The sequence below is a fragment of the Canis lupus genome, chromosome 4 (assembly GCF_048164855.1).
Source record: "Canis lupus baileyi chromosome 4, mCanLup2.hap1, whole genome shotgun sequence".
In the NCBI taxonomy this organism is placed as follows: domain Eukaryota; kingdom Metazoa; phylum Chordata; class Mammalia; order Carnivora; family Canidae; genus Canis; species Canis lupus.
The window spans coordinates 4,556,724-5,059,155 of record NC_132841.1 but is presented as its reverse complement, the minus strand read 5'-3'; the positions used below and the strand labels follow the sequence as shown (position 1 = coordinate 5,059,155).

The window sequence follows — 502,432 nt, the reverse complement described above, 5'->3', positions numbered from 1 at the left end:
AAAGACAATCCTGGAAGACAAATATAACACCCAAAATATTTTTAACAAGAATATAATACATAACTTCCTCATCTATTATGTTCATTTTTATTATCTCCTGGATATAGACTTTGTGAAGTCAGCAACCTTTGTTCTGTTTATGATGTACCCCAAGTGCCAGAAGTGTATCTGGCACAGAATAAGCATTCAGCAAATATTTATGGAATGAACATTTTAATGGAGGCAAGTTTGTTTAAATTCAAATAAATATCCAAATAGTTAATCATAATTTAAGATGAAGTTTGAAACGTTAAAACCCACTGCACAGCACTGGAGCAGAAATGGATTTTTGAAGAAGTAGTAGAGAGGATGCAGGGCTTTCATTTTTGTAACAGTAACACAGTCAAAATTATAGAGATTTCCACATTTGACCACAGACGGAGCAATTGCTACATTAAAAAATTATAGAGCTGCCTGGGTGGCTCAGTCATTGAGTGTTGAACTCTTGGTTTTGGCTTAGGTCATGATCTCAGAGTCAGGGATAGAGCCCATGTGGGGCTCCACGCTCAGGGGAGAGTCTGCTTCTCTCCCCCTACCCCCCCCGCTCTCTCTCTCTCTCAAATAAATAAAATCATTTTAAAAGTTGTAGATATATAAATTTAGTTTTGGAGTGCTTTATATTATTAAGATGTATATGAATCTTTTTAAAATGTGCTTTTTACTAGGCACCTTAAAACTTATTGAAGAAGTCAGTTCTTAATGTCTCCATGAAGTTGTTTGACAAACTTTTCTCCTTCTTTTTGCAAAACTTAGAAAGATTTTTAAATGTAACTTTCTTAACTAAATCACTGGTAACATTTTAAATTTCCCAAAGTACGTATATTTTACTTTAAAAACTCTTATGTCTTTAAATTACAAGGTTTGTAAAAGTGCTCTTTACAGCCAGTTTAAAGTGTTAAGAAAACCCAAATCTCTCTTCTTTGTTGTGGAAATTTCATGCTGAGTGTATCTTAGTGTCCCACTTTCATGTGTAGGAAAGACTGTACTTGTGGGCAGCAGTGTCATTAATTCTCATAAAAGTTCTTTTTTCTTTTTCAATTCTGAATTATCTTTCCGCTTAGGATGGAAAACGTTTGCTGTAATATAAATTCAAACATTAAGGCAAATAAACAATTTAGAAAACGAAAGGCTTATGTGATCTCATCTCAGAAATAGTCACTAGTAAGTGATGTACATGTCCACAGACACACACACACAGCTATAAAGTTGTTACCATCATTGAAAAAGGAGGAATTTGTGTCCATTATTGAGCATATTTCTTACCCGAGTGATTTATCTGCCATTTCTTATTTTAACAGTTGATCTTTGTCTGTCTTAACTCCCAACATATTCCTGTGTTCAACAAGTTTATGATGAACTTTGAGCTGTAACCTGCATGAACTGTTTATTTTGGAAGAGCAAACTAAGTCTGTCCTGTGCAACAGATAGGCTAACAAGTGGAAAAAAATTAAGAAACATTATAAGAAATGCACATTTGCTATCTATGGCTGTTTATAAGACCAAGAGCCAGGGGATCATAGCAGACTAAAAATTTACAAGAACCCTCTAAAATTCGTGGTATCTCATTTAGAAGATGAGAAAAACAAAGAGATAGTTCGAGTTATCCACAGGTTCACAGAGGAGAATATCACTTGACCAGTTCAAAGCAAGGATTAGAAAGGGCTGGTCAGATTCAAGGTAAGAAACAGGTGAAGATATGTGTGTGTGTGTGTTTGTGTGTGTGTGTGTGTGTGTGTGTGTGTGTGTGTTTCCCTCCCTACTCAAAAACACCTGCTATGTAAAAAGATTCTTAATATGTAGTCTTTCTCTATAATTTCATATATACCACGATTTTGTACCACTTCAAAAAAAATGACTCTAACTCTACTTAATACCAGACACAGAATCTATCAGTAATAGTGTTAGGTTGATCCATTATTTCAGGCCTTGATTCAACTACAGGGTATTTTCCATGTACTTGCAATGCTCGATGCTTCGGGATACAATAGTAAAGATAAGACCAAGGATGACTGGGAACCCCAGACAGGAAGACAAGCAATGACAGTGAAGGGTGATGAGGGTTAGGACAGCACCATGCATAGGGATTCCTAGGGCACTGTGGAGGAACATCCAATCCCACATCTGGGATCAGAAAAGCCTTCACAGAAAAGCTAACTCTAGCCTTGAGACTTAAAAGACTCAGCAGCAGGGATGCCTCAGTGGCTCAGTGGTTGAGTGTCTGCCTTTGGCCCAGGATGTGATCCTGGAGACCTGGGATCAAGTCCCACATCGGGCTCCCTGCATGGAGCCTGCTTCTCCTTCTGCCTGTGTCTCTGCCTCTCTCTCTCTCTGTGTGTCTCTCATGAATAAATAAATAGAATCTTTAAAAAAAAAAATAAAAGACTCAGCAGGCTTCAGGCAACCATTTTTTCCTACACACACCTTTAGTTCTCCCAGTCTAGGTAGACCAGATTTTAAAAATGAGATGAATGTTGTGAGTTTTTCACAAAGTGAAGTTTATTCAATTCAGAAGACTGTCCTCTTCTGAAACTATGACCTTATTATGTCTTCAGAATTTCCAATAACCTTCCTTTAAGATATGGCAATAATAGCCATGCATAAGTTCCCTGACCTTTCTTGACAAATAGATTGACCCCTGAAAGAGTTCATTGCTTTGTTCTTTTTGTTGTTGTTGTTATTGTAGCTGTCTATAATATCCATGTGTCCAGAAGCCATCAGCAGCTAGGCCAGTACAGGCCTGGCGGGGTGTTCTAGGGCCTTGCTCCTCCTCGGACTGGCAGCTTCAGCATCATCTGGGAACTTGGGAGAAATCCAGAATCTCAGTCCACAACCGTAGACTTACTGAGTCATACTAGGCATTTCAACAAGCTCCTCAGATTATTTATATGCACATTAAAGTTTAAAAAGCACCACTCTAGGAGAGAGAATAGCATGTGTAAAAACTGATGAGGGAATCCATTCCTGATCAAAACTCTTCAGAGTGTAGGGATAGAGGGAACATTCCTCGACATCTTAAAACAATCTATGAAAAGCCCACAGCAAATATCATTCTTAATGGGGAAGCACTGGGAGCCTTTCCCCTAAGATCAGGAACAAGACAGGGATGTCCACTCTCACCACTGCTGTTCAACATAGTACTGGAAGTCCTAGCCTCAGCAATCAGACAACAAAAAGACATTAAAGGTATTCAAATTGGCAAAGAAGAAGTCAAACTCTCCCTCTTTGCCGATGACATGATACTCTACATAGAAAACCCAAAAGTCTCCACCCCAAGATTGCTAGAACTCATACAGCAATTCGGTAGCGTGGCAGGATACAAAATCAATGCCCAGAAGTCAGTGGCATTTCTATACACTAACAATGAGACTGAAGAAAGAGAAATTAAGGAGTCAATCCCATTCACAATTGCACCCAAAAGCATAAGATACCTAGGAATAAACCTAACCAAAGATGTAAAGGATCTATACCCTCAAAACTATAGAACACTTCTGAAAGAAATTGAGGAAGACACAAAGAGATGGAAAAATATTCCATGCTCATGGATTGGCAGAATTAATATTGTGAAAATGTCAATGTTACCCAGGGCAATATACACGTTTAATGCAATCCCTATCAAAATACCATGGACTTTCTTCAGAGAGTTAGAACAAATTATTTTAAGATTTTTGTGGAATCAGAAAAGACCCCAAATAGCCAGGGGAATTTTAAAAAAGAAAACCATATCTGGGGGCATCACAATGCCAGATTTCAGGTTGTACTACAAAGCTGTGGTCATCAAGACAGTGTGGTACTGGCACAAAAACAGAGACATAGATCAATGGAACAGAATAGAGAACCCAGAAGTGGACCCTGAACTTTATGGGCAACTAATATTCGATAAAGGAGGAAAGACTATCCATTGGAAGAAAGACAGTCTCTTCAATAAATGGTGCTGGGAAAATTGGACATCCACATGCAGAAGAATGAAACTAGACCACTCTCTTGCACCAGACACAAAGATAAACTCAAAATGGATGAAAGATCTAAATGTGAGACAAGATTCCATCAAAATCCTAGAGAAGAACACAGGCAACACCCTTTTTGAACTCGGCCATAGTAACTTCTTGCAAGATACATCCACAAAGGCAAAAGAAACAAAAGCAAAAATGAACTATTGGGACTTCATCAAGATAAGAAGCTTTTGCACAGCAAAGGATACAGTCAACAAAACTCAAAGACAACCTACAGAATGGGAGAAGATATTTGCAAATGACATATCAGATAAAGGGCTAGTTTCCAAGATCTATAAAGAACTTATTAAACTCAACACCAAAGAAACAAACAATCCAATCATGAAATGGGCAAAAGACATGAACAGAAATCTCACAGAGGAAGACATAGACATGGCCAACATGCATATGAGAAAATGCTCTGCATCACTTGCCATCAGGGAAATACAAATCAAAACCACAATGAGATACCACCTCACACCAGCAAGAATGGGGAAAATTAACAAGGCAGGAAACAACAAATGTTGGAGAGGATGCGGAGAAAAGGGAACCCTCATACACTATTGGTGGGAATGTGAACTGGTGCAGCCACTCTGGAAAACTGTGTGGAGGTTCCTCAAAGAGTTAAAAATAGACCTGCCCTACGACCCAGCAATTGCACTGCTGGGGATTTACCCCAAAGATACAGATGCAATGAAACGCCGGGACACCTGCACCCCGATGTTTATAGCAGCAATGGCCATGATAGCCAAACTGTGGAAGGAGCCTCGGTGTCCATCGAAAGATGAGTGGATAAAGAAGATGTGGTTTATGTATACAATGGAATATTACTCAGCTATTAGAAATGACAAATACCCACCATTTGCTTCAACGTGGATGGACCTGGAGGGTATTATGCTGAGTGAAGTAAGTCAGTCAGAGAAGGACAAACATTATATGTTCTCATTCATTTGGGGAATATAAATAATAGTGAAAGGGAATATAAGGGAAGGGAGAAGAAATGTGTGGGAAATATCAGAAAGGGAGACAGAACGTAAAGACTGCTAACTCTGGGAAACGAACTAGGGGTGGTAGAAGGGGAGGAGGGCGGGGGGTGGGAGTGAATGGGTGACGGGCACTGGGGGTTATTCTGTATGTTAGTAAATTGAACACCAATAAAAAATAAAAAAAAAATAAAAAAAAAACTGATGAGGGAAATCATCATGGCTGGAAGATCCTTTCCAAAGTTGAAAGCATAAAGGCCACATTTCAGGGAGGATGAAGGTGATATTGGCAGAGCAGATGGGAGGGTGGGTGATGATTGATATTTTCCCTCTGCACCAACTGTACCTGGATAGATAGCTGCTCCATATTTTTTTTAATTTTTAAAAAGATTTTATTTATTTATTTGAGAGAGAGAGAGAGAGAAAGAGCATGAGTTGGAGGTGGTGTAGAGGGAGAGGGAGAGGAAGAAGCAGACTCTCCACTGAGCAGGGATCCTGACACAGGACTCGATCCCAGGACCACAGGATCAGGACCTGAATAAAAGACAGACGCTTCACTGACTGAGCCATCCAGGTACCCCAACTGTTCCATATTTCATCCTGGTTATTTCATTTTTAATTTTTTTAGGAGAGGATACAAAGAGAGAGGGAGAGAGAGAATCTTAAGCAGGCTCCATGCCCAGCACAGAGCCCAAAGCGGGGCTGGATCTTAACAACCCCAAATCAAGACCCTAGCCAAAATCAAGAGTCAGATGCCTGACTGACTGACCTGCCCAGGCACTCGTATCCTGGTCATTTTAAACTAAGCCATGTTCTATATTGCTTACATTGCTCCATCATTTGTTGCAGAACCTCAAAACATGGGTTAAACTCTTGTGGGGCAAATAAAATACCTTGGGCCTATTCTGTGGCAGTTAGTGGGATGCATCATGACTATAACAACTGGTCATTCCAACCCTCCATAGTGACTGGTGAAGAGTCTGTTTTAATGAGGACCAGACACCAAAGGTTAAAGGTAAGTTAAGATATAAATTAAAGTATGCATCTTCTCTCTTTTATCTGCCAAAAGAGAAGGTATATCCCAAGTAAGTGTGACAGGCAAGCCAGAACACAATCTCAGATAGTCATCTTAATTTCCTATTGCCCAGTAAGTACTCTTATTCTTGTTATTTGTTAATCTTCTCAAACACACTTTGAGTTTATTATGTTGTGAGGACCCTATTTTACCTTTTTGTGTTCATTTTGAGCAGATGGAAGCTGCTCAATAAATTTTTTGAGTAAATGAGGAAGCTTATGATACAGAGGAATACAAGTAGCTGGCAGAATATATTATGACCAACAGTCATGGTCAATAGTTATTAGAGGTTATGTGTCTTTTATACTTCAGGAAATTTTAATTAAGTCCTGATTTTCATGCCTGGAATATAGGAATATTTTATGCCTGTGTGCATTCCAATGTGGCATCCTATTTGTTAGTAAAGCACTGTTTTATGCAAAGAGAAGTCAAACTTATAAAAATTATATAATCATTTCCCCAATTCCCCATGTAAACTAAACTGAGAGATATAGAACTGTCATATATTTGGAACCAGAACTGAATACTAATGCAGTGTGGTCTCACCTTGAGCCTAAGCTATGTTTACCCGTGGATTTCAAATAGTGGGAGGTGAAGGGGTCCAGTGGGACCCTCCAGGAGTAGATCTGCATGAGTGAGGAAAGAGTATTCTGGGGAAGTTGGTACCAAAGCTCCTCTAGTAATAAAACTTGGGTTGCAGAGGGAAGGGATGATTGTATGACAGCATAATGTCTGGTATCCAAATTTGTTCCCCATCAGCATCCCAGACAGCTCCAGGTCCTGAGATTCAGAGATATTTTAAAGGTCTCTGAGATTAAAAATGGAAAAGCCTGTTTCTATAGAATCCCTGGGCCCAGGCAGCACTACATTAGTATCCATGCAACCAAGTAGTCATATCAGAGAAACAAAGAATGGCCCCAGGTGGTGAGGCCTGCAGGATGTCAGCCTCAGCACGGGAGGTCATGTCATCAGATGTTTGCCTCGAATCTCGGGTTGCAGCGAAAACCCTTCTCCCTGACCCCCTTGAGCTGACATCAGAGCCATGCAGGAAATGTAGGGCTTCACAGGAACATAGAATTCATTTTGGAAACCCTTGACTTGTGGCCAACTTTTGTGTTTTTAAGGCAGCTATTCCATGAGCAAAGTTCTGAGAAAGCTATATCACTTAGCAGTACAGATGCAGCCCAGGTGTGCCATCTTATTGAAAATAAAATGTACAGTCTGTTTGGAAGTAGAACATCTGACACAGAAGAGTAACCCAAGACACACAATAATATTGGGGAAAATGCAGACATTATATTGGAAAATCAGCCACTGAAATAGAAAATGAAGACTCGGTGTTTCTAGATTCTAGCAACCTAACTGAGAAAATAGTTTATCAGACACAACATATTAAAGCATCGTTGTGAACTGCAAAGGACCTTAAATAAGAAAGTATTTATAAATATCTGGGCCCAGGGCACCTGGGTAGCTCAGTGGTTAAGTGTCTGCCTTTTGTTCAGGGTGTGATCCCAGGGTCCTGGAATCGAGTCCCACATCGGGCTCCCTGCATGGAGCCTGCTTCTCTCTCTGCCTTTGTCTCTGCCTCTCTCTCTCATGAACAAATAAATAAAATCTTTAAAAATAAAATATCTCGGCCCATTTATTAACATAATCTTCTGGATGTTTATCCATAATTTAAAAAATATATCATCCTGTCACTTTCTGCGTGTTAGTGTGGCAGAAGAGTTCAGTCAGCAAAAACCCAAGACAACATCCCAGGAGTAGGTAAGCCCAGCCTTCAGTTGCATGGGGACTCCTGGCCAGGACATGGTTTCATCAAAATGCATTGCCTCCCTGGGCAAGGGGAAAGTGACTCTGGCAAGCAACTCTGTCCCTATGGGTGGACTTTGTGGCCAGTGCACAAGCTGCCACTTGACTCAGATTCTCCCGAATTCTGTGATTTCTGAAAGATCCTCCTCTTTCCATCTTGCCCTCCCTCCCTTCCCCCAACATCAGACACACTCTCCCAAAGAATCAGACACCAGCAACTGGAAATAAAAAGAATGATTATAGCCCTGCTTTTGCTGTTACTGTTCACACAAGTTTCTTCTCCAGACATTAAAAGCATCAGCCAAGAATGTGAGGTCACCAAATCAGAATGATAGATGACCAGGAAATGTCGCATAAAGCACCATCTTAGGGTCACTCAACCCTCAGGATGACCTCCCCTGACTTGTTTCCTGCCCAGCCTGTAGTACCATTTCTGGAACTCTGCTGCTGATTGATAATTAGGTCTACTGCAGAGCAAGAGTTTCCTGATGGGATCAGGGACAGACAACATCGTATGTGCTGGCAGGTGTACCTCTGCCTGTGGTTGGAAACCTGGCTTCAAACCCTGTGCTTGCTATCCACTATGCCCAACCTAAGCAATCTAGTGGCCTGGGTTCTTCACCCATTGAAGCAGCTACCAGGTGAGTGGCAATCCAACCCACCATGTCTGATTCTCAATAAAAAGAAATGGAATTAGAACATTCACCACTGGAGAGGATGTACTGGTGAGTATGTGGGGGGTTTCCTGAAATCCGATAAAGTCTGATATAGAAGAGATGTCTTCAAAAATAAGCTGAAACGGTGGCCCCTGGGGACTTTTAGCCAAAGAGGTGGAAAACAGTTGAATGCCAACAATATTCACCTCAAGTGACACTGAATGGCACCCTACGTCACTCCCAACCAGATGCTTGAGAATCAGAGTGAAAGACACCATTTAAAGGGAAAGAGAATACGGGGAGAGAAATTTGCCTCCAAATAGTCCCTTTGTTTTAACTCCATGCATTGCCCTCATCTTTTCCTGTCTAATTAAAAATGCCACCCTTCTTTCACACAAAATTCTATTTTCTAGGCTGTTTCTGAACTCTCTAGAATAGAGAAATACTGATCCACAAACTAAAAGCCCTGAAAATGGATCTTAGTTGTCAACGGTGTTTCAGAAGAACTATTGTCTCATTTTTTTCCCCTTTGATGGAACGGCTGCTACATGTGCAGCACTTCCGTCGGTATGCAAGCCTTCTATCTTGTATACACAAGTGACTGATTCTATCACCTGATTCCCATAATTGTTCCAAAGAAGTATTATTTTTACTGACCACTTCTCTTCAATTTCAGGGAGTCAAGAGGGAGGAACGGAGGAGGGAGAATACACCCCACTCATTGGGAATTTATCAGTCTCTGTGAAAAAACCCCTCTAATCTTGCCTTCTACTCCCTGCCTTTCCGGAGAAGTCCTTCTGAACACACGGAAGAGAAGAATGTAGTTTGTAAGATCTGAAAGTAACTTTGTTGGTCAGTTCTTTGAAGGCAAGGAAGCTATGTGGATTTAGCACACAGTGAAAGCGTCGTAATTTGGCACCAACACCGTTATCAGTGGCTATAAACACATCTTTGGCACACCAGTAGGTTAGGCCAGAAATACCTATGTGAAATAGGTTAGAATATTCTACCTACAGGTTTTCACAGAAAACCATATCAATACTGACCAGATGGAATGCACACATAATGTATAGAACTTACTATCTATTTTTACCAAGAGTATTTAAAAAAATTTTTTTATGATTTTGACTCAGGGCTTCCTTTCTATGTGCCTATTTCTTGTTTATAAAAAACACTCTCCTCAACTGTCATGTTTTAAAATCCTGCCAGTCAATTTCCTAAGAGATACTCATCCATGTCCCTGGAATTCTACTTTCTACTCAAGGATTTCTTTTTTTAGTCTGAATAGGAATGATCAAGTATTGCTGTGCTCCATCCTTTAAAAAATTCTATTTAGGGCAGCCCTGGTGGCTTAGCCGTTTAGCACCGCCTTCAGCCCAGGGTCCCATGTCGGGCTCCCTGAATGGAGCCTGCTTCTCCCTCTGCCTGTGTCTCTGCCTCTCCCTATATGTCTCTCTTGAATAAATAAATAAAATCTTTAAAAAATTCCATTTAGCTTCCTTTGAGAGATGAATACAAATCCTATTGACCTGCTAAAAATGCCCCAGTGTTACATGGGGGCCAGTTACTGTGATAATTCGAATGATCTTTGTTTTGAGGTTCCAGCATGCTTTCATTTGGATTGCTCTTTTTCTTAAGAATGTACAGGAAAGGGGTGCCTGGGTGGCTGAGTTGGTTAAGTGTCTGCCTTTGGCTCAGGTCATGACCCTGGAATCCTGGGATTGAGCCCCACATCTGGCTTCCTACTCAACCTGGAGTCAGCTTCTCACTCTGCCCCTCCCCTCCCTTGTGCTCTATCTCTCTTTCAAATAAATAAATAAAATATATTTTTTTAAATGTACAGGAATATTTGTTATTTTACTAATGGTAGAATCAGAGCCTAGAGAACTAGTAACTCACTGGAGGGCTGGAACTCGGGGTTCTTGACTCTACACTCCCAAGCAGGTCATAACCAAGTAGTAACTACAAGACTTACTAATTGGATTTCTTGAAAGGATTTTCTTAGAAGCATCTTGCCAGAGTCTAATTTTAGATTTCAAGTGTTGTTAGCACTTTCATGTTTCAAGGAGTTTACAACTTCTGTATGTGGGAATATACTTTACTGCAGGGCAGAGTCAAATATTCTTGGCAGGGTCTTTGCTGTGCTTTAATTTTCTAACATTACTCCATGGGAATTTATATATGGTTACATTTCTATATTGAAGGTGAACACTTACTGTGCACAATTACCTTTGAGGAGAAAAGATCTGAGTTACAATTATCATATGAGGGCAGCCCGGGTGGCTCAGCTGTTTAGCTCCAACTTTAGCCCAGGGTGTGATCCTGGAGACCCAGGATTAAGTCCTATGTCGGGCTCCCTGCATGGATCCTGCTTCTCCCTCTGCCTGTGTCTCTGCCTCTCTCTCTTTCTCTCTCACTCTCTCTCTCTCTCCCTCTCATGAATAGATAAATAAAATCTTTAAAAAAAATTATCATGTGTTCCAGCAATTCCACTTCTAGGTATATATCCCAAGAACTGAAAGCTGGGACTTGAGTAGATATTTGTAACACTGATGTTAATAGCAGCAGTATTCACAGTAACTAATAGATGGAGGCAACCCAAGTATTTGTAGATGAATGAATGGATAAACAAAATGTAGTATGTCCATACAATGGCATATTATTCAGTTTTAAAAAGGAAGTTCTGACAAATGCTATAACATGGATTACCTTGGAGGATGTCATGCTAAATGAAACAAGCCAGTCATATAGGGAACTATATTGTATGATCCCACTTATAGGAGGCTCCTAGGTTAGTCAAATTCGTAGAAATAGAAAGCAGAGTTCTGCTTGCCAGGAGCTAGGGGGAGAGTTAATGTTTAATGAGGACAGTTTTAGTTGGGGGTGACAAGAAAATTCCAAGACGAATGGTGGTGATGTTTGCACAACAATGTGAATGTACTTAATGCCACAGAACTGTACACTTAAAATGGTAAAAATTTGTGTTATATATAGTTTATCATACACCCTCACACACACCAGGAGACAGAACAATTAACATTGATCTGGAAGGAGAGGGATAGAAAAGTCTTCTCAGAGGACATGGCTTTATCTTGAAAGATGAGAACTGTGGCAGGTAGGACAGAAAAAAAAAGGTATGCTAGGCTGAGGGAATGAATAATGTCAGGAAGTAATAAGGCAATTACGAAAAAAAAAATAAGGCAATTACGAGGTCATATGCAAGGAACAGCAAGTAATCCGGGTACTTGGGTCCTTGCAGGTAAGTTAAAGCAGATGAAGCCACAATGGCAGGGTGCAGGGGCAGATCTCAAAGGCTCCTGCATGCCCCACAAGATGTTTGGGCTTTGTGCTACAGGCAATGGGACACCACTGGAACCCTTTCACTTGCAGACTGACCAAGTTTGTGTTTTAGAAAGAGAATGCTTGGCAGTTGTGCGAGGAATGGATTGGAGGTGAAGATTAGAAGCAGGGTCTCCAGTGGTAAGCCTATTGCAATGGCCCAAGGGAGAGATCATAAGAGCCCAGCTGAGAAGGTGTGGGGAGGGGTGGTTCAAGGGGATATGGGAAACACCAAGGGGTGGGGAGAAGGGAGGCTCATGGAGTGGATGACAGCTCCCAGACTTCAGGCTCTGCTCCACCCATGCTGCCTGCCAGACTGACCCACCCACAGGTTCTCCAGGGTCCCTGGCTCAGAACAATTGCTCAAGACCCACACAACTCTGATCCCAACTGGAGTTTGTTCTTAGCTCCCAAACTCTAAAATCCAGACTTCCACACTATCCTCAGGCCCCTCCCAATTGGGTGGGCATTCTGGCTCCTCTTAGCATTCCTTCGAATCCCATCCAGTCTTCCCCTTCCCCTCAACACCAGCTGTGGGATTTCTTACTTATTCCTTCATAATTCCAGACCAATCTCTGGCCTCCAAGATGCAGGTGGAGGTGCAGGGAGGGACTTGAAATCTCCTTAGCACAGATTAGGAACATAACAGAGGCTGAAGATTGGGCAGGACTAGCAGCAAAGGGTGAGAGAGAGAATGAGTACACTTGGGATATGCTGGGTTTGAGGCACCCGAGAGTCCATCTGCACCCATTTCTTAAACTAGCCCTTGTAACTATGCTGTGCCCCCAAATGATCTCAGTTTCTTGGCCTCCAAGAATCAGAGCTGCAGTCTCTAGTGAGGGTCTTTGGCTCAGCCCACTCCAGAGGAGTATCTTAATTTTCCTTCTGTTTCTGCACAGGATCTGGCCACTCTGAACAAGCAGCCTATAGGAACCAGCTCCAGAGAGCACCAGCACTGCCAGGAATCCATCTACTAGTCACCTTCCTCAGTGGCTCAAAAGTTCTCAGCCTGTCCCCAGCTGGCCCACCAAAGCAGCACAGACTCTTAGCTGGCACCAGGGAGTCTCAGAAACACGTTAACCTACCTGCACAGTGATTACCTTCTTCAGGTGAGCAAGGAACTCTTCCCCTTTTGGTAGTCTCACTGCAAGCGAATTAGTGACCATCTACTCCGTTACCTACAGTTAAACCGGTCTCTTCCATGCTGCAAAGCAAGCTTCGTTGATTGTTTGCAGTTAACTTCTGGCTTCCTTTCAGCTGACTTAGGGGAGGATCATCCTCTTGGCATTATAAGAACATGCACAATTGAATCAAACAGTCAGAGAGATGGCAGAGTTTGCCTGATGTCACCAGAGGAAGATACAGGAGCAGACGGTGAAGGCAGTAGCTCTATGTACCACAAGAACCTCAGAACACAGCCTCCCCATGGAAGAATGGATGTGCTGCCGAAAGAGGCAATGCACCAAATGCTGGCACTACAGCTTCTCTCATCCAAGCCAAATTGTCATTGGAAATGGCTTCTTGGATGCCCAATGCTGCTTTTGCATTCGTGATGGAGCTAGGCAATATCTGTGTTGCCAGGAAGGTGAGTGGTCCTCTCTCTCTCTGGCTCTTTGGCAGGTGGCCACACTTGGATCACATGGGGAATCTGGCAAATCAAGTCCAATTCCTTTGCAGTGGAGCTGCAGCAAGGATTTCCAGTTAGTGATTTCGCGGTGGCTCCTATTAGTCATAACGCCCTGATTCTCCTGCAGAGGGGGATGGCCTAAGCTTGTCCCAGTGAGGATCATCATCATGACTCTTGGTTTGAGAATTCTGCAGTCTTTGGAGGACAGAGAATGAAGCCAAACATAAGAATGAGAATCCCAAGCCTAGCCTCTGCCACAATCCACCTGGGTGCAAACTTGCACCCAATGGGTAGTGCAGATTTTTGCCCTTCTTTTGGGCTGACATCTCTCTCCTTTTTAAAGCTGTTATTATTTCTTGTTTAAAATTTTGATTAAAAATAAACAAATCATAAAATGAAATGACAGTCTGATTAAAAACTGCTGTTGCTTTTAAATCCCATGCCAATTATGGATTTCTGAATTAATACTTTTATTACCAAACCCATGGACATGCATATATAAAAATGATCAGTCGCTCCCTTTTATTGAGCATTTAAGCCAGGGCCTGGGCTAGTACTTTACAACATTTTTAATCTTTACAACAATTTTGCCACATAGGTATTTTGTTCCCATTTTATAGGTAAGGAACCTGAGACTTGCCCAATGTCACACTGCTTTTAAATGTGGTACCAGCACTTGAATCCAGTTCTGTTTCACTTCCAATTCCATGCTTTTTTTTTTTAAGATTTTATTCATTTATTCATGAGAGACATACAGAGAGAGGCAGAGACACAGGCAGAAGAAGAAGCAGGGTCCTCAAAGGGAAACCAATGTGGGATTTGATCCCGGGACCACGGGATCATGTCCTGAGCCAAAGGCAGATGCTAAGCCATTGAGCCAACCAGGTGTCCCCAATTCCATGCTCTTAACTACAGACTACACTGCTCTGTGTGTGTGTGATACATATATAGTGCAGTAAATGATGTACATATACATCATAGTAGATGTGCAGTAAATATTTGTTGAGTCACTAGGATGCATTCAGAATTCTTAGGATTATTGCTGTACCTGGAATTTGATGCTAATCATATTATTTTCTGGACACAGAGATGGTAGCTAAAGAAATTCTTATTATAACATCATAGTGGAGTCTAGAACAATGGCTATTAAAGTGGATGCTTAGATATTACCACATTATTTACGATTCTCAATTTCCACACCTGGCTGAGCACTGAAACACCTGGCACAGTCTTTATAATTAGTTCCTAAACAAATAACTGTATGTGAGGTGCCATGTATGTGTTAGGACCTTGATGATGAATAGTGATTACAACTTAAGAGAGTGATGCCTGTTACTGTTGGGCCATGTGACTCCTCTAGCCACACTCAGTGAAATGAGTATAGATGACTGTATTTGCCCTCCTGTATCAGGTCTAGTATAGCTCACTGACACACACCCAACACAGATGTAAGAGTCAAAGGGACTGAAAGAAAGTTCCCTTTCCAACTTGAAAACTGTCTGAATGCTATAGAAAGAGTCTCTAGGGAAATTCTTTACTGTGAAAAGTTTGTTAGCTTGTTTCATATTGTGACACACAAAAAAGCCCCAAAGTATTTTAATACCTTAAAGACATCCCTTGGGGTACCTGGGTGACACTGATGGTTGAATGTCTGCCTTCAGCTCAAGTCATCATCTCAGGGTCCTGGGATGGAGCCCAGTGTCAGGCTCCCTGCTCAGTGGGATGTGTGCTTCTCTCTTTCCCTTTGTGTGTTCGTCCATGCTCTCTCTCTCTCAAATAAATAGATAAAATCTTAAAAAAAAAATAAAGACATCCCTCTCCAACTGTGACTTGCAATTATTATGATGCTCCCTGTCTCATTTGATCCTATCACAACTGGATGAACTAAATTAATGTTTTCCTCCTGAAAGCTTTCTGGATGGAAAATATATCTTGGCCCGTTATGAACTTAGAGACACTTGTTAATGAATAGAATGCAAATTATTAATTTGGAAGACAGAGTACCTTTAGGGTTGCTACCATTTAGTGAAACATTCTTCTGAGGCACAGAGTAACATCAATGGCTTGAAAGAGTTGATGCAAAGTCCAAAATGCTTGATTTGCATTATCAAGAGCAGTGATCTTCTCTTAGAGGTTCTGATTTTGCCAGATAAACGAGTCAGTTAAGTCAAAAACAGGAAGTTAGATTTACTCTAAGATGCTTCTACCTTGAAAAGTCTGCGCAGTTCTATTATTATACTGCATGAAGTGGGACTCAGGTACCAGGAAAGAGTTAACTTCCTAAAGATTTGGTATTAATTTCATTTATTTCACATTTTTATTCTGCTAAATTTTTTTTTTTTAGAGAGAGATCTTATTTGTATTTATTTAAGAGAGACATAGAGAGAGAACAAACAAGGGGAGGGGGAGAGAGAGAAGGAGAAAATCCTCAAAACTCCCCGATGATTGATGATCGCGAAGCTTAACTAGGGGTTTGATGTGGGCCTCAATTCCTGGACTCTAAGATCATGACTTGAGCCGAAGTCCGATGCTTAACTGACTGAGCCACCCAGGTGCCCCTATTCTGCCATGGGATAGACCTGAAACATAAAACAATAAAATATAGGATATTTTAAGATTGAAAATGTAACAGAGGCTCTGTAAATGGGAAATATAACCAGTTAACTGAGATAAGCCGATTATTATAACTGGGCTAAGAATTTGGCCCAGATTCCTGGTAACCAATGCAAAAAGGGAAATAGGTTGGATAGAATAGATCAGACCAAAAAGATATGTTTTTATCTTTTATCTGATAACGATAAATGGTACTAAATTGGCATTAAATTACCTGGCATTAGATTCAAGGAGAAATAAGCCATTTATCCCTAAAGAGTTAATGTATTCTTTTAAAAATACCAGCAGTAAAACATAAAACTCATTAAATACCTATCCTATTTATAGGTTGTCTGTTGTTATTATTAGAGATGAGAGAGAATGGTATATTTAGACCATGTCACAAGTTATCCAGAGGAATGTAGAGAAAGCCTCAAGTTGTTATCCTTCACAAGCCTTCAATATACGTTCATGCTGTTTGAAAGGGTTGAGAGATCATTTGGATGGAAAGGCATAAGGATTACTGCCTTCCTGGGGTGGCATGTAGTGCGCTACTTTACAGAGAGGACTGAATGACTCAGGATTTCTGAGGAATCCTGTTTCTTGATTTTCGAAATTACCATCCCTCATTCCCACCATCCCATCTGCCAGAATCCTTTCTTGCTATAAAAATAGGAGGCTCAGGGGCACCTGGGTGGCTCAGTTGTTTGAGCATTCGACTCTTGGTTTTGGCTCAGGTCACGATCTCAGGGTGGTGGGATCAAGCCCCAAAACTTGGCAGTTTCCTAAACCATATGATCCAGCTATTCTACTTCTGAGTATATACTCCAAAGAATTGAAAGAAGGGTCCCAAACAGGTATTTATACACTCATTTCCATAGTAGCATTATTTACAACAGTCAAACGGTGGAAATAGCCCAAATGTCCACAGATGGATACATGGATAAATAAAATGTGGTGTATCTATACAATGGAACATTATTCAGCTTTAAAAAGGAAAAAAACGGGGGCAGCCCAGGTGGCTCAGTGGATTAGCGCTGCCTTCAGCCCAAGGTGTGATCCTGGAGACCCGGGATTGAGCTCCATGTTGGGCTCCCTGCATGGAGCCTGCTTCTTCCTCTGCCTGTATCTCTGCCTCTGTCTCTCTGTCTGTCTGTCTCTATGTGTCTCTCATGAATAAATAAATAAAATCTTTAAAAAAAAAAAAGGAAAAAAGGAAAAAAGGGGCATTTGGGTGGCTCGGTCATTTAAGCATCTGCCTTCGGCTCAGAGCATGATCTTTGTGTCCTGGGATTGAGCCCCACATCCTGCTCAGTGGGGAGCCTGCTTCTCCCTCTCCCTTTGCCTGCTACTCCCCCTGCTTGTGTTCTCTCTCTCTCTCTATCAAGTAAATATATCTTTAAATAAATAAATAAATAAATAAATAAATAAATAAATAAATAAATAAATAAATAAATCTGATGAATCCTGAAGACATTATGCTAAGTGAAATAAGCCAGGCTCAAAGGGACAAACACTATATGATTCCACTTATATGAGGTACCAAACTAGACAAATTCCTATAGAAAAAAGCAGAATGGGGTTTCTAGGAGGTAGGGTTGGGGAGAATGGGGGGAGTTATTGTTTAATGGGTACAGAGTTCCTCCTGCTTGGGAAGATGAGCAAGTTCTAGAAATGGATGGTCGTGATGGTTGTACAACATTATGAACAGACTTAGTGCCACTAAAATATACACTTAAAATTATTAAGCTAAAAAAGAAAGAGAGGGGGCAGCCCCAGTGGCTCAGCGGTTTAGTGCCGTCTTCAGTCCAGGGCATGATACTGGAGACCCAAGATCGAGTCCCACGTTGGGCTCCCTGCATGATGCCTGCTTCTCCCTATGCCTGTGCCTATCTCTCTCTCTCTCTTATGATTAAATAAATGAAATCTTAAAAAAAGAAAGAAAGAAAGAAAGAAAGAAAGAAAGAAAGAAAGAAAGAAAGAAAGAGAAAGAAAGAAGAAAGAAAGAAAGGAAACCTCAGTATCCGAGGATGAAAAGTGACCATTGACAAGACCCAAGTCATGTTCCAGCTAGTAGTGTACTGGAATTTCCAGTTCAGCCCTGGGGAAGAAAAGTTCTTCCAGGCTTCTGTGATACACATGTTTTTGGGAAGAACTGTACAGAGAGCTCTTTCTTTGCATCTTGACCCACACATCCATGCTCCTCTGTCTCGTGCTGGGACCGGTCATGCTGCTACAGTATCATCGCATCCCTACCAAATGCTTGCACTGAAAAATGCAGCTTCCTCAATCTCCACACTTGCTGTGCTCCCCCTTGACCCCAAATTCTCCATTAAAGCTGCCGGGGGGAGCTACCTAACCACTCAGCTTGCTTTCCTGCTCCCTTTATTTCTTCTTTCCCTCAAAATAGAAACACTTGAATCCTGTGTTTGCCATGATGAATTAAGTGGAGTCCATTTTTGAAGACACAACAGAAACAAATATTGATAATGCAGTGTTGTGTTTTATAACATGAGTGATAAATGTACAAAGGAGATTGTGATTTTCTGTTAAAATGGGATCCAGAGAAAGTCAAAGGAGCTTTATTTTAGTTATATTTTTTTTTCTTTCTTTTTTTTTTTGAGAGAGAAAGTGAGAGAAGGCGGGAGAGCAAGGGGCAGAGGGAGAGGGAGAGAGAGAATCTTAGGCAGGCTCCACTCTCAACACAGAGCCCAACGTGGGGCTTGATCTCATGATCCTGAGATCAGGACCTGAGCCGAAACCAAGAGTCAGACGCTCAACTGACTGAGCCACCCAGGCGCCCTGCAAAGGGGCTTAAAAAAAATTATTGTGAAATATTATAGATGTAGCTAACAAGAATAGCTAACATTTATTGAGTACTATCCCAGTTGCTTCATGATTTAATACGTTTAAGCCTCAGGGTAATCCTAAGTGGTAGGTTCTGTGATTACTCCTATTTTTCCAGATGAGGAAGTTTAGTCTCGGAGAGATTAAGAAGCCACCTAGTAACATAAATGGAGGGTGCTTGAGACAGAATTTGAGCCTGGGCAGCCTGTTTCCAGAGCCTCCTTCATAATTGTTACATTATACTTTCTCTCCTATATTAGCCAGAAAATAAGGTAATGAACTTTCTGTTCTTGCCAGAAAGTTTAATTAAACCTTAATATTTCTTCATAGTTTCTGGAGACTTCTAAAAGAAAAGAGTATGGCTGTGCTAAATGCAATGGGGTGTCTGGGATTGGACTCTGAGACAACACAAAAAAGACATTAGTGGAAAAACTGATGAAATCTGAGTAAACTGCAATGTCTGGTTCTACCAACATTCTGTCTTAGGTCTGATAAATGAATCATGATTAGGTACAATACTAATGTTAGGAGAAACTGGGTGAAGCATATATGGGAACTCTCTGGACTATCTTTGTAGTTTTTCTGTAAATCCAAAATTATTCCAAAGTAAAACGTTTACCAAAATAATAGCAACATTATGGATATGAAACCTTGTTGATACTCTTCTTCTTTCTGTGGCCCCTCCACAGTAATCATTATCTGGAATGTGGTGCCTATCATTCTAAAGGCCTAACACAACTACTAGTATAACTAATGTGCCAGCAAAAGAGACACATTTTTTAATGTAACTTTTTAACCTTATTTTATTTTATTCAAGTATAATTAACATACAGTGCTATATTAGTTTCAGGTGTACAATATGATTCAACAATTCTATGCATTTCTCAGTGCTCATCACAATAAATGCACTCTTGATCCCCTTCACCTTTTTCCCCCATCTCCCCACCCACCTCCCACAAACCACCAGTTTGTTTTCTGTAGTTAAGGATCTGGTTTTTTGTTTGTCTTTTTTTTTTATTTGTACATTTGTTTTTGTTTCTTAAATTCCACATATGAATGAATGAAATCATGTGGCATTTGTATTTTTTGATTGATTTATCTCACTTAGCATTATACCCTCTGGGTCAACCATATTGTTGCAAATGCAAGATTTCATTCTTTTTAATGGCTGAGTAATATTCCATTGTCATAGGTGAATAGATAGATACATATACATATACATATATCTCACAGCTTTACCCATTCATCTATCAATGGACACTTAGGTTGCTTCTGTATCTTGGCTATTGTAAATGATGCTATGATAAACACAGGGCTGCACATATCTTTCCAAATTAATGTTTTCATTTTCTTTGGGTAAATTCCCAATAGTGGAATAACTGGATCATAGAGTAGCTCTATTTTTAACTTCTGAGGAACCTTCACATTGTTTTCCACAGTGGCTGCACCAGTTTGCATTCCCACCAACAGTGCACGAGAGTTCCTTTTTCTCCACATCCTTGCAAACACCTGTTGTTTTTCGCCCTTTTGATTTTAGTCAATCTGACAGGTGTAAAGTGGTATTCCCTCTGTGGTTTTAATTTGCATTTCCCTGGTGATTAACAGTGCTGAGCATCTTTTCATGTGTCAGTTGGCCATCCATATGTCTTCTTCTGAAAAATATCTATTCAGATTGTCTATTTTTTAATTGGATTATTTGGGGAGTTTTGGTGTTAAGTTGTATAAGTTCTTTTTATTTATTTTTTTAAAGATTTTATTTATTTATTCATGAGAGAGAGAGAGAGAGAGAGGCAGAGACACAGGCAGAGGGAGAAGCAGGCTCCATGCAGGGAGCCTGACGTGGGACTCGATCCCAGGACTCCAGGATCACACCCTGGGCCAAAGGTAGGCACTAAACCGCTGAGCCACCCAGGGATCCCCGTATTAGTTCTTTTTTAAAAAAAGATTTTATTTATTTATTCATGAGATACAAAGACAGAGTCAGAGACATAGGCAGAGGGAGAAGCAGGCTCCCTGCAGGGAGCCCAATGTGGGACTTGATCCCAGGACTCCGGGATCATAACCAGAGCCAAAGGGAAAAGCTCAACCACTGAGCCACCCAGGTGCCCCAGTTGTATAAGTTCTTTATATATTTTGATATGTATAACAGATATATCATTTACAAGTATCTTCTCCCATTCAGTAGGCTGCCTTCTTGTTTTGTTAATGGTTTCCTTCACTGTGCAGAAGCTTTTTATTTTGGTATAGTCCCAATAGTTTATTTTTGCTTTTGTTTCCCTTGCCAGAGGAGACCTAGCTAGAAAAATGTTTCTATGGCCAATGTCAAGAGAGGTTGCTACGTGGGGTCTCTTCTAGGATTTTTATGGTTTCAGGTCTCACATTTAGGTCCCTAATCCATTTTGAGTTTATTTCTGTGTATGGTGTAGGAAAGTGGTCCAGTTTCATTCTTTTGCATGTAGCTAGCTATCTTGTTTTCCCATAGTATTTGTTGAAAAGATTGTCTTTTCCCAATTGCATAGTCTCACTTCATTTGTCATAGATTAATTGACCATAAGAGCATAGGTTTATTTCCATAGACTCTATAAAAAAACACCTTAAAAAAAAAAGACTTTTTAAGGCTCAAGGTCCTAGGGACTTCAGTGAGAGGTGACGGTGAGGTTCTTCCCAGAGATCCTGCCACTGTCTCTCCCCTCCCCAGCAGTACTGCCATGAATCCCTGTCCTTGATCAACCCTTCTTCACCCTGACCAGACACCAGGCCCACAGGCTTGACCTCAGCAAGGAGGCCACCTGTAGGTCCTTGCACCTCCCTCCCTGTAGCCCCTTTCACTCAACTTTTCTCTGAAAAACTATGCACTGAATTTCTCTGAGCTTGAGGTTAAATGAAGAGTTGCCAGTTTCTGTAATGGTCTAGGTCAGCAGATAAGAGTCTTGAGGCTCTGCCATTTTCTGTAGGAGACATAATACTGATACCACATGGCACATAGTAAGAAGCTCTCTATTTGCTCAGCACTCAAGCCATGCACCTAGACCACCACCCCTCACCCCCAACAGTCTCTGCACTGAGACAGGGGCTGGTCCTGATCTCTGAGGGCTCCTGTCTTTTCTCCTGATGCTGAGGTATTTCCTTTACGTCTAAAGGGTCTAAAGGTCATTAGAATGGTGACGGCTCCAGTACCTCATTCATCTGTTGATTTAGAGATGCCCCCACTCTTTCATGTCTATTTATAAAATGGTAACTGTGAAGATTCAGAGATTCAGAGAGGCTCTCAGAGAGGAAATAGAGAAAACCCACGATGGGAGGGGGTGGGGTGGACGCCTGGCTGGCTCAGCGGTTGAGCATCTGCCTTAGGCTCAGGTTGTGTTCCCACACCTGGGGATAGAGTCCTGCATCGGGCTCCTACATGGAGGCTGCTTCTCCCTCTGCCTATGTATCTGCCTCTTTCTCTGTGTCTCTCGTGAATAAATAAATAAAATCTTAAAAAAAAAAAAAAAGAAAGAAAACCCACCAGGAAGTATAGGAGGGAGGGCCCACGCCTGTCAAGATTCTAGAAGACTGACTTGGGACTTTTTTTTTTTAAAGATTTCATTTATATACTCATGAGAGACACAGAGAGACAGGCAGAGACATAGGGGAGCCTGGTGTGGGACTCAATCCCTGGACCCAGGATCATGACCTGAGCAAAAGGTAGATGCTCAACCACTGAACCACCCAGGGGCCCCTGACTTGGGAAATGTTAAAAGAGAGAAAGTGCCAGCCAAAGTCTCTGGGAAAATAAATTGGCTTATCAACTGTTCTTTGATCTGCAGTTGCTATTCTTTTGTTGGGAAAAACAGTCCCTCCAGTTTGGGAATTCCTGAAAGGTAACCAGGGGAATGCAGAGTCCACTTCCTGGGGAAAGAGTGTCCTAAAGTCTCCATTGGATACAGGCTCTGTATCCAATATGAGACTCAGCGGTAGAAAGACTGCAAACGTGAATTATTTGTTTGCTTTTTAAAAATAAAATTAACAAAAAAATAAATAAAAATAAAATTAACACAAAAGACCTAATATCCATAGGAGAGATGGGAAGCAGAGGACTTCGGCTTTTAGCAGCTGACAGTGCTAACTTGTAAAGCAAGGACACCTGTGTTCGTGCTTAAGTAAATATTTGAGGCGATATGTTCTTGTTTCCTCTGCTAATTTACCTAATTTCTTTTGAAATCTCTATGAAGTGTACTGGATTGTGAAATGTGCTACAGACATTGAAAATCATACCATTTAAAGAAGGATCATCTTAGATCTTATAGTGAAATATGATTTTGTGATACACAAAGCTAATTCATGCGATTCTACTCTCTTGGGGGAAAAAAAAACAACACTCACAGTTTTATTCACGATCATGATTATAACTGCTTGCTTCCCAGTAGAAGAAAATGTTTCTTACCTCATACAGTGATGTGTGGTTGAGATTGCTATGAACTGCAAGCCAGAGACCTGAGACCTGCCCCAGTCCTGCCAAATTAGCTGCTTGACAGTGGGACTCATCCTTCTCATTTGTGAATGAGAAGTAAAACTCTTATATGTGATCACTAAAAGGTTGAAATCAATATCGTTCATAAAAGTGTAAAGTGGACATATGCAAATATGAAGTTCACCTGAGAAGTTTGTATCTATGTATACCAACTATACAATGTAATAATGAAAGTGCCGTGGTTAATAGTGTTAAATGAGAAATGTTGTCATCAGAAATCTTTAGTGAAGGAAATTCTCACCAGAGATTATTAATAGTAAAACTGATCGAATATTTATGGGACATTCATCTTCTGAATTAGAATTATCTGTATATTCTAGTCTAAATGGTTTTCAGAAAAGGAGTTTAAATAACTTTCCCTAGTATTTGTCTCAATATTTGAAGAGCCTAGTGGTGAACAACTTTTTGCTTTCATTTAATCCACTACTACCTTTGCTCTCAGTCCCATATGGTGGGGCAAAAAGGGGATGGAGTTAGCTCTGAAGCTGTCCCAGTTTAGCTATCTATGAGCTTTGTGGGTCAACTGGAGTAGGGTGAATTACTCTCGACCCCTGGTCCTATGTCAATTAAGTGAGGATGATAATGCTTACAGCTAGTGTCCATGGAAAGTGCTTTATAAGGTAACAAATATGGTGATGATTATTGTTCTAAGGTATCATGTTTATAACAGACAAGGTATTAACATTCTAAGATTTTAAATGATTAATATTAATAATTTATTACAATTCAGTGCAGTCACTTGGAAGAATTGCACAAAATCATGTTGAGTGAAAGAAGTCAAACACAATGCAATAGGTTCAATATGATTTTACAAAGGGGGCTTCTAGGACTCTGGGAATATTCTATTTCTTGATTTATCTGTTGTTTACATGAGTGTGTTCAGTTTGTGATCACTCATCACATTGCCAGTCTAGGATGTGTGCCTTTTTCCATACATATGCTCTACTTTAATAAAGAATTAGGGGTACCTGGGTGGCTCGGTTGGTTAAATGTCTGCCTTTGGCTCATGTCCTGATCCCAGTGTCCTGGGATCAAGTTCTGCATCAAGCTCCCTGCTCTGTGGGGAGGCTGCTTCTCCCTCTCCTTCTGCCCTTGTGCTTGCTCACCCTCTGTCAAGTAAATAAATAAAATCTTTAAAACAAAGAATTAAAATTTTTAGGGGCATCTCGGTGGCTCAGTCAGCTCAGGTCATGATCTCAGAGTCCTGGAATTGAGCCCTGCATTTGGCTTCCTGCTCAGCGGGGAGCCTGCTTCTCTCCCTCTGCCCCTCGGCCCCCTTACTTGTGCTTTCTCTCTCTCTCTCTCACTTTCAAATAAATAAATATTTTTAAAAAAGAATTACAAATTAAGACAATGAATAAAATCTAGCCACTAAATGCAAAGTGCAGACAATTTAGTAAGTGAAAGGGCTTCATTCATCACATAGTTATTCAAAATAGCCATAGACATTATGTGAATTTATTTTGGTTTAAATACCCTGATAATTCAAAGGAGGGTGCTTGTTGTAATGAGCAGCAGGTGTTGTATGTAAGTGATGAATCACTAAATTCTCCACCTAAAACTAATATTGCACTGTATGTTAACTAGAATTTATTTTTTTAAAGATTTATTTATTTATTATTTATTTATTTATGAGAGAGAGAGAGAGAGAGAGAGGCAGAGACACAGGCAGAGGGAGAAGCAGGCTCCATGTCAGGAGCCCGACGTGGGACTCGATTCCGGGACTCCAGGATTGCGCCCTGGGCCAAAGGCAGGCGCTAAACCGCTGAGCCACCCAGGCTGCCCTAGAATTTAAATAAATATTTGGAGAAAGAGAAAAAAGGAATTAAAATTTTTGATTTAGTAAAATTACAGACCTGGGTAAAAAACAACAGTAACCAACAACAAAAATGTCCAATTTTCCATCTTCCAGAGCTAGTGAAGAGGTTCAGAAAAACAGCTTCAAAATGTGCCACTTTGGTATGTAAATGATTTTGAGCTGAAAGCAATCAAGACCCAGTGGATTAAAGAAAAACTTTTACCTCTCCCTTTACTACCCAAAAGAATTTAGAAAGATGGTCTGGTCTACAAAGAGAGCTATTATCAGAGATAACTTTATATCTGAGAAACCTAGCTACATAGGAGGGTAACTATCTGATTACCAAACATCTGTCTTTATTGTCCTATGAGCTACCCACCCCATTTTTGAGGCCCCAGGCCACTATCCCATTCCTCAACTCCTGATGCTATATAAGCCTCAATTGCCTGACTTGCCCAGGATTTTCGTTGTCTTTGTGGGGCTCTTGTACACATATAATTAAATTTGTTTTTAAAAAATTGTTTTTCTCCAGTTATCTGCCTTCTATAATTTTTGTTGTTAGACCAGCCACAGAACCTAAAAGAGTAGAAGGAAAAATTTTTCCTCCCTGACAGTGGCCACTTTTAATATTTGGATGTAGATCCTTCCAGAATTTTTTCTCCATATACAAACATATTGTGAAAACAGAATCATATCACATCCTTTGGTGACCCAATTTTCTCACTGGGCAATGTTATAGTCTTTCTGTGTCAATAAATTACCAGTTATTAACTGCATAGTACTGGAGTCTATTTTATTAATGCCCTATTTTGCTGTCACAAATACTTGTTCAGACATCTTTGTTCAGTAATTGGTTTGGTTTTTAAGGATACCTAAGACTGGAATTGGGGAACTCTAGGAGGACACATATCTTTAAGACACAGGCTTTCTTTTAGAAAGACTGTGCCAGTTTATATTCCTATCTGCAGTGGGTGAAGGCTCCCCCTTTCCCGTATTACCTCACTAAAACTGGGTGCTATCATTCTTTTTAATTTTTGCCAATCTGGACTAGGTATAACCAAGCACAGGGGTTTATAGTAGGTGTTGAAGCTCTGACTTTGGTGTAGAATAGACTTGGGTCCATCTTCCAGCTCCAACCTCAGTTTCCCTAAGCTATAAAATGGGGTAAATGATAATATTTCCTAAAGAGGACTATTCAGTAGTTTGACACTAGTCCCAACCACATCTGACTGTTCTCCCTTCTTCCTAACGTCCATTGTGGTCCCATCTCGACCCAGCAGCCTGTATGTCCTCCTATGAACATAAACCACATCCCATCACTGCATCTTCCTCCACCAGCATACATTGAATCAAATCTAAACTTTTTAGTTCATCTGCCCTGAATCCACCTATTCTGCGTTTGCCTGCCTCCCCAGAAAATGGTGTCAGGCCTCGCTTTCTCTCACCCACATTTGTGAGGCCACGCCAGTCTGTTTCAGTGCCTTGCATGGAGCCAGTCCCCAGGGTCTGTTTGCTCCTGCTCCTTCCTGTCTTTGCCGACTTCAGCTTGAAAACCACATCCTTAGAGAGCCCTTCCCTGTCCTCCCTGCTATTTTCTGTCATAGCATCCTGTTTCTTCCCTCCACGGTTCTTATTACTACTATATGTAATTATACATTTCTTTTCTTACATTGGTATTTTTCTGTCTCCCCACCACCTGCTAAGCTCAAAGCAAACAGAGACAAGACCTTTTTCTTTCATTGCTGTATCCTCAGTGCTTGCCTCATTAGTAGATGCTCAATAAACACTAATTGAATGAGTAAATAGCCTTTTTACTTTTCCTTTGGTTTGGCGGCTCAGAGACCCATAGCACAGTGATATGGTGAGATAGCTGTCACACCTTTGTGACCTGTCCACCTGGGGGCTCGCTTTCTGTTCTGAGCCTCTGCCAGGCCATTTCTGATCCCTCCCATCCTCCACGCATGAGTTCGTTTTCTGAATCACCTTCTGCTGCTCTGAAATGAGTATCTGTGATTTCCCACTGTTCTTTCAGGGCTTGAAGTGCCTCTCCCACCTTAGGGAATCACATAGTATACTAATCTAGTTTCTCCAAATGGCACTCCGTCATGAGTGGGGCTGGAGGGAGGTTCAATAAACAGTCATTCAGTCAGTATTTATTTATTGTCAGCTACTATATGACACACTTAAGGACACAAAGATGTATAAGGTACAGCATTTTCTAACTTCAAGGAGCTCACAGTCTAGGGATGGAAGCGCATAATGGAATATGTAGCAAATACAGTGATTTGTTTCCAGGACAAAGACAGTATCAAAGGGAAAGGATGCCTAATCTAGTTTGAGAGAAAGGCAGAGCCAGGTGGGCTTCCTGGAGGATATGTGATTTGATTTAAGCCAGATAAAGGGGAGGAAAGCATTACAAGCACAGGAACTGCCTGAGCCTAGATATGGGACTAAAAAAGCAACATTTTGTGGGTAGAGAAACAGTCAGCAGTTTAGAAAATAAAGTGCATGTCAGAAAATGCTGAAAAATAAGTCAGATGGGCAGGGGCTGATCATGGAGGGCACTGGAAGAAGCATGGTTGAAAGCTTAGATTTTTTAAGGGATTGCTGGGACTTTTAATGGGGGTGAGCAGTGGGGTTGGGAGGTGGTAGATTTGAGAAGGACACACATGGAGGTGGGGAGAGCAGATAAAATATGAGGATCTGACCTGGGACAGGGGTTAACAGTGAGAGAGAGTTGGGGACAGTTTTGAGAACCTTTAAGAGGCAGAACTGGTAGGACTTGGTTACTGATTAAATGTAAGGCAGGTTGGCTGGAAGGCTGATGAGGAAAGAGGAGAGTCCATAGCTTGGCAGAAGCAGTTACAGTGGAATTTCATCAACCAAGAGAATACCTGGGAAGCAGGTTTGGTGAGCTGGACGGGGTGAGGTGACACATAAGGTTTGGGATATGCTGAATCTGAGGGTCTTGGAGGAGTGCAGGAGAAATGGGCCCAGAGATCAGGGCTGCAACTCTTAGGTTTGGGAGTCATCACCCCCACCCTCAAGAGTATGTGAAAAGGGAAGAACACCAGACCCACAGTGGATTCTAGAGGAAACCCCACATTTGTTCTCAACTGGAGTGACAGAAAATTAGATGTAGCTCCTCTACTTGTCTACTTATCTATTCTTTCATGCTTATTAACTTCATACCCATTGCCTTCAGACCTCCTCTAGGCTTGGGTGGCCAATCTCTAATGGCTAATAAGAGCTATGATTTATTGAGCATCTGCTATGTGCTTTGTATACTCTAACTACTTTCCTTGTATTGATTTCTTCACTTTTTACAAAAGGAGCTTGAGGTAGTTCTCATTTTTGGAGATGGCAAGGCTGATGCACAGATAAGTGACTTGCCCAAGATCAGACTGTTGATCGTGGCAGAGCCACCTTAAGTGGAGACAAATCTTCCTGTTTGAAGAAGTCTGCAACAGCTGCTCATCCTTTGTAAACCATATGTAAAGCACTTTCTCTACCTTTCCCTGACTTTCTCTTAGAGACAAAAGGCTGCCACAATATTGCTTGTTAATATTTCTTTTTTTTTTTTAATTTTTATTTATTTATGATAGTCACTCAGAGAGAGAGAGAGAGAGGCAGAGACATAGGCAGAAGGAGAAGCAGGCTCCATGCACCGGGAGCCCGACGTGGGATTCGATCTCGGGTCTCCAGGATCGCGCCCTGGGCCAAAGGCAGGCGCCAAACCGCTGCGCCACCCAGGGATCCCGCTTGTTAATATTTCTAAGACCTAAAGAATCACTAAAGGAAGAAATAACATTTTAATGAGGTCTAGATTCCAGTTAGCTTTATAAAGAAAATTTGGGTTTTCTGTTAAATACTAGTGTTTGAAACTGAGTAAATGTTGTTGAGTATGGCAGGGTGCCATCTTTTTGATGTGTACACAACCCCATAAATATCTCTTTCTTTAGAATGAGCATATTAGTGAGGAGAGTGCAAATCATATGAATAACAATGGAGCCCTCACATGTGTTATAAATACTTCATGGTTGAACGGGGTCCCTGTGGGACAAGGAAAGCTACGAGGGTCTTCACCACCCTCCCTTTGCAATTCTGAGAATTGAATAGTATATTATAAAACACCTCTCCTGGAGTGCCTGGGTGGCTCAGTCAGTTAAGTGTTGACTCTCGATTTCAGCTCAGAGTGAGCCTATTCTTGCCAGGCTCCACACTGGGCATGGAACCTGCCTAAGATTCTCTCTCTCCCTCGGCCCCTTACCCCTCCTCCTCTTCCCATGCTCTCTCTCTCTCTCAAAAAAAGGAAAAAAACAACAAAAAACACTTTTCCTATAAAAGAATATTATATAGCTTTATTATGTAGCTTCCTTATGTAACTTTGGAGAATACATCCAAGACTTCCTTTATCAGTTAGTCATCTTAGAGAAAGTTTTTTTCTGTAAATTTTGTGGAATGTTATATTTTCTGAAGATACATCCAAAGCTGGATAATGATGACTTGAATAGGACATTCAAAGAAAAAAAACACAATCCTAGGAACATGAACATCTTATTGACATAGAAATATTCTAGAACTATTTTATATGCTTGCTGATATTGAGTGTAATCAAGAATTCTGCTCTAAATTAGAAGTTGAGGGGGGATCCCTGGGTGACTCAGCGGTTTAGCACCTGCCTTAGGCCCAGGGCGTGATCCTGGAGTCCCGGGATCGAGTTCCACATCAGGCTCCCTGCATGGAGCTTGCTTCTCCCTCTGCCTGTGTCTCTGCCTCTCTCTCTCTCTGTGTGTCTCTCATAAATAAATAAATAAAATCTTAAAAAAAAAGAGACTTGAATGTAAGACTGGAAACCATAAAACTCATAGAAAAAACATAGGCAGTCAATTCCTTGGCTTCAATTTTGGAGATGATTTTTTTGGATATGACTTCAAAAGCAAAGGCAATGAAAATAAAAGTGAATAAATGAGACCATGTCAAACTTCTGCATGGCAAAGGAAACTATCAAAAAAAAAATGAAAAAAATAGAGCCATAGCATGCCATAGAATGGGAGAAAATATTTACAAAATATATCTTATAAGGGATTAATATCTCATATATATAAAGGACTCATACAATTCAATTAAAAAATCTGATTAAAAATGCATAGAGGAGAGAAACTTAATAAACATTTTTCCAAAGAAGACATAAAGATGGCCAATACGTTTAGGTGCTTGACATCACTACCCAACAGGAAAATGCAAATCAAAATCACAATGAGAGGGAGGAGGGCGGGGGGTGGGGGTGAATGGGTGACGGGCACTGAGGGGGGCACTTGACAAGATAAGCACTGGGTGTTATTCTGTATGTTGGCAAATTGGATATCAATAAAAAATAAATTTGTTAATAAAAAAATCACAATGAGATATCACCTTACACCTGATAGAACGTCTACTATCTAGAAAACAAGAAATAACAAAGGTTGGCAAGGATGTGGAGAAAGGGAACTCCTGTGCACTCTTGGTGGAAATATAAATTGGTGTAGCCACTATGGCAAACAATATGGAGGCCCCTCAAAAAATTAAAAATAGATTTACCATGTGATCTAGGAATCCCACTTCTAGATATTTATCTGAATAAAATGAAACCACCAAATCAAAACAATATCTGCACTCTTATGTTTATTGCATCCTATTTATAATAGCTAAGACATGTAAGCAACCTAAGTGTCTATCAATGGATGAATAGATAAAGAAAATGAGGGCATTATGCTAAGTGAAACAAGTCAGATGGAAAAGACAAATACCATATGACTATACTTATATGTGCAATCTAAAAAAATAAAACCAACAAAACAAAAAACCAATTCATAGATACAGAGAACAGATGAGGATGGGTGACTCCCAGAGGTTGGGGTAGGAATCATATGAAATGGGTGAAGGTGGTCTGAAGATACAAACTTCCACTTATGAAATAAATAAGCCACGGGGATAAAATGTACAACATAGTGACGATAGTTAATAATATAGTCTACATTTAAAAGTTGCTAAGAGAGTAGAACTTAGAAGTTCTCACCACAAGGTGTAAAATAATTTATAATTGTTTGGTAATAGATGTTAATTACAGTTATTGTAGTGATCATTTTGCAATATATTCAAATATTGCATCATTATGTTGTACACCTGAAACTAATATTATATTACATATCAAATGTATATTCTCAATTAAGAAAAATAAATGCAGGGGTGCTTGAGTGGCTTAGTTGATTAAGTGTCCACTCCTTTTGGTTCAGGTTATGGTCAAGCTCCATGTCAGACTCTGTATTGAGTGGGGAGCCTGCTTGGGATTCTTTCTCTTCCTCTGCTTCTGGCCCTCCCCTGCTTGCTCTCTCTTTCTGTCTCTCTCTCTCTAAAGAGAAAAGTAAAGAAAAGAAAAATACAGAATTTCTAACTTCCGACAGAAATGGAAAGCTATAGAAATTGAGATATTATTTTCAAATAAGTCTCACGATGAGGCAAGGAAAGAGAAATTATTTCACCCACTAATAGAAAGCTAAAATACCAAAAATCCATCTAAAAATGTAGAACATACTGAAAAAATAGAAAAATAGTTATTCAGAGGGATACATGCACCCTGATGTTTATAGCAGCATTATTTACAATAGTCAAGTTATGGAAATGGCCCAAGAGTCCATCAAATGATGACTGGATAGAGAAGATGTGGTATATATATATACAACAGAATATTACTCAGCCATATCAAAGAATGAAATCTTGCCATTTGCAACTACATGCATAGAACCAGAGAGTATTACAACACTAAGTGATATGAATTGGTCAAACACAAATACTATATGATCTCATTCATGTGCGAAATTTAAGAAACCAAACAAATGATCAAAAGGAAAAAGGGGGGGGCATAAACCATGAGAGAGAGTCTTAGCTATAGAGAACAATCTGATGGTCAGCAGAGGGGAGGTGAGTGGGGGATGGGTGAAATAGGTGATGGGGATCAAGGATTAAGGGTGAGCACCAGTTGTTAAACAGAAGTGTTGAATCACTATATTGTACACCTGAAACTAATATTACACTCTGTGTTAACTGGAATTTAAATAAAAACTTAAAAAATGTTGTAGGACAGGGGATCTCTGGGTGGCTCAGTGGTTTAACGCCTGCCTTTGGCCTAGGGCATGATCCCGGAGTCCCAGGATTCAGTCCCGCATCGGGCTCCTGGCATGGAGCCTGCTTCTCCCTCTGCCTGTGTCTCTGCCCCTCTCTTTCTCTCTATTATGAATAAGTAAATAAAATCTTTTAAAAAAATGTTAAAAAAATATTGTAGGACAAATGCATGCTTTCACAGAACTAGCATATTCAAGGATATATATATATATATATATATCATATATATATGATGGATATATATATACATCATTTATTGATGACTGAGTTTTTCAGCCTCCTTTAAATGTTAACACAGGAGGCTAATGCTTTACTATGCTGCTGCAGTCCCAGCCCTGAAAATTAAAACCATCTTGAAAGAACTATTGTATACCATGGGATTTGAAACACAAATGGAGAAAAAAAACCAACACAAAATTTTTTCATAAATAAACACATAAAACACTCATACAAGCACACACACACACACACACACACACACACACACATTCTCCCTTTATAGTCCTTTATTAAAATGTAAACATGTCCACTAGGTAAATTTGGTAATAAAATAGGTAAAATCTGCTAATAAAAGTTGACTTTGTGGAATACCTGCCTACCTTATGCATTATGTCATGTCCTTCTTGGGATGCTCCCTGTGGGGAGCTGTTTGTGGTCCCGAGGCTCAGAGGCTGTCCCGAGGCTCAGAGAAGTTAAGAAGGAAGTGGAGCCCCTGGAGACTGGTTTCAAGCATATCTCTGCCGGATTTCATTTGACTTTACCTCCTGGACCCTCAGGCTCCCTTTGAGTAAAATTCAAATGCTGATGGTCTATACTTCCTAGGTCTCCCTAAGTATTAAATAAGATAGTATACCTGAAGCACTCCCCTCGGTGCCTAGCACATAGCAAGCATTCAAGGAATGTATCATGACTGCTGTTGTTTTTCTTATGATATGATTGGCCAAAGGTCAACAGCTGCTGAGAGGCATGACTTGTTGAGACTGAACTCAGAGTTCCTTCCTCCAGACCTTTCCTACCTGGACCCCAGGTAGGTGGGAGCATAAGGGAAAGGGTATCTATTTCATTCTCTGTGATGGATTTTGAACTACCACAGATACTATTCTCAAAATATGTCATGACCTTGGCCTTTCCCATTGGCTGAGCTTGCCCGGAAAAATGGTGGCCAGGCCAACTGCCTGGGTGATCTAGAAGTCTAGCCCTTGGGGAGCCCCAGCCTCTCCACCTGCTGTCAAAATTTCAGCTCTGCCTTTCAGCCAAGTTTGGCAAACAATGTTATTAACACCTCTCCCTTTACATGGCTCCTTCACAGTTACAGACTACACAGTTTACACATTTGCCCTGTTACTCTTCTGCTACCCTCTCTCCCCCATCAACACGTGCACATTATTTTCCAGTCTGGGCTCGGCACTTAACCACTTAGTCATAAATTTTTGTTTCTTTTTCAACCTCTCCATTGCTTAAATTCTGTTCAGTTCTTAAGAGCACAAGGAACCAAGCTAAATTTACCATCAGTTTCCTTGGTACCCTGAACAAAGGACCCTCTTCCTTCTGAGAGGCCACTGGTTTTCTCTCTATTTCCAAATAAGGTTACATGCTGGGGTACTAGAGGTTAGCACTTCAAAGGGTGAACTTTTTTTCAGGGGGGACACAATTCAACCCATAACACCAGTCTTGGGGATTCCTTCCATCTCAGATGATTTTGCATCATCTCTTGGCTAAAATCTCCATATGCCAATGTCCCTAGTTCTAGGGCCGCCCCAATCTACTCCTAGGACTCTACATCAGTTCTCAAAGTGTAGTCCCCAACCAGAAGAATATGTTAAAAATGCAGATTTTCAGGCCTCACCCCTGACCTACTGAATCAGAAATTCTGAGGGCAGGATCCAGCAATCTGGTGGGTTTTTTGTTTGTTTGTTTGTTTGTTTTCGTTTTTTAAGATTTATTTATTTATTTTAGAGTGGGGAAGGGAGATGAGGAGGCACAGAGAGAGAGAGAGAGAAAGAGAGAATCTTAAGCAGACTCCACACTGACCCCAGAGCCCATCATGGGGCTCGGTTCCATGACCCTGAGGTCACAACCTAAGTGGACACTTAACCAACTGAGTCACCCAGGCACCCATCCAGCAATCTGTTTTAACAGACCCTCCATGAAAATCTGATGCAGGCTGGTTTTTGGAACCACAGCTCCAGAACCATATATTCAAGGAGAACTGCACTCAGCATTCAGCAGTGTTCACTGTGGTAGATGCAGGTGATGCCCCATCCAGATCCCTTTTTCCCACAGGTGCCTGACCTGCTGTGTGTCAGCTGCTGTGAATATTGGCTGATGACAACTCACAGTCTCCCTTCTCCTGGGAATGGTCTCTAGCAAACAGGAGTCATGGTTCCCATCATGCTGTCTAGCCCTGAAATATGAAAGCTCTGCCCCCTTGCATCACAGGGGATTGTTTGTATGGTGCAGTTCAGGCTTCCAAACCTCCTGGAAGGGGTAAGCTTGAGGCTGGGTCTCAGCTGAGATCCATCCCTGATTGGGTTTCCTCTTGTCCTATCTTGCTTCCCTCACTGCCCTTCTCCTAAGAATACTTCCCTAATGAATCACTTCCTCAAGAAGCTCCTGCTTCTTTGGAACCCTATCTGGGTTAGAGGGGACAGTATCGGAGAGCTTGGGAGTTGGTTGGCTATGGTTTCAGGAATCTAAAGAAGAGGACACTGAAAAGGAATTTTAATCCTCTGGGCAGAGGCCAGTGGTGCTACTGAAGACAGCAGGGTTGCCTTTATGTAGAGTAAAAGCTCTCTTTGTTATGATTATTAGTTTTGTTAAACCACAATCCTAAATATCTGAATCTGAACCATTTATCCAACTTCCATCCTAGTGATTTTGGAAGTCCCTGAGGTCTGGGGCAAGTTCTTTTTCCAGAATATAATGCTGCACCTCCCTTCTTTGCTCTTCATACTTGAAAATAAAGGCAGGGGCTCTTTGGTGATTGAGATTTACCCACTCTCACCCCCAGGATCAGTTGGTGTCCTTCTTGGGCTTTGGGGTATCCTTTACTTCCCTACAGCAACACTTACCATGCTAAACGTCTATGTCATTATCCATTTATTACTCAAGGACTCTGAGCATAATTCAGGCTAACATGACCTGCTCCCTTGTCCCATATAAGGAAGATACTTACAAAATGTTTGCTGGATGATAAAAATGAGACAGTAAATGAATGATTCATGTTACCAAATTGCAGAAGTTTCGTGTGAATGCAAATTGCTGTCATTGGTACAATGTCCCTCTGCCTTTTTAATTTGTTTGCTCTACTGCCTCTGTGGATGGCAAAGACTATGTCTTCTAGCCCCGTTTTATCCCTGCAACAGTCAATAGAACTAGTGTTTGATTGAATACTTAATTAATCAGTCAACATTTATTGAAGCACAAACTATTTTAGGGATACTTTCAAGATGGGGACTTAAAAATTAATAAAACACAGCAGTCTTCAGGAAGCTTGTGGTGGCCTGATTAATTGTTCTTAAAGAGTGTTTTGTTGAATGCAAAACTAAGTTCAGTTTAGTGTTTGTTTCTTTGTCAGACTTTTCACAGAAATACATTCACAAATCATCAAAAAGTTTCTTCTCCAGACCACATGACCCAAATTTTGTCAGCAAAATGGTTGGCATACCAATGACACTCTGGCTGTCAATGCAATCAGTGTATGCTACCACCTGGCTAGAGAAGCAAGGTTTTAGGTTCAAGTCCTACTGTGTATACTTGTCAGGGAATCAGGGTCCCTATGGCAGGATATGTTTGAATCTGAATCCAAGTCCTAGAGGTGGGCAGGCTCACTTTAAACACCGTCCACCTTTAAAGTTCTGGCACTAGGTTCTCTGCTCCATGCTTTATTTTATTTTATTTTATTTTTTTAAAGATTTTATTTATTTATTCATGATAGTCACACAGAGAGAGAGAGAGAGAGGCAGAGACATAGGCAGAGGGAGAAGCAGGCTCCATGCAGGGAGCCCGATGTGGGATTCGATCCCGGGTCTCCAGGATCGCGCCCTGGGCCAAAGGCAGGCGCCAAACCGCTGCGCCACCCAGGGATCCCTGCTCCATGCTTTAAAACAAAATCAAAGCTTGCTTTGGTCTTGACTTTGGATTTCATCTAATAATAGTCTGATAAGTATGTCTATGGCACCCTTTTATTTTATTCTTTCTAAGGACTTTATTATTATTATTTTTAAATATTTTACTTATTTATTCATGAAAAACACACAGAGAGAGGCAGAGACATAGGCAGAGGCAGAGGCAGAGGGAGAAGCAGGCTCCACACAGGGAGCCCGATGTGGGACTTGATCCAGGGTCTCCAGGATCATGCCCCGGGCCGAAGGCAGACACTCAACGTCTGAGCCACCCAGACGTCCCCTATGGCACCCTTTTAAATTTTAACTTCCCCCGTCCTAATGACAGGAACACAAAGTCTTGGAATTTCTTGGCATCTGTGAGGTGAGTCATACACTTTATAAATACAGAAATTGACAGAGGAATGACTTGCATAAGGCAGGATGGCAACTCCAAGAATACAGTGAATCCAGTGCCATGAGGTTGCCCAGAATTACTGGGCCTGCTGCCAGTCTTCTTGTCCCTCCACCATACCAGACGTAAACATCAACAGAGAAGAGCAATGATGGTCCATTAAGAGGGGAAGAGTTCATAGCAATTGAAAGGGTAAAGACAGACCCCGGCTGCATTTCTGTCCTCCTCATTTGGGGTGAGGAACTACAGGTAGTGTCTTTCTTCCTTCTTACCTTCTCATGTCCCACTTGGCATATGGAAGTCTGCCAGCAGGTGTATGCTGGGTCTGGGCAAAATAATGTTGTAATAAAAACAGAAAAGATGAACCATGACATTGGCTCTAATTGCCCTAAAGTGTCTTTTTCTCTAAGCTAGGAGATATGCAATCTTGCATTTTCCTGTTAGGAATGGAGACATAGAAATTCTCCCACTTTCTTAGGAATATGGGTATCAGCAAAAACATCCATCATATACTGAACACCAGTTTGAGCCAGATGCCGCTGGGTATTTTGTGTGGTCTCATTTAATCCTCATGATAGCAAATATTTATTGAACAACTCCCATGTACTTACTCATTGTGACATTGACATTGTGTTGGAGACAGAAGATAACAAAAAATAAATTGGGCACCGTCCTAGCTCTCCAGAATTGCATAGACAAGTATGGAAGATATAATCAAGATCAATTTATTACGGGGTGTCTGGCTTGCTCAGTTGATAGAGCTTGCGCTGCTTGATCTCAGGGCTGTGAGTTTGAGCCCTATGTTGGGTATACAGTTTACATAAAATAAATAAATAAATTTAAAAATAAATAAATAAATAATAAAAATAAATAAAAAATAAATAAATAAAATAAAAATAAATAAATAAATAATTTTTAAAGAAAAGATCAATTGTGTTATAATATGGTATTATAAAGACAAAGAGGTGAGCCTAGATTGCTTTGGGAACACATAGAAAGAGATCCCAAACCAGTGTTGGGGTGCCATGTACTTGTTGGAGGAATTGATATCTAAGCACTATTTGATAGAAATTATTATCTCCAGAAACATCTTTCAGCCTAATAGAGTTTGGGGAAGGTAGATTACTGGGCTCCACAGACGCCTACATGGTAATCCCCAGAAGCTGTAAATATGTGACCTTGTGCAGCAGAAGAACTTTTGCTGATGTGACTAATCGAAAAATCTTGAGATGGGGAGATTATCTTGAGTTATCTGCATGGGCCCAATGTAATCCCCTATAAAGCGAAGCAAGGTCAGAGTCACTAGTGGCAGATATAGAAGCAAGATGTTGGAGTGGTGGCAGGAAGGGGCCACGGAATGTGGGCAACCTCTAGAAGCTGGAAAATGCAAGAAAATGGATTCTCCTCAGAGCTCCTGAAGGAATCCCTCTGCCAACACTTGGTTTTAATCTGCAGGACTCATTTTGGACTTGTTTTAGAGCTGTAATAGAACAAATATGTGTCATTTTATGCTACTGGGTTTGTGTCAATTTATTATAGCAGCAAATAGGAAACTTACCCAATGTCACAAACTAGACAGGATGAAGCCAGGATTAAGACCAAGAGTGGAATCAATTATATCTCAATAAAACTGGGGAAAACCCACCCCAAATCCAATAGTGAATATTCCAAAGCCTGGACAGTCTTTCCCCAAAGGTTATGTTACTTTTTTGGGACTTCTTGTGTATTTGCTCAACATGTTTTGAAAAGCTAGTCTACCAGTCTCTTCTGTGCTCTCTTGCCTAAGGCACAGTGTCCACTTACAGAGATGGCAGGAGTATCAGATGATACTAGCACGCTAGAATGCTAGATCATCCATGAGCCAATGAATTGTTTCTTGGGTAGTATGATGTAAAGAGAACTGGATTAATGGAAGCTCCAGTCCTAGTAGTGGTAGGCTTAGCTCCAAGGCTTGAACAAACCTTTGACATTTCTTTCTGGGCCTCATTTTACTCATATGCAAAACAGGGGCTTGTGTAGGATTTTTTTAAAAATTTGAATCCAATTAATTAACATACAGTGTATTACTATTTTCAGAGGTGGAGTTTAGTGATTCATCAGTTGCATATAGCACCCAGTGCTATATGTTGGCAAATCAAACTCCAATAAAAAAATAAATAAATAAATAAAAATTAAAAAAAAAAAAACCACCCAGTGCTCATTACATCAAGTGCCCTCCTTCACGCCCATCCCCCAGTTAACCCATCTCCCCCCAACCTCTCCTCCAGAAATCCTCAGTTTGTTTCCTATGGTTAAGAGTCTCTTTCAGTTTGTCTCTCTCTCTGATTTTGTCTTAGTTTATTTTTCCCTCCCTCCTCCTATGATCCTCTGTTTTGTTTCTTAAATTCCACAGATGAGTATAATATGAGAGAAATTGTCTTCCTCTGACTGACTTATTTTGCTTAGCATAATACCCTCTAGTTCCATTCACATCATTGCAAATGGTAAGATTTTTTTTGATGGCTGAGTAATATTCCATTATATATATAATTCATATATATATGTATACACACACACGCATCTGCTTTATCCATTCATCAGTCAATAGACATCTGGGCTTTTTGTATATTTTGGCTATTATGGACATTGCTGCTATAATCACTGGGGTGAAGGTGCCCCTTTGCATCACTATGTTTGTATCCTTTGGGTAAATACCTAATAGTGTAATTGCTAGGTCATACGGTAGCTCTATTTTTAACTTCCTGAGGAACCTCCATACTGTTTTCCAGAGTGGCTGCCCTAGTTTGCATTCCCACAAACAGTGTAAGAGGGTTCCCCTTTCTCCACATCCTCACCAACACCTGGTATTTCCTGAGTTGTTAATCTTAGCCACTCTGACTGGTGTGATGCGATATTTCATCAAAATCCTGGAGGAGCACAAAATCCTGGAAAATATATGAGTAACCTCTTTGACCTCAGTTGCAGCAACTTCTTGCTAGACAAGTCTTCGAAGGCAAGGGAAATAAAAGCATTAATGAACAATTGAGACTTTATCAAAATAAAGAGCTTTTGCACAGCAAAGGAAAAAGTCAACAAAACCAAAAGATAACCTACAGAATGAGAGAAGATATTTGCAAATGCATCATCAGATAAAGGGCTAGTATCCAAAATCTATAAAGAACTTCTCAAATACAACACCCAAAGAACAAATAATCCAGTCAAGACAGGAGCAGAAGACACGAACAGGTCTTTCTTCAAAGAAGATATTCAAATGGCCAACAGACCCATGAAAAAATATTCAACATCACTCAGCATCAGGGAAATGCAAATCAAAACCACAATGAGATAACACAACACAGGATGATTTTTGATGTTCCTTTAATTTTAACATTCTACAATTTCTCAAGACTACCAGTATGTCATTTCCCTTTCCTCTAGCACATACACTCTGAAGCCATTAAGCCCCTGATGGGAGTTCAGTCGTTGTAACTTGGATGTCAGTTTATTTATTATTTAACCAAGGAAAAGGAAAGAAACCTCTCCTCTTCCAAAGGGGCTGGTGTGAGCAGAAATCATTTTAAATTCCCTGAGTTTGAGAAACTCTGCAGCTCAAGTTGAAACACTACTTAGCAGCTAGAAAAGCTGAAGAGGATCATTTTAGTTTGTAAGTTCTGTCAATGTGTACAATGAAGTGTTATTTGAATAGTTCTAGATGAACAATAGCTGTAGCTAATTTTGGAAATGGCCATCTCCATGCTATCTGGTGCTGGAGCATGAAAGGAGAGCTCAAAATAAGATCTGGATCTTTGGCAAATGATCTCAGGGGCCTCAGACACTGGAATCAAGGCTGTCTCAGATTGTACATTCAAACTAAACACCAATTTGTTAACCTATAGTGATCCTGAGGCTTTAGCTAGGTCAGAGTGATACCCTATGGCTTCCAAGCAACCTAATGATAATCCTTGCCATGTCACAGCTTTGAATCTTTGAAGCATAGAAACCACAGCACAAATTCCCCTCTACCTTTCTGAGCTGGTCCTAGGTACAAGTCTATGCATGCTGTTCCTTAACATTTCTCTGCTCTCTGCACTGAGGAGACTTGGGAACACCCAGGAAAACATACTGATTACTAACCTGACCAAGCAACAAATACTAAATAATCTTGTGGCCTTAACATACTTTCTTTTCTTGACCTCTCTTTACAGCACTTGACACATTCCTCGTTCTCTTTTAGAACATGTTTCCACCTTATTCTGTGATGCTTCACTCTATCCACTCCTCTTCTTAGTTCCTCCCACTTGGTCTCCACCTCTGGCTTCTCTTCTTCCTTCTGCCTGCCCACTCTGTCTTCCATTTCCATTCTTGGTTCTCAACTCTTCCCTCTGCACATCCTATCCCTTGATGACCTCCTCCCGTTCCAGTATTTGATTAGCATCCTAATGTGTACAGCCCTGAGGTTGCAGAGAACTCAGGTTCTACTTACTGGATTCACACCAGGGGGGTTCTCACCCCTGCCTCCCAGAACAGCTGCTCAAATGTGGACAAGTGACTTAAGCCTCAGCCTCCTTATCTACAACATGGGGAGAATAATAAAATGTACCTCATGGTGTCATACTACACGCTGAAAAAGTTAATTTTGTTAAGTGATTGGGACATAGTAATCACTTGATATGTAATTTTTATTTGAATAATTGAGCTTTTTAATTTGCATACTCTATTAGTACACCTCTCCTCCCTCAAACAACACTTGACACAATCCCTCTCATGATTCCTATTTCTGGTAGTGTTATCACCTGCCTTCCCATGGTCTAGACTCAAGAGTTTGAAATCAACTTTGAACCTCTTTCTCTTTTGTCTCTGTAACTAACAAATTGCCAAGTCCCACCTCTCAGTTCAAATCTGCCTCTTCCTCTCTGTTCCTATTCCTGATAGCCTGATTTATACTGATCCTGTCATGCTTCCCTAACCAATCTTTCCAACTCTCTTGTTTTTCTTACTGCCAACCCATCCTATACCTTGTGGAAATGTTCATCTTGGCACATGGCCGTAATTACACACTTCACTGGTCCTAAACAAACTTCCACTGACTCACACTTCTTGGTGAATAAAAGTCAGTTCCTCAAAGTAACATTCAGGTTCCTACATGGTAGGGTTGAGGCTTGGCTCAGACTGTATGAGGGGGTGGGGAGAGGGCGGCCTTCTGGATAGCACAATGAGGTGTCAGCTCGGGGTGGGAGAAAACATGAGTCACTTGCTTGTTCTCAGTAAGCGGCAGCAGAAAATATATAAAGACAATGGAAAACTCTGTGCAAAATAGCAAAAAATACCAAAAGTCATATGGGCGTGAGTAACATTCAATCACAATTTATTAAGCATTTTCTAAGGTGCCAGACCCTATGGCTGGGTGTGGGGAATAAGCTGTGAAGGTAAGTAACACGGTCTTTGCTCTCAAGGATTTAAGGTCAGAGAGACAGAAGGGTAAGTTGACAGCCATTACCATGCAGTATGAAAACCACTGAACCCTTTGGTGAGAATATGGAAAAATGTCACCCATGCATGTGGGGTTTGGCGGGGCAAGGGAACCTCTCCTAAGAGGAAATGACATCTTACATGAGACAGAAGCATGAAGACTCATTTAGCCAGGTAAGGGTGAGGGGCCAAGGGGTTGGTATTTCAGGGTGAGGGAATGCCCTTGGCACACCAAGACACAGAGACACCCTGATGCATTGGCGCTACAGGACTGAGGCTTAGCTCGGGGAAGAGGTGAGGGGTATTGAGAGATAAGGCTAAAGGTATAATCAGGGGATGGATTATGAAGAACTCTCTTCACCAAGGTAAAAGTGTTGGATTTTATCCTGGGATAAGGGGGAACCACTAACAAGAGAATGGCCTCATTGCATTTTCTTTATTCTCAGAAGCTGAGAAAAAAACCAGGATTTTAGTTGGGAAGAAGATAATTAGAACTCAAACAATTTCTCAGGCAATTTCCAACAATTTCAGTAATTCTGTTTGAACAACTCAAATCGTTTCAATTTCAAGACACTTAATTGTAATTCTTTACCTCTGACCCCTGGCAGTTTACAAATAACAAGGGACATCATCAACTGATTTATGTGCTGTTGTCTAGATAAATGTTTATTAAGGTCATAATTATAGGTTGCCGGAATCAGAAAGGACCTCAGATGGAGTCGGCTTGAAAATAAAAGCATTGGTGCACTGAATGGTAGGTCCTTGCTTTTTCCTGGTTTGCTGCCTTAATTTAGCTGTCTGGCTTCTGTGGCTCCCCCTGAGGTAGAAGCATGATGCCTGGGGGGGCCGTGAGGGGGCGTTGTTTAAGGTCTGGCCCAGCGCAATACCCCCCTGCTCAGGGAGATGAGGTCATGGTGAGCTCACTACAATGGGTCCAAAGCACATGGAAGAGGTGGGATTGAGATGCAGAGGTCAGGCATCCCAGGAAAAGGGAACCCAGGTCCCACCATGTTAATACCACCCCTTTTAGCCCAATTTTGAAAAGCAGAGATACAATAACTCTTTCAGGTCCAGACTCAAAGGCTGGCTTAAATTAATTTGGTCCTATGTAGTATGTGTCATTAGGAAAAAAAAATCCTTCTTGATGGCTTAGTCATTACCGGGGCTATGGTAGCATAATGCGACAGCTCTGGAAAAAAAGTATTAGTCACAACTAAAGATGATTTAGGTTTGATTACTTCCCACAGTGAAGGTTGAAGAAGTGGCTCCCTCAAACCCCAAGTAAGGTTACTGGAAATTTTTTTGTAAGGTTACTGGAAATTTCAACGTCAACATTATCCTACAGTAACTGGTGTCACCTGTTATCTGTGTAACAGTGAGATTTTAGAGATATTATAGCTATTATTATCCACACTTTAGATATGGGAGCCAGAAGTTCCCTAACAGAGAGTTTAAGTAACTTGCTTGATGTCACACAGCAGGTGATGGTGCCAGATAAACCCAGGCAAATCTCTGACAAGAGCCTGCACTATCAAATATTGTTTGCCCACAAAATACCACTGTTAGACACATGGAATTGAAAAAAGAAAGTTTATTCACTTATTAGATTGACAAAGACTGAGAAGCTGGATGATATCTAAGGTGTGGAGGGCTTGGGGAAAAGTGTGCCGGTGATGGACATTCATTCCTCCTCTCCCTAGCAAAAGGCAGCCCCCCCATGTCTGCAGCAGAGTGGAATCTGAGTATGTAAAGCCAGTGCTCTTCACACTGCAACGCGAAGTTTGTTTGGCAGGTCACAACCCATGTGCATTTTTCTTTCCAAACAAATGAATTGAGTGCAAATAGAGAATGTTACACCTTTCAGCTGGAGTTCTGGTCTGTGTGAGAAAAATAAATGTCTTTATTATTTAAGCCAGTTTGTATTGGGATTGTTGTGCCTTTGCAGCTGCAAACTTCCTGGATGATTCACTAAAAGTGTGAACTTTTAAAAGTGTGCAATATTTCTGGAGGGCAATCTGACTACGTGTGTCAAAATCTAACTAGACATACTCAGCAATACCACTTCTAGGAATATATCTCAAAGAAGGAAATAAATGGCTGTATGGGCAATGTAAAATTATTCATGGAATCAATATTTTTAACAGCAAAAAAAGAGAAATGACCCAAATAATCATCAAGAAAGATGATATAAACTATGTTGTCTTCCTGATTCTATGCAACAGAATGCCATGCAACCCGCAATATGATGAGATTTAGAAAGTAAATTGTTTATATCCTGTCTGAGCATAAAAGATGTGAACTGGAAATTAGTCAAGCCATTGAGTTAAAATGAAAAGTTAAGATGCGTATGTTTTTGTCACCGCTAATTAGAATTGATAGAGGCGGGATCCCTGGGTGGCGCAGCGGTTTAGCGCCTGCCTTTGGCCCAGGGTGCGATCCTGGAGACCCGGGATCGAATCCCACGTCGGGCTCCCGGTGCATGGAGCCTGCTTCTCCCTCTGCCTATGTCTCTGCTTCTCTGTCTCTGTCTGTCTCTGTGACTATCATAAATAAATAAAATTATTTAAAAAAAAAGAATTGATAGAGGCAAAGATCACTAGATGCTAAAGCCATTGGGTAAAAGATTATAGAAGGAGGATGTCACATGGTCTCAAAAGATCTCCCCTGAGGTTTTTTATTGATTACAAGGGAGGAAAGGCACCTTTATATGGAAGCAAACTGGCATATGCCACTTACCCCAGTGATCAGACTTTGTAATCCCAACAAGACAAATGGATGTGATGCCTTCTGAAGTACCAACTCCAGTTAGGTTGCATTCTTGTCAGAAAGATTTAAGCAGAATCTAGTCAAGAGAAACAGACAAATTCAGATTGAAGGCTATTCTACAAGACAACCCAGCTTGGATTCCTAAAAAACGTCTATGTTGTAAAAGGAAAAAAAAGGCAAGAGAGAGTATTCTGGAACAGCACTGTCCAATAGAAATACAATGAGAGCCATAGATATGATTTAAAAATTTTACATGGCCACATTAAAAAGAGACACGTAAAATTAATTTGAATCATTTTAATTAATCATTATTAGTTAATTAATCAAGAATTCTAAGTTTATATTTTTACTCCAATGTAGTCAATGTATTATCACTTCAATATGCAATCAATATACAGGATGGCTAATGAGATAACTTGAATTCTTTTGTGTGTGTGCTGAGTCTTTAGTACAATTGGTTCGGCCCAGCCACGTTCCAAGCGCTTAGTAGCCACATGGCCAGGGGTTTCTGTGTTGGATGGCACTGTTCTAGATTACAGAAGATTCAAGAGTCATAAGAACCAAATGAAATGTGGGTGCCTATTTTGGAATGAAAAAAATAGCTTCAAGAGAGATTGTGGAGATAACTGGGGAAATTTGTAGATTGCATGAATTTTTCATATTATTGTGTATACATTGAAGTCCTTGGTAGTAACTGTACTCAGTTATGTAGGAGAATGATGTTATTTTTAGGAGGTATATCGTAAATTGCTTGGGTGTGGAGTCTAATGTCCGTAACTCTCTTTAAAAAAAAAAAAAAAGATTTATTTATTTTAGAGAGAGATAGCATGAGCAGGGACGAGAGGGAGAAGCAGGCTGCCTGCAGGGAGCCCAATGTGGGGCTCGATCCCAGGACCCCAGGATCATGACCTGAGCCAAAGGCAGACGCTTAACTGGCTGAACTACCCAAGTGCCCCCGTAATTTACCTTCAAATGGCTCAACAAATTACAGATATATAGACATGAATAGACAGAGATCAAGATAAATATAGATACACAGAGAGAGAGAGAGAGAGTGAGCAAACACTAATAATTGGCAAATCCAGGGAAAGGATATTTAGTTGTTTATTGTACTTTTTTTCAACTTGTTGAAGGTTTGAAAGGTCTGAGAGAAAAAATAGATTCTAATCATGATAATGACATACTACATGACTTCCTAGTTAACACTGTATTTCCACATATATTGTGAATGAGATCCTTTAAGAAGTCCTCGCAGGTAGACCTAGATGGGATGTTTTATCTTTATTTTGTAGGCAACAAAACATTTCTTCACATGCCAGGCATGGTACCTACATTTCTCTTCCGCTTTCTGCAAGCTCTCCCAGAGACAGGCCGAGTCTCTCCCCTTCACCAGAGCTGACACCTGAGGCTCTGGGAGGGAAGGACACTGGCAAGGTCGCCAGACGAGCAAGCCCAGAGCTGGGTTTGTAAGCACCTGTCTTCCATCCTGTGGCCTGACTTCGTTTCTTTCTGTGCTTCCTGTTTGTGAGCCATTTGGGATGGACGCACAAATGGAGCCCAGAGACGTTAACTAATTTGTACAAAGTCACATAGCTACCGAGGGCACGGGCAGGATTCAAGCCAGACTTGTCTCCCTTCCAGGTTCTTTTCTTCACAGCACTGGGCCACCTGTGGAGCGGCCCTCCCATCAACGAATCCTCTGAAGTAGGTTCAGGATCTAATGTGGTGACTCACGTGAGGAGTCTTGGCTCGAGGGCCCTCAGCACAGCAAAGGACTCGCGCTATTGAAGTGGAGCCAAGAAAAGGCCCACAAGCTCAGAGCAGGCCTTGCCAGGGAGAGGCTTTGTAAAAATAAAAGCAGGGCCACATCAACTAAATCATCTGATGCTCTGATTAAGAAGCATGAGTTGCCGCACCATGTGATCGAGAGGCTGTGAGCTCCAGCCCTGGAGACAAGATTGGGCATAGATTCTGCCTTCGGGTGGGAGGATGGTGTTCAGGCAGGATGGGGATAGGGGTGGGAGCAGGTCAGGCCTCCAGTCTCACAGCTGTGCTGCATTTTTAAAAGATTTTTTACTTATTTCAGAGAGAGAGAGAGAGAATCTCAAGAAGACACCCCCCACCCCGACCCCGAGTGGGGAGCCCCATGCAGGGCTGGGTCTCACGATGCTAAGATCCTGACCTGAGCCAAAATCAAGAGTCAGACTCTTAGCCTGCTGAGCCACCCAGGCACCCCTAGGTTGCAATTTTTTTTTAAAGGCAGATACAGTTCAGTTTTCATGTAACTTTAAATGAAATTTGAAACTTTCAATGGAAATTAAAATTTTTGTTTAATTTTAATTAGTCGATTAAAAAAAACCATGTGCTTTACTGAAAGTCTGAGGCTGGAGAACCATGAAGCCATGTGTCAAAGTACTCAAATAAGCAGAAAATAGCAATCATAAATGGAATCTAAGGCAACTGTGAGTTTTGCATCAGAACAGGCTCAGGGCAGCGAGGACATCTGAGGAGGGCTTGATAGATTTCTTTCCTTGGAGGACCACCCCCTTCACTCCCTTTGAGGAGGGGACTCCAAGCAACGACCCACCAAGTGGATGTAAAGTGAAGGAGGTCATCTCCTGAATGTTGATCTCGAACCACAAAGCATGGATTGAAGTGCCATGGCTGTCCTGGATGTAGCAGGATCCTGGGCTTCTGGGGGCAGCCAGTGGCTCAGCTCTGCAGGCACCTGCGCACACAAAACAACCTGGCGCCCACCACAAGACCCTCACTAACTATGGCAAGACCCGTGCTTTGCAGTCACACTGTCCTCTTTTCAAATAGCTCCTCAGCTGAAGATTCTACAGCCACTGTCAATCTAGACTGTGAATCTAGAAATGTTCAGAGTCAGGGCTGAGCACCTGGGAGCAGGACATAGATTTAGTCAGAGACCCAATGGGGAACAGCCATCAGTTTAGGGTGGTACTGGTGGTGGCAGAACAGCTACCAGTAGACACCAGACCCCTAGAAGGGTGGTCCTGGGGGAACAAGCCCAGGCAGGCAGCTGACAACAGTTGTTCAGACTGCTGCATGGGCCTGACTGGTGAGGTCACAGATTTTGCAGAACTCTGTCTTCATTCTGAACTGGTCGGGCCTGCCTGTGACCTTCACCCAGACTCTTCTGGAAGGGACTCAACAGAGGAGTGGCAGAGCCAGTGGTGAGGAATTCATGCAGAAGCTGTCCCATGTGAACCCCTACCAGGCTGCTGGTGTTTGAGTCCTTACCCAGCCAGGCACTGGGAGAAACAGGATTTATGCAGTTAAGAGCTGACAAAGTGGGGTCCCTTACAGGTGGGTTCTGCAACCCAGAAGGACTCACTCTCCCCCAGGACCCCACATGCCTACTGAGTCCCCAAGGTACTCAACCAGACACCAGGGCCAGAAGAACCCTGTGTGCTCATCTCTGAGCAGAGTACCCTGAGCTAGAGGCACTTGAGCAGGAGAAAGCCAGAGGGGCCTCAGTCAGTGGAGCTGGAGCCATAATGGCGGCCAGCACACCTTGTGACTTCCGGTTTGCAAGGCTGCTCCTGGTGAAAGGAAGGGCTGGAGCTCCCACTGCTCAGAGAGGCTCAGTGGAGTGCTCTGTTCTATTTCAGGGACATAATGGTCCCATTATCCTTAAAACGGAGAAAATGTACTCCGGGCATAATAATCCTGCTTCCCTCGCACTCTGGCCCATTCTTCCTTCCTGCCTTTCACCATACCCTCCCTTATGCTTTGCTCTATTTTTATTGATGTGAAATTCATAGAACAAACCATGAGCCATTTTAAAGCATATGACTCAGTGGCATTTAACGCAGCACAATGTTGTGCAACCATCACCTCTGTCTAGTTTCAAAACTTTTTCATCACCTAGAACATCCCTGAAGGCATGAGACACAGTTGCTCCAGCTTCCTCTCTCCAACCACACCAGGGCAGCAACCACTGATCTGCTCTCTGCCTCTACAGATGTGTCTCCTCTGGACATTTCCTATCAAAGGAATAATGCAATATGAGACTCCTTGTGTCTGATATCTTTCCCTACATGTTATGTTTTGGAGGTTCATTCAAGTTGTAGCATATCAGAGTACCTCATTTTTTTTTCTTTTTTATGATCCAAGAGTATTCCACTGTGTGGATGTTCCACAACTCATCCCATCACCATTGATGGGCATTTGGGTTGTTTCCACCTTGTGGCTATTATGAATAATGCTGCTATAAACACTCAACACACATGTTTCTGTGTAGATATTGGTTTTCAATGCTCTAGGGTCATAGGGTAATGCCACGTTTAACATTTTAATCAACTGCAGAACTGTTTTCCTTTTTTAAAAACATATTATTTAAATTCAATTTGCCAACATATAGCATAACACCCAGTGTTCATCCCATCAAGTGCCCTCCTTAGTGCCTGTCCCTAATTTTTCCCCCACTCAGTTTCCCTCCTTTCCCTTATAGTCCCTTTTACTATTTCTTATGTTCCACATATGAGTGAAACCATAGGATGATTGTCTTTCTCCGATTGACTTATTTCACTCAGCATAATACCCTCCAGTACCATCCACGTCCAAGCAAATTCATCCTTTCTGATGGCTGAGTAATATTCCATTGTATTTGTATACCACATCTTCTTTATCCATGCATCTGTCAAAAGACATCGTGGCTCCTTCCACAATCTGGCTATTGAGGACATTTCTGCTATGAACATTGGGGTGTAGGTGTCCCTGTGGCTCAGTGGGCGTCCAGCCAAGCTGACCTACTGATGGAGTGATTCAAATGGGGAATAGAGCAGCTGACCAGGGGAGCTAGCACAGGAGCAAAACAACTTCAGTGCAGTCTGGTGCATCACTGTGCACTGCCCCCAGCATGGAAGGAGGGTCTCTCACCCTCTCATCCAATGAAACAAAACAAAATCAACAAAACAATCTGCTCATCCTGAAGCACGAAGTCTGCCAAGGGCATTTATTTTTTTTTTAAGATTTTTATTTATGATGCTCACAGAGAGAGAGAGGAAGAGAGAGAGAGAGAGAGGCAGAGACATAGGCAGAGGGAGAAGCAGGCTCCATGCACCGGGAGCCCAACGTGGGATTCGATCCTGGGTCTCCAGGATCACGCCATGGGCCAAAGGCAGGTGCTAAACCGCTGCGCCACCCAGGGATCCCATGCCAAGGGCATTTAAAGAGCCAAGCATGTTTCCTAACAATAATTTACAAAGTGGCCACAATAAAAGGTGAGCCTAAAACAAACATGCCCAACTGGCCCACAAAGTACCTTGAAAGGCAGAGCCAGCTAGTGTCTCTCTGGCTTCAGGGTGGAAGAGACTGCACTGAAGTTGTTTTGCTCCTGTGCTAGCTCCCCTGGTCAGCTGCTCTATTCCCCATTTAAACCGCTCCATCAGTAGGTCAGCTTGGCTGGATGCCCACTGAGCCCAGAACACTCACCTCTCTGGCAGGTAGGAAGACACGTGGAAGTGGGGAAAGGTCAGACATAGTTCAAGAAGCATGCTGTATTGTAGCCAAATCTGAACCAACATGAAAAGGGATGGCATTTTCACGCTGGAAAGGACTTTGAGATCTCAACTCAAAGTCAGGCACAAGGTCAAAGTTGAGGAAACAAAGGTCCCCCAGGTTCAGTGACTTAAACCTGGCTAGTCAGCAGCAGGGGAAGCTAAGGCGAAAAATCAGGTCCCGGTACACCTGAGTTCCCAGACTTGTCCTACAAGGCTCACCTGACGAGCTGGTGAAATGTAGATGCCCTGGCCCTGCCCAAGCCAACCGGGCCTGACTCTCTGGGGAGAGGGTCTGTGCTTTTAATGGGTGTGATCAGAGGACACCTGGGTGGCTCAGTGGTTGAATGTCTGCCTTCGGCTCAGGGTGTGATCCCAGGGTCTCAGGATCAAGTCCTTCATTGGGCTCCCTGCAGGAAGCCTGCTTCTCCCTCTGCCTGTGTCTCTGCCTCTCTCATGAATAAATAAATAAAATCTTTAAAAACACATGGGTCTGGTCAGGAAGTCTGGGGAACATGCCAGTAATGGTGAAGAAAGCTGATTTAGTCGCACCAAAGGTGCCTCCTTCTTGATCTCATTGCTGATATTCCCTTTCATTTGAGTAAATATTTGAAGTCATCGTGTTTGTATGATATGTGGTTTCTGTTATTCTGCCGTAGGCTCTGATGGTCTGATGATTTACATAGTCCCAGCCTATGTGACACACACCTGTGCATGTATGCACTTGCACACACGCACAGAATGGATGGTGAGTGATTCATCTCTTTTAACCCAGATTATAGCAGCTAACCCCATTGTTCCATACGTTGCTTTTAAAAAGGAAAAAAAATCTAAGTGCCATATCTTATCTGATAAAAATTAAGAAAAAAAGCCTGTCTAGCAGGCATTTTTAAAATCCTGATTTCAGGGATGCCTGAGTGACTCAGTGGTTGATCATCTGCCTTTGGCTCAGGTTGTGATCCCAAGGGTCCTGGGATTGAGTTCCATGTTGGGCTCCCTGCAGGGAGCCTGCTTCTCCTTCTGCCTATGTCTCTGCCTCTCTCTCTGTGTCTCTCATGAATAAATAAAATCTTTTTTAAGAATCCTGATTTCATGGATAAAGATACTAAGATTCTGTGAGTCTCAGTTACTTGCTCAAAGTCATGAACCCAGTTACTGGCTATTATGGATTGAACTGTGTCTGTCCCAAAAGATTATGTTGGTGTCCTAACCCCCAGTACCACACAGTGTGACCTTATTTGGAGATAGGTTCTTTTCAGAAGCAAGGGAGTTAAAATGAAATCTTTAGGGTAGACCCTAATCAGATATGACCGGTATCCTTATAAAAAAGGAAAATTTGTACCCAGATATGCACACAGGGAGAACAACCGGTAGAGACTGGGCAGAAATTGGGATGATGCTTCTATAAATCAAGGAATGCCAAAGATTGCTGGCAAATTACGAGACACTAAGGGAGAAGCATAGAACAGATTCTCTCTCCCAGCCCTCAAAAGGAACCAACCCTGCCAACAATTGATGTCAGCCTTCTGACCTTCAGAGCTGTGAGACAATACATCTGTGGTTTGAAGCCACGCAGTCTGTGGTACTTTGTATGGCAGCCCTAGCAAACTAACACACTGGCCAAATTCAGAGGCAAACCTAAGTCTGTCCACATCTAATTCAAATGCCCACATGTCACAGCACTGCAACCACCTCAAAGAGCCCAGAGCATAATGGGGGCAAAGACAGGGCAGCAAATGATCACCTTGATAGTTCTATGCAACTCTGCAAAGATTATGAGAGTACATGGTAGGCAGTGTCCAGAGTGGGGTGGTTAGAGGTGGCTTCAAGGAGGTTGTGCCTGGTTGTGGCCTATGTGCTCTAGGTGGTTCCGAGGTTATGGTCTAGAATGTGGTACCGCAAGCAAGCATGTGTTATGGGCTTATAGAGCTTCACACACACACACACACACACACACACACACACACACACACACACTCAGAGGACCAATACCATGGACAGTGGAAAAAGAAACCCCTAGAAGGCAAATAGACTGAGTCCTGGCCCCATTCCATCTCTTGGACAAGTCACATAGTTTCCAGATCCTTAGTTATTCCTATAAAATTGGGAAATGGGATGTCTGGGTGGCTCAGTGGTTGAGCGTCTGCCTTCGGCCCAGGATGTGACCCTGGAGTTCAGGGACTGAGTCCTGCACCAGGCTCCCTATATGGAGCCTGCTTCTCCCTCTGCCTGTGTCTCTGCATCTCTCTCTGTTTCTCTCATGAATGAATGAATAAAATCTTTAAAAATATAAAAATTAAAAAAGATAAAATTGGGACTATTGACTAATACAGGGTAATGGACCAGAGGCCTACTTATGGTCTATTTTTGAGGTTTATGTCTGGGAAAGGGTGGTTTGCCTATGGGGTAGTAGTTTTCAATCTTGGTGCAGCCTGGTGTGTCGTTGACATATACAGATTCCAGGGTGCCTCTGCCAGAGCCTGTGATGTGGTGGTCTGAGGTGCTACCCCAGAGTACGTGGGAAAACATGCTCTCCAAGTGATTCTGATGGGCTGTGAGGGAGAAGGTTCTGGAGAATTGCTGAATATTTGTGCAAGCAGGCTGTGTGTGTTGTGGACTAGGTAGCTTGCATGTGCTGGCGCAACCAGATACATAATTTGTCAGGTAAAATGAAAACGCAGAGCCTCCTTGCTCAAAAATTGAGGATTGCAAGATGGCAAAAGCAGTGGAGTATCCAACTAAGCACCGATCCTTCTGAGCACAGTTCCTGCACGACTGTGCAGTTTGCTTGCCTGTGAGGCTGACCGTGTGTGCTGGCCTGGTGGTGGGGGGAAGGAAGGCAGGGAGCGCCCTGCTGCATGCAGTAGAGCAGAGCTGCTGGGCACCTCAGAAGCGATGCCTGTATTGGGGAGAAACAGCTTCAGAATGCCCACTGGAGCCACTCTAATGCTGAGTCTTTGATTTTATCAGCTGAGAACATTTTGGGACTTTGTAGATGACATAGCATGGTCCAGGCAAGTCAGCTTAAAAGACAAAGCAAAGGTCCCTCGAGGCTCATGTCCAATAATTCAATTACAGGGACTTCCTCATATCACATTCTGCAGCCTATCTCAGCCAAAGACTATCACCATCCTGCCCTAATTTAGACAGGAGCGCAGGTACAGTGGCAACCATACAAACAGTCCCCACAGGCAGGGTGCTGCTCCTTGCACCCATTACTTTTCTCATCTTTCCCACACAGTCTTGGCGCCAGAGATCACAGGCCCCTTATCTCTTCTGAAGGGTCTATTTCCTTTCTGTCACGTACAGCAACGCCGACAGGTGAGAAGAGTGGCAACTTGGTAATTGGATTCCTGCTCTGATGTTGTAACACTCCTGCCCAAGCACAGGTCTCGGAGAAAATACATGCTTCCATTAAACTCAAAAATCTAAGCAATTTGTTATCCCTTCTCTGTCTTTTTTTTTTTTTTTAATCCCTTCTCCTTCTGGAGGAAAAAAAAAAGATCTAAATGTTGAGGTAGCCTGCAGATACAAAGCAGAGGTCACACATCAGTCTATCAGCTATCTGTGTATGCATATGTATGCATATGTGTGTATGTAAATATATGCATATATGTATACACATCTGTGTATATTGCATCTGTCAAACACTGACAAGGGTTCTGATGACTATGAACTTTCCAGTCAATATTTTTGGGGAAAATGATATATTAGGGAAGCTGTAAACTCTGTTCTGAGAAACGTATTACTCGTATGGGGGAAACTGTGCTTGTGATGGAGTACTTCAATCACCTATGTGAAGGTCTCAAGCTCCTTTCCTCACCTCTGCTTCCTTGCAGATTTGCCAAGTCACAAAATTCCTAAAGCACACTTCTCTTTCTTGCAAAGAAACAGGAACTGGGAGGTTAGCTTGAAGGCCATCAACTGGGTGTGCCAGGAGCATGACCTGTAGGACCTTTTCTCTGACACATTTAAATTGGCAGTTGACAGCCTCTATGAGTGAAAACACACCTAAAAGGATTTTCGAAGCCCAAGGCTGGCAGAGCTATAGCTCAGTTTTACATAGACTCCAGTGGGATTTGACTCCAAAATAAGGACTGGGGAGCCTTCACGGTCCGTTTGCTGCATGAGGCTGATGGTGCCTGGTTGAGAGAAATCAGATATTGAGATAGACAGCTCAAGAGTGTGAAAGTTACCTGCTAGGTCTTTCCTCGTGTTAAACAGAGGATTGTCTTACATAGAGCAGTGTCAAGGCCTCACACGGATATAGAGCCAGCAATATCTCGGGCCATTTCTTATTTTCTTTTAATGACAGTCAAAGCTGCCTATGTGTATTGAAAAAGTATGAGGAAACTGTATGCACATTTCTTTTGCCTCATGCCAAATGGCCATCGTTGGCTTTGGTCCTTGCATAGTCTAAGGATGCCACTTTCTACCAAGCAAGAGGGACTAGTTCTTGCTATTTTAGGAGAAAGAACTTCTAGCTCTTTTAGGAGACAATAACTCATTTTCGGGGCAAGTCTTGAAAACCAAACCTATAAAATCATGATATGTATAATTGCATGTTTAAAATGATGTTAGAATAAGAGAAAACTCAAGACAAAATATTAAGATAAATTAAACTGCTGTTATTTCCTGGAAGTCAGACTAGCTGTTTTAATTTCCCTCTGTGACTCTAACTCAGAGAAAGCAGGGTTGTTTCCATGTTGATGAAATTCTGACTGTTGCTTGCAAGATGGAGCCCTGTCCTCTATGAGGTGGCATTCAACACAGATATCCTTCTGAGGGATGGAAGAAAAATTAACAATGGCATGAAGAAAAAGTTTGGGGACTGGAGAGAGGTGGTGGTTGCATGGTATTATGAGCATACTTTGTGCCACTGAGGTGGACACCTTACAATGGTTACAATGATCGTTTTTATCCTATGTGTATTTTATCATAATAAACAAATGAATTAATAATTGGTACCCACCAGACACTGATTCAGAAATAGAAATGAAGAGAATAAAATTGCACAAAATCCCATCCCATACATAGCTCACAGATACACAAATGTTATGAGTGCAATCACATCTACTCAAGAAGATACCCTGTGTATGTTGGAGTGAGCCTATAATGCTAGAGTTAAGTCTGGCATCACATTAGAAGACAAAAAATAAATAACAGTGATTACAGGTGCCTGGGTGGCTCAGTCAATTGGTTATCCAACTAGATTTTGGTTCAGGTCATGATCAAGATCTTGAGATCATGCCCCACATTGGGCCACACTGGGCATGAAGCTTAAGATTCTCTGTCTCCTTCTGCCCCGCACCCTGCTCTCTCTCTCTCTCTCTCTCTTAAAAAATTATAAAATAAAAATAATAAATAACAGTGACTAGACATCCAAAGGAAATGCTCTAAACCAGAAAAGGGATTTGCAGAGATTGGCAAACTGCGGCCTGCTTGCCAAATCCAGCCCCACGCCTATTTTTATGTGGCCTGTGAACTAAGAATGGTTTTTATATTTTCAAATGGTTGAGAAAAAAAATCAAGAGAAGACAAACATCTCATGACCCATGGAAATGAAATGAAATTGAGATTTCAGTGCCCCTAAGTAAATGTTTCCTGGAAAGCACCCTTTCATTTAGGTGTTTTCCCTGGTGCTTTAGAACGATAATGGCAGAATCAAGGAAGGGCAACAAAGAACACAGGGCCCACAAAGCAGAAAAGTTTTCTTCTGTGGCTCTTTAAAAAGGAGTTTTCCAACCTTTGCTCTGGAGGATGGACTGTCCTTCCAATGAGGGTAGACCATCCTGGAGCCTCAAGGCCTGTGCTGGGGGCCAGCCCACACAAAGAGAGACTCATCAAAGAGAAAGAGTCCAGTCTAGTGCCTCAGAGGGGTCTGCTCTGCTGAGAAGAGACATATCGATGCCAGGAAGGACAGGAGACTTCATGGGGCCTTGGCTGCTGTGGGTAACAATGCTCCCACCTCCCATGAGCTCTAACACATCCTCACCCACAATGGTATTTGCTTCCTGATTTTTCTCCTTTCAAAGCTTCTGCATGTGCTCATGATAAGTAAATATTCTAGGTGTACCAGTGTTAGAAGGGGAGGGATGGAAGCACTGCTGAGGAGTGGTGGGTGCCTGATATTTAATTGTTGGCTCTTCCAACTGTCCCTAAAACTCTCCAATAATGCAGGCATTATGAACCCCATCTAGTACATAATGTTAGCTCCTTTTATTCTTTTTCTGAGTGATTGCCATGGCCCCTGGTACTCTTCTATGAGCTTTATGTGAATTAAATCATTTAATCCTCAGGACCGCTCTATCAGTCAGTACAATGATGATTCTCATTTTATAATTGAGATAACTGGGGCCAAGATGTATGAAGTGAGTTGCTCAAAAAGAAAACACAGGGTCAGGATTTGAATCCAGTTGCCTTGGCCTGGAGGCAGGGCCTTCGCTTCTCAGCTAGAGTATCTCCCACCACAGACAGCACCTAGAGGTTCTGGATAGTGCCCAAGGAAACCCAGATGGCAACAGCAGAGCAGCATTTTGAACCAAGCTTACCCTAGTTCACACTCCACACTCTTCACCCTGATGCTTACCTGGTCCTGCCCTGGTCCTGTCTGGTTTCCAGACACGCGCAACCAGAAAACATTCATTAATCGAGAAGCTACTACATTCGCCAATTCTAAATCTTCTCTTCTGATACCTGGCAATGAGGACAGCTGTCTTTGTCCACTCATCTAAGAAGGGTTTGATTAGTAGTAAAGTGAAAAGCAGTCCTTTGTGTTGAAGCTGACCTCCTGGATCCAAGCTGGAATACTGCCTTTTCTGCTAGTTCTTTGCAGAACTGAGAGGAATATCAACTCAATTACCCTTATGTAAGACAATGACTAAGACAATGAATTTTCTCTGATAGATTTAGTGTATCCAGAGAGAGAGAAAGAGAGAGAGAGAGAGAGAGAGTGTGTGTGTGTGTGTGTTTCTTTGGTAAACTGGCCAAGAAGGCTGGAGAATCTCTGAGGAAAATTTTCCCTGTGTAATAATCTATTTGTAGTAATCGGTGACTCAGGTAGCAATGATAGGCACTTATTCTAAAAAAAAAAAAAAAAAGAGGGGCTCGCAGTAAACAGCCTAATAAGGGAGTCAGCATGGAACACAGTTTTGAAAGTGCTCTAGGAACACACGTTCAGCACTCTGGGTTCATGCGACTCCTGTCTGCCTAAAATGGATTGTGGTTTGTCAGCAGCTACTTGGAAGAACAAGATGCCTTGAAATGATGTGGAAGACCAGATGCGATATGCCAGACGGCAAAAGGAATCTCTGTTTCTTATTTCTTTATGCATCAGGGGGTCTGGCTCAGCAGGTTTATGGAAAAGGCTGGACCCCAAGTAGCAGGAGAGAAATGGACCCCTTTCTCTCTTCACCCCTTCACCAACTGCACTTCCTTTCCTCTGCCGGGCTCCCAGCAGGAGCAGCCGTGTAGACTGGAGATGCTCCAGTGACCTTGCTTTGGAGCATGAGGGAAAGGATGGATCAGAGCATTTTCAGGTGCATGATGCTACTACATCGATGCAAACAGGAATGCAGTGTGAAGCTGGCAAGAATGTTCCTCATAATTGTACTCAGGGAGACCCTGCAGTTTGCATTTCTAAAGAGAAAAGAGCTCTTTGAAGCCAATAAGGTGGTAGTTAGGTGCCCTTCTGTACCAAGAGCTGGTATTCATTTTCACTGGCTGCACTGCAAAAAGATGTGACAGCTACTTTCTGTTTTAAGCTTTAATCAAATTCCCTCAGCCCTTGATTCAATTTTGCAAGCACTGGACAGCTGCTTTGAGCCAGGCCCTGTGCCAGCTCCTGGGAGAACAAGATCAATTAGGCACAGTCCCGACCGCAAGGAGTTCACAGTCTAGCGCTTTCTGCAGATCCCAAGTATTGTGCTTGTTGACTTGAGCTTTGGAGGGCAGAAATGCAGCAGCCTGGAGTTCACAGCCAGTGTCCCACTCCTCCCAGGGGCTGCTTCTCTCTGTTCCCCACCACACAGAGCAGTTCTGTAATCTCACCCACAAAAAGCTGCCCCACCCTTTGTCCCAGTGAAACTTTCAGTCCTCCTATACTCATTGCCATGCTGCAACCTGGTGCCTCTGATAAGTACAAATTTCAAAACAGTGGTCATAATTTCTGCCAAAGCCATCCTGCCAACATCAGGCAGAAACATTGGCCTGGGCTGAGGGTTGAGTGTCGGTGCCATAAAATGACAATTGAACCCATAAAATAAAATGATGGGAGTTCAGCAACCACCTAGAACAGGATGACGCACTCCTATTCACATACACATTTGCGCGCGCGCACACACACACACACACACACACACACACACCTTCTTCCTGGTGCTTTGACCCCATCACTTAAGTGATCCCATCATGAATTTCTAGAAAAAAGAATCTATCTTGAGCACAGTGCATTGGAAGATAAACATGAGCAGTTCAATAGGTTCTCAGAGAGATCAACAGGGCAGTGTTGGGTTTCCTCCAGTGCTTTCCCAGGAGCACACCCAGGTGGAGTCTGTCCTGGAGTGATCTCCAACCCCTGATCCTGGAAATTGACCAAGAAGGGTCAAGTTTGCTGTGTTTAAGAGAGTGAAAGCCTCAGGCATCATTTGGCAAAAGTAACCAGTACCATGCCATCAGCCATGTTCCAAATATTCTGAGAGATGTTCTGGTGCCCAACTAGCTTGGCAATCCTCTTAGGGCAGCAAAGATAAGAATGGTAATAAAGAATTTCCAAGAACACATTGTGATCCAAGTCAGGTGATGAGGGCTTTATATGCTTTGGCTCCTGGAATCCTCAGAACCATCCCCCCAAATGATTGCTGTTATCATTCCTATTTCCCAGAGGGGAAAACTCAGATTTCCCAAGTGAAGCAATTTGCCCAAAGGTCACATATGTAGCAGGTTATGGAGCTGGAATGTGAGCTGGAGCTGAGTGACCACATGAAGGTGGTCACAGGCTGGGAAGGGGCTCCCCACCTCATGCTTGTCCACCTCCTTCTGTTACCACCATGATCACCCCTGCCACTCCCCAGGGCATGTGCTGCATAGACCGAGGCAAAGGCACGGACACTCCAGCCCACCCCGGTCCCAGAATGCAGGGAGGAGCAGAGGAGGGATTCATTTTTTGTGCTTGGAAACAAAGTCTCCCTCCCTGTGCTTTTTGGACCTCCTCAGTACATTCAGACACTTTGGTTTGTGGCCTCCTAAGCCTCCATCCTGATGAAGCCTCTCTGTTTCATTCTACATTGTTCCCTCTCTATCCCCTTGCCAACTTGCATCCTCACCGCCGTTGGGTTTACACACTAACAAGTGTATGTAAGTGTCCCTAGATGTGTGTGTATACCTGAATGCGCACACATTCCCATACATATCTTTGGATAGAGGTGCATACTTGACTGTGCACACAGGTAAACATGTACACATACATACACAGACACACGTAAGCATCACTTTGTGCGTGTGGTCTTACGTTCTACAAATGGTACTGTGTCATGAATTTTTTTTAAGATTTTATTTATTTATTCATGAGAGACACACAGAGAGAGAGAGGCAGAGACACAGGCAGAGGGAGAAGCAGGCTCCATGCAGGGAGCCTGATGTGGGACTTGATCCCAGGACTCTGGGCTCGTGACCTGAGCCAAAGGCAGATGCTCAACCACTGAGCCATCCAGATGCCCAGTGCCAGCAATTCGATTCCATCTTCTTTCAACTGGCTCTGTCTTTAAGTTTTCGTCACATGACTGTTTGTAGATCTAGTTTATTCTTCTGATGGCTCCAAGTATTCTATCCCCTGTGCCTCTTTCTGCATCCCTGATGTGTGTGTATAAGTTAGTTCACATGTGTGTGCGTGCACGTGGAAAATAGTTGTTCATCGTCTGTTAGCATTCCCTAAAATCTGTGTTCCATGAAAATAGGGACTTTGTTTCACATCCTCAGCAGATAGAACAGTGCCAAGGCCATGAGCGGTTCCTAGTAAGTATTTGTTGACTAAGTGAATGAAGACACATCTATCACAATTAATTTTTCTATGGTGAAGAACACCCAGGTGGTCTCTTAGTCTCTGCTACCATGAACACAACATGGAGAAGAGTCGCTGGGTTAGGAGGTATATTCATATTGAACCCTCCCTCTGCCCACCCCAGTCCTACCTTCCCTCTCTCCCCCTCTTTCCCTCCCCATCCCCCCTCTTACTTCTTCCTTCCTCCCCTCTCACTCCCTCTCCCTCTCTCCCTCTCCCTCTGTCTCTGTCTCTCCTTCCTTCCTTTCTTTTGTACAAGCATACCACTAAAAATTCTTTATCTGAGTCCCCCAGAGGCAGATGAAACAAAGGATATTTGTGTCCTTTGAGGCCTCACTTCAATTCACTATAAATGAAATCTTTCTAAAAAGCACCACAATTGAGGAGCTATTCCTGAGCCAATACATAGGACCTCAGGTCACATGTTTTTAACGTTTATTTAGGTTTGACAAGTATCTATGGAGCCCCTGCAAACCTCTGTGACAGGCAGGGAAGGGGTGAGGAGGGGGTATGAGGAACAGACTCTGTTCCCAAAGTGGGGGAGCAGGGATGCAACACAGGGGGACTACACAGAGGCGTGGGCAGCTAGGCGCAGACTGGGTTCCTCTGTCGTGGAATATGTATGGCCTTCTGGTCTGTTCTAGAAACCACTGGGTGCAAATTTGAGAGGAACAGGATATTTATAGTCTCTTAGTATCTCCTCACAATTTAAAACTAACATCATGTGCCTCTTGACGTGATGCATTGAGAAGAAAACATTTATGTAGCAGTTCTGCCCAGAGCGCATCATCTGAACCTAGTCACAAGGAATAAATCAGACAGGCCCAAACAACGCCTAAAAACTCTGTATGATTTGACATGAGAGACAAAGCAAGGCTGAAGAGCTATACCAGATTAAAGGCAACAAATGTGACATGGGAGCTGAAAGCAACGTGTGATTCTGGGTCAGCTCCTGAAACAGGGAAAAGCAATTTCTCTAAAGGATGCTTCTGGGCTAATTGGCAAAATTTGAATATGTGCTTATATTAGATCATATGTTGTATTAATGCTAAATTTCCTGAATATGACAAATACACAGTGGCTAGTTTCTAGAGGCAAGGAGAGGAATACTGCAGTTCACCTCTCAGATGGGTTCATAAAACCATCAGTAATGACAGCTTGTATACAGAGGAAAGAAAGATAAAACAAAGGTGGTGAAATAGTAATAATCAGAGGACCTGAAGGATGTACAGAGTTCATTGTACTTCTCTTGCAGCTTTTCTTTCTTTCTTTTTTAAGATTGTATTTATTTATTCATGGTAGACAGAGAGAGAGAGAGAGAGATCCCAGGTCTCCAGGATCACGCCCTGGGCCAAAGGCAGGTGCTAAACCACTGAGCCACCCAGGGATCCCATCTTGCAGTTTTTCTATGAGGATGATACTTCCTCAAAATAAAAAGTTGATGGGGTGCCTGAGTGGCTCAGTGGTTGAACATTTGCCTTTGGTTCAGGTTGTGATCCCGGGGTCCTGGGATCGAGTCCCCATTGGGCTCCCTTCAGGGAGCCTGCTTCTCCCTCTGCCTGTGTCTCTGCCTCTCTTTTTTTTTTTTTTTTTGTCTCTGCCTCTCTATGTGTCTTTCATGAATAAATAAAATCTTTTTAAAAAGTTGATGAATCTGGCTTAGGGTTACAGTTGGGGATTTATTTATTTATTTTTTTAAATTTTTATTTATTTATGATAGTCACAGAGAGAGAGAGAGAGAGAGAGAGAGGCAGAGACACAGGCAGAGGGAGAAGCAGGCTCCATGCACCGGGAGCCCGATGTGGGATTTGATCCCGGGTCTCCAGGATCGCGCCCTAGGCCGAAGGCAGACGCCAAACCGCTGCGCCACCCAGGGATCCCACAGTTGGGGATTTAAACACGGGGGCAGGCGTAGTATAAGAAACATAACCATGAGCAGGGACATTATATCTTTCAGCCATGGTTGTCTCAACCAACCTATGGTAGATATTATTATTTGCCCCCCATTTTACAGGTGGGGAAATGCACCCAAGATTCACAGCTAGTATGTTGAAGAATTGGGATTTAAGCCTCAGAACTTTGGTTCCAAGAGCCAGTCTGTACTGCTGCTGTGTGAGGATTACAGCTGAGACCCCAATCTGTCAGACTGGCTTCAAGTCCTACATTCATCACGTTACTGACGAAGTGGCCATGGGCAAGCTACTAGCCTCAGTTGCCTAAAGTGTTTTTTTAAAAATGAGGTTTACGTAAGATACCTGGCTGGATCAATTGATAGAGTATGTGACTCTTGATCTTGGAGTCTTGAGTTCAAGCCCCATGTTGGGTGTAGAGTTTACTTAAAAAAAAAAAAGAGGGTTATAAAAGCACTTACCTTATAGGGTTGTTCTGGGGTTAAATGAGGTAAAGCATGATAAGGGCTCAAAAAAGTGCTTGGTTCATAATAAACATATTATCATGTAGAACTTTCTAGAACCTGGGGCCTATAAGGTGGTTGCTCCTAAATTGTATGGGTGACTAAGAGTAATTAGAAATGAGTGACCAGAGAGGTGAAAGCAGGTTTGAGACAGGGAAATTGGTCTGTGCAACATCTGTATAGAGCTGGATGGATCTTCCATAGGATGATTAGAAACCACTGCAGAACACGATGGAGTCCTTCTGATCACCTTCACTTCCAAGGCCCTTCCTGGATTGTGCATTAAGTATCTACAGCCAGAATGGCTATCACCTACAGGGAATCCCAAAGGGAGACAATATTTTGTCTCTCCTATAAACAACACACACATACACACATTATCATGATCATTATCATCGTACCACCCAGGGGTAAAATGGTTGGAATCTCCCATAAACATGTGCACAATAGCGCTGCACTCCGCCTGGCCACACCAACCACTACTCTATAGGGCATTTCTGTTGGAGATGATACAGTTCCCACGAGTCCCTGTGACAACCACCCCAGAGTAGAGAGCAGGAACTCTATTGTGTAAGAGCAGACAGGTTCCGTGGACTATGCATGACTACAGTTGTTCCTTTAGGGGTAGAAAAAGCTGAAGTTGGAAGTTATTTGTGGAGAGTGTTATATATACAGAGACAAGCAAGGAGACAGAGAAGAATAGATGATGAATTACCAACCTGGAAATGAATTAGCAACCCAGACATCAAGGTTTGGCAAAAGTGATACCCTGCAGGTAGTGGTAGTTGGGAAATTTGGACAAAGGTATCCACAGAAAGAGGAAACCTGAAAATAGCTCTTGTAGTGCATTAACCCAAACTAGCCCCAACCTAACTAGAAACGAGTCAGAAGAAAGTGAACCCAGGAATCTGGGCCTTTTCGAGGCAAAGTGTTTCCTGTTCCTCTCAGGGCCAGGTGAGGCTGGTTGAGTGTCCTGCCCCATGTGCTGGGGACAGGGTGAGGGCCTAGCAGATGGGCTGGGGGTAAGAAAGGGCTCAGATATCCCATGGAGGAGACCCAACATTGAAAGGGAGGCTTCAGATGATGAAAACCTTGGACTGCTTTAGTGTGGCTTTAAATTATTTTTATTTGGTTATCAGTGAGACCCGAAATGTTCTCTGGGACTTGATATAGCATTCTTCATTTCATTTCATGATTTCATTTCATTTCAAATTTCTTCATGAGAGACACAGAGAGAGAGGCAGAGACACAGGCAGAGGGAGAAACAGACTCCCTGCAGGGAGCCTGATGTAAAACTCAACTCCAGGACCCCAGGATCATGACCTGAGCCAAAGGCAGATGCTCAACACTGAGCCACCCAGGTGCCCCACACTTATGAGTTTAAATCTGACACTATATCCTTTGTTCTGTCCCTTGCCTCCACATTGTCCATGAACTATGACCTCAGCCTAGCCCGTGTTCTTAAAATTTTTAAGGTGGACAATCATGCTTAGGTAAACATCCCCACCACAGACAGTAACCATGGGCCCAGCTTCCTCCCAAAAGTACATGCATATATTTTATGTCAAATGTACAATCACAACCCTTGTGTGTTACTGAACTTGCCTTATGTTGAAAGAGAATGCTTTGCTGAGGAGCCTGAGTACCCTGGAAGGAAGTTGCTCAATCTAAGTGGAAACCAAACCCTAACTTTGGTTTCCTCGGGAAATTTTGCAGTAACTGCTTCTCTATAATTAGTTAGCATGGCTTGATCAAGGCCCCAGCCTAAGAACCAGCCATAGCATTATAGGCAGGAGCCAAGCACAGACCAGTCTTTTGTGCCATCCTGGAGCCCGGAGGCCTTTGAATCTTGAAAGTTTGCCTTTGAAGAAACCACCCAGGCTGGGGATTTGCAACTGCTTTTCTAAGTCTGCTTCAGATCCAAGAGAAGGAGAGGGGGAGGGAAGAAGGAGAAGGAAAGATGAGGGTTTGATGCAAAGCAGATTCACTTCCACCTATTGTCCATAACGGGCCCACATCTGAAAGGAGATTCCGTTGTCAATAAAGGGGGGAAAGGAGTTAACCATCATAGATCTGTTTTTGCTTTTTTACTGGTGAGGAAACAAATCCAAAGAAGTTAAGTGGCTTGAGGTTGTGAGTTTACTGTAAGTGGCTAAGGCTTCTGGCTTCCCGCCCAGGGCCTGTTCTCACTACCAGCCCCCAGTCCCTCCACAAATAACACTGAGGCCAGTAGAGTGACAGATGCTGTCAATAAGCCATTTGATGGCTAATTAACAATCCATCAGTCACTCAATCATCTATTGCTGTCAACTAGGCCAGCAGATTGTGCCAGCACCTTGAGACACAGAAAGTGTTTAAATTATGTCACCTTTCTCACAAAGAGCTGGATCTGTACTTTGAGATGTGATACATATTCAAACCATGTAAATATCAGTGCAAAACCAGGATGGTACAGTGTGGGGATTGATACCATGGCAGTCAGAGGAGGGAGAGCACTCTTCGAGGAACCTCCCTGGTGGGCTTCACAGAGGAAGGGAGCCCAACCCCGAAGCTTGGAGGATGCATTTCAGACACAAAGGCAGGAGGGTAGCCTGGGACCTTGTGAGAACAAGGTCAGCAGCAGAAACAGAGGGTTCCCTGAGGACCTGAGAGGGTATCCTGGCATCAGAGGTATGTTCACACTAGGAGAGATGGCTACGACAATCGCCTGGACCCACTGGCTACCCCCCTCCCTCCACCACCTGCCTGACGGGAAAGTCACAATAATGTGTAGCTTGTCCAACACCCATCACTGGGTCCTTAGATCAGACCTTCATCACGCCTCCCCCACCAGCCTTCTCTGTCCTCTTCTAGCCCTTCTAATAGCCACCAGAATTCTCTTGCTAAATAGCCAGTTACTAAGTCCTCACTCTCTTTTAGACTCTAGCAACCCGTTGCCCATAGGATAAGTCCACTCTCCTTTGCAGGGCAGATCAGGCCCTTCAAAGTCCCACCACACCTGCTGTGTATTCCCTCCCCCTCTTGCGTCCTTAGATTCTAGGTTCACATCCTCATAGCCCCTTCCTATAACAATGTGCATTACCCTTCATGAGGGTAATAAGAGCTGAATCCTCCGTGCCTTCCTGGCACAGTTCCTTTCTCACAGAAAGTCTTTGGGACTATTTGTCTTCTAATTTTTCTTTGAGACTCATCTCAAATGCATCACCTTCTTCAGAAGCCTCCCTTTCTTGCAGTTCAGGATCCCGGCCCTGAGCTCTGATATCATACAGTTGTTACTGTTTCCATATTTATTTATTTATTTATTTATTTATTTATTTATTTTTTACTGTTTCCATATTTAAATATTGATCTCTTCGATAAGCCAGAGCCGGGCACCCTGGGCCTGATTCTCATTCTGTTATGTCCAGAGCCTGGTGTAGCTCTAATAAGTGTTGCTTAATAAAGATCTGCTGAATGAATGAATGAATGAATGAGTGGAAAAGTATGATAGAGAGGAAGAAAAAAATGAAGGCAGATTTTCAGGGTACAGAGGCAAAAGGAGTAGAAGACACTTTGCGTAGATGCACAGTTGCCACAGAGATGCCACCTCTGCCCTGAGAATGGCTGGGGTTTGCCTCTGCAGGGGTCTTCCCTGCACTGTTCCCGTCCCTGCTCCTCTAAGAGTGAGATTAGGGGGTGCAGGGAGGGCATCCCCAGTCTGAGCTAATTGCAGTGCTCACAGCAGCAGACGTTTCACACACTTAAAAGAAAGAAAAAAAAACTATTTTGATGTTACAAGCCAAAAAAATAACTTAGAAAGTCAGGACAGAAAAATAAAGGTAACCATAATTCTGTGATCTCAATATAATCAATGACTATTATTTTTCAATTTCCCGTCCAGTCTTTTTCCTTATGTATTGCAATGGTTAATTTTATGTGTCAGCCTGGGCAAAGGGATGAACAGGCAGCTGGTTAAACATTATTCTTGGGATGTTTCCAAAAGAGATTAGCATTTAAATCAGTAGACTGATTAAAGATGGCTCACCAATGCATGTGGACATCATTCAATCCATGAGGGCCTGAATGGAACACAAAGACAAAGGAAGGAAAACTTGTCTTGCTCCTCTTGAGCTAGGGCATTTGTCTTCTCTTGCCCTTGGCCTTCTGTGTTCCTGGTTCTTGGGTGTTCAGACTTGGACCAGTACTTACACCATTGGCTCCCCCAGATCTCAGTTTCTTCCTGGGCCTCCCGCTTGCAGATAGCCGACTGTGGGACTTCTCAGCCTCCATAAATGCCAAGCCAATCCCTCACAATAAACCTCTTTCTCAAACCTTGACATGTTGTACACCTTACATGTACACAATGTTATAGGTCAATTATATCTTAGTAAAATTTGGTGGGGGGAATCTCTTTCTCTGTACTTATTGGTTCTGTTTCTTGAGAGAACCCTAATTCACATCTAGAGTTGCAATTATGGTTTTTTTAAATACAGCATGAAAGCAAGAAATCAAAAGTCTTGAGATCATGTCTTTCATTTCCTTTCCAGTGTTCTGCATACAATGGGCACTCAATAAGTAAGTTTAGGCAGACGGACATGTATCCTCATTAAAAGCTTTCCTCAAAGGCAACATCACCACTGCAGTGACCCCTCCAGAAGGAAGCCTGTAATCACGTCACTCCAGCGTCTCTGGCTTTCTCCTTCCCACCTGGAACACATTTTCCTCCCTTTATATCAAATTTTTCAGAACTCAGTCATTTAGTCAACAGACATTTAGTGGGTGCCAATTATGGAGCGGGCCCAGGGCTAGTCCCCATGCTTACTGCCCCGTGGCTTTGCTGACCTGCAGCCTGTGCTTTCACCCTCGTGACAACCCTGCAGCCCCAGAGCCCCCTCGAGACCTTTTATTGGTGGCTCATCACTCAGCACTTATCTAGTCCTCACTAAACGTCCATGTGTACTCAGGTTCCTTCTTTTGTGTGTGCTGCACCCAGAAGCAAAATAATTGTCCAGCTGTCCTGAGAACAGCCAACAGTTGGGATTGTGTCAGCGAGTCTTTGTTCAGTTCCTATAAAGGACAGTCTATTAGGTAATAATCCGTTCCAAATGGAAAACACGCCTTTCATAAGGCCTCAAATTAATTATTACCACATCCCCCTTCAGGCCCACAAACAGTTCTTTCACTACAAAAGAACAAACTAGAAAGAGTCTCAAAAACATCTTTTCTAGCTTTAAAAATCATGGGATCTGGCCTCAGAGTCAAGCAAAGGATGACAGTGCATGAGGAGCGCTCTCTGCAGAGAGGCAAGCTACAGGCGGCTGGTGTGGGCAGAACCGGCACCATCCTTGGGGGCAGCCACGTTTCCCAAACTGCTCTTTTTTCTGTGCAGGGAACATCAGCAAAGGCGGGTGTGTGCAGGCGATGCTGTCACAGGGCAGCGCTTGAGGGAGGCATCATCTAGACACAGGTGAAACACCACCTGAACTTAGTTTATCTCAAATCCTGAGGGGAACCGCATGAGCCTGTGCAGGTCAGAGGTCTTTCCCCTCCTCATGAACTCACAAGCCCAGGGTGAGGCAGGAAAGAAAGGTTTCTGACACGCCAGTGCTCCTGCAGGACAGGCAGCTGATCAGGGTGTCTTCTGGAACTTTCTGTAAGGTGTGCATGCATGTGCATGTGCACACACACATACACACACATTGTCATAGGCTGACCTCTGTCCCCCTGATATTCATATACTGAAGTCCTAACTCCCAGTACTTCAGAATATGACTGTGTTAGGGCACAGGACCTTTAAAGAGGCATTTAAGGTTAAGTGAGGTCATTAGAGTGGGTGTTAATCCACTGTAACTGGTGTCCTTATAATAAAATGAGATTAGGACACAGAGGGATGACTGAGTGAAGATGTGAGGAGAAGACAGCCGCCTTCAAGCCATGGAGAGAGGCCTCACGGGAAGCCAAACTGGCTGAAGCGTCACAGATGTGCCACTCCCAGCATTATGTGCTCAAAATGTGCCACTCGATTATTTTGAACTGAAAGCAATCAAGACCCAGAACATTCAGAGAAGAGAAAAATTTTTCTCTTTTAATTTCCTAGAAGAATTTAATAGGCCCAGAACGAGGCAATGGCCAAAGATAACTTTCTTATCTGGAAGACTAACCTGCATGGCAGGAAGCACCTGCTCTTCCTGTGGCCCTGTGCTGTGAATCACCATCCTCCCCCTCGAAGCCTCAGGCTTCTATCCTTCCCCTTAGCTTAGGATGGCACACCAGCCTCAGTTGCCTGAGCACCTTAGGGTCTCATGTTTTGGGGGCTCCTGAATGTATAAAATTAAATTTGATTTCCCTCTGTTAATCTGTCTTATGTCAATTTAATTATTGGATCAGTGAAGAACCTATAGCAGTAGAAGGAAAATATTTCCTCCCCTACATGGTCAACACCTTGATCTCAGATGGCTGGCTCCCAGATCTGTGAGAAAATCAACTTATATTATTTAAGCTGCTCAGTCTGTGGTACTTTATGGCAGCCCAAGCAGGCTAATACACTCACTCACACACATTCACATACTCTCACACTCGCACAGAAACAGTTTACACACTTATCCTCACACACACACATACACACAGATCCATACACTTTTACACCATCTATACAGACTCACACATTCAAACACACTCACACATACATCCTCACATACTCATACACACACAAATCACACACTCTAATATACTCATCCACACAGACATGCTCACACTCATCTCAAACACACTCATAGGGATCCCTGGGTGGCGCAGCGGTTTGGCGCCTGCCTTTGGCCCAGGGCGCGATACTGGAGACCTGGGATCGAATCCCATGTTGGGCTCCCGGTGCATGGAGCCTGCTTCTCCCTCTGCCTGTGTCTCTGCCTCTCTCTCTCTCTGTGAGACTATCATAAATAAATAAAAATTTATTAAAAAAATAAAGTAATCAAACACACTCATATAAGCTCTTGTTTACTCACACAAATCAGGCATAGACTCACATTCGAACACTCACACACTCATCTATATAGATGAATATACTAACACACTCAGACTCACATACGCAAACACTCTCACTCACTCACACTCCTACACACTCATCCACACAGACACACACTCATCTCCCATCCCCATCCACACCATCTGTGGAATACTTGCTCCACTCACACACCCACACACACATATTACCCTCGCATACACTTCCTTGAGCCTAGAGACTCAGGTTGTTGTGGCTCAGGCCTGTCCTGAGGCCTGTTCCCTTCTTTTGTTCTGTGTCAAGCTCATTCCTCTTGCTAGAACCTTGGATCATCCTGGAGCCCTTTCCCTGGAGTCTGACTTCTTGCCTTCTGGCACTCCCTGGTTGCCTGGCACTTTGTCCTCCTGTCTCCAACTGTGGCCTGGACAGGAGCTGGGAGGCCTAGATTCTATTGACCATGGACAAGGAACAAACACTCTGAGCCTCAAGATTCTTATCCCTAAAAATCAGTAATGTAAGTTAGTACAGTGGTTCTCAAAGTATAGTTCCCAGACTGACAGCATCAGGATCACCTGGGCTTATTAGAAATGTACATTCTCCGGGGCACCTGGGTGGCTCAGTGGTTGAGAATCTGCTTTTGGCTCAGGTCATGATCCTGAGGTCCTGGAATTGAGTCCCAGATCAGGGTCCTTGAGGGAGCTTGCTTCTCCTGCCTATGTCTCTGTCTCTCTCTGTGCCTCATGAATAAATAAATAAAATTAAAAAAAAGAAATGTACATTCTCAGGCTCTACCCAGACATACTGAATTAGAACCTCTGAGGGGTATAGCCCAGGAATTTGCATTTTAACGTGTCCTTTGGGTAGCTCTGATCTAGGCTTAAGTCTGAGAATCCCTGAACTGGAAGATCTCTAAAATTTCTGCTAGGGAATAAACCTCCCAGACTTGCTGTATGCTTTGTGTGATAATTATGACGGGAATTATTTATAAAATCCCTTCCAGACATTATCTTTACAATCCCCTAAAGTAAGTAACATTAAAAGTGTTTTCCAGATGACTGAAATGAGGCTCAGAGAGGCTAAGTAACTCATGAAGGGACACACAGCTGGAGATGAGAGCAGAAGGAATATTGAAGTGGGGCCACCTCACTGTGCCATCTCTGCTATCCCACCACAGTGACAAGTGCCTGACCTGCTATCAGCACTCAAGGAATGTCATTTTCAGGTGGCCCTGTGACCCTTGGGTACCTGCTCTTCCCACCTTAACCAGCATGGCTCTTGTCCATCCCTGCCAACGTGAAGTACCTTCCTGCTCCTCCCCACCTCCTCCTCCAGTCCTCCTTATTCTGATTTCCACAGTAGTGAACACAACTCTTGGAGCCAGCTTGGCCACCGTAGAAAAGAGGCTGTCTGCCGTTCCAGACTGTTATGGCCTGGAAAAATGCATCCTCTCTCCTCACAGCCACCCCTTCAAAGAAACCCTCCTGCAGGTGGATGTTGAGACTCACAAAATTCTAATACCTGTGGGCGAAACCATGCTTTCGTAATATTTCCACAGATGAAGCCTGAGGCATGTAGGCACTGAGTGGAAAGGGAACCCTCTCCCAGTATAGGTGTATGTGGGGAGGCTGATCAGCCCAGGGCATGCTTTGGGTCTTTCAGGTTTTTGAGAGGTGGCCCCACCTGGTCCTCTTGCACCAATATCCTGCTATCCTGCTAATCTTAGCAGTGCTGCTGGACCATCCCCCACCAGGGAGACAGGGCTTTGGTCTTTCCATTGCTACGGTACTAGTTCACATCCATAGGGAAGTGCCTCCTTGAGATTTGTTGATTGAATGAATGGATTTTGCCTATCTCCTGGCTTCTGCCTCATGGGGGAGCTTCACAGCACATGCACTCGCATGCAGGCATGCTCCAGGGCTGCAGGGCCAGGAGGCAGGACCAGGCAGGCCTGACAGAGGGAGGGGGGCAATGGGCCAAGAGCAAAGCACGAGGGGCGAGGGGCTGAGGGTCAGTGAGAATGGGTCTTGGCACAGCTGAGGTCTGTGAAAAAAGAGATCCAGGCTGAGGCTAAAGGGAAAATCTCGTAAGTTAGAAATTGGGCCTGCGACCTGAGAATGACATTTTCGAATTATGAATAAGGTCTGCTGACAAAAATTAATATTTGTGTCGAGGGCAGAAAGGTCAAGGTGTGGGTGGAGACGGGCCCCAAGCCTACGCACTTCTCCATGTGTCTACGATCAGCCCCGCTGCAGGGTTGCCTTGTGGCCACAGCTAATTTGGTAACATGCAGAGGTGCGCTGAGGGGGCTTTCGTGGGCTGGACTTTCACCCTGAGTGACACTAGCTTTAGTTCCTCTTTCTGTCTGCAATTAGTCCTGTGCTGCTGCTCATTTCAGGAAGGCGTTGCTCCGCATCGGGTGATGCACAGTGTGCCTTGCACAAGGTTTCATTGCAGCATGACCAGGCGGGAGCCTCCTCGCCTTCCGTGACCAGGTTAAGACTCAGTCATCCTACCCAAGCTCCTCCTCTTCACCTGGGCTTGGCCGCACCATTTCAACGGGTCATCTGGAAATTCCCAGTAATTCCATGACTCAGGGCCCAGCCATCACCGGGATGGGCTTGGCTTACCTTCTCTGTCTATGCCACCCGCTGTATTCTTCTGGAACCTCTGGGTTTTGAATAGGTGTGTCACTGCTGCCCTCTAGAAGCAGGCGGGGGTCGCGGAGAGCAGCTCCCACACAGAGGACTAATTGTGGACCGAACCCTGGTTCAGGCAGGCAGCAGCAAACGGGAATCAGTCTGCCCTTTTGCAAAGATAACCTTGTGTGTGCAGTTAACAAGTCAACATTCGTTGAGGGTGCCCCATGGGCCCAGGCCTCGGCCAGCTGCCTCCCTGTGGGAACGTCCATCAGTTGTAAACAACACTGGCTGCTGGACAAAGTGCCCAACGGGAACGCAATCGTGGAGAAGCAGAATTGTCCTAGTGATAGATTTACTCGGTGCTGGCAGAGGCATGACCAGCATGAGCCAGCGTCGTGAACAGGTTCCTAACCGTGTTGTTTCCTCCCGGCTTAGGGGTGGGTTCCATGTCAAGGGAGGCCCCACTACAGCACTGGGTAAAACTGTGCAGAATAAAGTTACAGGCAGGAGGTTCCTCTGGCTCAACACAGCCAGGAGTGTGGATGCCTTCTAATATTCTTGGAAAGCAAACAGTACATTTTATTGGGAACTTAGTAACTGTGAAGGAGGCCGAAAGGTACAAACTTCCACTTACAAAATAAGTAAGTCCTGGGCTTGTCTCATGCAGCACGCTGCTGACTATATAGTCCGCAATACTGTTTGCCTGTTTGGAAGTTGCTAAGAGAGTAGATTTTTATTTTTTATTTTTATCTTATTTAAATTCAGTTTGCCAACATACAGTATAACACCCAGTGCTCATGTCAGCAGAGAGTAGATTTTTAAAAGTTCTCATCACAAGGGGAAAAAGGTGTAAAACTCTATGTGGATGTTATCCAGATGTATTGTGGGGATCGTTTTGCAATATATACAAATATCAAATTATTATGCTGCACACCTGAAACTAATACAGTGTTACCTGTCAATTATATCTCAGAAAAAAATGTTTTTAAATAGCCATGAAGTTTTGTTAATAATATATAAGCACAGAGTGGATCTTTGAGTAGTAAATGAATAATATGAAAATAATATGGCAGAGAGACTCAATCACTAACTGACCCCACGCTTAACTTCCTGATTCTTTTACATATTCAAAGTATTTGTTCATAATGAGCTGATGATACACTGCCCCAGGTAGAGGAGGTTTTTATCTTTGCTTCAACTCCAGGTGTGCGAGTAAATACTATAAAAATTAAATGGGTGACCAACAAATTCTAGCTTTTCAACATAGAGGAACTATTCCCCAATTGCATCACCAGGGTATGTCCATGGCAGGAAGAGCTAAGGAAATAAAAATACTAAAGGATTCATTAAGCTGGTGGCTGGGATGATCACAAAACCCAAGTGAAAAGATTGTTAGAACATGGAGTCTTGGGGTGCCTGGGTGGCTTAGTTAAGCTTCTGCCTTTGGCTTAGGTCATGATCTCAGGGTCCTGGGATTGAGCCCTGCGTTGGGCTCCCTGTTCAGTGGGGAGTCTGCTTCTCCCTCTCCCTCTGTCCCTTCCCACACTCACGCTCGCTGTCACTCTCTCAAATAAATAAATAAGATCTTAAAAAAAAAAAAGATTAAAACCAAAAAAGGAATATGGAGTCTCCCCGGGATGGCCAGGGATCTGACCTTTCCCCCAGGACTGTGGGGCCCACCAAGGAGAGATTCCCTCAGCATCCATTTTCTCCCCAACTCCTCTGGCATGCCAAGTTCCCCCAAGACAGTTTGCTCGATTTAAGACTTTGTTGTTTCATTTCCCACTTTCCCTTTCAAGCCAGGATCATGGGAACCTCATATGCAAATGACTACAAAGCCTTTCTGTGAAGCCTTCCAGAACACAGAACTCCTTAACATACAAAGCCCTACTTCCCTTAAGATATAGGCAGCTGTCTCAATTGTTTTATAGAAAGAGGGAAAGTATAAAATATTTATATTCCTTAAATAAATCATTTGTCCTAAAATCACATGTCAATTTACCCCTGTGCAGAAAGTCTCATCTATAGACAAGCCCCCGCTTCTGCTTATACTTGGGGACCCGGTCCCTGGCTTCTGGGGGAAAGTCCTCAAAGAGACGTGACTGCCAGTTGAGCCACGAGCCCGACCTAAGCCATCAGAGGCTTCTCAGCCAGTCCTGTCCTTGGAGTGTGGGTCTCACTTGCCTCTCCTGCTTGCAGAGGCTGCTCCAAGGACACAGCCGTGAGATAATGATGTGGTGCTGAGAACAGCTGCACTGTCTACTTGACTGAACCCAGTTAAGGCCTCTCTATATATAAACTTTTAAGATTTGGCAGGCAGGTGTAGGGATCCATTTGTCTTACTGCCACCCAAGATGAGCTTTGTATGTAAATTCACCTGGGTGGTGCGATTGGTTAAGCATCTGCCTTCAGCTCAGGTCATGATCCTGGAGTCCTGGGATCAAGCTCCAAGTCCCAAGTCAAGCTCCCTGCTCAGCGGGGAGTCTACTTCTCCCTTTCTCTCTCTCTCCTCTCTTTCTCTCTCTCTCTCTCTCTCAAATAAACATAATCTTTAAAAAACAAAACAAAACAAAACAAACCCTGCCACCTACCAACCCGGAGTAACCTGTATCTTTCTTCAGCCTCTTCCTGGTCCTCATGTATATGGGCCAATTTCAGATTATACCCAGGAGGCTCCCATGAGTGTTGAGAACCAACACTACCAAATAACCCCCTCGGTGAACAGGCAGGAGCCACGCTGTCCTCTCACCAGGCTCTGTCACCAAAGCCAAGTTCTCAACTCCTGAGGGTCACCCTGGGCCATCTTCGTCTATGGAGCCAGATGTAATCCAGTCCCTGCAGACTCCCATGGCACTGGGTGGCCACAGCCTCAACCTGCAGCCCACCGTCTCCCATTTAGTGATGCTCTGTAAGTAGTGGCCAGTAGGGCTCATGGCGCTCCTGCCACCCCTGTGCATCTGCAAACCAGCTTTTGTAGGGTGGCTCTCTTGTCTGACACTCAGGAGGGCCAGTGAGGACAGACACCTAGCATCTGCGAGGGTGTGTTCTGTGTGTGCAGCAAAGCACACCTCTCTGGCCCACACTCACTGGGCAGTAGGCCAGTGTATGGGGCCACCTCTAGGCAGTGGGAGAGAGTTTGGGCTGGAGACACATTTATTTTGGGAGGAATCTGTCAGCTTCCATTGCATTAGCTCTGTGTGTCCATCTGTCCAGCCGTCTGATACTTACAGTGTACCTGTTATGTCCCCATTATGTGCCCTCCCTGATTCCCGGCATCAGGAAAGCAGAAATGAGTGAAACTGAGTTCTTGCCTTCAAAACACTTGCAGGCCAGTATCGGAAGTGAGCACAGAAGTAGGTCACCTCAGTGCAGTGTGAGAAGTGCCCCGGGGAGGGCGGGTTGTTGGGTGCAGTGGGGGTGGGGAAGACTGCTGGCTAGGGGTGATGACAGGAGGGACAAGGAGAGTCAGAGTGAAGCTCTTCCCACTTCCTGGTTTCCTTTTTTTTTTTTTTTTTTTTTTTTTTTTTTTTTTTTTTTTAATTTTTTTTTTATTGGTGTTCAATTTACTAACATACAGAATACCCAGTGCCCGTCACCCATTCACTTCCACCCCCCGCCCTCCTCCCCTTCTACCACCCCTAGTTCGTTTCCCAGAGTTAGCAGTCTTTACGTTCTGTCTCCCTTTCTGATATTTCCCACACATTTCTTCTCCCTTCCCTTATTTTCCCTTTCACTATTATTTATATTCCCCAAATGAATGAGAACATATAATGTTTGTCCTTCTCTGACTGACTTACTTCACTCAGCATAATACCCTCCAGTTCCATCCACGTTGAAGCAAATGGTGGGTATTTGTCATTTCTAATAGCTGAGTAATATTCCATTGTATACATAAACCACATCTTCTTTATCCATTCATCTTTCGTTGGACACCGAGGCTCCTTCCACAGTTTGGCTATAGTGGCCATTGCTGCTAGAAACATCGTAATACACTTATACTTGGTGACTTCAATCTAGCTCTTTCTATACTCGATAGGTCTTCTAAGCAAAACATCTCCAAAGAAACGAGAGCTTTAAATGATACACTGGACCAGATGGATTTCACAGATATCTACAGAACTTTACATCCAAACTCAACTGAATACACATTCTTCTCAAGCGCACATGGAACTTTCTCCAGAATAGACCACATATTGGGTCACAAATCGGGTCTGAACCGATACCAAAAGATTGGGATTGTCCCCTGCATATTCTCGGACCATAATGCCTTGAAATTAGAACTAAATCACAACAAGAAGTTTGGAAGGACCTCAAACACATGGAGGTTAAGGACCATCCTGCTAAAAGATAAAAGGGTCAACCAGGAAATTAAGGAAGAATTAAAAAGATTCATGGAAACTAATGAGAATGAAGATACAACCGTTCAAAATCTTTGGGATGCAGCAAAAGCAGTCCTAAGGGGGAAATACATCGCAATACAAGCATCCATTCAAAAACTGGAAAGAACTCAAATACAAAAGCTAACCTTACACATAAAGGAGCTAGAGAAAAAACAGCAAATAGATCCTACACCCAAGAGAAGAAGGGAGTTAATAAAGATTCGAGCAGAACTCAACGAAATCGAGACCAGAAGAACTGTGGAACAGATCAACAGAACCAGGAGTTGGTTCTTTGAAAGAATTAATAAGATAGATAAACCATTAGCCAGCCTTATTAAAAAGAAGAGAGAGAAGACTCAAATTAATAAAATCATGAATGAGAAAGGAGAGATCACTACCAACACCAAGGAAATACAAACGATTTTAAAAACATATTATGAACAGCTATACGCCAATAAATTAGGCAATCTAGAAGAAATGGACGCATTCCTGGAAAGCCACAAACTACCAAAACTGGAACAGGAAGAAATAGAAAACCTGAACAGGCCAATAACCAGGGAGGAAATTGAAGCAGTCATCAAAAACCTCCCAAGACACAAGAGTCCAGGGCCAGATGGCTTCCCAGGAGAATTTTATCAAACGTTTAAAGAAGAAATCATACCTATTCTCCTAAAGCTGTTTGGAAAGATAGAAAGAGATGGAGTACTTCCAAATTCGTTCTATGAAGCCAGCATCACCTTAATTCCAAAGCCAGACAAAGACCCCGCCAAAAAGGAGAATTACAGACCAATATCCCTGATGAACATGGATGCAAAAATTCTCACTTCCTGGTTTCCAAGGACCACTCCCAGGGCAGCACTAGGGAACGTCCCCTCTTCTCCTGAGCCTTTTGCAGGAGCACCTCCCCCAAAGGGCAAGGAGCAGGTGGCCCTCCCCAGAGCCACTGGCTGACACAGCCACAGCTTCCTCTTTGTCACTTCCACATGGTACCCTCGTCCGTGGACAGGAACTGCTGCAAGGCCCACGCTAGCTGTGGGCCGGGCAGTGGCCTGTGCACACCAGGGGGACAGCCCACAGCCTCATCCTGGGGGCAGCGGCTACATCTACACTCGCAGTCAGCCTTTCGAGGGAGCACGGGGCTCCCCACAGACACGTTTGTTTCCTCGGCTGCGTGCACCTGCCTCCCCCACCCGTGCCCGTGCGTCAGAAGGCTGGACTACTTCGCAGCCCCCATGGTTGTGGCAAACCAAGGAGCTTTCCATTTTCAAGGTTTTGCAATTGGCAACATGGGGGAAATCTCTCCCCACGTCTGTCAGCTAGGAATTGTTTTAGTTGTAAAGGTAATATAAGCTTACAACAAAGCATTCGGAAGGCAGTATAGTCTTCAAGAGAAAGTTAAAATCCTTCCCACTATCCCCACTAACTCCACCACCACCCACCATCCCCTACCTAGAACCACTGTTAAGAATTTCTTGTGTCTCCTTTCCAGGCCTCCTCTGAGTGTGAAGACACATGTTTGGTTGTACAAGAAGAGGTAGTAGGATACACAGCCTTCCGTGACTTCCTTAGTCACTTATCTACATTTTTTACATATTTCTGTGTTACTATAGATAACGTGATCTCCCTTTTGTTTTTATCAATCCTCCATCTCTTTTTAAAGGCAACTGATTATACCAGTGAAATGCCCTAAACCAAGAGTGGCTGAGGCTGTCAGCCTCCTTTATGGTGAGAAGAGGCAACAGATTGAAGTGGAAATAGCATTAGGCAGATCAAACTCGGGATTCTGGCTCGCTAGCTGTGTGATTTTCCGAGGTGTTCTTAACATCTCTGGGCTCAGATGACACATCAGTAAAAATACAATTATATACACAATTCAGGATAAGGCCCAGAGGGCAATAATTGTTCAAGAGGGATCCCTGGGTGGCTCAGCGGTTTAGCACCACCTTCAGCCCAGGGCCTGATCCTGGAGACCTGGGATCGAGTCCCATGTCGGGCTCCCTGCATGGAGCCTGCTTCTCCCTCTGCCTATGTCTCTGCCCCTCTCTCTCTCTGTGTGTCTCTCATGAATAAATAAATAAAAATCTTTTTAAAAATTGCTCAAGAATTGTAGTTCTTCTTAAATAAATGGAGAGACGCTCCATGTTGATGGATTGCAAGCTTCAATGTTATTAAGATGGTGATTCTCAGGGCCCCTGTGTGGCTCAGTCTATTGGGTGTCAGACTCTTGGTTTCAACTCAGGCCATGATCTCAGGGTTGTGTGATCCAGCCGCACATGGGCTCTGTGCTTAGTGGGGAATCTGCTTGAGAGTCTCTCCCTTTGCCTCCCACCCTACTCTCTCTCTCTCTCCCACTCTCTCAAATAAATAAAATCTTTTTTTAAAAAAGAAATCACAATGATAAATACACATTTTAAAAGTTTACCTCAACTAAGAGAATGAAGCTCTCGATGTTCATGTCTGATTGACAAAGATGAAAAGAAAAAGAACTATTCAAGAGCAAAAATGCAGGGAGGTACTCTCAAACACTCCTGCTGGTAGAAGTATAAGTTGGCACAAACTTCTGGAAGGCAGATGGGCAGTACGTATCAAAAGTCCTAACATTTCAAATAATAGTGAGTCTTATTCTAGAGAAATGAATAACGACACTTTGATATAAGTACAATGGTGTTTGTTAAGTGTTATTTACCAGGGGGGGAAAAAAGGAAAAAAGAAAGAAAGGAAACATTCTAAACGTTTGTCAGTAAGAGAGTTTGTGAGAGTTGATTATCCATTCATAGAATATAATATTATGCAGCTGTTTAAGTGGAAAACAAAAACACCAGATTAAATTAAGAATCCCATTTTTGTAATAGATATTTTATATTTGTAATATATTTTAGATATATTTATATATATATATATATATATAAAACACAATTCTGTATGAGTGTATGAGTTTATATTTCTGGAATAAGGTATCAACGTATTTTAAAAAATATTTTATTTATTTATTCATGAGAGACACAGAAAGAGGGAGGCAGAGACACAGGCAGAGGGAGAAGCAGACTCCATGCAGGGAGCCTAATGTGGGACTCAATTCCGGGACCCCAGGATCACACTCTGAGCTGAAGGTAGACACTTAACCACTGAGCCACCCAGGTGTCCCAAGATATCAACATATTAATGGGATGATCCCTAAATAGTGAGTTTTCTGCTGATTTTTTTTCTTGTACTTAACTTTGACCTTCTAGTTTTCCAAATATAAATGTACAAAACACAAAGAAATAAAAGTAAAATGCCATAAAAAATTTTAAAACATAAAAAATATAAAAATTACAGTGAAAACAAATCTAATTTCTACTTAAAATGTTCTGTAAAGGGGATCCCTGGGTGGCTCAGTGGTTTAGTGCCTGGCTTTGGCCCAGGGCGTGATCCTGGAGTCCCGGGATCGAGTCCCACATCAGGCTCCCCGTATGGAGCCTGCTTCTCCCTCTGCCTGTGTCTCTGCCCACCCCCTCTATGTCTATCATGAATAAATAAATAAAATCTTTAAAAAAAAAATGTTCTGTAAAAAGGGAGGTGGGAAGGATGTACTGAGTGTGGGCCGTAGAGATCCAGAGGTGGGTTCTGCTCTGAAAGTTACTGACTGACATTTGAGAAGTTACATCACTTTGGGCCTCAGCTTCCTGATTCATGTAATGGGCACAATAAATATACTTCACAAGATTTTCATGAGGAAGGAATCCTCTTTTGCATGTACATTCCTCACATGAAAGTTTCTTCCTGGAGGACTCTTACTGAGTTCCCTTCTCTAAGGTTCTTAATATTTGAAACAAGCATTTCACACCACCTGGTATTAATATCTCCTAAGCAATTGGATACACACTTGCTGGGCAAGGACCAGGTCTTATCTACATCAGGCGGGCATTTTCTGGAGTTCTATATCATCCTCCACTTAGATGCACTAGGAACCTAGTCCTTGGAGGAATGCATATACTCTTCTGTGTACACACAAGTACACTTAGGAATACGACTGTGTGTTACTCCCAACAATGACCACATGGCTGTGGCCTGGGCACCATGGACATCTGTAAATGTTTACTGAGGAGATAGGACTCTGGGAGGAACCGTGCTGGGCTCTGCAGCGGAAATCTGCATTAAAAAGCTTAAAAACGCTGAGAAATTGTGACATTTAGACTTCCTTTAGTAGCAGATGAGGCAACTAACCAATATTAGGAAAGTTCTAGAGCAGGATGATGGGAAAGCCTGAGCAGAGTCTTTTGGGGAAGCGATCTGGGCCTCCAGGCCTGGGAGCCTCAACTTCCATCCTACCCCCAGCCCCGCGGGCATTGGGCGGCTTTTCCTGCCCTCTAGTGGTCAGCGCTGGAATCGCCCTTGAGAAGAGCTGCCGGGAGTGAAACCTTGGGTGTTGAGGCTGTCACCTACCTAGCTCCTCTATTCCCAGCTGCGCTTCCAGCAGACAAGAAGCCAACCAGTGAGCCTGTTCTTTAAGCCTTGTGGCTCTTCCATCTCTTAACTCTGGTTGTTGTTTATTTATTTAATTTTAAAGATTTTATTTATTTATTCACGAGACACACAGAGAGAGCCAGAGACATGGGAGAGGGAGAAGCAGGCTCCCTATGGGGAGCCCGATGTGGGACTGGATCCCGGGACTCTGGGATCATGACCTGAGCCAAAGGCAGACGCTCAACCACTGAGCCACCAGGGTGTCCATCTTCAAAACATTTTTACCACAGGTTTGCTTGGTCCCGACGGGATGTTAACTTACAGTTTATTGTCTGTGTTGGCATGTCAGAAATAAAACTGCTCTATCACGCTTATGAGTGTATCCAGTGGAGCCCAAATACAGGTAATTTCAGCCTTTTCAAAGAAATCCTAATAAACCTTTCTTCTGGTCCTTCTCATTCCTCATAAAATGTTACTGTAATGTGATGTTTTTGTTTTTGAAAGTCTTTTCTTGAGCAGCCCAGAGTGAATCACCCAAACTTGAGGGGAAGGAAATGACGTGGAGTGAGGTGCCCCATGGCGAAGGTCAGGGGGAGAGGCCTGTTAGGCGGTGTAGACCGCAGAGCAGGGTGTAGACAGTGGCATGCAGTGCGGAGGAGCCTGAGAGCAGAGGAACAGGGATGAGGGGACATGCAGGACCATCCTCGCTATCCACTATTGTTCTGGGCTCCCTTGCTTGCTTTGGGAGGGTCTGTCACCCAGGTGTCACCCACGCAGTACCCAGGCGGTGCTTGGAAAGGACATGAGGGGCTTAGGGAGGTAGCTCGGCCCCATGCTACCCGCCTCCTTGGAAGCTCTTGAGGAAGAAGATGACAGCCGGGGGCCACAGATAGAGGTTTTCGCTCCAGCCCCTTCCTTGCCTGGCACCTGGCTCCCAGAGAGCCCGTTCCTGGCCTTCACCTGCTTCTGCCAGGTCTAAGATGAAGATGGACTCCACAGTCTCTAGCATCATTCTCTACTCTTCCAGTCTTCAGGAGCACCTACCTCCCCCATGACATGGGGGTGCACAGCACTAAACGTATCTGGGCTGCTCACAGACCCTCTCACTCTTAGGAGGGGGACATATCAGACTCTACTTCATGCCTCTTAAGAGTCAAATATTCTAAATGTTACCATTTATGGTTTTTAAGTCAGGAGCCTTAATGCACGGTGGTTGTTTTTTGTTTAAGATTTATTTATTTGAGAGAAAGAGAGAGTGCGCATGCGCATGTGAGCTGAGGGTAGGGGCCAAGGGAGAGAGAGAATCTCAAGCAGACTCCATGCTGAGAGAGGAGCCTGAAGCAGCCAGGTCCCAAGACCCTGAGATCACAGCCTGGTTGAAACCAAGAGTCGGCACTCAACCCACTAAGCCACCCAAGTGCCCCACAGTGGTTGTTTCTTCAAATCCGTGAGTAGATGAATGAAGCAATGGAAGCCTTGCTGGGATTTACTAATCAGACCCCCAAACCTTTAATTCCTCAGGTAAGAAAATTCAGTTGCAAAATGGCCTAAGTAATAGGTAAGGAGATTCATTTTACTTTAGGACGACTGACTGATTCACAGCCTGCTTCTAAGACCCAACGTTCTCTGTTCCCTCAGAGAAGACTTTTTAGATCAGTTGTGCCCTTATTACTTATTTTGTCTTTTTAGGTGTACAACCTAGGGATTTGACAATCGTATGCATTATGAAATCCTCACCATGATTAAATATAGCTGCCATTTGTCACCATATGTCAACTGTTATCACAATATTATTGACTATATTCCCTATGCTGTACTTTTCATCCCTGTGATCCATCATTTCTTTTTTTAAAAGATTTTTATTTATTCATGAGAGACACAGAGAGAGGCAGAGACATAGGCAGAGGGAGAAGCAGGCTCCCTGTGGGGAGCCGGATGCAGAACTCAATCCCAGGACCCTGGGATCACGACCTGAGCTGAAGGCAGATGCTCAACTACTGAGCCACCCAGGTGCCCCTCTTTTTTGGATTCTTAAATTGCATGTGTGTATGTGTGTGCATGTTTGTTAGGTAAGTTGGTCATTTGAGGCATCATCCTATGGAGTGACCTTTCTCTCTTCATCTCACCCGTGGACCGTAGCCTTAAAGACCAGCCACTAAGGCTCCGTATGCTCTGGGAGGGATATTCTTGGGGTTCTAGCAGAACAGAATATGAGCCAGAAAAGATGTGCAAGGCCATGCCTATGGGCAGAGGAGACCCCACCGCCCCTACCCACAGGAGGGCTCAGAGCAGAAAGGGAGGGGTGGCGTAAAAGGAAGAGGGGGTGACCCACTGGCTGCCCTGTCCCCCTTGGGGAGTGGAGGGACTGCTGCACCTTACCCCATCTGCACAGTGGGTGAGGGAGGGCTGAGGGAGTCACTGCAGCCTCTGTAGGCCAGGAGGTCAGGGGAGGAGGCTGCAGACACCCGTGAGGACCACAGGACCAACAATTCCAAGACCCACAGAAGGACACTCTGTAAAATGGAGCCGCCAAGCCCAGGTACCACCAGGGGGTATTGGAAGGCCACCCTAAGACTGATGGGGCTGGGCTGGGGGCATCCTACACAGCAGGTCTGCAAGCTGCAGAGTTTAGGTTGGGGCCTGGGGGAGAATCCTGAGGAAGGAGGGGGTAACAGGACTCCTGAATCTGACTTGAGTTTGAATCCAGAGTGACTGAGAAATTACTGCATCGAACTACACCTCCGCTACAGTGAGTTGCGGACAATGCAGGGCTCAGAGTCTGAAAATCAAAATGAGCTATGGGACACATAGGGCTTTTTTAGTACATTTTTTGTACATCTGTATAATTTGTACCTACGAGTTATGCTGTAGCATGTATCCTAATTGGATACAAGTATATGTGAAATGATTATGAGATAGCTTTTTACCTTTTTTTTTTTTTTTTTTTTTGGAACAAACCTACAAACTTACTCAAAAGTAGAGATCACAGAGTTATGAACTCCTGTATCAGTAAGGGTCTCAGCAAAAGATAGACGTGATCACATTAGGATAATTTGATCAAAGTTTAAAGTTATGGCTGGCGTATGGGGAACCAGACTGAGGGGATAGACCCAGGCAATTGTTACCTCCCTGATGCCCAGAGAGACCAGAGGAGGAAGTGGTTCTGGAGACCCTTGCAGGGTGTGGGGAGGGGGACCGTGATCTTTGGTCAAGAGATACAGCCAGCCCTGGTAGCAACTCAGGAGGGAGTGTGCGGTGGGGTAAAGATCTCCTCTCACTCTCTTCTTTCCCTCCTTTGCCTGCTAGGTAGCCAGGGGGCAAGGAACCATAGATGTCATCCACATGGTTTGGCCTCTTGGGGTTCAGATCAGGATGGGGAGAGTAGACGGACAAATGGAAAGTATATGGCTTAATCTCATATACCAACACCCAGTTGCAACAAGTGTATTAGGTTTCTATTGTTGCTGTAACAAGTTACCAGACATTTTGTGACTGCAAACCCGCCATGGAAAATCTCGCAGTTGAGCTCAGCATGCCTTAGGTGGGTCCTCTGCTGAGAGTTTCTCAGGGCTGCAATCAAGGGGTCTGTAGAGCTGCACCCTTTTCAGGACACTCTGGGAAGAACCCGCTTCCAGGCCAATTCAGGTTGTAGCAGGATCCAGGTCCTTGTGGTTGTCGGACCGAGGTCCCAGCTTGCTGGCTGTCGGCCAGGAGTCGTTCTGAGCTTGTAGAGGTAACCCTGTTTCTTGGCTTATAACTGCCTTCCTCCATTTTGAAGACACTGATGGTCAGTCAAGTCCTTCCCAGTTTTCAGCCTCATCTTGTCTGCTTTGTGTTTTTGTTTTAGTTGACTCTTCTGCCTTCCTCTTCTGGCTGTAAGGGCCCACCTGCATTGTCCAGGATAAGGTATCTCCCTGTTTTAAGCTGCTAACAACTTTAATTCTATCTGCAAAGTCCTTTCACAGAAATATGTAGACTAGAATCTTGGAATCTTCAGAATGTAGCCAACTACTACAGTGATCAGCATTTTGCCACTCTTCGGTCACAAACTTTTTTTTTTTTTTTAATTACAGTGATTTAAGAAGCTGTAATTCACATGCTATACAATTCACTCATTTAAAGTGCACACTTAACAGTTCTTGATATATTACCTTCCCAATTTTTAAAAGTTGTGGTAAGATATATATATGTAACATGAAATTTGCCATTTTAACCATTTTTGAGCATGCGATTCAATAGCATTGAGTACATTCACAATGCTGTGCGACCATCACCAGTATTTACATCCCAAACTCTTCATTACCCTAAATGAAACTTTGAAACCATTAAGTGATAACTCTCTGTTGACGCTGCCCCCAGCCCTGGTGACATCTCATCTACTTTTGGCCTCTGTGAATTTGCCTAAGTGAAGAACCTCATATATTTGTTCCTTTGTGTCTGGCTTATTTTGCTTAGCATAATGACTTCAAATTTCATCCATGTTGTAAAGTGTTGGAACTTCTTTCCTTTTTACGGCTGAACATTCCATTGTAGGAGAACAACACATTTTATTTATCCTTTCATCTGTCAATGGGTACTTGGGCTGTTTCTACTTTGGTTATTGAGAAAATGTTGCTAGAACACTGGGAGCAAGTATCTGTTAGAGCCCCCACTTTCAATTCCTTTGGGTATATAGTTAGAAGTGGAATTGCTGGATATAATTTTATATTTAAGTGTTGTTTTTTTTAAGTGGGTTTCTTGCCCGATGCAAAGCCCAATGTGGGGCTTGAACTCACAACCCTGAGGTCAAGACCTGAGCTGAAATCAAGAGTTGAATGCTTAACTGACTGGGCCACCCGGGTGCCCCTATATTCAACTTTTTGAGGAGGAGCCATAAAAGTGTCTTCCGTGTTGCTGTGACATTTTACATTCCATTGGCAATGCATAAGGATTCCCATTTTCTAAATCCTCTTCAACACTTGTTATCTTCTGGGGTTTTTTGTTCTTGCTGTTTACTTTTTTGTTTTGTTTTGTTTTGTTTTGTTTTGTTTTTTGTTATAACCATCCTCATCGTTGTGAAGTGATATCTAATTGTAGTTTTGACTGGCAATGCCTTGATGATTAATGATGTCGAGCATCTTCTCATGCACTTATTGGCCATTTGTTTATTTCCTTTGAAAAAGTGTTTATTCAAATCCTTGGTCCATTTTTGACTTGGCCAGTTTTTTTAATTATCATTGTTGAGTTTTAGTTCTTTATATATTCTGGAAACCAACCTTTATTAAATATAAGATTTGCAAATACTTTCTCCTCTTCCATGGGTTGATTGTCTTTCCACTCTCTTGACTGGGTCGTTTGATGCACAAAAGTTTTTATTTTTGATGAAGACCAGTCTGTTTTTTGTTTTTTGTTTTTTTTTCCTTTTGAGGTTTGTGCTTTTGGAGTCACATACAAGAAATCACTGCCAGATCTAATGCCATGAAGATTTTTCCATGTGCCGGCCCCCCAATAATTAAAAACAGCAGTCAGTAATCAGAACACACAAGCCAATTTTTGGAGGATAGGGTTGTTATTGCCCACGCTAGCTCTGGCAAGCCACCCTAGGAACTTGACCTGCTGTCCCCACAGCCCCCCACAGCGGAACTGCATGATAGGGAATGGTTGTCACGATTAAGTGAAAGCTGAAATTGGCCACAATTCAGCAGCCTCTTCATCAAGCTCTCTCTTGGGTGCAGCAAGGGTTCTAACTCCATCTCGAGCTCCAAAGTAGTTTATGCCGACAGCTCTTGCCAGCTCAGTTTTTTCTTGCTTTGCTAGAGATGTATTCCTGGAGCATCCCACTGTATCACCTTCCCCTGCTTAGGTAACTAGGTGTTATGACCAGAATGAAACTCTGGAAGTTTTCAGTTGTCCCCTTAGCCAGTTCCATGGATGCTGTCATTTCCCAAGTGGGCTCTTATGCACCAGTTCCCTTCTGTCCACCACAGCAGCTCTGAGCACTTCACTCCTGCAACTTCCGAGCCCCCTTTACTCTGTCCAAGTTAGAGCTCCGTCTCCATCCCACCGAGGGGCCAGTGTGGAACAGACCAGGGCTCTCAGGCCATGGCAGTGCTAGAACGTGTCTTTGTTTCTCCCAGAGGTGAGGGGGAAAAACACACCTCATTGTCACAACTGAGTTAGGAAACTCTGTTGCTGCAGTTGAAATATGTTTTTCTGAAAAATGAAAACAATGTCCAAAACGGTAGTTTGGGGTCTCTGATGGAATGATTTCCTAAGTCAACGAGCCCCTAAGTCTTTGGTGGGAAACCAACCGCCCCTCATAACCTTGGGGTATCCACAGGGTGTGCACAGTATTAAACTGCTATCTTCTCGTTGCGAATCAGCCCCCAACTATAAATTTCTCCATTCAAACAAGATAAAGGTTTTTTTAACAAAAAAATTGTTTAATTTTCTGCACTGATATTTGTACAACTGTAAACTCAAGGAATCATCTGATACTTGTATAAACCTGGGGGAATAGTTAATAAGCACCTTCATTCAATGGTTTCCACAGTTTAAGAATTGACCATTTGAAGACTTCTAGAATGAATCTAGTAAAATGAATAAAAGTTATAAAATTATATAAAATTATGACAAACATTTGTTATAGAGGGCTCGATATGGGATGATAAATATAAAAAAAGTGAAACTAATTCAGGGGGCTGGGATGGATAGAAGACCCATGTGTTCCCCAAATCTCGTGACTCTCGGGGATATATTTGGCTCTCAAAACAAGCTCCAATTATTCAAGGTAAAGGGTCTTTCCCGATCCAGGTGCCAATGGGATGCCAAAGCAGATGAGGCCAACGCAGGGCAGGGGTACAGGCTGAGGGGGATGAGCTCACTGAGGTTTGCAGTAAGGGGAAACATGTCTTCCCCAAGGAGAAAAACAAGCAAATTCTTCTATGTCTTCAAGCCTAAGTGTTCTTTGGCAAAAGGGACCGTTTTTTCTTTGGGATTATTAAAGAGCTTTTCTCATTGCTGTTGTTAAATACCCTTTTCTATCCTTTCCTCTTGATCGATCTCCTTGTGATACTTTCTGCTGAGCCTTCTCTACTTCCTTACCCTAATCTTTACTGACTTCAAATCCTTATGCTCAGCTTTGAATCCAAGATTCCTATTGTTCTGCAACTCTGGGAAGCAGCTGGTAAAAGATAACACTAGCTACTTTTCTGGCCAGGAGAGGTTTCTAAACAAACTGTGGACATGTAAACATGACAGGTGACAATGGTCCCTTTAAGTACACCAATGAGCAATCAAGGGTCTGGATCAGTAGCATAAATACTTGATCTGGCCCTTGTAGATGAGAAGACAGCCAGCAAGGGCCATGAGTAGAGGGAGAAGCTAAGGAGACATGAGCTCATGTTGGCTGAGGGCAGGAGGTGAGGCCCTGGTACCAGCCCGCAGCTATGCTTAAAGCCAGGGAGGCTGGGCATTGGTGCCAGCAGTGGGGTCATGCTGCTCAAGAGACCAGATGCTGGCATCGAGGTGCTCTGGGCAAAGAGGAATAATTTGGTAACTGCTGGTGAATTTAAGGCACATCCAAAGAATCCTCATCCTCAAACATCTGACTCTATACCTTCAAATTCCTACCACTGGACTCTCCTTTGATGGAAGCCTTTATCTACCAAAGGCTACTGCTGAAATGCCAGTAACTTATCTGGGAGGGGCTGCCCATTATCGCCCACAGATATCCATACGGCCCTATGACAGGGCAGGTTTTGAACGAAAGGTGGGACAGGATGCAGGCGGTACAGAACTCAGGGGTGGCAGGAAGCTAGGAGTTGGGAGAGGGAATTCAGAGCACCAAAAGAAAAGAGGGGGGGACAGTTAACTCCCTCCTTCATTCACAGCCTTGCTTAGGTGGCCCTGGCTGGTGCGTCAGGGAGTTAACGCCACAGGGGAAGGGGCAGCTCATGTGTGGGGAGGCTCCACTCCACTTAGGGGATGCTAAGCTGGGGAAAGGTTCCAGAGCACTGGGATGGGCATAAAATCCTCACTCGGAGGTGGTGGGGTTCTGTCTGTGTGGAGGGGAAGAGGCTTTCTCATTCTAGAAGCCCAAGGCATCTGTTTTGGGAAACAGGGGAACACCATTGGGGCTCAGGCTGGGTAGGATCTGGGCGTGGAGGCCAAGAGGCCAGAGTTTTCAGTCTGGACCCTTTTAAGGAGGGTGCTGCCGAATACGTGCAGAGAGAATGAGGCACTCTTGTCTTCATTTCCGCTCGATGCAGTCAACTCCCAGAGTGTTGTCAGGGCAACGGCAGGTCCTGCTTCCAGGTGTGGCCAAGCAGAGGTGGGTACAGCCACCATTGTTCACTGAGCAATAGTTGTGACCTGAAAAAGGCAAAATCAGTTCAAGGGCTACAGAAGAGAGTAACCTACATATTAGCCCCATTTTTGATTTCCACGCCAAGCATGTGGGTGTTCCAGGAAGAGGGAGTCCTCGCCATTTAAGGATTTACCAGATGGGCAAAACTCAATTCCTGAGTTGGGGACTGATTTACCATCAGAGCTGGGAGCTCTTAGTATAACACGGAGCTGGGATTTTCAAGCACAAAGTGCTCTCAGTCTAGCCTGTCCACTCGGCTTTGCATCAGCCTGGAGGTAGGTGGGAAGCCATGGAGCGCAAGTCTGGGGAGGGGTCTCAGAGAGGTGGCACAGCAGATTCTAGAGCCACACTGCCTAGCTCCCCCACGGCTGTGCCACTGTGAGCTGCGTGGCTTTGGGCAAGTGGCTTCGGTTCCCTTATTAATAAAATGGGACAAGAACGGTACCTACCTCATGGGGTTGCTCTGAGGATTAGTGAACTCATGAGTACCCAGCACTGAGAAGGCTGGGTTAATACACATGGTCGTGATTATTAGCAGCAGTGATTTTTTTTTAAAGATTTATTTATTTATTTATTTATTTATTTATTTATTTATTTATTTATTTTTGATAGACACAGAGAGAGAAAGAGGCAGAGACACAGGAGGAGGAAGATGCAGGCTCCATGCCGGGAGCCCAACGCGGGACTCGATCCCAGGACTCCAGGATCACGCCCTGGGCCAAAGGCAGGCGCCAAACCGCTGAGCCACCCAGGGATCCCCAGCAGCAGTGATTATTAATACGGCTGTTAGGTCAAATGGATGGACTCTTGAAGCAGCAGAGATCGTAACACGGATGTTCCTATTTGGAACCTGAAGGCTGCATATATCTAGACCCAGCCCAAGATTCAGTACTTTCCCTCACCCTGGTCCATCACCTCCACCTCATCCTCTCATGTTTTCAGTGTGGCTCATCTACTAAATAATGAAGACCCTTGAGGGAAGGGGCTGTGTCTCACCTGCCATGTGCTCAGGGCTACGAGAGCCCAGGCAGGGAGCAGCCAGGGCCCCCCAGCCCCTGACTAGTAAGAGCACAGGTGGGTTACCTTGGGGACACTGAGACAGGGCTGTGGTGACACCATATAGCCGGGTCTGCTTGTGGGGGTGGAAGGCATCAGTCTCTTTGGAAATAGCAAGATCTACAGCAACCACGGAATTCCTGTGGAACACCAAAGGGCAGAAGGTAAAAGACACATCTGATGGCTCCAACTTTCTGCCTACAAGGTGGCCTTTTCTGTGGTTTTGGGGCCACGAAGAGACACGTTGGCCTTACTGCCTAGCCATCCCCACTCCCTCCTCCTGGGGAGGGACAAGCCTGCATTTCTCTGCCTTCCTGGAAAGGACAAGGACAAAGATTAGCAAGCTCTCCCCTCAGCTCTAAATTCCAAACTGGGAAATTGGCTTTCCATCCGATGCCCTGGGTCCCAGTTGCTTGCTTGGCTTGACGCCCCATGTTTGCAGGAAGGGGTGGTCCAGCAGGGGCTTTGGGAATATTGCAGTTTAAGAAGTGTAATGCAATAGGAGCCTGGGGTGGGCATGGAGCCTACCAGCCAAGGGACCCCAGGCCAGCTCTCGGGGAAAGAACAGACATTCTCCCAAGTCCAAGTATACATACTTGAAGCTGCCCAGCCAGGAGCATCAGATGATAAACAGCACCTCCTACCCCCCAGGTGCCCTCTGCCTCACTCCTCTTCCCCCTCCTCTCCTGACAACCAGAAGGCCAAGGCAGACAGCAGGTGTCTCTGGGCGCTGGAAGGTCAGGTCAAGAGGCCACATGGGGAGGGCTTGGCCTCCCAGAGACAGGGCAGCAGGGCAGGCTCCCCGGCCCCCGCTGACGTACGTCTTCCAGTCCGTGTAGTACAGATTCTTCCCATAGCTTGTAACAGCAAAAGGGTACTGGAGCCCTTCGAGAACCCTGCGTCGGCCAGACTCATCGGGCTTCAGACACTCTACCCGATTGGTGCCTGTGTGGAGCGAAAACAAGTGGTTTATTGTGCAGCCAAGAAACGGCCCCTTTATGACAAAACCAGTAACGAGGGCCGGGGTGAGAGAAGTCGGTGTTACAATGACAGATCCTGGAGAACACATGAGACCTGCTCTTGAACAGCAGAAAGCTTTTGCCCTGCCCTGCCCCTCTTACTGGTCAGCACCCCCCCTCCATTGGGGATCCATACCTGATTCCGATGCAGGTCGGGGCAGGGGGGCCTCTCCTTGTTCTGCCCATTCCCAGAGCAGCTTGGGGATTAAGTAGGAATGATGACATCTTCCAGCTCTCACTCAAGTCCCTACTGCCTGAAGCCTCCCAGCCCCTCCCTCCCTGCACTCCAAGCCCTTAACCATCGTTAACATGCCCCATGGTTGCAACCGCACATGGCCCCACATCAGCGCCCAGACTAGGGCTAACTTAAGCCTTGCATTGTCCTTTAATTGTGCAAGATTTATTCCTGTGCTCCCTGGATGCAAGATGCGGTCCCTGCACTCCCGTGGCACCTGATGGTGTTGGGAAAAGGGTAGGTACTCAGGAGACACTTAACAGATGACTGACCATACTCTCCCACTAAGCATCCCGCCCACATCCCTTGATACCCCAGGGTAGGGGATCTCATCAGGATTGTACACCTTTATTTTCCTTGGCTCCAGGTCCTGCCTGGGCCCCTGAGGACAGCTGTAAGCCACAGAAATATAAGTCACGAATTGCATAAAAGATAGATAATAATATGATGAGGACTGGCTCTATGGGTCAGCAAACTTTTTCTTCAAGGGCCAGATGGTAATTAAGTTTTGGGGGCCGAGAGGCAAAATTGAGGACATAATGGATGCATTTACATAACCTCTGAAAATGTAACATTTAAAAATGTAAAAACCATTTATAGCACCTAGATGTAAGCAAAACAGGTGGCTTGTTTGCACTGGCCCATGGGCTAGAGGTTGCTGATGCCCAACTTAGCCAGCTGAGAACTTGCCCTGGATAGCGAGCATCAAGCCTAGAGAAACAATACATTTCAGAGAAAAGATGGGCCGCTATTTTTGTGCAGAAAAGTAAGACAGCTATCTCATGCCCCCTTCCCTGTAATAGATACCAGCCCAGAGTGGGTAAGAATAATTGTTTAACTAAAAAAAAAAAAAAAAAAAAAGCACTGTTCCAACCCAGGGGTCAGGCCTGGGGCTCTTCATCACCTGCATCCACCCAGCAGAGCTGAGACGAGTAGGCATCAAATGTCAGCCCATTGGGCAAGCCCAGGTCATCCTGCACAAGAATCCTTCGGTTGGTGCCATCCATGTAGGAAGTTTCAATTTTGGGGCTATCTCTGTTCCAGTCTGTCCAATAAAGGTTCCTGGAGGAGGAAAAGGAATGGAAAGAGGAAGAGAAATAACAAAGATGGATGAGAAGAAGTTTATTAAAACAACTTTAAAAGAACCTATGATGGGGCACCCAGGTGACTTAGTTGGTTAGGTATCTGGCATCAGCTCAGGTCATGATCCCAGGGTCCTAGGATTGAGCCCCCTGAGCAGGAAGTCTGCTTCTCCCTCCCCCACCATAGCCCCCACTCATGCTCTCTCTCGCTCTCACTACCTCAACTAAATAAATAAAATCTTTAAAAAAAAAAAAACACCTATGATGAAGACATTGTCAGACATTCAAATGCAGGATGGCTAATGGGTCTGGAGGTGATGAGACACGTTTTCCTTTGCAAAAATACTTGGATTTGGTTCTTCAACTGAACGTGGTTACTCTGTTACTAATGAATTTACTTCCCTTAAACATAACTGACATATTGTATCTTGCTAAAGACAAATTGTGTCTTGTTCAAAAAGACAGCACAAAACAGAACACCACAGCAGAGACAAACACATAGGAATTCCTGTATGCTGTTCCCACACAGGGGGACACAGCAGACCCAGGGGTTCAGGGTGGCCACAGAACTAGGGATGTGGCCTCACAGGGAAGGGATCAAAGTGTGAAGGTGCCGAGGGCCTGGTGTGGATTTAGAGCTTATTGTAGGGAAAAAGAAAGCACTGATGTGAAGACAAAATCCTAGAAAGGGGTCTCCGAGGCAGCCGTGTTGTGTTGGCCTGAGGCCCAGGGGTATGTTTATGCTACTCTGATACCATTCTGGGGTGGAGAGAGCACAGGTGTTAATCCACATTCAACTCAAATGGAAATAACCAGTTTCTGAGCTGTCAACTTACAGAGTCTCTTCTTAAAAGATTTAAAAGTGGAGCATGGGATCAAGTCCATGATCATGGGAAATTGCAATCCTGTTCATCCTGTAACGCATCCATTTCAGGAGAGCGATGCTGGAGTTAGAGCCTAATATTTGAGGATATCCGAAAGAACAGTTGCAAATGGAATGGACACACACACACAGAGATTTATACAAAGATACCCTCTCACGGAATCCGTGATGATGCCTCTGGGATTCACCAAATCAGTCTCAAACAGCACCCGGCGCTGGGTGCCATCCAGCTTTGCAACTTCTATTCGATCCAAGTGAGAATCAGTCCAGAAAATGTTGCGGCCAAGATGGTCAAGGGCAATACCTTCTGGACTTCCAAGATCTAGAACCAAACACAGAACATTTCTGGGTTTTGTAAGCAGGTATGATGAAGTTTTTCTGATTGCTCAGTGTTATTTCTCTTGGGTGCAATCCTTGCACTTTGGGAAAACAAATGGGTATGTGAAATGCCTGTTGCTTATAAGCTAAGCAACACTCAAAGCGACAAATTTAAAAAAATGTCACTCATTCATCCAGCAGACACCTACCCTGTGTGCCCCACTGGGAACCAAGCCCACGACAACACCTAAGCTGTGTCCCCGGCTTCCAGGAGCTTGCAAGCAACCACAATTGAGACTGAGTTCTGTTTTTATGGGAACATGGAGGAGGATGCTGGCCTTGGCCTGGGGAGACCCTGGAAGGGTTTCCTGGGGTGGGGTGGTGTCACCTCGTGTAGCTGGCTCCCAAAAGACCAGGAGGAGTTTGTCAGGAGAAGATCCTGGATGAGAGTTAGCCAGCTAGTGGGCCCAGCACAAAACTATAAAGGAAGATTGGACCCAACTTGAAGTGAACTATATATCATTTTGCATGGCTGGTGTCCATGACGATGGGAGAGCTGCCAGAGGTGTAGGATGCTCATGTTAAGGAGCTTAGAGCTTATCCCACAAGCAAAGAGGAGGCATATGAAGATCTTAAGAGGAGAATAGCACAAAACAGATTTGCCTTATTCATTAGTTATTGGAGGGAAAGGGTCATCTCAGAGAAGTAACAGCAAGAAATCATAGTTGTTGTTATTTCTATAGAAGTTTTAGGAGTACAAAGAAGGGATATCAGTGATCACAAGTAACACTCCCAGAAGTCTTCTGGGTTATAAGTAACTGATTTTCAAGCCAGGGGTTGCCACAGGGTAAGCTGACAGCAATACGAACCTTCGGTGCCCACCTAACCTAACCACAAGTTCAAGACTGCAATGATTCCCCGACTACAAATGAAAGCAAATTAAACATTAGGACGGTAGCTATCAGGGTTCTGCTGGTGTCACTTAGGGCTCTTTCTCCTCTACTGACTAGAGAATTGAAGATCACTTAGTATGGTTGCAGTGTAAGCAGGAAGGGGAAGAGGCCAAGGATGGGATCCAAGGTTTGAGGAAATCATCCCCACACTGTGTTTCTTCATCAATGTGTAAGCAACTCAGACTCTCAGCTCTTGTATCAGCCTTCACTGGACTCCTAATATGACTGACTGCAGATGCTGAGAATACCAAAGCCCCACCCTCCCGGAAAGGACCCCTGCCAGAGGAAGTTTATTAAGAATTAGAAACAGCCCTAGAACAAGGTTTTTATTATTCAAATCAGCAGTAGAGATTTGTGAAGTATTAAAACTTTTCCCACGTCCCTAGGGGAGAAAGGACAGCAAGCCTGACCTCCAGAGACCTCTTCTGTCTTTCCGACAAAACCAGAATAAACCATTCTGGGGTATATTTCCTCTGCCAGTGACACAAGCCATTCAAACACACAGATAGAAAAGTAGAGGGAAAGGCGGCTCAGTGGCACTGCCTGACAAGATGCCCAGGGCCCTCAGGAACTCCGTGTCGTGCTGTCTCCTTACAAACAGCTCTAATCCTGACTTCGAACCCATGAGCAACCAAATCTTCTCCTCCATCCAGGAAAATGCTTCCTTTTGAACTCTCATGCCAAAGAAAGGTCTGTGTAGTTACTGTGTAGTCAGGGAAAGAAGGGAAGATAGCAAGGCAGTATATTCCATACTGCTTATGTCAAGAGGAAACAGATTATGACACTTATTAAAGATATTTGGCTAGGAGTTTCACTCAAGGAAAGAGAGACAGCCTTACCATTTGGATCACATGAAATAAAGAAGAGCTCCCCACTTCCACCTTCATTCACGAGGGAGGCACCAACTTGTTTCATGACAAAAACTGAAGAGGAAGTCTCTTTCTCTCTTTTGAAATAAAAGAAAATTTATGCCCAGTGATCTTCCTTCTACAAAGATCACATTCTAGTTTAATTCTGTGTTTTCACAGTGGACTTTTGCCCGGAATGTTTCTTGCTGAGCTTAAAGCTTTCTTGGATGATTATCAGTTCCAGAAGCAACAGGAAATAGCAGTGATGACCTCCTCCCCTCTTCCACTGGGTTTTAAAGTCAAAGCATAGATAACAGCAACATTTTTAACAGAGAGAGAGAGGACACCCAGAAAAAGGCATTTTCAAAATTCTGTTCATTAAACCAAACTATGAAAACTAGCAGACATTAAACAGCACCCTGGCTTCCAGAAAATGATGCAGCAGCCTATGTCAAAAGCTAGATGTATTTAATTCAACCTCAGCTTGATTCCTATTGCATCATCTTTTGTGAAGGAACCAAGGAAGGAAGAAAAAAAAAAAAAAACTGTATGACCAATACAGGCACAGGGACCCTTCCAGAATATCAACTGCTACAGAAACATTAAATTGGAAATTGGAAAAGCAACATTCAGCCTCAAGGAAAAAGAAATACCAAGTGAGGCTCATATGTTTTGAAGATGTATCTTTGATTTGAGTGTTTTGCAAAGGAAGCAAAATGATTTTACATGAGGACCATCGTTGTCAAGACAATGTCTTTTCATTGAAAATATCTGCAAGTCAGCTGAGGAGTTACTGACTTAGTGACATGTAATATTTGACTTTTTCAGTAAAGGGGAATTTATAGAAGTCCTTGGATTTTGGTTGTAATGGCCTTCAATCTTGATAAAACATATCTATGTAAAATAGTTATGACTTGTTGAATGGAGGCATAACAATAACACACAAGTCCTTGACTTAAATCGACCTCTGTAAATTAAGAAATTGAGGTTAAATGTTGAGGGGTCAGCTGTGCCAAAGTGTTATGCACTTCATTATCAGTAACACAACTAAAAATTGAGGAATGTTTATGAAACTTCAGCCTGCTTTACTGTACTCCTCTGGCACAGGCAATCTGAGCAACTCAGGGAGGGTAAGGTAGAAAAGACCTCCTTCCACCGTTATGTTACAGGCTGAAGTGACAACTTTTGACCTGAAAACCATCTTGGGAATAGACAATTATCAGGGATTATATTTGCCAATATATTTGTAATTCTCCCAACTTCATGATGCATCTGCCTAATGGAGCATACCATGGGGCAGACATTCTGAGAATCAATTCTAGGCTCGACAGATAGAGAAGAAATATATATCCTAAGTGGAGGGTTGAGTTTGGCCTTTATTGTTCATTAAAACTTGCTAGATAAGTGTTAAGAGAAAGGCGTGGGCACTTACCCTATTTTAATCTTATTCTTCTTAGGCTAGCAACAAATCTCAGCTAAAGTGTTTGTGATTTAATGAAGAGTTCGTGGACGACTTTTCAGAGAAAGCTGGAAAGGGTGGTGTTGAGGCCGAGAACCCAGGTCCACTCAAATCACGATATCCTGTATGCAACCACACACTCCACCCCTCTGCTCTCCCCCAAGAGCCACTTGGGCTGCAGGAAGCCAAGTCGAGAAGGAAGAATGCTTGCCCACCTTGTCGAATGATGGTGGTTGGCTCTCCGCCATGCATACTGGCTCTCCCAATGGAAGGCTCACTGATGTCAGTCCAGTAAACCATCTTGTCCACACAGTCGAAGGCCAGTCCAATGATGACTTTATCCTGGAAGTGCAGACAGCTGTAAGAGTGGCCCACCCACTAGCAACTGAGTGACCAATGATGGTAGGACTCTTTCATGTGATTACAGGCATCTGGACTTTTTTAATGAAGTGTTTTTAGTCCATTTAAAAATGTTTATTATTGAGTTGTAGGAGTTCTTTATGCAGTTCAGATAAAAATCTTTTGTTGTATACATATGTATGCATGTGTGTGTATTTCCACTCATGTAGCTTTTTTCTCGCTTTTTTTGTTTGTTTTTATTTTTTAAATTTTCTTAATGGTATTTTTGAAAAGCAAAAGTTTAAAATATTTATTAAGTTCAATTTATTATTGTTTCTCTTATGACTAATACTTTTTTTTTTTAAGATTTTATTTATTCATGAGAGACACACAGAGAGAGACACACACACAGACACAGGCAGAGGGAGAGGCAGGCTCCACGCAGGGAGCCCAACGTGGGACTTGACCCACGGTGTGACTCTAGGACCACACCCTGGGCTGAAGGTGGTGCTAAGCCACTGAGCCACCCGGGCTGCCCGACTAATATTTTTGTATATTATCTAAGAAATCTTCACCTATCTAAAGATCATTTTAAAAGAGACACGAATAGGGCACCTTAGTGGCTCAGTCAGTTAAGAGTCTGCCTTTAGCTGAAGTCATGATCTCAGGGTCCTGGAACCAAGCCCCAAGTCAAGCCCCAGGTCAGGCTCCCTGCTCAGCAGGGAATGTGCTTCCCTCTCTGATGCTCCTCCTGCTTGTGACGCATGTGTGCTCTCTCTCTCTCTCTCTCTCTCTCTCTCATATGCAGGCACAGGCACACACATGCAGTCTCTCTCTCAGATAAATAAAATCTTAAAAAAAAAAAGAAATAATGGAAAGAGGTAAAACCACTCTAAGACAATTAGATTGTTTATGTAGAAAATCCTGAGGAATCTATAAAACTATTATAACTACCAATTGAACCCAGCAAGGTTGCAGGGTACAAGGTCAATATAAAATTGTATTTCTATGCACTAGCAAAAACTAAAAATTTTAAAACAGTAATTCTTATATTTGCCCCCAAAACAAAGTATTTAAGAACAAATATTTTTAAATGTGCAAGATTCTACACTGAATATTATAAAACATTGCAGAATAAAATCAAAGAAGAGCCAAATAAACAGAGATAAATTAGTTTAATGGATCCTAAGATTTAATATTGATATCAATTTTTCCTAAATAGGCTTAAAAGAGACACAAATAGGGCACCTATTGTGCACCTTTTGATATCAAAATCTCAGCAGGCTTTTTTTCCCCTTTGGTGGAAACTTACAAGTTTACTCTAAAATGTCTATGGAGGGGCCCCTGGGTGGCTCAGTGGTTGAGTGTCTGTCTTTGGCTCAGGTCATGATCCTGGGGTCCTGAGATCGAGTCCCACATCAGGCTCCCCACAGGAAGCCTGCTTCTTCTCTCTCTGCCTGTGTCTCTGCCTCTCTCTGTGTCTCTCATGCATAAATAAATAGAATCTTAAAAAAAAAATAAAGTAAAATAAAATGTCTGTGGAAATTCCAAGTAAATATATAAAGAACTCCTACAACTCAGTAACAACAAACAAGCCAATGACAAAATGAGCAAAGGACGTGAGTAGACATTTTTCCAAAGAAGATACACGAACAGTCCATAAATGCATGAGAAGATGGAAATATCGTTCGTTAGAGAAACAAAAATTAAAACCACTATAAGACACTACTTCACAAGTATTAGGATGGCTGCCGTGAAGACCAAAAAATAATAAATGTTGAGAAGTTGGAATCTTTGTACTGTGCTCGTATGTCTGTAAAATGGTGCAGGTACTGAGGAGAATGCTATGACATAAAAAATAAATCTATAGAATTGCCATATGATTCAGAAATTCCAGGCCTGGTTTATATTACTAAAAAGTGAAAACAGATATGTGTACACCCATGTTCACAGCAGTGTCATTCATAATAGCCAACGGATGGAAGCAACCCAAGTGTCCATCGATGGATGAATACATAAACAAAATGTGGTAAATCTATGCAACAAAATATTATTCAGCTTAAGAAGGAAGGAAATTCTGATACCTGCTACAACATGGATGAACTCTGAGGATATTTTGCTAAGCAAGCAGGTTACAAAAGGATACCACAGAATTCCAAAGGCATGGGGTATCTAGAGGAGTCAAATCCACAGAAACAGAAAGTAGACTAGTAGCTGCCAACGGCTGGGGAAGGAGGGAGTTATTATTTAATAAGTACAGAGTTTCTGTTTGGTTGATGAGTGGCTGGTGGTGATAGTTACACTGTCACTGTGAAGTGGTTAAAATGGTAAAAATATACACAAAAAAATCAACTAAAAGAACACAATGAATATTCATCCTGGTGTCAGCACCCTCCCCTCCACCTATTCCACCTCAATTTTTTGCTTTTGCTACTGTCACCTGACATTCAGGCTCTACCCTTGATCTCGGGCAACAATGACTGTCACAGGGAGCTCAAGCCTCTCCCGCTACCTGAGCGTGTGCACTGGAGGACACAATGAAAGAACAATGATGATTGTCCCTGCAAGGATTTATGTTTCACTGAGGCAACAGAAGAACCCAAAGATCACTTATTCATTCAGAAAAAAGTTTTTGAGTGCCAAGCCCTGTTTTGGCTCTAGGAATCCAACTGTAAAACAAATGCCTCCATGAAAGAGATGGACAGTTTCTGGTCTCGCGTGCTTACATTCTTAGGGGGAACATATATATCAGATACAGAGCATATATGTTGATATACAATGTACTAAGCAGTGTGGAGTGATATGGTAAAGACCAAGCATGACAGGGAGACAGAGCAGTGCAGACAGGGTGGCCAGGACAGGCCTCCCAGAGAGGTGACATGCCAACAGAAATCTGAACCAGGTGAGGCAGGAACTGCACAAGTGTCTGGGAGGGACAGGACTCCTGGTGGAGGCACAGCAAGTGCAAAGGCCCTGAGATGGGGATGTGTGTGGTGTGTTGAGGACCAGCCACAGGACCAGACAGCTGAAGCTGCTGAGTGGGAGGACGATGACAGGGAATGGGGTGGGGAAAGTAGCTGGAGGCCATGGGAAAAACTGGATTTTATTCTGGGTGAAGGGAGAACCCATCAGAGGGTTTTGTACAGGGGAAGAACATGAATCCAAGAAGCTTTGAAAGCCTTCTTCACTCCTTCTGGGACCTGAGGGCCCCCTCTGCTCTTGCAACCCCGCCCCCAGGTCTCAGGTCTGGTTTCTTTCTGAGCAGGGGTCAGGATTGCAGATGAAAGTTAATGGCTTTTCAGAAGTGTCCAACCTCTAACAGACAAAAATCCCCAACTCACAAAATGCATCTTTGATGCTTTGAAAAGCTTTAAGATGAAGCTTTTTATTGCCTTGCAGCAGATATGAGGATCTTTAGTTGATGATCTGCCAACTGTGAGCCCCTTTATTAATTTAGCAGGAATGGCAAGGTGGGACCTGGGAGACACACACGGACCAGATACTCAAGTTGTGTGGTGCCCCTAACCAAGGGGTCAGATCCCACAGTGGTCTCTGAAAGGCCTCCCTGATTCTGCTCCCATCCCCTCAGGGAGCTCCAGAGGCAGCTCGAGAATACAGTGGCCCCATCTAGAGATGCACACCTGGGATCACACAGAACCCAGAGGCTCCTAAGTCCCAAGGCTCAAGCTCCAGAGCTGGATCTAACTACACCCTGCTTGATTTTCCAGGTCACTGGAGCGGAAGTTGTCACCAACTGCAATTAGCCAGCACTCACCGGAGCATGAAGCAATGTCTTGGCTTCTGTCTTCTGCATGATGCTCCCTTCCAGGGGGAGGTGCTCTATCTTCCCAGTCTGAGCAAAGAGTAAATGGGTCCCAGGTGGCAGGGGAATCACAGCAGTAGGAACTGAGGGTCCATGATGAATCGGGGGAGCCACTGTACTTAGACCTGTGTGGCAGGAGAGGTCATTGAGCAAGGCCTATGGGCAGCAGGAATGTATGCGGTGAGGCACGCATGTGGGTGCACGTACACACACACACACACACACACACACACACACACACACACATGAATGCCACCTTCACGGCACCACAGACTGCACAGCCACATGATGCCCATGTTGCATCTAACAGCACAAGGAGCAGAAAGCCCACAAAGGGCGTTTGTGAAGTAGATAAGGCAGGGCATGAGTTGAACATGAAAGGTCACATGAAAAAAACAAAAAACCATGAAAAAACCCAAGGGCTTAGCCTTCTCCTTAATAGAAACAGAAATAATGTAACCATTCATGCCCTGCTGCAGGCACTGGCTGCCACAGTGAACCAAAACGACAGCCAGAGCAGTCCCCGAAGCCCCTGTCCCTGCTCACACTCCACTGGAAGATGCTGAGCTTCCCAAAGTCGACCTGCCCTACACACCCCGTCCTGCCTGGTGGGCAAGTCTTGGACCCAACCCAAAGGGCAGGAACGCACCCATCCCGGGCTTTCTGGATCAGGGGCTAATGCTCCCCCAGGTTCGGCCTCACCTCCTAAGTGCTGAACCCCAACGCCTGACACGACTCCCTGGCTCCCCTTGACAAGAACATGCCCTGAGAAGGGACAGGCAGCCTGTGGCGCAGGGTGAGGAGCCCGGAATGCTGAGTCCTGGCTCTTCCTGGGCTGTGTCTCCTGCTCTCTGAAGACAGAGAGCTGGACCTGGTCCTCACTGGGACCACTTCCACCTCTTTCTCCTGCCTGTCTTGCCCAATATACCCAGTCAGTGATGTAGACTAGTCTGACTGATTTCTTTACGATCTCTGGAATCCATCCCTGTCTCCTAACTCACTGCCAGCAGGCCAGATAGCTCCCTCCCTTAATGCCAGGCACTGGGACAGCCCCCACCTCCCCTGTGGGCCTCTCACCCCATCTCAGCTTCTACCGATCAGCTAGCAGTATTTCTAAAACCCAAACCTGGGCAGCCCCAGTGGCTCAGCGGTTTAGCGCCACCTTCAGCCTGGGGTGTGATCCTGGAGACCTGGGATAGAGTCCCACGTGGGGCTCCCTGCATGGAGCCTGCTTCTCCCTCTGCCTGTGCCTCTCATGAATAAATAAATAATAATCTTAAAACCCAAACCTGGTGGGACCAATGTCTACTCAAGACCTTCCCCAGGCTCCTGGCTTCCCTCGGTTTCAACCCCAGGCCCCTCAGCTGGGCATCCAAAGCCCTCACCTTGGCTCGCCTCCTCTCTCCAACCTCTCAGCCTGCATCGGCTGCCTGGAATTGGCCTTCTAGCCACAGCCTCTCTGGGGCTGCTACCTTGGCCCCTGCTTGATAACTTGGTTCACACCATATTGCTCTGGAACACCTTCCCAACTAGCTCCCCACGCCCACCTAAGCCTCTGGGTTTCTCGGGCTCCTCCTCTCTCACAGAGCTTCTCTCCTGCCCTACACCTGCTCACCTGGCCCCTGAGGTTCCCCAGGATCTGAAGCTCAGTTAATGCTGGCTGGATGAATTAATGACCACTTCCTACTCACTTAGCAGCCTTTTAGCAGCTTCAAGAAGCTATCTGGTAGAGGATCAATCCTTGATCATTAGCTCAATTGTGAATGGAGATTCAAGGACTGATTGTATTTGGTTTTGGTCACTTGTTGACAATTACCCATTTTCCACATTTGAGACAGAAGCAGGATTTTAGAGCTGGAAGCCACGCTACAGATTGCTTTGCTCCTCCTTTGGGTGGACGCTGAGTAAACAGAGGCTGAGGCATCATGGGTCCCAAGCTGCATAGCCTGGCCAGCCTCCCACAGGCCCCCGCACCTCCCAGGGGAGGCCTTCGGTTGGTCTCTTCCATGCCTGATACATCCCATGCAGACATTGGAAGGCCAGGCCACCATGGCAGGGAGTGTACTCTGGGAGGCCCACAGCCCCCACACCCTCTGCTACCACAGCAGTACAGCTGCAGCCAGCCCTGCTGGCATTTGTACAGAACAGGTACGCCCAGAAAAGGAAGAGAAGAGGTATGGGGGGGGGGGACAGAGTGATGGAGGAGGGGGATGCATGATGAGAAAGACAGAAGAGGGGTGCAGAGGGCAGAGAGGGAGGGAGGGAATGGGGTCCAGGCCAGTGGAGCAGTACAGGATTTAGGGCAGACACAAAGTGCCACCTGTGTCCTGGGCAAGGCCCCCCGATGCTCATGGGCACTGCAACTCTGGCCCCTGAGGCCTTTCCCAGACCCAAGCCCCAAGCTGCGCTGCCCTCCGACTTACAGGGGGGCGTCATCCCGGGCCTGGTCCTGGTGCCCTCCAGCTCCCGGCCGTCGCGATCCACACACCAGCAGTGGCCAGTGCTGCCGTGGCACTGGGTGGGCGTGTAGTGCCCGTGCTCGTCACACTCGGGAACAAACAGGCCCGGCATCACGGGCTGCTGTGGGTCCGTCAGCCCCGCTGCCCGGAGGATGTGTTCTCTCTCCAGCTGACATCGGGTTTTCTCCATTTCTACGACAGAGACAAGGACAAGGGAGGTGGTCAGCCGGGTCACCGGCCAGCGTCCATTGGCCATGGCTGCTGGAGACTGCGCTTGACTCTAACCCGTGAAAGCTGCTGGTTTATGGCTGGGTTTTATTTTGTTCATTTTCTAAACTTTAAAATGTCATATTATTGAATGAATTTAACAGTCAAGAAGACTATATTTACATCTTTTCTTTCTGAAGCGTTTTTTTTCAGTTTGTAAAAATTAAGACAAAACCAACAGAACATAAAATTAGTTATTTCAAAGTGAGCAATTCAGTGGTATTTAGTACAGTCTCAATGTTATGCAACCACCTCCTCTTTGAATTTGGATCCACTGCCTTCAGCTCCAAAGGAACCTTATACTTAGAAGCTGATGCTCTCCACTTCCAGCCCCTGGCAGCTGGTGACCTGCATTGTCTCCATGGATGGTCTATCCTGGACATTTCTAATAAATGTAACACATACGTGTCATGCATATGACATGTGACCTGGCTGCTCTCACTCAGCAGAAGGTTTCTGCGGTTCATTCATGGTGTAGGATCCATCAATGTATCATTCCTTTTTATGGCTGAATAGTATCCCCCTGGATGGCTATTCCACATTTTGTTTACCCATTAATCAGTTGATGGGCATCACCAAAATTTGTTTTAAGAAACATGGTTTCTCTGAAATTTGTCCTTTTTATCATCTCAAGCTTCTTGATTATACACATGGAGTCGAGGTCAAAGATTTGGGAAACCAACACCCCAGGGCACATTTCCTAGCATTTGTGTTTCCTTTTTTTTTTTTTTTTTTTAAGATTTTATTTATTGATTCATGAGAGAGAAAGAGAGAGAGACAGAGACATACACAGAGGGGGAAGTAGGCTCCCTGTAAGGAGCCTGATGCAGGACTTGATTCCAGGACCCCAGGATCATGACCTGAGCCAAAGGCAGATACTCAACCACTGAGTCACCCCCGGCGCCCCTTGTGTTTCCTTTTAATGATGAGCTGTGTTTGGCATGAAACATGGCCTCTTAACCATGCAACTCAGATCCCTAGGCAAGGAAATACTTCTCTGTTGGTGGGGAATTGCTGACAGGAAGGTGTGGCCTGGAATCAACGATTCGCCAGTACACAGAGCTGTAACTGGTTCCGCTCTGCTGGGGTGCAGCCACCACGAGGGCAAGACCAGCACCGCCCTCACTCCTGCAGTATCCACCACACAGAGCAATGCTCAGACACCAGCAAGGGACACTGATTGCTGAGAGCTACACTTTGGCCAAACCAAACCAGGACAACTGCTTCTCTTTTTCCAGGCCTTTCTCTGCCCTATTCATTAGGTGACACACCCTCCCCCATGACCCTGTTTCCCTTCAAAAATCAGCTTAGGCATTTTAGTTCCTTCAGGAAGCCTTCCCAGGCCCTCCATGTCTGGGCCCCCTGTGCCTCCACAGCTCCCGGTGGGCCCTGGGCTCATCTGCCCTGGAGCTCTCGTCACACTGATCCTAGGACTCTGCTCCTGGTTTGTCTCCCTGGGCAGATTTTATTGCATCTCCTTCACCTCCACTCAGGAAGCACCTGAAGAGCAGGAGTGGGGATGCTCATGGGAGTAGCTCAAGGAACTCACATCAGGAGAGAGGGGCCAAGCACAGTTACAATCTGGTGAGTGAGTGTCTTGACAGAAGGGCTCAGAATAGACAGAAACCCAGAAGACATCTTCCCCACAGGTCTCAGAGAGCAAAGGGGTGCCAAAGGGCCATTTCTGATCTTCACTGTAAGAGTGTGGTTATGTATAGACCTAGGACCAGGCTCACTGATTTTTCCTTTTAAGGGGCAGAGAGTAAATATTCAGTTTTGTGGCCTGTATGGTCTTTGTCACAACGACTCCACTCTGCTGTTGGGCCATGGAAGCCACCAAATTTAATACATGAACAAATGAGAGTTCTAATAAAACTTTATTCACAAAAACAGACAGTGGTCCAGATTTGACTTGGGGGACTGTAGTTATCAACCCCTGCTCTTGGGCATTACTAGTGATGTTAGGGAGAAATTTTATATGAATACACTAATTCACATATTACTATGTATTAACTAATATATTAACGTATTGGTAATAACATATATTGTAATATATAATATATTTCATAGAACTTTGTGTCTGAGAATAGTTTTTGATTCTCAGTTCCACCACTTTTGGAGTTATCTTCGGCATGTCAGCAATGCTGGACGAGTCCTACCCCTCAGCTGTAGAACAGCACTGGCAGGAGTAACTCATCTCATGTATTATTTTGAGGAGTATGTGAAATATGAGGAGACTGCACACAGAGGGAATTTTAAACTCTACAGTCAAATGTTCCTGTATGAGTATATCTATCCAACATGGCCTTCATGGTGGCTTCAGGGTGGGTGTTGCCAGTAAATGCTTAAAGTATCTTTTGTCTATGTTGCCAATTCTCACACTAGCCTGCTTCCAGCGGTTGCTCCCTTGATCAGAAGAAGTGAACATGCCAGGAAAGTGTGTCTGTTGTGTTGAACCTGGCAAGAGAGAAGTGTGTATGCCTTTCCTTTTGTTCTAAGGGCTAATATAAACAAACAAACAAATATTTGATGTAGGAAGAGGTAAATAAGGATACAAAGAAGCCATCTGCTTGAGAATGAAGATGTTGGGGTTTGTTGGCTCTTGGATGTAGAACACGTTTACTTCCTCAGTATCTTGCACCTGCACAGGGTTTTAGAGTTCCTATAGAAACTGTATCCAGGGCAGCCCCCGTGGCACAGCGGTTTAGCGCTGCCTGCAGCCTGGGGTGTGATCCTGGAGACCCAGGATCGAGTCCCACGTGGGGCTCCCTGCATGGAGCCTGCTTGTCCCTCTGTCTGTGTCTCTGCCTCTCCCTCTCTCTCTCTCTGTGTCTCTATGAATAAATAAACAAAATCTTAAAAAAAAAAAAAAAAAAGAAAGAAAGGATTAGGCATTCAGAAACCTGCAAGTAGGTTGACACCACATTCCAGGTACGTTTTTGTAGGTAATCGCTTTGCCTGAAGAAAAAAATGAAACTGGGCCTTAGCAAGGTCACGAGGTAGAGAATGTTCCTTGGTGTCTGTTCCTTGTAAGGGATGGAACAATAAAAAAGAAAAGAAAGAAAAAAAAGAAACTGTATCCACTCACACATGTTTTGTCTAATTCTCTTCTTGAATCCTATACAACTGGCAACTATAGTTTTTACACCAAATGAGAGACCCAAGGCTCATATTGGGGAAGGGGTTCCCAGGCCACAGAGCTAGAAGTAGCTCAGTTCAAGCTAGAACCTGGCTTTTTGGATTCCTAGCCCAATGCCTGCCTGTCCACACCCATGAGCCCAGGGCCCAGGATGGTTCAAGCATGTTGGACGTGTTACGTCAACGTGATATATACTAGTGAGCTTAACACACTCGCTGAAATTATCTGTGGTCCACAGACTTATTTTCCTTCCGTCGACAGCTGTATATGGTGCTGCCTTTCCAACTAGGAAACAGGCCTGTTGCTCTGCGCACTATCAACCACACCACACTTGTGAGAAGTAAGGGGTTGCTCCATTTTATGTGGCTGATAGTTTTGTGTTGATGTGGTGTTTGGCCAACATATGAAATCTCAAGTGATCTAGAATTTATGGTGAACCTTTTAAGTGCTGGAGGAGAAAACTTACCAATTGTGACTCAGGAAATGGAATTTCCAGTGTGTTTATGGGAACCTGTGATGGTGCTGGGTTTTTAGGGATAGCTTCTCAGGCCCAGCCAGAAGGCAGTGGGAACAGCTCCAGGATCCCACTGAGGATCCCAGCCCTCCATGAGGAGTTCTCCACTGTGAGTGGGGTGGGGAGGAGTAATAGAGACACATTTCCTGGCCCTGTTTCTGGCTGATAAAATGACAAACCTGGGTAAGATTCCTTTTATTCATCTAGTTGGATCTGCTTAGGGTGAGGAAGCAGTCAAGACCTGATATTTATCCAGGGAAGAGCAGAAAGTCTGGGATGACTTTCTCAAGGCTGGGGACAGAGTAAATGAGAGGAAAATGAAATAGATGGAGAAATAAGTTAAAAAGCACCTTTTAAATCTCTTCACTTGTGGGCACCTGGGTGGCTCAGTGGTTGAGCATCTGCCTTTGGCCCAGGGTGTGATCTTGGGGTCCTGGGAGCAAGTCTTGCATCAGGCTCCCTGCAGGGAGCCTGCTTCTCCCTCTGCCTATGTCTCTGCCTTTCTCTCTGTGTCTCTCATGAATAAATAAAATCTTTAAACAAAAAATAAATCTCTTGACTTTCATTTCATTCCTTTGCCTGATTAAATTTCTTTTTCTGTGTTAATTCAAATGAATAAGTATTATAGCCAATGATACACTCAAAGGGGTAGAGGAACTCACTTGGGGAGCCTTAACTAATTCAGCCCCTTCCTGCCCAGCCTGCCCCCACGCCTAGGGGTTCTTCTGTGTACCTAGATTTATCTATTATCTATTATAAAAAACAATCTAAATCAACACCAGAGACTTTAAGAATGCTTTTTTTCCCAAAGGGTCTTACTCAATTTTGAGAAAAATTGCTATAGGAAATTCTCTTATATAAAGAGTTCAAGGAACCTTTTTGTAAACCAATTATTCAGGCCTCATGTTCTTTGTTTATAAAACAAAGGAGATGAATTACAGAATTTCTAGAGTCCCTTCTAGGCCTCACAGGGAAATTCCAGTTTCTAACATTGTTTTGACATGGTTTGTTTGAGGCAAAGCACACATAGAGACACATACAAGACTATAACAAATAACAAATAAAAAGTGTACGTTGAACTGTTCTTCCGTTTTCTTCCCTCTAAATTGTATTATCCTAAATGTTTTCATCTTTCCTTATAGCCCTGCTCTCTGATTCCTGAATTATCTTTGTGTCTAAAGATATGTGGTGTGTCTCTAGGTGCAACACACTGGTAAGTGTGATGGGTGCCAAGTGTGAAGAGATGTGATCAAACATCAGTAGGCTTGGTATTTGCCCTTAACGACCAGGCTTTACAACTCTAGCCAGGACTTTGTATATGCCTCTTTGATCCGCTAATAATCCACTCTCCTACTTTCTAAAACTCTAGCCAATTACATTCCCCCAGACAAGGTTGGTGGCTGCAGTAGCCAGCCCCCAAGAGGGCCCCAATCTCCCGCCTCCTGGTATTCTCACGTTTAGGCAATTCCCTTTCACACTGTCAGAAGGTTGGCCTGTGACTAATAGTATCACCAGAAGTGGCAGCTTGTCTCTTCCCAGATGACATTACAAAAGACCGTGGCGTCCATCTTGGGCTCTCTCTCTCATCACTTCCTCTAGAGGGAGCCAGCTGCCACGTCCCTGTGAAAAGACCCAGGCTGGGAGGACCTAAAGTCCTCAGTCCCACAACCCGTGAGGAATGGAGGCCTGCCAGCAACCATGTGGATCCTCAGCCCCCGATGAACCTCAAAGACCATAGCCCCAACTAATGCCTTGACGACAACCTAGTGAGAGACCCTGAACCAAGACCACCCACCTAAGCTGCTCCTGAATTCCTGGCACTCAGAGCTGTGCGATAATAAATATTTACGTTTTAAGCTGCTAACTTTGAGAATCCTTTACTATATTACAATAGATAACTACAATTGACCCTTGAATAACATAAGTCTGAACTGTGAATTTTTTTTTAAAGACTTATTTATTTATTTGAGAGAGGGAAAGAGCATGCGTGTGTGCATGCACAAGCAGAGGGAGGGGCAGAGGGAGAGAGAGAATTTCAAGCAGACTCCAAGCTGAGCACGGAGCTGATGTGGGGACTGTTCCAGGGACCCTGAGATCATGACCTGAGCTGAAACCAAGAGAAGGATGATTAACCAAGTGAGCTACTCCAAGAGTCCCTGAACTGTGGATATTTTACCAAACACTATGTAAATGTATTTTCTCTTCCTTATGATTTTCTTTTTTTTCTTATGATTTTCTTAATAACATTTTCTTTCCTCTAGATCACTTTATTGTTAGAATACAGTATATAATACATACATAGCATACAGAATAGGTGTTAATCGACTGTTCATATTATCAGTAAAGCTGCCTATCAATAGTAGGCAATTAGTAGTTAAGTTTTTGGGCAGGTAAAAGTTAGACACAGATTTTTAACTGTGTGGGGGGCAGTCAGTGCCCCTAACCACCATGCTGTTCAAGAATCAGCTGTAATATGGTGGCCTTCAAATTTTTTGGCCAGGACCCAGAGGAATACATTTCACTGAGCAACTCAATTCACACATACTATGTGCACACATCTCACCCATGTACAGACATAAGTGTCATTTCACAAAATGGCACTTTTTTCTACTACGTACCCTTTACATAATCTGATGTTTTCTCAATTATTTTCTATTCCATTGCATTGAAAAGAAAATGAGAACAGCAATCTACTGAACTGATTTCACAATCCACAGGCGGGTTGTGGGCAGAAGTGCAAGGGGAACATATCTGAATTTCTTGTCTTGCCTGTCATCAACTGACATTGCAGTAGCCATGAATTTAACTGACTGATTCACCCTCAAAGCCAGTTTCATCTGACTTTTTAAACTACTCCCCACTGTATACAGTAGGTGCCAAATTAAATACTGACTGTCCAATTCCCTGCACTTCATTGTGTTTGGCAGTAGGAGTCCACGTGACACTACACATTATTTTTCTCTCTGCTAATATTTCATACAATATTTTAGTCAGATAAAGTTAAGAAAAATATGATAAAAACCTCTCTGTTCATATTCTAGCAGAAAAAAAATTACTAGAAATACAAAGGCAGTCCCTGTACTGCCCTCCCCCAACCCCAGTGCCTCTCTTCCACCATATAGGTACTTGAGGCCCAAGTTTTTGTTTTTCATTCCTATAGATGCATTTTGTAGCTTTCTTACATACATATATATTAGATAAACGGGATATAAAGATAAATTATATAAACGAGATCATACTGTATATGTGCTTTTTCCTGTTTAACATGTTTTTGAGATTTATCCATCAACTTCAGCTCACTCATTTTTAACTGCTGTATATTATTTCATTGTATGAATTGCACTAAAATTCACTGGTCCATTCCTCCTGTTGATAATTATTTAGTTTGTTGTTGTTGTTACCAACAGTACTCAATGAACATTCACATGTATTTCTAGTGCGCTTTCTCTCTTGGCGATATAACTAGTGTTGAATTTCTTAAGAGAACGAGAATGAATACATAAACAATCCTAGTAGATAGCTCTTTTTGGTTTTATTCTTGTCCCATCTTCATATCCCAGCCTGCAGGGCTGAATTTGTTTCTATTTAGTTAACAGAGCCTTAGGAGGCAAGGAGTGAGATTAAAAACAAAACAGGGGATCCCTGGGTGGTGCAGTGGTTTAGCGCCTGCCTTTGGCCCAGGGCGCGATCCTGGAGACCCGGGATTGAATCCCACGTCGGGCTCCCGGTGCATGGAGCCTGTTTCTCCCTCTGCCTGTGTCTCTGCCTCTCTCTCTCTCACTGTGTGCCTATCATAAATAAATAAAAATTTAAAAAACAAAACAAAATGAAACATCTGCTTCTTTCTGAACTGGCAATATGAAGCGAGCCCAAGGAAATAATGAATGCCAGTTATTTTCAGTAGCTGCTAGAATGTCTCAATTGAGATCATCATGACCTCTTCTCTATGCCACCTATCAGAATCTATGGGCATTGTGATGGTTTTTACCCATAACTTCAAGAACAAAAGGTTGGTCTCAGTTCATCTTGGCGGGGGGGTTGGCAAATGTTTCCTGTCAAAGGCCAGGTGGTAAATATTTCAGGCTTTGTATGCCTTATAGTCTCTGCTACAACTACTGAACTTAGTCTTTGTAAAATTAAAGAAGCTATCGGCTATGCATAAACTAACAAGCATGGCTGTATGCCAATAAAACTTTATTTACAGAAACAGGAGCTAGGCCAGATTTGACATGCAAGCAGTAGTTTGCCAATCCTTGTTCTAATCAGAAGAAAACAATGTAGACCAGAAACATGTAGTATTATATACCCAAAGTTTATCTATTATTTTTTTCCTTTTTGATGGGCAATCATCCTAAAAATTGGTCACACCTAGCCCTGTTGAAAGCGTGGAAAAATAAATACTTTTATATATACCACTGGTAGGAATGGAAACTGGTGCGTTCATTTGTTTCTTCAACAACTATAAATCTGTAACGGCCATCATGGGCCACATACTCCACTGGATACTGGGGACATGGAAATAAAATGCATATGTACCCAACACTCACAGGCTAGTGTAGACAGACATTGAAATAGTTATTAATTGCTTTAAAATGTGGGGGTAAAATGGATATTGTGTGAAACATTATATAATTGTGTATATAGAGAACATATTTATAGCGGCACACATATATCTGGCCAATAACAGCAGCAGTCATTACAAATAAGTAACCACATGACTCCAGTCTGAGGCATCAGATGTATTCTTAATCTCTTGATGGAATATCATGAGGTTTAGGGGACCAAATCCAGGCTGGAGTCCATCTAACAGACCTGGTTGAGTCTCACTGCTAGCACTTACTATTGGTGAGACCTTCATTCTACCTTTATTTTTCTAAGCATCAGCATCCTCTATCAATGGAGATTCTAATAGCATTAATTTTTAAAAGACATTTATGGGGGTGCCTAAGTGGCTTGGTTGGTTAAGTGTCTGATTCTTGATTTTGGCTCAGGTCACGATCTCGGGGTCATGAGATTGAGCCCTGCATTAGGTTCTGCACCGGGTGCAGAACAAGAGTCTGCTTGTGATTCTCTCTCTCCCTCTCCCTCTGCCCCTCCCCACTCCTATCCATTTGCACGCTCGTCCCTCTGCCCCTCTCCCCCCATCCATTTGCATGCTTGTCTCTTGCTCGTCTTAAATGTGCAAAGATGTTTATGAACATTACATGAAATAGTACAGGGGAAGCACCTAGCACATAGTAGGTTCTACACAAATGGCAGCCAATTACACTTTTTCATTCAACAGCATTTGCTGAGTGCCTCCTAAGTTCCTGGATTGATCCCAGATATGGACCTAGGACTGTCACTATCCTTATAGTCTAATGAGATGCCACACAAGCGTTGGGTCAGCAGGTAACTTCAGAAACTGCACAGTCCAGGTATGACAGGTAATATGGACAATTCTATAGAGTCCTCAGCCTGCATCTCCCCCCAGGGGTGACCCTTCATCCCTGCTCCTCACCTTTGCCCCAAGCTCTATTCCCCATGACTCTGAGAGACTGGGAGGGGTTAATCTTATGCGCGATTTTGACTGGGCCACAGGGTGAGTATATGCCAGATATTTGGCCAAACATTCAGGTGTTTCTGTGAGGATGTTTTGGATGAGATTAACCTTCAACTTCATAGACTGGGTGAAGGAGATTGGCCTTAACCAATCAGTGGAAGGCTAGAATAGAATGAAGAGGTTGGCCCTTCCCTGAGTAAGAGAGAATCCCTCCTTCCCAATGACCTCTGACCTGGGACACCAGCTTTTCTGTACTTTTGGACTCAGATGGAAACATTGGCTCTCTAGTTTGGGTGTCTAGTTTGCTAACTGCAGATCTTGCTACTTCCAAGTCTTTATAATTGCAAAAACCAAGTCCTTATAATATATCTCTTTATAAACAAACACAGACACACACACAGATGCATGCACACACTCATCCTATTAGCTCTCTTTCTCTGGAGAACTCTGACTACTTTAGAACAGTTCTTACCCTGAACTGCTTGCTCCAGTTCCAAGGATAACCAAACTCTAGGTTGCCAGGACAGTTATGGGCTGTGTGGCACCCCCTGGAGTTGAGCAGTGCACAACCTGCATGATTGTACACTGCAGCTGTGCTCTGATCTCCCACCGTAACAACTCTTAAGACTCTCCATGGAGACTCCAATTTCCCCACCTCACCTCCTCTCCCAAGGCCATGTACTCAATACTCAGGAATATGGCAATGGCCTACCAGCTCCAAATGTCTCTGACACCTTACCTCCAGGCACACAATGGAAGCCGTCTCCGTGATAACCAGGTTTGCACTGGCATGTGAAGGAGCCTGGAGTGTTGTAGCAGAAGGCATCGGGGTGACATCGACTTGGCTGGCATTCATCCACGTCTGTAAAACAGCCATGAAGCCCAGGGACAATGAAATATCTTCTGGAATTCATAGTTTACACAATCATTTAAACCACTTGCTCAACTCTGGGGGACTCTTTCTGCTCCAGGAACAGTGATTTTAAAATTTACTAAACATTACTCATCAAAACGCCAACTCCCCAATTTCTATCTAGCGTATTTTTAAATATGTTTCATTTGAATGATAATGTTTTTATGGAAAATCAAGCAAGCCAAAGGAAAAAAAGAGAAGACTGTTTTGCATTATTAAAGGAGCCTGCTTATCACAAAGGAGAGCTACAAAAATGTCCAAGAGTTTGGAGGCATTATTCACCCCTGACAGAAAAACCTCAGAGATAAGACAAGAAAACTCACATGTTCAACGAAAAGTAGCTCAGAAATTATCATTTTAGAAAAGCTTGGCCTTTGCCATATTCTGTAATGTTAAGTAATTTTGCATATCAAGGGGTCAGGGTATTTTTTACAGTGATCTTATCTACATCATCTTTAAGAACATCTTGTCAGCCAACAATGGCCTGACCTCAGGTCTAAAAGAATTCTGCATCATCAGTTATTCTCTGACTCTGTAGTCATTTATTCAAGAAGGGGACTTGGCTTATTTTGAAGCAGAATGTGAGAGGCGGCCAGGTGGATGATGATATGTACTTTAGTAAACAAAAAGCTGGACCTCATGCCCCATGTATACAAGGATTGTTTGCCTTTTCGTGGAAGAAAACTCCTCAGTTCCTAGCAGACAGCAAGGGTCTCATTGTTGCCTAAGTGAGCTACTCACATAGAACAAAATAGTAGAGGAGGAGGGCTAAGTGTCTTCCCCAGGAGAAACAGCCCTGAAGGAAAATGGAGGGTTCACACTATGACAGAGAGACAAAACGCAGCCCATTTACCCAACAGAGTTGAAAGAATAATTCTCTTAATTTCTGGGTGAGTAGGAATAGGCAAATGGGATTTTTTTCAGGTTACACAGGGCGAAAAATCAGAGCAACCACGCACCTTGGCAGGCTCGGCCATCCCCAGAGAAGCCTGGTAAACAGGAACAAGTGTAGGAAGACCCTCCCATGTAGATACACTGGGCCCGCTGGGGTATGTCACAGTCATGGAGGCCAGTTTCGCAATAGTTGATGGGGCGTTGGTCCACAGTAGCTTCAAACAAAAGGTTGACACACAGTGTTTGAAGAGAGGCCGCCAAGTGGTCCCAGTGCCCTTCTAAGTTCCCTCTGCATCACTGGTTTAGTCCACTGAGAATGCACCTAGATCTCGGACCTCCAGACGTCTTGCCAGGCTTTCTCCTCTGCTTCCCACTGTGTTGATATCCCTGGATTTCCTGTTTTCTCCCATCTGCCTCTGAATAGTCTGCACAGATGGACACCATGGCTGGTCGTTCCACCTGGTGCCCAACCCCTGGGGCTCTATCTCAGGCCATTCTCCATACCAGCTCTCCCAAACCCAATTTTCCTTTCACCTAGATGTGGAGATGGGCCATCTACAAGTGTAAGTACACACTTCCTGTGGTGACTCTGCTGGAGCGTTTGGAGCTAAGGATCTGAGACTTCCACATGGTGTTTGTACCCTTGGCCCACCAGGCAGGTAGACCATGGACCACAAATGCTGAAGTCAAAGTCACCCATTTCCCATGAAGGAAGGAGAAATAAATTTTTCCAGGTGTTGTGGAAAGACTGTGGGTTTTGGGGGTAGGCACCCCTGGGTATCTACTAGGTACACATGTGTCTGCCACGTGACTTTGGATTTTGTTATATAATTTCTCAGAGCCTCACATTCTTCCTCTGTGGGAATTACTTCCTGCATGCCAAGCATAGGGAGGCTCAATAGATGGAATTACCATTCCCTACAACGTCTTAATGATAGAACTCAGAGAATGAGGGCTCAGGAAGTAGGTGAGTGACCTAGGGGATGGCCAATAATACCAAGATGGAAGTCAAGGGCTGAGGCCTCAAGGGGTATTTTCAAAGGCTGGTACAGGTTCTCTGGGCTTCCCAAGGCACTACTTAGCTTCTGGTTTTAAAGCTCTAAGACCCAGGACAGAATCCTCTCCCTCAAAACATCAGGACAAAACCTCTTCTTCCCTCCAATGAGTCCCTCAGTGTCTGGATTATCCCAGAGAAGGATGGCCTCTCTTCTTTGTCCTCTTCACTGAGTCTGCTCAAGATTGATTCCAGTCTTTCTTGTCCTTGAGAGACAGAGAACTCTAAGCACTGTCAGGGGACATGTTAGGGAGAGGATACTCTTCAAAGGTCTATGGGAAATAAGAGGAAAGCACTGAAGGCTGGACATCCAGCCTGTGCACTTGGTAGCTTAGACTCCCGAACTCAGGACTATTAACTGACTCCCTGGAACAGATACCAGCAAATCACCTCTCATGGGCCATAGGGTCACTGGATTTTAAATTACTACAAGTGATCCAAATCCCTGTCTGGAAAACAGTCACCCAGATGATACCTAACAAGTCCAAGAACACATTCTGCTTTCTAGGATCCCCCAAGTGTAGGGAAGTACATGCAGACAAAACAACCAAGAAACGAGTTTCACTCTGCTTTTTTTTCTCTATCTCTTCCAACACATATCTATCTCACTGATAGCTTGTAAGTGGTCATTTTATAAGTGATGTTTGCTCATGGATCAGTTTGCTCCACTCTTATTAGCAGAGGAGTGCATCAATACAAGGTAAGCCGGCATAGGCTTCAGCGTTCCCTCCCAGCAGTCATCGTCACACCTGTGTTTCTAAAATCCTCGAATCACTTCTAGAAAAAAGCAATTTATAACTGAATTTTTAAAATACATTTTTCTTTACATGAGACCACTTTTCCACACCAAAGCAGTTTGGTTCTTAAAGAAGTTTTTAAAAGTCAGCTTTATAATCCCAAACGGTTTAGTTCCACCTTTTAAATTTTTATTTTATTTTATTTTATTTTAGATTTTATTTACTTACTCATGAGAGAAACACAAAGAGAGGCAGAGACATAGGCAGAGAGAGAAGCAGGCTTTGGGGAGCCCGATGTGGGACTCGATCCCAGGACCCTGGGACCATGACCTGAGCCAAAGTCAGATGCTCAACCACTGAGCCACCCAGGCATCCCTACTTTTCTATTTTTAAAATAAATGATGCATTTTTAAAGAGAGGTTTCACATCAGTTAAAAGGGAAAAGCGTTGGGACGCCTGGGTGGCTAAGCGGTTGAGCGTCTACCTTCAGCTCAGGTCATGATCCCAGGGTCCGGGATTAGTCCCGCATCAGGCTTCCTGCATGGAGCCTGCTTCTCCTCCTTCTGCCTATGTTTCTGTCTCTCTCTGTGTCTCTCATGAATAAATAAAATCTTAAAAAAAAAAAAAAGGAAAAGTGTCTTCTACAGTTCTCCACAGCCAGCACACAATCCACAGCCATGGCAGTGGTCCTTAGTTCTCACTCAAACGGAGTTTTTAGACGGTCTTGCTGATGATGTTCATTCAGAGAGGGGTCAGGACCATCAAGGAGGACAGTGGCTGGCCCATCCCTGCAGCAGAGAAGCAGCTGCCCCAACAACCTAAGCCACCAGAAGGGCCCCCAGGATGCCTGGCTGTGCTTTCCTCAAAGGCTCCCAACCTCAGAGAATTGGCAATTTCTCTACAACTCTGATCCCTCCTGTTCAACTAACAGGAAGCTACATGGTGAGGGGCAGGGGGAGCTTTTGGAAAGGTGAGAAAACTAGGCTCAAATGAGTATTAAAAATTAACTAGAGGGGCACCTGGGTGCCTAACAATATCACAGGCAAGGAAGGGAGAACATTGGGTGAAGCAAGGCTAAACCTAAGGCCCTCTTCCTGCCCTGAAGGATGGGCAGGTTCACAGTGTTGTGCACTGTGCAAAGACACCCACGTGAGCATTCAATGGAACCTCAAATTTTCCCACTTTCTACACACAAAGCCACATATCCTAGGGCTGTGGCCACTCAGAGGGTGTATCTATGTCTTCACATAAAGGTGATTTATAGGCTGTTTCCTTTGTGTGAATATTCTTTGCACATTCTAGTTAACTGTAAAAGTTGGCATGCAGCGGAAAAGAGAAAGGTCATGGGTTTACAAAAAATACCGAAAGTGGAGTTCCATGAGGCAGCTCCTCCCAGGAGGGATACTGATCCTCAGGAAAAGATAATCGCTTCTGGCCAGCCCACATCCACTGCATGAGCCCCAGCCCTTCACAGCTGGCAAGGTACAGGGGCTGTCTCCTGAACTGTCCAAATTCTCTTCTCTCCCTTTCCTGCTGTGACCTGGAGAAAATCTTTCCAACTCAGGCTTCCAACACTGGATACAGTTTTAATGAGGAATTTCAGCAGAGGTGAAGCTGCCTGTTTGATTATTCAGTGACAAGCCAGAGTGATTTGGTTGAATACATTTAAGCAGACTTGGCTTTATCCCGTGAGCCACCTCTTCACACAGAGAGTCTCATAGGAGCTGAATAATAGGGGTGAAGAGCCAAGCAGGATGGAATTGTGTGGGGCATACAGGCAGGGGGATAATCAGGAAACCTCACGATGCCAAGCCCCGGGGACACACAATGATCTTCACATTTGTTTCTAAGCAGTAGGATCCACTGTTCAAACTAAATGTCATTCAGAAATTCAGAATTTGATGTATGGAATGCCTGGGTGGCTCAGTGGTTGAGTGTCTGCTTTTGGCTCAGGTCATGATCCCAGAGTTCTGGGATCAAGTCCTTCATCGGGCTCCCCACAGGGGAGCTATGCTTCTCCCTCTGCCTATGTCTCTGCCTCTCTGTGTCTCTCATGAATAAATGGATGAAATCTTTAAAAAAAATTTTTTTTTGATGTATAGAGAAATGAAAGGCTGGAGGTCGGGGCAGAAGACAAATCTGCTCAGGCTTCCATGGATCCTCACTGGCAGCTCCTGAGGCATCACGAAAGGCTCCAGGGGACACTATGAACTCATGATCCAGTCCAAGGAACTGATGTCCAGACACGTGAAGTGTCTGCCTCAAAACCCAATGCCTCGGAGTAGATATTTGCACCCCACCTGCCCTACAGGGAGTGTGCACGTTGGAAGTGGTTGGACACAGAAACCCAGGACGTCATGCCTCACAGCCATCTACCCCAGGACTGCACCCTCCACCCCTTGAGTCTGACTCCAAATGTAATATAAATGGTGCTGTGAACAAATAAATAAAATCTTTTTAAAAAGTAATTAAATAAATGGTTGCTGTCATGAAAAATAAACGTTCGAATCTCCTTTATTTCAAAAAGCAGGGAAGGAAGTCACACCAAATACCCAGAAATGGTTGTTCTCTATTGAAAAAGAAAAAGAAGAAACCTTAGCAGAGCTGACATCTGCACTCTGTACAAAGGGGACTGGTTTCTCTAAATCCACAGATGTTTGGGTCCTATTCAAACTATGAGAACTGCCTGTTCCCTTCCGCCCTCAAGACATCACCTCGCCCTGGGACCTCGGCAGCCTCATCTGAGCTTCAAGACAGAGCCAACAGAAAGCACACTAGGCTTTAGTGAACAGTAAGGAAGAGGCAAGGAGGTGCCTCACTGATGCCACAAAAGAAGACTCTGTTCTAAATTAGTTAGAAATGTGGAGTTCAGATGGCCCATTCAGCATGCTGCCCTCCAGACCCAGAGATCTCCAAGAAGCTTTGAACTTAAAATTCTTGGAACCAACAGGTCAAAGTGGTGGCAGTAGGAAAAAAGTGGAAAAATCAAAACAATCTGGCTCTTTGTGGTTGGCCTATCACCACCACCAGCCTAAAGCATTATTAGCCCAACAAATAGCTTCAACTCATTTACTCTGACAAGGCTAAGAAAGTTATGCTACCACATGTGGCTTATAACATCGAAATCCACACAGAATGGCCCTGAGTGAAATTTTAGAGGTAAATCAGGACAAATTCCATGTAAGGCAGTAATGACCCAAGCATCTATTAGATGCTTCCTGCACGTGAATCTCGAGACCACTAATTAGAAGGAGAAACAAGTCTAATTGTCTTAATAGCTTTTAAAAATACAATGAAAAGAATTAAAAGGCATTTTATAAGAAGGGATGTAATGCCAAAGCTTACAAGACGTGAGGTGACACAACGGCTAGTTCAGACAATAATGTTGCTTGTCAGTTAGACAGGTGATTCTCCAGGTGGGTGGAGGGAATTCATCTTTGGAAACCACTTCCCAAACAACAGATGCTGGCACCTGCCGTCTCACCCAGGATGATTACCTGGGGCAACACATTCACACAGGTGCTAACATACACACTGCAAGAAGTGTTTCTGAAAAGTTACCCACAGAACTTACCCACACATGTTCCCTCTTCTGAAAACTGATAGCCCTCCACACACTCGCAACGGAAGGTTCCGGGATGATTGTTGCAGATCGCATGGCTGCCACAAACCGAGGGCTGTTCTGAACATTCATCAATATCTGCAACGAATTTTTTTAAAATGTAGACTTAAAAAAAAAACTTCTTCAAATATCACTAAATATATAAAATAGAAAGCGTTTTGGCCTGCAAATGGATCCATTCTAAAAAAAAAACCTTTCTATATTCTACAAGTAACGTTAATCAGATTTTTCTATTTATTTATTTATTTATTTATTTATTTATTTATTTATTTATTTATAATGTAGGGGGTGGGAGGGGCAAAGGGAGAAAGAATCTCAAGCAGACTCTGCACTCAGCTCGGAGCAGGCGTACAGCTCCATCTCACGACCCTGAGGCCATCACCTGAGCTGAAACCAAGAGTCAGATGCTTAACTGACTGGGCCACCAGGTACCCAAATAAGATTTTTTTTTTCTATGCATAACTTTGGGGGGTGACCTCAAGGCCTTCCTCCTACAGAAATGTACACTTCCCCTGCCTCTCCTAAGCTAGGTGCCAAGCCGGGGGTACACTAACATCAGAGTGCCAAATACACGTTAAGAAGATGTGTAGACAAGTGTCCACTGTGAATATGGCTCCTAAAACTACAGAGCATAATTAAATATGCTACCCCAAGATATTTCCTTTCTCCCATTATAGTTACAAAGCCAAGTTGAACAATTTAAAGCCAAGTCATGAATTTTGAATGCTACCTAGAGCATAACGCGCTAAAAGAAAGACCATTAACTCATAAGGTTGTAAATGAACTAGGAGGGTGATGCCCTCTCATAGGACAACACCAAAGCCATCACATGGGATAATACGAGACCAAAGAAAACATATGCTGTGGAGTGGGAGATAGCTAGGCTCAAATCCTGCCTCCTTTAGTTACCAGCCTGCGTGTGGTCTTGGGCAAGTTACTAATTACTCAGCCTCGTTTGCAGTTTCCCAATTTGTAAATTAAGCACAATACTACTGATCTTGAGGTGTTCTAAGGATTACAGAGATTGGATGTAAGCAGAGGAGCACCTGGTATGCTCTGGAGACATGGCTATTATTATAATTTTTAGGCATTCATCCTATACAACCAGTCATGGGGACAGATTTAGCTGATTCTAGGGACATGGCCCTCAGATGGCCCCTAGATATAAAGATCCAATCTAGTAGCTAACACCACAGCAAGCCCGATTGGCCCAGACAAGAAACTGAGCTAACTTGTCATTACTCTGATTACCTGTCCACAGATGGACTAAAATAAACACAATCACACCAGGTCTTTCACATGCCAACCTAATTCTCAGAGTGTATACAGTACAGAGGTAACTACCTCTGGCATTTCTGGAACCCTGAGGCACGGGGATGTCATTTTATGATGGCTGAAATCAAATCCTCTCCTCTTCTCACCCTCCTCCAATGCCTTCATGTGAATCTTTCACACTTGGAAGACAAAGCCTCACGCATCCACCTCTGATGGTCAGTCAGCCCAGCCCACCTCTTCACTGGTGAGACAAACCCCCTACTGGCCTAGCGGACCACACTGTGTGAGATAAGCATTTTTGCCACATTGGCCCCATGGCTTGATCTATACTCATGCCAAAGCCCAAACCAAATGATATTCAGCTTTTTCAAGATATGCTGCAGTGCCTGTGCCTGTGAATTAATTAAGATACAAGATCTCCCCAAGAGGACTGCTCCAGACAACCTGGAAGGTTGCAGAACAAAGCCCCTCCCCAAGCAGCCTCTTCTATGAGCTGGAGCTGGAGTGGGGGTATGGGGATATTCAGCAAGTGTGAACCCCATAGCCCCATCCACCAGCTGTTGCCCCAGCAACACAGGAGAAAAAAAAAAAACATTCCAGCTATCAAGGTCTCACTGTGCCATAACTCTCAGAAGACACTCCCCACACAGAATGCAGGGCTCCAGAGCTTAGATCCAACTGCCAAAGCCCAAGAGTGCAGAGCAACAGTTTTCAATCAAAGGAAAGAGAAAAATCACCCGGGGAAGTCTTCCAAGGTCCATTCTCTGCCTGGATGTTTGTGGTCAGGGAATCTGTGTGGTTCAAAGAAGCTACTTCAGTGATCAATCCCTCACACCCTATCTACTGCTGGCCAATAGGATTCGGGGGCCCTGGAATAAGGGAGGGATGGCCCCCAGCACATGAAGGTGTAGATATATATACATGTATGTATACGTATATATATGTATCTCCAAGCAGGGTGGAGCAAGACTCTAGCAGTTTCCCTGCTAATAGCCCACAGTCCTTACGTGTAGAAATTCTCCCTAATACCTAATTTAAATCCTCCCTTCTGTAAACTGAGGCTAGGACTTTAATCCTTCCTTTACTGGAAAGAGTGAATTGGCGATAGCCCCCCCTCATAAAATTTCACAAAATCTGCTTCAAGTTTATTGTTCTCTTCTCTGGAAAGAGATTTCCTTGCACATAGATCATCCTCTAACCCAACAGGAAAGTCCTGGATTATTCTTGTAATTACTGCTTTCTTCTTTATTTTTTTTCAGAGTGGCTACTTTTAGATTTTCAACAAATATAAATTTGTCTCTTTTCTCAAGGCTAAGCTCTTTGAGGAGAAGAGTCTCATGACTGATTTGTTAAGTGCCTTGTGTGCACTCAAAATTACTCGAACGGAGATTATCCAAAACTATCTCTACAGACTCCCAATTGAGAAATATATGGAAGCCATTCTGCTAGGCAGCAGAACTCTATGATTTTTCTGGAAACCTTCTCCAAACCACCTTGGAGGGTCGCCATGCAGTGTCTAACCAACACTGGGCTTGTTGAGGGTGTCATCTATCATCACGTCAGTGTTACACAAACTGAATTACAAAGGCTCATTCTCATTCTCCTCAAAGGCACTTTCCAGGTCAAAATAATACACGACATGATTTGCTTAATGCAATTTCCTATTAACAGCCTAATGTCTCAATGCATTAACACTTTGAGGCATGTTCTAGTGACCCAGAACAAAAGGTAGCCTAACTGGGAATATACTCACATTCCATGGTGCTAATCTGCCAGAATGAGGACTAACCAGAAAACAAAAGCAAGTCTGCACATGACCACCTGTCTTCCAGAGCGGGCACATCAGAGGGTTTTCTATGATAGCAACAGATAATGTGAGGTATGGCTGGTTGTGCCTTGTGAAGTGAGGCAGGCATTCCTACTATGAGATGCTAAAGTACAAGAGTGGAAGAATTAGCCAGAGGTCATGGTACAGCAGCAGTGGGTTGTAGTATCTCCATGCTTTCCTAACATTGAGTTGGCTTATGAAGTTGATGAAGAGCCACATAAAGACTAAGGAGGCATATGCCTCTAGCAGAGAAATTAGGGAGCCCCATCCCTGCATGGTGTCCATCACCATCTTCACGGCCTCAGGAGGGTTCTGCTCACAAGAACACACTTGTGTGCCCATGTGGGCATGTCCACCTGCGCAGTCGCATGTGTGTCTACACATGCACACACACACACACACACACACACACACACACACACTACCATGCTGCTTCAAACTGGCCTGAACCAATTCAGCCATTCAAGATTGTTGGGCTATTTTGGGAAATTCTGGAAAACTCTGATCATTAGAGGCAAGTAGGAACAATGTCCCCTTCCCAGTTGTATGTTACCAGGAAGACGAGCCTCAGATTGAATTCTACCACCTGTGTAAAGTCATCAGCAGTCTGGCTAAACAGTTTGACAGTCTTTTCCTGTAAGCCCAAGTCCCTGCTCCCTATTATTTCAGATGGCCCACTGAGCACCTCCCATAGAATTTCACCCTGAGTCAAATAAAGCAATATACTGACAGTAGGATCCGCCAAACTTTATGTTAAATCAGCACATGAAATCTGCCACTAATCAGAGTGTTGGATTCCAGACCTAGGTCATTGTCCCCCAATGTCAAGGCTGCCAGGCTCACCAGATTCTTATGTTCCATTCAAGGGGTTGCTCATCTTTCTAGCCAAACATCCATGTGCATGCCACTCTTTCACTGAGGGAACTTATTTCTAGCACTTCCTACATTTGCTAGTGAGCCCTCTGCTGCAGATTTAAGTGGCTCACCTTGAAGCACTTGACATTCTTACACTAGTTGCCCCTGCTATATGGACTCTTCACTGAGTTAGGAATCAACTAACTAATCCTTGGTAGTGGCCTGAAATTCAGTCACAAACATACAAGCTGTCTACGTGTAAGTGTTAAAAATGAAATTATAATTAAAGAAGTTCACTGAGAAGCAGCATATGCATGTTTGAGTCAGTTAAGTTCCAGTGTTTCAGTGTCACTGGCTCATGTTGATGAGTCTCACTGATTCTCAGCTATAGAAGTAGGAATGGACCTGCCAGCCAGTGGAATGGCCACTACCAAAATAAATATAAACCACAGGAACACAAATTGGCAAGAATGTGGGGAAAGTGCAGCCCTTGTGTGCTGTTGGTAGGAATGTAAAATGGTACAGCTGTTGTGGCAAAAAATATGGAGATTCCTCAAAAAAAATCAAGCATAGAAGTACCCTATGATCCAGCAATTCCACTTCTGAGTATATATCCTCAAAGATCTGAAAGCAGGGTCTCAAACAGGTATTTGTACACCGATACTCATAGCAGCATTATTCACAATAGCCAAAAAATTGAAGCCACCCAGGCATCCACAGACAAGCAAATGAAGGAAAAAAAATGGTAGTGCATGCACACCATGGAATGTTATTCCCGCCTAAGAAGGAAAAGTTCTAACCCAGGCTACAACACGCTCGGATGAGCCTTGAGGATGTTACGCTCAGTGAAATAAGCCAGTCACAGAAGAAAGGGACTGTGTAATACCACTCTATGAAGTACATAGAGTAGTCAAATTAATACACAGAAAGTAAAATGGCAGTGGCCAGGGGCTGATGGGGGCCACACAAGAGAATAGGAAACTATTGTTTATTGGGGACAGAGTTTCAGTTTGGCAAGTTGAGAAGAGCTCTGGAGATGGATGGTGGTGATGGCACCACTATGTGAATGTACTTAATACCATTGAACCATATGCTCAAAAATGGGGTAAAACCACAAATTTTACGTGTATTTTAGCACAATTAAACATAATTTTTATTTTTAAAAAATTTTTAAAGATTTTATTTATTTATTTATGAGAGATACACAGAGAGGCAGAAACATAGGCAGAGGGAAAAGCAGGCTCCCTACAGAGAGCCCGATACAGTACTCAATCCCAGGACCTGAGCCAAAGGCAGATGCTCAACCACTGAGGCCATCCAAACACTCCTAAACATAATTTTTTAAAAGGCAAAAATGAAAGCATCAATCTCAACAGAGTTGCTGGAAGAAAGGAGACTGTGTTTGTGGAGTATCTACACCAAGAAAGCCTGGGCTCATTACAGTTAGTTCTTTATTATTAGTGTGATACACAGCACTGACTTTAGCTTCCCTTTAACGTTGTGTGTTTTTAGGGTGCCTGGGTGGTTCAGTCAGACACTGGTGAAGCGTCTGCCTTTGGCTCAGGTCATGATGCCCGAGTTCTGGGATCGAGCCCCACATGGGGCTCCCTGTTCAGCGGGGAGGCTGCTTCTCCCTTTCCCTCTGCCTCTCCCCCAGCTCATGCTCTCTCTTGCCCACTCTCTCTCTCTCAAATAAATAAAATCTTAAAAAAAAAATAATAGATCTGTGTGTTCTTAAGGTGAAGTAGAGCATGGCCTTGTGAATTCTCCTCTGCTGCTGGGAGTCTCTGCATTGGATTAGGTGGAAGAAAGGGACACTACCCCTGACATTACATGGGGACCCCAGGTGTGGGGCTGGGCACATCCACCCCTGCTCCCTCGCTTCACCTGGTCCTCTGGTCTGTGAACTCTGGATGCCTTCTCCTGGCCTATTTCCCAGACCCCACAAGTCAGAATGGATGGCCATACCAGAGCAGGTCCTTCCGTCCCCTCGGAATCCAATGGAACACTCGCAGGTGAACTGAACCCCGGGGCCAGGACGACAGGCCGCGTTGGTGTCACACCCATGAGTGCCGATGTAGCAAGGATTCTGAAGGGCATCAGGGGAGCCATCTGCAAAGGAGAGAGATATTGAGGCAAGTGAGTAATTCAGAAATGCCAGCAGAGGAAGGAAGGCCCAGCTAATGACCCAGAGAATGGCCAAGGGTTCCTGGAACAAGAAACTAGCCTGCCCCTGCATCACCATGGGGCAGGATAGGTGAACTATCCCTCCAGATCCATGCCTATTTTTGTAAATAAAGTCTTACCTGAAACCAGCCACATCCATTCACCTGCATATAGTCTGTTGCTACTTTTGTGCTATGGTGGCAGAACTGAGATCTTGTGACAGACACCATATAGCTGGCAAAGCCTAGAATGTTTGCTGCCTGGCCTTTTAAGAAAGAACGTACCACCCCCAACGCCTAAAGCTCCAGTTGTCCAAGGAGGGAGAAAGACACCTGCCCTGCTCCTGCTTTATGGAGCTAGGCAAGGACAAACTTGGTCAGCTGGGGAAGTGCCCTGGGTATGAAGGGAACACCAAAACAACTAAAAAAGAGAAAGACCTTACTGCCAGACCCCAGATATACAGAACCCCCGGGGCTCGAAGAGCTGCCATTCCTACCCCTCACAGGACCAATGGAGTTGCTTAGTGCATAGCGCAGGATCCTCTCCTCCTGGTTGTATAGTACAAACACGCTGTCCACAGAGAGCTGCTGGGTGCTGGGCAGGACCGGCCGGGAGGTGTCGTGGGCACACTCCTGGAAGGTGATGGTCTGGCGCCACTGGTAGGTGTAGATGTTGGAAGAGGCAGCACCACCTTGCTCAGGCTCTGTCACGGTGTACTCCCGGGTGGAGGAGGACGTGATCACTGGGGTACGGTGGCAGAGAGAAAGCAGACAAGGTAGGGAGACAAATGAGGCAAAAAAAAGTCTTAGTCGAGGGCTTTAAAACCATCGGCGGTATTCCCTGTCCAGATGAGAGACTGGATGGAATGGGTTACATAAGACCATTTATTTCAGCATTGGGGCTCACTGTGTTACCTAGATTTTCCATATTATTATGGTATTGTTCATATTAGTCATATTTACTGCTTCCTCTTATCAAGTGTTCTTTGTAAGTTCTAAAGCCACCCAGAAGCAACTCAGAGATAAGAGGTCTGCTGAAAGAGCACACACTTGAAAGCAGATACACCTGAACTTAACACCTTGCACCACCACTCACAAGGTGGACAATCACAGGCCAGTTACAACTTCTTCAGCCTCCGTTTCTCTTACACTGTGGTTTGGGGTGAGGATGACATAATGTATGTAAAATTTCCGGACCCATGCAGGCTAGTACTGTTAAGATAAACTACCACTTATGGAGCACTGACCACGTGACTAGCAGAGAGCTAATGGCTTTATATAGGTTATCTCACTTGGGATTCAATAAATAGTGGCTGCTATGTATAACCCTAGATGAAACACTTCTCTAATACAAAGAGAGAGAGAGAGAGAGAGAGACACTAAATGGGTTTCAATATCAATTTCTGAAAAATTACTAAAATGCTGTGAGCAAACCTTCAGAGAGAACAAGACAGCCTTCCCTGCTCAGGAGAGAGCCTGCTTTTGACCCATACTATGAAACTTTCAACTTCCGATTAAAAAAAGAAGAAGAAGAATAAAAGGTTCTTTATATTTGTGTGCTCTGCTGTAGTTCACAACAAAAGCCAGAAGATAAATAAAATTAGTATAAGCTGCCTCCTGTCCAGCTCCCACATGCTACGCTGCCAGAAACACCATCTGGTCGCAGGCTGACTGCAGACTAGGGTCCTGCTGCTCATTCCACCTCCTATTCACCAACCCCAGGAGAGCTCAATCAAGCCACAAAGCCCTGGTAATTAGTACAACCTTTCTGTATGGCAATTTAATAAGAGCCTTTAAAAAGTTCCTATTGTTTGGCTCAGCAATTCTATTTCTAGGAATTGAATCTTAGAAAAGAATCAGAAATTTAGTCCAGACTTTTGATGATGGCCTTTTGACTGATTATGAGATGGGAAAATTGGAAATAACTTAAGCTTTAGAAAACAGAATGGCTTAAATTAACAGCTGTATAATAGTGTGGTATAATTGCAATTTCATTTAAATAAAATTGCTCTATCCAACTGTAGAGCATGTAATAATATGGCATCAGTGTGAAATTTCTTGACTGTGATCATTGCACTGTGGTCACATAAGAGAATATAAAATGGGTGACTTATTTAGGGAGAAAGTCAGAAGAATAATATTTCGGTGGAGGATTATAATGACTATAACTTACTCTCAAAAAAATGTATCATTTGATATATATGTATATATATATATATACATACATACATATAAGAATGGTCAAGTAAATATGGCAAAATGTTAACAATTAGTGAAGCTGGGTAAATGGCCGATGGAACCTGTGCTACTTTCAACTTTTGTGTAAGTTTGATATTATTTAAAAGAGTAAGTTAAAATATAGATGTATACATATATACACATGTACATATAGTTATATACATATGAAATATCCATGGTATACATTACATCCCTAGGACTTATAAAATCTATAGTGAAATATTATATATATATGTACACACAACCCAACATATGTGTACATATATATATATATATATACACATATATATGTTGAGGTATTTTTCTAATATTTTTATTTTTAAGCAATCTCTAAACTCAAAGTGGGGTCCACCCAACTGAGCCTGCCAGACGCCCCTGTTGGGATATTTTATATATAAATGAGGGACAGGCTGAAAGGAAATAATTTAAATCTAATAATAACTTTGCCCCAGTTTTACCACTATGCTTCTTTTTTTTTTTTTTTGCACTAATTTCCTACTAGTGTGTACTATGTCTATAATTAGGGGAAAAGGTGACTTTAATAAGCTAGCACCCAGATACTTCCCACTAGGAAGCCCAGGGGATGGCCCAGCCCCAGGGCTCCTGCAGCAGTGGGTGGGTCTGGAGCCAGTGGGGAGCTGGAGCTGTGCCCATACCCCTCCCACTCCCCCACTTCCACCCCTCTCATCTCACCCCCCCACCCCACATGGCTCTGGTGGCTCACCCCCACGAGAGTAGTGGTAGAGCTCTGTGTAGGGCTCGATGTGCACAGAAGAGCCAAATGGGATGTGCGGCACGTGGCCCTCCAGCTCCGTGTTGATGGTCAGGTGTCCATGTTCGTCGATGCCACTGAACTGCTGCTTGATGACCAGCTTGCCCGGATACCCCACAAAGGTCACCTCGGCCTGGCGGGTGAACTCACCTCCTGGAAAGCAACGTGAGTCATTTTGTCACCTGGGAAGGAGTAAAAATGACTCCTAGGCTCAGGGGTTGCTCATGATGGAGGCTCACACCTCCTCTACAGTTTGGTTGGCAGAAATGGAGCCCGTGATGCTGGGGACAGGGCTGGAACATCCCTGTGGCCCAACTGAGTCATGCACAGAGGAGAGAAGCTGCTTCCCAGCCCCATACCTGTATTGGAGATGGGCTGGCTCAGGACTAGAGCTGGACAAAGCAAAGGACCAGAGTTGGTCTCCCAGCTGTGCTAGGTGCTAATGGAGCAAATCTGAACAAGTTACCTAATGTCCCGAGCCTCCATTTCTTAAGGATAAAAGAGCGATACATGCTACCTGCTGGAAACTAGATGAGCTAAAGTATGTTTAGAAGTGCTCTGCCAAATGTCAAGCTTTCCAAGATGTTAATTATGGTGATAACTATTGTAACACTTCAGTGTGCCAGTCAGGATGGGTGAGTTGCTCAGGGCAAACCATTGCCAATACCAGAAACCACCTGGGGAGTACTTACTATGGGTGTTGGCTCAGGAACTCCCCTTGGTCTGTGCTAGGCTGCAGCCCCAAAGATGCAGCAAAAATACTTCTCCTTCCAGCTTCTTTTCCTTTCCACATATGCATACTCCCATTACAGCTGGGGTGCTGGCACACTATGGCCTCGGGGCTAACTCTGGCCACTCAGGCCCATAGCCCTTGAGCCAAGAATGCTCTTTACATTTTTAAATGGTTTATTAAAAAGTCAGAAGAATAATATTTCGTATTACATGTTATCATATATATTTCACATATATACTATGTGAAAATTACATGAAATTTACATTTTAGTGCCCATTAATAAAGTTTCATTAGGACACAGTCACACTTGCTCATATGACATATTATTTATGATTGCTTTTGCTCTGTGATCACTTAACAGAGTTGAGCAGTTACAACAGAGGTCATATCGCCTAGAATATTTAGGCAAAGCAAATGTTTACTATCTGCCCATTTGCAAAGTGTGACAATTCCTGCTTTATAGTACCCAAGTCCCAGGCGGATGTCCAAGTGCTAATCCACGTCCTGGGACATTTAAGGACCACGGTAGTAAAAGAGATTTACTGTGGTAGGAAATTTGTAAAGACTCCCTCAACCCTGCTGAAGTTGACGTTGTTACAAAATACCACCAGTTTAAATGAATCCACAGAGAGAGCAACACCAATTTGAAAACCTGTGTGGGGATGGAGTAGCGTCTGTGGGTCTGACTGCAAATCTTGGCTGTCAGGAAAGAGCATGTTTGCATGAGAACGTGAACCTGGTTATAATACTCAGGATATATATGCCTGAAGGATAGAGAAAAAATATTAGGCCATACAGTTGATACCTCATGGGTAGGTCCACCCTTTTTCAAATATGTATCCTCTCCGTTCTTAAATGGCCACATTGCAGGAAACTATGTATTTAATGTCCCATGACTTTTGGAGGGTTACCATGGCAAAGCCTAGAGACCCTGCTGCATGGCCTTTTCACAATAAAGCCATGGTTGAGGCTCCAGCAAGGTGAAGAGGTGGGGGAAAAAACAGATCTAGGTAGTCAGAAGCAGCAGATGGGTACCAGTGACCCAGAACAATGGGCTCCAAATTCTGGAAGTGTCTAGAGAGGAAGGACACAGTCTCTTAAACCCAAACTATTCCAGGAAAAGGCCTCCAGCATGCACAGGGAAGCTGGCCTCAGCAGAACATGGGAGAGGCCATGACCACACTACAGAAATGTCCCCCCAAACATCTGCCCCCGGGTCTGCTAAAGACTGCACTGTCCCTGATAGGGCACAGCCTCTGGGAAAATTAGGTTTTCTAAGACTCAGGAGGATTATGTTTATCAGGCTTAATTCACTAGCTAGAAACAGCAGATTCCTTTTCTCCAAGCAGATGCTAAAGAAATGTCAAATATCAGATCAGATTGGTTGGGAATTTGAGGCAGGCTTGATAACAAAAGGAGGGAGACTGTCACAGCCTAAGACCTAGGTCTTAGGTCTAGAGCCACAAAATGCTCATCAGTAAGTGTCTGCAAACCTAGAGTTTCCTTACTATTAACCCCCAGGCCTCCCAGGCACACCTGTGGGGTCCACTGATTTTACCGTTGAAGATAAATTACCTGTTATGCTGAACCCATTCTTGAATGCATCCTGTTCCACTGCAAACATCCATCCAATGATGCCTCCGATGGGGGCCAGAGGAAGCAGAGAATAGCCCACGGTCTCGGGAATGGTGCTGATGGCTGTGTAGGAGCGCCCGTGGTTCATTACCACGTAAGAGTGGAGGTCGGTGTTCTCAAAGACGATGGGAACTGGGCTGTTCCCCACAAAGATCCTTCCTTTCACCTTGCCATTAACTCGCTGGGGGGAACCTGAGCAAGAAACGAAGAAGCCAGCTTTTTTTTTAAAGATCTTATTTATTTATTCATGAGAGACACACACAGAGAGAGGCAGAGACATAGGCAGAGGGAGAAGCAGGCTCCCTGCGGGGAGCCCAATGCGGGACTCGATCCCAGGACCCCGGGATCATGCCCTGAGCCAAAGGCAGACACTCAACCACTGAGCCATCCCGGTGCCCCAGAAGCCAGCCTTTTAAAAAAGAGTAACATGCCTGGTAGGACCTGTACCTCTAAAGCAAAGAGATAGAAAGGCATTGGGATCATTGAGAGCAGTTGCCAGGAGGACAGTAGTCACAACTGTCTGTGAGCATTTGAAATTCCAACATCCTTCCTCTGTCCCATGCTGATCCATAATGGACAGCACGGAAGTAGCTCCAAGGGGAGTCACTGTGTGATGAAGGAGCTTCAGGGTCACATTAAATCATCTTAGGAGAACGGTGTCACGAGTGATCTAGAACTAGGTGATCCTATCACTGATCACTCTTAGGTGTATAAGGAACAGAATTCCTAATTTCACTGGGTAGTCCTGGGAATCTGGGACATTTGGCAGCCTGATCTATCACACACCTTAATACACAGCTCTGGCTCAAATATGGTTCTATCACTGAGAGTGAGGACCGTCTGGGTCCCGGAGCTTCATTCAAACCAAGCTCCAACAGATGTGGGCACTGCAGATGTCACAGGACACACAGACATGGCCTCTGGCCCAGGATCGGCTCATGGACTGGGGTGTGTTTGTGGTTGACTGTTGCATTCAGAAAACTGGGAAAGATGTGAAACCTACTGTGGAAATGTAAAAGCCTTCTTCACAAGTTACCAAAGAGTATATATAGAATAGTTTTTGTTTTAAAAGCACACTAATAATAAATGTTAGCATATACCTCGGGGAAAATACAAGAAGAGATATACACAAAACTGCTAACAGGGGTTAACTCAGGGCAATACGGTAAACTTTCATTTTTCTGTAATACGTGCCTCTATGCTTTGTAAGTATTTATAACTTGCATACATTACTGTTTAATCAGAAAAATGTAAGATCTAAAGAAATTAAGTCGTTTTTGCATTCAAATAAGAAAACTGAAGGTTACCACATGACCCAGAAATTCCAACTCCTAGGTGTCTTCCCAAGAGAGCAGGAAACATATGTCCATACAAAAACTTGTACACAAATGCTCTTACTAGCGTTATTCATAACGGCCAGGATATCCGTTGCTTGGTATAACCACGCAAAAGAATACATAGCTAGAAAAAAAAGAATAAAGTCCTGGTATGTGCCAAAACAGGGATAAGCCTTGAAAACAGCAAGTGAAGTGAAAGAAGTCAGATGCAGAAGGTCACATATCATATGATTCCGTGGAATGAAATGGAAATATTTTGGAAGAGGATAAGCCATAATGGCAGGAAGTAGATGAGCTGTGGAGAGGGGTTAGTGGATACAGTGTTTCTTTCTGGACTGATAAAAATGTTCTACAGCTAGACAGAGGTGACAGCTGCACAACTTAGTGAGACTAAAATCCAGCAAACCATGTACTCTATTTTTAAAAAATATGTTTTTATTTATTTGAGAGAGACAGAGACAGAGATAGCAAGAGAGCAGGAGCGGGGAGAGGAGAGAGAAGCAGGCTCCCCAGTGAGCAGAAAGCCCAATGCAAGGCTCAATCCCAGGACCCTGGGATCATGACCTGAGCTGAAGGCAGACACTTCACTGACCAAAACCCCAGGTGCCCCAAACTGTGTCCTTTAACAAGGATGTTAATTATATCTTTAAGAAAACTGAAGGGAGAGGTAAATAAATCACTTTGGACTGTTCAGGTTTGATGCAGAATTAAATTCGATCAGTTATTGATTGCACATACTTTGTTTCTCTTCATAGATTACCAGGGACAGGACTTTCAGATCCACCCAGCTCCTTCACCTGGCCTCAGCAGTTTTCTGCACCCAGAAAGTTCTCAGTAAAGTCTGTTGAATAACACTGGACACAGGGGCTTGCACCTGAGCATCATCGCTTATGATCAGAAAACCCTCTGCTATGTTCACTATGCCCAAGCTGTTAAACAGGGTCACTGACAAGCCAAGACATACTTGACACACACAGTGTTTCAGCACACAAATTGTGTCATTACACTGGGGAATGCTATGAAGTTGGAAGACTAATATCGAAAAAATGCATCCCCCAAACAATTACAGAAACAAGCAAGAAAGCCAAGTGAAGGAAACCAAACAAATTTTTTCCACCAAACCTTGAGCCAGAAAAATGTTTCAAAAGTAGCAAGAATCCAACAAATATGTAAACCACAGAAGTATTATGGGGCGAGTATATAATGTCAAAATATGCAGCTGAACAGTTTGTTACATCTGAGCTTGTCACCAAACACAAACTGCTCAGCATTTCCAGCTCTGATACTTGGCATGGAAAGAGGGAAGGAGAGGTTGCTCTTTAAGAATAAGCTTTCATTGTAAATTCTGGAAGTTTCTCTCTGGGTGAGAGATGTACGAAAGCCAAGCCAAAAACAAGAAACAGAGGCATACCATACTACCTGGGGTGGTGGGATTTAAAAGAAAACAGAAAACACACTTACAGAAGTTCAAAACATTTCCCCAAATTAATAGGTATACATAATTTTCTTTCATCAGATGGTATTTAACAAAACTCCCTTTATCTCATTGCGATCTAGAAGGAAACGTTTTTTTTTTTTTTAGCAAATTAAAATAACTGATTTCACTACAGCTATGGCCAGGGATGTGAAAAACAGAAACTGTTCCTCCGAGTTTCAATTAGTTAAATTTTGCAAAGCAGTTGAGATTCTTCAGCACAAAGAAAATGACCAATGAGGGACAAGTGAGGTGATGTAGCACCTAAAAGGACCAATGTTCAGTATGGTAGGGTTTTGTGGCTTTTGTTTTAATTTTAGTCTATGCCCCAGACTCCCAGAGGTCTTACTCTCTGAGTAAACTATTCTCTTACCCCTCTAGACTTCCGCTGAGAAGACTGTTCTGCTCACCAGAGAGCATCAAGACTGGCTGGTCCTCTTGGGGGTAGAGCTTAGAACTGATATTGACCCACAGCTGAATCCATTTTGGAGTCAGCCCCACAATGGGTTTGGTGCTCCAGAATTAACTGGTGTACCCCTTACGCTCCGCCATCATCATGCAGTGATTTCAGAGGCATGAAGAGAGGACAGTGGGAAGGGATGGGTGATTGGAATATACTTTTCCCTACTACAAATTTTGGTCCATGCCTGCCCACCATGGCCCTGCTGGAGTTTAACAACCATTAGGACAGTCAGGCCTGTGATCAATGCCACATGGGAGGTTGGAAAGAAATGGAAGAAAATGAGAGGCATTAACAATGCCTGGCTGGTCCAGGCTGCATTATTTAAACACTTCAGCCTTTGTCCCATGTTAGGGGCCTTTGTAAAGATGGGCTCCCAAGGCATCAAGATGGAGAAAAACATAGCACAGGAAAGAAAGAGACCCCACTTTATTAGAAAAGTGGGCATTCCCTGAGAAAAGCCCTTTAGAGGAGTATGAGAAAAATGGGAATGATATATTAAATATCATTTTAGATCTACTAAAAACACTACCCACCTTTAGAGATGTAGCCAACATTTCAAAACAAACACCATAACAAAAACTCCACTCCCTCCTTCTCCCCACACAAATGGGACACATCAAAGCCAAATACCTCATTCTTTTCTTTTTTGAGAGAGAACAAGAGCGAGCAAGAGAGAGCACAAGCAGAGGGAGAAGGAGACAGAGAGAATCTCAAGCGGGCTCCATGCCCAATGTGGAGCCTGACACCAAGCTCGATCGCACAACCCTGAAATCATGACCTGAGCCAAAACCAAGAGCGGGACTCTTAACTGACTGAGCCACCCAGGTGATCCCAAAGCCAAATACCTTCTGCAACACATTGCCGGCCATTCCCAGTATAGCCCGCGACACAGCTGCAGCAGAACCCCGTGGCAAAGTCCCTGCATTCGGCATGCACAGAGCACTGGTGTCTGTTGTTGGCACACGTCTGGCGGGAGTCCGTGTTGTAGCTGAACACTGTTCAGAGAAAACACAGCACACCTGTAAGCACCCTGCATGGCGGTGGACCAGGCTTTACCATACTGTGTGCACTTGAGCCTCGCAGGAATTCCCACCTGCTCTAGTACTGCTGACTACTTGTAGCTACTTAAGTCATATAGTGGCTCCTGTACTCAAACCACCAAGGCAAATGGGTCTAAAAGGAGTTTGAGAAATCACAGGAGTGAGTTATTTAAAAATGCTATAATCCAATGTACTGGATCCCTGAATCAATATTATCACTGTATCCCTACTAGGTCACTGCCACCCAACATCAATCTTAACATGGCGTCCATGTAATATAGTCAGATCAGCTTCACATTTTGGGACATATCTTTGATTTTTTTTTTTTTTTTTTACTATCTTATTGTGGTAAAAAAAAAAAAATATATATATATATATATATATATATATAATAAAATTTGTCATTTTAATGACCTGAAAGTATTTTTAAAACTTCCCCATTCTTCTCCCAGGGGAAAACTCTGAAGCTCTTATACTGAAAAGCTGACTAGAAATAATTCCTTAGTCATACTTGGTCTAAAGGTCTTTGACTCAAAAAAACAAAAAGAATTTCTATTTCAAATTCCTACTTCCCAGCTTCATTTTGTTAGAATTATGAACTGGCTCATTAAATTTAATAATCCACAGCAAATTAATTTGGAATCAGGTTCAAAAGCACATGGGGAGACATTTTAGAGGGGATAATGATCCAATTTATGATTGACTGTGACAAGGGCAGATAAAAGTAAAGTTTAACATCAGGTCAATTTGATTAGTCTACAAGCTCAGAAGGGAATTTCCGGTGTGTAAAGGTGGCGTTTGGAGCTCGGAACACTAGGGCCTTGAGCTGAACACACAAAACGTGACTGGTTGCTTCAGCTCCAGCTGCGGGCCTGGCTCCCAGTGGGTCCCTTACTGCCTGCGTATCTGTGAGTGACTTTTCAAATAACACCAGGAATAGACTGCTGACTATAGAAAACGGACCTTTCTACTAAAAACAGGGAAATAAAACCATGGGATGGAGGGACAGAAAAATATCTGTTTTAGGCACAGTTGGAGTTCAAATTGAGGCTTTTTACCAGTACCAGGTAATATACCACCCCGAGTTGCTGGTGCTAGCTATGATCTCATTTCAAAGTGATGGCTTCACGGATGAGAAATTCACAGACACCTAGACAGGGGAAAAGCAGGATAAGACTCCAGACTCCACATCTGTGAGTAAACATAACCCCACATGTCTGGGGGACACCAGTCTGGAAGCAGCTGTAAGAGCAGAGTGCCATGTGCTAAGAGTTGTTAGCATTGCCCCAGGAAATCCAGGGTGTATGGAGCCTGACACTGGGCTCAATCTCACAACCCTGAAATGAGACATGAACCCATGTTCTCATCATGCCATAAAGGGTAACTTCTCTATTTCTATGTCTTAGAAGTAAGTAAGCACATCCCCCCTGGGCCACCAGATCTTGTCCAGGTTTGGGGATACTCCAAAAAGAACAAACATTTATAACGACTGCAATGAAACAAATCAGAAAATGTAAGGAGAAATAAAAATTGAGTGAATAATGTGCAATGGAGTCGATTTTTCTGGGGGCCTTATAAATTCATAGTAGAAGCAGGAAAGAGTCACAGTAAACATCATTTAAAGGCTTAGACTATCTCATGTAAATGAATGTTAACAGATCATATGTCAACCTGCTGAGCAAAACATAATTAACACAGTTTAATTTGAACATCTTTTATAAGACAAATCAAAGCATGCAAGAGCTCAAATGGTTTTCCTTCAAAATAGAGCAAAAACCCGACAGAATATGGTTGGCTAGAAAAGATTGTATTTTAAAATTATCTTTAAAAGGGGGATCTATTTGTTTTGTATTTTGAAATCTTTAAACCCAGATTGTTTTGTATTTTGAAGCCAACCCTGAAGCTGACAGGACTGGGGAGGAAAAATAATCAACCATCTTCACGCCAAAACCAAGAGGAAATAGACGTCAAAGATAAACTGCGTAAATAGCCCAAGAACCTTCCAAAATGTTTTTTCAGGTGTGTGAATATATTTCTGATCCCAGAAGTCACAAATAAGAAAATCTGACTTCCAAAATACTTCCAAAGCCCTCTTCTCTTTCAAACAGACAAAAGGAGTCAGAGGAAACTTGAAAGAGCACCCGCTCGGCAGTTCCTGTGACCACAACCCTAATCCCCAAAGATCCCTTGGAGTCTCTGAAGCCACCAGGCCCATCCAGCAAAGTTCTACAGCTGCGATGGCCACCCCTACTTCCCCAGGTCTCAACCTTCCAAACTGCCATATAAGGCACAGAACTGACCCCCTCCTGTCCTGGGACATGCCAGCTATAACGTAAATGGCCGTACCGACTCCTGTCTCCTCAACCTCGTCCACGTCTATGACCTGTGCATGCTGCTGGGGAAATGTCTCTGCTGGTGGCTGGAAAGACCTGGTCCTCTCCGTGGGAGGTCCGGGGTGTCTCTCAGTGGGCAGGCGGCGGGGGGAGAGGACACGGGGCGCGCTGTACGTGCCAGGGTCTCCCCTCCTCGGATCCTCATAGGGGAAGGGTGTCGTGCTCACGTCCCCCAGGCCCAGATGGGTCACCGATTCATAGTCTTCATCATCATACTCTGCTCCGTCATCCAGTCCAAGGCTCACGTCGGAGGGCACCACGCCGCTGGCTGTGGCTGGACTCCCGATCTCGAACACCCAGACGCCCTGCTGCCCAGAGTTGCTGCTCCTAGAGGAAGGACAGGCTTCTTAGAAACAGGCCAGCAACCCACAAACTTCCCCCACTAACAAAGCAGGAGGAGCCCTTAGAATCTGCATGTCAGCCTGGAACACACTGCCTACTTTGTCTGAGTCTTTGGTTCTGGCATAAAGCTCCTAAAATCCTGCTAATCTCTGCAGTGTCTCTTGTATGCTGATGAGATGAGCGGTGGCTGGGACCCCAGAGATCTTCAGGATGAGGGCGGGACAGCAAAAAGACCCAGGCATGATTAGAGGGTTGGAGCTTTCAGCTCCACACCCTGACTTCGAGAGAGGGGAGAGGAGTTGGAGACTGAGTGAATCACCAATGGCCAAGGAGTTCATCAATCATGCTCATGTAATAAAAACCCCTAAACAATGAGGGTGGGAGAGCTTTGAGGTTGGTGAGTATAGGACATGCAGAGCTGGCATGGAAGCCTCAAGTCCCTTCTGCCTCTGATACCTTGCTATATGCATTTCTTCTACTTGGCTGCTCCTGACTTGTATCCTTTAAAATAAACTGGCGATAGTAAGAAAAGTGCTTTCCTGAGTTTTGTGAGCCATTTCTAGCAAAATTATAGAACTTGGCAAGGAGTCACAGAAACCCCTAATTTATAGCCGGCTGATCAGAAGTAGAGGTGGCAATGTGGAGCTTCCCCATAGCTTACATCTGAGGTGGGTGCAGTCTTGTGGGATCAAACCCTTAATCTGTGGGGTCTCTGTTCACCCTGGGCTGTCCGTGTCAGAACCGAGCTGAACTGTAGAATGCCAAATGGATGTTCAGAAAGTTAGGGAATTGGTTGGTGTAGGAAAAAAAAAATGCCACCTATTTGGTGTCAAAAGTGTTGTGAGTGAACACAGTACAGACTTAGATTATCGGAAATGTCAACTCTAGCAGCTGTGGGATCTTGGACGGGTCTCAGTTTACCTTTTTCCATCCCAAGGGTATGGTGAAATGTAAATGAGATTCAGGATGTAAAAGACTTGTATAATTTTTTAAAAAGTACAATACAATGACCCTAATCTCTTCTTCCTTCTCCACCATGTTTACTGTTCTTATGCATCTGTGATTGGAAGTGCTCCTATCAGAAACTATGTAAAATGACCAGCTTATACAATGGAAAGAAGGAACAGACATTACTCAGTGGAGGATACGGAGCAAAACATTGGGGTGGGATAGGGGATAAGGAATCAAGAAAGCCCTGTAGAAACAGGTTATGTATTCCATCTGTCGGTCCCAGGACTCCAAGAGAGGCAGTGGTGTGCAGGAGCTTGCTAGCACCAGCTCATGAGAGCCAGCTGCTAAATTTTAATAATTTTGCAAGCCAGTTCTTAAACAGACCCATTGTAAAAAATTAAATCCTATAAACTTACAATTAAACAAATTACATTAAAAACAAAGGCGCTAAATACTTGAAACCCATCATATTGAATTATTTAACTATTATCGATGTTCTGGAAGTTATTTAAGTCTACTGCATCCGTAGGGTGAGAAGAATGGTTCTCTTCTCAACTCCATATTGAGCAACATGACAAGGGTAGCTGGAAACTGGCCATGAGTTTCACACCACAGAAACAGGCGAGCACAATAAATGAGGGCTTTTGCCACCCACACAATGCCAGTTGCTACTCACACCATTAAGTCAAGGGCAAGGGATGTTTAGATCCAATTGGGTAATATGAAATTGGGAGGGTGGTGTTCTTTCTTCACTTTTCAAGGCACAATGAGAGAGAAAGGTTTTAGTTTTAGAAAAAAAGCAGTCTGAGTTTCCCCTGCTTTTGCCAAATTCTACAAAATAGCCCAAAAGAGCACTAATTCTGTTGTGAGAGTTTCTATTCTCATCCACGTGGCGGGGCAGGGGGTGTGAAGGGGGAGACGTTCTTTTCACAGCTGTGGGTTTATAGCAGGAGATAGGGTGTGAAGAGCGTTTATTTGTAACTTTATGCTTGTAGAGGAGATGGTAGCAACCGTTTCAAATGTGCATGCTATCAAAAAAAAAAATGGGATACCTGTTCATTGAAAGAGTGTATTACTTTGAATTCATCAAGGAAAAGGCACTACATGATATAAAAAACTGTATAAAAAATTTAAATCTGTGGGAACGTTTTCAGGACATGTTCTCTAGTGCCCATTACTGATATATAATAATATATACAATCCTTAATAAAATAATAAAACCATCATCTTAATAATAAAATGATCATCAAGGGAGAATCTACTGAAGAACAAGGAAAGCATACTTGGCCAAATTTCCAATTGATTCTCTGTCGTTAGCAAATATATTGTATGCTCCTTCGCTCTTCCAGAATAATCCCTGGATGCCTTGACTGAATGCGACCACAGCAGGAACTTGATTCTCGTCCTTCTTGGAGAATGTCGTATAGAACTGCAGGCCATCTTCAGGATAGAGAAAAATGGCATAGGAGCTGTAATCGGAGGAGGCCAGAACAGCCTGGAATGTGTTTCTCTGCAAAGATGAGTTGAGACTCAGTTACTCAGGAATATATCATTAGACCTTAAATTGTCCTATTCACCAGACTATCTAGACAAAGTCCTGAGATAGCAGTACTCTCACCTTATTCTAGAAGTATTTTTGTAGCAAGAGTTAGGCATTCCAGGATGGCTCCACTTAAATCTTTAAGGCTGGATCAACATGAAATTTTCCAATTAATTAATGAATACCTTCTCCATGAAGCTTCGCTAAAAATTATAGAGATGGTACCTCTACACTGGGGCCTAAATCTCATGCCACTGAGCAAATTCTTATCCTTAGAATTTGTTTCCATGGCCATTAAACATATTAACCACACTTATCATTTGTCATACATTTATCGAACCCAAGCAATGTACAGTCAGAAAAAAAAAAAAAAAAGAACATGAGCATTGGGAGAAAACAGATTTGAAGCTAAATCTTTGCTCTACTCATTATGGGTTATGGGACCTTGGGCATGTTACTTAAATTCTCTAAGCCTGGATTTCTGAACCTGCTAGATGGAAAGAAAACCACATACTTCACAGAAATGTTAGGAGACCTGTGTATGATATGAAGAGCCAGGCACAGAGAAAGTATTCCCTAAATGTTGTTGGTACCTTTCCTATAAATACATGGTCTCCACACTTGAGAATTTCCAGTTTGATGGGAAATTGACATGTGAAGAAAACATTGCAAAATGGGGGGACAGATTCTATAATGGAGTTGTGTGCAAGTGCTATAGAAGCCACAGAAAGAAGTGCCTGAAGCTTAGGGGGCAGGAGCAGAGGAGGCTGTGCGAGTTTAGAGGATCAAGTACGAGTTTTACACCAGTAGTGGGGGCAGGCAGAGAGGGCAGCAAATGCAAGATCCCAGGGCCGAGCGAGATTCATGATCAGAGAATTATGAACAATTTTGACTCAGCTGTGGCAAAGGATGTGTGGAAAAGTAAGGAGAAGGGGAGATTAGTCCCAAGAGGTGGGCAAGGACTCTGTACAAGGGGTTGGGTGTTCATCACTCAAGAGGAGGGGACACACAGTTGAGAAATTTAAGGGTTTTTTTGGTTGCTGTTTTTTGTTAAAGATTTTATTTATTTATTCATGAGAGACACAGTGAGAGAGAGGCAAAGGGGGAAGCAGGCTCCTTGTGGGGAGCCTCATGTGGGACTTGATTCCAGGACCCTGGGATCACGACCCGAGCCAAAGGCAGATGCTCAACCACTGAGCCACCCAGGCGTCCTGAGACATTTAAGGTTTTAAGCAGTTTTCAAGTAGAGCACTCAGTTACAAAAAGCAAAATGTGTCCTACAGGCCTATAACAGGCTTTCCCAAAGTGTGTTCTGTGGGACAAAATGTATCTTACTAGGGAGGGAAAAAAGGAGTATGGCCAAAAGATTTGGGGACTGCTAAGTTTTTTTAAAAAAATTAGGCAGGTTTCTTTATTGCAGGACTTTTTGGAGCGAATCACCAAGGGGGAGATAACGTTTTGCACTTCTCAAACTTATTTGGCCAGGGGAGGTCTTTTGTTCAAGGACTATCTTATAGGACTGGTATTCTGTGGAACACACTTTAGGAACTACCGACCTAGAACATCCTCTGTTTAAATGGAGTGCTTTTGGATCTTTCAAGTTTCTCTCTACTCTGTAATACTATAAAAATCAAATAATGGTGGAACGAAATTATTGTTTCTAAGGAGAAACAGAGGCATGTCCCAAAAAGTGACTTTAGATATAAAGATGGCTTCCTTGACCTACTCAAGAATCTCTCTTCCTTCAAGGAAGACCAAAGTATATAAAACCAACCTATTGACAACCTTGTACTTGGAAGAGTGCTTACCTTGCCTTCCTGCTCAGGGTCCTTGCTGGGCCCCTGGTAGGGGGCCACAGATTCCCAAGTGACAACCACCACACTACTGGGCTGGAAAGAGACTTCTGGGAATCCTCTCTGGACACACTCTGCAGCCAGCTGAGTGACAGAGGGTGATAAGTCTTCCCGATAATAAACCTTCCCAAGGCCATCTGTCGTGTCCAAGTCTGCCAGAAAAGGTGCGACTACTCCGAAGGTTGGTGGGAAGACCCCAGGATAAGATTCTTTGGCTGGGGGTTCACTCATGGCAATAATGCCATTTGTGGTGACCTGTACAAGAGAAAGCATCGTTAAGAAGAGAGTGGGGAAAGAATTCTTCCTCAGGAACTCTGAGCTCCCACTCACAGAACACTGTTCAGGTACCCCCAGTCTGTCAAATACAACAGAATTGGAGAAGGACATGATCCTGAATTACAAAATTCAGCACTCCTCTCCTAGGCAAGATGGCCTGGTGGAAGGAGCATGGTGCAAGAATCACAGGACCTGACTCTGACATATACCCATCAATGGGCCTTGGACATGTGTCTTGAACTTTGAGTCCTGGGCTTCCCACATGTGCGTGCTTTGCAGCATGCAAACCTAAGCTATTATTAAAGCCTTCACTAATTTACCCAACAAATTGAGTGACCATTACATACCAGGGCTGTACTAACTGCTGTGGGTCCCAAAATGAGTAGTACACAGTCTCTGCCTTCAAGGAACCCACAGTCCAGAGGGACTGACATACATGGAAGATGATACAATGAGTAATGGGTCAAGAAGTAACTTTGGCAGCACATGGCTGGCTCAGTCCATAGAGCATGCAACTCTTGACCTCAGGGTCATGAGTTCAAGCCCCACTTTGGGCCCAGAACCTACTTTAAAAAATAATAAATAAATTAAAAAATTGAAAGTGCATCTCTTGAGAAAAAAAGTAAATTGGAATGGGGCATTATGATATCATTAATTATTAGGAATAGTTTAATGTGTCAGAATAATAGCTAACACTGAATATTTACCATGCTCCAGGCATTTTATTAACATTTAATCCTCAGAAGACCTCCATAAGACTAGATACTACTATTATTCACATTTTTCTGATGGGGCAAGTGAGGTATGTTAGATCTATCCAAAGTTACCAATGAGTGACAGCACTGGGATTCAAACCCAGGGGGCTGGACTCCAAAGTTGGCCTTCTTCATCCCTACATACATCCTTCTTGAAATCAGTTATGCTTCCTATAAAAAGAGATCAGTATTCTTATCCAGCTAACCACCACACTCCTTGGGAAAAAGGGAAGGGACAAAGAGCCCCTTGATTGTTTGAGGGTACTCAGTGGTGGGGGTACTTGGGTCTCCCTCAAAGCCATGCTAAGGATGAGGCTTTGATTCCCTCTCTCTTTCTTGTTAGCGCACAATCCACTGATGACATAGAACACCACTTCAGTGCCCTTTTTACTTCGAGAATCTGTGATTTAAAAAAAAAAAAAATCCCCATCAAATGGGAGCAACTTTGCAAATGGCACCTTGGTCTGTACTTTTAAGAGGCTGTGGATCGCAAGAACACGAATGCAAAGAAAGGGACTCTTTCTTGTTCAGGAGTTGATGGGAAGGCTTATGGGTTTTCCAAGTCACTTATTTCCCTCCCTCCTCCTCCCACTGCCTTCTCCTCATTACAAAGGGGAAGGGCTAGGGAGGCTCTGGGCCTGGGAAGGGACAGGAAGGAGAGTTCTGGGAGATTACATGTAGACTTAGCAAACCCCTCCTTTTTACCAGGCTTCATGGGCTGTTAACTGTCGAGGGGCACACTTTCCAGCACCACCTGGCACCAGCGATGCCTTTCTGGAGCGTGCTGGCAGGCTGTGGAGGAGGGAGTCAGGGAAGGAGCTCGGCCAGCTCATTTCTCACCCTCTCCTCTGGCCAGAACCATCCACACATCCCCTCGGACTGGACATCCCAGCGGGGCTTACCATGTGGGGGCGTGGGAAACAGCTCACTTTCCCAAGCCACCAGATGCTGGCAGTTATCAGCCTCTAGTGGGAAGCGATCACACGGAGGCCACATACAAACAACTTAGTTTTTAAAAAGCTGTTTTCCAGTGAAATTCAAGTCAGTCCAACAATTCTGAAAACACTCCCAGTGTCTTTTATTCTTTAGAATCTGGGCACAGGACTGTTTCTATTATCACAAGGAATGCTTGGGGAATCAAGTTTTTAGACAACAATCAAGAAGCACTGCAACTGCTTTGGACACAGACCACATAACCCCCATTAGTATTAGTACTGGAAAATTATTTTTCAGCCCTTTCTTCATGGCACAGTCAACTCAATTGTTAGTGATAATGAAAGATGACATCTCAGATCAAGTTCATTTACAGAATACCCAGACATTTTCTTTGATTCTTAGCTTTAAACTTCTCCTCCATGAGTGTTTCTGTCTTTTTTTGTTTGAGATATACCAACTGATGGCTGACTTGAACAATACTTTCTTAGTTTGGGTGCCCATCTCACCACACAGATCTGTGGAGCATGTGATGTTCCCATCGTTTTGTTCCTTTTCCTCCATCTTCTTAAAGTTGAGCAAGTCCATTGAAGAACTGGGAGCAGAAAGGGAAAGGCCCCAAAAGTATTTAGGAAGGCAGGAGGATGGATTCAGGTACTACAACTGCTAAGGGGACTGGAGTGGGGTCCATTGAGAGATTCATGCCAGGCGCCTAGTTGCTTAGGACAGGAAACTAGGGAGTTGGTCTTGATTCCTTCCCCTTTCTCACCCATGCCCCATGTATTCCACCTCTGAGGTCCCTGGCACTTTCTCCATCTCTACCACCAGCAGCACCCTCTCCCCTGCCCCATGCATTCTTGTGACTGGCTCACTCCCACCCTCCAGGGCACAGTGAAGTATGGCCTCTAGGAGAGCCTCCTCCATCTGTCCAGTGTCAACTCCTCCTGCTGACCCCTCTTTTTCCCTCCCTTCACTCCCTGACCCCCATTTCTGTCCATGTTTCCTGTTTGTTTCCTTCCAAGTGCAGACCATAATGTGTAATGACCTTATTTGTCTGCTGGCTCTTGCTACTTTCCCCACGAGGATGTATGTCCCTTCAAAAGTTGTGACCATGTCCACCTTGGTCACTGCCATAGCCGCAAAGCTTACACACCACCTGACATGTTATTCCCTTCCCTCCCTGACTTCCTCCAGAAATCAGGGTAGGGAGGTTCAGACAGAATAAGGTCCAGAAACCAAAGTTGTTTTCGAAATAGTGCCTGACTGTGTGTGAGTTCCGTTTGTGAGCTGTATGAAGAATTGCAGCATTATGTGTTGCCCTGGTCCTTCCCTCTAGAATGCCACACCGGTTACTAAAACAAAGTAAATACGAAACTGATAACTTGAATCAAGCAAGTCTCCAGATCTAACCAATGGTTAACAGGAAATACAGGGGACAGAAGAACATGTTCCATGATACTATAGGGACATGATCAGCAATATCCAAAACATGGGACACTGTGAAGGACAAATAGCCAGTTTCTTCAACAAATACACTTCAAGAGAAAAGGTGGGGGGGGGGGGGAATCTGTAGATTTGAGAAGTCCTAAGAAACATATCTGCCAGATCTGGATCCAGGATCAGACTGGATCCAACTTAAGCTGGACTCAGTCCAGCATGAGGCCTTGGGTGAATAAAATTTTGTTTTAAGGCTGAACAAACACATTAACCTTAACAAGATAATCTTGAAATACAGTGGCCACAACGGAGAACTTTTAACCTAGATAAGCTTATACGCTTATGAGGTATCCTAGAAAAAAAAGAGTCTCAGCCAAGCACTCACCATAAAAAGTAGAGTGAAAATTATTTTTCCTGCTCTACAGCTTCTGGTGACCAGGATATGACCTGCCAGGACACCCTACTTGCTCCAGAGCATGCAGATGGGCTCCTGGGAAAACTGGCAAAAGCCAGCAAAGGGTGAGAATTCGCGCCAAAGTCAGCTCTCCTAGATCTCTATCTGCAGAGCCTGGTTAAGAGAGGAAGGTCAAATTTCATGGTGTCCCTTCCTTTCCAAATTCAGATTGGCAGGCAAAAACATTTGTAACAATTAGGTCTTTGAATTGTGACCTGTGAATTTTACTTTTGGGTACCCATTGGTTGTTGATTCTTTCTCTCCAGGGGACAGCTACTGCTCTCTTATTTATCTGGTTTAGTGTCAGAATGGGGGGGTGGGCAAAATTTGGCCAGGCAGAGATGTGTGCTGCCTTCCATTTGCGGCTAGGGTCCTATCAACTATTGCCAACTCGCAGGAGAATTGTCTAAGTCTTTCTTTCTTTTGGTTATCTTTGGGAGTGGCTAGGGGATTATCTTGGGCAGGTGGTATCCTTTGCACCCTCTTTGGGGATGCCTCTTGCATCCAAGGGGTTGGATGCAATACTGCCAGGAATATTAATATTCTGCCAGCTGAAACCTGATGAGATATCTGAAAGGATTTTTTTTAAGTAGCTCTATGGTCAGAAGTTGACTAAATCAGAAGTTGATATTCAGAGATGATAGGAATATGTTTTTAGGCTTTCTCACCTAAGATAAAATGAAACTATTCACCCAGAGGAAAAGAAAAACATTCTAAAGTCTTTTGTGTAAGGATTTACTAAAATATTCTGAAGACGTCTAGCACTAAATCTAGAACGTATCTTTTGATTTCCATCTTGGTGGAAGATCTGCTCCCTGATATAAAGAAGCAAACTGAAGATAATGCATTTAGATGGGCAGTTCAGCCCCTCAGTATCTTTAAGGCTACATCTCAATTGTTTGCAGAATTAAGAGCAACTGTCCTTATCTTACAAATCTTTGCAAAACCAGAAATACAGCTCTAGAAACAATTGAAAGTCTACCTATTTTTACCAACCCCCAAAACTCCCTTATCCATCTCAGAACGTTTGCAGATATTGTGAAAGATCAGGACTTTTGAAACAGAACTGCTTTGAAGAAAATGAAGGAAACATTTAAATAGCAACTCTCCGAGACTTCTGATAACAGACAAATACACTCAAAAACTCCTAGAAAAAAAACTTGCCTTCTTTCTCTGTCCCTAGAAGATGTCAATTTTACCCTGCCTTTGAAATGTAAACATCCCAGGGGGCAAATAAAACACAGCCCATAGTCACCTGAAACTGAAAGAAAAAAGATGAGGGAGGTGGAGAATTTTCAAAATATTAACAGTTTAAAAAGCTCCCTCCCCACACATCTAGTCCACAACCTCCATAAAATCACTGTCAAGAACAAATACAAATTTTAAGTCTCTTCCACAAATATTCGAAAAAGCTTTAGCCACCTGCCATCTGAGCAGGTAAACTTTCCATCCGCCAGAAACAAACTTTAGACCCAACTGGTCTTTCATAAACTAGTGAGTTTTGCATTATCATACCTGCCTCATGGCTAGAATTTAATTTTTTTAAAAGATTTTATTTATTTATGCATTAGAGACACACACAGAGAGAGGCAGAGACATAGGCAGAGGGAGAAGCAGGCTCCATGCAGGGAGCCCGACGTGGGACTCGATCCCAGGACTCCAGGATCACGCCCTGGGCCGAAGGCAGGCGCCAAACCACTGAGCGACCCAGGGATCCCCATGGCTAAAATTTTAAGATAAAAGCAAGGCAATCTCCATTTGCATCTGTCTACATATTTACTGTATATATATTACAAATGTATGATTTTTCTTCTACTCCAGATAGTAATGCCAAAGTTAATTAGTAAAGAGCTCTATTTAATTGGCTTAAAGACAAACACGCATTCTGTGGGTCTAGTGTACACTCACAAATATAAAAACTAATCCAAATTTTTTCAAGTTCATGTGATCTTGGATAATCTTTGATAAATAAAAGCTAGTATAAGTTTGTTGGTTTAATTAAAACAGGCTCGTCTTAGAGTTATCAGCATTAAATAGAATACTTTTATTCCATGTAGGTTTACTAAAAGTCAAATAAGTTCCTGATACCTGTTACAGAATTTGTCAGTAAAAACGATAAGATAGGGCAGCCCTGGTGGCGCAGCGGTTTAGCGGGTTTAGCGTCGCCTGCAGCCTGGGGTGTGATCCTGGAGACCCAGGATGGAGTCCCACGTCGGGCTCCCTGCATGGAGCCTGCTTCTCCCTCTGCCTGTGTCTCTGCCTCTCTCTCTCTCTCTCTCTCTCTCTCTCTCTCTGAATTAAAAAAAAAAAAGAAATCTTTAAAAAAATGATAAGATAACCCTTAAGCGTTTAAGATCTTGAGAAGTTTTTATGACTAAATGTAATTATCAGAACAAGTGAGTTAAACAGATACTAGTAAGGTGAGTTTATAAATGAACTTTTCAACAATGATGATGCTTGATGGTATGTGTACTTAGTTTCCAGGGACACCTTGGTGGCTCAACAGGTTAAGCATATGACTCTTGATTTTTCGCTCAGATCGTGATCTCAGGTGGTGAAACTGAGCCCTGCATCAAGCTCTGCGCAGAACATGGAGCCTGCTTGGGATCCCCTCTGTCCCTCTGCCCGGCCCATCGCCTTCTTCCCACTGGTACCTAGCACACAACCACACACCCTCTCTAATTTAAAAAAAAAAAGTTTCCAGAATCTTTCTGATATCTGGAAACCTAAGTTATACTGAGAAAAGTTGAATGATGGATATTCATTGACTATCTAGATCATTTCCAAATAAGAGAAAATACTGAAACATTAATTACAATAATTAATTAATTATCTATCTTTGGCTTTCTTTTACAGAGGAATGCAAGATTTTGGGTCTATTAGTGAACATATTCTGTGCCACACTGGAAAACTTACTATTAGGAAGTATACACTTCCAGAAATTATAAAATGTATTTGTCTGTCAGTCCACAATTGCTTCTTAATCTTCAATAGGAATTAAGGATTCTAATAATTAAGAATTCTAATTAATATATGTAATTAAGACTACTAGAAATAATAAGAATTTTTAAAACATGTAACAATATCAATAGTGTACTTATGTAAAACAAAAACTGAAGCTTAATTTTCTTTTATCTGCTAGAAGGACAGTTTTCTTGGACTATTGTGCTGCTCTTGATAAGAAATTGTGAATATTTTTTTCTTTACCTTTTAAGAAATCTACCTGGAAAGAAAAGATTTTTGTCTTGCCAAAATAACTCACTGTGCTTTCATGTTGTCTTTCTCAGGTCTTTGATTTACTTTAGAAAACCCAGTCTTTTCAATAGCAAGAGAGTGAAGTTTCATTCACAACTTCGTAACCTTCAGTATCTACCCTTAACATTGTCTATTGTCACCTTGATTAAATAGATAAGTAAATATTAAATCATAATGATCTGTGATTCTATTTAATCAAATGTTCAAGCCTGTTGACATTTTCTAAAAATCAAATTCTAAAGTTTTTTTGACCCCAAAGTAAGTTTAAGATTTCCCAGAGGGGGAAAAAAAAAAAAAGATTTCCCAGAGGGTCCTGCTATTAAATCTCAAAGGATTTGTCTCTCACCTCATAAAAGAGATGTTACGTTACTTGGGTTTATTTGGTATTTTAAATTACATAGAGTTCATCATCAAATAAGTGATGTTAAACCTTAGGTTATATTGTATGGATGCATGTTATTAATATAAGTGCTCTAGAAATTGTATGAAATTCCAAAAAATCTGACATGTCCTGGTATAATGTTATCAGTCACAATTCCAGTTGTTATCTTAAAATGTCATATGTCATAGAAATAACCAAATTTTCTTGTCAGTTCTATTATAATGAATTCTCATCAGATCTTTAAACATGGTCATTTTGTGTCTTTTGTCATGTACAGACTATTACTTTACTCTGACACTTTTGCAAAAGTGCTTCATTGTCAGAAAGTGTTCATAGAAAGGACTCTGACAAGTACTCTAGAGTATACATTTCTGATAACTTTGTGATTATATAACTGAAACTGGATTAAAGCAGAACAAGAATTAATAACATGGGATTGAATGAAATAATGAGGGTTTTTTTTACAGACTTTTCTTTGAGACATTGCTGGTTCCTTAATGTTTTTTTTCCAGCTTTAAGGAAAGTATTTTTACTTTTTCATTTTGTAAAGTCTACCTTTGTAAACATAATTTAAGCATTTACTTTTTCTCCCTACCTGATCCCTCCAGAATGTGGAAACTTACTGAGTATTGTTATTTTTATACAATATAGTTATTTGCATAAGTTCAATAAGAATCTGTCCTCGTTGGACACAACTGGGAACACTGGTTACATGACCAAGGCTTTGACTGAAATGTCAGACTTTCAGAATGTACAGGGGAATGTACAAGTACAGGGGAACTTGGCTGGCTCAGTCTGTAAAGTGAGTGACTCTTGATCTCAGGATTTTGAGTTCAAGCCCCATGTTGGGTGTGAAGCCTACTTTAAAAAAAAAAATGCTTAAAAGAATGTGCATAACAGATTTAAGAAACTAAAGTTGGTTTTACTGAGCCAGTAAGAGCTCCTTGGAGAAAACAGCCTAGTACCGTGCTTACAGGGTTCTTAGTAGCCCAACCAAGTAATTAAGGACAGGCACTTCCTAGCAACCCCAGGGAACCTCAGGATATCCTGGGGACCTCATGAAGAGAAAAATTCACCCAAATCTATAGGTATTTCAGGCTAAGTCTGATGACGAGTCCTTAGCTTGGCTTCTTAGCCTGGAGAGGCTTTTTTTTTTTTTTAATTATTTTATGTATGTATGTATGTATGTATGTATGTATGTATGTATGTATTTATTTATTTATTTATTTATTTATTTATTTATTTATTCATGAGAGAGGCAGAGACATAGGCAGAGGGAGAAACAGGCTCCATGTAAGGAGCCCGATGTGGGACTCGATCTCAGGACCCCTGGATCACAACCTGAGCCAATGGCAGATGCTCCACCACTGGAGCCCCTGGAAAGGCTTTTAAAAGTCCAATCTAAGATTCCTTATGAAAGTTTCCAGCAGGGGTGCCTGGGGGACTCAATCAGTTAAGTGTCTGACTCTTGGTTTAGGATCAGGTCATGATTTCATGGTCATGAGATTGAGCCTTGCCTTGAGCTCTGTGCTCAGTGTGGAGCTGGCTTGAGATTTCTCCCTCTCCCTCTCCCTCTCCCTCTGCCCCTCCCCCCACTCACACATTTTTCTCTCTCTCAAATGAATAAATCTTAAAAGAAAAAAAAAAAAAGTTCCAGCAAAGCAGGTGTAAAAAGAACCCTGACAGTCAATCACTATTCTTGCTGCACTTAACACAAATAATCTGGTCAAATTTAATTTTTCAACTTATTTTGCAAACAGATTAGTCTTACCATGATTCTCTTTGATAGAAATAAGGGTGAATGTTTCAGTAGAAACCAATAACACAACCCTGCAGATGTCAGATTCCACTCCAGTTCGTGGTGTTTGAGGTTTTGTTTTACCCCTGTAAACTGTACTGGATCCTGAAGTCTTCAAGTTTCCTCAAAGGTCTGGCTACAACTCCAGACTAACATTTCCAATTTTCTCCCACCATTCTTCTTCTTTTCTTTTTTTTTTTTTTAAGATTTTATTTATTTATTCATGAAAGACACAGAGAGAGACAGAGATGCAGGCAGAGGGAGAAGCAGGCTCCCTTTAGGAAGCCTGAGGCAGAACTCAATCCTGGGACTCCAGGATCACAACCTGAGCCAAAGGCAGAAGCTCAACCACTGATCCACGCTTCTGATTTGGAATCACAAAGAACGAAGACTGCCTTTGAACCTCATGGTAAGGGACTATGCCAGGTCCTCCTTACTGCCCAGAGAACAGTTACACTTGAGGGACTTGAACCATGGGTCCATGTCTCCCAATTAAAAAGGGCTCCTCCAGGCCCTAGGAACTGCACACCAGCTGGAGATATAAAATTGATATTGACTAAGGAGGTTCCTCCCCAGAAGCAGATGGCATCTTGAGGTGGACAGCCCTGCCAAGGTCATGTATCAAGATCTTCACCTCTCGGGTGCCTCAGTAGTTTAGTTGGTTAAGTGTCCAACTCTTGATTTCAGCTCAGGTCTCAATCTCAGGGTCATGAATTCAAGCCCCACATTGGGCTCCACACTGGGTGTGGAGCCTACTTAAAAACAAAAACAGAAGGATCTCACCTCCAGTATGAAGTCTCTATTCCTTTTTCCTCTTCACTACTTGTGTTTTCTCTCTGAATGCATGGGAAGACAATGCTTTCTAACTGTGGAACCTATCTTTGAATCAATTGTTAAAGCAGTAACTTAGAACAAAATCCTTAGACTCCCTCCCCAAAATTGCTCTTGGTCATAGGACAAACCTTAATTACCTTTTACTTGAGCAAGGAGGTGTGTGTGCTATGGCCAACATCACTTGCTGTACTTGGCTTAACAATGGGTTGTTTTTTTTACTTATTTGATTCTGATTGGTTTGGTTCTTGGATACCATGGCTCCAAAGTACACTCTAGACATTGGGACTTATCCTGCTTATAATAATCATGGTAGTCTCCCTGAAACACTGTGTTCTCTCAAAAGCTTTAAATGCATGTTTACAGCCACTAACCACCAAGCAAATTATCTTCTTAAGACTAAGTCATCAGAAAAGAAACAAAGGGAATAACTGATTTTTTAAAAAATGTAAACCCAAGGTCATGACCTGCAAATACTCCAGAAAGATTCAGCTAAAAGACATAATGACCTGTGAATACCACAGAGAGGATGAGAAAAAAAAAAATGCAAGAAGTTCAGAGCTTGGAGAAGCACTAATGCCTTAAATTTTTTTTTATCACATCTCTCAGGCTGAGAGCCTGATCAAAAGGGGAGAATTGTAAAAAACAAAACCAAATCCCACAAGATAACATGCCTAAATGGAGTCACTTATGCTAAGCTCACATCATCAAACCAAGACTTAACTCTTTTTTTTTTCTTTTCAGTTTCAGAGGTAGAGTTGTATATAACACCCAGTGCTCATCACATCATGTGTCCTCCTTAATACCCATCACCTAGTTACCACATCCCGCCCACCCATCTCTCCTCCAGCAACCTTCAGTTTGTTTCCTAGAGTTAGGAATCTCTTATGTGCTAAGATTTAACTTAATTACAGTTTGGCTCTTCCAAAAATCTGAAACCAATCAGGAATCACCTGACCAACACTAGTTAGGGAACTCCTGGACACACCATTACCATCCTCTAAAGGAAAGGGACTTTGCAATAACCAATCCCATTTTTAACCTAGTAGGAACCTTCCTTGTTCCTGCTCCATCTAGCTATGAAAGTCTTTCATGTCGTACAGCTCCTCAGAGCTCATTTCTATCTGCTAGTTTGGATACTGCCCAATTAGAATTGATTTCTGTTCAAGTAAATGCTTAAAGTTGTTAATATGCCTCAATTTATATTTTAACAACAGTTCACAATTAGTACCTTGGAGCCCTAAATCAGGTACCCTGACTCCCAATGGCACCAGCACACTCTTTGCTACAGATTATACCACAAAACTCTTACAGATTAAATGTATTCCTGAGACAGCTTGTCTGAATTATTGAGAGAATAATAATAATAATAATGTTATATTATTGTCTATAATACTTCTTTATTGAAAACAGCTACTTCCAGGCCATTGAAAATGTAAATATTGCCTTGAAATCTTACTTACAGTTTACACCAGGAAAAAGAAGCTCCTTTAGTAAAATTAAACTTCATTTTAGTGTGTTACTAGCACAACTTAATGCCACTTCAAAAAACATATCTAGGGGTCCCTGCCTGGCTCAATCAGTGGCATGTGCAACTCTTGATCTCAGGGTTGTTGAGTTCGAGCCCCACGATGGGTGTAGAGCTAAGAAAAGAAAAGAAAAGAAAAGAAAAGAAAAGAAAAGAAAAGAAAAGAAAAGAAAAGAAAAAAGAAAGGAAAAGGAAGAAAGAAAAGAAAAGAAAAGAAAAGAAAAGAAGAAAGAAAGGAAAAGAAAGAAAGAAAAGAAAAGAAAAGAAAAAAGGAAAGGAAAGGAAAGGAAAGAAAAAAAAAGAAAAGAAAAGAAAAGAAAAGAAAAGAAAAGAAAAGAAAAGAAAAGAAAAGAAAAGAAAAGAAAAGAAAAAGAAGACATATCTATTCTCTCCCTCCAAGGAGCACACCAAACAATAGGCTCTTCATCCAGTCACACAGGGCAGAACACGTCACTTATATCACAAAACACCCCAGGGTGAAAATGCCCAGCACCACATGGCTAACAGCTGGAGTCACTTAAGTACAATTGTTTCAACTCGGCTAACATGAAGAGGGTGGACAGAGCAATTAACTCTTACTGGGGACTGTTCCCTATTTTAAAAAGCACTTCCTGTTTCAGGCTCATCTTTAAAGACAGCATGTAGCACTGGAGAAAGTCTGAATGAGGACACTCAACAAATTACATGTTAGAAAAAAAATTACATGTTAGATTCCTTATATTCAAATGCACACTCAAGTTGTTGAAACAACCATAGTTTTAGGCTTCAATGAGTCTAGTAGCAGTCACCAGGCAGAGAGCAGCCTGCAAAAGTGGAGGAGAGCCTTCCCCAAAACAGATGTAGTTAAGAATACTTGAGGTAGGCACAAATAAGAAACAAATGGGGTTGTTTTACAAATGCAAATAGCTATACTGAGAAGACCATGAAATTGCCTGCAGTTGCAAAAGCGAACTCCATGGGTGAGAGAAAGCCAGAATTTAAGGAAAAATTATTTGGGGGTAAAGAATGGAAAGGCAACAAACATTTACTGAGTGTGGGCTACGTCTGAGGTCCTTTACTAAAGCTGTCTGCATTTTTAAAAAGGTAATACAAACATCCTTCTTTTCACATATATAAAAAAGACAAGGAAATGAGACTTAATTTAGCTTCATGTCACATAACCAGCAAGTGATGAAACCAAGATTTTCACTCACATTTGCTGGCACCCATAACATTTGCTCTTTCTGTTATATTTGGCTAGTTCAGAAGAATCGTGAGCAAAAGTCATGTAAGTTGCAAAGCTTCGTGGGATGGCTTCATGGATTACGACTGGGTAGGTAGAAAAACGAAAAAATTAAACAGGCCTAAAGAAAGAAAAGGTTGAGAAAGAAGAAGCCCAAGAAAGAGCCAAGTCCAAAATACAATCAAAGAGGAGGTTGACTGATTTCAAGCCTAGGACAATCAGGGGACCCAGGGCCTGACCTTTATGGTACTTTATGGTGCTTTCATGGTACTTTATGAAGCATTTTTATTCCAGTTATCTGATTAAATCTACTAAAGTGGGCATTAATATTATCTTCATTCTCCTGAGAAAAAAATTAGTTTCAGTTTTTGGGTCTTGCCTAAGATCATCCACAAGAAGTGCCAGAACAAAACTCTTAAGTCCAAATTGCAAATTTTTTCCATTAACCCCACAGAGCCAGAGAAATGGCTCTAGATTGAATTAGAAATAAAAACAAAAGTCTTAGCATAGAGGGATCCCTGGGTGGCTCAGTGGTTGAGCACCTGCCTTCAGCCCAGGGCATGATCCTGGAGTCCCAGGATCAAGTTCCACATCGGGCTCCCTGCATGGAGCCTGCTTCTCCCTCTGCCTGTGTTTCTGCCTCTCTCTCTCTCTCTCATGAATAGATAAAATCTTAAAATTTTTTTTTTAAAGTCTTAGCATATAAAAACAAGGGAAAACCTAGGGGTAATAGTTGAGAGGTGTGTCAGTGTTTTCAACTTAATCCAGTTATCTAATGAGAGACTTTGGATCATTTACCCATCTCTTCCATAGGATATTTCTACCTGAGATTAACTTCCACCATTTAAAAATGGTTAATCTTTAAATGTTCACTTCCAGTGTGTCTATTAAAGAAGGGGTAGAAATGTTCCTCGGTATTCCAGAACAGAAGCCACTCAAGAAAGGATGGAGAAGAGCTTGTCTAAACTCTCCATACTGGGGAGAAGCATGTTCCTCTTTGACACTTGGGAGGTAGATATCAGAAGTTACCAACTAGAGCCCCAGAAACTCTCCTCATTTGGATTACACCGCCACCTGAACACCAATCCCTTCATTTGAACATTAGAATTATAGGGAAAGAATTAAGTATCTATCTGCTTTTCCAGAATGAGCCATATGTCAGTATTACCCAAAAGCCCCAGATGATGGGGGCTTGTAAAGTTTCTCTTTACAGAAGGACATCAGCTAATAAATGTAGAAAGAATGATAAACAACAAAACTAAAACACCACCTGGCAGCACTTTTTTTTTTTTTAAGATTTTTAAAAATTTTTATTTGAGAGGAATGCCTGGGTGGCTCAGCAGTTGAGCATCTGTCTTTGGAGGGTGTGATCCCGGGGTCCCGAGATTGAGTCCCACATCAGGCTCCCTGCATGGAGCCTACTTCTCCCTCTGCCTGTGTCTCTGCCTTTCTCTGTGCGTGTCTCTCATGAATAAATAAAATCTTTTTTAAAAAATGTATTTGAGAGAGAGTATGAGCGGAGGCAGGGGGATAGGGGGCAGAGGGAAAGCGAGACGCAGACTTCCATTGAGCAGGGAGTACAATGCAGGGCTGGATCCCAGGACCCTAAGATCAGGACCTGAACCAAAGGCAGCCACTTAACTGACTGCACCACCCAAGGTGCCTATCACTCAGTAGTATTTATTTATTTATTTATTTATTTATTTATTTATTTATTTATTTTTAAAGATTTTATTTATTTATTCATGAGAGACACACAGAGAGAGGCAGAGGGGAGAAGCAGGCTCCCCACAGAGACCCTGATGTGGGACTCGATCCCAGGACCCTAGGGATCCTAGGGATCATGACCTGAGCCAGAGGCAGATGCTCAACCACTGAGCCACCCAGGACTCTGACAGCACTTAATTTAATAATTGATTCAGGCAAAGATCATCAATGAATGATGCTAAGCATTAGTTGAAAAGTTGATGGGAAAGGGGCCAGCTGCATAAGGCTGAAGTATCATCCCATAGCTTGCTCACTGTTCACCAGGGGGAAAATATGACAGATATGATCTGGCTGTCATCTCCTTAACAGTAGCAGCTAGTACAGCAATAACCAGACATCATTTGCCTCCTAATGTTATACAGTATGACATATATGACTTCATTCATGAAGTATTCTTGTTAAAGAATGTTTAGCCTACTCTATAGTAAAAATACTAATATCCCAAATAAAAAATACACAAACACTTGAATAAATGTTCTCTAAAGAAGATCTATAAATGGCCAATATTGGCCTACATCACTGAGCATATGAAAAGATGCTCAATGTCATCAGCCATCAGGGAAATGCAAATCAAAACCATAGTGAGACTTCACACCCACTAAGTTGGCTAGAATCAAAAAGTCAGATAAGTGTTGACAGAAGATGCAGAGAAATTGGAACCCTCATACATTGTTTGTGGGAATGTAAAATGATGCAGCCACTTTGGAAAACTGGTAGCCCCCAAAATATTAAGCAGAGTTACCATATGACCTAGTTTTGGAAGGAGAAATTTACCTCTACACTCAAAGGTTCTTCTGATTGTCCTAAGAATTAAATTAACATGAGACAAATTAATAGGACAAAATCAAATCTAATTTCGAACATACAGGAACACCACGTACAGAGGGTATTCCAAGACAGGAAGGTAAAATGAGGTATATGTATATATGCCATCCTGAGCTAAGGAATGAGATCAGAGAGTAGGGAAATTCACAGGACGATAAGAGCAAATGTTTGAAAATTAGATGCTTGTCCCGCCAGGTAGATGGTCACTCAGAAAAAAATTCTAATAAAAACTCTCATTCTGGGAAAGACCCCAACTTACATTCTTCTATGTAGTTAAGGCAGGGGCAAATGATTCTCTTGAACCCACAGGATCTTGATTGCATTCTGCTCAAAATAACCCACATGCTAAAGTGGCATAATTAAGGGAGACTTGTTTTGAACCTCTTCATTTGCAATTCCACTCCTCAGTAGACCCAGGAGAACTGAAAGCATATGTTCACACACAAACTTGTGCACAAACATTCATAGCAGTATTTCATGAATAGCCACAAAAGAGAATCTGGATATCCATTAACTTATGAATAGACAAAAGGGCAATATCACTCAGCCATAGAAGAATAAAGTACCCATCCACGCTACAACATGGAGGGACCCTGAAAATGTTATGCTAAGTGAAAGAAACCAGTAACAAAAGATCACATATTGTATGATTCCATCTATGTAAAATGTCCAGAACAGGCAAATCCATACAGACAGTAGATTAGTGGTTACAAGGGATCAGGGGAGTGGGGAAGCTGGAGTGGAGATGGGGTGTGACTGCAAAAGGATATGAGGCTTGGTTTTTGTTGTTGTTGTTGTTTGTTTGTTTTTTATAGGAGGCTTGTTTTGAGGGCAATCAAGATATTCTGTACTAAGGGACGCCTGTGTGGCTCAATGGCTGAGACTCTGCCTTCAGCTCAGGTCATGATCCCAGGGTCCCAGGATGGAGTCTCACATCGGGCTTCCCGCATGGAGCCTGCTTCTCCCTCTGCCTATGTCTCTGCCGCTCTTTGTGTGTCTCTCATGAATAAATAAATAAAATCTTAAAAAAAAAAGATATTCCGTAGTTAGTGATGATGGTTGCACAGCTTTCAAAATATACTAAAAATCACCGACTTGTATACTTTAAAGGGATGAAATTTATGCTATGCAAATTATATTTCAATAAAGCTGGTATTTAAAAAATCAAGGAGGTATGTAAAATCAGGTGGTAGTCGTAGATATACATACATTTGTACATTTGAGAATCTCTCTGCAAGGAGATTAAAAAAACTTCATGAACAGTGATTGTCTCTAGGGAGGAAATTATGGGGCTGGAGACCAGGGTGGGAAGGAAATTTCCCTCTTCCCTGTTTTTACAAGTTTTTTTTAAAACCATTTGCATCATCTTACTAGCTCCAAAATGACTTTAAAAATAAAATTGCATGTGTTTTCTAAAGAAAAAAAAAGTTTAACCTGAATATTTTCAAGATTGCCAGTTTTCGGGAAATATAGAGATGGAATAACAAGCCAAAGTACATTACAAAGAAATAGTCAAATGCAGAAGGTAGGGCATTCTACAGGACAATAGGCAGTGATTCTTAAACTGATTAATCAAATGGGGAATTTCAAGATTAAAACAGACTAAAGAGGGGCTGGGCTCCTTGGTAGCAGAGTCAGTTGAGGGCTTGAGTGTCCAACTCTTAGTTTTGGCTGAAGTCATGATCTCAAGGTCCTGAGATCAAGCCGTGCATCAGGCTCCACACTCGGTACAAGGTCTGCTTCAGATTCTGTCTCCCTCTTCCTCTGTCCCTCCTTGCCCACACACACTCTCTCTCTCTGAAATAAATAAAATCTAAAAAAAAAAAAAAAAAAAAAAAAAAAACAGACTAAAAGAGATATAGTCAAATGTAATGCTTGTCTTTCTTTAGACCTGTCTGAGTAAGTCTAGCTACAAAGGACAGCTTTGGGAATACTGGAGAGCTCTGATATGAAATGGACATAAATTGATAATAGGGGATTATTATTGATTTTGTTATGTGTGATCATACTCAGCTGGCTAGATAGGGAAATGCTCTTATTATTTTAGGAATATGTACTAAAATATTTAGTGATGTAAGTCACAAAGACTATAATTTACCTTGGATGCATCAGCCAAGGGAAATTAATGAAACAAATATGGAAAATGCAAACAATGGTTACATTTAGGTAATGTGCCTATGGACACTCAGGATATTATTTTCTCCCTTTTATGCATGTGTTTGAAACACTAATAATTAAAAATTAAATAAAAGAAAACAATTTACTTGAGGATAAAAGCAGTTAAGGAACGTGCTCCTTAGGAGCTAAGAACCAACTTTTTTCACAAGCAATGCAGCAGTGAGCAGTATCGTGCAGTGGGGAGTAGTTTGATGCAGTGGTAAGTCCTATCATGCGGCAGTGGGTCGTGGAATGCAGTGGTGAGCAGTGTAATGCACCAGTGACCCTCAGGAGAGCAGAGACCATGTGTGAGTCACTCATCACTGCAGTCCCACAAACCCAGCCCAAAAATCCGTACAGACCTGGGGCTGATAAGATATCATCCAATGAATAAACAAAGAAAGGAAAAGATGAAAGTGCTATCCAACATAGCATAGTATAAAGACTGCAGAACTCAGAGTGAGAGGATCTGAGTTCAGGTTTCAGTTCATACTTACTAGCTGAGTGATTTTTGGCAAGCTCCTTAGCTGCACATGTCTGTTTCCTTGTCTACAATAGGAAGCTCATCCCAAGAGCCGCCTGAGCTACCTCACAGGGCTGCTGCCATGTCTCAAATGAGATCATACACGAGTAAGCCTCCTTGTTCCCACCTTCCAAATAGGTCTGGAACCAACGATCCTCATCCATATGCCACCATTACCTCTCATCTGAACCCTGGCAACAGGACGTCTCATCCTGGAGTTCACTCTTCCTCCTCTACCCTGCCCCCAAAAATCCTCTGCCTGGGAGGCAGCATAAATTTTTTAAACTTTTAATAATCGGACTATTTACTAGGGAAAATTTCAACACACACAGTTCAACACCCAACGAATGCCCATACACTTATCAATCAGCTCCCACAATTATCAACATCCTCCAGTTCCTGATTCACCCAGTCCTCTCACATATGTGCATATTTATCTTTTCTTTTTTTGAAGTATTTTAAATGAAATCTCAGATGTCAAATTATTTCACCTGTCAATCTTGCCTATGCACCTCTTCCAGAAAAGCAATTAGTCTCAAAGATGTCTTTTTATGGCCACTTTGTTTCAATCAGGATCCAACAAGGTCCTCACCTGGCACTTGCCTAACATACTTCCCAAATCTCTTTTAATCTATAGCGGTTCTCCCTCCTTCTTTTTCTCCCATGCCATTTATTTGTTGAAGAAGGTGGGAATTTTAAAAATAAATCGTGTCCCTCACCTACTTAGAAAGCTCTAAAGGCATCCCGCTGCTTCACAGAATAAGATGAAAAATGCCTAGCACTCTTTCATTCATTCAATAAATCATAACAGAGCAACCACTGTGTGCCACAGAGTGCTAGTGAACCAGGGAAATGGGGGGGGGGGGGACTATGGCAAGTCAAACCCTGCCTTCATAGGGCTCAAACTCTAAGGGAAAAGAGAGCCAACAAACAGAAAACAAACTAATAAATGAACAACCTGGTTTTTAGATGGCAATGCATGCTATGATGAAAATAAGACAGGATGGGAAAAAAAGAATCACAAATGGGGGTCTGCGTGTGAGCAGAGCCTGCACGACAGGCAAGTGCAGCCATAGGACATCAGGGCCATGTGTCCCAGGCAGAGGGAAGCCAAGTGCCAAGACCCAGATGGGACAAGCTGGCTGTGGTCCCAGGAAAGAAAGCAAGCTGGTGTGGCTGGAGCCTGGCCAGTGAGAACAGGGTCAGGGATAGGGGCAGAGACTCCAGCTGGGCAGGGCCACGAGAGGCTTTGAGGGCATGGTGGGGAGTTTGGAAGCCTTGGATTCCAAGGAAAACCCTTGGAGGGCTCTGACCTGGGGGTGACAGGGTCCTCCTGCACACTGGACTTTGCACCACTAACTGTGACATGACAAGCTCCTTCTCTCGACACTCATGGTCTCACACACAGGAAGCTTTCCTCTGAACCATAGTCCTGCGCTCTGCCTTCTGGGGCTCACATCTAATCATCCTGAAGTTCCAGCTGACTTGGGAAGGTTCTCCTGAACCTCTCCAACTAGCTCAGTTGCCACCACAATATATGGACTTCTCCCTAGTAGCACTCATCACAGTGGCAATTGGCCACTTATCAGTATAATGATTGGTTTAATGTCCCTCTTCCCCAGTGAACTGTAAACTCTATGAGAGCAGAAACAACACTGATCTTGTTTTAATCTGTAGCTCTGAAGCCTAGCACTGTGCCCGGCATATCAGACAGTAAAATTAAGTACTTGCTGAATGAATAGCTTAACACTGCACTGCATTTTATGAGAAATACTAGCCAGTGTCCTGAGATAGTAAATGTAATTATTCAACACCTGGTCACTCAAAGAATATTTAAAAATCTTAAAATAACATGGACCTCAGAGATAATCTTGTCAAACCTCTTCATTTTATAAGTAACAAGACCAGACACAAAAGGGTGAAAAATAAAATGGTTGGACCTCAATTTTGAGTTGATACACAGGGGCACCTGGCCAGCTCAGTTAGTGGAGCATGTGACTCTTGATCTCAGGGTTGTGGGTTTGAGCCCCATGTTGGGCATAGAGATTACTTAAAAATAAAATCTTAAAAAAAAAAATAAAGTCGATCAACATAATGATTCAATTTCAGTTTAGCCCTCACTGGAAATTCATACTCTATTAAGTATTCTATGATTCATCCAGGGCCTCTGCTAGATCACACTGCCTTTGGGCAAATCAGCGGCAGGCGCCTTTTCCTCTGAGTGGCCCCAGCCCCATGCCGAGGTTAGGGCTAGGAGAGTGGCCTGTGGTCTGGGCTCCAGCTCTCACTTGTCCCCTTGGCCATAGCCCTTGCACAGAGAGCAACCTGGGCCACTGGCCCGGACTGCCACTTCCAAGGAAAGTCACAGGGACCGTGTCAAACATGGAGAAACCCTAATTTTACTTAAGCTTTCTGTGAAAGAATGTAATTGGAATGCCAAAAAATATGATAAAGAAGGAAAGGCAAAAAAGACTGAGGGTCAAAAAAAAAGGCCACTCTGGAGAGCAACAGGAATGTTGCAAGAACACACCCTGAAAATGCAATCCGCCAGAAGATCCAGGAGATTAATTTCTCCAGCATGAGTGCTAGGGCTGATGCTGCCGTGCAAGTGTTCATGCTGTACTAAGAACCCAAGAGAACAAAGGCCATGGCCATGTGGCTAAGTGTTCGGATGCTACATAGACGGGTATGGGCCTTGAAAAGCTTTCTCCCCTGATGAACAACCTGAACACCAATGTGCCCTCCTGGATGTTTCACCGCAGCAAATGTTGGGCAGGGTGAGCAGCGACCCTGCAAGCAGCACAGCAAAACCGCATCCAGAAGCTGCTGCAAGAAACGATTGATGAAGCTGGCCTAGCTCTCCTTGATCTCCACGTTGCAACCACCACAGGCTCAGATAAGTTCTGCCCACACCAGCGTTGCTTCCCCAGAACAGACTTGCTCATTTAAGTGATCAAGAGTAATTTAAAGAGGCCCCCAGGTGGCTCAGTGGTTGAGTGTCTGCCTATGGCTCAGGTCATGATCCTGGGATCCTGGGATCGAGTCACAGGGAGCCTGCTTCTCCCTCTGTCTCTCTCTCTGTGTCTCTCATGAATAAATAAATAAAATCCTTTAAAAAAAAGAATTATTTAAAGAACTGGTGCTTCAGTTTTCTTTACTTGTTTCTGAAATATGTTATATGTTTATAGAGATAAGTTGCACTCCAGTTACACTGGGTACATAGCGTGTGGCTAGAAAGCTGAAACACTACTTGTATAGAATGCTTTCTCTTGCTTTGCTATACTTCCTGATACATGAGAAATTCCAGGGACTTTTCACCTTGACAGATTTTATGGTTCTCTACAGTATGTGTAAGAGTATGAGAGGCATATTTTTGTAGTGCCTCTGACAGAGTGAGCATTCACCTGTTACATATGAAACGTCTTTCTCAAAAGTTACATCAAAACTATGCTACCGGGATCCCTGGGTGGCGCAGCGGTTTGGCGCCTGCCTTTGGCCCAGGGCGCGATCCCGGAGACCCGGGATCGAGTCCCACATCGGGCTCCCGGTGCATGGAGCCTGCTTCTCCCTCTGCCTGTGTCTCTGCCTCACTCTCTCTCTGTGACTATCACAAATAAATAAAAAAATTTTTTAACAAAAGACAAAACTATGCTACCAAAGTACTACAAGAATAAAGTAGAGGGTGCCTGGGTGGCTCAGTGGTTGAGCCTTTGGCTCAGGTCATGATCCCGGGGTCCTGGGATCAAGTCCCACTTCCAGCTCCCCACAGGGAGTCTGCTTCTCCCTCTGCCTATGTCTCTGCCTCTCTCTGTGTGTCTCTCATGGATAAATAAATAAAATATTTTTAAAAAAGAATAAGATAGAAAATAAAGGTTTTGGCTTTTTTTTTTCTTAAAGACACAATCTCAGCTCTCAGTGAAGAAGAAAGCCCAGAGTTTGAGAGCACATTACCACACAATAAGCTGTTTAAATACATTAATTCAAGAATGTTCACAACTCCATGAGAAAGGCAATGATGTCTCTGTCTTACAGATGAACAAACCAGGGCTTTCAGAGATCCACAGCAAGTAAGTGGCAGAACGGAGATCCAAGGCCACATGAATTGGGCTCCAGAGACCTCACTCTTCCCACATTACCCACTGATACTCCAGGTGAACAGATTAAATGAAGATATGTGAACATCTATCAATAGATCAAGCTCCGAATCAGACAGTGAGTTCTAAGGACTGAGGACTTTACACAGTCTGCAGATACCAGTCAGTTAGGAAGGAGGAGGGTCTTGTGTTGACCCTGAGAATGGAAGTGAATCTGAGAGGTACGAGATGGGTAAAGCAGAAGAACAAAAGAATGAGCAAAGGGCCAAAGTAAGGCATAAATGACTCCCTGAGAAAGGTTAAGGCAAAGCTGGAGATGAAGCTCGAATGGTAGGCGGAGGCCCCACATCCAGACCGAAGAGTGCATGGTCTGTCTTCTGAAGTCAGGACAGGGGGTGGGCACTAAAGAGGCTGGACACATTTGGAAAGTGTTGTTGCCAACAGGACAAGAAAGATACAAATGTGAGGACCTGCCATGAAGGTGTAATGGGGAACTGACTGCCATGTTAGTCAAGCCAATGGACAACTCTCATTCTCACCTTTTGGACCCATTTAACATGGTGTGATTTACTCCCTCCTCCTTAATACACTTTCCTCACTTGGCTTCCAGGACTCCTTCTCCTTGCATTTCCTCTCACCTCACTGGCCATGCCCTCCATTGCTGACTCCTCTTCTTTTCTCTGACCTGTTGGAGGCTCCTTGGGACCTCTTCTCCATCAAATATACTCCCCTGGTCGGGTTCATTTAGTTCTCGTTTTAAATATCATCTATGTGCCAATGACTTCCAAATTTATATCTGAAGCCTAGGCTTTTCTTCTAAATTCCAGACTCCTATTCAACTGCCTGCTCCATCCCAGAGCCCTGATATTTGTAGCATATCAACTACTAAAATATCATTTATTATGTTTGCTGTTTATTTTCTTGGTCCCACTCCTCTGCTAGAATGCAAATTACTTGAGGATAGGATTCTTTGATTTGTTCACTTACATTTTGAGTACTTGAAATAGTGCCTGGCACATAGTAGGCACTTGGTAAGTATTTGCAGAATAAATGAATAAAGGGACAGCATAAGGCAGCCTCGATGCAGTGTGAGAACCCTCACGAGGTACCACTACCAAGGTAGTGAAAGCAAGCGGCAGCGAAAGTAGCTGAGGGAAGGAGGGACGTGAGTATTATCAGTTTGCCATGTGAAACCTGAACCGACAGGTGGGCATTTGGGTAGAAACATTTGGTAGGATTTGGGAATTCTGGGACCAGTGTTTATTGTTATTGCTTCATCTGTAAAGAAGGGCAGGTTGTCTTGAAGATTAAATAACCTAAAACTAGCAAGTGTCTGACACATGGAAGATACATTCACCCAATAATTGTTTTCCTTCTCAGGGGCTCTTCATCTTCTTAGTCAGGTACCCCCAGCACAGTCCAGACCACCCAGCTCATATGCACATCCCTGATGATTCACCTGTTCACATCCATCACACCCTGGATCCCTCCTCCTTGACTCCTGAGAATACAGCCCTCCCTCGTCAGCCCTCTTTGAGGACTGCCTTGCTCAGGGTTACCTTTCTTCCAGGGCAGCCCTTATGCAATGACTGACCTGCTGTGAGGGCACTGAGGCCCAACCCTCTCACAGACTTGAGACAGCTATGGAAAGTCATCCCACATCAGGGCTCCCAGGGGCTGGCTGAGGCCTTTACTAGGGCTGCAAGCCACTCAGCTTCAGCCTCTGCTCAGCCTGTCAGCACCTCCTTCCCTTCTGTAGGTAAGGCACTCAACCCAAAGAAATAACCTGCCTGCTAATCTCCATTCAGACTCAGCTTCCTAAGAGCCCAGCCAGTGGCAGATATAACATCCAACAGAGCTCTGGGATTCTTTCTCATTGAAGTGCAGATGAAACCCAAGTAGAGGGGCACTTGGGTGGCTCAGTGGTAGAGCATCTGCCTTTGGCTCAGGGCTTGATCCTGGGGTCCTAGGATCAAGTCCCACGTCGGGCTCTCCCCAGGGAGCCTGCTTCTCCCTCTGCCTATGTCTCTGCCTCTCTTGTCTCTCATGAATAAATAAATAAAATCTTAAAAAAAAAAAAAAAGAAAGAAAGAAACCCACATAGACCTGGAAGGTATGGTTTGACCAAAATCCTTTTTTATATTTTTTAATTTTTTCCCAATCGTAAAATCCTTTTTTTTATCAAGAAATTTTCAAAGTTTTTAGAATGTAATGTGGTTAGTCTAATGCCACAAATAAAGGTGAGGAGGAGGTCCCAAATTTAACAAAAGAATTCAGTGGGTCTGTTAAGAGGGAAAAAAGAAATTTCATTTTTATTTTCAATAACCTCTGGCTGGTATGTAGTATTTCCTGTCATTATGAATGCAGGCAACAAAGCCTAGTGGTAACTCTTAATAACCTTGCCACAAATAGAAAATCACAGGTATTCTCACACCACATTTTAGTCTCGCAGCACCTGTCTTCAAATGTTGTTTACTGTCCTCCTGATCTTGAAAATTCAGTAATTATCTGACTACCACCTCCCACTGGACTCACGGTTACACCTTACTATTTAATAATGGGTAAAGATAAGCACATATGTTACTTCAGACAGTTTTTGTTTTAATTCTTTGGTTTTTTTTTAAAAAACGTATTTATTCATGAAAGACACAGAGAAAGAAGCATTGACATAGGCAGAAGGAGAAGCAGGCTCCCTGAGGGGAGCCGGATGCGGGACTCGATCCCATGAGCCTGGGATCAGGACCTGAGCCAAAGGCAGAGGCTGAACCACTGAGCCACCCAGGTGCCCTTACTTTTAATATTTTTATCTGGATTTCAACATGATTGATTTCCTGGGCAATCCTGCAGATTTTGGTTTTTGTGATTAAAAATATTCCACGAGGGGGTGTTACAGGCTTCATCAGACTGCCCGGGGGGTCAGGGCAGTCAGCTCACTAGGGCGACCCTGTCCGAGGGTAGAGACTGCAGGGACTCAGTCCTCTCAGGCAAAGCCGGCGAGCTGCACGTGGGGTCGCCGAGGCGCGGTCGGCCCGCGCGGACGGGCACAGGCACTTCACAGGCAGGACAGGCTGCAGCCGCGGTTGCTGTCGCGTCCTCCCCCCACCCCCACTCTGGAATGCGCTCTGCTTTATATGAAACCCACATGGTGCGCGGCTGGGGAAGGCGGCGGCACGGAAGGACCGACAAGCTGACAGCGCCCCAGGCCCGGCCCATCCGGAGAAGGCTCCAGGGCTGACGCCCCCGGGCCCGCTCCCCGCGGGGCCCCCGTGGTGACCCTGCTCCGCCACAGGAACTGGATCGCCAGGTCGCCCTGCCTTCCCAGCGCTAAATTCTGGCCCGAAACGAGCGCCCGGCCGGAGAGCGGACTCACGGCCGAGACACACCCGGAGCCCGCACCCAGGCGCCGGCTGTCGGCGAAATCCCGGGCCCCGCGCGGCTGTGACGGGCTGCTCTGCCCCGAGCGCGGCCCGGACCTGCCCGCCCGGACCTGCCCGCCCGCCCGGCTCGCGGGCCCAAGGGACGGGTCCATAGCGGGACCAGCTGCCGGGGGGGGGGGGGGGGGGGGCGGGGGGGACGCCTCCCGCGGTCCCGGGGTCCCGGGGGTGCCGGGGGCCTCGGGGTGCCGGGGGCCTCGGGGTGCTGGGGCCTCGGGGTGCCGGGGTCCCGGGGGTGTCAGGGGCCTCGGGGTGCTGGGGGCCTCGGGGTGCCGGGGTCCCGGGGGTGTCAGGGGCCTCGGGGTGCCGGGGGCCTCGGGGTGCCGGCGGCCTCGGGGTGCCGGGGTCCCGGGGGTGCCGGGGGCCTCGGGGTGCTGGGGGTCCTCGGGGTGCCGGGGTCCCGGGGGTGCCGGGGGCCTCGGGGTGCTGGGGGCCTCGGGGTGCTGGGGCCTCGGGGTGCTGGGGGCCTCGGGGTGCCGGGGGCCTCGGGGTGCCGGGGGCCTCGGGGTGCTGGGGCCTCGGGGTGCCGGGTCCCGGGGGTGCCGGGGGCCTCGGGGTGCTGGGGGTCCTCGGGGTGCCGGGGTCCCGGGGGTGTCAGGGGCCTCGGGGTGCTGGGGGCCTCGGGGTGCCAGGGGTGCCGGGGGCCTCGGGGTGCTGGGGCTCCCCGGGGCCGGCGGGGCGCGCGCGGAGCACCCCGGCCCGCACCCCTCCTGCTGCAGTGGCCCGGCCGGGGGTCCCCGTCCCCGCCCAGGACGCCCTCGTCCGGCCAGCCCCGCGGGCGCCCCCGCCGGCCCCCGCCTGCGTCCGCCGCCGGCTCGGCCCCACGCCCTCCGCCGCTACAGCCCCCGCCGGCCCCCCGACTCGCACTCACGTAGACCGAATCGATGTCGGATTTGTCGAAGAAGCGGAGCGCCCGCCTCAGCTCCAGGGCTGGGGAGACACGGTCGTCCCCGGGCTCCAGCTGCAGGTCCCCGTGTCCCGGACCGAACGGGAAGAGCTCCTGGCGGCTCAGGCAGCCCCCGGGCCCCACCAGCAGCAGCTGCAGCAGCAGCGCCCGCGTCCACGCAGTCTCGCCCCGGCGCCTCGCGGCCGACATGGTCCCGAACTGGCGTCCCGCAAACCTAGCGGCTCGGCGGACGAGGCCGGGGAGGGCGGAGACGTAACCGGACGCCCCTCGGCTGCCCCTGCACCCGCCTCCCGAGGTTCCCTCCCCGGGAAATAGCGGAGGAGGACCAGGGGAGGGGGAGGGCCCGCCCGCCCGCCCGGGGCCGGACGCGCCGCCGAGGCCGCCCAATGGGCGGGGGAGGGGGGGAGGGGGGAGGGGGGAGGGGCTCGGCCCACCCCCGGGGGAGGGGCTCGGCCCACCCCCGCGGTCCTGGCGCGTCGCCCTGGACCCCGCGGGGGCAGGAGCGCGGGGGCCGCGGGAGAGCCGAGCGCGCGGCTTCGCGCCCCGGGCCTGGGGTCCGGGCCCAGTCGGAGGGCGGGCTGCGTGGAAACGCTCCGCCTTCAGGAGCACAGTCCACCCCGGCGCTGCTCGGCGGCGTCCAGGTCGGACTCGCTGGGTGGGACTCTGGCAGGAAGAGGGGGCAGGTAGGTGCAGGAAATCAGGGAGAGGGGACTGGACCCGACGCGTTCATCTACTCATCCATCCAGATTTTCAGCGTCATTGAGTGAGGTGGAAGTTCGGCCAGACGGGGGGTCCCACCCTCGGAGACACAGTCACGAGTGTATATGATAATCCGGTGTTTGGTGGGGCGGGGCCCCCAAGTGATAAAATGACATTAGGGCTGGAATAATTGGCCAAGGAGAACTTCCGAGGGGGACCCGGGACTCGAACCACGGCTTCTGGAAGGGGATGGAAAAGTCATCAGGAGGCTGGGGAAGGGACGTTCTGGAAACTGGAGCTGTGAGCGGATTCAAGACACAATCTCCCAGTTGAGAATGTGGAACGAGGGCTGTTGGGAGGAAAGCCTTAATACCAAACCTAGGAATTTGAACTCGCTCTTAACGCTCAGAGAACAGCTATTGAGAGTTCCTGACAAAGGGCGATAAGGCATGTAGCTGGTGTCCTAAGTAATGGGTTGATCATTAATTTGGCATTCATTGGGAGGTCATCAGAGGGCTATTGAAAGGGAAAACAGGGGTGAGGGGTAGTGAGAATGGAAAAGGTGGATGGATATTGAGAAGAATTGGACCTAAGAGGCATTACAATGAAAGAAGGAATGAGACTTGATTATGAATCTGATATGGGGGTTAGGGAGAGAAGTTAGAATTGGGTGTAAGGTTTTGAGCCTGCAGGATTGCAAAACAGGGCTGCCTTTTGAAGTCAGGGACAGTGGGTGTTGGATATGTGCTTGCTATCAGACCTCTTAACCTAGAGAGGTCAACACGGGGCATTTCTGTTGCCTGTCACCAGCTAAAATGAAAGACCTAGGACGCAATTCGAAATAATTCTCACAGTAAACAGCAAATTCAATATAATATTTAAGGAGCAGGAGTCCTGAACCAATAGAAAACATAAAAAGCAAATGACATCCACCCTCTGAACAGAAAGTCTTTGATCATTCTGGATGTCTTTTTCTTTTAAATTCATTAGCTGTCACAGAAAACACTACATTTCTACAAGGTATCAGTTCGTTTTGCAACCACGATAACCCTAGGAGAGAGACCATCCCCATTTTCCTGAAGAGGGGCACAGAGATCCAGAGAGGTTTAAGTCATTTTGCTAAGGCTGCACAGCTGGAAGCCTGCAGGTGACCCAGGGTCGTCCAGTTCCAGGACCACCTTAACCACTACATTAAATGGCTTCTGTATTGATGCAGTTTCTCTCTTGTTAAAAAGTGACTAGTGTGGGATCCCTGGTTGGCGCAGCGGTTCAGCGCCTGCCTTTGGCCCAGGGCGCGATCCTGGAGACCCGGGATCGAATCCCACATCGGGCTCCCGGTGCATGGAGCCTGCTTCTCCCTCTGCCTATGTCTCTGCCTCTCTCTCTCTACGTGAGTATCATAAATAAATAAAAATTAAAAAAAAAAAAGTGACTAGTGCTCCTTGCAATCCATTACCAAATCTGATGGCTTTTCCTTTATCTCCCAGGAGCCCCTGTCCCCCACCCCTGAAGCACACTTCCTGACTGTGCTCCACACCATCCCTGGCTTCAACTGCTGTACCTCTGGGCTTCCAGGCCCCAGCACTGCCCATTCAACCCGCCAACGACTCTTTCTGGAGGCTCCTCTTCATCCTCTGTGCTTACCTGTACTCAGCATGGGCCCTATGACACCAAGCCAGCCTTTTCCTGCCTGTTGCCTCACTCAGACTATCCTCTTTCAAAGCCCCCATCTTCTGTCTCACTTCAGAGCTATGCTGAAGCTGTTGCTCGTGCCTGGAATCCTCTCCGTTTTTGGTACTCAGACAGATTCTGCAACTCCTATTGGTTCACGGCATTTCCCTCGGCTCCTACAAGAGCAAGTTCTCCAGAATACCAGTGCAAAGCTCCAAGACTATTAAGACACAATCCCTTTGGGGAGCAGTTCACAGTCTGTTGGAGAAGACAGACAGACGTGATAGTAACATGGTGAGATGTGAACTAGTCTTAACAGAATGAATACCAATAACAGTTGCCTAAGTGAGTAGCCTCAAGCAGATATGGGGAAATGGGACTTGCAGAAGTTAGATAATACGCCCAGTTTTGTAGTTTGTGGAAGAGCCGCCAGGATTTGAATGTTTTCAAATTTCAGTGTATCTGAAACCAAAGCTAATACTTTTTCTGCCACACCCTTCTGCCTTTCTGTAAAAGGAGAGGTTTCTCCCCCAATTTCCATCCACAAGGTATATCTGCTCTGTTGTTTATACATAATGTTCATTTACTATTTACATGTTCATTTATTCTATCAGAATGGTCTTGCTTAAAAAAAATAAATAAAAATAAAAATAAATTAAAAAAAGAAAAAAGAATGGTCTTGCTTAAGTGAGTCTGGTATGTACCGTAAACTGTCTGTCGTTTCCTATTAATAGCCCTGCACTCATTGCACATCGTTTGGTGCTAGGGAATGTGACATCTATGCTATGCCTCTGACTGAGACAATGTAGCTGCCAGCTACTCCTTTAGGATTTCTAGTTTTAAATACATTTAGATACACAATCTTCATCATTAAATACTTAATTTTATGTTATGCCCTGGTCATTTTCTAAGTATATGTAACAATTACATATTTTCCTCTAGTTGTTTCATGTGTTTTTTTCCCCTCCAATATAAGCTCTTTGGGGGAAGCCTCATGTGTTCTTTTCTTTTCCAGAGTTCACAGAGCCTCAACTAATGCTGTGTGCATGTTAATAAAAGTTAATAGTTTGAAAACTCAGTAGTACTTTTAAGAACCATTTGCTATCTGCAGTAGCATATGAACCCAAAATGACATAATATACCAGGTTTTTTAAAAATTATCTTTTATTAAACTCGTCACGTTAGAGACTTGTACTTTTTCACTGAGTGCTATCAACCGGATGAGACAGGAAGACAAAATTCAGGAAGCAGGCATATCTATAAGAAAACAAGTTAAACTTTCTATTTGGTTTATTCAGACAAAAGTCTAGGCAACTGAATGGAGAAATAGCTCAATTGGCTATTTCACTGAAAAAGACTAATCTCACTGAAAAAGTTCTAATCTCGTTCTCCTGTGAGGTTTGGCCACTGACCACATATGGTCATGGAAGATTCCTTTATTTACTAGATGTTATGTAGACATAAATGTGCTAGTGTTTCAATTCCAGGGGAATTTACCTAATTTGTGAATAAGATGATCACTATTTTAAACAACTTAACCTCAATTCTTATCACGGATAAAGATAACACAAATTAAATAACCACTCCTAACTAAAGAAGAGAATTATTTCCAAGAATATTTCTGTAACTATGTCATGTTCCAAAACAATGTTCATCCCAAAACAAAATTATAGGGAACTATTAAGAGATTGATCCAAAAAGTTTATGTTTATGCCTTCTCAGCTGCTATTCTTAATTATCATCTTCTAATAATGGATTTTCATATGTTAATCACTTTTTTCCAATCTTTATTGAGGTATAATTGACAAAAATTGTATACATTTAAGGCGTACAATGTAATGATTTGATATACAAATGTAAATGATTACCACAATTGAGGTAATTAACACATCTATCATTTCACAGTTGGCATTTTTTGCGTGTGTGATGAGAACACTGAAAATCTACTATCTTAATGGGGTGGCTCAGTAATTTAAGCATCTGACTCTTAATCTCATCTCAAGATTCCATCTCAGGGTCTTGAGTTCAAGCCCTGCATTGGGCTTTACTCTGGGCATGGAGTCTACTTAAGGGCGCACGTGCACACACACACACACACACAAACACTACTACCTTAGCAAATTAGCAAGTATACAATACATATTATTAACTATAGTCACCATGCTGTACATTATATCCACAGAATTTATCTTATAAACAAAGTTTGTACCATTTGGCCAACACTTCCCCATTTCCTCCATTCTTCAGCCCCTGCAACTACCATTGTACTCTGCTTCTATGAAAGAATAGCAAAGATTTTTGATATTGTAATCCATATTTATTTTAGATGGCTCATATGAATGTTTTGTTGAAAATAATACTGATTTAGCCACAGTAATCAGACAAGAAAAACAAATAAGAGGCATCCAGATTAGTAAAGAAGTTAAACTGTCACTACTTGTAGATGACATGAGACTATATATAGAAAATTCTAAAGACTTCACCAAAAAAAAAAACTACTAGAGCTGATAAATTAATCCAGGAAAGTCACAGGATAGAAAGTAAGTATACAGAAATCTGTTCCATTTTTATACACTAATAATGCAGTAGCAGAAAGAGAAATTTAAAAATAATACCATTTAGGGCAGCCCCGGTGGCGCAGCAGTTTAACGCCGCCTGCAGCCCCGGGGTGTGATCCTGGAGACCCCGGATCGAGTCCCACGTCGGGCTCCCTGCATAGAGCCTGCTTCTCCCTCTGCTGTGTCTCTGCCTCTCTGCCTGCCTCTCTCTCTCTCCACCTCTGAATAAATACAAAATAAAAAATAAAAATAATACCATTTACAATTGCACCAAAAAGAATAAAATATCTAGGAATAAAGGTGAAAGACCTATAGTCTTAAAACTATAAACACTGATGAAAGAAATTGAAGATGACACCAACAAATGGAAAAGCATTCCACGTTAATGGGTTGGAAGAATTAGTAACATTGAAATGTCCTTATTACCCAAAGCAATCTACAGATTCAATGCAATCCCTATCAAAAAAAACACCAGCATTTTTCACAGAACTAGAATTTTTAAAATCCTAAACTTGTATGTAACCACAGGAGGCCCTGAGTAGCCAGAGAAATCCTCAGAAAGAAGAACAAAGCTGGAAGTATCACAATACCAGGTTTGCAGATACAGTACAAAGCTGTAGTAATGAAAACAGTATAGTGCTGGCACAAATATAGACATGTAGGTCAATGGGACAGAATAGAAAGCCCAAAAATAAATCCCACAACAATATGATCTGACAAAGGAGGCAAGACTATACAATGGGGAAAGGATAATCTCTTCAATAAACAGGGCTAGGAAAACTGGACAGCTACATATAAAAGAATGAAATAGGACCACTTTCTAAACACCACACACAAAAATAAACTCAAAATGAATTCAAGACCTGAATGTGAGACCTAAAACTATAAAAACCCTGGAAGAGAACATAGGCAGTAATTTTTTACATCAGCCGTGGCAACATTTTTCTAGATGTGTCTCCCTAGGCAAAGGAAACAAAAGCAAAATGAAATTCTCAGGACTATACCAAATAAAAAGCTTTTGCACAGTGAAAGAAACCATAAAAAAAACAGAAAGACAACCTACCTACTGAATGGGAAAAGATATTTGCAAATGACATATCTGGTAAGGGGTTAATATTCAAAATATGTAAAGAACTTATACAACTCAACACCAAAAAAAAAAACCCAAACAATCTGATTTAAAAATGGACAGAAGACCTGAATAGACATTTTTCCAAAGAAGATATAAAGATGAGTCAAGTCACATGAAAAGATGCTCAACATCACTAATCATCAGAGAAATGCAAATAAAACCACAGTGAGATATCATCTTGCACTAGTTAGAAAGGCTAATATTGAAATGACAAGAAATAGCAAGTGTTGGTGAGGATATGGAGAAAAAGGAACCCTCATGCAATATCAGTGGGAATACAAACTGGTGTAGCCACTGTAAAAAGTGTGGAGTTTCCTCAAAAAATAAAAAATAGAACTATCATATGATCCAGTAATTCCACTACTGGATGTTTACCCAAAGAAAACAAAAACACTAATTTGAAAGATATATATGTACCTATGTTTAGTACAGCATAATTTACAATAGCCAAGATATGGAAGAAGCCTAAGTGTCCATCAATAGACCAATGGATAAGGAAAATGTAATACACGTGCACTGGAATATTATGCAGTCATAAAAGGGATGAGCTCTTGCCATTTGAGACAATATGAGTGGGCTGGGTGGGCTTAGAGGATATTATGCAAACCGGAATACTGAGAAAAAAAATACCATAGGATTCTGCATAGAAGTGGAATCTAAAAAACACCCAAATGGATAAACAAACAAAAGCAGAATCAGACCTTTAAGTACAGAAAACAAACTGATGGTTGCTGAGAGAAGAGCCATGGGGAGTTGAGCAAAATGGCTGAAGGGAAGAGGGAGATACCAGAATAAATCATGGGAATAAAAAGCATAACATAAGGAATACAGTCAATGATATTGTAATAGTGATTTAACAGGACAGATGGTAACTGCACTTGAACATAGCACAATGCATAAACCTGTCAAATCACTAAGTTGTACACCTGAAACAAATGTAACATTGTGTCTCAGCCCTACTCAATCAATCAATCAATAACTATAAAATAATAGTGATTTGTGATGGGTCATACATATGGCCTCAGATTGTCATAACATTCAATTGTCAAGTGCAAATGAAGGCATTATTTCTTATTAATTTTTTTTTAATAAGACATACTTAAACTTACAATCCTGAGATCGAGACCTGATCTGAGATCAAGAGTTGGACACTTAACCTACTGAGCCACCCAGGCACCCTTCTTAATTTTATTTTGTTATTAAATCTTCATAAAGTCCTATTCCTGTGTGGTAAATTTAATGTAACCAAACCTGAACAGGTCAAACTTGTATAAATAAATAAGTTCAGCATAAATTGTGATGACCAAATGATTGTAATGTACGTCACTGTAACTGACTGTACTCAGTCATAGAGGAAGAAGACCATGATGAGTCATTACTTTGTCTTAGCTAATTAGAGCTATGTATTTACACGTATTTACAAAACCATGTTGGTAAAAATTTCCTCATTGGAATGGGATTGAGCAATAGTCACCACTTAGCTTCTGGTTATGTATGTTACACTGAGAACCACTGACCACTTAGCAAATGGGTAGCCATCGGATCTTGCAAAATTAAAAAAAAAAAAAAGTAACACATTTCCTTACAAGATTCTTATGAGATCAAGTATGCTTAGCAGGGTAAAGTAAGTATGTTTGACTAGAACAAGTTCAGCCCATCTAGGCCAGTGGTATAGGCTACATGTTATCTCCTTAGTGCTTAGAATCTGTACCTTCTGGGGTGAGGTTGCAGTAGATAGTGTTCTGCGGATATTTTACATTTCAATAAAATAGATTAGACAACTGCCTTCACGGGATTATCCTAGAGGGTACAAAAGACTTCTTCAAGTCCTAATTTACCACTGGTTTTAATTTTGTTTGTCTAACTTAAGGTTTTCCTTCCAATTAAAATCAGAGAACATGTTTTGACATAGCAGAGGGAATTTCAGGAGACTAGAAGAGGTACAAGGATACAATTGAGGAATGAAAGATAACAGAAAATCAGGGTGTTTATGACCCAATTGGCCCAGTTCACAATCTCCCTCAAGTCAGCCAGGTAAAACCATTCAAGTATTGAAGACAGAGTACACATTTAGTGCTAGGTTTTTTGGGCAGGTTAATTGACCCCTAGATAATTTTATCTAGCATTTATTTTTATACCTTCAGTAACCCTATATTGATCATGCATTCATTAATGACTATTTATTGAGCACCGACTATGTACCTGACACTATTCTGGGCATTGAGACACACCCAAGAACAAAATATTCTCATGGGGGGAGATGGACAACAAGGGAATGAATAAGCAATTAGATATTGTGTGGAGAGGTGATGGGTAAAAGTGCTATGAATAAAAATAAATTAGGAAAAAACTGAAGAGTATTGTGACATGGGTGGGTGTGAAAATTATTTTATTTAGGAAGATCAAGGAAGTCTTCACCGAGTACCTGTTCCCTTTGGAACAGAGGCCTGAAGAAGTTAGGGAGCCACATGTGGACAGGATGAAGGAGCATTAGTAAGTAGAAGTCTGGACAGGGCTGCGTTCAGGGTGTGGGGACCATAGATGTAAAGTTCCTCAGCAAGAATGGGCTCCCTCTGTTCAAGACCATCAAGGTGGGACACTTGGGTAGCTCAGTGGTTGAGCGTTTGCTTTTGGCTCAGGGCATGATCCTGGGGTCCTGGGATTGAGTCCCACATCGGGCTCCCTGCATGGAGCCTGCTTCTCCCTCTGCCTGTGTCTCTGCCTAGCTCTCTATGTCTTCCATGAATAAATAAATAAAATCTTAAAAAAAAAAAAAAAGACCAGCAAGGTCCAGTTGGGAGAGCTGGGTAAGCAGGGGTAAACCCCTTGGCCCTATTGGCCAAAGTAAGGGCTTTTGAGAGTCAACAAGCACCTGAAAATAGTTAAATAGGCAATGTCAAAACTGGAAGGAATCAACCAAATTACCAGAATACATCCATGACCGAATTAAACAGCTGTCTCCGGTTTTGGAAAACATTGAAAATGGTACGAATCTAGTACAAAAGAGCCAAGAAGGAAAATGATTCCAGTTTGAGACTAAATGAGATATTATCACTGAAAGGTTATTAGTACAAAGACCAAAATACTATTGTCTCTTCATTGAATTTAGGTACTGTCACTTCTGCTAGGATGCTTGCTTCAATAATGCAAATCTATTCTAATATGAATGATGTATTAATAAACAGTTTCAGCATAATGCATTTTGGTATTTGCATATGCAAATTTTTGCCTTCGAGAAACACCAGCTGAACACAGAAAGCTGCACCCGCTTGAACAGAGCCATGTAGGAATGTGCAAAATGCACACAAGCACAGCTCTTACCCAGACAGTGAGCTACACCCATCCTCATCTGGGTCTAGGACTTTCTATCCCACTTCAGATATTCCTCCTTCTACTCCTCCACTAACCTGCAAGCAGCCCCATTGGCAAAGGTTGTCCTGGCCCTGTGGTCCTAGGGATCCTCTCTTTTATTCCCACCTCGCCTACTTTGTATTTTCCGTCTCTATTTTTTTTTTCTCCTCTCCCCCTTTATCCCATTTCTTTTATTTTCTTCTTTTTTGTTCTCTTCCTCTCACACCCTGGGAGCTGGGCACACAATTCTACAGAAGTTCCGGATGTTTTTCAAGGGAAAGTGCCATAGATGCTGTGGTATGTATGCATTTCTCAACCATTCAACATGTGTTACAGTGAGATAATATGCAAATATCTATACAGTGTTGCCACTAAAGTACATATACATCATTTTGTATTCACTTTTTTCCTATTAATGCTATAGTATAATGATTTTCCATGTTGCAGTATAGCTTTATTTATATATTTCATATGCACTGCATTTATATTAGAGTCTGACCATTTCCCAACTGTTAGCATTTAGGCTGTTTCTAATTTTTTTTTTTGTCTATTATTTAATCACATCTGCAGTAAATATTGCTCTTCCTCTGGGGATTATTTCCTGAAATCCTCTTCCCCAAAGGATTAAAGGATGTGAACATTTTTTTAAAAAATCAACTTTATTAAAATATGTTTTATAAGTAATAAACTGTAATAAGGATGTGAACATTTCCGTTGTCCTTGGTATGTCACTGTTGAGAGTAAGGGCAAAAGGAGATGAGAAATAGGTTGTGGGCAAAAATCACCACCAACACTGGAGAAATAAGATGCGTGTCTTTTAATCTTTCTACAGATCCAGTTCAAATGCACTTTCTGCAAAAATCCTTCCCAAATCCCCCCAACACAATTCATCTCTTTCTTATATCTTATTTGTCAATGATTTTAACAATACCTCATCTTGGCTGAGAACTCTTTAGTTTACAAAGTGTATCTACAATCTCAATTATATTGCAGTATTTTCTATCCCCATTTTATAGATAAGGAAACTGAGACTCAGAGTAAATGCCTTGCCCAAGGATATTGAATGAACAAGAAGCAGGGCCAGGTAGTTAAACACAGAGTCCTATCTTTTTTTTTTTTTTAAGATTTTATTTATTTATCTATTCATGAGAGACACAGAGAGAGAGGCAGAGACATAGGCAGAGGGAGATGCAGGCTCCATGCAGGGAGCCCGATGTGGGACTCGATCCCGGGACTCCAGGATCACACCCTGAGCCAAAGGCATACGCTCAACTATTGAGCCACCCAGGTATTTCAAGGACAACTCCTAACTATGGTGAAATTTTATTTTGACTTTTTTTTTTAAGATTTTATTTATTTATTGATGAGACACACAGAGAGAGGCAGAGACTTAGGCTGAAGGAGAAGCAGGCTCTCTGAGGGGAGCCTAATACAGGGCTCAATCCCAGGACCCCAGGATCATGCCCTGAGCCAAAGGCAGATGCTCAACCACTGAGCCACCCAGGTGCCTCTTTATTTTGGCTTTTGAAATAATGTTGATTTCTCCACACAGCCTCTCCAAAAGGCTGGGCAGCCTCTTCAGTTTTCAGAAGCTCCGTCAGGAACAAGAGAGCACACCTCTCTGTCTTCCAGAACAGTAATTCCTAGCAGGGTGTACTGAGAGACAGGAGGCTGGGAGGCGGGGAAGAATGTCAGAATCATCTTCCACAGATTCTGATCAACCTGAGGGGTGTGCCAGGATCTGGGAAGGGGGTGGAGAGGCAAGATGGAGAATTACTGATCAAAACTTGAGATATGTTTGTTGAGATGTTCATGTGATCACATTTGCTCACTTTGTTCCATTCTGGATAATTCCTATCACAGTGGGATTTCCTATGTACAGACCCTTTAATTCTGATTACAAACTATTCATTCCTATATAAACAAAAAAGTATAGGAATAAAGAAAATTTGAATTCATACAATGGAAGCTGATCAAGGAAGGGCATTTCAAACCCTCTTCATTATAATCCTGTGAAGAAATGTGCTCTATTCATGGCTGAGTAGTCCAGTGGGAAAAAGGCTGGCCTGGAAATCATGCATGCTAATGAACATGAAAATCAATGTGTTCCTTAAAGTGTTCTTCATATTTACCTAGTGAAAGGCTCCTGGGAAGTTTCCCTTCCTTCTTTCATCTGCTGCCTGGGATTCAGATGTGTTAACTGGAGCTCAGCAGTTGACTTAAACCATGAAGCATACCCAGGGAGAGTGCTATAGCAAGCTGCAAGGGCCCCAAGGATTGCATGGAGCTGCTCCACTGCCTGCACTTCTCTTATGTGAGAGAAGGATCATAGTAAAGGGCTAAGCTCTACACAGGGAATGCATCACAGAGAGTCCCCTCTACAGAGTATACCCTAATCCCTCATAAACTGATGGCTCAAGCTTCCCCTGCAGGGTGCATCCTGATTCTCTGCTTTTCCAATGCTTGCAGGTTGGATCTGGACTTTGCTCTGACAGAGGCCCTTGTATAGGATCCTGACTGGAATGAGGGCATGGGAGAGAGGAATCTACACTCATGTGGTCACTAATGTACTGATGCAAGTGCCCACCTGGAGGGGTGCTTCTCAATCTGCCCATGGTGAAGGATTGCACCCAATTTGTCATGGACTGATACTTCTATAAAATATAATTAAAATGAAAAATACAATTAAAATTAAAACGTTTCACAGTGCTTAATTTCACATTATTTAGTTATTTGATTGAATAGACATAACATCACTCTATCAAATTGATATAAAACTTTCTCATCACAGATGCTCTTAGGTTTTACACTTGTCTGGCTGAATACCGGTAACAATCCGCAGACTAGCTCTGGTCTATAGACCACATTTTGGGTAGCATGGAGCTTTTAAGCTACACCTAAAAGGAATAGTATGGGTGTATATTAATTGAAATGTCTACTCTAGATAGAGTGAATAATTTTATATGAGATAATTTTTATACAGAACAATGCTATTATAAACATAAGTTATTTGAAACAGTCACTGCTGGTTAGTTTTCTCCAAATTGTTGGAGGCAGTGGATTGGAAAGCAATTCACTGAGGTCTTAGATCCTCTGCTTCTGTCTATATTATTCTTATTCTCAATTTTAGAATGTGTTATAATTTTAACTGTAAAGCTCCTCAAATCATACCTGTTAGCCCCCTTTTCAATGTCAGACTACAGATTGAATCAGATTACTATGAAATTCAAGATCAGGTTTGGAAAAGAAAATAATTCGTAAATGCAAGCCAGCCTTAAGGGTGCGTGGAGGGCAAAGGGATAATTTTTGGTGATGGGAGGGGAATGGTAAACAGATGTCAAGTGACAATTTAAGCAGGTGCTCTACCAAAGAATTGGAAACCATCTGATGGGCAAATGGATTTGTTATCTATAGGGAAAGTTGCAGGCTTTCTCAATACCACACTAGTGTTAGGAGTCCTTCCTTTATTTAAAGGCCATACATCAAGGCACCAAAGCAGGATTTGGCATGGGTGAAGAGAATGCCTTTCTTCTGTAAAATGAGAGGAGTGTAATTTTGAAAGAATTGCTAGAAAAGGAAAACTAGTGTGTATGGGTTGAATTGTATCTCTCCCAAATGCTATACGTTGAAGTCCTAAGCCCCAGTACAGCAGATGTGACTATATTTGGAGATAGGGCCTTGAAAGAAATAAGTTAAAATGTGGCCATTAGGATGGACCCTAATAATATGACTGATGTCCTTACAAGAAGAGGAAATTTGGACACCTAGGAAATACTAGGGGTGCATACACAGAGAAAAAAAGACCATGTTGAAAGGCATCAGGACAGTAGCCATCTTTAAGCCAAAGAGAGAGGCTTTGTGGGGAGCTTATCCCTGACGCCTTGATCTCAGGCATCCAGCCTCCAGCACTGGAGAAATAAGTATCTGTTGTTTAAGTTACCCAGTGTATGGTACTTTGTTACAGTAGCTCTAGGAAACCAAGACACAGTGTGACACCTCAACTTTCTGGGTATTCTCAACTATATCTTTCTTTTTAAGTTGTGCATCATGTTTATGACATACACTCAGGCAGAGAAGACTGGAAGGAAATCAGCAACTTGCTAATCATACACACATTAAGGTGACTTTTGTATACTCTATTTTAAAAAAATGTGACATAGTTCTATTCTTTTTCTCATTTTAAAAATAATTTTTATTTTGAAATAGCTTAAGACTCATGAGAAATAGATGGATCATTTTATTTTTAAGATTTATTTATTTTGGGGAGAGCGCAACAGAGAGTGAGTGGGGGAGGGGCAGAGGGAGACAATCATCAAGCAGATTCACCACTGAGCACAAAGCCTGAGGTGGGACTTGATCTCATGACCCATGAGATCACTACCTGAGCTGAAACCAAGAGTTGGATGCTTAACTGACTGAGCCACCCAGGTACCCCTAGGTAGATCATTTTAAAGAAGGAATGCAATAGAGCTTAAGGATCTAGAAATGGATTCCTTTGAAATTACCCAAGCTTATGTAGCCCTTGGAGGGTATAGCCCACCAAATCCCAGTTGGAGGCCCTGCCAGTTACATAACTCTTATTGAACCATTTACTTGTTTTTCATTTTATTTTATTTTTAATTTTTAAAAAGATTTTATTTATTCATGAGCAACAGAAAGAGAGAGGGAGAGAGTGAGAGGCAGAGGCAGAGGGAGAAGCAGGCTCCATGCAGGGAGCCTGATGTGGGTTTCAATCCCAGGACTCAGGATCACGACCTGAGCCAAAGGCAGACGCCCAACCACTGAGCCACCCAAGCATCCCCATTTACTTGTTAATATCCCATTCTGCATCAACCTGATAATAATAACCACTGGGTCTGCTTGTCTACCTTCTCTCAGCTGTTATTGACATCTTGCTCATTCTAGGTCTAGACTAAGTGCTTTGAATAATCCTGAGTCTTTCCTGATGCCCTCAACTCTGATGAATATGAAGTCCTACCTTGGTCTACTTATCTTCTATAGTAAGACTACTGTTTTGTATTATACTTCATATAATACTACTACTGTTTTGCATTATACTTTGGTATTATACTGTTTTGTATATACTTCTTTATGTTTTTGTGCTATCCTCATTGCATAAATATTTACTAAGTTGCTACTATATGTAGGCTCAGATCTGAGGAAACAGCCCAGAACAAAACAAAGTCCCTCCTCTCACAATGCTTCCATAGGTGGGAAGACAGATAATAAGCAAACAAAAACCTATAGCGGCCAGTGGTGATCCAAGCTGTGAAGAATAATGGAGCAGGGTAAGAGGACAGAGACAGGGAGGTGTCGGTAAAAGGAAGGCATGCTAGTTGGATGGGACGTTGAGGAAGACCTCTCTAATGAGGGGACACTAGCCCAATGATTCTGAAAATGTGGGACAGGCAGCATCAGCAGCATTCAGGAACTTGTTAAAATACACATTCTCAGGCCTACCCCAGACCTACTGAATCAAAAATCGTAGTAGTGGGCCCCCCATCTGTGTTTTAGCAAGCCATCCAGGCGATTCTGATGCTGGCTAGAGTAAGCTGGCATTTATACTATCATTTCTGAATTCTTTTAGAGCCTGGTGTAGGGCCTTGCATACATTAGTTGGTCAATGAGTGTCTTTCGTCCGAATGGAGTAGGTACTTTTCTTTCTCAGAGTTGTTGATCTCAGCCTTCATAAGGAATAGTGATGTATGCTATGTGTCACACATCCACAACACCTTGGGTTATACTTGCTTCTCACTTTTCCTTGCCCTCTTGCCATTCTCCTCCTTCTTCCTGATACTATTTCCTTTTTAGTTTTCCTTTTACTTTGTCCTACATATACCATCTCTTTCCTCCTATATCCTCTTTTTTTTTTTTTAAGATTTTATTTATTTACTCATTAGAGACCCATACAGAGAGAGAAAGAGAGAGGCAGAGACATAAACGGAGGGAGAAGCAGGCTCCATGCAGGGAGCCTGATGTGGGACTCAACCCCAGGACTCCAGGATCACACCCTGAGCCAAAGGCAGACGCTTAACCGCTGAGCCACCCAGTTGTCCCTCCTCCTATATCCTCTAATAAATAAGAGAAAACCCATGTACTTCCCCCTTGATCCACATAACTCTGAAAATCAAATTTGTTTGAAACACAGCCATATATTTCCTACTTGATTTCTTCTAACTGAAAGTAAAATGGTAGTCCTCCCTACATTCTTCATTCATTCACTTGTTTGTTCCTTCAGCATCTACTATATGCTGGACATAGTTTTGGGCAAGAGTAGATAAAATCTTTCTGTAAAGAGCCAGATTGTAAATATTGTAGGCTTTGTAGGCCAAGGACTAATGTCCTCAATTTTTAAGATTTTTTTTTAAAGATTTTATTTATTGATGAGAGACACACAGAGAGAAGCAGAGACGCAGGCAGAGGGAGAAGCAGGCTCCATGCAGAGCCTGATGTGGGACTCAATCCCAGGACCTTGGGATCATGACCTGAGCCAAAGGCAGATCCTCACCACTGAGCCAATCAGGTGTCCCAAGATTTTTTTTTTTTTTTTTTTTTTGAAGATTTTTAAGTAATCTCTTCACCCAATGTGGAGCTCAAATCTGCAACCCTGAAATCAAGAGTCAAATGCTTTACTGAGCCAGCCAGGTGCCCCAGTAATGTCAACTCTTTTTAAAAAAGATATTTAAGTAATCTCTAAATCCACTGTGGGGCTCAAATCAACAACCCTGAGATCAAGAGTTGCATACTCTACTGACTGAGCCAGTCAGGTACTCCAGTAATGTCCTCAACTCTTTTTTTTTTTTTTTTTTAAGGATTTTATTTATTTCTTCATGAGAGACAGAGAAAGAGAGAGAGAGAGGCAGAGACACAGGCAGAGGGATAAGCAGGCTTCATGGAGGGAGCCTGACGTGGGACTCGATCCTGGGACTCCAGGATCACGCCCTGGGCTGAAGGTGGCGCTAAACCACTGAGCACCCTGGGCTGCCCTGTCCTCAACTCTTGAAGCAACTTCTCTCACCAAAAAGCTAGAAATGGTTTTTGTTTTTTTCTTTTTTCACATTTTAAAATGTAAAAGCCATTCTTAGCTTGTTGGCTATATGAATAGTAGGGTTGGGCTGAATTTGGCCCTGGGCTATTAGTTTTTGCTGACCCCTGGTTTTAGCTATGGAGATACAGCATTGACTGGAATAGATGAGCATTCCTTCTGTCATAAAACTTACATTATGGTTGAGGGAGACAAAATAATACAATAATACAATTATATACAAAATGTAAGAAATGCTTAGTGCCATGGGGAAAATGGAATAAAGTAGGGGCATTGGGAATGTAGTGGTGGGAAGAATGTTAAATGAGATGGTGAAGAAAAGCTTCAATGAAAAAGGTGTCATTTGGGAACACCTGGGTGGCTCAGCAGTTGAGCGTCTGCCTCAATAAAATATAACAAATATTATATTTATTATAAATATAGGTATATTTATATAATATATATTTAGAATAAATAAAATCTTTAAAAAGAAAGGTGTCAGTTGAGCAGAGACTAAAAGAAAGTCAAGGAATGATCCGTGAGGCTGTGCAGAAGAAGAGTATCCCAGACAGAGGGAACAGTCAGAACAAAGGTTCCTGAGGTCAGAATATACCCGGTGTGTGAAGTGGCCAGCAGGGCTAGAGACAAGAGTGAGATCAGTGTATATACTAATGTCTTGTATGTGTGCATGCATGTGTGTGTGTATTTGTGTAGTGTTTGGGATGTGAGGAGAGAAGCAGCTGTTAAAAAGGGATGTTCCGGGGTACCACCTGGTCCCTGAACTCTATCTCATGTCCTGAGTCTGATCCCATTCTGTTCCCCCCAATTAAACCAGAAAGGATCTGATATCAGCCCCTGTCCAGAGTAATTCCACCTGATTCTCTGCTATGGCTAATCCAGGTCTGTTACTGCTTCTGAACAGAGGCAGGAACGCAGTCTGATTGATAAGCAGGGCCTTGGTTCTAAGGGAGAACTGAAAACTCCCCTAGAACATGCAGGTAACCTTTCAGATTTGAAATGAAGGGAAAAAATAAAGGATTTCCTGTTACAGTTGAAAGGTTCTGGCTTTGAAAGGACCACATTGGAAAGGGTTGGATGTTTTGTTTTCAGGATCTCTACTGGGGGAGGGAAAATAAGCCACTTCCTGGGAAAGGAAGGACCTCCCCTCCACCCCACAATCCGCGTGCATCAAGAGGAAGGGAATGTGGGAGCTGTGTTCTAGGGCATCTTCAGGCATACCGAGGCCGGCTGTGACTTGGGTCCAGGCTCTACCACTTCATGCCTGACTTAGGACACAGTTTCCACCGTGGCTCAAAAGTAGGAGGGCCAAAGGTGCGAGGGGAGGAGGAGACAGCCTTGCACAGTCTTCAGCGGGCCCCTCAGGTGATACGAGTGTCAGGCTACCCGTCTTCTTCGTTTGTATGAACCAAGCCAGTGCCCCCTCCATAGGGGTGCACCGCTGAACCCCGGAGCTCGGCGAGTACCGCTTGGAACGGCCCGTGGATTGACGAGTACTGCCCCGCCGAGGGGCAGAGTTAATGAGGCCCAAGAGGGTGTGTTCTATGATGACATCGACACAAACACGGACTCTGGGAGTCGGGCCTCATTAACTCTTATCTCTCTGGTGGGCCTGCTTCTCCCATCTTCCAAACCACTGCCCGTGTGAGTTTTCAGAAAGGACAATTCGATTCCCATAATTTTTTTTAAGGTTTTCATTTATTTATTTATTCATAAGAGACGCACAGAGAGGCAGAGATATAGGCGGAAGAGACGCAGGCTCCCTGTCAGGAGATTCCGGCCGTCTTCAGCTGAGCGTGGGCGCCACGTAACTCTTTCGTGGGGCACCCAGGAACGGAGACTCTCCCACTAGTGACATTACCGCAGAGCATTGAAGGGTTCGCCCCGGTGCAGGGCCAGCCCCAGGGCTGTCGGCGTGGCCCGAGCGAGCGCAGGCACCGCCGCGGCCTACGAGGCCCTCCCCGCTCCTCCCGTGCACCTTTGCGCCACCTCCCGCTCGGCTCCCAGATCCTCGGTACTTCCTCCCTCGGGGTTTCTTTGCCCTTTTGCCTCAAGGAGGACAGACTCGATCCGGCATGTGGAGGATTATGCTCCCGGCACCTCCGAGCGCCGAACTCCGGGCCACCCCGCACCAAGCTGCGCTCCCAGCAGGCCCCGCGCGCTGCGCTCCCAGCAGGCCCCGCGGGACGTGCCCCCGACAGGCCCCGCGCGCTGTGCTCCGGCGCAGGCTCTGTCCTTGTGCCCGCGCCTGCGCAGGAGGGTCCCGGCCCGCTGTGAGCGCAGGAGGCCGCCTGAGGTAAGGTGAGGTGTCCTTCTAAAAGCCAGTGAGGGAAGTAGGCAGACGGCTGGGTGCCTGCCAGACCCTGGAAAGTGAGGGGCCCTTTGGCCTTCCTCCCCTCAGAAACCCCGGGCTTCTCACTGCCCGTGCTGTTGCCGACGGGCAAGGTTGTATGAGGGGCTGCCCCGCGGTGGACAAGGGTTAGCAGCAAACGTGGCCTCCGCCCGCTAGATGCCGGGCAACCACGGATGTCCGCAGCGTTTCCCACTGGCCCCAAGCCAGCCCCCTCCCCCAGGAGGACCGCCGTGGTGGCATGAGGCAGGCCCAAAACTTGTCGTAGGACCCCCTGGTGTTTACCCCGCCCCGCATGCTTGACGGGGCAGTACTCGTCAATAGATTACTGTCATCCGTAAGGGCTCCTGCATTCTTACATATTTGATAATACACATATAGACTGGTTTGTGACTTAATGCTCCATTGGTTCACCAGCCTTTTCTGTAGGTTCATCAGCAGGTTGAGCAGGCTGTGCCTTTCTCTGTGGTCTTTCTTCAAGACCTTCCAGGAACGGAGATACATCATCATCTCATAAATCGTAAACTCCAAGTCTTTACCAACAATTCCAGTGGAAACATTCTTTGTAGTTAGGTCCTGTTCTGCAGGAAGTGCCTCTCGTAAGGCACGCAGATCATGTTTAACCAGTTCATTCAAATTGCACTCCATAAACCCAGACATAGGTCTCTCCAGGTAAGTACGAGCTGATTGAGAACGGGCTCCAATGGACATGGCTCTACAGTCAAAATAGTTGGCAGATGGACAGGTTCGGAAAATGTGAGGGCCCATATCATCATAACCAGCAATAAGCAGTCCAACACCATACGGTCTCCGGCCATACCGTTGTGTTGGTATCTGGGTCTTGCTTCCAATTAGAGATACAAGACGAGACACAGGAAGTGGTCTGTCAAATACAAATCTGGAATCCAAACACTCCTGGCGCATAAAATTACATAACAGTCCAGCATCAGCAGTAAGTCCCGCAATTGAGATACCAATATGGTTAGCAACATGAAGAATTTTCTTCTGATGAGCTGCAAGCTCTGACTGTGCTCTCTTCGGTGCAACCAACACTGCATGGGTTTTTTATCTCAGACCAACTGTGGCTGAACCTTGTTTGACAGCTTCCATTGCATATTCAATTTGATGAATCCTGCCCTGAGGGCTCCAAACAGTGACGTCATTGTCATACTGGTTGCGAAACGTGATTCCGGCCAGGGTCCCCCTGCTGCCTCTGGCAGAGGTGGTGGCTTTAGGAACGCAGCCTGGGCCTGGGATCACATCCTGCATCAGGCCCTGCAGGGAGCCTGCTTCTCCCACCGCCTGTGTCTCTGTCTCTCTCTGTGTGTCTCTCAGGAATCAATCAATCAATCAATCTATCTATCTATCTATCTTAAAAGGGTGTTTGGAAAAATGGCTACCTATTACTACCTTTTTATAGAACATAGAGCATTAATTAGAAAGCCTGACCGGTCTATGGAAAGAAAGTTCTAGGAGTATAACATTATTCTAAGATGTTAGAATAAAGTGTTTTTCTACAATATGACTAGCTTTTAGGTGTCATTTTTTTACCTAAAATATGCATAACTGGAGCCTATTGTATTTCACAATCTGGAAGTAATGGTATGCCTGCATACTTGTAAAAAGAATTGTACAAAACTGCATACCTCATTGCACTTTTTTTTTTTTTTTTGTATATTTAGCATATGAAACAGTGACACAGTGGACCTGGCTGTTCTTGTGAGGCAGGATATGGTAACCAAGGCAAGAGACCCCTTTACCAGGCCATTCTGCAAACTTTGTTCAGTATCACACAACTCTCCTGAAGGCTCTCGTAGGAAGTCCTACCCAGAGTCTCCTGAGAACACACCTCCTCCTACATCAACAGCTCCATCATCTGGATCACAACACTCAGGGAAAACCACATCAGGATCTCTAGGGAATGGGATTGCTGGACAAGACTCAGCTAAAACCAAGCAAAGGAAGAGAACAAAGAGCACTGTGGCCTGTGATGTAGAGGCTTAGTGATGCCATCCAGCCTTGCCACATCAGATTGGTCCCTTTTCCCTATTCACAAGTGCCTATGACCACAAGATTGGCACCTTTTCCCAATTCACAAGTGCTTACTGGGGGGATGGGATGGCTTTTCTGGCTTGCTAAGGGACTGTGACTGCAATGTTCCATTAAGGTGATTTCTGTTCCCCTCTTTGGACAAAATAAAATATAAATTTACCTTCTCTGTAAAAACTAAACAAACCATAAAACTTTGATAATAAATGTAAACAGTAGCAAAGTAGATAACATCCAGAGTATCATAAATGTTGGCATTCTAAAATGTTATATCACTCTTAAAAGTAATGAGAGAAATCTAAATAGTTTGAAAACCATCAACATCTATTTTAAATTATATGAATAAACTAAAAGAAGAAAAAAAAAGGCAGATTTTGTCACTCATGCCCTGGAATAGTATCACTTTTATATCTTTGTCATTGTGTTGATTAAAAAAAGAGACTCCTTCTCCCTTGCTAGACTCTGTGTTCCTGATTTACTTCTAGGTCCTACCGCAGGAGTAAGCACATAGTAGATGCTCATGAAATTCTTACCAAACTGAACTGATTTTGAGCAAAAACTATCCTGTTCAAAGCAAAGTCTCCTTAACAAGAATGACCCAGACATAAGTCAACTAGATAACAAAACCTGGGGTATTAGCGTGGGAGACCAAGTCATTATTCTCAGTGTTCAGAAGGGTCCTGAGAGGGGAATGACAGCTATAGATACATGTTTCAAACAAGTATAATTTTTAATTGCTGCCCATGGAATGGGGTCTTCATTTGTTCAGATGACATTATCCCACAGATAATGCTAAGGAAAAAACACAGCTGATTGTCATATTGTTTAAGAAAAAAAGCAAATGAGTAAAACAGTTATGAAATTGTTACTAACATATTATCTTTAAAAAATTAGAAATGTGTTATGGGTAGATTTTTTTAAAAACCTAATACAAAAACCTAAAAAAATATTTTCTAAAAGTGGTCTGAGGTACAAAATGTACTTTTCACTTAAAAATCTGCTGGCTTTGTGGTGCCTGGGTGATGGCTCAGGTCACGATCCCCAGGTCCTGGGATCAAGTCATACGTTGGGCTCCCTGCTTAGCTGGGAGCCTGCTTCTCCCTTTGCCTCCCACTCCCCCTGCTTGTGTTCTCTCTCTCACTGTCAAATAAATACATAAAATATTTAAAAAAAAAAAAACCCTGCTGGCTTACATGGGTGCTGTGTAATGCACATACATTTTGTTTCAGCCTGGAAGCTCTATGGATAAGTAGATGGACAGAAATTCCTGAGTCTTGGGATGCCTGGGAGGCTCACTGGTTGAGCATCTGCCTTCAGCCCAGGACGTGATCCCAGGGTCCTGGGATTGAGTCCCACCTTGGGCTCCCTACATGGAGCCTGCTTCTCCCTCTGCCTCTCTCTCTGTGTCTCTCATGAATAAATAAATAAAATCTTAAAAAAAAAAAAAAAGGAAAATGAAACTCCTGAGTCTTAGTTTTGCAAACGCAGTAATTGCATAGACCTTCAGTCTAGTTAAAAGAGCTGAAACTAAAACAACCAGCAAGCCACTCATTTCAGTTCCTATATGGTGCAACATTTTGGCTCACCGCACACACTCCACAGGGTTGTTATGCAGCATGGGAAGGTTTACAAAAGTCAAGACTCATCTTCTTCCAGGAACTAGAGGGCTAAATATTTACAAATGTAAAGAGAGACTGTATGCCTGAGACCCTCTTAAAGGGAGGAGTGGTTGACTGAGAGGGTCTTTTTTTTCCTTTCTAGGTTTACACTGAAGATATATTATGGCAAAACAAATGATGAAAAATGAAAATGTGTCCAACTGGTTGTTTGGACAGCAGCATCAGCTGGCTAGTTTGGCTCATCTGCAGAGCATTTTCAGACTGACTCTTCTGTCTTTGCATCAAATCCATCCATTACCACTGTCTTGTAATGTTAGGGCTCACCACAGACCTTTCCTGCTCTCTCTGAGTCTGAGCAATTAGGCCCAAAAAGTGAATTTCTTCTTTTTTTAAGGTTGTATTTTAAATTAGTGGTACTACTCTCCATTGTTATTTTTTGCCAAAATTTCTATAGAAAAAAAAAAACTTTCTTTTATAAATTATAAAAATAATGTTTAACTGTTATAAAAAATTCAAACATTCAGAAATGTATGTTATAAAAAGGAAACTTCTCCTTTCCCCTGTATATTCCATATTCAGAGGTAATTTGGTATTAGGAACATCGCCTCTGGAGTGCATGTCCCCATCTCTTCCACTCTTATTGGAAGACCCTGGGTAGGTTCCTTGACCTTGTGTTTTAGTTTTTCTCATCTATAAAATAGGTACAATTTTCATAGGGTTGTTGTGAAAGTGCCTGTAACAGTGCTTGGCACGTAATAAGCATTAGATTTGTGATAGTTATGATTATTGGTAAGACTATAAGCACATACTGTGTTACTTAGAGTATAGGATTAGCTGCTGTAATAGGAAACCCCAAATTACAGTGGCTCAAACAGCACAGAAGTTTCTTCCTCTTTCGAGAAACAGTTGGAGGAGTGGGCAGGTAGCCTCCGTTCCATGAAGTTTCATCTCCTTGGAGGGATCCTTGTCCATATCCAAGTGTTATCTCTGGGGTCCAGTAGCAGGAAGGGAACAGAGGAAACAAACGACAACTAACTTCTTTTGAAGGATGTGACCACTTAGTTGTATGTATCACTTCTGCTCACATCCCATTGGCCAGAATTTAGACCCTCTGCCAAACCCAGCTAAAATAGAGGCTTTGGCTGTCGATGTATATGCAGGATTGGGCTAGATTGCCCACTGGGATCTTCATACCCACCCAAGCTAATGTAGTCTTTAGCTGCCCACTTACAATGGACAGGAGTGGCAGAAAACCAGAATTCTCATTCTCATTCTTTATTTTTAAATGAAATAAAGCAGAGATACTGAAAACGACTAGCAAGCTTTGCTCCACACCTTTTCTTTTTTTAATGGTATCATTTCATGCATATTGCTTTATGTGTAGATTTTTCTCTTAGCAGTATATTGGGTAGGTCTCCCTATGTCAGTATACACATACCTCATTTATGTTGCCTGTCAGCTCCTTGTGTTCCAGGAAATAGAGGTCTTACAACTCACTGAACCAAGCCTTACTGATAGGCATTGAGATTGGTTTTGATCTTTGCTCTTACAAAGCTTCCACGTTCATCCTTTTATGTAGGTATTTTTGCAATTTTTTTGCTAGCACTTCTATAATGTAGGTTTATAGAAGTGAGTTGCTGAGGAAAAGGCATGTAGGTTTAAACTTCATTACATACTACAAAATTCCACTCTGAAAATATTGTGTCAGTTTGGGCTCAATAATGTCTTCTTACCTACATAGGAGAAATCTCTCCTTTATAGAGACAACTATTTCCATGTGACAACCTCGGGGAGAGGGGCTGTAGCAAGCACCCCTACCTCACCCATAAATGATAGTCTTGATTTATAGCTGGCTCAGTCTGAAGGTATGGAAAAGGGACAAAAAGGAAGAAGAAACCTGATATTTATTGGGGACTAGGTATTATTATCCTTACTTTATATGTATGGAAGCAGAGGCACAGAACTGTTAGTACTTTGCCTGGTTCACCTAGCTAGTCAGACCTCACTCCCCACTCTTTGCTACCTCTTTTTGGAAGCTTTCCTCCTTTTTTCTTCTCTTATTAGCTTTATTGATGTATTACTTACAGTACAATTCACCAACCTGAACTATGCAATTTGGCAAATTTTAATAATTGGATACAATCTTGTAACCCCCATCACAATTATGCTATGGAAATTTTCCATCACTCCAAAAAGATCCTCTGTGTTTTGTTTTTTTACACAATCAATCTCAGTCTTCCACCCAGCCACTTCATCTCAGTTTCCTCATTTGTTAAATTGGCTAATAATAGCACCTACCTTCTGTGGTTTCTGTAAGGGTGAAGTTATTGCATGTGAACTACTAAAAACAATGCCTGGTGCATTAAACATGAGTGTTGTGTTTGGTATTCTACTTTCACCATCATCTTCATCACTTGTTACTATGTACCTGATAAGTTAGCTAAACTGGATATCATTGGCATTCTGAGATTTTATTGCCCAGTGCCAAAAATAACTCTCCAGATCATACACAGAATAGGTAGCCTCAGGAAAATGGGGGACAAGAGCTATTATGGGGCAACTGCTCTTGATTTGGAGACAAAGTTTCTAATCCCCCCCCCAAAAAAAGTTTCTAATTCATGGAAAGAGCTCCATGGATTGGATTTTTTTTTGCAGATTTACAGTGCGTTGTTCCCTTTCATCACAGTGGGGAAAACTTTGGCAATGGGGCAGGAGAGGTATAGTGCTACACTAGCCTGCTAAGAGTGTGAGCAAATACTGTTCCAATCCATTAGTTTCCACTAAATCTCCAAACATGTGGCCCTCTTTGAGTGGTGGAATTACATTAACACAGCTTCTTGAGTGCCTTAGATATGCATGGCACATTGTTGCAAAACTAGACATACTTTAAAGCTAACTTGAAATCATTGTCTTTTGCAATGCCCAAGATTGTTAAAGTAGCTGCATTACATTTCCACAGACCTCCAACATTTCCTTCCTTCCTGGCCAGAATTCTTGACTCACTTCTCAAAGTGTTGGCTGACCAGGGCAATGTGCCACAGCAGCCTGGGAGGAAGCTCCACAAAGCTGGAAGGCAACACAGGACATCTGGTCTGGCCTGGCCCGCCGCATAATGCTTTCAACAGACTGCTGTCTAAACAAGGCCTGAGCCCCTGGGCTCACATAGTGTCTACCCTATAAGCAAAGACAGAGAGATGGACAGAGAAATTACAGGTGAAAATTATTTATTCATAAAGAAGAGAGAAGAAAGAAAAGAGGCAACTAAAACAGAATTGTAGTTCATTACAGGGAGGTTTTTGAAGCTCCTGGAGCTTTTTTTATAAGTTCTGTGAGGGACGGGTCTTACTAACCTTTGTGAGCTACTCAGCAGAAAGGCACACCGTGGGTTCTGGGTGAGCTCTCTTCTCCCTTGGAAGCACTTCGGATAGACAACCTTCCCCTTCCATCTGCAACAATCCCCAGGATACTTGTCGGGCACTCTTCTTTGTATCCCCTCTGCATGCTGGTGTCCTCTGAGATCTCTCCTCTTCCACTAATGTCCCTTTTCAAATGATTTCATGTCCTCTGCTGGTTTAAATGTCCTTGTTTGTGTTGTGAATCCCCTAAATCTCCAACTCCAGCCCAGATTTCTCTATTGAATGCCCAGTGGACATTTCTATTGCTGCCTCATATTTATCTTAAATTCAACATTTCCAAAACTGGAAATTGAAATTCTTACCTGCAAATGTGCTCTTCCACCTAACTCCTCATCTAGATCCATGAAACCATCTTTCCCTACTTGTTCTATCCAGAAACCCAAGTCTTCTTCAATTTCTCTCTTTCCATCTTGCCCCCATGCTTAATCAGTAATAATAATCATAGCTAATACTGATTTAGAAGGTCCTATGTTCCAGACATTATACTAATCCCTAATATTTTAATTTAGTACACCAATTATATGAAGTAGGTACTCTTAGCTGCATTTTGTAGATGAGGAAACTGAGACACCGATTGTTTGCTCAAGATCACAGAGTAAATAGTGTAACTGAAAGTTGGATCTGTTTAATTCTAAAGCTTGAGTTCTTCATTGTCACCTTGCAGCACTTTTGATCACATGTACTAAACACTTTTCACTTCTGCATCTTTCCAGCCCCCTGTCCTGGACTGGCCTTTTGGTACTTGTATCATTTCTCACATGGACCACTGCTACCCCCTATTAATGTCTGTAGCTCCTAGCCCGCACCTTCATATTGCCAGCATGGTGAGTTTAAAAACTTTTCAATGGTTTGGTATAGTTTGTAGGAGAAAGCCTGACCTCCTAAGCATAGCAAAAGGAAAACAAAACCCTTCACCCAGATTTTTGCCATCATCTCTCTACTTGCCCACAGAGTGCCTGGCACAGAGCTCCTAAAACCCTGGGAATTTCCTAGGTGATAAGAGCCATAAAGATCTCTTTTGTTATTTATAATAAGATCCTTTCAACCACACTGAGTTTATATTAATAAGGTGACTTTTTGAGAGCCTGAAGTTTGAGGGCTGGATGTTAGGGCAACCAGCTATAACTAGAGTTGGAAATTTCAGTCCCACCTCTAGACCTCTGGCGATGGGGCTAGAGGTTCAATCAATTACCAGCAGCCAATGATTTAATAAATTGTATCAACATAATGAAGCCTCCATTAAAATTCCTAATTTAGCACTCATTCATTCATCTGAACACTTATTTGACACTTGCCCTGAACATGCCTTATGTTAGACATTTGGAGAGCTTCTGGGTTGGTGGAGGGGTTGAGAAGGTGGCCTGCTCAGAGGGCATGGAAACTCCATGTCCCTTCCTCCATACCTTGTTCTGTGCATCTCTTTCATCTGTCTGTTCCTGAGTTGTATCCTATTAGGACAAACCAGTAATCTAGTTAAGTGACCTGTCTTCCTTTTCTTCAAGCTATCCTAGCAAATTATCAAACTTGAGAAGGGATGGTGGGAACCTCTGATTTTATGGTTGATCAGAAGCACAGGTGACAAGACAAGAAAGGCTTGCAATTGGGGTCTGAAGTGAGGGCAGTCTTGTGGGATGGAGGCCTTAACCTGTGGGATCTGATACTATCTCTAGATAGACAGCGTAAGCATTGAGTTGAATTGTAGGACACCCAGCTTGTGTTGGAGAATTGTTTGGTGATGCCAGAAGTATTGAGGGCAGACTGGTAAATAGAGGAGAAACGAGTTTTCCCCTTCCACCATTGTAGCCCTCCTAGGCAGAATTAAACGTTCTTTCCTCTGTGCCTATGTTACTTTTATTTCTTTAATAAGATGTAGCAATAATTCCTTTATTTGCATGTTACCATAGAGTCCTTGCTGAAAACATACTGTTGCCACATCTCTCCTAAAGTGGACACATTGCCATTGTTGCAAGTAGATTCTTAAATGTTGACCCTTATTCATTGGATAAAGTCTTACTGGGCTCCTTTGCTTAAATCTCAGATTCTGTGCTAAGTTAAAGGGGTGGGAAATTAGTAAGGCAGGGAACCATGCATCGAAGAGCTCTGAGCTCATGTTAAATAACTTTCATTATTTACTTTATCCCATACTACAAGGACCAGGCTCTAATCACATATGTATTTACAATGCCTAATATTAGGTGTGCTTGGGGCAAGTATTACATAACTGTTTGTCAAATGAATGAATGAACCTTCTGGACCAATTTATGAATTGGAAATAGAAGTGAGGAATGAAGATAAAATCTCTCTCAAGAGCCTGACCTCTTGCTTTCCAACTATCATCCACAGAGAATTCCAAAACCCCAAAGCACATTTTCAGAGCCAGCACTCCACAGGCAGCAGTGGACTCCACATGATCCATTTAGGGGCCCCTGGCTTGAGGCCCAGATAAAATGATTGTGATCTTGATGCCAATCTGTAGAACTTTCATAGGCCACGGAAGGGTAGGATTTTCCCTTTTCCTACTTATAGAACATCTATATTAATCAGTGAAGCCTTTAACATAAAAATGGGATCTACAGTTCACTTCCAAACCCCTGAAATTACTTCCTTAGTTCTCCTGTTCTAAAAACCAAAAGGGATTACTCATTGGTATTTGTGGGAAACCTCCACTGAGCTCGTTAAGCTGTCATTATCAGAGGAGGAGAACAAAGGTCATGTGAGATGACAATGTGGATCACAGGTAGCTGAGCCAGTTGAAGAATTTCTGCCATCACTGTGGAGCAATTTCAGTGACCCCTGTCCTGTCTCCAGGAAGGTTGTGAGACTCTAGGAAACAGAAATAGCTCCCAGGTTGATAATTCACCACCAAGTCCCTCGGTTCCAGAAACTAGGCAAAGCTGCCACATCAATCCAAGCCAATGACACTGGATAGCCCCTGGCTTCCTACAAAGGGTCCTATCAAAGCTAAAGCCAAGTCTAGAGTATGGAAAAGTGGGGAGAGACAGTCCTTTGTCATCCCTCAGTTTTGGAGATTCATCCTTCATGAATCTCAGGCTTTAGTACCTGTGTGACTTGTTCCTCAGGGTTGGGCCTGAGGTGGGCCTCTGGAGCAGCCCTGAGAAGCCTGAGGGATGGAGAGGGCCTGGGGGGTCTTCCTCTGTGGATGTGCATGAGTAAGGGTGAGTGTGTGTGTGGATGTGACTCTTTCTGATCTTAAACCATCCCTCATATCTGCTCTCACTTAGAGGCTGATGGAAGGCCACCTGAGCTCTCCTCTGTCCACCACATCTCTGTGTCTCCAAGCACACTTTCTTTTATGATGATGACGATTTCTTGATTGTATTGCGGTCATCTAACTTTTCTGTCTGACCTAACTGAAAGCTCCCTGAGGAACCTACAGCATCCACTCTGGCTTGGGATTCCTAGTCCACAGGGGGTATTTGACAAGTAGTTTGTGACATTTGACTCAATCCCATGCTCACCCCAGGTGTTCTTCAGTATGTCTCTGGAGAGTTTTCTCTCCCTCATCCCTCCCTTCAGCTCCACAGGGCACCTGGTCAGGCAGCCTGTGTGGGATGGGAGCAACAGCTCACCCAGGTTTTGTCAAGGGGGCCCTGTTGCCACTCCACATGATGTAAGCCCCACTGGCCCCATGGGGTCCCTACAAGGTGCCACAGAGTGACTGAAGGCCTGGCCTGAGGACCAGAGGTGCTGGGCTGTGGGGTCTGGACAACATATTGGCCCCCTTGGAGCCTCAGTTTGTCATTGGTGGCATGAGGAGCAGCACCTTTCTACCTGCCTCACAGGGGTGTTGGGAGGTGACAGCAGTGACAGCCTTTGAAAAGCATCAACCAATGTGCAAATACCAAGTCATATCACTATTGGGGAGAGAAAAAAATGTGTTTATCAGTGTTCTACAAATAAGCCATTGAAAACGAATGTGAATGAAGCAAAACTCCAAAGAGGAAGAGGAGAAAGCATCCTGAGCCTTTCTGAAGTTGCTCGATGGTGTGGAAATAAAGCCTTGGGGTTTGGCATTGGCAGAGTGGGCTCTGCAGGTATAACTTGCCCAGGGCAACTGAGAACACTTTTGTCCCAGACCCAGGAGGTCCAGACTACAGTAAGGAGAAACTCTCCAGCAAAGCTGCTGCTAGATGTGTGGCTTGTTGGTTCATGCAGCTGGCACGTTTTTTTCTTGTTTTCATTTTGCAGTGGTTATCTGATTTTAGTAGTTCCCTAGGGGCACATTTCTCTCTCTCCTGAGAGAGTTGTTCTGGCTTTGTATGTAGAATCACTTTTCAATTTTTCTAGATCAGTGCCCTTTGCTTTTCCCATTTTCCCTTCTCCAGTCTTTGTCTAGTCTACTTGATGTTTGAATTTGAAGGGAGGGTAGGTTGGAGGGGGAAAATAAGTCCAGTTAAAATTCACGGCCCCTGGTTGGCATTGTCTGTGGAACACATGACTCTTGATCTTAGGTTGTGAGTTCAAGCTCCACATTGGTGTAGAGATTGCTTTAAAAAAATTAAAAAAGTTAAAATTCAATCTGACAGAGGATTTGATAAGTGTTTTAGTAGGAGAAATTAGTATTTAACTAATGTTTTATTATATTTGTTCCTATATCTCTTCTTACAAGAGATTTTCAAAACTGACCATGTATTAGAGAACAGAATACAAAAGATCTTACCAATTTTATTAAATTCGTACATGGCATGTAAAAACAGAATCTTCCAGAAGGTGGTGCCAAAGTCTGCCTTTTCTCCACCTTCCTCCTGGCTCTAGACTGTTTCACAGTGTGCACATTTCACTCTCAAGAAAATGAAGTTTCTGTATCAGCACAGACCAACTCCAGTTAAGATGCACAGCAGGACATTCCCAGTAAGATGTTGAGGGGAAAAATTAGCCCCAAGAGTTGTAGCCTTGATCAATATAATTAACAACTTCCAGGTTTCTGAATTATTTATGGATTTTGTGCCAATTTAGGTTTGAAGAAATGTATAGGCTTGAACTTCCCATGAGCCTTACTTCCCATCTGCCACCTCCACCTCCTACTGACCTCATTCAAGCAACAATCCAAAACCAATGTTTTGGTTAACGTGAGGTACTGGGACCCCAGGACAGGAGACTCTAAACCCGGTATTAAGAGACTATAAATATAAAGCAGGAAATCCTGAGTCCCCATAGCTGCTGCTTCTCTCTTCAGACTCATGACTCTACCCCAGACCATGACAAAGACACAAGTGGGGATTAAAGAAAGGGAAACAGGGATCCCTGGGTGGCGCAGCAGTTTGGCGCCTGCCTTTGGCCCAGGGCACGATCCTGTAGACCCGGGATCGAGTCCCACATCGGGCTCCCGGGGCATGGAGCCTGCTTCTCCCTCTGCCTATGTCTCTGCCTCTCTCTCTCTCTCTCTCTCTCTCTCTCTGTGTGTGTGTGACTATCATAAATAAATTTTAAAAAAATAAAAAATAAATAAAAAAAAGAAAGGGAAGCAATTCAAGTGACCGGACTGTCTCCATGCATTCCCCCCTAAGTCTGGGGTAAACGACTGTACAGGTGAGGAAACCAAAGAGAATGAGAAACTGAAATTGCAAAGCCAGGCTAAACATTTATGCCAAGCCCAAAGATTCTTTTTTTTAAAAAGATATATTTATTTCTTGGGTGTGGGGAGAGTGCTCAAGCAAGCCCAGTGGGGAGGGGCAGAGGGAGAGGGAGAGAGAATCCTCAGAATCCTCAAGCAGACTCCCTGCTGAGCACAGAGCCCATTGTGGGGGCTCACTCCCAGGACCTTGAGATTATGACCTGAGCCGAAGCCAACAGTTGGATCCTCAATCAACTGAGCCACCTCAGCACCCCAAAGCCAAATATCTTATTAATTGCTGTATAGGTGTGTGGCATTGTGAAAACTGATAAGAGATACAGTCCCCAGGAATTTATAATTAGGTAGAAGGAAAGATGATCCCATCCAGCAGTGTGTTACAGCCAGCTGGCACTTGTGTGCTAAATGTGGACATCTCCCATCTCTGTGTTCAGTAACATCTCATCAGCAGCTTCAGATCAGCCATAGTGGGAGTATTTATACCAGGGAAATCAGTAAATGCTACAAATCAGGGCTCCTTCTCCCCCAGAGCTGAATGTTAACCATTTACCAGGATACAGATGATTTGTTCTACAGCACAAACTGCTTAAATAAAGGAGGAGAGGACATTTCAAGGCTGGGAAGCAATGGAGAGTGTTGCAAGTTTGCATTCAAGGTTAAGCTTTCCCACTTGGTGACCATCTGACCTTAGCCTCAGTTTCCATCTTTCTTTAATGGGGATAAAATCCTATGCTCAAATGAGATGGATTTGTGTAAAATATTGTATAAATCACAATGGATTTTACCAAGGAGACAGAGGTGATCTATAAAATGTGTAAAATGATGCTGATGATGCTGATGCAGTTCTCATCCCAGTTTTATGAGGAATACATAAGATAATACATATGTATGTTTTCATTTATTCAATAATGTTTATTGAGGTTCCCTATATGTTAGACATTGTGCTAGCTGGGCAGTCATAAGATTTAAAAACACTTTGTAGGTTATAAGGCTTTTGTGCAAAAGTTCTTATAGGTTAGAAGGCGTCCTATATTGTTATTTTTTCCCTGAACTTTCTGTATCCCTCCTAATCTGGACAGACTCACATTTGCCCTGTGACACATCCTGCAACTCATTGTGCATTGATGCCTATATTTAAACTATAAAACACGGCAGCCATCACGAGCAATGGCATGGAAAGTAAACAGAGACAAGGAAATGTCCTTGAAATACTTCGTCGACTGGAAGCATGTCATAACAAAATTTGTAAAAAATTATCTTTATGTATATATATGAATCTGAGAGAATATACACTAAAGTGTTCACAGTAGCTTTCTCTTGATGGCAAGATTGATTTTGATTTTTTTCTTGCTCAGATGTAGTTTTTACTTTTTCTACAAAAATTATCTATGTAAAGTTAAGATTTCATAAAATAGATTTAGCATTTCATAAAATACATTTAGCTCTTTCATAAAATAGATTTAGCTAAAATAGGTTTTGCTATTCATTTTATGCAATCTTAAATTTAGATTTGAAAGGAGCTTAGAGGTCTTTACAGAAGAGGAAGCTGAGTTTCAGAGAGATGAAGGACCTGAACTAGTCAGACTTCCTCCTCTAAATTTGACATTCTGGGGGCATCTGGGTGGCTCAGATGGTTGGTTGAGTGTCTGCCTTTGGCTTGGGGTGTGATCCTGGGGTCCTGGAATGGAGTCCTGCATCAGGATCCCCGCAGGGAGCCTGCTTCTCCCTCTGCCTATGTCTCTGCCTCTCTCTGTGTGTATCTCATAAATAAATAAATAAATAAATAAATAAATAAATAAATAAATAAAATCTTTTAAAAAAATTAAATTTGAGATTCTCTTTCCTCCTCCTAAGTGTGTTTGCAGACCTCTTGATTATTAGTCTAAATCTATGTGCTCTGTAATTAGATTCTCATCTTTAATTATCTTTCTGACTTTTTGATGTATCTGATTACCCTCGTATACTAGTATTTCTTTGGCTTGTTTCTTTCTTTCTCTCTCTCTGTCTCTTTTTTTTTTAATGTTCAAGTGGCTGCTTGGCTTCTTTGACTTTTGTCTTTGAAAGACTCCTGAGGTAAATAAGCATTTTATCCCAATCAGTGGCCTCTTTAATTATATTCTTCTCACATTTGCCCTTTGGTCTCTACCAACTAATTTTCTCAAAAATTTCCAAGGATGAATCATAATTCCTCAAAGCCACCATTCTTGGAATCAGAGTATTTTTTTTCTTTATTTGATGTAGGCTGAAGTAAGAGTTTTTCTGCCCAGTGTATAGTGGCTCAGAGGTTTGCCTTCGGCCCAGGGCATGATCCTGGAGTCCTGGGATCAAGTCCCACATTGGGTTCCCTACATGGAGCCTGCTTCTCCCTCTACCTGTGTCTCTGCCTCTCTCTCTCTCTCTCTCTCTGTCTTTCATGAATAAATACATAAAATCTTAAAAAAAAAAAAACAAAGGCTATTGCCTTCTGGGCCTCAGTGTTTCTTTCTGCTAAATGGATGTTTTCTTAGCTCAATTGATGACTATTTCTTTTTTTTTTTTTTTTTTGATGACTATTTCTTATGGAAAATATCATGGAAAATCTGAAGCCCTTCTAGCCTCAACCTATAGACACTTGACTCCTTAGATTTCATAGGAGTGAATGAATCTAGGCCAGAGGTTGTAATAGAAGCCAAAGAATCAAAGCTGCCTCTCAAGACATAGAGCCTTGGACTGTACATGGGGAAAGCTCAAAGGGTTAGAGCCAAATATCAGAACAAGTGAATTTGATTTTTTTTTTTTTAACCAAAGCTTCTTCTCTGATGATGTCCCACCCCACTTTACCCTGCTCAGGGCACCTATGGCTACAGTTTGATTGCTCCCTTATCTGTGGCCATTTATGAAGCTTAACATGCACACGGAGAGTAAATGAGTTGAAGTAAGCTTTCAGATTTTCTCTGAGAGTCCAGGGTAACCCTATCAAGTAGAAATATAATTTAAACCACAAAGGTAAACCACATATGTAATTTCAAAGGTTTTTTTTTTTCTAGCAGCCTTATTTATTTTCTTTAAGAATTTTATTTATTTATTTATTTGAGAGAGCATGAGTGAGTACATGAGCTGGGGGGAAGGGCAGAAGGAGAGGGAGAAGCAGACTCCCCCCCTGAACAGGGAGCCCCATGCAGGGCTCAATCCCAGGACCCTGAGATCACTACCTGAACCAAAGGCAGATACTCAACCAACTGAGCCACCCAGGTGCCCCTTAGCAGCCTTATTTTAAGTAAGTAAGATAAATGTGACAGTAATTTTAGTAATATACTTTATTTAACCTTATATATCCTAAATATTATCATTTTGACATGTAAGCAATAGTAGAAATTATTATTGAGATATTCTACTTTTTTTTTTGTTCCTACTAAATCTTTGAAATCCAGTATTCATTCCACACTGAGGATATGTCTCAATTCAGACATTTCAAATGTTCAGCAGGCACATATGGTTAGTGGCTAGCATTAACAGCACAGATCTAGGTGTATCTATATGACTTGCCAAGGTCTGTAGAATGGAGAAGAGTATAAAATCATGCCTGTAACTTCCAAGTGGATGTAACCTTATTAATGCTGTCTCATATATGCAGTTGGATACAGGGAATGAAATTTTCCTATATACCTGGCATTCTGAATATATGCAATCATTCTTGTATATAAATCAAAACTCCTGACAACCTAACAAGATGATAAGAAAATTCTCACTTTACAGATGAGGAAAATGAAATTTGGGTAGTCTCAATGGCTACCTAAAGATTCCCAGTGAGCAACTGGGGAGGCAGGATACAAACCCAGGTCTGTCTGGTGCCAGGGCTCAGGGGCTTCCCCTCCCCCACATGCTCTATTTCGCTCCATTTTCCAACCACACAGATGTCTTGGATGTCTGGTGGGAGACAAGCAAGTAACTAAGCATGGCAAGGTTGCTCAAGACTACCCAGCTCAGATTAGGTAAGACACAGCCTCTTGAAGCCTACTAAGTCTGCTGAGGGTGATGGAGTTGAGGGAGAGGCCAACTCAGCCACTGCAGGGCCTTTTGGGGGAAAGGTGAAAGGTGGCCCTTTGGGGACTGCAGATGGCTCCTGGTGGCTAGAACAGGAACCATGTGTGCTGGGGCACATATGTGGACTGAGAGCAGAGGATAATTCAGTGACGGGCACAGAACTGAGGGATTTTACCCCAAGGACTGTGGGATTTTAAGCAGGTGCTTGATATGAATGGATTTGATTTATATGGCTCTACACCCTAGTCACAGAATAAAGGGCAAATGAAGGACCCTGCCCGGGTATGATCCCACTTGCACATTTCTTTTGTAAATTTAAATTTCAAGTCTAACCAAAGAGGGTAACCCAGAGGTTAGGACCTGCCCAGTCAACAGAATGAAGCAAGAACACTGGGAGGTGCTTGATGTTCTTCCTGGGATTTGGAGTCAGAGAAATCCAAATGCAAGTTCTGGCTTTGCTGTTTTCTAGCTGTGCCACCTTGGCCAAGACTCAGCTTTTACATCTGTGAAGTGGGAATCACACAGAGACCAACTGGATGGAGCCATTGTGAGGATTAAGTGGAACAATCCTGGCCAAGTGCTTAGCAGAGTAGCTGGTACCCAGCCAAGGCTGAATCAGGCATGCCCAATGGTGTCACTGTCACCAAAGCAGTGACATGGCCAAGTGTTCAGGACCATGAGTGGATGGCAGCATATGGACTCCAAGCTGCTCCTGTGTCATGGGCACTTCGGCATGTAGCCAGGTACAGGATACCCACCCCATGACTGACTCATTCCCAACTATTCTAATGTCACACACCAGGCTCTGGAGAGAGAAAGGTGTTCCTGTTTTATGGAGCTTATAGCCTAACAAGGGGTCCAGGGGGAGACCGAGCTCAGTTAAATGATACAAATAATGTATAAAGTACAACCGTAACAGGTGCTTCAGGCGAGAACTGTGTCTAGTTAGAGGTGAAGAAAAGTGCTCAGTGTATAAAAGTCTGTCAGGGCTGTGATCTGGAGGCCGAAAGTCAGAGATCAAGGCGTCCACAGCCAGGCTCCTAGAATCTTTCCTTGCCTCTTCCAGCTCCTGATGGTGGCTGGCAATCCAGCGTTCTTGGCTTGCAAAGCGTGCACCTGCATCCCATTACCAGGTGAGGGCGCTGCGGCTCACCCAGGGGAGGCACCGGACGGTAGCGGTTCTTCCTCTCCTGGGTCCTGTTTGCACTTGGTTTTGCTTTCTCTCCCTCTTCTTTAAAATCAATATGGACTCAAACTATATTTTAAAACATTTTTGCACTTGTTGAAAAAAATCATCACGTCCCCTTCTCTAACAATCTGGCGTATGAAAAAACTTATTTAGCTTTCGGAATATACATTTTCCCCCATTTATTTATTTCTATTTATTTTGTTTCCATTTAAAAAATGAATAGAGAAACTAAGACATTTAGGAATGACTCAGACTCTTCAAATCCAGATACACTACTCTACAAATCCATATTTATATATGCTGGCTAAAAATTAGTCCAAAATATATAATGAAGAATTAATATGTACATGGCTGCATGAGGTCAAGGTGAGTATCTATGACTATAAATTTCAATCAAGAACTTAGTAAATAAGCATGGAAGTTTTATTTTATTTTTTAAAAGATTTTATTTATTTATTCATGAGAGACACAGAAAGAGAGAGAGAGAGAGAGGCAGAGACCCAGGCAGAGGGAGAAGTAGGCTCCACGCAGGGAGCCCGATGTGGGACTCGATCCCGGGACTCCAGGATCACGCCCTGGGCTGAAGGCAGAGCTAAACTACTGAGCCACCCGGGGATCCCTGCATGGAAGTTTTAATGCATAATCTCAAAGACAGTGAGGAAGGCAGTTTAATGTTATTTCTCATTTTATCAAAGAAATCTGTATAAATGCAAGAAAAGATAGGAAAGAAAGAACAGAGAATATATTCAGTATTAAGATTAGAGAATAAAGTATATTTTTCAGTTTTCTTTTTTTTCTTTTTTTAGTTGTAAAGGCTTTATACTATCTTTTTGCATTTGTTTTTATTGAAGTTCGATTTGCCAACATATAGTGTAACACCCAGTGCTCATCCCATCAAGTGTCCTCCTCAGTGCCCTCACCGAATTACCCCAAACCCCTGCTCACCTCCTTTTCCGCAACCCTTTGTTCATTTCCAGAGTTAGGAGTCTCTCATGGTTTGTCTCCCTCTAATTTTTTCCATTCAGTTCCCCTCCTTTCCCTTATACTCCCTTTCACTATTTCTTATAATCCCCATATGAGTGAAACCATATGATGATTGTCCTTCTCTGATTGACTTACCTCACTCAGCATATTACCTTCCAGTTCCATCCCTCCCTTCAATTTGCCAGAAGACACCAAGAAACTTCCAGGCAGGAATTCCAGTCTGAGGACCTGTTCTAAAGATAAAGATGTGTTCAATGAGATGTCTGTTACTTCAACATAATTTTTTTTAAGAAATGCATTTATCTTTTAAAGCAGCTTTACTTAGTTATTAATTGACACAAAGTAAACTGCACATACAATTTGTAAATATTGACACCTGAATAAACTTGTCATCATGGTGATAACGTTTTGCAACTTATTTTTTTCCGCTTTATAACGCAGCATGTGCATTTTGTCAAGTTATGAGATATTATTTTAGAATATTTTAATGACTGCATAGTATTCTATCATATGGGATATTATTTATAATATTGAAAAATGACAAATCATTGAAATATCCAACAATAGAGAATTATATAAGTGAACACACACACACACACACACACACACAGAGGAAGAGACTGAAAAGAATAGGTTCAAGTGCTAATAGTGGTTATCTAGATGGTGGGATTACATGTGGCCTTTTCTGTTTCTGTGTTTTTCTATTTTTGCTGCACAGAACCATCATAATTTCAAAAAGCAAACATAATTTTCTTCTTTTCTAAAAATTAAAAACTTAAATGTCTAAAAGTGGAATTTTACATGCATCAGTGGGATTCTATAGCCATTTAAAATAATATTTTAAAAGAATGTTTCATAATATGAGAAAACATGTTATATTTAGTGAAAGAAATCTTACAAAACAATATAGCTTAATTATTTTTTAAAAAGATTTACTAAAAAAAAAAAAAGATTTACTTATTTCTTTAAAGTGTACAGTTCAGTGGCATTAGGTGCGTTCACAATGTTGGGCAGCCTTCACCACCATCCACCTCCAGGACGTTTTCATCCATCTCATTTTAAATGATTTTGAATGGATGGTATCATCAGAGATTTTATTCCTGTCCTAATGGTCAGGAAGAGAAACAAAGGCTTTCATCCTCCCATCTCATCTCCCTTTCCCATTTTCTTCTCAATACTTGCAGTCTGGTTTCTGCCCACAACTGCCCTGGACTGGGTGCCATTAGGGCTGTCAGCACATCCTAGTGACCCAATGCCATGGGCTGCCACCTGGTCCTGTGTTACTCCTGGTCTGCAAGATTGGACAATCCTGTTTTCCAATTCCTCCTGAAATTTTCTCGTTCCAAAATTCCCATAATACCCTCCTCTCTCCTGGGTTTCCTCTAACCTCTTGGATCTTTTCTTCTGGCTTCTTCTCCTCCTGGCTTGGGAACTCCTCTCTTCTCCCAGAACCACTTGTCTGGTTTCCCTGCTCTGGGCCTGCCCTGCCAACCAGTATGATCTTTCTAACAGGGAAATTGGATCCTGCTTCAAGTCTACAAGTGTGGCCTGAATTAACAGAATAAAGTTTGGCCTCCTCAGTTAGATATAGAATGCTCCTTCTAATCTGGTTCTCAGTGACCTCTAACACTTTCTTCACTGTCACCCCTTTAAAGTCTGCAGCATAGAGCCATTTGTAGGTCTGGTGTTGGAGAACCAGGCTGCGTATACGTCATCTGCACACATGTAGTTGCTCTATTCTAGAACATACATTATAATTATTTATTTGGCTATCTCCCACCACAGGGCAATCTCCTGGAGGGCAGGAATCTTGCTTGCCCTCTTTATATCTCAATGTTTAGTATAATACTTTATAGTTGGACAATAAGTTAATACATATAAGCAGCTCCAGAAAATAGATTGATATCTTGCTGGAGATCTCAAAATCATTAAGGGTTACAGCTAGGACTGAAATCCAGGTCCTCAAAAGTCCTGTCCTTTCTCACTGTAAACATCCTTCCTACTGAGAATCCTGGGGGTTCCAGGGACAAGATGCTGAGAGAAAATGGATGCAGTTCCTCCGTGGTTCTAGGAAAATAAGAAGAGTAAGTCCTGCAATCCTGGACAAGAGTAGACAGACATCATCAAAGATCATTTTACAAATACCCCGAATCGAGGGATTTTATTATAGCTGGCATTATAAAGCCACGCCACAATAGTGAAAAAGTCCTGCATCTGGTGGGAGCTCCTCTCCTGCCTCCTGGAGCTGCAAGCAGTGTGTGTGGGGAGAGAGGGAGGAGCATCACTCTGTCCTCCCCCAGGCCAGGGAGTCTGCTCACCTCCTGATCGCAGCCCACAAGACCTTGCTAATTCATATGAGCTCCCACGAGACAGAGAGGCAGCGTGGTCTGGCTGAAAGAGATATTGTCTCCATCAGCATACTTGAGTCCTGTTTTCTTCTAGATCTGCCACTGATTGGCTGTGTGATCTCATAATGCCCAGGAACCTTCTTCATGCATAACATGAAGGGATATTTAGATCTCTTTCAACTTTGAAATTCAGAAAGAGGAAAATATTTGCATTTAAAGATTGTTCAACCCTACGACCCAGCAATTGCACTGCTGGGTATTTACCTCAAAGATACAGATGTAGTGAAATGCCAGGACACCTGCACCCCAATGTGCATAGCAGCAATGTAGCCAAACTGTGGCCAAACTGTGGAAGGAGCCTCGATGTCCTTCAACAGATGAATGGATAAAGAAGATGTGGTTTATGTATACAATGGGATATTCCTCAGCCATCAGAAAGGATGAATACCCACCATTTGCTTTGACGTGGATGGAACTGGAGGGTATTATGCTGAGTGAAGTAAGTCAGTTGGAGAAGGACAATCATCATATGGTTTCACTCATACGTGGAATATAAGAAATAGTGAAAGGGATTATAAGGGAGGGGAGGGGAACTGAGTGGGAAAAACTAGAGGGAGACAAACCACGAGAGACTCCTAACTCTGGGAAACAAACAAAGGGTTGTGGAAGGGGAGGCGGGCGGGGGGTCGGGGTAACTGGGTGACAAGCACTGAGGAGGGCATTGATGGGATGAACACTGGGTGTTATACTATAAATTGACAAATCGAACTTCAATAAAAACAAATGAAAAAAAATAAAGATTGTTCAACACTTTTAAGATAAAACTGGTCCACATTCCCCAAGCTATCAAAGTAATGGCTGAATCCTCTCATGGTGCAGGTGGTCACAGACTTCTCTTCACTTGCCCATCGCTATGACCTGTGTCTCGATTACTGTTGCTTATATAAAGGTCTAACTTATTGGAAGTGCTTATCTGGAAGAAAGAACTTTAGTTGTACTCTTGGTTTTAACTATTTTCATATGTTATGAATTGGGGTAAATGATATGTTTGATTCAACTGTGTGAGATAGAACTCTTTGAAAGATGGCTGTACCAAATGAGAGGTCTGACCAGAGCCACTGCTGAGATGGAAAGGAGAGACAGAGAGATTTCCTTTTACAAACCCAGATGGTTTCCACAAACCCCACCTATCATTTACTCAAGACTGTTAATTACGGGGCACAGATTTGGACTGCTGTCTCTAGCAACCAAGCTGGTTATTAACCAGGAGAAGCAGAAAATCCTGGAAATTCACCAAGTGCTGTTTCAGGGAGGTGGTCCACCTCCATGTCCTAGATGGCTATGGACACAGACATTTCATTCTCCAAAGTCCTACACAGATCTTCATTTAATATTCACAACCACAGAAGGGGTAGAAAACATAAGATTTAATTTCCAGATTAGGAAACTGAGGATCAGAGAGAAAAAAGAACTTCCCAATATTATGCAATTGGGGATTTAAAACCATGCCTGACCCCAAGACCATGCTCTGCCTCTTTGATAATCAGATCTACCTGCTTCAAATGGCTTACTCTATCTTATCACCTACCAAACAAATCATACCCAGTTCCATCTCATGTTCTGTCTTCGCCAACCTCATGACTCCCTCTGACTCTTGTGAGTACTTTAAGGGTTACTGACCACCTGGTAAGTTTCTTGAGGTGAAGGTGCATGTTTCCTACTTTGTTTTTCATCCCAAGCCTCAGATACCGAGCTGGCACATGACTACATATTTGATAGTTAGGAACCAACACAAAATCCATAAATGACATGTTGTTCAAAGACCACAGATTCTGACTCGTGGAATGACTCTTTTCTTTGTGTCCTCAACTTCTTTTTCTCCTACGATCATGGTCATTTCCGCAAGCTCTCTTGTAGCTCTTAGGATCTCAATCAAAATGTCCTTCTACCAGAGCCTTCCATGACCACTTCACTCTCAAGTCTTACCCCTGGTTATTCCCTTTCATGCTCTCTCTTTCTCTCTCTCTTTAATTTCTCTATAAATATATTGTTCTCTGTTAAATTGCATAAACCAGAGTTCTAGGCCACCTCCTTGAATTATTCTTTCCTATGTATATGTCAGAAATACATGTTAATAAACATGGGTTTGAGTTGTTTGGGGTGTTTTTGCCTTGTTAATCTGTCTTTTATTATACAGTGTCATCTGAAGATCTATGGTTAGCAGAAGAAAATTCTTTCTTCCCCTACAGTAAGTCCTGATTGCTCGTTTGTTTTTTCCCTTTGTGCGTTTACCTGATAAGCTCCTGGTTATCCTGCTGGCCTCTGCTGTAACAACCTCTCTTTCTAGTCTCGATAGGGGTCAGTCTCAGAGTGCTGGGGTCCACATCCACTGTAGTATTGCAAATAAGTACAAAGTAAATCTTTGACTTTTTCTGCCTGGAAAAAAATCTCCGAAGATATGTGTTTGGGCATATTAAGTGTCAGTGTCTGTTGACATGCTGAAAGTCTCTTCCTTAACACCAGTTGTCACACAGATGAATGGATAAAGAAGATGTGAGATATATATATGTATATATATATATATCATGGAATATTACTCAGCCACCAGAAAGGATAAATACCTACCATTTATTTGGATGTGGATGGAACTGATTGTTCACTTATGCTGAGTGAAATCAATCAGTCAATCAGAGAAAGACAATTATCATATGGTTTCACTCATATGTGGGATATAAGAAATAGTGTAAGGGGGCAGCCCAAGTGGCTCAGCGGTTTAGCGCCGCCTTCAGCCCAGGGCGTGATCCTGGAGTCCCGGGATGGAGTCCCACATCGGGCTCCCCACAGGGAGCCTGTTTCTCCCTCTGCCTCTCTCTCTCTGTCTCTGTTTCTCATGAATAATAATTTTTTTTTAAAAAAGAAAGAAATAGCGAAAGGGACCATAAGGGAAAGGAGGGAAACTGAGTAGGGAAAAATTAGAGAGGAAGGCAAACCCTGAGAGACTCCTAACTCTGGGAAACAAACAATGGGTTGCAGAAGGAGATGAGGGTGGGGGGATGGGGTAAATGGGTGAGAGGCATTAAGGAGGGCACAGGATGAGATGAGCACTGGGTGTTACAGTATATCTTGGCAAATTGAATTTAATTAAAAATTTTTTAAATTGAATTTAAATAAAAATTTTAAAAAGTACAATAAAATTCACTATTATCATTAAAAAAACCAAACAAACGGTTGTCGCAGATCAGACACCGCCCCTATTGCTCCACTCACTTATGACGATGACCTGCGTCTAGATTACTACACTGAACATGGATTTACTTTGCTGTTTTCTCATGGCATCTCTTTTTTTTTAAATTATTTTTTTACTTAAGTATAATTAACAGTGTTAGTTTCAGGTGCACAATATGAATAATTCTATGCATTTCTCAGTGTTCATCAAGATAAATCAAGATAAATGTACTCTTAATTCCCTTTATCTATTTCACCCATAACCCCTCCCACCTTCTTTCTGGCAACCACAAGTTTGTATTTAAGATCTGGTTTTTGTTGTATCTCTTTTTTAATTTGTTTGTTTGTTGGTTTTGTTTCTTAAATTCCATAGGAGTGAAATTATATGGAATTTATCTTTCTCTTCCTGATTTGTTTCACCTAGCACCAGAATTAAATCCTAGAGGATTCTAGATTCATCCATGTTGTTGCAAATGGCAAGATTTCACTCTCTTCTAAGGCTGAATAATATTCCATTATATATATACCATTTCTTCTTTATCCATCCATGTACTGATGGACACTTGGGCACCTCCATGTCTTGGCTATTGTAAATAACACTGTGATAAATATAGAGGTGCATATATCCTTTCTAATTAGTGTTTTCATTTTCTTTGGGTAAACACCCAGTAGTAGATCATGTGGTTGTGGTAATTCTATTTTTAATTTTTTGAGGAACCTCCATACTATCTCCCATATGGGCTGCAGCAGTTTGCATTCTCACCAACACTGCGTGGAGGTTCCTTTTTCTCCACACCCTTGACAACATTTGTTATTTTTGTGTTTTTTTATTCTAACCATTCTGATTAGAAAAAAAAAGTGCTGTCTCATTATGGTTTTAATTTGCATTTCCCTAATTATTAGTGATGATGAACATCTTTTCATGTGTCCATTGGCCATCTGTATGTCTCCTTTGGATAAATGTTTTGTTTTGTTTTGTTTTTTAGGTCCTCTGCCCATTTTTTAATTAGATTGCTTGGGTTTTTTGGTGTTGAGTTGTATAAATTCTTTATATTTTGAATATTAGTCCCTTATCAGTGATACCATTTACAAATATATTTTCCTATTTAGTAGGTTGCCCTTTTGTTTTGTCAATGGTTTATTTCACTCTGCAGAAGCTTTTTATTTCAGTGTAGTCCCAATAGTTTGCTTTTCTTTCCCTTCCATAGGAGACATACCTAGAAAAATGTTTCTGCAGCTGATATCAAAGAAATTACTGTCTATGTTTTCTTCTAGGAACTTTATGGTTTCATGTCTCACATTAGGTCTTTAATCTATTTTGAGTTTATTTTTGTGTATCGTTTAAGTAAGTGGTCCAGTTTCATTCTTTTGCTTCTAACTGTCCAATTTTCCCAGCACTGTTTGTTGAAGAGACTGTCTTCACATTGTATAGTCTTATCTCCTTTTCATAGGTTACTTGGCCATATAATCCTGGGTTTATTTCTGGGCTCTCTGTTCTGTTCTGTTGATCTATGTGTCTTTTTTTTTTTCTTTTTGCCAGTACCACACTGTTTTGATTATTGCAGATTTGTAGTGTATCTTGTAATCTGGGATTATGATGCTTCCAGCTTCATTTTTATTTTCAAGATTGCTTTAGCTATTTAAAGTCTTTTGCAGCTCCATACAAATTTTAGGATTATTTGTTCTAGGTTTGTGAAATATGCTGGTGGTATTTTGAACACTTTTTTTTTTTGAACACTTTTTTAAAAGTTTATTTATTTAAGTAATCTCTGCACCCAACATGGGGCTTAAACTCACAATCTCAATAACTAGAGTCCCATGCTCTTCTGACTGAGCCAGCTAGGCACCTCTATGCTTTGGTATTTTGATAGAGATTTCATTAAATCTGTAGAGTGCTTTGGGTAATATGGACATTAAAATAATATTAATTCTTCTAATCCATGAGCATGGAATATATTTCCATTTGTTTGTGTTATCTTCAATTTTTTTAAGTCATTGTTTTAGTTTTCAGAGTACAGGTCTTTCACCTCCTTGGTTAGATTTATTCCCAACTATCTTATTATTTTTGGTACAATTGTAAATGGGACTGTTTTGTAAAATTTCTTTTTCTGCTACTTCATTACTAATGTACATAGAAATGCAACAGTTTTCTGTATATTAATTTTGTATCCTTAACTTTACTGAATTTATTTCTCAGTTCTAGTGGTTTTTTTGATGGAGTTTTCAGGGTTTTATCTGTAGAGAATCATGTCATCTGCAAATTGTGAAACTTCTTGACCCATTTACTTGCCTTTTACTTTTTTCTTGTCTGATTGCCGTGGCTAGGGCTTCCAGTATTATGATGAATAAAAGGTGAAAGTGGACATCTTTGTCTTGTTTCTGACCTTAGAAGTAAAGCTCTCAGTTTTTCACATTGAATATCATGTTACCTGTGGATTTTTAATATATGGTCTTTATTATGTTGAGATGTGGTCTCTCTAAACCTACTTTGTTGAGAGTTTTTATCATGAGTGGATGTTGTACTTTGTCAAATGCTTTTTCTACATCTATTGAAATAATCATATGGTTTTTATCTTTTCTCTTATCAATGTGTTGTGTCATGTTGATTGATTTGCAAATATTGAACCACCCTTACATCCCTAGAATAAATCCCACTTGATTGTGGTGAATGATTTTTTTAATGTGTTGCTGGATTTGGTTTGTTAATATTTTGTTGAGAGTTTTTGCATATATGTTCATCAGAGATACTGGCTTGTAGATTTCTTTTTTTGTAGTATCTTTATTTGGTTTTGTTGTCAGGGTAATGCTGGCCTCATAGAATAAATTTAGAAGCTTTCCTTCCTCTTCTCTGTTTTTGGAATAGTTTGAGAAGAATAGGTATTAGGTCTTCTTTAAATGTTTGGTAGTATTCACCTGTGAAGCCATCTGGTCTTGGACTTCTGTTTGTTGGGAGGTTTTTGATTACCGATTCAATTTTATTACTAGTCATTGGTCTGTCAAATTTTCTCTTTCTTTGTGATTCAGTTTGGAAGGTTGTATGTTTCTAGGAATTGATCGTTCCTTCGAGGTTGTCTAGTTTGTTGGTATAAAATTTTTTATAACATTCTCATAATATTTTGTATTTCTGTGATGTCAGTTTTTATTTACCTCTTTAATTTCCAATTTTATTTATTTGAGTACTCTCTCTTATTTTCTTGATGAATTTGGTCACAGTTTTATCAATTTTGTTTAATTTTTCAAAGAAGTAGCTCCTAATTTTATTGATCTGTTGTGTTTTTTTATGTTTTGATTTCAATTTTTCTCCTGTAGTATTTATTGTTTCTTTCCTACTACTGGCTTTGGGTTTTGTTTGTTCTTTTAGTCCAGGTCCTTGAGATGTAAGGCTAGGTTGTTTGTTTGAGATTTTTCTTGCTTCTTGCATTGCCATAATCTCCTGTCTTAGAACAGCATCCTGGAGATTTTGGATTATTGTGTTTTCTTTTGCATTTGTCTCCATGTGTTTTTTAATTTCTTCTTTGATATCTTGATCAAAAGAAATTGTTTAGTAGCATGTTTTATAGCTTCCATGTATTTGTGTCCTGTCCAGAGTTTTTCTTGTGATTGATTTCTAGTTTCATACTGTTGTGTTCAGAAAAGATGCATGATATGATTTCCATCTTTTTTCATTTATTGAGACTTTCTTATGGCCTAGCATGTAGTCTATTCTGGAGAATGTTCCATGTGCACTTGAAAAAAAGTATTTATTCCACAGATTTTGGATGGAATATTCTGAATATATCTATTAGATCCATCTGGTCCAAATGCAAAGCCACCATTGCTTTCTTGATATTTAGTCTGAATGATCTACCCATTGATGTAAGAGGGGTGTAAAAGTCCATATCAACAAGAGAAAAAAAGAACCATATGATCCTCTCAATAGATGCAGAGAAAGCATTTGACAAAATACAGCATCCATTCCTGATCAAAACTCTTCAGAGTGTAGGGATAGAGGGAACATTAAAAGCCATCTACGAAAAGCCCACAGCAAAAGCATTCTCAATGGGGAAACACTGGGAGCCTTTCCCCTAAGATCAGGAACATGACAGGGATGTCCACTCTCACCATTGCTATTCAACATAGTACTAGAAGTTCTAGCCTCAGCAATCAGGCAAAAAAAAAAAAGAAATAAGAGGCATAAAATTGGCAAAGAAGAAGTCAAACTCTTCCTCTTTGCAGATGACATGATAGTGTACCTAGAAAACCCAAAGGACTCCACCCCAAGATTGCTAGAACTCATACAGCAATTCGGCAGAGTGGCAGGATACAAAATCAATGCCCAGAAATCAGTGGCATTTCTATACACTAACAATAAGACTGAAGAAAGAGAAATTAATTGGGTGCATTTACAATTGCACCCAAAAGCATAAGATACCTAGGAATAAACCTAACCAAAGAGGTAAAGGATCTATACCCTAAAAACTACAGAACACTTCTGAAGGAAATTGAGGAAGACCCAGAGATGGAAAAATATTCCATGCTCATGGATTGGAAGAATTAATATTATGAAAATGTCAATGCTACCCAGGGCAATTTACACATATAATGCAATCCCTATCAAAATACCATGGACTTTCTTCAGAGAATTAGAACAAATCATCTTAAGATTTGCGTGGAATCAGAAAAGACCCCAAATAGCCAGGGGAATATTGAAAAAGAAAACCAGAGCTGGCAGCATCACAATGCCAGATTTCAGGTTGTACTACAAAGCTGTGGTCATCAAGACAGTATGGTACTGGCACAAAAACAAACATATAAATCAAAGGAACAAAATAGAGAACCCAGAAATGGGCCCTCAACTCTATGGTCAACTAATATTCGACAAAGCAGGAAAGATTATCCACTGGAAAAAGGACAGTCTCTTCAATAAATGGTGCTGGGAAAATTGGACAGCCACATGCAGAAGAATGAAACTAGACCATTCTCTTACACCAGACACAAAGATAAACTCAAAATGGATGAAAGATCTAAACGTGAGACAAGAATCCATCAAAAGCCTAGAGGAGGGGGATCCCTGGGTGGCTCAGGAGTTTGGCACCTGCCTTTGGCCCAGGACGTGACCCTGGAATCCTGGGATCGAGTCCCACGTCGGGCTCCCAGCATGGAGCCTGCTTCTCCCTCTGCCTGTGTCTCTGCCTCTCTCTCTCTCTCTATGTCTATTATGAATAAATAAATTTTAAAAATCTTTAAAAAACAAAAACAAAACAAAATCCTAGAGGAGAATACAGGCAACTCCCTTTTTGAACTTGGCCACAGCAACTTCTTGCAAGATACATCTATGAAGGCAAGGGAAGCAAAAGCAAAAATGAATTACTGGGACTTAATCAAGATTAAAAAGCTTCTGCACAGCAAAAGAGACAGTCAACAAAACTAAAAGACAACCTACAGAATGGGAGAAGATATTTGCAAATGACATATCAGATAAAGGGCTAGTAGCCTAGATCTATAAAGAACTTATTAAACTCAATAGTAAAGAAACAAAAATCCAATCATGAAATGGGCAAAAGACATGAACAGAAATCTCACAGAGGAAGACACAGACATGGTCAACACGCACATGAGAAAATGCTCTGCATCACTTGCCATCAGGGAAATACAAATCAAAACCACAATGAGATCCCACCTCACACCAGTGAGAATGGGGAAAATTAACCTGACAGGAAACTACAAATGTTGGAGAGGATGTGGAGAAAGGGGAAGCCTCCTGCACTGTTGGTGGGAATGTGACCTGGTGCAGCCACTCTGGAAAACCGTGTGGAGGTTCCTCAAAGAGATAAAAATAGACCTGCCCTGTGACACAGCAATTGCACTGCTGGGTATTTACCCCAAAGATACAGATGCAGTGAAATGGCAGGACACCTGCACCCCAGTGTTCATAGCAACAATGTCCACAATAGCCAAACTGTGGAAGGAGCCTCGGTGTCCATCGAAAGATGAATGGATAAAGAAGATGTGGAATATTCCTCAGCCATTAGAAACGACAAATACTCACCATTTGCTTCAACGTGGATGGACCTGGAGGGTATTAAGCTGAGTGAAGTAAGTGAATCGGAGAAAGACAAACATTATATGGTCTCATTCATTTGGGGAATATAAAAAATAGTGAAAGGGAATAAAGGGGAAAGGAGAGAAAATGAGGGGGAAATATCAGAGAGGGAAACAGAACATGAGAGACTCCTAACGTGGTGGAAGGGGAGGTGGGCGGGGATTGGGGTGACTGGGTGACGGGCACTGAGGGGGGCACTTGACCGGATGAGCACTGGGTGTTATGCTGTATGTTGGCAAATTGAACTTCAATTTAAAAAAAAAAAGACTGTTCCCTTTGTTGTTATGTAGTGTCCTTTGTCTTTTGTTACAAATGGACTTTGTTTTAAAGTCTATTTTGTCTATTATAAATATTGCTATTCCATCTTTCTTTTTGCTTCCATTTGCATGATAAATGTTTTTTCATTCCTTCACTTTCAATCTGCATGTGTCTTTAGTCTGAAGTGAGTTTCATATAGGCAGCATATAGATAAGTCTTACTTTTTTAAATCTATTCAATCACTCTGCCTTTTGATTGGAGCATTAATCCATTTACATTCAAAGTGATTATTGATTGGTATGTACTTACTGCTGTTTTGTAACTTGTTCTGTGTTGTTTTTGTAGTTTCTCTCTGTTGCTTTCTTCTCTTGTTCTTTCTGTTGTGAATTAAAGACTTTCTTGAGTGATATACATGCATCTTTATTTTCTGTACATCTATTACAGATGTGTGTCTGTGGTTACCATTAGGTTCATATAAAACATCTAATGTATATAACAGTATAGATGAAACTGATGGTCACTTAAGTTTGAACCCATTCTAAAAGCACTACATTTTTACTCCCCCTCTTATGTTTTATGTATATGGTATCGTCCTTTACATTCTTTTATTCTGTGAATCCCTTGACTGATTTTTATAGATATAAAGGATTTTAGTGCTTTCATGCTTTATCCTTTGTAGTGGTATTATAGATGATTAATCTACTACTTTTATTATATTTGCATTTACCTGTGAAATTTTTTCCTTTCCTAACTTTTTTACTCCTGATTATGGTCTTTTCTTTCCACCCAGAGAATTCCCTATAACATTTTTTGTATGGCTGGTGTAGTGGTCATGAACTCTTAACTTTTGTTTATCTGGGAAACTCTTCATCTCTCCTTCTATTCTGAATGATAGCCTTGGTATAGGTAGAGTGTTCATGGTTGCAGGGTTTTTTTTCCTTTCAGCACTTTGAATATATCATGCCACTTTCTTCTAGCATGCAAAGTTTTTGCTGAAAAATCCACAAATAGCTTTATGGAGGTTCCCTTGTATGTAACTATATTCTTTTCTCTTGCTGCTTTTAAAATTGCCTACTACTACTTTTCATCATTTTAATTATTATGTGTCTTATCGTGGAGCCCCTTGGGCTGATTTTGTTGGGGTCTCTCTCTGCCTCCTGGATCTGGATGTCTGTTTCCTTGCCCAGATTCAGGAAATTTTCAGGTATTATTTCTTTAAATAAATTTTCTGCCCCCTTTTCTCTCTTCTCCTGGGATCCCTATGATATGAATGTTACTGTGCATGATGATGTCACTGAGTTCTTTTAACTTATTCTCATTTGTTATTATTCTTTTTTCTTTTTGCTGTTCAGCTTGGTTGCTTTCCATTCCCCTATCTTCCAGCTCACTGGTGTGTTCTCACACCTCCTCTAATCTGCTAGATTCCCTCTCATGTATTTTTAATTTCACCTCCGAGTTCTTCATCTCTGATCTGTTCTTTTTTATATTTTCTTTTTTTTTTTTTTTTTTTTGAGAGAGAGAAAGAGAGACAAAGAGAGAGTGGGAGTGGGAGGGGCAGAGGGAGAAGGAGAGAGAATCTTAAACAGGTTCCTTGCCCAGTACAGAGCCCAAGGCAGGGCCCAATCCCATGACCCTGAGATCATGACCTGAGCTAAAATCAAGAGTTGGATGCTTAACCAACTGAGCCATCCAGGCACCCTACTTTTTTATGTTTTCTATCTTTTTAAGTCTCACTGATGTCCTCCACTCTTTTCTCAATTTCAGTGAGTATCTTTTTTTTTTTTTTTTCCCAGTGAGTATCTTTATGACCATTACTTTGAATTCTTTATCTGGTATATCTGGTATGTTGTCTAGCTTTGTTTCATTTAGCTCTTTTGCTATAGTTTTGTCCTGCCTTTCATTTGGGACACATTCCTTTGTCTCCTCTTTGTCTTAACTTTCTGTATTTGCTTCTTTTTAAAAAGATTTTATTTATTTATTCATGAGAGACACACAGAGAGAGAGAGGGGCACAGACACAGGCAGAGGGAGAAGCAGGCTCCATGCAGGGAGCCCGACATGGGACTCGATCCCGGGTCTCCAGGATCACACCCTGGGCTAAAGGCAGCACTAAACCGCTGAGCCACCTGGGCTGCTATCTGTATTTACTTCTATCTGTGAGGAAAATCAGCTGTGTCTGCTGATCTTGAAAGTAGTGGCCTTATGAAGAAGAGGTCCTGTGGTGCCCTGTAGCACAACATCACCTGTTCACCAGAACCACATGCTTCAGGAGTGTCTCCTGTTTGTGTTGAGTGCATCCTGAGTGGGTTGAGTGAGCTACTATTGTAGCTGAGCCACATTTGCCTTTAGTCTAGTCACCTTCAGTAGCCCACTCTGTCTTTGGTAGGCACACTTGGCAAGGTTTGGTGCCTGTGCTGTTAAGGGGCCAATCTGGGGCTTCTGTAAGCTTGTAGTTGGATGATGTCAGCCGTCAGACCAGATGCCTGCCCTCAGCCCATCTTCTGGGGCTGTGGCACCACTGATTGCAGGATATTCTTGGTGGCTTGTCCACCAAGAGGCTTCTGTTGGTGGGCAGGTTGGCAGCCAGACCAGATACCTACCCCTAATCTGTCTACTGGGACTGCAGTCAAACCGTTGTGTGTGGTTATCTTCCCCTCCCCCCAGGGAAGGAGTCACTTTGGAGGGACACCTGCTTAGTGAGGTGACTTGAATGGGACAGATACACAGACGAACACTGGGGCAGCAGAGCTGTGGTGTTAGCAAGATGGGTGGAGGGTGTTCACACTGGTTTCCAGAAATGTCCGTCTATCTAGGTGGGGACAAGGGGGGTTAGATGGGGAGAAATGGCCACTGCCAGTTCTTTTGTTCTTGGAGAAGTCTCCTAAAGATCCCTACCCCCTCAGTACACATTCTGAGGTTAGTAAATAAACATTCACATATACCATAGGTGATTTTCAAACTGCTGCTGCTAATGCTATATCTTGGTGGAGTTGTTTGTTACACTTTTTCTTTAAGAAGGGATACTCCGTTTCCTATCACCCTCCAGCTTTTCCAGAGCTAAACCACACTGATTTGTAGAAACTCACAAAGCTATGCCCCACTGGTTTTCAAAACCAAATGTTATGGAGATTTGTCTTCCCCTGCAGGTCCCCTGTGTCTGGGGTGCCTGGTATGGGGTCTACTCCTCACATTTCTCCATGCTTGTGGCATTCTTCCTGTTTGTGGTTAGTCCCTTCAGGAGTTTGGTTCCTGACCATGTCTTTGCCCCTCTTACAATTAACCATGGAAAGTCTGTTCTGTCAGGCTTCAGGTCATTTTCTGAGTTGGTTGCACTGATGTGAGTGTTATCTAGATGCAGCTGTGAGTTGAGATGAACTTAGGAACATCCTACTCTGGCACGTTTTTCTTTTTTTCTTCTTTGTAGAATTTACTACAACATGTAATGATGTGCTCATTTGCATATCTACCTGTTTATCTCCCTAGAACATAAACCCACAGAGGTCAGGGATCATGTGCATTTTGTTCACCAGAGACTTAAAATGTATTTGTTGAATGAATGATAGAGTGACTTCCATGATCTTCAATCTCTAAGGACCAGCTACGTATGTAGTGATGAGGGGCCCAAATTAGAAATGAGAGAACAAGGGACACCTGGGTGGCTCAGCGGTTGAGTGTCTGCCTTCAGCTCAGGGCATGATCCTGTGGTCCCAGGGTTCGAGTTCCATATCGGGCTCCCTGCATGGAGCCTGCTTCTCCCTCTGCCTCTCTCTCTGTGTCTTTCATGAATCAATAAATAAAATCTCAAAGAAAAAAAAGAAATCAGAGAACCAGACCCCTAGTTCAGGCCTAGTTACCCATATGTTGAGTGATACATCCACAAACTCTTCCTTGGCCTCCATTTTTCACTTGCAGAGCAAGGATAGTATTTCCAGTCCCACATATTCTCAGAGGCTGTTAGGTGAAGAAGGTGGGATAATTTTATATTTACCTTGTTTTATATTTACCTTGTTAATGCTAAAGCCTGATATAAACATGATGAATTATGGGTCCCTTGGTGGGGGGGGACAGGGGTGGTTCACATCTCTTTTTTTCAACTTCATTTTTTGGTGAATAGGTCATACAAATACATCAAAAATATTAACAGAGGCACTTGGGTGGCACAGATGGTTAAGTGTCTGACTTTTAATTTCAGGTTGAGTCCTGATCTTGGAGTTGTGAACTCAAGCCCCATCTTGGGCTCCACACTCAGCACAGAGCCTGCTTAAGATTCTCTCTCCTCCCTCTGCCCATCCTGCTCGTGCTCGCTCTCTCTCTCTCTCTAAAATAAATAAATAAATCCTTTTAAAAAATATCAAAATATATAGAAATATATACAGTGACAATCCTCCATTCCTCTGTTCCCTATCTTTCCAGTCCCAGTCTCAGCAAAACTTTACTACTGGTTTCTTTTATAGCATTCCAGAGTTCCTTTATTCATATACAAGTGAATATTTCCCCCACAGGATTTTGTCTTATACCTGCAAATTTTCCAGCTGCCTTGTCCTCCTGTGCCCAACACTGAGTAAGTCAGTGTTGTTGTTGATGAAATTGATTAACAGGTATTGTAACAAAAAATTGGGCAAGAAAGAATATGATTTTGTGGTGTGCTTTAAGGAAGGCGATGCACATGCTGAATACGGACCGTTGCAAAGAAGAGTTTGCCTTTGTCTTTCCTGCTGTATTCCAAGACCAATTCCTACATCTGGGCCTTTGTTTTGTTTTGCTTTTCATCTGTTTTTTAATGGATGTAGCAGTTTGTTGGGAAATCTTGATTCATTGATGGTTACAAGGAAAAAATTAGTTACTTCATGAAAAGGTCTTGGAAAAGTGCCTGGCACAAAGACAGAACCTAGAAATTAATATCACATGCACTCTTACCTCCTAGCCACAATTCACCTCAGATCACCTGTTAATCCTATCCACCCAAAATTCAGATGGGGAAGTCCTAAACTCTAGAACATCAGAATATGATTGTATTTGGAGATGATCTTTAAAGAGATAACTAAGTTAAATGAGGTCATATGGGTGGGTCCTAATCCAATATGACTGGTGTCCTTATAGGAAAAGATAAGGACACAGACTCACACAGAAGAAGACTGTATGACAACACAGTGGGAAGTGGCCACCTGCCAGTCTAGGAGAGAGGCCTCAGAAGAAACCAAACCTGTGGACACCTTGGTCTTAGACTTCCAGCCTCCAGAAATGTGAAATAACAGGGGTGCCTGGGTGACTCAGTCAGTGAAGCTTCTGCCTTCGGCTCAGGTCCTGATCTCAGGATTCTGAGGTCAAGCCCTGCATCCGGCTCCCTGCTCATCGGGGAGCCTGCTTCTCTCTTTGCCTTTCCTCCCTGCTTGTGTGCTCTCGCTCTCTCTCCCTCTCAAATAAAATCTTTTTTTTTTTTTTTAAAAAGGTACGAAATAACGAATTTCTACTGTTTAAGCCACCCCTCTGTGGGACTTTGTTATGGTAGCCCTACCAAACTAACACACCTGCTCAGCGCCTCATTTCTCAGACATATTAAACTAGAGATGTGTCCTTGTTTTGTTTTTTAGAGCCAGGCCATATGCCACCATGAGACACAAGACTCCATCAGCCACCTGTGAAGGAGTTTCTGCCTAGAAGGAGGGACAGGAGGAGGATGCACCCCAAGCCGGACCTCACGGCATCTACCCCAGGAGCTCTCCAGCTGTGGCCAGGGATTGAAACCAACTTCCTGGCCAACTCTTCTAAGATGTGTGTGCAGAGCTGAGCAGCCACAGCCCTGCTGTGGGGAGAAGCTGACCCTCAAGGCGAGGACAGAGAGCGGACACCTGCAGGGGTCCCACCCAGTGTCGCACCTTCACCCCTACACCTCTGACATCATCCCCACCTCTGTCTCCCTGAACTTGGATTCCTTGGCTAACCCATCCCACTTTTGTTCTAAGTTCATTGGAGGTGGTTTGTGACATTTGCAGCATAGAGGGTCCTGATTATTATAGTCTCTACAGATAAGATCCTAACTCTGTGGCAGCTCCTGGTGAATAGCTGCTGGCCAGGCTCCTCCCTCTCCCTCTCACTGCTGCCTCTCCCTAGGGCAGGAATGCTCCAGGCCCCAGGGAGGGCAGGAGGTGGGAGGCAGGGGTCTTCTTTCACCACTGAGCCTCCAAACAGGCCTCCCAGCAGAACTGCCACCCTCAGCTGTGCACCCACCAGGACTTTCCTACTTGTGACTTGGCTCAAGTTCCCCACACAGAGGCTGAACCTCCCTCCTCTGAGCTTCCCTGGTCACACGGGTGTGCATGCATCTCTCAACCCCGGGCTGCTCAAGGCCAAGTCCTGTGTAGTCCCCAGCTCTGCATTCTCAAACCCGCTGGGCTGCCCAGTGCTTGTGGTTCAGGTAATCAGCTAGAGGAGTCTGCGTGGCTCCCAGCTTGTCCTCGGTGGTTCAGCCCTCAGCTCTCTGGAATCCAGTAGTGCTCGCAGAGGTGCAGCCTACAGGCCAGTATTGAGTGTCTCTTACGACTTGCTGCTGCAGAGTCAAGTGGGATCCAGACTGAGGCCAAGCCTGTGAAGCTGATCATAGTTAAAATGCCTTTGCAAAGTGGTCACTTGAGCAGCTCTTACTGAAGGCCAACAGAATGGGCTGCCCCTGGCCCTGGGGCTCACTGCTCTTGCTGGGCTGACTAGAGTCCAGCACGTGGCTATGGCAGGCCAGGTGGGGGCCAGTTACATTTATAAAGTCACCTGCCCCAGTGGTCCAAGGAATTGGCTTTGGTCACATCCTGGGCTGGTGGGGGTGGGGGTCAGAGTCATCACGGTGCTTTTGGGCAGCATTTGTGCAATGGCCCAGAGCTAGACACCAGGCTTCGCAGACCAACCCTGCCCTCCGTGAGCTGTGTGTCTTCAGGCAAGTGTCCTAACTTCTCTGAGTCTTTCATCACCTGCTGGCCAGGGAGAAGAGGTCACCAAGTTGTTTATTTAACAAAACAAAATGGTGATATGCTTAGGAATGCATGAAATACTATGCTTGAAAATGTTTTCTTCTAACACCTTAGAGATTATCGTTTTCAGTTGGTTTGCTTGTTTGCTTTTCCTTGAGCATATTTAATGCCAGGAGTTGGGCTTCCTCTGCCCACCTTCTCATGCTCCAACCTCCCCTGGGTGATCCCAAACCTGCTTGCTGCCCCTCCCCACATCCCACACAACCTGTCATATCTGACCCCTCTTCTCTTCTGTCCACCAAAACTTTCTGTTCCCACTTGTACCTTGAGCCTCCCTAATGCTACACTTCTTCCCTTCCCATCTTGATCCCATGATTCTCAGTCCTGGAGTTGAGGAGTCACACGTCTCTGAAGTGACTGCTCATTTCAGGGCATGTGCAGCTGAGTCACTTTCATTACAGTGAGAATGAGATCAGAGGAGATGGGCAGACCAGGATACGCCCCTTACCACCAGTGGTCCCCCATCACCATCCTGAAACCGTTGGCAGCAGCACTGTTCCCTGCTCCGTGCTGGTGGAATCTTCTGGATACTGGGCTAAGAGCTCACATGCATATTTTATTTCACTTTTTCTCAGTAGCCCTGTGAGTTGATCACCTAGGTTGGACATGAAGAGCCATGGTTATCAGCAAGGCTGTGTTTAAAACAGTGAGGCACAGTACTTGTCCATCCCACACAGGGCCCAGAGAGACCCGTTTCTGGCCTCAACAGCTTGACGCTGGGCTAATTCCTCCTGTGGGGCTTCCACATGCGTCAGAAAGCTACCTGGCTCAGCCATGTACTCAGCTTGCTTACAGGAGAGGGCTCTGGTTGTGTGCCCTTTGGTGGAGGGCTCTCACTGCATTATCATGGGAGATTGTCCTGAAGCTTGGTTTGTTGGGTTTGTCTAAGCAGAAGGCCAGCAGTGTTCCCCTGACCCAGATATGCTGAGGCAGCATGTGGTGGACCGGCTGGGGCTGCTGTGGCCATGGTGTGGCATTGTGCTTTTACTGTGGGCAGAGGGGAGCAGCTCACCTACCCACAAGCTCCTTCATTTAGTTGTGCCTCGAACTGAATTAGATCTCCCCTAAAATTCATGTGTCAAAAACCTAACCCCCAATGTGACAGTATTTGGAGTTGGAGCCTTTGGGGGCTAACTGGGTTAGGAGAGGTGATGAGGGTGGTGCCCTCATGATAGGATTAGTGCCCTTATAAGAAGCACCAGAGAGCTTGCTTTCACTCCAGCATATAATGATGCAGCAAGCAGGTGACTATCTGCAAATCAGGAGGGGTCCTCTCCAGGAAGACTTCCCACTGTGCTGGCACCCTGATCATTGGCTCCCAACCTCTGGACCTGTGAGAAAAGAACTTTCTGTGGTGTAAACCACATAGTCTGTGGTACCTTGTTCTGGCAGCCAAAGCAAACTAATACAGTTAGTTTCTTTATTCTCGGTCCAATACGAGGGATCGTGATTGCTGTTAGAATTATTATTCCTGGTGTTGTTACACATTTTTTTAAAAAGATTTTATTTATTTGACACAGAGAGGGCAGGAGAGGGAGCACAAGCAGGGGGAGAGGGAGAAGCAGACTCCCTGCCGAGCAGGGTGCCATATATGGGACTCAATCCCAGGACCCTGGGATCACCACCTGAGCTAAGGCAGGAGCTTATCCAACCGAGCCACCCAGGCGCCCCTTGTTTCACGTTTTGAGAGCACAACTGGCAAGCGTTTTGTTGGGGTTTGCTGCTAGTTGGTCTGGCACCAAGTTGAAATTCTCTATCTCCTCCGGAAGGGTGGGTCTGCTCCCAGGGCACCGGACCAAACGGAGGCCCCAGCTGCTGAAGGCTGGCCCCGGCCCCGCCCCCAGCCTGGCCCCCGCCCCCAGCCGGCCCCGCCCCCAGCCGGCCCCGCCCCCAGCCGGCCTTCCTCCTCTCTCCCTCTTGCCCTGGTCTCCAAACAGGACGGTGGTGGAGGCCGCTCCCTGGCACCGTGGGCAGGGAGCTCATTCTTCCTTCTCCAAGTACAAAGCATCACTATGCTCTGCTCACAGGAAGAATGCAGATGAGGCTCTGGGTGTGGCCAAGCCTGGGGCCCCAAGAGCTGGCCTGCAGTTTTTTGTTCTGTGGCGTTTATTTTCCCTTTCAGCAGACGGGACCTAAAACTTCTCATACACCGCAACGGGGACATTGCAACCGACTGGGTGACGAGAGCCCTTGATTCAAAGACTGCGTAACGCTCAGCGTTGCGCGGGAAAAGTGGACCTGCCCGGAGAGATACGGATCACACGTGAAAGAAAAGTTCTTTTGTTGAAGTTTTCCCAAACGGACAAGAATCCTAAAAATCCACATGACTAACGTTAACTGGTTGTGAAGCCGAAGCTCCCCTGAACTTCAGTAATAAAACCAGTATTTGGTCAATCATGCCAGAGAAAAGAATGACTTTCCTATTGTCCCCATAGAAGATTACACTGCAGAGTCATTTTAGGTGAAGAGGCAGAGACAGCCAGGAAACAGAGGGAGCCAAGGACTTAGGGATGCCTCACGTGAGCAGTTCGTGGAATTACTGCGTTCTTCTGGATTTTGTGATATTCGTGGTACTGCCCAGCTTCTTAAAATTTGCAATGTGTTCTAAATAAATACTCACTTTAATTTTGTATTTGTAGTTTTGTTTTCCTTTAAAGAGGGTCCCCAACGCTGAGGAAGCTTCAGGACCCACGAAACCCGTCTCCAGCCCAGAGTCTGGAGCTGCTTTCTCAGAATGACTTGGAAGGCACACCCCTCACCCTTCGCCCGTCTGTCCTGCGGCCCTGGCCCTGGCTGCCTGCAAGCCTTCCCGCAGAGCTCCCTGGGACAGATTCCAGCCACGCTCAGTGGCTGAACGTGTGTGCCCGGGAGACCTGTGGTATGATCCTGACAGCTAATTTCCCCTGCTGTGCATGAACCTTCCTCCACTGGAAATAGGGTGTGGTTATTCTCAGGCCTCGAGACATATGAAGTGCCATGAGTGGCACTGGCTGTCTCTTCTGCGTGTTTTCTGGAGATGATAATGGGATATGAAGAAGAATGTGGAGCAATGCAGGCAGCTTAAGTGTCTTTCCAAGAACTCCTGGAAAGAACTGGATCTAGTTTCCCCCCTGAAGCTTGAGCAAACCACTGAAAATTACTCCCTCGGAGCAGAGTATGATGTTGACATGCTTTGGGGGTATTCACTAGAGTAAATTTTTCATTCTGTTTTTAAGTAAGTAGGCAATACTCCATGCTCTTGACCTGGGTGAGCCCCAATTTGTACTAAATTCCCTTTTTACCCTAGATCCTCTTAGTACCAAAGTTACAGTGAGATTATTGAATCATAATAAGAGCATTTCTGAGCAACCCTGTGAGGGTTGCACCATCTGCCTGTTTGCTTAGATATGGGCTAAGGATTGTTCTAAATTATTAGTTACAAATTATCCCACTGTGGCTACCTAACTGAATTAAAATCTACTATGCTTCATATTGGGAGGGATGAAACATTCTGATGCAGTTTTATGGAGATAGTTGTGGCACAAGCTGAAGTTACTAAAAACCACTGAATTGTACACTTAAAATGGGTGAATTTTAAAATCTACCTATTTGGTGAATCTGATAAAGTTGTTTTAAAAAATTGATATGGGACACCTGGGTGGCTCAGTTAAGCGTCTGCCTTCAGCTGGGGTCATGATCCAGGCTCTGAGCTCAGCAGGGAGGCTGCTTCTCCCTCTCTCTCTTCCCCTCCCCCCCATGCTTGCTCTCTCAAGCATGCAGTATCAGTCTCTCTCTCTCAAATAGATAGATAAAATCTTTAAATTTTTTGATATGCTTTACAGTCTTTTTTTTTTTAAAGGTTTTTATTATTTATTTTATTTCAGAGAAAGAGAGAGAGAGAGAATGCTCCAGGGGAGGGGTAGAGGGAGAGGGAGAGAATCTTAAGTAGACTCTGAGCTCTATCCCATGACCTAAGCCTAAACCAAGAGTTGGATGCTCAACCAACTAAGCCATCCAGGTGCCCCTGTAGTCTTTAATTTAGGAATTACAAACATGAGAGAGAAAAAAAATAGGTGTGTAATTCATTCATATTTCACAAAAGTGAGATTTATTTGTTGAAAACGGGAACTTTTACCCGAGAATAATCTAAGCTTGCAAAATCCTCCCCACTCATGCTATCTCACCTACTCCACCTTGAATCTCTCAGCATTCCTGAAATCTTTGAAACCCTTAGCGTTCAGAGTTTAAGACTGTGATTTAGACCAATAACCCCACAAGAAATAGCTACAAACAAGAACTGCATCCAGTGAACCAGTCACTCCTCCAACAATGAATCAAACACTTAATATGTGCTGATCATGAAAATGAAGCGATCATTATGCTTTTCTGCCAGTTTAGGTTTGGTGAAGCAGGACAAACCTACCCTCGCTTAGAGCAAAACAGAATCTCTCGGGAGTGGAATCTGGAGACGGGAAGCCACGTAACACAGTTTTCGGGGGGCTGAATTTAAAAAATGTAAACCAGCAATAATTCTGGGGCTATCCAAACTGCTGAGAGGCTTCATCTAACAATTTACACAATGAATATGAATAAGGATGGTTTCTATTGCCTGGGGGGGCCACGCCTTCTTCAGCGGACTGCTTCTCCCAGGAGTGTGTGCCTTCTAGGGGCCTTTATTAATATCCTCCACCGAGCAGGCTGTGATGGTTGTGTGGTTTCTACCTATCATACATTTCCGTAGCTGGAATCAGCAGTAACAATTGGACAGTGTGCTCTTTCCCAAGGGAGTACCAGTAAAGATCTGCTTAGCTAAATGATCCTTGGAAATCCTAGTCCTCTGAAGTGGAACACAGATGTATTTTAGGAGACAAGGAGTGTCAGTGGGATCTGGCAAAGGCCTGAAGGGTGGACATGCTGTGGCCGGTAGGCCCCGGGACAGCCGCATAGCTGGGGGATCCTGGATATCTGTACCCTCAGTCAGGACAGGAAGGTCAGAGCTGGGAGAGAGGCCTTGTGGTCACCGGACCTCAGCAACAAGCCAAGGGGCAAAAGAGATTTCCTTCTTGGGAAGGCTTTCTTCTCACCCTTTGAAAGAATTTCTGAAGACAGCTGACAGATAATATAAAAAATAATAATAATTGCATGCCAATGTTATATCTCTTTTCCTAAAAGTTGATTCTACACTTTTAACTGTGTGCAGACAATAATCTGGGAAGGTCTAAAACAATGCAGGAAGACATCTGTCACCATTTCAGCCCTGCAGCATCTGAGCTCCCTTCCCACACTGGGGTATTTCCTATTTAAGGAAGTAGGGGCTCCCTTCAGAGACACGGAAGATGCTAGATACTTATGTTTCCAGCCACCATTGCTGCTAGAATGTGGGAACATAGCCTAGGCTCTGCCAATCAGATGACTTTGCCCCAGACTTTGAATTGGGAGTTCTTTTTTTTTTTTTTTTTTTTTTTAAGATTTTATTTATTTATTCATGAGAGACACACAGAGAGAGGCAGAAGCAGAAGCAGGCTCCCTGCAAGGAGCTGATGCAGGATTCGATCCCAGCACCTTGGGGTCACGACCTGAGCCAAAGGCAGACGCTCAACCACTGGGCCACCCAGGTGCCTTGAATTGGAAGTTCTTGACCCAGAGAATCATGAACTGCATCATCTATTTGAGAGAGAGAGAGATTCCTTCCCCCAAGGCCCTTTATAACCCCATTCCCTTTCTGCCCCTGCTATAGAGCCTGGTCGTGCCAAATGTGTGCTTTCTCAGCTTCCTTTATCACTAGATGACTGTGGCACACTTCTGGCCAGGGTAATACAGGTGGAAGTTTGTCTTGAGATCTCTGGGAAAATTCTTGCCTTCCTGCTATGGGAGTCACCCTTTCTGTCTTCTCCCAATTTCTGCCTTGACCATAAATGTCTTATCTAGGACCGCAGCAGCCGGGTGGAAACCATGAGAGCAGAACTCTGAGGAGCTGTTAGAGCCAATATGCTGAGAGTGGTAGAGCAGATCAAAGGAGCCAGAGTCCTTGGCAGATTTGTTATTGTTTTTTAAGATTTTATTTATTTATTTGTTCATGAGAGACACAGAGAGATAGGCAGAGGGAGAAGTAGGCTCCCAGGTAGCCGATGCAGGCCTGGATCCCTGGACCAGTATCATGCCCTGAGCCGAAGAGAGACACTCAACCGCTGAGCCACCCACGCGTCCCGGCAGACTCGTTTTTGACAGTTGAATCCATGCTTGCAACAACTGACATCTAGATATGCGAGAAAAATAAGCATTTCTTTTTAACCTATTCATTAACCAGATTTTCTGTTCTCTGCAACTATTTTCATCCCAACTGATACAAGTAGGTCCCAGTGTCCAGTACTGGTGTAGTCTGTAGTCAACTCCCACATCAGAGCTGGTGGTGGTAGCCTCCATGTTCCTTCAGAAGTCCTAAAAATGTTGTAAGCTGCACAATATGCCTTTTAAAACATTCTTTTTCGGCTTAAATTACCCAGAGTTTAATAAAAAATAATAAGATGAGGTCTTAGCATGGGTCTTAATCCAATAGGACTGGCGTCCTCATAAAAGGGGGAAAATTGTACAGAGCTGCCCACAGAGAATACCATATGAGAATGAAGGCAGAAATTGGGATAAAAGAATTAGCCAAAGTTTGTTTCTATTGCTTGCAATCAAGAACCCTGAGAAATACAGAAATAGACTCCGGGAGGGATGACAGCAACATACCCTCAGGAAACAGGGGAGAATTTGAGCTTGATTATCTAGCCTGGTTGGATTTAATGACAATGAAAATTCAAGTAGTGTTAAGGCAGTTCCTGCACAAATGATTACTTGTGCTCGCTTGTAATGATCACCTAGTACAATGAAGGTCCTACTGAAGTTAGGGCATTGAGCAACCAAGAAGTTGCTTCCAGAGCACAGCATGGAGGGCACAAAGAATTCAAGAACTGTGGGGTGGACTGGTGAATCCTAATGGCTGGAGAGATTAAGTGAATGGCAGAGCCTTCAACTGTAGTTTAAGGCACAGTCTTAAAACAAGGGGCTTTCAATGACTACTGAAAGAATGTCTTATCTTTTTTAAAACTAAAAGGCAGATTCTGTGGGTTCCTGATTTATACTGTCTGTTGGATTCACAACCTCATCTCCTCTCTCACTGGTGATTAAGGGACTGATTGGAAAGAGTGAGAAATAAGACACATGGGACAGAGGACTCAGCACACAAAGCTTCCTTTGTTTTAGGTAGTAGCCCCTTCTCCTCGCTGTTTTTCACTTGCTTAAAGTGATGTTCTTGCCTGAGGAAGTCGCTTTGCAAGGGGAGTCCAAGTGCCCTTGTACCTCCCCTCTTCTCGTTGTCTTCAGACCAAAACCAGAGCTAAATGCCAACATGTCCCTCCTGTTAGAAAGCCAAACTTGGATAGAGGAGATTTACACACCAAAGTGAGTGCAAGGTTTTGCTCTTTATATTGGTAAAAGTATGGGGGATACCTGTGGGAATCCATTCTGAGTCTGCTAAGCCTGGGGAAGGCAGAAGGAGTACAGGATGTTTCCTTCCCAAGCGATTCTAGCTCAATGTGCTTCCTGGAGCAGGGGAAGTGCTTGTTTGCTTGCTTGGTTAGTTGAATGAAACCTGTAGCCCACACCAAGAGAAGTTGAAATGCATGAATTTCTTTGGCCTAATGGAGAAACAGAACCCAAGGAAATAGGAATGTTGGTGTGGATATATTGTGTATGACACATTCACTAATCCCCTGACTCTGTTCCCTGAAAGCGACCAGAAGATGCTCCTTTCATCAAGGCATTGAGAAATCAGTGGGTGAGGGAAATGCCACCACTTCTCAAAAACACTATCATGGCTATTTCGTGTACATTAGGGATGCTGTTGAGACGTGGTGGAGTTACACAGACTCCTTCATATTTGCCAGGATTCTAGGTGCCACAACCACCAGGAGGGGCAAGGTCAATTCAATGGAAGGCATGCTGGCTATAAGCATTCTCAGGGCCAGTCTAGGAATCAGAATTTTCTGCACATCAGATATCTTTGGCAAAAACTGATTATGAGCCCTAGCACCAAAATAGATGGTCAGTTCTCTATGGCCCTACATAATCCATGTGACAGAAGCAAACCAAAATGCTCCAGATCTGACAAGTCATCAACAAGACAACTTGCAATGCTTCGGCCTGACCTTGAATGCTACAGAAGTGGCAATGTCCTACCATGTCCACATTTAACTGTCCAGTTGATGTAGAAGATGGATGCGTCTTTGGAGAGTGACAATGGGTTATCATCATAAGCTTACTAAAGTGGTGATAAGGTGGTGACTTTGAACAGCAAATCCCACAGCCCCTGGAGAAAAATGTTCTTTTCTCATTCCCACTAAGTAAAGAACTCCAAAAGCAGTGTTGTCTCATCTGGCAAGGATGGCTTCCCATCTTGCTTCAGAGTTATGTCAACTCTGATTCCATGCCACAATTCGGTCTATAGAAATTATAATTGCCTCAGCATTCTTTAGGACATCACAGTGCCTACTACATTGATGATATCACGTGTGAGGATCTAAAGAGCATGGATCATAGTTATTCTAGACATGTTAGTATAAGAAACATGCAAATCAGGATGCCTGGGTGGCTCAGTGGTTGAGCGTCCACCTTCTGCTCAGAGCATGATCCCAGAGTCCTGGCATCGAGTCCCACATCAGGATCTGCAGGGAGCCTGCTTCTCCCTCTGCCTGTCTCTCTGAATATTTATGAATAAATAAATAAATAAAATCTTTAAAAAAAACGAAACATGCAAATCATAGTGTGGGATAGAAGTTTCATGAACCTTCCAGGGCTTGTGACCTTAAGAGACAATGTCAGAGAGTCTAGTGACCTAGTTAGGTTAAGATAGCTTCTCCAAAGCAAAGGAGGAGCTGTTGCACCTTACAACCTCCTACAGGAAAGAGAGACAATTCTTCGAAGTCCTCTATGGAAGCAACACTTGTCACATTACGTGTGTTTCTCTCACCCACCTACTGGGTGACTCCGAGGGTGCTAATCTTGAGGAATGGCCCAGAGATAAAGAAGACTCTCTATCATGTTCAGGCCGCAGTGCAATCTGTTCTGCCACCTTCGACTCCGTGAATCCAATGGTGCTCCAAGTGTCAGTGGCAGAGTGGAGGCATGTATGGTACTTGTGACAAGCCTTATTAGGAGAATCACAGCATCAACTTTCAGTGTTTTGGAGCAACCCCATACTTTATCAAATAACTATTTTCCTTTTGAGAAAAAGACTTGGCTTGCTGCTGGGCCATGGAAGAAACCAAACGCCTTACCAAGAAAGTCAGTTTACCATGCAGTGTGAGCTGCCTGCTGTTACTCTGGAAGTCAGGTCACCAAAAGACCCAGTTCCAGGGGCACTTGGCTGGGTCAGCGGTTGAGTGTCTGCCTTTGGTGGTGATCCTGGGGTCCTGGGATCAAGTCCTGCTGGCATCGGGCTCCCTGCAGGGAGCCTGCTTCTCCCTCTGCCTATGTCTTTGCCTCTCTCTCTCTCTCTCTCTCTCTCTCTCTCTCTGTGTGTCTCTCATGAATAAATAAGTAAAATCTTTAAAAAAGAAAAAAGACCCAGTTACACTGGAGACTCTCAATGTTCAAGAGGACAGGTTAAGTTGCTCCATGGGTGTAAGTTAACTTGTCTCCCCAGCTAACCCACTGCTTATTCAATGGATTCACAGACACAGTGACCAAGTAGGCAGAGACTGAAATTATCTATGTTTTTAACAATTTAGACTTCCCCTTCCAAGGCTGACCTGGCCTCTTACCTGCATCACTACCTGTGAGTGTTCCAAATTCAGAGGGGGTCATAGCCACCTGGAAGCAGATTATATAGACTTCTTTATTCATGGAAGAGATCAGGGATTTGTCCTCACTGGAATAGACTGTGCATCTGAACTCGGATTTATTTTCTTTACCCACCACGCCTACGCTATCATGCTCAGACTTTCTGAGTGCCTTGTTCATCATCATGGTATTGCACACAATAATGCTGCTGACTAAGGACCTCCCGTTACACCGAAAGAAGAAATGTGGTGGGTTAATATCTGTCCCTTAGTAGCAGCCAGGCTTATAGAATAATGGAATGATCAATTATAGACTTCGTGCCTGCTGGAAGACACACATGTAAAGACAAAATGACTGTCCTGTATACATAGGCTATCTTCTGATCTCAAGGCCAATATATGATGTTTCTTCTGCAGCTGGGAGCCAGGGTTACAGGATGCAAGAGGATGGCATCTCTAATATGACAAATGATCCATTTGCAAAGTTTTTGTTTCTGATCCTTTGTCCTCAGGGTTGTGCTACTTTGAAGGTCATAGCAACCAAAGAGGAATTCTTCTACCAGGGGACTCAAGCACAGTTCCTTTGAGATGGAAATGGAGACACTGGCTATTTCAGATTCCTCATGCCAGTGGTTGAGATTGCAAAAAGGGGGAATTAGTGTTGATTTTGATGGTAGTGACATTCAAAGGGATGTAAGGTGCTGTTATATTGGCAAAAGGAAGCCAATAGAATCTAGCCGTGATGGGCTCTTTTGTACTGGTAGCCCAATGGGAAATAATGTTTTGTTAAAAAAATTAACATACACCGACATGAAAGTTATCTCCTGATTAGCTGAGATGCTTAATAAAAGGGAGGTTTTAGAATATGCATTTAAGAGAGGAGTCATAAGTTGGTATAATTTTATAACACTTAAAAACTTGTGGCTGCCAGCAAAAAAGTAAGGATTGTAACTCCTTATATTTTCTTTCTCGATGTGTCCTACGTATATTTGTGTCTATTTCAACTAATTGCTTTTTACTTTTAATTTTCTTCTGTTTATATAGGATAAGGTAGTAAGAGATCACTTAATCTAGGAGATCAGAATATTGAAAGGAGTCGTGGCAGAATTAAAGGAGGAATGACTATCACCCACAGATCGTGGATTTCAAGCTGGACATAGAAAATGATCCTTCAGTGTGACCTTTTGTGGGGAGGAGTGAAGATATTTTGCAAGTGTACAAGGTATGTTGCATTAAATCAAGTGGAAGCATTTTTATTTTTTATAGTTTCTATTTTCAAAAATGTAAGAGTAGGAAGAAGCACATTTGATACTGGTAAACATGGCTAGTTCCTGCCCAAATCCGTTCTCTTTTTTGTCTATAATAACAGAATCTTGACTTTTACCCATATGGAATAAAAACTACATTTCCTAATCTCTCTTGCAGTTGTCTCATTAAGGTAACTAAGTTCTAACAATGAGATGAAAGTGGATGCATTCTGTAGTATTTCTGGGAAGAATTAACAAATAGGAGAGGACAAGCGCCCTCTAGTTTTCTTCTGTCCTTGCTAATGCCAGCCTGGGAGGTGGGTGCAATGGTTGGAGAGCCAGCAGCCATCTTGGATCCGAAGGGAATTTTGTGAATAGAGGTCTTAGAGATGAGGAGAAATATCAGAGCCTGAGCCTTTGATGACAAATGACATTCTTTCAGTATAATAAAATATAAACTTTGTTTTTGAATGGCCAGACAAGCACAGGGAAACATTAGTAAACAAGGCATAGTTTCTAGACTGAGGAAACTTGCACACAAGTCCAGTGGCTGGCCAATTATGTAAGATTGCTCTGTGAGCACACGGGGGGTGCATCTAAGTTAATCTTGAGTAGATGGTGGGGGTGTAGTCCAGGAAGGCTTTCTGGAGGAAGTAACCTCCCTATAGATGAATAGAATTTGGCCAGTTGTCAGAGGAAGGGGTGGAAAGAGTTTTCTAGGTGTAGGGGAATTAAGAGGTGTTTAACACTGTAACACCTCTTAAGAGAGACAAGTCAGGGAAGTCAGCTAAGGTAGGAATGTGGACTTTATCCTCAGAACGATGAGGAGCAAGTAAAAGGAATTAAGCCTGGGAATGACATGCTCAGAATTCTCATAGAAAGATGACTCCAGTTGCTGTGTGCATTAGGAATTGAGGGAAACAGGATCAGAGGTGGGGGGATATTTTTCCCTTGGCGATGAGAAGAAAAAGAGGAAGGAGAAAAGGAGCTTGAAACCAAAGGCACCCTTGGCCTTGATGAAGCACTTGAAATGTATTGGGAAAGTGTAAACACTAATTTAGAGGAAGAACAGGGCTGGATCCAGGCTCCGCAGGGCCCGTTTTAGAAAAAACACACAATTAGGCCCGAAGCTGACTATAAAGTTGAGAAGAGGAGTCACAGGAAATTACTGGAGCCCTGGAAATCCAGGTCTCTTTCCTCTGTTTATCCAAACTGGTTGCCCAGATGTGCTTCCAGCGGTCAGTCTGGCACCTCCTCTCTGCCCTGAGCGCTCCACAATTCCTGGCACCCCAGGGTAACGCTAGAGAGATGCCCTGGTGCATAAACCAAGTCAAGTTCTCTGTCTGGGAGGAGTGACTCTCTGCCCCCCTCCCCGACCCCCCCCCCCCCCTCCGCGCCTGGATTGGAATGGGAGGCAGTACTCAGAGCACTGAGTACTTCACTCAGTGCTTCACTCTTGAGCCCTGTGGCCTCAGTGGTTCTGACTGACCCCCTCCCCAGATCCTCGGGGTACTAGCTGCGCTGCTGGGAGTTGAGGGGTGCAGCACCACGCACTGTGTGGATCTCCTGAGAAAGACCCCTGGTCACCGCCAAGACCAGGCAGGCGCCGCAGCACGGTTCCCTTCCTCTCTCTGGGTATACGTGACCTCAAAACCAAACTTATTCTTGGGCATTTCTGGATTTAGAAATAAACATCGCCCCAGCCTGAGATGTCCAAGGAAAAACGCGGGCCACTTCCCAGCTAGTTTTATTTGTGGTGGGAAAAAAAAGGGGGGGCTTACAAACTTTGTTTTGAAATAAAAGAATGAACTTCTGCAAACCAAGTAAGCGAACGTCAGCAGATAGCGGGAGACCCCGGGCGGTAGTTGCGGGGGCGCTGCAGGTGCTGTGCGGGCGGGCGGGCGCGGTCCTGCAGGCCTGAGGAGTCTGCGCTGGAACCACGAAGGGGGCGAAGGGGGCGTCTGCAGGGGACAGCGCCGGCTGTGCCGTAGGGGGGCGGGGGCCTGTGGGGCGGGTGGGCGTCGGGCGGGGGCTGTGGGTGACGGGGTCCGTGGGGGGGCCGCGGATGATGGGAAGCGGGGGCCCGTCGGGGGGCCGCGGATGACGGGGGCAGGGCGGGGGCCGTCGGGGGTTCGCGGATGACGGGGGCGGGGCGGGGGCCGTCGGGGGTTCGCGGATGACGGGGGCGGGGCGGGGGCCGTCGGGGGTTCGCGGATGACGGGGGCGGGGCGGGGGCCGTCGGGGGTTCGCGGATGACGGGGGCGGGGCGGGGGGCCGTCGGGGGGGGCCGTGGATGACGGGGGGCGGGGCGGGGGCCGTCGGGGGTTCGCGGATGACGGGGGCGGAGCGGGGCCTCGGGGGGCCGCGGATGACGGGGGCAGGGCGGGGGCCGTCGGGGAGCCGCGGATGACGGGGGCAGGGCGGGGGCCGTCGGGGGTTCGCGGATGACGGGGGCAGGGCGGGGGCCGTCGGGGGTCCGCGGATGACGGGGGCGGGGCGGGGGCCGTCGGGGGTCCGCGGATGACGGGGGCGGGGCGGGGGGCCGTCGGGGGGGGCCGTGGATGACGGGGGGCGGGGCGGGGGGCCGTCGGGGGGGGCCGTGGATGACGGGGGCGGGGCGGGGGGCCGTCGGGGGTCCGCGGATGACGGGGGCGGGGCGGGGGGCCGTCGGGGGTCCGCGGATGACGGGGGCGGGGCGGGGGGCCGTCGGGGGTTCGCGGATGACGGGGGCGGGGCGGGGGCCGTCGGGGGTCCGCGGATGACGGGGGCGGGGCGGGGGGCCGTCGGGGGTCCGCGGATGACGGGGGCGGGGCGGGGGCCGTCGGGGGTCCGCGGATGACGGGGGCGGGGCGGGGCCTCGGGGGGCCGCGGATGACCGGTGCGGGGCGGGGCCTCGGGGGGCCGCGGATGACGGGGGCGGGGGGGCGAGCGGCGCGGGGCAGTGGGGCGGGGGGGCCACAGGGCCGCGGGCGGGCGCGGGCGGGCGCGGGCGGGCGGCGCGGGCAGTGGCGGGGCGCGCGGGGCTGGCGGGCGCGGCCCTGCCAATCGCAGACAAAGGCCGCCCCAGTGAATCATGTGGTGCCGGGGGAGGAAGTGCGGCTTGTTTTCTTTCCTCCAGTCGCGGGGCTGCGGGCGGAGCGCGATGCTCGGAGACCCCCGCGGGGGCGGCGGCGGCGAGCCCCGATGAGGCGGCCCCGGCCCCGCAGCAGCGCCCCCGGCCCGATGGAGGCCCCGCCGTGGGACCCGGTCCGCAACGACTCGCTGCCGCCCACGCTCACCCCCGCGGTGCCCCCGTACGTGAAGCTCGGCCTCACCATCGTCTACACCGTGTTCTACTCGCTGCTTTTCGCGTTCATCTACGCGCAGCTCTGGCTGGTGCTGCGCTACCGCCACAAGCGGCTCAGCTACCAGAGCGTCTTCCTCTTCCTCTGCCTCCTCTGGGCCTCCCTGCGGACCGTCCTCTTCTCCTTCTACTTCAAAGACTTCGTGGCGGCCAACGCGCTCAGCCCCTTCGTCTTCTGGCTGCTCTACTGCTTCCCCGTCTGCCTGCAGTTCTTCACGCTCACGCTCATGAACTTGTACTTCACGCAGGTGAGTCGCGGAGAGCGGCGCGGGGGCGGCGGGCACCTGGGGGCGCTCACCTGGCCGACGGCAGGGACCCGGGAAAGGCACCGGCTCGGGGTCTCCCGCGCCCCGTCCCACCTGCCGGCCTCTCTCGCAGGTGTCGCCCCCCTCCCCGCCCCCATTCTCTAAAGAGGGGGAAGAGAAAGAAAGTGAGGCTGGAGTCACGGCACGTCCTCCCGGGGGTACGCGCCCCTGTCCCCGCACACAGCGGAACTGGCACCGACGGGCGGAGTGCCCACGAGGGAGACTTGAACTCTAGGATTTCTGCTCCCTCTCCTCATCCCAAAGTCCCCAGCCCGAGCCTGGAGAAATCATCTGGAGAAGTCGTCTGCGTGTTGGCCTCCAGATGTGGGTCAGACGCGTTTTTTTGTGTTTTGGGTTTTTAAAAAATTTTTAATTATTATTACTTTTTTTGAGCGGTGGCAGGGCGGGACTGTCCCGTGTTGGATGAGAGATCTTTAAACCTCCTGCTTCGGAGCCCTGCTGAATGAACTAGAGCTTAAGATTTCATCTCCCAGGGTTGCTAAACATCAGACTGGGTAACACCCAGCTCCCCAGCTGCTGCGGCAGGAGGTGGGGCTTGCTGTCTGAGCGGCTCTGAGAGACCCCAAGAAAAAGCCATAAAGTTTACTGGGGCTCTTTTACAGGCACAGAGGAGCTGATTTATGAGGCATATTGTTAATAAGCTAATGGGAAAACACATGAATTGATTTGGCTGCTGTGACCTAAGGAAAGTACAGTAAATGTAAAGTGCTTTGCAAATCCTGTGTAAAGTAATGCAGAAAGGTTTAATTACACAATGCCATCCTCATCCCATCTGATTCTCGTTAGCCTTCCAAGCACTAAAATGTCCATTTTCACTAGGACTCTACCTGTGTCACCCGGTGAGGGTAATTGAAGAGCTCTCTCACAGAGGCTTTGTACAGGCAGGAATTAATTCTGTTCCTTTTAACAGTGTCCTTATTTCTCTAAAGAAAATGCCTTTGCTTAAAAAAAAAAAAAAAAGAGACAAGAAAAAGTAGAAAAGGATTGCCCTGTTGTGGTGGGAGCCCCTAACTGAAAATCTGCAGGAGATAATGTCTGGCTACAAAATAGCATATGTATTATTTAGTAGCTTTTATACTCTTATCAAAACAGGTCTGTTTCGGTAGGCTTCTGAAAGTCTGGTGTATCCACGTATTTTCCAATCCACAGATACTGGGTATTATCTGTCCAAATACTACTTTTGAGCCCAAAAACTAGTTCAGGCAGTCATCAACTTCATCATAGACACTCCAGCTTTTTAATTGGTTTGAAAAGGGTTGTTCCAGCAAGATGTAAAGGTCAGGTAGGTTGATGTTACTTCAAGAACTGTGACACTGGTGATCTTACCTTGTATTGAGATCCTTGTGTCCCTATTTTAGAGGAAAAAACAAGGGGGAAGAAAAGGGGAAACACAGGCCAGTGCCATGGCTCTCTGCTAATCACATGCAAATTCTGTACTCAGCTGGATTAGGGGCAGGGCTGCACATTTTCTGCACCATCTGCTGGTTGGCAAGTAAATGCTGAGCGAGGGAAAGAGTGACCAGGCAGACAGAGCCACTCAAGCCCAGAGGCCTCAAGCCCTGGCTTCTTTGTGTCTTCCGAGCCTCATTTCTCTTTCTATCTCCAGAGTGGCTGGCCAGAGAAGGTGCTCCCTAACTAAGTGCTGGCATCCGAGACTGCAGAGCAAAGCCACACACTGGCCTCCTGACAAAATATTCTGGTGTTTCTGGGGAGTTATAGAGGGGTCACCCTTTGACTCTCAGCTCTGAGGTCTCTCTCCCTCTCCCTCTTCCCTCCCACGTGCCTTCTCTTAGACAAAGTTCCCAAGTACTTCAAGTACTGACATTGCCCCCCCACCCCCCCGCCGCCCCCGGGGCGGGCGAGGGGGCAGGCGAGGCGGGGGTGGGGTGGGGGGGGTGGGGGTGTGGGGGTTGGTGGCTTTAAGAGTTACAGCCACTGGGGCCCATCTCAGAACAAGTTCATCATATTTGGGAGGGAGGGAGCTAGCAGCAAATAATTAAGAAGCTCCTGGGTACTGGGTGCTAGGCACAGTTCTAACTGGTTTGCCTTATTCTTTGCAAGAGCCCTCTGAAGAAAGTGATGAGACTGTCCCCATTTTGGGGGAGGATAAGGGAAATTAAATAGCTCACTCAAGTTATGTGGTCAGGGCCGGAGGAGCTGGGAGCCCCCCCACCCAGGTCTGACATCTGAGCGATGGTCCATGCTTTGTGGGACAGTATTGGAAGGGGGAAACATACCCTAGCATACCCTGCCCCTGCAAGCTGAGCCCCAGGCAGGGGAGGTACAGAGCGCAGACCCCAGCCAGGGAAGCCGTAACTCAGGGGGACTTGCAGAAGGTGGGTGGCTTGGGTGGGACCTGAGCCCTTTGTGGCAGTTCGGGAGGCCAGCTGGGAAGAAGGAGCAGGCAGCATCAGGGGAGCGGTGTGGCAGAGACTTGGAGAGGAACTGGGCGGTGCTCCTGGAGCCGAAGGAAGTCTTCACTGTCACTGTCCCGTGCTCTGTGCCTGGCCCGGTGCCTGGAGCTTACTTACACGTCTCTATGGAGCCTTCCTGATAACATGGGAAGAAGGGTATTATCATCTCTCCTCTGAGGGGTGGGTTGGTGAGGTGCTTGCCCACAGGGCCCTGCAGCCTCTGGGGCACCTGGGCCAGGCAGGTGTGCGGTACACCTGCCACAGTGCAGTCCCTTGGGGCTTGGGGCTCGGGGCTCGGGGTAGAAGGCTGTGTCCTGGGCTCTTAGCTTCTCCCATTCCATCTGCAATCTGCCTCCTCTTGTGCTGGCCTGAGGAGGCGCAGGGTTGTCCCAAGTGACTCGAGTGTTCACTTCCCACCTTGCCCTGCCTCTGGGCCACATCTACACCATGGACTCTGTGGATAAATCCTGACTCTCTCTGCTTATCCTCCTTCCATCCAATCCCTTCTCCAGGTGTGGCCACACAGACAGTGTGCTAGTGCCCACCCAGTGTCTCCTCCCAGGTCCCCATCTGCTCCCTTTCATTCTCTGCCTGCCTAGGGACCTTACCACCTACAGAAATCCCAAGTGGGGCAGATACTGCCCTCTGAGGTCCTGGTGCCCTCTGACCTCCCAGGCGCTGGTTGGCCTCTGCTAGGACTCGCCACAACTGGCTTTGTTCTCCTGTCTACACTTCTTGGGTCTGAGCCTTCCCAGCTCAGCAAGCACCTGTCCATGGAGTGGGGTGGCTAGGTCCCCTGCTTCCTAATTCCTCTGAGCAGTTCCCCTGGGGTTTTGTCCCCAGTGACCTGGGGTGAGGGTCGCATCTCCTGCCAGCAGGCTGATGACTCCTTTTCTCTGATCTCTACCTTCTTTCACAGGCGGGAAGGCGGGGAGGTGGCTGGACTGGTTCTGCTGACTATTAGCAGGCCCCATGCAAGGTGTGTGAAGGGCTGGCCCCAGTGTCTGGGCCTGTGTTTGGAACACAGGATCGAGTACCTGCCATTTCTGGCTCTAGTCCCCCAGCACCAGTTCTGGGTACAGGCAAACTCCCACTCAGCTCCTTGTTGCCCTAGGAAATAGTAGGGCCGAGGCTTGAACCAAGGACTTTCCTCCAGAACCTGCTTTTCTAGCACCATTTGACTTCCAGATAGAGGTTTCAAGTGGAGCAGGACCCTGACACCTGAAGCAGGTGGAAGCCTCTCTCTGTACATGAGGTGTGGTGCCATCCACCCCCGGCTGTGGAGTGGATGCTCAGTAGCGAAGGCTGCCAGCTTCTGTTCTGGAGCAGCCCCCTGGGCACGGCAGGTCTCCCTGTAGAGCTCATAGTGTGGCCGTGGGTTCGGTGATACCTGGGCAGCTGTGTTTTCCAGCCATTTCCCTGGGAATTAGGAGTCTGGACCCTGGGGGTCCCCACGTTTGGTGGAGTGCACTCAACTTCTCACTGGTTTAGCTGTGTCTTGAGCCCAAAGACAAATTCCTGCCATTACAGAAGGGTATTTTGAGGAAGGAAAAGGAGAATTGAACTCTCCGGACGTGTGTGTGTGTGTGTGTGTGTGTGTGTGAGAGAGAGAGAGAGAGAGAGAGAGAGAGATTAATGGATGCTGACGCAGGAGCCAGGACGCTAGCGTGTCTTAGAGGGCAGCTGGGAAGCTGCAGGGTGGTTATGGGGGTGGAGCTGAGGCTCATGGCAGGTGTTGGAGCTCACTGTGGGGCCCAAGGCTCATGGCCAGGGGGTCAGAGATGGGCAGGGCCTCGTCGGTGTTGGAGCACGTAATAGGAGTCTGGGGGCCATGGTGTGCCAGCAGAGGCCTCTAAGTCAGGAAGCAGCACTGCAGATGGAAGGAGCAGGGACTCTGTGGGCAGAGCTGAGCTTGTATCCTGGCCTCCATGGCTGGTTACTGACCTTTCTCTCCGGGAAAGCGGCAACCACGGTGCTCATCCCCAGTTGGAGCAGGTGAAAGAGATACTTCTTTGTTGCAAAACCTTTGCACTTCAGCAGAGATGGTCTTTCTCCATCTGGTGGGAGGGACTCTGGCTCTTGCCCGGATACCAGACCACAGTCTTGAAGGTCAGACCCCAGTGCCGGCTCTGCCTTTGGTTACCCCACAGTGTCATCACAATGACTTTTACAACCATGTGGCAGCAGCATTCCTGTGTGTGAAATGGCAGCAGTGCTCGGCCTGCCCTTAGGGGAAGAGTGTGGAAATGAGTGCTCCTCACAGCTCCAGCTCCCAAAGCCCAGAGCTGGGATGAAGTAAGAGGTTCAGGGGCTCTTCATTTTGCAGAGGAGCCAAAAGAGGCCAGGAGAATTCTAGTGACTCATCCAAGGCCACCCACCCTGGCCTGAAGAGCCGGGACAAGGCCCAGCACCTTGTGAGCCTGTGCTTCCTGCACACACTACCCCGAATTCGAAATGCACTCCTGTTCTCATCCTTGCCGATAGGAGACTCCGAGGCAGCCAAACTTGAATCCAGAGACCCTCTCTCCACCCCTACCAGGAAAAGGGAGATACTGACTTTAGGAATAAGTGAATCTTGCTGTGGCTCTTGGCAGCCAATTTAATCAAGAAACGTTTACCAAATACCTATCGTGTGCCAGGAGTTGTAAGGAGAGACACTTCTAGGCCTGTTGGTGATTATGACAAAGAAGCTTAGGAACATACAAGGCAAGCCTTTGACTCTCCCAAGTACCTTATTTCAAAGCTGGGACCAGACACTCCTACCAGAGCAAGGAATATGCTCGGCCTCACCTCTTTGCATCACAACTGTGAGCTCCTGGTCCCTGGCACTAGCTCCTTGTGGTCACTCAGTGGGCTCCCTGCCTCCAGAGCTGTGTGTATATGTGTGTGTGCGCGTGTGTGTGTGTGCGCGTGCTCCTCTGCAAGGGCATACACGCGGAACCCAGGAAAAGTTTCCTTATTTGCATTTAGTCTACCATCTGCCACCAGCCCCTCCCAGGATGTAGCTTCCCAGCCTCACTTCTAAAAATTTCCCCCAGAAAAGGCCTTCTGATCCTACAGCCTGGTTGCCCAGGATCTCTCCTTGAAGCACAAGGTTTTATTTCCCTCTGCTCCTGTTATAATTGCTTCAGTGCCAACCTAAGTTGACCCACGTTTCATTCATGCCCTCCACACTCTTGGTAATGATTAGACTCATGGCATACCCCAAGTTCCACACCCCTGACCTTGACGCCTCAATTTCTCAAGAGCAGAAGCTGAGCTGAGTGTTGCCAGCTTCCTCCTGTGTACTGAGCACAGACCTGCAGCTCCTGTCCCCACCAGGGGCCTTGGTCTGGGTCCCACACACCCTGCCACCTACAGGGTTTGGTGGCATCTTTTAGCTCCCTGGGCTTTCCCTGGGTCAGACAAGCAGGGAACAGTAGGGGCCTGCTTATTCCCCAGGGTGAGGGGCTGCCCACAGCTGTGTCCAGCAGCAGGTGTCCACCCAACAAGGGGGCTGTCATAGGTTTCTCATCTTAACCCTGAGGCCTCCCGTGCCGAGAGGGACTCACCACGGACACGATGGGCCGGACAGTGAGGCCTGACCTGAGAAGGACATTGGCAGAAGGGAAGGCTACCCATCCATGTGACATCACACAGAGAGTCGTAGGTTTTCGAGAACAACAAATCATGTGATCTGGAGAGTGGCTTTCGTCAGTGAGTTCCTGTTCTCCTTGCAGCTCCAGTGAGAGGAGGGGGGCCTCTTCCTGGTCTGTGGGTCTCAGTCCTGACGTTCCGGCAGGTCGGTCCTCTCGGGACAGAGATAGCCTCGGCCAGCAGCCAGACAACACCTGGCCCACTGGCACTCAGGGAGGTCTGCAGAGGCTTGTGAATATTTTACTTTTTCTTTATCCCAGGGCTAAAGTTTAGAGTCTGTTAACCAGTGAGGACAGATAAGGATGAGTGGTTTTTTCTCGGCAAGTAGCTTGATTTCTTCAAATGTGCTCATGGAGAGCCACAAGAAAGGAAGGAGCACCAGGAGCCCACGTCGGTATTTTAGCCCTTGTGAGCCCCATACAGTCTCTGCTGTGTGTTCTGTGTGTGTGTGTGTGTGTGTTTTAAATACTTCTCTTTTAATAGATAAAAGCTGCTCTGAGTTCACAGGCCATATGAAAACAGGCTGTGGGCTGGATTTGGTCCTTGGGACAAGATTAGAACAAACCCAGCATTTATCACCAAGCTCCCGGCCCATCTTTATCCTGTTGTTTTTTGCTGGGACAAGTTGGAAACATGCTTGGATTTTCATCTCACCCTTAGAGATGCTCTGAGCAAATCTTATTGATCACCTAAGCAGATGCCTGGGACCTGAGGCGGGGAAGGGCAGACATAGAGACGGGAGTGCTGTGAGCCACATGCCACCCATAGCACACAAAAGGGAACCTGTCCCTTGCCTACCAGGGGCTGGGGAGACACAGAGGAGGCTTGATGTCTTGTGATGTCATCAGTGCTCTGCCACTTTAATAGCAGACACACTTGCTAGACATGACCCACAGGGCGAAAATCCCCACCCAATGGCATCAGCATCCCAGGCTGTGCCTCCTCCTGCTGCCCTCCTGGGCTGCCAGACTGAAGAGCTGTCGGGGGCTGCGCTGTCCTCAGGCATCATGCATGAAACAGAGGAGATGGCACACATCTGCCTACACACAGCTTTCGCATGGTGACATTCATTCAACAAGTGTGTTTTTAAAATTAAGGTAAAATTTACATAACACAAAATTAACCATCGTATTATATACAGTTGAGTGGCTTTCAGGCCATTTATGCTATGCAACTAGCAGCTCCGTTTAATCCCCAAACATTTCCATCTCTCCTAACCACCCCCCACCCCTCCTTGTACCAGCCCCGGGCAGCCATGAGTGTGCTTTCTGTCTCTGCATTTGCCTGTTCTGGATATTTCACATCAGGGGAATCACACAGTAAGTGGCCTTCTGTGCCTGGCTTCTCTCGACGAGCGTGATGTTTTTGAGACTCATCCATGTTGTGACAGGTGTCATGACATTGTTTGTTTTTGAGGCTGGATGAAACCCTGTTGTAAGTGTCTGCCACAGGCGGTCACACTTTCCCCCGTTGATGGACATTAAGGTGATGTCCTGTCTTGTGTTTCTGAGTGCCTGTTTTTCTTTAAATGCTGTGTAGACAAGATTAAGGGCAAACATAGCTCCTACCTTGATGGAAGTTGGCATTGAGTGGGAAAATAGACTACATGATCAATAGCTCTTGTGCCTTTGGCCAGCATGACTTGGTGACAGTCCTTATAGCAGTGACACAAAGTAGGATGTTTCCAATAGAAGGTTGGGGGCTTAAGTCACTCCTTCATATCTATGATTAGGGGACATGTTTTAAAGGAACCAGTGACGGGGATCCCTGGGTGGCTCAGCGGTTTAGCGCCTGCCTTTGGCCCAGGGCGCGATCCTGGAGTCCCGGGATCGAGTCCCACATCAGGCTCCCGGCATGGAGTCTGCTTCTCCCTCCTCCTGTGTCTCTGCCTCTCTCTCTTTCTCTCTCTCTCTCTCTATCATAAATATAAATAAATAAATAAATAAATAAATAAATAAATAAATAAACAAATAAATAAATCTTAAAAAAAAATAAAGGAATCAGTGGTTTTTGCTGTTATTTAAAGGGTGGGCAGAGGCACTTGGGTGGCTCAGTGGTTGAGTGTCCACCTTTGGCTCAGGGCGTGATCCCAGGGTTGTGGGATGGAGTCCCACATCGGGCTCCCCGGAGGGAGCCTACTTTTCCCTCTGCCTGTGTCTCTGCCTCTCTCTCTGTCTCTCATGAATAAATAAAATCTTTTAAAAAATGATTGGGCAACTCCATTTGCTCTGGTTTGTTCATGGCAGCAGCCTCCTGAGCTTTATAGCATCAGAACAGAAAGGTGGTGCTTGGAGGAAGTCTGGTTAGGTCCCGGTCCTCCCCTTGGGGCCATTCCGAGCGGATACAGTCCCTCCTCCCAGGACAGGACAGCCCTTCACAGATGTGATGGCTGATGCATCCTCCCAGGTACTGTCCGCTTGGGGTGGGACATTCTCAGTTCCTTTCATTGTTTCTGATGGGATGTGGGTTTGTCTCTCACCATCCTGGTCCCTGTCCCTGGAGGCCCCACCCAGTGGCCTGCGGTGAGCTGGGGGCAGCTCCAGGAGCAGAAGGAGGCCTGGCTCCCGCTGTCAGCCCGCGCTGCTTCCTCTCTGGGAAGTACCGAGGGCAGGGCTGTCAGCGGCAGGATTTGAGGAGCATCGTCTATGCTGTCTTAGTCTGCTCGGGCTGCTGTAACAGATACCACTGACTGCGCTTCAAGAAATGTATAGCTCGTAGTTCTAGAGTTGGGAGTCTGAGATCAGGGTGCACCATGCTTGGGCTCTGGCGAGAGCGTCCTCAAGGCTGCTGATGGCAGCTTCTCCTAGCGTGCTCACGTGGTGGAGGTGTCCTTCGTGCTCCTCAGGTGTTCTTTTATACGTGTGTGTTACACACATCTGGAAACAATTACAGGCAGGGCCTTGACCGACCGATCATGATGCGCGGTGGTGGCTGTGGTACGAGTGATTCAGGTACACAGTGATGACCACGGCACCTTGTGCGGTCAAGGTCCTTTCTGTTCGCGAGGCTGAAGAGAGAATCCTGCCAGGGAGGCAGATCTGCGTGGTCAGTCTCCATCCGGCCCCGTGAGAGTGGAGTAGGTAGGCCAGGGGTGGGATGATGCTTCCATGACTCAGGCTGATGTGGGGGCTGCTGGGCCCACCTCCCCTCCTCCTCCCCTGAGAGGTGGGGCCCACGCCACTTGTGAAGCACAGCTGTAGTGGTGCCAGTGGGGCTTCTCAGGGCAGAGGCCACAGGCTGGCTTTGGGGAAGGCACTTCAGGTCCTAGAGTTTTAAAGGTAAAAGGCAGCTGAATGGATATTGGGGCTAACCCTTTGGTCTCACTGATAGACATCAAGGCCCAGAAAGGTGAAGAGAGGTCACTGGGGCTGAGCCTAGCAGGTTCATGGCTGTCTGGCCACACTCTGAATCCAGATGCCAGGTGCCCAACAATGGGGAAAAGCAAGGGAACGGAAGGCCAGGGCTCAGGGTGTTGCTGGCTGACTGTGAGGCCTCTGGACAGAGGTACACTCTTTGGGGTGCCACCACCACCTACCACCCACCCCCCATCCATGTCTGGGCTGCCTGCTGGCCTGACTTAATCCATGCAGGCCGAGAGCCTTCTGGGCGGCCAGGCTGGTGTGGGCACCGTCAGGTGGAGCCCGGTGCTGTTGACAAGGACAGGACGGGGAGCTGATGAGGGGTGGAGGCGGAACAGAACTTGGCTGGACTGGAAACAGGAGAGGATGGGAGGAAGCAAGTGGAGACGGCTCTCTCATGTGAGGCCTTCTCTGTTCGCTGGGTGAACATTGAGAGTCAGGGGCAGTTTGGGCATGAGGCCCAGCTCCTGGCCCCATCGTGTGGGTGACACAGACGTGCATGTGCCGGCATGTGGGTGCCTGGAAGGGCATCTTGGGTGCCAGGTCAGCCAGACAGGACAGGACAGCAGAACTCCCGGGAGGGCTGGAGGAGGCTAACGGCACCTGCAGAGAGTTCTGGGCTTGATAGACGTGCAGCAGGGAGGCAATATCGCTGTCTGGGTCCCGAGATCACATGAGCAAGCCACTCACCCGAGTGTGGGGGGCCCTGTCTGTGGGCCTTGGGACAGCTCGAGGCCTGGACATGAGCAAGACTCACTTCTTGAGCCGTGAGTTTACCATGTTCAAAGACAGGAGTTGAAATGGTGAAGCCCTGACCCTGGAGCCCAGTCGCCTCCCTGCAGGGACCTCACACTTGGCCAGCCCAGGACCCAGACAGAGCACACCTCGGCTTCAGGCTGCTGCACCCTGGGATTATATGGCACCTGCAGTGTACGCCTCTGTCCGTCATGGGGTTCCACAGCTCTAAGTACACAGACAGCCTCTGCATACATGAAGACGCTGCGCTGGCCCTCACTTTCGTAAAGAGCTGACCTGGATGGCTGACACCCAGGGCTGTTTTTTGTTCAACCTCGGGGATTGCAGAAAGGGAGCAATGTTGTGTTTGGTCTTGGGACCTCTAATCGTCATGTCACCCTGCTCTGCTGGATGAAGGTGCTCAGCGCATGGAAACAGATGGAGCCAGCTGACCAGTGACTGTCACCTGGGGAGGTCAGGGCCAAGGGTTTGCATCATGTTTCCTCAACATACCAGGAAGTGGGCAGTGCAGACGGACCATAAAAGTGAACAGCGAATGTGTCATTGTTCCTAACCTTTCTGAATATGAAAGTTCCTTTTATGGTCAAGAAGGCCTCTGTGGTCACAGTTTAGTAGTGGTGCATTTAGAGTCATGGTTTGAGAACATATACAAGGGCTGATAATGGCAACAGGGGGAGCAAACGCATCAACACTTACAGAGTGTCAGTGCAGTGACACATGTTTGTCTAAGTGCCAGGTGTGTGTTCATTCACCTGATCCTCACAGAACTGACCAGGTGGGTACTGTGGTTAATGAGGCCCTTGAGGCACAGAGAGGTTAGGTAACTTTTCCAGAATTACACAGCTGATGATTGGTGCAGCCAGGATTCAAGTCCAGGTGAGCGAGCTTGAGTCCACACTCTTAGCCATCTTTTTGTGCTTTTGTGCCAGGGATGGACACTCAGCTGTGACACTTCCTCTCATCCTGTTGACAGTGGGACGCTGGGCCTTAGTGAGAATGCATGTTTCAACCTTGAGATGTTGCAAACAAGTCATGATGGGTGAACAAACAAGTTGCACAAGGGTGTGGATGGTATTCATACTGTTCAGATGAAGTGAAAAACCACACAAGACAGTACTACGTATGTATTATTGTAAGGCATATTGAGACGCTGTGTTTTATTTGGGAATGCACGCACACACAGTTAAAGTACAAGGCGTCCTGGGTACGGGAAGGCTAGATTCAGGAAGTGGTCACCTCTGCAGAGGAGGGAGGGATTAGAACTGGAGACACAGATGCCTGGGGCAGCTTCACTGATATCTTTTTTATGTGTTAAAAATAAAACAGGACTGGAGCAAACATGGCAATTACAGGTCGGACCGCGTGGTGGGTACGTGAGCCTTGGTGAGGTAATTTCTTTGGGTATATGTGACACATACTTTATAATGAAGTGTAAGCCTTCCAGAAATCGGTTACTTTTTCAAGTGAATTTGCTTATATGCATCTAAAGAGAGTGCGCATGTGAGCAACACAGACCTACTGGTTTTCTTTGACTTCCACCTGCTTGTGTGCGCAGCCTCAGACCTGCTTAGCTCCCGGGAGGGCCTCCCCGGGGCCTCAGCCCACCCGTCCGGGCACAGGGGTCAGGTGCGCCCAGCCGGGGTGCGGGCCAGGGAGCCTGCGGGCGGGGCGGCCAGGGGCTGTCCTCTCTGCGTGCTCGTTTCCAGGAAGCGCAGCCCCAAGACCCAGGTCTGTTCGGTGTGGGGTTTACAAGGCAGGATGGTACATGCAGCGACTCCGGGTCAAGTGCAAGTCTGGGAGCGCAGTAGCCCATTGAGTCGCCACCAACCCCGCCTGCGGGAACGGAGAGCTTACTTTGTGGCGCTGAATGCGCAGCGGACACTGTCATATCCACAGAGAACAGCATGGGACGTTTCTGCCAGAAGCAGCCAACATGACATTAGGAAAAAGGACCCTGAGGCAGCAAATGCCAGCTTGAGTCAGCAGGAGGAAACACAGGCAGCAGGCAGGAGCTCAAAGGGCAGGACACGCTTGGTGATGCGGTCAGCCACTAGAATTTACGAGGGGAGGAAGGCCGAGGTCAGCAGCCGCTCTAGGCCTTTCTGCTTCTGTCCCAGCAACGGCGTCATCTGCAGGCCCTCCTGCGTCATCTGAAAGGTGACGCCAGGGGCCTGGGGTTACTGAGGGGACCCTGGGCAGGCCCGCGGGTCGGGGGGGGGGTGCCCACATTCTGCTGCAGCCTCAGGGGGGTCAACCTGGGGCAGCTTCCAGCTTTACCTCACACCTTCCTGGAACTGGGTCTTAAATCGGAATCCAAGGACCCAGGGTCCCCCACAGCGACATCCTCCAGCCCAACGACTTGGGAAATCGCCTGCCTTTCTTCCCGAGGCGGCCGCTCTGGCGGCGGAAAGGACCCCGAGAGCAGGCCTCAGGGGCGGGAATGCTGGGGAGGCCCGACGGCAGCGCCCAGCCGCAGCGCTCAAGGCCACGGCGACTCCGGAAAACCCTGGTGTTCTCCCCAACTGCGAAGACGCCGAAGGGGTGGCAGGGAGAGGCCTCACTCCTTCTTTCGCCCTTCTGTTTCCCCAAGAAGCAGCTGGGACTCTCCCTTCAGGACAGGGTTCCAGGCTGACCTCATGGTCCCCTGGGCCACCTCCCCCTGCCCCCTGTGACCCCCTCTTGGGCCCTCCTTCCTGCCTCAGTTTTTCCACCGTCTGCCTCCCTCTGGGGGCACCATCCACACCCCTGCTGTCCAGCTGCTCCTTCCCTCTGTCAGTCTGGGGCACAGGCCTCTTCTCCTTACCTCTAGGTCTCCCGGTCTTAAAACCAAGCTCCCCCCGCCCCCCCCGCGCCCGGCCAGCCGCCCTCTTCCATTTCCCACAGGTGCCCTCCGCCTGCAGTGCCCATCCCGGGCCTGCCCGCACCCAGGCCTCCTCTGGGAGAGCAGCCGCTTGCTGACTGTGGTACCTCCACCCAGCACCTCCTGCGCTTCTGGCTGTGCTGGGAGCCTGCTCAGGCCTGACCTGCCTCAGACTTGCCTCTGGCCTCGCCTGGGGCTGAGGTCCCCCATTGGCAGCCTCCTCTCCTCACATCTCTCACTTCATGACTCCTTGTGCCTTTGCTCGCCTCCCCATGCCATATCGTGCCTCCTCGTGTTCCCTCACACCTCCCCACATCCCCCTCGCCCCCTCATGCCTCATCACACCTCCTGGCACGCCCTCACACCTCTCTACACCTCCCGTGCCCCTTCACGCCTCCTCATACTTCTCTGTGCTTCCCTAACACCCTGTCATATCTCCTCACACCTGTCCACACCTCCTCATACTTGTCCACCACCTCAGATACCCATCACACCTCCTCATACTTCTCCACACCCTTTCCCACCTCCCAAAACCTCCTTACACCTCCTCACGCCCATCTATACCCCCCTCACACCTGTCTATATTCCCTCACACCTAGCCACACCCCCTCACACCTGTCTACACCCCCTAATACCCATCGATACCCCCTCACACCTGTCCGCATCTCCCCACACCTACGCACACCTCCTCCGATCACCTCACACCTCTCCACACCTCTGCTCTCCTCATGCCGCTGGCATGTCTGTGTCTGGTTGTGTCTTAAGGTCAGAGACCAGCTTTTCCCATTTTTATAGTTCCCGAGTCCAGATTCAGCGCACCAAATTGTTGGCCTGTGTGAACATCTTCATTGTGAACGTAGGAATGATATGAATTTTTGTCTGGCCTCAGATTTTCCTTAGCTATTCACACGGTCTCTGATTTTACAGGTCTGGCTTTGTACCGAGGAGGCAGGCCCATGCTGTCAGGAGCCCTGTAGAATAGGAAAGGGTAATCACTCTTTGTCTGCCTCCCCCTCAGGAGAGGTCTCCTCCTCCCAGCTGAGTTCCTGCTGAGGTCAGTGGGAGCCAGTGCAGACTGTAGGAGATGGACAGCCAGATAAGGGATCTCCGGCAGGCCAGAAAGCAGGGGCTACCCAGGACATTTAGCTCCAGTTCTGAGCACTAATCAACCTTTAATGACGTCTCTTGAAGCACAGATTTGGGAGGGGGTGGATTTATTTTGCTGGAAACATGATCCAGTTGTTTATACACTTTAATTAAAGGAGACAAAAATTGTAAAAAATATATACATATGTATATACTTATACATGTCTGTGCACACGTGCATGTGTGTGTGTATTTGTGTGCGTGCGGGTATGGGTGTATACAATGACAGAATGTATATATTGCAGTTTAAAATGCCAAGAATTTAAACACAACTTTTTTTCTTTTTTTAAAGATTTTATTTATTTATTTGACACAGAGAGAGCACAAGCAGGGGGAGTGGCAGAGGGAGAAGCAGGGAGTCCGATGTGGGGATCGATCCCAGGACCCCGGGATCCTGACCTGAGCTGAAGGCAGACACTTAACCAACTGAGCCACCCAGGTGCCCCTAAATACAACTTCAAGGAACTTGAATCTGTAAGTTCCTTGGTCGCTTGTAAGTTCAGAATGCTTGCCTGTGAAGATCTGAAAACGTGTTTTAAAGGCGGGGGGTAGGGGGTGTTGGTAGATTTGCTTACTGTAAACTCTCTGGGAACATCTGTGTGCCAGAGGAAGATTTTCTCAGCACAGCTTGAATAGATCCAATTGCATTTAAGACCTAGATTTGTCACAAATTTTCAGCAGTGGATCAAGTTTTTGCAAACCATGGTCAAGGCTTATATTTTGATATTTTGATGTGGTTATCACCTTGGCTTTTAGTTTAAGAGGATCCAGTGATTTACTTACCATCAGATTTTGCCTTTCCCTGGTGATGCCTTTTCCCTCCAGGCTGGGGGATGGGGTGGGGTGGGGTGTCTGAATTCTATGGGTGGGGCCCCGGGGCCCTCTTGGTGTGGGACACCTCACCCCTGGGTTCCTCAGGCTTGGTGTGCTGCCTGGCTGGTGTTCCTGTTTAAGTCCCTGTCCCTGTTTTAAAGTGACCTCACTTCTTGTTTGTTGTGTTGTAATTACTGTGGTGAACAGTGTCCACTCATGCTTAGTATGTAGGGCAGCATTTCCGAAACTGTGTTCCCCAGAACACTCAGAAGACCATAAGCAGCCAGATAAGTTTGGGAAATTGCACATGCTGTATGTTTTGCTTGAAGATTTACAGCACGTATTAGTCTTTTGTAGACTAGGAAATTCCTGCAGGGAAAAACCATTTAGCCTTGCAGCTTCTAAATTTGCTTGATCACATGACACTTATTTCTGGTAACATTTATTAGTTTCAATTCTGTAGAACACCTTGAGAAGCCTTGCCTTGGAATAAATTTGTAGAAGTGGAACTGTAGGGGCAAAGTATGCGATTGCTTATAAGGCTTGAATAACTAGACCAAATACTTGGCGGTCATGGCTGGGAACCCCATCCTTCACCATGTCCCAGGAAGAGGGTTCTGGGTCCAGGCTGGCCTTGGAGGCTGTCCTCCCACACCTGACTCTGTTCAGCGCACTCCCAGTAGAGCGTGGGCAGATAGAGCTAGAGAGGCCAAGGCCCTGTGGGAAGTCAGGATGTGTCTCTTGTTCGGTCTATAAAGAAGGTGAGTAGGTGGGCTGTGTTTCTCTCCTTGCTCAGCTCTTGGCTGGGTATTTCATTCTGCACATTCCAGCCCGAAGACCCAGTGCTGGCTGATGGTGGGAGCCAGCAGAGAGCCTGATTTGCCATGACCTTGATGCCGATCCACCCAAACTCCTCCTTCCTGCCATCTGAAGACCAGCAGGAGCTGTAAGTGCCAGAGGGGGCAGTGCTGGGCCAGGGAGCAGAGGAAGCCAAGGTGCCCACCATGAGGAGGTGCCCATGTGGAGCTTGCATGTCTGCTCCTGAGCTTGGGCACGCTGTGGCTGGAGCCTTTTTGGTCTGCATCCCATCTTGTCCCCTCTGGGCCTCTCCTCTCCAGCTATAGGCCCATTGAAGGCAGGACTGCTCATATTTTTCTTTCAGTTCTGGCAGCACTTTACACAGAGCTGAGCCCACAGGATACAACCATTTAGTTGTGTGCCATCTGGGGGATGCTATCAAATGGAGTGCTCTCGGGCTGTGTCTACGAGCACTGGGATAAACCTGGTGTGTATGAGTGAACTGAGTCACTTGACCTGAAACCTGCCACTGACCAAGCCCCACTAAGTGTGGCACAATATTAAAAATACTTGCGTACCGACAAGGTCAAGCACCTTAAAAAAATACTGTAGTTTCTTCTCTGCATTTTGATATCTGTGAATTTTTAATTAATTCAGAATTATTAAATATTATTAAAATAATAATTATTAAAAGCGAGATATCCAAGTACTATTTAAGGAGCATTTTCCTGAGACCATCGTTATATGTTGCATGAATCAGCCAAATTTTGTAGCAAAACTTTGGAGTCCTGTATTAATCTGTTCCTTATTTGTAAGAGAGGTTGTTTTGTAACATTTCTCCTTATGGGCTGCAGAGAAACACCAAAGCTGATGTGATTTGCAAAAATCCCAGGGGAGCCTTGTCAGATAATGCTGGACTCAGGACCCCTTTAGAATCAGGGCAGTGCCTTTGTGTCACCTACTTGTGTTATTAGCAGATATTTTATTTGTGATGTAAACCCCTACTTCCTACCTCCTTCCAAAAATGATTTAGGACAGATACAAAACTCATGTCAGAAACAAAATCACGGGGATCCCTGGGTGGCTCAGTGGTTTAGCACCTGCCATCGGCCCAGGGCCTGATCCTGGAGACCCGGGATCGAGTCCCACGTGGGGCTCCCACATGGAGCCTGCTTCTCCCTCTGCCTGTGTCTCTGCTTCTCTCTCTCTGTCTCTGTCTCTCTCTGTGTCTCTCATGAATAAACAAATAAAATCTTAAAAAAAAAAGAAACAAAATCGCTTATAAGTTTAGAATGCTTGCCTGTGAAGCTCTGAAAACGTGTTTTAAAGATGGGGGTGGGGGCGGTATTGGTAGATTTGCTTACTGTAAAGTCTGTGGGAACATTGTGCTTCCCCCTCCCCCAGATACAGAGTCTGTTCCATTGGCGGCATGGTACTGGAGATTGGAGAGAGGGCAGGGATGTGTGTGTCTGGGGGGCTGCCCGTGGACCTTGATCATGCCCTAATCTTTGTTCTTTGCACCATGGCCTGACTATGTCGTCTCACTATTGTAATCGTGTTTTAAATTAATGATTGCAGAACTATTCAAGAGTAGCAGTATTTCTCAAGAGGTGGTCCTTGGACTAGCTGAATCAGAATCACTTGGGCTGGGGAACTTATAAACATGGAGGGCCTCTCTCTGGACCCCTCCTAAGACCCACAGGGTTGGCCTCTCCCTGGGCCCCTCCCAACACCCACAGGGTTGGCCTCTCCGAAGGTGGTGGGGTTTGCATCTTTGCAAGCTTCCTGTGTGATTCTTTTTTTTTTTCCTTTTAATTGAAGTACAGTGGACACACAATGTTATATTAGTTTCAGGTGTACAACATAGTGATTGGACAAGTCTACGTATTACTCAGTGCTCACCATGATGAGTGTGGACACCGTCTGTCACCATACAATGTTATTTCAATATTGACTATCTTCCCTATGCTGTACATTTCATCTCTGTCACTAACTTATTTTAAAACAGGGAGCTCATACCTCTTAATCCCCTTCACCTATTTTTCCCATCCCCGCACCCACCTCTTCTCTGGCCACCATCAGTTCCCTGAATTTAAGGGTCTGCTTATTTGTTTTGTTTGTTTTGTTATTTTCAGATTCCACATCTATGTGAAATCACATGGTATTTGTCTTTCTCTGGCTGATTTCACTCAGCATTATACTCTGTAGGTCCATCTATGTTGTCACAAATGGCAAGATCTCATTCTTTTTCATGGCTGAGTAATATTCCATGGTGTATATACCACATCTTCTTTATCCATCTATCAGTGGCCACTTGGGCTGCCTCCGTGGTTTGGCTATTGTAGATAATGCTGCTATAAACACAGTGGGGCACATATCCCTTCAAATTAGTGTTTTTGTGTTATTTTGGTAAATAATCAATAGTGCAATTACTGGATTGTTGAGTAGTTCTGTTTTTAATTTTTTGTGGTCCACCTGCGCTTGCCTCAGAAGCCCCCATACACACACAGGGGACAGCGGCCATGTCATAGCTGGAGCTGGAGCATGAATTGCCATGTGCCTTCTCTGACCTCTTCTTCTCTCTCCTCCTTGCCTTCTCTTACCTCTTCTTCTCTCACCTCCTCTTCTCTCTCCGTCTCCTCCTCTCTCTCCTCCTCCTCTCTCTCCTCCTCCTTTTCTTCCTCCTCTTCCTCTTCTGTCTCCTCCTTACCTTCTGAGAGCCTTTGCCAGGCCGGACCCTGCACCCTGGGTGGACACATTAGCAATTGTGCAGGACACAAAAGATATAGAGAAATCCCAACACACAACATTTCTCCTATAGATAATGGTCGTTTGATACTTCTATGGCCCTGAGACATTGAAAGCATGCTCAAAATTTGAGGCCTGGGTAGGTGGACATTTACATTCAAACAACATGAGTTTGGTGCCTGTGAAAATTCTAATAAAGGGTGAGAGTGGACGGTTTATCTCTATGGGAAATATGAATTCAAATAGGAATCTTATAAGAGAAATATTTGGCAGTAGCAGACCAGTAATACTTTTACTCCCCGCTCCCCCCTCCCTTTTTTAACCATTTTCATCATTTAAAAAATATCTTTTGAAATTGTGTGGATGGTTTTAAAAAAATCTTTAGCTTAATAAACATTGTAACAAAGCAACCATTTCAGTTTCAGAAATTGCCCTGGAAGCTGGGTAGAAAGGGAAAGAAGAGTTCCAAGTGATGTCACTGGTTTGCTGGGGTCTGTTTACCGTATCTCCAACCCACCATGTTGTTCTGTCATTTCAGGTGATTTTCAAAGCCAAGTCAAAATATTCTCCAGAATTACTCAAATACCGGTAAGTACCCTGAGGGGGATTTCCATCTTCATTCAGCAAATATATTTCTGACTATTTAGGACTCAGTTATGCACCCTGAGGGAGAAATATAGTCTGTGTCTGCAAGAAGCAAACACTCTGTAAAGATGCCCTAAACAACACAGAAACTCACAGCATCAGGCAGAGTAGCGGATGTTCGGGAGCACGGGCGGTCTCCGCCTTGGGCTGCTGTGTTCTGTGAGAGTCACAGGAATTTTATGGAAGAAGTCAGTCAGTGCTGGGCTAAAAAGAGAGGCTCATAATATGGAAGAGAATGCCTTAAATCACATGCCAAGGTATATGAAGAGGTAGATATGCATGTTTTTCCTATGAAGAGGGTTCGTAGATTTCCCCAAATTTTTGGAGAGGTCTGTGACCCCAGCACTCCCAATAGCAAAGAACCAGCAGCTTGAAGAATGCTCAGACCTGGTCAGAGGGCCAAGGGTCAGAAGGGAGACAAGGCAGTTAGCAGACATGAGGCAGGTGCACAGTGTTCTGGTGTCCCTTGCCCAGGAGAGCTCCACTGCCATGGGCAGACATTTCTGGAAAGGCGATTTTGGCCATTTATCTTCTTGAATCAAAATGAAAGTTTAATTCTTTTGTTACTTAAAAAATATGTAAAAATGTATGCATATTATATTTTATTTAAATATATAATTTTAAATTTATAAGTACTTCTTATTTAAAATTTTGAAAGTGTATTTTTATTGAGATGTAATTGATATATAAGTCATATAATCTAATATAGATTATATTAGTTTCAGGTATCCCACAGAATGATTTGATACTCGTGTGTATTGCAAAATGATCACCTCAGAAACTCTAGTTAACATCCCTTACCATACACAGTTACAAAAATTGTTGTTTCTTGTGATAAGAACTTTTAAGATCATGAAAATGTACATTTTAATCTCCATTTTATATCCAAGGAAACAAATTCAGAAAGTAGTATGACAGTTCTCTGGCCAAGAGACGAGTCATAAGACTCATGGTGCCATGTTTGTTTTTTTTGTTTTGTTTTGTTTTTACCAGATCTTGATGTCTTTGCTCACTACTTTTTGGTATATATTTCTACCAGACTACTCAATTGGGACTTCAGGGTCCACCAAGAAAAAATGTTGGTCCTAAAGAGAACTGCTTAAAGGAGCAGCTCCAAGTGCGTGATCCCCTCCCTTATCTGGCTTTTCCTCTGCTCCCATAATCTCTGCCTCCATCCTCTTGACTAGAAATGTAGATCAACCAGGGGGACTGAGGAGCCAAGAATGGGTGAAGACTGAGGAGGAGGAAGAATATTTTGATTGAATCATGGAGTAGTCTTATTTTGAGAGTGGTTGGTTGAGGCAGGGGTAATGAGATACCTTCTAGAAATGAAATATGAAAGCATTGGTTAGAAAGGAAGGCTGTTCCAAAAGTTTCCAACCTCTGAGTCCTTGAGGGATGGAGTCTATTAGATGAGAGTGTGTGGGGGGGGGGAGGGGGGGGTCAGTACTTGATCATTGAACTAAAGTGCAGACAGCAGGATAGGCTGCTTTTTATGGGAGCAGATTTGGAGATATGAAGGCAGAAAACCAGGAGAAGTTCAGTTGGATGAGATATTCGGGGTGGAGAAGATACAAGAGTTTCTTGAAGCCAGGAGAGTGAAGTTTCAATGGGAGAAGCCTGTTAACTCTGACGTAATAAAAAAGAAATCCTCAGAGTTATTCGTATTTAGGCACATCTTCTGTATTCTCTGTTCAGCTCCCCACTTCTCCGAAGCCAGATGCCACTGCAGATATTTCAGGCCATGATTTATCCCTTGGGATGCTTTGATATGTTGGCTTTTGAATAGATTGGTTTTCCTAATTGAACCACAACTCATTTGAAATGAAACACCAGCCACTAGTTTAGAACTGGTTAAAACTTCTCACTACTAGAAGCTACTCCTGTAGCCACTCAGTGTTTTTGAAGATGATTTACATTCAGCACAACCAAGAACCACTTCATTTTTCACTGAAGTCCTCTCTCTCCCTGACACGTCAGCTAGCTCTCAGCTTTGCTGGAGTTGGTGCCCATGTGATTCAGTTTTCCTCTTTCTTGGCCTCTATTTTTCAATCTTTGGCTTGGGAAGTGTGAACGCCAGACATGGGGGTGCCTAAGAATACTTTGATTTTAAGCCTTTTTAACTGTTTCCCTCCATCTTTGAGTTTTTGGGTAAGTGAAAAACCTAAGGAACCGGGCTTTGCCTTTCCCATTCTGTAAGGAATCTAAGATCTCAGAAGAGACATTTAAACAATGCTTTACAGGCTATCAATACTACCCCCTCACTGTAGGAGGTAGCAGAGTTGTTTCGCGCTGAATTAGCTGGCAGCCCTCAAGCCAGGCACCTATGTCCCAGACCCACGTGGGCAGCTGCCTTTAGAGACTCATCTCTGAGCTTGCAGCCCAGCTAGGCGCCCATCCCTCTGTGCTCACAAGCAAAGTCATCTTCCCAGATGCAGGGTCCTGCTGCTTTCCTTTTCCTTTGGTCTTTTTTATCTCGTGATAGACTATTTATCTTGACTCTGTGGCTTGAGTTGAGAAGAAGTAATTCTGGGGCAGGGCGCAAAACAGTGTTGCCATGGAAACACACCCTTGTGATTATATCTGTTGTGCCCCCCACCCCGTGCTCTCTCCACACCTCCAGATCTCTCCCTTTCTTCCAGAACTGCAGGCCCAGGGGGAAATGTTGAATTTTGCAAGGTATTTTTTTCCACTCTAAAAGTTATATAAGCTCATTAGAAAAAAAATTATAAAATAGAAGATTGGAAGTTTGTAAATACAGACATGTGGAAAGAAAGAAACCGAATTTAGTGGACTCCCCTCTCCTTCCCCACAGAAAGCCCCTCCAATTTGAAGGAAACACGGTTTCCGTTGTAGGTTTTCATATACATTTCCCAGGATGGAGTTGTTTTGCCACATTTATGATTTTGCTTTCTGACTTTGACCTTAATGTTGGGCGAGTACTTTGACTATGTGGTTTGTTGCGGATACTTTGACCAAGTCTCACAACACAGTGTATTTCTTTAAGGTAATACCAGCCAGCTCAGCTCAGGTCATGATCCCAGTGTCCTACGATTGAGCCCCTAGTCGGGCTCCCTCTGCCCATCCCCCTGCTCATGTACACACGCACTCTCTCTCTTTCAAATAAATAAAATCTTAAGAAAAATAAAAGATAATACTAGGCTGAATTCTGTTTAGCATATGGTCCTAGAGGCTCGCAGAGCAGGATTGGATAGAAATTGTAGGACAGGGAAGTTTTAGGCAGAAAGATCATCTTGTGAAAAGACGGGGAGGTGGGGACACCTGGATGAGCATCAGGCCAGCATACAGACTAGCTTAATTTGCATGTGGAGTGCCTATTGATTGGCCTGGCTCCACAGAGTGATTGGAAGTACAGGGGATTGGAGGGTGCAAGGGTGGGGCGAAGGGTGGGGGTCAATCTGGACACCATCACATTGGTTCTGGCAGAAGCATGGGGTTGTGTGGTTGGTGAGGATGGGAAAGTGGGCCCATAGTTAGGGGAGCAGAAATCAAGAATCTGTTGAGCTTGACAACTGATTAAATTGGGGGTGTGGTCAAAGAAGAACTTTACAGTTTAGGAATCTTCAAAAAAAGTTGTGAGGCCTTTCACAGAAATAGGAAAACTGAGAGGAATGATGGGGGAGGAACACTGGGAGTTAGGCATGGGCATGGTTTGAGGTGACAGGGCCTCAGGGGCAGGCTGTTTGGAACGTGAGTCTGGATGGAGGATGGGCCAGTGGCTCTAAATGCGCTTCATGAACTTAGTCTTAGAGAGACTAATGTAAGCTGTTAGAGTGAATGCATTTCCCAGGAACCAGGGGGTAAAGGAGAGAGCCAAGGATGTTATCACTTTGAGGAAAAGGAACCAGGGGCTATTCTGGGGCAGGCTTAGAGGGAGGAACATGAGGCCAGTGTAGGGAGCTCTAGGAAGGTGGGGAAAGATGGTGGTCAAGAGTGGACATCTCTGAGTTTGGGAGTAGGTCATGGGGGCCTGGGGGAATGTGGGGTCAGCAGAGGAGTACCTGTGGAGGAAGGAATGACAGGATGAGGCGAAAACCTTCTAGAAGTTGCTGTTGACAAAAGGGAAGTCTCCCTGGGGGTGAGGACAGAGGAGTAACAAGATAGGAAGGCACAGGACCCACTGGATTCTCACAGAGCTCTTTGAGGCAGAACGGGAGTCATCTCTCTTTTATAGAAAGGACATGCAGCCCAGAGTGGCTGAGAGACTGGCCTGATGTCTTGGCTCCGTGTGTCTCTGGGTCACGCTGGGCAGATGGGGGAAGGAAAGAGGGTGCGATGGAGGCTCGATTGCTATTGTGTGAAAATGCAAGATGGCAGGGGAGCCAGGGAGCCACATCGTACCAGCTGTCATGGGTGCCCCGTGGTGGGTGTTGACTTCTAGGCTTCCTCACCCTTCACTTACACGTTCTCCTTCTCTCTCTGCGCCCTCTCCCATTCCTCTCCCTCTGCCCCCCTCCATGGGTCCTGTCAGTGGCACGATGTCCAGAGTCGGGACTGTCATCCGGGATTCTGTGTCCTGGTCTGTTACAGCTTTTGAAGACACTCTGTGGCTTCAGAATTGCTTTCCATTGCGAGTTTTCATCTTCTGGATTCACACACTCAACTTAGACCCAGTCTGTTTCTGAGCCAAGCGAGTCTGTTCCCTATTTGCATTTTTATTGAAGGAAGCGAACAGTACGGACGGTCCTGAAGAGAAGTGGGAAGCTGCCGACTTTGGTTTTAGCAAATTTGAGAAGTCTCGCTGTGGACCTCACACCAGGCACTGAGGAAATTGTGGCTCCAAGAACCTACACGTAGAAAATGCATCCGTCCAGCCTTGGGCAGGTGCTGTGACCGATCTGCACAAACCTCCCAGACACAGGAACAGCGAGGCTCAGAGGGTGCCTTCCTCAGGACACCTCGTGTAGCCGGTCTGTGATTTGAATCCAGGACCAGCTGCCTCCCAAATCTGGCCTCTTAGGTGTTTGTTAACTTTGGCACTTAAACAAAAAAGACCGCATTTTGCTTCTAGATTGATCCAGAACACGCAGCCGGCAGATAGGGCACAGTGCCTGACATTTCCCTCTGGTCCTTTCCAGGTTACCCCTCTACCTGGCCTCACTCTTCATCAGCCTCGTTTTCCTGTTGGTGAATTTAACCTGTGCAGTGCTGGTGAAGACAGGAAATTGGGAGAGGAAGGCCATTGTCTCCGTGCGTGTGGCCATTAATGACACACTCTTTGTGCTGTGTGCCGTCTCTCTCTCCATCTGCCTCTACAAAATCTCCAAGATGTCCTTAGCCAACATTTACTTGGAGTCAAAGGTAGGAAATGGGGTCGAGATCCCTTCACTACTCTAAAAGTCGTTCCCTGGTGGCCAGCAGAGCTCAGCAAATACCTTTCACACCCGACCTCCCACCAATGATTAGCCATCCTGTGGTTGTCCGAACGCAGAGCTGCGAGCTCGTTGAACTTGGTATGCGAGAGCAGTTCCATTCGAGGTGACTCGGAGCGTACTGGAGTGTGCAGAATTACTGGCAGAGATGCAAATCTCTGGGTTATAGATACACTGTTTAACCAACGTTTCAAAGGAGTCTGGGGATTGCTTGTGCTGATGACATTAGTAGAATCACACACCTAGTGTCCCCTGTGTTCCAGGCACTTTTATGAGATTGGCGTTCTACACGCATAAGCTGACGGAGTCCTCACAGGTCTCTGGGAATAGGTATCAGCCCCACTTCACAGCCCGGGAGACCGAGGCAGGGCTCAGCAGCTTGCCCTGGTTGCCCTACGCGGCCTGTTGACGGGGAGCCAGGTGTGGGACTCAGTGGTCTGGCCCCAGGCTCACCCCGACACTGACTGACGCGCCCATGGTAGCACACGCTCCAGTGTGGACACTGCCCCTGGGAGTCGGGGACCAGGTCCCTCTTGTGCTGATCGGCCAGAGACAGAGGCAGACGTGATGGAGGGGAAGCGTGGCTTGCTGCCGTGCTGCACGCCCTGGAATCTGCGCTTTCTCCCTCCTCTCCCCAGGGTTCTGGAGCGGGGCAGGGACGCGCCCTGGGGCTGTGGTGCCCAGGTGCCTCTGCTCAGCCTGATCCCAGTCTCCCTTCCCTGAGGAGCGTGGTGACATGTGGAGGCTGGGAGCGGACCTGCCCCTGGCCCTTCACCTCTGGGGACCTCGGGGCTCTCACGGGTGCAGGGATTGCGCTGGTCCTGTAGCTCCGCGGCTTCCAGCCTACGGGGACTGGGTCCTGCGGCAGACCCCCTCGCCTGGGCCTGCCTTCTTTGCCGTGCCGCCCACCTGGCTGTCATCAGTCTTCATCTGAAGACACTGAGGTTGCTCTGTCTCCCACAATATCATGTCTTCAGGACTGACCAGTTGGCTAAAATCTGGGCCTCTGACTTCAGGAACACAGAGCCCTCTGCAGGCCTCTGGGATCTGGCTGACCTCTGGCAGGGTCCCCGGAGACTTGGGTACAGCAGGGGCAGTTTTCTCAGGCATCAGTCTGGACAGATGTGAGACTTGATTTTGCCTCGACTTTGTTGTTTATATTGTCTCCCGCGTAAGGGCTAGCCAAGGCTTTCACAAACAGAATTGTGGTTTTTATATTGGAAGGGTTACATTCCAGATTGTCAAATTACCATTTAGATCACCCCTGTGGCAAACAAGCTAATAAACTTCTACTAGCAAAATGAAATATCTTAATTAGTGACTTCCGAATGCAAATCTCAAAAATCAGTTTCCATTTTTTGGTTACATTACCAGCATATTTGTAGGTAGGGGCCCTTTAACTGACTGTAAATTGTTAGCTTCATCAATTGGGGGACAGATCACCAATTTCCGTGTAATTCCAAGTCTGGAGTGATACTGGGATTCCAGTGTTTCCAGCCCAGAATTTTCTGGAATTTGAGGAAGAACTCCTCCCCACCTCCACCCACGCCCCCCAGCCAGAGCCGCCATCAGTGGGACATCGCTCTCCCAGCCACCATCCTGTTGAGATGGGTTGTCCCTGGGCCGAGGACTGGGCAGTGGGCTCATAAGTCAGGAGGTCATCTTGGAAATTGAACAGCATAAGCCATCTGACTTCCTCATTCTTAGAAACCTAGGCTTTAGGCCAATGACCCATATTTTAAAGCATCTCCAAATCAACTCCCAGATTTTGAAGCATCTATTGAGGAAAATTTGAAATTTTAGAAGGGGCTGTGGGTTTCACGTCTGAGGGTAGAAGGTATTGGCAGAGGCCAGTGGACACTGCAGCGTGTGCCTCTGAGATCGAAGGGTTTACTAGGTCTGAACACAGGCTGGGTTCTGGGAGGAGGCTGGTGTCTTGGGCCTGGAATGGGTGCAACCCTCGTGGCTCTGTCTTTTCCAGGGCTCCTCTGTGTGTCAAGTGACTGCCATTGGTGTGACCGTCATCCTGCTTTATACCTCCCGAGCCTGCTACAACCTGTTCATCCTGTCATTTTCTCAGAGCAAGAATGTCCATTCCTTCGATTATGACTGGTACAATGTATCAGATCAGGTCAGTGGGTGCCAGTGAGGTGTCACCTGAATGGCGACTCTTTGCTTCACAGGATCCCATGTGGCAGAGAGGTATAAGCTCCTTGCTTCTGCTGCTAAATTGCTGGATGACCTGTGTGGTACCTGCATCCTCATCTGTAAAATGTGATCGTACTACCTACCTGGTGCCAGCTCACGTCTTCTGAGAAAACTAGCCCATATGTGTGCACACATGCACACAGGCACACACACACACACACACATTTCTAATTTCTGGAGCTTTTAAGTACTTCCATATAAATGTAAGATGGTTTTATTAAAGGGTGAAGTTTGCCAAGGTAAAATAGATCATAGGTTTCAGAAAATATGTGAAATTATGACTTTTTTTTAATGGAGCATGTAAATCAACAGCATTTGAGGAAATCTAGACAGAAATGACTTGGAATTTGAAGGTGTTGGTAAAAGTTCATTTTACCCGAGGTCTCCCTATAATATTCTCTCCCATTTAAAATATTCTAGAAATTCATGAATTATAAATTATAAAGCAATGAACAAAGGTAGTGACGTGTTCAGTTATATACAAATGCACTTCTAAAATCCCAACAGTGCTCAAACCCTGGACCAGGTTAAGACTCCAGAAGAAGACATTGAATGATGCCAATAAACATATGAGGTTAAGGTGAAATTCAGAAGAGGAAATTATCAGAATTAGGAAGGATTAAGCCAACCACCACCACCCAGACCGATCCCACATGTACAGGATGGGAAAAATTGGGGCGATACATTGCTTGAAGGTGTGGCTTATTTTGAGAAAAGCAAAGATATAAAAATTTATAAACAATAGAGACTTATTCATAAGACACAAAAGGATTTAATTGTAGTAAAATATTCCTAAAACTTACTGTCGTAACTACTTTCGGGTATACAATTCACTGGTGTTCAGCATGTTCCCCTCAATGGGCAACCATCACCACTGTTCCAGAACCTGTTCATCTTCCCAAACTGAAACTCCACACCCATTACACAGTAGAGATTAAGTTTTAACAAAATAAGGATTTCAGGTTTTTTTTTCAGTTGAGGGCTTATAATGATAACAAACTTAAAATAGAACAGTTTTAAAAATTCTATTGTCTTTAGGGGAGTACTTATTTATGAGGATCTAGATCTGTTATTACAACCAAAATAATCTAGGACCAAACCTAACAGATAGTCATGAGGGGCATGTTATTATGTAGAAGGAAGAGTAGTGTACTACTGAGATGAGTTAGAGATGGAACACGATGTGCAGGGCTGGAGAGACAGCTTCCTATGGCAGCCTGGTCAGCTTTGGCTACTGTACTTCAAACACGATGCAGTAGGATTCGGTTTAGGTGATGGGCCCTTCATGGCTTGGATTTGGTGTACTTGGTTGGAAATGCTGGCCTTTGTGGGAGAGTTGCCCAGATGCAACTGTGCACGCTCCTCACTCGCCCACCCTGTCCTGCAGCAGGGTGGACAGACTATGGGGGGGCCCATTTGGCCATCTCACTGGTCCAGACACACATCCTGGACCTTTTCCAGACAAGCTAGCCTGTAATAAGCTCTAACGGGTAAAGAACAGGATATGGTTAATATGAAGAGAAGTTTAAAATTGATATGTTTATCCCAAAGGTGAGACAGAAGGTCACAGTTAAATGCTGCTCTCAAAAATTTGGAGGGGGTGACCTAGCATCTCCTTATTCGTTTGTCTGAAAGGAAGAAAATCAATTTAAATTCAAGAGATTTAACTTGGATATAAGGAAGATTTTGGAGGGTAAAGTCATAAAACATCAGAGGTGGGCAGTTTCTGTCTTTGACTGTTTTAAAGATAATTATCTTTGCTGTGTGTTTGGGCTAACTCTCAACCGGAGGTCCTGACCACTAGTACCACCTGGTTTCAACATGCATGTTGTAGGGGAAACGAATTATACTGTATTAGAATTAGTCTCTGTTCATGTTAGGACGGAGCAAATCCAGCTTCTTTCCTCCACCCCCTGTGTGGTGACTCCATGCCCTTCCCTCGCTTCTCGACAGGCGGATCTGAAGAATGAGCTGGGCGATGCTGGCTATGTGGTGTTTGGCGTGGTCCTATTTGTGTGGGAGCTCTTACCTACCACCTTGGTCGTTTACTTCTTCCGAGTTAGGACCCCTGCAAAGGACCTTGTAAGTAAACTGTCTTATATTTGTGGAAAATATCACCTGCTTCTAATCATGAAACATGCAAGTGGGTTTTGTTCTTAGGTTTCAGTAGCGTGCCCCTTCCATCCTGCTGTGATGTGTTCCCTGGTCTGTTTGAGATGGTCTTTTCCCTTAATTCTTTTTGAGGGAAATGTGTTTTTCAGCTTTTACAGAAGAAATGAAATTTGCATCTCAAGGCTTGGAGATAGTGATTAATTATTTTTCCTAATGCAACAGCAGTCTTACCAGTATCTGAGGTTTGGCTTGAGGTGAACTAAATATATGAGCTTTTATTTTAGCAAAGGGAAATAGAAAATGGTGCTTGAGTTGTTCACCCCCATGTGATGCTGGACGGTGAGTTGGGAACTTGGTGATGTAGAAATGAAAACATCGTTGAGGGATGCTACTCCTGCTCCCCTGGGTCAGTCCTGTTTCTGCTCAGCCAGGTTTGTATAAATGTCTTTATAAGAACAGGACAGAAAATATACAACCTATGAGTATGAGGAAACTCCTGGGAGCTTTTGCTCCCTAAATTATTCCAGCTACACTAACAAGTGGTAGAATTTTGAGTCACTGATCTAGGAAACCCACAGCAAAAGTAGTGTAGTGAATGGTTTTTGGCCAATGTGAGCCGAGTGTGGGTGGGTGGTAAAGAAAGCACAGATACAATAACTAACCTGTTGTGTTTTATCCTGTTTCTTTTTCTTTCCTTTAAAAAAAAAAAGATTTATTTATTTGAGAGAGAGAATGCTAGCAGCAGGGAGAGGCAGAAGGAGAGAGAATCTCAGACAGATTCCTCACTGAGTGTGGAGCTGAACTCGGGGCTCGAACTCATGACCCTGAGATCATGACCTGAGCTGAAAGCAAGAGTTGGCCATTTAACCAACTGAGCCACCCAGGTGCCCCTACCTTGTTTGTTTGTTTGTTTTTTCTTAATCATTTCTGGATAGTCACTGATGAGCCAGAAACGGGGGGAAAAAAACAAAAAACAAAAAACCGAGCCTGGCCTGGGGCAGGTGGAGCAGCACAGCCTGACTGGAGCCCTTGCAGAGAAGGTGGTGGGCAGCATTTTCTAGACCTCGAGATCTGTTTCCTCCCCTTCCATTATCTTTAGCTGCAGGACCGTGGGACTGCATTTCATCTGACCTTTGCTTACTTTGGGAACGGCTGGTGGCGTCTGTAAAGTCAGATCCTAAACACTTCTGGTGTGCTGGCTAAGAAACGGGACAGGTAGGCAGTGGATTCTAGGCCATGAGTCCAGTTGCCTGGTTTTCCTTCCTTCCCTGGAGTTTTCTGGGTACCTTGCTTGACTGTGGTATAGTGAGCCCTGGGCTCTAGGGGGCTTTCCCCAGGCTCCACTGTACCTTTTCATCAGCTTGAGTTTCAGGGCCTTCGGACCCAAGGCAGTCTGAGGGAGAGAGATTTCCGAATTTAACCAGAGAAAGGCTAATGCAATAGTGTTGAAAGTACTATTTTACTAAATGAGTACAGAATAATGTCTAATGTGTACTCTTGGATCTCATTATCTGGGGAAACATGGCATCCCTGACACACTCCGTGCAGATGGATTACTCGGTTATTGTGCTTGAATACATCTGCGGTGTAGAGTATGATCTAGAGCCGTGGTTCTTAACCTTTTTGGTCTCAGGACACTTTACATTGGTTAATTTTTTTTTACCGAGCTGTAATTGACTTATTAGTGTCAGGTGTATAACATAGTGATTTGATATCTGTGTATACTGCAAAATGATCCTAATAAGTCCAGCTGACATCCATCACTACACAGTTACCATATTTTTTTTTCTCATGATGAGAACTTTCCACTCTCCTAACTACTCTCAAATATGCAGTACACTGTTATTAACCATAGTCACCATGCCACCATGCTGTACATGACATCCTCAGGACTTACTCATTTTAGAGGCTCATACCTCTTAATCCCCTTCACCTATTTTTCCCATCCCCGCACCCACCTCTTCTCTGGCCACCATCAGTTCCCTGAATTTAAGGGTCTGCTTATTTGTTTTGTTTGTTTTGTTATTTTCAGATTCCACACCCTTTGACCCCTTCCACCCATTTTGCCCACCCCCCATCCTCCACCTCAGGCAACCACACATCTCCTCTGTATCCATGTTGGAGGCTTTTCTGTTTGCTTTTAGATTCCACACAAGTTGAGTCTAGCTATTCTGATAGGTGTGAGGTGGTAGCTCATTATAGTTTTGATTTGCATTTCCCTGATGATGAGTGATGATGAGCATCTTTTCAGGTACCTGTTGGCCATCTGTAGGTCTTTGGGAAAATGTCTTTCAAGTCCTTTGCCTATTTTTTTAATTGGATTGTTTTTTTTTGCTGTTGAATTATATATTCATATGTTTTGGATATTGACCCCTTATCAGATGTATGATTTCTAACATCTCCTATTTAGTTGGTTGCCTTTTCGTTTTGTTTATGGTTTCTTTTGCTGTGTGGAAGCTTTTTCATTTGATGTAGTTCTGCTTATTTTTGTTTTTGTTGCCTTTATTTTTGGTGTTCAATCCAAATTATCATCGCCAGGACTGACATCAGGGGGCTTCCCACCTGTGTTTGCTCTCAGGAGTTTTATGGTTTCAGTTCTTACATTCAAGTATTTAACCCATTTGTAGTTAATTTTTGTGTGTGGTCCAATTTCATTCTTTTCTATGTGGCTGTCCAGTTTTCTCAACACCGTTTATTGAAAAGACTGTTCTTTCCCCCATTATGTATTTGTGGCTGCTTTGTCATAAAGTACGTGACCATGTAAGTGTGAGTTTCTTTCTGGGCTCTGTTCTGCTCTGTTGATCTGCATGTCTTTTTTTTATGTCAATAACATACTGTTTGGATTACTGTAGCTTTGTAATAGAGCTTGAAATCAGGGAGCATGATGCCTTCAGCTTTGTTCTTCTTTATCAAGATTGTTTTGGCTCTTTGGGGCTACACTGATAAATTATTGAGGACCCCCAAAAGCTCTTGTTTGGAGAGGGCTGTGTGTGTGACATTTTTAAAAAACATTAATTCACTATATCTAATAAACCCATTACATGTTACCATAAAAGTTTTTTCTGAAAAAGAGTATTTTCTAAAACAAAATGGAAGAGTAGCATGGTTTTAAAACTTTTTGATTTTTTAAATGTCTGGTTTAACAGAAGACAGCTGGATTCTATCTGCTTCTGCATTCAGTCTGTTATGACACATTGTTTTGGTTGAGCATGTAAAGAAAATCCACCTTAGAGATATGTAGTTGTAGTAAAGTGGAGTAATTTAATAGCTTTTAACATAATTGTGGATATTTTTCTTTGATATGCATCAAAAGTGAACAAGTTGTGGTTTCTTAAAAGTTAGCTACACTGGAATCTAAAACCATACCAATAAACTTTACAGATTGTGTTATACACTAACATCCATTAATCTTGGACTTTGAATGGATCTTTTACCCATGCATGGTTTTTTATATCATGCTTTGGTCACTTGGAAAGATATTGGTTTACTGAGATAACTCAGATCTTCCAGATATTAAAATTGACTCATTAAATATCACCACTGATCATTTCAGGAAAATATTTTAAGTATTGGGATGCCATCAAGCTCATGGTGGGGAACACAAGTTTGCTTAAAAGCTCAAATTTGATCACTGATAAATACCATCCACTTGTTTTTTGTTTGTTTGTTTTGTTTTGTTTTTTAATTATCAGCCCACTTCATTTACTTTCAAAACAATGTCTGCCAAACACTCATGTCTGAAAAAGCATGGTTTGTCTGAGTTGTGAAGTTGCATGAAAAAAGGTAGCTACTCAAGTAGCTGTACAGGGTCTTTTCTTGGAAAGAGCTATCTTGCAGCTCACGTGCCAGAAGCATACTTTCCATTTTGTCACATATTAAAAAGATAGGCTCAAGGATTGAGATTTAATAAAACTAATAACATACTGCTTCATAAAATTTTTAAAAAGATTTATTTTTGAGAGAGAGAGCACAAGTAGGTGGTGAGCTAGAGTAGAGGGAGAAAGAGAATCTCAAGCAGACTCTGCACTGAGCATGATGCCCAACCCAGGGCTTGATCTCATGACCCTGAGATCAGGACCTGAGCCAAAACCAAGAATCAGATGCATAACTGACTGCACCACCCAGGTGCCCCTGTCAAAGACCATCTTACATGAAACTGTTTTAACTGATCGTGCAGTGGTGGTGAATACAGTGGCTGCTAGGAGGTTGTTGTCACTGCTTTGATACAGGCCAGATCAGTGGTGTTTTTTCAGTAGCGTTTTTACCAAGGCTTTTGCACCATGAGTGCCACCATCGAGACCATGGAAAAGGCAAATAACATCTTAAAACACTAATTATGAAAATAATTGTGACCTTTCAGATTCCTGAAAAGATCTCAGGGGCCACACTGATGATAGGCACTCATCTACGGTAGCATAGTAATGAATTAAAATGATTCTTTATGCCCTGAACAATATTTTCTCCTAATATACTACGAGGAAGTGACTTCAGTATGAAGGACGTATAATACTAAATAGAAAAACATTTTTTCTACTCATGAAGGAGCTCTCGTTAGCAGGTAATGCGGGTGTCAGGTTTGGCTTGGTGAAGCACTAGTGTTCGTAAATTAGCCATAGGCAAGACTAGCAGATTTAATGCCATCTGTATGTTCAGAATTTGGTAAAATTAGCCAAGTGTTGTATAGTGCTTATATGAGGTAGGCACTGCTTTAAACTGCTTTTACTGTTATATTTAAACACTTTAAATATATTCTGTTCTTTAATCTTTACACTCAGCCTCTGAGATAGAAACTATGATCACACTTAGATGAGGAGTTCTTTACCATTTGTGTCCGTAATTCAGTCCGTAGAAATAAGTCTCTACACTAGGCAGCACTACAGCCCAGATGTAACTGCATTCTAACGTGACTCTCTGCCATCCACACAGGAGTCCCAAGGGTCCTGAGTGAGTGTCAGTACTGATTCCGAGGCCATGTTCTAGATCCAGATCAGAACCTCCAGGGTAGGTTCCGGGAAGCCATATTTAAAATAAGAAGCACCTCAGGTGATTTGAATGAATGTACTGCGAATGCTGTGGGGAAAGTCAGCTACCTCTCCTGCTTCTGAAAGTAGGAGTTGGGGTGTGCACTTTGCACAAGGTGGCACTGGTCCTTTTACAGAGCACTGGGGTTGTTCCTCTGCTGCCAAGACCCAGGCCAGCGGGCACTGCCCCACAAAGTGTGTGAGGGGGATGTGTGGTGCCTGGAGGTTATGCATGCCAGCCCTGTTCCACATGTGACACACAGCCTTTAGGAGACTGGGCTGGCCAGAGTCCCTCTGCAATGTGCAGGCAGGGCATGCAGTTTTAACATGGTGCGAGCATCCTCCACACAGGGTGGCTCACTGCTGCCACCAGGACTGAGGCCCTGCAAAACACATAGTAGGGACACCCCACCCTAGGTTGGGTTTGCAAAGGCTTTCTGGGGAGGTGCCCTGCAGCACCAGGACTGAGAGAGGCCTGGCCACAGGGGGCAGGGGGCGATGTAAGCAAGTTATATAATGACTTGCTGGCACCGTCCTGGTTATGCTGGGGGACCGGATGGGGAAGTGGTGCCTGCCAGCTCCTTTGTTCCTGGAGGAGTCTTCCAGTGCAATTTGTCCCTCTGGTATAGGCTCTGAGATTAGTAAATCACTCTCCCTTTCATATGGTCCAGGCACCTTTCACACTGTCCTTCCAGGCTGCATCTCTGCAGGCTGTTTGTTGGGCTCTCTCTTTAAGAGACACACTTTCCTCTCCCTTCAGCCTCTCCTGGAACTGAGCCTGCTGATTTTTAAAGTTCCAGGCTTTAAGTTCTAGCTGGTTGTAAGATCTCAGGAAATTTGGCCCCTCTAGTTTTTAGAGCCACATGTTTTGGTGATTCATTCCCTGCAGGCTCCCAGGTGTGAGGGGTGTGTATCTCCCCTCTCTGTATCCATGGTTCCTTCCCAGCTGCAGATGGCCACAGCAATTTAGCTCCCAACCACATCTCCCTCTTCCTACCCTCACTGATGTGTCCTCTTCTCTACGTTTAGTTGTGGAGTTTGTTCCACCAGTCTTTGGGAAGTTTTCTGCTATTTACACTGGTGTGTTATCCAGTTGTATCAGTCTGATGAGGTGAGCTTTGGGTCCTCCTCCTCTGCCATCTTCCTGGAAGTCAAGGTTGTACTTTAAAAAGCAATCTGCCAGACTGTTGGAATTTTCACAGTGGGTATGCCATCTTACACTGGCTAGTCCTAGTAGAGCAGGAGGGTTCTATCTGGCTCCTCCACATCTTCCCCAGCACTTGTTATTGATGTTTGACTCTAGAGATCCTGGATGGGTGTGAAATGGTACCTCAGTGTGCCTTTTGCCCAATCACTAATGATGTCCAGCATCTTTTCATGTGCTTATTGGTGACTTGTATCTGTTCCTTGGATAAATGTGTGTCTAGATATTTTGCCTATTTTTTAATTGAGTCATTTTTTAAAGAATTCTTTATATGTTTTAGATCTGAGTCCCCTGTCAGATAAGTGATTTTTGCAAATATTTTCTCCCATATTTTGGCTGCTTTTTCACTTTCTTGATGGTATCTTTCAAAGTTTTTAATTTTGATGAATTTTATGTTTTCTTTTGTTGCTCATGCTTTTGGTATCATATTTGAGAATGCTTTGCAAATCCTGGGTCACAATCTGTCCCTGTATTGTTCTTCTACAAATTTCACAGATTTTACTCTTACATTTAGGTCTCTGATACATTTTGAGTAACTTTTTGTAGGTGTGTGAGGTTAGGATCCAACTTTATTCTTTTGTATAGACATTCTTGAACTGCTACAAATAATAAATTTTAAGGCATCTCACCTCGTCTAGGTTTTGTTTCCTATATTTGGCTAGTTTAGTCTTAGAAAAGGAGGAATTTACATATACATGCCCACCATATAGCAAGCAACCTTGTTTCATACTCTTGTTTAACTTTAAAATAGACAACTAATGATATGTACAAGATGTCAAATAAATTCTGGATTTTATGCCAGCTTTGGTTTGCCATATAATAAAGTTCTGATCTTCTGCCTCCTTGAAACCAGTTATTTGAAATGTTTTGAAAGGTGAACTCAGCTTGGGGACAGAAACAGGACAAAATGATTATAGAAGCAGGATATGGAAACGATACAGATCCTCTCAAAATTATTTCATCATTATCATGATCATTTCATTATTTTAATTTGTAAATATCCACATTATTATATAGTTTATCTAATTTGGGACTATATAATTTGGTTCATTTGGGCATTGCCTAGTGTTTCAGTAAGGGATTAAAACAATGATCATTCACTGCTGCAAGCAGAACTCTGAAAGATTTTGTCCACACTGAGGAAAGAAAAAGTTAACACTTCTTAAAAATAAAAGCAACTAAAATGAACATTGTAGCTGAACAGGTACATCCTCAATTCAGATGAATACAGCATCATGTTTATCTTTGTCTAGAGGAAAGCACAGTGTATCTCAAAGTATACTGAACAATTGTCTTTCTAGACCAACCCTGGAATTGTCCCCAGCCATGGATTCAGCCCCAGATCTTATTTCTTTGACAACCCACGAAGATATGATAGTGACGATGACCTTGCCTGGAACATTGCCCCTCAGGGACTTCAGGGAAGGTAAGACCCTAGTTCATTGTAGAGAGGCATGGTTAGTAGGCTGAGGATTACACCAGTGAAATCAATTCAATCGAAGAGAAGATGCCTACATGACAACCCTGGAGTCAGAGGGAGTGTGAGGCAAATCGGAAACAGAGAAACCCCCGAGTATGAGACTCCGCAACCAGAGCAGAGACCAGAATTAAGCATCCTTACCTCTGTGGCAGACAACAGGGGTGGTAGCCACTGGGGTTCCCTTCCCCTTTTTCAGCCTGTAATGCTTTAGCCACCCTCCATGGCGCATCCTCTCTTTCTGCCTGTGAGTCTGGGGCTTCAAGGACAGCAGGGGTGAGAGAAGCAAAAGGACTGTCCTAGTGCTTCCTGAGTCTCTCTGCCCTGGGCTTGTGGTCTCACTCAGGTGTGAGACCTTGTGAAAGGGAGGCTTCAAGTTGTGTTTCTTGGAAGCTTATTTTTTGCAATCTTTTGTACCTTGAAAGGAGATCATTAACATTTTAGTATAAACTATCCTCCACCCCCAGGATTGAGTGATAAAAGAGAAGATAGGCTGGCTTTTCTACTTTTTTATTATGAAAATGTCCTTGGAAAACTTTAAAAGAGCTCCGAAGAGAGCCCTTGTTGTAGGGACAGGAGGACCAAGGAGAAGCTGGGACGATATATTGCTTTCTCAGTGGACTAGAGAGCAGAGAACCAGATAGAACAAGAGATGGTGCTTGGGGAGAAGAAAATGCAGCAGTCCATGGAACAAGCCAGCAGATGTGAAAAGCTAGAAATCTGGAAGCGATCCAGTGGGACTTAGGTCAAAAGTTGTTCTAGCCCTCCCTCATCCCTAAAACTGCTTTTATCTAGTTACCCCACTGAGCTGCCCTTTCAGCAAGCATGTCCCTCCATAGCCTGCAGGAGCAGCCATAGCCCCTCAGTGGCCAAAGGCAACATAGAGCTGGGAGTCCTCACTCCATGTGGAAGACCACCCCTTTTCTACTAGAGAGGAAGAGAATAATCAGATGGACCCTGCTGAGTGCTTACTGTACATTAAGATACTGTTCTAAGTACATTATAGGTACAAACTCACAGAAGCCCAACAAGGCAGTTACTGATTATTGCTGGTATTCTACAGATGATAAAGTTGGTGCACAGAAGTTATTTGTGCAGAGGTATCAGGTACAATGTGTTGGCAAAATATTTTGTTACACATAGTGATTGGTTTATGGTTCTAGTGCTTCTGGGCTCTATGGAGTTTACTTGGGTTTTGTTTTTGGAGCGAGCAAGCGGAGTGGGGGAGGAGGGGCAGAGAGAGAGGGAGAGAGAAAATCTCAAGCAGGCTCCACACCCAGCACAGAGCCCAATGCACGGCTTGATCTCACAACCCTGAGATCATGACCTAAGCCAAAATAAAAAATCAGATGCTTAATGGACTGAGCCGCCCCGGTGCCCCAAGTTCAGTAGAATTTTGTGGGTGAACTTGTAGCCACTGCATGGGATTCAGGAAGCTACTTTAAAGATTGAGTTTGTCTATGGTTCCTACAGAATCCCAGTTCTTCTGTCCATCTGGAATAGACATGTCATCAACAGGAAGTATAATGTTTTTAAGTCACCAAAACATCTTGAAGTATAATGTTTTTAAGTCACCAAAACATCTTTTCTTTCTTCTTTTTAAGCTTTGCCCCAGACTACTATGATTGGGGACAGCAAACGAACAGCTTCCTGGCACAAGTGGGAACTCTCCCACCAGACTCAGCTTTGGATCCTGACAAACCAAGCCACGGGTAGCATCGGGAAACAGTTTTATGGAAGATTCCTCAAGTGAAGAGCTTCAAAGAGACTAACTTAATGACAGCTGAATTTTTAAGGCACTTTTCCTTAAGAAATAGGACTTGATGTTTATTTGTTACAGGTTTCTAATGGCTCCATAGGACTAAGCAATAATTCAGATTGATAAAACCTTATTTTAGTACTAAAAAAGTGAGCCTGGCTGCCTATTTCAGTGGGTATAATTTAAACTTTAAAAAAATTCTGTACTTTTATAAAGATATATTTTATATAACTTAACACTAGAATATATACTAGCATTTTTTTGAGAATGTTATTGCAATATGTTTGTAGTTTGCACAGACTTTTATGCATAATTCACTTTAAAAGCATACAGTACACGGTCTGATGGTTGTTTAAGGCTTTTGGGCTAAAGTATTCTCCAGATCCTTACCTCTTCAGATCGTACAGATACTGAGTTTCATGCCTGGTAGACTCTAAACATAGTTGACGTCTAGAAAGTCAGTTACAACTCCAGTGTTAAAAGCTACAACTCTGTTAAAAGCAGAGTATCAACAGACTACATACAAGGTCATTGATTCCTTCCTTCGAGTTAGGTCCAGACAGTTGTTCCCTCAAAGAATCTCCAGAATTTTGCCAAAACAGTGGTACTTCTTTCAGCAGGGCACTAACGTATACACTTCAGTGATAAGTGGATACGTTAAAAACATGGATAAAATTGACACCACTAAACCACCTCTACTATCTTCAGAAACTCTGCAGTTTTCAGCCCAGTGAACTCCCATATCCGTTACCTCAGTATTTTTGCAAGACTGCACCTTTCCCAATCACTGACATTCAGTACATTCAAGGAACAAAGGAGAGGTTGTCAAAGGGGATAAATAATAAATGCCCTTGATCCAGAAGACTGTATGGCATCCAAATAGTTTTCCTGTAATTTCCCACCCTATTTAAAATAATGTCCTGTATTTTTAAATTGCTCTGAAAAGCAGGCTATTAGAAGCAGTGGCTAAAAAATGAGAGTAGCATCTCAGTGTACTATAGCAGGATTCCTGGAGCTCAGTCGTGTAAGAGGGCATGTTACAGACAATGGCTTGTAAGTCGTCTTCTGCTGAAATGAAATACTAGTTCTCCAGCCGCGGGTATGATTCTAAAACCTCCAAGATGTATACAGGTAAAACTGCCTGCAATAGGAAACTGTGGTGCAAGGCTCCCTTGGGGAGGTTAAATGCTCTTATTTTCCTTAAAGCAGAGGGAAGGCTCTAGAGGATTTACTGTCACCAGAGAGACAGTATCCACTCTGCCTAGGAAATGTCATCTCTCGAGACAGGATGAGGAGGAGCAGATGAAGAAAAAGTAGGGTTAATAAGTTCTGCCTTCATGGGGAAAGCCATTTCAAATGTCTCTTATTTCCTATTTTGGTCTTCCGAAAGGATTTATCTCTGGGCGTTGATTTCACAGAGATCAAGTCTACTTCTCTTGATGGTAATTAAAATTGCCATCTCAAGGTTTAAATGCCTTGTGATTGGGATTCTCATTTGTATAGAACGCCTTTATCCTGCATAATCCCACATAATAGTGTTCTTGCCTTTCAGCATTTGGAAGAATTGCAGTCACATATTATTGAAAATAGTTACTGTCAGGGAAAATTCTAGACTGAAGCAAAATTTGCACTGATTATTTGGGTTGCCTTAAAATATTATAAGTTGTTATTATTCTAAATAGCTTTAGGAACATCCTACTTGTCATACTTTGTTACTAATACTTAGGAGAATTTAAAGGGAGTCCCAGCATATGCTTAAAACTTTAAATCGTGCTTTCAGAAAGTACTTTAATTAGGATATCCAAGGGCAGGTATATTTTAAAAAATACAGTAATTTAAAAAAATCACTAAAATCATCCAAGTATTATACTCCTGCTGTATCAACACATTATTATTCTGTTATTACTGGTAGGAAAATGGAAATATCCAGCATTAAGTGATAAAAGCCATAATCTATTTTTATAATAAAGCTGCTACTATTTGAACTATTTTTTTATTGGAAAGAATAAAAATGTTATAAGAGCCTATTTTTCCCTTCCCTTTTTAAAAAAAGTAGTGCTAAAGCACAAATATTATAAACACATCCATAATATAAATAGGATTGTAGCAAACTATCTTTATCTCATAGTAAATGACCATGTATACCCTGTGAAATATTATAGATATGATAGGTACGCAAAGAGAAATTAAGATTTCTTTAGGTTCCTAATTATATTGTGTTGTGAACGAGGTCACTACCAAAGCTCCTCCTCAGGTGGAATAGTAAAGACTCAGAGAAGGCAAAGAATGGGGATGGGATTACCCATTGTCAAATACAGAGATGCCCTTCTGTTTTAAGGCAACATGATGAAATTAAAACCCTGGTCATTTGAAAGTTAAAAATGTAGGGGCAAAAGGCAATGTCACTAAAAATTTTGTATGAAGTCTAATTCAACACTAAAGGCTGCACATGGCTGTTTCTGTGCACCTACTGGAAATCTGCAGGTTATTGTCTAAAAATGCCAACTGGTTTGTGTAGATATTTTTTCACTGGCTCTTTTTTTTCTTTCTCCAATTAACTCACTTGGTTGAGCCAATATTACAACATCAAGAGTATGTCACACATGGAGCTGTGGACTGTAAGTAGTTTTTTGACTCTTACAATATGCACATCAGTTACATTGAGTTATGCCGATTTTTTCTCGGATGTACCAGGCATGTTGTTAAAACTCTGCTGGTTACCATGTCTAGCTATGTAGATCAAGCACACTTGCTGGTGTATCCCCAAATATCCTCTTTTACCAAAATCCAATAGAACTGCTCTTTGTTGGCCTTGAACACTTAATTCCTATCAGGAGGAAAGGAATAGGCATTAGTAAATCCCAGAGCATGAAAAGTACTTAAGAGAAAAAGGTTTATATATTTACATAGATGTTACTAGTCTATTTTAATTTTTCTAAAATTATCTTTTTATTTCTTTAACAAAGGTACACTTAGAATTAAATGGGCCTAAATATTTGAAGTTTTTAAAAAGATTTCCAACTAAAGAAACTTTGTTTAAAAAAATAATCTTGTTTTCACTTCAGAATGCTAGATAATAAAATCTAGACAAGTGTAGGTCTGATCAAAGACATCTTTCCAAAAAAAAAAAAAAAAAAAGACATCTTTCCCATTTTTGGCCCCAGGGGAGAATTTTATTTAAAAAAAAAAATTCTAACTGTGCATAACCATTTAAGACTTCTCATGGTCCAGAGGAGCTGCTGGAAAGGATCAGGCTAAAAAGTAGAATTCTCATCAAAAACTATAAAGTGGTCAAAGTGAGGAAACACTTAAAAAGGAATGGAGGGAATGGAATTCACTGTCTACTGCATGCCTGTTACATGCTAGACAATGAACGACTGGGTGTTTGCTGGTCTGAGTGTCCAGTCTGTAAACCGTTCCATTAACCCTACTCAAGGCCCTTAGTAGGGATATGTGGAAAACCTCTTGCACCAATGGGCCCAAATACCTGGAAGCATGTGAAAGATGTCCCTGTGCCTCCAACCTAGCTATCTGTGCAAATTCCCTGTACCTGTCATGCAGCAATCTGGGCCTGGGAATCGAAGGTGGGTTCTGTCAGTGTGGAGTTCTTTCTGCCCAGGTCAGCAGGTAGGGGGTTAGAGTCCTCAGATCCAAATCCAGGGACTCAGCAGCTACTAATGGTTTCTGCCTGGTTCCTCTAAAGATGGATTTCTTTCATCTATTCCCTGACCTGGAACTGAAACCGATTCTGTTTTCCCAGAAACTGGTTATACCTTGCCAAGATTAATTCCATTGTAGCCTCCAAAAGGGACTTCCCTTTTGCGGTGTGGTTGCCCTACTGCTCAGAATAGTAGACTCTATCTCCAGAACCTATTTTCTGCCTCTGAACTTCAGTGTGGACAGAACAGGAGATCAGATGCCTCCTCCCTCTAGCTGGATTTATGACCTCATTCTCTCTAGCCTGTACGAGCCCTAAATCCCCCACTTTCTCTGAACCTGTTTCCCTCCAGTCCCTTTGCAGTCCCAAGTCCTGGAGCTCCTTGAAGGCATGGAGATATAAAAGGGCTTACCAGGGCCATTCAGTTTGTGTTGCTGAGAATCCTTGGCTGTCCCCTTACTGAATTCACTAGCCCAGAGCTTAGGTTTGCAGACTTAAAAACCTATCTGAGGGGAGAACACCTATTTGGATGTATATTGTTAAGGAAATCTATATGGAAAGTGAGATAATGTATCAGACTGCTGCCTGACTCAGACACAGACTCTGACTCTGGTATTAGCTGGATGATTTTATTTTGTGACAACTTGATGGCACTGTCAAGCAGACACTAAGATTCATTCACATTGAGGGCATCCTCTCCACCAGACAGGTTTCTATGTTAGCTATTCCTCTTCAATGAACGTATTCTTTCTCTGGGTGAATTCTCAGTATAAACCAGATATAGCCTAGTTAGGTTACAGAATTCATAAGTTACATGATGGCAGGAACAGCTGTGTTTTGTTCACTGCTATGTTCCCAGCACAAACAACAGTAAATGGTCAAATCCTGTTCTTGTGGTAGATGGTCTTTCTTTTTCAAAGGTAACTTCTCTCACTTGCATTTTTATCCACGGCATATGGATTTGACCAGTATAAGGGCCTATCCCTGTTTTCTCACATATCTAACTTTTGGGTAAGGGAATTAATTCATAATGTAATTTTAAAAAGGAAATAAGGATTTTACATAAAGACAACCTCCAGGAATGATTTGAGACAGATTGGGTTCTCACTGACATGAAATTCTGTCTCCGTCTATGCAGGCACTACATGCCCACTCTTTGCCCTCACCTGTTTGGGCACTGGCAGATAGAATACTGAAATAATGAACAGTAAAAAGTAGATCTTTATCAGCTAAAGTATAAAATTAAAAGAATAGGGACGCATGAAAGTGGTTAAAAGTGCGCAACTCTTGAGAAAACACTGAATTGAGCAGAGTTCCAGCATAATCTATATGTTAGTGAATTTTTTTTTCTAAAGCTCATATGAAATAAATAAGCACAGCTAAATAAAACTTTTTTAAAAGGGTGGCAGTTGGGGAGAAGAGGGAGCCAACACACCAGATATTTAAACACAGACCCTGAGTAATTAAAATAGCTGTGGTCCTGGTGGCTGAGTAAACAGACCAATGAAACAGAAAGAGAACCCAGATATGGAGCTAATTCTGTGTGCGATGCGAGATATAATAAATGAAGCATCTCAGACTAGGGAGGACATGATACAACTGTTCAGTCAATGGTATTGGAATAACTGGATGATCACCTAGGAAGAAATGAGGCTGGATCTGTAACTTACATCCTACACTGGGACACACTCCAAAGGGATCAAAACTTAGATCTAAAAAACCTCCAAAAGAAACAATAGGTGAATAACTGCTGTGTAAAGAAGGTGTTTAAACTATGACTCAAGCCCAGAAACCACTGAGAAACAGAAATTAAAAAAAAAAAAAAATCACAAGGCAAAAACCACCATAAGCCAAGTCAAAAGACAGACACCAACTTAAAAAGAAATTTAGAGCCCACCAAAAAGGAGTAATATGTAACCAGGTACTCCTATAAACAAGGTCAACAATGCAGTAGAAAAGTGGGCAACAGGTATGAATGTGAGGAACACAAGTGGATCTTAAACATGTTAAAAGGAGTCAACCTCAGTTGAAGTATGAAAAATAGAAACTAAAACACATTAATCTGTAATTTTGTACCTATCAGAATGGCAAACATCATACCCACATCCACGCAGGTAAGGTTGTGGGTGAGCATGCAGTGTCTTAAGTTGCAGATGGATATGTGAACTGGGTAACTGCCTTGATGGAGGGAAATACTCTATTTTTCAAAATTATAAATATACACGGTCTGTAACTCCAAAATTCCATTTAGGGGAATTTATTCTACAAGAACATATTTATGTATGTGTGAAATGACAGGATATACACAAGGTTTGGAAACCATCCAAATGCCCATTAGTAGGGGATTGGTTAAACAATTGTATGAATATATAATGGGATACCAAGCAGTTATTGAAAAAAAAAAAAAACTTTAACGAGTAAGCTATCTAGGGATGTGGGAAGAGTACCAACAAAAAGAAAGTGAATAAAAGTACATGGTATGTATAAGATGCCACTCTTTGGGGAAAAAAAATGAGAGGAACAGTTAAGACTTTACATTTGTATTTGTTTGTATATGCCTAAAATATGTATGGATGGAAACAGAAGAAACCCCAAACCAGAGGTTATGGGGGTGAGGGGTGGGACGTACAGTATGGGCAGTTGGGCTGAGGACCAGAAGAAGACATTCCACTGTGTAGTCTTCCATGTTTTTTTGGTTTTTTGAACCATGTGAATGTATTAGCATTTGAAAAATAAAGATTTTAAAAGCCTTATGACTCAGTACGTCAGAAGATGCTAAAAGTCCCCAGTTTTTATTTTATTTTACTTATTTATGAGAGACAGAGAGAGAGAGAGAGAGGCAGAGACCTAGGCAGAGGGAGAAGCAGGATCCATGCAGGGAGCCCAATGTGGGACTCAATCCCAGGACTCTGGGATCACACCGAGCTGAAGGCAGACGCTTAACCATTGAGCCACCCAGGCGTCCCAAAGTCCCCAGTTTTTAGTTGAAGCAGGCTCCATGCAGGGAGCCCAACGTGGGACTGGATCCCGGGACCCCAGGATCACACCCCGGGCTGAAGGCAGGCGCTAATCCGCTAAGCCACCGGGGCTGCCCAGACTTTCTGGCTTTAAGCTCTTGTCCCACAATCTAGAATCTGTTGACTATGGACGACTTAGCCAGTTTTATCTTCAGTTTTCTCATTTATAAAAAGAGTTGGCAATTGTATCTACCTATGAGTGCTGCTGTGAAGAGTAAGGAATACATGGAAAACCCTTAATACGGTGGTTGCTGATGCTTGCCATTGTAAGAAACAAGCTCACACTCCTTATGTATTTCTTGCATTCTCTGCAAATTATAAGTCAACTCCTCAGCTCATAAAGGGAAATAGTTCAAAGGTGGGGGGAGGGGCACAAGAAAGAAAGATGGCAGAGACATTTAGTTTAATTCACATTCGCTACAGTCTGACGGGCACAACAAATTATTTGGAATTGGTGTTCAAAATCAAATTAGACTAGAATACACGTCCGCCTGTGTGTGCGTCTGTGTGTCTTACCCGATACCGTCCATCATACCACGTAAGCAGTCTGCGTGCTTCGGTGAATGGCTGTGGTTTCTGCAGGCACCACAGTCTGCAAACTGCTGAGATGTTTACTGTAAACTGTCCCCGAACTTCCAGCTGAAGTCAATGCTGTCCCTTAGTCACAGTGGCTCCCAGGTAAAGCTGGAGAATATGGCAGGGTCCCCCAGGTGACAGACACCGCGGGTGTTGAGTAAACTCATGATGTCACCACATCACCATGTCTGACTTAAAGTTCACAACTGGGAAAACTCACTATTCTGTCTGGTCCTCTTTATAATCTAAGAATCGACACAGGAGAAACATTCAAATTTTACCAATTTTAATATATAGTATTTCTAACTTACATAGATGCCACTTAAGGAAAAAATAAACTCATGCCATTGAAGGAAGGAATTCTTTTCCTTTTCTTCATTTTCATTACTTCGTCAGCTGGTACAATCATTTCTGTCAGTTATATTATCAAGTGCTGGACTTTTAAATTAGGTAATGAGATAAAGACAAAACATGAGAGGAATTACACCCAAGCGTCTTCACAAGGCAGGCAGTCCTCTAGCATCCCTGTGCGACAGAGGGTCTAGGACTTGGAAAAACAGGTTATATCACAAAGGTCATACAGCATCACCCAGCTCCCACAACAAAGATTCCTACACCTATACAATCACTGAAGAAATACACACAGACACAAAAATGTAGGCTGCCCCCCACAATCCAATCTGTGATGAAATCAAGTTAATCAAATACATTTCAGCTTAAGAATACTTCGTTTGTTTATTTTCTTGGTGGTACAAAAATTCGTTAAAACCTTGAAAAGAACTTTTTATACCAACCTTTTAGCTTCCTAGAACTCACTGTAACGTACAATTTTTCCTAAGCTTGAAATAAATCACAGTCAAGGAAAAAAGCAATCAATGGAAACGACCAAGGATTTTCTTCAATAAACAGAATTTAAATAATAGCTTTTAACTGAGGGAACAACTTATAGTAATAATAGACAAAGCGCAAAACTCACATTTTGTTAAACTTTGAATGAACATGAAGAATAATTCTTATTAATTTACCAACAAGATTACTTAAGATACTCACTTTTTAAACCAGTTTACCTCAAAGCCCCCCTCCTACCACACAATACTTCTATCCCTAAACATGAAAAGACAAAGCAGAGGAGGTTCCAATCAAGCCAGTGTGTTTTATTCGACTTCACCAAAAAAAAAAAAAAAAAAAAAAAGTCACCATCAACAACGAAAACCCTACAAAGTTACAAAGCTGAGAAATTGGGTAAAAGAATAGTGAGGCTTTCCTCCCTTCAACCATATTCCTCCAAGGGATGACCAAATATTTTTAAAAGAGGGGTGAGCCAACTAAATACGATTTAAAATATGCCCTAAATCATCGATGAACACATTTTAAACTCTGGCAGGTAAGATGTGGGTTTAAGAGCACTTACTTTGTAAAAGACTGAAGAGTCTAAGGAGAAACTCTAGGTTTTGTACCCGTGTTACTCCTATATGCCTCCTTCCACATTAATCACACTCGCCCTCTAACAGCTTTTAAAAGAATATTTTAAATATTGGAGGAGTTTAAATCTCAGCTTTAGAACATGAACTTAGGATGTGAAGGTCCTCTGTTGGTATAAGTCACACAAGGTACCATTTATAGACAATGAACCGAAATGAAAAGAATGGTGGGGCCAGAGGGGAAGCTTCATGGGCCTCCAACTCCTCTACCTGTTTAAATAACTTGCCAGAGAAATTTAGGTGGAGAGAGGATTGCATAGATTGTAGTCTAAAATAAAATCCTTTAAAAAACATTCAGTTTAAAAGAGTAAATTTTGTGTATATAATGTGTTAAAGTGGCATTACAAATCCATATAGTCCCATTCAAATTTTATCAAGGTGAAACTACCAAGGTGAAATTATGAAGTTTTTTTGTTTTCTCAAAGTAAACAAAAATTTCCTAAAATTGGAGCCAGGACAAAGAAATGCAAAGTCAAAAGAAACAGATACACAGTAGAGGTTCTAAGTAAAGGATCCTCTGGAGCCAGCCCACAACACACACGGGCTATCTGGCTGGGCAGCCAGTGGAGGCGACAGTATTCACCTTTCCAGAAGCAGGGCCTTTAGACCAAAACAAAACAGCAACAACAACAGCAACTAAAAATCTTAAATAAAAACCAATGAAATCAAAGTGAAGGCCTGGGAATCCTTCAGTCACTTCTGTAACTAGACACTGAAAGGGCCATTCTCACACTGATACAGAATCAGGCAAGGCTAAGAACATGTTTGAAAAATCACTGATAACTTTTTGTTACTGATCCTAGCCTGAAGCAACATTTGTTCTCTAGCTCTCCCTTTCCATAACAGACCACTAACAGTGTTTATTAGGATGGTCATTTAAGTCTGACAACTGGAAATAAAGACTAACAGATTAAGAAAAACCAATTCTAAACAAACAATAGCAGAATATTCAACAGATGGAAACATGAAATTAAACACAGAATTAGTATAACTTACATGTTTTAAAAGTATATATACTTCATTTATAAATATTTCTAATTGACAATCTATTGAGAATCATAAATATTCAAGTGAACATTTGAATTTTCTCTTTAAGAGTTCATAATTCTTTCTTCAAGTCTTTGAAGATTAGTCTCCTTCTGCTGAATGTCCAAGACTAACAGGCTTCACACAGTCAGATTATGTCTCTAATTAGACATATAAAAGCCTTTATTACCTACTGTGTTGTAATAAGACTTTAAAATTTTGTAACTCTCTTATACTTGTAGACAGCCTATGGAAGAAAAAAGAACATATTAGTACAGTTAATATGTGCACATATTTCAAATTACTGACACTGCTCTATGAGCCATAATTTGAAAGCAAAATCCACAATAAAAGAATATAAGCAACACTGAACAATTAAACTTTTATTTTTAAATGAGTATGCTGTACTTATTGAGGCTTGACACACATGCTCATTTATGTCTCTACCCACTAGCATCACATGACAGAGTGATGCGCGGCCAGGTGTCCTGAGATAAAACTGTATTCAAGAGGCTCTCAGATAAAACTACTAATTCTTTCAGAAAAACTAACGCACAAACTTGCCAAGGTGCAACACATAATTTTATGTGTTAATGCAGCCAGAGTAATTTACTATTTAAATGGACCAATAATCAGGTAGAAGATACGATGAAAAGATTCCACTAACAATTAAGAAAAACTGTAAAAAAAAAGAAAAAAAAAAGAAAAACTAACATTCTCTAAGGAAAAAGTAAATGTACAGAATCCACATAAATTAAAAAAATGAAGGTCAACTAAGATGAAAAGGAGAGTGGCTAAGTAAATTGTGGTATGTCCTTGTAACAGAATATTGGCACATATTTAAAAGACAGACTTTTTTTTTTATTCAATTTGCCAACATATAGCATAACCCCCAGTGCTCATCCCGCCAAGTGCCCCAAGAAACAGACTCTTAACTACAGAAAGCGCTCTGCTGGTTCCCAGAGGGGAGGTGGGGGAAGTAAGAAACAGGTCCCAATGAAGGACTTGTCCTGAAGAGCCCCAGGTGTTATATGTTAAGTGTTGAATCACCATGTTATACAGCTGAATCTAAAATTACACTCTGTTACTTATGCTGGAATTTAAAAAATAAAAAATAAAATAATGCTTATGTATCTGGAAGCTGCTAAGAAAATAAACCTTAAAGCTTATCACAAGAAAAAAAATTCTATAACTGTGTGGTGATGATGATGTTAACTAGTCTTACTGTGGAGACAGTTCTGCAATATATATAGAAATATCAAATCATATTGTGATTTGATTTCATGTTGTGCACCTAAAACTAATATAATTTTGTTTCTCCAAAAACAAAATAATCCTTATGAAAAAAATTTAATAATTTTGGGAAATGATTGTAATACAGTACCAGGTAAAACAGAACAGGAAAAATACACAACTCTGTTCAATTTTGTTAACACATACATACATAAACACACGCATACACGGAAATATTTTACTTATAGGTAGAGGAAAAATACATATTAAAAATATATCAAATGTTGAAATAGTCCTGGGTAGTGGGGATAGTAGTGATTTTTAAATTAATTTTTTAAAATTATACTTTCATGTTTTTTTCCAAATTCTTTATGATGACCATGAATTATTTTTATAATTGGGGAAACAGGGAAAGATGATTATTTTAAGAGCTTTAATAAGCACATGGATAAACTGGTGTTTGTTTTTCCCTGGGGGGAGGGGAAATTAAATTAGGCTGTATCCTTACATGTGTAAGCATCCCACCCCAGGTGTCACTACCCTTAGGAGGAGAACAGTTTCCCACACCTAGTTTTGTCAGAAACAGACAATTTTTAAAGTCCTGAAACATAAGAACGCTAAATATCCAATGGTTTGTAAACCATCAGCACCAGCTTCCAGGGATTTCAGGGAGCATGTTGTAGTCTAACAAGTACAGTCATGTGTAATCTCATGTCATCTTCATGTGAATTCTGAGAGAAGGGCTTTTACTGCCCTCATTTCACAGAGAAAGGAAGCCAGCTGGGAGAGCAGACTGAGCTGCCGGAGCTCCTGTGGGTGGTATACAGCAGGCCTGAGATTCTAGAGCCCTGGGACCGCTGGCCCTGAATCCAGTTCTCTTTAAAGAACAGTAAAAGGAAATACCAGGCTCTAGACAGAAAACTGAAGCTGGCAGGGTTGCATTTACAGAAATTCTCTTTGAGACTCAGAGAAATTTTGAGGAGTTAACATGTGTTTTCTTCCCTCAATTTAATTTTATTTGGATTTAAAATGTGTAAATTGTTTAAAATATTTTTCATTTAAATAAATTTAATTCAGTTTCTCCTGTATCTTATTTGTAGGCCTCATAAGTGGGTGAACTAAATTCCTCATTTAAATAAATTCCACTTGAAATCCCAACCTCCATAGTCATCTGTAAATACATGAGAACGACAGGTGAAATCTCCTAAGATGGGGAAGGAACAACTTATTTTTAATTTAACTGACCCTTTTTAACTTAAAAATGTTAAGAAAAATTAGAAGTAATCTCTACATCTCTTGGCTCCCCCCTTTTTTTTTTTTTCTGAGGATGTCAAACCTTAAGACTGACTTTGTGATCCTCATGGTAGAGGGCATCTCTCTGGCACAAAGGATTTATTTTGTTGTTTTTTAATCTTATTTTAATTCAATTAATTAACATAAAATGTATTATTGGTTTCAGAGGCAGAGATCAGTGATTCATCAGTCTTATATACGCAGTCCTCATTACATCTCGTGCCCTCCTTAATGTCCATTACCCATTTATCCTGTCCCCCTCACCCGCTTCTCCTCCATAGATCCTCTTTGTCTCCTAATCTCTATATCACTTGGCTCCCTTCTTTTTAAAACAGTTCTTCCTTGACTTGACTTTGGATTTTCTAGGGCAGCACAGTTTTATTTTCCCTTATTTTCTAGAATTCTTTCCCTTCTGTTCTGTATTCCTCAGTTAGTTGGTACCACATGCATCTCTGTAGGAAAATTCAAATTATGTTTGAAACAATCTGTGGCATAAGCCAAATGCAAACTATAGGTTTATGCAGGGAAGAATGGGGTAAGAATGAATGCAAGGAAAATGCCTCTTCACCTTAAGAAATAAAAAGCAAGGGTGCCTGGGTGGCTCAGTGAGTTAAGCTTCCAACTCTTATTTTTGGCTCAGGTCATGATCTCAGGTCATGGGATCGAGTCCTATGTTGGGCTCCATGCTCAGTGGAAAGTCTGCTTCAGATGCTCTCTCACCCTCCCCATCTATCCCTCCCCTTGCTCCTACACACGCATGTTCTGTCTCCCTCAAATAAATAAAATCTTTAAAAAAAGAAAAGCAGTGAAAGGTTTATACTCTTTTTCTTTCATCACCATCTCAACCAAGCCTTCCTTTCCTTCCTCACTCCTGCGATTGTACTTGGCCAAGCAAAGCCAGCTGAAGACAATATTAGAATACTTTCCCCACAAAAACTGAGAAGGCAAAAAGAAACACTGGCAATCTGACACTATTAATTTTTCCTGTGACCTGCTGAGACACAGGCTTGTGAGGATATAGATATATGACAGTATATAATATTTTCTCTTTGTCAACCAAAGAAAGCAAAACAAACCACTTTAGCAGAGAAGATGATCTTTGAAGTTTGCTGAAACCAGCAAAACCCAACAAGTCTTCACTGTGAAAACTGTTCTTACCTTCCAAAAGCATTTAAAAGAGCAACTATTTCCTGTCGAGTGAGTTGGAAGCCTTTAGATGGGCTGTTCTCTGGAAGCTTCTGGATTTCTTTTTCAGAGAATAGTATCTTCAGGGCAGTTCCTAAACCCTGAGTCTAAAGAAAATAGTGATACACATAACAATTAAAATTCCTGTAATAACAATCACTATAATGGTTAAAAGGAATACACAGTTGCTGTGATGAGAGTTAAGAAATTCATACAAACTGAACTTTTTGCCAAAATGTTAAACTGCAAAATATTGTTTATACTTCCTCATACATTATGCATATGACAAATTTATCTTAACTGCTAATGAATCCGAATAGTTTATTTAACACCTTTTGGACATAAATTACTAAAATGCCTTTTCCTAACCCAGTAGGAAAATATCACATGAGGATTACAATGTTCAATACATGGCCTCAAAAGCATTCTTTACAGACCCTAGCAATTCAAAACTTAGAAATTATTAATGAAAAAAAATTATTGATAACTACACTTAAAAATTTATCATTAGAACTAGAGAAAAACACCTGAAATGTAGTTTCCTTTAAAAAATTGTCTTCTGATTTTCTGACTTACTCTCATCTTTGAAAAAAAATATGATAAAATATCAAACAATCCTTTTTATACTGAATATATAGAGAGAGAAATGGGCCTGCTTGGCAAGCTTTTCTTTTTTGTGACTAGGTGGCCTTCTTTTGATCACTGAAACAAATTCAGTGGCTGAAGTTTGACAATTAAGCCTTTTTATATCATATTTTATTTTTATATGGGTCTACAAAATACTAACATACTATTTATAACTACCAACCTCAGAAATGAATCTGACTGTACCAACAGAAACAGATACCATAAAACCAAAGTCATTAACATAGAATGGGAAAAACATTCTTATATTCATCTTTTTCATCAATAAAGCAGAGAAACCACACTTCAGATCCTCTATTTCAATGAACAATGGGGGCACTGTAATAAAAACTTGCAACTTCCCAGTAGGAAAATTTAAGGTTAGTAACCGTTTTAAAACAGAAGACAAAACACAAACCTGCAATTTCCCCCATAATCTGCATTTGTCACATCCAACACAGTCCATTATACGGGAGATATTCTTGAAATGTAAGCGGAATTCCTCCTAACATGCAGAAAATATTTTTGCTCTCATTAAAGGTTTAAAAATTAAACTGCATTTGTATGAATTATAAGAAATAAAGGTTCTGAAGCTTATTAATGAATGAGTTGTATTTTTCAACAATAAAGAAGAAAAACAGTTGGATTTGTATGGCATAACATGGCACCTAAAACAACCATGGAAATTTATAAAATTCCTTCCACACAGTAATTCAACCAACTTTTTATTAGGTGCTACTCTATGCAAAGCACCAACACAAGCACTATGGGAGGAACAAAAGTAAGTGATACATGGTTTTTACTTTTAAGGAACTTAACTGCTCCCTCCATTTGATATCTGCATACAGCCAGCAGTAAATATAACTATATTATGTTTGGTTTATTTTTCATGTATTGCTTGTGTTGAGTCCAAATCAAAAAGGTGGTCTCAGACCAATGATCAATTTCCATCTTTTTCCTTAGTACCCACACACTGTAACAGGTGCTCCATCAGCACCAATGATGACACGGCTGTCTGAGGGGTATTGTCTCACAGTCCCGCACATTTGCCAGGCAGCTTTTTGGGGGATGTTGGCTGACTGCAACCTTGTACTGCTCCCTGCATAGGAGGGTTATTCTGCCAGTGAGCATCTATCTGGCCATGGTTCCTAGGACTCTAAGGCCAGTCTCTGAGGCTAACAGTCATTAAGAGAGTTTCCTCATCTTTTTCATGTGGCAAACAGAAAAAATAAATTTCATTTTATTGTACCGAGGTAAACATTTTATTGCATGAAGCTAGAGGAAAGCAGCCTGAAAACTCTGGCCACCAGAAGCCCTGCCTGGCTACTTTCCAAAGGTTCCAAATAAACAGTATCCTGGCTCAAGGACAATCTAAAGAATACAAAAGTCCTTTGCTCTCCATTCTCATGTAATTCATTTTCTTGGGAGGAGATGGAAAGATGGACCTAAGCTCCCCCTTATACATCTTTGAAAAACAGCAAACACAATTTCCAGCAATTCACTGATGACTAGTTCTTTTCTCACTCTCACCTTCCTCCTCCACAAAAAGAACAACAGAGTTGTCCAAAAGTATATTTGTATAAGTACTTAAAAAATAGGAGGCATGACAAAAACAAATTAGCATTATAGTAAATACCACAATAACAGTATACCCCTAAAATAATCATAAAACACAAAACAACCTTCCAAAACTAAAATACAGTTGTGACTAAGTTATTAGTTCATTTCAGAAGCACCAAGAGACTCTTACTAATGGAGAATCACTCAGTGCTCATTTATTAGTTCTTGTAATACATCCACATTCAGGGCCAAATGTGTTTCAGAATTCCAAATTTCAGAAATATAGTATGTACATTATTTATTATGAGACACTCCACCAGAGTGTGTGGCAACACCTAGTAATCAAATACATTAATAGTTCTGTAGCAATGTGTAAGGATACTCAAACAAAGCAGTTTTTTTTTGTTTTTGTTTTTTCTTCAAAAAAGCACTATAAATACTCTTAGGTCAGTTCACGTCAGGTTTTGCTAACAAATTAATCTGCACCAAACTTAAGAACAGTGTTTCAGTTTTTGGAGCTTCTTGGGTTTCAGAATTGCATATCAAGGACTGTGGAGCTGTATTAGAACACTATTTGACAATCGGTTTCAAATACTTCTATGAACATTTTAAGGGTACAATGTATTCCTTAATATGCTGTAAGCAAATGAAAACAGAGCTCCCAACATGAAGTCTGATAATGTTCCTAAAATACATTCTCTGATTATCACAGGGTAACGGATAATTTTTGCCTTTTGTCAGTGTGTAAGGACAAAAACATAATAGTTCCAGAAACTGGAACATTCCATAAAATATTCCATAAAATAAACCTTAGAAAAATATAATACTTATTGCCTTCAAAGTGGCAAATGGTTTATGATTTTCAAAACCAAAACAACCCAGTGACTTTAAAGTAAAAAACTTTCTCTCAAAATAAGAATTTTAAAAGACATTTACAAAGGCACCATACACATTAGTCAGTTAACAACTGAGGCTTCAAAGTTGGCCATATTAGAAAGGAGGAAGGAAGTGAAAAGTATGGAGAAGGGGCTTTCCGTGCCATTTATAGTAGAATCCAGTCAAACGAACTTCAACACAATGCAGGAGTGAAAAAGAAGAGGTGAGATGGACAGGATTTAAACACAGTCAGTAAATTGCTTCCCATCCTACTCCCCAATTAAGGACATTTTACCTTTAATGACTTGGCCCCCTTTTTGTCACCTGCAAACATGGATTTCTCGTCAAAATGCATGGGAAAGGACCTGAAGAAATGAAAACACTACAAGTTACAGATGTTAAAGTTAAGCACTGTGTAGAAGAGCTCTGGCTGAATTTTCTATCCCCACAAATATTTACAATTCATTATTTACTCGTGTGTGAAGTTTAATAACACATGAAGGAGGCACAGTTCACTTGTAAACTACTCAATAAAAGAGTAATGCAACATAAAAAATGGCTTTGTAATTTGTAAGACTGTGATGTTTTAAACAAATTACATGATAAAAATAATCTAAAATTTTAACTTAAAAAATGTGAAAAATATACAACACTGTTAAGAGGTTTTGAACTTTAATGCATACTTTAAATACTTCTTAATCCATGGTTCATGCTCATTTTAACCATCAGTAAACTCAAATTTTAGAGACCCAACATTTTTTTTAAAAAGGTTATGTTCTAGAAGGTAAAGCTGGGTAGCCCTTAGGTATCTACTTTCATGAGAACACATTTATAGCACTATCTGAATTTAAATAGCAACTGAAAGAATACAAAACTGGTAAAAAAAAACAAAAACCCATTAAAACAGCATTAAACTTTGGGGCGCCTGGGTGGCACACTGGCTTAAGCGTGCAACTCTTGGTTTTGGCTCAGGTCATGATCTTGGGGCCATGGGATTGAGACCTATATTGGACTCTACAATCTGCCTGGAATCTGCTTAAGACTCTCTCTCTTTCCCTCTCCACCTGTCCCTTCCTTCACAATTGCTCTCTCTTTCAAATAAATAAATCTTTAAAATAAAATAAAATAAAATAGCATTAAGCTTTGATACTACATAAAATTCAAAGTTATGATTGAAAATAGAGCCTATTCTCAAGTGTGACTAAGCTGTTCTACTGACCATGTTCCTTCTCAGTTCTAACACTTCTTCCTAACTTTTAGAGTCAGTTTCTCCTATATTTTAAGCACTACCTCATTCATACTCAGAATGCAGAATTTCAGAGCATTGATACTCAATTCTTACTTTGTATCTTGGAAGATATTCAGTAGAAGGGTTTTTGTGTCAGCATCTTCTTCTACATTTCCAGTGTAAAGATCGACAATTGAGCGTTCAAAATATGGGGCCACCTTTGATAAAGCTCGAAGTTCAATTAAGTATAAAAAGTACAGATTCTTAAGCCTTCTTGGACCTTCTCCTTTAGTTTCCACAGGATCAAAGCGGCGTTTAAATTCTTTCATATTAGGTCCCCAACTAGGTTTACCCCAGGTTTCTAAAGAGAAAGAGAAATATATAATACAGCTTCAATAAATAGGATTTTTTTCTTTATGGAGAATGTATATCCCCCCCAATGATTTTTGAACTAAAAAAGGCAAGATTTCTATGTAAAAATGTGATTACCTTCCAAAAGATAATTTGCACATAGATGTAAATTGATACTAGCATGAAGTCCCGATATAAGCTTATAGAAGACTCTCTTTTCCAGACACAAACCTATTCAGAAAAATATTGAAAAGAAATCACATCCATTTAGCTAATGGAAATACTGAATCAAGAATATTCAATATACAGGCTTATTTTTAAAGTTAAAGTTCAAGGACATTAAAAATAATCAAGGAATAATTTAAAATGATTAAATCAAGGATTCTCTCACCAGAAGACAAAAAATAAGATTCTGACTTTAGAATGGAGTTATGAATATGGTAACTTAATGCAGAATGAGACAGAAAACATTGGGCTCTGTAGGTCTAAGCACTATAGATGTATTTGGCAAGTTCCCACACTACCCAGAAGGCAACAGCACAGATTTTTCATGGGTTAGGCTAAACTAAAGCAAATGTGATTTAAAGTCACTGCTTTGTCTTAACAATAGCTGTTTCTCCTTCCCTAGAGATGGTCTTTTTTTGAACCTACTTGATGGTGGAGGAAGAAGAGACCGCATTCTATTTCTCTTCTTCCTCCAGACTCTTTAGTCTTATTAATCTTCTGCCCTAGAATTCTCCAGTTCTACTTAACTATATGGTCTACTTATAAGGAGTCAAAACCTGGAAAACGGTCACCCAGGAATTTCAACCAATAAAAAAAGTAGGTTGACTATTCACTATGTGAGTAGAATTATATTATATGGAATATAGAAATATGATAGAAAATTATTTTATGTAGTTTTCTTAAGCCACACAGGCTTTTGCTCAGAGGTCAAGATAATTCCACTAAGCAATTCTACCCCGCCCCAATTTTAAAAGCTTTTCTCTTATTTTAAGATTAGTATGCATTGTGAATGTACTTAATGGCACTAAGTTTAAAATGGGTAAGATGGTAAATTTTATGCAGTATATATTTACCATATTATGTGATATACTTTACTATGACAAAAAATTTCTAGAAAATATTCTTTACAAAAAATTTCAAAAATAAATAAAAATGCAAAAACCTAAGTTTTAAAAATCCACTAAATGCAGAGTAATTAGCTTTTTCCTTCTCTTATCATCCAACAGTATTTTTTTGTCTTTGGTCATTTTTGCCTTTTGGTTGTTTTAAAACTCTACCCCTGCAGAAAATGGGCTTCAACAGTACAAAGGAACTAAGAAATAACCTCATTTATAAGCTTAGGGATTAAAATGTAAGGGTACGTATGTGGCTTACTTTGCGTTTTTCCCAATATCTTTTAAATCTTCAATTTACTCTATGTTCTAGGTAATAGAACCTAGGTAATAGGTAAAAATAATTCTTTTGAGATTTAATTCTCTAATTCAGAATTCTTGCTAAATATTCCCATAGTTACAGATAGAGACCAAAACGTAGAAATTAAGTTCTTTTTTGCAGCTTCTTCTAAAACTATATGGCCAATTTTGACCATTCATGGTAGCAAGGGATACAAACATCATGAATAAGTTTGATAAAATATTAAATACTAACTTCTCCTCTAGTAAAACTTTTAATCAAATCTGTTATCAAGTAGCAAAATGATCAGATCTGAAGTTCACTTCCTTTCCCTTCTAATCTACCTCTCTAAGCAATGTTTATAACCAGTAAAATGTCTAAAGATTAGAGAACAGAAAAAAGGCAAAACAAAGCCTGTGAAAATTCATATGCCTAAAATAAGAGCATAAACCAGAAGGCCATTCTAATTTGCAAGCCCTCGCAGCCCCTTACTTGAAATGGGGATGGATGAGAAGTGAGGAGCAAGGAGTAGAAATGTACTTCCATAAACTGAAAATTAGATAACTTTCAGCAAAATGGTAATAAAAGATGCGCGAATCCTATGTACTGACACACAACAAGACACACAACAGAGTCAGCAGGAAAATGCTGGACAACTTTTCTCAGCCTGCAGTCTGCTGCAAAGCAGGACACAGTCTCCGACTCCTCAGGCCCCAGCAAAAGCCTTCACAGTCATACTGTTAAGTAACAACTCCAAAAGCGGACTTACAAAGGCAGAATTTACCAACTTCTATTTCTAACAATACAGAGCAAATTCAACTATCCAATTTAGAGACTGGTTCTATTTCTTTTAGATTTCATTTCATTCAAATTCACATTCATCAAGTGAATTATAGGACACTGATATGTATTCTTTTCCCTCACAAAAGGGCTAGATTTACTGTATCAGTATTATATGACATTTGGTCACTGTTTAGTGATTTTCAAAGGCATTTTTACAGGCATCATCTATGCTCAGTGTAGGTAAGATGGATGGCTGTGGCCAGTCTCATAGCCCCAGATGAGGAAACTGAATCTCAGAAAAGTTGAGTCAGTTGCCTATAAAAATAGGAGGGTTCTCTGAAACCATGGATCAATATTCAGGGGCTCCCATCAGTAGGATACTAGAAAAGTGGTTAATACAGAATACCCCAGAATTCAATATTGCCCATAAATTTCATTCGCATCTTCCATTATCAATATTCAGAGTCTTTCATCACCTTAGGTTCTTTTAACCTAAATACTACTTTTCACAACTTGTATCTTTACAATACAGCTAATGAAACAAAGTTAAGAATCTTCTTCCATACAGACCATTTATCAATATCATTCCTAGTAGTACTGGTACATCAATAATTTTCACCTTAATACTGACCAATATATGTACACACTTCATTATTAACAGAGAAATCATGTTCACGAGGTAACATCACCAACTAGCAAACATAAAACAGAATTAAGTGCTTTAAATCTGCAGAGTTCCTATTAGGTTATGATCTCCTGTATCATTCAACTTGTTTATCTTTTGTTAATACATTTTAACTTATGCTTTTATAAATAAATGTTAATTTGGAAAATTTTTTAAAAGCATCATATCTAGTTTTAAACCAACCTGTTAAAATTCTAGAATGTTTCAGCTTTCCATTAATATAGCATTTATATTTTCAACACTAGAAAATATAAGAATGCAAAGTATCTACTGGGATCTATATTGCTTTATCCTTTAAGTAGAGAAGTTTACTATATTAACATGTGTAAACATTATTTAAAATCTTCTGAAATTAAATCTACCTTCCCTCATTTTCATATATATAAAAAGTACTTCCTTCCAAAAAGAAGGTTTCTACTTACAAAGTAGGTTTGCATAATGGTTACTAGAAAAGCAATCTGGATAAGTGGTTTATACAGAATGAAAATAACACTGAGGAGCCAGTTATGAAAACCTGAGGACACTATGTGTCCCTGTGTATTTCCCTAATGCTGATTATTCTTGGCTGACCAACAGCCTCAAAATTTTCAAATCATTATATCCTAAAATACAATAATCTAAAATATGTTAGTTTCTTTCAAATACTGTCAAAATCAGTTGTCTAGGTAATGAATCCTGAACTTAAAGAAATATATTAAATAAATCCATATATTTTTTACAAGAAACCAATAAATTTAAAATGCAGACATGTAGGTTTACCTTCCAGCCATGTGTAGAAGGATTCTCCTTAAAAAAACAAAACAAAACAAAAAAAACACACACACACACATACACAGATTTGGGTTAAAATATTTTAAACAGTCATTTACAAATTATAAGTGCCTAAAATATTTCCTGTGACAGATTAAGGAGTATCTCTAGAAATGACCACTGCTTCATGTGAAGTAGAAAAACAGGTATATGGTTCTAAAAAATAAAGCCCCAAGTAATTTAAGTAACTTTGGGAGGATATTCTTATAAATGATTTTAAGCAAAATTTTTATGAAAACATTTCAGTCAAAATATTATGGAAGCCTTATTCATTAGAAGGCTTAAACATCCATAGTATGGGGGTGAAAAAGCTTAAAAATCTTAAATTTGAAAAAACAAATCTTAAATTTGCTTCTGATGATAACAATCACAGAACTCCTTTAAAAATTCTAGAAAAAAGCAGTGAATTATAATACAAAAATCAGATTAGTAATTATTCTTTTTTTTCCCTGAGCAGTAAAGCTAGGTATATTTCTTTGATTATCTAAGACTACTAAATTTCAAGGGGTAATTTTAAAATCCCTTAATTTTCAAGACAATTTTTCAGAAAAGTCAATGACTAGAATACAGAGGGACCTGACTTACCTGTGTACTAAATGCTAAAAGATCTATTTCTAGACCAATACTGTTCTGAGTGGAATAAAAACGGCAGTCAATAAAGATCTAAAAGTTAATGCACTTTGTGAATTATCTATCTTTAATTGAGAAAAGCAAAGCAAAGGAAAAACTCCACACACAGATGAGCTGAGCAAGGAGTCTAGGGGGTAAATTAGATGGTGGGGAATTGCTTTGTCTCTGATAGTCTTGCCACTTTGCAAACTACACAAACATCTTCCCACAGAATAATTCATCCAACATATTCTTCCAAGGGTCATTCATCATAATCTCACTTGTTTACTCAAGAAACTCCAAATGCTATCAGAAAAGTAGAGCTCCCAAGTCCTCAATAATCTGGCTTCTCGTCCTTCTGACTTAAACTACTCCTATATAAAGTCTTCCCTACTGCTAATAGGGTCTCCTCAGACATGCTTGGTTCTTCCATTTTCAATTCCTTGGTCCACGCTATTTTATCCTAACAGCACACAGGATCTAATTCTACCAGCCTACATCCGTCGCATTATCCAAAACTCTTTTCCAATGCCGTTTCCTGCAGTAAGCCACCAGATCCTTCTGGGGAGATGGAATCTGTCCCACCTCTGAAGAGCTCTAGCACCTACTGCTTGTACTACGTATGTGCAGCACTTCTTATCATTATGTATAATGCTTCTCATTCCTGCTATATACTGTCGGCTCCTGGAGCAAAGGAGTCATGTTTCACAGATCTTTCTATGCTGCACAATGCCCGTCACTGTGTCCTTGAACACAGATAAGTAAACATTCATTTGAAATAATGATTTTGACTGTTCTGGGGCAATTTATGACTGATATTCATCAGATAACCTTGAGTAACCAACTGTTGATAAATCACTATTCACCAGATTAAGTATCATACTAACTGAGGTTATACATTACAAACTCAGTAAGAAAATAAAGTCAAAGACTTATCTGGTAAAACTATCTTAACTTCTCTGCATTTTTTCAGAATATATTTTAGTAGATTATAATAAAACCAGACAACGGGGAAGTTGGATTGTAATCCTGGTTTCTATCCTAAACATTTAAGTAAAATGGAATTTATAGTTTTTTAAACATAGGGTAAATTACATTATAAAACTCTTATTTATTTTTTGTCACCATTCATTGGTAGCTATTTCTGAAAAAAATAGGAAAAACATTTTCTTTTTAATTAAATAGAGGAAAGATCAAATTTTGATCATTAAAAACATTTCCTCTATACTGGAGGCAAACCCAAACACGAAAGTTTTAACTCACCATCATCTTTGCCTGAAAGAGAAAATAGTAAACAGGATTTTAGAAACTGTCCCCCATGGTTCAGATTCCAATTCCATTTACTTTAATATGAGATTAAAACTTACTGTGTGTTAAACTATTAATTATACTACAAACCTTGGTCAGTGTAGTCATCCTGCAAGTGAGACTTCTTAATAAGAATAGAGGCCAAAAAAGTACAAGATTTTCATATGTTTTATATAACAAATAATATCAGAAAGCATCTAAAAATACTCATAAAGATCACTAGTTTCAATAATTAACAAATGGACACAGGCACTCCTTTCATTGTTACATACACAACTCTCTCTTCTCTTTCAAATTACTGCTCCTCAGCCTATATTCACCTTAAGAAAATTATTTCCCGAACTGTGATTAGTGAAACCCTCACTGGGGGTGCCACAGAGCTGCCCAGACATGGGGAAGAAGCCAGAGTTCCAGCTCTACAGAGCCACAGCAGCTCTGCCTTTATCAACTTTGTAATGAGGAATTCTGATACAAGGTTTTGTTTTCGGAAAGAAAGTTTCTGTTGTTCAAAAGCTATTGGAAAGCTAGCTGGAGAAGCCTAGCTGTCTGGCTCAGCAAGAGTACACAAGTGATCTAGCTGAGACTGTTAGGGAGCTGTGAACCACCAGGAGCTGTTCCAGTGGAGACAGCACACAAATAGCATCAGCCCAAGCTTAATTACTGCATGGATTTCTCACCCCACAGAAAGGACCCCGGCTCTCCCCTCACCTGGTCCTCCATCTCCCTTTGTTCTTAGTACGGTTTTCTTCTTCCCTCTCCTTCTGCCCCTGTCTTTTGCTATGTGGCACTCTCTTTCCTCTCATCATTCCAGTGTTCTCATGTCTCTAATTTGTCACAACATGGACGTGAGGTATTTCTTAGGATGAGATGGTTTTGTTCAGTGAACTATATTTTCTGCTTGAAAAGGTTTTTATTCAGCTATAAAAAGAAGGAAATCCTGGCACTGGTGACAACATGGATGGACTCTGAGGACCTCATGCTGAGTGAAGTCAGAGGACAGATACTGTATGAGCTCTCTTGTATGTGGAATCTAAAAATGAAACAAACCCCCCCAAGCTCATAGATCAGAGAACAGATGGGTGTTTGCCAGAGGCAGGGAATGGGGAGCGGGTGAAATTCATAAAGGGCGTCAAAAAGGTACCAACTTATTAAGTCCTGGAGATATCATGTATAACATATCAACTACAGTTAATAACACTGTATTGCATATGTGGAAGTTGGTAAGACACTAGATCTTAAAAGTTCTCATCACAAGAATAAAAATTCTGTATGTATGGTCACAGATGTTAACTAAGACTTACTGGGTCATCTTTTTGCAATATACACAAATATCTACACATTATATTGAACACCTGAAATTAATATAGTGTCGTATGTCAATTACACCTCAATTTAAAAAAAAATATTTTAACTCCAATAAAACAAAAGTGATCATAGAAAAATATCTGAAAGAATACCTTCCAATCACTGTACAATGTAACAGAGGAGTGTGGAGGCATGGGGGGTACTGGAGTGTGGTGGGGGAGGAGCCTTCTCTTTTTGTTGTATATAACTTTTGTTTTGTTTCCATTTTGTGTATGTTCTTTCCATTTTTAAAATAGTAAGTTATAAGATAAACGCAGCAAAAGGGACATAGGATAAGAAACCATGAAAAACCTTTTTCGTGATCCAATTCCCTTTTCCAGACAGTGTCAGAATGAATTTGGGGAAGAACATTTGTCACATTGTGAGATAGTGAGCATCTAACAGCAGTCCATTCGCCAACCTTTCTGAATCTCTCTGGCTCTCAGAAATGCCTTAAAAATATAATCTAGACCAGGAAATTCAAGTTCTTAAATCAATCCTGGTCTAAAGAAAACATCGGAATGGCAAGTCAATTATAGGGCTGCTCCCAGGGTTTGGCTCCTTGCTGATAACAGACTGAGGTCATGCCCAGTTTTATGTTGATTAACCTCCAAAAACGCTGTCACATATGTAATTTTGAATTTTTTCTAATAAAAATTTCTAGTAAAGTTTTTTTCTAGTACCCACATTTTAAGAAGTGAAAAAGTATACATGCACTACAATGCAACAATTACACATTACATGAGGCCAGAGTTAAAATAGTCCTATCAAAACAATAAACTTCTGTTTAATGACACTGCAGTTTTTAAATTTAAACAAATTAGATAAAAATGTAACGTTTGACTTTGCACCAGCTGTATTTCACAAGCTCCACAGCCCAATGTAGCAAGTGGTAACCTTGGACAGTGCAGGTTTACAGTAGTGCTACAGGCAACTGCCTAAACTTCCTAAACTCCTCTACATCTGTAGGACTCAAATGTAGTACGTGGATCAGCCAGCATGCCAGGTATTACCTGGGAGCTTGTTAGAATCTTGGACCTTACCCAATGGCCTACAGAATCAGCACCTGTATTTTCAACAAGGCTTGTAGGTAAACCATATGCATGCTCAAGCCTGAGAAGTATGTTATGAGCCACAGGTTCTCAAGCTTGTCTGCATACTGGAATCATCTGGATAGTCAAAAAAAAAACAAAAAACAAAAAACACCAATGCTTGGGTCTAATCCCACAGATTCTGACTTAATGAGTATAAGATAGGCCCTGGGCATCAAAAATTTTAAGAGTTCTCCAGGAAACCCTATGATATATATGGATTACTCATAGGTTCAGATTTATTTCCCATAAAACTCTTACTGTATTTAGGGCCTGGCATATATCAGTAATTATATAAAACATGTAGAAATCTTGAGACTGAACTATAAACTAATCTTGCACTTTTGATCATTCAAATCAAGCAAAATATAAAATAGTTGAAAATTTACTCCAGTTTAGTTACAAAAACATTTTGTAAATAATCTCTAGAAGCCTGAAAATTTATGAAAAACCCACCTCGGCTAGGTGCCAGAGGATTTAAAGGACGATAAACAGAGCGAGGCCTGAAAAAGCAAGTGTGAAACTCAAACAAAATGGTTTGACTTTTTTATGTAATCCTTTCCCAGCAGAACCATACTGCCCTCCCTCCCACCTCCCTTTGGCCATTCCTCCTCCTTCCCCTGCCCCTTCCAGTTACTTGAAACAGTTTTCTTCATAGATGCTGTTCCATACTCTCCATGCAGAGGACCCTTTATAGCCAGTGTAACGCTCTGGGTTCAGCAACAGGTCTACATATTGAGCAGCTGGAGATCGCTCATCTGAACAAGAAACAGTTCGTAAAAACCAGTCACATGAAAGAAAAAAAAAAAAAAAAACCAGTCACATGTCACCAGTTATCTCAAATGTGATATTATACACAAACAGAACTACCAAAAGGTTAGAGAAAGGTTATGCTTTTCAAGTAATCTCCAACTTAAATGGTAGAGTGGTTAGCACACTTGTGCCTGTACTTGACCCAGGATAACTTATGCTTATGTGAGAGGAAAAAACAACTCCTCCCTTTCCTTCGGATACTCAGTGCTCTCTCAAGTAATAGAACACTCCTCCCCTTCTTAAAGGTATTTGTCATTCTTATGTTTTAACCACCCAGGATGGAAAAGACTTAACAGAATCATAACCTGTTTTTTTTTTTTTTTTAATTTATGATAGTCACAGAGAGAGAGAGAGAGAGAGAGAGAGAGAGAGGCAGAGACACAGGCAGAGGGAGAAGCAGGCTCCATGCACTGGGAGGCCGACGTGGGATTCGATCCCGGGTCTCCAGTATCGCGCCCTGGGCCAAAGGCAGGCACCAAACCGCTGCGCCACCCAGGGATCCCCCATAACCTGTTCTAATACTTGATTTGATTTCTTCCTTGTGCATCCACCTACCTAAACACATGCTTGGAAACTTTTTTTAAGCATATACATACTGTACTAAAAATATAGATTTTCCTACTGTTTTCTATTTCCAACTTATGAAATAAATGGCTCAATAACTTTGTGATTCAAATATGATCATAGACTTACACAATGCTCTAGTTTAAAAAATAGACATTTTATTTATTTTTTTATCACTATTAACATACAGAAGTGCTTTTTTCCCCTCTGAAGCCAATATACAGTAGGCACAACTTTAGGAACTTAAGACATTTAAAATTAAATATTTCTTTTTCTTTAAGATTTTATTTATTTGAGTGAGAGAGAGAGAGAGAGAGAGAGAGAATGAGTGGGGAGGAGCACAGGGGGAGGGAGAAGGAGAAAGAATCTGAAGCAGACTCCACACTGAGCACGGAGCCCCACACAGGGCCCCATCCCACAACTGTAAGATCACAACTTGAGTGGAAACCAAGAGTTGGACCCTTTACCAACTGAGTCACCCGGGAGTCCCTAAATAACCATTTTCTGTGTTGAAAGCCAAATGAGTGTTTACTAGATCTCCACTACTTGGACATTTTAATAGAGATCTCTGAGGAATACAAAAGATAAAAACAGTCTTAATTATTAAGGCTTACTTTGGTAGAAAGGGGAAATACATGCTTTCATACCTATAGAAAAATTATAATGACCATGCTTCACAAACGTATGAACATAATACATGGAAACTGAACCACTATTTATGTTGGCACAGATGTACTCTTTTGTGTGCTTCCTACCTTCTCGTGTCATGAGATTAAATCAATAGTATGCAGGCACCTGACTTAAAACAGTGGCCAAATACATCATTAAAATCTGGTCCCTCTTTTTTTCATTACTAATAATGTATTTTCCTGTCAGCCAACAACATTCATTGAGCAATCAGTGATCATAGGCTGAGGTTATGCATAACCATAAGAGGAACATGGCATCCTGATCCATACTTTCCAACAACTACTTGGCACTTTTGTAAGGAAGTACAAAGAATACAAAGCTAATTACAAGTTATCATTACTAAATCAGTTATACCTAACTTACAGACATAGAAACATGAATGGAAGAACAGTGGCTCTATTTCTAGCCCTAACATTATATAGATATTCTACAATACAAGTTAAGGCACGAAAACAGGTAATTTACAGACAGATGAACAGAAGCTGTCCAAGGACATGGATTGATTCAAGACTTAAAAGAAATAGTTAAAAAAATCTTCATTAAAAAAAGATTCAAATTATAAAGTTAGTAAGAGTGTAGCTCTTAAAGTTCAAATAAAAGTTTTACAATTCACTAGTTACTCTTATATATTTTCAAAATATATTAGACTCATTTGCAAAATTGATTTGATTATATATAAGCTTTATAAATACTACACCTACCATAAACATATTAACTGGGGTATCAATGTCCAATGTGTAAAGAATATGTGTGTGCATGTAAGTTTACAGAGGTGTAGGGTCATCTATGAATGTACACATCAGACTAATATCAACCTCTTCACCCAACAATAGCAACTAACCAACCAATAAAGAAAACAAGATCCAGATATTAAAATATTTTTAAATCATTATACCTTAAGGAAGTGACAAATCACAAGAGTTCAATCAGTCCTATCAAAGCTTAATTTAAAACTTATATTCTCCAGCAGCCCAGGTGGCTCAGCGGTTTAACACCACCTTCAGCCCAGGGCCTGAGCTTGGAGACCCTGGATCAAGTCCCACGTCGGCCTCCCTGCATGGAGTCTGCTTCTCCCTCTGCCTGTGTCTCTGCTTCTCTCTCTCTGTGTCTCTCATGAATAAATAAATAAGATCTTTATTAAAAATAAATAAAACTTATATTCTCAATGTCTTTAATGTGTATTCCCTTAACCAAAATTGCGTTGTTGTTTTTGCGTGGTTTTGAAAAATGCTAATACTTTTCCAAATCATGAAAAGGTGGGTCTTGTTAGCCTATAGAAGGGGTTAGCAAACTATGACCCACAGGCCAAATCTGGTGTGTGTACTCTTGGAAAGAAAGTTTTATGGGACCATAAGCCATGTTCATTTGCTGCTTTCACACAATTATGGCATAGTTGAGTAGTTGCAACAGAATCCAGACAGCCCACAAAGCCTAAAATATTTCCTATCTGTCCATTTGCAGAAGAAAATGTTTGTCAATCCCTGACCTACACTGACAAGAACTTCATGACATCTAGATAAGGAATGGAAGTGAGGGCAGCGGAGGGGGGGGGTTGGCACAGGGGTAGGCATATACAGGTTGAGTTACCCCTACAAACACACCAGTGCTGGTACCCCTATCCTTCCCCTGGGGCCACCTGTGGCATAATTTTCATTAATTAGTCCATAAATTACAACTTCTTTCTATTTGCACAGCTATATCATTCATTTGGATAATGCTCTTTGGACCTTTGATCTGTCCTTCTCCCCAAAAGTTCTCTTTTTCCTCCCTTTATAAAGCTCTTCCAAAGCTGTTCTATTTGACCATGCTAACAATTCCCTAAGATTCAAAGAATTTCCACTGAATCAAAATACCTAATGCTGGGAATTCATCAATTTCAACTAATGATTTCTCTTCCTTTTCAAGTATATCTTTTTTCCTTTCCAACTGAATTCTTTAAAAGATTTTATTTTATTTATTCGTGAAAGAGAGGGAGAGACGCAAAGACACAGGCAGAGGGAGAAGCAGGCTCCATGCAGGGAGCCCGACATGGGACTCAAACCCGGGTCTCCAGGATCAGGCCCTGGGCTGAAGGCAGCGCTAAACCACTGAGCCACCTGGGCTGCCCCCAACTGAATTTTCTTTTCACTGTCTTAATTTAAGTGTTTTGAGCCATCTATGTTCTAGGATGCAAGACACTGCTTCCCGCTTCCCAACCCAAGTATCTCTTCAAACATAGCATAAGCCAATTTAGCATGCAGGCTTTTTGTTTATGGACACAGATAAAAAAAATACTGCTGTAGACTCAGGGTTGAGAATGCAACTCTCCATAACCAACTCTATCCCAGATTACTAGCAATGCATTGTTAAAATATAATTTACTCAAGTGAGGAGAATCTATAGTTTGTAAAGCTCCCAAGTAATTCTGATACACAGCCAGATCTGGAAACTACTATTTTAAACAATATTTTAAATTTTGTAATGAACATGTTTTAAGGGAAAAAAATAAAAGTAAACCTCTGTCATACTATTTAGATTATTTATGAACCAACAACTTCATTCAGCAAATATTTATTGAGCATATACTATGTCCAGGAACTGTTCTAGGTACTACGGATAAAGTAATGAACCAGAAAGACAAACCCCCATACCCTGAGGTAGCTGACAATCTAGTTGGAGCAGACAACAAACAGACAGACAAATAACCTGCCCCATACTCTGATAGTTCTCAGGGCTCTGAGAGCAGGCAGCAGTACCAACCATCAGAATGACAGTGGTTACTATTTTATACAGGGAGGTGACAGCAGGCTTCTCTGAGGAGGTGACCTTCCAGCAGAAACCTGAAGCAAAAGAAGCCATGCATAAAGACAATAGGAGCGATGACAAAACAGGAGTAGAGAAAGCAGCTTACCTTAAACTGGTAAATTATTTAAAAATCTACTATTTGATCTGCAAGGATCATCTTCCTTTCAAAGAAAGAACAACAAAATAGAGAACAGGGGTGTATAGATATATTCCAATAAGCTGGGGTGAATATTCTTTAGATTGTTTTAATCCAGTGGTTTTAGATAACGAAAATAAACAATGACTCTAAAGCTACTCTGACTTGTTTTTAAAATTGTATGTATAAATAATTGGGACACATATGAATGTTACTACCCAGAGGAGTAGCAGTAATCCAACTGAGAAGAATAGCTTGTATGTTTGAGGACTATACAAAATATAAAAATAGTATACTAATTATTTTAATTATGTACTCCTAAAAATTTTAGGGGATGATTTTAATGTATATTATTACAGGACATCTCTTCCATTTTTAGAATATAAGAAGCTAATGTTAACATCGTTAATTAACATTATTTATATTAATGAGAGGTATCTGAGTACATCAATTTGATCATACCAAGTGATCCCTGCAACTGAGGAGCATTTTTTGTTAAATACCTATAAAACAAATATATATTCACATTGTTTACTCTAAGAGAAATATTCACAGACATTATTTTTTAATCTAAAAATCTGTTAATTAAGTGCTACTAAAAGTTTTTAATTTTAATCAAAGAATAGGTAAAATGAGAAGTTGGCAAGAAGTGACCATTTGTGTGGAACACTATAATTAGAATGACAATCAAAGAGCAAATGAAAGAGTAAGCAGTGATGTCAATTCTTAACCTAAGTACAACAGCTTGCTTTAATGAAACCTGTGCCAAATTCTAAATATCATAACAGGAGTATTTTATTAATTTTCCATCATTATATCCCGATAGCCAAAGAAACGATTTTTCAGATCTCTTGAAAATATCTTTGCTGGGGACACCTGGGTGGCTCAGATGGTTGAGCATCTGACTCTTGATTTAGGCTCAGGTCATGATCTCAGGGTCATGGTATCAAGTCCTGAGTCAGGTACCATGCTCAGTGCAGAGTCTGCCTAGGATTCTCTCTTTCTTCTTCCTTTACCTCTCCCTTTGCTCACACTCTCTAAATATATAAATAAGTAAATAAAATCATTTAAAAAAAGTTCTTGCTGAAACCATATAAACCATGGTGATAACATTCCACCTCCTGGCATCTTCTCAATTTGCTGTGCTATTATAGGAGCTCACTGTAACTTATTCCATTGTAGATTGGATTAACAGCACAATTCCACAGATGAATCTTCTAAAACTCTTTAGAAAGCTGTATGACTACTCTAGGTGCTTTCAGAACTCGGAGGAACTCCTGCTATCTCCATCTATGCATGCCAGAACCCCAATTCTTTTCCACCACCCACGATATAAAGGTAAAAAGTAAAGAGAGGCCAAATGAATGATTTAAGCCTATTTAGCACAATTCTTGGGAATATTCTCCTTAGATAAAAAATTTTGAGTCACTTTGATTACCTTCTGAGGTAAGAGTCATGGTAGTTAATGTTAAACAGTGCCCTCTCTTTGTACCATTCCAGTGGACTCTTGGAAAGGGGACTGGTTGTAGGAAAGTCAGATTAGAGTCCTCCCCAAAATTGCAAAGTGTCTTTATGTTAGTTTGTTGAGGCCTCCAGAAAATTTCAGCGTGAACATGTTTTTATGTTCACAGACCTAAAGTAGCTTAAAATAGAGGTCCACAGGAGATGGTGTGTCATGAGGTAAAAAAAATATAGGTATGGAATCCAGTCAGATCTGGAATTGAATCTTGTTTCAGCCTCTTGCTACTGTGTGATCCTAGGCAAGTTAGTCAGTTTCCTCAGATATGAAATTATACATACTTACTAAAATAACTGTAAAGATTAGAAATAATGTATTTAAGGCACTCAGGGACTGGAACATAAGCTCTCAATAGGTACCATTATGAATAATAGGATGCCCACTGCAACATCTAGTGTTTTCAAGTTATAACTGATTATATTTTCATTGATTTCAATTTCTTATGAAAGGATTAAGGTTAAAATAATTTAATTATGATAGTTTATTTTATTACCATCAAGTTCACAAAAGTGATCCTGTGAATCATCGTATCTTGCCCAGTCAATGAAAGCTTCTTTGCTTTGATTACTAGGGAAAGAAGGAATAAAAAAGAAAAATAATTAAATCTGAAGTTGAAAATGTTTACCCTCTATCTTGTATAATTAAAAACAGATAATCTGAGGTCTTTAGATAGCTCACAAATTCAATTAATTATGACATGAAGGAATAAGAAGTTATATGAAAAACATAGGTATTAACTTCCATGAAGGATTTCTATTTAACTATACTAAAACTATTATTAGCCCTAGTTCAATAATTACTTTAACTAGAAAATTAACTTACAAATATATATGAGATGTAGTTGAACATAAAAGTCAAGCTTGCCTTTTGAACTAACTTGGAAATTATAGTAAACATTTTTTTCTAAAGTAGAAGTTAAATTTACATTCATAATTCTTTTAACTTAAACTGCTTCTGTATTTACAGGACAAAAATACCAAAAACTACATTTCTAGAATCTTCTTTTCAATGTGGTATTCACTGGTAACACCAATGTCACTCTTATCATGGCATATCATTCATTTTCCATACTACCTCATATTTAACAAAATCTATAATCAAGATCTCTACTTAAAGAACTGATAAAGGAACAATACAGTCATTCAAATAAACTTTGTCCTACATCCATTTTAACCTATATTCAAACCTTCTCTATCTTAAATACATAATGGCAACATCTATAAGAGAACTATTCTTCTTTACACAATAGGAAAAAAACAAGGTAAAAAATTTGCGTACCAAGTATAAACCAGGTAGTTCCTAAATTGTTGCTGTCATAGCCAATAATTTACTTTGTATCTGAGAGACTGCTACATAACATAACCATGAGGACAAGTGTATAAGACTGGCTGCACTACATCAACTTTATCAATAAACATTTCCAATTTAATTCACATTGGGATTATTTTCCTCCTATGGGAATATTTAATTAACTTAATAAAAGTTAATGGAAATACTTGTATTATAGTTGACTCAGCTGGAATATAGGATGCCATAAAACAAGAATGCCTAAGTTCTAGTTATAGCTAAGATAAAACCTATTGTTATGTTTAGTTAGATAAGTCTTCTGTTGAAAATAGTCAACAACAAAGCAATTGTGACACATTCCTATTTTCTTGTTAATAATATGACTAACTTAGAGGGACTTTCTTCTTGAGCATCCTTATGTGATGATGCTTTGCTGTTTCATCCTAAACCCTGCTTGAAAGCCATGGCAGCAGGAGAGATAGGGAATGCTAATCTAACGCTAACAGAGCTGGCCCAGTTTGGCTTACAAATGAGTTAGAAGGAACCCAGTCCAGCTTTTCTGAAAGTCAGTTTGAAGATGGATGCCAAGCTACTTACATAAGAATTTCCTGGACTTACCCCAGGACTTCCTGTCAAGATGGCACTGTGAGTTAAAGTATTAGACTTCGAAGTAGAAATGCAGGAGCAGGAAAGAATGGGGTAGAGTGATTGCCAAAGGGCATGAGAAAACTTTTCAGCGTGGTAGACAGGATAACTATCTTGATTGTGCTGATTTTCATGAGTGTATACGTGTCAAAACATCAAAAGGTATAATATAAATAGGTGTAGTATACCACATATCAAGTAAGCTTCAATAAAGCTGTTTAAGAATTACAGTGTCAATTGTTGGAGAAGTTGTAGAATGAGGAACTCTTGTACACTACTAGTGGCAATGTATTTTAGGAGTCATTTTGGAAAACCACTTGGCAGCACTACTTAATTCTACTTCTAGGTATACTCTACACATAAATGCATACCAAAGAGACTACCAAATGTCCAACACAATATTTTATGAAATGGCTACAAAGTGGAAAACTTCAACTATCAATGATAGGATGGGAATATTCTGGTGCAGTCTTAACTATGGAATACTGTATCAATGAAAAAAGAATTAAATGCTACTACTAAGCTCAAGAACATGAATGACTCTCATGACATGATGTTGTTTTAATAAAATAAGCCTGGCACAAAAAAATTCATTCTACATTATTTCATTTATATAAACAGGCAAAATTAACCTCTGCTACTGGAATTTAAAATCATGGTTAACTTTGGACAGTGGTAATGGCCAGGAAAATACACAGCAATCTTTGCAGTAGCAAGTATATTGTTCTGAATGGTTGCTGCAAAGTTGGGTTCACTTTATAAAATTAAACTGATCTTTATGCTTAAGATTTGTATACTTTATCATATATTTGTGTTATACCTGAATTTGAAAGTCTAAAAAAATAACTTTTCTTCAACAAAATATCTATAAGCAAAATTGAAAGACAAGCCCTAACAACACATAGAGCCAAGAATTATACTGGATTATATTAAGAATGACTACAAATTAATAATAATTTAAAAGCACACATCGCTCCATCTCCACCCGCCCCCCACAACCTCCATGGAGAAACAACAACAAATACAAACAGGCACTTTACCCTAAACACTTATAATGACTTAAGGCCCAATCCCTTGACGATTTCTCTAATTATATTCTCTCCTGGGTAATCTCATTCAGGTTTATGGTTTTTAAATACCATATATTCACACATGACTCCCACATTTTCTCTCCCCTGAAATTGAGACTTGTGTATCCAACTACCTGCTCGACATCTCCAATTGGATGTCTTATAGGCAGCTCAAATGTAATGAGTCCAAGGTTGAACTATAATTTTCCATCAAACTTGTTCCTCCTGTAAATAACTTCAGTTCAGTAAAAGGCAATTCCATTTTTCTGGTTCCAGATCTTGTAGTCATTCATAACTCCTATCTTTTTTCATACCTCACATCAAATCCTTCAGCAAATCCTGCCAGCTCTCTTCAAAATCTATCCAGAATCTCAGCATTTCTACTGCTATCACTCTAGCCTTAACGAGACCACCATTATGCCTTATCTGGATTACTACAATGATCACAGAAGATTTCCACAACATAACACCTGGTTCCCTCAATGCATTCTCTCAAAACCCTCCAATGACTTTTCATTCCATGCAGTTTAAAAGCAGTATTCATAATTGTCTTTAAGATCTCCATTCCACTCTACACCTGCCCCGAACCCTAGCATCTTCTGACTCTGTCTTCTACTACTTTGCCTCTGACCACTGTTCTGCAGCCACACTAGCCTTCTTGTGATTCCTCAAATAATCCAGGCACACTCCTGCCACGGCCTTTTTAATAACAATTAAACATGCCTAGAATACTCTTCCCCCAAGCAGCCATATTATGACCTATGCCTTCATAGGTATTTTGTTCAAATGTCCCAGTATCACTGAGACCTTCTTGCACCATCCACTTTAGAACAGTGCAACTTCCTTGTCCCTAGCCCCACCACTCCTAGACTTCTGTCACTCTTCTCTGCTCTTTTTCTCCTGAGCACTCATCATCACTTTACTTACTTCTCATATATTTTACTTATTTACTACCTATCTCAAAGAGAATTAAGCTTCACAAGAAAAAGAATTTGTCATGTACACTACATGTCTTATACTCCAGAACAGTGCTTGACATATTGTAGGCATTTATTGAATGAATGAGAAACACAAATATTCAATAAACAGATTAAAAAATGCTCAAACTCACTAGTAATCAACAAAATAAAAATTTAAAAATGAGATACTACTTCATATGCAAATATCATCAATTTTTGGCAAGGTTGCAGAGAACAAAACAAGTTCTCTGGAAAGCCATTTGGCAGTATCAAGAATAGATACATGTGGGCAATCCTAAGATTCAGCAATTTTACTAGTGTATGCCAAATTTCCTAGTGTACACCAAAAGAAATTATCAAGAGTGCTCACAGTAGCATAATTTGTGGAAGTAAAAAATTTGAATAATTCCAATGTCTACCAGTAGGGGAACAGATAAGTAAAATAGGGTATAATTATATGATAAAATCCATTCATCTGCTAAAGAATGAGACAAATCTCCAAGTTTTGACATGGATAGATCTAGAAAGAAAAATGTACAGTGTAAAAATAAAGTTGAAGAGTGTTAAATACAGTATTATATAAGGGAAAAATGAAATCATATATAAAATAAATATTATATGTATAATAAAAACAAAAGCATAAATGGGTATATAGCAAATTCATGATAGTAGTTACCTCTAAGAAGGAAAGAAGGTAGGATTGGGAAATAGGACACAGGGGATTTCAAATTTATCTTTTCTTAAAAACATGGTAGAGAAAGTTAACATCTATTCACTTGGAATAAAGGATAGCAAGTAGTTATTATATCATCTTTTCTACTTTTCTGTATTAAAATTTTTCTTCAATAAATAATAAACTGCTAACTTCATTAAGTCTTTAACAATTATAGTACACAAATGACAACCTAAACAAATAGGGAAATTAAAAAGAATATTAGTAATAATCCATTCCCTACTCCCAACTATAGACATACTCAGTCATTTCATAGTACATTATCTCAGACCACTAATGAAGTATGTTGGCCTCCAATCAGGTTTTTACTTAGAGCAAATAAGGAAAAATCAATAGGAAAAAAAAAATCTATGAAACTTAATAGTTATGGTAATCATAACTTTTCCTGTTCAAAATAGAACTTACAGATTGAATTACTATTTACAAAAGACTTAGAGGTTCAAGTTCCTTTTACTATAATAACCAGGAAGAATGGATTCATAAGCCCTGCTAGTTAAGCAATCTTCTATATTTTTACATTTTGATAAGGCTACTACTGATGATGCATCCTACAATTTAAGAACAAATCCACTAAGAGAAGGAAACAAAGCAATCATGGAATTTAGGATAAAGAATAACTTCTTTTTAAGAATGACTTGAAACTTTACTGTTTGTTTTATCAAAATCACATGAAAAACAGAAGATTTCTGATATAATATACTAAATATGAGAATGTTTTTTATACTACTGAAATAAAACTTGCCTTAATGTGCTGTTAATTGCTCCCAGTTTATTAGCTTGCTCACAATCTTCTAATTCTTTGGTATTGTTTGCCACTTTCGAATACTGAAAGGAAGTTCATTGTAAGTTTAGTAATAATATTACCTTTCTCTTTATTTCAAATTCAACTGGCAATCTGTCAGTGATGAGACAGATACATTCTATTATCAAGATCTCTCACTTATGTAAGAAATAAAAATCCAAATGAGTCGCAAATTTTCACCAACTAAATAAGACATTAAAAACAATTAGCACTGGTACGTTGGTGATGGTGTAAACCAAGAAAAGCCTCTTGGGAAAGTAATAAGACAATATTTACCTAGAGCTGTAAAAATGCAGAAACCCTTGAAGCAGCAGTCTCACAACTGAAACTACATCCAGAGCAACATTTTTTTTTTTTCAGAGCAACATTTAAAAACAAAACCAAAAATAAGATACAATCACTTTAGAAAGGTATTTGGTACTATCTCATCATGTTAAGAGATGCTAGTAAGGCTAGTAACCTTACTTCTAAATACCAATCTAGGAAAACTCTTTCATGTGTACATAACGAGACAAAGGACAAAAAGGCTAGTACATCACTGCTTGTAATAACAAAAAACTCAACACAACTGAAATGTCCATCAACAGAGGAAGAGCTAACCAATGATATACAATTGAATGCTACACAACTATTAAAATTAACAAAGCTACATGTATCAACAGAGACAAAATTTCAGAAGTACATAGAGTAAAAATAACTGAAAAAAATGTTTTTAACCTGAAGACATAAAAAATTATAATCTTAATGTTTTAAAACTTTGTATTAAAGGATCTATTCAGGGGTGCCTGGGTGGCTCAGTGGTTGAGCATCTGCCTTCAACTCAGGCCCTGATCCCAAGGGCCTGGATCAAGTCCTGAATTGGGCTTCCCACAGGGAGGCTCCTTCTTCCTCTATGTCTCTGCCTCTCTCTCTGTGTCTCTTATGAAAAAATAAATAAAATTTTTTTAAAAAAGGATATATCCATTATTTGTGGATACATGTGCAACAGAAGTAAGTATCACAGAAGGATGCACATCAATTTCAGAGAAGTAGCTGTCTTTGGGGAGGGAAGAAAAGGGAATGGGATTGGGAATGAATCCACAAGGGATTCCAAATGTCTCTAATACTTTATTTTATATTTGAAACAAATACAAATAAAAGAGAGTGAACAGAAACAAAGACCACACGGGGAGAAAACACAGAAAGAAAATGGGAGAGAGGAAGCAAAGGGAGAGGATATGATGATCTTTATCATGTGTACATGACAGAGAAAAAACTAGAAGTAAACTCTATCTAAAAACACACATAGCGGGATCCCTGGGTGGTGCAGCGGTTTGGCGCCTGCCTTTGATCCAGGGCGTGATCCTGGAGGCCAGGGATCGAATCCCACGTCGGGCTCCCGGTGCATGGAGCCTGCTTCTCCCTCTGCCTGTGTCTTTGCCCCCTCTCTCTCTCTCTCTCTGTGACTATCATAAATAAATAAAAATAAATAAATAAAAAATAAAAACACACGTGGCTAAGTAAAATTATGGCCTGCTTATAAGAGCAAAAGCATTAAAAAAAAAATAAGAGGAAAAGAGTAATCTCTAAAAAAGGAATATTTTAATGCCCTTTAAAAGTATTACACTCAAAATACCCTGATAACTGTTTATACAATATAATCCTGAATATGACAGGTGGACTAGTTGAAACACAAGACAAAAAAATACATGCATGATAAAACACCCGTTGCATAGGCCATCTGACACTAGTTACACCAGGATATTCTTCTAGAGAAAACAGAATTGAAAAGAAGTTACATCATTTAACTGTAAAAAGCATACAAGGTCTCTGCTTGCTGCAAGAATCAAAAGGTTGGGACTCTGGGGCAAAATGTGCCCATTCCAACCTAACCACAGTACAGTTCTCTTCCAAAAACCCTGTCAAGCAGTAAATAGGAAGTTTCACAATGTAAAGCAAAAACATTCAAGGAAGAAAAGTGACTCACCTTATTAGAACTCCCAGCTTTAATTCCGACTGGAATTTTGCTCTTAAAAGAATAACAAGAAAAATTTAGAAAGTGATCTTCATTTTTTTTGAGATTTCTTCACAAATTAGTAATGCCATTGCCCAAATACAAAGACTATTTTATTCTATGATGAAAAAAGTGAATATTTTTTAATGAATATTTAAATTCTATTTTCATTCTACCTCAAGATACAGGGTAAAGAATTATAGCAATTTACAGACTTGTAAACCATAGTTTAGCAAACTGAATGACACACACAAAGAGTGTCAAAATCAGATAATTTAAACCTTCAATGCAGTATTGAATAGTTTACATAATTTTTAGATTAAAAAAAAACTGACAAAAATCACTTTTTCCATAAACTCTCTTACCCCAGAAACAGAAGCTTTAAAATTTTTCAAAGTTCTTTGAAATAGTTTATGCTCAATCTTAATTTCTGCCCTAAATTGACATTTAAAGTAAAAGCAGTTTGGGATTCAAATGGAAAGAATTAGTTCTTTGGTCCATAGGATTCACCTAGAGTTTCTAGATAGATAATCAGGGTTTACTAATAAAAAATTCACATGTAGATCCAACTTGCTTTTCTACAAAGCCAATAATTAATTTTAGGCTTTAATAAACAAATCTAGAAATCATGACAGCTGGTTTATCAAATATAATTTTAAACAAAAATCATATCTGAAAGTAGAAAATCACAGGTTGAACCTCTGACCAGTCCAGGGGACTGATTTCTAACATCTGAATCTGTTGTACAGCAAATTACCTATTAAAATATTTTCATGTTTCCATGATAAATTTTAACATAAGTAAATTTAACCAAGTTTTCAGAATAAATATCTTCCTGTCAGGTAGAAGAATATAAGTAATAATAATAAGAGATATTTCCCTAATCATTAAAAAGATTAACAGATTAAAATGCTACTTGCTGCCAGTATTTTATCATTTCAGTGTTTGCTAGTATTTCTAACAGAAGGCAGAAGAGAGAAGACTATAAAACTCAAGTCAAATCTGGCAGCCAAGCACCCTGAATTTAAAACATGGAATCAATACTAAAGTGACTGCTGGCTGCACTGTGTCCTCTGTCTAGCAGAGTATAATGAGCTAAAATCAAAATCCTTAGCAGCTTTTTTTTTTAAAGTTTGATGCTAAATGCAATAACCTGACTTAAGCAAATCTTAATAACAAGTCGTTTAGAAATACTGGGGTAGCGCAGCCTGGGTGGCTCAGCGGTTTAGCACCGCCTTCAGCCCAGAGCATGATCCTGGAGTCCCAGGATCTAGTCCCACATCGGGCTCCCTGCATAGAGCCCGCTTCTCCCTCTGTTTCTCTCTCTCTCTCTCTCACGAATAAATAAATAAGATCTTTAAAACTAAATAAATAGTATTTTAAAAAAATTGAAATACTGGGGTAGGCTTCACAGATGATTGTCATGAAAAACATGTAACAATCACAAAAGGGAATTATTAGAAGTAATGATAAATGTAAAACTAATGACTAAAAATCAACCATGAAATAAATCTAGCTGGGATTGAGGGTGGGAAGATGGCAGTGTAGGAGGGCCCTAGGCTCACCTCATCCCATGGATACAACTAGATAACATTCATATCCACAAATAATCCAGAAAAACACCCAAAGACTCGTAGAACAAACTCCACAACTAAGGGTAGAGAAGAGGCCACATCGAATTGGGTAGGAAGGTTGGAGATGCAGTTGGGAATGAAACAGGCTGTGGCTATCCACAGTCAGGAGCCAGAGGCACAGAGAAGGGTGACACAGACTATCACACTTGCATGGGGAAGACCAAGCCCCATAACTTGTGGCTTTGAAAGCCAGAGGGTCCAAATTTCATGAGTTCCTACAACCAGTGGGACTTGAAGCCCGGAATTTTAAAAAGCAGCAGCTCCACTCTGGGAGAGCCTATAAGGTATTAGGAAGTACAGCTCCTGCCCTTAAAAAAGACAGCATGACAAAAAGCCCAGGTAGTTACAGCACTGAAGCATCAATTTGGAAAACGCTGAGGGCATATGGGAGAGAAACTTATTATTCTCAGAGCATGTCCAGAGACGCAGGGATCATAGGAAGACCCCTCTAGGAACAACGGAGGATGCCGGTGCCCTTTCTCTCACCCCTGACCCCACATAAACATAAAGGCAGCTACAGGAACCAGGACTATGCAACCCTCCCCACCTAAATTGTTTACACTGAGCCCCACCCACCCACACTTGGGCAGATCCCCTTTTCAACACATTTGCCTCCATTCTGGCTGCAGATTCCCTCCTCCAGAAGGCCAGTGTAAACATCACCAACTCATCTTCTCTTGACCCACATGTTTTGCAGGGCCTCGGTAAGGGCAGCTGTGGGCCCTGAGAAGCTCAAGGGCACACCCTGTTAAAACTGGTACCGTACCCTCTCAGCCTCCCATCCACCAGTGCAGGCAACCAGTCTCATTTCACAGACCAGCACACACTTTGCTAAAATGTGTTGCACCCCAGCAGGGGACCAAACACTGCCCACAACAGGCTAAGTAAGCCTCTGTAGACAACTAGACTACAGAAGGTGGCCAGGACACGATAGCAGAGCATATGCAACACACAGAGGAGACACTCCCTCAGGTGCCAGGTTATGGAGAACAGGGAACAACTGCACTGCAGGGCACTAGAGGACCTCTTCTTCATAAGGTCATTACCCTCAAAAGGAGGACGCAGTGCTGACTTTCCTAACACAGAGAAACATACAGAGAATTAGACAAAAGGAGGAGACAGAGTATTATGTCCCAATGAAAGAACAGGACAAAAATCACAGCAAGAGACCAAAGTGAGATGTATATAAGTAATATGATTGAGAGAGAATTTTTTTAAAGATTTTTTATTTATTCATTTATGATAGACATAGACAGAGAGAGAGAGAGAGAGAGAGAGGCAGAGAGAGAAGCAGCAGGCTCCATGCCGGGAGCCCGACATGGGACTCGATCCCGGGACTCCAGGATCGCGCCCTGGGCCAAAGGCAGGCGCCAAACCACTGAGCCACCCAGGGATCCCCAATTGAGAGAGAATTTAATGTAATGATCATAAACATACTCACTGAACTTAAGAGTGGAGGACATCAGTGAGACTCTCAACACAGAGAGAAAAAAAGAATGCATCAGAGATGAAGAGCACAATAAATGAAATTAAAAATACACTAAATGGAATAAATAGCAGGCGAGATGAAACAGGCAAATGAATTAACCTGGAAGACAGAGTAATGGAAAATATTCAAACTGAGTATATGAGAGGGAAAAAAAAATTATACAAAACAAGACTAGACTTAGGGAACTCAGTGACTCCATCAAGTATAATCACATTCAAATTACAGGGATCCTGGAAGAAGAAGAAAGAGAAAAGAGAGCAGAAATTTTATTTGAAGAAATAATAGCTAAAAACTTCCTGAATCTGGGGAAGGAAATCAATATTGAGATCCAGGAGGCAAAGAGATCCCCCGACAAAACCAACCCAACATGATTCACACCAAGTCACACAGTAATTAAAATGGCAAAAAGTAGTAATAAAGAAAAAATTTTAAAAGCAGCAAGAGAAAAGAAAACCACTACATACAAGGGGAAATCCCATAAAGCTGATTTTTCAGCAGAAATTTTGTAGGCCAGAAGAAAGTGGCAAGATATATTCAAAGTGCTGAGAAGAAAAATTTGCAGCCAAGAATACAATATCCAGCAAGGCTATCATTCAGAATAGAAGGAAAGACAAAGAGTTTCTCAAACAAAAACTAAAGGAATTTATGACCACTACATCAGTGGTCATACTACACACTACAACAAATGTTGAAGGGGACTCTTTGAGTGGAAAGAAGAGACCATAAATAAAATATGAAAAGTGGGAAACACAAAAGCAATAAAAATAAGTATATCTGTAGATATCAGTCAAGAGATTCACAAAGGATATAAAATATGACACCCATATACCTAAAATCTCGGGCAGAAAGGAATAAAGAATGGGTTCAAATTTAAGTGACCATCAATTTAATAGACTGTTACATGCAGAAGATGTTATGTACAAACCTAACGGTAACCACAAATCAAAAACCAGCAACAGATATGCAAACAATAAAAAGAAAGGAATCCAAGTGTATCACTAAAGAAAACCAAAACACCAGGAAAGACAGCAAGAGAAAAAAGGATCAGGAAAAAACTGCAAAACAATCACAAAGCAAGTAACAACTTGGGAATAAATTTATAGCTATCAATAACTACTGTGAACGTAAATGGACCAGATGCTCTAATCCAAAGATATAGGATGGATGTCTCTGAATTAGAGTGAATAAAAAAACAAGACCCATCTATAATGCTGCCTAGAAGAGACTTATTTGAGACCTAAAAACAACTGCAGACTGAAAGTGAGGGGATGAAGAAGCATTTGTCATGAAATAGACATCAAAAGAAAGCCAGAGTAATATTTGTATCAAACAAAATAGACTTTAAAACAAAGACTGTAGGGGATCCTTGGGTGGCGCAGCGGTTTGGCACCTGCCTTTGGCCCAGGGCACGATCCGGGAGACCTGGGATCGAATCCCACGTCGGGCTCCCGGTGCGTGGAGCCTGCTTCTCCCTCTGCCTATGTCTCTCTCTCTCTCTCTCTCTCTCTCTCTCTGTGTGTGTGTGTGTGTGACTATCATAAATAAATAGATAGATAGACAGACAGACAAATAGACTGTAATGATACAAAGAACACCATCCAATAATGAAGGGGAGACTCCACCAAGAAAATGTTATAACAATTACAAATATTTATGCACCCAACATGAGAGCACCCAAATACACAGAAGAGTTAATAACAAACATTAAAGGGGATCCCTGGGTGGCACAGCGGTTTGGCGCCTGCCTTTGGCCCAGGGCGTGATCCTGGAGACCGGGGATCGAATCCCATGTCGGGCTCCCGGTGCATGGAGCCTGCTTCTCCCTCTGCCTGTGTCTCTGCCTCTCTCTCTCTGTGTGTGTGTGTGTGACTATCATAAATAAATAAATGAATAAATAAATAAATAACATTAAAAAAACTGATCAATAGGAATATAATAACAATAGGGGACTGTTAACACCTCTCTGACATCAATGGACAGATCATCCAAACAAAAAATCAACAAGGAAACAATGGCTTTGAATGACACACTGGACCAAATAGATTTAAAAGAGATTTTCAGAACATTCCATCCTAAAACAGCAGATATATAGTCTTTGCAAGTGCACACAGAACGTTCTCCAGAACAGATCACATATCATCCCATAAAACAAGCCTCAACAAATTCAAGATCAAAGTCATACCATGCATCTTTTCTGACCACACACTATGAAACTAAAAGTCAACTACAAGAAAAAATCTGGAAAGAGCACAAATTCATAGAGGTTAAATAACATTCCACTAAACAATGACTGGGTCAACCAAGAAATAAACAAGAAATAAAAAAATCACATGGAGACAAAGGAAAATGAGAACATAACAGTCCAAAATCTTGAGGAGGCAATAAAAGCAGGTCTAAGAGGGAAGTTCAGAGCAATACAGGCCGATGCCAAGAAGCAGGAAAAATCTCAAACAACCTAACCTTACACATAGGAGCTAGAAAGAGAATAGCAAAACTCAAGACAGCAGGAGGAGGAAAATAATAAAGATTAGAGCACAAATAAATGATATAAAATTAAAAGAAATAGAACAGATCTATGAAATCAGGAGCTAGTTCTTAGAAAAGATCAACAAAATTGATAAACCTCCAGCCAGACTCATTAAAGAGAGAGAGAGAGAGACAGAGAGAGAGAGAGGAGGACCTAAACAAAATGGCAAATTAAAGAGAAAAACAATGGACACCACAGAAATACAAGCAACTGTAGAGAATATTATAAAAAATTATATACCAAAAAATTGGACAACCTAGAAGAAATGGACAAATTCCTAGAAACATATAACCTACCAAAACAGAAATAGGAAGAAAAAGAAAATTTGAACAGACTGATAACCAGAATGCAATAGAATCAGTAATCAAAAAATTCCCAACAAACAAAACTCCAGGACCAGATAGCATTATAGGCAAATTCTACCAAACATTCTAAGAGTTAATACCTATTCTTCTCAATCTATTTCAAAAACATAGAAAAGGAAGGAAAATTTCCAAATTCATTCTCTGAAGCCAGCATTATCCTGATACCAAAAACAGAAAAAGATACCACTAAAAAACAGAACTATAAAAAAATAATTTAAAAAAATGTTTTTAATCAAAGAAAAACCAGAACTAAACGCCAATACTTCTCACAAACAGATGCAAAAATCCTCAACAAAATACTTGCAAACCAAGTCCAACAATCCATTAAAAAAAATCATTCACCATGATCAAGTGGGATTTATTTCTGAGTTACGAGGTGGTTCAATATTCGCAAATCAATCAGTGCAACACATCATACAATAAGAGAAAGGAAAAGAACCATATCATCATTTCAACAGATGCAGAAAAACCATTTGACAAAGTACAGCATCCATTCACGATAAATAACTCTCAACAAAGTAGGTTTGGAGGGAACATACCTCAACATAATAAAGGGCTTATATACAAAACCCATAGCTAACATTATACTCAGTGGGGAAAAACAGCTTTTCCCCTAAGGTCAGGAACAGAACAAACATATCTATTCTCTCATCATTTTTATTCAACGTAGTACTGGACATCCAGCCACAGCAGTCAGACAATAAAAAGGAATAAAATGCAACCAAATTGGTAAGGAAGAGCTTTCACTATTTGCAGAAGACTGGATATTCTATGTAGAAAAACATAAAGACTCCACCAAAAAACTACTAGGCCTGAAAAATGAATTCAGTTAAGTTTCAGTACATAAAATCAATATACAAAAATCTGTTGCACTTCTATACACTAATAAGAAAGCAGCAGAAAGAGAAATTAAGAAAATAATTCCATTTATAACTGCATCAAAAATAATAAAATAGCTAAGAATAAATTTAGCAAAGAAGTGACAAACCTGTATTATGAAAACTATAAAACACTGATGAAAGAAGCTGAAGACGACACAAAGAAATGGAAATATATTCCATACTTATGGATTACATAAATATTAAAATGTCCAAACTACCCAAAGCAAGCTACACATTTAATGCAATCCCTGTCAAAATACTAACAGCACTTCTCAAAGAACTAGAAAAAACAAATCCAAAAATTTGTATGGAACCACAAAAGACCCCAAATAGCCAAAGCAATCTTGGAAAAGAAAATCAAAACCAGGGATCCCTGGGTGGCGCAGCAGTTTAGCGCCTGCTTTTGGCCCAGGGCGCGATCCTGGAGACCCGGGATCAAATCCCACTTCAGGCTCCCGGTGCATGGAGCCTGCTTCTCCCTCTGCCTGTGTCTCTGCCTCTCTCTCTCTCTCTCTCTCTCTCTGTGTGTGTGTGACTATCATAAATAAATAAAAATAAAATTTAAAAAAAAAAGAAAATCAAAACCAGATGGATCACTATTCCAGATTTCAAGTTCTATTACTTCTAATCTGGAGTAATCAAAACAGTATGGTACTGGCATAAAAATAAACACACAGATCAACAGAACAGAATACAAAGCATAGAAATAAATCCACAATCCTACTGTAAATTAATCTTTGACAAAGGAGGCAAGAATATTTAATGGGAAAAAGTCTCTTCAACAAAAGGGTGTTGGAAAACTGCTACATGCAGAAGAATGAAACCGGATTTTTTTTTTAAATTTATTTATTTATGATAGTCACAGAGAGAGAGAGAGGCAGAGACACAGGCAGAGGGAGAAGCAGGCTCCATGCACCGGGAGCCCGACGTGGGATTCGATCCCGGGTCTCCAGGATCGCGCCCTAGGCCAAAGGCAGGCGCCAAACCGCTGCGCCACCCAGGGATCCCTGAAACCGGACTTCTTACGCTGTACGCAAAACCTCAAAATGTTTTAGGAACCTAAATGTGATACCTAACACCATAAAATTCCTAGAACAGAGCAGAGGCAGTAATTTTTCTGACACTGACCATAGCAGTAGCTTTCTAGATAGGTCTCCTGAGGCAAGTAAAACAAAAGCAAAAATAAACTACTGAGACTGCACTAAAATAAAAAGCTTCTGACAGCAAAGGAAACAACCAATAAAACTAAAAGGCAACCTAGGGAATGGGAGAAGGTATTGCAAATGACATATCCAATAAAGGGGTACTATCAAAATTATATAAAGAACTTACACAACTCAACACCAAAAAATCCCAAATAATCCAACTAAAAAAAAATGGATAGAAGATATGAACAAACATTTCTCCAAAGAAGACATCCAGATGGAAAACAGACACATGAAAAGATGTTCAAAAATCAGTCATCATCAGGGAAATGCAAGTTAAAAACACAATGAGCTAACACCGCACATGTGTTAGAATGACTGAACTGAAAAACTCAAGGAACAAGCATTGGTGAGGATGTGGAGAAAAATGAACCCTCATGCACTTAATGGGAATGCAAACTGGTACAGTCACTGTGGAAAACAGTATGTAGCTTCGTTGAAAAATTAAAAATAGAACTACCCTATAATCCAGCTACTCAGTATTTACCCAAAGAATACAAAAATACTAATTTGAAGGGATACATGCACCCCTATGTTTATAGTAGCATTATTTATAAACCATATAGTAGCATTATTGCCAAACCATGGAAGTAGCCCAAGTATCCATCAATAGATGAACGGATAAGGAAGATGTAGTATATAAATGGAATATTATACAGCCATAAAAAGAATGAAATCCTGCCATTTGCAAAAACATGGATGGATCTAGAGAGTATAAGCCAGAGAAAGATAATTAGCACGTAATTTCACTCATATGTGGAATTTAAAATCAAAACAAAAGAGAGAGACAGAGACAAACCAAACAACAAACTCTTAAGTACAGAGAACAAACAGATGGTTACTAAAAGGGAGGTAGGAGGGGGGATGGATGAAATAGACAAAGGGTATCAAGAATATACTTATCTTGATGAGCACTGAGTAATATATGGAACTACCGAATCGCTATTTTGTATACATGAAATGAATATAACACTATATTTTAATACTTTAAGCTATATAGCACATTATTATGTCATCTGGCAATATATAGCTAAATTCTGTAGATTAGACACTAGTATTATAATTAACGTTAATTTTCTGATTTTGTTAATTAGGTTATGGTTAGGAAGAGAATAATCTTGTTTTTAAGGAAACACATCCAAGTATTTGGGGTAAAATATGATGCTGGTAACTTACACCCAAATAGTTCATAAAATATTAACATATACAGAGAATAATAAAGCAAATGTGATAAACATTTAGGGAATTTGAATAAAAAGTAAATGAGGACTGTTGGTATTATACTCCCAATTTTCTTTATAGGTCTGAAATTATTTCAAACTAAAAAGTTAAAAACAAAACATTTTATTCTTAAAGGAAAATGAAAAGAATTTTTTAAATTGTCCCTTTAGAAAGGACATTGGTTAAGATGGCTTTTTTTCCCATTTTTAAGGATAACAAACTAGATTAATTGATTAGGTAAGAAAAGCAAAAAGTGAAGTGAAAACATAACTTATAATGAATTACTGTTTAAGAAGAATTAATTATGATAGATGTCAAAAACAGTCTAAAATGTTAAGTAGAGCTTTTTTTTTTTAATGTGAGACCAAGTGAAGGCCTCATGCCAAGCCTGCAATTCCTCTACTTTACCCACTCTAAATATAAAATTTAAGGTCAAATAGCACCATTTTTCTTATGAAACAAGATTTGTATTCAATAAACCATCAAATAAGAATTAGTCAATTATAGATCCAGTTCTAGAACAGGCATCCAGTTTTCTATCTACTTTAGAATCATACTATACTTCCACATCCAATCAATACCACTGGATACAAGAGTGTCTTCAAACCCAATTAGGTGACAAATATAAAATAAATCTTCCATAATCTGGTTAAAAAAGAGTTGACAGCATATGAATTTTAGGACAAGACTAAATCCATCGACATTGACCTAAAATATAAATTCATGCTTATCTAAGAGCTCAAGAGGAAACAATGTTTTCCCCATTTTTTTTTTTAACTTATTTTACCTCTGGACAGGGCTCCACATGGCAGTCTTTTATTGAACAATGGCCATCTTCTGCCCAGAAAGGACATGGTCGCTTCAGATTGACCTTGAGAGAAAGATTGGATAAACACTAGTAAATGTGTAGCACAGTTCTGCCAACACTCTCGAAGTGTCACTGTTCTGGGCACCAATGACGTGGTGGTAAGAAGAAAACACTTCCTATCCTGTGGCATCTATAGAGTTCAGAATTTTAAACAACTGCAGTTTTTCAGACACCCAGAGGTAAGATTAATTTTAAAAAATAACTTATTAGTCCTCTGACACTTCACAAAAGAAGTCCAAGTACACTGCTTATCTGCAGACCCTGGAAAGCATTTTATGCTAATGTCTGTCAACACCTTACTGTTACCTTACTCATTAGGGTTCTCTCATGCATGCACCACTTAAATGTGTACTGAGCACCCACTATCTGTCTGGCATTGTGTAGGGTCTGGGGCAAAAAGAGACACAAGAAAGCACTATCCCCTCTGGAACTGACAGTCTACTGGAGGGAAGAGAAATTATGTTTGTATGTTTGTTTAATTACAAATTGTGGTAACTGCTACAAGGAAAAATCCAGTTTTGTGATGGAGAATAATGGGGCTGGTAGATGGTGGCCTATGATAAAGTATTATTTTAGGACGGATGAATGTTGGAAAAACATGCATTTGGATAAAGTGATAGAGCTTCAACAGTTGTGAGAACTGGGGAAAAAACAGTTTGACTTTTAGTGAGGGAATGCGGGAATACATAGGACAGGGGCAGACCATTTTAACCATCAGGACACATTAACCATAGTTAAAAACTCTAGATTTTCTTATTTTGAACTTAATGGAAGACAATAATTCAGTAAGACTTCCAGATGGATTGCCCAAGCCAAAACTCCTTTTCTATCTCCTGTAAATAATTCATTATCCACTTCTTCCCACCACCTCCATTGCTACCACTCCCTTCTTGCCTAGACCACCGCTACTTCTCTGCTTCTACTACCATCTGTTGTCCACACAGCAGCTCCAATGATCTCCTTGGGATATAATTCCAACAGGATCAACCCCTGCTCAAAACCTTCCTGTGGCTTCTGGTCACTTTCAGAATGAACCCCAACTCTGCAGCAGGCCCCACCAGGCCCGCCTTCATCTGGTCTTCCCATCCACCTCCCTGACCTCGTTTCTGAAGACGCTCCTCCAGCCTTCTTGCTGGGAATATACTATGCTCCTTTGTCTCAGGGCCTTTACAGTGGCTCTTCTTTTTGCCCAGACTGTTGCACCAGATCTTATAATCCACTCCCTTCACCTCATCCAGGACTCTCTGAGATCCTACCGCAGCAGAGACCTTCCCTGACCAGATTCTCCAAAGTAGTGCTCAATATGTGCCCCCACATCTTGTTTTATGTTCTTTATAAAACATTTACCACTTACCACTACCTGGATATTATTGACTTGCTTATTTATTGTCTGCATCCCCCACTGTAAGGATCGAGATTTTGCCTTATTCATTATTTTACTTCCAGTGTCTAGGATACATACATAATAGACATCTTAATAGGGACATCTGTGTGGCTCAGTTGGTTAATCATCTGAATCTTGATTTCAGCTCAGGTCATGATCTCAGGGTTGTGAGATTGAGCCCCAAGTTGGGCTCCACGCTGGGTGTGGAGGCTGCTTGGGATTCTCTCTCTCCCTCTACTTTTGCCCCTCCCCCTCTGGCACACACATTCATACTCTCTAAAAAAAAAAAAAAAAAAATAGACATCCCTGGATGCTTGGATGGCTCAGTGGTTGAGCATCTGCCTTCAGCTCAGGTCAAGATCGCAAGGTCCTGGGATCGAGTCCCACATCAGGCTCCCTGGGGAAGACTGCTTCTCCCTCTGCCACTCTCTGTCACTCTGTGTATGTGTCTCTCATGAATAAATAAACAAAATCTTTTTTAAAAATAGACATCTCAATAAATAGGCATAAAATGAAATAAATAACGTCTACATTATAGGGGAAGAGGCAAAAATATGTAGAGACTGGCAACAGGAGGAGAGAGTGGTCAACTCTGACTATGGGTTGTCAGGGAAGGCTTCCTTTTGGTAACGTGTAAAATGGGTAGGACTAGAAGTTTCCTAGAGAAGGAGATTTCCAGGCAGAGGGATCAGGATGTTTGTTTGGGAACTGCAGGTTCCTTGAGCTCCTGGCTTTTATGTCCAACACCTCTTTGATATCTCCATAGGACCTTCTTATTGCCATCTCAGTAAATAGCAACTCACAACCCTGAGATCATGACCTGAGCTGAAATCAAGATTCAGATGATTAACCAACTGAGCCACATCACCACCTGGAAGAATAAAGAGTTTATTACCCCAGCTCCTGGAAACGTTAGCTTCTGAAATTCTGGAATGAGGCAGGCAAACTCAGGTGAAGATAGCCACTTTGCCCAAGGTCACACCACCCCTTCCAACGGTGGCCTTCATCAAATGACTGACATAGGGTTGCAAAGGCCCAGACTTCTCCCAAAAGTGAGCACAGCTCTGGAGGGCCATCCCATCTGCAGGACTCCCAAAGGGTCGCCTGAAGTTTCCACAGAGGCTGACTCAGAGCTTTACCTCTGCCTCTGCTCTTTTCACTTCCTGAGCTGTTGGTTCCACAAGCAGTCTCTAATTAATCTCTTGCCCACAAGCCACAGTCTCGTAATCTGCTTCCCAGAGAATTTAAGCTGTGACAACTTGTCCAGCTCTGGGGAAAAAACTATTGATACTTTTATTAGGATCACATTAAATTTATACATTAATGTGGAGAGAATGAACATCTTATCTTTATGCTACAAAAACATTAGTCCATTTCTTGAAGCTGACGTGTCTCACAGTAGTGTTTTGAAGTTTTCCTCCCCTAGGTTGTGCACATTTATTGATTCATTTATTCCTATAGATTTCATCTTTTTTTCATTGCTAAGATAAATGGGGATTTCTTTTCTGTCCTATCTTCTTATTATTTATGAAGATATGGATTTTTGTATGTTAAGTTTATAACCTTCTGCCTTAATGCATTTATCATTTTTGTTCATTTTATTATTTGGGTTTTCTAGTATTCTTCTGTCATTTTTATAAGTGGAGATAGTTTTACTTATTCTTCAAAAATGTTTATGCCTCTAGTTGCCTTTTCTTGTTTGGTATACAAGAAGATAATGTGTACCCATGTCTTGGTCCCTCACCTAAGGAGAATTCCTCCACTATTTCCCAACAAGCAAGATGTTGGCAACGCTAACTTTAGGATTAAAATGATAATGTTAAGGAAGTATTTATCATTCCTATTAAATTTTTTAAACATCAGGAATGTATGTTGAATTGTGTTGAAAACTTAAAAGCCTTGTCCTTGCATTCTTAGAAAAAGATTAACTTGTCAATACATACTTCTTTGCTCAAAACTCTGCATCATCTTTGATTTCATGTCTACTCTCACAGCTTACATTCACTCCATCAGACAAGTTTGTTGGTGTTATATCTTACATACGATGCTCATTTGCTCACTTTTCACCTCTTCCAATTCTACTGCCCTATTCCAAACCCCTATCACCTTCCATCTGATCTCATGCAAAAACCTCCTACATGGTTTCTCTATTTCCTGTCTCATACTGACCGTCTATTTTGTACAAATCCCTCCAAAAGCTTACCATACTTACACTAAAATTCAACATCCTTATGCGCTGCATAAGGCCCTCTAATTTTGTTTTAATTTGGCTCCTATCTACCTTTCCAACTCTCCATGTCTCACTCACTTTGCTCCAGTTATACCAGTCTTCTTATTCCTCAAACACTCTTAACCTTTATATCTGCATTCAATACCTTTATACCTGCAGTTCTACTCCCCTTCCCTGGAATGTTCTCTCCCCATGTCTTTTCATGGCTTTCACATTTACTCAAATGGCACAGTATTATAATACCTTCTCCTGATCATCTTCTTTAAAAATAAAGCTACCTACCTTCCCCTACCCCATTACTCTATCTCCTAGTTTATTTTTCTCCATAGCACTTCCCTTATAACCATATGAAATTATATTTTGTTGTTTATTGTTTGCCTTCCTAATCAGAATAAAAGTGTCACGAAGTAAGAGCCTTTGTGTTATTCACTACTGTATCCACAGCACTTAGAATAGAGCCTACTACAAAGTAATCATTCAATAAACATTTGGTGAATAAAGGAATGGAATGGATAGTAAAAGAAATTGTAAATACCAACTACAGCAGCTGACTGAGTAATTGGCAGGGGTAGACTGTTGCTTCTACCTGTGTATCCTTGCTTGCTCAATCATAAGTATGTATGCACATGTTTAAAACTCACCTGTTGTCTTAGCTTTCTTTTTCTGCCACTATTGTGCCAGTGCTGGTTAAACAGCTTTTTTACTTAATTCATAGGTTGGCAAAACTAGAAAAGGAGTAGAAATCATCTGAATATCCTTGACTTAGAGACAAATGCATTAACTAGATCATTGCATTATCCTCCCTTGGGAAAGTATGAGGACATTCCCACTATATACGGAGTAATTTTGTTAAATGGGTTAGAATGTTTTCTTAAAACACTGTTATTTTTGCCTATCCAATTTTCATTTTTCCCTTCTTCTACAACGCCCACTAATATTCCTTTGAGAAACAATCACTACCTTTATATTTATGCAAAGAGGATTGTTAACCAAAGTGTCTTTCCGTCTTTTGGTCAATTAGACCAATTACACACCTATATAAGTGTTATTCCATAAATTTGGGAGAAATTTCTCCTAGAAATTTGACACCTGTATAAAGTGTTGCAAAAATATGGGAAATAGCTAACTGAGCCAAAATTTTGGTGGTACCATAAAACGAATGGCTATTAGTTCCTGCTCCAATTTTTTTTATCCTCAGAAGTATTTAAAGATTAAGATAGCTACATAGAAACAGGATTAAAAAAGAAAATCATTGTCAATTTAAAAATGAACTAAAAAATGAAAATCAAAAACATTATAAACCCAACTGAATACTGAGAACAAGAGCCCAGCAAAGCATAACAGCAGCTTTTAAAACATTGTTCTTAAATTTAAATATTGTTCTTTTTGAAAACTGCCTTATTGCTGCTACCTTTAAACCATCATTGGTTATTTTGTAAACTGAGTAGACTGCTAGATTTAAGAACCAATTCTGCAGCATTACTATGAATGGTGCTCCGCTCGTACCCTCAGCCTCGTTTGGCAGCCCTTCCAGTGAGCTACAGGAAGTGTCTGCTGCTGTGGTACTTAGCACTGCTAACAGTACTAACACAGGACACTGCCATCAGCACAACATAGAGCTTGGGTAGGTGTGTAGATAGCAGAGCCTAAGTTACAAGAAAGGCTGACAAATAAGTCTGTGGCATTTTTAATTTCTGTGGAGTCTCTGCCTCAAAAACAAAACTGAAAGATGACGAATTTCCCAAACATAGGAAGGTTCAGATTCTTAGTGTTCAAAAAGATGATCAGGTTTCACCACAACACCTGATATATTCCAATGATAAAAAACACAGAGGATGCTGAGAAGAGTCAAAATGGGCTCTCAATAGGGTCATAAAAGTCACATCTGTAGACGGCTATGTAAAAAACTTTGCTACTAATGGAATCAAAAATTATAACTATACCTTGTAGTAACGGAAGTAGTCTCGCTCTTGCAACTTTTTTATTTTGGGGAAGATTTTGAAGGTGTTAAAGTTATCAATGCTATCAATATCACACAAGCAATCATCCAGGACTCCGGTGACCTAGGGGGAAAATATATATGTAAATATATACGTAATATAAATATATGTATAATAAATAAATATGTATATAAAATATTACATATATAATTTAAAATATGTGAATTATGAGCATCTCAACCTTAACAAGTCTGTACTATTATATAAAAAGATAATTTATTCATTCAAGGTAATGATTGCTGATTAAGTTACATAACATTAAAGGGGTGTCTGGGTGGCTCAGTTGGTTAAGCATTTGCCTTTAGCTATGGTCGTGATCCCAAGGTCCTGGGACAGATCCCCAAGTTGGGCTCCCTGCTCAGCAAGTAGTCTGCATCTCCCTCTCCCTCTCTCTCATTTGTTCTCTCTTTCAAATAAATAAAATATTAAAACATACATATACATATATGTATGTGTATATATATATATACATATATATATATATAACATTAAAGCAATCATTTACTTTGGACGATGGCGAATTAAGTAAAAAACAATAGAAGATCAGATATACTTATTCTGAAGAGCTAAGTATTATTATTTAGTGACTAGAGAAATGTATGAATGTTCCTTCCTTTCCCCAAACATACATAAAATCCAAGAAATAGTTAGAATGCTAAAGCAATTTCTTCCAAAACTAACCTAAAAGTCATAAACTGTAATAATACTGCTGTAGTAACTCTATCTTTCTTTCCTACTGCCAGTTATGGAACACTTACGTGACAGGCACAGTGCTAAGAACATTACATGTTACCACATTTATTCTTTAAATATTCTATGAAATAGGTGTTATTATCCTCATTTTACACGTAAGAAAATTAAGGCTTAGCATGGTTAAAATAATTTTTCTAAAGTAGAAATGAGACTTAATCCCAAGTCAATTGCGCTTAAAAAATACATGCTTTATCCACTACTCGAAGTATACATTAACTGAACAGAAATTGGTATTTACAAAATGTGTTCAGAATCCAAAACTTCCACAAAACAGTCTTCAGCTAAATTTAAAAATGGGACTCACTGACATCCACATCTTGGATGAATCTTCAGGGAACCAGACTGAGTGAAAAAAAGCCAACCCCAAAAGGTTATGTACTATGTGAGTTCACTTATACAACATCTTTGAAATGGAAAACAGATTATTGGTTGCCAGGGTTTCAGGACTAGCGTAGGGATAGGAGTTGGAGTAAAGGAGTAGGACAGAAAGGAGGTAAATGTGGTTATAAAAAGTGCAAGAGGAGGAGCACCCAGGTGGCTCAGTCAGTTGAGCTTCTGACTCTTGGATTACCTCAGGTCATGATCTCAGGGTTGTGAGATTGAGTGCCCCACACACACACACACACTCAGCAGGGAGCTGTTGAGACTCTCTTTCTCTCTCTCTCTCTCTCTCTCTCTCTCTTCCCTTTCCCTCTCTAAAAATATAAATAAATAAAGTTAAATTCTTAGGAAAGGGCAAGAAGAAGGAGTCTTGTGGTAATGAAATTGTTCAGTATCTTGATGATGATGGATACATGATCCTAAACGTGATAAAAGTGAACAGAATACATACATACACAAGTGAGACAAGGGGGAATCTGCGTAAGATCAGCAGACTGCATCAATGTCAATGTTCTAGTGATAATATTGCCTCGTATACTTGCAAAATGTAACCACTGGAGAAAACTAGATTCAGTGTAGGTGACATTTCTTTGTATTATTTCTTACAAAGGCATGGAACCTATAATTATCTCCATTAAAATTTAAATTTAAAAACAAAAGTGGGACCCAGGCTGTTAAAGATCATTCATGTGATCCACTGGAGGAATCTATGCAAAGATGATTAGAAAATGGAAACCAGAACTTCCCAGTCCTTTCTTTCTCCTGCTTTTCCCCTAGGAATGCAAATGCGTCTCCAAACTCCCCACAACATATAAAGAGTCAGAGGTATATTATCTTTAAAGAACAAAGGATCATTAACAATTTTGGCTTCCAGATGCTTTACTATTCTACTTACTAAGATCCTGTCACTAATTCTACTGAATTTCATTCCATTTCTTTAGCTCACTATTTATAAAACTTCAAAGTCTAAGTAATTGCGGGGGAGGGGGGCAGAAAAATAGCAACCAGCAACTTCCTAGGTTTTAAAAATATTTGATCCAGTGATTGCTCCTTCTTACAAATTTTTCTTAAATTGTTCCTTTTTAGTAAACCTCCATATTTTGGGTTTTTTAAAATATTTTTTAAAAAAATAATAATAATAAAAATAAAAATATTTTAATTGTGGTAGGGGTTGGGGTAGGGTATACAAAATTATCATGTACTTATTTCTAACTCTTAAAGACAACTACTATGACAAAAACCTTCATATCGGGGATCCCTGGGTGGTGCAGCGGTTTGGCGCCTGCCTTTGGCCCAGGGCGTGATCCTAGAGACCCGGGATCGAATCCCACATTGGGTTCCCGGTGCATGGAGCCTGCTTCTCCCTCTGCCTATGTCTCTGCCTCTCTCTCTCTCTCTATCATAAATAAATAAAAATTAAAAAAAAAAAACCTTCATATCACCAAAATTTAAAAAAACAGAAATAGAGGGGTGCCTGAGTGACTTAGTCAGCTGAACGTCTGACTCTTGGTTTCAGCTCCAGTCATGATCTCAGGGTCCTGAGATTGAGCCTCAAACTGCCCAGTTGGGCTCCACACTCAGCAGAGATCCTGTTTCTGTCCCTCTCCCCGCACCCCCAACCTCTCTCTCTGAAATAAATAAAATTTTAAAAATATATCGAAATATTATCTTTTAAGTCCCGTTCTAATTACGGCCATCTCCCTCCCCCTGAAGCTAAAATACCTTATTTTTGTTAATTTCTTTACTTTTCTTTGCAATTTCACCACATAGGATATATCCCTGAACAATATAGAGGATTTTTTGGTTTTGTACTTTATTTTATTATTATTATTTTTATGATAGTCACAGAGAGAGAGAGAGAGGCAGAGACATAGGCAGGGGAGAAGCAGGCTCCATGCACCGGGAGCCCGACGTGGGACTCGATCCCGAGTCTCCAGGATCGCGCCTTGGGCCAAAGTCAGGCGCCAAACCACTGCGCCACCCAGGGATCCCTGGTTTTGTACTTTAATATTAATGGCTTCTAATGTGTGAATTATATTGTGAGGTGTTTTTGCTAATATTTTATTTTGACAGCTACCCACCATAATGAATTTTATCCTCATTCATTTTCCCTGCCGTAAATGTTACACTCCACGAAAATATCACAACGTATTTGTTATATTGTTGACCTGTAAGGTAGGCAGAATAATGTCCCCCAAAGATATCCATGTCCTAATTCCTGAAGCTTGTGAATATATATGTTATTGTACACAGCAAAAGGGATTCTAGATGTGATTAAGGATCTTGAGATGGTGAGATTATACTGGATTATTTAAGTGGACTCAATACTAAGATCCTTGTAAGAGGAAGACAAGAGTGTCAGAGTCAGACTGAAAGATGCTACATTCCTGGCTTTTAAGATAGTGGAAGAGGACATATGCCAGGAACACAGCAACCTCTCAAAGCTTGGAAAAGGCAAGGAATGATTCTCCCCTAGAGCCTCCACAAGAAATGCAGCCTTGTTGACCTTGATTTTATCCCTGTTAAAACCCATTTTCAGGCTTCCATCCTATAGCACTATGTGATCATAAATTTGTACTGTTTTGAGCCCTAAATTTGTGGTAATTTGTTAGAACAGTAATAGGAAATTAATGCAATCCATACTTAGGTTGTTTCCAGATTAAGCTAAAGAATAATGCTGCTACACAAACATATTTTCATTATCTCTCTCTAAATGTGTAAGAGTTTTTTCTCTAGCTTACATGCTTACAAATGGAATTACTATAGCTCATTTCCAAAACAGGTATACCAAGGCAGCCCGGGTGGCTCAGCAGTTCAGCACAGCCTTCAGCCCAGGGCATGATCCTGGAGACCCAGGATCGAGTCCCACGTAGGGCGGGCTCCCTGCATGGAGCCTGCTTCTCCCTCTGCTTGTGTCTCTGCCCCTCTGTGTGTGTGTGTGTGTGTGTGTGTGTGTGTCTCATGAATAAATAAAATTTAAAAAAAAAATAGGTATGCCAAATCCCAATCCTACCAACAGCAGACAAAAGCTACTACTGAGTCATATCCTTACCAACACCTGATATTTTTAAAATTTTTGCCAATCCAGTCTGCATGAAAGGGTATCTGATTTTTGTACTAATGAAGTATAATGTTTTATGTTCTATAAGACATTCATATTTCTTTTTTCATGAAATACCTGTTTAGGTCTTTCTTTTTTTTCACTTTTCTACTGGGTTGTCTTTTTCATATTGACATGCAGGAATCAATACTTTTTCCTATCCTATTTCATTCTTCTGGAGCTCCACTCAGACATACTATATTAGACTATGTCTCTTAAGTTTTCTTTAAAATTTACTATCCTGTTATTTCAGCTTCATTCTGAATAATTAATTTGCTTTTATTTTCCATTCATTTATTTATTCCATTCACATATTTATATTCATATATTTACTTATACCCATGTATATTTAGATATATTCCATTCATATATTTATTCATTCATTCAACATATTTGAAGATCTACCTAACATAAGCCTTGGACTGTTTTAAGTGCTGGAAGTGCAGAAGTAGAAGAAAGAAAAAAAAGAAAAGAAAATTAAAGAAAAGAAAGAAAAAAGAAAAGAAAAGAGAGAGAAAGACAAAAATCTCTACCCTCCATGAATTTACATTTTCATAGAAAAGAAAAAAAAACACCAGTCAAGTACAAAATCTGTCAGATATTAATAAAGTAATAAGAATGGAGACAAGCATTGCAGGACTGAGCTGCTACTATTTTAAAAAGCAGAGTTACAAAAGGTCTCAGTGGAAATTTTGGCAATGCTTGAAGGATGAAAAGGAACAAACCATGCAATTTAAGAGAAAGGGGGAAAGCATTCCAGGCTTGGGAACACAAAATATAAATGCCCCAAGGCAGTCAGCTGTCCAAAGTTTCTGAGGACCAATAAGGAGGATGATATAGTAGGTGAAAAGGAGAAGCAGGAGACCACTGTAAGACTTTGGCTTTACTGGAACTTGGGGTTTTCTTACACCAATCAATTCTCAAACTCTCCAACACCAACTGGGTGCCCAATTCAGTTTTGATACTACCTGGAGTTAGAGCAGACCCCCATTGATTAAGGGCTCAGTCACACAGGACTGTCCCCACCTTATATATTAGTCCCAAGTTCCTAGTCACCTATACTTCTGACTGACCAGCTATAAAGTGGGGGTTCCCATGACTCTTCGCAAGTTCAATAATTTGCAATGGCTTATAGAACCAGGGAAACACTTTACTGGTTTATTGTAAAGGATACAACTCAGAAGTGCCAAACAGAATAGACAGGCACATAGGGAGAAATTCCAAGGAGCAAGTGCACCTTCCATGGCTCTGAGCCACCCTCCCAGCAAGCGTCTGTATTCACCCACCTGGAAACTCATCAATCTTGTTTTAAGTGCTTTTACAGAGCTCAATGTCTAGCATCCCTCTCCCCATTTCAGTGGTCATGGGTGGGACTCAAAGTTCCAATCCTCCAATCACTTGGTTTGTCTGACAACCAGTCCCACCCTGAGTGATCTAGGGAGTTCCCAACTAATTCACTTCACTAGCATCAACAGGTGTGACTGAAAGGGGCTTGTTACGATTAACAAACGGCATCCCTATTACTCTGGCAATGCCAAGGGTTTTAGGAGCTCTAGGCTAGGAAGAGGAGACAAAGACCAAATACATTTTTGTATTATACCTTACAGATTTAGACAGGAAACCACTAGTGAGTTTTAAGCAGAAGGTAAAAGAATATGGAGTACAAGATGAGGATGGAGGGTTTCTCTTTCACATTGTACGGTCAGGGAAGGCTACAACTTAGATAAGTGGACATGTTAGATAAGGTGACACAGCAGAAACCTAAGAAAGTGAACAAGTGAACCAATTAATACACGAAAAGAGTATGCTAGGTAGGGAAAACTGCTAGTCCAAAGGCCCTTAGGCAAGAACATATTTGCCATGTTTGAGGAACAAGGAAGCCAGTTTGGCTGCAGCATATGTTTAAGGGGGAGAAGACTGGGAAAAGCAGATGTGAGGAAAAAGATTGGGAACTTGGTTCCTGACACATCCGATTTGAGATACTTACAATCATGTTAGTGGAGATGAGGCAAAGGTAGTTGCATATCCAGATCTAAAGCTGAGAATCCTGGTCTGGAGATTTTGAGAGTCAGTTATGTAGGTGGTGTATAAAGCCAAGAGACCAAAGGAAATAACTCAGAGGAGAAAGAGTATGGATCTGAATCCTGAGGTTCAAATAACTAGTGGTCAGGAGCAGAGGAGGAAACAACCAAAGGATAGACTAACCTGAGAAACAGGATGAAACTCAGAAAAATAGAGCATCCTGGCAGCCCAAAGAAAAAAGTATTACAAGGAGAGTATGTGATGAACTGTGGGAAAAAATGCTGTCTAAAGGTAAAGCTAAGGTTAAAAACAAACGATTTTGTTTGACATGTGCAGCTTGACATGTGCAGCTTCTGAGGAGTGGTAGGGGCAAGAGTCTGACTGGAGTAGGCTAGAGAACTGAACAGAAGAGGAAGAATAAAGATAATTCCTTTGAGTAGTTTTTCTATAGAGGAGATCAGAAAAATGGAGCAGAGCCAGAAGAGATGGGCAGGTCAAGAGAGAACTCTAAAATAGAATTAATGGTATGTTTTAGGATGACAGTAACAGTCTATCAAACTGTTCAACCAGAAAAATTAATGATCCAGGGGCACTTGGGTAGCTTGGCGGTTGAGCGTCTGCCTTTGGCTTAGGGCGTGATCCCAGAGTCCAGGGATCAAGTCCCACATTGGGCTCCCTGCATGGAGCCTGCTTCTCCCTCTGCCTATGTCTCTGCCTCTCTCTATATGTCTCTCATGAATAAATAAATAAAATCTTAAAAAAGAAAAGAAAATGATCCAGGACCAAAAGGGAAGATTTGCTGGAGCCATGTCCTTGAAACAAGGAATGGGACCTAATATACAAGAGAGAGGGATTGGCCTCTGATAAGAGTTCACAGTTCATCTATGATAACCCACTGGAAGTCCAGATGTGTGGGTATAGAGACTAATAGATAAACACAAAGGATTATGTTGATTACTCTAATTTCGTTAGTGAAGTATGAAGCTAAGAAAAAGAAAAGACTTAAAATGGTTGTCTGATTCAGTAGTCATTTCTCCTGCTGGATATAATCACCTATTTAATCCATCCATTGAGTTTTTAATTTCATCTCTAGAAATCTCATCACATTATGTTTTAATCTTTTTTATAGTTCTTTAAAAATCTCGTGTTCCAAAAAAATAAAATAAAATAAAATAAAATTTCGTGTTCCTTTTTCTTACTTTCAGGTCAGGGTCTCTCTGTCCTCCACTCCTTTGTATTTAAATTCACTATGTTTAATGTGTTTAAATTAAGTCTGCTATTTTCAGAATCTAAGATCATCACAGATCTTTTTCCATAGTCTATATTTCCAGTACCCCATTCATGATGCCTTGTGTTTTGTGATTTTTAACTATTAGCTGCTTATTATCCTTGGCCCTATACCTTCAAGAATTCTTTAGACCTGGGTTAAAAATAAGTTCCTCCAGAGGGGATGGATATTTGCTTTTACCAGTAAACTAGGGGCATGCACCTGGGTCTGCCATAAATTAAATTTCTCACTTGAAGTTTTTCCCAGCATAGGTGGCATGAATATGGCTGGCAAACTTTTATAAGAGCTGGCTTGTGGTTATAGATTCTCAAGGGAGTTGTTTCCCCCTTCCCTAGCAACTTTCTTACTTTTCCCTTATTCCTGGTAGGATTCATCTCTCATATTGAGGATGTAGCTCTTTGGAGTTCAAGCTTTACCGTGGATCTCCTTCTAGTTTCCTCTCTTTGGGCACACAGAGCCTTTATTTCTTGTCCATTCCACACCAAGGAGTTATCACAGCATAAAGTCAAGGTCTTCAGGACTGGGGGAAAATCCTCAGGGTACTGGCCCTATTTGAGTCTCAAGACCTGTCTTTTCCATTAGGAATGGGGGGACTCTGTATTCTCTGATTTCATGCCACCTCAGATGCATTTAGAAAGACTTAAAAATACATCTGACTAAAATTACTTCTTTACAGGAAGATTAACTTGTCACATCAAGTATGTACTATGTCTTTTGTTAGTAGTGCTTTCCAGACTACAAAGAGTATTTGCATTTAATTTATAAGAAAATGGGTATGGGGGATCCCTGGGTGGCTAAGCGGTTTGGCACCTGCCTTTGGCCCAGGGTGTGATCCTGGAGACCCCATTGAGTCCCACATCAGGCTCTGGGCATGGAGCCTGCTTCTACCTCTGCCTGTGTCTCTGCCTGTGTGTGTCTTTCATGAATAAATTTAAAAAAAAAGAAAGAAAAAGAAAATGGGGTATGAGGGGCATCCGGGTGGCTCAATTGATTAAGGTCTGACTTTGGCTCAAGTCATGATCTCTGAATCCTGGGATCAATCCCCCCACGTCCCTCTGCCCCTCCCCCTACTTGTGCTCTCTCAACTGAATAAAATCTTTTTAAAAAAAGAAAATGGGGTAAGAGATATACAAATGCCTATGATTTTATAGGCTTAAAAATAACCTTTGCTTTCATTATAAGGAGACACATTCAATATACACCTCTCCGTAAATGATTTCTTATAAATGGAGATATTTTTTTTAAAAATGTACTTCTCGCTTTATGCTTTACTGGACATTTTTTTTCCTCTTAATTCAGTATATGTAAAAGAAGTGAAATAACTAAGTTCCACTTTATTTTCCTGGGACTCCCTCTGCTTTATTTTGATACCCTAAAGAAGCTGGCATATTGAGATGTAGTGTACAGAAGAAAAAGGGGCCTACCAGGGCTCCAATTTAATCTTGTTCATTTAGCAAGTGTGATATTAGTCATGTAAGCTTTTTGAACTTCAGTTACCTCAATTGCCCCACTTCTGAGAGACAGATCCAATAAATGAGATAATGTATATTTAAACATGGTACAGATTAAAAGACCATCTATAATATGGTCCAACACTATATTAGAAAATACCACTGTATCCACTTTTGAGGATTCTTTGGCACAATGCTACTTTGAATATGCACAAATTTTTCATTTTTGAACTATATGTATTCATTTGGACATTAAAAACTACATATATTCATTTGGACATAAAAGTACACATGCAATTATAAAGCGTTTAATGCATGTAATTAGTAGATGAAAAAACTAAAATGAAGCTTCTAGATTGTGGACAAAACATACAATATATGCTATAAAAAGAAAAAATGAGAAAAGTATCCTTTTAGAAAAACATGTAAATATATATTCCACCCCAAAACAATCACCCAACCATTCTATTTTAGCTAGAAAATAATTCTGCTAAAGACAATTTGGAAATTTTACTTTTTAAAAGATTTCCACTACTTCAGTGTTTTCTAAGCAGGGTTCAAAAGGTAGTTCAGAGGATAACAGCCTTACAGTTACTTACAAACAAGGCTTGTTTAAAACTGCTGATCCCTGGGTCACATCCAGATCCAGCGAATCAGAACAGGTGGCGGCGGGGCCAGAGAATCTGCATTTGTAACATGTTCACCAATACTAAAACCGAAAGTGTGCCCTTTTTATTTTTACCAAATCATTCATTCAAAAAACATCCACACAAGTAGGCTTTCTGGGATTTAATGCACGACACCGTCAGGCCGTGGAAAAAGTATGTGAATCAAGTCAGAAAAACATGTTTACACAGTTACACTCCGCTTCACCTTTTCCCAGCAATGAGCATTAACTGCTTCAAACGACATCCCCCCTCCTTATCGAACCACCTGAGACTCTTCTTTCTCTTTCTTTCAGCAGTTTTGTCACTTTGCAGCACAGGCTATTCAAATGATACTGTAGAAAAGACGCAAACACCGCTCTCAAGGCAAAAGGCTCTGGTTTCCAAAACCCCCGATTTCCGGCGTCCTGAGAACACTTCTGCAATAGAGGTTTCACAGAAGCAATCCCTAAACTCTAATTTACTCTCCAGCCATCACCTGTCTACTGACAGGCCTTGTAAGGCCAGACGCCCCCCCCCCCCGCCCCCCAGTCTCTTACTTGAGCTCACCTGGAGATACCACCTGGCAGACAGGGCACGAGTTGGGAGACAATACAGCATTCCCAGGCAAGGAAGATGCCGGAGCAAGGGCAGACACCGAGGGGCCCCCTCGTCCGAAAGTTCCAGGAAGTGGAGTCTCGCCCCCTCCCCTGAGCACTCCACTTCTGCGGGGCGTGGGCACCGGCATGGGCATCGGCATCCGCATCCGCATCCCCCTCCCCGCCCGCCCGCCGCCGAGGGCTTCACTTCGACGCGTGCTCTCCTCCCAAAGCAGCTGACGGCGCTTTCATTCCGTCTCACCTCCCGCCACACTCCCAGCCGCTAAAAGACCAGCAGGAAAAGCGAAAACACCTCAGGGGACCGTCACCATCTTCCTCTTTTTACTGCCGTCGCCCCACGAGCGTCGCCAGGCCCAGGCCCGCACCCAGCCGCGGCTCGCAGACGCGTCCTGGACGTGACGGCTCGGGGTCCGGCCCCCGCCTCTCCGCCCCCCCGACGCCCCTCGGGCTGGCCCCGGCCCTCCCCGCGCCCGGCCGCGGCCCGGCCGCCGCCGCCGCCGCCGCCGCGGGCGTTCGTCCCGGCGTCCCCGCCCCGCCAGCCCTCGGCTCACCTGGGCCTCGACGACGCTCGGGAGGAAGCTCAGGGTGAGCAGCAGCTGCGCCGCGGCCGCCGCCCCCTGCCCGGCGCCGGCCGGCCGGGCCCCCGGGCGCATGCTGGCCTCTCCCCGCAGCGCGGCCGGCCGGGCCCTCGGGGCGGGGGAGCGGCGGGCGGCCCAGGCGACGACGCGAGGGGACGGCTCCCGGCGGCCGACAGGCTCCAGGGCCGGAGGTGCGCACGCGGCCCGAGGCGGGGGCCGCTCTCGCCGGCTCCCGGCAGCTGCGAGTGAGGAGGAGAGCCGAGCGCCCCCACTGCATCCCCTGGGCGGCCCCGCCCCCGGCTTCCCCTTCGCCGGCCACGCCCCCTCCGAGCGCGGGGCCTTGTGGGAGTTGTGGTCCCGCGCTGCCGCGAGCCGGGCCCCTGGCGGAAGGCGGGGCCGGCGGCGCGGGGCTCTCGGGAACTACAGCCGCGGAGGCCGCTCCGCCTCCCCGGGGCCTCGGGCTCCTCCGCGGCCAATGAGGCCGGACCACGCGGGCTTCCAAAACAAGCGGCGGGGCGGGCGGGGCGCGCGGGGCGCGCGGGGCGCCCTCCCCCGGCAGTTGCTCCGGGAAACCCGCGGCGGGTTGTTGCGGTGCAGCTGTTCCCGACACCGCGCAGCGGGGAGGCCCGGGACGCGACCCGAGACGTAGGCAAATAAGGAGCGCGCGCCGCGGGGCCTTGCAGTTCCGGGCCCAAGCGCTGTCTCTGTCTCGGTCAGGGTTCTGTAGCCCCCGATCTGCTGCAAACGCCTGGGATAAGCCCCCTGAGACTTGGAGAGGTGGCCCCGGCTCCACGCCCCAGACGTGGATGTCATCCTCTTCCTCGTCCCACCCCCTCTCCTCTGTTGAGACAAACATAATACTGCACGTTGAAGAATGGGAACAAGCCCAAAAGTCTGAAATAATGTATGGGAATGGAGATAAACGCACGCAAGAGCTTGGAGCGATACAGACGGGGTTCAGCTCCCACCTCTAAAACATCCCACTGCTACGGGTGCCACGTGGCTCCGGACGGACTTCAGTTACTTGACCCCTGTGAACCTCGATTTGCTCATCTGTAAGTGAACGCTGTTTGAGGCTTATATTCGATGACACACACAAATGGCTTCGTATGGTGCCTAGCACAAAGGATGTGTTCAGTCAATGGTAGCTGCGATTCGTTTTATTAATAGCCTTGATTTCTAGAAAACTAGCAATACATCAATTTACCTTTATGTAGTGTGTATTAGTTTCTTGTTACTTCTATAACAAATGACCTAAATTTAGTGGCTTAAAACGAAACAAACTTATTGTCTTAGAGTTCTGAAGATCAGAAGTCCAAATTAGATCAGCAGGGCTGCATTTCTTCTAAAGGCGTTAGGGGACACAACTTCTAGAAGCCACCTGCATTCCTTAGCTCATAAATGTGCACCACATTGTCACATCTTCACTCTCTCCACTTCCATTGAAACGTGTCTTCTCTTGCTGACCCTTATAAAGGTCTGCCTCCCTCTTATAAAGACCTCGTGATTACCTGGGGCTCACCCAAATAATCCAGTATGATCTCCCGACCTCAAAATTCTTTTTTTTTTTTTCCCTAGAGACAGAGCTTGTTTATTGGGTAAGTGGTTATGTGCCAGCCCCCGAAATTCTTCATTACATCTGTAAAGTCGTTTTTGCCATATAGGGTAAACACACAGGTTCTGGAGATTAGGGTGTGTACGTTTTTGGGGAACATTAATCAGCCAACGCAAACTGTGTTAGACCTTTCTGCACATTTTCATCATTTGAGGGGCCTATGCAAAATGAAAATGCAAGATCCTGGTGTAAAAAATACTAAGAGTTTCAAGACAGTGACAGCAGAGCATTAAACCAAGTGCAGGGCCCTTCTAAGTACAGAACCTTGTGTGACCCCACAGATAGCATGCCCAGAAGCCAGCTTCATCAGTCCTCTTCCTCTTTGGCAGCTTAAAAGCAAACGAATTTTTGCTTGACTTTTCCAACTACTTTTCCATGTTTCTTCTTCCTTTATTTACCAAATCTCTATTTTCTAACCTCCCATTTCCTTCTGTTCCTCATGTAAATGTGCTCTGTCTCCGTCCTTCTACTAAAGCTTTCTCTTATCAAATCCAGTGGAGATTAGGGGTTTTTTTCCTCAAGATTCCTCATCTCTGCACTGCATTTGATTTTATTGATAACACATATTTTGTGGGATTATGTTATTAAACAATCCTGGAAATTTTTGTGCCATGGTTTTTTAAAAAGCGTAGATTATAAATATTCTTATTATAAAATCTCAAGTCCTTTAAAGGACGTTTAATTTCAACTCCTCTAGCACTTGGATATCCAGCGTGGCATCCACAGCCTGTAGTTAGAACCCTTCTAGATTTGTCACTGCAGAACAATTTGAGAGGCCAGTAGATGGAAGGAGGAAATTGGTCACAGAACTCCAGTGCGGGGGTCTGATAGCTATTGTCTTCCTGGTTACCTAACCCAGAAAAGTAACAGCAACAATACTCCGATTCATTTCCTGCTCAGGTGCCTGACACAAACCTTCTGGGCGCAATGGGTTTTTTTCTTGGTGAGTGAAATTAGAAATTGTAGGTATTTGGCATGAGATATGGTGCACCCAAATGCATTCTCCTAATGACATCTGCCAGGATCTTACTGTTAATTATTACAAGTGCTATAAGAGGGGTTGGGTGTTTTTTTTTTTGTCAACAGACTGCTCCTTTTGTTCTCTCACCCTGGTCTCTTTGTATACCTTTTCTTTCCCTAAAATCCACCGCACTGAAACCAGCTCTGTGCAAGGTGCCAGTGATGTCACCCCTGCTTCCTGCAGAGTTCCACAATGATGCTGGATTTGAACCTTTCCATCTCTAATGCTGTGGCTGGAAGTTGTAATAGAGGAAAGAAAGTACAGACTTTAATCCTCATTGGTTGAAAGCCACAAAAACCAGCCCTGCTAAACTTTTTTAGAAAAGAATAACAAATGACAAAGATGTAGAATAGCTCACAGTACCAAGGAATATTTCACCGCTTAGGGCTCCAGAAAGGCAAGTTCATCAGGACAGCATTCAGGGACGCTAAGCGAGTCTTTTCCAGGGCACTGCCATCGGACCAACCCATCAATGCCAGTTGCATTTCATCCTTTGTTCTTCCAATAAAAATTCACATTTCTTCTAGAATTTAGCTCAAGGGAGGGAGCAAACCCCTTGATTGCCAACCCAACAAGTCTAGAGGGAATGAGCAAGAGGTAGTTATACAAATGAACAATGAGCACTACTACCTTCAATTTTTAATAGAAAGGGAAGAGGGGACCTGGGTGGCTCAGTAAATTGAGCTCTGGTTCTTGATTTTGACTCAGGTAGTTATCTCAGGGTCCTGAGATAGAGCCATACAGTGGCTCCCCACTGGGCTTGGAGCTGGCTTGAGATTTTCCCTCTCCTCTCCCTCTGCCCCACTGCTTGTGCATGAGTGCCACTCTCTAAATAAATAAACAAGCAAACAAATCAATAAAATCATTTAAAAAATTAGAAAGGGACACTGGTCAGACATGACCCTTCAGTTGTGGCACTCCACTTGCACTTACATTTTTTTTTTTTTAACTTCAGTTTATATTCCCACATTAAGTCACCACAAGTATCTTGTGTGGAACACCAAAAAGTACACATTAGGGGGACACCTGGGTGGCTCATTGGTTGTGCATCTGCCTTCAGTTCAGGGCATGATCCCAGAGTCCCAGGATGGAGTCCCATATTGGGCTCCCTGCATGGAGCCTGCTTCTCCCTCTCTCTCTGTCTCTGCCTCTCTCTGTGTGTGTATCTCATAATAAATAAATAAAATCTTAAAAAAAAAAAAAGTACACATTAGGACACTGGCAGCCCAGAAACAGCAACAATTTGCCTATTGTAGTTTACATGATTTATGATTTACCAACCGCACCTGGATTAGATTGACCTAATTGTCTGGAACTAACATATTTTACAATTGACCACATTTTTCGAATGCAAGAATTTATGGGCCTCTGAAATCTCTTAATCTGAGGAAGGTCAGGGCCAGCTCTGGAGCCAGTAAGTACAACGGCCTCATTGCAAACAATGATAATTTATCATTGATTTGGTTGGGAAAGATTATGGGAAAGGGCTAACCAGGAGGAACCATCTTAGTATTGATGGTAATTCCACTAGGGCTAGCCATGACGCTATTTCCTATGTGGGACAAGGACAACCTATGTGCTTCGGGTTTTCAATGAACAGTGTCAAAATGTGCTTAAGGTTAATCTTATTCGTATCTGAAATGTAAGCACACTGACAACATGCACAAAGATGTATATTTGTTGCAGATTCTCTCAATTTTGCTCTCAAATACAAATGATTCCTCATCCCTCTTTATCCCTGTTTCCCCTCCTCTCCTTTCCATTCCATATCTCTCTCTTTTCCCAGAGGATGGCCTATCTCGTCCCATAGTCTAGAATGAGTCTTCTAAAGTCCTATCACTGTTCCTACCCATGACATTCATTTAGCACTAACAATCTGCTATTCAGTATTGAGAGTTAGCTTTTCCCATGTATATGCGTATTATAGACATCTGGAGTGAAAAGTTACAGAAGACTCTGTCTTCTTACACTATATTCTGTTTAGTGGCTCAGTTCCCATGAATAGTAGTTGATAAATATTTGTTGATTGGTCAATATTTCCAACAAGCTCAATTTATCTTAGAAGACATGTCTCTCAGAACCAATCCTGGATGGGGTACCCTTGAGTGTTTCCTGTGGACGGGCTGGGAAGTTGCTTCATTGGACAGGAACATTTCTGGAGAAGGCATTAAGATAAGTGGCAGCATTTCATTAAGGCAAGGTATTACAGAACCTCAAACAGAGGTGTATTTGGGCACCATCAAAAAGACAGTGGAGAGGGCAACCCAGGTGGCTCAGTGGTTCAGGGTGTGATCCTGGAGACCCAGGATGGAGTCCCACGTCAGGATCCCTGCATGGAGCCTGCTTCTCCCTCTGCCTGTGCCTCTGCCTCTCTCTCTCTCTCTCTCTCTCTCTGGTGAATTGATAAATAAAATCTTAAAAAAAAAAAAAAGACAGTGGAGAGTAACCGACTTGTCAGAAGATTGGTTGAGACCAATTACTGGAAATCCATTACTTTAAGCACTTCGTTTTTTTCTTAAACAGTATTGGAAATGTCTGTACTCATGGTTGTTGAAGCAATGTCTTGAGCAGATTACTGTGATGTTTAAGAGATTTTTGTGAGTTAACAAAACCACACTAAGTCTTTAGGTTTCCAAGATACCATTCAAATGTATTGTGTTTCCTTGATGATTTTTTGGCTTGGTGAACTTGTGACTTCTAGTGAAGGAAATCGTTGATGAATGGTTCTAAATAAAAGTCAAGGTAATGGGGTGGAAATTTAATAACATCAGTAATTTTCGCTTCTGATAGCAAGCTGGATTGTGATTAATGAAACTGCTGAGTAGTGGCAATCTGTTGTGTTTAAACAAGTGTATTTGCAGATAGCACTGGTGTGTTAACAACCTGCCACAGCAATTTTGTTAAAAGTGGATTTCCACCTGTAACTTAGTTATAAAGGGAATTTTTTATGTGGCGATAGGGTTTCTGAATTTTACTGAGAATATTTCTTCCCCTGTTCTTTTGACAGGAAGAGGGATTAAAAGTAATTAAAATGAAAGAACTTGGCTGGCCTGTGGCATGCTATTAATTACCTACCAAAAGCATTCACTGTTTTTCTTTAATATTTACTCAGCTGTGACATACTCAAGAATTTCACTTAAGAGCATTTAAACTGATAAACTTGAGTAAGTTAGAATTATTTCCATTTCTAAAAGAGTTTACATGGAGATATATGCAGTTTGGATAAAACCTTTTATGTAACAAACATATGGCATTATGCTGGAAGTTAACATACAATGTGATCAGAGGTATAATCTATTAAAGGTAAGTAATTGGGAAAACTAGAATAATCATTTTGCCAATTTCACATCCCTACCTAATTTCTATAATGCAAATGACTTCATATAATCACAAAGTTCTATGGCACCTGCCTGCACATTAGGACTATCTATCTGCCTTGAGTCCAGCTCCTACTCCAGTCCACTCTGCATAGGGTCCAGGGCACATCACATGAGGGCAAACGCTGTGAATGTTCTTATAATGTGAGAACAGGGACTCCTGGGTGGCTCAGCGGTTAAGCACCTGCCTTCAGCTCAGGGTGTGATCCTGGAGTCCTGGGATCAAGTCCCACATCAGGCCCCCTGTATGGAGCCTGCTTCTCCCTCTGCCTATGTCTGCCTCTCTCTCTCTGTGTCTCCCATGAATAAATAAAATCTTTTTTAAAAATTAAAAAAAAAATTTTAATGTGAAAACAAACATTACAGGAAGTAGAGAGGGACAAGGTCTTGGAAATGGTGAGGGCAAGTAGAGAAAGGCAGAGAAGGTTGTAGGTGGTCATAAGTGGCTGCTGGAAGTGTTTCTGTGTTGGTGCTGACTGAGTTTTTTCTTGATGTCAGTCTGTTCCCATGCAATCATTGGAACCCCAAGAAGTTTCATTTTTCCAATCTCATTTGCTTTTTCCGAGTTCAATCAAACATGTATATTGAGTCCAGCCAGTTGCTTCATCTTTGCTTTGTCCTGCTGCCTCTCTTCCAAGGGTCACATTCACACTTCCTCCCTCATTGCTGCCTCACTGGCTTCTCTTCCCCATTACCTCCCCCGCTAGAATCTGGTTTTTATTGTGTAGGATCCCTTCCTCCTGTGCATCATCCTCTTTCACTTGCCAACATCTTGATTCAGATTTGGATCCCATTTGGCCTTAATGGAATCACATACTTGCTGGTTTCCATTTTGTATTAGTTTCTTTCTTCTGTTTAGGGACTTCTGATGATCTCTTATAGATGCACAGACTTCAAGGATCTTCTCCTTCAACTTGAGCAAGATGTCCATCTCGCATTTAGAATGTTACATAAAACCCTGTGCTCTTTTCTGGAGGAAAAAAAAAACAAGCATAACATATATTCTGTAAGGCACTGTAAGTGTCAGGCTCTGCATGAGCATGAAGTCTGCTTGGGATTCTCTCTCCCTCTCCCTCTGCCTCCCCCCACCATTAAATAAATCTTTTAAAAAAATAAAACTAGGGATCCCTGGGTGGCACAGCGGTTTGGCGCCTGCCTTTGGCCCAGGGCGCGATCCTAGAGACCCAGGATCGAATCCCACGTCGGGCTCCCAGTGCATGAAGCCTGCTTCTCCCTCTGCCTGTGTCTCTGCCTCTCTCTCTCTCTCTGTGACTATCATAAATAAATAAAAATAAAAAAAAATTAAAAAAAAATAAAACTACAATTTCTTAGAAAATACTACCAATTTTTACCAAGCTGGGTAATAAAACAATCAGAGAACACTAAGAAAATATTCAGTTATTTTAAAGATAACTTTACAATTACTTGAGGGAATCTTTCTCCCAATTTTCAGGTTGTTTTTAAAATCTCATGCTCCTAGTCTGTGGTGCTTTTTTCAGACATTCCTGGATTTAGCATATAACTAAATGAGAGTGATTCTTCACTGTACAAAATTATTTAGCAAAGAAGTTCTCTTATCAAATGCCTTCATTGCACTATTTTAATTGCCATGTATAAAAATTTACTAATTTATCAAGAATGGCTCTAAGATTTTTAATGACAAGAGAACGCTTTGGAAATTACAAGTCCTGCTTATTCAAAAACCTGTGTTTACATCTGAAAGCTTTGTGAAATTATTTTTTAATAGAGCAGTTTTAGGCTCACAGCAAAATTGAGTGGGGAAAAAAAAGTTCCCATATACGCCTTCCACCAACCTGCATGGTCTCCTGTATTATCAACATCTCTTATCAGAATGGTACATTTGTTACAATCTAAACCAACATTGACACATTATTAACATCCAAAGCTGTTAGCTTATATTAGGGTTTATATTTTTTGTGTTGTACGGTCTGTAAGTTTTGACAGATGTGTAATAACACGTATCTACCCTTGTACTATAATATGCTATAGTATCACTGCCTTAAAAATCCCTGTGCGGGCAGCCCCGGTGGCGCAGCGGTTTAGCACCGCCTGCAGCCCAGGGCGTGATCCTGGAGACCCTTGATCGAGTCCCACGTCAGGCTCTCTGTATGATGCCTGCTTCTCCCTCTGCCTGTGTCTCTGCCTCGCTCTCTCTGTCTCTATGAATAAATAAATAAAATCTTAAAAAAAAAAATCCTGTGCTCAGGGGCGCCTGGGAGGCTCAGTCAGTTGAGCATCTGACTTCGGCTCAGGTCATGATCTCAGGGTCCTGGGATGGAGCCCACTTTGAGGAAAAAGAGGGGAGTCGGTTTTTCCCTCAGCCCGTCCACCAGCTTGTGTGTGCGCTCTCTCTCTCTCAAATAAATAAATCATATCTTTAAAAAAAACAATCCCATGCTCCATCTATTCATTCCTCTCTCCCCAGTCCAATCATTTTTTAATAAACTCTCCTTCCCCAAGGTGCATGTCACAAATGGAAAAACCCCTATCAGTCGGAATTAATTCTAACCATGTAGAATAAAACAAAATGAAACCTCAAACCTCATTAACCTGAAGTGGTTTCTCTTCACTTTGCATGATGTGATTTCAAGAGAAAAAATAAAGATGCGTGGTGGGGTCCAGTTATCTTAACTCAACATTAATGATTATCAACTCAATTTTCTGGCCAAAATTATGAAGCCGGGGGGTAGAATTTCAAATGTAGCAATTTGGCTATCTTGCACTAAGCCAGAGACAAGCGAAGTGTCTGTAGCACTGTCAAGGTTATGGAAGAAAATAAAGATAGAGGACCTTCCTTTGGGATAGCACCCTGTAGCTTAGACTCCCCACATCCTTCTGCACTCTCATCTGTCAGGTGACTAGTGCTTCATACCAGATGCTGAGGATTCTCTGTACCTCAACCTACTACACAAGCTTTGTGCTATCTACATGTCCCATTTTATATCTATGTAAAAAAAAAAAAACTAATTCTGATTTATATTTTTTGAGTAACAACTAGAAAATCTCTTGACTGTCCTGAAAAGTAATTTTTAAATAGAAAGCTACTAATGTGTTCTTGTTGATTAATTTGTATGATGGAGAAGAGCAAAGTAGTTACTTCCCCTGGCACTGGAGCTATATAGACCACCACTGGGCAGGGGAGTTATAAGGGAGTCGAAGCATCAAATGAATCATTAGACCTGGTGATTTCTTAGTTTTTCAATCCTGACTTTCAGTGATTCCACCTAAAAAATAGAGCCTTTTTTTCAACCAATGAACAAACAAAAAGCCTTTTGCTAACATCATTTAAACATTTTAGAATTATCCCTTCTAATTTTCAGTATGAGCATCAGTATTAGCAATTCAGCAAATGGCCATTATCCTGTGTTCCCACATTTAATATCTTGAACTAGAAAGTAACTATAAATTGCAAATTGAGTGAATGGAGCAATCAGTAGCCGTATATTATCAATTTTTGAAATAGACTAGACTACATATACTAATGCCGAAGAAACAGGAAGTACACTTTGAAAAAAAATAGCAAGAAAAAACTTTCTGACTCAAAGATCTAAACAACTAGCTGATGTTTAGATAAAAAGAACTAATTATTGTGGGGATATCTTAATAGAGTTGATTGCTAAGGAAACACTTTATAGCACCTAGAAAACAGTGTCAGAAAGAACTATTTGAGAGAAAAGCTGCCACACTGTCTTGGAATATTAGTACATCATTTGTCTCAATGTTCATGGCAATAGCATTAGCAACATAAGGACTTTTCAGATTATGAAGATAGCCTTTTCATCCCAGAATGAGTACATCCCCTATGGCTATCTTTGTATTAAGAAAAAGAAGTATGTTAGCCAGAATTTTTATTTCATTCACAGAAATCATACAGAAACCAAAGCATAGGCATGTCCCCCACCCCCTCACCTATCCACCAGCCTGCATCTGCCTTTCCTCCTTTGCCCCCCCTCACACCCCAGCTATGTTCCCTTTGCCAACCAAAGGGCATTGTTCCAAAAATTCACTCATTGTGTTCTGCAGATGGATTCCATCAATATGGAAAAACATATTGTAAGTACTCCCATCTTTTAAAAACACTTTCTTGACCTTATTTCTGCCATGCCTTTCTTTTTCCAGAACACTCCTTAAAATAGTTATCTTATTTGCTGTGTCCATTTCTGCTCCTCCTGTTCTCTCATTAACCCACTTTAATTAAGTGTTTGCCCCCACTGCCCCACCAAAACTGCTCTTATGGAAGCTCCCCAGAGACTTCTATATTGCTAAATCCAAGGTAAATTCTCAGTTCTCATTTACCTGATCTAAAGCAGCATTTGGCACTGCTGAGCACCTTCTTGAAACACTTTCTTCACCTGACTTCCCTGGTTTTGCTCCTCCCCTTAGTTTCTTTCCTTTCAGTCTTTTTTGCTGGTTCACCCTCATTTCCGTGGCCTCTAAATATGGCCTTCTGGGGGTATCTAGGCAGCTCAATCAGTTAATACTCCAGACTCCAACTCTTGATCTCAGCTCAGTGTATGATCTCAGGGTTGTGAAATGAAGCCCTATGTCAGACTCCAAGCTCAGTGGGGAGCCTCTTGAGATTCTCTCTCTCCCCTCCCTCTGCCCCTCCTTCCCTCCCTGCCCCCACACATGTGCACACTCTCTCTCTTTCTCAAATGAATAAACAGATCTTTAAATATGGCCTTCTTTTATTATTTACTCACTCCCTTGGTGATTTCTTCCCATCACTTTGAATGCTGTCATATGTTAGTGGCTCCCAAATTTCTAGCTCTAGCTTAGACCTCTGCATCCAATTGCAGACACATGTCCACCTGCCCCCTTGACACATTCGCTATGCTAATAAGCATCCTGCTCCAATGTGCTCCTCTTAACATCTCCATGTTGCAGGATATGGCAACCCCCTACTTCCAGTGAGTCAGCCCCAAATTCTTGATGTTTTTATCTTCTTTCTTTCTTTCTTTCTTTCTTTCTTTCTTTCTTTCTTTCTTTCTTTCTTTCTTTTCTTTCTTCCTTCCTTCCTTCCTTCCTTCCTTCCTTCCTTCCTTCCTTCCTTCCTCCTTCCCTCCCTCCCTCCCTCCCTCCCTCCCTCTTTCTCTCTCTCTCTCTTTCTTTCTTTCTTTCTTTCTTTCTTTCTTTCTTTCTTTCTTTCTTTCTTTCTTTCTCACCCCAATCTGGTCCAATAGCAAATCCTACTGCTCTTTCTTGGAAATACATCCAGAATCTGATCACCCTCTCACCATTCCCACCACTGCCACTGCCCTAGTTCCAGCCACCATCATTTTCTCATACGGATTACTGCAAAAGCCACCTAACTGGTCCTCCTGATGCTTCTTTCCTTACCTGGCTTTAATTTTTTCTCAACATCATAGCACTTTTGTTAAAACATGCACCAGATCATGTCATTCCTCTGCTTATAACACTTCGCTCCCCATAAAAGCCTGTGTGTTTACAGTGACCTCATGTGATCTGACCCTCATTATTCTCTAACCTCATCTCTATTTATTTTATCCTTAGTGAGTTCATCTTCAACCAGATTTGCTTCCTTGCTGTTCTTCAAACATACTGAGCGAGCTTCCAACATCCTTTGCAACTTCTGTTCTTTGCTGGCACATTCTCCTTCCAATACTAAATATCTACATGGCCTGCTCCTCAACCTTCTTCAGATACTTAAAATTTAACTCCTCAGTGAGCCTTCTATGCCTAGAATTGTAATTCCCCCTGCCCAGATACTTCCTCTCTTTTCTCTGCTGTATTTTCCCCTTAGCACTATTTTTTTTTAATTTTTATTTATTTATTTATGATAGTCACACACACACAGAGAGAGAGAGGCAGAGGGAGAAGCAGGCTCCATGCACCGGGAGCCCGACGTGGGATTCGATCCCGGATCTCCAGGATCGCGCCCTGGGCCAAAGGCAGGCACCAAACCACTGCGCCACCCAGGGATCCCCCCTTAGCACTATTTTAAAATAGGATCTGTTTTATGTATCTTGCTTATTTACTTTCTTTTCCAGTAAAAAAGTAACATTTGTCCTCTGCTATATCCTCCACATACAGAACAGCACCTGACACATAGTAGTCACTCAATAACTATTTGTTGAACAGATGAGTTAACAGTGTAGACCTTATTCCAAGTATTTTGTAACCCATAACACATAAATTTCCTACCATCCTAATTTATAAAAATAAGCTTGTGAGCAGTTAGGATAATACAATTGCCCTGGCCGAGGATGAGAGTAGGGTTCCTGTTTAGAGTAGCTAAAACGATGTATTGGAACAAATAGTGAGAGCAACCCATGAATGATTTGTCTGGTACTCCAAGTTATGGGGGAGTGCCAAGGGAAGGTACTGTGCAAGGTAGTTTTACTATTGCTGGTTCTGACTCAGTAAGTTAATTACCCAATGTTGTATAATTTGTTCTTTAATACACGACTAATGATTCCCTACTGCACTTCTCCTGCTTCTCTCCTAGAGGGGACTCATGTGGTGGACACACAAATGGAGTCAGGCAGAAAAGGAAGAGTCGCAAAAGTCCAAATGACCCATGAAACATAGTGCCTTTTGCAAAAATCACTCAGCCTGCTAATGGTTTTTATATAGTGCAAAACTGATCCAGACACAGATGTCTCCAATTCTAACCTTCCTTTTCAACCTTTAGCGAACAGGAAAACATCTCCTGTAGGCATACTTACCTATTCCACATTTGTGTCTTAGTGTGAAATCAATAGAAATCTACCCAAACAGGTTTAAGCAAGGAGGGATGTATCTCAAGGATGCAGGAGGGGCTCACGGACCACCAGAGCAAGGAAGCAGCTATGCGCTGTAAGGATAAACTGGAATTAGGGACCTCAGATTCTTCGGGAACCTCAATGTTTCTCACCTCTCTGCCCTTTTCTGACTGTCAACTCTTGTTTTTCACTACACAGCAGCTTTCTCTGCTTATCATCCCATATACACAAATCATGGCAGAAACGCTTTCTCTAAGATTTACTTCTCATCCTCTTTAGAATGAGGATAGAATCTCTTGGTCCCAATTCAAAATTTCCAGTAACTGCCGGATCCAGGTACCCCCACCTCCGAATCACCATATTTGTATGGACATAGTATGGGACCCAGGAAGTTTAACAAAAATCCCCTACCCCTGGACAAGCAGAGCAGGACTAACTCCATTTTGTGCTACATCCGCCACCTCCCCTATGACCCCCACAGGACCTGCTTATGGCTTAAGGTGCTGCCCCACCCTAGGCGAGCCGCTGGGCACACCCTAATGGGAAATGGGCTCATGACAATGTAACCCTGCCTTGTGCCCGCCAAAACTGCGCGTGGATTCTGACCAAAGTAATAGGCCAGCTCAAGTGGATCCTATAGGGTAAGGTGTCATTCAATGGGCCACCTGCGTGTGGACCGACATGACTGTGCAACTTTCTGCATATCCCTTGGGCCACTGGCCCCTATAAAGCTGCTGCGCCTCTTAGTCTCGGGGTCCAAGTCCCTGCTCCGCTGTGTCGGGTGCACTTGGACCCAGGCTCGAGCTTGTAAATAAACCCTCGTGTGTTTGCATCGGTGCCGGCTCCTCGGTGGTTTCTCGGATTCGCGATCTTGGGCACAACACATAGATACTTTTATTTGAACTGGATGGACGACAGTGAACAGTTGCCAGAGCATTTGGGAGCCAGCAAAGAGTCAGCTGTTTGAGGCAACCCAGCAGATAGCCACTATATTTAGGCTTCATGGGCATTCACAAAAAAATATTACATTTGTAACACTACCTTTTCTCCTACCTCTCAGCTCAGGGTCAGTCTGAGGTTACATAAGGAAGGGAGTGGGATTCAAAACGAAGAGACAACTTTAGGCTCAGTAAGTATATGCAAGGATCATGCCTGACTTGGTCATCACTGAATCCGCATTTACAGCATCACACCGGTGTAAGGACTCTGTTAATGTTATCCTGTGACTATTACAGTAACAAATGAGTGTTGTTGTTGTTGTTGAGTACTCAACAAAACTCATTGAATACTGTGGATGTGAAAGGGGAAGAAAAGAGTTACAAGTGTGTCTTCAATAAAAGCCTTGGACGAGGGGCAGCCCAGGTGGCTCAGCGGTTTAGCACTGCCTTCAGCACAGAGCGTGATCCTGGAGACTAGGGATCGAGTCCCACCTCGAGCAGCCTGCATGGAGCCTGCTTCTCCCTCTGCCTGTGTCTCTGCCTCTCTCTCTCTCTGTCATGAATAAATAAATAAAATCTTAAAATAAAATAAAAAAATCCTTGGATGGCACAGATATTTTCATTTCTGTGACCTCATTATAGGACCAAAAAATGTTGTGGTGGTAGCAACTGACAATAGCCAGGAGGATTATTTGGGCTCATTGCAAGAGAAGAAGAGAAATTAAACAAATAAATAGCTAGATAAAGAGGATCCGTATGACATAAGCCAACAACCCTAAATGGACTTGGCAACCACGAGTCCCTTACATCCATGAAATCAGCCCATCCAGAAATGGCCAGGATGTCAACGTCTCTAATTATTTCAACCTGTGTTTGTAGTCTGGGATAGGATTTGCAACCATGGCAATCTTGTATGTGTCCTTATCACAATAAACAGACATCTGAAAGGAGGTCAACTATCACTGGTGGTTACTCTTGGCTTAATATCCCTCTTGTGTTTGACACATTAACAGAAACAGTAACAAGAACAACACACCCTTGTTTTACTTGGTGGAGAACAGGAGCTCCTACCAGGAATTAGCTCTCTGTATCTACTGCTCTTGTGTCACCACGACTTTTTTCTTTCCCCCAAGGGAAACAGAAAGTAGCCAATCTTAACCCAAAGATGGAGAACACTCATGTAATCCAAAAACGACAAAATGAAAACAGGTCTTACACAGTATAAAGCCTGTACTTTATACTGTGAAGAAATTATTCCAAACAATGGACTGGGAACCAAGGAAAATAAAGCTATAAGAGGGCTCAAGAGCTGAAAGCTGGTTGTTGAGTAGAAAACAAAAGAAATTTGTGCTTTGCCCTGAAGCAATTGTAGATAACATCACTATGGTTAGTAGGCTGATGGCGGGATGAAGTAGTCCAACCTCAGGCAACCCATTTAACCAAGACCCTCAAATCCAAGTAAAGTGATTTCATGTTCCTAGTTCTCATCTGCTTCTGGTAAATACAAACTCAAAAGCTCTCTTGAAGGAAAACAACTCTGACCTGGGCAGTCTGGATTCCCGTCTGTTCACTTCAGTCAAATGTAAACTCACAATTTTGAAAAAAATCACCAAACATACATGAATCATCTGGTATCAGTAAAAGTCAGCAGAAACAACAATAACAGATTTATGCCTTGAGATTCCAAGTATGGGAATTATCCAATTCTGGGTAAAAAAAATAACTGTAAGACATGGCTCAAGTATAATCAAAATAAATGAAGACCAAATTTAAAAAATAAATGAACAGTAAAGGACAATTGAAATTGATATTCAAAACAATAACAAAAGAAACATTAAAAATGCAAAATATAGGTGTTGCAGGATTTCTTTTCCTTTAGTGTCAGTGGTTCTTGGTCATGTTGCTTCAAAGTATGAGGAGGGTAGACCAGACAGAGTGTTGGGCAGCAAAGCAAAGTTTATTGAGTGATATTGGAGCAGTTTATTGAGCAATAGTACAAATCTTCCAAAGAGAAAGGGACCCGAGAGGGTTACTAATTTGGCGTTTAAATCTAGGGGTTTGGGGATGCCTGTGACGCTCAGTGATTGAGCCTCGGCTCAGGGCTCCATCCCGTGTCCTGGTATAGAGTCTCCATTGGGCTCCCTGCAGGGAATCTGCTGCTCCCTCTACCTTCGTCTCTGCCTCTCTGTCTGTGTCTTTCATGAATAGATAAATAAAATATCTTTTTAAAAAATCTAGGGATCCCTGGGTGGCGCAGCGGTTTGGCGCCTGCCTCTGGCCCAGGGCGCGATCCTGGAGACCCGGGATCGAATCCCACGTCGGGCTCCCGGTGCATGGAGCCTGCTTCTCCCTCTGCCTGTGTCTCTGCCTCTCTCTCTCTCTCTGTGTGACTATCATGAATAATATAAAAAAAAAAAAAATTAAAAAATCTAGGGGTTTTCATGGGCTCTTTGGTGTTGGCTGTTTTAGTCTCATTAACCCTGCATATTGTGCCTGTCACACAATTAGGTTTTCGGCCATGTGCTCGTCTATCTATCAGATAGTTGTTCTTGTGGGAAAGGGTGGAGGGCTCCATCCAGGGTGGTGGTTCATAGCTTTGCAGAACAAGAGGGTGGTGGCTGCCACTGCCCTGAGGCATGCCCCCCATTCCCAGGCCACCAGATCAAGCTCTTTGTTTAAATCCCATTGGCTTTTGAGCTGGCCCCCAGCCTGGGTTAGGACACCCTAGGCCATTCCTTTCCTTTCTATTACATAAAAGTTATAAATCCTGCCAGTAGGAAGACTTAAAGCTGGGGCACTCAGTAAAGCCTAGAATAACAGGATAAGGTCTTTTTCCTTTTTAAAAAAAGATTGATTGATTGATTGCATTAATTAATTAATTTAACAGAGGGAGAGAGCACAGGCAGGAGGAGTGGCAAGCAGAGGCAGAGGCAGAGGGAAAAGCAGACCCCCGGCTGGGAAAAGGCAGAGGCAGAGGGAAAAGCAGGGAGCCCATGTGAGGCTCCATCCCAGGACCCTGGGATCATGACCTGAATCGGAGGCAGATGCTTAACCAACTGACCCACCCAGGCACCCCTGTCTTTTTCCTTTTAAGTGTAGTTGTCCATTAGCACCTAGATCCCTTGTCCCTGCCTGCCTTTCTTCCAACTATCCTCCACCATAAGCAGGGATATTTCAAACTCAAACTAGATTAAAAAGTAAATTAGACACAGATGAAAGAATTAGTTAACTGGAAGATCATTCCGGAAAGATTTCAGCAGAGAAACTAGAAGATGGAGAATATGGGAAACAGGTAAAGACGTGAAATCTACCATGAGGAATTCCACAAACACGAAATCAAAAATGTCAAGAGAAGAGAAAAGGGAAAATGAGAGAAAGGGAATATTCAAGTAGATAGTCACCAGGAATTTTCTCTAAATGATCAAGTCTACCTATCCACAAATTTAAGAGCTCCAGTGCATCTCAAGCAAGATGAATAAAAAGAAACCCACATACAGATGCTTTGCAGTGAAACTACAGAATAGGAAATGAGGGAAAAAAATCTTAAGAGCCATCATGGAGACAAGACAGATCACTTCTGAAGGTGTAACAGACAATTAAATATGCTGTAGACTTCTCGAAGCTGCAATGTGAGAACAGAGTAGAACAAATAACTTCAAAGTCTGCAAGAAAAATAAGTGACAACCTAGAATTATGTACCATCAAACCTATCTTCCAAAAATGAGGGCAAAGTAATGATATTTTTATATTAAGTAAAGCCAGAAAGATTATCTCTAACAGACACTAAACAACAATAACAACAAAAAATCCTCAGGGACATGAGCGCCTGAGTGGCTCAGTGAGTTAGGCGTCTGACTCTTGATTTCAGCTCAGATCATGATGCGGGTGTCCCAGGGTCCCAGGAACAAGCCCGAATCAAATCGGGCTCCTTGCACAGCAGGGTACCTAGTTGTCTCTCTTCCTCTGCCCCTCCCCTGGCCTATGTGCTCTCTCTCGCTCTGCTCACACTTTCAAATAAATAAATAAAGTCTTTTAAAACAACGTATAAACAGGGGGCATCATCCCCGGTGGCTCAGCGGTTTAGCCCAGGACATGATCCCGGAGACATGCGATCAAATCCCACGTCAGGCTCCCTGCATGGAGCCTGCTTCACTCTCTGCCTGTGTCTGTGCCTCTCTCTCTCTCTCTCTCTCTCTCTCATGAATAAATAAATAAAAATATTTTTTTAAAGACGTATAAACAAAGGTCCCCAAAATGAAAATCTGAGAGGCAAAAATAGGTAATCAGTAAATACAAAAATAGATAATCAGTAAATCAGTAAGTCAGTTAATACAAACACACACTACCTGATTCTTCTTTTTTAAATTGCATTGATATCTGTTTAATGAAGAATTTCTTTTTTAAAAAATTTTACTTATTTATTTGAGAGAGAGAGTGTATAAGTTGGGGGAAGCAAAGGGAGAGGGAGCAGCAGACCCCACACTGAGCAGGGAGTCCTACATGAGACTTGATCTAAGTACCCCAAAATAATGATGTGAGCTGAAGATAACAAACTGAGCTACCCAGGCACCCCTAATGAGGAGTTTAAAAAAAGACAATAATAGCAAAGAAATTGGGAAGGAGTGACATGTAATGTTCTATTTTTTTTTCTTTTTTTAAAGATTTTATTGATTTATTTGAGAGAGAGTGTGAGCATGAGTGGGGCGTGTGTGGGGGGGTATTGCAGAGGCAGAGGGAAAAGCAGACTCCCCACTGAGCAAGGAGCCTGATGCAGGGCGATTCCAGAACCCTGGGATCATGACCTGAACCGAAGGCAGATGCTTAATGGACTGAGCCACCCAGGCAACCCAGGGATGTTCTATTTCTTGATCATATGATTACAACAGTAAAGTTACCTTGTGAAAATAAAGGTATACAGTTATGCCTTTTGAAGGCTTGCACTTAATGGAAGATCTTTAAGAAATCTTTAAGATAGCAAACATGCTATCTCAACATCACTCAACATCATGCTCAACATCACTGCTACTGTTTAGCATAGTATTTTGAGGTCCTGATCTACACTATGTTGGAAGTAAAGAGATAAGAGGTGTATTCCTAAATAGATGATGGTCTGAAAAAGAAGAAGAAAAAAGGAAAGATATCCCATGATTGGGATGGAATACATGTATATTACAAAAACATCAATTATCTCCAAATTAATCTCTGAATCTAGTGCCATCTCAAACAAAATTCCGGTTGGATTTTTCTTGAGCAATCAACTAAACTTATTCTAAACTTTATAGATAGACACCCATAAATAATTAAGTCAATTTTTAAAAAGAAAAGAAAGAACTTGCCTTTCTAGGAATTATGACATATTCCAAAGCCATTTAAATGAATTTTAAAATGGTGATAGTAGCCCAAGGAGAGATAAATAGCCCAATGGGACAGAAGAGAGAGCTTTGAGATAGAATATATGCAAATAGAACCAAATATACCATAAAAGCAGTACTATAAATCAATGAAGAAGACAGATTGCTTACTACATGCTGTTGAGAAAACCAGTTGATTATGGAGAAAATTTTAATTATTTCTACACAACACCATACAAAAGAACTCTGGCTGGATTAAATATCTAAATTTGAAAGGCAAAGCTATAAAGTTAATAGAAAAGAATACAGGACAGCATCTTTGGAACTAAGAGGTGGCAAAAGAATTGTTAAACAATTCCAAAAGCACAAATTGCTAAATTTTATTACAAGAAAATTAAGGATTGCCATTCAATGAAGATTACTGTCAACAAATTTATGGTACGTAACAAAACTGGCAGGTTATCTTTAACGTCCCTATAGTATGTGAAAATCTGACAAGATTGATTACATGTAAGCATTACAATGGTCAGTTTGTTTTTATTTTTTGTGACCCCTTGTACTAAGTACGTTGCCCTTCAGCACCATGATTACGCAGTCATACGACTAGGCCATTGTGGATTCAGTTCACTAGCAACAGCGTGCAAACCCTGGGATCCTGTTCACTGGAAATTCTATACAGAAATTTCATCATGCCAAGGAACAGCAGGTACTGCTCCAGCACAGCCACCCAGTGGAAGAAAAACCAAATACAAAACTTGATTGAAGAATGATGCATATGATATAAGTGGAACAACTCACTTCTTTCTCTCTTTTTTTTTTGTTTAAAGATTTTATTTATTTATTTATTTGAGAGAGTAAGAGAATGTTCAGACTTTTACTCCTGCTAATAAGCAACCAATGCTGCTTGCTCAACAAAAACATAAAGCAAACCATAAGGCAGATACATAAATTAGAGACAAATTTGGAATTCTGAAGAGTTATCCCCAGACTGTTGAACTAAAAATACTGTTGCCTATAAATTTTGAATTATGATTATTACTAAATTAGGAGTTCTTATTTTGTTGTTTGTCATCATATCAGAAGAATATTAGCCCCCTATTTTTAATTTAATATAAACAAAGACCAATATAAGAATATATCTCGGCTCAAGAAAACCCTCACTCATTTGTCTCCATTCAGTATGAAAAATCAAAGAATCCTTCCTTGGAACCTAGGAGCCACTTCCATAAAGTTGCCAGAGAATGGAAGTGGGAGCCATATTGGCAAATCCTAAGACATTGGGATGTATTTTGGTGTAGTATTTCTCAAACTCTAATGAGCCTATCGATCACTCGTGAATCTCATTAAAATGCCAATTTAGGCTCAGGAGGTCTGCAGTGAACCTAAGATTCTGCATTTCTAACAAGCTCCCCCAGGTACAGCTGATGCTGCCAGTCTACACTGGCACTCTGGGTAGCAAGGTCCTAGTCTATCTTACAGTTCTTGGTTTTACCAGTTGTGCTTTTGAATGATCTGAAGAGCTACAAAGAGCTTCAGCATGTAACATTCAGTCTTTCTGAGGAGCAAATCTAAAATCGAGCACACTTAAAACTACAGTGAGAGGATGAGTTATATATAATGAGTGAGCATAGAATCCACATCTCAAGGAGCCCCCACCTCCTTTTTTGCTCACTATGATAGACATTTTGCAGGAAAGGTTTTAGACTTTGAAGATTCAGAACCTAAGCTTTGCTAGTGTCAAGATAGCTGTATTTATTTCTTGCATTTACATCTTATCTAAGTTTCTTAAAGGAAAGAATGGCCAACTGAAAGTAGAAAGAAACTTCAGGCATAGAAGACAGATAGTGAAGATATCATTAGCGCTCTGTGTTATGGTATCCTTTCATGGTAAACATGCCTTTTCCTGTTAAAATGGCTGTTCTCCATCATGGAGCTACACAGGTAATCCATTACAAGACAACAAATCTTCAAAAGCCCATGTTCTAATGTAAATAATATTATGCTCTTCTGTATTTGCCATTTTTTAAAAGATTGTTTTCTAAGAGAACACTTAAATCAATCTTTCCTCTTTTTTAAAATTTTCATGAGTCATTTATTTCCCCTCTTCCCCAAAGATTTTTATCTCTTGTTCCACTTGTAAATATAATATAATCTCACCTCAAAGTACTTCCTGTGCCTAAATGCAAAGCTGGTGCACATCTCCCTTCTATTCCCTCTGACTCACAAAGGAAAGAATTTCTTACAAAGCCTTCATTCTTTAGTGGCAGGTTCAGGTATAGAGCAATGGTTTTTAATTTTCTTTCTTTTAGAACAATCCTAAATCTTTTAAGTGAATAAAATGAGTGTTTCAGTTAGTGTATTATTGACACACATTTTTTAAAAATTTTATTTATTTATGCATTCATGAGAGACAGAGAGAAAGAGAGAGAGGCAGAGACACAGGCAGAGGGAGAAGCAGGATCCACACATGGAGCCTGATATGGGACTCGATCCTGGGAATCCAGGATCACGCCCCGGGCTGCAGGCGGCGCTAAACCGCTGAGCCACCCGGGCTGCCCTGACACCCATTTTTTAAAAATAAAATTGAACCTGATTAAAAACTACATGATATACATGATATAAATTTGTAAAAATATTAAAGTTAGTGATGATACTAAAGATGTCATACTGGCTAGGAAGAAAGGATGGGGGCAGGTAGGTAAATATGAACAAATCTTTTTCTGAAGATTGTGATTTTTTTATCTTTTTAAAGATTTGTTTGTTTCTTTGTTTATTTGAGAGAGAGAGCACGAGCGAGGGAGGAACATAGGGAGAGGCACAAGCAGACTCCATGCTGAGCGTGGGGCTCTGAGCATGGTCAATCCCATGACCCTGAGAGCAGGACCTGACCCAATATCAAGAGCCTGATGCTCAACCAACTGAGCCACCCAAGCACCCCTAAAGACTATGATCTTTTAAACCAATGTAAACTTTTAACTATTTATATGCTCTTTCCTGTTCTTGAAGATTCACTACCAATTCTAGGAAACAGTCCAAAGTTCAGACTTTCAGAACACAGGAAGACAACTGAGTAAAGGGGTTGTAAAAAATGCTAATTCTGAATGTTTGATTTCCAGTGGGAAATTTTTATTTTCAGGCAAAGGTGGGCACTTTGGAGGAAAATAGAAAGTAGATTGCACAAAAAAAAAAAAAAAAAAAAGAAAGAAAGAAAGAATAATGACGTCACTCACTGGTAACCCACCTGGCATGAAACCAAAATTCCAGTCCTTTTTCTACCACCAAGTAGCTTTTAGTGACCTCTATCAAGTTGTCTCACCTTTCTGTATGTCTTTATCTGGAAAGTGAGGGCAAATACAGTTGCCTTCCTCAAGCCTGATAAGGCCACTGCAAGCATAAAATGAAATAACAGGATATGTTGATTCCTTGCTATTTCTGGGCACTTTTCATTTCAATGGTTTATCCAAGCTTTGTTAGCAGATCTAGTTGCATAATAAAGACAAGGGCTAAAATAGAACCATATTTTGAATTCTTAGAATTACAAAAGCAAGCTTCATGACAAACTTTCCACCAAATGACACCAAGCTTTAACCTCCATTCAGGCAGGAACAGAATCTGGACTGATGCCAACTGAATGCTCAGCCCCAAGCCAAGAGGTTAATATAAAAGCAGTCAATAGATATTTGTCAAATGGACATGAAGATTGGTCTTCCCAGTTATCTATGTGGAGAAACTAATGAGAAAGTTGCCCATTTTTAGGGTCTGAATGCAGTGCTCAAAATTCTACCTGATATGGAAGGTAGCCCAAACAGGGAGAAATTTAGAAAATATATACTAATGGCTGTATGCTTAAGCAATATTTTATGTTTGACCCCTTGATTCTCTCTCCCTCTGCTCCTACCCCCCCATGCACTCTCTCTTTCTCTCTCTCTCTCTCTCAGATAAACAAATCTTTAAAAAAATAGTTTAAAAGCTGCAGTCCTTTTTTATATGCTATTACTTACATACCCGGTAAGTAACAATACAGTTTCTCTAAAAGAATTAATTATTCACCCTTGGTATTGCCAGACAAGATAGTCTCTAATGGAAATACTGGAGAAAAGAGGGTAAAAATTCAGAGTTAATCTATCAGAATCATTCTTCTTATTTTCATACCCATTTTGCAGATGTGGAGATGGTGGGGGGAAGCATCCCAGGGGAACGACCAGGAGATACAGCTAAGCTAATTGGTTGGGAGACTGAACCAAGGGTAGCCCCGTCCCTGGGTCCTCCTCTGCCCTCTTCTGGTGGGGGTCCGTTAGGCTGGAGGTGTAAGGGTGGGTAGCACATGCTGCCTCTCCCTCTTTCCCAGTAACAATTGACCAGCATTTGTCTGTGGTATGACCAGACACTCTCACTCCCTGTCACTAAAGTGGATGAACAAGTAGAGGCAACAGACATTCTATAGAGTCTCAACCAGGAAGATAAGCTCATGATCTAAAATTACCAAATACTCGGGCCAGGTGACACTAGGGAAGTGAAAAAACAAAGGGACTTATTCACTTGGGAGAACACAGGTATCAGAGCAAAGTGGGCAGAACTTCGAACACTGAAGACTTTACATACAGGAAAGTTATTACAGTATTACAAGATTTTTAGATATCTTGGAAATGAAATACCTAGTTGCTTAAAAATCAAATTTGGGCCATCCCTAGGTGAATGAGTAAATGAAACATGACATATTCATACAATGGAATATCTTTCAGTCTTGAAAAGGAAGGGAATTCTGACACATGCTATGACATACACAAACCTTGAGGACACACTAATTAAGCAGGCACAAAAGGACAAATATTATGACTCTGCCTACATGAGGTACTGAAAATAGGAAATACATAAAGACAGAAAATAAAATAGAGGTTACAGGAGCTGGGGGAGACCAGGAAATGAGGACTTAGTGTTTAATGGATACAAAGTTTCAGTTTGGGATGATGAAAATGTTCTGGAAATGAATAGGGATGACAGCTGCAACAGCATTATGAATACATGAATGCCACTGAACTGCACACCAAAAAATGGTTAAAATGGCAGGGTGCCTGGGTAGCTCAATTGGTTAAGCATCTTGACTCCTGATCTCAACTTAACTTGATTTCAGGGTTGTGAGATCGAGCCCCATGTTGGGGATGGGGTGAATTCAAGCTATGTATTGGGCTCAGAGCCTACTTTAAAAAAAAGTCAAAATGGCAATTTTATGTTATGTATATTTTATTTTGCTACACACATGCAAAATCACTTTGGGTTATAGAGGAGAATTTCACTGACAGATAAGAGGCATGGCAGATATATTTAAAAGTTCTAGTACTGGGGCACCTGGGTGGCTCAGTGAAGGATCTGACTCTTGCTTTCAGCTCAGGTCATGATCTCAGGGTTGTGAGATGGAGCCCCACATTGGGGATGGGGAGTCTGTGCTCAGTGGGGAGTCTCCTTGAGATTTTTAGCCTCTCCCCCTGCCTTCTCTCTCTCTTCCTTTCTCCAAAAATAAATAACATCTTCAAAAAACAATAAAAGTTCTAGTGCTGATTTGCATACAGTTTATTGATTTTATTGTCATCATTCCTCATCAACTTCCCCACCAGAGACATCACTGTAAGGGCCTAACCCAGCCCCCACCCTAGCTGTGCTGGCACCTGGGCCTGTAACTGGCCCACATCTGTCCCCTCCCTTGCCTCCCAGTGGTCAGAGCTGTGCCCCCCACCAAGGCCAGCACCACCAGCAGCCCCTCGGCAGCCAGGCATGGATATCTCCACAGCCTGGCCTGTTCTCTCCTAGAGCACAGGTCTCAGAAGGTGAGAGACCACAGAATCAATGTTGCCATCACTCAAAAGTGCCAAAAAGATCTTCCAGCTTTCAGTAGCCCCAGGTGAAAGCTGAAAAGTCCAGTGTCCTCACTTATTCCTCTGCAGGCCCCAGCTTACACCCCTTTCCCCTCAGCCAGCCCCCTCCAGTCATTGCTTTGTAGCTGGAGTCCTGTCTCAGTGTCTTCAGATCCCCCAGGAGAGTAGAAGGGAAGCAGTCAGATAGTAGGCAGGGGGAGCCCATGGCTTGGGGCATGAGAAGGGAGCCAAAGGGCCTACCTGCCCACTGGAGAAGAGGCAGGCTGAATGCTGCTACTCTTGGTTGGGGTGTCCCCCACTCAGTCTCTAAAAAGAGTGGCAGCATGCAAGATAGCCCACATGTGCTCTGGTTTACATATGGGCTGACTGCCCTGCCAAGACCCTATTTGGCTCCTATTACTCATGGGCTGGTGTCCCTGAGTGAACCTGTTCCAAGAGAAGCCTTGTCCCAGGCCTGGTGATGCCAGCAGGTGTTGGCTGCCCATGGCTTTACTGCTTTAAGTGGATGCAGGGGTGGCAAATACCTTTCTCTATCAATAAAACGGTCTGTTCTAATCATTTATTCATTAAATAACTGATACGTGACCGTGCAGTTGAGAGAGCCCTATGTTGGCAGCCAGTCATGTCAGCAACAGAGATATTAGAGTGCTCACTGCCTGCCAGGCTTGATGGTGCTTTTTACGGATCTGTCATCAGAGCAACCATGTGAGGCAAGTGCTGCTCTTTCTCCTGTTTTTGAAATGAGGAATTTGAAGCTCAGAAATAGTTCATAATTCCCCAGAGTAATAGAGGAAACAAGAGGTAATGTAAGATTTGGCTCCGTGCAAACTGATTCCAGGGTCATGGTCCTAATTCCTGGCATCATGCTTCTGGCTGGAGTCTGGTTTTAGTTCTGCTGTGTGACCTTGTGCAAGTTAATCATCTGTCCCAACCTTGATTTCCTTATCTGTGAGTGATCTTTAATTTGCTTTTGAGCTGAGCTGTATGACCATGATTTGAGTACTTGCTGTGTAGAAGGCCTTTGCCTATACACATTGGACTAATAAAAATGTTTTTGAGTGAACTTTTTGGTGTACATTAAGTCAAGATGCCTCTTGATTTCTAGACTCTACTGCCTGGTTTGCCAGTCAACCCCAAATTGTTCTAGTACATCCCCAAACAAGTAACAAGTGACAAGCTTTTAGTTTTCTCTACTTTTGGACAAAACTTTTTATTTGGAGTCTACTGTTTCTGGAGATGCTCTTTTCTCCCCTGCCCTCTGGGTTAAAGGACCTATACTAGCTCTGCCTTTTGAATCTTTCCTTATTGTCTTGAACCTGTTTTCCTCTTTGAAGAGTTCAAATAATTACTGATAAAGCTGTTTACTGCAATTGATTCCTATAATATACTGAATCCCAGTGCAACCAGGATTTACAGCAAAACCTGGTCATGTACAAATTATATACATTAAGCGGTCAGACAAATCTAACATCATTATGAGAAAATTTGGAAGGTGGGGCAAATAGATCAAAACCCTATATTTGGATTTACACTGGAGTTCAAAATTTGGCACCTACTTTTTAATTTTTTTTAAGTTCTATGACTTTGGGTAAGTCAATTAACTTCTCCGAGGTCCAGTTTTCTTCAAATTTCCAAAATAACATTTTCCTATATTAGCAAACAATTGAATGATTGCTGGGTATTAACTTATTTAGTCCTCACAAATAGGTACTTTATTATTCCCATTTTACAGATCGGGTAAGCTCAGACAGATACTAAGGCAGTGGTGCAGTCAGAATTTTAATCAGGTGGTATGTTCCAGAGCTGAGGCTCTTAATTGGCTTAGTAGAGGGTATGTAACACCAGCTCCCAAATCCCTGGTTTGCCTTTTTCCTTTTTATTAAAGTGTAATTAACATATAATGTTATGTAAGTTTCAGATGTACAACACATTGATTCAATACTTGTGGGTTTTTAAAAGATGTTATTTATTTAAGAGAGAGAGGGAGATAGCGAGGGAGAGGGAGAGAGAGAAAAAATACACACAAGCGGGGGTGTGGGGGGCAGAGGGAGAGCGACAAGCAGACGCGGTGCTGAGCGCGGAGCCTGAAGTGAGGATCAATCCCATGACCCTGAGATCATGACCCAAGCTGAAATCAAGAGTCTAATACTTAACGGACTTAGCCACCCAGGTGCCCCATTGATTCAACAATTCTATATTACAAAGTGCTCACCATGGTAGGTGCAGTCCCCATCTGTCACCATGAAACATTATTACAACATTATTGACTATATTCACTCTACTGTGCTTTTCATCTCTGTGACTTATTTATTTTATAACTAGAAGTTTTTTTTTTTTAATTATTTATTTATTTATGATAGTCATACAGAGAGAAAGAGAGAGAGGCAGAGACACAGGCAGAGGGAGAAGCAGGCTCCATGCACTGGGAGCCTGACGTGGGATTCGATCCTGGGTCTCCAGGATCACGCCCGGGGCCAAAGGCAGGCGCCAAACCGCTGCGCCACCCAGGGATCCCTATAACTAGAAGTTTGTACCTCTTCATCCCCTTTATTGATTTTGCCCACCCCCTCCCACCTGGCAACCACCATATTTAAAAGTCTGTTTGGCCTGACTTTTATTTTCCAAGCTCTCAGTGATTTGTTATTGAAGAACCCAAGTACTAGTTAGTATATGAGAGGAAAGTGGAGGAAGGGCAATACCTATAACTTTCATGCTCTTAAATCGCTGGCGGAAGTAGCTGCAGCATTTCCCACGATTTTATTCAACTCAAAAGATTTCCTTGTGACTTCTGGGAAAGGACAGGGCCTCTGCTTATTCCAGAAACGGTGAGAGAGTGAACATTGACTTTGGACTCCCTCTTCTGGGAAAGAGCTAGCCTAGCCCATGGACGCACTGTGCAAAGCTTTATCATGGGTAGTCCACAAAAAGCAGAGGGGAGAACTCCTGATGCTATTAGCCCTACGTTGATCTAAGAGGCCAACCTTTGTCCTCAATATCCTTCAGGTCTTCCTTTGGGAAATGTTCTATTGTGAGGATTTCAAACTGGTGGTGTATGGGCCTCATATGGCTCACAGAACTAACTTGTTTAGCTTCCAAACTGCTGACCTACAGATCGTTTAAAAATGTAATTAGTTGTCAACGTTTAGCAACAAGAAGAGTTCACATTTATATCCAAGTTACTGGCCTATTGAAAAATCTGAAGGTCTGACAATAGTCCCACCAGCTGTTCCATCAGCTGGAGCTCAGCAGATGCAGCTGCCATGAGAATGGGTGTACGTACCACTTTCCTAGAGCCCCCCTCATGCTACCCCCAGCAGCTCATTTCACTAATGTCTACACCTCCTGGACTCAATAGCCCCTGAAGTGTCCATGCTTATCCCAGCCTTTTAGGGCTTTCCCCTGACATAAGCCCCTTTCACCAGATGCTGTCCACTTTATTTACTCAATTAGGGACTATTTCTAGGTTTAAAAAACCTCAGCCTTGCCAAAATGCAAACATCTCCTTGGAAGACATTAAATTAATGGTGTTAATAATAAAGATTCCAGGTATCCAGAAAATCCATTTTATCAAATGGCCTTTTGGCAGAGCTTGCTTAGTGACAAATCATCTTCAGAGCATAAAATACACACATTTTAAGACTATAGCTTTTTATTTTTTAAACATTTTATTTATTTATTTATAGAGGCACAGAGAGAGAGAGAGAGAGAGAGGCAGAGACACAGGCAGAGGGAGAAGCGGGCTCCATGCAGGGAGCCTGATGTGGGACTCGATCCCAGGTGATACTAGTATCTTGGTTCACATCCACTTACATCTGAATGGATTTTCATTATATATGGGACTATAGTTCCGGGATCACGCCCTGGGCTGGAGGTGGGAATAAACCCGCTGAGCCACCAGGGCTGCCCAAGACTATAGTTTTTTAAAGTTTTTATTTCACAAATGAACCTTTTGAAAGATGAATAAATCAAAATGCCAGAATTATACAGATAATATGCTCCAAATGTCATGCTTGCAGAAAACCATAATGATGATCAATGTATAGCTAACATATATTGATTCTTTTTTCAAAAAAAGATTTTATTTATTTATTTGAGAGAGAGCAAGCCATAAGTGGGAGGAGGGGAAAAGGGAGAGGTGGGGGCAGACTCCCCGCTGAGCAGGGAGCCCTATATGGGGCTCAGTCCCAGGACCCAGAGATCATAAGAGATCATAACCTGAGCTGAAGGCAGACGCTTAATCAACTGAGCCACCCAGGTGCCCTGAATTGACCGTTTCTTGAGAACTCTGGAACTGGTATGTATGCATGTAAGTGAATAAGACAGAGTCCTCCAGAGAGAACTTTCTTCATGATAATTCTTCATGAGAAAATTTTCAGACTTCTAAATTAGTATATGTTGTCTTAGATTTTATATATATATATGATATTCCCTTAGAAAGTATCAAATTTTGTATACATATGACATATATATAATATATATGGGAATTATATATACAATAATTATATATGGGACATCCTACTTTGGATTATTTTTAGATCTACTTCACCACTTATTATTCTTGATTAATAGTAAAATTATACTACATCAAGACCTCTGGAAAATCTAGAACTATAGTCCCATATATAATGAAAATCCATTCAGATGTAAGTGGATGTGAACCAAGATACTAGTATCACCAAGCCACAAGTGAGACTTCTCCCATTAGCAATCAGTAATTACAGATTTATGTTATATTTAGCATCCCTTAGAGTATGTACTATACAGTATAAGAAGCATTATAATTTATCATTTCTCCACCAAGAATGAGAAAGCAGTGCTGACAGACAGGTATGCTATCCAGAAAGAATATGAAGTGCTAAATAAAATCACAAATGAGAGAGGAGAAGAATAAAGACCACCACAGAAATATAAACAATTATAAGAGAATATTATGAAAGACCATATGTCAACAAATTCAACAATGCAAAAGAAATGGATTAATTCCTAGAAAACATAAACTACCAAAACTGAAACAGAAAGAAATAGAAAACTTGAACAGACCAATAACCAGCAAAGAAATTGAATCAGTAATCAAAAAACTCCCAACAAATGAAAGTCCAGGACCAGATGGCTTCACAGGTGAATTCTACCAAACACTTAAAGAAGAGTTAATGCTTATTCTTCTCAAACTATTCCAAAATACAGAAAAGGAAGGAAAATTTCTAAATTCATTCTAGAGGCCAGCATTACTCTGATACCAAAACCAGATAAATACATCACTAAAAGACAGAATGACAGGCCAATATCTCTGATGAACTCAGATGCAAAAACTCTAAGTATTAGCAAACCAAATTCCACAATACATTAGAAAAAATAATTCACCACAATCAAGTGGAATTTATTCCTGGGTTGCAAGGATGGTTCAATATTCCCAAATCAAACAATGTGATACACTACATCAATAAGGGAAAGAAAAAGAACCATATGATCATCTCAATAGAGGAAGAAAAAGCATTTGACAAAGTACAACATCCATTCATGATAAATAACCCTCAACAAAGTAGGTTTATAAGGGACATACTTCAACATAATGAAGGCCATATATGAAAACCCCACAGCTAATCTCATCCTAAATGGGGGAAAATTGAGAGCTTTTCTTCTATAGTGAGGAACAAGACAGAGATGTCCACTCCCATTGCTTTTTTTCAAGTGAAAAAAATGTACTGTATGTCCTAACCATCAGACAATCAGACAACAAAAAGGAATAAATGGCATCCAAATTGGTAAGAAAGGAGTATAACTTTCACTATTTGCAGATGACTTGACACTTTATATGCAAAACTTAAAAAGACTCCATCAAAAAACTGCTAGAACTGATAAATGAATTCAGTAAAGTCATAGGTTAAAAAATCGACATACAGAAATCTGTTGCATTTATATACACTATTAAGGAAGCGGCAGAAAAGGAAATTAAGGAATGGGTCCCATTTACAACTTTGTCAAAAACCAAAAGGTATCTGGTAGTAAACCTAACCAAAGTAGTGAAAGACCTGTACTTTGAAAACTGTAAAACATTAATGAAAGAAATTGAAGATGACACAAAGAAATGGAAAGACATTCCATTCTCATGGATTAGAAGAACAAATATTGTTAAAATGTCTATACTACTCAAAGTAATCCACACATTTATTGTAATCCCTATCAAAATATCAATAGCATTTTTCACAGAGCTAGAGCAAACAATCCTAAAATTAGTTTGGAACCACAAAAGACCCCAAATAGCTAAAGCAACCTTGAAAAAGAAAAACAAAGCTTGGGGCACCTGGGTGGCTCAGTCAGTTAAGTGTCTGACTCTTAAATATTGGCTCATGTCATGATCTCAGGGTTATGAGATGGAGCCCCACATCAGGCCTCATGCTGGGCATGGAGTCTACTTAATACTCTCTCTCTCTCTCTCTCTCTCTTCCTCCCTCTCCCTCTGTCCCCCACTCATGATCAATCTTTCTCTTAAAAAAAAAAAGAAAAGAAAAGAAAAAGAAACAAGGTTGGAGGCATATAATTCCAGACTTCAGGTTATATTACGAAGCTGTAGTCATCAAGACAGCACGGTACTAGCACAAAAATAGACACATAGATTGAACAGAATAAAAAAAACAAACAGAAATGAACACACAACGGTATGGTTAATCTTCAACAAAGCAGGAAAGAATATCCAGTGGGAAAAAGACAGTCTCTTCAACAAATGGTGTTGGTAAAACTGGACAGCTCCATGCAAAAGAATGAAAGTAGACCACTTTCTGCACCATACACAAAAGTAAATTCAAAATGAATTGAAGACCTAAATGTGAAAACTGAAACTATAAAAATCCTAGAAAAGTTCACAGGTAGTAACTTCTTTCACATCGGCTATAGCAACTTCTTTCCAGCTACGTCTCCTGAGGCAAGGGAAACAAGATAAAAAACAAAACAAAACAACAACAACAACAAAACTATTGTGACTACATCAGAATAAAATACTTCTGCAGAGTGAAGGAAACAATCAACAAAACTAAAGGCAACCTACTGAATGGGAGAAAGTATTTGCAAATGACATATCCAATAAAGGGTTAGTATCCAAAATTAGGGCAGCCCCGGTGGCGCAGCGGTTTAGTGCCGCCTGCAGCCTGGGGTGTGATCCTGGAGACTCGGGATCGAGTCCCGCATCGGGCTTCCTGCATGGAGCCTGCTTCTCCCTCTGCCTGTGTCTCTGCCTCTCTCTCGCTCTCTCTGAATGAATAAATAAATACATCTTAAAAAAATTAATATGAAAAGCTTATAAAACTCAACACCCCAAAAATGAATAATCCAACTTAAAAATGGGCAGAAGACATGAATAGACATTTTTCCAAAGAAGACATACAGATGGCCAACAGACAGATGAAAAGGTGCTCCACATCACTGATCATCAGCTAAATGGCAAATCAAAACCACAAGGAGATATCACTTCACACCTGCCAGAATGGTTAAGACCAGACAACACAAGAAACAACAGGTTCTGGCAAGGAGATGGAGAAAGAGGAACCCCTTCCCACTGTTGGTGGGAAACAGTATGGAGCCACAGTAGAAAACAGTATGGAGTTTCCTCAGAAAGTTAAAAATAAAACCAGCCTATGATCCAGCAATTGCACTACTGAGTATTTACCCAAAGAATACAACACTAATTCAAAGGGACAGGTGCACCCTGATGTTTATAGCAGTGTTATTTACAATAGCAAATTATGGAAATAGCCCAAGCATCCATCGATTAATGAATGGATAAAGAAGAAGTGGTAGATTCCAAATAGATCACTCATATTTGGAATTTAAGAAACAAACAGTCAAAGGGGAAAAAAGAGGCAAACTAAGAAACAGATTCTTAACTGTAGAGAACAGACTGATGGTTACCAGAGGGGAGGTGGGTAGGGGTGTGGGTGAACTAGGTGAAGGGGTTTAAGGAGGGCACTTGTGATGAACACCTGATGATGTATGGAGGTGTGAATCACTATATTGTACACCTAAAACTAATATTACACTGTATGAAAAAAAAATATTACACTGTATGTTAACTAACTGTAATTTAAATAAAAACAGAAAAAAAGAGTAAGAAGTGCACATGGTAGTTTGAAGTCAATCCGAGTCTTTGATGTACCACATTTAACACAATGAAAATTACTTTCTGTCCTTAAATATGTGTAAAATAACTTATGGTTTTGGTTTACCTTTGATTTTCACAAAACACTTTACAGCATATCAGAAAGAAAGATGGCAGCCATCTACTTATAATATTGTATAGGATGCCCAAAGCTCTCTGCTACGCTGCATCACTAGGCTTTGACAGTCCCTGAAATCACAGCTGTGGGAGACACATGGTACTGCCAACAAAATCTGTGCCCTCTCTCACATTGGTGTCATCTCAGCTCATAAAAACACATTTCTGCCAGTCTATCTGCAATCTCCATTATCTTTATTTTACCCCACCTCCAGTAAGGAATAAAAATCAAATTTTTATTTCATTTTTCTCCATCAGTTACATTATTACTGTTGTTAGTATTTCCTACTCTTTTTAGACCAGTAGTTTCCAAACATCTTTTTGATAACAGCCTTATTGAGATGTAATTTACATATCATATAGTTCACCCATTTAAAGTACCCAGTTCAATGCCTTTAGTATATTCACAAAATTGTGAAAACATCACAACAATCAATTTTGGAACATTTCCATCACCCCTAAAAGCAATCCCATGCCTATTGGCATGCATCCCCCATTTCCTTCCAACCCCTCAGCTCCTGGCAATCACTAATTCACTGCCTATCTCTGTAGCTTTGTCTATGCTGGACATTTTTTATAAATGGAATCATACAATAGGTATTTCTTCTGGGACTCACTTCTTTTACTTAGCATAATATTGTCAAGATTCACCTATGTTCAAGCATGTATTAGTACTTCATTGATTTTTATTGTAAAACAATGTTCCATTTTGTAAATATGCCATGTTTAAGAATCTAAAGATACTAAGTATTTCAGTGATGTGGAGCAATGAGAAACTTGCTATATTCCCAAAGGAGAGTAAATTTTTCAACCATTGAGAAGAGCAACTGGCAATATCACTATAGTTTAAAAAGTGGGTATCTAACAGATAGTAATTACAGTCTTAGGTATAAATTCTATAGGAATTTTTGCACGGGTGTACAACATATAACATGTACTCTCAGCCTTGTAACTGCAAAAATTATAATCCTTTTTACTGTTCATGAGCATTTTCCCAAATAAATCTCGTTTACTATTTTCTCATGGGCATACCATTCTCATGAACAGTATATTCATTCAATGGACTATTTCATAATTAATTATAGACTTGGATGAAATCTGAAACATATGCCAAACAGAACAGCTTTCTAGAACACATATAAGGTGATATCATAGATGTAATTTTAAAAATATTTTAAATAATACCATGCACCTACTTTTATATTTCCCTAGAAGCATTTATTTATCTTCAAAAACTAGCCCCTTCCCCACGCCTTAGCTAGGGTTCTTTTTTTTTTTTTTAAGATTTTATTTGTTTGTTTATTTGAGAGAGAGCAGGGGGAGCAGCAAAGGAAGAAGGACAAGCTAACTGCACACTAAGCGCAGAGCCCAACACTGGGCTTGATCCCACAACCCTGAGACCACAACCGGAACTGAAATCAAAAGTCCACCATTTAACTGACTGAGCTACCCAGGTGCCTCCTTGGCTAGGATTCTTTGAAGTTTACAACCAATAGAAAATAACTCTAAAATTTTTCAAAACAAAGGGATCTATTACAATTATACTAAATAGTCCATATGGTCAAAGAAAGTGCTGAACCATAAATTCTTTTTTTTTAATTTTTATTTATTTATGATAGTCACACACACAGAGAGAGAGAGAGGCAGAGACATAGGCAGAGGGAGAAGCAGGCTCCATGCACCGGGAGCCCGACGTGGGACTCGATCCCGGGTCTCCAGGATCGCGCCCCGGGCCAAAGGCAGGCGCTAAACCGCTGCACCACCCAGGGATCCCTGAACCATAAATTCTTGAGATGGAAATTATGGCAGCACTGAAGTCCTCACCAGCAGGAACTCCTCTGTGAGCCCTGCCATCTTGTGGCTCTGCTTCTGACGGTAAGTCCATTGTGTGTTTTCTCTTTGGAAATTGAAATTCCTGAAAGGGTATGTCAATTGATCCATTTAGTCTCATTTCCCTTGTGGTAGGTGTGTGGGGACTGGCATGTTCCCTTCTGTTACTGAGTGTGCAGACAAGGGGAATGAGCCTCTCAGGTCTCTGACTGCAGGGCCCTCAGCAATTCAGGGCCCTGATGCTGTGCTCAGGAATCCATCCATCACTAGGCTAGCTCACAGCCCATACTTCCCCACTCACTGCTCCCAGACAACTTGTGAGCTCAGCAGGGATGTGAGTCAAGCCTGGGAGTATTTTTCAGCTTTTCCAGCCTCTCCCAGCTCCCTCTTCATTTTCTCTGATAGGCATTTCCCCAAATAAATCCCTTTTAATCCCATCTTTCCATGTAATCTCAAAAGAATTGAGCTAACATCTCAAGTACCATATGGAGTGAGTGAAGACAGCTCTCCAAAGAATGGGTGCTGGGCAGAGAAAACCACACTTACATTCCAACACCACCATATTCCAGTAGTTAACTTCCCAGAACACACACACACATACACACACACACACACACACACATATATACTATAAATCCTTCTGAGGCTTTCCAAAAATGTTCCTGAGATCCTGCAAGTTTCCACATACGACTGTAAACACTCATCCCTTTACCAATGAAAGACAGTCAAAGTCATGCCTACCTCTTGCATCTAGAAATAAATGCTTAGATGTTATTCTGAGTTTATAAGCTCCCAATAATGTTCATTCCACTTCTGATTCCATCCCAATATTTCTTAATATTCTGAAGTCCGTGATGAATTTAACCATTGCCCAAACTCCTGAGAATAATGTGAGAGGTAAGCATCAAGAGGAGGAAAATTTTTAAAATAAATAGAAGACAAAGAAGATAAAGAAATACAGATTGAAATAAAGCATAGAGGATACACCTGGTATTCTTCTTCCACTGTCACATTGGCCAGCAGTTCTATTGGTTAGGGGTCTGTGCTCAGCAGAGTACATGAGGGCTTTATTCCTGAGGGCCTGAGGTCATGATCCTTCTGCCAGTGTGGGGTAATAACAGTCTTCATGAACCTTTGCTATTAGGACAGCATCTCACCACTCTTCATGACCTTATTATATTATAATGTATCAATTTAGAAGCTTTGGCGGGGGAGTCAGCTAACAAAATCTCCATTTAAAACTGAATCAGAGGGCAGCCCCGGTGGCGCAGCAGTTTAGCGCCGCCTGCAGCCTGGGGTGTGATCCTGGAGATCGGGATCTAGTCCCATGTCAGGTTCCCTGCATGGAGCCTGCTTCTCCCTCTGCCTGTGTCCCAGCCATTCTCTCTCTCTCTCTCAATAAATAAATAAATAAAATCTAAATAATAATAATAAAACTGAATCAGAAGCAATGAACTTTATATTTATTTTATATTTTATTTTATTTTCTCAAGAACAGGAAGTCAGAAAGTAGATTAAGTTTCAGGCACATTTTGATCAGAGCTCCTGCTCAATTCTTGGAATCTTCTCTTTGGTCTTCCCTGCTTTGTGGGTCAGTTTCATCTATGCTACCAATGGTGCCACAATGAGGTATTGTCTGCTGCCTTTCAGATACATTGAATTAGTGGCACATACAGTTTTATTCTCCCCATAGAAGAATGCACAGATACAGGAATCCAAGAGGAGAGCTGGATGAGGGATAGAAGAGGATTCTTCCTATGGTCGTAGGAACCACCTGCTTCCTTTCCCCAGGACTCTTGGTTCTATGGGTCTAAAAGTTTTACTGATGTGTTCTCCCTCTCTCTACACTCCCCGCCCCCCCCCCCACACACCTCGAGATATAGTAAATTTTTCACTGAAACAGAAGTTGAAGTTGCCACATGGCTACGTTTGGGTTTTTTGCTCAACCAGGAGGACAGATAACAAGGAGAGAGTTAGTTACAACGTTGGCAAGTATGTGGTCCTGCTCTTTGACAAGGGAAAGAAAATTTGCTCCTTGTGGACACTCATCCCTCAACACCTATTCCTCCCTTCCTCCTTTGCATCAGATCTCCAATTTTCATCAATCATTTATTTGTACCCCTTATGATTCACATTATTCCAGAGATAATAATCTCATTCCTAGCCACACGAGTGGGTCCTGATTTGTCTAAGCCAAATATGGTGATTCCATTGGCCTTATGATAAAAGAACCAGAAACCAAAATTAGAACCAATCAACACATGACACCCCCCAGACAATTATCATTGGTTCAAGGTGGGGAAAGTGAACAATATTGGTTCAGTCAGACTTCTGGAAAGAACTTTTATTCTATAACCAGGATAGAGTAAGTAAACAAGTGTCTTGTCTTACAAGCTATTGGCAGCTGTCTTGTGATCTTGAGTGAAGGTAGTCTGCAATCTTGTCTGTAACATCACTTAAATATTTAACAAAGGTTATTAGATTCATGTTTACATAATTCATTTCTAATTAATTTTAAGAGCACAATGCTCAAAAAAAGAGCACAGTGCTCAAAACAGCATTCTGTTTTCCCAAATTAATCAAAAAAGTCAGAACTTTCTTTTTCCTTAACATTTTAATTACTAATCAAACATCTGTTTAAGTAATGCAGCTGATCTCTTACAATTTAATAATATTTCTTTTCTGTAAATAGTCAAGTTTTAGCTGTGATAAAATAATTTCTATTTGATTTATAATCTTAAAAAATATTTTGGTTACTCTTTCTAATGTGCTCCACTCTGTTTTATAATCCAAAAGGACTTGTCCATTGCTTGATTCTCCATCATTTCCTGGTGCAAAAGAGATTCCACACATAATGATGCTGGGAGAGGCAGGGCAGACAGAAAAGGCAAATCTAAATGTCGAATGTGTCTGTACTGGTAAAGGAAAAATTCCTGCCTTTTCCAAAAGGAATGAAGTCCAAAGTCACTGGCATACCACTAGGTAGCTGGCTGGTCATCTCAGGCCAGGGTGCCAGATTGGGGGTTTGGTGTGAATTACAGTGGCCAAAAAATTAGGCATTGCACAGTGACAGCTCTGGTGATCAAAAGTCCACATTACTGAACTTTCACAGAACTTGAATCCCTGCCACTGAGAATGATGGATTCATGAGCATGCTGGGTTGGCAAGGAAAACGGGAGACTAACAACCAGAACCCAGGTTGTCTTATGTCCTTAATTAAAAAGTTCCTCTGCAAGGGATAAAAATAATTTTCCTCTCCTTTTGGGAACATAGCAAGGGCATGAATGAGAATAACATTCATGTGGCTCAAAGCCAGTATTTTCAGCATGCCAATCTTGGCATTCCTTCCTCCACATAGAGGTTTCTCAACTTTGGCACTACCGTCATTTGGGGCCAGATAATTCTTTGTTGTGGGGGCCTGTCCTGCTCATTGTAGGATGTTTAACCCACACCCCAACTTCTATCCTAGACTGCCCTCTCAGTTGTGAGAATCAAAAATATCTATAGACAACTAATTATCTAAGAACCACTGCTCTATCATGCCAACAGATTTCTTATCTATTTATGTAATTTAACACAGCACCATTAGGTCCAAGTTTATAATAGATAACCTAGAAAACTATTGAAATGTAACCACCTATCACAGTTAGCATATTGCATGCACGCCGTGTGATCATGCCGATAACAATACTGGATTCAAAATTAGAATCTGATTCAAAATTATAATCCTCTGGATCAGACACCTTTAAATTTCAAGTCCCACAAATATTTCCCCAATTTCTAAGAAATAAAGTAGTGAATTCTTACAGATTTTTAAAAAACATCCCTGTTCTGCAATTCTGCAGACCTCCACCATTCCAGGCTACACTGAGCTTGAAACTGGATTACATGGTGAAGCAAGTGAAACCCTGATGTGGAGGAGGTGCAATTATAGCAGCTGCCTCGATGACTGTTAAATGCCAGCCATTGTGCTTTTCCCTTTACAACTATTAACTTATTTAATTTTCCCAACAACCCCAGGGGTTTACTACTGAAATACCAAGAAGTTATGCTAAATTGCCTGAAATCACACCACAAATTAGTGGCAGTGCAGCAGGTGGGGGATCATTTGCTTTTTCAGTGAGGAAGGCATTCTGGCTAACAAAGAGGGATGGGGTGAGAGGGGACATGTTCTCTTTTTCCTGAGTTTTCAACAACAAAGGGACAGTAAGGAGTGTTTGTGTATAGGCGGACATTTGTGTAACTCCTTCCTAAATTTTTTAATTTGGTTATTTTATTTCAGGAGCCCTATATGTTCTTTGTTCCAATCCTGACTAATAATATCATGGCTCAAGTCTGAATCAGGGGCAGTTCCAGTGGTGCAGCGGTTTAGCACCGCCTGCAGCCCAGGGCGTGATCCTGGAGACCCTGGATTGAGTCCCACATCAGGCTCCCTACATGGAGCCTGCTTCTCCCCCTGCCTGTGTCTCTGCCTCTCTCTCTCTGTGTCTCTATGAATAAATAAATAAAATATTTTAAAAAAAAAGTCTGAATCTGCAAATCTCTAACTGGCCAATCTCTAATGAATGAAATTTTCGAAAGTATAATGATCAGTGACCCAGGTAGTGTTAGAAGGCAAAGTCTGAGCAGTGCTGCAATTTAAAACATTGTAAATAAAAACAACAACAACAAAAACATTGTAAATGAATGAATGAATAAGATTGTTAAATATATGTAGGCTGAGAATTTCCTTTAAGATTTGGGAATAATAAGATTATATGGCCTAATGCACATTAGAGCAAAGTATTGGATATGGGACAGAGGGTTGGCTTGAAAGTCTAGGATGTAAGAGATTAAGGGTGAGGGAAGTCCTGCTATAGGGCATTTCATTATTTTTTTTAGAATGTATTTACTTATTTATTTATTTGGTGTGCATGCATGCAAGCCACAGGTGAGGAGGTGGGCAGAGGGAGAGAGAGAATCTCAAGCAGATTCCTGGGTGAGCATGGAGCCAGACAGTGGGCTTGATCTCAGGATCTTGTGATCATGACCTGGGCCAAAACCAAGAGTAATATGCTCAATCAACTGAGCCACTCAGGTGCCCCTAAATTTAATTAAAACAAAACAAAACAAAACAAAACAGTGTATTTCCTTGAAAGGATAAGATCAATGATGCAATCACTTTTGAGAAACCAACACTGAACTTGTTCTTACTTCTTAGAGAAGAAGAAGGAGGAAAAATACTTTATCAGTCATAAGGACACAAAGAGAAAAGAACACTAGCCAAGTGAGCTAGTGAGCTAGTGTTCTTTTCTCTTTGTGTGCTCTGATTTTTAGCATTACCAAGTTGAGTTTCTGGCTAGTTGTTTTTCTATGAAGGGTAAAACAACCTCCTGTAATCATCTATTTTTAGGTACAAAATTTTTTTCCCTCTCCAATGGAATTTAATTCTTTATCTAGAGTCTAGGATTACAAGTTTGTTGTAAGATACTGTATTTATTATAGGGAATATAATTCTCAAATTCATTTGTTGTAGAAATTGAATTTATTCACCCAAGCTTTAATGTATATGCCATCACTGTGATGATTAGCTTTATCTTCATTCTATAACTTCACTAGTATACATATGGCATGAATTCACTTTCTAGGTAGAAAGCACTAAGACACTTTGTCTTGACAATCTTTCTCAAGACTTGTTTCAGAGCAACACATTTTATGATTTTAACAGACTTACTTAAGTCTGAATCCCATTTCTCCAATATCCTAAGTATTTTTCTTAGATGGCTTGCATATGGCATTTCTTAAAAAGGTAGTAAGATGAAAAGTGATCTTTCATTAGCAAAGGATATACCTCCTTCCAACAAGTTCATCAGAGAGCCAAAATGTCTAAATGATTATCCTGCATATTTTTTAAAGACTTATTTATTTATTTATTTATGATAGAGAGAGAGAGAGAGAGAGGCAGAGACACAGGAGGAGGGAGAAGCAGGCTCCATGCCAGGAGCCCGACGTGGGACTCGATCCTGGGACTCCAGGATCGCGCCCTGGGCCAAAGGCAGGTGCCAAACCGCTGAGCCACCCAGGGATCCCCTATCCTGTATATTGATACAGTAACCAAACCCAAGTTTGCCAGCCTGATGTGCAGCAAAGACCATCATTGAAACATCAAGAATGCAGTAAGGGAAGGGTTTATATGAGAGGCAGCCAAAGGAGAGATGGGAGGGAGAGCCTCAAATCTGCCTCGCCTATGGAGTCAGGGAAATCCAAGGCAAATGAGCAAGGCTAAGTAAAAAGGATCTGTTCTTGCAGGTCTTATAGTCTGCAGCTGTGCTTAGTAGTCTCGTTAACCTAATGGTTACTGGTTTCAGTATCAATACAAGAAATCCCATCAGCTCAAGGTTATCTCTGAAGCACTCTGTTAAAGGGCTAATGATTAAAAAAGTAATAATAATAATAACAAAGTCTTCAGGGCACCTGGCTGGCTCAGTCAGTTAAGCATCTGTCTTTGGCTCAAGTCGGGATCCCAGGGTCCAGGGATCAAGACGGACAGGGCTCTGTGCTCAGCAGGGAGTCAGCTTCTCCCTCTCCCTCTGCCCTTCTACCTGACTTGTGCTAGCTCTCTCGCTCTTTCAAATAAATAAAATAAAATAATAAAATAAAATTAAATTAAATTAAAAAAATAAAATAAAATAACAAAGGCTTCAGAGACCTTTGTTAGATTACCACAGTGTTAAGAGATTGTGTGAATTAAATTGCACTATTTGCATTTCCATGACACTAGCAAATGTATTGCCATTCTACCATGATGGTGTTTTGGTTGACTTGTCTTTTTAATGAAGGAGGAAACAGTTGACTGAACAGTTGTAATTTAGCCGGAAGGTGTTCGGATGAAGATATAATAATATACTTTGTATTTTTAATGTCATGATAATTTATAAGAGAACCACCTGGATACTAGTGCTCATAAATACCATAATATATAAGGGAAACTGCTGACTTGTTTCTTGGATTTGTATCTGTGGCTTAAATGAGAGACTTTTTTGCTTGACATTAGGTTTTCTGTCCTTTTCTCAAGACAGTTCTTTTTTTTTTTTTTTTTAAATAATAGGGGGGCACCTGGGTGGCTCAGTGGTTGAGCATCTGCCTTTGGCTCAGGTTGTGATCCCGGGGTCTTGGGATCGAGTCCTGCATCAAGTTCCCCACAAGGAACCTGCTTCTCCCTCTACCTATGTCTCTGCCTCTCTCTCTGTGTCTCTCATGAACAAATAAGTAAAATCTAAAAATAAATAAATAAATAAAAATTTAAAATAATAGGAATGAAAAGTAACAAAGTGAGAGACCAGTTTTCACCCCACAATATTACTTGAGTATAATGTTTTCTTCTATCAGACAACAGAAAAAAACATGAAATAATTCAGAGTCATTAACAACTCTGATTTTATATAAAGAGAAATGTCACATGGAGAAAGATCTTTTTAAAATCACTGAACTATTGAGTTTGGCTGGCATTCAATGCAGTAGACATGTACAGGAGACTCTAAAATTTAAAAAAACTGGTAAAACTCATGGTATGATTCTGCTCCACTTCATCACACACTAACTTCTATAAGGTAACCTTTAATCAGATTAAAACAGATTAGAGAGTAACGTAACAGAACCAGCACATTAGGACTCTTTCCTCTCTCTCTCTCTCTCTCTCTCTCTCTCTCTGATTTTATTTATTTATTTGAGGGAGAGTGCAAGTGGGAGGAGGAGCAGAGGGGGAGGGAAAGGGAGAAGCAGACTCTACCATGAGTGTGGAGCCCCAGGAGGGCTCCATCCCAGGACCCTGAGATCATGATCTGAGCTTAAACCAAGAGTCAGATGCTCAACCACTCAACCGACTCAGCCTCCCAGGAGTCCTGGAACCTTTTCTTAACTCCTCTCACTTTCCTGCTCTAACCCACTGGGCCCTGGGGAGATCACAGTGAAGACTAGCATCATGGATGTGTAGACAGAGGGAAATAAACCTCACCTGGTGAGGCAGGGGACAAGGTCATGGAGATACTGACAGTGGCCAGAGGAAGGCTGGTTGCACAGCTGCACCAGTTATAGGTGGCTGGCAGAGGTGAGCTTGTGTTGGTACTGAGTTTCTCCCTCCTGTCGGGTCTGTACCTCAAGGTGTGGAGAACCTCACAACCCAGGACTCCAACACTCGCCCAGAAGTCTTCAAGTTCAATGCCTTTTCCCTCGGTTCATTCAAAACTACATTTACTAGCTCCATGTGGTAGCTCCCTTTTGCTTTGTGCCGCTTCTTCTCCAAGGGTCACATCCATCACCTCCCTGAAAAGCCTGGTGCTTCCTGTGCAGCCTCAGTGGGGGCAGGTTTCTACTCCCAGCCATCTGTACCTCCCATTGCCACCCAGGGCTAGAGCCCCTTCTGCTCATCACATTCCTCCATCACTAGTTTTATTTTCTGCTTCCCTTCAAGGACTTCACCTTTTTCAGAAGAGTGTAGCTCATAATTCAAGTGCAGCTCAGCGTGGTCAGGTGTTAACTCTTGGGCAGGTCCTGGGGCCTGGGGCAAATGTGGCTGCTCCCCCTCAGCCAACCTGTAGGTGATCTGTGGGTATGAATAAGCAGTTTTCTGAAAAGGGGTTTAGGTTATGGGTGGCAGTGAGAGGTTATCAACAGACTATCTAATAGGTACCAACTACACTTAGATCTCACTGAAACTCAACTGGGAAATAGTTGTTAGGCCCCCATCTCTTCCAGAACCCTTTGGCTTGGGTTTGGTTTCACAGATTGGCAGAGTAAGCAGGCTCTGCAGCCACTTCCCCCCTGTTGCATTAAGTGATGCCTTTGAAAAGCAAAACAAGCTCAGTTGGAGGCGAGAACAGCAAGCTTTATTATGTTTCCTTAAATAGAAGATCCATAGCTCCTACAGCCTGCCCTGACACAAGGCAGACATTTGGTAAATGTTACCTGCTATTTTAATTTTTGTAGAAGACCCGAAACAAATAGTATTAGAAGCTGTCAAAGTGGGATTGCTGAATTCGAAGCTGGCACTTTGATTTGCTTAGCACTTTTCTAGACCAAGGCCAATCACAGAGCTATCAGCTGAGAGTACTCAGTAAAACTTAACATTATAGGGGAGCCTGGGTGGCTCAGTGGGTTAAGCTTCTGAGTCTTGGTTTCAGCTCAGGTCATGATCTCAGGGTCGTGAGATGGAGTCCTGTGTTGGGACCATGCTCAGCAGGAAGTCTGCTTGAAGATTCTTATCCATCTGCCTCTCCCCCAACTGCCTCTCCCCCAATGTGCCTCTCCCCCAATGTGTGTATGCAGGATCTCTCTCCCTTTCTTTAAAATAAATAAATCTTTTTAATTTTTTTCTTTTTTTTAAGATTTTATTTTTTATTCATGACAGACACAGAGAGAGGCAGAGACATAGGCAGAGAGTGAAATAGGCTCTTCACAGGGAGCCCAATGTAGGACTGGATCCTGGGACCGGGATCACGCCCCAAACCAAAGGCAGATGCTCAACCGCTGGGCCACCCAAGCGTCCCATACATAAGTCTAAAAAAAAAAATTCATATTATAAAAGACTGTGTTTTCAGGATAAGAAAATTTAAAACAGACAAGTGGTTGGTATGAATGCAAGTCAAAACTGGGGTTAGAACTAATGATGGCACCTCCCACCCTGTACCACTCCAGGATAATGATATATCATCCTTCTTAAAATCAGATATTTCACCTTCTCTATTCCAGGTAAAAGGAAATGTAACTCTTCTCAGCAGTGAACTCTGCTGAGGTGAAAAGACTCCTGGGTGGGGCGCCTGGGTTACTTAGTTGGTTAAGTCTCTGCCTTTGGGTCAGGACACGACCCAAAGTCCTAGGCTCAAGCCCCCCCTCCCACCCCGACCTCCCTACCCCCACCACCAATTTGGTTCCCTGCTCAGTGGGGAGTGTGCTTCTCCTGCTGCCCCTCCCCGCTGTTTATGTGCCCCTCCCTTCTCAAATAAATAAACAAAATCTTTAACAAGTGGAGAAAGTCATACCAACCGATAGATAGAAATCAGGGCACTTGGGTACTGGATATGGCTGCCATAAACTAATACCTCAAATCATACAGTTACAGAAACCAAGAATTACGGAAAGACCAAGATCACACAGAGGGCAAGACAGTACTCCTTAATTTATAGCACAGAACTTCTCAGGGTGCAGTTGTCTCCAAATGTCCTCTTTGGGGTGATGGGGACAGGACCAAACTATTTAACTGAGGGCTTCAGGGAAAGGTCAAAAGGCCAGGAGGACAATGAGATCCAATATTCTTAGTTTGACTGGGATTCCCCAACTTGACAGTTGATAAAAAAAAAAGTCCAAATGTCCTCTTAAGGCCCACATTCTATACTATCTTTTTGGCACTTGGCCTTCTGGTAACTATTCACTGAAGAATCACTGAATGGTGCCAACAATGACTTGGGTTTCCCATAGCATCGGACTCCCAAATTCCTCTACCCTGTTCACAACCTTCCTAGCTATCCTTGCCTAAAATTAATATTTTCAAAACCAGATAACAGCAAGATAGGCATTCTAGTTTTCAGATGGGGAAAAGCAGCATAGCTCAGATCTCAGGCCAGAGAAGGTTGTGGAGCACAGTGGCAGGCACCATGCCCATGATAGCTGCAGGGAGACTGCCCAGCTGTGGCTGGTCTCTTGGATTCAGCCATTTCTGTAGCCCCACACACCAGTGTCTTCTTCATCACCATCAGGCCACCATACTATGTTCCAGGTACCTGTACTGAGGTCAGGAAATTGTCCCTAGACAGTGCTGGGGCAATTATAGGAGCTACCTCCTGAGTGTCCTTTCTCTCAGGGGCTGTAGTCTGTGTCACTTTGGCACAGTGCCGGAAACTCTGCCTCTTGTATTTTGTCTGGTTTTATAGAATTTCCTCTTTGTTGGAAGAGAAAGGGAATTTCTAAAAGAGAAAATGCTATGCTTTTAAAATCTTGGTGAGTCTGATCCTATCCTTGGCATAAGCCCATTACAATTCTGGGGATACTATAAAAGAAACCATTAATGCATTTGAAGGATAGTAACATAAACTAGAAATATTACATTCTAATCTCGTTAGTTGAAAATTTTCCGTAAGACTAAGCTTAAGCTATGGAGAATGATACATGCCCTTGGCTGTCTCCCTGAAGAATGCTGAGAAGCCATCTCCAAGAAGCATGGGTAGCCTGAAGCATTCTGAGCTCAACTTAAAACGTATTTCAATCTTGTGTGTGTGTGTGTATGTGTGTGGTGTGTGTGTGAGAGAGAGAGAGAGGTTGCAGAGGGAGCGAGGATCTTAAGCAGGTTCCACGCTCAGCTCAGAGTGCAACCAAGGGCACAATCTCACAAACCTGAGATCATGACCTGAGCTGAAATCAAGAGTCAGACACTTAACTGACTGAGCCACCCAGCACCCCAAAGCATATTTCAGTTTTATATAAACTAATAATTCATTTCATCAGCATTCAGAGATTTTTTTTTAATTTTTATTTATTTATTTATTCATAGAGATGCAGAGAGAGAGAGAGACAGAGACACAGGCAGAGGGAGAAGCAGGCTCCATGCAGAGAGCCTGACGTGGGACTCGATCCCGGGACTCCAGGATCATGCCCTCGGCTGCAGGCGGCGCTAAACCGCTGCGCCACCGGGGCTGCCCACAGAGATTTTTATTTGAAAGGTTGTTGTTATAAAAGCTCTGAGGAAAATCTAGAAAGATAGATGATCCTTCTGTTCCTAGTTTAAATATCAGTTGAGGACTAGGAAAAAGTATTCCTTATGATTATCTGAAGCCTACTTTTATATCTACAAGATGACTTAAAAGAAGTCAATTCTTTACATATCTGACAGGACAAAGTATCTTTTTTTATATAGCAGTTTCTGTAAAAAAAAAAAAAGTAATGTTTTGTATGTTTTTATTTGGCATTCCCATAATATATGCCTCTTTACTTCTCAGTCATGAAAAGACAATAAAAATACAATTTTTGATGTATCAGATCACCCAATCATCACCATGACATAAAGATGGGGAAAGTACCCCCATAAAGGCCTCATGTCTCACTTTGAGCCAGGCAGGAGCACAAGGATGGTCTGCCTTCAGACATGAGTTCCTCCTAGACCACCCTCTGTGGTATGGAGAGTAAGACCCCAAGTTATCAGGGAACTCTCAAGTCAGACTTGTTAATAACCAACAACCACACACCTCTGAGGAAGAACCAATATCATGAAAGAGAAATGACAATCTCTATAAATGGAGAATCTTTTTTAAAGGCCAGAATGGGGCTCAAAAATAACATATACTGTTAATATGCTGTGGGCTAAGAGATGATGGCACGTGCAGAAAGTAGACTAGGTAAGGAGACAAGATCTTACAAGGGGAAGACAGTTTTTATAGTTAAAGAATTTGCCAGATGAGCTGAACAGCAGAAAAGACACAGCTCAAGAGCAAATCAATGAACAGGAATATCAAGCCAGAAACTTTTTGAGAACATAATATAGAGCGAGGGAAGACAGGAGAGAAAGTTGAGATATAAAGGACGAAACTTAAAGTTCCAACATCATTCCCTAGTTGTTCCATTTATGTTGCCATTAGCTCCTTCCTAGCCAAAAAATAAGTCACCTGAGCCATTCATTTCTCTTCTTGGGTTTGTGGAACTACATAGCCCACCTTAGGGGCCACAGTTACCCCTGTGCCTGCTGAGCTGAGCCCACCTATACCTCAACACAGGAAGTGCCAGAGAGTCTGCATTCCACCCTCTTATGCCCCATGGTCTGTGGTGGTTCCTCCTTCTGGACCCTGCTCCACTGCTCTTCCTTCCCAAACCCTGGTTTCAAATTAAAAATTGTTCCTGGAGGAGGAGTACAAGGCTATGAGGCTCAGGAGAGCTCTCCTGCATGGAGTCTCCATCTGGTGAATGCACAGTCCTAGCATTTTGTCCAGGGACTTTCAAAACCTAGGGAGGCAGATTTCTCTTCTCCCTTTCTCTCTCTCTAGGCTCCTACCAACTGGGAGTTCTTAGAACTTTCCTCAGTGACTTCTAGGTGAAGCTTTGCCACTGTTTTCACTGAAAGCCCATTTGAAGGCTTTCATGATCACCACCATTTCAACACACATATAAGCAATTAAATTAAAAAACAACAACAAGCCAATGTACACAAACCCTTTGGCAGCAGCATGGCGTGAGAGAGACTGGAGTCCCTACCTTGGGAAATAGCAACAGAGATTTGGTTCAGCAAACCAAGACCCTGGACTTTGGCAGTTTCCGTCGTTGCAAATCCAAACATGCCAAATCCTGAGTGACAACATACTAACTCTAAAAAGGCAATATTTGCCAGAATTAAAAGAGTGGAAATCAATTTGTACTGAAAAAGAAAGCCACATGCTTGCCATGAATTAATTGAGCTGGGAGGACAGGCACAGATCAGGGCAACTGTATGGGTCACAGGAATCATTGTTTTTCTAAGGTTAAGCTGTATCTGTAAAACGCTGTGAGGACTCCCTCTTGAGGAGCTACTGCTTTCTTACCAATGAGGTCCCTCGATCTGCTTTGCCAGTCCCACGTATTACTGGGTTACCCAATTGCTAAGGTACCCTGTCCTCATGACAACACCTGTTATGGCCTGAATGTTTGTCTTCCCCAAATTCAGATGTTGAAATTCTAACCCTCAGTGTGATGTCACTGGGAGGTGTGGCCTTCGGGAGGTTATTAGGTCAGGGGATTGGATCCTTCTAGAATGAGATTAATGCCCTTCTAATTAAAGACTCAAGAGTGTGTTCTCCCTGCTGTCTGCCATGAAAGGATACAACAGAAAGATGGCTGCCTGCGAACAATGAAGCAGGCTCTTGCCAGACATCAGATCTGCCAGGACCTCGATCTTGAACTTCCCAGCCTCTGGAACTGCAAGTAATAGTAAACGTTTGTTGTTTAAGCCACCCAGCCTAGGGTCATTTGTTGTAGCAGCCTGAACTGACTAAGGCAGTGCCCAAGACCTGATTAATCCCTCCTGCTACTACTTTCCCCTCAGAAAGAGCATCCAATCCAGAACTGACCTCTGCTTCCCATACACCTGCCTCAGCTCCCTTGGGGGTGGTCCAAACTTTGCAAAAGATGCTTTCCTCCTCCCTCGTGGCAAGCAGCACTCTATGGTTCCTGAGGAATGTCTTCCCTCACTATATTAAGTGAATAAATCTGATTTTAACAGATCCTGGGCTTGTCATTGGTGGTCTTTGGAAGATTAGGTGTTAACACTTCTGAGAGAAAGTTCCTGAATGGCTGCTTTATGAAGAAGCAAACTGTCCCCAAAGCCAGTTTTGCACCTTCTAATCACAGATGCACAGCTAAACAAAACCACCCAGGTGCTGGTTTCTCATAGCACTTAACACTTTGGCTTAGAAGTTCCTCATATGACCGTTCCACTTTAATCAGTTTTTGATAAAACGGCCAATTGGTGGTGGGTACAAAGTGCACTGATAAGTAATGTTAATATTACGGAACAATTTTTTGAGTGCCAAGCGTATGTGTGTGTGTGTGTGTGTGTGTGTGTGTGTGCGCGCGCATTGTGATAAATGTCTGACAAAGACTAAAACTAAAAGTCAGAATAACTCATTAGCTGGTATTGTTAACTGTTATTGTTATTATCCCTATCCCCTAAATTATGAAATAGGGTCAGAGAACAAGAAGTGGCAAAAAGAACCAAGCTTTGAGGCAGCTCAACTTCACAGCCAGGCCTGACCAATGAGCACATATACCTGGGTCTAGTTTCATCTCTGTGTAACCTTGCCCTACATAACCTTGGATAAGCTGTTCATCTCTAAGGTTCAGGCTCATTCATTTGCAAATTAGGGATGTTTCAGGACTTATAACTCCCAGACCATTCCTACGAACTCCATACTTATAAACTCACCTGCCTACCTAATTTTTTATCAGGAACTGTGTAGGGTGTGAAATTTTTGCTGTGGCTAGCCGGCTGTAATGTCATGGATGCTGGCAGAAAATGCAAGGTATTTAAGTCAGAAACAAAGGACTTCATTACTAATGGCACAGTAAGTAGCATGAACTTCATGTTCAAATTGGTTCCCTCATTCCTCAAGTACCATGGAGGAAACATGGGGCACCCTGAGGAATCCTGAACATAGGGACCCCAAATCTTTTATAATGGACAGTAATCCTGGCTGAGTTTTCCTTAAAGGGACAGGACAGGAAGCAAACCTGCCATCTGCTCTGGAAAGAGATACTCTTTCCGTATTTCAAATATATTCACTATATAAACATCCTTGAAAAGATAGGCTGGACCAAGTCTTTCAGTGCCTTTGCCCACAAGATGTGCAGGCATAAATCCATGGAGAACTGGCTCCCCCAATATCCATTCGTTATTTCTATACTCTCTTGGCTTCTTGTGAATTTCTTGACAAGTGAGACATTCTGATGACTCTGACCAATAGAGGCTGGGGCCAAATCCATTCATTTGGTTTCATACAGCATTTAAAGTTACTATCAATAGGACCTAAGCAGCAGGATGAAGCCAACTTGGGGTGTTGACCTTCAGCTATGCCCTCCAGGGTCCTGAATGCAGCCAGGTTGAACAAATCTAATAAACCATCATTGTCATTAAGATTCTGTACTGACCTTTCTATGCGGTGTAAGGCATTAATGCAGGTGTAGCAGGATGTATTAGGGAGTGCGCAGTGTCTGCCTTGTCCCTTCAGGAAGAAGTCTAGGGCAATCCTGATATCCATAATAACCTCAGGCAGTGGGATGAGGCTGGCCTGAGTGCTTCCCATGGCCAGACTGATCATGTCATTAAAATCAGAAAACAAATTTTGTATCACCTTTTCTAACCAGATGACTCCCATGGTAGGGAAAACTGTCTGCAATATGTGTTTAAGTGATAAGTCAGTTATTGCTCTGAAAGATTCCCCTGAGTAACCAAGAGTAACCTCATTTAGGTAGATCTCTGCAATCACTTTAGGGCTGTCTGACCTCCTGGTGGTGTTTTCTTAGGACCACCCTTAAAAGAATAAGCCCATGTCTTTTTGAGAAGGAGGCAAATTAATGCCTGAATTCTACACAAGAAGTGCAGTGCCAGAGGTCCACATGGGCCTCCAGAAAGAAAATGCTGTTGACAATTGTCAGAAACTCCCACAGGAGATCCACATCTGTGGAAGCGCACAGGTTGAGTACCCCCAATGTGACTTCCTGGCAGGCTGGTAAGCCCTAGAGTTCCCAGCTTCTGTTTGAGTAATTGAATCTAGTCCTTGTTTTATTGGAGGCCCGGCTTGGGCAATGTGTCCACATCACCAAACAGCAGCGTTTGCCCACCCCATGTAATGACTGAGCAACATTCATAAGAATGGGGGTGGAAAAGATGTCCATAGGTGTTGACAGATGTTCTGCATGGGAAGTGCCAGAGCTGGGGCCATCACCTGCTCTTCCCAGTAGCCTTCCCTGTCAAGTTAAAATAAATGGCACTCAAATCATGATCAGAGCTATCTAGCAGGGAGAAGCAGACCTAGTGGTCAGTTAAACTGAAGAAGCTTGCCAAAGTTTGGGAGACTCACACTAGGGCATTTCCCTTTGTGAGGAAGGCTTTAGGGGCAGTTCTGAAGACAGATTTTTTTTTTCATAAAAAAGTATTTGTCTATAATTTGTTTGTTTTTAAGAATTAAATGGCAAAATATATACACTGTGGAGTCTGAATCCCCCATCAGAATGTGAATAATGGTTCTGGTGAGGAGCTCCTGAATATACTCTTTGGCATGGGTGACTGCCGTCCTTGGAGCCACACGTGGAGGTGGGGGGCCTTCCACCAACTTCACAAAATAATGGCCATAAACCTTCTCCATGATCTCAAAGCATCCTCTGCCATGGTATCGGATGAATTTCAGGTACTGGCCTCGCCCTGAGGTCAACTCAGCTATATATAAATTGGATCTGAATTCCACGTTGTGGTCTGTCACAATCTCACAATTTCACAAGCCATATCTTGTGCTTCTAAGAGAATCTCTTTATTTGGGTCCCCTTTTTGTCACTGAATTCCAATTGAGCCAAAGCCTGGTCAAAGGACATTCCTCATATCAATTTTGCCAAATACCACGTCTTGTCTTTGCTGTATTTTATTTGCCTTCAATAATGGTAGATTTCTGCTTGTCTCCAAGGTTCTCCAGGCAATTGTGGAGGATAAACAATTTTATACTTCTTCTCCTATTTTTGAGAAATGTCCAGAGACCCACTCATGTGGATATGTGACTGGGGTAAAACATCGTGAGATGAAATAAGCCCTAAGGCCAGCTTCCCCCTCAGATTCTGCCTCCATAATGCACCCAAATATTTCAGTATTGCTGCCATATTCTTTCTTCTTCCCTCTACTGAAGACAAAAATTATTAACATCTCTCTTCTCCCCATACATCTCTCTTTCCTCCGTACATCCTAGCCAAGGATGTTCCCTCCACCCACCCACCCACCCACTCCACTGGTCCTGTATGGGGGTGTTGCTTTCTCTCCACCAACCACAAAATCGCTGAGTAGATATAACTTCATCTTTTCCAATATCCCTCTCCCATCCAGACATTTGTCTTTAATGGCCATGTGCAACAGGGACAAACACATCTTTTAAAAACTTACAGAGAGGGGCACCTGGGTGGCTCAGTGGTTGAGCGCTTGCCTTCAGCTCAGGGCATGATCCTGGGGTCCTGGGATTGATTGAGTCCCACATCAGGCTCCCCGCAGGGAGTCTGCTTCTCCCTCTGCCTGTGTCTCTGCCTCTCTCTGTGTGTCTCTCATGAATAAATAAATGAAATCTTAAAAAAAAAAAAAAACACCTCACAGAGACCTATTATGTTCTACTACCTTGGCCCACATGGGCCACTGAAAAGAGACTCTGTGAACTGTATACTCAGATGAATGGTCATTACCTTCAGAAAGGCAGAGACTTTGATAGATATAGAAACCAAAAAAGCAAGAATTAATGGGCCATTAGAATAAGGGAGCACTGACCCTTTATCACCCATGGTTCAATCCTCAAGGTCCAATTTCTCAACAGAATTTTAATTTTGGCCTCATTTGACTCACTTGCCCACCCCTGGGCCAGTTGGCAGTTCTACTAAGAACTGGAACTGAGGGTAGTACCTTAGAGGAAGAGGAAGAGGAAAAGAATATTTATCAGGTAAACCTAGCAAATGTCCATTATAGGAAGTTATGATTTTTGTCATGGTTCTCTATTCGCACCCTCTTGATTGTTAAGGAAAAAATTATTCATGACACATGTCAAAGACAGTAGAGAAGATTTTATTCAAGGGATGCTACTACAATGGGATTTTGTAGTATAGGAGAGAGATCTGGCTCAACTCTGAATACAGCAAGGACAAATGGAGATTTATAGGCAATGAGCATGAGGGAGACTTTGGATGGAAAATTAACAGGGGGGATCCCTGGGTGGCGCAGCAGTTTGACGCCTGCCTTTGGCCCAGGGCGCGATCCTGGAGACCCGGGATCGAATCCCACATCGGGCTCCCGGTGCATGGAGCCTGCTTCTCCCTCTGACTGTGTCTCTGCCTCTCTCTCTCTCTCTCTCTCTGTGACTATCATAAATAAATTAATTAAAAAAAAAAGAAAATTAACAGGGAACAACAGGAATAAGGGAGGGAGGATTCCGGCTGAACCAAATGGACAGGATTATTGCTGAACGAAGGCTAATATCATAAAATATTGAGAGTGGGGGATGAGGAATTTGATCAGATATTAAGAGGGATAAGATACCAAGGGTGAGAGATAAGGAATTTGATCAGATATCAAGGATAGGGTAGGAAATTTCTGAAAAATTGACTCAGCAAGATACTTGCTAAAACTGATTGAAATGGGCAGAGTCTGAAGTCAGGGCCTGGTCAGAAAGGGGACTCAGAGGAATCTGACTCAAATTTGCTCAAGGAGAAAGTCTTTGTCATGCATGATTCATCATATTTTCTGCAGTCACACATTTCACTAATTCATTTATGAAATATGCTATGAACAGGAAACATTAAAACAATACCAATAATAATAACAAATGTAAGCACTGTAGTAGAGACAAGGGCAGTACAGGTTTAGAATACATGATTCCATGCTTGAGTTATTACCACCACTTGACTTAATTGTTGAGATTAAGATATAGCACTGAGGATCATAGGGAAAGGGAGGGAAAACTGAATGGGAAGTCATCAGAGAGGGAGACAAACCATGAGAGACTCTTAACTATAGGAAACAAACTGAGAGATGCTGAGGGGGAGGTGGATGGGAGGATAGGGTAACTGGGTGATGGACATTAGGAGGCATGTGATATGATGAGCACTGGGTGTTATACACAACTGATGAATTATTGAACTCTACATCTGAAACTAACCATGTCCTAATGTTGGCTAGTTGAATTTAAATATAAAAAAATACACTTAAAAGAAAGATGTGATATAACTTACACTATTCTTTGAGTGGAACAATGTGTGGACTTTCTAGACCTGCGCTGTCCAAATACCATGGCCAGCAGCCACATGTGGCTATTAACCACTTGAAAGGTGACCAGTTCAAACTGAGAAATGCTGTAAGTGTAAAATACACACTTACTTTCAAAGACATATTATGACCAAAAGTCAGCTAGCACTGCAACCCTAAGATTGCAAACATTGCATGACATCTATAACTAATGGGAGTGGGATCCAAGATGGGAGAGGTCAACCTGAAAGTCCATGATGTCAGAAAGAACATGGAGGAGAAATACTTATAATCTTGGAGTGAATGGGCTGAGGCTGTCAAGATGCTTTTTTTTTTTTTTTTTTTTTGTAATTCTGTATATGGGCAAAGAGAATTCACTGGAGATGACATCTGTATGCCTCACATTTTTCAAAGGAAGATTATCAAAACTCGTAAAGATCCACAGCCATCAGTTAATCATGTTTGAAATGTATTCAGACCTACCCCAGTCCAGTAAAGTGTATCCTTTCATGATTTAGCCTCTCGATTTTACTCTTCTGCTCCTCCCATTCTTGAAATCCCAACACAAATCCTACCCCTTGCCCGAGGACCATGAACTACCCCACTATCAAATGCCATAGTGATTCATTCAAAACAACTTAATCTGGAGGGATGTGTCAGGTGCTGTTCTAAGAACTGGTGACACAGGAGTGAACAAAACAGGCAAATATCTTGCTCCTATGGAGCTTATCTGGTATTAAGGGGAAAATCTTTTTCTTATCAACGCGAATAGACTTATTATGGATGTTGTTTAGAATTTCAGTTTTTTTTCTTGGAGATATCTCAGGTGATCATCTTGGAGGTGATTCTTCTGAAAGTCCCCTTGGAGGACTGATTCAATCTTCTGAGTCAGGAATTTTCCTAAAGAAAATGGTAACAAGAAAGGTGGCAATGGCACTGTTGCATTAAGAAAAAAGATCACAGTGCTTTAAACACAGATACACTGCTCAGCTCTCAAAAAGTCCACAACTAATAGAACCTGTCTGCTCAGAGATTATCATCCTGAAGAGCAATGGGAAATCCCTCTAGTGATCACTCTCCTTGACAGACACTTGACATTGGCCTTGATTCATTTACTATGATGTTTATTTTATACAAATAAAGAAAAATGTACTGGGCACTTACATTTCCATGATACCATCCAGGATGTTCTTCTATTAAAATTTTGCAAATAGAGCTGTAAATGTACAGAGCTGTTAAATGGGGCACAGGTGAAACTAAGGTAACTTTGTGTGTCGGCTGATCTAGGAATCAGCCAGTGAGTAATTCTATATCAGCGTCCAGGTACCAGGAAAAACATGTAACAGTGTATTTGTACTTCTGATAGTAAGCTGAATTGTAATCAATGAGCCAGCTGGACTCTTCTAACAACTCATTTACCCAGTATAATAGAGATATTAGAAGGTAAAAGGCTTCTGAAGAGTCTGATGATTTATATATTGGATAACATCTTGACAGGTATAAATTGTAATTTGTGCCTGGTGATAAGATTTTTGATGTTTACTTTCTCCTTCCCTTGGCAAGTCAACAGATTAAAAAGCAACTAGAGTGAGTCCATTGTTTATCTTAAATGTTTACAGAGCTATAGAAGTCTCAAGTTTTCTTTACTAGACAGGATTTGATATATTTGGGCTAAAGTTTGGAATGATTTATATTACTAAACTGACAGTTTGAAGAAAGCTCATTTTTATAACCAGCAGATTGACTGGGCTAGTGATTAATGGGTGCTGTGCTCAGAGCTGAAAAAAGTGATAAATTCAAAGACTGGTCAAATTTGTTCTATAATTTCCCCCACTCCCCCATTTTCCTCAGCATACGGCACTTGCCATAATTGTATTCAGAAAGCCAATTAACAGAACTGGGCTATTAGTTTTGTTTTTAAACGCCAAGCTCCGGGAGGCCTGGGTGTCTCAGTGGTTGAGCATCTGCCTTCGGCTTGGGTCATGATCCCGGGGTCCAGGGATCGAGTCCTGCATTGAGCTTCCTGCATGGAGCCTGCTTCTCTCTCTACTTCTGTCTCTGCCTCTCTCTCTGTGTCTCTCATAAATAAATAAATAAAATCTTAAAAACAAAACAAAACAAAATCCCAAGCTCCTCCATACTCCATGCCTGTCATCCTCTGGTAACTAACCACATTCTTGGAATGTGTTTGTCACCCAAAAGAGGGAATGACCGCTCAGGACCTGCTCTTCCTCCATGATCTCAGGCTTCCTTTCTCCACTCTTATCTCATGCTTAACAACTTGATCTGCCAGATAATATCACCAGCTTCCAGCAACCAGAAACCATCCCTGGATTATAAAATTACCAGCAAATGGAAAGAAGAAATGCCCTGCCTCTCTTTCCACCATTCAAGGCAGAGCCAACTTGATGATAAAACAATGATGTCCTTTTATGAAAGAGACACCCCCAACCCTGTTGACACTTGGTGGGGTTGCACAGTGACTGAAGAAAGTGGAATGGGAATGGGGCAAAGAGAACAGTGGGTTTTAGCTTCTTGGAAACAGAGCCCACATCTATTTCTATGTTTATTTCACCGCTATAAACCTAGGTCATAGCACAGTGCCTGAAATAGAGTAGCGGAAGCTCTCCAGAACTGATAACTATTGCTATTTATACTACTAAATTCCTTCCACAAAGGGCCAGCTTCCCCCAGTTCCCCACACTGGGATGCAGCCAGGCCCATTGGACTTAATGCAATGAAAAATCAAACTATTAGGTTAAAGATGGTGAGAGATATTTAACAGGACACAGATCACAGGAGCCATATTGTATTGCAGGACTTGTGGTCTTACCAGTGACGAGGTGTTCACATCTCTTAAGAGGCTAGCTCCCTGGATCTCACTCTTCAACCCTTTGAACCTATGTCTGGAGTCTGACACCAGCACCCCATTTGCAATCACATTGAATTTCTCAATTTCGCAGAAGAAACCTCATCAGAAACAACAGTAAACATTACTTATTGCACTTGTTTAAAATTTAATGCATTCTCTCTCCCTCTCTCTGTCCCTCATACTTTCACTCAGACATGGACATTCACAAAGTCAAAAACAATAGCAAGGTATTTCCCATTCTAACTCACAAAGGCACTATGAGCTTTTAAGCTCAACAAAGTCACTTTGCCGGCTGCTGCTCTACCACCCACTGTCCCCTACTTTGTCCCCAAGCACAAGCTGTGACTGAAGTGCCATGGTGGTGGCACCTTCTCCCCTCCCTCCCCAAGACCACCATTAGCACACTCTTCCTCTTCCCTGTGCCTCCACTCCTAGGCACTGGCTGTTTCTGCCTTTTCTTAGAGCCTTCCTGCTCTCCCCAAGGGGAAGAGAACCCTTACTTCTCACCAGTGGTTGTCACGTGCCCTACGTATTATGATGGTCAGCCCAATTAAGAGATTGGGAACTGGGGCACCTAGGTGGCTCAGTGATTGAGGGCCTGTCTTTGGCTCAGGGTGTGATCCCAGGTCCTGGGATTGAGTCCTACATTGGGCTCCCTTCAGGGAGCCTGCTTCTCCCTCTGCCTATGTCTCTGCCTCTCTCTCTCTATCTCTCATGAATAAATAAGACCTTAAAAAAAGAAAAAAAGAGAGAGATTGGGAACCAAAGGACCTGCCTCGGGTTCTGGATAAAACTAACTCTGGTGCTTGGGACACATGACATCTGCACTTGGTGGTAGAATTTAGATGGTTAAGAAATTACCTGAGTTTTCACATCGGGTTGGCAGCAGAACCAGGTCTTTAAGTCTTTAACTTATAGTGCCATACTTCTCAGGCTTTGGAGCTTTTCCAACTCCAAAGTCTTAATTCTTTGTAGCACTTTAGACTCTGAGAGATACTTCAGAATCACCCCTGGCTGGAAACAGTGGTTGGCAGAGGACCCCCAAGTATCTTACATTCAGAGTTATCCTTGTGTCAAACTAAAAACTGTAGAAAGTATGGGGCTTTCCTGTTAGTTTCTGGCACTAACATCCTATTGGACTTCAGAGGTGTTTTTTTATACCCAGTTATCATATCACAGTGTGACTACTCTAGACTTCACTCTGTGGTTTTCCCCCTACACTGATTGTTATGGACTGCATTGTGTTTCCTGGAAGTCATGTGTAGAATTTCTAATCCCCAGTGTGACTGCCTTTGGAGATGGAACTTATAAGGAGGTAATGAAGGCTAAATGAGATCATGGGAGTCCTAATCTGCTAGGACTGGTGTCCTCGTAAGGAAGCTCTCTACCTGCCTCCCCTCTGAGTGCCCACAGAGAAGAGGTTATTGGCGGGCACAGATGAAACGATAGCTATCTACAGGCCAAGAAGAGAAGATGTTGGTTTCACTGGAAACCAACCTTGTTGGTACCTTGATCTGGAACTTCTGGCCTCCAGAACTGTGAGAAAATAAATGTCTGTTTTTTAAGCCACTCAGTCTGTGGTGTGTTGTTATGGCAGCCTTAACAGACAAAAATACACTGATAAGGTCTTCTTTCAAGCTTTGGAGAAACTGTCTATACACTGTGCTCCAAGCTTTGAGGCCTAACCCTTCTCTCTATAGCTATTGCTAATACTTGAACCAGAGAAGTCATAGACACTAGGAATGTTGAATTTAGATGGAATATCAGTAACCATCCAACTCAGTATCCCCAGCTATGAAGAATTAACTCTCTCACATGCGTGCAGTCGTACACACGCACACACACACACAATACAAATGTCATTATCCCACGTAATTACAGTGATGGTTTCTTGATATCCAAACCCAAATGCCAGCTCCCCTTTGGAGTACATACTTCACTACCTCCCTGTGACATCCAGGCACTTCCATGCAGTCCCAGGACCTTCTACCTCAACTCCTCCTAAGCCAACAAATTCTGTTCCTACCTCTCATGCTTTATTCATTACTTCTTAAAGTCTAGTAACCCCACCTTCCTCTTCTTTCAAAACAAACAAACAAATCCACCACTTCATGGGAGCTTTCCAGATGTTTTTCATCCCTGTCTAGTGGACAACAATGTACTAGAACCTCTGAGTGTCTATTGATGCCTATTTGCCACATCACGTATGCTACATAGTACCTTCTTCTATGGTTTTAGCAACCAAGGCTTTGACTTGTTGCAAAGGCCTCTGAAGGTCCATCACCTCCAGTAGTTTGTAGCTGAAGGTAGTCTTTAACTAGAGTTTATTGTGCAAATGCCTGAAGCAGGAAGTACCTTGAGCAGTGAATGACACACTTCCAGAGGTTTTGGAGTTCTCTGTTCAAATACACATTCATTTGGAACAGTCATGCTCTCCCTGAGGGAGACCATCCAAAATCAGCATGTGAGCTCAGAGTTGCTGCTTAGACTGTGCAGGCAGTGTTAACATCCTCTAGTTCCTTGGCCTCTCTCAGTGCTAAAAATCCTCCTTTCTGGAGACAAGCATCCTCTCAAAATACTTACCAATCAGTGGAGACAACTGGGCAATTTTCTAAGTACCAAAAATTTAGGGGTATGTATTTTGAAACAAATAATCTTGTACTCTTCTGGCTTTGCTATTTTAGTAGAATAATCTGTAAGAGAGGCAGTTAGAAAGAGTTTTTGATTTACCAATTTAAATTGGAACTTATTCTCTCCCTTCTCTCCAGCAGATTTTTTTCCTGTCCATAACAGAACTGAGAACCTTAATATAGACCATGGATGATCAGCATGACCCTGTGGTGCCTTGTTTGACTAAGATATAAAAGTATACAAACATCAACTTTCAAATGATTACTTCTGGCAAATTATTGTGTTTAACATAATGTTAATTTTATTTTTTCTTTTTCTTAAAGATTTTATTTCTTTGAGAGAGAAATAAAGAGAGCAAGCCAGAGAGAGCATGAGCAAAGGGGAGGTGTAGAGGCAGAAGCAGACTCCCCACTAAACAGGGAGACCAATGTGGGGCTAGATCCCAGGACTCCAGGCTCATGACCTGAGCTGAAAGCAGATGCTTCACTGGCTGAGCCACCAGGTGACCTAACATAATGTTAATTTAAAAAATTTACTTGTTTATATGCAGTACAAAGAATAGATGTTTGTCATTTCTATAGCAAATTATTATTGTTTTTTTCATTCATCTTTGAGAGTCTTAGTAAGGATGTTTGGTTCCCTTTCAAGTACTGAAAAAAAGATACTAAAAAATATTTGGGAGGATCCTCAGTTACTCTTTCCTACCATCCCCATTTGTACATGAGGAAAGGGGGGGTGAAAATCTGGAGGGAGGAGGCCAGCAGAAGATGAAAGGGGAACCAGCTGAGATCCTAGAACGGAAGTTCACCAAAATACAGCCTCTCAAGAAACAGAAAATGGGGACACCTGGGTGGCTCATTAGTTGAGTATCTGCCTTCGGCTCAGGGCATGGTTCCAGAGTCCCATGATGTGGTCCCACATTGGGCTCCCTGCAGGGAGCCTGGTTCTCCCTCTGCCTGTGTCTCTGCCTCTCTCTCTGTGTCTCTCATGAATAAATAAATAAAATCTTTAAAAAAAAAATGAAATAGAAAATGAGATGCCTGCTTCCAGCTTGGAACAGATAGTATGGGAGCTTTGGTAAAAGAAATAAGCAAAATCCCAATGATTATCCAGCTCAGGAGGAATGGGGGGGGGGGCATCCAGTGACCACTAGGTTGTGAATCTTGACTCTTCCCATTTTCGTTACAAAAAAAAAAAAAAAAATCCTGCAGTTCCCTCCTCTTCATCCCTCTCCCTACTGCAAAGAAAGTAAAAAACAGTGATTCTCAGGTACAAAAAAAAATGAGTGGGATATAAACCAACAATCACAAATGTTTCAGAAAAACCAAACCATGAAAAAAATAACTTTAATCTTTTATCCTTTTTTTCAAGAGAGAATTTGCACCTGAGGAAGAAAAAGGAAAGTGATCAAGACATTAACATAAGTATAATTAAAATAGTCCTAGGTATAAGCCACAAAATATTCTATCTTGAAATGAGAGCAGGTAGTTATGAAAGAATTAGCGGAGAGCCTGGAAATACAAACAGCTACCGCAATAAAAAGAAATCTTTCAAGACATGGGCCGAATAGCAGAATGGGCATTGCTCAGAACCAGACCAGAGAGCTGGAATATTAAGCTAAGGAATTCTCCCAGAAGGCCACATAAGGAATAAAAAGATAAAATCTATGAACGACAGGCAAATTATAGAAGACAGATCTGAAAGTTTCAGCAGAGGTCTCCAGGTGTCCCATTGGTTTGGCTGCCACCTTTCCTGCTCATCTTCTCTGCCAAACGTAGAGCACCTTAGCGGTTGGCTCTTCCCCAGAATTGCTGCTGGCTTCAGGCTCGCAGTCTCACAGTGCTGGTGGGCGCCCCGGCTTCCCCCGGGATTCCCCTACCAGCACCTGTAACTTCTTCCGATGGGCTCCCAGGAATCCCAGGGCCACCGGTGGCTTCAAAGCAACCCAGACGCCTCACTGCGCCTCCCCAGCCAACCCTTCGGCACAGGCTGCCCATCGGCGGCGGCCCGAGGCGACACCCGGCGCTTGAGAGACTCCGGCCGCGAGAGGTCCCAAGCTCGGGCCAGCCGCGTGCGGAGGCGGAGATGCTGAGCGCCGAGACACCTGCGGCACGACCCCGCCCCCTGCAGGTCCCGCCCCGTCGCCGGCCACGCCCCCTCCGAGCGCGCAGCCCTGTGGGAGTTGTGGTCCCGCGCGGCCGCGAGCCCGCCTCCTGCGGGAAGGGGGGCGGCGGCCGGGAGAACTCGGGACCTACAGCCGCGGGGGTGCGGGCGGGCGCGCTCCGCTCGGCCGCCGCCGCCGCCGCCGCCGCCGCCGCCGCCGCCCCCACCCCTGTCTGCGCTCCCGCCCTCCGCCCTCCGCCCTCCGCCCTCCGCGAGCTGCTCGGAATTCAGTCCTGCACCTGCCCTGCACCTGCACAGCCCCGGGGGTTCGGCCCCTACCTCCCAGAAGGAGGGTTCTCCTCTCGGTAGTCTTCTGAGGCCTCTTCCCTCCAGGCGCTTAGCAGCCTCCCTGGCCTGAGAACTTTCTCCTGCGAGTGCGGCGAGCAGGCTAGGGCTCCCCCGCTTTGGGTTTTGCCTTGGAGATCATTGTTCTTGGAAGGAGAGTTACTTGAAAACGATTGTTTCATCTAATCTTGTCTATTTGGGGGCTTGCTTCAGACTGGACAATGAATCAAGTCCATGTTACTGTATCTTTGCTGGAAGCAGAAACTAAGAGCGGCTTTCTTTTTTCTTGATACTATCCTAACTATTTTATGAAATCAACAAGTCAGGATTCCAGAAAAGCAGAGTGTGCCAGAATTCATCCCTAGTGTCTGCTGACAAAATGATCCGTTTAACTATTCGCTATATTCTCGAAATTGGGGCTGATATTTACCTTTGTGCGTCATAGAGAATTTTACACAGAGGTGGTAGCAATATTTTTCAAATTCCACACTGGGACGTTTGGATTGCGTTTTTTGGCTTAATAATTAATAATTCGTAGGAAGAGGCCTTCTTAGACTGTAGGTACACATTTACTAACTGATCCGGATAGAAAAATGGAGAAAATAAGAGTTAAGACACCTTCCATAAAAATTGGCGGCCCATTTGGTTTTAAGATGTTGTTTTCTTAGGATCCCTGGGTGGTGCAGCGGTTTGGCGCCTGCCTTTGGCCCAGGGCGCGATCCTGAAGACCCGAGATCAAATCCCACATCGGGCTCCCGGTGCATGGAGCCTGCTTCTCCCTCTGCCTATGTCTCTGCTCCCCCCCTCTCTCTGTGACTATCATAAATAAATAAAAATTAAAAAAAAAAGATGTTGTTTTCTTTTTAGAATCCTGTCTTTCACATCAATAGTCTTTTACTACAGATTCAGGTTACTTTTGTATTACTGAAGCACATATTCTTAAAAAAAAATTATCATGTAAAACCAGATTATATTACAATTAAAGAAATAATGCTAAATAGTAGATGTGCCCTCACAAGGAACAAGATGAAACATGCATATGTCTCGTCCTTAATTTCCAATCCCAGTACCTATTATAAAACATTCATAGTCCAAGTAAAATTAATTTGTAATTCTAAAATTTCATCATAAGAATGTCATCATGTAATCCATAATATTTATCACTTTCAACAGCACAAACAAGTTGCTGGCTGGCATTTAGTGTCTTCTTCAGTTGGGCCCTTCCACTTCTTTCCAACCTTATCTCCCATAAGAAACTTTAAGAAAATGTTCCCTCATTGTTTCTCATTGAATGACTATGTATACTGTCTCCTTGTCTGCATTATCTTTGTTCCCACCTCTTCTCACCCAAGTTCCCATCCAATCTTTCAAAAGCCAATGACAGTTTAGCTCATTATATTTGTGAACTTTACAACTCAAAAGGACCTCTTTCTCTCCTATTTCTATCTCTACTGAACTTTACTTACTCTCTGTATCAATTGTTTAATGGTCCATTATCCATGTAGAGACATTTTTATTTCACTATATATGTCTTACCAAGAATATGTGAGTTTTTTTGAAGTAAGAGATATACCTTTTTAATGAAATGATAAATTATGAAATTATCATTGATAAGATTTGCTAATTAATTACTCTTGGCATAAAGGGTTCTAATTTAAAATGTTGTACTCTTAGAGAAGGCCAACACATTACCACCACTGACACTATAGCGTATGGCCTTCCATCATTAGTTAAGGTGTTTTTTTTTTTAATTTTTTATTTATTTATGATAGTCACACACACAGAGAGAGAGAGGCAGAGACGCAGGCAGAGGGAGAAGCAGGCTCCATGCACCGGGAGCCCGACGTGGGATTTGATCCCGGGTCTCCAGGATCGCGCCCTGGGCCAAAGGCAGGCGCCAAACCGCTGCGCCACCCAGGGATCCCTAGTTAAGGTTTTGATAACAAGAAGCATCACTGGTAAATTTTGATTATGGGAAATAAGCTGAGTTACGTTTGGGAAACCACAGCTGAATGCCCTGGGCAACCAGAAGGAGCCTGAAGTGGGGCACCTGGGTGGCTCAGGTGGTTAAGTGTCTGCCTTTGGCTCAGGTCATGATCCCAGAGTCCTGGGATCGAGCCCCGCATTGGGCTCCCTGTTCAGTGAGGAGCCTGCTTCTCTCTCTCCCTCTGCCATTCCTCCTGCTTGTGTTCTCTGACTTTATCTCTTTATCAAATAAATAAATAAAATCTTAGGAGAAGGAGAAGAAAAAGAAGAAGGGGCCTGAGATCTCATTGAAATAGCCACTTCCCAAAGAGGAGCTGGAAGTCATGGGAACAACGGAGAAGGCCTGGAATGTGTTTGGCAGAAAGCTGTCTCCTGCTGGGTGTGAGCTGATGCCTCTTCCAGCTGCCCAAATGATACCAAAAATCTGTGGTGGCTCCTCATTCCCTGGGAGGATTCACTGCCTTTGAAGGGGAACAACAGCAGGGTCATTCTGGAAGTGAAGTGTCTGGTGATGCATCCTCACTACTCTGTCAAGCTTCAAACAGGGAAAGAACTCATTTACTCTAAGATGCCAGGTCTCACCACTGTCCCAGCGGCTCTCGTAACTCCTACACAAGTTTTGGATCTTCCTCCTTCACAAACTTCTCCCTCCAACCCAATTCTCAAGAGTTAAAGGTTGCTCAGCTTCCTTACAACTTCCTCGTGCCTGTCTCAGGCAAGGGTCCCTCAAGCGAAGGCTGAGTGCCTTTCCACACCCAGGCCTCTTATCTCCCAGTGGTCTCTCCAGAAGGAGTCTTCTCCAGCTCTTCTAGCAGGAGATGGACACTACCCATCTTCCCCTGTTGCCAGACCAACCCTAATCCATCCTGCAGGGCCACACCAGTCTGGCTTTTTATCTGTTCTCTTCTTAATAGGTGGGTTGTCATAAATGCTGCTGACCCTCATGGGCCCTGCTTCAGGACTTACCCTAGACTACCAAAACCTTTTACGTGTGCCAATGAAGCCTAAGAAACATTTCCGACGAGAGAACCAGCAACTTGAATAGATCATACCTATCCTGAATGTTCTATCCAAAATGAAAAATATTTACATTTCTGAGGAACCCCAAGATCTCCAAGAGGTGAAATTTCACAGACTCTTGTCATGTAGTAGAGTACGTAAACATCAACTCCAATTCTGTGTCAATTTTCCTTCTTTCCCATTAGTAATTCTCTGCCTCAGAAAAGTCACTCTCAACCCTTTCCTCTCTGAAAGACCATTGCTCTTAGAGTCTACACATGGCACATGCTACCTGAGGCTCTTTGGCTGCCGTCTGTGCCTTGGGTCTAACCGCTGGGGGGCCTTAGGAAGAGAAGGAAGGATACCAGGGACCTCTCGCTCTCTCTAAACTTAAGATAGTTTGGGGCACATAGTAAACAATAATCACTTTTTGGTTGATCCAAATGTTCACCCTTTCTTAATTATTCTATTACCATGATTTACTGGTTTTAAGCTTTGTCTTTTTTCCCCCCAATTTTAATATCACTTAAGATGGCATGCATCTTGCACTTGACAACATGTCATAGTTTAATTGTCAGCATTTCTTTTAGCAAAACATAAAATATAGTGCATCTTACCATTGATAAAAGCTAAGATTCGGCTAAATATTCTATTATGGTTGTGATTCTGCTACTTTAAATGTCCCAGTAGCTCCCTGTGCCCCCCCCCCCAGTGTTGTACCTCAACTCCTCAGGGTGGTATACAAACCATCTCACCCCCACTGTCAAGCTCTGGGCTAAGCCTCCATCCCCAGCCTCCCCTTCCAACCCATCTCCCTCCCACCGGATGCTGCCAGATTGGTTGTCCTGAACTTGCTATAGTTTCCCAAATTCATTATGCTGCCTCCTGCCACTTGGGAACCTGACACATTCATGCTCATTCTTCCAGGTTGCATTCATGCATCACCTCCCCCAAAAATCTGTTGCTAACTAAGTGGCTCCCTCCCAGCTCCAACAAACCCTTGCCAGCCTTTTGTCTCCCTCTGTTAAAGAGCCTGTTTCACTGCTCTGTGGACAAGCTGGTCGTCCCTCTGAGAAGAGAAAGGAGCAGTGAGGGCACTGAGCATTTTCAGCTCCAGTGCAGAGCCCCATGCCTGGCTCCCAGGAAATGCTGGATCCTGAAGACAAATGGAGGTCATCCTCTGGCTCCAAAGGGCTCTCTTTGCCCACCTCAGGCAGTTCATTCAGTTGACTTAGCACAGGATCTGGATCAATAAATAGTAACTGGTAATTATTGCTGTTGTTCTAGAGATTTTTCCCCATATATTTCCCAGGTCTTTACTCTTTACATCATTTTAATCCAGACCTCAAGCACTTCCTAATCAGATCAGGTGAAAGCATTTTCCTTCCTGTATTGTATCCCTGGTAATTTATAATCTACATGGATTTACTGCATCAAGTAGTTCCATCTTCTTCAAATATAGTTCTTAGAGCCATGTCATACCTTTAATAGCATATTTGAAATCTTGGCCATTGGTTTTGATTTTTGCTTTAGGATTTTTTTGTTTTGTTTTGTTTTTGTAACTTAAAAAATCCCTCCAGCATTTGGCTCTGTCTGACCTGACTACTTTGATCTGTTTCTGCAACAAAATTGTCCTGGCTGCAAAAACTCTCATTATTGTCAGCAGCACCCCCTTCTAAACACTTCATTAGTAGAATTTTTTTTTTTTTGCTACGGTAAATTTGTAACAGCAATAACACATTTCAGTAGAGATGATTCACAGATAAATTTCTCTAACCATGGGGTGAGGGTTAGAAAGGAATTTTGCAAGGTTTTTTAAGACCCTGATAATTATTACGTTATATAATTAATTGTTACCATGCTCTTAACTGGTCAAACACTTGTTGGCACACAAGAAACAGAAACATGGTTCTAGTGGCATTCCAGCACATGGTGTCTTGGTCCAGAGTAAATGCCAAGTGGCCTGCATTCTAGCTACTCACTGTGAAAGGCATGAGGACTGTTAGTGATTCTGTTTCTTCCTCTGCAAAATGGGACCCCAGGTCGTTTCCACTCAAATAAATAATGTAGTGATTCCCTGAGTGAGTTACACTTTTGGTTTAAATAGCTGACTGTCTTTTAAGAGGACTTCAATAATTTTTTTTTCAAAATTCCATGTATTTACTCCCATCCTGAAACTGTCATTTTGACTCCCTTTGCTAAAGTATTCTCTCCAAAACTTCAGTTATTTGCAGGTATTTGAGTGTAAACATTCTTTACATATTAAAAAAAATCCATTCACAAGTTTCATTTACTGTGACAATACCAAGACTCCTTAGTGAAAATCTCAGGAATCTAAAAGTGTACCACTTGTCACTCATCAAATAGTTATTGAATCTCCATAAGTTCCAGGGTTCCAGAGAGTGTGACCTGACAGGGATGGAGCATTTTCCACCTTCTGCTCCCATGTTCATTTCTTTATTACCCAGAGAGCCCTTCTTTGTAGAATATATTATCTGATCTTTTAAAAATCAAAAGGATGAATTTAAATTCTGTTCCTTCATTCCCCACAACCTTTATAAAGCCAAGAAATGTTAGATGGAAAATAATTTTGTGCCATTTCCTAAGAGCCCATGGATGGCTTATTTTAATGTTATGATCTTGAGTTTTCATTACCATTTATTCATGTTACTTCTGCTTTGGAGATGTAAACAATTGCTGATGACAATGTGAACTTCCTACAAATGTACAACCAAAAAGCTTTTGTGCCCTTTAAACATTATTTCTCTTTTGATATGCATTCTTGTTTTATATGTAAAGTTTTAAAAAATAGATTTATTTTTATTTTGGGGGGACTTTGGGGATCACAGTAAAATTCTCTTTCCCCACTTACACACAGCCTTCCCCATTATCAGCTGTACCATAGTGATACATTTGTCACATTCACTGACTCTACACTGACACATCATTATCACCCGAAGTCCATAGTTTACATTGGAGTCACTCTTGGTATTGTACCTTCTATGGGTTTTGACAACTGTGTAGTGATATGTATCTATTAGAGTGTCATACAGAATGATTTCACTGTCCTGAAAATTCCCTATGCTCTGCCTATTCATCCTCCTCCTCCCTAACTGCTACAAACCAGTGACCTTTTTACTGTCTGCATAGTTCCACTTTTTCCAGAATGCCATATGGTTGGAGTCATACAGCATGCAGCTTTTTCAGATTGACTTCTTTCACTTATTGATATGAGTTTTAAGTTTCTTCCATGTCTTTTCATTGCTTGATAGCCATTTCTTTTTATTGCTGAATCATTTCCCATTGTCTAATGTACCACAGTTCATTTATCCATTCTCCTACTGAAGGACATCTTGGTTGCTTCCAACTTTTGGCAGTTATAAACATCTGTAGCAGGTTTTTGTGTGCACATCATTTTCAGCTCTTTTGGACAAGTACCAAGAAGCACACTTGTCAGATCATATGGGAAGAGTATGTTTAGTTTTGTAAGAAACTGCCCAACTGTTTCCCAAAGTGGCTGTACCATTTTGTGTTCTCACCAGCAGTGAATGAGAGTTTCTCTTGTTCCACATGATCAACAGCATTTTATGTTGTCAGTGTTTTGGATTTTAGCTATTCTAATAGATTTGTAGTGATATATCATTGTTGTTTGAATCTATAATTCCCTAATGATACATGATGTGGAGCATTGGAGCATTTTTTCATTTGCTTATTACCATCTCTAGATCTTCTTCAGTGAGGTATCTGTTCAAGTCCTTTACTAATTTTTTTTCCTTTACTAATTTTTAAATCAGGTTATTCATTTTCTTATGTTTGAGTTTTAACAGCTCTTTACATATTATTAATAACAGTCCTCTATCAAATATGCCTTTCGTAAATATTTTTTCTCCCAGTTTGTGGCTTGTCTTCTTTAACAATATCTTTTGTGGAGCAAAAACTTTCAGTTTTAATGAAGTCCAGCTTATCAATTATTTCTTTCATGGATCATGCCTTTGGTGTTGTATATGAAAAGTCACTGCCATATCCAAGGTCATTTAGATTTTCTACAGGGTTGTCATCTGTTTTATAACTTTGCATTTATATTTAAGTCTGTGATCCATTTTGAGTTAATTTTGAAGGGTGTAAGGTCTCTATCTAGATAATGATGATGATGATGGTTATTATATTTGGTATGTGGATGTCCAGTTGTTCCAGCACCATTTGTTGAAAAGAATATTTATATTCCTTTGTCGAAGATCAGTTGACTATATGACTATATTTATGTGGGTCTATTTACGGGCTCTTTATTCTGTCTATTGATCTATTTTTTGCCAATTTTACTGTCTTGATTACTGTAGCTTTGTAGTAAGTCTTGAAGTTGATTTTTATCCATCTTTGTTCTTCTCCTTCAGTATTGTGTTGGCTATTCTGTCTTTGACCTCTCCATACAAAATACAGAATTAGTTTATTGATATCCACAAAATAACTTTCTGGAACTTTTATTGGGATTCTGTTAAATCTATAGACCAAGTTGAGAATAATTGACAACTTGACAATATTGAGTCTGCTTATCCATGAACATGGAATATCTCTCCACTTATTAGTTGTTCTGATTTCTTTCCTTTGGGTTCTAAAATTTTCCTCATATAGATGCTATACATATTTTGTTAGGTTTATAGTTAAGTATTTACTTTTTATGGGGTGCTAATGTAAATGATTTTGTGTTTTTAACTTCAAATTCCACTTGTTCATTACTAGTACATAGGAAAGCAATTGACTTTTGTGTACTAACCTTGTATCCAGCAACCTTGCAATAATTGCTTATTAGTTCCAGGAGTTTTTTGACAATTTTTTTCCTACATAAATGATCATGTCATCTGTAAACAAAGACAGTTTTATTTCTTCCTTCCCAATCAGTATATTTTTAATTTCCTTTTCTTGTTTTATTTCATTAGCTAAGACTTCCAATATGATGTTGAAAAGGAGTGTTAAGAAGAGACATCCTTATCTTGTTTCTGATCTAGCAGGAAAACTTAGTTTCTCACCATTAAGTGTAGCGTTAATTGTGTTTTTTGGTATATGTTCTTTATCAAGAATGTGTGTTCAGGGATCCCTGGGTGGCGCAGCGGTTTGGCGCCTGCCTTTGGCCCAGGGCGCAATCCTGGAGACCCGGGATCGAATCCCACGTCGGGCTCCCGGTGCATGGAGCCTGCTTCTCCCTCTGCCTGTGTCTCTGCCTCTCTCTCTCTCTCTCTCTCTGTGACTATCATAAAAAAAAAAAATTAAAATAAGAATGTGTGTTCTGCTGTAGTTGAATGAAATAGTTGATAGATGTCAATTATGTCCATTGATTAATGGTGCTGATGTGTTGAAATATGTCCTTACTGATTTTCTACTGATCTGCCCATTTCTCACAGAGGGTGTTGAATTCTCCAACTGTAATAATGAATTCATCTGTTTCTCCTTGTAGTTCTAGCAGTTTTTGCCTCATGCATTTTGATGCTGTTGTTAGACACATACATATTAAGAGTTAAGTCTTTTTGGGAAATTGACCTCTTTATTATTATGTAATGCCTCTCTGTATCTCTGATAACTTTCTTTGTTCTGGGGTCTGCTCTGTCAGAAATTAATATAGCTACTTCTGCTTTCTTTTAATCAGCATGGTATATGTCTCTCCATCCCTTTTAATCTATATATGTGTGCCTTTATATTTAAAATAAGTTTCTTGTAGACATATGGTTAGATCTTGTTTTTTAATCCATTCCAACAATTTCTGTCTTTTAGTTGATGTATTTAGATTATTAACATTTAAAGTGATTATTGATATTGTTGGATTAATATCTACCATAGTTGTTACTATTTTCCATTTGTTGCCTTTGTTCTGTGTTCCTGTTTTTATCTTCCTCTGCCTTTTGTAGTTTTAATTTTTTAAATTTTTATTTATTTATGATAGTCACAGAGAGAGAGAGAGAGGCAGAGACACAGGCAGAGGGAGGAGCAGGCTCCATGCACCGGGAGCCCGATGTGGGATTCGATCCCGGGTCTCCAGGATTGCGCCCTGGGCCAAAGACAGGCGCCAAACTGCTGCGCCACCCAGGGTTCCCGCCTTTTGTAGTTTTAATTGAGCATTTTATGTGATTCTATTTTCTCTTCTTTTGTAGCATAACAGTTATATTACTTTTTAAAAAAACTTTTTCTAGTGGTTGTCCTAGACTTCGCAATATAATAACTAACACAAGCCACTTTCAAATAATGCAGGTAGTGCAAGTAACTTATAATAAAATATTCCTAATTCCTCCCACATATCCCTTGTATCATTGCTGTCACTCACTCATTTCACTTATACAATAAGCATACATAAACATATATATGTACATAAGCATACATAATTGAATACATTTCTGCTATTATTATTTTGAAAAATTATTTGTTAAATCTATTAAAATATAATAAATAATATAATTTTTTAAAAATATGAAAGTTTTTATTTTGCCTTGACTTCTTGCTTCCCTGATGATCTTCCTTTCTTTATGTAGATCTGAGTTTTTAACCTATATTTTTTCCTTCTAAAGAACTTTTAACATTTCTTATAAGGCAGGTCCACTGGCAATTAATTTCTTCAATTTTGGTTTACTTAAGAAAATCTTTACTTCTCTTTAACTTTTGAAGGACAAGTTTGCAGGGTGCAGAATTCTAGGTTGGCATTTTTTTTCTTTCAACACTATTTTTTTTTCTTTCAACACTTTAGATATTTCACACCACAGTCTTATTGTTTGCATGGTTTCTGAGCAGGAGTTGGTTGTAACTTTTACCTTTATTCCTCTATAAGTAAGGTGTTTTTATTCGCTGGCTCATTTTTTTCTTTATCATTGCCTTTCTGAAGTTTGAATATAATATGCTTAGGTATAGATTTTGTTTATTTGGTTTGGTTTTGGTTTTTGTCATTTATTCTGCTTGGTGTTCTCTGAGATTCCTGGATCTGTGGGTTGGTCCCTGATGTTAATTTAGGAAAATTCTCAGGCATTATTACTTCAAATATTTCTTTTGTTCCTTTCTCTCTTCTCCTTCTGATATTCCCATTACATGTATGTTAAAACTTTTATAGCTACCTCCCAGCTCCTGAATATTTTGTTTTAGTTTCCCCGCCCACTGTTTTTATTCCCTTTTCTTTTTCATTTTGGAATTTTCTACTGACTTATCCTGAAACTCTGAATTTTGCATCTCAGCCATATGGCACTTGCAAATGAGCCCATAGAAGATCCTTTGTTTGTTACAGTGGGTTTTTTTAATTTTTAATTTCTAGCTTTAAAAAATTTTTCTTCTGAAAATTTACATCTCCCTGCTTGAATTGCCAATCTGTTCTTGCATTTGTCTACTTCATCCATTAGATACAACTGCCTTGTTTACCTTTTTAACATGCCTTGTCATTTTTTTCTTGATAGCCAGACATGATGTACTAGGTAAAAGAAACTGCATTACATAGGCCTTTATAATATGGTGGTGAGTGTTGGGGAGAGGGAGCATTCTGTAGTCCTGTTATTTGGTTTCAGTCTTCTAGTGAGTCTATGCCTCTGGACTACAAACTCCACAAATGCTTTTCGGTACACTCTCCTCCCAAGATGAGACAAAATTGCTACAGTGGGTTGGAGTTGGGCCTTTCCTTTCTCCCATGGAGAAGGTTAGAGCCAGCTAAAGTTGGACATTTCCTTCCTCCAGGTTGATGAGGCTGTGATAAAACCCCAATAGTTTAGACTCTGGTAAAATAGTTCCTCTGAAGGGGAGGCCTTTTTAAGAACAAATGCTCTGTGTATTTCAAAATGATACTGTTTCTTCAGTTTCTGCTGATACTGGCTGTTGAACTTGGTCAAACTCCTGGAGCTGAAATTCATAAAAAAGTGTGGTCACCCCTGGAATTTTTATTTCTCAGAAATCCACACTGAGCCTTCAGCAACTGATCAATTACAGTTCAGGCTTTCCTGCCTTAGTACTAATTCCAATGAAGTTTTCCATTTATGGGTTTCTGTTCTAATAGATTGTAATCCTCTATACTGGCCTGTTGGTTTCTCCAATTTTGAAAGCAGTGGTTTTCCCCATGACCCCACTTCTCTGATGGGTCTAAAGAGGGCTGTTGGCTTATAGTTTGTTGAGATTTTACTTGTCGTCAGGAAGGAGTGATGACTTTCAGGCTCCATGCTGGCCATTATCAAGTTTCAAGTATTTGAAAGCAAAATAATGATTTTATTGTTGTATCAGTATACTTTTGTGATTATCAATTAATGGATCATAATTCAACCAATTCAACCATTCTACTATTATTAAACATTTAGGTGCTACTGCTTTTCCTTTATTTCTTAGTTACACTTCGGCTAAAATGATTATCTTTCTGCACTTAAAATTATTCTTCTTTGGATTATTTTCTTATATCCAACTTCACATCCATAATCCTCCATCCCAAACTGTGTTAAGAAAATGACTGTAATATGCATCATTGATTGGATCTTTTGGTTGAGAGAGGAGGAAGGGGAGAAGAGAGATAAGGATTCGTCCTCTCTCCACACCTTCAAATCTTTGCACTGATGGAAATGGAAAATATCTTGAGTATCATAAGGAGTTGCCTGTTGAAACAAGTTAAATGACAATATCTCCTCTCAACAAAAGAAATATGTAGTCCTGAAACTGAGAAAACTTTTATTGAAATGCTGGTGATGGGCATTTCTAAAATGCAAGTTCTCAATAATTGCAAAAGAAAGGTCAATTAAATTCTAGTAACCTATGAGAAATTTACAATTTAAACTTCCCCTTCTTTTTCAACTGAATTAAACTTCTTGGCATGCTAATTGTGCCAACTGTAACTTAGTGTAAAAAAGCACAAGTTTATTCCACTGAGGAGGAGGAGCAAGATGGCGGAAGAGGAGGGTCTCCAAATCACCTGTCCCCATCAAATTACCTAGATAACCTTCAAATTATCCTGAAAATCTATGAATTTGGCCTGAGATTTAAAGAGAGACCAGCTGGAACGCTACAGTGAGAAGAGTTCGCGCTTCTATCAAGGTAGGAAGACGGGGAAAAAGAAATAAAGAAACAAAAGGCCTCCAAGGGGGAGGGGCCCCGCGAGGAGCCGGGCTGAGGCCGGGGCGAGTGTCCCCAGGACAGGAGAGCCCCGTCCCGGAGGAGCAGGAGCTGCACCGACCTTCCCGGGGGAAAGGGGCTCGCAGGGAGTTGGAGCAGGACCCAGGAGGGCGGGGATGCCCTCGGGCTCCCGGGGACAGTAACAGACACCTGCGCCCCGGGAGAGTGCGCCGAGTTCCCTAAGGGCTGCAGTGCGCACGGCGGACCCGGAGCAGCTCGGAAGGGCTCGGGCAGAGGAAGAGGCTCCTTGCGGAGGGGGCTGCCCGGCCCCGGGAGCAGCTCGGAGGGGCTTGGGCGGCGGCTGCGCGACCAGGAGCACGAATCCAACAGCGCAGGCCCGGGAGCGCTGGGCGCCGGGACACAGCCCAGGATCCAGCCTCCCCCGGGACAGGCAGAGGCCGGGAGGGCCCAGGACAGCAAGGACGCTCCTGCCCCGAGCTGAGCAGATCAGCGGCCCCGCCCGGGAGGCTCCAGGCCCTGCAGACGGAGAGCTCCGGAGCTACTGCGGGAGCTGACTCCAGGGCTGCAGAGCTGGCCCCGCCACTGCGGTTGTTCCTCCTGGGGCCTCACGGGGTAAACAGCCCCCACTGAGCCCTGCACCAGGCAGGGGCAGAGCAGCTCCCGCAAGTGCTCACACCTGAAAATCAGCACAGCAGGCCCCTCCCCCAGAAGACCAGCTAGACGGACACGGGAAAAACAAATTATTGACCAAGCAGAATTGGAAAGTTCCAGGGGAAGTCAAGGGACTTACTTACAGTATACAGAATCAGAGGATAGCCCCCGTGGGGTTTTTTTGTTTTGTTTTGTTTTGTTTTGTTTTTTTGCTTTTTGATTTGTTTGCTTCTCCCCCCTTTTTTTCCTTTCTTTCTTTTTCTTTCTTTTTTTCTTCTCTGTTTTCCTTTTTTCTTCCTTTTTTCTTTTTTCTTTTTCTCTTTTCTTTCCTTTTTTTTTTTTCTCTCTCTCTCTCTTTTTCTCCTTTTCCCAATACAACTTGTTTTTGGCCACTCTGCACTGAGCAAAATGACTAGAAGGAAAACCTCACTTCAAAAGAAAGAATCAGAAACAGTCCCCTCTCCCACAGAGTTACAAAATCTGGATTACAATTCAATGTCAGAAAGCCAATTCAGAAGCACTATTATACAGCTACTGGTGGCTCTAGAAAAAAGCATAAAGGACTCAAGAGACTTCATGACTGCAGAATTTAGATCCAACCAGGCAGAAATTAAAAATCAATTGAATGAGATGCAATCCAAACTAGAAGTCCTAACGACGAGGGTTAACGAGGTGGAAGAATGAGTCAGTGACATAGAAGACAAGTTGATGGCAAAGAGGGAAACTGAGGAAAAAAGAGACAGACAATTAAAAGACCATGAAGACAGATTAAGGGAAATAAACGACAGCCTGAGGAAGAAAAACCTATCTTTAATTGGGGTTCCCGAGGGCGCCGAAAGGGCCAGAGGGCCAGAATATGTATTTGAACAAATCCTAGCTGAAAACTTTCCTAATCTGGGAAGGGAAACAGGCATTCAGATCCAGGAAATAGAGAGATCCCCCCCCTAAAATCAATAAAAACCGTTCAACACCTCGACATTTTTTTTAACACCTCGACATTTAATAGTGAAGCTTGCAAATTCCAAAGATAAAGAGAAGATCCTTAAAGCAGCAAGAGACAAGAAATCCCTGACTTTTACGGGGAGGAGTATTAGGGTAACAGCAGACCTCTCCACAGAGACCTGGCAGGCCAGAAAGGGCTGGCAGGATATATTCAGGGTCCTAAATGAGAAGAACATGCAACCAAGAATACTTTATCCAGCAAGGCTCTCATTCAAAATGGAAGGAGAGATAAAGAGCTTCCAAGACAGGCAGGAACTGAAAGAATATGTGACCTCCAAACCAGCTCTGCAAGAAATTTTAAGGGGGACTCTTAAAATTCCCCTTTAAGAAGAAGTCCAGTGGAACAATCCACAAAAACAAGGACTGAATAGATATCATGATGACACTAAACTCATATCTGTCAATAGTAACTCTGAACGTGAACGGGCTTAATGACCCCATCAAAAGGCGCAGGGTTTCAGACTAGATAAAAAAAACAGGACCCATCTATTTGCTGTTTACAAGAGACTCATTTTAGACAGAAGGACACCTACAGCCTGAAAATAAAAGGTTGGAGAACCATTTACCATTCGAATGGTCCTCAAAAGAAAGCAGGGGTAGCCATCCATATATCAGATAAACTAAAATTTACCCCGAAGACTGTAGTGAGAGATGAAGAGGGACACTATATCATATTTAAAGGATCTATCCAACAAGAGGACTTAACAATCCTCAATATATATGCCCCGAATGTGGGAACTGCCAAATATTTAAACCAATTAATAACCAAATGAAGAAATACTTAGATAATAATACACTTATACTTGGTGACTTCAATCTAGCTCTTTCTACCCTCGATAGGTCTTCTAAGCACAACATCTCCAAAGAAATGAGAGCTTTAAATGATACACTGGATCAGATGGATTTCACAGATATCTACAGAACTTTACATCCAAACTCAACTGCATACACATTCTTCTCAAGTGCACATGGAACTTTCTCCAGAAAAGACCACATACTGGGTCACAAATCGGGTCTGAACCGATACCAAAAGATTGGGATCGTCCCCTGCATATTCTCAGACCATAATGCCTTGACATTAGAACTAAATCACAACAAGAAGTTTGGAAGGACCTCAAACACGTGGAGGTTAAGGACCATCCTGCTAAAAGATGAAAGGGTCAACCAGGAAATTAAGGAAGAATTAAAAAGATTCATGGAAACTAATGAGAATGAAGATACGACCGTTCAAAATCTTTGGGATGCAGCTAAAGCAGTCCTGAGGGGGAAATACATCGCAAAACAAGCATCCATTCAAAAACTGGAAAGAACTCAAATACAAAAGCTAACCTTACACCTAAAGGAGCTAGAGAAAAAACAGCAAATAGATCCTACACCCAGCAGAAGAAGAGAGTTAATAAAGATTCGAGCAGAACTCAACGAAATCGAGACCAGAAGAACTGTGGAACAGATCAACAGAACCAGGAGTTGGTTCTTTGAAAGAATTAATAAGATAGATAAACCATTAGCCAGCCTTATTAAAAAGGAGAGAGAGAAGATTCAAATTAATAAAATCATGAATGAGAAAGGAGAGATCACTACCAACACCAAGGAAATTCAAACGATTTTGAAAACATATTATGAACAACTATATGCCAATAAATTAGGCAATCTGGAAGAAATGGACGCATTCCTGGAAAGCCACAAACTACCAAAAGTGGAACAGGAAGAAATAGAAAACCTGAACAGGCCAATAACCAGGGAGGAAATTGAAGCAGTCATCAAAAACCTCCCAAGACACAAGAGTCCAGGGCCAGATGGCTTCCCCAGGGGAATTCTATCAAACGTTTAAAGAAGAAACCATACCTATTCTACTAAAGCTGTTTGGAAAGATAGAAAGAGATGGAGTACTTCCAAACTCGTTCTATGAGGCGAGCATCACCTTAATTCCAAAACCAGACAAAGACCCCACCAAAAAGGAGAATTACAGACCAATATCCCTGATGAACATGGATGCAAAAATTCTCAACAAGATACTAGCCAATAGGATCCAACAATACATTAAGAAAATTATTCACCATGACCAAGTAGGATTTATCCCTGGGACACAAGGCTGGTTCAACACTCGTCAAACAATCAATGTGATTCATCATATCAGCAAGAGAAAAAGCAAGAACCATATGATCCTCTCATTAGATGCAGAGAAAGCATTTGACAAAATACAGCATCCATTCCTGATCAAAACTCTTCAGAGTGTAGGGATAGAGGGAACTTTCCTCGACATCTTAAAAGCCATCTACGAAAAGCCCACAGCAAATATCATTCTCAATGGGGAAGCACTGGGAGCCTTTCCCCTAAGATCAGGAACAAGACAGGGATGTCCACTCTCACCACTGCTATTCAACATAGTACTGGAAGTCCTGCCTCAGCAATCAGACAACAAAAAGACATTAAAGGCATTCAAATTGGCAAAGAAGAAGTCAAACTCTCCCTCTTTGCCGATGACATGATAGTCTACATAGAAAACCCAAAAGTCTCCGCCCCAAGATTGCTAGAACTCATACAGCAATTTGGTAGCGTGGCAGGATACAAAATCAATGCCTAATCAATCAATCAATCAATCAATCAGTGGCATTTCTATACACTAACAATGAGACTGAAGAAGGAGAAATTAAGGAGTCAATCCCATTTACAATTGCACCCAAAAGCATAAGATAGATGCTATCTATAGATGCTATCTATATCTATATCTTATCTATCTATAAGATAGATCAAAAGCATAAGATACCTAGGAATAAACCTAACCAAAGATGTAAAGGACCTATGCCCTCAAAACTATAGAACACTTCTGAAAGAAATTGAGGAAGACACAAAGAGATGGAAAAATATTCCATGCTCATGGATTGGCAGAATTAATATTGTGAAAATGTCAATGTTACCCAGGGCAATATACACGTTTAATGCAATTCCTATCAAAATACCATGGACTTTCTTCGGAGAGTTAGAACAAATTATTTTAAAATTTGTGTGGAATCAGAAAAGACCCCAAATAGCCAGGGGAATTTTAAAAAAGAAAACCATATCTGGGGGCATCACAATGCCAGATTTCAGGTTGTACTACAAAGCTGTGGTCATCAAGACAGTGTGGTACTGGCACAAAAACAGACACATAGATCAATGGAACAGAATAGAGAATCCAGAAGTGAACCCTGAACTTTATGATAAACTAATATTCGATAAAGGAGGAAAGACTATCCATTGGAAGAAAGACAGTCTCTTCAATAAATGGTGCTGGGAAAATTGGACATCCACATGCAGAAGAATGAAACTAGACCACTCTTTTTCACCATACAGTAAGATAAATTCAAAATGGATGAAAGATCTAAATGTGAGACAAGAGTCCATCAAAATCCTAGAGCAGAACACAGGCAAGACCCTTTTTGAACTTGGCCACAGCAACATCTTGCAAGATACATCCACGAAGGCAAAAGAAAAAAAAGCAAAAATGAACTATTGTGACTTCATCAAGATAAGAAGCTTTTGCACAGCAAAGGATACAGTCAACAAAACTAAAAGACAACCTACAGAATGGGAGAAGATATATGCAAAAGACGTATCAGATAAAGGGCTAGTTTCCAAGATCTATAAAGAACTTATTAAACTCAACACCAAAGAAACAAACAATCCAATCATGAAATGGGCAAAAGATATGAACAGAAATCTCACAGAGGAAGACATAGACATGGCCAACAAGCCCGTGAGAAAATGCTCCGCATCACTTGCCATCAGGGAAATACAAATCCAAACCACAATGAGATACCACCTCACGCCAGTGAGAATGGGGAAAATTAACAAGGCAGGAAACCACAAATGTTGGAGAGGATGTGGAGAAAGGGGAACCCTCTTACACTGTTGGTGGGAATGTGAACTGGTGCAGCCACTCTGGAAAACTGTGTGGAGGTTCCTCAAAGAGCTAAAAATAGACCTGCCCTATGACCCAGCAATTGCACTGTTGGGGATTTACCCCAAAGATACAGATGCAATGAAACGCCGGGACACCTGCACCCCGATGTTTCTAGCAGCAATGTCCACAATAGCCAAACTGTGGAAGGAGCCTCGGTGTCCATCGAAAGATGATGGATAAAGAAGATGTGGTTTATGTATACAATGGAATATTCCTCAGCCATTAGAAACGACAAATACCCACCATTTGCTTCGACGTGGATGGACCTGGAGGGTATTATGCTGAATGAAGTAAGTCAATCGGAGAAGGACAAACATTATATGGTCTCATTCATTTGGGGAATATAAATAATAGTGAAAGGGAATAGAAGGGAAGGGAGAAGAAATGAGTGGGAAATATCAGAAAGGGAGACAGAACATGAAGACTCCTAACTCTGGGAAACGAACTAGGGGTGGTGGAAGGGGAGGAGGGTGGGGGGTGGGGATGAATGGGTGACGGGCACTGACAGGGGCACTTGATGGGATGAGCACTGAGTGTTATTCTGTATGTTGGCAAATTGAACACCAATAAAAAATAAATTTATTTTAAAAAAAAGTTTCTTCCACTGAAACTGCTGTTACAGATGTTGGTTCAAGGTTGTTCATGCACAGGTCTTCAGGTCCCTTTGTCTTTGGTGCCCTCTACCTTTCCTCTTGGTGAACTTCCTTGCTCTGCTTCATTATTTCCTCTCTTCCTAATGTTCTCCAGTTCCCCCAGAGAAAACCTGATTGGATGCAAATAATTGCTAATAGAATGAACTATTTGCATTTTAAAAGAGATCAAAATAGTGCGACACAAAGAAATCAAATTCTAATGGGTATATAATCTCAGATAGAAGTCTCAAGTCATTTCAAATATGCTGACCACCACTTATTGTGTAAAATGGATAAAAAATTATTACTTTCATATTTACTTCGTAGTCGGCAATATTGAACATTTCATCATCTGAAAAATGAGAAGCATGAAGGAAAATTTTTCAAGCAGACTTGAAAAATTGTATCTTGTATCATATACAAAGACTTGTATCTTTGCAAATACATCAGCCCAAAACAGTGTCTATGGGGGTGGGGGACAAGGCAGGTCAGGACTGATTTTGTTAAGCAGGCACCTTTATGAAAATTATTTCCAAATTTCCTATTTACAATTTTAATTAAATAGTATATACAAAGATAAATATTTATGTATAAAATTAGAACATTACAGAAAGAGCTGAATTCTCTTTTAGCATTAATCTCTTCCAATCCTGGTCCTTCCCCTGTTGCCCAAAAGGGGACATTAGTAGCCATTGTTATGAGTTTGGCATGTATCCATCCTTAAAAAAAAAACTTTATTGAGGTATAATTATCATACAACGAATACATATTTAAAGTGTACAGTTTGGTAACTTTTGATATAGATATACATCTATAAAACCATTACCCCAAGCTGTATGTGGTGAACCTATCCATTCCCCAACTCTACTCATTTCCCTTGGTAATCATACTTCCCTCCCATCCTCAATCCTAGGCACCCACTGATCAGCTTTCTATCACTATAGGTGAGTTTGCATTTTAATAGGTTTATATCGGTGGAGTCATACATTATGTGCTCTTCTTTTTTTTCTGCCCTCTCTCACTCAACTATTTTGAGATTCATCCATGTTGTTATGTGTATAATAGCTCATTACTATTATTACTGAGTAGTATTTCATTCTAAAGGTGTACCTCAATATTTGTACCCATTCATCTGTTGATGGACATCTAGGTTGTTTCCAGTTTAGAGTTATTACAAATAAAGCTGCACTGAAATGTGCATAAGTCTTTATCTGGACATGTGCATTTTTAAAACTTGTATAAATAGGTAGAATGGTAAGATCATGGTGTAGGTGTATATTTAAATTTTCAAGAAACTGCCAAATGGTTTTTCAAACTGGTTGTACTCCTTAACGTTGCAACCACTGGGGCAGCGGAATGCATGTCAACATTTGGCATAATCAGTCTTTAAATTGAACTTTTCAAGATCCATATGCATGTCAACATTTGGCATAATCAGTCTTTAAATTGAACTTTTCAAGATCAAACTAAGTTACCAGAAAAGAGTTTGATCCTTTTGGGTCTTGCTTTTAAAATTCGCTGGGTGGAACTGGGGCAGTGCTTGATGTCCAGGGATAATTATTCTCCACTATTGGGGCAAGACTCTTCTGTGTACTCTACCAAATTCCCATAAAATATAAGGTTTCTCCAGTCCGGTTGGTAGGAATAAGCAATATTCGTGGCTCTGAGTGAGCATGAGGTACTGTCACCTCTAATTCTCTGACATAGTCCCTCTAATCATCCTTTCCCCAACTGTGGGTAATTTCCAACATGAATGCATCCATCAGTAAATGTTACACTGAGTAGTTAAGAGGAACTTTCTGTGAATTCTCTGCAGCATTCTGTCCTGTGACTTCATCTCTTCACATCAGGGAGTCCATACGGCTTTGTCTGCATTCCCTTTCTTTGCACTGCAACCTGGAAATTCCCTTAAGGCTACCTTAAGCTGGGGCAATCATAGAATCACCTTGCTTATATCCCAGCTCTTAGGAATCACTAACGTTTTTTGTCTGATGTGCAGTGCCTTGAAAACTGTTGTCTCATATATTTTACTTGTTTTTTGTTTTTGTTTTTGTTTTTGTTTTTGGTTCTTGTTTTAGGCAGGGGCTAAAATCTGGTTCCTGTTACTCTGGTCACAAGGCAAAGTTGACAGGTATCCATTTTTTAAAAATTTTACATATAGTTATAGAAAACATAGAGATTGGCTTCTGTCTACCCCTCATATCACTTTGCAACTTGTTTTTTCACTGAAAATGTTTTTAGGCTTATTTTTGGTAAATTCTGTAAAACATTGCATTGTCATGATTATATTATGTATTTATTCGTTCTCCTTTTTTTCTTTTTTCATTCTCCTTTTTTTTTTAACTTTTATTTATTTATGATAGTCACAGAGAGAGAGAGAGAGAGAGAGAGAGGCAGAGACATAGGCAGAGGGAGAAGCAGGCTCCATGCACCGGGAGCCCGATGTGGGATTCGATCCCCGGTCTCCAGGATCACGCCCTGGGCCAAAGGCAGGCGCCAAACCGCTGCGCCACCCAGGGATCCCTCATTCTCCTTTTGATTGGCATTTTGGTTGTTTCTAATATTTGCTACTACAAACAGTGTACTATACGTAAGTGTTCCTTTATGGAAATTTTAGGTCAATTTTAGCAATTTTAGGTATTTTAGGTAAATTCCTCTCCAATGTGACCATATTACTTTACATTCTTACAGTGTATAAAGAACTGTTTCTTTGCAATCTTGCTAGTATTTGATAAGTTTTTGCCAATCTGATAGCTCACTATTTCCTTAATTTGTATTTGTATTATTTTTAAAGGCTGAGCACCTTATATTTTTATTAATCATTTTGGTTTTTTCTAGGAATTTTCTACTTAGTCTTTGTCTAACCTTATACTGAATGAATTATTTTTAATATACTTTATTTAGATAAATGTTGAAAATTTTGGATACTGATCAAAGGTTAATTTTATATAAACTATATATTATATACTGTTTTATTTTATAATTAGAAGTACAAATATTTTATAATTAAATTTTATCTTATATTTTATAATTACAGTTATAAAATAGAATGTTATATATGTAATTAATTTCTTAAATTTACCCCAATATTATAATTTTCTATTATGGCACAGAATTTGAATTTTTATCCAGTTAGGTTTATCAGATTTTTATTTTATGTCTGTTGATTTTTTGCCTTAAGAAAGACTTTTCTAGGGCAGCCTGGGTGGCTCTGCGGTTTAGCACTGCCTTCAGCCCAGGACCTGATCCTGGAGTCCAGGGATTGAGTCCCATGTCAGGCCTCGGGCATGGAGCCTGCTTCTCCCTCTGCCTATGTCTCTGGCCCCACCCCCCCTCTCACTCGCTCACAAATAAATGAATAAAATCTTTAAAAAAAAAAAAAAAGAAAGACTTTTCTGGGGTACCTGGGTGATGTACCAAATCTTGGTTTTTGCTTAGGTCTTGATCTCAGGGTTATGAGATCAAGCCCCATGTTGGGCTTAGCACTCAGGATGGAGCTGCTTAAGACTCTCTCTCTGCCTCTGCTTCTGCCTCTGCCCTTCCTTACCCACCCCACTCTCTCTCTCTTTCTAAAATAAACAAATAAATCTTTAAAAAAAGAAAGCCTTTCCTGCAACTGAAGTTATTAAGACATTCTCTCTTATAGTCTTTCTTAGTAATTTTAAAGTTAAATGCTTTAGAGTTAGATATCTAATGTATTTGAAGCTTACTTTTGTTTTTTGTTTTTGTTTTTTGTTTTTTTTAAAGGTTTTATTTGTTTATTCATGAGAGAGACACACACACAGAGAGAGAGAGAGAGAGAGAGAGAGGCAGAGACACAGGTAGAGAGAGAAGCAGGCTCCATGCAGGGAGCCCAACGTGGGACTCGATCCTAGATCTCCGGGATCACACCCTGGGCTGCAGGCGATGCTAAACTGCTGTGCCACTGGGGCTGCCCTTACTTTTGTGTATAAGGTGAGGCAGGGATATAAATTGTATTGTTCATCTAAGTAGAAAAATATCTCAATGCTATTTTTGAACTGTCAATCTTTATACTATATATATATATATTTTTTTTTTAAGGTGATTTGAGAGAGAGAGACAGAACTTGTAAGTAGGGGAAGGAGAATAGGGAGAGAAACCCAAGCAGACTACTCTTGAGCCTGGAGCCTGACTCAGGGCTTGACCCCACAAACCCTGAGATATGACCTGAGCAGAAATCAAGAGTTGGATGCTAACTGACTGAGCCACCCAGGGGCCCCTCACCATTCAAATGTCTACCATATAGCAAATTCCCAAAAGATACAAGAATCTCTGCTTGAATTATTTTTATATCCTCATTCATTTTTCTTTATACTGTTTTAATTACTGTTGCTTTATAATATCTTGCTATCTTGTAGGGCAAATTTCCTCTCTTTGTTGCTCTTTCTCAAAATTATCTTGAATTTACCCTTCTATATAAATTTGCAACCAGTTTCATATTCTAAGAAAATCTTATTAGCTTGATTGGGTTTTATTAACTCCATAGATTAATAAGGAATCATGAGTGTCTTGACAATATTGAGGCTTCTTATCTATTAACCTGGTCTAGCTCTCTATGTAGTCAGATTTATTTTTTATGTCTTTCAGGAAAGCTTTGTAATTCTTACAAGTTTTTAAAGATTTATTTATTATATTAGGAGGGGTGCAGAGAGAGCGGGAAAGAATGTCCCAAGCAGAGTCTGTGCTGAGTGTGGAGCCTGACATGGGGCTCAATCTCATGACCTCCATTGGAGCCAAAAACCAAGAGTCATGCACTTGACCAACTATGCCACCCAAGTGCCTCAGTTCTTGCAATTTTTAAACACAGTTTTATTGAATTTGTCCCCAGTAACTTTATAACTTTATTTGCTACTGTAAATGGGATTGCTTTCCCATTGTTGGTTATTGTTGGTCTATAAAAAAGCTGTTGGGGTTCTATACATTGAGCTTTATCTCTCCTCCAAGCTAAACTTGCTTACTAGTTCTAATAGTATCTCAGTTGACTCATCTAGATCTAAGCCCACCTTCTTGTCTCAGCTCAGAATAAATTCTAAATGACAAGTTGTTAAAATGATTTATTTAATGACAGATGATTTTGTAGATTCCTGGGTCAACTACTTGAGCCTATGTTCCACATTCTGGGGGTATGCAACATAGGAAACTAAACTCTGGGGTGTAACAGCAAACTAAGGAAGCTCAGAAACTACACTATGTGTAGTTGACGGGTCACCAGACATAAAGGACTTATTGGAACAATTCTGGCAGAGAAAGAGAGAGGTTTTACAACTTGCATAAGTGTAGAAAAGGTGGTATTTTTCATTGGGAACAGACCATTTCTAGGCTTGTATGTAATAGCAGTAATAAAAGCTTTGCACCTACTCAAAAACAAAAAAAAAACTGTACATGTTTTATGTGGTCACTGATAACACCAGGTTTTCTTCTCCTAACAGTGGAAACGATAAAATCTCCTCTAGCTGACTTTAATTACCTGGGTTTCAGGTTTTAATATATAAAGTTAATCCCTCTGAACAGATTTTCTCTCAAAATCTGGAGCAAGAAATAAATTGTTACATAGAGCTTCATTAAGAAAGCAGCTGGAAGATGCTAAGCATGATGGCACTAGGATCAAGGCACCAGCCCACATTTGTGAGTGGTGAGATCCTGAGGCTGGAGGAAGATTCCTGAATAAAGTGCTCATTAGAAAGCTCTGTCTCCTTACCTCTCTGTACCTCCCTCTCCCTACCCATGGCATCGAAAGTGTTTTTAGGATGCTGATTCTTATGAGAATCACCCACTCTGTGCGATTCTCTTTGTGGAAAAGCAAACACAGCACAAAAATCGTGGTTTTATTTACCATGCTTCTGAATGGTAAATAATTCAAAGTAAGCTGGTAGGAGTAGGCAAGGGAGATTTAATCTCCTATATGTTAAAGGGCTTTTGTATAAGTGAGTAGAGGAAAGTAAGAATTATGCATATTTAAATATATGCACCAGAATGCTATGCCCCTTGTCAAATAGTCTTCAAATCAGTAAAAAATGATAATATTTTACTTACATCTGTTTAGTCCCCGTTAACATTTTGGAATACATCATTTTAATGCACATCTGCAAATTTGTAAACCCATCATTTTGTATGAGACAATGAATGCTTAAAAAGGCAACAAAAGAACATGTAGAGTTCTCAGATATGAGTTTCCCTCACATTTGGACAAGGATACAAATTCAACTCTAATAAATTACAGTGCATTGTAAAGATTAAATGCGCTCAAGGATTGTGTTCTCTCCTTTCTCCATCCTATCCTACACACAGCTGCCAGACTAATCCTCCAAAAACACCAATTTTCACACGCTGCTTTTCCAAACTAGCTTCCTGGCTTCCGGTTGCCTGAAAAATAGTCTCAAATGCTTTTGTCTGGCATTCAAGGCTCTCTACGATGTGCATCCTGGCAGACATGTCATTCTGCTCTTTTCTTCCACGACGCACAAGTGGTGTGATCTTGGGCTAGTTTTTAGAGATCCATCTCCCAGCTGACCCAGCAAAGGCCTCACACATCCCCTAGACTCACTGGCTCACTCAGTAGTAGTATAGGCCTCCTTCTATGGCCACAAATGCATGCACTGCCATTACAGCTCTAGCCACTTTTATATAGATCAGACCCTCCCTGTCCGGGAGCCCAGTTTGCTGGATTTGTTTGTACACAACGTACATACCCTCAATAATATAACTTCTTATCTCAGATTGCATAGATTTAAGTAACACTTAACCAGAACAGTGTAAAATAAACAAAAACAACATATTCAGTGATGAATCAAATAAAATATATTTTGATCTGCTGTTTTCCCCATTTAAAGATAACATTTTTGATAACGGTGATTATCTATGAAAAGACATGGGACGCCTGGGTGGCTCAGTGGTTGAGCATCTGCCTTTGACTCAGGGCCTGATCCCAAATCCTGGGATCAAGTCCCATGTCAGGCTCCTTGCATGGAGCCTGCTTCTCCTCTCTTTGCCTGTGTCTCTGCCTCTCTCTCTCTATGTCTCTCATGAGTAAATAAATAAAATCTTAAAAAAAAAAAAAGACACAAGACCAACAGTTTTGTTGTTGTTGTTGTTGTTTTTTACTGGAGGCTGTAGCCATATTATCATGAATAAAGATCTCAAATTTGCCTGGAAGTTTTCATGGCAAATTGTCAGTTTGAGAGTGGTCACCACCCAGCCAAATGGCTTCCTACATCATCAGTGTCTTTTTTCCATTGTTCCATCTGGTTGTCTTCTCTTCCTGGTTTAAACATTCATTACCCTGGTTCTACAGTGAAAGGTATTTGCAAATCTTTCCTGACCACAAACTCCTAAAAGTTGAGGACTTCTCACTTTGGTTTCTCCAGGGCTCGACATTTTGTTTGGTCCTTGGGGGGCAATGGGCAGTTCAAAAAGTATGTTAATACTGTCACTCCATGCATTGATCCATGCTATGGATGAACATTGTAATAAATATCTTTTCATTTCTTGGAACAAAGGCAATACAAACTTCTTCCAATAGATGAAACTCCAAGGATAGAATGAAGGCAGGAAGGGAGATGGTATATTATATATATTACACACACACACACACACACACACACACATTATTCCAGTGAAGTATCACAATCCTGCAAATTCTTACACATTCAGAGTTTAGCAAGCAACCCACACTCACAGTGACAGGCCCCTGAGTCAAACCCAGCATGTTTGACTCCATGATCACCAATTCCACTATCCTCACTTATTATGATTCTGAATTCATGAGTATATAGGTGCTATCAGGAAATGTCAAAAATACCCATTTTAAAGAGTGTTTTAAAACACTGCTTGGGCAGCAATAGAAACAAAAGCAGAATGACATAATGTAACCACAGATAGTTTGTAGGGGAATCCTTTGGGGACTCTGGTGGATAAAATTTTTTAATTAGTTTTTCATAAATTATTTTTTAAAAAGCTCCCATTCGTAGTGTACACTTTATAGTTCACAAAGCACATGACAACAATAAAGATAATGATGGGTTATGGTTGCAATTCGTAGAATAGGATGTACAGGGAAACTGAATGTCCCTAGTCAATCTTCCATGTAAAAAAATCAAACCAAAAGTTCATTTCTGCCACCTACCTTCTATTTGCTCTAATAAAGAATGATACAAAGATGAATTACAGTTCATGGTTTTGAAAAGCAAACCAGCATTATAGCAATGCTTGGGCTTGTGTTGCTAACAAGATAGCTCAACTTGATATGTGGTTCCTGACAACCAACTTCTTCATGAGAAGTCAGAAAGAACCACAAACCAAACCTCAAAATAGATTCTAAGAGAAAATACTCTTAAAAAAAAAAATTCCCCTCCTATCAGAAGCAGACTAAAGGGAAGTTTATCCTCCCACTTACAAATTCCCCAGAAAGCTTCACCTAGAAGGTTGTGCTCTCTTCAGACACTAGCAGGACCCTCTTTTCTGAGCCTGTTATTTCTTCCGTGGCATGTTCCAGAGAATAAGACCCTAATCCAGAGAGTGCTATGGGCCTCAGGACTACTAAGCAGATGGTGAGAGGCACCAAGCAAGCCTCTGGTCATCAAGAGGGTATGTAGACATTTGCTGCTTTTCTGCATTTTTCAAAACTGAGTTTTTAGCTGGAGGCTGCTCCTTTATGACAAACTGCTGATACCGTGCACTAAAGGCTATTATACTAACTTACAAACCAATTTCAAACCAATCTGTCTTTCCTTTCTCATATGCCGAGGCAAACATGGATTATTCAAAACCCTGAAGAGAGTGCTATTAAATTCAAACTGCCTGTAACCTTTGTGTAATGGATTTCTGACTGATGATGAGTTTAGTTAAAATAGATCTATTTTAAATATATTCTTGGTCAACGATTCCAATCTGTGCTCACTTAAGTAAGCGGCGCATAATCCTTTTCCAGCGCAAGGGAACTTTTGCTTTTAAAAGTTTTTAAAAGCTTTGCTTTTAAGGACCAATTCCGCGTTTTCGAGAGAACCCCAAACTGCTTTCCTAGAATGGCTGTCCGGATGTCTATCAGCCGTCCCCTTTCCGCTCCCTTTGTGCAGCACCTGGCCCTGGAGGTCATGCAGTTACGAGTGCCGCAGAGAAATCCGGGTCGGAAGCCCTGCGGTGCGCCGTCCCGCCGCTGCACGGTCGGCCCGAGCTGGGCGAGGCGCTTCAGCCGCAGACCGCGGGAAGGCGCCGCAGCCAGGCCCCCGGGACCCGGCCGTCGGGGCCACCGCTACGCCAGCTGCGGGCGCCTCGGGGCCCCTCCCCGCGCCCCGGCCCGGCCCCCGCCCCCGCCCCCGCCCCCGCCCCCGCCTGGGCAGCGAGCGAGGGAGGCGGCCTCGCCCACGCGGGGCTCCGCTAATTGCCGAGGCAGGAAGTGAGCGCGCGAGGCGGCGGCGGAGAGCCCGGCAGGAGGCGGCGGCGCAGTCTCGGGCGCGTGGGCACCGCGGGGCCCCCCGTGCTCGCCCCCGCCCGGGCCCGAGGCCGCGCAGCCCCGCCGGGCGCCCGTCAGCGCCTGCCTGCCCATGGCTTCTCCGGACCACCCCGTGCGCGCAGGTAAAGTGACGCCGCCGGGCCCTCCGCGGGCCGCGGGCTGGCCGGCCTGTCCCGTCCGAGCCCCCCGCGCCCGCCGGGGCCACCTGGGGACCGCCCGGGGACCGCCCGGGGACCGCCCGGGGACCGCCCGGGGGCTGGGTGCCGCCGCCGGGTCCGCGCGGGGTCGGCCCGGGGACCGGGAGGGCGGCGGCGCCGGGGCCCCGAGGGCGCACCGCGAGCCCCCCCTTCCCTCCCCCCCCCCAGCGGCTGCGGGTCCCCGCGGGCGGGCAGGCCCCGGGCCCTCCGCACCCCCACGCGCGCCAGGGGCGCCCCCTCCCTCCTCGTCCCGCGCGGCGGCCGCGCCGCTTTTGTTCTGGACTCGGGGTCCCAGCTTGAAACCCGCCTCTCGGAGAGCGCAAGGAGCGGGTTTCGGTGTTTCCTCCGCGGCCCTTCTCTCTCCCCACTCACGTGCCTCCTCCGGTCTCCTCTTCACTCCTCATTTCTACTTTTCTTAAATGCTTTTGTTCTGTATATTGACCCTCAGGGCTATTTCATAAAAGCTGGTATACACGGACCCGAGAGCCTAATCCCCACCTGTGGGATCTGTGGGATTCCCACCTGGAGAGAACTTCTTTTTTTTAATTTTTATTTATTTATGATAGTCACACACAGAGAGAGAGAGAGAGAGAGGCAGAGACACAGGCAGAGGGAGAAGCAGGCTCCATGCACCGGGAGCCCGACGTGGGATTCGATCCCAGGTCTCCAGGCTCGCGCCCTGGGCCAAAGGCAGGCGCCAAACCGCTGCACCACCCAGGGATCCCCCTGGAGAGAACTTTTTAACCAAAACGGCCTCTAGTTCTTTCCTTGACTTAAAATAGTATGTGTGCCTGAGGCCAGAATCTAGATTTGTCTTTACTCTCTTGGGTTACGAACCTCCTGAGACTTCATCTTCCAGGATTTCTCTGTCCTTGCTACCCGCCCCCCCCCCCGGCCCCCCGCAGCCTTGGCCCGGATCCCCGGTGACTGTTGAACACACAAATGAATGAATGATATATCCCCCAGAGCATACGGGGGCTTTTTGTTGTTTCGCTGAAGTTGGAAAGACTAGGGAGAGACCATATATACAGATACAGAATCGCGTGTAACTGCTTAGATAAACGTGTGTCCTGTTTTGTTGCTTGGGTTTGGGTAGGGGCAGAGCTTGAGCACTCCATTATTAATCTGTGGCTTGAGCAGTTAGGAGGAGAGAGTATCTGGAGGTGAGTCAGAAGACAGCTAAATTGGCATCCTAGTGTGCTGGGATTGGGAGAGTGTCCCAGAGATTTTAAAGAAAGAATTACATTCTAATTCAAGTGGGGAATGGTAAACATTTTATCGATGGGAGATGGAAACTATTAAATTGTCTGGCCAACCTTTCCATCTCCCCCCGTGTCCATTATTTGGAAAAATAGAAAGGGTGGTAAAAGGAGAAATCCTCCCACTCACCTCCACATCCTCTTCCAAGAACCTAATGGATGAGGTGCCAAGAGGTTTTAGGCCTGATGTTACCAACAGTGGTCTCAGATCTCATTCAATGATCATGGTGATCTTGGGCATGTGGGGACCCACTGAATGGGGGCAAGTATAAAATCTGCTTGGGTCCCTAAAAATTAATAGCAGCAGAGAAGATGAGACTGAAGAACTATAGCTTAATAGTGACACAATGTATAAAAAGCTTCAGTGAGTCATAGTGTGGAGAGGCTACCAGGGCAGCTAGTATGGTCCTAAGTGACCTTATGTAGCACTACAAGATCTAGATTTCCCATGATGGTGTTCTTGGTTGGCCCCACCCAGTCTAGCCAAAAATAGATGCTCACAACTTGGAACAAAAGGTCTTGGGGATCCCAGCAAGAGAGGCACAATAAGAGGGGGTGCTGATAGGAGGGTGTCCTTCAGGAGGAATCGGTCTTCTTGACTTTAAGATAGAGAACTCAAATCTGCAGGTGAAATCTTTTTGGCTCCAAAGAGGGAAGAGGCCTCCAAAAGGCGAGGTAAAGATGTCTGAATATGTTGAACGTATTCAGACGTCTCAAAGAGGTCCTCATGTCCATTCCCACTCTGGAATTCTATCAATAAGGTGAGCGCTCCTCCATTAAAAAAAAAATCTAAATTTCCTTCCCTTTCTCATGGAATTTCTGGAACCCCCCAGCACACACCCACCTACCCCTTCCATTGCTGTAACTAAGCCCCAGATGGTACTAATTTGTGGAACCCACTAAAGGCAATTTTTACTTGTACAACCCTGACCAAGTTACCATACTCTCTCCCCTAATTTCCTACACTCACCTCCCACCTCGTGTGTTCACACCTGCACTTGCCTTTTACCAATGGCTTCGCCAGAGTGGCCTTTCAAAGACAAATCAGTTCCTGTCATTTGTCCACTTAGAAACCTGCATGGACTATCTAATAAATTCTCAGTCCTTAGAGTTTCCATCCTCAGTTTCTCCCTCTCTACCTACCCCTCCACCTGACTGATGCTCTGTCCCTGTCTCTCTGCACTTTACCCACACTGCCGCCTTTCCCCCCCTGAGAGCCCTCCTGCTTAAGAGCCTTTGCACAAGTGATTCCCATTGCTTGGAAGACCTTCTTTGCCCCTTCTCCCACTCCACTTACCTCCTCCTTATTCTTCAGATCTCAGCTCAAAAGCCCCACAGTACACATTCCATGTGCCCTGTTCTTTCCTTTCTAGCACCAGCCTCCATTTCTAGCTGGTTGTGTCACTAATGTCTCTCCCCTGTTAGCCTGGAAGCTCTCAGAGTGCACGTCTGTTTAGCTTAGAACACCTGGCACAGCACTCATCATAGTAAGCCCTGTAACTATTGCTCACCTCACCAAACGAGTGAAAGAATAAAACTGAACCACATCCATTTCAAACTGTCAGCAGAAAAAGCTTTTCTTGTATTGACACTTTAGAAACTTACTTGTCAAGTTAGACGTGTTCACTGACTTTACCTTGTAAAGTTAAAAAAAAAAAAAAGACGTATCTCCACGAGCATATGACAAAGGTGTGTATATACAATTATACCACATTATGAGTTTAATGTAAGAAGATGACATTTTATCCTAAGAAAATTTATAAGGAAAAAAAAAAAGAAAAGAAAATTTATAAGGCTGTTGGGATCACATGGAAAATAGTCATGCTGGTTACAGCACAGCTATCTTACTCTATCTCTGTCACTAATAACAATCTAACACCAGATGAGTCAGAATTGTCTGTCGGAGAAGAGTCAAATCTGTCTCATGTTCATACAGATGTTAAAGCCTGGAACGAAGACAGAGGCTTTGAAAGCCTGGGTTGAGGTATTGTGATTCATTGCAATGAGCTGCGTGTCCAGGGCCACTAGCTTTTGGTCATGTGTCCTGCCTCTGTTCTGGGGTCCCTTGTGTACCTTGTAGCAAGGCCACTGGCTAGGAGTAGCTCAGGACAGAGCTGGGTGGCATCTTCTCTCTCCCCACCCCGCCTAGCCCTCCTCTTGGCTAAGGTGGGTCTCAGGTGGCCACCTGCCCTTCTGGCAAGCCCCAATAGCACTGGGAGCAGAATGCAGGCCTGAAGAGTGAACTGCTTCAAGGAGCGCTCTGTTTGACAGTCAGCTCTTCTTCAGATGCACCAGAGACGCACAAGCTCTTTCCCTCTCTCCTGCCCTGCCTGTGGGGTTTCTCAGTGCCCACTTCCTTTCTTATATGCCTGTGTTCTAGATTTTTCTCTCTCTCTCCTAGTTATTCCCCTCATCTGAATCTCCTCTTTTGTCTGTCCCTGTGTCCCCTTTCTCTCCCAGCTCATCCCCTTCCCTGGACCCTCTTCATTCCATCTCCTCTGTAGGCCTGAGCCCCATTGAATGCTTGGCCACCCTCCAAGGAAGTTACTCTTGGGTGGGCATTTCCTGCAGAATCAGGGAAGAAGAGAAATTGAGCCGTGTGTCAGCACCTTCATGCAGCCTTGCTGCTCTGGGAGCTTTTGGGAATCCTGAATATGGTCAGGACTTGAGGACCTCTTCAGAACTAGGCATGAAGATGGCTATAGGTCAAAAGAAAAGCTATTACACAAAAAAAAAAAAAATCATCATCATCATCATGAATGAAAAATAAGTGAACTCTGAAATCCCAAGTCGGAAGACTTGGCTTGAATTTTTCACTAGAAAGTCCACAAGCCTCTCTGTCTTGGCTCCTGGTGCCCGGGAAAGGCAGAAAGCTCTGACACACTTCCCTCTTTGTTTGAGGGAACATCCTTAGCAGCCACCTTTGAACTTCACCTGAGAAGCTGTCTCTAGGAACCATTGGCCCTCCTCTGCCATGACTAATGAAGGGAGCTGTCAGGACTTAACAGTACAGTGGCTGGGCACATCACCAGGGTGTGCGTTGCAAACAGTATGTGATTGTTGCTTCTGGAGGAGCCGTGGGATGTGGTCTGCAGTTCTGACTCCATGGCTGAGATGTGGGTCCTTGGGTAAATGAGTACGGATGAGCTTTTGGATTTAGAGTTGTTGTTGCAGTGACTGGTGCTTTGGGGGATGTTTGGGTGAATGTATTTTGTACGTGGGAAGGACATGAATTTGGGGGGCCAGAGAGTGGACTGTTTTGGACTGAACTGCATTTTCCCCAAAACCTTGTTGCCATTCTAATCTCCAGGACCTCAGAATGTGAACTTATTTGGAACTAGAGCCTTTGCAGATGTAATTGGTTTTACAATTGTAACCAATTGTAATTGGTTAAAATGAGGTCATTAGAGTGGGTCCTAATCTCATATAACTGACATCCTTATAAAAAGGGAAAATCTGGACATTGAGATTCCCCCACTGTCAGGTAGGTGGTCAGTGCATGAACTTCTAGAACCCTGAAAGTAGTCGAAAACAAGCACAGGCTGGGCACTAGGTTAGTGGGAGCTCTAGTGGAATTTCAGATGCAGGTGCTGTGGAGCACAGCTTCCTATATCATAGTGACTTTTGCCTATGGGGCCACTGCTTCTCACCATTCATGGACCTTCAAAGCTGGAAGGACATGTGGAGTCTCTCTGTTCACCTCTGAATATTGCAGATTAGAGGTATGAGGCCCAGAGAAGCAAATGATTGTGCAGCCTGCCTAGCTTGCTCTCATGCGCAGTCTCTGAGAGCAAGGCTAGGTGCCCTCGCTAAGGGCCATGCTATGTTAGATCACCATGCACTCTCTCCTGTCTCCTGTCTTTTGAGAACTCTCTGGAAGATGTTCATATAAATTAAACATCATTCTCACTGCCATCAGTTTTGGTCGGTAGCCAGCTAATGGGGGGTGGACTGTGCCTGCCATAGAGTCTCCGATCCAGGAGAGTGGAAGTGGCTCTGGGAAGAAAGCACTGCTGGAGACTGTAGGGCTATTGCTGAGGGCCAGAGGATGGTCCCCATGTGGCCCTGACCTGAACTCACACAGTCCCCCTTCCTGTCTTGACTCTTCCTGTGCCTCATGTCTCCTCTGATATCAGAACCTTCCCTGGGGGCCCTGCCTGCTGTTCCCTGGGGCCTGTAAAAACACTTCATAATATTGTCAACATGCAGCTCCAAGAGCTCTTAGAAATCCTTTAGGACAACCTCCTACTCCCAGACCAATGTCAAATAACCAGGATTAGCCCCCCTCCAGATGCTCTCTTTGGCACATGACAGTCCAGGCCTTGCAAACAAAGGTAGTTGAAGGTGAAGCACAAGAACCTCTTGGGCAGAGGAAGGTACAATGTCAGGCAGAGCATGCCTGGTGCCACGTGCACCTGGGTCTGTGAGTGAACTTGGCAATGTTGCACATGGAAGAACTTCCTCCAAGGCCTGATCTATATCAGATGCTCCAGTGAAGGTGGAAAGAGCCCTGAAAGTGTCTCTACTGCTGGTTCCCAACACATCGCCTTTCATGATTGCTCTGTTGCTTGGCATCTGTGCCTCTGAAAATGAAAAAACCCTACCTTCGTTGTGCCCTTCCCATCATAAGTTTCATTTATAATCAGAGAGTTCAGACCAAAGCAAGAGATGTTGGGCCTGCAGGCATGTGTTGTTGTCTCCTGGCTCTTCCTGTTCCCCTCACAGCCCTCTGAGTCTTGCTCAGGTGTGACCCAGAGTGTGGTCAGGTTCTGAGGGGCAAGGAGGCTCCTGCAACCCAGGGGGTCCCACCACAGGCCTGACCAGAATGTCCATCACCCGGGACCCCCCAGACTACAGGTTATGGAGGAAGGAGCCCGAGGCAGCAAGCAGTGAAGTCAGTCCAAGGTCACACCACTGGCCCTGTTCAAGGCTGGGCCACTGCGCTCTGCTGGCATGGCGCAGAAAGCCAAGGCCTTCTGCAACCAAGCCCACCCTGCCTTCCTTTTGACTGTGTTGTTAGTGCCCTCACTGCTGCTTTCCCAGTCACATGCTCCATTTCCTTCCTCTCATGCTAATTCTGTAGGAAACAGAATGAACTTGTCACAGATACAGTGGGTGGTTTAGAAACCCCCTGCCACTCATACCCCAGCTCCCCAAGTCCTGCACAGCCGATGGACCTGAAATTCCATTGTTGGTATCGCTGATATACCGCACCCCTGGTGGGTATTATCACCCAGGTACACTTTAGTGGAAATGGAATTATTGGGACAAGGCTGTGATAGGAGAGGTGGGAGGAAGGCACTTGAGGCAGCTCCTATCACCCTCTCCCCAGCCAGGGACCAGAACAAGAAAGATGGAAAGGAAAAGTCTCAAAAGCCAAGCTCGGTGCCTCTGGCTGGACATATCTGGAATACACGAACATGCTCTGTTCTTTCTCATCACTCATCAACAGCCCATGCTGTTCCCTCTACTGAGAATGCTTTTCCCTCCCCGACCACTTCTCCTGGCTAACTTCAGCTCATCTTCCAGGCTCAGCTGTCATTTCCCCTGCAGGCTCTTCCCTCCCCCCGCTCTCACCCTCTCCCCTCGGTGCACCCCAGGCTGGGCCTGTTGCTCTTCCTCTCCTTTCCACATCACTCTGCACTGCCGTTACTTAACACCGAGTGTGCTCTGTGTTATAATCACCTATTACTCGGGCCACAGAAGTCCTGCAAACTAAGGGTGGAATTAGCAACACTGGTGGTTCTTCCTTTCTTTATAGGGATTGAAATCTATATTAAGTCTGTATTCCAGTGGGCTGGGGCCCTAGCCCCCTCCTTGGGGTCACACAGGAATCTGAGAAGATGACATGGTGCTGGGAGGAGCCGTGGATTAGCATCGATGGTCTCAGGGTCTGAGCCTTAGAAGACCCTTGAGGTCCAGCAGCATCTGCTTCTGTGCCAGACACAAATCACGGTGTCTCTGCCAGGGCTGGGAAGTCCCCTTCATGCATCCCCAGCTGTGGCCTAGCTATCTCTGGGACTCTGCCAGGGACCGGGGCACAGTCCCCACTCGGGCAGATGCAGACATCTGTCCCCCGCTCCATGGGAGGACGCTGACAGAAGGCTGTCTCCATTTGCCCCCATTCCCCTGGGCCACCTCATTTAATCTCTTCAGTGACTAGGCCATCATAAAACAAACATGTAGAGAGATGCTCCCTTAACACGGCTTCTCCTTTGGGCATTGTCAGCATTTCTCAGGCAAAGATATGTGAAAAGCCCAGACACATTCTAGAAGGGAGATATTTAGGGAGAACAAACACAAGCTGATATCTCAATAAATCATTTTGCTATGCTCTTTTGGATCCCCAAAGGCATTTCCTGGGCCTGGTCCATGGTGTATACTTAATTCCACTTAAGTTGGCTTTTGGCTGGTTTAAGGCTTCTGCTTAGGGTTTTTTGGGTGTGCACTGCACAAATCTACAGGACCTCACTCAAACCAATGTGATTTTATTCACATAGTTTTCTGGCAGATGTCTGGCCAATGGTCTTGGAGAAGGGGAGCTTTTTCCTAATTTGAACAAATTCTTAACATCTAGTGGTGGCCTCGACCAAGGCCTATACCTTTTTCTGGTTTTCCTCATTCAATTCCTTAAATTCAACAAGTGGTAAATAAAGAGTCAAAAATCTTGGGAAATCAATATCACTTTGTTCGATAATGTTCCTGGGAGGTTGCTGACTTATTAATTATCTGAACCACAGCCAGAAGCTGAATATTTTAAAATGACAAAATTGCATTACAGAAGAGTAAGAAATACAGGAGAAGAAGTCAGGATCATGTCATTCTTGTTCAAAGTTAAATTATGCCAGAGAGTCATGGGAACCATGTGTACATAACTCATGGTTACCTGTAACTCCGAGTGTTTGTGGATCTCTACAAGTAAACTGTTTAAAATATGGTGGTGTTTATTTTTATTTTTTATTTTAAAGATTTTATTTATTTATTCATGAGGGACACACACAGAGGGAGGGAGGGGGGGGGGCAGAAGAGGGAGAAGCAGGCTCCATGCAGGGAGCCCGATGAGGGACTTAATCCCAGGACCATGGGACCATGACCTGAGCTGAAGGCAGAGCCTCAACCACTGAGCCACCCAGGCATCCCAAATATGGTATTTTTTAAAATAAAGTTTGTTTTAACCTCTTTCTTGATGTGATCTGACCCCATTCCTTCCTATTTTGTTTCTTGTAATGATTGAAGGTAAGTTTTTCTCAAGCCTGACTAAGGTAGCTTGCGTTGATCCAAAGACAATTCAAAGGACACATTTGTGCTCTTAAATTAAAGAAAATACCCTCCATTTGTTTTGTGTGTGTGTGTGTGTGTGTTTTAACAGATCATATGGCAAAGGAGCCAGTGGAAGACACGGACCCCAGCACTTTATCCTTTAACATGGTAGGTTACAAACTTTACATTAATGGTGACAACTCTTGTTACTCCTTTTTTCCCTTTGTTACATTTTTATTGTTCAGTATTTACATAAAGATCAGAAACCCCAAAGGAAGGCTTTCCCAAGATAAATTTCTTTATCACATTGTTTTCTGTGATGTAATAAACTTTGGGTTTCTCAGGACTATTACATTCTGTTCTTGTGATCTTCAATTTTATCAGGTCTTTGTATACAGACGCTCAACGGCTGAGCCACCCAGGCGTCCCTACATGTCTATTTTTAATACTTGACCATCTACTTGTAACTTCCTCTTCTTCAAAATTCAAAATATTTAATGTGAGATGGAAAGACAAAAGAGAACTACTTTGCAATTCCTAGGGGCTGCCTGTTTGCCTGCTGGGCATACACTATTTGATTCACATGAGTTATCCCGTGTAATCCCTGCAACAGCCCTATAAGGTAAGCACTGCCCATTTTACAGTTGAAAAACTGAGACACCTCAGGGGTGGTGAGGTAAGTTGCCCAACCTGGAAGCAGCCCAGGTGCGATTCAAACCCAGCAGCTGGTTTCAGGTCCCTGCCCTGCCTTCGTATAACCACTGTGTGGCATGTCTGCTGCTTATGATTTTTACCAAGGATTTCACATATATCATTTTTCGTCCTCTGAGTAATCAATGAGATGGTAGGACAGCCACCCCATTCTGCAGATGAAGCGATGAAAGTTAACAGATTCATATAAAATCTCCCAGCCTGGAGAAATCTCACAGCTCTGCTATGTGGCACCACATCTTGCGTGTAACCACATAAATGCCTCTGGCTACATTACATGTGTTATTATGCATAGAACGTGTGACACATGAATTTTTTTAAGTGTTCAGAGGAGAGAAGCTGCTCAGTCACAAAAAATTCAGATTGATTTAGTTAGAATAACAAAATCCATACAACAGTATAATTACGCTATATAATTCAATGAAGTCTTGGTGATGCATGAGGCACCTCAGTCTCTCGAGGATCTGAAGTGTTCATTCTTATGTCTTGAGTCCCCACTTAGCACAGTGCACGAAGTGGCGGTGTGGGGGACAGCGCTGGACACACAGTGGAAATGGATGTGAAAACATCCCCTGTCCCTGCATCCCAGAAAAACAGCATGGACTGGCCCTGTGGATATTTCCCACCACTCCCTGGGCTGTGGCCCCGTCCTGGAGCCTCTGGCTGCTACAAGGTGTTACCAGTTTGCCCTTCCCAGTTCCTGACCTGTGCTGTTCGCAGACCCCGACTCTCTTCCTGACATCATGCTCTCCTCCCCTCTCACCTTGGGTCACAGCTACCTCTGCTCCATGCCTCCAGGCAAAGTGATTTTTCCAGCCCTTTCCTGGGTCAGTTTGCTGGGGCTGCCGCAACAGAGGACCACCTAGTGGGTGACCTAAGCGGCCCACCCTTCTGCAGGTGGGAGGTCTGAAACCAAAGTGACCCCAGGGCCATTCTTCCGAAACCTATGGGGAAGAATCCTTTCTCATCTGTGCTGGGTGGCAACCCCTGGTGGTCCTCGGCTCGTAGCTGCATCCATCTGCTCCCTCTCTGTGTTGGCCCGTGGCCGGGTTCTCCCCCTGGGTCTGTGTCCCTTCCCTTCTCTTGTATGGAGGCTGGTCCTATTGCATTGAGGCTCTGCTCTACTCCATTATGATCTCATCTTCACTAGTCCTAGATCTACGTCTGTAGTGACCCTATTTCCAAATGAGGTCACAGTGCTCACTTAGGCAGCACATCTAACAAATGAGGTCACATTCGGAGGCACCGGGGGTTAGGAATTCAACAGATCTTTTTGGGAGGATGCAAGTCAGCCCATAACACTGCAGGTGCTCCAGGGATGAAACGTACACTCCTCAGCGGGGCAGATGCGGTCCTCCATGACCTCCTCTCAGCATCCCTCCCGATAAGCCAGTCGTGTGTAGCCATTTGCTGCTCCAGAAACACCCCACGCCTTCTTCCCACCTTCCTAGGTTACTAGCACTGTTCCGTCTGGTGAGGAAAATCTCCTTGCCTCCTCACCTAATGAACTCCTTGTATTTCTTCCTCTTTCCGTTCAGGCTTCTCTGACCTGTGATGCTTTCTTTGCCTTGCCCCAGGGCCTTGAGCAGCTCCCTTCTCCACAGCCCAACCCCTACTTTTTACCACGCTATGCCAGAATTGTTTGCTTGTGTGAGTTCCTGCAAAACTGTTGAATGTCTTCCCACATGTGTGCTAGGCACAAAGCAAAGTTTGATGGACCATACCTCTCAAGAACCCAGAATGGCACCCACTTAAATCTTTTCACCTCACTTCTAGCATCTTCCATGTAATGTACTGGTTCCATCATTTCATATCCCACCCTTTCCCCCCTCCAGCCTGCCTCTCTGCTTCTACACCTGTCACTCTTCACAGTACCTGAACTCGCTCCTCTCTGTCCACGCCCTGCACTCACTGTGCTCCTTCCTCTTGGTCACCTGAGTTCTTGGGCATTCTCTACACCTATCTCAAATGTCAGTCTCTCCAGGAAACCTACATTCAGTCCAGCCTGTTGGTTCTTTCTTGCAGACTCTTAGTAGATGCTTAATTAACACTGAGTTAAAATGTGCAGTTGCAAAGATTATAGTTCCTTCTTTTGAAAAACTCTGAGTCTATCTGAGGAAATTAGGCAAGCATGAACTTTAAAAACAGTCTGATAAGTATAGTACAGTTGTGTTTTCTGTGCTCTGGGGAACAGACTGGCTAGAAGAATTCAGTCTGAGGGAAAAATTGACTTTAAGTTCTCCATGATTGATTGATTTCTTCTGTGGAAAAGGAATTGGAGGCTTCTAGAGGTTCTGAAACTTCACTGTTCAGCCTCAAAGAAACTGCAAGGAAGGGAATTTAAAACAAAACCCCTAGTTCCACATCTGTTTCTTTTTCTCCTCTGTCAGAGGAAGACATACATGCACAAGACCTACAGGCAAGTTGGAAGGTGCGACTTTTTTTTTTTTTTTTAAGGCTGGAGGGCATAGACCCAAAAGCCTAGATGGGGAATGGGAGCTGAGCAAGGGTTAGGGGACAGGGTAGGGGGACTGGGCACATTCCCACTCCTCTCATGTAAGTCATCAGAGAATGGCCACACTGTTTAATCAGAAGTTGAAGCTTCTAGAATACCTGCATAGAGGTACCAAGAAAAAGATACACGATTGAAAGAGCTTCGGCTCTTTTGAATTCCCTCCAATGGTATGCCCCCTTCCAGAGCACCGAGGATCTGGGGAAAATTGTACATGGTGAGTCCATCTCTGTAGGCTGGTTGGCTTTTAAATCCTGTCCTAGTCAGCCCAGGACAGAGCTCTGCAGTCGTGAGTTCTGCTCGATACACAAGCTTGGTGACCCAAACGAATGCCGTGGAAACAGACAAGAAATGGGTCTATTCCTATAATTCATGAAAACAACTCTTCAATTTTAAACTATGGGAAATGAGGGGAAATAGCCTTTTAGAAAAGAGAGGAAGTGTGTTTTTTGTGGTCAGAGCTGAGGAAATTTGGAAGGCTTATTCTGTCTCGTGTTCCAACATTAACTTCTTGTCAACCTTGATTTCATTGGTATAGGCTGAGGATAAAAATGAGCAATGGGTCCGGCCTGTTGGTAGATCTGCAGCTAGAAACTTGCAAGGTTTTAAACTAAAACTATTACTTTCTTCAAACAAAGATTTCTTTTCACTTTGATCTTGTAATTGAACGATGGTGTTTAAAAATAACTCTCCTCTTTTGTTGGTTTCCACAGCCAGACAAATATCCCATTCAGGATACGGAACTCCCTAAAGGTATGTACAGTTACTATAACTCCATGAACTTTGATTACTTTAACATCTTGAACAAAGCACTAGTCAAAGTCATCTCTCGGTATTTAAAGTCATAAAACAGAAACAAGCTGATAATTTACCTTTTGACTTGTTGATTATCTCAGGCATGGATTTTCTTATTAAAATCTATAAGTTGTCTTCTTATAAATTATACATTAAATTCCTGTGGTGTTTTTAACATGCATAAAATGAAGATAGCCAGGCCTCTGGGTTGCATGGTTGCACAGAAACCTAACTCAACTAACCTGATTTTTAAAAGGGAGGAGGGACATACTGGCTTAAGGTCTTTGAACACTGCTAGGTCCACGCATTTAAACTAGGCTCTCAGATTCAGTCTCTCTGTGTCTTTCGTGGCTCTGTCTTCATCTGTCTGTGTAGGGTCCATTGTGGGGCAGGCTTTGCCTTCATGGTGGAAAAGGTGGTCAGCGACACCTCTAGCTTTACACGATGTCCTGTCAAGATGGCAGAGCAAGGGGGAGCCTTTCCCCTAGTACCCATAGCACAATTCAAGGAATGACTGGTAATATGGGTAACTTGGGTCATTTGGCCATCCATGAGTCAGTTGTTGCCATCAGGTAGATGGAGGACATTGGTCAGGTCTGCATCTTGAGGTTGGGTGGGGGAGGGCATGGAGTTAGTTCTGCCCAAACTACAAGAAAGAGGCTTCTGTTAGCAGACAGAGGGGCAAAGGATGCTTGGCAGGCCCCAAAGCAAAAAAAAAAAAAAAAAAAAAAGCCCCCCAAAAACCTATCTTTTGTAATTCACAGGCTAATGTAATGTAGCCCTGGTGTAGATGTGGCTAGGCTTAGCCTTTCATAGTTCTTCTGTGGGGCAGTCTGCAAAGCTGTGTCTGTTGCAGAGGCCAAGCTGCTGGTTGCCCTACTGGAACATTTACCTTGTACTCTGCTGATAACCCAGAGAGGAGGAATGGATGGGCTGGGAAACAGTCAGATCTGACCAGCTTCAGAGATGGCAGAAGTCTCAGCCTCCTGAAGAGGTAGGATTTCCCACCACCCACTAATGTGGGTTTTCCTGGCAGTCCTTATGAGAGGGCAGTCATGGGGTCACCCGACTAGAGAGTTGGGAGGGAGCTCCCTGGCAGAGTTCACCTGGGGGTTAATCCAGGGTTCGGCCAAGGCTTCCCTCCCTCTGTTCCTGACTCCCCAGACTCTTTTTCTAACACACAGAAATGGTACCACTAGAGTTGCATTCATTGTGCCTCCTCTGCATATCCTGGGCATGGAAGTGATGTAGTGAAAAGAAACCAAAGGCCAGGTTTGAGTCCAAATCCTGGCTGTACTCAGGGACGCTTCTGGAAAGCTCACTCTCCCCTTCCCCTTATTGGTGAATGGCTTCTAAGTGTCTGGAACCCTCTAGTCTGTGATTTGATTATCTAGTCAGTGAGAAGGTGGCCAGTGCAAGCCAGGCGACCAGGGACAGATGGGAGGCAGTCTCGAGTGGTGCTCATTAGACTTCAGTGTGCAGTGAAGATTCATCAGAGGGTAGTGGGGGAGCTTGTTTAAAATGTAGATTCTGGGCCCCTGGGTCTGGGCCAGGCCCAGGAACCTGTGTGTAAATGCATACCTGAGTGGTTGGGACACAGAGCTCTCTTTAAGAGACTGCCTGAGGCTTCAAGGATTTGGTGTGTCCCCAGGGAGGCATATAGACAAGAGAGCCAAACTGTAGCCAGACTACCTGCTGGACTCTGAGTGCCCTCCACAACGGTGGCTTCTTATCTCAGGGTCTCAGTTTCCTGTCTCGTGTAGGAAGGGCAATGTTATCATCCTCCTTCCAGGACACTAGTAAGAATTCAGTGAAATGAGTCCTGACTGGTGCCTGACACAGGAGACCATCAGATGGTACAGGAAAATCTGGCAAAGATATGTGTAAAATAAGGCTTGAGGATGCTTCCCAGCACTGTGGCAAAAATGTCGCTTCTTGAGATGACCACTGAGCTGCAGTGACTCTGGAAATGCAATGTAATGGTTTGATCTGTCTAAAGATCTTTTTAAACACCCTTCAAAGTGATTTCCTGTTTTGGGGGGGAAAAAAAAAGACTGGTTGCTTAGCAATGTGATACTACAGTAACTGTATTATTATTGTGTTTCTCCTGGAATCTGAGATTTACAAAACATTAATTAAGATGGTATTGAGTTTACAAGTAGCTTGACTGTAAAAACCATCTTTATGAGAAAGGTGACTAAGACTTCTGTCTTTAGTCACCGAGAACAGTATAATTAAACGCATCTTATCTCCAAAGAAGATGTATAAGACATCATGTAAGGGCACCTGTGTGGCTCAGTTGGTTGAGTGTCTGACTCTTGGCTTCGGCTCAGGTCATGATCTCAGGGTCATGGGATTGAGCTCTGTGTCAGGCCCTGCTCGGCGTGGTCTCTACTTGAGATTCTCTCTCTCTCTGCCCTTCCCTGCACTCACACCCACACACGCATGCTTGCTCTCTGTCTCTCTCTCTCAATAATGAATAAACAAATAAAATCTTAAAAAAAAAACCCTCCAATATTCGCATTCAATAATATCTATGACTTGATACCTGCTAGTATTTTTTTAAACATGTCAATGGGGCCAATATTATCATTAAACATTTATGGTAATATTTTCATTATAAATGTTTTTAGGGAAAGAAAACCCATATGAATCAGTGCAGAAACTAATGTATAGAGTTAAGAGTAGTTGTAATCTAATTAAGTCCAAACTCAGACTCTAACATTTAAGTGAATTTTAGGGGGTCCTGCTTTATTTAACAGAGGATTTACCATAATTCACTTGAACAATTTCTATATGGTTAAAAGGTCTTCAAAATTTATTTTCTTAAGCAGATTAAGCATATTTCACAAAATCTTGATTATACTTCCAGTATATTCTTACTGTATACATGAGTAGTATAAAATGATTCCTTCACGGTCCAGACTAGAGTGTTTCGGAATTATGTGCTTTCATCATAAATCAACTGTGGAAATCTAGTGTAACTTTAGTGATGAGTGTGTTTTTGAGATGAAACATGTTGTTATTTTCTTATCGAGAACAAATGTGTAGCTTCTGCCTCCCCTGATTTTAGAGGTTTCAGGGATTCATTCTGTCAGTCTTCTTTTCTAAGAGCTGTTCTGTGAGAGCCTGCAAGCCCTAACCTCAGGACTAATTTAAGAGTGAGGTTTATTTCATTAATGTTTTTTGAGTATAGTTGAGGTACAATGTTACATCAGTTTCAGGTATATGACATAGTGCAGAACAGTATGGAAGTTCCTTAAAAAATTAAAAATAGAAATACCATATGATCCAGTAATTCCACTACTGGGTATTCACCCAAATAAAACAAGAACACTAATTCAAAAAGATATATGAACTCTTATACTGACAGGTGCATTATTTGTAACAACCAAGATACACAACCAACCTAAGTGCCCACTGACAGATGAATGAAGATATGTATGTGTTTGTGTAGAGTATTACACAGCCATTAAAAAGGATGAGATCATGCAGTTTGCAATATGAGTGGGGCTTATTTTAGATCACAGAGCCTCTGATATCTTGTAGAAACTGTTGGCTTGAGTGTTCTGAAGGGACTGTGACTCTTTGCAATTGAGAGAAAATGTGTTTGGAAAAAGAATTCAAATTTTTGAGGGGAAATTACACATAAAATACATCATAAATCAATCAAGATGTTATCTTTTTCTCTAGGGTTACTGCTTTTTTATTGTTAAAGTTTTTTTGAGGTGATTTTGAGTTAAAGAGAAGTAGACTAATTCTATTGCTAAGTTTGAGGAATTTGAACTCAGGCATAGATGATATTTGGGGAACCTTTTAGAGCAATTTGTTGCTAAATGTAGAAGTAGTGGTTCAATTTAAATAATGAGAAAAATGCACAAAGATGAAGGAATTTGTTAAAAGAATTCAGAAATAGAAATGTTTGCCCGAAAATTAGCAAGCTAACATGCTGTATTTTTTATACGATTTCTCCCCTCGTAGATTGACAGCATTTTGTTAATAGGTTTCCTTGTTCTAAAGAGGAAACTGAACACCCTTACTACCTGCATAATTTGCTGTGTCCTGGTCCTCCTGCTCATTCCAAGGTTCACTGCCTTCCCCTCAATCTTGCCCAGGACTCCTGTTACAGTCAACTCCCAAATCAACTGTCCTCCCCCAAATTAGGATTTGAATACAAAGGTGACCATCCTCCACGTTTTTTCTCTTTTGTGGAGGGCAGGGAGGAGACAGAGAGGGATATGACCACGGGAGGGTTTGGGGTACCACTGCCCAAAAGTAACTACATAAGTTCCAGTTGTCCTCCTGTTGAGGAAAAAACCCACGCTTTTACAAAAATGCTAGGTTGACCATTATGACACTAAGCATTCTGAAAATCAGTGACTAAAATCACAGGCTTATTACTTTTGCCAGAGTGCATTAGAATTCTGTGGATGCCTGTTGGATGTCAGATTTCTGGGGCCCCCACCGAGATTGCACTTACGGAAGTCAGGTGTGGAGCCCGGTAGTCTGCATTGTTAACAAGCAGAGCAGGTGCTTCAGATGTCAGAATACTGAGCAGTCTATCTCAGGGAGCACAGGCCAAGGCAAGATTCCCACTGCTCTTTCGCCTCAAAAGGTATCATGTAGAATCTTTGTGAAAAACCATGCTTTTAGTTTACATTTCTCAGGTAATACTATTAAGGGGAAAAAAACGTTTTTTAGTTGGAATCATGTAAGAGGCAGTGAATATAGCCTCTTGTTTGAACAAATCCAGCAGCCCGGCACTTAATAGGTGAGTGAATGTTAACGAATATAAAAAGAGATAAATCAATCAATCTTTTATTCAGTTGTAACTGTTGGCTCCTGATAAATGACTCTTTATTTAAAGCTTTATAACTAAAAGTTTACATAAACCTTTCTTTCATAATATTCTGTATTTCCATCAACTTTCAAGTTGAGAGTACAGTACTGAATTCTGTAAAGATTCAAATCTCATAGACCAAAATCAGTTTTTAACACGTTTGTGCTGTCTTCACCACAAGTTAGGGAGCTGCGACATTAACACATATGTCAGACTCCTTAAAAATGGAGGTTTTTACTCCAAAGTTAAATTTCTGAGAGATATTAAACATTTCACATGCATTTTAGTTTCCTTTGACTTTCACTGGCAATCCCCGCTTTGACAACAGAGCTGATGTGGCTTTGATTTGACTTTTAGGAGGCTGAGCTCTCAAGACAAGTATAGTCCCACTCTCTGCCCTCTGAAAGGCTTAGTAAAATGTTGGGCTAACTAATGAACAGTGTGGAATGTGATGTGGTATTAAGCAGAGGGGAATTGGGTTTGGAGTGCCACTTACTTACCCCATTGGGGAGGGAGGGATCCTGCCCTGAGGTGAGGGGACGGCCACACACACCTGACACTGGACAGATGAGAGGGACAGCAGTTCACAAGTCACTTATGCTCACAGCCTGGGGGAAAGAGGACACTGCCAGCCAGCCAGGCTCACATGGGGTTGTCCTCAGGAACAGCATGAACAACCAGGGGCTGTGGTGCTAAGAGTGGTAGTAGCAAGAGGATGGAGTGCCCTGGTTCCCCAGGGAGGCTCATCTTAGTAATTCTTTGGGCTTGCAGGGAACTGAAACTCAATACCCTGGGGTAAGCGGGAACTGTGGCTGGTGTTTAGCTAGGGGGTATTATCCACAGAGCACAGTGCAGAGAGCTTGTACCTCTGCCTTTTGAGGCCTTCATGATTTACCAGATGCCATGGCAGCACATAATATTGAGTTTTAATCTAACATCTTATACCACAGTTGACTCCGTGGTACCATGGCATCAATTTAAATCTTAGTGATGATTAAGGCTTACAGGGTATAGAAAGGCCTCTCTAAACAACAAAACAGACACTTGACCAGAAGAGAATGGGCCATGTGGTGTAGCATTGGAATAGTGAGTGCACGGCCCTAGAAGGCATGAATTTTAGATAGGCATTGTGTATTTTGAAAAGTGAAATAAATGTCTTGGTCACTACTGGTAATGTCTGGAACTCCAAAGGGGATAGAGCATGTTCTAACAAGGCCTTACACTGTGATCTTACTATATGCAGAGATATCTGTTACTTTGATTTATATTCTGTTCATCTATGAGGCAAAAGATTCCCAGACTTCTTTACCCCAGAGTGAGCAAGTCTTAGGCAATGGTTCAAGAGTTTGTAAAAAATAAATAAAGAAATAAAACTGCTGATGGGACCATTTGTTGGCCAGGGCATCCAGCACTCAGATGACTGCTCAACGTTTGGCCAGTCGTTCTGACCCTTGAATCCTGTCTATTATAAGAGACATCCTGAAAGGGCTGGAAAGCACACCTATCCATGAGCTCCATCATGTATGATGGTGGTGGTACCATGCGTAAAGTCTACAAACCCCCACTGCTACTCACTCAGTTGATCTGAAGGGGTCCTCCAGGTAACCCAGGAATCTGAGAAAAGTAACCTCTTCCAGCTCCATGGCGTCTGGCAAGGACTGAGGATAGTGGAGGCCATCGCCTTCCATGGGTGGGATACACCAGAGGACCCAAGTTTTGCTCCACTCAGTAGCAAGGCCTCAGAAGCCATGTCAAGCTTGTACAGTGCTGCTTTCATGACCCAAGGCATAATGTGTGGCAGGGCATGGAGGCTCACGGGTACAGGGTCAGCAAGCCTCTATTTCCAGAAGAGCCTAGCATGCAGCCAGCAATCGCTGCTCTAATGGGAGATAGAAAGAAGGACCTGGGAGGGCAGTTTCTTGCATCAGAAGCATGTGGACAACTTATAGCTAGCATGGGTGGTCCAGAGACTTCTGGAAGAAAATAAAGAGGTTGTTTAAACCCCTAGAGTGAAGGGGTCTCTGAGAATGCTGGTTGTAGACTTTCGTTGGAGAGAGCCAAATTTATGGTGGACCAATTTGCAAGTAACCGTAGCAATGAGAGTAATTAAAATATGTAAATAGGGAATATGTTGTGTCCAGTATTCCAGAAGAGCTAAAAGATGTTGTGCTTGTATTAACTTGTAGGTACTGGGAGGGTCCAGTACTCTTTATTGACAGTGTCAGAGGTGGAGCAGCCCTTTGTTTACCAAATGATTCCTAGGAATTTAGCCAAGGTGGCAGGGCCATGGGGTGGGGGGGGAAACTGGAGGGGGTGGAGGAGGGCATGTTCCATTCCCTTTCCGTGAGCTCTTTTATGGATATGTATATGGCTTGAGTAGCCTGGTCACCATGTATGGGTGCCTTCAGAGATGAAGGCGCACTGCAGCTGAGAGGTTGCTAAAGCAGATGCTGAACAGAACCTATTAGCCACATCTGTAATAGCCAAGGATTTACTGGGATGGAGTCAGGAATTTCAATAATAGTGGGCATCGAGTATGGGGCCTAAGTGGATGGGACCACCATGTTAAGGTTGCAGTAATGCTCTGTGAGGTGCCATTCATTTTCTTTCAGGTTTAAGAAAGGCCAGATTTAGCTGTTAAATGGAGAAGCAGCAGATAATCAGTCCTTCACTTATCAGGTCTCATATAATAAGTTTTGATCTTTGAAGGTCCTGATTAATTTACATCAGGCCATAGTAGTTATGTGAACTAAGAGGTCTATGGGACCCCATTTTGTCAAGTCAACTTCTATCTATAAAGATTAAATTTAATATTAATTTATGGGGTCAAAGCAACCATGACCACTGTAGGATGCTCTAAGGCAATGGGTGCTGTGACCATGGGAAATTGAGGCAAACCAGTAAGCTCTCATGGCCAGGGCGAGGCATGCCTATCCTCTCTCTTACTTTCAGGAGCTCTCCTAAGATTATGTTTGCATTTAGTGGCATCTCCAGGTATAACTGTAATGAGAGTTTGCCAGTTCGTGCATTTCAGCAGATTTTAAAGGTAAATCAGAACCTGTGGTGTCAGGCACAGAGATATCTAGCATTTTTTTTTTTTTATTGAGTGCACATGCACACATGCTATGGGGGGAGGGGCAGAGGGAGAGGGAGAGAGAGAGAGAATCTCAAGCAGATTCCACTGCATAGCGGGAGCCTGACTTGGGGCTCAATCCCACCACCTCCATATCACAATCTGAGCTGAAATCATGAGTCAGATGCTCAACCGACTGAGCCACCCAGGTGTCCCATCCAGCTCGTTCATCTGTTGGCTGTGTGAAGTATTGTAGTACATGTTGGCTTTCCCATTGGGTCAAACCGTGGACCTCTGTCTTCAGATTTTATTTTCCTTTTATCTCCTCCCCAGTAGCCAGGTTTGTTTCCATCTCTCTTAAATTTCCCCCTCCCCTTTTCTTTTTGTATCACTGGATAAACTCCGGGTGCAGGTAGGTGGGGGAATCCTCTGCTCGTATTCCTGCATTTCCTCCTCCACACAACCTCAAGTCAGTACCATGGGGGTTGGGGCCTGCCCTGTGGCAGTGGTTGCTTTCATATGGTTTCAGAACCCCACGCTGACGTCAGGTTGGGACTAACCCCTGGCCATGCTAGCAGGGGTACCCAGGATCAGGATCATCATTGCAACCAGGCAGGGGTGGCCTAGTGGCCCAACAGGCAATGGGCTGAAACTGGGCTTTGCTACAGCCATGCCTTTTCTTTCTTTTTTATGCCATCTGTGCAGATTGCCTTGGGATATTTTTATTTCCACCTGCATGAAGTCTCAGCATTCACTTTCAGACAGACTTTCTGGGGGTTTACCAGGACAGTCTGGGGAGGCTGATGGCCTATCTTATAGGGAGCTATTTCTTCCTCCAGGGAATGCCAGTCAGTTTCCTTGGGGTCGGGGTCCACCTCCAAGAGGGCTCTACTGCTTATGGGCTGGGCAGGGACTATCGGGCTGGTGATTGCAGGACTGGTCCTTTGGCACGCTGGAAGCAGCTTCGGCTAAGCACAGGTGTACAGCTGGGGGCGTGGCATCAGCACAACAGCCAGGTGCCAAATGCTCCTTCCCTGTTTCCCTCAGTTCCTGGGCCACAGGCTGCCACTGCTTTGTACCTTGATACCCTTGGGAGGGGGTGGTCTCATTCCTTCCTGCAGACCTAACAGAGGTCCATCGTCATACCTATACTGGCCAAGTACAATCATGGTGCCTGTGTGGCCACCCCAGGTATCAGTGGTAGCCACCAGGCTGGACACAGCATCTGGAGAGCTCTCACCCAGCCCTTGGTAGCTGGGACTTCAGTGGTGAGCTGTGCTGTCACCACCCTTATAGATGGACTCCTTAAAGCTCAGCTGCCAAACAGCCATGGAACGGGGGTATAGACAACAACAATTTCACCTTGAGAACAAGGACATTTTAGATTGGAAGAGAAGACAAACATCGGACAAAGACAACATACTGCTGTGTAGGCCAAAGTGCAAGTCTTCCAGCAACTGGCTGTTCTGTCCAGGCAGCCTTCACTGTGTCAGCAAAGTTAGTTAAATCTGACCTGGTGTCTTCCATAGTTGTGGGCCATGCTGTTCATGATGCCGGTTGTTCTGATCACCTCCTGGATGATGGGGGAAGGATCCTGCCCTGGGGTTAGGGGGATGGCCACACATACCTGACACTAACAGATGAGAAGGACAGCAGTTCAGAGTCACTTATGCTCCTGGCCTGGAAGAGGGGGATACTGCCAGCCAGGCAAGGTCTCTGGGGTTGGCCTTGGGAACAGCATGAACAACCAGGGACTGTGGCGGCTAAGGGTGGTAGTAGCAAGAGGATGGAGTGCCCCTGATTCTGCAGAGTATGTGACTGACTCATCTGAGTAATTCTGTGGGCTGACAGGGAACTGAAACTCAATACTCAGTGGGTGAGTGCCTGGGTGGCTCAGTGGTTGTGCATCTGCCTTTGGCTCATGTCATGATTCCAGGGTCCTGGATTCGAGTCCTGCATTGGGCTCCCCATCGGGAGCCTGCTTCTCCCTCTGCCCGTGTCTATCTGCCCCATTCTCTCTTTCTCTCTGTATCTCTCATCAATAGATAAATAAAATCTTAAAAGAAAATACTCAGGGGTTAGGTGGGAACTGTGACTGGTGCCCTCCCAGGCAGTGGAGGTATAGCTATGGGGCCTCATTCATGGAAGCAGAGAGGACAGGAGACCCAAGGCCCTCTTGATTTTACCAGATGTCCAGGCAGCCCCTAATTCTGAGTCCTAATTACGGGCCTTACGCTGCAGAGCATGTTCTTTATCAAGCCTTGTGTCTTTTTCCCCCCAGCTGAGGACTGTGATCCAATTACTTTGAACTGCCCAACAAATTCTGAGATGCATCACCAGGTAAGAATCATTTCAGTTATATTTTCACCCTTAGGCACTTGCTAATCCAACAAGAATTATTTTTAGAAATTATCTTCCAGAGCTTTGAAAATTAAGAAGAGGACTTTTAGGTAGAAGAATAAGTCTGGGAATGATCTTTAAGCATCCCCGTTATATACCACGACACAACTTCTGTTACTTCCAGTAACTGTGATAACTTTAATCCATTCTCCAAAATGAATATTTGTCAGTATGCTAAACACAGTCAATGTCAGTGAATGAAAGAGCAGAGCTACTTTCTTTCAGGTGGAGCTGGTATGCTGTGAGTGGGAACCTTTTTTTAAGCCACAACAGAAGTGGATGGTCTAATAACATTTTTGTAATATTTTCCTTTTTTTTCAGACATCAGAGGTTAAACTTTAACACATTATTTGTATTGTCTTTTTCCAAAAAGCAAATCCAGGTATTGTTTTTTGATTGTGAAAAAATGGTTGTTATTTTAAACTTCAGATAGGACAAAAATGTACCCCCCCAAAATTGAGGATTGCCTGTCATTCCACTCTTCACCTTTTGAGGTATCTCTTTCCAGAAGCTTCCTTGGGTCACCGTGTGCTTTAGCTACTTCTGGTACCGTCCATCCCATTTCTTTCTGCTCGCTCAAAGCTCATTAGCAAAATTGCACAATGCTTCACATCTGCTGAACTATATTTAGAGTGTCAAATGTCTCGAAAAGCATGTCTTGCCTCAAGAAAGGCTAGTTTGATCCTGCCCATTCCATAACACCAAGTTACTTTTTAGCAAGACGAACTGACAGTTCTGTTTAGGCTTGCTTATGAAACGTCAGTCTGTCATAAATCATTAATAGCAATGCTCTTGGATAGTCAAATCACTTTTGCAAAGAAGCAACATTATGCAGTAGTTAATAAAATAGTCAATTTTAATTGTACACAGCTCTCTTGAAAGTTGTCAGTGATGCTGCTTTTAACTTTGGTTTGGGGCTCTTCAGTCACCTGCTGTGAATATCATATTCTTATTTATTACTCCTTAGCATTTTTCTTGGAATTACAATCTAATGATTGACTTTGGCACTGACTAAATTTAAACAAATGCAGTAGGGCAGCTCGGGTGGCTCAACGGTTTAGTGCCGCCTTCAGCCCAGGGCCTGATCCTGGAGACCCGAGATCAAGTCCCACATCAGGCTCCCTGCATGGAGCCTGCTTCTCCCTCTGCCTGTGTCTCTGCCCCTCTCTCTCTCTCTCTCTCTCTCTCTCTCTCTCATGAATAAAGAAAATCTTAAAAAATAATAAAAAATAACTGCAGTAAACTCAAAGTATGAAACTTTCTCTTTTTGCACTTCTTAATTTGTTTAACAAAATTTTGCTCCTCACATGTTTTGTAACGTGATACAAACTCACATGAAGATACAAGAATGCTACATTGTTTGTTTAGCTTGCTTTTAGGGATTTTCCAAGACCAGTTAAGGTTAGGTACAGAATATACCTTAGGACACTGTGCAGAAATTGTTTATTTTAGTGTCATAGTTCTGGCTATATGAAGCAAAGACTATCCTAAAAGATGACAATACATCTATCAACGAATAGGGGCAACTGAGGAGCTCAGTTAGTTAAGCATCTCTAGTCCCAGGGTCCTGGGGTGGAGTCTCATATCAGGCTCCCTGCTCAGAGGAGAGTCTGCTTCTCCCTCTGCCCCTTCCTCCATTCATGTTCTCTCTCTCTCTAATAAATAAATAAATTCTTAAAAAATAAAAAGATCTATCAATGAATAAAAGGAGAAGAAACCTATTCAAGATTTTATTCAGTTCTGTTTAAAAAGATATTGTCTTATATTCCTATGAAAAGTAGGACTGTACATAGCTACTTCAGTTATTTCTTTGCATAATCTATAGGATTTGTTCTCACTGCTAGGTGTCCAGAAGGACTCTTTAAAACTAACCTGGCAGTTAGAAGAAAGAAAATTCACTAGGGGAGCAACATTTAAACAAACAAACAAACCCCACAGTCCATTTTCTAGAGTCTGACATTAAAAGCAAACTGAAAATATGTTCTTCAAAATATGTAACATTTGGTGTGTTAAGGATTTTTATCATTTTAAAACTAACGTCCACTTCTTTGAATGATGCAGAGGAAAACATTGCAGCCTCCTGGTGTGCAAAGTCAAAGTCTGACACCTCGGACAAATTTCATAAAGAATCCTTTACTTTTAGGAGCTTAACACCCATACTCCATCTACTAGAGCCTGTCCTGCTTCTACAATTTATTACAAGTGGCATTTGTTGAGCATATGCTCTGAGACGAGATCTGGACTGGGTGTTATTGGACGTAAGAAAAAGCAGGAGGGAGGGACAGGGAGGAGAGAAAAACCCCGCAGAGTTTACAGACTTTCTGGCGAAGCAATGCACACAACATGAGACTCTAGATGTGGGGATGATTCACAAGGCTTAAAAATGTCTATGGAACTTGAGACACTTGGGTATCTCAGTTGTTTCAGCATCCAACTCTTGATTTTAGCTCAGGTCTTGATCTCAAGGTTTTGAGTTCAATCCCCGCATTGGGCTCCATGCTGGGCGTGGAGCTTACTTAGAAAAAATATATATATATATATATTTAACTTCATGTTCAAGAAAACACTTTCCAGAATGTTTATCCAACAATTAAGTTTCAACTACATGAACTACAGGCACAAACATATGGCAAATGAGACTAAAAATTTGTTCCAATTTGTAGCCAACAATCTGTGCCAAGAGGAAACCAAAGTAATAAGAAAAATAATAAATATCAGGTTACTAACTTGGAGTTAGAGGTTATAGAAAGAATTACATTCTCCTCTATGTTGTTTATTTGGTTTTACCAAACCAAAGGTATTTTATCTTTTAAGTTTTAGAAACCACATGAAAGTACTAGCTCATTTAGTTGTGACTAAAGAATCATACTAATGTAAGATGTTAATAATAAAGGAAATGGAGTGTAGGGTATATAAGAACTCTCTATAACATCTACTCAAGTTAACTGTAATTCTGAAACTATTCTAAAATAAAAATGTATTTTTTAAAAGATGTATTTTAGAGGAGGAGAGCACACACAAGCAGGGGGAGGGACAGAGGGAGGTGGGGAGAATCTCAAGCAGCTCTCCATGCTGAGTGCAGACCCTGACATGGGGCTCAATCTCACGACCCCAAGTTCATGATTGAGCTGAAACTGAAGAGTCCAATGCTCAATTGAGCCACCCAGGCGCCCCAAAAATAAAAATGTATTTTAAAAAGCACACTAAGTAAAATTAAGAATCTAAAAAAATTAAAAACCTCATTCACAAGTCCACTACTCTAATATAACCATTTTTTTGTCATTTGGATGTATTCCCTCATACATTTTTCTTCACATGAAAAATTATAAAAATTGTTTGTAAATATATCTTGCTTTTGTCATGTAATGTTATCTCACAGATATCAAGTTTGCGACATGGTTGCACCATCAGTTTGATTGGTTGCTGGTATTACCGTCCCTGACATGGAAATTGATTCTGGGATGCATGTCCGAGGGTAGGGTGGTGATAGCAGCCCTGCTACGAGCAGTGGTACGTGTCAGTGCTCTGAGGAGAGAGCCACTGACAAATACTTTGCCTGGAGCTGAAGTATTAGGAGATTCTAGGTAATAAAACTGAGGGATGCATTGGAGCCAGGGCCCCAGACACCTGAATGCCAGACACCAGGTGGAGGGAAGGTATTGGGGATTGTAAATGATGGCCACTTGACCATACTGGGGAGCCCAGGGGGATGGCAGAGGGGATGAGGCTAAATTTCAAGCCTGTAGCTGGGAGCTATTCCTACTAAGACTATAAAGAGAGAATTCAGGAAGAAGGTAAGATTCATGTGTTGCTGGGGTTATGTTCTGTTTGTGTGTGAGCTGTGAAGAAAGAGATGAAGGTTTGTAGAAGTTGGGGTATGTGAGATTTGCGGCAACGCCCAGTGAGTACCAGAAAACACAGCTCTAGGTACTGGCTTAGGACTCTCACAGCAAGAGGTTACACCTGGGTGGCTCAGAGGTTGAGTGCCTGCCTTTGGCTCAGGGCGGGATCCCACAGTCCCAGGTCAAGTCCCACATCGGGCTCCCTGCATGGAGCCTGCTTCTCCCTCTGCCTGTGTCTCTGCCTCTTTCTGTGTGTCTCTTCTGAATAAATAAATATTTTATTTATTTATTTTTTTATAAAGAAGGTTACAGCTGAAGCCTCAGGAGTGAATGAGACTGCCAAGGAGAGAGGGGAGAGAGGAGCCAAGGGTAGAAGCTTAAGGAACACCTCATTCTAGAGGCCAGAGGAAGAAAAGGAGTTTAGAAGCAGAAATTGGTCGAGACAGAAATGTAATTGCAAGTCTTAAAGAGTGAGTGGGTGATAAGAAAGTCTGCTTCCTTAAGGGAGCAAGGAAAAGTATTCAATTCTTGTTTGAAGGTGTTAGAAAATACAGGAAAAAAGCTGCTTTTTTCCAGGATGGGAAATAGCAGATCTTAAAAGATAAAGTATTACTAGGAGTGGAGAGATTCAAAACAGGAAAAGAAGAAGAAGTGTAATATTAGTGGGGTTTGTTTTCCTTTTGGAATTAATGTTCCTAGCAAATATTGTTTGGTAATGTGCCCAAAAATGTTCTGGGGCAGGGGAGCACCTGGTGGCTCAGTTGGTTAAGTGACTGTCTCTTGATCTCAGCTCAGGTCTTGATCTTGGGGTCATGAGTTCAAGTCCCCACATTGGGCTTCACACTGAGTGTGGAGCCTATTTAAAAAAAAAAAGTTCTGTGGGGGAACACCCAACATACTGATTTCCCTGAAGGTATGTATAATCTAGCAGGGAAGATAGAGGCACACATATATCAGGCAAAGTCATCCGAGGCGCATATCAATGAGTTAGCATTTTTAAAGTAAGAATCTCAACTTTTTCAGAGACAAAAGAAGGCTGGAGAGGTAAAGATGTAAGCATTCTCTTAGATGTAAAGACTCTGGGAGCTGAGAGCTGATGTCAGATCTGAGCAGCCTTTTGCATGGCAACACTTAAATGGATCTAGTGAGGAGATTGGGGGCTACAGGGTATGTTCTGTCCATACAGTAGGAAGGCCAGAGGCCGTCGTGAACAAGGCAGTGGCATGGTAGCATTTGATTAATTGGAAATGGATTGTGACAGGATAGATGATGCCGCATCCATCTATCCATTACGTATTTGATACTGTCACTCTTTTAGATGCTGGGGATATAATGGTGAATGCTTAGAGCTACAGTCAAAGTTAGCATTTGAAATCTCCAGCCTGGAGAGCTGAGTAGGAATGTTTATGGATACTCCCAAAACAGAGGCTCTGTAGGCAGGTAAGCTGAGAAACTCTTCCTTAGATTCTTGGAGAATCTTAGCACATATCTATAAGGGAAAGGAGAGAGAGGAGACTGCTGGTTGAGTTCATTCAACAGGTAAGCAAGCTTCTCCCACCACCTGGGCACACCTGTCAACCTGGGCATCCAGCAAGGTTAACAGCTCCACTTTGGAAAATGCTGCTCTGGGCCAAGGTCTTGAGTGCCAGCATGGGAGCATGGTCTTGGTCTCCCAGCCCTGGGGGGCTTTCTGGAAGAGTCTCCCCATAGAATGATGGCATAAGAACAGAGTTTTAGACAAGTCGGCCTAGCAGTGGATCGTCTAGGTGATAGCTAGGGAGAAACACTGCGGTAGTGGTGCTCACCCAGGAAAGCGATTTCAAGGGCTTAGGGGCAGGATGTAAAGGGGAGAATGAAGATGGGAGGGTGCCATTCCCAACATCTGTGCTGCTGTTGCAAAGCACCACGAGTAGAATGTCATGGCTCTGGAGCCTATAAGTCTGAGATCGATCCTTCTAGGGTGCTGGGGACAGACTCTGTCCCAAGCCTCTGCCCTTGCTTGTCAATGGCCATCTCCTCCCTATGTCTTCACACCATCTTCCCTATGTGTGTGCCTCTCTGTATAAACGTCCCCTTTCCATAAGGACACCAGACATGTTGGCATAGGGTCCACCCTCATGACGTCACTGGAACTTCATACCTCTGTAAAGAGCCCATCCCCAAATACAGCCATGTTATGAGGTGCTGGGGGCCAGGACCCCAATGTATCTCTTTTTTTTTTTTTTTTAATATTTTATTTATTATTTATTTATTTAAGTCACAGACAGAGAGAGAGAGAGGCAGAGACACAGGCAGAGAGAGAAGCAGGCTCCATGCACCGGGAGCCCGATGTGGGATTCGATCCCGGGTCTCCAGGATCGCGCCCTGGGCCAAAGGCAGGCGCCAAACCGCTGCGCCACCCAGGGATCCCCCCAATGTATCTCTTTGAGGGGGAAGAGAACATAATTCAAATCATAGAAACACTTGCCAACAGAACAAAACAAGAACCAAAGGACACCACGTTCTGAAGGAGATGAAAGGGTTTGGCATCAGTCAGGGCTTGGGGCTGATGCAAAGGGAAGCATGGAAGGCTTGCTCAGGGAACTGGTGACCTGAGTGCATGGTTGGCGGGGAGGGGGGGTGACTGTCAAAAATAGGAAAACAACTAATTTGGGCAGTGAGGGAAAAATGAATTGATCTTCCTTAAGCTCTTAAAATGCCATCCAGCACATCATAGATGCTTCTGGGCATGTAACTAGTAAGTGAGGAACAAATAGAGTATTTCATAGAGTATATAACATACATACATACATTTCATAGAGTATAACATAGAGTATTTCTACTGGTAATGGTGCTCAGAGAGAAGTAGGGGAAGGGGACGGTGAGGGGGCCACCAAGGCAACATGGAAGTTAGGGATAGGGAGTGGGAATCAAGCTTGCTGTATTCGGGGTGCCAGAGCAAATGATGCATTTTTGGAACATGTTAAGAAACAAAACGAGGAAACCAGTCAAGGCAGAAGACTTGCAGAGTCCCCAGAAATCAAGAGCCATGCTAATTCAGGTGTGCGCAGCCTTACCCCTTCCGCCCACCCGGGCCCTCCCTCATGTGGCTGCGTGGCTTGCAGGGGACCCACGAGGCCAGGTTTCTCCCTCCAGAAGCTCACAGAGGAGAGCTGAGCTGGCAGGACATGCAAGGGAGCAAACCCAGCTCGAGGCGTGGACTTTGGGGTGTTCTAGGGCTCTCTCGTGCTCTGGGTCAATCCTGTTATCTGGGGGGAGTGGGAGAGCAGGAGCGAGCCCACCCTGCTGGCCACCTGTGAGAAGAGAGGCAGGCGGGGAGAGGAGGGAGTGCGCCCGCCTGGTGGTAGGAGCTCTGAGCTTCCAGAACCAGAAGAGGGAGGGCAGAACCTTCCCAAGCCGGAAGTAGATGCACCCACTTCCCCTCTGGCAAACAAAATTGCTGAGTGGGAGGGACAGCACCTGGCCATGGGTTAAATTCACCTGTTGCCAGCGAGGCTGATGTATGAATAATAGTTCATGTTAACCTCCATCTGTAGTTGAAGTTACCATGAGATTAGTCACACATGTGCCTCTTACCCTTCGTCTGCTGTATCCTCTCACCACCTGCTCCTTCTTGGCCATTTAGTCTATGAATCTGGCACATGATTTAGGACACAGAAGGGGCAGGGGTCCTTCGCACCTCAGGTGGCAGCTATACGATCCGGCCCTATGGGCCGTAATAAGAATCCTTAAGGCAGATTTTTAAAACATGTGAAGCATCTATTAGCAGCCCACACAAAACAGATTTCAATTTTCCTACTAAAATTAGTGCCCACCTAAGATCTGTTTAGCCCAGTGGTTCCGGCCCCTGACTGTACATGGGAATCACTCGGAGGACCTTTACAATATACCAATGCCTGGGTCCCATCCCCCAGAGATTCTAACTGAAATGGTTTGGGGTAGTTCTTAATGTCCTGGGAACTTCACTGCACGGCAGAGTGAGGAAGGCCAAGGTGGACCACGCATCCATGGGATGTGGGGTCCAGACATGCCCACAGCATTAACATTCATTTTCCATGCATGCAGGCTGCTCCACCTGCTACCAGGTATAGCCCTGTGTGGCATCTGTCTCTGAATTTCCCCTTTTTCTAAGGACACCAGTCCTGGGGCATCTTGGTAGCTCAGTGGTTGAGCATCTGCCTTCAGCTCAAGGCATGATCCTGAGTCCTGCTTCGGGCTCCCCACAGGGAGCCTGCTTTTCCCTCTGCCTGTATCTCTGCCTGTCTCTGTGTGTCTCTCATGAATAAATAAATCAAATCTTAAAAAAAAAAAAAAAAGGACACCAGTCCTATTAGATTAGGGGCCATGCTGATGACATCTCTTTGACCTCATTACTTCCAGAAAGACCTTATGTCCAAATATCGTCAGGTACTGAGGTTAGGACTCTGATGTATGAACTTGGAGTGGGGGACCAGGAGTGGGGAGGCACAATTCAACCTAAAACAGCATTCAGTGATTTGGTGTTGATTATATTACAGCATTTATCTTGGAACCTAATATTCAGTAGGAATTTAATAAGTGGAATGGATGGATGAATATGCATCTTCTGGCATCTGGGGTACTGTGTATACTGACTGCTAATCTCTGCATAAAATATACACCCTGATTGTTTACATCCTCTTGCAAGCAGAACGCCAGAGGTTTCCCAACTAACCTCCAAATAGATTCATATTCTTATAAAAGGGAGATAAGGGAAGTATTATTTCCTTTTTTTCCTTTGTATAGATAAAACTATTTTGTATATGGTTATGATCACAGTGTCCAAACAATGTAATGTTTTCTTTCTTTTTTTTTTTAGAGAGAGATTTATTTATTTATTTTAGAGAAAGAGCACAAGTGGGTTGGGGAGAGAGAGAGAGAGAGAAAGAATGAATCCCAAGCAGACTTCCCACCAAGTGTGGAGCCTGATGTGGGGCTTCATCCCATGACCCTGAGATCGTAACCTGAGTCGAAACCAAGAGTCGGATGCTCAACTGACCAAGCCACCAGGGTGCCCCTCCTTTTTTTTTTTTTTTTTTTTTTTTTTTACTTAATACAGTATCCTAAGCATTCTAGGATGTTAATGGGATGTAATCAATAGAATAATAATTATAATTATAATTAACATCTTTAAGGCCAAGAGTTATACCAAGCACTCACCTGTATGAACTCATTTCATCTTCCAAATGACCCTAGGTGGGATGTACTATTACTATGTCTATTTTAAAGGTGTACACTCTGACACAGAGTGGTTAAATAATTTCTTTAAGGTGACTCGGCTACTGAGCAATAGAGCCAAGATTTGAACCACATAGGCATTCTGATGCCAGACTCTGTGCTTGTGGCTGCTACTGGCCTCACCATGGGCTTGGGAACCAGACAGACCTCCTAGGCCCCTAGCTCTATCACCCTGAGCTGGTTACCTGATCTGAAGTCAGTTTCCTCCTTTGTAAAATGAGTAGAGTAGTACCAGTCCCCTGGCACACAGTAAATGCTCAATAAGTATCTAGTTATATTGCATTTAAATGAACACCATGCTGTCCTTAATTAACTCTTGGCCTCAAAACTCAAGCTTGTCTCCTTACCCCAGCTCAGGCGTGATTGAAATTTGAGGCCCAAAGAGATATGGATGTATTTCCCTATCCTAACCCAAGTGAGAACATAGCACCATATGTGGACTGAGCACTCCCAGCTGGATGTTCTCATCTGTCCCCAACAGCCAACCCCAGGCACTTCCCTCCGGGGGTGTATCACACCTCTCTTACCTGAGTAGGGTCCTTTCAAGATGGCTCCAGTCCATTTGGCCATGGGAAACTTGTAACTTCCTCATACATGCAGGTGAGGGCCTCCCAGTGGCAGAAGGGTTGCTCCTGGAGGGTCTACACATCAGTGGTCATCCAGCCAAGTAGTGAGAGGTTGGTCTCCACCTTCCAGCAAGCACCCTTCACAGGCAGTGCTCCTGAGGCACCCTCACCTGGCATGAGTGGGCAGAGAGGCTCCCTTCCTCCTGATGGCAGGGGATGGATAACAACCACAGCCCTTACCTCTTCCGATTCTTCAAAGAAATCTCTTATATAAGCTGAAGGTGGTGTTGAGGTAATGCTCACACTGCCACTTTGGCCACTTCTTTGCTAGTCCTTTGGGGTTTACCTGGCACCTCTCTGTGGAATGTGTGCATACCAATGTCCTCCACTTTTGGCCCCAATCAAAACTCTTATTTATTTAGATTTTATTTATTCATTCATGAGAGACACAGAGAGAGAGGCAGAGACATAGGCAGAGGGAGAAGCAGGCTCCTTGCAGGGAGCCCAGTGCTGAACTTGATCCCAGGACCCCGGGATCACGACCTGAACTGAAGGCAGATGCTCAACCACTGAGCCCCCCAACGCCCCCCAGCGCCCCCCTGGCTCCCGCTGTCAAAACTCTTAAGACACTAGGAAAATGTCCCATCTCATATCCCGTTATATTCTTGGCCATGAGGTAATTTAAGAGTTTCTTTATTGTAGAGCTTGACATTGTTTCAACTGTTTTGCTATCTGAAATACTGCTGGAGTGCACGTCCTTCCCCTGCCTCTCCCTCCCCACCCCACCCCCCATGTAAAGCTGTAAATTTCTTAGACTTACATTTGCATTTGTGTTGACAGACTAGACCTAACAGACCAGACCGCCAGTCTGATCTTCCTCCCAACAAGTTATAAGAGATCAAATCTGTTTCTAGTGACAAATGCCACCAAATAGAGGATGGTGTTTTATCTATTGAAAGCCTATTGATAACTGATTTCTTCAAAATTCAATAAGATGTCTCAAAAATAAAGTTGTACATTATGTTGCCCAGAGTAGACGGGTGCCCACACCCAGTTTTTAAGCCATGGAATGCCAAGCATGCTTGGGATAGTATCACACAAAGTACCGCAGGATGACCAAGACTGAAATTCTCAACCCTCTGTGAGCTAGAGAACTATCTTAGTTAATGATTGATGCTAAAGTCGCAGCCCCAGACCTTGTGGCCAATCTTGTGTCTTGTTTATTAACTAAAGAAACAGAAGTCTTTTCTTTCCAAGGACACATGTTTTGTATTTTAGGTGGGACTCTCCCCCATGGCCTTGACCCCTCACCTACCATCCGTGTCTGTCTGTCTTTCTTTCTTTCTTTCTTTCTTTCTTTCTTTCTTTCTTTCTTTCTTTCTTTCTTTCTTTCTTTCTTTTCTTTCTTTCTTCTTTCTTCTCTTTTTCTTTTTTTTTAAGCTCTTATTTTAGAGAGAGAGAGAGAGAGCAGGGGGAAGGGCAGAGTGAGAAGGAGAGAGAATCTCAAGTAGACTCTGCATTGAGTGTAGAGCCCAATGTGGTTCTCTATTCCAAGACACTGAGATCGCAACTTGAGCTGAAACCAAGAATCATATGCTCAACCAACTGTGCCACCCAGGCTATCTCTGGGTCCTCACCTGCCTCCCAGCTCCGAGAGGCCCATGTTCTGCCTATTGTGCCTTCTCTCCTAAACTCTTTGCCACCAGGCCTAAGTCACAGGGCAGCTGAGCATGCGAATCCTGACAATTTAGAAAGTGGGTTTGGGCCAGACATTGCCTACTGACAGCTTGGTATTGTTAGAGCCAAAGGGACCCATGAAAATCATGTTGTTCGTGATTTCTTCTGTTTCCATGAAGGGAACCAGAGATAGTTGATGAGGCAGAGAGTTGGGACCTGTGCCTTGTCCACTGTCACCTTCCCCCACCCCCCATACCCAGCATTTCTGAGTCAGTCGCAGCTGCTGTTACCACTTCTGCTGAGCCTCTTGCCTAGGGAGCTTTTAGGCTTTTCCCAGTTCTAAATGCTAGCTGTCTGGCAGAGTAAGCTTGGGTAAAAGCTACTGGAATAAAACCAGAAAATGGTAGGGTTGCTCTTTTCTTTAAATTAGGTTGAGAGGTAGCTGGCAAAATCCTTTCCAACAGCCTCATGGCCTTGGCAGCACAACCAAATCTAGCAGACTCTGTGCAAACCCGAAGCAATTATGCACATTATAATGACAGGGAATGGACCCAAGCAGCGCTTGCTGTCGATGGTATCTCCCAGGAGTCAGCCTGGCAGGCCCCTACCTGCCCTTCTGCGGCACTCCTGTTTCAAGTGCCAACAAGATCTGTTTAACAGATTGGTGAGTCCTGTAGTTTGTGCTTTGATTGTGTTGGCTGTAGGAAGTCCTTGGTAGTGTCTCGCCACATCCCTGAGACAATGTCCTGAGAATGAGGAAGCAGTGCTGTTTAGGTAAAACTAGAGAAACTTTCCCTGGAACCTGAACTTGCTATTTTCAACTCTGGTGACAGGGACTTCCTTTAGCTTTGCGGTCACTAACTACCCGTCCAAAATAGATTGCTCCTTTTTGAAACAGGCTTGGAGAGGTCTCTCGATACACAGCTGTCTGGAGCTTCAGAGGAAGGACAAGGAATTTCAAGGGTGGGTTTTGCTGGGATGGAAACCACCTATTCTGTAAATGCAAGTAGTACACATTTGCCCCCTCCCTTCCCTCTCCCTTCCCCCTTTCTTTAGCCACCTTCCCACCCAGTCTGTGTGCTTGACGCCCCCACCTCTGCTAAGGTGATGGGGTGCCCATTAGGGAATAGATACACAAACCCCTAGAAAGTTAAAATTAAGTAAGACCAGGTGAATTTGCTTAGGGTCTTTGAAAGGGGTAGATTCTTTCCTGGTCTTGATATCCTAGGCAGTTTTGTCTAAAACACACAATGATCTGATTCCATCTCCTAGGATAGAACTTAACTCCCTCAGGATGTGTCATCTTACTTGTTCTAGATTATATTTGGGTATCCGGCATGGTGGTCTTCAGCTGACCTGCCTCCTCACTCTGTGCCATCTCTGGGAACAACTGCATCTCCTAGCACATTATCACAGGGAGCAGACCTTCTACCTCAGACTCTGAAGTCCCCTCCAATTCAACCCTGTCTGCATTCTCAGCTCTCAACAGCCCTCCCTTTGTCAGGCATTCTGGTGCTGGTGCTCCTCTTACTGATTATTAGTGGAACTTACCTTGCCAAATCCTTGGGCTTGGGTAGACCAGGACCACGTGCATGCTGTGTTTCTGAATGCTGGAGAAGAGAGTGAAATGTAAACTGCTGTTCCCACTACAAATTCATGCTGCCCACTGCAGTCACCATTCCAGGGCCTTAATAAACTTCCCAGAAATGAAATTTTATTTTTTTTTTTTAATTTTTATTTATTTATGATAGTCACAGAGAGAGAGAGAGAGAGAGGCGCAGAGACACAGGCAGAGGGAGAAGCAGGCTCCATGCACCGGGAGCCCGACGTGGGATTCGATCCCGGGTCTCCAGGATCGCGCCCTGGGCCAAAGGCAGGCGCCAAACCGCTGCGCCACCCAGGGATCCCCAGAAATGAAATTTTAAAAGAAAAATCAAGGTACAGACAATCCCCGACTTAGGACAAGCCAACTTATAATTTTTTTTTGACTTTAGTGTGGTGCAAAGTGACACGTGTTCAGTAGAAACCACACTTCAAATTTTGGATTTGGATCTTTTCCCAGGCTAGCGATCCACGGTATAATTTTCTCTCCTGAGGCTGGCCTGCAGCCCCAGCTCCCAGGCAGCCACGCAACCACAAAGGTCAATAGCCAACACTGACAACCATTCTGCATCCACATAACTCTTCTGCTTCCCACTTTCAGTATGGCACTCAGTCAATGGCATGAATTCTGCAACACTTTATTATCAAGTAGGCTCCATATTTGATGATCTTGACCAACTGTAGGCTAATGTAAGTGTTCTTTTCTATTTTTTATTTATTTTTTATTTATTTTTTCAAGATTTATTTATTTGAGAGAGAGAATGTGGGAGGGAGGGGCAGAGGAAGAGGGAGAGAAGCTTAAGCAGACCCCTGCTGAGCATGGGGCTTGATCCCACAACCCCAAGATCACCACCTGAGCTGAAACCGAGTCTGATGCTTAACTGACTGCTCCACCCAGGCTCCCCAGCTAACGTAGGTGTTCTGAGCATGCTTAAGATCAGCTGGGCTGAGCTAGGGTGTTTGGTAGGTTTGATGTAGTAATACATTTTCAATTTAGAATATTTTTAACTGACAATGGTTTATTGGGATATAATTCTGTTATAAGTTAAGGATGATCTGTACTCTAATTTGATGTTTCTTTAACTTATTTCTACATCTGAGCCAAGTCAAAATAATATTTTTGTGGTAAGGCACATATAAGCCAAAGGGCAGAAATGCTGGCTTTCTAGCACTTAGTAATTATTTCCCTAAGAACAGCATAAGAAGAGTTTATTAGTCATTAAATTATACAGTTCCTCATTATATCTACTCTAATTGTTTGACTTAAAGGCTTCTGTTCTCATTATCATTCAGTGCTTTATTGGCTGTAATGCCTTTAAATTTCACTAGTGAGTTAGAATTTTCACTTAGATTTTCCATTGGTGTGGGTGTTGGGGTGCAGCCACCTGCCTGCACAGTTGAGAGTGCAAATTGATACAACTTTCAGAACACTGGCAGTATCTATTACTCATTGATCAGGTGATCTCTTTTTAATTATCCTACAGAAATCATAACAGAGTGTGTTTGAAATAGAGAAAAATTGCAGATAACTTACATGTCCATCTGTAGGGACTGGTTAAATACATTTTGGTACTCTGGCACAGTACAGTTAAAACCATAAAAAGGAGGAGAGACCACTGGCCTTAAAAGATATCCATAAGATATTATTTTTTAAAAGATTTTATTAATTTATTCGAGAGAGAGAGAGCATTGCCGGGGGGTGCAGAGAGAGAAGCAGACTCCCAGCTGAGTATGGAGCTCAACTCCAGACTCGATTCCAGGACCCCACGATCATGATAGCTACTTAACTGACTGAGCCACCCAGGTGCCTCCATAAGATATTATTAAATAAAACAAATTGTAAGGGTGCCTGGCTGGCTTAGTCGGTTCAGTGTCCAATTCTTGATCTCAGCTCAGGTCATGATCTCAGGGTTGTGAGATCAAGGTCCGCGCTAGGTGGAAATCCTGCTTAAAATTCTCTCCCTCTTTCTCTGCTCCTCCCCCACTTAAAAAAAAAAAGATAGACACTAGTATGGTTTGGAGCTAAAAATCTGTCTCAATCTTGGATCCTATGACTAAGGAATCAGAAAGGACATGCCCCAGATTGTAACCAGTAACCTTTGGAGAGGGAGATGGATTAAGAGATGGGCTGAGAGAGTGAGAGAAAGATTTCCACATCTCTTGCAGTGTTTTTAAAAACCAGTTTGAGTAGAGATATTAGAGTGGGGTTAGGGTGTCATAAACACATCATAAGTTAAAAATATTTAAGTTGAAAATGCATTACTACTCCTAATCTACCAAATACCATAGCTCAGCCCAGACCACCTTAAACATGCTCAGAACACTTATGTTAGTCTACAGTTGGGCAAGAGCATCTAACACAAAGCCTATTTGATAGCAAAGTGTTGCAGATCTCATGTCATTGATTGAGTAACTGAAAGTGGGAAGTAAAAGGGCTGTGTGGGTGCAGAATGGTTGTCAGTGTTGGCTGTTGACCTTTGTGGTTGCGTGGCTGCCTGGGAGCTGGGGCCACTGGATAGCCTCAGGGGAGAAGATCATACTGTGGATTGCTGGCCCGGGAAAAGATCCAAATCCAAAATTTGAAGTACAATTTCTATTGAATACATATTGCTTTTGCACTGCCATAAGGTCAAAAAATCATTACTTTTTTTTTTTTTTTAAAGAAAAATCATCAGTCAGGAGCCATCAGTACTTTTTATTTTGTGTATGTCTTTGGTATTTTTTTCAAATTAAAGAAAAAGTAGTAGAATAATTCATTCAAACATCTGGATGGTGTTTAGGCCTAACCAACTTCCATATATTGGCTCTCCAACCAAGTGGTCTTTCTTTAACCTACATATAATTGTGTACCATGGGAAAATTATAGAGTGAACTGTGGGATGGTGAATGCACTTCCTCACCTCGCAGCCTTGCACGAGTCTGCTCCGGCATCACGTGTATCCTACACCTGGGATTTGTGAGTGTTAGAAATCTAGGCGGAAACCCCCTGCCCCTCCATTACACCCACGGCCTTTGCACAAGCAAACCATAGCCTCCTCTGAAACACTTGGCGATCTTTCTGAACAGTAATCAACCATACTTCATGCTCAAGGGGAAAATCCCTGCCTCCTTCACCTTTGAAACTATAGCAAGGGGATGAAATTACACCTGAGCATGCCCAGCCTCCAATGAGCAGCTGCTCCAGGCTTTGACCCCCACTTCAACTCCAGAAGTAGCAGGCCTTCCTTGTAGGAGAGAACCCTATTTGAGCCAAATGTACACAAACCCACAGGTTTGCTCTCACCCCAGCAAAGCAGTGCAGCCTTTATTTCCAACTTCTATTCTTCTGCATTTCGTTCTTTCATCCTCAGTGTGAAACTTTCCCTGTTGTCTCTTTTCACTTGACATTCTCTCTGTGCCTCTTTAACATGTTATTCATTCCTTGTGTTGTCAATATTTATGCTCATGTCTTTGTTTCATTACCAACTTGTAACCTTGAAGCAGCAGGGATATGGCTCCTTTGTCTTCATATGCCTTAAAATGGTCTCAGACACTGAGTTGGTGCTTGGTAAATGTAGCCTGAATTAAATACATTTCTCAAGGTCAGTTTCTGGAATATACTTTCAAATAAATAGATCTATCCATATGTAGACACACACACACACACACATATATATATATATATATACACACACACATATATATGTATAAAGAGAGAGAGTATTCTTCAGTAAAGAGTAAAAGTGTAAACAGTTACTGCAATAATAATTTGCAGAAAAAGAATTAAGTATAGATTGCTATAGAAAAATCCAACAGGAGACTCATAGTCTAGTCCTACTGTGTAGAAGCGGATCATCGACAAATACATGTCGTTCAGTTACATGGAAACCAGCTCTGTCTTGAGAATTTACACCATTGAAAGTGGCTTGAGTTTCACTGGCTATGTGACAGGAGAGAGTCTAGAATAGTCTGAATCCATGCTATGGAAGCTCTGTTACTAAATGCATACCTAAGCTTTTAAAATCATATTTTCAAAGCCATTTGCTAACATACTGTCTTAAAGCAGAGAGATCAGGTTTTACCATTGGTTGTTCTCCTGAAGAAGCCACTTAAGTAATTTGGCTGCACTGGTACCTCAAGTAAGTAAGTCATTTGCATGGAAGGCAGCTCTTTTCTGGCCCTTTGGGTATAATTCAGGTTGTTCTGACCAGGTGAGCAGTGATAACTTGGTTTGGGTCTTCATGGTGGTTTCCAGTCAGACTCAGGTGAGTGCTTTCCCACCCAGTTATCCTTTCCCTTGTTTGCAAAATAACAAAGATGGCGCTCTTTATTAATTAGCTAAGCCAGACATTTAGAGATAGGACTAGACAGTAGAGAAGAGCATGCTTCCCAGAAGACTAGCTCCTAGGTGCTGGTTAGTACCTTCCCCAGCAATCTATCAGCATCTCTAGCTTATCAATCCATCCTCATGTGGGATGTCCATTCATCTCTGAGGAGAGTTTTCTCCACAGTGTGTTCTTGGCCTTGGGGTTTCTGCTGCTCTGTGAAATCTCCAGAGCCCTGTGTGAGCCTTGTGTGAAATCTCCGGAGGTGGCTCTTCACCACCTGGTGCCTTCAGCTCCCTAAGCAGAAATGGGACCTGGCTACCAGTCTATAAGCTAACCAAAGTACAAAAGTTTGTGTAACCCAGCCAACTTTCTTTCTGCTCGAAGAGTTTTTGGCAGCAGTTAATACCTTTGCCCAAATACAAGGTAATTCCCCCACATCCACAATGAGAAGGTTTTACAAAATGGGGATTTTCTTTAGCCTGCTTGAATATAGAAAACATTAGTGTTCAACTTTGCAGTCCCTTCAGATTCCTAAGGAGATTAAAAAAATTTTTATTGCGGTAAAATACATGTAACATAATATTTACCATCTTGATCACTTTTAAGTATATGGTCTATGGCATTAAGTCCATTCATGTTGTGCAACCATCACCACCACCCATCTCTAGAACTTTTTCATTCTCACAAACTATGCCCATTATATATGAATTCTCCCTTTTCCACTCATCCACCTCCTCATAATTACTATTTTACTTTCTGCCTTTTGAATTTGATTCCTCTAGGGACTTCATTTAACTGGAATCATACAGTATTTGTCCCTTTGTGTCTGGCTTATTTCACTTACCATAACATCCTCAAGATTCATCCATGTTGTACCCTGACTCAGAATTTTCTTCCTTTTTGAAGCTGGATAGCATTTGGCATTTTGTTAATCTATTCACCTATTCATCTAGGCTAAACCCTAACTCTGGTTGTTTGGGTTATTCCATCTTTTTTTCTTACCTAGAACTTTCTCTGTTGGCATACAGACTCAACCCTACCCAGAAACTATTCTCTCCCACAAAGCCAATACTTTATACTTGAACTCCATTCATAATTAAAACAAGACCTCTCAACAGAAGTTTTTTTTTTTTTAATCATTTGTAAATGGTGATTCTTAGCTCCTAAATACCTCTTGGAGTAGTCAGTGAGCTAGTCCAAAGGCATTATGTACCTGGCATAGTATGCACTTTGCAGAAGTAAGTCCTTGAGAAGTCTGGAAGGAATTAGGGAAGAAGAAAAGGGGTGGGGTGAGGGTGCTAGTTTCAGAAGTTGGCATAGAACAGGGGGAGTCTTGTATGTGATAAGATCCCCTAGAGGGGAAGGGGCAGACATGGAAGGGGAGGGATAGAGTTGGAAGTCTTTGAAGCCCCTGGCTTATTTCCCCTGCTGTCCTGGGCCGCTCACACCTAAGCCCGGTGCCACTCTGACTCACCACTCTGGCCTCCGTGTTCCTGGATCAGTTTTAATGGGATCAGCAAGATCTCAAGCTATGGCTTATGCAGCTGAGGACCATCCGTTCCCTCAGGCCCCAATCCTGGGTCCCAGGGATGCCACGGGCTGGACTTCCCTGCCCAAGTCAGCTCTCCAGTCCCCTGGACTCCAGTTACTACAACCAGGCCAGTGTTAGGTTCCCAACACCAGTACACCTCCTGAGGACTGGTAGTGGCTCTGCCCATCACCAGGGATCACCTGCCTATACTTTCTACTGGTACAGGACATCTCTCTGATATCCAGGTGGAGCCCAGTCTCCTTTTGGAAATCCCTCCCATTAACTGTTTCCAGAAACATCACAGAACCTGCCACATTCTCTGTATCCCAGCTCTCATCCATGAGCTGATCCTCTGCTCCCTTGTCCACCTCAGACCACTCATCAGGTCTGACGTGATCTTGGAGGCAAGACCTGTGCTATAGTGAGAGACCCCCTGGTGACGACGCTGGATTCCATTATATTGACCTAATATTTCTGAACACAGCACGTAAGCTCAGTGCTAAGCCATATAGAGATGGAGAAGATATGTCCCACCCTTCCCGGTAAGAGCCATTGAAAACATCTTCACAGGACCATAGTTCAAGGATAAAGGTTGGGGCTTGAAGGTGAAAAGACACCATCTCTTTGGAGATGGGAGAAGGAGGAGAGTGAGGATGAATCCACTGGCCCAGCCACCTCTCTGGAGAAGAGACACAAATGGGGATGAGGCCTTCAGCAGAGTGGAGAAGGTTTGGAACAGAACTCGAGAGGGCCTGAAGGAGGACAGCTGGAAGGAAGATCCAAACACGGCCAAGGAGCAGCTGAGGTCCAGCTGAGGTCAGATATGTGATCCTATGAATGTGGAAGGTTTGTCACTTCTTTTTCCAAAGCAGCACTCAGCAGTTTAGAGCAAGTTGGGGGGAAGGGAGGGCAGAGCTAAAGATTGGCCTACAGAGGCGCACTGCTGGAAGAAAAATCTAGGATGTTTTGAAACACATGACTGAGTGGACAGGAATCCAGGTGAGGCCAGAACAGTGGAGCAGGGGGCAGGCTGCAGAATCAGTGACCAAGAAGACGAGGCCACCAAGGAGGATTGGAGGGCATGAGGGAGGCATAGGGAGAGCATCACGAGGGCGGAAATTCATCCCCTGGCCTGGGGAAGAGACTCCACACCCCATTTGTGTCCTCTTTCCTTCCTCCTCCCACTCGCCGTCGCTTCCACAGATATTACGTGTTATCTGCCTCAGATGTGCTAATCACAGGACACGGCATGGACAGGGGCCCTTGTCTGGTAGTTCAAGGTCGAGGGCGTGAGAGAGACACCTCAAACCCCCACAGCCAGTGGAGCAAGCGTCCCTTGGGGTGGCATAGACAGGATGCCGTGGGAGCACCCCAACACGGAACCCAGGCTGGGGCCTTGCAGAAGGCTTTCTAAGAGGAAGTGATGTCTGAGCTGGGAGCTCAAAGATAAGAGAAATTTTGGCAGACAGAAGGGCCGAGGGAGGGGAGCCCAGCAGGCGGACCCCCCCGTATCCTCCCCACCCACCTGGCAGAAGCGGTTTTCGTGTCCATCTCTCTGCTAAATTTGGCTCTGACCGCACATCCTGCTCTCCAGTGTCTCTCTCTCTCCTTCCACAATCCTGTCAACATCCATATTTTCATCTCCGGCCTTGGTCTCTCTCAAGGGCCAGCACCCTGTTTTCAACACCCACGGACATCTCATGGTCTTTTTTTTTTTTTTTTTTTTTTACATCTTATGGTCTTAACCATCACTCTTCAAAACTTGCTCTTGATTTACACCTCATGACCCTTTCTCTGCAGTGGCTTCCTTTCCTAGATGAGCTGTGTAGGGTCTCCTTAATTGTCACCTTTGAGGCCATCTTGTTCTCCCCCACCACACCCACAGTCACCTGGCCTGTACATGGCTCTCTAGCTGCCGTGTTCCTGTGCTGTGCACACAGCCAGGTGGCATTTCCTGCTTTGCTCCTGGATAGCTCTGAGCATGCCTGCTTCTGGCAAAGAGCTCCTGAGTGACCGCTCCCCCCCCCCCCCATTGTCTGTGAGATGAAGCCCAGCTCCTTAGACAACCAGGTCAGAGTAAATCCCTCCCAGCCTCAGTCTGGCCTCAGAGCATCTCCTTCTATTGCTTCTCATGGCCTTTGCCTCAAAGTGCCCTATGGGCACCATGTTGCCACTTCCTTGGTAGCTCACGTGGGCCTCCAGCTCAATGCCTTGCCTCCAAGTACCCACTGTCCAGATCCTCAGCAAAGTTCATCTCAAACATCTCTGGAGAAATCTCCTCTGTTTTTTTTCCTGTCAGAGGAAACGTCTCCTCTCTGATTGGGTCTATGCATCCCTATTGGAACTCATCACCTCTGCCTTATACTTTAGTTATTTATGTGCATCTCTATTTCCCCAGCATATCTGATGGCAGGCCTTGAGGTCAGGGGTTCAGATTTATCTTTGTATATAGGTTCTGACATGGGGAGCTGGTGCATATCAGGTGCTTCATCAAGAGGTGTTGAGTAAAGGCCATTTTTTAAAAATGCAAAAATAAGTCTTTTCTGATTTCACTCTTGGACAACTAACCTAAGAAGTAGCATAACATAATAATCAGAGTAAGAACAGAGATAATAGATATTCTTCTGTATTCTGTCTCCATCAATGTTCACACTTCATTCTGTGTCATGTCACATCCCTTGTCTCTCTCACAGGGATGATTCTGGCCAGATGTTGTCTCTGATACAAATTTTCTCCAGGTTATGAGAAATCCAGTCAAATCCATGTTAACGTAGTCTTTTGTTAAAGGAATGCTCATGTGTTGGCAGTGATCCCCGTTGTACCACAGAGTCTGTCAAGTTTTAACATTTGTGTCTCTAAACACCAGCTGAAGGTCCTGTTTCTGTTTGCTCCCTGCACGTTTCCGGTTCGGGGAACAGAACCATGAGTCTGCTGATAAAAGAGCGGGCCTGCCCCATCCTGCTGCAGTTGTGCGGATGTGAGAAGGCAGGTCCTTACATGACCGGTCCAACAGTGGCCCTACCATTGTAGAGCCTTGAAAAAGTAAAAAGGAGATTGTTGTTCTTTCACAAACTTCCTATAACCTTTACCCAGTGTACGCATCAGAGTGAGCAGGTTGCTTTTCATCCCAGTTAGGACAGTGACGAGGAGCAAGGCTCAAACAGAAATAAGAAATATTTAGATTGGGGGGGGAGGGTGGATGCGGAATCTGGCTGGTTAAACACAGGAATGCTGCTCATGTGGGGATAAAAAGGAGGCTCATAATTAGATGAGTGTATCTACGCTGCTGAGACATGGGAATATATGAGCTCGGAATGAGGGAGAGGGTTTCTCAGAAGATGAAGAGAAGACTATTTAAAAGATCGACACCTTTTAAAGTCGCACATCTTTAAGGAGGATACTGAGAATGCAGAGGTCTTTGGTGACGAGCCTATATGTGACCCCCCCAATCCACAAAGGAGGATGCAGAGACCAGGGCTTTTGGACGCAATTCCAGTGCTGCTTCCAGAACCTGATGGAAGGGGGTCATAGTAGCTATTGGGAGGGGTTTCCATTGTACAAAGATGGAGTTAACACAAACAGACGCATCCTGAGGATGGTCTCCTCTACTGATGTCATTGAAAACTCATTTGTGCACACACATCCTCCAACCAGGTCAGAGTAAATCCCTCCACGTACCATATCTGGTGGCCTGGCCCTACTTGTAAAAATAGAACCCCCGGTAGAAGGGCAGAAACGCTATCATCTCTGCAGATACTTGGACACTGCCTTTTGACAGTTTCTCCTTGCTGTTCTGAGATTATATATATATATATATATATATATATATATATATATATATATATATATTTTTTTTTTTTTTTAAATACAATAGAAGGACCACCTGGGTGGCTCAGTGGTTGAACGTGATCCTGGGGTCCTGGGATCAAGTCCCATATTGGGCTCCTTGCAGAGAGCCTGCTTCTCCCCCTGCCTGTGTCTCTGCCTCTATCTCTGTGTCTCTCATGAATAAATAAATAAGATCTTAAAAAAAGAAAAAAAAGAATAGGGCAGCCCGGGTGGCTCAGCGGTTTAGTGCCGCCTTCAGCCCAGGGTGTGATCCTGGAGACCCGGGATTGAGTCCCACATTGGGCTCACTGCGTGGAGCCTGCTTCTCCCTCTGCCTGTGTCTCTACCCTCCCGCCAACCCTGGCTCTGTATCTCTCATAAATAAATAAAATATTTAAAATAAATAAATAAATAAATAAAATATTTTTAAAAATAAATAGAATAGACACGTAAACAAATTACAACCTAGACTGACAACAAGCCCAAGCAAAGAGTAGATAGGGAACAAGAGAAAAGTCATCCCTAGTGTGAAATAAAAGTAAAACACCAGCACATTGTTCATCTATCAGTGTCTACCATGTGCCAGGCACTGTTCTGGGCATGGATGACCCAGCACAGGGAGCAAACAGATAAATGCCCCTCACTTCCAGGAGCTTCTATTCTAGAGGGAGACGCAGCGGTCCCTGCCCTTTACTGTTTTTGAGATCCATCGCCACCCACCCTGCTGGGCTTTGGTGGAAATTTAACTACGTTGGAAAATTGATAATATCTCCATTCACGTATGGGTGTGATTCTAATGAAGGTTGCTTTCTGGTTGACAGGGAGAAGAAAATGGCTTTCCAGACAGTACTGGAGATCCCCTTTCAGGTAAAGGACTGATTCGACAGATGTCTGGGTTTCTCTGATAACTGGCACAGCTAAACTAAAGATAATTTGCAAATCTGTTTGTCATTAATTTTAAAAATCTGTATTATGGACAAGAGAAACTTTCCAACCACAGGCCGCAGGGAACTGCAAGGAAATGTTAACCAGATTTCACAAAAGGTATCAGAGTCTTTTCTCCATGCTAACCTGACTTGGCTCATGAGGGTCACAGCTGGGTTCTTGATAGGAAAAGTTTAGGATGGGGCACCAGTCAGAACAGAGCAAACCCTCCTCCTTCAGAGTTAGCATGGATGGAAAACTGCCAGGTAGAAGAAGGCAAGGGGGCTGAGGCCAGCCAGGGTAGCCAGCCATTGCCTCCATTCCCGCCCTGTGCCCTGGCGCCCCATACTGTGAGCCCCTTTCTGCTGTTGGTGTATTTAACCAGAGCAACATGAAGATCTTTCTCCTCCCCCACTTGTTACTTTAAGTTGGAAACTTTGGCAATCTTCAGATTTCATATTAGTTGATCACAGAGAACATCTGGAGTGAGCATTAACATAGGCTACCAAAAGAATGATTAAAATACAGAAAAACCTCATTAATGTTTTCTATACCTTTTAAAACACCTATTGAAGGGCTGAGTCATCAGGGTTTTGTTTCTTTCTTTTATAGGGGGAGGGTGGTGGACCCTAAAACCCCCAGGGTAATCCGTCACCAGATCTACTTGGACTGGGCACACATGACCATGCTGAAAATCAGAACTTGGGATGTATTCTCAACTTTTTTTTTTCCCCCTTAGAAACATGATGTTATCGGTGCCCAGGGGGCCCAGTCTGTTAAGCATCTGCCTCTTTTTTTTTTTTTTTTAAGATTTTATTTTTATTCATGAGAGACAGAGAAAGAGGCAGAGACACAGGCAGAGGGAGAAGCAGGCTCCCTGTGGGGAGCCCAATGCAGGACTTGATTCCAGGACGCTGGGATCATGGCCTGAGCCAAAGGCAGACGTTCAACCTCTGAGCCACTCAGGTGCCCAAGCATCTGCCCCTTGATCTCAGCTCAGGTCTTAATCTCAGGGTTGTGAGTTCAAGCTCTACCTTGGGCTCCACTTAAGAGAGAAAGAGGAAGGAAGGAAAGGAAAGGAAAGGGAAGGGAATGGAAGGGAAGGAAGGGGAGGGGAGGGGAGGAAAGGAAGGAAGGAAGGAAGGAAGGAAGGAAGGAAGGAAGGAAGGAAGGAAGGAAGGAAGGAAGGAAGGAAAGAAACATGGTGTTAGTAACAGTTATCTCTGGGTGGTGAGACTCTAGGTGATTTTTTTTTTCATTCAGTGGATTTTTATTTATTAAGGACCTACTGTGTGCCAGGTTCCCTAAGGAGGCCACGTGGCAAAAGTACAGCTCTGGGAGACAAGTTGGTATCCTGGTTCTAGTTCAGGCACTACCCTGATGAGAGAAGTCAAAGGGGAAACTGAGCCAGATGAACTTGCAGTGGAGCCTTCCCACCGGGTTTCACGGGACAGGGCCAATGTCAGGGTCCCATCTAGACACCCGCGGGAACTAGCCTTCCCTGGACCACACCCCACCCTTACCTGAGGCTAAGACCGCTGGCCAGCATTTATCCTCTCTCACAAATGCCACAGCAGACAAGCTCAGATTAGAAGCACCTTGCTGGGGACGCCTGGGTGGCTCAGTGGTTGAGGGTCTGCCTTCAGCTCAGGTTGTGTTCCCAGGGTCCTGGGATCCAGTCCCACATCAGGTTCCCTGCAGGGAGCCTGCTTCTCCCTCTAGCTGTGTCTCTGCCCCTCTCTGTATCTCTTATGAATAAGTAAATAAAATCCTTAAAAAAAAAAAAAAACCCTCCCTGGGTAATATGAGGAGGAGAAAGCATCTTTGGCACACAAGCAGTCAATTTTTGTTTTCTTTCCACTCTTTTCTATTTTTAAAATTTCTAACATGAGTGGATATCAGAAAAATCTCTCTTCCCAAAACTTTAACCTGTATCTACAAATCCATATATAACAAATGATTAGATGTAGGCAAATAAATGTATACAACGTGTGGCAAAATGACCAAGGACATCCGTAAAAGGCTGATTCACCTGGGTGCTAAGGGCATGAATTTTTTCCCCCTATGCTCATCTGAATTTTCAGATTTTCTGCAATAAGCACATATTTCTTTTCTAATTAAAAAAAATGTGTATTTAAACTTTGAAAGGACTAGCACCCTCCCCACTAATGTGGAATGTGAGCTAAAATGGAAATGGATATGATAAGTTATTTAGGAATATCTATAACGTTTATAAAGTTCTTATTGATAGATTAACTTTCATCAGATTTCACTTGTCTCTTAAAAAACTTTCCCTATGTCAAAATGAAATGGAAAACTTTTGAAGAGAATAAACTCCTCACAGTGATAGCAAGTGATATTATTGAGAGCAGATGGTGCTATTGAAGTTGGTACCTTTGGCAGCTGGCATAGTACTCTGCACACAAGAGTGAGTGTTCAGGTGTTTGGTTGGAGTTTTGTTTTTGTTTTTGTTTTTCCTAAACAGGTAGATGAGACACACTGACTTAATGGCTTTGCTCTTGGATAAATAGGCAAAAGCTGATCCACATATTTCAGTCTTTGAATGAGGGTAGCAACTTAAGATTTATTTTATCATTTTAGTTACAAACACTAATTTAGCACTTACTGTGTACCAGGCCCTGTTCTGAGCCCTTTAAAAAGCCGCTTAGAAAGAGTGCACGTGACAACTCAGAACTTACTTTCCTCACCAGGTGGATGTTACAGAAGCAGTGCTGGGTCACAGGAATCCTAAGTGGGACTCAAGCCCAGGGCCTGGCCAGGAGCTCAGTCCCAACCACTGCACTAGGCTGCCTCTCTACTGGTCAGACGCAGTGGCCGGGTAGTAACCACATTGAATGTTGGAGTCATACAGTGGGGTGCGGGTCAGCTATCTCAGATACGGCCCGAATCTGGAAGGAAGCCAAAGCCCACGCTCCCACCACCACCCCTATCCCTGGCCCCATCTCCAAAGTCAGTCTCTGAACACTGCAGTAACTTTCACAAAAAGTTTGCTACTTTCCCTAGATCAGGCTCCAGGCCTTAACTCAGAGCCTGGATTTTATTTAATCCTCGTCTTTGAAAACCTGAGTTGTCTGCAATCTGGCTTCTAGCTGGTTAGAATAAGCGCTGTCGGGAGCATGCTAGGCACTGCTGTGGAAGGACGGATGAGACAGACTGTGAGAAATGACAGCTGACGGTTTGAAATCAGGCAAAGGAAACAAATGCAAATCAGAATCAGCTACCACTAGAAAAGCAAAGCCTCCTTCGTGGAGCTAGTGAGTGCAGAAGCAAACAACTGGGGGAGGGGGTGCAGAGCACAAGGAGGAGGACACCCACTGTGATGCCCTGGATTGATACAACAACGCAAATCACGTTCAGTTTACTCTGCTAAAGGAGCCATTAAAGTTTTACAGCGTTTTCATATAGGTTTTCAAAATGAAAACAGTCTGGCATGAAAGGAGTAAGACTCAGTTTTTAGAAAGTATCCCCCAAATTGAAAATATAAACCTCTCCTTGTCCCCCATCTGGTGGCAGTAGATATCACACAGACCACACTTCCTGCACTTTCTCGACACTAGGCCAGTTTTTCAAGGATGACTTTCCGACAAACTCGCATAATTGAGCACTTGCCCAACCCATACCGAATTTCCCCACAGAAATGAATGTAAACTAGGATCGTTATTTTTTTCAAATTAGGTCCATTAAATGACACTTTGTTAATATGTCTTTTTCACATAATTTCTGAAGCCAAATTCCCATGGAATTCTATGCTTTATTTTTACCTGGGTCCTTTCTTATCTAAGTTTGTTTTTCTCTTAAAATGCCCTCTATGCTCCAGTTTTGTTTGATGACAAAATTGAGGTGCAGCATGATTTACTATCCCAGATCCTTCCAATTTGTCAGTCAGACTCCCCAGTGCTTGATGTCTCCTTTAAAGGGTATTTGAGAGAGAGAGAATGAAATGGGATTGTTTTTCCCTTTGGTTAAAAGATCAAACGCCCACTAAAAGCCTTTGGGTTAGTTTCTTGGGAGATAAAAATAGTTCATCATTTTCCAGCTCAGAGCATATAAACTACCTCCGATGAATAATGTGATGTGTACATGCACCCCAGTGATTTATCAAAGCCATAAACTGACATTTTAAATATATTTATTTCCAACCACATTGGAAACCACACATAGAAAAAAGCACAAATTTACAACCTTAACACACATTACTGCAGAAGTATTCCGCTCTACTCTGATACTTTGTTCGTATTTTGCAAGCTCCAAATCTGATAATTTGTAGACACCTGGGATAGAGGTGTTTTATTTCAGGACCACAATATTTTGCTAGTTGCAAAGTTGCCAATGGAAAGATGTTTACTATTTAATTGTATGAATTAACTATGTATCCTGGAGAACTTATTATAAATGATCTAGAAGCTCCCAGTGGTCCTGAGCACACCGGAGGGAAACAACCATGTAGAAATAGCTCTCGAAAAGCCAGGGTGTACAAGATAAAACAGCACCTACCCTGCAGGGAGACACATTAAGTCAGTCTGTGATCCACTGCCAACATCCTGACTGGAGCCAATTTCTAGGCTCAACTAATCATGACCTCTGTGAATCCTGAATCTTGTTCCAATTCACAATTAACTCTTAATTGACCAGTATTTTAAAACCTGCCAGCCCCACACTGGAGTTATATGGTGTGCCGTTGGACACAGACTGTTTCTTACCGATGTTTTAAGTGACCTGAGCCACACCTTGTCAGCGAACATTCTTGATTCCTAAACGCTTCTTTAAAGTCTGCGTAAATGTGTATGAGAGAGAGGATGAAGATTAAGGAGAGAGGACAGGAAACACCCTGTAGGAAAACCCACACATCTACTGCTGAGTGTGGGGAAATGTTTTCTGCTCAAAGACTTAATCACCAAACAGACACCCTATCTCTCAAAGAAAAGTAGCTCTGATTCCAAAACGTAATCTTGGCAGACCCTTCTAAGAGCTTACCCCACAGCTGTCTTTAAGGAAATAGTCTTCAACCCCAGCTGCATATTAGAATTCCCAGTGAAGCCTTTAAAAATTCCCATGTCGGGCAGCCCCGTTGGCGCAGCGGTTTGGCGCCGTGCTGCAGCCTGGGGTGTGATCCTGGAGACTCTGGATCGAGTCCCACATGGGGCTCCCTGCGTGGAGCCTGCATCTCCCTCTGCCTCTCTCTCTGTGTCTATGAATAAATAAATAAAATCTTAAAAAAAAACTCCCATGTCCCTCTTGCACCCCAGACCAATTAATTAAGGATCCTCGAGGGTGGGGCCAGAGTTAGGATTTTGTGAATTTCCCTGGGGGTGGAGGTGGGGCTCTGAGGGGAGGAAGAGTTCTATCTGGTAGCCAAGGTTGAGAACTAAGGCTTTTAAAAAGGCCGTTGGTTATGCTCGCTTATCCACAGCTCTTAATCCTTTGTTGCCTGCCCATCATGCCCTGGGAAGAGGCTTTAATGGATGATCTCATTCAATCCTTGTAACAACCTTATGAAATAGATCTCTCTGCCCCTGTTCAGGGAGTGAGGGTATGGCCTTGGCGATCTCAGTTACCTGTCCAAGTTGCACACCTGTACCATGCTACCTGGTACTGACAGCCAGTTGGCATGCCTCTAAAGCTGTTATTAATCTCTGTGATACACAGGTTACTACTCCTTCTCCATAGCAATCAGGTGTCTTTCTTCTGCCTTGTATATGCTCAGTTAGCACTAAAAAAAAAAAAAAAAAAAAAAGTTTTGGTTGATTTGAAATTTTCTGGGTAGCTCTTCTTAGGCTGCTCAGAGGTTTCTAATTGGACTATTTCTCCATGACACACTCTTCATTCATTTGATTTACTCAACAGATATTACTGAGCACCTGCTTTGTGCCTGGGATGAAGTGGTGACATCAGACAGCAAAGTCTCTTTCCTCTTGGAGTTTATATACTAGTTGGGAGTGGCAGACAAAAACCACAAATAAATAAGTCATTACTTATGGTGGTAGGTGTGCCTTGAGGAAAATAAACAAGGGTAATAGGATTTTTCCTGGCAGAGGAGGATCCTGCTTTCAGCTAAAAAGGTGCACGGGGACCTGAACAATGCAAAGGAGCCAGTCATGTGAAGAAATGAGGAAGGAGGACTCCAGGGAGAAAAGCTAGCTGGTGCAAAGGCCCTGAGGCAGGCCTGAGCTTAGTGATCTGGGGATAAATGTGGGTAGGGGAGGGCAATGGAGAAGGAAGGGAGCTGGAAGATTTCAGCAGGGGCCAGATTACATGGGGACTCTTTTCTTCCCAGTGTCCTTAAAAAAAATAATAAATGTAAAACCTAACATCTTTACATAAGATCTAACAAAAATGCTTTCATATCATTTATCGCATTTAATTCATGAGATATAGAAATTATCATTTTCATTTCATGGATGAGGAATCAGAAGTCTGTAGATGTGAAATGCCTAGAGAAGTCAGGCTGTAGGAGTTTGGAGCACTGAGATTTAGTGAGCCCCACATGACACAGGTTGGAATGATCCTGGACTAAGGACTCTGAGCCCCTATGGAGGGGCTGGTTGTATCTTAGCCCCTCCCTCCATAAATGACTGTGGTGGGATGAAGAGGCACTGGGAAATCTTGCTTTCTCCTCTGACAAACTCTCTCCAAGTGTAAACCAGTACTCAGACTAGACTCACAGAGAGTGGGTTTTCTAGGGCTTTGGCTTCTAAAATAGGAAGTCATTGTACGTTGATGGTGTGTTCCATTCTGGCTCTGCATCAGCAGAAAGTACACCAGTCAAGTGTCAAAATATGGCAAGTGAGGACCCTCATTAGACAATCCGAGTAACTTCCTTTTTGAAATAGCCCTCCCTTCTCCTCCCCCAAGTCTAGAATCAATCCCTTCTTTTGTATTTTAAGACCAATGCTGTAGTGTTTTCTCCCAATACCTCTTTACTGTCAGGAGACACAGCAACATTCTTTTTCCTTTAATTTTCTCTCTTCAGGTCCTAAGATTCATCAAACAGTATTAACAAATCTATCAGTGGGTGCCTGGCCAGATCAGTGGGTAGAGCGTGCAACTCTTGATCTCTGGGGTTGTGAGTTCAAGCCCCACGTTGGGTGTAGAAATTATTTAAAAACAACAAGTGTCCCTTGTTGCATAGTTCTTCTTCACTCATTTGGCAAACAATTTCTGAGCTGTAGCTATCAGCTATATAGCACCCCTGTGCTTGTTTTTTGAGAGGCATCAGATAATAATCCCATTTCCCCCCATTTCTGATGAAAGCTTCTTTGGTCCTATGTCTCTCTCTCCCCGCAATTGTTTCTTCCCCAAGGCATCGCCCAGCCTAGCCTTTTATGTGCACCATTACGTGATAGGTGTTTAAGGCAGTATAGGACGAAATACATTTGATACGATACAAAACAAAACAAAACATGTTTCTCCACTTAAGTCCACCAGGGAGCTAATTATAGTTTATGATTCTAAAGCAGGCAGCTTTAAATTCACTAGTGTTGATGTTTCGTGTCGATTGCAATTCAGTAAATGGTTTGTGATTTGTGTCACAGAAAATACAAAAGGGAAACCGATAGATTTTCAGCACATCATTTCTTTTCAAACAAAGTAATAAATGGTCAAAGTTCAAAGAAAAGCTTCTCCTACACTAGAAGGCTTAAAGGAGCTTTGCAGAAACCTTACTGATGTCTTTCTTCTTTATATTATTTATTAATATTTGTATTCCTTTTCTTGACACCAAAGGAAAGAATCTCACCAACACTGAATCTTACAAAGGTGGTGTCAGAGATGACCTTTGCGCTCCAATATATTTAATGCAGGACTTGGAGATTTCAATCCTTTATTTTTCTGTGACATTTAAAAATATTTTTTAAAGCATCCAAAGAAACAATCATAAACAATTAGAAAATATCCATTATTAACAATTTTGTTATACATACTTCCAGACTTTTTTGTGAATAGGTATATATGCTTTACATGAATATGAATGACTATATTGTTTTTTTAGGGTTTTTATTTATCATTTTTATTTATTCATTAGAGACACAGAGAGAGAGGCAGAGACACAGGCAGAGGGAGAGGCAGGCTCCATGCAGGGAGCCTGATGCGGGACTCGATCCCGAGACTCCAGGATCATGCCCTGGGCTGAAGGCAGGCACTAAAGCTGCTGAGCCACCCAGGGATCCCATTTATCATTTTTGAGAGAGAGCAGGAACTGGGGCCGGGGGGCTGCAGAGGGAGAGGGAGAAGCAGGCTCTCAACTGAGCAGGAAGCCCAACACGGCGCTCCATCCTAAGACCCCAGGATCATGACCAGAGCTGAAGGCAGATGCTTAACTGGCTGAGCCACCCAGGCACCACTACTGTATTGTTTGTTTTTACAAAAACAGAATTATACATGCTTTCATGGCCATTTGATGGAATATTGTTCATTTGATCCCACCTTTAAATAAGAGCAAAGAATATTGCAGAATTTCCCTTACATACTTCTTTTAGTAAGAAATCACCTTTGCCGTTAAAAGTTCACTTTTTAAAAGATTTTTTTTATTTATTCATGAGAGACACAGAGAGGCAGAGACATAGGAAGAGGGAGGAGAAGCAGGCTCCATGCAAGGAGCTCGACGTGGGACTCGATCCCAGGACCCCAGGATCACAACCTGAGCCAAAGGCAAATGCTCAACCACTGAGCCACCCAGGCGCCCACAAAGTTTGTTTTTTAAGTAAATAAACATCTGTCCCATCAAGCTTTACTTCTTAATGCATCATTATTAACATGGCTCAAGAATGGCTCTCCCTATATTACACAGAAATGTAATTCAACATTCTTAAACTCTAAGATGTGGAACACACTGCAGAAGGATCTGGATCTGTTCTCAGGGCATTTAAGGTGTAATGAGGAACAAGAAAACCATGCAGAACATCTCACCGCAAGGCAGAGTCAGGAGATGCAAACAAATCTGAGGTGGGTGAATCTGAGGTGGGTTTTATGGGCTGGACGAAGCTCAGCAGAGAAAGAGAGGTTCAGTAGAGGAAGTCCTGTGAGAGGGAGAGGGAGAGAGAGAGAAGAGAGAAAATTGATCAGAGAGAAAACACCAGAAAAGACATGGAGGCCTCATTTTTCCAACTGGGAAATTGACAAACATTTTTTAGTTGGTGCTGACAAGGGTCAGGTGAGATAAGTGGTATCACTGTTCCCTGGTTAGAGTATAAATTGGTACCACCTTTATTTCTGGAAAGCTGTTTGCGGCACATGCATTGATGGCCTTAGAATGCTCATACTTTTGGCCCTAACAATCCCCTTACTGGTGCGGCGAGTATAGATGTGGCCAAAAATATATGTGCAGCGGTCTGCATCAAATTGTTCCTCTAAATTGTGAGAATTTGGGAAAGCCTGAAATGTTCAATCGGTTATACAAAATCTCTAAGGGTATATAACTTCCAGATTTCTATACTGAGCTGATTATTAGTTTTTTAATTAATCTGAGGTAGGCTTTGTAGGATGGATGAAGTTCGGGGAATGGAGTAGTCCAGCTGGTCTGGAGCACGGGTTGCATTTAAGGATGTCGTAGGAAGTAAGACAGGAATTATAGCATGGAGAGCTTCCAGTGGAGGCTGCGATATGGGAACTGGGTGGATGCAGTGAAAAAGTCCACCAGGACATCTCGGGAGCTCTAAGTCAATAGGGGAGTCAGAGAGCTTTGGGTGCCTTAGAGGGAGAAATTGAAGTACTGTTTTAGGTCTTAGCAGTGAGACAGGCTGGAATCTCCGCACATCAGACGACAGGGTAAGGGATGCAGCTGGGCCATGGTGGGATGGGGCTGGGGGTTCGGAGCTCAGCTGTCAGAAGGAACGTTCAGAAAGGATACAGCCAAGCATGCAATTGGCGGTATCCAAAGGGGTGTTAGGAGCCTTGGGCCCAGTTCCAGAGGCAGCCATATCCAAGGGCAGCTGGTGTGAGGGGGGGCCATTCAAAGCAACAGGAGGTCCAGGTGACCTTCAAAGTCAGGTGGGAACCTGCTTGTTCATGTAATACATTGTGTTGTTTACCATAGAAATAAAATAGCCCCGGAGAAAGTTTGGAAAATAGAAAATCCTGTGGAATTAAGACAGTAGCTATTACCATTTTTGTACATTTCCTTCCATAGTAATAGTAACATCGAGTTCTCATATACTTCTAATGTCCAATACACACATCCCTTACATCTTGCATTTTTCACTTGACATTACAGCACACGCATTCTCTGGGTTGCTACGTGGTCTTCATAGTTATTTAAATAAAATTCCAGGCAGCCCGGGTGGCTCAGTGGTTTAGTGCCGCCTTCAGCCCAGGGCCTGATCCTGGAGACCTGGGATTGAGTCCCACATTGGGCTCCCTGCGAGGAGCCTGCTTCTCCCTCTGCCTGTGTCTCTGCCTCTCTCTGTGTGTCTCTCATGAATAAATAAATAAAATCTTAAAAAAAAAAAATTCCATCAAGTAGTACAAAAATGTCTTCCACTAATCCCTTAACTTTGACATTTGTTTTTTAAAAATGGATAATAAAAATAAGACTGTAATTAAACATTTTCATTTGTATACATATTCTAGATTATCTCTTTAGGCTGGGTTTCCTGAAGTTATATCTCAGATCAATGAATATGAGCAGGATTTTTATGGTTCTTGTCATCTTATACTTGCCTCCAGATTGCTGGTTCACAATCTTTGGATCACCAAAGACACTCTCTTGTTCTAATTTTTAATTTCCCTAAACTGGGAAGTCCAGGGCTCAGAATAGTAAAGGTTGTTGCAACCTCCCAGAATTTTCCAAGCCAGTGATCTCTGGCATAGCCTTTGGCTGTTAAAATCCCTGGTCAGAAGGGTCAGGAGACCTAGTATGGATGCAGAGTTGAAGACACGATGCCATGCTGTGCAGAAACACCACTTACAACTTTATTGTAAATAGTTTGCCAGCACTTCTTCCCGGCTCCTTTACCCTCCCCCTACACTCATGCTCCCTTGTATTGAAATGAGGCTAGAGATAACTGATGGAAAATGTTTGCCCTTCCCCTGGGCTGGGGCTGTGCCCTCCTTGGTGAGGCTCAGCTCAGAAGCCTCCTGTTCATCCATCCCACTGTGCACACCTCAGGGTGTTGGCTTCACTTCAAAGGCAGCTGCATGGGTGAAGAAAACACAGATAAAGGCAAAGGGATGATAAGGTGGTCATAAATCTAAAAAGTAAGTTTTCTGGCATTATCAATTATCTCTCCGTTTCAAATATGTGTATAGACTGGATATTCCAGTTTTCTGTGTGTGTGTGTGTGTGTGTATGTGTGTGTGTGTGTTTAAAGGCCTTTTAAAGAATTGTGTAATCATTTATACCCTAACATGCCATGTTAGGCATTCAAAAGCTGTCAGGGCTGACTTGTAACTTGGAAGGGGTAGGGGTGGAGGTCCAGGTAGGTATAGGCTGGTGTACCTATGGGATAGTTGAGCATGACTTCCTCTGGTGACCTGCCCACAGAGAGACCCCTGCTCCTCCAAACTCAGATTCCCGCCAGCAGTCCCACAAACACACAATGTAAGACACAGAGAGTCTCAAAAAGAAAGGGAAGCTGTGTAAAATCTCACTAGTGCTTCTAGCAAAGCAAGCCATCCTTGGCTGTCAAAAATGCCACATTTGTTGTGTGAATATATAGAAAGGAGTATCCTGGAATATTCCTCTCTAAGGTGCACTGTGCTGTCCACTAGTGCTGCTGGCATTCCAGCGGAAGGATAAAGGATAAAAGATGGACGCGTGTGTTTGCTTTTTTGCTGACCTGTGGACCATATTGCTTGTTCCTGCAGACCTAAGCAAAGATGAGTCCTGCAAGAAGAACTGTACTTGTTCCTCCTGTGTGCTCCGGGCCCCGACCATAAGTGACTTACTCAATGATCAGGACTTGCTTGATGTCATCAGGATAAAGCTGGATCCATGTCATCCAACAATAAAAAACTGGAGGAATTTTGCAAGTAAATGGGGCATGCCCTATGATGAACTGTGTTTCCTGGAGCAGCGGCCTCAGAGCCCTACCTTGGAGTTCCTGCTCCGGAACAGCCAGAGGCCAGTGGGCCAGCTGATGGAGCTCTGCAGGCTCTACCACAGGGCCGACGTGGAGAAGGTCCTGCACAGGTGGGTGGATGAGGAGTGGCCCAAGAGGGGTCGTGGAGACCACCCCAGGAACTTCTAGACCTCGGCTTCTTTGGCTTCTTTGGACCTTGAAACAACCACAGGTTAAGGAGGAATGTGGATCTGTTCTTTTTGTAATTGTTTAGGATAAGGACATGAGAATGATGGACATTGATTGGTTCTCCCCAAAGCTGGTGGTTTTTGGAGGGGTAGGGTTGTATTTTGGTGGCGGATTTTTGTTTGTGTAGTTTTGCACATCTGTTTTAATTTAATATTTGAATCTGGTTGGGGAAAGATACTTCCTAGCCTCAGATGGGGACCAGGGCCAAAGACCACAGTCAGAATGGAATCATGCCATGATGAAAATAAAATGATCCTCTCCCTTCAATACTGTGGGAGACTGAAATGAGAACTAAGATTGTGGATGGTGCCAGCCGGTCATCATCCATGGGATCCTTCATGATGGACCGACAGCTCTCCCACAGCTCAGAGGACAACACAGAGAAATTACCTTGTCCTTTTTCTGTCATAGAGGACTTTGGTATCATGGGGCCATACCTTCAGGCCATATGTGCCATCTTTTTTATTCAAATACTTTGGTAATCTGTGCACTAACAAAAATGCCATTTGTGCAAGTTTTTTTTTTTTTTTTTTTTCAAGAAATACGAAAGTAGTGGCAAGAGGACAGAGTTAGGAATCAGGAGGGTTCTAAGGACCTTGGGCAAGGTGTTTGGCAGAGAGAGTACACAAAATGCCCTTTGTTACCCAAGACTTTTTAATAAATGAATTAATAGTTGCTCTTCCATCTTTTGTATGAGGCTGAGTGTTTCATCCCTGGGATCAGGTTCAGCTAAGAAATAAATAAAAATCACCTGGCCCAGAGTTGAAATGTAACAACTTCTAGCAACTACTGTCACAGCTGGAAACAGAGCCACCAACAAACACTACATAGCGGTTTAGCTAAGAACAGGAAGTCTTTGATGCTAAAGATCAGTATTAAAATCCAAATTTTAGAGGATTTTAAACCAAATGAAAAATTGGATCTGATGTTCTTATTTTGTGGTTTAGGGGGATGTAAAGTGTGGAGGATGGAAGAGTTTGTTACTGGAGAGATCAGATTTTCTCTCTCTCTCTCTCTCTCTTTAATGGGGTAACAGAGATATGAGGCAAAGCCTTGGCTTGTTTGACAATTTCATGAAAGCCCTATTTGGATTTGGCTGGGGCTCAGAAAATTAAGGCACTCCTTTCAGTTTGGTGGGATTCTGTACAAGTCCTGGATTAAAATAAACAAAAATGATGAACATTGGAATACAAAAAAGATAAGAATTAACTCAAAATTATTTTCTCAACTTCCAACATATTTTTCCACTGACAGTTTTAGCAGTTTTTATTAGGTTGCCAATATATAGAGTCAACTTTGCTATCAAATATAAACTCTAAACTAACCCAATCTACTATGGACATTTACTAATCACTTCTGATTCAGGGTTAATCTCACCAGCTCATCTTCCTCTGTTTGATTTATCAGATAAATGTCAGGTTTATCACAAAATGTATTTAAAGGAGCAGCCAGTAATAAAATGTGGAGTTTTTTTCAGTTGATGTCCAATGAGGTGGTTGTTAAATATTTATCGTCAGCTATGGTCCAGGCCCCCATACAGAACTCATTAAGGGGGCTCTAATCTTCTAGGAATTTGATTTTATGTTCCAGGTTCCCATTAATCCACAGCGACACCCCACCCTCAATATGTTAGCCCAAAATTCACAGTGGAAGAATATAGATGAACTTGTGGCATTCTTTATTGACACATTAGGGAAGTAGAACCAAAAGGGGTTGTGATTATTCAGTGAGGCATGATACAGGCCCCCAGCAGCTGGATGCCATCACTGCTTGTGTCCCGCTACCCCTGGGATACAAGGAGTGGGCCCCAGGCTGGCGAATGTCCCGCTAACTGCAGCCTGGCCAGGTGCCACAGGAAGTCCCTTCTGTCTCCATGCTGCTGGGGAACTTCATCTTTTTATCACAGTTTCCCCCTGCCCATCTCCATCCTGGCCGACCTGTCATGCTGCAGGCTCTCTGAACAGGTAGAAGCAGGGGGAGGGGGAGAGGGAGGAAGATGGGAGGGAAAAGCCCTTTTGCTCCCTTTCATCAGCCTCTTCCTTCCTCCTCCGCCTCTAGGCCTCCACCTCCTCCAAATAGAGACCTAAAAGAACAGGTGGTACCTCCACTCCTACCGCCAGCCATCACTCCCATGGAGATGGGGAGGTTTTTGTGATTCCCAGACATTTCCTCCACCTCCAAATCACATAGGACAGAGGTGCAATGGGAAGAAAGAGGATTGGAATAAAACCACTCCCAGCACCCTGACTTCCCTCCCTGATGCCTCACCAACTTCCCTGGCCTCATGCCCTGCTCCTTGGGGGATTCCCAACTCAGTGGACACTCTGCTCTATTGAAAGCCATGGCAGGTCACAGACCACCCTCAGTGGCTTGGAACAGTAGTTGGGGGAAGTAGGCTTCTAAATTTCCTCCCAATAGGGCCACAGCTGCAAATTTTAAATAATGTTTAAGGTCCTAATATCCCAGACATTAAGTCTGGAAAATCTTGTGAAGAATTTTCCCATGGAAACATTATTATACAGGTCGATGAGGTTCTTTAGAACTCTGTGTTCTATATTTCCCAAATTTCTGAATTAAGTTTTTTGTGACCTGGCTTGGGAACACTGGTCCCTGTTGGCCCTGCTTCTGTGGGATGTGTTTCCAATTCCAAACCCAAACTTTCAATCTCAAAACTGACTCTCAACTGAACTTATCATCATAAGTATCTTGAACGTGGCTATTGTTTGTAAGTGTCTGCTGAACTTACCTTTGAGTTGTGTCAAAAATGTTAAGACAGAATTCAGGGAATTCAGTTATAGGTAGAGCTGAGTGTGCTCCGTTACCATCAAATTCAGAAATTCCAGGAAAAACATGTGACTGCGGAGCACCACCCCCTCATCTCTCCATTTGGCATCATTACTTCCAAAGTCCTCATTGCTAATCATTTCCGTTACTGGCTAAGAAAGTTTAAAATTCCTGTTTATAATTGTATGAGGGGAAATGCCAGGGTGGATGGGATTTTTTTTTAATAGAGGAGTTGACATGAATGTGCTATTTGAGTTTGATTCTACCATTATTTGTGCATACTGATATATCTATCGATTGACATTTACCTTATGAAAAGTTTTAATTATTAGAAGTATGATATTAGGGGTGCGTGGGTGGCTCAGTCGGTTAAGCATCTGCCTTCAGCTCAGGTCATGATCTCAGGGTCCTGGAATCAAGCCCCATATAGGGCTCCCTGCTCAGCGAGGAGTCTGCTTCTCCCTCTCCTTCTGCCATTCCCACCCACTCATGCTCACCATCTCTCACTCTCTCTCTCTCTCTCAAACAAAAAAATAAAATCTTAAGAAGAAGTATGATATTAGCAGGGAGAAATTTAGCCAAAAAGTTTTTTAAATACAAGTTCATTTGGAATCTAGACTTTGATTAAATGTAGGGTGACTTTTATCTCTGTTACATACAGGCATATCAAAGAGTAATTGTCAACTGAAACAGAACCTCAACTCAATTGCATAATAACCCAAAATAATCTTAAGCGAATTTTTAGCAAATAAATACTGTAATGGTGGGGTACGTGAGTGGTTAAGTGTCAGACTCTTGGTTTCAGCTCAGATCATGGTCTCAGGGTCAAGCCCTATGTAGAGCTCCAAGCTCAGCAGAGAGTCTACCTGAAGATTCTCTCCCTCTGCCCCTCCCCACAGTTGTTCCCTTTTTATTTCTCTCTAAAACAAATACATCCTTAGAACAAATACCATAACAACCAAAATAGGCGGAGACTTCACAAAGGTAGGAGTGGAAAGGAAGGAAATCATTTAATGATTAATTGATTAAATAACTGTTAAAATGTAAGTTCATTAATACATAAGATTTTCCCATTGTGTGTTCCTAGGGATCTTGGTTAAATTGACCATGCTGTAGATGAAACTACTTATGATGAGGTCCTTTTGCTATTAGAAGATGAAATCACTTTAGCTATGTTCCAAGATACAGTCTTTCAAACAACATTCAGTGCAGTATTACATTGTGACACTTTATGTTATGAACCCAATTTATTTGCTTGCAATAGAAAATCACCACCTGTGAGAAAGGGAAGCAAAGCCACAATAAACACCACACACACCCAAGACACATACACACTGAGGAAGACTCTCAAAAGAGAGATTCAAACAAGCCATACTTTCCTTAATTGTAAGATTTAAAATGGTTAGGGCTTCTATTGTTTACCAGGATTGCCCACCAATATTTCAGGATACCTCATATGGACAAGTCACCATTTTGGTAGCCCAAATAACAATCATTCAATAATGTAGAAATTTTGCAGTAATAGACAAAAGGTGTTGCAGTCAGGTGCCACTTGAGAGTAATTTTTATGTGGTACTGCCCTCTGCTGGAGCATAAAATCTGCACACAACCATTCTGGTTTGGCTACAGTCCCAAGACCAGCCCAGAACTAACCTTGTATTCATTATTGGTGGTAGGTTAGAACCCTTATAGTAGCCCTGATAAAAGATAGGAAGAGCGCAGTTATTTTGCAAATTGACGTAAGCAGAACAATGTTGGCACAATTGAGATGAGGGTCCAGCGGCCTGAAGGTGCCATTGTCACATTGCCCCATCACTCAGGTCAGTTGTGTGACCAGTGTGCTCTATGAACCGTCTGGGAATTAAGTCAGTAAGATTTTCCTCCATGTAATTCTACAGTTAGCTATTTCTGAACGTTTGATGTTTCTCCCTTCAATTTAGTGATGCTCTTTCATATTCAGAGAAATGGCTGTGAGCAACGGTGGCTTTTTTTTTTTTTTTAAGATTGTATTTATTTATTCATGAGAGACACAGAGAGAGAGGCAGAGACATAGGCAGAGGAAGAAGCAGGCTCCATGTGGGGAGCCCAATGCGGGACTTGATCCCAGGATCCCAGGATCATACCCTGAGCTGAAGGCAGATGCTCAACCACTGAGCCACCCAGGCGTCCCAGCAACAGTGGCTTTTGTGTAAAAAGGAAAAGAGATTGCTCTCCCTTAGTTCTAGCAGACATCAACCATGAGTACTGGCTTTCCTCTTCCTCTCTAATTTATAATATAAAAATATATTTTTAAAAATACAATATTAATAACTAAGGTCCAGCAGATTTTCTTTCCCTTTCTTTTTAAAACAATAGATGTTTCATTTAGTTTTGAAACAAGACCATCTTCCTTATAACATTCTCCACTTCTGCCCTTCCTGTTTTATAATTTTTCTCTCCTCTGAGTCCATGTTTCTGTTTTGTGTTGCTTATCCAAGAGCTATTCACTAATTTCTAAGTCAGATTTCCTTGCTATGCCCATGGCCTTCTCCCTCCCAGCTACGGACATCTGCTTCCTTTGTTCACTTAACACATGCAGAAGCAATTTGTTGGATCATCTTTCACATTTAATGACACTTTAGGCTTAATAACATTAAAACTGTTTTCTACCTTCGTAACTAAAACATACATCACTACATTTGCCCAGAAGAGTGATGAGAAATGTTCACCCTACTTGTTGCATGATTTCCTGCTTAGGAATTCAGACTCTCTGACACCTGCGCACTGGGGTAAAAGTGGATGAGGGCAAGTCTTGCTTCCCTGGTGTGTAGAGAAGCTTCTGGCCATGATGCTAAAAGCATGTGCTGGGCCCGCTGCAGCCTTGGGGTGACTGGGTGCTACAGCTGTGGTGCTCCCTGCCTCAAAGCCCACAGCAGAGGAAAGCCTATTCTCCTGCCTCCTAGGGCTATGCTTCCCTGAGGATGCCTCCTAGAAGCCAACTCCACAGTTGAACTGAAGTGATCAAAGCAGTCAATTGTGCAACTTGAGATGAAATGATTGAGTTTATTAACCCTTTAGGAAAAAGGGTTTTAGGGGGGAAAAAGTGGGGGGGGAGCGGGCAGCCTGGGCGGCTCAGTAGTTTAGCGCCACCTTCAGCCCAGGGTGTGATCCTGGAGACCCGGGATAGAGTCCCATGTCAGGCTCCCTGCATGGAGCCTGCTTCTCCCCTTGCCTGTGTCTCTGCCTCTGTGTGTGTGTGTGTGTGTGTGCGCGTGCGCGCGTATGTGTATCTCATGAATAAATCAATAAAATCTTTAAAAAAAAAAAAAAAGGCAGCTTCTCTTGATTTCCCAAGCTGAGCCATGCTCTTCTACATTATGTTACAGCCAGCAACCCATTTTTCTTTGAGACATGCCCTCAGAAGCTTCCTGGATGACATTTCTTCAGCTGATAAAAGCAATGCTTTTAAACTCCTAAATTTTTGTGATACCCTATTAATATATCTTAATGGTGTACTTTTTAGGCTATCCTCATTTTGATCTCTTGTATGACTTTGCATTTTTCTTATAAATAACTAAAGATTATTTTAACTGCAATAATGGATACTATAAAATTAGAGATT

General features: G+C 42.7%; 4 protein-coding genes, 4 long non-coding RNA genes and 2 pseudogenes across 17 annotated transcripts; 4 read left to right on the top strand and 6 right to left on the bottom strand.

The window, feature by feature from the left end:
* Positions 1–87,999: 87,999 nt before the first annotated feature.
* On the bottom strand, positions 88,000–170,971 carry NID1 (nidogen 1). Its single transcript, XM_072822985.1, has 20 exons — positions 170,538–170,971; positions 143,951–144,250; positions 141,886–142,112; positions 139,263–139,636; positions 136,722–136,871; positions 132,543–132,794; positions 130,187–130,387; positions 127,722–127,967; positions 127,028–127,171; positions 121,054–121,179; positions 115,754–115,903; positions 114,621–114,743; positions 104,384–104,611; positions 101,913–102,085; positions 98,014–98,140; positions 94,371–94,542; positions 93,160–93,317; positions 91,823–91,946; positions 91,029–91,141; positions 88,000–89,950 (listed from the first exon to the last, which is right to left on the bottom strand). Exons 1-20 carry the CDS (start codon positions 170,760–170,762, stop codon positions 89,829–89,831), a joined length of 3,735 nt encoding a protein of 1,244 aa, XP_072679086.1. The 5' UTR covers positions 170,763–170,971; the 3' UTR covers positions 88,000–89,828.
* An 85-nt stretch (positions 170,972–171,056) lies between these two features.
* Positions 171,057–173,614, top strand: LOC140631756 (uncharacterized). The gene is made up of 3 exons (XR_012029279.1): positions 171,057–171,256; positions 172,508–172,662; positions 172,760–173,614. It is a non-coding gene; the product is annotated as an uncharacterized lncRNA (long non-coding RNA).
* A 491-nt stretch (positions 173,615–174,105) lies between these two features.
* On the bottom strand, positions 174,106–210,696 carry LOC140631458 (uncharacterized). The gene is made up of 4 exons (XR_012029008.1): positions 210,568–210,696; positions 208,385–208,482; positions 175,559–175,722; positions 174,106–174,200 (listed from the first exon to the last, which is right to left on the bottom strand). It is a non-coding gene; the product is annotated as an uncharacterized lncRNA (long non-coding RNA).
* Positions 189,228–191,885, top strand: LOC140631749 (uncharacterized). The gene is made up of 2 exons (XR_012029276.1): positions 189,228–189,322; positions 191,059–191,885. It is a non-coding gene; the product is annotated as an uncharacterized lncRNA (long non-coding RNA).
* Positions 189,696–190,645, bottom strand: LOC140631651 (proteasome subunit alpha type-1 pseudogene; annotated as a pseudogene).
* Positions 210,697–241,257: 30,561 nt separating the features above from the next.
* GPR137B (G protein-coupled receptor 137B) lies at positions 241,258–286,656 on the top strand. 2 transcript variants are annotated; one of them, XR_012029273.1, is made up of 7 exons: positions 241,258–241,818; positions 260,965–261,014; positions 266,171–266,393; positions 268,446–268,595; positions 270,626–270,754; positions 275,711–275,785; positions 278,311–278,435. XR_012029273.1 is itself a non-coding variant. In XM_072822959.1 (7 exons), exons 1-7 carry the CDS (start codon positions 241,411–241,413, stop codon positions 280,200–280,202), a joined length of 1,197 nt encoding a protein of 398 aa, XP_072679060.1. In that variant the 5' UTR covers positions 241,270–241,410; the 3' UTR covers positions 280,203–286,656. The 2 variants fall into 2 exon arrangements, 1 of the variants encoding a protein (XP_072679060.1); XM_072822959.1 differs by lacking the exon at positions 275,711–275,785 and adding an exon at positions 280,091–286,656 and having other exon boundaries at positions 241,270–241,818.
* On the bottom strand, positions 242,953–247,021 carry LOC140631748 (uncharacterized). Of its 2 annotated transcripts, XR_012029275.1 has the most exons (3): positions 246,255–246,549; positions 244,134–244,446; positions 242,953–243,245 (listed from the first exon to the last, which is right to left on the bottom strand). It is a non-coding gene; the product is annotated as an uncharacterized lncRNA (long non-coding RNA). The 2 variants fall into 2 exon arrangements; XR_012029274.1 differs by having other exon boundaries at positions 242,953–244,446; positions 246,255–247,021.
* Positions 286,657–287,765: 1,109 nt separating the features above from the next.
* Positions 287,766–395,710, bottom strand: ERO1B (endoplasmic reticulum oxidoreductase 1 beta). 3 transcript variants are annotated; one of them, XM_072822958.1, is made up of 17 exons: positions 395,567–395,710; positions 390,489–390,612; positions 336,124–336,243; positions 330,486–330,569; positions 320,350–320,391; positions 318,324–318,406; positions 313,381–313,454; positions 307,019–307,139; positions 306,838–306,884; positions 303,902–303,913; positions 301,979–302,005; positions 298,492–298,584; positions 298,117–298,363; positions 297,070–297,139; positions 294,757–294,843; positions 293,688–293,821; positions 287,766–290,250 (listed from the first exon to the last, which is right to left on the bottom strand). In XM_072822958.1, exons 2-17 carry the CDS (start codon positions 390,510–390,512, stop codon positions 290,190–290,192), a joined length of 1,326 nt encoding a protein of 441 aa, XP_072679059.1. In that variant the 5' UTR covers positions 390,513–390,612; positions 395,567–395,710; the 3' UTR covers positions 287,766–290,189. The 3 variants fall into 3 exon arrangements, with proteins under 3 accessions (XP_072679059.1, XP_072679057.1, XP_072679058.1); XM_072822956.1 differs by lacking the exons at positions 390,489–390,612; positions 395,567–395,710 and adding an exon at positions 346,991–347,146; XM_072822957.1 differs by lacking the exons at positions 390,489–390,612; positions 395,567–395,710 and adding an exon at positions 346,390–346,831.
* EDARADD (EDAR associated via death domain) lies at positions 347,575–497,523 on the top strand. 6 transcript variants are annotated; one of them, XM_072822963.1, is made up of 7 exons: positions 447,682–448,104; positions 448,904–449,062; positions 449,330–449,360; positions 449,857–449,896; positions 460,133–460,191; positions 483,682–483,727; positions 495,605–497,523. In XM_072822963.1, exons 2-7 carry the CDS (start codon positions 449,034–449,036, stop codon positions 495,985–495,987), a joined length of 588 nt encoding a protein of 195 aa, XP_072679064.1. In that variant the 5' UTR covers positions 447,682–448,104; positions 448,904–449,033; the 3' UTR covers positions 495,988–497,523. The 6 variants fall into 6 exon arrangements, with proteins under 6 accessions (XP_072679065.1, XP_072679061.1, XP_072679067.1 ...); XM_072822962.1 differs by having other exon boundaries at positions 447,684–448,104; positions 449,022–449,062; XM_072822964.1 differs by lacking the exons at positions 447,682–448,104; positions 448,904–449,062; positions 449,330–449,360 and adding exons at positions 347,575–348,072; positions 446,030–446,088.
* Positions 397,001–399,386, bottom strand: LOC140631693 (large ribosomal subunit protein uL22m pseudogene; annotated as a pseudogene).
* Positions 497,524–502,432: the final 4,909 nt, after the last annotated feature.

Excerpts from the sequence above, each read along its gene's own strand:
- ERO1B (XM_072822956.1), bottom strand. The coding sequence starts at position 347,092 with ATGCGCCCGGGGGCCCGGCCGGCCGGCGCCGGGCAGGGGGCGGCGGCC. Across the intron at positions 313,455-318,323 it reads GCAATTAACAGCACATTAAG|TAATCAAAGCAAAGAAGCTT; the intron begins GCAAGTTTTATT and ends TTCTTTCCCTAG. Across the intron at positions 298,364-298,491 it reads TGCAAATTATCTTTTGGAAG|AAACCTGGGGTAAACCTAGT; the intron begins GTAATCACATTT and ends CTTTCTCTTTAG.
- NID1 (XM_072822985.1), bottom strand. The coding sequence starts at position 170,762 with ATGTCGGCCGCGAGGCGCCGGGGCGAGACTGCGTGGACGCGGGCGCTG. Across the intron at positions 139,637-141,885 it reads TCAATTGGAAATTTGGCCAA|GAGCAGCAACTCTGGGCAGC; the intron begins GTATGCTTTCCT and ends TCCTTCCTCTAG. Across the intron at positions 127,968-130,186 it reads CTACCACTACTCTCGTGGGG|TGATCACGTCCTCCTCCACC; the intron begins GTGAGCCACCAG and ends ACCGTACCCCAG.
- EDARADD (XM_072822960.1), top strand. The coding sequence starts at position 437,296 with ATGGCTTCTCCGGACCACCCCGTGCGCGCAG. Across the intron at positions 460,192-483,681 it reads ATTCTGAGATGCATCACCAG|GGAGAAGAAAATGGCTTTCC; the intron begins GTAAGAATCATT and ends TCTGGTTGACAG. Across the intron at positions 483,728-495,604 it reads TACTGGAGATCCCCTTTCAG|ACCTAAGCAAAGATGAGTCC; the intron begins GTAAAGGACTGA and ends TTGTTCCTGCAG.
- GPR137B (XM_072822959.1), top strand. The coding sequence starts at position 241,411 with ATGAGGCGGCCCCGGCCCCGCAGCAGCGCCCCCGGCCCGATGGAGGCC. Across the intron at positions 266,394-268,445 it reads ACATTTACTTGGAGTCAAAG|GGCTCCTCTGTGTGTCAAGT; the intron begins GTAGGAAATGGG and ends TGTCTTTTCCAG. Across the intron at positions 278,436-280,090 it reads CCTCAGGGACTTCAGGGAAG|CTTTGCCCCAGACTACTATG; the intron begins GTAAGACCCTAG and ends CTTCTTTTTAAG.